We start from the raw sequence: 576,716 nt of genomic DNA on the forward strand, positions 1-576,716 counted from the left end.
GGGATGGGGAGAACGTTTTTCCTTCGAGTGCGGCTTCCTTCGGGGCGGTCGAAAGTATCTAGATAAGCCCCAGAAGATGCTCCTCTTGCGCCTCACTGGCACTGGGAGGGAAAACTTTGTTTTTAGCATTTTAGTTAAAGGCCGGAGGAAAAGTGAGAATGCGAATGAGTACAACACCCGGAATGCTTGCGCTCGGGGTCGTAAAAATAAATGAAGGAAACCAAGAGGAAAAGGCATAACATTTTCCCAGCGCTGCGCTGCTGATGCCAAGGATCTACTTGCCGTTTTTTCGGCAATGGGGCCCCAAGATCGAATCGGGCTCGAAAGGATGCAAGTGGAATATTTGATGAGGTTTTCCAAGGCCTACGCTGAGTGATAGCTCTCCAACGGCATCGTCATCGTAGGAGCCCGGCCGGGCTGGGCATGAAAAATCGTGCAACGGTTTTTCTCATGGCTTGCCCCGGTCGGTCGCAGCTGGGTGTGTCTTCGGATGAATTTTCCGCTTCTCGAAGACAGCGAATGCGTTCCGGTTAATGGGACGGAAAATTGGATTTGGTCTTCGATTTTCGGGCCAAGTTTAAGAGGCATGGGAATGTTTGAGGTGCGTCGATTCGATGAGCTTCGGCGAGGCCGCGGCAAATCCTTTTTGGGCATAGTGAGACGGACAGGGCGGACTACTTGGAAAAGTTCTTTTCCCATCCATCGCCATCGTGGTGCGCTGTAAAATCCTGTAATGAATCGTAAAAACTTTAACTTTGTTTAATTATTTTTGTTCCAAATGCCTCTCACTGCTGGTGCGGTACTTTGGGGGTACAATTGGGTCTAAAATTTGTGGATGTAAAGTGCGGTGCTTGAAATTGCGTAACAGAACAGGGATGCCAGATGTTTGAAGCGTGTTTTTCTTAATTTTTCTTCATTTATCAATTTCTATGTTTATTTTTATTTTTTTTTCATTTTTTACATATATTTGTTAAGTAGGAAAACCATCCACTTGTCAATTAAATTTAATCCGTTTATAATCACTAACAGATTTTGATTGCCGACGATCAACTCTAACATCGAGGCTATTTTTGTATTGTTATTTTGTGAAACACTTTATAATATTTTGGCACGGTTCAAAGGCTATGGAACATTTGAAATATTTTCTTTCGACGTATAGGTAATAGGTATAGACACTTCCGGATGAAACTTTTTAATGACAAATCAGTGAGATATAATAAATTGATTTGAGAGAATGTGTGGAAAAATACATGTGAAAATCAGGTTGATTTCTTGAGGATATATTTGAGGAAATGGAAAAAATGGGAAAATTTCTGTTGTAATTTTCTACAATAGGTTATTACAAAGATTTTGATAAACATTTCCAGACTTTTCTTTCTAGAATAATATAAAAATATTGATAAAATTCAAACCATACCGGGAAGATTGCGTGAAGATTTTTTTTTTTGTAATTATTGCGGGAAGGGCATTCTGGCAGGTATTCCTTCAGTGAGTTCAGCAATAATTCTTATGAAGATTATCCAAAAAATATTTTAGAATTTATTGCTTCTTCTGTACTACTCAAGCAATTTTGCCAGAAATCCCTTCGGGGATTCTTTTAAAATTTATCGACATTTTTCTGGTATTTTTATAGAAAGGAGATTCCTGTAGGATTTCTCATAATGATTCAAGCAAGGTTTATTAAAGAAAACTTCCTGCGATTGCTTTAGCGATTATTTAGGAAATTCCTTCAAGGATTGCTACGAAAGTTCGTGCAGGTATCCTTTCATGTGTTTCTCAAACATTCCTGTAAGTATTTCCCATCAGAACTCTTCTGGAAATTTCTCGAGAATTCTAGAAATTTCATAAGATGCAATTCCATGAAAAACTTTTGACATAGGTTTGGATATTATATCAGAGATTCATTTGATAATTCCTCTAGGGGTTTTCTTTAGAAACGCAGATTTTTAGATAGTACTTGCTCAAGATTTGTCCAGGATTGATTTCTCCAGAGTTTCCTTGAGTCTGATTCCATATATCAGAGATTCCCTCAGACATTTGTTTAAAATTTCTTAAGATATTCTGGAAGTTTCTCCAGAGGTTTCTCCAGAAGTTCCTCCAGGTATTTCTCCAGGGATTGCTTAGGGTTTATTGAGACCATACTTCAGGTATTCTTTAATATTTTGTCCAGTGATGCTTTAGATATTACTCTAGAATCTATTCCTTGGGATTTTTCGAATAATTTATCAAGAAATGTTTCTATGAATACCTGCAGAAGATTCTCCTATTCTTCCAGAATGTTCTTCATGAATGTTTCTATAGAGATTTTCTGTAATTATCTCCAAAAAAATTGTATAAGAAATTCTTCTGTGAATTCCTCCGCAGATAGGGTGACGATGGGTATTATCGGCAGGTTTGTTCTCTTCGTCATGGGAGGTTTGTGTCGGCCAAATTTCCTGAAACTTGGTCATATAATTCAACTTGGTTGGGAAGGATTTGAGGCCAACTCTGAATTCAATAGCTTTCAAAAAAAAACCCCTTGACGAAGAGAACAAAACTGCCGAAAATACACAATTTCCCGTATTTCCATGAGTTCTTCTAAGGATCCCACAGAAATTAATTGATGGGTTTATACAAGAATGCCGCCAGTACCTTGGTCTGCAATTTCTGCAGGAATTTTGGCAAATATGTTTAACCTTCCAGGACGCGCGCCATCAAGCAGTTGAAACTGCACCGCGCTCGCGCTATATACAACGAGCGAGGTTTTTTTGTAGTGTTGTACTTTTTACAACGGCGCGCGCGCTGAAGGGTTAAGAGCTTCCTTCAGAAATTTCTATACGGATATATATATATATATATATATATATATATATATCCTCCCAGAAATATCTCAAGTAATTTTTCCTTGAAATTACTTTAAGTGTTCCTCAAGAAGATTCTCAAGATTTTTTCTAGGAATTAAGGAGATATCTTACCCCTAGTAGGATGGTGGGGTCAATATGACGCAGACAGGCATGCTGAACATGCACTACGCCATCGTGGTGCGAAAATCCTAGCATCTTAGGAGGGTTAAAGAGTTTCTTCAGGCACTTTCTTTGGAAATTTTTTCAAAGAATCGAAAAATTTCAAGAATTTCTTCTAGGAATCTCCTAAGTTTTAACAAGGAGTTTTTTTTAAGGAGGGATTCCGAGTATTTCTTTTTCAATTCCCTTTAGAGATTCTTTCGAGAATTCTTCCAGGATTTTTTGTGCAATTTACAGAAAAATTTCTGAGAAAAATCCCTGGAGGAACATCTGAAATATGTTCAACATGAATCTTTAAAAGAACCCAAGGGGATATTTCTGACGCAGCCACAGGAGCAATTTCCAATATAAAATCGTGTAGAAATTTCTGCAAGAATCACAGGAGTTTTTCATGGAATTCTTGGAGGAACCCTTAGAAGAATTTCCAAAATAATCCCTGTAGAAAATTTCAAAAAGAAATTTTGATGAATTTCTGTAAAACTCTATTAAAAAACTGTTGAAGAAACCCCGCAATGGAGTTCCTGAAGAAGTCTTTTAGGTGATAAAGATGACTCTGAAGCTAATTTTGATTAAATTCCTGACGGAATATCAAAAGAAATCCTAGCGGGGATTTCTGAAAGAATCTCCGATTTTTTGAAGAAATCTCAGGAAGTACTTTCGAATGGACAAATTCCCCGGAAAAGCCATAAGTAGATTTTCTAGAAAAAATATTAGGTAATCTTTAAGAAAATTCCTGAAGAAATTCTTTAATTATATTCTATAACGAGTACGTACGATCAACGATCAACGATCAATTCTGACTATACATGTCAATGGTTGCTCCTCCGTGATTGATATGAACTGGTACCAGTTGCACTGAGATCCAACTGAATAAGGGGCTGGGACATTCCACTTATTCTCAAAGTGCAATTTTAGCAGCTCATGCATATTTGATCAATAACGACGCCGGCCACGTCCTTATAGTCAGTTGGGAAGGGAAAGGAATGTTAGAGTGTGCTGGTTGTTGCTACTAAAGACCGAGATCACCTCTGCATCCCCACATCCAGCACGGACTGGGGTATTTGTTAGACGGAAAGGATGGGAGATCTGGGAGTCACCGTTGGGTCGGTGATGCGATCCATGGATAGGGTTATTTATAGTGTTCGTGATAGATTGTGTGGTGAATAAGGTCAAGCGGCACAGCACGCTTTGGTTGCATAACTTATAGGCGTTATATATACACTGTGCTGTGAGTGGAAGTTGGAAGGGAGGGAAACGACTTTTTTCAATTCGTTTCTGGTTCTAGCGATGGCTATGAACATATGAATATACATGAGTTGTATATGTAGAGAAGAGAGAGCGAGAGAAAGTGGATAGAAAGATACAAAGTAGGATGAAAAGGACGGGCCAGGGATTGAACCCATGACCTTCTGCATACGAATCAGAAGCGGTAGCCACTAGACCACCAAGCCCGTCATTTAATTATATTCTATAACGAGTATGTAGAAGATTTTCTAAAGAAATACATGGCGAAATTTCCGGAGGAGTTTTAAACTTGAACAGATTAGAGAAATCCGTGGAGAAATTTCTAGAGGAATTCTGAACTTTTGATTTTCTGAAGGAATCGCTGAAAACGCTTCTGAAGAAATTCAAGGATGATTTCCTGAAGGAATTCTCGTGCGGAACTTTGAGGGAATTAAAGGAGGACGGTTTTCTAGAGGAGTTCTTTGAGAAATTTTGGAGGATCTTCTAAAGGTAGTTCATAAGTGCAATTCTAGAGCAATTTCTTAAGAAATCCATTGCAAATATTCCAATAAAACTTTCAAAATGGGTCCTTAAAATACATTCTGAAAAATAAATTAAAGATTTTCTGAAGGAATATATGGAGAAAATTTGGTATGAAACCAAAGAGAAATTTCCAAGGGCATTCCTTGCAGATTTTTATTAAATTCTCTGGAAAAATTTCTGATAGAATCACTTTGGGACTTTTAGCAAGATTTTTTACAGATTTCGATGGAGTAATGTCTGAAGATATCCATGAATTGTTTTCCGAATCCATCCTTTGAAAATTTTATGGAGGAATCTCTCAAAGAATTTCCGAAGGAATCACTAGGAGATTTCTGAAAAAAATCATAGCAATATTTCTGAAGCAATCTTAGCAAGGTTTTCTATAATAACCTTTTGAGAGATTTTGGAGAAATAGCTAATGAAATACCTAAATAAATTTCTGTAAGATACTCTAGTAATTCCTTGACAAAATTCAGGTATGAATGTTTTAAAGATTATTTTAAGTTATTTTCAGGGAATTTTTCCTGCACATCAAAATTTCTGCCCATGCCAAACAAAAACCTTTAGAATACTACTGAAGAAATTTGTAAGGAAATGCCCGTTTTAAGCATATCAATGATATATTTTTCGAATGTTTTAGGTTCTGAAAAGTAGGGTCTGGGACCATTTGGGCAGGAACACCTATTTTGGACATTTGACACGATCAGATACGCACAGTACCCAAGTAACATTTGGAAGGCCAATTTGTCTTGTAGAGGTTTTGAGAACCATTATAAAACCTGATAACTTATATTTTGGTTTATGATGGTTCTTAAAAACTTGTCTAGTCTATTTGACAAAAAAATGTTACTTGGGTATCTAGCCATGTTCAAAAATTCAAGTTAATCGGTTTGAAATTGACTGAGTTATAGCAGCTAGTGCCCAAAATAGGTGCTCCTGCCCAAATGGTCCTAGATCCTATTTCACAGATATTTGGATAGAATTTCTTTTGAGATAAACATCATAAATTTCAGGGATTCCTTTAGAATTACTTTTAGGAAGTTGTTTCTTTTTCAAGTAAATTTTTTAACACATGCCACAAAAAATGCAGCAGGCATCCCTGTTTACAAAAATTGAGCATAAACCGGGAAGGTACAGGACTAGAAAGTAAATTACTCTCCGGCTCTTCGTTTTTTCCTTTTTTCGGTTACATAAAGCTGTGTGTGGGTCTCGTTCTGAAATTTTACACCAGGGAAATTTATTACGAGATCTGAGGCACCAGTAGCAACACCTGCACAACGGGAAAAAGGGAAGTTTCGGTGGCTAAAATTTCACATTTCCAACGTTGCTGTAAGAAAACTAATCATGAATGATTCTCCCCTTCAAAGTGCATTGTCCCGTCCAGTTGGTGCATATTGCTTTCCGAGCACACTTCTGTAAAATCAGAGAAATTTCATTTGCAAATGCCGCCTGGTCGTGAATTTATTTATGGGACACACACGGTGTCGCATTGCTGGCTGCAAAAAGCTTCAGAACTGTTCCCTCCCCGCCCACCGAACATTCATTCTCACTCGGATGAATGATGGTCCAGAAGGGATCCAAAACTGGTGGCATCATCTGCATGCACAACGTAGCTCAACTACAAACATTCGCTAGCTGGGTGTTTCATCATGCTTTTACAACTTTTACAAAGTAGAATCGTGAGGCAAACTTTTTACGATTTTCCATTTTTGCGCAAAATTTTCATCCCTCTGGCGAGTGGGCGAGAGGGTGGCAACCCAGCAAATGTACCTTGATCCATTAACCACCCACTCTGGGTAACAATGGTTCCTGCTGCCGGTGTCGTTCGTCGCTATCTAATCAACCCTTTTCGACGACAGCAGTTGCTTTTGTGTTTGATTAAATTAGTTTTTCTCGTTGATTTCCGTTTGCTGACACAAACAATGGCGGTAGCTCTTCTACTTTTTATTATTTCTACAATAGTCACCATCCGAATTATTGCCATGCACAGCACGCTCCGAAAAACTCGGGAAAACGGGAAAACTTTCAGCAGTCCGTTCCAGAAACTAATTTCCAGAATCATGAACAAACAAGGGCATGGCGTTGGAGAAGTTTTCGAATTTCCTTCCTTGTGCGCCAGCCAAGGATACACGTTCAACTGCTAATAATAGTCGACTGGCCGTAAAAACCCGACGTCGAATAATTGATAAAATTGTCTCCAATGTAGGTGGGTACCATCATCGTCATCATCATTCAGATCCAAGTGCACTCTGACAAAGAGCAGCGTACGGCGTTTGGCTTGCTTAGATGGTGGCGTAGCGACAATCACACTGTGTCTTGAAGCAATTAAGGTTAATGTCAACTGTTTGCCTTTATTCATCTTGTCTTGGGGCGGCCGGCGATCCGAGGAAGAAACTTTTACGGAATCGATAAAAACTTCCACCATTCCAATTTCGGCGGGTTTGCATCGAAGATGACAGAATTTTCCTTCGGTTTGGCAGAAGAAGAGGGACCTCTAATGTTTGCACTCATAAAAAAGATAAACATATGCTTTCGGGTAAATATTTGTGCGCTTTTGTAAGGTGGGGGGATGGCAAATTGCTACAGGAAATTTTCGTCGAGGTTTTGTGGGGTTGAGTATCGATGGATGAACGCAAAACTGGAGGGGTGATTTTATAGGTTTTTGTGGAAATTCTGGAATTCTGAGAGAATTCCTTAGTGATAATTACCTACAAATGATGAGGGTTGTCTCTATTTGAGAATAAGGTGGGTTTATGTTATTTTCTGAAAACAAGAACTTCGTCATTCCTAAGTTTTTTTTTAGAATTTGACTGAATACTATAACTCAATCGCTTATTTAATTTGCGTCATTCATGCAAATCATACGGTGCCCATTCACGAACCGCTACTGTGACGAGACATATTTTACGCTAAGCTGCTTACTTGTATTAATAATGGAAATACTAATTGTTTAGAAACAAGTTTGCCATTTACACGCAATCTTCCGCTCATCGTTTGCTAGCTTCGCTTCTAATGAACTTCACCGGTAAATTGCTTGGCTCCCTTTCAGCTCCAGCCATACCTCCCAGTAGCTATTTTTTTTTTTCAATCCAATAGACTTGATCCGCCCCTTAGTTGTCTATGCATGTGGACGAACAGGGTACATAAAAGCGTAACGATTGCATCGCGTGCCGAGCCGACACTTACTCATTTTTTCAAGTCGGCAGACGGAAGCACTAGAAGTACCTACACCTCTTTCCATTACTTAATGTTTGAGAACAAGGCTGATTGTTGCAGTCGCATTATCAATTTGTGACATCCGACTGGGCCCGCCCCACCCGAGGGATTTCAAGTTTGCGGCGGTTAATCGTTATGGTCAGTACCTATCATAATTACCGTTAGTTTGGGGGAAATTGAATCTATAAGCGTAATATTCTTTGAGCACTTCCACAGTTAATTATTATTAAATTGCAGGGCTTTCTTTGTTTGATGGAAAAACTTGTCGTTAGAATGCACGAAATGTTTCTAATTGACAAATTGAGAAATAAAATTTGAGAAAAAAAAATCGCGTTCTGGTAGGATTTGAACCCACGACTCCGTATTAGCTAGACCGGCGCTTTAACCAACTAAGCCACGAAACAGGTAATTATTCTGCAGTATAGAAAGCTCAACTGACTCCGAAGCCACACCGTGAGCACTCCTTTTTCACAAACTCATCTCTCTTTCGGCTTAGATGCCAATCCACAACACACAAAGCGCTGGTCTAGCGAATACGGAGTCGTGGGTTCGAATCCCATCGGAACGCAATTTTTTTTCACAAATTTCATCTCTCAATTTGTCGATTAGCAACATTTCGTGCCTTCTAATTGCAAGTTTTTCCAGTATGTTTCAGACATACCAGCAAATCTGGTAAAATGCCAGTTAAGGGCAATTTGTGGGTAAACCAAAATGGCTAAATAATTTAACGGAAAAACCCTTAGGGTCTTATGGAGGCATTTCTCTATCCACTTAAGAGAAAATTTTCGAATACATTTTTGTGGAATTTTTGAAAGATCTCCCTGAAATCTCTTGACAACTCAAAGAAGCATTTCTCAAGAAACTGGAGAAATTTCTGTACTTGTTGCAATTGCTGGAGTTTTTTTTTCTAAAAAATCCAAGAGAACTATCTCAACTTTCTCTCCTAGTGATATTTATCGATTTACTTTTCGATAAGTTTCCATAGAAACTCCTAGGTTATGCTGGATTAGGTTCCCTGGGAACTGCTGACAAAAATATCATGAGCTATTTTATGAAATTTTTGGAAGAACTCTTTAAGAAATTTGCCAAAGATCTATTGAGTGATGTGAGTCTTGGAAGATTTTTTTCAAGAAACATCTGTAGAAATTTACGGAGGAAGATCAAAGGATATCTCCGAGCAGCTCCCGAAGAAAGTTTCTGATTTTTTCTGGAATTTTTGAAAAATGCATGGCGGAGTTTCCCTAGAAATTTTTCGAGCAATTCACGCCGGCTTTTCCGAACAGTTTCTTGAGGTTCATATGGAGTAATAATGTTTAGTGAAATTTCATTAGTAGAAATACTTATAGAGGAACTTTTGGAAAAAAATGCCGTATAACTTTCTAGGGGAACTTCTTCAGGAATATCTCAAGAATCTTTTTGCAATATTTTCTTAGGGTCAGCTAGTAAGATTTCTTAGAACCTTCTTGTGAAATTGTCGGAATAATTCTTATATTTTTTTCAATAAATTTTTCTGGCAGAATTCTATGAAATATTTCTGGGCGGTCTTTCTAATACAGTGCTGGAGGAATTTCTCCAGAAACAAATGATAAAATCTCGTGATCTGTTTCTGTAAACTATATTTGAAAATCCCCAAAAATCGTTTGTACGGTCTCTCCAATATAGTACAGAAACAAAAGGTGAAATTTTCTGACCAGTTTCAGAGAGTTTCCTGAGTGACTTGTAAAATTTTTGCGAAGAATTTAAAAATATCCAAGATATTCTTTGAGATAGCTTCTGTAGGAACTTCCTGGTATTCTCCTGGAGAAAAACTATGAGAAACTCGTGCATATATTTTACGAGGATCTATTGATGAAATTTCGTAAGGAACTCCTCTTTCACAGAAGATGTCTCTGGAACAATTTTCCGAAAATTTTGTTAAATGTCTGACGCTTTTCGGCTACGCGATCTACAACATGAACCATCAGCTAGTGAAGCTTCTTCTAATGAATTCCTGAAGAAATATCCGGAGCAACTTCTGGTTAGCTTCTCGGATGGAACAGTTACAGCCATAAACCTCCTCTAGACTTTCTCGAAAACTTCTAAAGGCAGTCAGTGCTTGTTGAATTTCCTCAAGAAACTCATTGTAAAACTTCTATACCACTGTTGAGGAGTTTTCTGAGCGATTTTTCCGAATTACTTGATAGATTTCCCAAGATCCTCATTGTGAAACTTAAAAAAACTGAAAAATCAAACAGCTTCTCTTGAGGAAACTATGGAACAATGCTAAAGATGTTTCCGATTAACTTTGGGAGAAACTCATCAACAAACTCTTGAACGCTCTTTCCAATACAGTGCTAGAGGAAATTTTCAAGATCCATCTGGGAAAATTTCCTGACCTGTTTTGAAGAGTTTACCGAATAGCTCCTGTAAGATTTTTCCAAAAAACTTAAATAAAAATAAATAAATAAATGGAAAAGAGGGTCTTCGAATCAAGGACGATTTTTATCTACATTCCCGACGTTTCGGCCTAAGGATTTGGCCTTTTTCAAAAGTCGTAGTGTCTACCATCTATCGTTTGTGGAGTATTTGCATAAGGAATGCTCTTCTGGGTTGTTTTTCATGTATACGTGTTGTTATTGTAGATTTTTATTTTTTTGTATAATTCACTGTGCAGTGGTAACGACGGTTTTAAAACGATAGACGGTAGACACTTCGACCCTTGAAAAAGGCCAAATCCCTAGGTCGAAACGTCGGGAATGTAGATAAAAATCGTTCTTGATTCGAAGACTGAGAAACAGAAAGCCATCCCCCTTTCCATCAAATTTCCAGTCGTAAACTCTATACTAAATAAATAAAATGCTCAAGATTACTTCTTGAAGAATTTTCTTAAATACTTCTGGAGGATTACTTTGAGAAATCCGTTGAGACATTTCCTGAGGACCGTATGAAGAAATTTCATAAGGAATTTCCTTTTTACAGTAGTATATCGGAAATAATTTTCCGAAAAATCTGTAAAATAGCTTATGCTTTTCGGCTACGCGATTTTAAGTATTTGATCGATGTTTCCACAATTTGTGAAGCAACTTCTCAGGAAAACCCTGAATTCCTGAGAAATTCCTAGATGATTTGACAGTTTAAGCCATGCTTAGTACAGACTGTTGATCACTTTCCCAAGATATTTTTGTTGAATATTACTGAAAGCTTAGCCTTTTCAAGGCAGAGATCCTGAAACATGTTGAGAAACTCCTGATAAAATTTGTGATTTCGATTTAGGAATTTCCCGAAAAAACGCCCGGCGAGGTTTTCCAAGAATATTTTTAGATAACTTCATAGAGAAGTTATCCCAGTAGTTCCCAACAATATTTTCCAGGAAAATTTGTCGGTCAATTTCACACGGCTATCTCACGGATAAGTTTCTTGAGAAACTCTTTGACAAATTTCTAAGGAATAAATCGACCATTTCGGTGAAATTACTCAAGAAACGTTAGTGGTAATTTTTCAAAAAAAAAAAAAAAAAATAAACGAATTTTCATAAAAACTCCTTGAAATATTCTGATGAATAACTTGAGAAAGCTCTTGCAGGGTTTTTTTGACAACCGTTCGAAGAAGCTTCTCGAAGAACTGGACACCTGGAGGAATTACCCGGTCCCTCAGATCTTGAAACATGCTGAGAAACTCCTGATAAAATTTTCGAATTCGATTTAGGAATTTCTGGAAAAACTCCTGGCGAGGTTTTCCGAGAAACTCCTTGAATGTTACGAGGCATTCCTTGTGCCAAATACTGAAAAAAAAAATCCCCGCGAAATTTCCGAATATTGTTAGATAACCTCATAGAGAAGATTTCCGAGTATGTCCTAAAGATGTTTTTCAAAAAAACTTGTCGGTCAAATTTACACGGGTATCTCACGAAGAAATTCTTCGAGAAACTCTTGAAGGCATTTCGACGGCATGATTTGACCAGCCCGGTGAAATTTCTCAATAAACGTTAGTGTTAATTTTTCAAAAAAAAACTCCTTAAAAACATTTTGATGAATTACTTGAGAAAGCAGGTTTTTTTTGACAACCGCCAGAAGAAGTTTCTCGAAGAACTCTGACACCTCCCAACAAACAATTTTGCTGTACAAGAGTGGAACAAACCCCTCTTAAGCAAACTATAGCTTAAGAAACTGTTATTCGGCTAGTTCTGTTACTTGGGCTGGAGACCTTTCCCGAACAAACTCTAGAGAGTATTGCAGGGTGGCTACTCAAATCGATAAATCCAATTCCCGAGATTTCTTCGGTAAGTAATTTCAGTAGAAACCTATAGAGAAGTTTTCTTTTTGTAATCTCCGAAGTAATCCTTAGCGGCAGCTCCAGAAGAATTCATGGATAAAACCCTGGATTGATTTCTCGAAGAATCATTGGAGGAATCTTCATTGAAGTCTCTGAATTAATCACTGGTGGGGTTCCAGTTAAAATTCCCTGCAAAATCCATGGAGGAATTCATGTAGAAAGTTTTGCAGAATTATTTGGAGCAATTCCTGGAGGAATCCCAGTAGAAATAGCTTTTGAAATTCTAGCATGAATGCTAGGAGAATTTTCAGCAAGAGTTTCTGCAGGACTTACGAATAAAAAACTTTAAAAAAAATCTTGAATCAATGTCAAGAGATTATTCTTCAGCAATTCCAAAGAAGAAGTCTAAAGAAAAAATCCTGACTACATTGTTTAAGTTGTTCTTTGAGAAAGAACTGAAGGCATTCATTGAGATTTTTAAATCCCAGTCAGCATTTCTGGAAAAAAATTAAGAGGAATTCCTGAAAAAAAAAAAACCCTAGGAAAATACATATAGAAATGCCCGGATGATTCAATGGAGCAATTCTAGGAGGAGTTATTGGAGAAAATCCTTCATAAAATTAGGATACATCTTAAGAGAATTTCCTGGGAAAAGTCCTGCTGGAATGCCAACAAATATTTCTGGAGGAATTCTAGCTGGAGTCCATAAACAGTACCCAGAAAGACTAAAGAATTCCTGGAGGAAGTCCCAAAGAAATTCCTGGAAGAACACCAGCAGAAATTTCCGGAAAATTCAAAACAGAAAATTTTGGAAGAGTAGAACCTCAAATTCTTGAAAAAAAATTCAACAGAAATTCTCGGAGGAATTCTAAAAGGAGATTGTGTTGGAGCTTCAGAAGAAGAAACTTCTAGTGAAATCCCTGAAGAGAACTGAGAGCAAGAGATCTGCTGCATAAATCTGAGTATAAATTCCAAATATTTTCCAGGGTAGCTCCAGAATTCGATCAGTTACTCATTCCCGGGTTTTCAAGGAACTCATTGAGGTATTTTGGTAGGCAGTTCCAGATCACGAAGAAGTTCAACCGAGGTTTTAACTAAAAATTATTTATTAACTTCGTTGGGCGTATTTCTAAGAATTTCAAATTTCTTATGGATTTAATGTAAGTTTTTTTTAATAACGAATTCTTCCAGAGACTACTCAAGCAGTCCCTTAATAGATTCCACAACGAAGTTTCTATGAATTATTTTTGTTATTTCACCAAGAATGCTTTGGATATTTTACCAGTGATTTAAAAAAGAATTCCCCATGTTTTCATTGTTTCCACTATAAATTCCTAAACAATTTCAATTTCATCAGTATCCTCAGATCAGATTTTCTCAACGACTTTAGCACAAATTCTTATAAATATTTTACAAATTCACCAATTGGTTTGTGACTTAACCACTAGGTAGCGCTAGTTGTTAAGTATAGTTTTAAACTTCTTTATCTCCTCGAGATCCAAAGCAGATAGAAGAGTGTCGTCTTCGACAAAGTTCTTCTGAAAGTCACGAGCAATCTGGTGCTTCAACAATTTGTTGGTGATTTCACCGCTAGGTGGCGCTAGTTAGCAAGTAAAGTTTTAATCTTCTCTAGCTCGGTAACCAGAGCAGATAGAAGAGTGTCGTTTACGGCAAAGTTCTTCAGCAAGTAAAGAGCAATCTGGTGATTCACCAATTAGTTGATGATTTCGCCGCTAGGTGGTGCTTGTTGACATTTACAACATTGATCTTTTCCAACCATAGCCAATAGAAGATTGCCATCTTCGGCAAAGTTCTTCAAAAAGTCCAGAGCTATCTAGGTGGCTACGTCGCTAGGTGCTTATTAGCAAGTAAGGATTTAATCTTCTCTAGCTCGAGATCCAAGGCAGATAGAAGAGTGGCAAGAACAATTTGAGGGTTGAAGTTTTGTCCCTAGGGGGCGTTAGTTTGCAAGTGAAGGTCCAAGCTTTTCTAGCTCGGGATCCAAAGCAGATAGAAGAGTGCCTTCTTCAGCAAAGTTCTACAGAAAATCAAGAGCTATCTGATGATTTAGCAATCTATTTATGATGTCGCGGCTAGGTGGCGCTAGTAGGTAATCAAAACATTGATCTTCTCTATTTTGAGAATTAGAGCCGATAGAAGAGTGTCGTCTTCAGCAAAGTTCTTCAAAAAGTCTAGAGCTATCTCGTGATTTATGAGTAAGTTTATGGTTTCGTCGCTAGATGGCGCAAGTTGGTACTTGTTAGCAAGTAAGGGCTTAATCTTCTCTAGCTCGAGATCTGGAGCGGATAGAAGAGTGTCGTCTTCGTCAAAGTTCTTCAGATAAATCAAGAGCAATTAGTTGATGATTTCAGCGCTAGGTGGCGCTAGTTTGCAAGTACAACATTGAACTTCTCTACCTCGGGATTCAAAGCACATAGCAGAGTGTCGTCTCCGGCAAAATTCTTCAGAAAGGCAAGAGTAATCTAGAGATTCCACAATTAGTTGGGTATTTTGATGCTAGGTGGCGCTATTTAGCAAGTAAAGTTATAAACTTCTCTTTCTTGAGATTCAAAGCAGAAGCACTAGCCTGGAGAGCTTCGCCAAAAACGACAATCTTACATCTGCATCCCGAGATTGAGAATTTTGAAGCTGTACTCGCCAATTAGATGCATCTAGTGGCGAAAGCATCAACTAATTGGTGCATTACATGATTGCTCTTTTGACTTTCCGAAGAAGTTTGCCGAAGACGACAATCTTCTAACTGGTTTGGATCCCGAAGTATAGAAGTTTAAAATTTCACTTGTCAACTAGTGCCACGTAGCGGCAAAATCTTAAACTAAATTATATGAAAATTTTCTCTATTACTACAACATTACCAAAGAAAGTATGGCGCCATCTTGAACAACGCCTGAGCTATTCGCTCTCACTCCCAATGTGGTGGAATTCCATAAGCTCTAGGATTCCTATAACCCGGACTACCGTGTAATAGGAATCTGTGTAGAAGGAATCTAGACTGTAGTTGAACATAATCGCGCTCTTTGACTACACACATTTTTTGCTTTGGTTGTAATTATCCATAAAGAATTGTAAACTGTAGCAGTCGACGGAAAGTTATACGATGGAAATTCCCGGTGAATATCAGCAATTCCCGAAGTGTTTTTCTAGATAGTTTCAAACTTCCGAGCTTCTCCCGGTTTTTCCCGAAACGGCTGACTATATGTAGGATATAGCTTTCATCAACCCAGATTCATTGATCTTGATGCATGTAACAAATTTATTTCATAAGTCTGAATTGGCAGTGCCCATTAGAGTGCATTGTATACTGCTCTGTTGATCTTAGAATCTTCACATTCTATGAGTTCATAGATGATTCGTGACAACCCTAAACTTCGTTGCTGGATATAAATGCTTGAAAAAATCGTATACCAAAATCGATACAAAACTCCACGAACAACTGGCCAATTCCACCCAACGTCACGGTAACACTTTCAATAAAAGTGCGATCACACGCTGCGAATCCGCCGGCAAGCATGCACCGCACCGTGTGCTGTGCACATCGCGCCGGACGACTCTCAATGTCAATCGCATTTGCTTAACCAACCATGCTTTTCATTGATATGTGATTGATGTGTCTTTCACTTGGTTGCGATGCAAATTTTCAGTAGTTTCGCGCTTACGTGTCGATCGAGTGCAGCACGATCGATGACGGTTGTCCCGTCGGTTGTCGGTTGTCGCTGGTACTAGTCTACAGATTGTTATGTTGATCGCGACCAATTCGACCGGGATTAAGTGTGAGTGTTCTTCGGTGATCCGCAAGCCGACGCGACGGTAGCTAGCGATTAAGTACGGCCCCCAAAACATGACAGGCGTTGATCGACATTAAAATGTGGTAAGAGCAAACTGCACTACAATCAACTAACATGGTAGTTAAGGTTTTACGATCTATTTACGTATTGCCATGGCTTGCGCTCCGGTCGCATTCAAATTAGATCAGCCATCGCGCCGTGTGTCGACGATAACTCTCCGACCGACGGCTGAAAGTAAAAGGGGGAAACTCTTGGATCTCACTTTGTCGTCAAGAAGGAATTATTCATAGCTGGTGTAGAAGTTTTTTTTTCGGTTTCTGAGCAAACCCCGAATTCTTCGGGAAAGGCGCGAATGAATGTTTCAATAGATTTTCTTCGCACTTTTCTCGTAAAAGCCGGAAATTGCAGTATTTACGACGCGAGCTAAATCCACCCTGTCAGATATGAGATCCAAATTCTGATTGATTTCACCCCTCCCGCATCGCCAGTTTCTTCCAACAGCTGCCAAATCGAGGCATAGGAATTTCCGTGGATTACCGGTTTCGTGATTAGCTCTTCAAATTCCAGGCTTACCACGACGATGCTAAAACACTAGGAAGACGCCCCAAGATAAGCGCTAGAGCCCCGGAAAATATCGATCCGAACTTTTATCTAATTTTAGCAACCGTCCAAAACCCGAGAGCCCGAAATTCTGAACGAAACTCGTTCCCGGTGGCGGGAGTGAGACTGTACCATAATGTTGTCCTTGTCCCGTTCCCACTGAGACAAGCGACAAGAGCCATGTTATGTAAAGAACGGTGTTTTTTTTTCTCGGTCGTGCAGAAGCGATACGACGACGATGGAATAGGCATGCGCAAAGTGTCCGAACACCACTGCTAGCAGAGAAACGGAGGTGGCAAAGGCAATGGAAAGGAGAACGATAATGGCATTGCGACAAAAACCAGCCACTGCGGTCAGCCATGTTGGTTTTCGATCGATAGGAAGCTTTCTGGGGTGGTGTGCGTGAGCTGAGCAGTGTCTCGTGTCCCTGCTGCGAAGCTACTAATGTGGCAATCATGGCAACCGGTTTTCTGGGATTGTGTGTGTGATACAGTTTTATGAGAGCGATGATAATTTCAGCAGATGGAAACTGAAACGCTGAAGTATTGCAGCACGTAGAATGCTTGAAACCGCTAACAACCTTGAGCGAGGTATGTTACAGCTTGAACAGTCCCAGAGCATGGCGTCATGCAGTTAGTGACACGAGTACACAATTTGTGCCCTGCAGAAATTCCTTGACATGGTTCTGGTTAGACTTTGTGCTATAGCAGGTTCGATCTACACAGTGTGTTTCGTCTCTGTTAACATTTGGCGAATTGGAAGATAAATTTGCTTAATTAATTGCCACCAGTAGTTGTGCTAGCGGCGTTGTTGTGTGCATCTTTTACATTGCGGTGAACGAGTTTCTGCTTCGTGAAATTGAATACATTGTGTTACATTGCATTATGTATAATTTGTGTGAATGATAACAATAAAGGAAACTACTTGAAGTGAAGATGTTTTTCTACAAAAGTGATCTACTTAGTTTTGAGCTAACTTGTTTGGCTGTTTGTCTATTATGTTACTTTCAATGACTTCAAGTAATCTCAAGTTCTCTATTTAAGTTTGTTTGAAGGAATTATCATCTTTTAGCAGTGGCGCGACTATGATTTTAAGAATTGATGATTTAGTATTACGTTGAAATTTAATTCCTGATTATTGTTTTCAATATTTGTGTGTGAAACGTTAATTGATATTACAACTTGATGTCATGCTGTTTCAATAATAGTTTTTTTTTGCGTATAACACAAACGCAACAGGCAAAAGGCAGAAGTAGTGTACCATTAATCGAAAAGTTGGGTGGAGCTATTAACTGGCGTAGACATTTTTTTCAAAATAATTTGTTTGTTGTGTAGAGTTTTGCTTGAAACATCGTAAATACCCTTTGTTTTTATCATAAATTTCAAAGAATATGCCTACTAAAAACGCCGCATCAACAATGGTCTTACCTAGAGGCTAATTGAAATTATTTCAGTTTTTTATATACCATCGTATACATATAGCGTTGAGCGCCAGGTTACAAAAATAAAAGAAAAATAGTTAACAATAACATATCACGACACGACATACAAACTTTACAAATTGTACGTTTCAGAATCATCAAGTCTATTCTGGAGTTGTGTTTTATCTGGTAATTCACCTTCTTATTCACAGCTATTGTGGCTGTGTTTATAATTTTTTTTTATATAATCTTTATTAGTATCTCAATTAATTTTTATATTCTTCAACTTAATCTAGGTGCTCTGTGTATTATAACACACTATTATCCTAATTTGGTAAAATAAATTTAAAACTAGTTCATAACTAGTTTTTGTCTAGGAAGTCTAATCTTATAGCCGACATTTTTTGCCATTTTTTTCATCAATCATCAAAAATAGGCAATTGGTCATGAAGCCACTGTGCTACAAGTTTTCAAATAAAAAAGCGGCACTTGAGAGCTCTCGGAGCAATTTATATAAGGTCCAATGTCTGCTTGAAAACCTTTATACAATTTCTGAATAGAAATGAAACAAAAAAAAAAAATTAGGTTCGGTCGGATCACTCTTCCGCTCCTGGTAGTACTTTTCGTCTTTGCCAATACGGCAAACAGCTATAATTTTCTTTAATTTAGGACAGAACTAATCTCAGTTTCTTCTTTTGTCACCGTACTCGTTGACTCGTTGAGAGAAGGAACTATAAATAATAAGTGATTCTGGTGAAAAAAAAAAAACATTCAAACAATCGGGCAAAATATCAAAACTCAACGAATTTGTTAACAAATGACTCAGATTTAGCTTGACCATGGTCAAGTATGCATACTCAAATTTTGTCAATTGTCCTTCCCTCAAGAAGGGCATCCATCCTATCTCCCTATCCCATAAGCTAAAGTCAACATCCGAGATCCGACAAAATACCGGCCAATGTCACTCACTAGCTGTGTGGGAAAGCTGGTAGAACGGATGGTCATTCAATGGATCCAAGAGAGACTAGAAGCTGATAACCGTTTCGGCCATCACCAGCATGCCTTCCGTCCTGGCTATGGTACCGACAATTTTCCCCAGCTCGACCACGTTCTCCAAAAGGCTCGACACGCCGTCATCATTTCCTTGGAGATTTCCAGAGCATTTAACCGGACCTGGATATCGCTAGTCCTTCGGCAACTGGTCGAATGGGGCTTTACCGGTAACATCCTGGCGTTCATCCGAAACATTCTGGACCAGCGGACCTTTCACAAGCTCCAGCCTCACCAGCCCAGGAGCCTGGCCATTACAATCGACAGCCAGAAAATCCCGAACCGGGAGACTAACGGAACTTGAAGTTTCGGGAACACTTCAACGAAGCCAAATCTAGCTGCCGCACCCGGGTCAACCCCGTCAGGACTGTATCCAAACCCCATCGTTTCACAACCGGGATCTACGACTCCGAGTAGCGAGAGCCATCGTTGATAAGCTGTTTTCCGTTTCAACTTGGTGGCATTTGCAGCCAAAACCTCCGGCACAGGCAGGTTCTTCCTCCTCGACGAGGCGAATCGAATCCTGCGCACGGTTACCGGCGCCAGCCTCTCACCAGTTGCCAAGAATCACTGGCATATCAACGAATAAAGAACAGCTTCCGCAAGGACGACAACTCTGTTCACGTCTGCGTATGTTCACAGTACCAATATCCACCACAGACCTACGGCATTTACGGTAGCATACAGGAAGCCCCTTTCATCGCATAAGAAGAGCATGGAGTGTGCAACAATTGGCGAATTTTTAAGGTGTGAAATAATTGGCGATTTACCTTAGTACCTCTCTAGCGTGGATCCCCGGACACTGTAGCATCCCCGGAAATGATGCTGCCAATCGTCAGGCTAGTGTTGGCCACCAAGATCCACGCTTTGTCGATTCGGTTCCTTTTGATGACGTGAAACGCTGGATAACGACATCCGTGTGAAATCATTGGGTCAGTCCTGCTCCGAAAGATAAAGGCTGTGGTAACCTGGATGGTCTGAACTCGGTACTGTCGGGAGGGAACTGTCCCGCTTAAGAGTTAGCCACGTCCAATTTGCCTGCAACTTCGGGCCTAGCTTCTGCCAGACCACTTGCGAGATATGCGGGATCCAGAACTCCGTCAACACGTCGTCTGCGCATGTCCACAATATCAATCCACGAGTGACCTGCGGCATTTTCGGAAACATATGGGAAGCCCTTGGCGTCTTTCATCGCTACGCTGTTCTGCTTTCTGAAGGTCGCCAGAATCTACCATCAAGTGTAATTGGTTGAACCACTACTCTCTGGAACTAAGGAAACCTGCTGACACTCTCTGCGAGGCGTTTGGGCAACCCGGGTGAAGTAGGAGAAAAATAAATGAAAACAGGGTATCGGTGGGCATCATCCCTGAAGGAGACATCCAGGTAGAAAGCCCCATCCTAAGAAACCTCAACTATGGGACTCTTCTACTCTTCTCGTAACACCAATCGTTTACCTGATCCTGTATATGTGTAATAATATTAATTTTATTCGACAGCACTGCCGTGAATCGCAATTCAGTCCCATCTGCATTTTGGGCAAAAATGAGTTAACAGCCGTTTTCGAGCTTTCTTCGGATGATCTTTCAGCTGCGTGCAAAAATATATATAGTTTGTTCAGTAAAATTAAAAAACAACACTAAGTCAGATTGTCCCATAATGAAATGTAATCGCAAGTCAGTCCCATTACGAACTTGTGTACCCTTCAGTACAAAACCTAACACTATTTTAGCCAGTTTTATATTTTTCACTGTTACGTTTTCACGTTTGAAACAATATGTGAAAGTTTCATGATTATCGCAGAAGTTTTCAATTCATGGCGATTTTTTAGAGTTTCACATAGAAAACGAATTTGAAAACTTCAGAGGCCATTTTCTCAATGCCTGCTTGTTACATATGGGACTGACTTGCGATTCACGGCAGAGCAGGCGTACGTAAACATCGTTCAATGAAGTCCCGGATCCGTAGTGTAGAAGTGCGTGGAATCAGGTTTATGATGCTTTCAGTTTTTGTCGCTGAGAAAGCTTCATTATGTATGGTAATTTTTTAATCATTCACTCAATATAAAGCGAAAAATATACCTCGGTTTAGTGGACCCTTGATTATGTTGATCGATTTTATGAATATTTTACCTCGATTTGATGTACTATCTTGGCGTGTACTCAGTTAATATAATTTTAAAACGTGTAGCAAATTCCATAAAAAGGTCATTGTAGTGTTTCTATAGATTACTGACAATGTGTGCGGTAAATTATTTCCAGTGCTGTCATGGTAAAATCAGAGCTACCCAAGTAACCATAAGGCACTATTATTCGCCTTACGTGCCAATATAGTGCTAGAGCCTGCTCTATATTGGCCGTATTTAAGCCCTACAAGGCCATAATGGTGGAATAAAGTGCTAATAGTAATTTGGGGATATAGTAAAGGTTCCCCATCACTGGTACATTCCCATAGATGTATTCCTGGAGGAAACTCTGAAGGAACCGCTTGAACAATTCCTGAAGGAACTGCTGGAGCAACTTCTGAAAGAATCCATGGAACAACTTTTGAGGAAATCCCTGCTGAAATTTCAGAAGTAATTCTAGTGATATTGAAGACGTCTCCAAAAGTATCGCTGAAGAAATTTCAGAAAAAAAATTGAAGAAATATTCAAAAATCTCCTGAAACAATTTCAGCAAAAATAGGAATATTTTGAGAATCTATGGATGAATTTTCTGAACAAATTCCAGGAGGAATACCTTATGAGACACATGAAAACCCCTGGTGGAATACTTAACAAAACCTCTTGAGATATTTTGAAAAAAAAAAACTCTTGTGAAATCCACAATCAAAATTTTGAACAATTTTTAGTGAATTCCTGGAATTCCAAGAGGTACGCTTGGAAGAAATCCTGAGGGAATTTCCAAGAAAATGCATAGAATTTCTGATGAAACATTCGTATGAGTTTCAGCAGGAATATCTGTAAGGATGTCTTCCAGCCTTTCTGTGAAAATCCTTATGTTAATATGAAGAATGTGTATGAATCTAGGGAATTCCTTACCCGAGCAGAAGAAAATAACAGTCGCATAACAAAATGCGTTATTTTGGCAAAATAACTGAGAAATGAAATCAGTTATTTTAATGTTATTAACATAACATATTCTGTTATAAACTTGCCTGTCATAAGCAGCAAAATAACAAATATCATAACAAAAAAATGTTCCTGGAAGACCAATTTAAAAACATGTTTTGTTTGTGTCAATAACAACATAATAACATAATTGATCTTCAAAAGTTATTGATAACAAACCAAAAGCAAAATTTTTTGGATAGAGTTATCCTAATTGCGAATTATAACATATGAGTCTAAGTATTTCCGAGGAACTACTAATCCACCAAGTATTACAACATTCTGAGATTTTCTTTGGCATGGATACGACTATATGTAACTGGATACAAAAAATGATAAAAAAAAACAGGACATAATTTCGAAGTGTTCATAAAATAATAAGCTGACTAGAATAATAATTAGAATTATTCGATAATATGTACGGAATGCTGTAAAGAACGTAAATCTTCAATGTTGTAGTTACAATTTAAAAATTTGTTATTTTTGTGATATTGTTTATCAAATATTTGTACACTCTCAATATCACAATAATAACTTAGTTTGCTCCATAACAAAACATGTTATTTAAATGTTGTTTAATGGGTGCATATCAATAGCTGGATAATAACAAAATAAAATAAATAAAAATAGGTTATGTTATTTTGTAGTTATTATTTTGCTATTCTCTTCTGCTCGGGTAACAATCTCTTAAAGAATTTCATAAGAAATTCATAGAGATTTTTTTTTAGAAAGGTTCTGAGAAAATTTTGAGGTACTTCTGAATTTCTGATTCTTACTCTATCCGAGAATCATTTTCCAAAAAAAAACATGGAGTTTTTTTTTTAAATTTCTGGGAAGTTCTCTAAAAAAACAAAAATCTGAAGAACTTCATAGATGAATTTCTGGAACAATCTACATATGTAAGATTTTTTTAAAAGTAATTCTAGAAGTATATCCAAAAGGAGTTCATGTAACATTTTTGGTAACTATCAGTGCAAGACTTTCTCAAGAAGTTCTTGGAGAAATTCCTGGATGACATTCTAATGTCTAAGTCTAAAGGATTTCCTGGAAGATTTTGGGAAATTATATCTACGGGGAGTTTCCAAAGGAGTCCCTGAAATAATTTCCTTAAGAATCCCTGGCAATTTTTTTTCAGAAATCCTAGGATGGATTTCAGCAAGACTCCATGAAAGAATTATCGAAAAAATTGTGGAAGTTTTTTAGAAGTAATCCTTGGAGGAATTTGTAAAGAAATCTCTGGAGCAAAATCTGGAGGTATTTCTGAAGAAATTAGTAGTCGAATTTTCAATAAAAGCCATGGTAGATCTTCTGAAGGAATTCCTCGAAAAAAATATGGAGGAACTACTAGGATAAAATTCCCGAATTTTTGAAAGAGTCCCTGGAGGAATTTTTAAAGAAATGCCAGGATGATTTTCTGATAGAAATTCAGATTTTCAAAAAAAAAAAAACCGGAACAATTTTTAAAACAAACCCTGCAGACAGTTTTGGAATTAATTTTGGAAGATCGTTTGAGAGAATGCTTAAAGGAATTTTCGAAGGATTTTTCAGAAATAAAATCTAGGAAAGTCCCGAAGCAAATAGGGTAAATCTCTGAAGGATTTCTAAAGAATTCCATAGAGGAGTTTCTACAGAAACTTTTAGATAACTCTTCGTGAAACTTCTGAAGGAATCCTTAGTAGAATTTGTGAAGAAATTGGAAGTTGCTTTGGGAATTTCTGGTGAAATCCCTGGAAGAATTTCAAAAGTAATCCCAATGTACAAACTTTTGAATCATTTTCTGAAAGTTTTATTAAAAGAGTTTATAGAGAAATTTCTCATGTAATCTTTTAGCAAATTTTTGAAAGAATATCTGGAGGATTTTCTGCTCAAATTCATAGAATTTTTTTTGAAAAAATAAATAGGAATTTCAAAAGTAAATCATGTATGATGCTCTGAAAGATAACTTCCTAATTCCGAATGAATCCATGGAAGATAAAAAAAAAAACCGGTTAATAATTTTATCGAATACTCGGACAAATTTTTGATAGATTTTTTTTTCGAAGATCTTTTAGTAAGATTCCTGAAGACATTTTTGGAAGATTTTCTAAAGGAATCTCCAAAAGATTCACCAAACAAATGCCTAGAGAAATTTTTGGATAGACATCCAGAGAAATTTCTGAAGTAATCCCTGGCTGAATTTCTCAAACAAACTCATGCAAAATCATGGAGGAATTGATGAAGCAAATAATGCCAGATTTCGTAAAAGAATTCTGTGTGGCACTTGTGGAGGAACACATGGAAGATTTTCTGAAATAATCTGTTATATGATGATTTGATTTGGAAAGTTTTTTTTCAGAGACCATCGTTATAAAGTTGAAAATTCTGGGTTCACTTACTTTTATTTAGCATTGCAAAACTGCAACAAAAGGCAACCGAGTAGATAGCTACTCCTACCAAAAGATCGTTTGGCAAATGCTACGAAAAACAAAATTTCCGAAGGGATCCCTTGAGAAATTTCAGAAAGTATCTCTACAGGAATTTCTGAAGCAATTCGTAAAGGAACATTTATGCAAATAGTGTTATTGTATATGTCCATTGCTCAAAATAATGGCGTATTCTTGAAGACAAAAGATTTCGATCGTAATAAGTTAGTGATATAGTGATTAATTCGTTATTTCGCGAGAGTTGCTAATATTATGTTTCCAGTTCAAAACCGAATTAGCGACATTTTTTCTTTTACTTCCGCTGCTTTTGCCTTGCGTTAAACACAATGTCGGAAGTCGGGCGCTGTATTGTACACCTGGTACTCTATACAGCGCCCCACTTCCGACATGGTGTTTAACGCAAGGCAAAAGCAGCGGAAGAAAAAGAAAAAATGTCGCTAATTCGGTTTTGAACTGGAAACATAATATGTTCCAAAAACTCCGAGCCTTTTATCGAAAACTCAGTTTCTATGCAGTTTTTATATGTTTACAAATTAATAAAAAAAAATTACTCGACTGAATCCAGGTATACCTCATAATCATCATAATTTAATTAGAGAAAGATTCAGTATATTCCACTTAGATGTTTCAATCAGACAGATCTAAGTCTAGTTTGCAGAAGGTTTCGATTTCCCGTTGGGTAAATCTTATAGGAACTGTTTTAATCAATTCCAATTGAGTTATCTTTTCCTTCGTTTGATAGATAGAATATGGTAATCATTGTACATATTGAAATTGTTTGTATACTAATTAGCAAAGAATCTGCATAACTATACGGTGTAGTATATTGTCTCACATTGGCATCCTATAATTTAAACTAAGGTTTTTTTATTTTTCAAACATAAAAAAGGTTTTGCAAATGCACTGAATTCATGGACATTTCCATCGCAAAGCCCCTCGAAGTGCAATTGGAAAACAAAAGTTCAATCGTACACTAGCTTTCCTCATCACGGAAGCTTCGAAAAGCACCCTTTTTCAATGTATTTACTCTCGCACACATGCTCAAAATGGAAGCCATGTTGGTTTACCATCACACCCTCAACAACTCTCCCAACCGGCTCCGATGGCCGCGAGAGAGAAAACTCGGAACGGCCCAACACATCGACGCAGCTCGGGCATCATCATGGGAGCTGCTGCTGCTGCAATCGCCACGAACGAAGAAGCCATTTAGATGAGCGAGAGAAAACGGTTAGTAAATGACATCGACCGACGACTACGATGCGATGGGAGATTGCTCCGTTCTGCCGAGTTTCTGCCATGCTGCCAGCCATCAGCCGGGATCAATACTTAGTGTGGAGGAATTTCGAGGCGCTTTTTTCCTACTTAAGCTGATTGAATTTTTTTTTCTAGTACTGGCGAGGAAGATTTTTTCGGCGGCGGCTTGATTGGGGGGCTCTATTGGTGTGCCCCGATCGGAAAATTGGATCGCGTTTGTGTGTTGTTTGCTGTGGGAACGGAAGTGAAGGCCCCCGTCCGTGTGAGCCCCCCGGTTTGGTTGATTGCGTGCGAAAATATGAGAATGAGATTGGAGATAGGCCTCTGCGCGGTGTGTAGTGGAAAACGTGACTGATCTGGACTATCGATTTTTATCGTTTCAGATCTGCGTTGATGTAATGGCCCCCGGGTTCGATGATTGGAGTTGCTGTTGCAAAAGGTACGTACCAATTTACATCTTATTTGATGCATGCATGCGTGTAGGAACTCGAAAGTGCCGACGGGATGAAGATCCGATTTTGCCGACGGTAAGTGAAATTGGTCCCACCATGTGGAGCTGTTCAGGGTTCCAGGCATATACTAACTCATGACTTGCTACTCTACCGATTGTGTTAACACTTATCATCTGGTTATCAGTGGAACCAATAGGCAAAACCAACTCGATTACCCAACTCAGAGCTTACTAGAGAATCAATTTACTTGCTCCAATTCTCCCTCGAGCGACGACGACGGCCTGCGGCGGAGCTTATTCTGGAAAATTAGTCACATCACATTGAATTTCCCGCGCAGCTAATTAATTTTGTTCCAATTACCGTTCTCGCGCGTTCGTTCGCTGCAAATCGCGCAAATGTTCAGTGCGACATTGCGCTGCTCTAGAACTCGGTTAGATCTTGAGCCGTTGGGTAGTTTTCGCATCTAGCGATCAGTTTCCCCTGTGAGGTCCAAGTGCTTGCATCCTAGTCGTGCGCAGAAGGGTCATCTTCCCCAAGCAGGTGCCATTCGCCAGATTCAAGTGTCAATTTGTTAGCTGATTTTATTGAAGCCATTTACACAACCGGCGGCAGCGTTTAAGCGAAGGTAAGTACCCGTCAAATGCAATAATTTAGCTTGCGACTGTACCAATTAGGATAAAAAGGGCTATCAGTGTTGCGAATGTCAGGTGCCGTTTCATGTATCTTGAAATATGTTGCCCATTATCATGATTTCTCCCACCCACGTAGCTTCCTTTGAAGTTCATCCCCGAATGGTGTGTGTGACAATATTTCGCCGACCATTTTTACAACCCTCCCCAAAGACGGTCCTCCAAACCGTCCCCAAGTCTGCCTCCAGAGAGCTCCACTGGGTCAATGGTGGAGCACTTCCAAAGATTTGTATGCGCGCTGTTTTTATTTTTATTCCTTTAGTCAGACATACCTCGTCGTCGTCGCGCGGCGGAGAGCTACATGGTTGGCGTTTAGTCTTTACTGCTTTTGCAACCCGTCAAAATACATATAAAATATAGCTGTTTATATGGGTTGGTGAGGATTGATAAATGGCCCGAATGGTTTTGGACCACGGCTGTCAAGTGGCTTTTACGTGCTGCACGTTTGCTTCATCACATGCAAATCAAGTCACGTGAATCGCACCTTCAGATTTGCATAATTTCGGTTACAAATTCCTATCTATTACAAAATCGTGGGGGTTGTCCCATTGCGCTCTATGTGCCATGCATTTTCGTGGAATCCCTTCGTCGGACAGTGGGCAAACGATGCTAAATATCGCCCAAAACTTCTTTAAAACTGAGTTGTGTCAGATTTCGTACAATTTTAAAACATTACACAAGTTTGCAAAGTATACAAAGTGTCGAAATGCCTGGAAGATATCTTTTATAGCTTTTCCTGTAACTCGTACAGATGTCACTTCAACTTGATTGTAATTTGTTTATTATCTTATGAAAACCACTCATAGTCCAATGACATGCTTTTTTCCTTACGCCCTCTTGAAAGAAGAAGAAAAAGAGGAGAATCTCGTTCCGTTTCAATAATGGCACCGCCGCATGGTATCTATATGCTGATGAGTGTATCACATCACACCTCCGACCGACCGAGGAACGTTCACTATCAAATGACATCGCTTTTTGACATGTCGCGTGCTCCCCCTCCCACACAAAACAAAACATCACAACGTCCCAAAAATCACAAAAATGCCCCGTAGAAGCATGGCGGACGACAACGGTAGTTTGATATAGGTACCACATGCTGTGACGCACGTCTCCCGGTTGCGCATCATGAAAGCCCCTAAATAACACCACGGGGAAAGTTCCGATTCCAATGAACGGGAAAGTGCGTATTCCTTCCTACCAACAACGAAAAAAAAAATGTAGGGAAATCACGTCAGCTTCAAAATGTTGTCTTCCGCATATTGCAGAAAACAGATGAAAACCTTCGCCTCGTAGGCAGGCAGGCGGTTATGCAAAAGAAAGAAAAAGTCAGATTTGGTACGCCACCCGTGTGGGTGCTCGATGGGATACTATCAGAAATAGAGCACCGATCTTATCATAATTTAGTTTTGTGCCGTTCGTTCCCGGGGCTCGTGTTTGTGTCGCACATGGTGGTGACGTTTTTTCGGGACAGGGTTGTAGCTAGTGTAGCTTGTTATTACATATTCTTAAATTCATACTAGTTTTTGAAATTGTCAATATCATTCAAATAATAATTATTTCTATTACTGTTTCTATTTCTTACTTGAAGATTAAGGATTTTCTTTACTCGTGCATTATTTTTTCTAGAGCTCATTTTTTTGGTAAAATCTTCAAAACTTCCATAAGAAATTATAGCTAATTAAACTCTTTTGGAAATTACGAACTCAGAATTTTCTTCGTGATTCCCTTTCACATTTTCTCCAGTAGAACATAATGGAAATTATTCTATGGAGAAATTCGAGAAGGAACTTCTGGAGGAATTTCTGGTGCATTCCGAGAGGAAACCCAGGGAGAATTCCAAAAGAGTTTTCTTTGGATGACCTGCACTGCCGTGACTTTTTTGATATGTGTGTTGTTTTGAAGAATCTTTGAAGTGGTAAAAATTCCTAAGGGAATCCCTGAAGAAACCGCAGGTGAGATTGCTGAAGGACTCTTGGAGAAATTCCAAGAGATTTTTTTGGAGAAATCCCTACACAAAACTCGGAAGGAGATTCCCGGTGAAATTTCTGAAGGAATCCTAGGAAAAGTTCTAACACAATCGTTGTAGGGGACCCTTGAGGCGTTTCCGAAGGAATTTCTGAAGGAATCCTCTGACACATGTTTGGATGAACTTGTGCAGGACTTTCTAAAGGAAAAACCTTAAAACATCTCTGAAAAAAAAACTTCTCCAGAAAGCTCTGAAGGAGTACTTGACAGAATAAATGGATAACTTTCTTGAAAAATTTCTTGGCACCAAAAAAGAATCTCAAAATTCCTGAAAGAATCTCAGGAAGAATTTCTGAAGTCTTCCTTCATCATTTGCAGGAGCTGCAAGGGCCATTCTTGAAGCAATTCGCGGATGTATTCCTGACCTAAGCCGTGGATTAACTCCTTAAAAAAATCTGGAGATAATTGTGAAAGAATTCCTGGATGACTTATTGGAGAAATTCCTAGCTCCTGTATACATTTCTCTAAAATGCACTTTCAAATGAATTTCAATACAAATGGCTGGAGAAATTCCTCTAGAAACCCATGAAGTAATTAAAAAAATTCAGGTAACCCTGGGAAAATTCTTAGGTGCATCACTGGAAAATATAATAGAAGGATTTCTGAATTTTCTGGAGAAGCTCCTGAATAAATTTTTGAAAAGATTCCGAGAGGAATTTCTGAAGCAATCTTTAGAGGAATTCCTGTAACTATTTCTAGGAGAATTCTCTGAGCAATCCCTGGAGGAATTCCTGCAGGAAAGTCTGAATGAAACACTCGAAGAATCGCTGGAGAAATTCTTGGAGGATTTCCAGGAGGAATTCTTGGAGGAATTTTGGGAAGAATCCTTGAAGGAATTTCTGAAATTATACCTGGAGGAATTTCGAGTAGAATCCCTAGAATAATCCTGGATAAATTCCTGGAACAATCCTCGGAAAAATTTCTAAAGGAATGTCTAGAGAAATTCCAAGAATAACCCTTAGAGAAATTTTTGAAGAAATTTCTTGAGGAATTCCTAGAACAATTTCTGGAGGAAATCCAGGGGGATGCCTGGATAAACTGCCCAAGTAGGGGTAATGGCCTTGATGTTGGTTTGATTGATATAAGAGATTGACAATCTGGAAATAGTATCTGAAAAATGTTCCTGGAACGTCTAAACAATTTGATATATGAAGACCAAACGTATAGCTCGCTACTATTGGTTAGATCTAACAAGAGCTAAATATGATATGATGATGATGTTCCAGAAGTAATTGCTTGATATTGTTTTTTTTTTGTAGTTTTACATTTTATATCAAGTAATGTCACTTTTCGATCTCCATATCAAAATATGCTCTTATTGAGTATTAATCCCTACAGGAATTTATAAAAGAATACCTTAAGGAATTCCTGGAGAAATCCCAGAAGAAGCTTCTGGGTGAATCCCTGAACCAATTCCTGGAAATATCCCCGAGGGGCTTCATGAATGAATTCCTGTAGGAATTCCTGGAGAAATCGCTAGGGGAATCCCTGGAAAAGTTTCTAAAGAAAGCCCTGAAGAAATTTGTGAAGAAATTACTGAAGGAATTTCGGGAGGAATTCCTGGAGGAATCCATGGAGGAATATCTGGAAGAATCCCTGGAGAAATTCGTGGAGTTCCCTGAAGCAATTCTTGGGGGAATCTCTGAAAGAATCCCTGGAGAAGTTCCCGGAGACATTCCTGGAGGAATCCCTGGAGGAATATCTGGAGGAATTCTCAAAAGAATGCCTGGATGAATTCCTGGAGGAATTCTTGGAGGAATTCCTGGAGAAATTCCTGGAGAAATTTATGGAGGGATGTCTGAAGGAATGTCTAGAGTGACTCCTGAAGAAATTCCTGCAGGAATAACTAGACAAATTCCTGGAGGAATCCCTGGAAGAATTCCAATAGAAATCCTTTGAGGAATTCCTGGAGGAATTCCTGGATAAATTTCTGGATATATTTCTGGAGGAATTCCCAGAGGAATCTCTGGAGAAATCCTTGAAAGAATGCCTGAAGGAACTCCTGGAGGAAGTTTTGTAGGAACTCCTGATGTAATTCTTGGAGGAATTCTTGGAGAAATCCCTGTAATAATTCCAAGTGAAATCTTTTAAGGAATTCCTGGACCAATTCCTGGAAAAACCCCTGGAGCAATTCCTGGATAAATTCCTGGAAAAATCTCTGGAGGAATTCTTAAAAGAATGGCTGGAGGAATTCCTGGAGGAGCTCCTGGAGTAATTCCTGGAGGAACTCCTGGAGTGATTCCTGGAGGAACTCCTGGAGGAATTCCTGGAGACATTCCTGGAATCACAGGAGGAATTGCTGGAGCAACTCCTGGAGGAAATCCTGGAGACATTCCTGGAGGAATTCTTGAAGAAATGCCTGGAGGAATTCCTAGAGTAACTCCTGGAGTAATTCCTGGAGACATTCCTGGAGGAATGTCTAGAGTAACTCCTGAAGAAATGCCCGGAGGAGTGCCTAGAGAAATTCCTGGAGGAACCTCTGGAAGAATCCTTGAAGGAATTCCTGGAAGAATCTCTGGTGGAATTCTTAAAAGAATACCTGGAGGTACTCTTGGAGGAATGTCTTTATCCCTACTGGTAACAGATAATGACATGATATCGAAATTTTTTGTTGCAGACAAAACAGAAGCTGAATTTATTGCGTACTTTTCAACTCGTGAATAATCAATTATTGCTAACCCAAAGTAGAAACTGTTTGATGATAGAGCTTCACCAGAGTTGCAGTGTTTACCGGCTCGAAGTTACCGTTCGAAAATCGCAATGCAAGGCTTAAAAATCTCTAAACTCGTGGGGTACGATGTTGGGACAAACTTATGTCGCATGGGTTTGTTTGTCGCAACAAATACAGGTTGCGACATTGTCATTATTGTTGCGCGATAGTTGAATTTTGATTCACTGCTCCTGGAGGAATCCCTGGAAAAATTTCTAGAGAAATATTTTGTGGCATTCCTGGAGGAATCTCTGGAAGAATCTCTTGAGGAATTCCTGGATAAATCCCTTGAGGAATTCCTAGAAGAATCCCTGGAGGAACTCCTTGAAGAACTCCAAGAAGAATGCTTGGAGGAATACCTGGAGAAATACCTGGAGTAAGTCTTATAGGTGTTCCTGGATAGTTCCTGTAGAAATCCCTGAAGGAATTTCGTGAGGAATCTCTAAAGGAATTCCTGGAGTTATTCTTGGAGGAATGTTGGGATAAATTTCGGGAGAAGTTCTTGGGAGAATTTCTGAGGAGGAATTTTCGGAGCTATTTCTGGAGGAATTCCTAGATGACATCTTGGAGGAATGTCTGGAGGAATGTCTGGAGGAATGCCTGCAGGAATACCTGGATTAATGTCTGGAGTTGTTCCTAGGGGAATCCCTAGTGTAATCCCTTGAAGATTCCCTAGAGGAATACCTGGAAGAATTCCTGGAGATATGCCTGCAGGTATTCCTGAAGAAATCTCTAGAGGTATTTCTGGAGGAATCCCTGTATAACTTCTGGGAGTAATCTCTGGAGTAATCTCTTGAGGAATCCTTGGAGGAACTCATGGAAGGTTGTTTGAATGAATTCCTAGAGCTTTGGAGGAATTCCTGGAGTAATTCCGAGAGGAATTTCTTAAACAATCACTGGAGCAACTCCAGGAGGAATCACTGAAGGAATTTCTGGAGGAATCCCAGGAAGGGTTCCTGAAATAATCCCTGGAGAAATTCCTGGAAGAATCTCCAGAAGAATTACTAGAGGAATTCCTGAGAGAATCCCTGCGGGAATTCTTAAAGGAGTCTCTGCAAGATTTCCCAGAGGAATTCATGAAGGAACTACTGGAGCAACCTCTGGAGGAATTTCTGAGGAAATCCCAGGAGAAGTTTCTGAAGAAATCCCAGCAGAGAATACTGAAGGCTTCGCAGAAATATTCTAGGAGAAATTCTGAAGGAATCCTAAGAAGAATTCGCGGAAGAGCTGCCGGAGGAATCCCTTTAGCAGTCCCTGAGGGAATCCGTGGAGTAATTCCTGAAGGACCCCAGCAGGAATCCCAAGAAGAATTCCTCCAGGACTCCATGGATAGTTTTATTTTAAATAACCAGCAGCGTTTTTTTTTGAGAGAATCGCAGAAAGAATTCCCGAGTGAATCCCTGGAGGATTTCTTGGAGGAATTCCTGGAGGAATTCCTGAAGAAATCCCATTGAGAATCGCGGAAGCAGTTCCATGAGGAATTTCTTAGGAAATTCTTAATGAATTCCTGGATGAATCCCTGGGAAACAATCTGAAGGAATCCATGTCTGCAGTGAAATCTGGACGAATTATTGAAAGAACTTAGGATAAACAGGATTTTTTGTATGTACCAAATCTTTAAAGAATTCCAGGATTATTTTTGAATAGTCTTTGCTAAAATTTACTGAAAGAATTTCTGGGAGAAATAGATGTAGGAATACTTCCAATAATTCTACATGGAATTATTGGAACAATCTCTAGCAAAACTCTTGAAGGAATATATGGAGAAATCCTTGAAAAATCTCAGTAGAACCTGCAGAAATGCCTAAACGGATCTCTGGTGGAATTTCTATGGAAATCTTTAAAAAAAATTCTGATGGAATCTTCAAAAAAAAAAAAAACACTGGAACAATCACTGGAGGAAACTCCAAAGATATCCCAGGAGAACTTTACAAAAGAATGTCTGGTGAAATCCCTATTGGAATCCATGCTGGAATCACTGAAGCTATGGGAAAATTCCTAGAAGAATTCGTTGATGCAGAAGTACTTGTAAAAAAGCGGGAGATATTAGAATAGTAATAATTTTATTTCTGTTCTAATTCAGTTCTAGTCCAGTTCTAGTTCAGTTCTAGTTCAGTTCTAGTTCAGTTCTAGTTCAGTTCTAGTTCAGTTCTAGTTCAGTTCTAGTTCAGTTCTAGTTCAGTTCTAGTTCAGTTCTAGTTCAGTTCTAGTTCAGTTCTAGTTCAGTTCTAGTTCAGTTCTAGTTCAGTTCTAGTTCAGTTCTAGTTCAGTTCTAGTTCAGTTCTAGTTCAGTTCTAGTTCAGTTCTAGTTCAGTTCTAGTTCAGTTCTAGTTCAGTTCTAGTTCAGTTCTAGTTCAGTTCTAGTTCAGTTCTAGTTCAGTTCTAGTTCAGTTCTAGTTCAGTTCTAGTTCAGTTCTAGTTCAGTTCTAGTTCAGTTCTAGTTCAGTTCTAGTTCAGTTCTAGTTCAGTTCTAGTTCAGTTCTAGTTCAGTTCTAGTTCAGTTCTAGTTCAGTTTTAGTTCAGTTCTAGTTCAGTTCTAGTTCAGTTCTAGTTCAGTTCTAGTTCAGTTCTAGTTCAGTTCTAGTTCAGTTCTAGTTCAGTTCTAGTTCAGTTCTAGTTCAGTTCTAGATGAGTTCTAGTTGAGTTCTAGTTGAGTTCTAGTTCAGTTCTAGTTCAGTTCTAGTTCAGTTCTAGTTCAGTTCTAGTTCAGTTCTAGTTCAGTTCTATTTCAGTTATAGTTCAGTTCTAGTTCAGTTCTAGTTCAGTTCTAGTTCAGTTCTAGTTCAGTTCTAGTTCAGTTCTAGTTCAGTTCTAGTTCAGTTCTAGTTCAGTTCTAGTTCAGTTCTAGTTCAGTTCTAGTTCAGTTCTAGTTCAGTTCTAGTTCAGTTCTAGTTCAGTTCTAGTTCAGTTCTAGTTCAGTTCTAGTTCAGTTCTAGTTCAGTTCTAGTTCAGTTCTAGTTCAGTTCTAGTTCAGTTCTAGTTCAGTTCTAGTTCAGTTCTAGTTCAGTTCTAGTTCAGTTCTAGTTCAGTTCTAGTTCAGTTCTAGTTCAGTTCTAGTTCAGTTCTAGTTCAGTTCTAGTTCAGTTCTAGTTCAGTTCTAGTTCAGTTCTAGTTCAGTTCTAGTTCAGTTCTAGTTCAGTTCTAGTTCAGTTCTAGTTCAGTTCTAGTTCAGTTCTAGTTCAGTTTCAGTTCAGTTCTAGTTCAGTTCTAGTTCAGTTCTAGTTCAGTTCTAGTTCAGTTCTAGTTCAGTTCTAGTTCAGTTCTACTTCAGTTCTAGTTCAGTTCTACTTCAATTCTTGATCAGTTCTAGTTCAGTCCTAGTTCAGTTCTAGTTCAGTTCTAGTTCAGTTCTAGGTCAGTTCTAGTTCAGTTCTAGTTCAGTTCTAGTTCAGTTCTAGTTCAGTTCCAGTACAGTTCCAGTTCAGTTCCAGTTCCAGTTCAGTTCCAGTTTAGTTCTAATTCAGTTCTAGACTAATTATGGTTCAATTCTAGTTTAGTTCTGTTTCAATTCTAGTTTAGTTCTGTTTCAGTTCTTTCAGTTGTAGATCAGTTCTTGTTCTGTTTTAGTTCTGTTTTAGTTCAGTTCTAGGTCCAATCGACCGCAGTTTTGCTTGAAAGTAGCTTCCACCCTGATATTACTCTCAAGAAGTCGAATCGATTTTCCTAAAAGACGACGAAACCCCGCCTCCAGTTTGTCAACATACGGAATTAGGTACACCGCACACATTATGCACACGGTTGACAACGTCGTCAGTGAAGCGCATGGAGGAATACGGAATGTTGGTGAATCTGCACGTGATGGTACTATTGGGCGCTGCTGGCTGGTTGCTGCATAGCCTCACACAAAAGCTCATGCTCGTCGTTGTCGTCGTCGTCGTCGTCATTGACGTCGACCTCTTCCTCCTCATCAGTTTGCTTTTCATCCGTACAAAGAAACTACATTTTGCCTTCTCCCAAATGGAGCCTTGCGACGACGACCATGATGGTGAAGATGAAATTTTTTGGTTGATAAGTTTTTTCCTTGGGCTCTTATCTTTGTATTCTGCTATGGTGCTGCTGCTAGTTGGTACAGCTCCTCGAAGGATGCGCCTCATGATTCTCATTTTGCCGACAAAACAACAGAAGTAGGTAAAGGCGAAATAACTTTTGGAGCCCGGGCTTTCGCCGCCCGTAGTTGTTCCATGATGTAACAACCGAAAAGTTATCATCATTCTTGTGCCGAAACGACGACGCTGCCTGCCAGAGGATGCTGTTCTTCTATCGTGTCGTCGTGACTATAGAGGACGACGACGACGATGGGATGATGGGCGCATACATCATCAGGCACCCGGTGCGGCGCCTTCTGCTCGTGTGGGAGGCTTTTGGAGCCGGGTTGGAGCAGAGACGGCTCTGCTGATGAAATGTCCTAGTTTGTGCAAGGGTTCTGCTGTTGTCGTTGCCGTTGCCGTGTTTGTACAAATAATGAAAGTGAAGAGATGCTTTTGGGCTGTGCTCTATCTCGTCACGCGTTAGTTGGTTGGATGGTTGCCCATGCAAAGAGCACATTTGTGGAGAACTGCAAGACGAGATACAGCGCATCCGTCTACTTGGCTAGGGGAGAAGATTACAAAATGCATCGCTTGGGTTGTTGTGGTGAGTTCTACCTTCTACGTCAAATACGAAGATACGTAACTTAATAAACAATTCCATTTGTATCGTAAAAATTGATATTTTAACAGTCATAGGGTTTCGATATTAGAACATAATAAACAACCATGCGTTTCCATGAGTTTGTTCTAGATAGATAAAGCAGACCCTTAAAGCGTTGCCTTGACTGAACGTAAAAATCCCGAATTAGTCTAAAAATCGAAGTGGGAATTATCATTGATCGTCAGGATAGTCAACTGAAGTTCTAAATTAAGATTTTCTTCAAAAAGTTACTGACCAGCTTTGTGTTATTCTCCTCTGCCTTATGCGGTGGAGGTACTTTTCCATCAAGGCCAGTTCGCACGGCTGGGTACAGAATGGGATCCGTGTGCGCGGAAATGGAAAACTAGATAGCATAGTGGGTTGGTTGCTCAATGGATTAACCGCAAGCAATCTAGCGTAAAGCTGAAAATATGTCCCTTTTTAAAACGAAAGAAGGGAAATACTTTCGACCTGACTAACGCTGGTGAATGGATGGATCCATTTTCAGCCGGGATGGAACAATTTTTAATTAAACGCGGAATAGGATTCTTGGCACCCTTGTTCGCTGAAAATTGAGGCGAAAATTCAAGGATCCGTGCACTTGCGAGTAATTAACCCTTATTTTCGACCCTATTTGCGGGACGCTCCCCAGATCTGGTGAAAAATGGATGCCTTTTGGCGGCTTAATTTACATACTTTTGGTGGAAAGCGCTTCCCTACTAGACGAACCAACGAAAAGGGTCGAATTGATTAAAACAATTTTGCTCCCAAATGATACCGATGTATTAAATAATACATCGCCTTTTCCCGTTCGGCTCTCCATCGTCCACAAAGAGGGTTTCCGTCGTTAATATGCAAGGCACGACTTCCCAAAAGTGCGTAACAGCCATCAGCTGGTGCGAGGGATCACCGGATCGGTTATCGTCAGCCATTGCCAGCGTTAGAATCACAAGGGGATTACGAAACGTACCGCCCGCTACGACGACCAACGGCACCTTCGCGCACTTGACTTTGATATGGGCCATTGTTGCGCTAGTTGGTTGGAATAAGGAAGCAGCATAATTTTCTAATTTAGGATCGAGTTTGGTTTTTTCGCCCTCTTTCACTTTCTCACTCTTCGAAGGTATACTATTACAAACAGGTGCCGTGTTGTTGGACATGCGAACGTGGCCCGGGCTTGGAATTCCTTCGAAATAGGTTTCCATCTGGTCGGTAGAGCTCGAAACTGGTTTCTCGTGTTCAATCAATGGAAAGAGAAATGGAATGCAGCAGTATATTTCTTATAATCATTACTGTCTCTGGTGGGAATAACTCCACCGGACCGGACTACAGCAACAACAACGCTTGGCATTTTCTGGATGGGTCAAACCCACTCCGGTGAGAGGCAAAGAAAGTGATCGGTAATTGATTTCCTTTGTTCGGTCGTTATGGCGAACGTGGCGAATTGCGATTAAGTGCAGTAAAATCGAATCAATACGCAATCATTGGCCGTAAAAATATCATTTCAAGAAAGACATCGGTCGAATGGATCTAATGGAACCTGAGTCTCGAACAGCCCGAAGGCTAGGGGGAGCATAATTAACGAAAATGCCCTAAGTGTGTTTGCATTTCTGGCTTACTTAGAAGGCGACCCAAATTGGGCGAATCGCAATGTTTGTCGTCATCTTCGGTATCATCGCACGACGCAAATACGACGATACGACGCAGATACGACGAAACACACCCACCGCCAGCAATTGGTCACAGTCAGGCATCGTTTCGGTCCGGAAAAGGAAGGCCATAATTACACTTAACCGCAGACCGTATCTCCCACATGATGGTGATGCGCCTTGTCCATACGGTTGCCGTAAATATTGGGGTTCCTGATATTCAAATTGAGTAGCGTTGGACACGGAATGAGAGAGGAGAATGTTTCCAGTGATAATCCTTCCTTTCGCTGGGATATTCGGTTCCATACAACCGTATCACGTGTCGTGGTCCACAGAAAACGATGTTTGTCTGATTTATCTGCCATCGTAGGATGGAAAATCAGCAGGATGAAATTGAGTTCTGCTTTTTTTTGGGTGTGAGGTCACCAGAAAGTGCGATGATTGGAGGAGTCGTTTGCTTTATTGCCATAGAGATAATGGAATAACGTGGGTCTTAAATTTTGGCACCGTATGCACGATTCTAGTGAATCAGACTCGAATAACGAAAACATTCGATGAACACTTCAACTTGGATCATCGCTTCCGTTCGTACCCGTTGCTCCAGAAGAGGTGGCATAAATTTCAATAACGAAGCCATTCATAATCTATAATTGATGGCGAGAAAACTTGCTACCGTTCTCTCCATCTTTGTTCTGTCCATCAAAGGTCAAAAACAGAACCAACAATCATCATTATTTAGTCGTTCTTGCCTATACAACAGTCTCGAGTTGGTTGCTGCGTCGTCGTCGTCTTCGTTCGTTAGTGGCACAGCTATCGGTGATTCTTACCCGTTCCACCGTGCAATCAAGCAGGAGACCTGAAACCCAAGCCTTTGCAAGTGTTTCTTTTCCAAATTCATAACTAAATGGGCTTATTATTTTTTTTATAATTCATCTACATAATTGTGTACATGGGTGAAGCGGAGCTGATTCTCACATGCCACTGTTTGAATTATTTATGACGTTACTGGCAATTTTTTGAGAATTGAAGAATTCTTCGATACCACCGGTTCAATGCTTTTATAATGAACAATCCAACGTCAATATGGAATGCGTTCACTAATACAATAGTGGTAAAGCCATCCAACCGATCAATTAATCATTTTTCTTCACTCCACACTAACAAAAGCTCACCAAGTACTCCGTCAATCCCAAGAATCCAGAACGCCACCCACCGCGCAAAATTCTTGCATAATAAACCACGTTCCCAATTTGCATTTCCACTTTGGCTTATTAGAACGGAATGCCACGACACGGTGCGGGCGGATAGCAATTGCGATAGCAAGTCCGGTAGCACCCGGGGGTGGCTGGCATCAAGATTAGCCAAAGTTTCTGCTCGCCTAAGCTTGCCGAAAATGGAAGCCCGGACCCAGATCCCTCCTGGGGACATGGAGCCAGTACAAACTATAGCAGCTCTCATGAAAACGTTCGTTCATCTTTCCATCCAATTTTCGGTGGTTCTCTCTCTCGGTTTCTTGCTTGGCGTACCACTGTGTATGGTAATTGAAGTTCCTCCGTACCTTCTCCGTACTATATCTCTAGTTGGTTGCGAGTAGCAGTTGGGTTCAAACTCCAATCGTTGTTGACGGTGCGTCAAACTGATGAAAAACTTTCAGACGAGAAAAGCATTTGAGCTGCTGGCTGCTGCTACTGATTGTGCGAGTTACTTCTTCCATCTATCGCATCACCGCATCGGAGGTGTGTAGGATGATGCGGTGTGCGGTGGTACCGGAATGCGGGTCTATCTTTTCCATTTTCTGCAAAACCTTTTTTCAGTTGAAATTTGTTCTTTGTTACATTTTCTGCTAGGGTTACCAGAAGTCGTTTGGGTCAGAAATTGCTGTCTTTATGTCATTTTTCATATATCCTTGTTTTTCTTTCTGGTTCAATGTTACTAGATGAACTTGATCTATTGATCGTATATGAAGATCTCAGAGGTGTTTCTGGCGGTCCCAACAGGTTCAGGAGGTCCCAAGGGCATTTCATGAGGTTTTCAGAGGCCTTCAAGGGGGATCGATGGGGTTTCAGGGGCGTTAGAGGTAGCCTCAGGGGTGATGATGATGAACCTGGCCTTGTTAGTGGAATACCTGTAAGTAAAAAGAAAAGCGCGTTAAGTACTGTTCCCTTCAATTCTACTAAGAATTTGCATCCTTTGACAAATATTTCGACCTCAACTGTAAGGTCGTTTTCAGTGTCTTGTACTTGACTGTAGTAGACCAATTGGTCGGCGTTAAGACAGACTGGACCATCTGTTTTTCAATGATTTTGGGAAAATGTCCTGCAAAGGCTTAGGATATCAAATCAAGAGCATTATTTTTTGAAAAACTATTATTCTATTTTGAAATGAAGCATCTGCACCAAAATAACATCGAAAAGTTCAGAGTTATTGAATTCCTTCGCTTATTTTTACCTGCCCAAAAAATCGCGTGGTCCACTCTGATTTAATGCCGACCAATTGAGGTCCAAATACGTATCTTTCAAAGGATGCAAATTCTTAGTGGAAGTACTTAACACGATTTTCTCTTTACTTTCCGCCTCAGGGGTGTCAGAGGGTTACAGGGGAGTTTCAGAGGATGTACCGGAGATCTCTTGAACGTTTCAAGAAAATGCTAGAGGGTTTCGGAGGGTTACTAGGAAACTACAGAGCGTTTCAGGTGGTCCGAGCTGGTTTCCGAGGATTCTTAGAGGTCTCAGGGGAGTTTCAAGGGGTTCTCAGAGGATTTCAAGGGAGTCCGATGGGGCTTCCGATGGAAATCCCAATGGGTTTCAGAGGGCAGCGGGAGATATCAGAGGTGTTCCAGCCGGTTCCAGCGGGTTCCAGATTCGTACCTGGGGGTCTTAGGAGAATTTTACATGTTTATCTGAGACCTCTTTGAATTCCATTTCAGGATTTCAGGTTTTCAGGAGGTACAATGAGACGTTCAAAGGGGTTTCAGGGGCGTTCAAAGGGAACCTCCTGAAATCCCTTGGGTCCCCCATGAAACGCTCATGAGATTTCGATCTCCTGTTATTATCCTAAAATCCCCTGAAATGCCCCTGAGAACCTCTAGAACTTCCGCCTGAATTGGGACTCTCTTGACATGGCCCTGAGATCTCTGAAAAGCTTTGGAACCCCCGAAACGTCTCTTTCTTTATTCTCCCCCCGAAAAAAGGTCCCCTGGTCACCCATATCATAGTTATGGGTCATAACCCCGTTATCCAACTGAATCGCCAACGAAACCTTTCGAAACGCCCTTAACCTTCCAGGACGCGGGCTTATTTGATCCTTGAAAAACTGCGAAGTTTTTAGGTAGTGTTGTACTTTTGATGACGGTGTCGGCTACTCCGGAACCGGTACCAGTAAGGTCTCAAAGAGAACACTCTCAGAATTTCTCAGACTGTACTGTAACACGACGATATAACTAAACGCAACGATCTTTACAACAAAAACTTTATTAACGAGAAAACATTAACCGTACCATAAAAAAGCTCGCTTGTGGTACACAGCGTGTGCGTGGTGTCACTGAGGATGGCAGAAAATGCGACTGCTCGAGGGTTAACACTAAACTAGCTCGCTTAACATCTATCGGTGGCTCTTTCGAACGGTCCAGCCGAGTTGTAGGATGGTCAGCTTCAAATCTGTATGTCACATACCAACCAACGTACGATGATCGATACTCGTCACAGTACCGGGTACCCCGGAACTGGGCAGATCCATTATTGCAAGTTGCAAGACATTCTGAAAGTGTTTTTCCAGAATTTCTTAATCATTCCGGAATTTATTCCGTAGTACCCGGGAATGGTCAGATCTATTGTTAATCATCGGCGCAGTGACTATTAACTTCTGTAAATTCATGAATGTACAGCTCGTGCGATGGAGTTAAAAACCGGTTCCGGAGTATCCGGAAGTGGTCGGATCAATTACGGGTCACCGGCACAGTGTCTTTTGACTTGACTATTCGGGGACCTACTGAAATCGATTGTGGAAGTGGTCAGAACTATTGGCATTGGCACAGTGCCTTTTATCTTCTGAATAAAAAATCATTTATTTTGAGCCGTCGAACGGTGGAGTAATTAAACATTCTGAAATTTTCACTACTGGAACCAGAGTATCCGGAAGAAGTGAGACCCATTTATTTGTCACCGGAGAGACGAGCCAGTCAAGGGCTCTTTAATAAAGACAAATCAATCAATTGTCACCGGCACAGGGACTATTAACTTCTGGATGAGAACCGACGAACGAAGAAATTGATAGACATCTTGAAAGTGTCCATTGAAAGTGCCTACCGGAACTGATTCTAGCCTGCTACGTTGCCGGAAAAGGTCCTTCAAAACGATCCGTGCCAACTGGAATGAAGATTTGAAGTAAATTGATTTATTGTAAAGTTTTGGGTTTCCCTAAGAACCCCATGTTTTACTACGTAAAACTTACATGGTTCAATTTAATATATCAAAACTACGACTCATTTGAGGTTTTCTGTAATTTCATCTAAATCGGATGAGCTATGACAAAGCTACAGATTTCTGAATGTGGATGTTGGCACCTGATACTGTAAGGACAGAATTAATCTGCTAAAATGCGTTTCCATGTTCCACATAGTTCAGATGAAGTTTCGAATGGAGCTTTCTGGCCACTTAAGAGGCAGATGTACGTAAGAGAATTTATAGGCTACTCAACGGCCCGTGGAGTATCTTAAGATTCACGCTATTTAAGACGCTCACACTGAACATAACTTCACACAGTTCCAGCAAAGGGCCATTGTTAGCCTCTTAACCAGGTTGAAAGCGGTACATGAAGCCTAAAATTTTTGTGACAATGAACAAATAGAGATATAAAAAAATGCGAAAAAAAAATCCACATAATACTAGACAGGGTACGTTAACCAACATGGCCACAGAACAGTAATCGTTTCTACAGGCTATCCTGAATCCGATTCCCACCTCACTTCACGCTATTCTTCGTATTTTTTCATCTTCTTTGATTCTAAGATGTCCACATTCAATACTCTCTGGGACTGCTTGGAAACAACAGTTAGGAGAGCATGTCAGCATGTTGGCTTAAAGTTACTTGAAATGCTTCTCGAAACTTGGTCGAGACTTTCAAGTTCCGTTCTAGTAGCTTGTTATTCTAAATAAGCCTAAATTGTCATTTTACAAGAAAAAATTTTATAAGCAACTAGCTGTCCCGGCAAACTTTGTCTTGCCGTCTTGTGGTGGTTTGACAACTGTAGAGCTCATAACGTCACCGCACTCTAGATTGGTTTCATTTCGATCATGTTGATTTCCTTCCCAGGTCATAAAAAATCAGCATTTTGTCTATTTTCTTACATTTTAGTTCATTTTCCTAACTTTTTTTTTACATATAAACACAGCCACCATGAATACGAATCTAACCATGAAAGAGTCATCCTGATCGGTTCAGCCGTTCGTGACTTTTGTTGCCTCAAAGGGACTTCAAATTCATTTTTATATATATATAGATGTATCATGACGCTAAGTCATGGAGCCACAGCGCTGAATCATGAAATCATGGCTCTGATTCTTGTAAACATGACTCTGAGTAATAAAATCATGACTCCTAGTCATAAAATCATGAATCAAAGCAACGGATTTTGGTACCGCTAAAAATCATAGTTTCATCTGGAGATCGAAGTAAACGATGACCGCGAGTGCAGGTGTTTTTGCGTTTGACAGCAAATTTTCGAGTGTAATTTTTTCGCGATTTGGCTGATGATCCGGCTAGCCCTACGCCACCCGGATTATAGATTTGATGGAAGTTGAATGTTTCGGAGGGCGTTAGCCGTTGTAAACCGAGTGTTTTGTCTAAATGTTTTTAAGAGTATGCTGACTGCAAACGGGCTGACGAGATTACTTGGTCCACAATGATTACATCGCGTGTGTATACGTATCGGGTTGTGATAACTGCTTCTTGTCTTAATTATCGGATCGCGGTCGATCTCAGTTTTGCGCCGGTCAAAATGAATCACCATGATATTAAGTGAACGAATTATCAGTGAGGAATTCAGTACTGGTCGCATGGCGCTTTTTCTTTGGTTGGACATCGGACCGAACGGATGTGGCTGACGATCATACGACTTGCTGTGGGGCTTTCACTCGGAAGCTGTGGACTGATTTCCCACAATAAGGACTGTTCATTAAAGAAAGTGGACACCTGTTTTTCAATAGAAAATATTTATTTTCGAACAAATTCATAGGTTTATTTTTTATTTAATACAATCAACATACATGTGGCCGAATTCACGTGAGTTTGAGCATTTACTTCGCATTTCTGAAGAACGCTTGGACTTTCCTCTTGATACCTTCCATTAGATTCTGCACAACTTTCTCCGTAACATTTCGTTATGCCGCAGACCAAATTTTCTTGAAGCAATCAACAGAGCTTGCTTCTCTTCCATCTTTCTTGAGATGCCGCCTTATTATTGTCCAGTATCTTTTCACAGGACGCAGTTCAGGGAAGTTTTGTGGATTTTGCCATTTTTCGACAAAATCGACTTTTTCCGTCTTGAGCATCTCTAGTGTAGAAGAAACGTAATGAGCGGATGCCAGATCCGACCAAAACAATGGTGGATCCGTATGTTTTCGATATATGGGTAGAAGTCGTTTTTAATGCATTCCTTTATGTTATTTTCACCGCTGATTCCTGTTGTGAAATACGAAGTACTGTTTAAGCCGCATGAACAATTGGCTTGCCACACCTAAAACTTTTTCCAAATTTTTCTGTTCTGATGTACCCTACATCATCCAGCACATCTGTCCCCTGCTCAGCGTTGAAAAATTGCGATACCGGAAGTGATACTAGTACACAATTCTCAAAACGACAACTTTTTGGAACACCATTTGTGCAGAATTTATCTGCTAGTCGCTAAGCTAATACGACCTATCGCTCGAAATTTCTTACTTTTTCCGTTTTCTTTGAATGTGTTGCCGAAGTGAACAATGTTTTTACACACTGAGCAAAAATTCACAATTTTTTGTTTAGTTTTGACTCTAAACTATTGGTAAACAGATGTCCACTTTCTTTAATGAACAGTCCTTAACAAGTGTTTTCCAAACGTTTTCAGTTGAATTCAATCATCCAATCGTATTGTAATCAACCTTTAGTTAAATCATTATACTTACTACTAATATTTACTCTTTCAGCGGTAACCAGGTAAATTATTAAACTAAATTTATAATAATTTGTCATGTGCTTTTTCGCCAAGGAAAGCATTCCATAAACTCCATCCACATCCAACTCCAGATATCTATGAACTGGCCCAAGTTCTTGGACATATTCTGAGTAGATATCTAATCAACATTTCCTCCCCATCCCCGCTGATCGTAAGGACCTGGCCAGGTGTCGAACAAAGAGGTCGTTCAATGAAAGGCTTGTCTAGTCCCAGGCAACTTTTCTGGCGCATTTAACTTCTCTATTGACAGCCACCCCAGGATGTGTACGGTCGGCTATGCTATGCTATGCTATGCAAAAAATCATAGTTTCATCTCAACCATTATTATTATTATTATATTTTATTAAAGACACTTTACCAAAAAAATTGGCATTCGTGTCCAATGTCAGCCATTGTGTCCCACGCGTTCGGCGGTGATTTCGTTTAGAGATAAAAATGTTATTTTCTTTTCAACCATAAGAACATTAGCATAACTCCTGGTCCTAGTATGTATATATCATTTATGATTCATATTTTGTCATAAAACAGAGTCATAAAAACATAAAGCATTCGCTTTGTAACGATGAACATAATTCAAGAAAACATAGGCATGTTTCATACTTCGAGAGAATATCATTTATGATTCATATTTCATCAAAGTGGATTAATTTACATTGTTTTGAATCGCGTGTTTCGGCTTTCAGCACCTTTCGAAACTATTGTTTCGTATGCGCTTCAGACATTTAGAACAAGCAATTGAGTTTTTCAAATTTAAATTTGTAAATATGTGAGAAATTTTGAAAAAACTCAATTGCTTGTTCTAAATGTCTAAAGTGCATACGAAACAATAGTTTCGAAAGGTGCTGAAAGCCGAAACACGCGATTCAAAACAATGTAAATGAATCCTCTTTGATGAAATATGAATCATAAATGATAATCTCTCGAAGTGTGAAACATGCCTATGTTTTCTTGAATTATGTTCATCGTTACAAAGCGAATGTTTCATGTTTTTATGACTCTGTTTTATGACAAAATATGAATCATAAATGATATATACATACTAGAACCAGGAGTTATGCTAATGTTCTTATGAACTAAGTTCATTGTTCCAGAGTGCATGATTTATGGTACTATGATCTAACTTGCCATCATCCATCAACAGTTTTTAAAACGTAACACGAAGGCTGCGTTACGGCAATATGAGTCATGATATCATGACCTTTTTTCATAGTGTATTTTCGTAACATAAAACACACACATTTTTTTCCCAAAATTATAACTCGTTTTAATAGGATTATATTCCCGTGTACGATGTTCAAATTAAGTAAATATAGTGCACATCGGATTCGTACCGGTAGCTACTGTGAAAGATCCCTACGCTCTACCACCACATCACAGTTATGATTAAGTCGTCAGCGGGTGAAATTGAATAAGTATCAATTTTTTGGCGGCTTGGTGTAGCGGTCTGTTAGCAAGCTAATACGCAGGAGGATCCGGTGCAAATGTATTTAGGATCTGATCTTCTGTAGCAAGTATTCAGATGTTATTCACAGTACCAGCAAACAACAAGATTGTATTCGTTTCGAGAAACTTTCGTGAGAATCTGTTAAGAAGCATATGTGAATGCCTTATGTGGCTTTCACGTTAAGAAATCATCTAAAAATAAAAAGGCTAAAAGCAACAAAACAACGTCCAACAAGCTGCATAGCTCATAAACTACCCTCATATCTGAGCTTTTAGTTACTTTGGTATTGCCCAGCTAATGAAATACGACAAGCTGCGATAGGCTGACCACGTCGCATGGATGCCAGAAGAACGACAGGTGAAGATAATATTCAGTAGAGGACCCGAGAGAGGCCGTAACAGGCGTCGTACTCGATGAAACTGTGGGGCACTGGAAGTGGTTGCCCCTTGGTTGGCCCTGAATTGGAACCAGTGGAGGAAGGTTTTTCAAAAGATTCAATTTAATGCATCAAATTGTAGTCCACCAAATACCAACTAACATCCCTGAAAATTAAAATGATATTTCCAGTGAAATGTGTTGCCACGACGTCAGGTATGACTGATACCGAGGCCACGATGCCATTAACTCGGCACCAACATTTCAAAAGGGCGTAACTGCTTTTGCAACCAATGCCTTCTCACAGAGCTGTGGGTCGTATTTCATTCATCTCCCGAAATTCACATCCACTAATCGAAAGAGGAGGATTTTATCTTTCTATTTGTGCTAGGGGATTGCTCGAGAGGGATGGGATACGCTCCACAGCTTTGTGAGAAAGCATTGGTTGTAAATGCAGTTACGCCCTTTTGAAATGTTGGTGCCGAACTATGTACGGTAGGTACCAATGACGGCTTCGGTGCGAGCAACTGTTCGAACACTGGAGAATCTCGAGAAACGGTTGCGACGAGATCGAACTCCATGGGATCACCTCACCCACGCAATCAACAACGACGACGCTGTCTATGCAATAATTGATTCGACAAGAAATATGAACAAATCTGGAAAGGACTTAACTTGGGCAGTTATGCTACAGCATGTGATGCGGCAGAATATGGATCGTTACAAGCGTAAGCGCAATGACAGTCCTGCCTATTCCGGGAGAAAAATGAAGCGTAACCTGGAAAAATCGTGAGTTTCAAAAAATGGAAACTTTTGTATCGTGTTCTCATGAAACACTGAAGTTCTACCGAGGCTCAAGGCATCCAACACAGGCTTTATTCCGCGATGCAGGAGCACAAACTAAACCGTGAGATGATTTGAAAGATGAAAGCAACGCTTCTACGAATTCCCGAATGCATATGACGGCTGAAAGCTGGTAACCCCTGTGAGATGCCCGTAATGATGGAATCTTTCAAGGTAACTAAACTAAACCAAATCCTCTCAATCTTGTGCGAAAAAAAAAACTAATTTTCCACCGCATTCACACCGATAGGAAATTTTCCCTGGGAGACGGTTCCAGCGTAAACCTTGGCGATGCGGTCTTTGTCGGGAGCTACGGGTTTTCACAAGTCAATTTTTGCTCGACTTCATTTCACTCCGGGCTAAAACGGTCCAAATTCCGGCAACTTTCCTCTGCACGGACCATCATCCTCCTGCTTCCTGTGTAGATAAACGCCGCAGCATTCGTCTTTGCCTGTCGCTGTCACCGCTGCTGGCTAGGTTTGGGTAGGTGGGCGCCCAATGTTGCTCTTGTCGACTTAGGATAGACAGAAAAAACTACTTTGCTTCTTGCTGATGGAAGTTGGTAGGCACGGCAAGTTGCTGTAGTGGCGTTTTTTCGGCAGGGGAGAACACGCGGAGCGCATAAAAAATTGATGAAACTGCGAATCTTCACTTTTCAGCAGCGGATGTGCTGCTGGGTCCCAAGGCGGGATTGCAACTTCAACCGAAAAGGCAAAATAGTCACCTGATGTTATCATCCTTTTTCCATCATTGTGAGCAGACAGACGCGATGCACGGCGTACCTTCCGTCCCGGGTGAAAGTCTTTCTGGTGGATTTTTTGAAGATTGGCAAGGGCAAGGGTAGCATCAGCACCATGCAACCGCTAGATAGAGAAACCGTGTAACGAACTAGAAATGGGCTAGGAAGGGTGGTCAGAGGGGGCATTAGGAGATAGATGGAAGGATTTATCCTCGGGAGATTACGCGCCCGGTCGGTTGTTTACTTAGGAGCAGGATGCAGAAGGGGATGCAGAAGGGTCAGAAAATTGCTGATCAACGTGCCAAAGCAAGAACAAAACGAATCGCAAACCTTTGGGGTGGCTAACGAACCGGGTGTTGTTTTTCTCGTTACCCGAAAGATGGAGAAAACGAGTCAGAGCTGGAGACTATTTACTATTCATATGGTAGTTCTGTTGTTTTTTTTGCTTTGGCTTGTTTCGCAGATCCGGGGGTATGTTTTCCATTTGGGGATCAAGTCGGAATTGCTTTGAGGGATTGAAAGGGTAGATGCCTTTTGTTGCGGCGGAAAATCTCCCGATGAATTATTAATATTTTCATCTGAGTGTAAATCCTAGTCTGGTAATTTGGAATGTTTGATTTTTGTCTGTCTGTTTGTGATTCAGAGGGGGTCACTGTATAAAGAAAGGAATGGAACGAGAAGCTGGGTATCAGACTGACAATTGAGATAAAAGGGTTCCATTTGGATGAATTTTTTTAAATTAAACTCTACTTTATATCTAGATTGATCGCAGTATTGGAAGAGCAAATTCATATGCTTGAATAGTTTTTTTGCTAAGAATTCTGGATATTCAACCTAAGTGTATTGCAATCTTTTGATGATTCGCATCATTACTTTCGTAATTCAAAGCCATGTGAAGTGACAGTTCGTAACAAACTTACAGCATATCATAAAAACCTACCACAAAAGTCCTACAAACAAATAACCGCCAGCGGGTAAGATCAGCTCTCCTTATCTTCCGGCTAGTAGATGCTACCAGCGTCATTTATACGACATTGGATGCTTGGAGCGGAGGATAATTTAAAGCGACTTTTTATGACATCGTGTCTCGCCATCTTCGGCTATACTGATGTTGCTGCTACAGTAGCACTTATGTCGCCCATGCATGTGGGTGTGCGTGTGTATGTGTGCATCTGATTCCTGACCCGGTCAAAGATATGACTCGTCATAAAACGCCATTCACAAATTATGGAATCGGTCAGATTATATCCCCAGTTGGCGGGTTTCTAACAACTCTGTGATCTTTTTATGGAGTGTTAATTGGTGTTTTGGAATCACTTTTATTATGCTGTTTTCTTGAGGTATGACCATAAGGATGTTAGCGGAAGATTTTTTCGAGATGTTGTGACAATTCGTCAACATATGCGGCTCAAACATTGCATATTTGGTAATAGTGCATGATTGGGTTCCAAATATACATATTTTGAGAATTTCATTGTTTTCATGGCCATAAAATTACGTAAAACGAAAAACCAAAGCATTGGGCAATCGAACCTAATGCAATCCTTCCCGGCACGACCAGTAATTTATGGCACCGAAAGTGAAACCCTTTCACACTCACTTTCGGCGAGAATTGACCTGAGCAAAACTTTCAACAAATATTAGTTCTGCTCGCTTTTTTATTGCACCAATTCATATTTCCAACCCGAAACAGACGCAACGACGACCACGTCAGGGCCTCCGTCTGCCGAAGAAACACAACAACCAAAATCGATCCTCCTGGGCGCACCAAAGGAGTGTAAATATTGCTCCTGCTGGATGCCCTCGCTCTCGTAGCAGGATGGACTTCCAACAAAGGGAATTTATGAAATTGATTTATGCCACCACCACCATTTGTGAAAGAAGGCAAACGAAAAAAAAAAAGAACTACAATATTAGACGGTGAGACGGGAGTGTAATATTTTTGTTTGTCGCCGGGCGACACAAAAAGCCAGCGTGTGGGAGAGTTCCCCCGAAAGGGTACGACAAGGGAAAGAGTCCCGTTAAAGTTTCGGCTTCTATGGAAAATCAGTGTTTTCGTGCAATGACTGGAAACATTAACCCAGAAAGGCGACAAGAAGAATTCCTTCCTCTCCCTTCTTCCAAGGCAGAGCTCGTGGAGCGGTGTGGTGTGGCCATCGATGGTACAGGACTTTCACTTTTCTGATCCTTATCGGAACCAATATTTTTTTTGCTGTAGGGAGACGACAAACATGCAATCGGCATCGATTAACTAAGGTGGGTGGTTTGTACGAGTTTAATCCATCTCTGGAAGCGCTAGCTGAGTTCAGACAAAGAAACCAATTGACAACTTTGTATTTTGAACGACCAGTAACAGTATCAAACGTACATAGGTAGTGACCATATCGATTCAGCTATATGCAGAGTCAAGTGTAGGACGATACCGTCTAATGACGACCTCTGCACATGCGATCATTTCTATGAAGAGGAAAATGGATCAAAATAGCACATTTATTTTTTTCTCTGCTTACTCAAATTAATATTGAAGCTATATATTTTTTTAAAGTTTAGACTTCCTGTCTATAAACCCTATATCTACAGGTTATGGTAAAGTTTGCATATTTTTTTTCAGATCAAATTAAGATGAATTCATGTATGCAACTTACATCATCACGTTCACCAGCGCACCCTCACCCTTATGTAATAAAAGTGGATGACTTATGTCTCCCAATTGATTTATTTGCATTCAACTAGGGTAATTGATCCGATCATGGAGGAGTTAAGCACTGGGTTCATGCTTAAACCACAATTGTATCGCCCCAAGCAAACTTTTTACATGGATTGAATTGAAAATAATAAAATATATCCTTTATCTACGGGAAAATAACGAAATATTGCCACTTTGAGGTTGTTATGAGCATATTATTCGTTTTTATCTGAAAGAACATTGTGTTCCTAATGTTGCGGTATTTGTTCCTAATGTTGCGGTATTTGTTCCTAATGTTGCGGTATCCCATTGAAATCATATGGGATACCGCAACATTAGGAACACTACCGCAACAATAGGAACACAGCAGCGAACACATTAAGGAAAATATTTTTTTTTAATAAGTTTTTGAGCAAATCTCAAGCAAACAAATGGTGCAATATCACAATTTAGGCACCATACATCCATTAAAAATACCTTTTGATAACATTTCAGTCGAAATAGTGCTCAATTGCCATTACCGCAACATTAGGTACTACCGCAACGATGGGAACAATTACCCTATTGCATTCCTGGTTGACAGAATACCTAGAAAGCCTTTTCACTGTAGCGACAGGAGATAATGATAATTAAATTTTAAAATTGCCCACACCTCATTCATGCATTAAACCATTTCTTCTGTTGCACTGGAGAACAGTGTATAAAAGTCTTTGCTGTTTATAGTTTTTCGGATCGAGCTGAAACTTTTCACATTTGATGTGGGGCCAGAATGGAGCTCATAAAGTGTGCAGGAGTGAAATGTCTTTTTCTGTCCCATGCTAGTGTTACATCTCCCATGCAACAATTACATTTTTTGCTAACAGAATACCAATTTTTTACCCAAAGAGTCTGCATTGAATGTAACGACGGAAGATGTCGTTAATTTTTTTTTCAATTGGCCACAACCTATTCATAAATCATATTTTCTCTCCTATTGCATCTGACGCTTCGGAGTTTCCGCAGTAATAACTGAAACAGTAGAACACTTGATATCACAATGATAATACTAGAATTCGGGATGGCCAGTCTATTCTAGTAAAGTCTACAAATACTCATAAAATCATAAAATCTGTGCAGCGTCATTTAATATTGTTTTCATACGGTGACTTCTCGCCAACCATTTCGTATATTATGTGTTATGGATGTCAAGCAAAAACGTTGGGAGTGACGATACCAAGAATGTAAATGCCACTCTATTGAAGCTCTTCGCCTTTTGTCCTGGCTCAGAAGCCTAGGTACCATTGCCCGCTTTCTGGAATGAGAGGAAAAACATATGGCAATCCCTTTCCCTAATATACAAATTATGGAACAAACCCGCTGCTTTGAGTGAAATAATAAAACAAAGTTTTCAGGACATCCAGGGAACCCAAGCAACTTAAGATACTTGCGGTGTCCTCTCTTGGCATAGCGCATATATTTTTGTACAAACATATAGCTTTCCCTAGGTAGTGCCATAATTGGTGTTGTGACCCTCACGGAATAGTGATCAGATCTAGTGATTAAACGCACAAGACACTCCGTTCATCCAAACTCCGTTTATTTGCAGAAAATACAGTTTTATTATTACATCAGACTTTATTACACACTACAATCATTACTTAAATTCTCAGTGACCGACTGCGCTCAGAAAAGTCCTAATAACGACTAACCCAATTGCCTTTTCAAAACTTAGCATGATGGCTACTTTCTTCTTGGGTTGCTTTATTATCGTCTCGGCTACATTCCGGCAGAAATCGTGTGTCTCGGAAAAGCTTTCTAATCTAGCAGTGTCGGGCATTGTATCCTGCGCTATGGATGCTTATGCTACATATTTCGATTACGACTATTCGCCTACCTAACTTATCAACAATTGGTAAAGGCACCCTATCTCTATTAGGAAATTTTTAGCACTAGGCTAGTATATTCCGGTATCCACGCTTCCCTTCTTTTCCGAAGAAAGAACTCATTTATTGCCTTTCTCGTACACGAAGTGTACTGTAAAGACTATACAGTTAACTCAAAAAACGATTTTTCGAAAAAGGCTCAGAGGATCAAGTCGCATATACCAATCGACTCAGTTCGATGATTTGAGATGATGTATGTATGTGTGTATGTATGAAATATGTATGTATGTCTGTGCGCAAAACATGTTCACTCACTTTTAAGGCACTTCCCATTGGTCGATTATCGGATTATAGCTCGAATCGAACCGGAATTTTATCGCATTGTTTGCTATTGAATATGGTCCGGATCGGTCATGCCGTTCCGGAGTTGTGGCCGTTTCCGTAATCCGGACCAGCTCCGGTAGAACAGGTCGCTTATAAAACTGAACAAAGTCCCATCAAACTGCGGCGATTTTTGTAACATTTAGCATGATTGACGAATTTTGTGCGGAGATCAACACTGAAGACCAAAAATTTCACAATGTCGGCCGAAAGTTCAAGATGGCTGCCAAATATTCAAGATGGTGGCTCCAAATTCAAAATGGCGCGTGTTTTATTGAGTTTTGGGCTCTAAAATGAGGCAATATGTGTATATTTGGTAGGGGAAGAAGACTGGACTAAAAAAATGGCGACCAGAATTTCCAAGATGGCGGCTTAAAATCCAATATGGCGGCTCCAAATTCAAGATGGTAGCTGTTTAATGGTATTGGGATGGAGAAGAAGTCTGGCTGGACTCCAAAAATGGCGACCAGAATATACTAGATGGGGGCCTAAGATCCCAGATGGCGGCTCCAAATTCAAGATGGCGACTGTTTAATTGAGTTTTGGGCTCTAAAAGCTGTAATATCTTTAGAGATTACTGGCATATCTTCCAGGTTTTCGCACCAGGTTTTTCCGTATTCACGGCAGTTTTCCAAGTATTTCTTTTTGAATGCCTCCTGGATTTTTTTTCCAGATTCTTGCCGACATTTTTCACAATATAACAATATGACAATCTTTAAGTATCTTAGAGGAATTCTGAATTTCGCCCGAAGGTTTATTTTTCACGAGATCCTGCAGAGTATCTTCTTAAGATCTTTTAACGGTATTTTTCTCAAAGTTTCTTTTCGGATTTTTTCCCGGAGTTTCACCTGCGTTTCATCCAACACAAATTTTAGCGGAATCTCCTTAAGAGTTTCTTTCGGTATATTTTTCATATAGTCACGGAGTTTCTCTAATTTTCGCGAATTTCCCCAGGAGCTCTTCCTTGGATTTCTCCCAGAATTTCGAAAGGGAGTTATTCCTGGTATTCTACCAGAGTTTTTCATGACTTTTCACGAATTTTCTGCAGGAGCTTCTCCTGGATTATTTGTAGTCTGTTATATCAGAGTCTCGCAAAGTGTGAAACCCTATTCGCCTATCGAAGTTGGTAATGGGCAACCTATCGAGCACGCCAGCAAAAGCACAACACTCGAAAGAAGCCGTCTTTGCAATACTCTTATATAAACAGACTCTACCTCATGGGGTTTTTGTCGAAGTTCTCCCGGGAACTTTTTTGAAGCATTTCCGTAAGAATTTTGCTAAAGTTTCCTCCGGAATTTCTACAGGAGTTTCTCCCAGGATAATCTTCGATTGATCTTGCGGAGTTACTCGTGAAGTTTTATCCAAGATTTCTCTCGGAGCTTTTCCCTGAGCTTATTTAGAAGATTCTTTCTAAAGTTGCTCCCGGGATGTCTAAATCAAAGTTATTCTGGATTTATCCTGGACTTTCTTCCAAAAACTTTTCCGGAATTTCTCCTGGAGTTCCTTTTTGTGAGTTTTGCAGGATTCTTGCCGTGATCTTCCTGACATTTTTCTAGGATTACTTTCAGAGCTCTTCCCGATATCCCTACCGACATTTTTTCGCGATTTTGGGTGTTGCTTTTGGGATTTCTCCCGGAGTTCTTATAAGGAGTTTTCTAAGAGTTTTTCTCGGAATGCCTCACTGGATACGCTACGATTTCATGAGGTCGTTTCAGGCTACATATTATTTTCTTTCTTTTTTTTCGGGACGACGTACATGAACCATTAAGGAATTTGTTTTTGTTACGTCATAGTCCTCAACTCCTAGAAATTAAAAGGGGTTCTCACTAAACAGATTAAATTGCTGCGTATGCCATGATTTTCTGCTTAATTGACATGTTTCATGATTTTGCGAATGAAATAATCAAAGATTGCCTTGGTGATCGCGACGTTTAATCAGTTTACGCTGTTAAATGAATTCCCCTAGTGTCTTGTTTCATTTCAGAGAGCGAGCAAAGGCGCTTAAACCTAGGCACAAGGACCAGGACATGGACCAAATACCTGTATTACATCCCAGGATTCTAAGGACAAAGAGGTGACATTAGCCTTCTTAGCTACGTCACCCCCACCGATTTTCACGTAGTTAGCTTTCTCTATAAAACTGAGCGGTTGGTTCGAGATGTCCCCGCCTTAATGGTATTATTGTAGAATCAATAACGCTGCACAGTAGGCCTGGCCGCTTTAATGCTTGTAATGCATTTTAGGTGTACTGCAAGCATTAATAATGTCAAGAAAAATGGTAGAAGTAGTTGATTCAATCATTTTCCAGGACTCTTTCAATGATTGGCTGTGTATGTGTAGACTAGACTAGAATGCCTCAGTAGATAACCTACGATATTCTTTGTAAAAAAATCCCGGGAAAACATCGGATGGAATTCAGTTCAAGTTTTGCGAGAAACTTTGGGAAGGCCATTAAATTTCGAGAAGACTTTATCTTGGAGTAACCACGAGACGAAATATTAGGGAAACTCCAGGAAGACATCTTAAAGAGAAATCTCAAGAGAAACTTAAACAAAAAATCTGGAAAAATCTGTGGAAGAAAGCCCTGGAAGAACTTCTGCAAAAGTCTCACAAAAAAACTGGAAAAATACTGAACCATCCCGGAATATTTAGATAAATTTTGGCAGGATCTCCGAAGAGGAATTCAGCGTGATCTCTGGAATCACGCTGAATTCCTCTCAAAGAAATCCTTGAAGAACCCTATAAAAATCCTGCAGAAACACAGGAAAAATCTTGGAGAGAAGTCAGCAAGGAAATCCGGAAGAGCCTGTTGATGGAATTCTGGGAAAAACGCTTGAAGAAGTCCAAAAAACCAAAAACCTTCATAAAAAAAATCTTTGGGTAAAATATGGCCTTAATGCACAAGGAGGGTTAAAGAAGAGTTTATATAGAAATCACAGAAAGGGTTTTGTGACATTTTGGGGAAAAATCAATGAAGAAATTACGGTAGAAATTCAAGGATTGCTCCCGGAGAGAATTCAAGCAATAATATTTGTATTTTATAGAATGAATGTAGGTTCGTTTTTATTCGAAATTGTTAATAGTCCAGGATTTCAGTGGCATTTTTATTCTACATAGTTTTAGTGGTGGCGTTTCAAGGGGACTACGGAGGTTTCAGGGGCCTTTTGGCGTTTTTCATGTTGGGGTCGTATCATGAGTGGTTTCAAGAACACACTAATCAAATGGGTTTTCTGGGGCATTCCATATACAAGGATTTCAAGGGCATTTAAATGGGGTTATGGATGTTCCAGAGGTGATTCAAAGCACTTCAGGGGCGTTTCAAAGGGTCAAAACATCCTGAAGTGCTTCCAAAAATCCCCCTAATTTATTCTCAAACTTCATAGAACGGACCTGGGACTCTCCGAAATCTTCGAAAACGTCTAACGTTATCTGAGACCCTCTGAAACCGCTGAAAATGCCTTTGTAACGCCTCCGTAACGCTTATGAAACCCGCTGGAATTGCTACAAACTTCCTGAAATGCTATAACCACATGTGAGGCACCTGAGACGCTCCGAAACCACCGAAAACGTCTTCGTAACGGCTCCAAAAACGCAAACTTGCAATGTCTTCGAAACTTCTTTCAGACAACCGAAAACGCCCCTGAAACTTGCCCCGAAAATCGATGTCCCGAAAATGTCATGCAATTTCCACCCATGAGACCCCCAGAATTGCCACTTAGGCTCTCTGGAACCCCTAGAAGCCCTTTGATAGGACCCTTCAAACCCCTTTGAGTTGCTTCTGAGATCTCCTTGTACCCCACTGAAACCCCTTGGGACCCCTGAAACGTCCCTGCCACTCCAATTTGCTTTCCCCTATAAACGTCCCCTGGCCGTCGTTGCCATAGTGACAGTCATTATTACATATTCCTATGCAAAATGTTGGTGCTGAGTAGATCTCCCTCTTTTAATGCAGGGCATATAAAAGGTACATAATAACAATCTGCATAAAATGAGGTTTTTATGTATATACACCCTTGTTTGGGGTTTTATACTTACTGCAAACAATATGAAACTTCGGTTGATGATCAAGGCAACGTTTGGAAATTCATCATATTTAGCACAATTGAAGTGTCAAGCGTTTTTAACTTCATAAAAATTTCTCATTAAAATGACCTCAAACAGAACCTTCTGAAATGCATATGCCGAGAAGTTCAAACAATGCGTTTTAAGTTGTGGAATACGTTCGGCAGATTGTTTTTGTAAAATATGATGAATTTATGACAATCGTCAACTACACACAAACAAATTTTTCATTTGTTGTAACGAAAATATGAAACTAAACAAGGTTCTAAGTTAAAATTTCAAGTATAAGTCTCCTCACTAAATAAAATTCATCAACTATTATTTGTGACAAAGAGTTTTAAAAAGGACAGTCATGGGCTCGATTCTCAACTCCGGCACTTACAATATTTCGTCAGTTACTCCTCCGTAGCAGACACCAACGTATTTACTATTTGAAAACAGTGACTTCAATGTTTACGAAAAAACATAATTCAAAATCAACCAAGAAGATTTCCTAACCAATGGGGCACGTTCGGTGTAGTATACTAGATTTGTAGTAATGAGCTGAATTTTAGTATGGTGAGAAGGTCAATTCTCCGTTTCTGCAGCGAAATGGTGCGAAAAGCGTGGGTATTATGATTCCTTGCCTAATTTGATGCTGTTTGAGCAAAACTTTGGATAACTATGTTGTTTATGTGGCAAGAAATGGAGGAAACAACAACACTGTTGCCCAAAGTTTTGCTCAAACAGCATCAAATATGGCAAGGAATCATAATACCCACGCCTTTTGCACCATTTCGCTGCAGAAACGGAAAATTGACCTTCTCACCATACTTTTTTTAAATATTTGAATACATTCCACTTACATCGAAACACACTCACTCATTAAAACAAGAGCCCATTTCAACGGTTCTACGTCACGTCCAAAACCGACTTTTGTTTTGAATTTACAATACCCAGCAATTGTTCCGTTCACCCATGTTTTTCAAGTCATAAACAAAGCCAAAAAGGGTGGCATGTGGCGGGAGTTCTCTTGCGACAATTGGTTTCAGTTCTACGATAAGCAAACCCATGCCACCAAAAACCTTCAGCTGATTTTGTCGCGGGTGGTGGATACTTGCGGTGGCGAAGAGCTTAAATTTATTGTATGACGTGCGATTCCGTGTCTCGCTGGATCGCGTGTGCGTAGTATGTCAATACACATCGACTATTCTGGAATCGATTCGATTCAACTCGCACAAGGCCCCTGTTATGTTTCACCTCAGTGTAGGCAAGCCCATTCAGTTTCTGAAAACTGTAAACATATTTCGATCCAGCACATCAGTTGGTTGTGTTCTTCTTTGATTCTCGTCGTTGTCGTCGTCGTCATCGCCTCAAAGTAAAGAAAACAAATAGATGCATGTTGCTTTTCACGCGAACAACTAACGGTGTAGAGAGTAACGGGGCATGGAATGGGTGATGGAAACATATGTGGCCACGTCACTGCCTAAAGTTGTCGTCAGCAGCATCGAGGGAACACGAGAAGTTTGTCGTTTTTGAGCCGTTGAGTGACGCAGAAAACCATCAGGACGTGATCGTTACATCATCGTTATTGCGATTAACACTAGTAGCAACCGAGGATGGCTGGATGCTTTAGATGAATAGGTTTTGCTGTTTCAGCAAGTTCTGAGTTTTCGGTTATATGTTGATTGTATTTTTTTTTCAAAACAAACACAAATCATCACACAGTTCCACCATTCATGACGACCTCGCATCCCTGGAAGATGGTGCACTTCAAGATGATTTGTGAGTCACACGAGTCTGCGATAAGAACTTCAATATCACAAAAACTCTCAGTATATTAGACATGGTATAATTATTTGTTTATAGACTCCGTTCATGCGGAGTACAGCTAGATGAGATCGTTGAAAATTTGAGCGATAGAACATCGAAACTTAAAGAAATTGATAACAATGAAAGCTTAGTTAGCCTGAAGCTAATTCTTGCAAGATCAACACTGTTTAGGAATTGTTAAATTAAACTTTGTCAACTTGATTTTTGTCTTATGCAATAAAAAAGTTCATAAAAAACTTGTTGCATCGCCAAACAATGGCTCAAAACTATTTTCATTGCAGTTTACCGCTATCTCAACCACTACAATCCGCTCCATTCCACCCAATCAATGAATAGTACAGTGGAAAGCGCTAACAAGATAGCCCTTTCCTAATCGGGCCGTCAGTCACTCTCTAATGAATCTTCGTTAGCACAAACTGTGTGGTCCCTAATTTCCATGCAGCGGAAAGAGACTGTCACCAAAAAGGTAATATTATGCTGCTCGGGTAAAACTATATCTAATCACATACACGAGTTTGCCCTCCCGTATTTCGAGCCCAAACGAAGAGCGAGACACAATCGGAACCCCACGCAGCAGCAGTGTGTCTTACATGGTGTATATTTGAAAATCACTGGTGCCGACATGAACGTGGGGCGGCTTAATTAAAGCACCGACCGAGGAAAACTTCCCAAAACTGCGAGAATAGGCGCGCGGAATGTTTTAATCAAAATTTGCCTGCTTGGGTTGGCTTGCGCTGGAAGTTTCAGCTATGAAGCTGTTTTTGGGAACAGCTTAAAAGTGTTAAAAGCACTGAGCCAGGACGGCACGGCGGAGGTGTGAGAGGCGGAAAACTTTGTACTATTTGTACGGCGTGAGCTCTTACAAGAACGTTCGGCGGAATAATTGGGAGCCCTCGTTTATCTTGCATGCCGTGTGCCTTCCGGTTTTCTTCGGATTTTAGCTGGTACCGAAATTTTCCGTTGCACCACCGTTTTGTCTTTCGCTTACGCTTTTATGTAAATTTGCCTCCAACAGTCTACATTGTTGTAGCTCATTTAAGCCGGCTCTCGTGTAGTTGGCTCAGCGCTTTTTGCGTAGGAATTGGAATTTTTTGTTCAACAATATTTTAGAATGAGAAAAACATGGATGTATACTTAATGAAAAGAATAATTCGTCCATTTAGGCGAAGAATTGCTCCCCGTTTCTTCTCTGTCAGAGTCTCTGTCGGCAGCAACATTGAAGCGGAACACACTCGAAGAACTGCGTGTTCAGCTGGTGAAATGGGAAGAAGCCATTCATTCTCCTCTACCCAGTCAGTGTCCCTAATGGACTCGGAATGGTGTGTGGAGCTTAAAGTCGATTAGTGAGAACGAACTCAGTAGCCTTTTTGTTCTGTTGAAGATGGTGGTTTTCCTGAAAGGCTATGTTTTCAGTCGAATAAAAAATATAGTGTAGGAATTAAGCGGCTACGCAGTCTTCAAAACGGAAAACGAAGTTTATTGTTTGCCCGACGTTTCGACACTGGGGTTTTGTGTCACAAAACCCCAGTGTCGAAACGTCGGGCAAACAATAAACTTCGTTTTCCGTTTTGAAGACTGCGTAGCCGCTTAATTCCTACAGTAAACTTCTCAGTCGATCCGCCAAGAGATAAAAAATATAGTTGAAAACTATCAAACATGCTAAAAATCAACAAATTAAATGATGCTTCATTATTGAAGACACACAATCAGTGCTGAAAAATTCATTTCGTCATATCCAAATTCAATCACCTACAGCTCATTTTAGAAGCTGAACCTGAGAATATGGTATATGGAAAACTTGTGCGGCTAGACCAGTTCTGCAACAAAGTCACGGAAAAACCGCTATTTTTCGAATATTTAATGTAAATGTCACGGACTACATTTGAAAAATGCCAAATGATATTCACCGTGAATATCATTCGCATTTTTCGAAGGAAGTCCGTGACATTTACATTATATGTTCGAAAAATAGCGGTTTTTCCGTGACTTTGTTGCAGAACTGGTCTAGCCGCACAAGTTTTCCATATACCATATTCTCAGGTTCAGCTTCTAAAATGAGCTGTAGGTGATTGAATTCGGATATCACGAAATGAATTTTTCAGCACTGCACACAATGACTATCAGTTCATTTAATGTCCAATGACTGTCAATCTGCATATGACATTTGAGAGTCACATTACCGTATAGTTTACAAGCCATTTACCGAGTAATTCAGAAAAAAAAACGTCGAATGCTCAAATCTAAAAAATGCTTAAAAGGACAATATCAGATTGAACTGCAGTTACAGTGCGAGAAAGGTTTTGCAATTGCGCTAGGGGATTGATTCGATCGTTTTTTATAAACGTTCATACAAACTGTTTATGTTGTTGATGATTGTTGCAAGTAATGACAAGCAAGTAACATGAGGAAACAGCAATTCAACATGACACTGATGCTTTCCTTGTTCGCTGAAAGAAATAACTTATTTTCCTAATGACAATAATTTTGAATGAGTAAAGAGATGAAGTTGTTTTTTTCCAAATAATATATGTATTAAAACAGATTTCTGACAGAATATTGAATGATGAAAACATTTCTCATAAACCTTGAACTTAAAATAAAATTCTGCTACACGAAATAGATTGGAAAATTGATCGTTTGTAGGCTCACTTGCAATTATGAACAGTCGAATAATGTTTTTAGTTTGGTTCGTCCACTGTATCTCCAAAGTCTTAGGCGCATAATGATGTTAGAGATTCAAGTTGTATCCGTCATCACTATATGTACTTATACATAATTTAATTTTTAATTTAATTTTTCTCTATTCTATAAGCAATCGATTTTGTAAGACGAAAAACAGTATAGGTACACAGAACAAAACAATATATGGATATACAAGTAGAGATACCGGTATCGTTAGAGATCAGTGATATGTTTAATATAATTAATAATGAAGATTATAATGTTTACAACACTTATATTACTTCACTTTTCGAACGGTTGTGATTTCAGCGAGAGAAATCGGTAAATTTTAAATTATACTAAATTGCTGCATTGAAGCAACCGTTTTTGCATAGTAAATACGCTTTCTTGAACCACCCTAGAGTAGCTTTCGAGGTTCTTTTACCAGGTATAGTACTCCCATTTTCATTCTACTTAAAATAATGGATTGATTGGATTGTTTGTTTTGTTTCTTACTTTATTTTACCTGTCTCACGATATACAAATGTATCATTAATTGACAAAAAAAGGTCTCTTTTAGTAACTCTACTACTCCCAGAGAAGCACTTTCCACCCTAGTTGAGGCACAACGTCCGAAGGAGAAATAAACCCATATTAATCCACCTAGTGTTGATAGTGCCTTCCTCGTACAATATGTACTCATGATCTTTACATCGACGTAAGCCAAAGTGTTCCTGCATCCAGAGAATACTCTGAGCAGTATTTTTTTTTTATTGAAGGCGCATATTCTTAACAAATTTCGAGTCATGTTCAACGCATAGACAGAGCTGAAATATATCAGACCTTTCATCTCACTACATGATCACCTTCACTATCACTGGAGATCAATCAAGCTAGGATATAACTATTTTTGTAATCACAGATAACTTTGCGGTATTCGACAAAGTTTTTTTTCTGTACATCAAGTGAAATTTCCCATACTAAATCCATTTATATTTGAACCACATTACAGAGCGCGAGGGTGTAATCAGTCGCATCAAAATAAAGCGCAGCAATTTTAGACGCAAAAGGGGATTGACAAATTTTTGTTTGGAAATATTGCGATTGAATTTTAATTTTCTTATACAACGGTGAATCATTTATCTGTATAGTTATACCTCAGAATGCTAAAAAAACGTGGTTTGATGTGTCGCATGGGCAATTCGAAATGGTTCCGAAATATTACCGGTTGTTCCAAATAAAGTCTAACCCTATTTTCTTACTAATTATTTATTAGATTTTCCTAAAAGCTGCTATTTGATGTGCCAAACTCATACGGCTCATTTTTACATTCTACCACTTCCGGCGGGACACCCAGAACCGGCTCCGGGACAGTATTGATTGTCCCAAAATGGTCTGCGACTAGTTTCTTGCAAACTGTTCATGAGGTTTCCTAAAAAGCCGCGGATTGATGTATCGCATGCATGGGTTTAGTTCATTTTTACAATTGATCAATCCCGGTGGGACACCCGGAACCGGTTCCTGAACGCTGCCGGATCATATATGGTCTGAGACTATTTTCCTGCTTACCGTTCTTGGGAGCAGACCTGGTGTGATGGTGAAAGCACGTGACTATCACGCCGAGGACCTGGGACCTCCTGCAGTGGGACACCTGGAGCCGGTTCCCGAAAACTACTGGTTCAGATATGGTCTGAGACTATTTCGCTTTTTACCATCCATCAGGGCCCATATAGCCGAGGCGGTAAACGCACGGGTATTCAGCATGACCATGCTGAGGGTGACGGGTTCGATTTCCGGTCGGTCTTTCCGGAAATTTCCTTGACTTCCTTGGGCATAGAGTATCTTCGTGCCTGCCACACGATATACACATGCAAAATGGTCATTGGCAGAGGAAGCTCTCAGTTAATAACTGAGGAAGTGCTCATAGAACACTAAGCTGAGAAGCAGGCTTTGTCCCAGGAGGACGTTACGCCAAGAAGAGAGAGAGAGGTTAACGAAAAAGCCGCGATTTCAGATGTCGCAAGCATGGGTTTGTTTTTTTATATTTAACCACTTCCGATGGGACACCCGGAACCGGTTCCAGAACACTACCGGTTCAGATATGATCGGAGACTATTGCCCCGATTTTCATTCATCAGGATATCGAAAAGGCCGCTGTTTGATGTGTCGCATACATGAGTTTTCAGAATTTTCGTATCTTCCTGGTGTACCGGTCTGAAACACCAAAATGCCCGTAACTCCGGAGTGGCTGGATCGATCTGAACCATTTCCAAAAAGAAACAATGGGACAAGATTTCGAGTCGAATGAACCGTCTTAATGATCGGTTGAGGATTACTGCCAAAAAATGATTAGAGTTTTTTTGGTACACACATAGCCTGAATTTGTCGAGTTGAGTTCATTGGTATATGTGTCTATCAAAAACTTATTTTTGGAACTTAAAGGGTGGTACGGTCAAAATTTGGTCACACCATTTTTTTATAACTCTAGATTTCGTACAGCTTATTTTTGGACCAGTAATGGTACATTATATGTAGCTTATACCATAAAATTTTCATCAAACTCCATTAAGTATTGGTTGATATATGGATAAAACCAACGACCTGCCTTTTTAAAATTTTGTACAAAGCACTCCATAGTAAATTTTCGGCAATTTAAGGACAGTAAGCACAATTTTGATTATAGAAATACCAATACTGCTCCGGTTCTTATGAAAATTTTACAGTATAATCTATATATATAAAAATGAGTTTGAAGTCCCTTTGAGGCAATAAAACTCAAGAACGGATGAACCGATCAGCTTGACTCTTGCACGGTTCGGTTCGTATTCGTGTTGGCTGTGTTTATATGTCCAAAAATGTACGAAAAACAACTAGAAAAGTAAGAAAATTGATAAAGTATTGATTTTCGTGAGCTGGGAAGGAAATCAACACGATTGAAATGAAACCAATCTAGAGTGCGGTGCTATTTTGAGCTTAACAGTTGTCAAACCTTCATAAGACGGCAAGACAAGGTTTGCCGGGCCAGCTAGTACTATTATAAAAATATATTCTAAGTTAAATTTTGAGCTATTCATACAAAATACTCTCAAAGTTGTAGCAGTTTCAATAAAAAAAAACTGACCAGGTGCCACTTAAAAAAATATAACTTTGTAACGGCTTGATAAAATTGAATGAAATTTTTACACAACATTTTGACATGCATACTTTACAAACAGACAATTTTTTGTTATTTGTTATTTTAAAATTCTCTTTGTACAAAACTTTAAAATTGCAGATCTCAGGATTCAAAAATATCTCCGCAAATACTAAACCGATTTTGGTGAAAATTTAATTGTATAAACTACATACAATGTACCATTACTGGTCCAAAAATCAGCTATTTTGCTGTACGCACGCATAAAAAATTATATGACCAAAATTTGACCATACCACCCTTTATAACCTTTACAGCTAACTCAGTGTACGAGAAAAGCCAGAAGAAAATGAATGCGTAGAAAAAATAGAAAAGAAGAAAAGGAAGTAACATAAGAAAGAAGAAGAAACGTAAGAACAATAGAAGAATACACAAAAGAGAAGATTACGAAGAATAGTAGATATCCGGTTAGAGTACTCAAAGTTATGGACAACGTTGGTTTACTGGAAAGTAGTTTCAAAAACTTTAATGAGCATCGGATCGAGTCATCGATTATTCACGAATAGCTTGTAGCCTCTAAGCTGTATTTTGCATAAGTTTTTATACGCACATGGACTCATATAGGGTCTTGTACCATTTGGGCAGGTGTACCTATTTTGGGCACTTATCGCTATAACTAAGTTAATTTCAAACGGATTGATATGAAATTTTGTATAGAGTTAGGCACGTACAGTATCTAACTATATACAAAAACTCAAACCAATCGGTTTGAAAATGACTTAGTTATAGCGGCAAGTGCCCAAAATAGGTACACCTGCCCAAATGGTACAAGACCCTATCTTCGTTTTATTGCAGTGTGCATTCAAGATGCAAATGGTGCCCAAATGCGTAAATATTAAACGCGCTAACACAGTTTTAACAAAGCAACTGAGCAACCATAGTCAATATCACCGCCAACCTAGGATTCATAAGCTCCCACTGACATCGGGTTACTTGTTAGAAAATCTTACCGCATTTGGTGTTCCCGCATTTGATATTTGTGTTTTGAATACACACTGCAATATCTACCTATTGCCATTGAACAGTCATTGAACTGCTAAAAATATTCGAGAACTCCCAGGGGCATAGGTCAACGGATCTACAAGCGCAATCAGTCTGGAACGTTTTGAAGTTCTTCTGAAACCACCTGAAATGCCATTGAAGCTCACTTGAACACCTGTAAAGCTTCTTAAAACTCCTGGGAACTACTCTAAACCCACCTGAAACGCATTGACACACCTTGAAAGTACTCCGAAACTTCCCTGAAACCTCCCTTAAGCTCATTTGAAAGACTGCCTTCTTAAAACCGACGGACTGAAACGCGTTGAATCGCCTCTGAAAATCCCCGAAGTTCGCCCGAGAGCCTATGATACCACTTTTTATTCTACTGAAACGCCTTGAAACGGTTTGAAGCGCATCTAAAACTACTCTGGATTTCTCCTAAGGCTCGACTGAGTGCTCGTGAAGACTCCAAAACCCCTCTGCAACTTCCTGAATCGTCATTTAACGTCTCTGAAACTCACTGAATTCCTCTTGCAGCTCACCTGAAAGCAGGTGAAGCCTCCTAAAATTACTTTTAAACCTGCCAAAATGCCTTGAAATGCTGTGAAACGCCTCTGCACCCCCTGGATTTCCCCTGAAGCATTAGGCTGTTCATAAACCACATAGATCAAATTTTGGTCATTCTGGAGCCCCCTCCCTCTCCACCCTCGGAAACTTTAGACCAAACAAAAATTAATAAAAGTGTATGGAGCGTAGACTTTGATCAAAACCCCTTCCCTCCCTCCAAAAAACCAGTGAAGCTCACCTGAAAGCTTATGAAACCCCTTGAAGTTCTCCGGAAATCTTCTGAAACGCTCTGAAACGCCTTTATATGCCTTAAAACACTTCGGGAAATCACTTGAACCCCTAAGTTCACCCATGAGCCTGTGTAGCCCCCTATAATACTAAAACAACCTAAAATGCTAATACAGGTCAGACTCGATTATCCGAAGTCAGGTTCTGGCGCTTTCCAAAACAATATATCGGAAACGGAATGCTGTAAGAAGCTGAAATTTTGACTGATCACTAATCAAAGTTGGCATGACAAAATGTCAAAATTTCAGCTTTCTAGAGCATTCCGTTCCCCAGATATATGTTTGAGAAGCATCAGAACCCGACTCCGGATAATCGAGTCCGACCTGTATATACTTCACTCACTTCTTCTAGAGCTTTTAATATTTTTTACTTGAATTCTGAATGTTACTTGAAGTAACATTTGAAGTTACCTCAGGGATTCCTTTGAGTGTATGTATCTTCAGAGATTCTGGTATAAAGTGTATTACAAACTGCATTTTATCCTACCTTGTGGAACATTGCGCAAATTGCATGCCTCACCGAAACGCTATTGCACCCTTCATTACCTATCGCATACATGACATTTCCCAATTTTGTGTAAAATCTATTCCCCACCCCGTTGTACACCCAACCTTTAGCGGCCCAGACGCAAGACGCGGCAAGACGGAATGAAGGTATGCACTCTTGGAATGATTTTTTCATCTTCGCCAAGGCAAGCAAGTCAATATGTACCAAGGTACCTATAGCTGGCGTGTGTTATGTAAACATGTTGAGAATTCTATGCGCAACGATGATGCCATGGCATAAACAAAACACTCACTCGCTCGCTCGCACCCTGGAATCTGCTCGCTGGCTGGTGGCTATGACGGAACGGATGCTACATTCGTCGAGGTGAACCGGTGCCCGTGCGGTGTGGAGGGCCATTTCGCACCAATACACACTCGCCGCCGGCTGCGACACCGACAACGACTACCGTAGGTATACCTACTGACGACGACACATGCCGCCTAGGAAGGCACCGGAGATCTACTTTTCGGCTTGGCTTGGATGGAAAGAAGGGCAAGTCCATTGCCATGCCGTTAGGAGAGCGAGCGAGACCTGTGAAGGAGGAAGAGATGGACGGGCGAAACGAAAAGCGTAATATGGAACGTGAATATTTTCTAAAATGGTCTACTCGCATTAGTTGGGCTGGGATAGTGGAGGGAGGAGCAGAGGGAACGATGGCCTGATGGGTGATCGGGCAGAGCCAGAGGACGTTCGATATAGTTAGGGGAACGTGGGACGATGTGCTTTCTTGGGAAAAATAAAATTGTGTTGAGGTGAATGTTAACTTACTTTTTGTAAAAATAAAGTTAAACATTTCATTTGCTATCAATTAAACTACGAATTGTAACTACCATGCTATATGCAGTGATCATTTGACCTCCCAAAGTCCCAAAACTTTGAACTGGATCAATTGTGCTTGGCTTTCCATACTGCACTACTCGCCTCTGGAGACGATATTGAAGCTGCTGATACTTTTGTTGTTGTTGTTCCCTTTGATGCTGATGTGATGTCAATGGAAAACATCAGGTCGGGGTGCCGGGCTGCTGCTGCTGATGGAAGGTATCAAATCAACAGAGGAAAGTTCTGGCTCGGAATAAATTTTCACTAGCCGGCTTCGACAGGGACGACATTGAAGGATGTACAGGGTGGGTCAAGTAAATTGTCAACGTTGGGTATTGTTGAGGTTGCCTTATACCAATGGTTAAGTGAAATTGTTGCTAATGGACACATTGTTGCTCCAAATCCGAGATTTCCCTAGAAAATTCCATTAATGAACTCCTTTAGAGATTACTTAGGAATTTGCCCAGGAGAAATTTGAGAAGAAAAACTTTCGGTAAGCAATTTTTGAGGAATTTTGGTTTCAATAGTCTTGCGATTTCTCTAGCAATCAATTATCTTCCAATCAAAACATCCAGGGATTCTATCGATCTTTATGCAGAGAACTCTTTAGGAATTCACTTTTCATTGGGAGATTTCTAGTGGAAATTATCTATGGATTTTCTGGAATTTCTCTAGGAAATCGTATAGAGATTTCTATTTGGATATTTCAGCAGTTAAAAGACACGGACACGTTTATTGCTTCCAGTGAGCTACTCGCTCTTTGAAGGAAGCACTACACTAGACAACGGACTAGCATGCAACGCCCAGTGGCACAGCTGAAAACTTTTCCTGACAGCTGCGATGGGAATCGAACCCACGCCCCTCAGCACGATGCGACTAAATGTTTGGTGACACTAGCTGCACGGCCATGAAGCCACACAACACGCAGTTTTCTCAAGTTATTTAACCAGAAATTCCTAAAAACTTCCTTCCAGGAAAATTGAAGAATGACATTTGCTTCGTACATTTTTCCAAAAAAAATCTAAAACTTCCTCTTATTAAATGGAGAATTTTCTGTACACATATCTCTTTAATTTGTTCAGAAACGTCAACCAGGATTACCTTATTCTTGTAGGAGTTCCCTTACAACTTATTCTACGAAATTAAACATATTTTTTCCAATGTTTCCTGATATTTTTTCGAGCAATTCTTCGAGATTTTTTTTTAATAAAACACATTAAGGAGAAACATTAGAGAATACAAATATGGTTTCCACAATGGCCGACTTGGAACCCTACTCACGTTTTCAAAAGCACCAATCTTAAAATTTCGTAAACAAATGTGCTCGATTTAGAAAAGCTGCTTCTTTTTGCAAGTGAGCAAAGCCATGATAAACAAGTGCGGCTTGGTTCGATGTTTCGTTCGTCAGATTTGTGCCTCTAAAGTTTGTATGCAAAGTTCCAATGGGATTTCTTGACCTAAAAGTATTTTCAAGAAATATGTGCTGATTGGCTGTCCGGATTTTGTTGCCAGCAAGCAAAGCCACTCTGTACCTAGCTCGAAGGACACAAAGTGGCTGGCAGAATCAAGCGGGAGACGGGTCTTTTCCATTCTTCTCCTCGGAACGGCGGTTTTCTTATCATGCACCGCACCGTAGCACCCAGATTGAATGCGAAACCGGATCAGGAACGGAAGAGCTCCGTTTCGGCAAAATTGCTACGGAATTTTGTGAAAATAGTTTCGGAATGAAAATGTTTGCCTTCGGTCTTATCTGGTGCTGGTGTGCTTATTTGTGCATCCGGAAAGTAGCAGAAGGTGGATACGGGCGTGGTGCTGGGAAATGAGAATTGAAAGTAATTTCGACGTACCTTTCGGCATCAGCAACTTTGTAGGGGATGCTGTTTGCGCATTCTTGATTAAGGATCTCAGAATGGGTTGATTGTTTGAACTGATTTCCATTCTTCTTGAGATTCGTTATACAATTTATGCAGAACGTCAACAGTGACGTATCATTTCCACAGAATTCTAATTATCCAACAAGTGCAGTTCCGCCTTTCATATCTACAGCAAAATTCGCCTCAGTGTCACGTTCTGAGTGGAAAAGTTCCATCACCAATAGCACAAGTGCGCAAAACTTCATTCAAGTTAAATCATCTGATAAATTGAAAACGAAAGCAAAAAGGCGAAAAATGAAAATCTATTTGTTGTTGATTCTCGCCTCGTCCGAAACTGGGAGAGGGAGCACTTAATTGACATCACCCCGAAAAGTTTCTCATTTTCCATAATTTGGGAATTTATAATCCCAATATGTTCCTGCTCGCATCCCTGCATAACTGCACACGAAGCTTGATTGATACTTCCATTTCATCGGAAAGCTCGGAACATTCTCCACGCAAGCTGTTCCCCAATCTAGTTTCGTTTTTCATTCTTCGCCATTTATCTCGCACTCGCACTTCCAATATTCATGACTATTTCGCTTGCTAACTTGTCGAACGAGAAGGAAAAATTCAATTTCAGTTCCGATTCCTATCACGTCCACGCCGCCCGCGTCGCCAGGTCGTCATGGACTCTCCAGCACTTTCCTTCGGTTGGTCGATTTTCATTTTCACTTTTCAAGTTGGATTTCAGTTGGGCCCTGGGTGGAGCGGGTGCAGACTCTAGCTCAATCCTAGTTGCTTTCGGAATATCGATCCAATCGAAACGAACCGATCGGATCCATCCGTCATCATCATGCACTCCGGTCTAGATGGATGGATGGATGGAGGTGGATTAGTTTTTCCGTTATATTCTGCTTTTTTCGCTCAGCTTGCGTTACTTGTCCACAACGACGAGTACGTTCGGACGCATTCGAATGAGATGGTAAAAAAAGTATCCAAGCAAGACGACGACGACAACGATGATGGTGATGGCAAAGACTGTTTCGTCCAGGTCCCGTACACAGAGTCGGTTATTATTTCCTTCCAATTTATTTTCAATCACCGGACTTTGGGTTTAGTTGTGTGCCGTTCGTTTTCTTGAGCTGATTGCGTTCGTTATCCTGAGTCAGTACCCGTGACAGTCGACGGTTGAATTGATTGGCGTAGATTATTTTTGTTGTTATGATGAGGTAGAAGAAACAAACTTTGCAAAATCTTTTCCAGAAATTGTTTTATTAAATTCAGAACATGTGTTAAAAATTTGTTCTATGATTTTTTCCAGAATTTTCTTTTTTCTAAATGGCTGAATGAATTCCATCATATTCCTGCAATGATTCTCCTGTATAGTGATGAAACTTGATAAAGCAACCAGAGAGGGGCTGTCCATAAACCACGTGGTCATTTTTTGGGACTTTCCAAACCCCCCCCCCCCCCCCCCCCCTGGGTCATTAGTCCATACAAAATTTTTAATTTGTCCATACAAAATGGTCATTGGCCGAAACCCCCCCCCCCCCTATGACCACGTGGTTTATGGACAGCCCCAGATTGGCAGATTTTATTACAAACTAGCTGTCCCGGCAAACTTTGTCTTGCCCGGTTGTGGTGGTTTGACAACTGTTGGTCATTGCAGCACCGCACTCTAGATTGATTTCATTTCGATCACGCTGAATTTCTTCCCGGCTCATACTAAATCAGTATTTTCACAATTTTTATACTTTTTTAAATGATTTTCATAACTTTTTCTGCATATAAACACAGCCACCATGAATACGAATCGGGCCGTGCAAAAGTCATGCTGATCGGTTCATCCGTTTGTGAGTTTTGTTGCCTCAAAGGAACTTCAAACTCATTTTTATATATATAGATAGATAGATAGATAGATAGATAGATAGATAGATAGATAGATAGATGTATACAAGTCTTGTACAGGAAATGGTAGAAAAAGTTGCATAAATAAACATTGGTAGCCTCGTACACATTCTGGAATAACTGCCAATAGACATTAATTGCACCAGAAAAGTAGCTTGGGAGTTGACAAACTTTTCATTGAACGACCTTTTTGTTTGACATCTAGCCAGGTCATTACGATCAGTGAGGATGGGGTTTCAGGAAATGTTGATTGGATATCTAATTAGGAGGATGTCCAAGAGTTAGATCCACCTTCATGGATATCTGGGGCTGGATTTAGAAAAGCGAATTATGAGAGGCTTACCTTGGTAAAAAAGCAGTTATTTGGCATACCTTGAATTTTTTTAGGATTTTTAATTTTCGTTTACCTGAACTAACCTGAAATAGTAGTTTACGCAACAAGGTGCAGAATGAAGATTTTTACAGCACGAGTCGTACATTCATCCAGCGAGGCTTGCCGAGTTTGATAATTACGACGATTGCTGTAAAAATAGAGTTCTGCACCGAGTTGCTTACAACGTTTTATACTATTTCAAAAATTACCGCTTGAGGATAATTTTTAACAAATTTTTTTCATCAGACTATGATGTTCATAGCCATGTTTAAAAAGTCTGATTATAGCAGGTTATACTGTGCAGTTGTCACATTTTTTCAAAACTGCGTCCAGAAAGCATAAAAAAGTTGATCAAAACTGAAAAGAGTGCTGTAATGGTTCATTACGCAACGCAAATCAGTGCTGAAATGAACCATTACAGCACTGCTAATTTGATGTGGAAAAGTAGGTTTTCTCCTAACAGATTTGCGTGAGGTGAAACAGCTTATTTCGATGCGAAATTACATAAAAGAAATATACATTTGCATACAAAATAGTTGGATCTTATCAAGCTGGATTATTTTTACTTTGCTGTGAATATACAAAAATTGATAACTTCCAATATACCAGAAAATGTGTTACTTTTTATGCGAATTGTCACTCTGGCCTTTCATTTTTACCACTATTTCCAAAGACTGGGTGAGTAACATTAGTAGCTGTGACTGCATTATAAATCCTAACATGCTTAAAAAAATACGGGTGAAGGCAGAAATCGTACCGAAAACCTACCTGGCCATCATGTGCATATGCACTTTCCAGTATGGCTACTACAGCGCATGGCTGAACAAGTTGCTGAAAGTCATCATCAACAACACAAAAGCGACTTTTTAATTTGCAAGCGATGCAGCCACTAGACTGCGCAATGGGTTCAAATCTGTTTGAACGATGACAAAAATGTTCATATGTAACATTGATGACCAGCGCATATCATTGAATTGAACTCTTGTCAGCTAGCATACTTTAAGATGTCACAGGGTAAAAGCTTTATTCTTTTTTGATGACGTCTAAGCTGACGTAAACCTATAATTGACCTGTTCTAACTTTGTCCACAAAGTCAAACTTTGTGTGTAGTGGTATAAAACAGTGTAGCGCTTTCTTTTACAGCGAGCTGTCAGAACATTTAACACAGCTTTAGTATTGTTTTTAAACAGAAACTGGTAAAACATCATATCTCAATCCTTGGTAGGATTTCTTGTTTTGGATTCAAACAGAAATTTCTTGCAGAATAGCTGGACATTTTCATAACATTCATCAATGAAACAATTTTTTTCAGAACGGAAAAAACAGCTTTTTTTGTAATTTAAATACACTAAAACCATTTTTTATGCCGATTATTTTTATGCACCTTAAATTCATGCTTCTTTTTTGTGCCCTGCTTAAAAAGGAGAGAAGTAACTATGCCAACGACGGCCAGGGTACGTTTATAGGGGAGAGCAAAGGACAATCCAGGGAGTCCCAACGGGTTTCAGGGGGCTACCAGGAGATCTTAGGAGCGTTTCAATGAAGTCTCAGGGTCGTCTCTGGGGTTCCATGGGGCTACAGGAAAATCAAGGGTCCGCTTCAGGAGGCCTCAGGGGCGTTTTAAGGGATCTCATGAGTGTTCCTAGGGTTAACAGGGACGCTTCAAGCGGTCTTAGGGGTCTCTAGGAAAGTTTCAGTGGGTCTCAGGGGTATTTCAGCGGGTTTTAGGGCCGTTTCAGGGACTTAAGGCGAAACTGGAAGCATTTTCTCATATTTTCGGTTTGTGATTTTTTATTAAATAACGAAGCATTATTTTCAAAATCGGTTTTCGCGCACGTGTAGAGTATGGATCAAGGTATCTTCCGAATTTTTTTGAGGTGGAAAATGTTTTCCATTTTTGCAGAAACCATTTTTTGTGAAATTTTGTTCAAAAATGGTTTCTGCAAAAACGAAAAACTTTTTCCACTACAAAAAAAATCAGAAGTTACCTTGATCTATACTCTACATGTGCACGAAACCCGATTTTGAAAATATTGCTTCGTTATTTAATAAAAAATCAAAAACCAAAAAGTGAGGAAATGCTTCCAGTTTCGCCTTAAGGGGGTTTCACGGAGTATCAGGAGATCTCAGGGGCGTTCCAAGGTAGCCTCGGGGGTTCCCGAGAATAACGAAAGGTCTCATAGGTGTTTTAGGGAGTCTCAGGGAGCTCAGGGGTTTTCAGGGGGTTCCAGGGGAGTTTTATGTGGCCTATGGGGCGCTTCAGGGTGTTTCAGGAGGTTCCGCGGGTCTCATGGACGCTTCAGGGCGTTTCAAGGGCGTTCCAGGGGATCTTTAGGTACATCATACTATTGAAAGGATATCCTTGAACACCCTTATAAAGCTCCTTAACAGACACCAGAACAGAGAGGTCCAGGTTGTGTGGAGTTAAACCGTGTTCTTAAACAAAATTAAAAGCCAGGACTACTCTTTCCTTGACCCACTTAACAGCATTACATGGCAGCTAAACCCTTCGTCGCTTCGGAACCAAACTTTTGGACCACTTCTTGTAAAGCGTCTGAATAGCCATTCTCCAAATCTACGCGCCATCTCCTCTGCAGCTTCAAGACGATCCCTGACTTATCTCTGGACATCCTCTTGTGCAGCGCATTTCGAAGCACTCTATGTCTTCCCAGATAAGGATGCCGATAGACACCATACCATGACGCAGAGCGCACCGTGTGACACGGTACGATACGCGCTCGCAACACTCAGGTACAATAGCCTATAAGTACTTTTCAGTTTACCTCCTAGCGCCGTCCCCCACGCCAGGCCGTCATACCTTAGTATGGACGTAGCGACACTAACCAGAAGCTTACGCTTAATTACACCGAAGAACTATTGGACATCATCCAAGACAGTGCCAATATAGAACGCTATGAACGCTCTTTTCCAGGCATAATCAACGTGACTACCTAAGGTGAACTTATCATCGATCATCTCTCCCAAGTAAGTGATAGTGCAATTGTCTACACTGATCACCGCTTACTGCCCTGACTGTTGGTTCTTCTCAGTTAATTCCTGAGCTAATCGAACATGGCATTCCATTACACCGGACCCAGGATGAAACCTGAGGTTTTATGAAAGCACTTCTGACCCACCTCTGTGTCGTAAACTAGTACTCGATTCTGGAAGTAACTTTCGAGAATCTTGTACAGGTACATTCTGTTGAGAATGATCTTTTCGAGCACCTTCCCCGACTCGTAGATTAAGGATATTGGTCTATATGCCGACAGGTCTCCAGATGGTTTCCTCGCCTTTGGCAACAAAACCAGGCTCTGCCACTTCCAAACCTCTGGAAAAACTTCCTCTTCTTGGCATTTCTGCACAGCAGACCTGATTATCCCGGGAGCCTCTGCTATTGCTATATACTTTTAAAGCCAAGTTCGGATCTCCGCCCGGACCTGTGGCCTTATCTACGCTACGAGACTTTGCAATCCCCGCAAGTTCCTCATCGGTTATCTTCTCTTCATCGCCATCCCAGTCCCAAGCTGCCCTACGAAAGGAGATTACGGACTCGGAACGTGACGCGGAAAAAACCCCTCGATGTTTCCTTCTAATACTGATACTGCTCCGTGGAGCCATTAAACCTCTTGTCTTGGCCATTACGATCCTGTAAGTCATTATACCCCACGGAATCACATTGGCACTCTGACAGAGACCCTGAAAGCAGGCTTTTTTTCTTGCCCTTATCTCAGTGTTCAGCGCGACTTTGGCAGCGGCAAACGCCATCCACCGTTAGTTTTGCTCTTCCTGATACCTTCTGAATCCCTCGATGGACTCGAATCGACTTGACACACCCTTGAAACCACTTGAAACGATCTTAAAAGGCTTCTGAGGTCCCTCTAAATCCCTTATTATCTCATGAATCGCCATTGAAATACCTTGAAACGGCCCGAAACCTCCATTTTCCCATTGAAACGCTTTTGAAATCCACATGATCAATTTGATTTGCCCCTGAAACTCCTTGGAACGCTATCGAACGCCCTTCAAATCTCTCGGAATGCCCTTAACCATAGTCGTGCGTTGGGGCCTTTATGACCCAGACAGGTATACTGAGCGTGCACTAAGTCAGCGCGATGAGCGTCAGCTAATGTAGTTGCAACCCATTGAAACTTATTCAAAAGTTCCTGGAACCTTGGTCGTCCATTTCTCATGTTGGGTATTGAATCAGAGGTGCACAAATGCACCAGGGGGCTTCGGTAGCTTCAGGGCGGTTTCAAAGGAATTTCCATTGCGTTTTAATCTGCCTTATTGGGTTTCAAGACGTTTCTAGGGCTTCTTAGGGTTTCTGAAGGCTTCAGGGAGTTTCGGAAGAGCTTTTGGTGGGAGAAGGGGGTGTCGTAGAAGTTCCAAGTCGTTTCAAGGCGTTTGAGGGGGTCTTCAGGAGAATTCAATGGGCTCCAGGGGGATTTAGACGGCTTCCCAAGGGTTTTACGGAACTTTCAGGGAGTTTTAGAAGGTTTAAGATGAGCTTTAAAATGTTTCCGAGAAATTCCAGGAAGAGGTTGTATATGTATAAGCCGTGAGTATAAACCATACTGTCCATATTCGCATACTTAGTCGTCGCAACCACCACTGTAGTTTTCAACGCAAATTTTAACAAAAAAAATATGATTTTTTCAAATAACTCAACGTACATATGTACAGATAGGTAAATTATTGGTCAAATTGGATAGAAATACTACAAAATCTAAGATTTTTCCACGTATCCTTCTAAGTGAAGTTTATATCATATGCTATATTGAAAAATACTGGTCACAAACTTGCAAATGTGTTGGATGTTAGTTTGTATTTGCTGACATTGTCAGTGGTGGTTACATCGACTATTCCAACATGGGCAACAATGGAGATTCAGGTGATTTTTAAAAGTTCTTTGAAATTACAACTTGACCGAACGTAGCTGCATGAGGTTGGGTGAGCATGAATTTTATTCTTAGTGTTCCAAATGAACACTAGTTATGACTGTCAGTGTTGTTGAGTCCCTAGAAAAGCACTAGAAGAACTATCCGTGTTTAAACCATTGATATTAATATGTACATACAGCATACATGAAGTCCAAATCAGGAAGAGGCCAACGACGTTTGACGTTTTGACGTTTAGTGGATTATCTTATTTAACCCCGTCAACTGAATGAACAGCCGGGTAGCAAGGCATTCACACGTTCATTGACCGAAGTTGATTGTAAGCACTGCGGTGCTCAATCACATGATGATAATTTCCGAAGAGTCAGCTGGTTGCATTGATTTTGATTGAATTGATCAATTGTGAATCTTTTCTGAAATCCGCATACTGGCCAACAACTCGTGCACCGACAGCCCATGCGTCGGGTTGTGCGCCATACAAAATGTAAATAAACAAGTATCAAAATGGTTCGCGCCAAAAGCTCTATCTCTCTTAGGGAACGGATCCAATTTTGTGCAATACATTGATCGTTCTTATGCCTGGAAATAGTGAGCAACAAAGATATTATTGACGATAACGACGCTTTTACTTTTTTTATCTGTATTAACGAGATTTTTAGCCCTGGGCTAGTTCATCTCGGGACCTACGCTTTACTTCCCTTCCGAAGGAAGAACTCACATTTTGCAAGTTTGTCGGGAGTGGGATTCGATCCCAGGTCCTCGACGTGATACTCAAGTGTTCTAACCATCACACCAGGTCCGCTCCACACGCTTTTACTTCATTAAACTATTGATTAATAGTGATTTGAATAGTGAAAAACTTAGCGTGTCACATTCGGTCCGTTGGTGTATGGATTCGAGTTGATCATCGCAAAGTGCCCAACACACATCATACCCTGGCGCGCAACCTAGTGGTCGACGAGAAACTCGTTGAATGCTAAACATTTTCGAGAAGCTCAATATGCTGTCAGTTTTCCGTTGATGCGGAAAATCAGGCTACAAAAAACTTTTTTTTTAATCTGTATTGCGCATGTATTATGATTGCAAACCTGTACAAAAGTGCCCGATTACAGCAAATCTGATTGGTGTTTTCAGCGCACTATTTCTACGCTGAATAAGTGCTCTGAAGACATCGGGTGGTTAATTTGATGAAATTGCACCCTTTTTTTCTGCATTTTCGCACTCTAAAATACTACTGTGATAGTCCAATGCTGAACTACGTAATATTGAAATTTTAGCACTGGGCTAGTTCATCTCGGGACCCATGCCCTACTTCACATCCGAAGGAAGAACTCACATTTTGCGAATTTGTCGGGAGTGGGATTCGATCTAGGTCTTCAGCGTGATAGTCACGTGCTTTAACCATCAAGCCTGCTCAACAAAAATATTATTTTATGTTCGTTCCCATTTTTTATTTATTCTGTTCATTGAAATTCATGTAACCCCATGATCAACCAGAAAGTCTTCGAATCTCCCTGAAAAGCAATAGAACGTTCCTAAAGAGTCTTTTGAAACCCTTTGATATATCGCTGAAACTCCAATAAATGCCTTTGAGACATCCCTGGCACCTCCTAAGGTAACCCTGAAACTCCTGAAAACACATGGGAATTTATCCCAAAAACACCGTTGAACTCCTGTTGTACCTCCTTCAAACTCATTGAAACGCTCCTAAAACATTTCCAAATGTGGAGCCTCGTAGCCGTGCGGTTAAGGCCACCAAGCTACTTATCGCACCATGCTGAGGTTGAGTGTTCGATTTCCGCTCCAGGAGATGAAACATTTTGTAAGAAAACTTTGTTCTCCGTATCCATATCCATGCCCCGTATGTTATTTGTCTAGTGTTAAGTTTCGTTCAGTCTATACAGCCTCTTGCTGAAGACGGTATATGTGTCTTAAAAGGTCGCTGATGTCAAGGAAATCGTTTCTGAACCTCCCTAATTGTACTGTAAATCCCCGAAAACCCACCAATACGCCCCTGGAACCCATTTGAAACCTCATGAAATCCTGAGAAACAGGCATTTCAGCCCAAAAAACCTCCCTAATCTACCTGAAAAATATTAGAACACACACGTTTCTAATATGTTTATACTATTAAATTTAAAAATTCTCAAAAAAAGAGTCAACTCTCCTCATAATTGTACTGAATTCCATCGAAATTTTCAATGGACTTCAATTTCTCTATCTTCCTACTCACATTCCATCAAACAAAAAAATCACTAACCCAACAGTTCGGTATGATTTTTTTCTTGCATTCACTCCCACGCGTTCCTTCTGGTTTAACTCGTTCGACCGCTTCCATGGTCAATGCTTGCGCTTGCAGAGTCAATTTGTTCAAGCTACGACACTGCAGAACATTGTAGCCATCCATATTACAATGTACATATCTTAAAACTTCTCTCCAGTGCATATAATCTGCATAATTCTCTTCAATGTGGTTCCAGTGCAGAATCTGCTGTGCGGTGCGGTGCGGAGGAAGCAGCAATCGCCAATGGAGGTCTCCACTCGTCCACTCGTTTTGCAAGTACCCCCCGGGACAAACTTTTCCTTTTAGTCAATCATCCGACAAGGGAACGATCAGAGTCAGGCAAAATCAGAAGAATAAAATCAGCTTTGATCGTAATTAATTCAATAAGAATATATGGGCGTAAGTTTTTTTTTTCTGTGGTTTCTCTCTGGTTCAATTCTTGTGGGATTCCACTGTTCGTTCAGCTGTCCATCAGGGAATTTATTTTCATTTATCTTGAGCATGCAAAATTTTTCCACTTCGATGATGCTCCAAAGGATATCGTAAATTAAATCCTTGTGCTTGCTGTTGATTAGCTTCAGCTCAGTAACAGTGCTCGAAAGCCGGAGCCGGACCGGAGAAGAAAAAATGCTCCAAGGCGACCCCTTTCTGATGAGTACCCGACCCGGGTCCTTGGCATGGCAGTGTCGGAATCTGCTCATCGACAGACGAGTGGAGTGGATGGATGGAACGCATCTAAGTAAGAAGCGAAAAAACAAGCTCACAAATAAGAAAACTCAGAACGGAAAGGCGGTAAATACTGATGAGATGATAATGATGATTGTCTTTTTTTATCAAAATGCTGGCTGCTGGCGAAACGATGATGTTGCCTGAAAATATATTAGATTTGCTCTCGTCTTCAGCGTTTTGCAGCTCTCTTCTGGGCTTCTATATATTGACCAAGCAAGTAAAAGCAAGAGTTGATGTCCCCGTGCGGGCGCGAAGGAAAAGTTATTCCATTTCGATGCTTTCGTTTCCATTTTTCTGTTATTACTTCTGCATGGCTGCAGCGCTGAAATTCAAGTTCTTCGGATTCGTTAGTACGGTGAGTTAATGAGGTAAACAGAGTTATGAAACTAGATTAGATAATTTTCTCAGGGTTCTCGAGGTTGGTGCCGGGTCGTTGGTCCTTGTCGTATTTTTTCCCACTCATAAATATTTATTCGTCTATATACCTTGTTTATAGGACTAGTGTTTAAGATTATTTTCGTCCAAGGTGTAGGTTGTTGACAAACATGGCGGTTGATGGCTTGATAAAGAATGATTATGACGTAATTGTTTATTTATTTTGGAACAAAATCACAAACTAATTAGGTGTTATAGAGGTGTGTCAACAAACTGTCGCTTGAGTATCTGGCTGAACAGTCAGCCCGTTTTTCCCACGTATGCAAGTTATCATAACGGAACTCTGTGACTTATAAATTGAATCGGGAGATAACCCAACGGATACCATTTCTCTTCTATCAATTGACAGCTTCCCACCAATCAGTACAAAGTTGTCATCGACACCCAACCATGCAGGACGTCCCAAATTTACATTGAAATGACGCACCGCTCAACAAACATCTGTTGCCTGTCCATAGCGAGCAAACATCTAATCCAGGTCAATCGATCGGATCCAGTTAAATCAACCAAAACCACCGCGTTCACCTGCGTGCGGATCTTGACCAAACCGACGACCGATTAAACATCCATTTTCCGCCGATGATGTTTTCGTTTTTCCCGCGCCAAGTTCTTTCTCGTGCGCCATTCACACCGTACAGAAGTTAAATTTCCTTGTTTATATTAAAGCAATAAAAGTTTTTTACGATCGAACGTCTGCTCATACATTTTCCCCTGATTCCCAGCCAGTCAGTCAGTCAGTGCAGCAGCTTTGTACATCGTTTTGTGACAGACTCGTGTTCCTGTGTGTTCAGTAGGTTGATGGGCCGCCACTGACGTCGCCTCGGCGGATACTACTACTGGACATCCTCGCTCCTCATCCATTGGAGGCGTTCGTCAATCAGTCTTCCGCGGCTGCACCAGTTCGGGCGCTTCCGAAACCAGCCGCAACAAACAACTGCTGACTGCTTTATGAATGAACCGAACCATCTTCCACGAGTTTTACGATGTATAGAAAATCATTCAAATCGCGCAATCATTGCAAAAACATACTGGTTGCGTTTTAATTGATGTCTTCGGTGCGATGAGTTATGTTTCCCAGGTGAATGCACGGTGTGCATAGAGTTCCAATTGAGCAGGATCTTTCTCTCCGAGGGTCCCAAGGATTCCAATACGATTTAATCACGTTGTTCCTCGATGTGACATGCAGAGGGCGCCTTTTGCTGGGTGATAGTGAACCATTTGTCGAACCGGAATTTTTCCCTGCGCAACGGGACGTGCGTAACCAAGGCAAAAGAATTAGCATTACTATCTGGCAACTATTTATATCGCGTATATCTTGCAACCGAATGGCAGGGGAATGACAATTTAGGACTGCCTAACCATAAATATTTGTATTTATGTTTCTATTTATTCGCATGCAGCGTTGTCTCGAGCGGGCGTCGTCATCGTTGTCTGGTGTGAGGTGTTTCATGAGAGGTGGTTCAGGTGCGTCCATTTAAGAAGGCACATAATGGGGTGGAACAGCTTGGCGGTGGTTCGATACAAACCATTTGACAGCGGACATTGAGAACGATCAGTGCGATATTGTATGATAATTTAGGATCCGGAATTCGTCTTTGTGATAATGGTGCAGTAAGCTGACTGGTTCGTGTAGAACACAGACAGAATCCATTGGAATGTTTGGGACTTTGTTCCTACCTGATTGTTGGTTAAAAATATCGCTAGTTAACATGTAAACTAACAGCATTTTGTCATGCCTTATCTCATAATCTTGGCGTTCTATAAAGTGCGACTGCGAAGTTGTTGATTAGTAATATGTCTTTCAAGTGGTGGAAAGATTGGTTTGTAATTAAAAATATAAGCTATATAAGCTAGGGTGACGAAGCGTATTATCGGCAGGTTTGTTCTCTTCGTCATGGGGGGTTTTTGTGGGTCGAATTGTCTGAAATTTGGGCATATAACTCAGCTTGGTTCGGAAGGATTTGAGGCCAACTCTGAGACCAACAGGTTTAAAAAAAAAACCCATGACGAAGAGCACAAAACTGCCGAGAATACGTAAGTTCCCCTATATAGCCTCTTCTTATGCAAGCTACCCTTATGCAATTTTAATCCATGCACCTTTTTTATGCCCTGCATAAGATGTCAGGGGCGTTTGAGGGGGTCTCAGGATCCTCTCATTATGCCCTAGGGGCAGGGATGCCAGATGATTTTTTTTGAAAAATCTGTATCCCATACAAAAATTGGAAGAAAAATCTGTATCCCATACAAAAATATAACGGCCCCTCTAGCTCAAAAAACTGTTTTTCATATAAAACGAAATCTGTATGGAAGCTCAAAAATCTGTATAATACAGATAAATCTGTATATATGGCATCCCTGCTTAGGGGTTCCAAGGGATGCTTCAGTGGATTCTCAGCGGTATTTCAGGGAATTTCAAGAGGACTGAGGCGCGCTTTATGGAGTCTCAGGGGGTTATAGAAGAGTTACAGTGGGTCTCAAGGGCCTTGCAGGGGGTTCCAGGGGTATTTTAGGGGTTTCAAAGTGTACCACAAGGTCTCAAGGAGAATCCTGGGAAAACCAGGAGCTCTCAGGTATGTTTAAAGGGGTCTCAATGGCGTCTCAGTGGGACTCCAAGGGTTCTGGGAGCTTTCAGGGGGTCTCCAGGGCGTTTTCGTGGGTTTCTCAAGCGCGTTACATGGGTCCGAGATGGTTTTAGGGGGAATTCAGGGACATTTCTGGAAGTTTTTGAGTATCCTTGCAGGTTTCAGAGGTGCTACGTAGGCGTTTTTGGGGGTTTCGGAGAGTTTAAGTTGCGTTACATGGGATCCGAGTGGTTTCAGGGGGTTTCCATAGCATTAGTTTCAGACAGTGTTGCAAATTTTCATCTCACGAGTGCCAATCACAACTTATTAATTGCATTTTATTCGCTGGCGCTTGAACTGTGCACTGCTAATCTATGACCAGATGCAAAGACGTGGCAAAAAGGGAAACTCGCAAATGATTTAATAAACATCTGAATAGTAAGCTTGATTTCAGGAAGTTTTAGAGAATTTTTTGAAGGTTTCAGAAGCGTTACGTAAGCGTTTTCGGATATTTCTCCCAAGCAACACACATGTTATAATAAAGTTACGACAGCGCAAGTTTTGGTTATATAGAAGTTTATTTTACGTAATTCTAACATTCTGTTGAAATAACGTAAAATAAACTTCTTTACAACCAAAACTTGCGCTGTCGTAACTTTTGTATAACATGTGTGTTGCTTGGGCTGATGCTCACACGTGCGTTACATGGAGTTCGAGGGGCTTAGGGGTTTTCATAAGAATTTCAGGAAGTTTAAAAATATTTCGGCAGGTTTCATCCATTTGAAATGCCCCTGAAACCCATGGATTTAAGGGGTTTTCCTGAAACCACTTGGAACGACCCTGACCATCAAAAATCTTGAATCCATCTAAAACCACCTAGACCTGAAATGCCTAGAAATGCCCTGAAATCTCCATAATCCCATTGAAACGCCCTTTAGATCATCATAATTAATATAAAATGCCCTGCAACACCTTGTAACGCCTTTAAAAAGCTCCAGAAATCCCATGTAACGCACTGGAAAACTCCTTGAAATGCCCCTGAAATAAAAGTGTTTACGTTTCTAAAACCTCTCGGAACGCTCTTAAACGTTCTTGAAACCCCTGAAAATCTCTCAAATACCTTGAACTGTCTTTGAAACCCCTTTAATACTATTGAAACACCACTGAAATCCTCGTAAGCCCAATAAAACACCAGCGAAACCTGACGGAACTCTCTTGAAAGGCTCCTGAAATCCCCAAGAAACGCCTCTGAAGCCCAAAAAATTCCCTCTTTTTATTTACTTTTTAATTTATGCACCTCCAGCCTATGGCATAAAAGAGGTTCCAGTGTACAGAGTTTCTGCATGCCTTACGAGCTGTCCAATAGTTATGTAAGCCCGTGAGCACTTCTGGGAATCGTCTCTAAGTATTTCCTTTATATTATTTTTAGGGATTTCCCTTTGGGCTCTTCCAGGGATCCTTACTATTGATCTTTCAGGCAAACATTCAGGTATTACTCCAATAGTTTTTATAGATATTCTCTAGAGATTGTTTAGCAAGTTCTCCAAGGATTTCTTCAGTTTTTCGACAAGGACATGTTCAAGAAGTCCTTCAATGATTCCTACGGAATTGAAGGCTTTCTATAGGAATCCTTGAAAGACTACTTGAACGTGTTTCTTGTAGAAAAATTGCTTGTCCAGGAAGGCCTCAGAGGACTCTGTATTCTTCTTACCAATGCTCCAAGGTATCCTTTAGGAATCCCTCCAAAGAATGCTTCACGGGGTCTTTTCAGAATTCTTTGAGAAATTCCTCAGCGAAATTTTTCAACGATTTTTAAAAGTTTTTTTTTTCAAAGATTTTTTCTAATGATTATTTCAGGAATTCCCCATGGATTTGTTCAAAAGTTATTCCAAGAATCTTGTAAAGAATCCTCCCAGGATTTCTTAAGGAATCCTTCAGAAATTTTTACAAAAAATCCGCCAGGGATCCCTTTATAAATTCCGGCCAAGTCTCTTTAATAAATACAAATCAATCAATTCATTAATCCCTCAAGGATTCTCCAGGAATTTCTCTGTGATTCTTTTAAAGTGTCTCCTCAATTATCACTTTAGTAATTTCTCCTACGATTATTTTAAAAATTCCTTCAAGGAGTTCTCATGAAATTGTTCTCCAAGAAAATCGACAGAAATTTTCCCCAGAATTCTTTTTTAATTCCTCTAGATAAATGCTTAAATCATGAAAAAATCTCCAACGATTTCATCTACAACTACTTCAAGGATTTCCTTAATTAATCTTCCAAGGAATTTTTCCCAAGAATGTGCTTCTATTCATCCTCCAAAAGTTTATTTAGCGATCTATTTGAAAATATCATGGAAATATTTTTCATGAATTCAATCAAGAGTTTACCCAAAAAATTCTTTTAAAAATTCTCTAAGGGTGACGCCTAGGAATTTCTGCAAGGTTTCTCTCAGAATTTTCTCAAATTTCTGCAAGGATTTGTTCAAATACTAGAATGTTAGGGTCAATATGACCCAGACAGGCACGTTGAACGTGCACTACGCCGTCGTGGTGAGAAAAACCTAACATCTTAGGAGGGTTAAACACTCCACCATGGATATCTTCAGTAATTTCTCCAAGTATGCAAAAAACCCTCCAAAGATTTATTCCACAATTCCTTCCATAGTTCTAATAGAACTTTCGGCATGAATTCTATCCTAAATATATACCAGGATCCCGTAGGGAATTCCTACAAGAACTCTTTATGGGCATCCTCCAAAATTTTATTCACGAGTTTCTCTAAGGATTCCTTCTGACACGCCCCTCAATAAATCTTCTGAAACTGCTCCGAAAACTGCTTCTGAAAATTTCTCACGTATACTTCCTGAAATTACTCCAAATATTATTATATAAATTCCACTTATAAATGGTTAAGCAATTTATCCAAGGATTTTTCATTTTAATTGCCAAGGACTTCCTCAGGAATTCCTCTTCAATATCTTTCGGAAATTCCTCCAAGGGTTCCTTTGAAAATCCTACCATGAATTGCTTCAGAATTTCATCCAAAAATGTCTTTAGGCATTACTTCATGTTTTGCTTCAGGAATAACTCCAAAGATTTTTAAAGGAATTCTTTTCGAAAATTCACCAAAGATTCCTTCACAAGTTCCTGTTTGGATTTTTTGGAAAAAAAAATAGTTGAAGAATTTAGGTAAGCATTCCTTTTGAAAATCCTTCAAGGAGTGCAGCAATAATTATTTCATGCTTTTTAGGAAATCCTCCAAGGTTTCATTAAGGTATATCTCCCAGAAATACTCCAGGAATTTCACCAAAGATTGCATCATGAATTTCTCCATGTATTTTTTTTTGGTAATTTCTCCAAGGATTCCTTCAGAAATCGTTTGAGTAATTATATTTTTTTATATCTTTATTATCGAGACTTTCAGACCGAAGCTGGTTCGTCTCCGAACAATTATTAAGGATTTTAAAGATGAAGATATGACGAAGCCACACCTCGAATTTTCAAGAGCACAAATCTGATGAACCAATTGACGGTTTACTCTGAAAACCTCCTGCCTCTATGGTCTTCTTCAGGATAATATTCTAAGATTCTTTCAGGAATTCTCCGAGATGTTTTTCTTAAGACTCGATGACCCAGAATTCCTTCAAAAATTTTCCAAAAAATACTCAGAAATTTATTCAAGGACTCCTCCAAGAATTCCTGGGAAAAATCAACAAAAGATGCATTCTGGAGGTCATCCAATGGTTGTTTTAAGAATTTCTCCAAATTTTACTTCTTGAATTCATTCAAGAGTGCCTTTACGAATTCTCTCAGCTCCTGCAGAGGTATCCAACGATTTGTTCAGAAAATTCAGGATTTCTTCTGCTTTTATCCAAGGATTCTTTCCAGATTTTCTTGAACAATTTTTCAAGATTTTTTTTATAAATTTTTTAAGGAATCTTTTAGGAATTCCCCATATGTTTGGTTCAGTAATTTCTTTCTTTCAGGAACTTCTTTATGGATTCCATCAGAAATTTTCCAAAGATTTTCCCTAAGAAATTTGCCTAGGATACTTATTATTATTCTTTCAAAAATTTGAAAAAAAAAGTTACTCATAAATCTTATAAGGAGCTTCTTTAAGGTTTCTTCTAAGAATTCCTCCTATATTTAGTTCAGTAATTTCTCCACGTATTCCTTCAGGAGCTCCCTCAAGGGTTCTCTATGATTTGCTTTAGAAATTTATCCAGAGTTTCTTTCAAGAATATCTCAAACGTTTTGTTGTGACCTTACTGCATGAATTTAAAAACTTTATAAATTCCTACAGATTTTTTTCTAAGAAGACATTAAAAAATTCTCTTAAATTTTCATTCTGGAATCAAAGACTTTTTCAGGAACTACTAAACGGATCAGATTAGGATTCACCACGACATTTTTTTTTCAGAAATTCATTTAAGGCTAAACTGGATCCATTTCCTCACGTTTTGATTTTTTATAAAATAGCGAAGCAAAATTTTCAAAATCGGTTTTCGTACACATGTAGAGTATAGATCAAGGTATCTCCTGATTTTTTTTTTCGTGGTGGAAAATTGGGCGGTTTTAAAGCGTTTTTGGAAAACCTTCCAAATTGTGCCGTTTCAAAACAACCGGGGGAATACGCCCCATCAAAAATAAAAAAAGCGTCCAGCCCCGTTAAAAAGTTGGGTAGGGCGCATTATACCCAATTACCCTATTTTTGAAAATTTGTCAAAGTCATTCTAAGAAAATCTTGGAGAAGGATTCAATTTAAAAGTTCATGAAAAAGTCATTGACTCTTGAATGACTCTTAGGAAGAATTTTCGGAGGAGTTCTTGGAGAAAGTTTAGCAGGAGTCCTTAAGGATTTTTTTCTGAAAATTCAGGAATTCCTGAATAGGAATCAGGGTGAGTTTTTAGTGGATTGCTGGATGAATCCCATCAATTATAATTGAATGAATCTCAGTAAGAATTTTTGGACAGGTGAACCCAGAGAAATACCAAGTAGAATTCTTATAGGAATCCATGGAGAAATCTTTGAAAGAATCCTCTTGAAATTTCCCAGAAATGCCAAATTGGGAGTTCTTGATGTGGTGGTTTCTCAAAGTTTTTTTTTATACAAATCCATCTTGTGATTCCTCCAGGATTTTTTCATGAATTCTTGCTGGGATCTCCCATACCATGTCAACTGGAATTTCTTCAGTAATCGCTTTTCGGAGTCCTCCAAATACTCCTGAAGGATTTCCAATCGGAATTTTCTGAGGAATCCTAACAAGTCTTTGTGGTGCATTCCACCAGATTTTCCTTAATGAATAATGTCAGCATTCCTGGAACAATTTCGAAGAATGCCTGAAGAATTATCAAGTGATCTACCAGCTTATATGAAAGAACAAATTCTAAAAAAATCGAAAACCAATATTCCAAAAACCTCTAGAACATGTTGAAACGAATACACTTTTTTGAAGGGTCGTTCGCAAAAAAAATAACACATAACTTATGAAATTGAGCAAATAAAGCAATGGTTTGTTCTGCAATTTTCCAATACTTTCTCTTTATTAAAAAAAGAAAAATGAATTTCTATCGCACTTTCAGATGGAAGAGTCACAAAGTTGAAATTTCCAAAACAACCAAGCTCTTAGTTAATAACTTTGGAAGTGCTCATAAAACACTAAAATGAAAAGCAGGCTTCGTCTCAACTAGGTCGTTGCGTCAGCGAGATGAGAAAAAAGAAGAAGGACTTAGGATTTGAATTAAAATGAAACGGTTATTGTCCGTTTGAGGTCGTTTTTTTATATATCAGTTTCTCATATATTGCTACTTGGAATGTATGCCATGTGATGCACCATTCGATTTTTCGCATAATTTTTCTCAGGAATGGTCCTATTTTACCACTATTTTCCATTCCGAGCGGCAATATGTAGGTATGTATGTGAAACACTCAAAGAAATGAAAGAAACTTGGATAGGCAACCATGCGCCTCCATGAACTAGGTCCGAAACAAGAATGCACTTCATTTAGTGATCATCTCAATTATTTTTTAAATTCATCTCCGATTTATTCGATTACCTATAGGAATTCCATATTTTTCAATAATTATTTATCAAATTGCACAGTTCCCATTTTTGCAAGATCCGACTCAAACCGAAACTTTTTCAAGCGAATCTATACGAAAGCCGATAACATCTCCCCATCCACCATCGAAACAAATCTCCAGACCCATTTACTCAATAAAGCTCTCAATTTATGATACTGTGGAAACCGGCAAAAATTTCGATAATCGAAAACTGGTTTCAGATCGCCAACTGGTTCCTGCTCCTCAACGAGCAAATCCAAGGCAAGAAGGCGCAAGAAACCGACAAGATTCTTACATGAATTTTCAATCAGAATTTACCAAGCAGAGGAAAAATAAATGCGGATCCTATTCGAGTTGGTAGCAGATTTTCGTGTACGTTGTTGTCGCGTCTAGAAAGTGTAGAACTTGCAATAAAAACGGCGAACATGAGTTGAATGCAATTAATGGCCAATTGATTCACCCGTCCCATCCCATCCCATCCCAAGAAACCTTCTCTCACGCGTAAACCAATAAAATGTGTCACTTTCAATTTGTGAATAGGAATCTATTGCCGCTCTGGCTAACCATGTCTTCGGCCGTTCCTTTCGGGGACGAAAATAGCAGAGAAGTTATTTTATTTTTAACACACATTTGGTTGATATTCTGCCGCCTGGCAGAGCTACGACGATTTTCAATTAAATCAAGCTTCTGGAACCCGCCACCGTGGGGCAGCACCGTCCGGCGAGAATGCGCCTTGATAGTGTTGGAGACACACACCAACTTCCGTTGCGCTAGTTTGTGTGATGGGCGTGGCCTAGGCACCACTACACTGCCCAACGATTTCCAGCAGTAGTGTTGGTGAGAGCGACTTTTCCTATGTGTGCAGACTCGGCGTGGTTCGGTTGATGGCCGCCAGGTTTTGGTCGCTCCCGTCCGTCGCCTGCCAACTCGAACTCGCGGAGGTCGCCTCAACGAAGTTTCGAAACAACGCTGTCTGCATTCTCTCTAGAGACTTGTCACGGTAACTTGAACCCGAAAGATCTAAATTGTGTTTATTTATAGCGCCAATAAAGGCGCGCGCGGTGGCAGACGTCTTTCGCGTTTTGGCGCGGTTGTTTTCTTCGCAAAAGGGAAGACACCTATCTGTAGGAGCTGGAGCAGAGTGGGTGGTGGGATGGAAAGTTTCCTTATATGAGACGGCGACGACCGGCTTAGCTCAGCTTTGATATGACGGCATTGGATGGCGCTTTGGTTTGAGACGAGTTTATTTTTTTGTTTCGATCGAGATAATCCTGCGACATGGACACGATTGAGTGTGTTGATCGCTTTTCTCTCAATCTTTGCGGGATTGAGTCACACGCACAGGCAGGTTGCGAATCCCTCTCGTCTGGCTGGCTGGCTTGATTTGGCTCAGTGAGCGGAGCACTTCACCACGTTGGTTGCGTTGGTCGACAGGTCGATATTGCTTCCATCACATAATTTGTGAAACTTTATCGAGCTCATATTTTTGTCGTATTTATTGTAAATTGATTCCAATCGGTTTGTCGCTCTCTTCGAGTAGGTTTTATCGGAGCAGCTGGCAAATGCCTCTCCTAGTGATTCTTGCATAACTTTCGAAAAGGTCCTTACTTAAAGCTTAAGTTTCTGTTTGTTTCTTATGATTGATTGCATCATTTTCCTGTGTTGTTTGCAGTAGACCAAAGTCAACAGTTCGTTGTACATATTGTAGTAAACAATAAGATAAATAAACCCTTTTAAAAACTTATGCATGATTTCATGCCTATATGGGGTTAAGTAGTTTTCGTTGCTCTTCGGACTTCCATTCTTCTGTGATCCGGTGATCGCGAATGATCATCATTGTGCCTCAGCAGCTACCAATGACTGTAATGGGTCGCCTCACCACGGGGGCATGGTAGCAAGCACTTTTCAACCAACAACCAGGCAACAACTCGTGATCATCCGCCGTGCCGTCCTGTAGTACGTCCGAGGGGGATCTAATTGAGCGCTAGTTGGTAATGAAGTTATGGCTAGATACGTCCAATGATTGCGCATTTTGTTGTGATTGAGGTTCGGGTTCGATCGATGCCACAATTAGCGTTAATTGAAATTGGAGGAACTGAGCGTGCGCATGCGATAGAGCGTGTTTGAAGGGAGATTGACTTTTGGAAGGTTTTGAAATGGATTGGATGTTCAACTCAAATGAATCGTATTATTTATTTGGCAAAAGCTGTGCAGTTATATCAGTCGAAGCAAATATGGGTCATGATAAAGTACTGATATTCATACATGTTAAATCAATTTTGTGCCCCAAATCAATTAAATATTCGCTCAAAAATAGTCATAAAAACTAATGAAAAAGACAGTCTTTTAAGCTTTTCTTAAAACACGACGATTAAAGTCAAGATTCTAGTACACAGGGTCAAATATTTGTAAAAAAAAACAGACATCTTATTTGACTCGATCGAATTTCCATTAATCTCCATTAATCTTAAGTTCATTCCTTGTCAAATATTTGACCCTGTGTACTTGAAACCTTAGTGCATCAAGTTTTACAGAAATAAACGACGAAATGACTTAACCACTTTGAACATTCTGTATTGTATTGGAGTTCCCAAAGAAATTTGAAAATTTTGGAAAATTCTGTGCAACTATTGAAGTTCAACTGTAATTCTCAGTGCGTTTGGTAGAATAATTAGGAATCATCTGCTTGCTTAAGATGTACATTTGCATCTGAAGCTTTTGGCATTTTTATATAGTTTCTACAATAAAATCAATATGACTTTTGAATTTTGCAAACATTACTAACACTTTACACAAATATTCTTAAGAAAAGTCATTTGGGAAACCTAATTTTCTTTGGATTCTAAGAAACATAGTAGGGTTTTTGATTCCACTCCCAACACTACAAGTATACAAAATTGTGCATTACCAAATTTCACAACGAAACGACGTTTTTTGCCCACTTCTTCCATCTGAATCAGATACCTTATTGCGTGAACTTGTTGTTAACAGTGTTTGTTGTGAAGATTTTCTGCCCGAAAGTTGATTTTTAACGAGTTAACTGCACCTAGTCCAGTGCCAATTCCCGGCATCAGTGCTCAACTTCCAGCAAAATCAAATGGGAAATCGCTTCGGCATCCATGCTGGCGTCGTGCTGGAACTCGTCTGCGCATAATAGATGTTCTGAGTACTTGTTCAGAGAGAACGTGTAGCTGCCGTGCTGTTGCGGAAATATTTCGAGAGATGAATACCCACGGAAGTGCGTTTCGAAAATATGCGGCAAGTTATATTTGATTTGTCAAAATAAAAAAAAAACATGTTTAAGAAGATGTAGGTGTGCCACGACATTTTTGAAAATTTCGAAGATGCTGCAATAACATATTGCTTGGGAACCTCTGCACCATTATGTAGTATAGTTGGGTGCTCTTCAAGGTGAAACAGTTAGTTAAAAAAAATATGGAAGATTGTTACATAAGGCATTGAAAGAGCGTCAAAAAAAAAAAAAAAAAACGATGGACGCGGCCAACTTTTTTTTGTTTGTTTTATTATCGTGAATTTTAACAATTTTCTGTCTGTCACTTATATTTTAAAATTATTTATCAGACCTGCTTTCCCCGAAGGGTTTATTAATTAAAGTAAGTAAAATTAAAAAAAAAATCAAGCAAATGCTCAAAAATAAAAAAAGGGAAATCTCTAATGTCGAAAAGATTAATAAAATTATCCGAAAATTTCATATTTTCATCATAATGGTACGAAACATTTTTGAACAAAATGATCAAAAATCTCAGCATTTTGCAGCTTAATTAATCTTATTATTTTGACGCTCCCTGCAAAAAAATATAATAATTTCATATTAATAATCGAAAAGTGAGGTTTGGGTGAAAATTCCACAAAATGAAGCTGTACTCAAAATACGGTTTCTGAAATATTATTGTAGGCATTATGAATATTAGATACCTAGTTATTGTTTGTGATAAATGAAAAAAAAAGATCGGTGAAATTTAAAAATAAAACTAGTTGGATGGCCTTTTTGAATGTCACAATATCGGGAAATAAATTCACGATATTGGAATCGTTCATTAATTGACAAACCAGCCAAATAATATAGGTTGTTCATAGCTTCAAATTGGTTAGGCATTCGAGCAGTGGTGTCATCAAAGTGGCTCCAAATTACTCACTGAGTAACCAGCTCTTGAGACAAAGCAAAACAAAATTCATTTCCTACCAGTATGAGTGCCCACGGATTACTTCACAAAATTCCCCGGCAATAACTCTACGAGCTCTTTAAAACATCTTTCAAAGATTTATATCTAGGTTTTATCCAGAGATTCCTGTAGATTTCTAACAGGGATTTATTAAAATATTTCATTGACTATTTCTCCGAAATTTCTCAAAAGGTTTTTATAAAAAATCTTGCGAGGATTGCTACAGATTTTATTTTAAATGTTCCTCCAGAACTTTATTAAAGGATGCATTTGGAAAACAATTCATAGATATTTTCAGATATTACTCCATGGATGCCTGTAAAAATTCTTCAGAAATTCTAAAGCCATCCCTGCAGAAAATTTTCCGGAGAATTAAATAAATATTCTGCCAGGGAAATTTTGCATTGGATTCCTTCCGTAATTGCTCCATGCATGCCTTTAGTTGATCTTTTAAAACATTCCTTTCAGCAAGACTTTTACGGATTCCTTACGAAAGCTTTTTTATAACATCCGATATGGATTTCTTCAGAAATTACTCTTAAATTTCATTTAGAGTTACTTTCTGAGGATTTTCCGAAAATTTCTCCAAAAATTTTCCCCCATTTCTTTCAAAATTCCGTACTAGAATTCTTTAAGGAAATCATCCTCGGATTGCTTCAGAATAGCTTTCAGCGATTGCTTCGGGAAATATAAATCCTCCAGAAATTTATCAATAGATTTATCTACAAAATGTTTCACAGACTCCTTCAGTAACTTTTTAAAGTTTTTTTTAAAGAAATTCTTTCTGCCTTTTTTTAAGAAATTTTCCTGGAGGTTTCTTCAGATTTTTTTTAAGAGATACCCTCATATATTAGTCCAAGGATTCCATCACGAAATCATCTATGGATTGCTTTCATAGTTGCTCCATGGATGTTTTCAGAAGGTTTCCTTAAGAAATTTACTTGTGAATTTATCCAAAAAAATGTCTTAAAATACTTTGATGCCGATTTCGATAAATTCCTCGTTAAATTTTGCTAGGGATTAATTAAGAAATTTTTCTATGGATTCGTTTAGGAAACCCTTGCAGGGATTCCTTTACAAATTTCTACAGCGATTACTTTGAAAAATTCTTTCAAAGATTCTTTCGTAAATTCTTCCAGTGATTTCGTAAAATCTTTCAAAGATTCATTCAGAAATTCGATCAAGAAGTCCACCAGAGATTTGTTTAGAAATTGCTTTAAGAACACTATTCGGAACTCCCGCCAGAAAATCCATACAGAAATTCCTTCAGGTTTTGCTCAAATTTTCCTCCACGTATTTCCCTATAATTTCCTCCGAGCTGTCTTTAAAAAGTTCTATAAATTTCTCTGCGGATAAGGATTGATTCGAAAACATTTCCTAAGAATTTCTACTGGAATTCTTCTTGAGTTTTTAAGGATCTTTACAGAAGCTTATCTAAAATTATTTCAGCGATCCCTTCATGAAATCAAAAGTTCAAAATTCATTTGGAACTTCATGGATTTCTTGAGTAAATCTACAGGAGACTCGTTAAGGAATTTCATCAAAGATTTATTCGTGAATTTTCTTAGAGATTATTTTATAAACTTTTTTAGGAATTGCACCCATGGTTTTTCCTAAGAATTTCTCCATTTATTTCTCAAAAAAAGATTTTCAAACTTCCCGGCTGGAATTTCTTCACAAATTTCGCAGTGTTTTTTTTCAGATCCTCTGGAGATTAATTCAAAAGTTCTTCCTGAGATTTTAAAAGACATTTTACTGAAGATTTCTTAAAAAATCATGTGGAGATTTTTCTGACATTTCTGGATTCTGGAGTTCTGACATTCCATCAGGGACAAATTCTAAATTATCTTCGGAGTTTTTTTCTGAGATTAAGAGACTTCTTCAGTAATTTCAGTGCAGGATTTCTTCAACAGTAATTTCATAGAGTTTAACAAAAATTAATAAAAAAAAAATCTTAAAAAGTTATAAAGATTTTTTCGGAAATTATTTCAAGGGTTCCTCCAAGAATTCCATGAGAAATTCCTTCTGGGATTCCTGCAGAAATTCCTACATGATTTTATTTTGGAAATAGCTGCTGAGGCTGGAATTGCACAAAAATGCCTGGAAGAATTCTTGAAATAATCTCTGAAGGGAATTCTAAAGAAATTTCTGGATGACTGTCTTAAAGAATCCCTTCTTAAAAAAACTTTTTGTTATAAATTTGGCGATTCCTAGACGAAATTCTTAAAAGCGATTCTTGATCAAACATTCCTGGGAAAGTACTTGAAGAAACTGCTTAACCCATTAACGCCCGAATTATGCCACAATCACAGTAGATGTCTGATTTTTTCTGGAGTACCTCAACCCCATAAAAGAAAGTTATTGCAGTCATTTAAAAGAAAATCTACGGTAAAAGTTTCGTTTGATACACAGTGGGGCATATGCACGTAAAACGTGTAAAATTTTTTTTTATTTTTTTTTTTGCGCAGCTATCTCATTTCTATGAGCTATGTAAATCTATTTTAGATGACCCAATGCAACTATTATCAGTCATAGTTGATATTCTCCTAATAAAAAAAAAATTACAGTTTGAAATGTTCCAGAAATGGATTATTACTAATCTAAAACAATCTGCTAGTAGCTTATCACTGGATAGTTTTCAACAGTTTTTAGGCATTTCAATGTGCATCATTCTAATAAGTTCTATATATAATGGGTTGATATTTGGCATTCTAGTAGTATACCCTGCCCACCGAATCCTTCTGGCAGTTGATCAAATTACGTTCAATTTGTCTATCTACAGCTATTTTGCATGAAGCCGACCAATCAGTAGGTCGGCTCCAGAGGCACGTTCGACCCAAACGAATGTCTTTGAGATGAGAGTCACAATGAACCTGAGTAAAGATAGCAAATTGATATGTGCACATTATCGAAAATTTCGTTGATCATAAGTTCAAGTTGATAACTAATTATATTATACTATACTTTTTTTTCAGTGTTATATTTAGTGAAATGAGACGGCTGTTTGATACCTAGCTGGTTTTGTTATCAATCAGTAGCCATGCAGTTCTATTTCATCGTAAAAACTACTTTATCAATACTTGTTCAGAATTTTTAGAGCCCACTTGCGCCGCCTAACGGACAAACCTACAACCAACTAGTTCACTACAGGATAGCTCTTGATGTCCTGATCTACCTTGTCGAAGTCAAAATTCTTCTATGTAGTCTGATTCTCGAGATACAGAAGTTCAGAATGTTTAGAGCTCACTAGCGCCACCTAACGGATAAACCCAGAATCAACTAGTTCACTATCCGTTAGCCCTTGATGTACTGATCAACTTTGCCGACGACGAAATTCTTCTATGTAGCCTGATTTTCGAGATACAGAAGTTAAGAATTTCTAGGGCTCACTAGCGCCACCTAGCGGATAAACCTAAAATGAACTAGTTAACTATCCATTAGCCTTTGATGTCCTGATAAACTTTAATGAAGACTAAATTTTTCTATGTAGTCTGATTTTCGAGATCCAGAAGTTCAGAATTTTTAGGGCTCACTAGCACCCACAGGGCCCACTTGCGCCACCTAACGGATAAACCTAGAACCAACTAGTTCACTATCGGATAGCTCTTGATGTCCTGATCAACTTTGCCGAAAACAAAAATTGTCTATGTAGTCTGGTTGTTGAGAAACAGAAGTTAAGAATTTCTATGACTCGCTAGCGCCACCTAGTGGATAAGCCTAGAACTAACCAGTTCAGTATCGGATAGCTCATGATGTCCTGATCGACCTTGTCGAAGACGAAATTTTGAAATTCTTCTATGTAGTCTGATTCTCGAGATACAGAAGTTTATAATATTTAGAGCCCACTTGCGCCACCTGGCGGACAAATCTACAATCAACTAGTTCTCTATCGGATAGCTGTTGATGGATCGACATTGCCGAAGACGATATTTTTCAATATAGTCTGATTCTCCAGATACAGATGTTTGGAACTTTTAAGGCTCACTAACGCCACCTAGCAGATAAACCTTGAACCAACTAGTGCGCTATCGAGTAGCTCTTGATGTCATGATCAACTTTGCCGAAGGCGAAATTTTTCTATGTAGTCTGATTCTCGAGATACAGAAGTTCAGAATTTTTAGAGCCTACTTGCGCCATCTAGCGGACAAACCTACAATCAACTAGTTCACTATAGGATAGCTGTTGATGTCCTGATTGAGATTGCCGAAGACAGAATACTTCTATGTAGTCGGATTCTCGAGATACAGAGGTTTATTTTTTTTGGACTCACTAGCGCCACCTAACGGTTAAGCCCAGAACCAACTAGTTCACTATCGGAAAGCTATTGATGTCCTGATCAACCTTGCCGAAGACAAAATTCTTCTATGTAGTCTGATTCTCCAGACATAGAGGTTTAAATTTTTAAAGAATCACTAGCGCCATCTAACGGATAAACCTAGAACGAACTAGTTCACTATCGGATAGCTATTGATGTCCTGATCATCCTTGCCGAAGACGAAATTTTTCTATGTAATCGGATTCTTGAGATACAGAGGTTTAATTTTCTTAGCCCTCACTAGCGCCACCTAGCGGATAAATCTAGAACCAACTAGTTCACTATCGGAAAGCTATTGATGTCCTGATCAACCTTGCCGAAGACAAAATTCTTCTATGTAGTCGGTTTCTCGAGATATAGAGGTTTAAATTTTTAAAGATTCACTAGCGCCACCTCACGAATAAACCAAGAACCAACTAGTTCACTATCGGTTAGCTGTTGATGTCCTGATCAACTTTGCCGGAGACAAAATATTTCTATGTACTCTGGTTGTTGAGAAACAGAAGTTAAGAATTTCTATGACTCGCTAGCGCTACCTAGTGGATAAACCTGGAACCAACTAGTTTAGTATCGGTTAGCTCTTGATGTCCTGATCGACCTTGTCGAAGACGAGATATTGAAATTCTTCTATGTAGTCTGATTCTCAAGAAACAAAAATTCAGAATTTTTTGAGCCCACTTGCGCCACCTAGCGGACAAACCTATAATCAACTAGTTCACTATCGAATAGCTGTTGATGTCCTGATCAACTTTGCTGTAGACGAATTTTTTTATGTAGTCGGATTCTCGAGATACAGAGGTTTAATTTTTTAGGACACACTAGCGCCACCTGACGGATAAATCTAGAACCAACTAGTTCACTATCGGATAGCTATTGAATTCTTGATCAACCTTGCCGAAGACAAAATTCTTCTATGTAGTCGGATTCTCGAGATATAGAGGTTTAAATTTTTAAGGACTCACTAGCGCCACCTAACGGATAAACCTAGACCGAACTAGTTCACTGTCGCATAGCTATTGATGTCCGGATCAACCTTGCCAAAACAAAATTCTTCTATGTAATCGGATTCTCGAGATACAGAGGTTTAATTTTTTTAGGACTCACTAGTGCCACCTAACGGATAAATCTAGAACCAACTAGCTAACTATCGAATAGCTATTGATTTCTGATCAACCTTGCCGAGGACGAAATTCTTCTACGTAATCGGATTCTCAAGATACAAAGGTTTAAATTTTTTAGGACTCACTAGCGCCACCTAGCGGATAAACCTAGAACCAACTAGTTCACTATCGGATAACTCTTGATGTCCTGATCAACTTTGCCGAAGACAGAATTCTTCTATATAGTCTGATTCTCGAGATAAAGTGGTTTATTTTTTAGAACCCACTAGCGCCATCTAACGGATAAACCTAGAACCAACTAGTTCACTATCGGATAGCTCTTGGTGTCCTGATCAACTTTGCTGAATATATTTTTTTTCTATGTAGTCTGATTCTCAAGATACGAAGGCGACAGTATTGGCAATGGCTGTTGACGAAACACCTGTCAAAGCACAATGTTTCGAGATCACTAGTGCCACCTACTGGAGCGAATACGTACTAAATTACGTACTATCGAAGAGTCCTTGATCTTCTCAACAACTTTGCTGAAGACACCAGTCTTCCAAAAAGCTTCATTTCTCCGCAGTTATCGCAAAAGTTACTGATCTATAAATAGATCACTGGGCGTTCGAGGCATCTGATCTATAAATAGATCACTGGGCGGAAATGGGTTAAGATACCTCCTAAAATCCTAGAATAACTTCTCAAGGAACTCTGAAAGTTATTTCAAGGAAAAATTGCATTAAATGTTTTTGAGAGAAATCCGTAGAGAATTTTCTGAATGAATTTCTTTAAAATGTCTGCCAAAATTCCAGCAGAAAGTTTCAGACAAAGGTACCAGTGAAATTCCTGTATAAATCCATCAATAAATTTCTGAGGGATATTGGAAATATCTCTGGAGGAATTCATAGAAGATTTGTTATGCATTTTTTCAGGGATAGTTGCATTTAAATCGCTGAAAAAAAATTCCTGAACAAACTTTTTTAATTTGTTGCGAATTCTACACTGCCTTAAGAAACAATACACATCCAAAGAACTAATTTTGAGGAATTTCTGTTTTTTTTTCTTTTTTTTAAATAAATATGTTTTTTTAAAGAATACCTGAAAGAACAGGAGATTCCTCTGCAGATATACATAGCAAAATTTTTTGAGAAATTCTTTGAAAAAATCCAAGGAATAGATTCTGGAGTATTTTCTGTGAGAATTGCTGAGAGAATCTTCCGAAAAATTTCTCAAGCATAACCTGAAAAAAAAAACTATGAAAGTAAGGTCTAAATAAGCCCCAAGCAATCCCTGGAGGGATACATTGAGAAACTTCTTGAAAATTTTCAAGTGAAAAATCCTAATAAATGCCTGAGGGAATATCTGAATATATGGAATATTACCTAAGGAAATTCTGGAGAAATTTCAACAATAATTCCTGAAAGAGTTTAAGGAAAAAATCTGCATTTTCAAAGGACACCCCTGGAGGAATTTTTGAATGAATCTCTGAAATAATTTCTAAATCTCTGTATATTGATTCCTAAAACTGCATCTTTTGATGAAATTTTAGGAAGAACTCCTTGATAATCCTTGGATAAATTACTTGAGTTCTTGAGAGAGTTCCAGAAAAATTCTGATGGGAAATTCGTAGAGATATGTTTGAAGAAACACATAAAAGAATATATACACGAACTTTTGATGCAATCCTTGAAGGAATTTCCCAAATAATCGCTAAAGGAATCCCAGGAAGAATTTCTGAACGAATCTTGATTGAATCATTCTAGAAAATCCTGAAACATTTTTTTTTTAAATTTTGATAATTTCTGAAAGAAATCCTAAAGGAATTTTCGGTGATATCCTTGAAGGTAATCATGGAGCAGTACAATGGAAGAAATAAATTTTCAATTGTAAAAGAATTTTTGGAGGAATTTTTATAAGAGTTTTAGCTGAACTCAAATTTCAGTCAGTATAGAGGGCGCCGAGATTTTGAAATCTTGAGTAATCAGCACTGGATTCGAGTCTACAAAACAATGAGCCATTTTTAATGCGTTCCAAATTATTGAAAATAAGTATTTTTCAACAAAGTGCCAAAGCCGGGACTTGCATTTTTTCCATTGCTATGTAGAATTTTGAAACCCAATTTATATAAGAAAATCCGATTTGGAATTACAATCAACATAAATTAAGATAAGTACACATGTGACCACCGGGAAATCCACTTTGTAAACACAAACAGGACTTTGGAAGGGATTAAAATTGAATTTGAGAAACATTTCTCCCAAATTACCACAACCAGATGCTATCTTTTCCTGGGCCTTCCATGCCAGTACGGCTCTGTGCAACCCCTTTGCCTCACGCGTCCCATTTTAAAACGCCATTCCGTACAAGTCCGCTTTTTTCCATTCAACAGCGAAAAGGGTTATTTCACAATGGATCGCTCTTACGTAGACACGTGACCGGTTTTCGGTCGGTTGACTTGTTTGTTTCTGTTATCATCCAAATGAGGAGTTGGAAGTTTCTCCTAGCTACTGTAACTGGTGGCGATAGGATTTAAAAAAGCGACCCTACAGCTACGCCAAAAACAGGCATCCTCCTTCACCTTTAGTCGTACGATGATGACGACTGCGACGACGTCGACTGCGACTACGACATGCGAGGAGACACAGAATTGGTTCGATGGCCGATAAACAGTCAATACGTAACGTGGTTTGAATTTCAATGGGATAGTTCGGTTGCTCTGAAAGCCTTATACTCAATAGCTCAATAGCTGAAGAGAGCATTGACAGTCAGGACCGGTAATCATACATATTCACTTTCCCCATTCTTTAGACTTATGTAAGAGTTGGTGATACAAACTTTAAAGAGGCGGAAACTTAAACTTTATCTCTATTCTTGCTTTGTCAATAGAGAATGGAGTGATAAAACACTTAGTTAATGGTTTCGACAGAAATGAACTTTGGGTAATATATACGAAACAACAATACTAAACCTCGCGCAAAAAATGTCGCGATGTGATTCATCTTCTGGAAGAAACGCTGTCTAGTCAAAACAGCAGGTATTTTGATACACATAACCCCTTCTCGAGAAACACCAACCCGTCTGATGACATACTCCCAAGCTCGGATTTCCAACAACGGTATGTGCGTTTGATTTTGATAAGATTTCGATTCGATGCTGCCACAGAAGCCAAACTCATCATCGCCATCAGGTTTCCGTTTCAATTTGTATGCAAAAACAAGAGCTACACATTCTTTTCGGTTCGGGGATATGTTCCCCGGCTGATGCAGATATCGCGCCAACCGAAGAAGACAATCCAGCCACAGCGGTAGGAGCAAGAGACAGCAATCATCATTTTGGTTTTTCGTATGCTGCTGATTATTCCATCGGGGAGCGCTTGGTTGCATCCATCGCATTCGGTTCCCTCGAGTCCGAGAGTTGAGTTCAATCAGAAATCGGAAAAACTTATCGCTTTCCAGAGAATCGAAACAACAAGAGAATTGGATGGGTTGTGTCGATGGGGAATGCACTTTATTGTACGGTTTTTTTGAATATTCGTTATCATCTCTTCTTGTCCGTTACTGTTCTTCCGGGTGGTTTCCGAAAGTCTTGGGAACACCATCTCAAGAATCAAAGTAGAGCGAGTCATGTAAAGCTCACCCCACGATTTGCTCACCGTTACTTTTTTGTCTGCTTCTGTCAGAGACAGCCACGCCACGACGACCACGACGACCTCAACTCGACGATTTTGGCTCAATCTCCTATCATTCCCCCTGGGCTAACCCGTCGCCGCACACTATCATTGTTTTGTGTTGTCTGCTCAGTTGCCCAGAACCTCCAACCACCGCGCCGCGTCACCATGCTGCCGTACCCGTACCGAAACAAACGAGTGAGTTTCCCTGTGTTGCCGGTGTTGGCGGTGGTTGACGCGGTGGCCATGGCATTCGCAGATTCAGCGCGGTGGATGATTGAGAAGATTTTTGAACGATTTAAATGTTAAGAGTTTTCTTGAATTTCATAAAGTTTATTTTTGTCATTCTCGTAAGGCAGCCTCCAATCATTACGTAACAATAAAATCGCAGGCTGTTCGAGCACGTATGAAGTTGATCATCAATATAAACTTCTTTCCTCGATCAGCCTAGATAGCTGTGTAGTGTCGGAAGCGATTGTCTAAATTGGCTAAGAATAACACTACGGACCGCCTGTTCCGGTGGTAAGAATCCACCAACAGGTGACCCCTAATTCATGGTGTGATGCGGCTTAATGCTTACCGTGCCTAGGAATGAATGGCTAGGGGGGTCTAATAAAAACCTAACCGCAAACGGAGCCTGTGGAGTACCAGGGCGCCCTCTACAGTATGTTGCCCTTACTTCGCTAACCGGAGCAATGGTGCAGTGGACCTTGTGTTTCTCCGAGACAATCAGCTGCCCTCCTTTAGTCTCACTTGAGGCTAAATAAGGACGGGATTATGAAGATGTTGTTAATTAGTTTAAAATTCCAGATGGTTCCGCATTATGCGATTTATACAGTGTATTCTGTGTATCCTCGCCTTTGGCGTTTTCCAATCGATACCGATCTGTTTTTTTTTGCTGCTATTCTTTGTTGTGCTGTTATTGCGAAGAGTTTTATCTTACCTAGTTTGGGTAGTGGATACGGTTAGGATAGCTCAGATCAATCTGCAGCATAAAAGAACAGCACAATCAATCTTTGCATACTTATGCAAAATGGTACAGCCAAAGTGGCCTTGGTTCAGAAACCTTACTTTCGTAAGGGGAATTTTTATCTAGGAAACCTTGTTAACCCAGTGTTTGCTACTTTCAGTAAACATGAAATGGCAAACTCGCGTATCATGGCTCGTGCCATGTGCTTGTCAACAACGCAATAGTTGCTACACTCATCTCTGAACTAACCACCAGAGATGTATGTGCTATCACAATTGATGTATCTGTTGGAAACCTCAATAGGAAATATGTCTATTGTTCGGTTCATTTACCGCATGATGAACCATCCCCTACGGATGCTTTCAAACAAGTCATCTATACTGTGTTTCAAAAGGCCTCCCGCTGATTGTTGGCAGGGATGCTAATGCTCACCATATCATCTGGGGAAGCTCAGACATTAACTTGAGAGGTTCCAGTTTGAAGGAGTACTTAACTAGTTCAGATCTTGTATTACTTAACATAGGCAACCGCCCAACCTTCATGGTGTCTGCTAGAGAGGAAGTATTAGACATAACGCTTTGCTCTAGCAGAATCAATCACGAGCTGACCAATTGGCATGTGTCAGATGAAGAATTTTTATCTGACCATCCTACATCTTTTTTGAACATTTAAATGTTACTTCGCAAACATTGCGTTTCAGGAATCCCCGGTCAACAAACTGGGATCTTTTTACTGATTTGGTTGCGGCCAAATTTCATGGATACTCACCATCAATTGGCACTCCAAGTGATTTAGATGATGCCGTTGCTACTACAACGGCCTTCATCATGGAAGCTTTTGAAGAAGCTTGCCCTCTGTGGTCTGTGAAGACCACAAGAGGAACCCCTTGGTGGAACTCTGATCTGGCGAAGCTCAGGAAACAATGTAGAAAGAGTTGGAACAGACCACGTTCGGCTGGATCAGAGGCTTTCAGGTCGACTCGCAAGGCCTACCAGAAAGCTCTTCGGTCTGCTCAACGATCCGGCTGGAAAAACCTGTACAAATGTTTCCAGTATAAGTAAATCCAGTCGATTGAACAAAATCCTTGCAAAATCTAACGATTTTCAAGTCAACGATCTTCGTTTGCCAAATGGTGATTTCACTTCCTCTGATGAGAAAGTTTTGGAATGTTTATTCAGTACACACTTCCCCGGATGTGTGGATATTACATCTTCAGATGAACCTGATTTTTTTTTCTTGTAGTTATGATTCTTTAGCTTCGGCTCGGAGTATCATAACTTCAGAATCGATTGAATGGGCACTTAATAGCTTTGCTCGTTTGAAATCTCCTGGGGCAGATGAGATTTATCCTATTTTGCTTCAGAAGGGATTTGATCATTTCAAACATGTTTTGAAACAATTACTTGTTTGCAGTTTTACTACAGGGTATATTCCTTAATCCTGGCGGGATATTACTGTAAAGTTTATTCCGAAAGTGGGTCGTGCATCGTATGAAGAAGCAAAGAGCTTCAGGCCTATCAGTTTGACCTCTTTTCATCTGAAATGCTTAGAACGCATTGTGGATCATCACATCCGTGATGTTCATCTGGCCAGCGTGCCTCTTCATGTGAACCAAGATGCCTACCTATCTGGTAAGTCCACTGTGACTCTTTTACACAAGGTTGTTTACGATATCGAGAAAGCATTCGCTCAAAAGCAATCTTGTTTGGGTGTTTTCTTAGATATCGAGGGTACCCTTGACAACGTGCCTTTCGATGCCATATTGGAAGCCGCACGGGGTCATGCTATATCTCCAATGATTTCCAATTGGATTCATCAAATGCTCAAAAACCGATATCTTTTCTCGACATTGCATCTAGCAGGGTTTAGGAAATTGAGTGTTTGTAGATGCCCCCAAGGGGGAGTCTTGTCACCGCTTTTGTGGAATCTCGTAGCAGATATGCATTGAGGCAATTCAATAATAGCGGTTTTCCTACTTATGGTTTTGCCGACGACTATCTAACATTGTTAGTTGGTATGTGTATCACCACCCTTTTTGACCTGATGCAAAACGCCCTTCAGTTAGTTGAGGGTTGGTGTCGCCAATATGGCCTTTCGGTTAATCCGAGTAAAACATCTATTGTTCTTTTCACGGAAAAGCGAAACCGTAATGGTGTTCGATCTTTACGTCTCTTTGATTCTGAGATCGATGTGACTGAACAGGTAAAGTACGTTGGAGTTATTCTTGATTCCATGCTTTCCTGTACACCTCACATTAAGTTCAGAATCAAGAAAGCTTGTATGGCCTTCGGGCAATGCTGGTGAACCTTTGGTACATCTTGGTTTAGACCCAAGTATATCAAATGGATTTACACAACTGTGGTTCTTCAAATGTTGTCCTATGGATGTCTTGTGTGGTGGCAAAAGGGCGAAATGAGAACGGTCCAGTCAAAGTTAGGCCATCTCCAAAGGATGTGCTTAATGGCGATGTCTGGAGCGTTCTCTTCAACTCCCACGGCAGCGCTCGAAGCTCTATTTCACGTTGCTCCACTACACATTCATCTCAAACAAGGAGCTCTCTCTTGCACTTACCGTCTACGGCTACTCGGTTTACTAGAGGAAACTCCTGTGAACCGCACATCAACACACACCTCGGTGTTTCCACTTTTGATAAATTGGGACAAAATTTTCCTTGCTCCAAGTGATCTTACAATTGCTTGTAATTTCCTATATAGGACATTTTCCCCGAAATTTCCTTCCCGGGAAGAGTGGACATCTAAATATCTTAAAAGAAGTATTTCAGACGGCATCGTATGTTACACTGATGGCTCCCTTCTCGAAGGTCGAGCAGGTGCCGCTGTATATTCTCGTGAGCTAAGGCTGTATCAGTCTTACTCACTTGGTAGACACTGCACCGTTTTTTCATGCCGAAATCTTTGCTATTATGTGCGGAGTGCAATCGACACTTCAGCAGCACGTAATGGGCAAAGTAATATACTTCTGTTCAGATAGCCAGGCTGCTATTAAAGCACTCGCTTCGGCCAATTCTAGGTCGAAGATAATTATCGCTAGTCGTTCTGTTATAAAAAGTACAACACTACCAAAAAATCTCGCTTTTCGTATACAGTGCGAGCACGGTGCAGTTTCGGTGGCTTGGTGGTGCGCGTCCTGGAAGTTTAAGTAATACTGACTTCAGAGACCTGATATTCAGGATATTCTGTTGTTCTTAACCCGCTGTGGTAAAGAGCTATAGGCTCTCTTTCGCTTTATGCGTTATTACAGTGCCCTTTTCAGGGCGCTGTTTGAACCCATTGTGGTACGCTTATGCGTTAGTACCCTCTTTTATTCCATTTTTTTTTTCTATTTTCCTACCTGTCCTTATCCCCATCCTTATACTTATTTCCTTTTTTTCCCTCAGGTAGATGATGAAATAGGCTATTATTATGGCAATGGCACAAACGTCCCAAATGGAGGATAACGTGCCTCTGGAGCCGGCCTTCTGATACCTGATAGGGAAAACGCCACCTTCTCTCCAGTGTTGCAAGGGTCTATCTTTTTGGTCACACCTTTTCACATTGCGATGTACTCAGTCTTTGAACGCATACCCCCGGGAGTACTTCTCATAGTGTGCGCCAATGATTTTACCCTAGTATTCTTTGGCAACTACTAGGCCTCCTAATTGATAATAAGCTAACCTCTATCAATTACGTCAAGCAAATGATGGAGAACTTCTAAACTAAGTTGAACATCCTTCGGGCCCTGAATGGGCACTTCTATAAAGCCTCCCGTGACACTATGACCAAAGTAGCTTGGGCAATGTTTGTCCCTGTTTACTTTACGGATCCGAATTGTGGAATAGAGGTAGCACTGCAGTGCTAAATAAACACTCTAGAACCTCAATACAATGAGAAGTTTAGAGTCTACTCAGGTGCTTTCAAGACTTCACTAGTAGTAGTTTCTCTACTGGTGGCGTGTGGTGGTAGCCTACCACTGGAACATTTAGCAGCGGAAGACCTGGCTACTAAGGCTGCGTAGGCCCGAAAAAGGGAATGCCTACCTGGTGGGATGCCGGTAGTCCAGCGTGCCACGAGCCAGTGACATGGTCTTACGTGGACAAACCTCCCCTCGCCTATGGCAACGGGCCTGAGATGCGGACGTCCCAAAGATCGACTGGTGAGTGAGGGAAGCACACGGGGCTGATGTCAACCCTGAAGTAGCTCTGGCTATCCTCAGAGAGGTTGCATCTGGATGCCAGCCGACATTCTAGCAAAGTAGGGGCATCATACACCGCAGGAGGCAACTTCGCTTCCTTTCTGTGCCACAGCCCGCTGGATCAGAATAAGACCTCAAAGTATACGTGGTATGCAACCTGGCACTACAACCGGCAAACTTTCCTACGTAGAATAAAGAACGACACACAAAAGTGAAGATATTCTTTCTTTTTTTTTTATTTCTTTTTTTTTTATTGCGGGATTTTCTGCCGTAGGCAGGTTCATCCCGGAGTAAAAGTGAAGATATGTGAAAAAGATTCGGTGGCAATATGCCGTATTGTCAGGGATGCGGACTACTGCTAGACTTAACACACATACTAGTAAATTGTTCAGCACGTGCGGAATTGAGACAGGAACTCGGCGTAGACGGTACAATACGGGAGGTATCATCAAACAACCATAACGCCAAGCATGCGGTATTTAAGTTGACTATGGCATTAGGGCTCTTTAACGTTATCTAGCGAATTGTGGTTCTGGAGGTAGAGGTAATACGCTACGAGAGATATCGTACAACGACAAAGTACAAAGGTATTAGGCTATTATAGTATTATAAGGCTGTACCGAGTCTTAGAGGTTAGTTTTCTAAGCATTGAAGTTGATCCTGAAAGAAATAACGACGATGTCCGTAATGAAGAGCGGTAAGGTCCACGAAAGGGAAACACTCTCAATAAACTCTAGTTCTCGGGAGGGAAGAACACCAGGCTGAGGTATCCAAGAAGTCTAAGAAGTGTCAAGTTTACACCTTATGCCGACACGAATGAATTTGTGGAGCGGACCTGGTGTGATGGTTAGAGCACTTGACTTTCACGCCGAGGACCTGGGATTGAATCCCACTCCCGACAAACTCGCAAAATGTGAGTTCTTCCTTCGGAAGGGAAGTAAAGCGTCGGTCCCGAGATGAACTAGCCTAGGGCTAAGAATCTCGTTAATACAGATACAAAAAAAAAAACACGAATGAATTTTCTCGTTTAAAGTGACGTTAATAAAATTAGCCACAGCCCTTTTTAAAGGAACCATCACTAAGAAGTCCTGCATCCGGTTGACTGGAACATTCGAGGTAACCCAGATATTACAGAATAGTTGTTGAAACATTTACGCGAAAATCATTGGGTGAGCTTTCTGCATCTCTGTTGATATGCGGTCGACCCCAGGAGCCTAGGACTCCAGGTTCCTATAAATACATTCTTGATTCGTCAACAAACGATCTCTTCAGCTGGATCTCCTGGTCGACGTGTATTGAATAGGCGTCTGAATCTTTGCTACCGCTGTTGCCTCTGAGCAGTGCGTGTATCTCGCCGATTAAGTAGACTAGAATATTAAAAGGTGATGGCCAGATGCGATGTCCGCGCTGCGTGTGTTCCGGTCATATACTTATGCTAATACTTATAAGTTAAGACACCCAAGAACAATCTGTAATATTGACCTTCAGATCTTCAAGCTGAGGTAATGATAATCCAGATCTAGTTAAGTCTATCTTATACATACACAATTATTCACGGAAGAAATCGTAGAACTTCTTTAATCATCTTTCTTGCTCTTATTAATTGTAATTAATGCTTGCAGTACATTGAAGATGCATTCAAATAATTAACTACTTGCACACTCTGCAGTTGACATTTACTAGGAGGAAATAATCAAGTTTTTCATTTTTTTTATTACACACACACACACACACTACACATACAGACAGCCATTTGCTCTATTTGTTGAGCTGTGTCAACGAGTGTAAGAGAATTTTCTTCTTGTGACTTTTTCTTCAAAAATATCACCGGATAGAAGCACCGTGTGGGATCCACCCTCCTGCTTACTTTACAGTGTGTGTAGCAGCTTGTTTTCGTGATGCGCCATAGTATCGCGTCTGAGATGCGATACAATCAATGGAATCCATCACACAGCTTAGCGTGTGCTTGAAGCATCAATACCCGCGTCACAATGTCATCAGTCTTTGGTCGCCATCGTCACACTTGATCGGGCCAAGATTCGATCATCCATCGCATCGGGAACGGTGCGAGCTGAGAGTAATACATACCGTTGGACACGTTGTTCGCAGCAACGCCGGCAAAAGCTAAAAGGCAGAACAAAACAGTTGTTTTTTTTTCTCCTCTGTGGGACAGGAGAACGTACAACGTACGATGCGAATAAGATGAGTGGAATTTGAATAAAAATTTATCTAGCGATGAACCGAACCGAACTCCTCCGATCCGTTTCTGCGCCAAGGGGTTTTCAGGAGGATTTCTGCCGTGCCCGTAGGTGGAGAAACCCTTTCACGTATGCATTGCACACGCTACGTACGAGCGTACGATGATGAGTACAATACCCACAGCTGTGTGGAGTAAGAGATAGATTGGAAATAACGAAATAGATTTTATAAATGGAAAATAGATTGGATTCGGTTCTTGATTTTGCTGCTCCAACCGGGCGGGGAAATGCTGTTGCATCCTTTGTACCGACCGACGAAACAATTCCCAGTGGGATGGCAAATTACTTTGATTTCTCCCGAAAGCGAAAACACAAAGATCATGTCCCTTTGTCTCCTTAATGGCATGCCAAAAGGAAAAACATCCTCGTTTTTTTGCGCGTTGTTTTCCATTTTGCACCAACTTTCAGATTATTTCTCTATCTTCGATAAGATGCAAAATATGTCGAGAGCGTTGTTTCCATTCCTGGGTTAACCCCGGCCCATGGGGGTGGAAAGTTTTTCAATCTTATTTGCTGGTCTCCCATTACGCTACTCCTTGATTCGCGCTTTGGCTTAAAAAACCGTCTCCCACAGATGAACACCGACCGACGACACCGTGAACTAGCTGGCAGTCACAGTACTGATGCAAAACACAGTGAAACACACCGACGAAGCGGAAATGGAAATTGAACAAAAGGCATTCCTGGCAACTGATTACGAAAGTTGTTTGGCGAAATAAATGTCAGGGGCGAAGATAAGACGATGTCACCACGCTGAATTAGCCGAGGGAAATTTGCGGGACATTTTGGCTCCGAGCGACAACTACCACTCAGCCACCATTATTGCCATGAATAGAGATTTGCTGTAATGGCTTGGTAGAAGCAGAAACTGCTTCGTAGATAGCAGACCCGCCGCAAATCCAGACAACTGACTGTTCCAGGAAACTGGATGGCAGAGAACGTTGAACTGTGGCTTGTGTTCAAGGATTCAACTCTTTGAAATTAAAAAAAATCCATAACTCTTTTCCAATGCCATATCGTCGAACGTGGAGGCCTTGAACGAAAGTGTTTTATTGCTCTCACTCTTTACTCGTTGCGCTGCTGTGTGGATGGCCTAGCTCAATCCTTTCGCAATTTGTCACATCACTCTGTTTGCGAAGAGGAAAGTATGCTCGGTCACAAACGATGCAATAAAATTATGTAACCCTTTTGGGAACGAGCAAATGGTTTATGCTTTATTGGTTTATGATTTGTAGGGAGAAGTGATTTGGCCGAACGGAATGTTGAAAATGTGTGCAAAAGATAGGCGACAGGGATAAACAACATAGAATAATTCACATCTTACGTTCAAGGTTAGTTTCTTGGGCATTGTTTGGTGAATTTTGTAAAACATGTGTCAATAACCGTCCCCCATAATTTCGTCGATTTTGAAAACGATTTTTGTTTAGGAAAGTTTTTCAACTTATGTTTAACAGGGGTAGGATTTCACTCAGAACTTTTTCTGAAAAATTCTAACGAAGCACTTCAGAAGACTGAGGCTATACTTAAATGGGAAGGAGAAAAAGAAAATAAAAAAAAATGATAAAGTACATGAATAAGAAGAAGAAGAACATGATGAAAATAAAAAGAAAAAAAAGGAAAAGGAAGAAGAAAAGTACAAAAATAGTAAATTATTACAATAGCGATAAAACATTCGAAGTTTATCTGTTTCCGAGATTATTACTTGTTTTTCAATATAAAGGTTACCCTCAACGACTCTGGTAACCCGAAACAAATGTGGCGGCTAAATGTCTGGCACGATCTTCAATCCACATTGGTTTGTCAGTCAGTAAGCGCCAGCCATAAAAGAAAGGATCACTCGGCATTAACCCTCGCACTAATCATTCCAACACCCCCCTACATCAACAACTCGGCCATCCCGAGTTCTGCGTCGCAATACCCCCTATCGTAAAGCACCAATTTTACTTCTTTTTAATCGCCCATTAATGAATCGCTTTTTAATGAAACGATGGTTTTATACGAGTGTGATCTACTACCATCACTCAAGCACACAGACGACAGGGGAGCAGAGGGAGTCAAAGAACGACGACAGCTTTCCTGCGAGATTGCTCTTCTTGGACGGCCGTCGTCGGTAGTAAAAGGCATAACTCCACGGACTGGCCGCGCGCTGACAATGTTCCACACTCCCTCCCAGGACCCCAGTGACGGATGAGGGAAAAAGATTGCCGAAACCGATACTAAAAAATATCAGCAGACGAGACATATAAGTGACGCTATTGCGCCACCACCACTATGCCTCTGGGGTGGGTGGCAAGGTCGAAATGGGAGCCGCGTTCACCAAAACTGTAGCGTAATCTGCCTCCTTTATGGTGATATGGTGCGAACTCTGGCGGCGAACGGCCTTTTTTCCGCCATTCTCGGATTTGCCTTAGGGTTGACATTTTTTTTTGCTGCTGTCACCTTCCTGTAGGGTTACCATTTTTTTTCAAGATAGAAAAGTGCATTCTTTGCGATATTTTCCAAAATACCTATCAAGCAATTTACTCATTTTTAGAAGTGCTAGCATAAAGGTCGGCTTTTACGTATTTTATTACTATTATTTATCTTTATTATCGAGGTTTTCAGCCTTAAGCTGACTCATCTTGTAATTCTGCTTATTTGTTGGAAAAAAGAATTCAGTCTACCTTAACCCTAAAAGGGATACCTGGGGTCCATTGGACCCCAGGTGCCTTTCAGAGCTCGTCTTTGATGGAACACACTCAGCGAGGTGACGAAACTGAGGCCATGAAGGTATCCCTTTTAGGGTTAAGCAACCTAAATTTATTCAATATAGCACTTCGTTTTCAAAAATTCATAAATTATAAAAAGTAACGTATGGCAACCCTAATGAACCAGCAGCGTGAGAAGCTCACGCCGTCACATTCACGAACCGGCGGAGATGGAGGAGGCAGTCTTATTGTTGTTGTCATAAAAATTTAATGATCACTCACTCTCTAAAATTTTATTGAAGTGATAAAGTCATAAAATTCACTGTAAGAATGACGGAATGGACTTGTTGTCACTTGCCTACTATGGAATGTCAGCAGGCCGAGCCTGCCCTGGGCAAAGATTGGGTGCGATAATCCGTCTCCGAATCGGTGGCGTCCGGCGGCGAGGACGAATGATGGCATTATAATTTATTAGGCCACTTAGGCCCGGCCGAAAGCTCCTTCCGCCGAGGAGCTTTTTCTCGTGTCATGAAAAAAAAAAGATTGTATGGTGACTGGCAGACAGACGAGCCCCCAGAAGAGTAATTTAACAATGTAAACAAATGCGATTTCATAGCCGTGTTTTATTGCCGTCGTCGTCACCCGGCTTCGGCTCTCCAGTTTCTTTGAGCGAGGTTTGGCGCGAGCGCACGCCTCTACCTCCTCCTCGTCGTCACATTTTTATGGATCAAACATGTGGTCGATTTAATCGACATCGTAAAAAATCCGGCTGAGTCTCGCACATGGGAAACTCGGTCACCACTCTAATTCCGTCGATCAGCTGTTGCTTGCTTGCGATGTAGTCAACTGATCAGCTGATTTTGATTGATTTTAGTTACTGCAGCTGAATGTTACATTGGAGAAGATATAGTGAAGTAATATTTATTTTTTTTTCTTTTTTCTTGCAGGTTAGTGACAACTCATTTCTCCACGATCCGACTGGATTCGATGGCCACAATTACAGGTATAGAACCGGCAGCAGTGGAAGACACTCCCATTTACATAAACACTAGCATTCAGATGTTCATCTGGGATTTGTATTCAAATCGGGTTCCATCACCATCGAACTTCCAAATATGGGGCGAACCATCCCAGATACGAAACTTCAGCGCTACTACTACCGTTGGTTGGCACTGGCTGGGTTTGTTTGTCCGATTATCCTATGCGGAAGGTTGGAGTGAAGAAGACTGTGAATCTGATTTACGGAACCGCAAATTTGTGTCGGGAGAATGGACTGTATATTAATGCTGGTTGGAAGGTGTAGCATATTACATTTCCATAATCGGAGTTGGCCGACACGGAAGTTCTACTGTTCGTTTCCATCATCATTTGAAATTAGAACATTTATAGGGATTTCATTTTCACCAACAGTAGGAATTTTTGTTTTGCTAGTTTTTTTAGTAGGATGCAAAACTTTATTTATAAGCCTTCATGCTCATTTATGACTTCAAAACGTCCACACGCATGTCCAATCAAGCTTTTTCTAATCATCAGAGAAATGGGAATTTTGTGCCTTACTGAAATGTTTAGATCTTTCTCGTATAACGACAATTTTCTTAATACCAACGAGACAAATATGCAATTAGATGTTTTAGAGTTATGCTCCATGGTGTTGAGTCACGCTTGTTGTGTAGGAATTACAAAATAAGATGGATAGAGAATTATAGATATGGTCCTTGGCACGTTCTTAAAAAGATACTTTAAAAAATTTGGAAAGATAGTACCTAATCTTTACCAATTGATGATCGATTAGGAATCCATTTTAAGGTTTTATTTTGGAATTTCTCAAAGGATTGATCCAGGACTTTTATCAGGAATACCTCTAGATATTCCACAAGAGATTTATTTGGGAGTACTTTTAGGTATTCCTCGAGGGGTTTCCTAGGGGGTTCCTCCAGGAATGCCACACCGCCGAATATCTATCCTGAAATTCCTGTGAGGTCAACTCCAGGTTTTCATCTGGAGATTCTTCCAGAATTGCACCCAGGAATGCCTGTAAAACGTTTTCCTCAATAATTCCACCAGCAATTTTCCTGAAGATTTGAGCAGGGGTTTTCAAAAGGATTTATTTATGACTTATTCAAATATTCCACAAGGAATTCCGTCAAGTGTTTCTCCAAGAATTCCTTTAGGAATTTCTCAATGATTGCCAGGGCTTTACAGATCGCTCCATGGATTTTTGGAAGAATGCCATCAATAATTCCTCTAAACATTTTCTCATGTATCCTGTATCATGGGGTTTCTCCAAGGGTTTAGGGGCTGTCCATAAACCACGTGGTCATGAGGGGGGGGGGGGGGGGTTCGGCCAATGACCATTTTGTATGGATAAATAAAAAAATTTGTATGGAATAATGACCACGCGGTTTATGGACAGCCCCTTATAAAGGAATTTCTCTTAAAGCTTTTTGAAGTTCTTCGGCGAAGAATTTTTCCAGAGATTCCTCCTGAGATTTCATCAGGGATTTACCCAAAACTTTCACTAGGCATTTCCCCATGAATTTTCCTGGGGATTTCTCTGGGAATTCCTCCAAGAGTTTTTCCTGGAATTCTGCCAGGGTTTATCTAGGGATTCTTCCGAAAAGGCCTTCAGAAGTTCCAGAAGTTCCTCTAAGCATCCCTTCAGAAAGTCCTCCGACAAGATCTCCAAAGAATACATCGGGAATTGCTTTAGATATTTCTGAAGCAGTCTCTTGAGAACCTTCGGCTAGGATTCCTGTAGAGATTTTCCCTGAAATATCTCAAGGGTTTTATCCAGGAACTTCTCTAGGGACTTCTACTGAGATGTTTTCGGGATTTCCTCCAGGGTTTCCGGAGCTTTTCAGTTACTGGCGTCACTGATCCCAGTATCATGTGTGTGGCACATGACATTGAATGCCAGACGCAGCACTTTGCGTAGATATACTTGTGGATAAGATGTTCGTATATTTTCATTCATTATTTCGTTACAAATATTTATTTCACTTTTTGCCCTACCACTCTTTGGTTGGTCGAGGGGGGGGGGGGCGATAAAAATAATAAAGTATTTAATTTTAAAAATATTAAGAACTCCTCAGATTTGTTAAAGAACTTTTGCCAAGACCCGATATTTTGATAAATATTTTTTATCTGCCCCCTCAAAATGCGAAATCTAGTCAAAAATTTGTGAAGGGGGGGGGGGTAGACAAAAAGTGAAAATAAAATTTGTATCAGCCTTATCTGTTAATGATAAGTACGCAGATCTTATAAAATTTCTTGGCTTATCTCTATGCGTGGAAAATTCAGGCAAGGAATCACCGAAAAATGTGCAATCGTTGCCTTTTTCTTGACCGCAGCTGAGGAGTAATGGCACCGCCTAGCGTAGAATATCGAATCAAGATAATCGTTGCCAAATAGGCCTAAATACTGAATAAATTAGCCGAAAAAACTATTAGTCTACAAGTAAAAAGAAAATCATGTTAAGTACTGTTCCTTTGAATTCCACTAAGAATTTGCATCCTTTGACAGATACGTATTTCGACCTCAACTGTAAGGTCGTCTTCAGTGTCTTGTACTTGACTAGACTCAATCAAGTCAAGTACAAGACACGGAGGACGACCTTACAGTTGAGGTCGAAGTACGTATCTGTCAAAGGATACAAATTTTTAGTGGAATTAAAAGGAACAGTACTTAGCACGATTTTCTTTCTACTTACAAATATTCCCCTAACATGCCCAGGTCAATCATCATATTCTTCTATGTCATCGGGATCTTCAGGTATACGTTGTGCAAAGTTTATCGTAGAGCTCTTCCAGAGTTTATCTTGGGATTCTTCCGAAAACGCCTTCAGAAGTTCCAGAAGTTTTTCTAAGGATCCCATCAGAAAGTCCTCTGACAATATCTCCAAAGAATACATCGGCTCTACAGATTTCTGAAGAAGAAAGAAAGAAGAACTTCAAAGGAAATCGAGAAGGAATTCCGGTAAGATTTCTAGGAGGAATCATAAATATAGCCAGGAGGAATCCTCGAAGGAATTCCAGGAGAAATCCACGAAGGAATTCCATGAGCAACCCCTGGATGAAATTCAAGAGAAATCCTCGAAGGAATCTTAGGAGGAATCCCTGGAGTATTTTGGGAGGAAATAAATTCCAAGAGGAATCCCTAAATAAATTCCAGTGGAAATTTTCAAAGTATTCGAGAAAGATTCTTCGATATTTCAGGAGGAATCCTCGAAGAAGCTCCAGAAGGTATTCCCGATAGAATTCTACGAAGAATCCACGAAGAATCTCTATCAGGAACCCCCAAAGGAATTCTAAAAGGAATCTCTGAAACAATTCAAGAAGAAATTCTAGGAGGTATCTTTGAATCAAATTTTGGAGAAATCCCTAATGTAATTGTAGGAGAAATCCCTGAAGGAATCTCAGAGGGGACCCCTGAAGGAAATCTGGGATGAATCTACGAAGGGTTTTCAAGCGGTATACAAGAAGGATTTTCAAGGGGAAACCCGAAGGAATTCCAAGAGGAATCCCCATAGGAAGTTCAGGAAAAAATCTCCGGAGGTATCCCCGAAGGAATTCTAGGAGAAATCGCTGGAGGAATTCCAGAAGGAAACCTCCAAGTAGACTCCTGGAGGAAATCCAGAAGGAACCTCCGAAGGAGTTCTAAGAGGAATCACCAAAGGAATTTCCAGGAGAAAACTGCGAAAGAACTTCTAGAGAAATCTGCGATGGAATATCAGGAGGAATCCCCGAACGAACGACCTTTAGAAGGGATCCTCGAAGGTAGTCCATGAGAAGGACATCCAAGAGGAATCTCCGAAGAAAAAACTGGAGTAATTCCTGTAAGAATCCCCGAAGAAATTCCAGTAGGAACTTCCGAAATTCTCAAAAAGTTTTCAGCCCAAACTTCCAAGTTGAGGGAATGAATTGCAGGAGGTATCCCCTAAAGAATTCCTGGAGGAATTCCAGAAGGAAATCTCGGAGTAATACTTGTAGAAACTCCATGAAAGATCCTTTTAAGAATATCTTGGAGATATGCCTGATTAAAATTCTATGAAAATTATTAAAGGAATTCTTACGAGATTTCCTGAAGGCACTTCTGTCGGAAGTCCTGAATGAGCTTCTGGAGAAATCTTCTATGTAACTCCTGGAAGCATCCGTGAGTCCTTCAGGAAAAATCTTAATCTGCAATCTGAAAGAACCTCAGGAGCGATTCCTGGAAGAACTTCTGGAAGAATCCCTAAAGAAACTTCTCGAGGAATCCCCTAAGGATATCCTGAAGGAATCTTAGAAGAAACTCTTATATATGAATCCCTTAATAAACTTAAGGAGGAATCTCTGAACTCTCCTGGAGGTATCCTTGGACACTCCTATAAGATTCTCTAATGGAATTTCTGGAGAGATTTCTTAAGGAACTTCTGTAGGAATCCCTGAAGAAATTTATGAAGAATCTCTGAAGAAACATCTGCAAGGATTTTTCAAACTCCTGGATGAATCTCTGAAGCAACTACTGGACTAATTTCTATAAGGACTCTTGTAAGAATTTCTAAAAAAAAACTTCAGAAGGAATCTCTGCAGGAACGCTAGGACTAATTTCTTACGGAGTTCTTAATAGATCTTCAGGAGGCATTTATGAATCCTCCTGAAAGAATCTCTGAAGGGACTTCTAGAAAGATATTTGAGCTTACTTTTATTGAAATAATTAGCTATTTAGTTTAGGGAACTTTAACCTCTGAAAAATTTACATGATGAATCCCGAAGTAATTCCAAGAGGAATCTCTGAAAATCCAGAACAGATGCTAGAAGGAATGACTGTAGGTACCCTTGATGAAACTCCCGGAGTAATGCCTGAAGGATATTATTTTTTTTTTTTTTTTATTATCTTTATTAAAGAGACTTTCAGCCCGTGGCGCCTGAAGGATATCCTTAAGCGATCCCTGCATAACTTCAGGATAAATCCCTTGTTGAAATTACAGAGGGATTTCTGAAGGATTTCCTAGAGGAATCTCAGAGGAAACTAGTCCCCAAAGAAACTACAGAAGGAATTCCAGAAGGAACTTCATAAGAAATTCCTGAAGGAACTCTCAGACTAATCTCTGAAGGACCTCCTATGGGAATCTCTGAAAAGAAGGATCTTGTGGATGAATCTCTGATGTTTCTCTAGCCATCCCTGAATCCTACTAAAAGAATTTTTGAATAAACTCCTGGAGTTTTCCCTGAAAGTACTTCTGTCGATATTTTGCTGAAAGATTTTCTGACAAAAAAAAATCAATGATGAAACTCATAGAGGCATCACTGAATCCTTCTAAAAGAATCTCTGAAGAAACTTCTGGAGAGATGTGAATGATGAATACAATTTTAGTGAAATGAAAAATGAAAAAAAAGTTCTAAGACTTTCGTGTTTGAATGAACATCCTGAAATTCTATTTGCGTTTCTGCAGTCTTCTGCAAAGTTTGTTTAAATCTATTAAAAAAAACAAAAAAATAGACAAATCAAAGTTCCAATGACCAGACTTCAAATTGTTAGAACATACTGTTTTCAATTTAATATCATAAGGGCATAACTTAAGTTATGGATTTTTTATTGATATTCACTCAATAGTAGGTATTATTAAAAAAAAACGATCCGATTATTTAGATAATCTCATGGTAATATGCCAGAGAATGTTTTTTACTAGCGTCTATGACTTGTCGTCTATAATCGAATATTAATCATCGATTTTCTCTTTCGCTAATGATCGTATTATATTTACAGATGAGAAAATCGATGATGAGGCATTAACTATTGTTGGCAAACTCATGTGATAGTGATCGTGAAAATTTTTAATCTCAACTTTAAGTAAATTTAATTTTGTTCGTGCACTGATCACTGGCGCGAAAAATGAAAATCGGCGGCGTGACAGGTCTATTACCGAGCCCTGAGGAACTCCAGTTTCCTCTCGGGCTGGCTTGGATAAATGGTTGCCAATGGCAACTTGGAAAATGCGGTTGGTAAGGTAGTGCTTAATGAAGTGCAAACAGTGACCTGTTACGCCCCAATCGGCGAGCTGCTGCATGACTCCCGGCATCCAGGCTCTGTTATAGGCTTTAGCCAAATCTAGTGATGCTACCTCAATGTGGTCTCCTCTCCTCTTCGTCTAAAATTTTTCAAAGGGTGGCCAGGTATGACCCCATGGTGCCGTGGCCAGCTCTGAAGGCGTGCTGCCTGTGATCCAGACGGCCTAGGAGTAGCAAAGCATTAAATTCGATATTATGCCGTGGAATTTTCGACTACTGCACCTTTTTTACTAATGAAGAAATAACCATTCCAATCAGAGATTACATAAAAATGATAAAATCAATAAAAGATGATTAAGGTAAGTCAAAATTGATTTGAAGAAACTTATATAATAATAGACAAAATTTATCTTGTGTGGAGAAATGACGCATACAAATCGTACTATCAGATAAATGTGCGTGTATTTTTTTTTTATCAAATTTTGAAGAAAAATTCCCAAAAAAGTTGTCTTTTTATTAGCACAACAACGGTTCTGTCGTCACAATATTTCAAAAATAATAACCCTTCAAGAATGCCTAGAGATCCAAAGAAAAATACAAAAATATTGAAAAAATCAGAAGTTAAAAAAAATATTATTAAAAAATGTTTTTTTTTTGAGAATTTTCATAAAGTCATAAAGTCATAAAGAGCGTGGGATATCACAGAAGTTTACATGACATATCATGTAAAGTTCTTGAAATATCATGTAAACTTCCATTATATGTCATGTAATTCAGCATGACTCTAAGAGTTTACATGACATGTAACACAAATTTACATGATATAAATGTATGTATGTGTATGGTGTATGGTGTATGTAAACCACCATAACACTAAGTTTACATGACTAAAACGAAGTTTACATGACATGTAAATCTCATTATTTCTATCTGTGTAGAGATTCCCAGAGAAACTCTCATAGAAATCCCAGGAGAAATCCCCTACGAATTTTTGGAGGAACTTCCGGAATAATTTTCCTCGGAATTCTAGTAAAAATTTCCAGAATAATTCTCGTAGAAATTCCCGGTGGTCATCTCGTATTCATGAAGAAATCCTCGTAAAAATTTTCGGTAGAATTCTCACAGGAGTTCCAGGAGAAATCTTCGTAGGTTTTTTGGAGGAATTTCCGATGAAGTTCCTCTGTAATTCTCGAAGGAATTTCTCCTGCAATTCTCGTATGTGTTCGCTTAGGAATTCATGTAGAGATTCCTGGAGGAACTTTCGAAGACATTTCCGGAGAACTTCTTGTAGCAATTCCCGGAAGAATCCTAGTAAGAATTTCTGTAGGAATTCCAGGAGAAATCCCCGTAGGAAATTTTGAAGGAATAATCGCTGGAGGCATTTCCGTTGGATTTCCTGTGGAAATTTCCCTTGAATACCTAGAGGAATTCTTTTTGGATTTCCCCTTGGATTTCCTTTTGATTCCTCTTGAAGTTCCTGGAAGAGTTTCCCATGGAATCCCCGGGAGATTTTTCCGTAGAATTCGCGAAAGAATTTCTCTTGGAATTCTCTTGGCATTGCTTAAGGAATTCTCTTGGAATTCCCTGAGGAATTTCCCCTAGATTTTTTGTAGGCATGTCTCTTGGAATTCCCGAGGAATTTCCCTTGAAATCCCTGAAAGTATTCCCTCAAAATTCTCGGAGAAATTCTCTTTAAACGACTTATGATCTCCCTATCCTCTTCCTCCTCTTCTTGGCGTAACATCCTCACTGAGACAAAGCCTGCTTCTCAGATCAGTGTTCTATGAGCACTTCCACAGTTATTAACTGAGAGCTTCCTCTGCCAATGACCATTTTGCATGTGTATATCGTGTGGCAGGCACGAAGATACTCTATGCCCAAGGAAGTCAAGGAAATTTCCCTTACGAAAAGATCCTGGACCGACCGGGAATCGAACCCGTCATGGTCATGCTGAATACCCGTGCGTTTACCGCCTCGGCTATATGGGCCCTGTATTGATCTGTACTCTCTTAAAAAAAGTACTGATCTGTACTCTCTTAAAAAAATCAAATTATAGTTAGACTTATGATCTTTTCTGGATATCAAACAGCTGTGTCGCAATTGCCATTTGAAAATCAACATAATTTTTTTCTAAGAATCGTACATTACTCGAGGATTTATGGCGAATAATCTTCCGAAAGTCATCATTTCAGTAGCCCTTAACATTTTCTAGTTTTGTTTCAACAGATATCGACGTGCTACAGACTATAACATGACAAGGTCGTCTGGTGACGGAACAGTTTAAAAAAACACTTCCCTCTGCTAAGCAACCCCGAAGCAGTTACCAGCTACCATCGAATGAATGGGGGTTTTTCACTCTTTCCACCATGAAGCTGGGAGTGATTCCTTCCTGCCACCGCGCATTGCAAACCAAAACAATAACTTTCACATTCAATTTATGGTCTCCCATAAAACATGCGATTACGACCATCAACAGCAACGTGAGAGACTTCTGCTAACCCAGTTCGGTCATCTTCAGCCGCCCCCCTTGAAGGAGATACCTCCGCCTCCCACCCCTACACATTATCATGGGAACATCAACAACTACAGTTGTTGTTGGTCGTTGATCTCTGCGATGTTTTGACGGTGATAATACTGGTTTAACGCTTATAAAACAATTAATAAAAGAGCGTTTTTATTGCCCCCCGTGCGTCTGCCAAACGTGGTTGTGGCTGTGGGTGCTCGCTTTGCATCGCCGCCGTCGGAAGAACGGGTGCTGCTTGCTTTAAATACCGTTTAACTTTATTGCTTCACACCTTGAAGAATGGGGAAAAAACGCTATGGTAAGATGTGCGTACGCACGCATGGTATTCTAAGTTTGTCAATGTTGTCATTATTGAAAATGTTGTTGAGTGATTTCTCTCTCTCTTCTTGGCGTAACGTCCTCACTGGGACAAAGCCTGCTTCTCAGCTTAGTGTTCTATGAGCACTTCCACAGTTATTAACTGAGAGCTTCCTCTGCCAATGACCATTTTGCATGTGTATATCGTGTGGCAGGCACGAAGATACTCTATGCCCAAGGAAGTCAAGGAAATTTCCTTTACGAAAAGATCCTGGACCGACCGGGAATCGAACCCGTCACTCTCAGCATGGTCATGCTGAATACCCGTGCGTTTACCGCCTCGGCTATATGGGCCCTGAGTGATTTACGGAAACTAAAAAAAGAGACAAGAGGCGATGACCTTTTACGTATTGAAGAGTTTGGGGTTAAATGTGCTGTTAAAACTAAATAACCGATGAATGTGGAGCGAAACTTTTGTGGTGGTTAGAACACTTTACTATCACGCCGAGGACCTGGGATTGAATCCCACTCCCAACAAACTCACAAAATGTGAGTTCTGCCTTCGGAAGAGAAGTAAAGCGTGGGTCCCGAGATAAACTAGCCTAAGGCTAAAAATCTCGTTGATACAGAAAAAAATACCGATGAAAACTTATTTCTGTGATTTTTTTTTTTGATGTTTTCCAGCAATAGGTTTTTAGTGCATGAGGAATAAAGCAAAATAGAGATTTCCAAAATCTGTCACCTGTCATTGATGAATGTTTGATATGATTTTACCAGTATGAGACACGTTTGAAAATGTCTGGCGTTTACATTGGCTGTGTGGTGTATTCATGGACAGTTTACATCCACCAATATCTCCCTCTGCCCATACTTGTACAGCACGTGTTTCCCGAAGTTGTTTCCTTCTTCTGCATGAGCGGGAGCTTCGATTCCGTATTCTCAGCAAGTAGAAAGTTACATCGCAACAAAGAATCATTTCCAGTACTTCCTCCTGGAAGCACATTGATTTTTTTTCTGTCCAGAGGGGGGACAGCCCCAGTAGCTACGGTTGGTTGAAGAACAAAACAATAACGATGATTAAATTATAAATTCTAATAGAATTTAATTCAATTAACACCAACACCATCGGCAACGCGGTGAACCACGTCGGCCAGAGAGGTGAGCAGAAAGTATTCGGGATCGTGTAGGACAATTGCATTTGTCGATAGAAGGTGGTGATGGGAAGGAGGGGGAACAAGCAATCGAATAAATGACTGGCTGGTTAGTGCTTGATGTTCATGTAAGTAAGATGAACGGAAAAGTTAGAGCAAGTCATGTAACTTGTTGCCAATACATATGCATGGAAGATTCTAGGAAATATTAGTACTAAAAAGTATAGAATACCTGAGAATTTCACTGTATTGCTAGACTCTTTAACGCAACAAAAAATAACAAACTAGCAATGAGAAGTCAATTAGCATCAATTATCACCTTTTTGGGGCGGAATTTCAACTTGATGATTATACTAAGAGCTCCAAATAACAACCACCAATGTAGCTCGAGCTTGCGGCACGATCGCAGATTAACCCGCTTCAAAAAGTTTTTCTTTATCATACAAATGATTGCTAGCAGCCAGACTTTTGGTTGCTTCGTGTGGTTGTTGTTGTTTTCGGACGTAAAGCTTTTATCCATCTTTGGAAATTAATGATGCATAGCCGCATGGCGTGAATGGCTTACTTTTTCACTTAGTTCGCCAAACACAAAGAAACACAGGTGATGTCAATAGCAAGCTTCAATGACTGAGAAGTCGGCGCAGACATTATTGTTCTCCAACAGCATGGAGAACGATCTCCTGTTGACGCTTGCGTGACTCGTCTGATACTTCCCATGCTTCAGGAAATAACTGAACCTTCCTGCTCGAAACGCTACAAAGTTTCTCGAAGCTAATGGCAACCAAAAATCCACCACAAATCATCTGATTAATATTCATACGCCCAACCTTCACAAAAAACAAACAAAATGCTTCAACCAAGCAAAAAGTAAACAAGATAAATTATCTAAGGGTTCATCTCCCAGAGCCTCTTCCAGCAACGATACGGTTAGATCTAATTCGGCAACTTGTCAGCTTCATTTTCCTACAGCACGTTCTCAACCCGGTTCTTTTCCATTCCAAGCTATGGCCAGAGGATCACGACGGCGGCGGACAGGCAAACCCATTTTGGATATTAATAATGTGCATTATGCGCTGTGGCTTTCAATTTTCTTTCCTGTCTCCTGCCTGAAGTTACCTGATGCTAACCTTCTCGTCTCCGGCGTCCTCGACGACGACGGACGTCTAACGAAACAAACACTCGATTTCCATCTGTTGTGATTTTGTCCCCCTTTTTCCGCATGTGAAAAATGGATAAACATGGAACGGACCACTAGTCTGGATCAAGGGCGACAACGATGACGATGACGACGAGGACGACAACCAAGTCAGAAGAGGGAATCAGAAGTTTTTTCATTAAAAGTTTTGTCACTCGAAAGACTACTTCAAAGAGGAGTGTCAGGCCTTGCAGTGCCAAAAGAAAGGAAGAAGGTGAGATTGTAACCCCGCACGTTACATGATACCGAATTTCTATTTGTTTATGGAGATAAACTTCTCGCTTCGGTTCATTATCAAAAAATGAAAGGAGCAAATTCTGTGAGTCGGGTGTGTCTACGGTTTCTGTGTTTTGGAAGTGTTGGGCTCGATGGTGCTGAGCAGTGGCGTAGCTAGGAATTTGGGGGCCCGGTGCGGAAGCAAATTTGTAGGCCCCCCAGAAAATTTCATAATATGTACAATATTTTACAATGATAAATCTATACATTTAACTGTCGAATGATCGCACTGTTGCATTTTGTACAAAACATTGAAAAAATCTCGCATTTTGTACTAAGCATTCTAGTGATGCTGGTAGTGCACTGCAGTGATGGCCAACGGAAGGTTAAACATTATCTATCTTATATTATTTACTGTATTCCTTCATGATTTTTTCGGTAGCGAAAGATTTTTTTTATAAGAATTATGCCGAAAAAGTTTTTAACAAATTATTTAGAAATTGCACAAAATAGTCCTTATAAAAGGCTTTCAAAGATTGCTCTCCCGGGTAGACGAGAATATCTCAATCATATCTCAAATCAAACACTTTTTGCTGTTAGAGCTCGATGTGATTTTGATGTGTTATTCAAAAATCTAATGAATATCGCACGAATAGCTCAAAGTGATATGATATCAGTATTTGTTCTTGCCGAAATAGCTGAAAATTTCTAAGAACAAGTTCAGCTCTTCTACACGAAATGGAACACATACACCCAAAGAGATGGCTCAATGTTAGTGAAATGCCATGTGTCCCTTTCTGAGCTGTTGAAACGAAGAACCGCATGCTCTTATTCCCATGTTATTTACAACAGCGAGCCACAGTTGAGTGGTAAGCATCGCCGCCTGTGAAACCTAAGGTCGTAAGTTCGATGCTGGATGCTGATATTTTTTTCTAGAAAAAATTGACAAATCTTGTCTGCTATTTTTTTGATCTTGTAATATCTTAACGAGCTATTATTGAGTAGTTCACCATATAAGATTCTGCTATTATTTGAGGGGCCCAAATGCAAAGGGGTATAAGTGACCATTGTGTCGATTTTGAGCTGAGCATATCAAAAAATTCTTCAGATTTCAAGCTTTCAGGAACTTTTTTAAGTTTGTTTTTACGATGTTTGAAAAAATAACAATAAATCGGAAAAAATGTGTCGATTTTGCAACTCCATACATTTTATATGGGATGAAAAATTGGTGAAAAACTTTAAACCTCATTTACTCGAAAGTGGGTTTTTGTCACTTACACCCCTTTGCTTCTAACCCCCTCATTTCTGTTCTTTACCTCTTTATCAATCAAACCAATATCAGTTTTTGCTCTTCAGTAATTCAATTCAATCATTACTGAATATGTTATTCATCAGATTTTTCCACCTACTCGGGTTACCTTTTTCTTTGGGAAATCTTTCTTGAAGAATAATTTGTCTTCAAGAATCTTTTAAGTTGTGAATGCAAGGATGTCATTCAGTATTGAGCATGAGCATGAGCATGATTGACCGCCCGCGGTTGCTCCTCTGTTATTGCAAGGACATCTGCATTTACACAAAGAACCAACAGATGAAGCTTGGGACTAGCCTTCTCTCATTGTGTGCAAGGATGTCATTCAGTATTCCTCTAAAAACGCTCCTTCAGGAATAATATTATTATTAGCTTTATTAATGAGGCTTTCAGCCCCTTGGCTGGTTCACCTGAGACATTCAGGAATGTTTTCAAAAGTACTACAGAGTAATTCAAAAGATTCTTGCAAAGGCTTCATCGAGTAAGTCTCGAAATATTAGTTCAGGAATCTATCAATTATGTCTCTGAGGATTTATCTAGAAGATCATCTAAAGAATTCTTGAAAAATTCCAGGAAAAATACTACAAAAAACCACCGATGATTCATTCAGAACCAGATATTCTTCCAAGAAATTACATCTGGATCCCCTCAGAGGAAGAGAAGCCCTTCTAGAATTTCTTTAAACCTTCCGTTTCTTCCAGGGAATCCACTAAATATTCCTTTGGTGATTTTCGACGAAAGTCAAATATTTCTCCATATACAGGGGATAGACGAAATGATCGGGACAGGCAAAATTTTCACTTCTCAATTTTTTTTCAAATAGCTGTAACTTTTCGAAAGGTGAATCAAACATTCTCAAATTTTTAATGTGAGATGATCAACTAATCGTGTATTAGTGGTCAAATTTTGGAAAAGATCGGGCTATTCTGCACGAAGTTATGAAGACTCTAGAAAAAGGTGTAATTATCTGATAGCCAACTTTGAGCTGTTATATCTCCGAATTCAAATAACCGAATGCAAAGAAATTTCGACCAATTATGACTTATATAATGAGCTTTGGAAAACCTTTGACACAACATAGAATTCTCAACGCGGAAGAGAATTATAACGATTAGATTATTTTTCTAATAAAACACCAAATTATAAAAAATTTCAACATCGTTTCAAAATTCAGGATACTAATTATAGTTCATTTAAACTCCCGCAAATTGAGTTGAATATAAATATGTAATGAAGAAAAGTAACAACATAGCCGGCAATAAATTAAAAAAGTAATGGGGTGCATATTAAAAATAGACCAATTTCCTAAAAAATCATAATATAAATTAAATCGCTATAACTGTTTTGCTTGTTGAAAATTTCAAATTGAGTCAAACGTTTTTCAGAGCTCATTATATAAGTCATAAATGGTTAAAGTTTCTTTGTATTTTGTTCATTGAATCCAGAGATATAACAGCTCAAAGTTGGATATCGGATAATTATACCTTTTTCAAGAATCTTTATAACTTCGTGCAGAATAGCCTGATCTTTTCCAAAAATACACAACTATCATCATCTTACAGTGAAAATTGAGAATATTTGATGCACTTTTCGAAAAGTTACAATTTTGCAATTTTTTTTTTGAAAAGTGATAATTTTGCCTGTTCCGATCATTTTGTCTATCCCCTGTACTCTTCAAGCATTTCTCAGTTATTCCCTCAAATAACTTTATCAGATAATTCTACAATAATTAAACTTGGAATTTCCTCAAGCATTCATAACTTATCTTGGCGTCCTTTTTAAGATTTCTTAAGAATTTTTGCTAGGATTACTTCAGAGATCCCACCAAAGATTCCTTTTCCAAAAGTATTCTTCAAGAAGTTTCTCTAAGGTTTTACTAAGAGATTCATCCTAGAATTCCTCCTAGAAATTTCCAAAGAATCAATTGGATAATAATACAACAAAATCTCCAAGGATTCCTACAGAAGAAATTGAATTAAATAAATTTTATTAATTCAATTAAACTTTTAGAAGGACTTCTGTAGGAATTCTTTCGAAAAATACTTCTGGACTTTCAATATCCATCAACTCAAAGAGTTTTCTCAAGAGTTCCTTCAGCAATTTTTGCTAGTATTCCTAGCACTTTTCAAAAAACTTCTATTCCGCTTTTTGATAAGACTCCTTAAAAATTCTTCCAAGAAACCTTTTCAAAAATAATTCTAAGTTTCCATCACGCATCTCAGTCAGGATTTTCTCCAGAATTTATGATTGATTCCTCCAGAATTATTACGTTATTTTTTATATGCTCACTTCTTACAAATATACAAAAATAAGAAGCAGAACAAAAAGCGCTTCACTCCTTTGTTTTGAGTGGTATGAAAATGGGAGCGTATATAAATAGTAAAAGAACAGATGCCCTATCTTATCAAAACAAATAACTTCTCCAGTAGTCTCTCCAAGGATTTCTCCTAAGACTATTTTGCCACTTTCTGCAGGAGTTCTTTAAGAATACCTAGAAGCATCCTTTAAGTAATTAATGCAAGGCTAAGATTTCAAAGAGGATATCCATCGGGATTTTTTCAGGAATCACTTCAAGAATTCATACGGTTATTTTTCCAAGGATTTCTAAAATATTTCTTCAAAAAAAGTCTCCTGGAAATTATCACAAGATTCTGTCAGAATTTCTACAAGGATCTTGTTAGAAACTCCTGCGAAGGTTTCATCAATATTTTAAAGCATTCTGCTTAATTTTTTAATAACATCTCCAAAGCTTCTACCATTACTTTTGGGATTTTTTTTTCAGGAATCGATTTTCTAAGGTTATTCAACATTCTAAAGGAATTCCTTCAAAGAAGCGTGTAGAAATTGCTCCCAAATTTCCTTCAGGAATTTTTCCAGAGATTTCTTCCAATAAGTTTTCTTGCAATTTCTCCGAAGATTACTTCAGATTTTATTCAAGTTAGTATTCTCTTAAAATTTCTTTAATTGATTTCATTCATTCATTCTTATACTGATTTTCCCAGGTATTTAACAAATAATTTTGTACAAGAAATCTTTTGGGATCCTTTCATGCAAGGATTTCTTCTTGTATTAATTCAATTACTCCTGCAAGAGTTTTCCGGAGATTCTTTCACAAATTCCTCCAAGAAATTCTGTAGGAAATCCTCCAGAGGAGGCATTGAGTGTTTTGCTAGTTTATTTTTAGAAATTCCTCTAATAAGCCTATTCAAGGATTTATGAATTCCTCCAATGAATACTTAAGAAACTCAAATAAAAAAATATAAGAATTCTTTCAATTCTCACAGAAATTCCCCCAAGAAATTCTAATGGAATTTCTTCATACATTTTTAGGAAATTGTTTGTGATCTCTTCTGGTAATCATCTTAATTTTTTGGAAATTTTATTAGTAATTCTTTTGAGATTTTTCTCGGTCGTTCCGTTGTAAATTCTTTGATTTTTTTTTAATTTGCAAAAGTGTATCTCGTAGAAAAGTAATAACAAACAAGCTTTTAAAAGTTGTCACTTAAATTTACAAACGAATCGACTAATTAAATTTCAAAGTGCCTATCGAATGAATTTCAACATTGAACAATTGAAAGTATTACAAATGTAATTGTGAGGTATATTTGCAAAGGGACTGCCGGAGGAACTTTCAAAGAAATTGATAAAATCCCGTGATAAATTTATAAAGCAGCTGGCCAAAGAGTTTAAAAAAGTGATGTTAAAGATATTTTCACAAATAATAATCTAATTCAACTTCGAATATTATCGCCGAGAAATTTCCAAAAGAGTTATCGAAGATTTCGATGGAAGTGCCGAAATAGTTTTCAAAAACATTTGCAAAGAATAATTTTATAGGAATTACATTCACCGCGTGGAGAGTTGCCTTCAAAGCTCGCTCACGACTTTGGTATACGTTTGCGATCCCAATGTTATTCGGCAAACTTTCAGATAAAATTACAAGGTTAAATTCATCCATACATTGTTTTTCGATAGCATGCGTCTGAACTGAGATAATAGCAAATAAATGTAAATCTTTGCAAATGAATGGTCGCAACCTTGCTTAGAGGGTTTCTTTAGCGATAACACCAGTTTCGGATTTCCTTCACGAAACTTCTAAGGAAACTTTCTAACGATTTCATCAAGCATTTTTTTTTTCAAGTGCGGAGCTCCAAGAACTCTTTCTGGGACATCTTTTACGATTCTTCTGGGAAATACTTCAAGGACTTCTTTACAAATTCCTCCAAGATTTCCTGCGAAAGTTGCTACAGCGATTACTTAGGAAATTCCTCCTTCATTTCTGAAGAAATTTCTTCAGTATTATGTAATTCCAAGAACTCCATAAAGAGTTTCTTAAATATATCCACTAACGATTCTTTTGAAGCTACCCTACATGTTTTCTTCAGCATTTTTTCAGAGGAATACTTTAGGAATTCCTTCAAGAATTTTTTTATAAACTTCTTCAAGGGTTCATTTTGCAGTGCCTCATATGATTTTGAAGTCCTTTCAAGGATTTCTTAAGAATTTTTTCAAGCATTTCTTTAGTCATACCTGCAGAGATTTCCTCAGAAATTTCTCTAATAATTGCTGTAGGAAATCATCCAAAGATTCCTTAGGCAATGTTTTCAAGTCCTCTTTCAAAATTCGTTCAATAATCTTTCAAGAAATTCCAGTAAAGATTAAATCTTTTCTCCAAGGATTTTTTTCAAGTTACGAATAAAGATTCGTTCATGGATTTTTCAGTTTTTCTTCAGATAACCCTACAAAGATGAACACATCCATCCCCAAAGTATTGCTGCACAAATTTACTCCTTTCCTCCCCCTGCAGAAATTCCTTCAAGGAAATATGTAGGAATTATTTTGAAGACTGTTTTTTTTTTATTTGCACCAAAGAATTTGGAATTCTTTAGGTACTAATTCTGTAAAAATACTTCCAGAACATCATCAAATATACCTCCAAAATCAACCCAATGATTCTTTCCTAACACATCTTAGAATTCATCCAAGCGATTTTTCAAGGATTTTTTTAGAAATTTCTACAAAAAATGCTACAGACATTTCTACAAGGATTCCTTCGGGAATTCATTCAAATTTCTTTAGAAAATCTCTAAAGGATCCATTCAGGTATGGTATGGTATGGTATGGTATGGCTCCAATCATGATCTCAAAAAATCATAAATGATATTTTCAGTGAGGAACTCCTGCAAGATTCCTTCTTGAAGAAATCTCTAAAATCATACTTGGACAGATTTCTTATGGTCCATCTAAAGGATTTCTTGAAGGGCATTATGACATAATCCTTCAATGACTTTATGATCGTTTCCGAAGAGGTATTTCTGAACGACTGCTTGAAGAAATTCGTACAAAAAAAATCTCAAAGGGATTCCTGAAGGAATCATTGTAAGTATTCGTAAACCAATGCTTAGAATTTTTTTAAGTAATCCCTAAAAAATGTTCTGAAGTAAATCTTAGAGGAATTTTTGTAGAAGTCTTTGAAGTAACTGCCTGATAAATCGTAAAAAGATATTCTTGCCCGAAGGAATTCCCACAGAAAGCCTTCAAGGACGTTGAATGCGTTTAGTTCTTAATTTTGATGAATGGGGCCCCTGAATTTCAGCTGCTATCTTAAGCTAAATCAAGAGCTTTGTTTGGTTCTGTGGTTAGGATATCAAGGATGTTTTCATAATGCTCATGAATTTTACTTCCATATCGGTACTAATATCGTAAAATTCAATTTTGATTTTGAACACATTTTTTATTGTATTTTGGGGCTCCTGCAGGTGCAAAGAGTAGTCATCAAACTAATATAAACAAAACTACACAAATAAAGTGTATACATTTTTAATTGTTAATAATAGAACTTCAAAATAGCCATCTATGTTCCCCATTCCAAAATCTCTTGATCATCACGAAGAGGCCCCTGCATAACTATCAGCAGATCGGCAAGTGTTGAACTTATACTTATAGGAATCTTTCTCTAATCACAGAACTTTATTCAAACTGGGCCCCCGAATTCAGAGGGCCCCCAAATCAGGGATGGTTTATAACACTAGACCTGCCCTGATTTGGAGGCCCCCTGAATTCGGGGGCCCGGTGCGGACCGCACCCCCGCCCCCCCCCCCCCTTGCTACGCCACTGGTGCTGAGGCTGGTTTTCGATTATCCAAACGTTTTTGCATGACTGGCTCTGAATGGGAAATCAATGGAGCGAGGTATGGATGAAATCAGAATGCTGTGTACAACGTCTTGCTCGGGTTAGAATGAATATCTAATAATAACTTGTTCAACATGGTGGCATGCATCGAATAGATAAACCGTTAGTCATCGTGGTTTCGTCTATACACATCGTGGTAACCTTGTAACGAATTCGGTCGTCGATTGATCTGCGTAGTGAACTGTTTTGAATTTATAGTTACAGTCGAATGGAGTATTGTAATTGAGTGTTCACATCACACTGAGAGTTTATTAGAATTTTTTTTTTTAGAACAAGTATTTGATTTTTGATTCATTCCCCCACAACAAGACGCCGGACAACACCTGGAAGAGTACCTACTGGAATTCCTACAATCTTACATCTCTTGGACTACATAAATGAATTCCTGTATGAGTTCCTTGAGGAATTCTCGAAGGAATTACTGTTTACATAGATAAGGGCTCATAGGAATTGCTGGTTGACTATTTAGACGATAACCTCAAAAAATCTTGAAGAGTTCTTTTGGAAAACGCAGAAGACACTCTGAAGGCATATTTGAATGAATCCGTGGAGGTATCTGTAGAAAACTATGAAGGAATATTTAAAACACTATAGAAGAATATCTTTAACCTTTTTCGTGCATTAGCTGAGCTAATTCCGCTGACGTAATTCACGCTGAACCCGCCTGTCTAGGATCATAATAATCCCCATGGGGCTTAGGATTAGGACTAGGGATAAGATTTTCTGGGGAAATTCCTGCAGTATTTACTTGGAATACTTGTACTTAGAAGACACAGAATGTTAATTAGTTGATAAACTGAGAGATGAATTTGATAAAAAAAAAAAACATTATCTCGTGGGATTTGAACCATCAACTCCGTATTTGCTACACCGGCATTTTATCCAACTAAACAAGACACAGAAGAGGTTGAAATTCTGCGAAATAGAATGCTGAACTGATTCCAAGCCAGCACCATGAGAACCTTTTATACAATTCCATTTTTCTTTCGGCTTAGATTACAACCTCTGAACACGCTAGCGATTGTTTCTTCTAACTACAAGCAAGAGCAGCTTGTATTTAGCGAGATTTATACTCGACCTTCGTGGAATTGAATAAAAAAATCCATGCAGCATAGCTTGATGCATGCCTGAATAAATAGCTGATAAAACTTCTAAAAAAATCCCTCGAAAACTTCTATATGAATATCTACATGAGTTCCTGGATAAATTTTCTCAAGAATTTATCCAGCAATTTTGTCAAAGATTCCTCCAAGTATTCTTTCAAAAATTTCTCCTGAAAATCTTCCAGGAATACTTCCAAGGATTACTGCAGAAATTCTTACAAGTATTCCTCCAGAAATTCGTCCAACGACTCGTCCGAAAATTTTTCTGTGGATTCTCCTGAAGCAATTATTTTATGGATGCCTCCACGATTTTTCCAAAGATTCCTTCAGTATTTTTTCTTATGGATCTATAAAGAATTCTCTCAAAGATTTGTCCAGCAAATATTATTATCTTCCAAGAAATTGAAATTGAAATTCTTTGAAATTCTTTCAAATATTCCTCCAACAATTCTTCCGAAGACTCCTCAATGAATTATTCAAAAGATTCCTTCATGAAGTTTCCAAGAATTTCTCCTGTCATTCTTCCAAAGGGGCCTGAAAGAGTTCTTTCGAGGGTTTCTCCAGAAATTCTTTCAAGAGTTACTTCAGGAACATTTCCACGCATTGCGACAGAAGTTCTTCCAAGCATTCCATCGAGATTTTTCCCAAAGATTTCTTTAAGAATTCTTCCAAACTTTACTCCAAGAATGCTTTCAAGTATTCCTCCTGAATTTTTTTTCAAGAATTCGTTCGGGTATTCTTCCAGAGACTCCTCAAGAAGTTATTCCAAGGATTCCTCCATGAACTCCTCCAGAATTATTTTCACGAATTTCCCCAGTAAATTTCTTTAGAATTTTTCCACAGACTCCTCAAAGAATTCTTCTAGTTCCTATAGAGCATTCTCTGGATTAATACCTACATGAATCCATGGCGGATCTCATTAGGGAATGCACAGAGGAATATCTTGAAGAATCGTTGCTTTCAGATATATGAGAACTTTCGAAACATTTTGCAATGGAATTCCTGCAAAAATCTGTGGAGGAATGCTTAGATATTTTTTATATTATAATCCTGGAGAAGTTTCTTAACGAGTTATTAAAATTCATAGCATTTCCTGGAGGATTCTCCTCAGGAATACCCGTACAACCCCCTCCCCCTCCTGGAAAATCCCACAGAAAGTTATACATCATGAGGATTTCTTATGAAAAACCCTTGAGAAATTCCTGGAGGAAGCCTGAAGGTTTACCTAGAGAAAATTATTAAAGGAGTTTCTGCAGCGATTGATATCTAAAGGAAGTAATATCAGAAGAGAAATTATAATGAAGAGAAGGAGCACTCTTTTGAGTAAATCTCTTTAAGAAACTATGCAATTGAAGGAGCCTGAAGGAGTTCCTCTAATGATTCCCTAAGCAAGTAGGAATACCAGAAGACAAGCCCGGGCACAAGGGAGGGGTTTTGGGGGTTTAAACCCTCCCATTAAGGATGCTCCATATACTAAGCGCCCCTCCGCCTTTTGTCTAAATTAAGAGAAACCCTCCTTTTCCGCTTTCTCTGTGCACGGGCCTGCCAGAAGAGATTTATTGAGAAACTCCTGCAAGAATCTCTGGAGGAATACATGAAGAGTATAAAAAAGTTTTCAATATAATTTGTAAGTTCATTCCTGCAGATATTTCTGAAAGAGTATCTGGCGTTCTTTTTTGCACACATAAAAATCTCTTAATGAACACTTGAAAGAAACACTGGAAGATTGCTTTGAAATATATCCAACCAAAGCTTTGGGGACTCTAGAGAAATCCTTGAAAGACTCTCTAAAATAATGTTCATAGTATTTTCTGGATCTGGAAGATTTCTTTGAGCTATCCTGATCGAAATTTCTTTGGAGACTTTTTGAGGAACGTTTGGTGGCATATATAAAGGAATACCTGAAGTAATCTTTATGAGAACACCTAAAGAAATCTGTGGAGAAGTAGTTGAACGGGCACTTGAAGAAATGTTTAAAGCAATTCAAGGCAATTCCATGAGAAATCTTAATGGAATTCTTTAAGCTTTTTTTAATACTCTTGGAGGATTACCTAGAGGAGTATCCGAAGGAACTGTATGAAGAATCTCTCGAGTAATTACCTGAAGAATTATCTGGTAAATAATTGGAATTTTTAGGGAATACACTTTTAGGAATGATACTAGCAGGAATCTTTTTACGAATTCTTGGAGGTACTGAGCAGTACCTGAAGAAATTATTGGATGATCTCCTCTTTGATCATTTGAAGTATTCCTGGAGGAATCTTTGTAGGATTATTTGAGGAAACCCTTGGAAGAGCACTAGGAGAAATTTCAGCTGGATTCGATTAGCATCTCCAAAGTTTATTCAACTTTTTTTTCTTCTTTTTCATTTTCTTCTTCTTTTTTATTCTTTATTTTCTTTATTTTCTTTCTGGCTCTACGCTCGCATTGGAACTTAGCCTGTTTCTCTTTAACTTAGTGTTTTCTTAGCGCTTCCATAGTTACAGAGCTTTGTTTGCCTGCCATTGCATGAATGCCCACTATGCCCAGGGAGTCTAGAAAATTTTCCCGACCGGAATGAGAATCGAAACCCCGTCTCCTGATTAGCCATCCATAGCCTTAACCACTAGGCTAACTGGAGACCCTGATGGAGATTTTCAATGCTGATCCCTCATCAATCATGAAACATAATTTCAACTTCCAAAGCGAGATGAACTAGCCTAGGGCTAAAAATATCGTTAATACAGACAAAAGAAAAACTTCCAAGACATATACCCAGAAAAAAATGATGAAAAGGGCTTCAGGAGCTTTGTAGAAGGCTACAAATGAATTCTAAAGGGACTCAGGAAGGACAACGGTGGTCTTTAAGACGAGGCAAATTTTCTGGGGGTCTCGAGATTGGGATATATGGAGTTAAAGAACAGAAGAAGAGAATATAAGAAGAGGCCAAAGATGATCTCAGGACAGTTTAGGATAAAGGTGGTTTCAATAGAGACCAGAACGGGTAAAAACTCGAGGTTTGATGTTAAAGTGCGAGCAAGAGATGCTTTTACAAAGTTCCATGGAAGAGCAAAAGGCAGTCCTACGAAGTTTAAGAGAATTGTTTGAGTGCGAATTAAAAAGAGGCACTTGTAGATTTCTGGGGAATTTAGGGAAAATGATAATTTCGTTTCAGTAGGACTCGAGGGAATCAACAGTTAGTCTCAGGGAGGACCGGATCATGAGAAACCAGACACTCTAAATGGAAACAAGGTAAAAGTGGAATATCACAACGTTTTATATGGATCTCAAGGCGTGTAATGGAGAGGCAAAAGATGTCTTCATGAAAGGCTAAGAAAGGATAAAATGGATTCTCAGGGAGTCAAAGGGTTTAAGGAAAGCAATGGTTGATCTCATGTGACTTTTTTATGCTTCTTCATTGGTGAATTTTTACTTTACAGATAATTTTTCACAACTTTTGGTATATATTCAGATTTTTCAGATAACTAGGAATCGCATAGGGAAGGTAATGTCGTGTAAGAATATAAATCATGATTGCATCGCAATAAACGGTATTGTAATGTTCTCGTGAAGTGTCTTATAAATTCGCATAATAACGTACTGTGATGATTACACATACTTCACTTGGTACTTTGCTTTACTATGTCAGTTTAACTCGCATTGATTTATGAATAAAATCGCATAAATGTGAGAAGAAACCTGTCTAAGTATATATACATACTCGCATAAGCAAACTTCGTTTTTATTGCCATAATGGGATTGAATATGTGATACCAATGAAGGAGCTGCTGTTGGACTGAGGCTGCATTGCTAAAAAGCTACCTTCATTAAATTTTCCACAATGTGTGAAGAATTAGCATTAAGTTAAAATTCATAAATATAAAAAATTAAAAAAAAAAAATCCACAATGGGTTGCATTTGCCAGGAACTGGTTGTATGAATTACTCTTCATCGTTTTAAACTCCAGATAGTCTGCCAAACCCACACAACGCAAGTGCATTTCAACAAACACTGATGATATCTTGATACATTTTCAGCATGCTTCATGATAGATAATATGATAGTAGTACTTGGTGAAAGAGGGGAGGCAGCGTTGCTCGAGCTACTGTGAGTCCAAAGTTGCTCCCATTTGCTCAAACATTTTCCGCTGATCCAAGTAGTCAGACGTATACCAAATACTCGACCCGTCAATCTTTGATGGATTGAAAGTCTGTGAATTCTAGTCCATCTAGACATCTTTTGTTCAAAAATTTACCACCTGTCTCAATGAGTACCTTTTTTTAATTTTTCTCAATGTTTATTTTCACTTATGGGGATTTTTTAAATTATCTTACCAATTGGTACCAAGGTTCTCAGAATTCAATGATTTTTTTTCACAGGTAGGTTTCATACTTATATGAACAAAACCAAAATTGAAAAAAATCAGGTCTAATTTTCCGGAAAACTCCAGTGGAAAACCAGCATTTTCCACAGACACCACCTACTTTGAAAAATCACAACTCAAGAACGAAGCATCGTAGACATAATGTTTTTTATTGTGAAATCATAAGCAAATTTCCTCAGTAATTGAAAAAAAAAATACAAAATGAAAATTGTTTTCCACAAAATTATCCACTGTTGAGGAAAATCGGTTGGAAATGTCAGAAAAACTATTTTTGCAATTTCTCATCGTAAAAGGCTGTTTTACCTCATGCAAATGTGACAGGAAAAGGCCTACTTTCCTACACCAAATTAACAGTGCTGTAATGGTTCATTACAGCACTGATTTGCGTTGCGTAATGAACCATTACAGCACTGTTTTCAGTTTTGCTCAACTTCATGATGCTTTCTGGATGCAGTTTTGAAAAAATGTGACAACTGCACAGTATAACCTGCTATAATCAGATTTTCTTAAACATGGCTGTGAGCATCAGTATGCAGTTTGACGAAAAATTTTGTTCGAGCGGTCATTTATGAACTTGCAAAAAACGTTGTACGCAACTCGGTGCAGAACTCGATTTTTACAGCACTCGTCGTAATTATCCAACTCGGCAAGCCTTGTTGGATAAATGTACGACTCGTGCTGTAAAAATCGTCATTCTGCACCTTGTTGCGTAAACTACTATTCCGAAGTCCGGAAGAATTCTGAAAAAATATTTTTAAAAGGGAATTACATAGGCTATTTTCTGTAAAATTTTAAAAAGTGGTTTTTCTCCGTTGAGTTATGACCAAATTTGTGGAAATGGTCCAGATGTTGGTTGATTTTCGATCGTCTCTAATTTGCACAAAATATTGCTGCTAACACTACTGTGCTGCGCAAACTGAGTTGCTCAGAGTTACTCAAAATCAACTCAAGATCAGCTCCGAGAGCAAAAGCTGTGTTTTAAATTGCGGTTCGTCAATCCATAGGTCATCAATTTGACACTAAGATGACAAGAATTGTTATTTTTCAACACAATCAAGTCGCATAAGATGCTGCATTTCATCATAACTGTGTTCACCGCATATTGAATAAAGCTAAATATATTTGACGTCAATATTGTCCTAACAATGTACGTATTTTCGTATGCATAATTAACGTTAACGGCATCTTCTACTATACAACTTTCCCATATTCAAGTACGTATAACACGGTCATATACTTTATTATACGTGTAGATTGGTTTTCTGAGTTCCTATTATGAATCAAAAACTGTCAAGGGCAGAATTATTGTCTAGAATTCAGACAGAACTTCTGCAAGGAAATTTCGAATTTTCTTACGGGAGCTTTCCCAAGAAATCGATCAAAACATTATTTAGGTGCAAGATAAAAAAATTACCCAAAACTGATATTTAGCATTCTATTATTGAGTCTGATCACGGCTTAATTCGGTATTCCGAAGAACTATCAGGATCATTGGAATTCTCAATTGCAATTCTTTCTAAAATCACTTGGGGAATTTTCTTGTGAAGACTGAATGGTCCCAAAATTTGTTAATACCTAAATGTTCTCTCTTTTTGGTCTATTATTGATATTTTAAACTAATATTTCTCTAATCGCATACGTACATTCTCTATGCTCGTTCTTATACGCTTACCTAAGATATTATCTTTTTGGTTTTTAAAGTAATGATAGAAAACTCATTTTATTAAAAAAAAATCAATCATTCTTGATTGGTCATAACCGGATAAATTTCTCTTAATAAAATTTTCTCGAATCGGTTCCGTAAAAGTCACTCGAAAGCTTATACACATCAACCATCATTGCTCACCGTCTGTTCGAGTTGTTCCTCGTTCAGCTATTCCCCTCCTCCTTGTCTAACCCCAGTCATACCGAACCATGCGGCTGGCCAGGCCCGGATTAAGGATTGTGGGGGCCCGGGGCCCGAGCGGATGTGGAGGCCCCTCGGAGAGATGACCAAAAATGTTTTTCCTTATTTTCGAACAGTACTTGAGCAATATGAAAAATAAAGCTAATGTTAGCAACCAAAAATGGTTTTTGTGGGGGCCCCTAAAATGTGGGGGCCCGGGGCCCGGGCCCCCCCGGCCCCCCCTTAGATCCGGCCCTGCGGCTGGCGAATCCCGCCAACAACAGCGAGCGACGATGACAACGCATCATCTCGTCGTCGTCGTCGGACGCATTTATTAAAATGCTATTTGCGAGCAATCCCTCGCACTGTTTTTTCGTTCACTCGTTCTTTTTCTCATCTGGTTTCTGATGGCTGAAGCTGTCGTCCATTAGACTGTGGTGCTGATGCCGACCTTACCGCATGTTTCGTTCACTGATCCCTTGTGCATGATTTTTGGCATCCTAGTGCTTTCCTTTTGCAGCAACTTTTCCCATTTCTGGACGGTTTTCGGAGGAGCTGTGGGCATCATTCGGTGCCGAGCCGAAGAGTGCAGCTCTCTGAACCAGATATTTATTAAATAGGATTAATTCATAATTGATGAATCCGGACAGAAGAGGGGATTGCAATTAGCTGATGGGGTTGTTTTTAAGTCGAATGAGCTGAGCGTTCTGGCCCCTTCCACAACGCTGAAGGTTTACTGAAAATTGCGATGTATTTCAAAAGAAGAGTTCAGAATTAGCAGAACTACCATTGAAGATCAGTCGGTGCGCTATTATCCGTGTTCGCCGCATCTAATCGAATTATTCAATTACTTATGCGATTCGTGTAGTGGCATAACCTGTCAACGATTCCTTAATTTACTGCAACAAGCGCAATAATAATAAATTGATATGAACTTTCAGGCGGCAAACGCCTTTGCTACTGTGCACCGCAAACGATGAGAATTTGCATATTACTTTGTAGTCATGTGAACCGGTTGAGAAAAGTTCTCATACTGAAGGGAGTAACTTCTCTTACAGTATTTGAGCCGAAAAGATGCTACGTGCGTTTTGAATTTTTATGATGGGAAGCAAAAGGTTACAAAAAAGCGAAATCGCTTTTTTGACAAAAAAAAAAAAAAAATTTGATTGTATAGCTTATGACTTGTTCTGTTATAATCCTTTCGTTATCCTCGATTTAGAGCAGCAATTATCCCTTCCCCATCCTTGAGCAGACCTGTTTGTCCTTGGTGTCCCTAATTACGGCTTTGTAAAAAAACCTTCTAACCCTTTTTTTCTTCTCTACCCATGCGACTTATACATCCATTTTCTTTCCACCAATTTTGAAATGTAAATTGAATTGCATCAGAGAAACCAGCACCGGCAACCAGTATAGCTTGGACGTCTGTACAAATCACCCATCCGTCCCCGGACAAGGCAGTTCAAACTGGGCCACAATTACCTTCATTAGCAACGCAAAGAAGAAACAAATCTGGTTCCCGCTCAGTTCAAATACGTTGCGCGAAAATCATTTGCGTTCATTTGAATTTCTGAATTCGGGAATGCTCTGGAACCGAGACACACTGCAATTACCCCGCCTCGGAATGTTTGCATCAACTTATCATAATCTGTGAATGAAAATTTATCAGCCTGAACCAGCAGCAAGCATAGTTGGCTACACCTCCACCGCTCGGTGTTCGTCGTCTTGCAAGGCACACGTGTTCACTCCACGGTCACAAATTAGGGCAGAAGGTAATGAATGTGAGATCACGCTCTGGTTTTCCGATTTTCCTAGATGGGTTTCCGCGGTGTACTGCTCTGACAATGATAGTTGCTGGTTAATGATGTTAATTATGGACGAGTCAAACAACACGGCATTCACCGATTTGTTGACGGGTTGAGGGCGATCCATCTGTTGATTGTGTGACGTGGGTTCGATTTGACAGCGGCTCTGTCAAAACACGAGCCGATAACGGCTCCATCTGGTAGGTATTCGAGGAAAATGTGCGGGAATTGACGAGAAGTGGTGCGAAATTCACGGTGAAATGCAGAATAGGTGACAAGTTCATCGCGAATAGTGATATGATCGGGAAGGGGTTTGATATAAAAACAAAGATGGCTTACAAAAATGGCCGAAATGGCGGACTGGAAGACAGTGGGGAGTATTGTGATTGTGGAAATATTGAACAAGGCGTGAATGTTTGTGCGAAATTTTACCTAATGATTATTACACCAACGCAGATGGGTACACTATTGTTTCTTATGCAAAAATATGCAAAAATATACAAGTAGTTTTTGGGTTCAAAGAGTTATTCAGTAAATTATGTTGACTATTGGATGGAACAGCTGTTCTTTGTATTGTCTTAACTATAGAATTGATTAGAAAAATCGTTAGTCATCATACTTGGATTTATGTGATTAATCTTCTGGAATATCATTCGTATTCTTCGGTACGTTTTTCTTCATCTATCGAACCCAGATTTTGTACATTCTGTTTTGAAGGAATTAGAACTGAATTGCTCTTAAATAATTTGTAATAGTGACTCTATTTTTTAATTGATTGATTGATTTAGCTCTATTATAAAAACTTTCAGCCCTTGGCTGGTTTGTCTCTCGTATTTTTTTTTTTTTTTGAAGTTTGTTCCAACAGATTTATTTGAGAATGTCTACATTACTTTTCTTATTGATTAATTTTCTCTTTTGTTGTAGATGTTGCTTGCAAACCTTTTAAACGGCTTTAGGTTTTGTTACTAGAAGTTTTTGAACTTTGTATGTAACAGAAACCCTATTTGCTGAATTCTGCTAAATAGTTGGCCCTATTGATTGTACTAAATCGTTCGAAGAGACAAGTGTGTTTGAAGATATAATTTCAAGATTTGTTATCTATATGATTAGATATGCTAGGTTTAGCATCGGGGAGCAATATTGAGGAATTGTAAACAAATAATAATAGTGATAAAGTCATTGAATATCTCTTACTATCTTGAAAAATATTCCCATATTTTTTTATTTCGTGGTAATCTTATTCAAGCTTGGTTTTTTGAAATGCTTCGCTTACCCTGAAGTAACCTCCAAATTTTCGAACAGATCGTCGAAAGTTGCACATAAACTACCGTGCTTTCCCACAGCAGACACTCGAACCAACATCAACTTTGCTTAGAATAAGTCGCGGTAGCTCGAACTTATTTAAACAATTTCGAAACGATTCCATATCTTGTGGTGGGATGGCGCTTGATTCGCTGCAAATTCCTTACCGAAAGAAAGAGACATACTTTCCCCATCTCCTTTTTACCATTGTGCGTGGAAGAATTGTAGATCGATGCAAAGCAAAAAAAATACTCCGCCTCAAAGAGCACACAGAACTACCAACCCAGTACTTCCTCCGTATCCCCACATGATAAACAAAGACAGAAAACCCACCAAAACCCATCCCACTCCTACCCACAGTCAATCTCAAACCACTGCTACTGCTCGGGGAAAGAAGAAATTGTCAGCTTGGTTCGCAACCAACGCTCTACATTTGCTCGATATCAGCGTCACGGTTTCCCGTTCCTACCGCACCGACACCGGCTAAACTCAGTCCGTTCCGAGGCAGATTGTTGTTTACTCGCATTATCATCTAAATTGTAACTTCCCTACCTTTCCTTGGGCGTGCGTCCCATCGTCGTCGTCGTCGTCGTCGTCTTCGGAGGACCTTGGAAGATACGGAAAAGTTTTCCTCATTTTCCCATTTTCCGGGGGTGCGTTCTTTTTCTTCCGGCTTTCATGACTCTCGAGAAAATGGAATTGTTCTGTTTGTCAAGAGTGCGGCGACGGCGACTATTTCCCTAGTGGCCCAATATGGAAACCGCGGTGGATCGATGTTCAAGAGTTAGCATGACTTTGCAGAAAGAAAGTGGTTTCAAGTGCTTAGATTGGCAAGTGAACTTGCTGTTTTTCAAAGTAAAGTTTTTCTTCAGTAAAGTAACATTCAAATTACGAAAATATGTGATCAGGTACCAATTGGTGGTAATGAACCTTAAGGTGAAGATATGACGAAGCCACTCCTCGAAATTTCAAAAGCACAAATCTTAAGAACCGAATGTCGGTTTGCGCTGAAAAGTTGATCGATTGGTCACCACCAGCGGCTGACCAAACAATCAACTTTTCAGCGCATACCGACATTCGGTTCTTCAGATTTGTGCTCTTGAAATTTCGAGGTGTGGCTTCGTCATATCTTCACCTTAAGGAAGGAAATAATATTGCTTCTGTGGCTAAAATTGCGCATGTTCTTTTGCTACTCTCTAAAGGAAAAACACTGTCGCCATCTTTTGAAAAAAGTTTCCAAAGTTTCAAGATTCAAGATTGTATCTCAAATTGAAAATTGAACATGATTTTTTTTTTATTTTGCTATAAACTGTGGTACCAAACAACATTTTCAAACAAACTTATTTTATTATTAATTAGTTCCATTGATGAGATATTTTTTCCAAACCGATTCAATAGAAGAATGTACTTTCATTAAAAACCACAACGAAAGGCTAAAAAGCCATCAATACCCAGATATGTTTGAAACAGTGGTTCATGGAGATGGACAGATTCTTATTTATGTTAGAATGTTGGTAAAACATATCACACAATGGACATATTCGGCCCATTAGAGTATTGTCAATGATTACATTTAAACTTTGGTATTTTTTGTTATAATATCTTGTTTTTTTGTAATTGATTTATCTTTCAAGACTTTTGTATACTTTAATTTTTTTATATTTTTTTATATAGAATAAATTCTGATTTTTTTCTAGTTAACCTTTGATGGCTTTCTTCAGAAGGATTTCAACACGAACTCTTTGTCATTCCTTGGATGGATTATCTGAAAAACTTTGTACAGGTTGAATAAGAAATCATTCAACGAACGCTTAGAAGACCAATTGGAGAAGTTCAGTTCATTATTCTTCATTGAGTTTTAAGAACTTATTCATGGATTCCTGTGCGAAAACAAGGTTAATATTGTGGGGACAGGAACTAAAAATCTATGAAAAATCATTGTAGAAATTTTTAAATTCAAAGCCCGATGTACACAGCCCACGAGTTACTTTTCCGCAGTGAACGGCACTCGTATTTGTGCACCACTTCACTCGGTGTACTGTGAAATAAAACGAAATTTTCGCAAATATTTTAGATGAAACCGCTTAAAGCAAATTTATAGGGTAAAAACACTAGACTCCCCCCTCCCCCTTAAAATTCTGCACTAATCTTCCCCTCTTCATACATAAAAAATGAAATTTGTATGGACGGGCGAAGTCTAGTGCTTTTACCCTACTATTTTCTCACATTGATTCCTGCAATAGTTTGATTAATTCCAGAACTATTAGAAGAATACGTGCCTTAGAAAATTCGCATAGAAATGCTTTAAAATTTTGTGGAAATTATTCTGGAACTCCTTAGGAATTAAACAAAAAATTCCAAGTTTAATTACGTACATGCATTTCTATGAGTAAGTCATCAAGAATTATTGTGGTAATTTTCTCCAATATTTTATTCGTAAACCACAAAAAAACTATTGCAAACTTGGAATTTTTATTTTTTTTTCAATAAAAATGTGGCCATGAATTTAAAAATTCAGGCAAAAGTTTTACTTCAAAAAAACCTAACCCTTAAAGACGTGCGCGGTTGCAAAAAAATACAACACTACCAAAAAACCTCGCTCGTCGTATACAGCGCGAGCGTGGTGCAGTTTTTTTCCTGGAATAAACCAGTATTTTCTTCCTAATAGCTAGTTCAAATTCACAAAAAAATAGAGAAAAAAATCACCCGGAGTTCTTCCTGTAATTACTTCTAGAATTCCACTTCGAAGCCTTCCTGAGATTTTGCTGATTTTCCCAAAAGTTACTCGCTTACATTTTATTCCGGATTTTACCCGATTTTCGTTTCGACAACTCAAACAGAGTTTCTACCAGCATTTCTCTTGAAATTACTTCGGGAATGCTTTGGAGAAAATCAAAGGATTTCTCCTGTGATTTCTAAGTACCGTCATTTCTCTTGGGGTTTTTCCTGAGGAATGCTGAGAGGTATTAGAATAAGGTACTTTAGAGAAAGTCTGGACGAAGTTTCTGAATGAGTCCAAGTGAAATTCTGATTGAAATTTCGGAATTTCCGAACGTATTTCGACTAAAATTTTAAGAAAAAGATCGTTAAAATACCTGAGCTTTTTTTGGAAATGTCGCCAGAAGGAAGTGGAAATCCAAGAATAAAATTCTCGGGTTAAATTTTAGGAAAACTCTAGAAGAAATCTAAAAAATGCAGAGATGATCTCAAGGATGAATAACGGGAGAAATTGTGATTGGAATTCCAGAGGGAATGTCCTGGGGTAATTCGAGAAGAATCCCTCAGAAATTTTTGTTACGGTTGAAGAATTTGTCGTTGATATCGTCGTTATTATCAAAATTTCGAAAATAGTTTTCTCTTTCAAAACAAAAATGTTTATAATGAAAATGTATTCAATGCATTCCATCCTCCATCCGGTATACAGTAATACATTTTCATAAGGAACATTGTATTTTGTACGAGAAAACTTCTTCCGACTTCTTCTTGACGAATTCTTCAATCTTATAGCAGTAACCTAAAATTGAAAACTTCATACGATAATTCCGATACAATTTATAAATTCTGCCCGATATTAATTGATTATTTGTTTTACATTTTGGAGTTTTGCATTGGTTAGAACAATCAACAGACTTATATTCTGTAAATAAGCATCACAATGATGACAATTTTATTGTAGCTTTGGGAATCATTTGGTAATTCCTTTCGCTATTTCAACGATAAATTCTTCGGCGATCCTCTTTGTGAATTTCTTCGCTGATCAGCATTTACATTGAAAGTTTCCTCGGCAATTTCCATGAAAAATGCTTCAGTGATTTCTTTCACATCTTCTTCAAAAATTTCATGGAAAGCTTTCTCGGAAATCCCACTGGCACTTTAGGCCATTAATTTGGAAATTTCTAAGACAAGTATTCTAGAAATTCATTCGCAACTATCTCGGCATATTGTTTGAGAATTTTTTCGGTTATTTCGTTGTGAACTTCTTTGAACATTCCTTTGGAAATTCCCAGACAATTCCTTGGGAAATTTTCAATTGGGCTTGATCACAGAATTAACAAGGGAATTGCGATTTTCAAAAGAATAGAATAATTGTGTAAATGAAATTGATGCATCCATTTGCAGAACGAATCCTCAAAGGAATTCTCAAAGGAAAATTTGAAGTTTGAAATTCTAATAAAATTACCTTAGAAGTTTCCAAAGGAATTCCTAAAGAATCGTGTCAGTTTTTCATCCAATCCCAAAATAAACTGCCAAAATATATTCCTAAGGAGTTTCCGAGTTTCGGATAAAATCCCCAAGAGAATTGCTTAAGGAGTTGCTTAAGGAATTATCAAAGACCTTGCCAAATAAATTCTTACAAAAATTGTTGGAGAAATAATCAAAACGAATTTCTGAAGAAATTTTATAAAATATTTCAAATTTTGAAGAATTTTCCAAAAAAATCTAAATGAATTACCGAGGATTATTTTTCTATGAAACTTCCAATAGAAACCTCTGAGAAATTTGGCCAAGAAAATTTCCAAAGGAATTACAGCGGAAGTTGCCAAAGTAATAATCGTAAAGGTCTCCAAAATGTTTTTCTGAGAAATTTCCAAACAAGTTGCTGATGAAATTTCTAAAGATTTTTCGAAACAAGATACTTTGGAAATGCCAAAGATATCCTGAAAGAATTTGCTGTAGGAGTTCCATGAATAATTACTGAAGAAATCTCGAAGAAATTGTCTTTAAAATTCTCATGAAATGAACTATATACCAAAAAAATCCAAAGGATTTCCCGATAGTGTTATTTGATGAGTAAAATGGAATTGAAAAAAAAACAAATAAAATTCTAAAGGAATTGCCGTTAAATTTTTAAAAGTAATGCTATGTAATTTTCAAAGGATGTGCCGCAAGGACTTTTGTAATAAATTTCAAACATATTATCGAGGAAATTTGCCAATTATTGAGAGATTTCCAAAATGAATCTCGACAAAGAAATTGGAAGACAACTTCAATATATTTTTCCGGTAATATTACTAGTAAGTTTTGCAATAAAGTATGTATTTTACCAAAAATACGATTCTCTTGTATTATACGTACAGGCCGCACTCAATTATCCAGAGTAGAGTTTCGGCACTTCCTAAAACGTGAATGTGGCCTCAAACAATTGTGTCGTTTAGGTGTCTCGTAAGCCTCGGAGTGTGGGTTCGATTCCTGCTCCAGTTGGGGAAAACTTTTCATCAACCGGAAAATTCTCCACTGGGCCACTGGGTGTTATATGTGTTATCTGTTGTCTAATGTTAGTTATGTTCAGTCTGTGCGGCCGCTGGCCGAAGACGGTGTGATTGCCTTTTCTTTTAATGCTGTACGAAGCTGACAATTTGACTAATGAAAATTGGTTCTACAAAAGCCAAAATTTCAGCTTCATGCAGCATTCTATTCGAAATTTATTATGTAATTTTTGGTAAATTCAGAAGAACATGTGTTCTCGAAAGCTGTTTTTAAATACACATTATTGTTTTCATAAAATAAAAAGGAGTTGTTGCGGTGCATGTAAAGTTCAAACTGAAAACATAAATTGTGTTTATTATACGTAATTTGGTAAAGAATTAACTAAAAGTAATAATTTTTTAAAGTTTTCACATGGTGGTGGAAATGGTGAAAATTTTTTTACCACTTCCACCACCATGTGAAAACTTTAAAAATTTTTTACTTACAACGTTTCAAATTTTCCAAAAAAAACTGTTTTTTAAGCGCATTTCACCACGTAGATTTAATCACAATAGGAAATATACATGCGTTTTGGTGTCTTCTACAAATAGCTCAAAAATTACCCCAAGAATAAAACGTGGATGATACCAAAACTATTTGACGTAGTCGAGCACACCTGTTTAAGATTGCGTTTAAATTTGCGGGTTAGTCCTTCCCGCAACGCAGTATATCATTATAATGAGCGATTGAGGGTGGATCGGTGTTTCCTTCAAAAAAAAAAAAAAAAAAAGAAAAAAACAAACAAACAAACAAACTGGAAGCCATGGAAACTGGCACCCCCTAGTCACTTCCTCGAAAAAAAAGGGGCCGTCCATATACCACGTGGACAGCTTGGAGGGGGGAGGGGGTTAGCGAAAAGTCCACGCTTGTCCACGGAGAGGGGGGTGGGGGTTCGTCAAATGTCCACGTGGACAACATTAACATATAAATTAGGAAACAAGAATCAACAAACGAAATAAATTATGTCGCATTATTGATGAGATTCTCTTCAACAGTTCTTTTATACATTTTATTTTATTATACATTGTCTTTTAGTTGTAAGTTATTTTTCCAAGGGAAAAAATCATGGTACTGATTCACAGACTAATTTGTTTTAAACTATCAGAATTTCTAATTACTTAGTTTTCTTCATCGAGGAATATACTGGAGATTCAAAATGGAGTGTAGACCATGCAAATGTTGGTGTTTCAGTCAGAAAATTTTCATTGAAGTTCTGTATGAATTTTTGTAAGTTACATATCATTTTTAAACTACTTCAACGTTTCAAAATACATGTAGGGATTTGCAGGCTTATCTCAAAAACTTTTTTTTGTAGGGGCCTTTAAAATTTAAGATGTTTCTAATGGATATTAATGTCTAAGCCTCACCAATACAATTTAGTTGCTGTAAATCTTGGTTTTTGTAAAAATCTAAGAAATATAATCTTATCTCAACAAAAATCTAAGATTTAAAATTACCTTATCTCAACAATACAATCAGACAATCATAGATTGAATAAACATTCTAAGAACACCGTCTTCAACCAGAGGCTGTACAGACTAAACATTGAACAATCACTAACATTAGGCGAAAAACACCCAATGAAGAATTTCCGTTTGACGGAAATTTTTCACCAACCGGAGCAAGAATCGAACCCACACTCTCACAAACATTAAGCTGAATTAAAAACAGTGTTGAAAACTTGTAGGTACCTATTTTGTGCTACTTGTTTGTATTCTATGTAAAGCTATAGAATATTTGTACTTTATAAAGTTTTCAATTATATTTAAGACATGGTTTACGAAAAAAAAACAATATTTAAAACAAAAACTTTTGAAACTCACTTTTTCTATTTTTTTTTTTAAATATAAAAAAAAAAACTTTTTTCTTATGTCCACGTGGACAATTGGGGAGGGGGGTAGGGGTCAATGAAAAGTCCACGCTTGTCCACGGGGAGGGGGGAGGGGGCAAAAACCATGAATTTTCTGTCCACGTGGTATATGAACGGCCCCAAACCTAGATTTGACAATAACGCATGAATCAGTTAAGGCGAAATTGGAAGCATTTCCTCATTTTTTGGTTTTTGATTTTTTATTAAACAACTAAGCAATATTTTCAAAATCGGTTTTCGTGCACATGTAGAGTATGGATCAAGGCTCGGATCAAGGTATCTTCTGAATTTTTTAGGGGTGAAAAAAATTTCCATTTTTGCATGAGCCATTTTTTTTTTGAAATTTTGTTTAAAAATGGTTTCTGCAAAAACGAAAAACATTTTCCACCACGAAAAAAAAAATCAGGAGATACCTTGATCCACTCTATAAGTGTACGAAAACCGATTTTGAAAATATTGCTTCGTTATTTTATAAAAAAAAATCAAAAACCAAAAAGTGAGGAAATGGATCCAGTTTCGCCTTAAAACGAAAAAATGCAAATGCAATGTTTGTGTCCCAATGTTGAACAATGTATCGCATTTGAGTGCACTATAACATTGTTAAATTTTAAAATTGTCTATTTCACACCGGATCTGAGATACTGAGCTTTGTTTGAATCTGCGTGATCAGTGTTGCCAGCAATAAATGTCGTATCACAATGTTAAACAATGCTTTGCGCTTGAGGTGCACTATAACATTGTCGAACATTCGAATTGCTTGTCTCACACCAGATCTGAGATATTCAACTTTATTTGAATCTGCAGTGTTGTCAGCTAATAATAGAACTATGTGTTGTAAAATAATGCCAAAGGTTTTTGATTTTATAAATGGCACCAACATTGTACCTGTACTTCCACATAGTCTTGAAATGTTCAGAATTCGACATCTTAGCTCAATACCGTGTTGAGCGATGCTTGATATTATGCAGTGTTGCCAGTTGCCGAGCTAATTTTAAGGAATTGATTTTTACAGATTCAAATAATCAAGATAAATGAAGATGGCTTGCTGATAATGTGTGACGTTCATTCTGACTTTATTGAACATGTTATCTATAATTATAAACTGTTCCACCGTATCCGAACGTTTTGGAATCATGATGGAAATTCACTTTATAACAGGATTATTTGTCAAGCAAAACTTCCGAGATAAATCCATAATCCATCCATTCTAATAGTTATGCACGAATGTTTTGCTTTCTAACGTCATTTATTTTTGAAATGAATTCACAATCGTCAAACTAGTTTCTCTAATTGGGCTGAAACAGTTTTGGTAATATAAAATGTCCCCCACCGATTAGTTGCTCTTTCATCCTATGAATACCCCAAAAACCAACTCAAGATTTACGCAAAATTTTCTTCCTCTACGACTTCTCCCGTTTCGGATCACATTCCAACCCGGAAATTTGCAATGGAGATGATCTCAAGCCATGTCTTAGCTGATGAGAATACGGTCGAAAACCGGTGCGCCCAAATGATAATAATTCACCATGGACGCCACAGTGGGATATCTTAATTTTGGATTCAGATTTTCTAGGCAGCAGCACGCTGTGCTCTGCCCAAATTGCTCCATTCTGGTTCCACTCCCTACATACGAACTACCACGCAATTCGCCATAAATATTGATAAGCTATTGGTGGGGTGCCACGGCGATGACGAAGACGGAAGGTGAGCAATTTTGACTAAACACGGCATTTAAATGCATCAAATTGGGAGGGTTTTCAATTCGATTTGATTCCGGCATATCGTGGAAATCAAAGCAATTTCGCCGTGGCCTTATCAAATTATTTCTGGGGAAAAAGGTGAAAAGCGTTATCGATTTTTCCGGATGTGTTTCGGAGTGTTGGTGCGCACGTGCCCGTCGTCGCGATACAGTGCGTATAGTGTAGCGACATGGACCATTACAATACAGACTATAGCTCTGAATTGCTTGGGTTGGGATCCATAACGGTGATGGTCAGAGCATGCGCTGCGTGAGTTTTCCCACCGGTAACCATAGCTTTATGATAATGATGCCTCGAATGGCGGGCAATGGTACAAATACTCTCTCCGATGGTTAGGCCATATTGTGTATATAGCACGTATTGTATCGTACGCTGTCGCGAGGGGTGTCAATGTGGTGTTATCATATTTTCTTTAGGGATGTGTTGGTTGCGCGAGTCGCTTCACAAGCTGCTCGTTTTGATTCCATTTTCGTGGTAGTGCTGATTATGCGATGGTGGTTTGTTCTGTACGATGTTGTTAATAAATATATCGCTTTGAGTTGCGTGTGAATGTATTTGTAAGCTTCGAGTACCAGCAGCAGTGGAGGAAACAACCATGGCAATCTGTAAATAAGATCTTGCGTTCATCTCAAAGCTAAAAGTTACTTATTTTGGATGCCTCAGAAGGGAAAAAAGCGGCCGCCTATCTTGCTTCCTACATGGAAAATAAATTACACCCGAAAGTGTAATTTATTTTTTCGCATTTCTGCCTTCTTTCGGTACGGCTAGCGTAATGATCCGGAAAATACCTCGGCATTTCGTGGCACGTCCCGTGCATATTACGTAAGTTTTTCCATCATCTCTCGCAAGGTGGTGCCATTTTCGTGCCATTATTGAAGGCGAACAAAAGAACCGGGTCGGGCGTATGAGGAAGTTTTTCCCCAATTTGGTTTCAAATTTGGCTTCATAGTGGCCGCCCTTCGGATTCGATGAAGCGAAGAACAATACCTTTGCTTCCTTTTTTATTGAAATTTACGACGGGTGCTAGATTACACAATTTTCCTTTTATCTGGCAGTCATTATGCGGTGACCGGATCGATATTTTCTCATTTCGAGACAGGCCACTCGGAAACCGGAATAATTTATTTCTGATGCTGTGCGGGGGATTTGGGGTAAAGCCTCTCGAGAGTGGTTTGGCCGTAATCTCCTAATTTTGATCACGAGATCCCAACCGAATGAATGGGGCAAGACTGGGGAAGTAGATAGCAGAAAAGAATTAAGGAAATTAATCGTTTGAAATGAAGAAAATTGAGCTGGTTGTGTGGAGCTGTTTTTGTCATCGTAAATAAATGTTTTTATGTACTGTGGGAATTGAGAATTAATTTGATTATATGACATTTCCTCTTTCGGTGAGAAGACAATTTGGAAATGTCGTAAATTAATTAGCTTTTGAACGACGGGGAACCAGCCAAATGAGTCTGAGTTTTCTATAAGCATCAGCAACAGTTAGCAGTATATATTAATTCGCAACTTTCGGTATTTATTTCGCCGAAATGATTATCTCAAATTATACATTAAAGACTGTGCAAAAAGCGAAAGTAAACATGGCATCAACGTAGTTTACTTCGTGTTATTTTCGGTGTAGCAACAGAGAACTGAATGCCTCGTTGCGGCTTATTTATGGTTTGTTTACGAAGCTACTGATTGCCAAAACCGAGATCGTCAAGCTCCCGTTATTTTCGCAAAAAAAAAGTCCATCATCACTACCGACCGACACATTTTGCAACAAAATGTGCAAACAATATTGGCCAATTTACGACGCTTCAGGGAAAAACAAACAATGCTTGCCGAGTAGTATAAGGCATAATAAATACATTATAAAACTATTAAACTTTTTACAACTTTCTAAGACAAGCCCGCCGAAGGTCATAAAGCCGGCCGGTGAGTGTAACCTTTCCGGTAAAAGAGGTAGACATCAAGGCCACCAGACGGCAAGCAGTTGCATGTGCCAACGTCATTGCAGCCGACTCGGAAGAACACTCCATTGCCTCTTACCCCATAAACCTAGTAGGCCGGAGTACGTCTAAAATTGCCCATAAAAATTACCCATCAGCAGTCGACTTTGTTCTGGGTGGGTCTGTCTGAGCGAGCAATCCAGCAACCCCAGTCGTAGTCGGCGACGGCGGAATTCCAGTGCATACGTGATACCGTCTGGGATGCAGTCTGCGCCTGACAGTCTGCTGCCGTTCCGTTGTCGTTGCTGGGCTTATCCGTCCATCAATCAGCTGTCTGGGCTGAGAAGCGGAACCAACCATGATTCAATCGCTTCCCTCGCACATTCGCTGTAAGGCCTACTGTGTCGAACTTGTGGTTTTTATGGTGGCAATAATAACTGATTTTTGTGGCAGGCTGTTAAAAATTTTACGGCTTTTTTGTAAATAAATACTTTACGTCGGGTGTGAGCTCTTGGAGGAGAGTTGAATAAACTTCACCAAATTTGTACTGTCAAACGAGGTTAAGCAGATAAGTTGTCATAAATATTGATGGGGTGCCCACGTTTCTTATGCTAGAAAACTCCACACAAACATACCTTCATTTGTTCCATGGAGCGAAGGATTTTAATTAAAAGTCATAATTAGATGTCTGTTCCATTTGAGAAACCTTAATTAAGAAGAGTATTTCATCACCGGCGGAACAGTAACACGATTCCCTTTGCTTATCAATCAGAATTCGTTCGCCAGAGATAGGTAGCATTGGATTCCGTAAGAAACCCACTGTTCGCGCTGTCGACTGTGGTGGCACATGGTGGAAATCTAATCAGCCCAAAATGCCGTCTAGCTTGAGAAATTAAATTAAATTAAATTATAAAACCGCTCCCAACAGAAATCACCCTTCACCGAAGGCAACGTTACAAGGCAGCGTGAAGCGCTAACCAGGGGAAATTGTTGGAAAATTAATTCAACCACTTTACAGCCATTTCGAAGCGTTGTAGTTTGACGGTAATTACCGGGTGCTCTTCCATCTAGTTGGCTTTGAAATATTGATCCGTCGAAAATTTTAACTCATCGTTCGTTCTGAGAATATCAATTTATCAAAGCCTACTGCGTACTTGCGTTCATGCGTACACGCACAACGTTTGCTACTTCGGAATTTCAATCACGTTCTACACTTGTTAATTGGATTGATGAGACTTTTGCTTGATTCTAAACGTGACCGGAATTTACTCGACTGGACACGCTCTTTCAGTCTTTCAGTCCTCCTGAAGCAATGAAAATCGATTTTCCTCGTCGGAGAAGTTTTCGCCCGCTCAGACAAGCGGACGCTTGTTTACGCGTTTACATTTTGCCGATGTCATCGATGAATTAGGATAGTAAAAATAATTTTACGATCGTTCCAAGCCTTTCCAGTTCCAGTGCCTTCAGTGTTGAGCTGAAACGAAGTCCGAGGGGTCGGAAAATCCGATTACAACTGGGGATTTTCTCGTTTGGTTTGTGTGTGTGTGTCATGGTTTTCCCAGCCAAGCGTTGATACTAATTAAGTAGATCGTAAAAATGTACTGTTTTTATGACTTCATGATAGGCTGACAAGAAAACAAGAAACTCTGTGATCTTTTCGGCACAAAGTTAAAGCCACGTTATGCGAACTTGCCAGAAACCGGAAGCAGAAATGTCTCTGCTCCGACTTTTTGCGCACCCTCACTAAAAAAAAGAAAATTGATGAATTATGAAACATTGTATCACAAAGTTTTCCGAGCAGAAACGACACACCCAGTCAACTTTCATTAGGGCGGCCGATCGTGTTCTCAGCTGTCGTCGGTGGAGTGCGGCATAATGTGCTTGAATTTTTAATTTACGCCATTAGCCGCTGCTTTGTGGCTCTCTCTCTATCTAACAACAAGAACAACGACGACGTCGAAAACAACAGTCAGAACAACGCGCGCTGGCTGTCAGCAGCAATGGGAAAAGTTGTGCTTCTCGCGATGAGGCTCGAGAAAGGCCCTTGTTGATGTCGCAGCCAGCAGTAGAAGCGCGGCAGTGTACCTCCGAAACGTGCCGCCCGTTATGTAGAAAATATTCAAATTTTAATCAATATTATATTTTGAAAACATCGAAACAAGTGAATGTCAGCGAAACGAAGGGACACAGGACGGGACTTTCCCTTAATGCTGAATGGGAACAGGATGAGGAGGGGGTGGGTTGTGTCGGAAATTGGCTCCTTTCGCCGTGTTTGTGCTTCGTTGGCAGTAATGTTTCGAAAGGGAAATGACTTCGAGGTACAAGGGATGTATCCAGCTAGTAGGGAGTATTCTGAAACAAAAAGTTCAATCATGTTCACGTGTTGTTGAATAATTTTTATTCCAGGATTACAATTGAAATCCCCTGAAACTTCCCAGAAAGTCCATGAAACGTCCCTGAAACTTCCATTAACCTTTTGAAACCTGATTGTTTTGCCGCTTCTATTGCAACCTCACTGGTCTGCAACACGTTAACTCTGCGCGGTTTCATTGCCGGAGTCATATAGGACCCCTCCGGCCCCAAAGGTTAAACATCTTGAAACATCCACTGAAAACCTTTTGAAACGCGTTGAAAACCCCTCGGATTCCCCAGAGAGCCCCTGAAACACCCCTGAAAAACCTTGAAGCACCTCTGAATCTCCTAGAAACGGCCCAAAACATCTCTTATAACCATTTTGAAATCCCTTGAAATACCCCTGAAACACACCTGAAACTCTTTGGAACTCCCTAAGATCCACGAGACGCTTCTGAAAATGAAATACATGAAAACTTCTGCAACCTTTTTTGAAACCCCCTGAGTCGTCTCTGAAACTCCTTGAGGATCCCTGGAATGCCTTTGATCAGTCTTGTAAACATTCGACACTTTTCACTACCTTCATTTCGTTGCCGCAGTCGGGTGTCAGCTTGCTTTGTTACATTCGTGTGTTACCGTTACCTCTTACACACAACACGAGCGGTGGAACGAAGTTCAATAAACATAAGAAAGCGTCAAATCAATATCGTCTGATTCGATGACATTTGTCTAATTCAAACTTTTCGCATAGATTTACAGCCGATTTCGATTATGAATGTTAGTATTAGTTTATTCTTGCATGTTGCATTGAATACGTTACATATTTGGCCAACACAACTCTCATTATGGAAGAAGACAGGAATAACAAAAACCGAACCGTCTCCCGAAGACGCTATCATGGTGATGTGCATTCGTTTGACATTTTTGTTTCGTACAGTAGTTTGATTGCTTGTGTGGCGAATGTTGGAGACAAAGGAGGCCGAATATCGACGAAAAAGTTCAAATGACTGTGATCTCTATAAGACTGCCTTTGATAACACCTTGTATCACCCTGAGACACAGATAAAAAATCGGAATTTTACTGGTCATGTATTCAATAAATCACCGTAAATATTGGTAATGTAAATCAAATTCAAAATGTAACTTTCTATCATATTTAACACAGATGAATGTCTCACGGAAAAGCTTCTAATTATTAGTTGTATTTATGTCAACGTTACGACATAGCAGAAGTTTTTTGTGCATTAAAAGGTAAAATTGTTGGTTCATTTTATCATTACATGAACATGGCACGAACTTTACATGCATATAGTGCAAAGATGACAGGAGCGGAACAGTCGGATCAAACTAAAACAAAGATGGCTGTCCTCCGTGCGCAACGAAAATATTGCCAAGAAAAGTGATCGATGGCGCAGTTTTTTGCTGAAGAATTCATTTGAAAGTTGAAGGTAGGTGATATAAAGTTAGTTTGAAGACGATATATCTGCAGCACAAGTGTTTTCGTTTACAGATTCATCAGAAATTAAGAAAATGTGAATAAGCAGCCAACCGCTGCCGCGGCGGGATTCAGCGGTCAAGCGTAAAGCTGCGCTGCGTTTTACAGCGTTTTACCATGGTGCACCGACGAAGTTTTACTGCATTGAAAAGCTCCAGATGCTGTGCCTCTTTAAACATACAGATGCTATTATCATCAAATATATCATTAAGAATATAGAATAAAAATGATTTCGTTCGATGCGCTAGTGATTCGTTATTAATTTGCGATAAATGAAAATGAGGCTTTCCCCACCTTCCCTACCGAAACAAAATGAATGGAGAGGGACGCAAGGAGTGCACATTCTGCTATGAAATTTACACGTCAAATATTTACAATAGATGTAATGTTAGGATTTCACGTAAACATACAGCATATCGCACGCTCCAATTATGTGCATTATATTCGCTGTAAATGTACACTAATTTTTCGAACTGTGGACCTCCTAGAAAACCTACCTGAAGCTCTTTGAAATCCCCCAGAATTCTAAAATACTAAAATACTAGCATCGCTACATGCTGCCAAACGAACGCCACATACTCCGGAATCTTCTCGGTGTCAGGTCAGATTGGGAAAAGTGAGGACACTGCATGTTCGAATTGATGCAAGCTACTTCTAAAGCATCCATGGCTTGACAGAAGTTGCGTCAGGTAAAAGTTTACTTCGCCGTATTGTCTGGACGGCAAAACCAACACATTTACCACATGCCTCTATAAGTATTTCGAAACACCGTTGAAACTCTCTGAAACCCTCTGGAAATTCAGGGGGTGTCGTAAGTATATGTTGAGAAGAGTAAGAAACTAGAAAGACTGTTTCTACTGATCAGTGGGGTGATCCTATTTCCATTTCATTCTTAACAAAAAAAAAAATCACTGTTTGTTTTGTTTCTTTCGCAGCATAGCAGCATTGTTATCGAGATTACTCTATGTTAGTCATCGAGTAACTAGCTCTTAGGATAAAAAATAACTCCCTGTTAGTATGAGCGCCCAAGGATAACCCCTCCAATTTCTCGGAAACAACTGTAAGGGTCTTAGAAAAATCTTCATACGAAAATTTTCTCCAGGAATTCTAAGAATTTCTTACAGGGATTAATTCAGATATTTCACCTGCTATTTTTCCGAAATTTCTCCAAAGGTTATTTTAGAAAATCTTGCTAGGATTTATTTTAAAAACCTCTCTTGGATTCCTTCCGCCATTGCTCCATGGATTTCCATGGAAATCTTTAAATAAAAACCTTCCACAATAGATCCTTTCGGACGATTGTTCAGAAAATCTGCCATGTATTTCGTCAGAAATTGCTCTAGAGAAATAACCTCTAGCGAATCCTCCGAAAGTTTCTCCCAGAACTCCTTTAGAAAAGCTTCCATGGGTTTCATCAGAAATTCTTCCATAAATTCTTTTCAAATTTGTACGAGAATCGAACGAAGAATTCATGCTCGGATTCTTCAGAAATGCTTTCAGCGAATCCTGTAGAAAATCAAAAGCTTAGAATTCCTTCTCAAATTTCTCAAGAAAATCTTCCGCCGACTCCTTGAGGAATTCCTGAAGGAAATTCTGCCAGGAATTACTTCTCCTCCTGAAACTCTGCCAGGGATTATTTCAGAAATTCTCTTAGGGATTCGTTTGAGAAACCCTTCGAAGGATTCTTCAAGGATTACATCACAAATTTCTAAAAGAATTCAGAATTTATTTCAAAGATTGTTTCATAAACTCATCTAGTGGTTTCTTCGAAAAATCTTCCAGAAATTCGTTCAAATTAAACATCCATACCGATATTTCTTTTCCATCAGTCCACCAGACATTTGTTCTGAAATTTTAGAAAGAATTCCATTGAAACTTCCTACCACAAGGTGTCCAAGAACTTCTACATAGATTCATCCGGAAAATCCTGCAAGCATTTCTCCAGAGATTCTTCTAAGAGTTCATACAGAGGCTACTTTAGGATTTCCTCTAGATATTTATATTTTTCCATGTGGTTCCCCAGAAGTTTCTCCGGCATTTTATTTTTAGGTTAACTCTTAGAATTTTTCTGTGGATTCTTTGAGGAAATAATTCAGAAAAGTTTCCTAGGTATATCTACAAGTTTTTTTTAGAAATATCTTAAGATATTTTCAAGGGATGGTTACCGAAGCTTATCCAAGCGTTTTTCAGGTATTCTAAACCAACACACGATTGCATATGATGTAGATGCTAAAGTGGAGGCGATATGTGTATACTTTACACGCGGTTAAATGGAAACATGTGCGTATATGGCTTGCACTTTAGCATCCTATTCTACATCATATGCGACTTCGTGTTGGATGGATTCTTACAGGAAGTTCTTCAGAAATATATCCACAAATGCTCTTCCAGAAAATTAAAAGTTCGGAAATCCTTCAGAAATTACTTCACGATTTTTTTTTGAAAATCTTTCACATACCTACTCCGTTAGGAATTTTATTGAAGAATTTCTTAAGGATTTTTTTAGGAATCCAACCTAAGGCTGTTCCGAGAATTTCTCCAAGTTTTCCTCTTTTTCAAAACTTCCTGCTGGGGTTTCTCCAAAAATTTCCCAGGATTTTTTTCAGATATTCCTCTAGAGATTCATTCCTCAGTACTTCCTGAGATTTTACAAAATTTTTACTGAAGATTTCTTCAAAAAAATCCTTCAGAGATTCTTTCGGAAATTCCCGTTTGAATTTTTTGTGATATCTCGTCAAGGATTCTTTCAAAAATATCTTCAGAAACTTCTTCAGAGTTTGAGGGGTTTCTTCAGGAATTTCTGTGTGGGAGTTCTTCAACAGTTCTTTCATAGAGTTTTACAGAAATTCAGATGTTTCTTTATAAAAGTCCTAAAAAATTTACACGGAAAAACCTCTAAGGGTTCTTCTAAGAATTCCATGAGAATTACTTTCTGGGACACATACAGAAAATACCACTCGCTTTTTTTTAGAAATTGCTCCTGTTGGCTGTTGCTCTGTCAGAAATATTTCCTGGGGTTTCTTCGAAGATTTATGTTGGAATTGTTTCAAATACTCCTCCAGAGTTTGTTTTTCAGAAGTTTTTCCAGATATTGCACAAAAATTCCTAGAAAAGTTTTTGAAAAAGTTTCTGAAGGAATTCTAAAAAAATCCCTGGATGGTTGTCTGAAGGAATCCCTTCTTAAAAAACTCCATGTTATAACTTTGGAGGTTCCTAGAAAGTATTCTTGAAATTGTTCTGGATCGATTCCTGGACAAAAGTACCTGAAGAAACTCCTAAAGATATCTCTTCCCAAGAAACAGAAGTAGTTGAATAACAGTTTCTAGAGTGAAAATATGCACGAGAGCTGTTTGTTCATCTCTTGTTAAGCAAAAATGTTTGAGACATGAGAACATGGAAAGCTTCTTGAGGAACACTAAACGCAGTTTCGAGGAGAAATTTCTGGAGAATTTCTGGAAGGATTTCTGCAGATATCCGTGAGGAAATTTTCGAAGAATTTTCCTAAAATTGACAGCCAAAATGTCTACAGAGACATCCAACCAAGGTACTGGTGCAATTCTTGTATAAATGCGTCAAATTTCTAAAGGAATCTGTTACGTACAGTATATATTAGATGTAGATAGGCTGATATTAGACTCATCGATCGAACCAGTTTGAACATGAGTACCACCAGATCAGTTTCGCTTGCTTGCACCTAACCGCATACCTAACCGCAGACCGATGGGTTGTGCAGGTAGTCCCCGATCCTCGGCTTTTGAATGCCACCGATCGCGCTGTTGAACAGCAGCACAGAAAGATTAATTTAGTTATCTCCCGTACGTCGGGCGCGTCGCCAGTAATAAAATAATACAGTCCGCTATCCCGTTGTCGATTATCGTTGTTTAGTTTAATTAATATACCGCAGTTAAGTGCAAAGTTGACGTGTTTTAAACCTAAGTCCGAAAGACGCAACTATTCCGCGAGTGAACCGTGGGTTATACTATCCGGCAAGTGAAGTTAGTTTTAGTCATAACAGAATCCTTAGAAAAACTCCAGAAGATTTCTCTGAAGAAATTCATACAATGATTTCTTTCAAAAAAAATTCAGAGATAGCAACATAAAAATCTCCCAGAAAAAAATCCTGAAGGAGAAATTTCTGAAGAAAATGCTGCAGAAACAAAAAAAACGTAGAATATTTGGTTTCAGAGAATTTTTGGATAAATTTTTAAAGAAAAATTATATTTGAAAGGATACCTGGAATAATAGGAGTACCCTCTGCTGATATTCATAGAAGGATTTCTTGAAGAAATTTTTGAAAAATGCCAAGCAGATTCTGGAGTAATTTATGCATGAATGGTTGAAAAAATCTTGGAAGAAAATCCTGAAGCACCACCGGGAAAAATATGAAAGTATCCCTGAAGTAAGGACTGAATATACTCTACGCATTCCCTGGCTGAATACCTGGAGGAACTTCTGGAGAAACCCCTGGTGGAAATTTCGGAATCTTTTGAAAATTTTCTAAAGAAAATTCAAAATCAATGCCTGAGGGAATGAGACCTCTGGAGAAATTACAATAATAATTCTCCAAAGAATTCCTAGAAAAATGTTCTGCATTTCGGAAAGAATCCCCTAGAGAATGTTTGAATGAATCTCTGAAATAATCTCTGAATCTCTGTCAACTTTTTTTTTCCTGGAATTGGGTTTTTAAATCTAGAATAATGTATTGATTTTTTTATTTTATACAAAAGAGCCCCTTTTTCTAAGCCACTATGATTTTTTTTCCAGATTTTTATTTTATTTTTTTTTTTTAATTTAATTTTATTTTATTTTTTTTTATTTTATTTTATTTTATTTTGATACCTAAATTCAATAGGACAGATTGGTGAAGTACTAGATTTGTAGTAATGAGCTCAATTTTAGTATGGTGAGAAGGCCAATTCTCCGTTTCTGCAATGAAATGGTTCAAAAAGCGTGGGTATTATGATTCCTTGCCTAATTTAATACTGTTTGAGCAAAACTTTGAGTAACCGTGTTGTTGTTTTCTCCATTTCTTGCAACATAAACAACATAGTTATCCAAAGTTTTGCTCAAACAGCATTAAATTAGACAAAGAATCACAATACCCACGCTTTTTGAACCATTTCTTTGCAGAAACAGAGAATTGACCTTCTCACCATACAAAAATTCAGCTCATTACTTCAATTCTAGTACTACACCGAACGTGCCCCATTACAAAAAGATTTTTTTGAAATCACCTTTTGAGAGCTGGGCAACTGCCTGACAGCTCCACCCAGCACAAAAAGCGACGAGGGCTGATTCGACAAATTGCTCCCATACAAACTTTAAATCGATTTTCAAATAGGTTCCTGGGCACCAAAATTAACGAAAATTTGGATTTCGTCTAAGTTTGGAATGCAGATTCAGAATATGGAATTATCTCAACACCGCTAAAGAAGCCAATTGCATATTTTGAAGAATGCTTTGGAGGAACGCCTTGGCAATCATCTCGAGAAATTTCTAGATGAATTTCTTGGGGGAAATTTCTATATAAATGTGTGAAGAAAGACATGAAAGAATACATGCATGAATTTACGTAGCAATCCTTCAAGGTATTTTCTAAATAATCGCTAAAGGAATCCCAGGAGGATGAATTTCTGAATAAACTCGTGGACTAGTTTCTTGATGATTATTTTGAGAATTTTTTGAGAAACTCTTAAACCATGGAAAATTCCTGGAAAGTTTCAGCAATAATCCCAGAAGAAAACCCTAGAGAAATTTTTAAATAAAGACATGGACAGGAATGCATTATTAGGGATACTGGATCATCTTAGGGAAATTCTTGCTTTAATCTTTCTAGAAAATCTTATAGTAGTATGCCAGAGGTTAATACTGATCAGCTTAGAATCGTAACAAGAAAAGATAACTAAAATGTGTTGTTTCGTGCCTCACTCCTCACTCCTCAACTCCCCCTACCCCATGATTTCCTTATTCGATAAATAAGCAAACAAATTCAAATTATACCTTTTGCTCTGTAATGCCATCTCCCGCATCAGAAATAGGCACAAACTGAGGCCTAGGGGTTGGTTGTAATTTCCATTTTCAACCCTTATCGCTTTCGCAGAACAACCCCCACCCCATTCCCAGCCAGCAATGCAATGGTCGATGTCGGTAGGATATCTTCTCCACCCGGCCGGCATGGCATGGCACAGTTGCGTCAGGATGATGATTCCTCCTTTTGCCTCTTGCTACCTTCCTATAATTAGAGGCACAAATGGCTGTTTGTGTTCGCATTTTCATTTCGGCTCAGGTTGGGGCGTAATATTTTTTCTACGTCTTCGTGCTGCGGGTGTGGATTCTGACGTGAAAGGCACTTTGGGCTGAAGTGCTTCTTCGTCGAGAGGCAAAATTGCTATCGAAATCGGAACAAGCTGGGAGGGGACCAACGGGCGTCGTCGGTCGGTGCCCGGGGAGGCTAAATGTGAGAAAAAGTTTTTCTGATGACAGCCGGGGAAAAGTTTCTCGGTGAAGGAAAAAAATGGGTATAAATATTTGAGCATGCGTCTTTTCAAATATTTACCATAGTCGGAGGAGAGTCGGAAAGTTTTTCCCCGGAATGCTTTTGCTGCTGGTGCTGGTGCTGCTGCTGATGATGGAGTTTTTCCCCCGGTGGAGCAATGTGGGCGAGATGCGAGAAATGAAAATGGCAACATCAAAGTGCTATCAGCCGGGAACTAGCTCTGCTGCGAGGGGGGATGGTGGAATTAGATTGCTGGGTGGAGGAAGGGGGAATGGAAATCCCCAGGGCTCACTGCTGCTGACGTTGCTGGAGGTTCTATTTGCTGGCTTGATTTATATGTTGGCATGCTTGAACGAACGCACGTGTTGGGGGCTACAAAGTTAGCAGACTAATAACCAGCGTTTCGAGAAAGTTGTCCGGTGGAAACATCCAGAAATGTTCGATCGAACGTAAAAATCTAGCGTTGTTATTAATGCTAAGAGGATGTGTGGTCGAAAAAATGGATGACAAATTTGTAAGCAAACTTTGCACCGCAATTTTCAATAATGAAGTATGATAACACGTCTGGATGTACTGATATATGCTCCGGCACGAAGCCCATCCACCCAAAATAGTCCCTTTTAGACGATCTAAAAAATTCACAACGAAGGGATGATGGAAGTTTTTTCTCATTTTCACCAACAAAAAAAAAACGGACGAAGTGATGTTATGAAATGTTGACGTGAGTTGAATTTTTGATACATTTTGAGATGGATTTTTCCTTTCTACTCATATCATATTTACCTCATTTTGCTCCATTAAATAGATGAAAGTTTTTTTGGGTTTGGATTTTTGTTCGCAGTTTCCACTTTGCTCGGAGAAGTATGAGGCAAAATTGTGCGCAGCAAATTGGGTTTGGTGCCATATTCTATGGCAGGTGTGGGTGATGAGTACCTTGGAGATGTGATGAGATACGCTAAGTTGGGTTTGTATTGCTGAAACGTGTGGGTAGTATCGAATGAGTATGTTAGCCAGAAAGTTCACTACTAGATGAAATTTAAGTGAAATGTTGATTACATTAGATGCACGATAGAAGCTTGTTTGTTTGCTCCTTGTGTATAAGAAAATCGAAGTAATAGGACTTTCATGCCTTTTAAATCAATGTGCATATGAAGTGTAATTCAATGTCAAGTAAATTGTTCCTTGTTTTTCATTTTTTTGAAACTTGAGGAACATTGAACACTTCATTTTGATTTTCAGTAAACCGGTACAGCGTAAGGAAGTTTATATGAACCGGACTAAAGTTCGTGGAGTAGCCAAATTTCCTTCATGAGATAGCAACGGTTTGGTGACTATCGAAGGAATTAAGCGATTTTAATTCACTTTGCAACAACAAACCATCAGGTAGGTCGTTCCCTTCCGGAATGATTCTGCAGTCATAGGTAATCCTCGTACCGATGGTGGGTACACTTTTATAATCATCATCAAAAAAGTCAAGGAATTTTCCATTCAGAAAATCTCCTGTACCGACCGGGAATCGAACCCGTCACCCCCAGAATGGACTTGCTGAATACCAGTGCCCTTACCACATCGGATATATGGGTCCTATGTGCCATCAAGCCCGTGCACAAACCCCCCTTCCTTACCGGCGTTTCGTACACTAGGCGTCCCTCCGCCATTTGCCGAAAGTGAAAAAAAAACCTCCCTTTGCGCCACTTCTGTGCACGGGCCTGTGTGTCATTATAAGATACTTTCGGGGGTTTATTAGATATTCCTTCAGAAGATCACTCTGGAATTCTTCCAGGAAATTCATCAAAAATTTCTGTTTATTCCATTTGGGATTCCTCCCGAGATTCATCCAAAGATTCCTTCCGGGATTTCTTAAAACATTTCTTCTGGAATACCTCCAGAAAATTCTTTTACAATTCCTCCAGGTGTTTTCTTTGACAGATTCCTTCCGTAGTTCCTTGTGGAGGTTTCTTCTGGGATCTTCGAGAAAATTCACCCGGTATTCCTCCAGCAGTTTTCCTTCGGGATTGCTTCAGAACTTCCTTCCAGGATTCCCTAAGAAACTTCTTTCAAAATTCCTTCAGGCATTCCTTCTGAGATTGCACCAGGACTTCTCTAGGAATTCCATGTGAGGTTCCTCCAGGAGCTCCTTTTGAGTTTTTTCGTTTCAGGAGTTCTTTCGGAGATTCAATAAAGAAATCCTTACAGGAATTCTTCAAGACCTTCTTACTGTTTTTCTCCAAGAAATTTCTACGGTATTCCTCCAGGCATTCTTTCCTGAATTATTTCCGGCATTTCTTTCAAGAACCTTTTCCAAGATTACTTCAGCAGCTGCTTCGAGGGTTCCTTCGGGAAATGCTTCCAGGATCTTTTTCCGGGATTCGTATGCACGTAACAATAGTGAATTTAGGCCCCCATCTCCAGTGCCTCGCGCGTGGGGATTCTGTCAGGATCTCCTTCCAGGATTTCTGAAGGAACTCCTTCCTGGATTCCTCTAGGAATTTTTTTCGAGATTCCTCTGAAACCTCCCTTTGGGATTTCTCTAGAAACCGGGATATCTTTCATAACACCTTTTTTGCAAATGTTTTTGGGAAACCCCATAAGTTGATTCCTAATTCTTCCAGATATCCCTAATGGGAATCTCCCAGAAGTTTCTTAGGGAATTTTTCCAGGAGTATTTTAAGGAATTCCTCGTGTTTCGTTATGGAATGTATTTTCAAATTATTCTAGGAGTTTCTCATGAAGTTCCTACGGTAGTTCCTTGAGGAATACCACAAACAATTTCTTCTCCTTCAGCAGTTTTGCAATGACTTCCTACAGACAGGAGCCTTCTGGTTTTCCTCCTAAAGTTCTTTTCGGGATTCCTTTTTTTTGAGAAATTTCTTCTGAAAATACTAGAATAAAACTCTGAAGACATTGCGAAAGAAACTATTAGGAGAATCTCGAATGGAATTCCTGGAAGGTTTCCGGAACTTGTGATTGTGTTATTCAATTATGGCCCTCTGTTAATTTTCAACTTCTATTCAATTTCTCTCGTTGGACACTTGCGATTCTATCCACCGTTTCTTTCATTACTTTCGTTACTCCCTCCTTCTTTGAGTAGTATTAATTTCACCGAGAAAAGCCAATAAAATTTTCATCGGCTTTCCGGAACTCCCGGAGAAATTTCGAAGGTCTCAGAAAGGTCTCAGAAAGAATATCAAAGGATTACTGAAGGAACACCAAGAAAATCTTAGATAGAGCTCCCTAAGGAATCAGCGATGAAACTCCTAGATGAATGCTGCAATACATTTCTGGAGAAACCACGGAAGGAATTCCTGAATAAATCCCAGATAAATAGCTGAGGTAAATCCTGGAGCACTCTAGGAATGAATTCCTAGATATATTTAAAAGAAGTTTCTAGAGGAATACAGGAACCCCTGGAGGAACACCAGAAGGTAATCCCAGAGCCGTAGCGTGCTAACTGTGTTGGTCCCCGGCCAAGAGCGCCAGCCTCAGAGTTTTCTTGAACGCTATCAAGATTTCACTGTTTATAGTATCTAAGATTGATCATATGTTGTTTAACGTTCTTCCGATTTCTCAAACAAAAAAAAAAACAGATTTTTCTAGAATATGTTGAATATTTATAATAATAGCACCTGAAAATGTATCTCCTATTTTATTTAGAGAAACTATTTTAGATTTTTTTTTATTGAGCAAAACCAAATCCGTATGCTTTCGAAATTTTAGTGACAGTTTACTTTTGATAATTCCTGTACATCCTCACTGAGGAATGTCTTGAGTTTACTTCCGAGAACGAATAGGACATTCAAATATTTTATAATGTTAACAAAACATAAAAGTGGAGTTGATAAAACAAATTAAATTTTCTAGGAATCCTTCATAAATTTCACCAGGTATTTCTTCGGAATTTCTTACTAGGGTTTTCTCAAAATCTTTCAAAAATTCTTTCAAATTGTCAACGAATTTGTCCAGAAATTTTTTCCTGAAGTTTTTTCAGGTATTCTTAGACTATAAAATCAAAAATTCTTCTGGGGATTTATTTTGGAATTTTTTTAAGGGTTCTTTTAGAAATTTCTCCAAGGAGGCTTCCAGGAAATTATTCAAATTCCTTAACAAACTTCCTAAGATATATTTCAAAAAATCTTTTAGAGACAATTTTCTTCAAAAGTTCTTCTAGGGGTTGATACTTCTATTTTGCAATACTTATTCGACTTTTTTCCTGGGTTTATCCTAGAAATTTTTTGATGAATTTCTTAAGAAATTTTCCTAAGCTTTCTGTAGAAATTCTTTTAGAGATTCCTTCCTGCAAAAAATATTTTCAAGGGTTGTAGATGTAGATTAAGGATCTTCCATGGATTCCTATAGAAATTCTTGAAGAGATTGTTTTTAGAAATCCCTTCAGAAGTTCCTTCATAAATGCCTTTGAGAATTGCTTCAGATTTTTTTCCAGATTTTTTTTTTGAAAATCATCTATAAAATATTTTACAAATTTGATCAAAGTTTACTTCAGAAAGTCTTCTATAGAAATCTCTCATGTCGCTTGAAAAATCTTTCATTCATTCCTTCCGAAATTGTTCCATGTTTATTAGAGCTTGCACCATAAATTTCTGCTAGAATTCCTATAGACATTTTTTCATTAGTTTCCTTATTCATTTCTCAAAAGATCATAAATTTGATGTTGCCGCTGACAGCACTGACTGTACTGCGTGTTGCAGAGTAAATTGAGCAATGATTGGAGCTGTCATCTGCATACGATTGTCAGTGGTTAGTTGAAGAAAAGAACTAATGAGAATATGAAGAAGTTATAAAAACCTTATGATCTAATGTGTCTTAATGCTATTGAATTTGTTGCTCTACCTAAATCTATTGAATTTGATATTCTACCTACAGTATGGAGATAGTGATTCATGCAATTATAAAATACTATTGAACTCTTAATCTAACTGAATGTGAACTATTTACAGTGTAAGGAGCACGCAATCTGATATGTATCGTTCTTAGAACAAACATATCTTGTTGTGCGAGAGGAGAAGATTGTGATATTATGTAGAAACACTGAATGTGTAAGAATGATGAATTATTCACAGGTTATAAGTGTATTAATAAATAGTTATTTGCAGTTAAAAGCTGCACTAAAACGCAAACCTGACTGCGTCTTGGATGTGCTGCTTACAACCTCGTGACCGCTACAATTCCTGGTTCCTCTCACCGCCAAGTGTTGTTTTAGAAAGTCGTCCCTTTTATTCATTTAATTTTTTTTCAAAATGTTTCTTTTGAAATATGTTTTCATGGATTCCTTCTGGAATTTCTTCATAAAACCTTCTAGGGATTTTGTGTTAGAAAATCCTCCAGAGAGTAAGAAACTTTTATAGGGATTTCTTCAAAATTCTTCTTTTAGAATTCCTCCGAAAAACTTCCAATTGTTCTCCACAATGTTTTACAGGCATTCTCTCAGGCATTCCTTCAGGAACTGCTAATAGAATTCCTGCCTGAATTACTCGAATAAAAAATGCAGTAGAAAAACCAAACATTGTATTGTAACAGTACTATTTAGAATCATATTTTTACAATAGACACCACTGTAAAAATTAAAATACAAAAACAATAAGATGTAATGTAGACACCATACAGTGAATTGTCAATAAGAGTTTTACAATATATTATACAGGTTGTTAAGTATTGTAACAATACAAAAAATATTTTTCTTCATACATATATTTTTGCAAAACCATACATTTTATTGTAAATGAATTGTTCTAAATATTGATACCTGGGTTACAATATACCGTACATTGTATGGTACATGTATGCTTTCAAACAAAAAAATATTCCGTAAATATATTGTTTTAAATTGTAATTTCACTACTGGCTATACATCTAATCAAATGGTTGTGGAATGGTTATCACGTCTAAGTCTTTGATTGCATTAACAGTTGAAGCTTAGGCTCCCATGCCCCACCAGCCAGATAACCGGGTTTTGCAAACTAAGCATTATTTGTGGCAACACTTTGAGCGGCATGATGGAACTATGCCGAGCGCGCTAAGTGTTATTAGACCACTAATGTAGTTGCATGAAGATGGTGACGAGGTACATAAGTATCATTACAGCGTGCTTAACCATTATTGCAATATTGAGGCTCCAGCTTGACTAAAGTTTGAAATACATAACAACTCATGAGAGAACTGTCAAGTTCGATTCAAATATAATGTAATATAATGTAATAATATAATGTAAGCGAATCCGCAGACGAACCTCTATTAGAAGTCGTTTTAGTGTCCAGTCCAGTCCATATGTCCATATGCTCTATGTCAAAGATAAATTTCGTCAATCGCATTTGATGCGGTTGTGGCCGAAGGCAAGTTCACATGAGAGAAGGGGAGAAAACTCCCCTAAATGCAAATACAGAAAGAATAGTGTTGAACTCATCCACTTTTTTACGGTAATCTGACCTGCATCTTTCCGAGTTGACCTACATTCGTTTTCCGCTCATTGTACTCTTCATACCTAGCCCGCCATATCTCTTGGATCTGCAGTCCTTAGGACACCTAGTCTACCACTTATTTAAACATTTTATTGTCTTTAAATTGATGTTTCAACTTATTCACTTTTTTCTCTTTCCCTTCCTTTGCATCACAAAAGTCACAAACATCAACAAAACAAAGCACGGAAAAATCTAAAACTGAATAAATAATTGAAAACGCACGGGAAAATAATGTTTCGGAAAAGTGAATGGTTCAAACGTAAGAAAAACAAAAATATATTGTTACATAAAGATCGAATATAAATGTATAGTAGCTACAATGTGCAAAGCTTTTAGCAAACCATTTCATTACAATACACTTTATTGTAGCTGGTACACTGTATGGTGCAGGAATGGTCTTCGCACAAACACCCTATGGTTAGTTTTTATCCTGGTACTCCATGAATTCCATTGGAAATTCATACTGAAATGTTTTCATGATGGTTTTTCTCCAGATATTCCTGCAGGAATTCCTCCAGAGATTGTTGCATTATTTCATTCAGGGTTTTTTATTCAGAGATTTCTAAAAAAACTAATGTAGAGACTCTTTAGGATTTCCTCCCGGTATTTTCCATGCCCATGATTCGTCTATTGTTTTCTGGAATTTTCTTACAGATCTTCTGAGAAATATTTTGATTAGGGACGCGAAATGAATCTGCATGCAAGCATTAGACTGGAAACCAGCAGACATCGCAGCAGAGGCAGGCCCAGAGATTCATGGCAGCGCAGCCATAAAAATATCGTATATGGCAGTCACTCCGGATAATGATCTTTTACTTCGGTTTTCTTCCGTAGAGCGATAGAGCTCTGGATGGATGCTCATAATCTGGTGAGCTGGTGGGCTTCGTGACCATGCGGATAGGGCGTCAGTCGTTAGCCGCGGAGTGTACGTTCGATTCCCTCTTTAGTCGAGGAAAACTTTTGGTCAAACGGAAAATTTTTCACTGGCCCACTGGGTGTTTATGTTTATTGTCTGTTGTCTGATGTAAGCCTTGTTCACTGATCTATGTTCAGTTTGTACAACCTCTTTAAAATGCTCCTGAAATCGCCTAAAACAACCTAATGAAACACCCCTGAAGACACTTAGAACTTCCTGGAAATCCCCTTGGCCTGGCCCCATCTCAAATTTCCAGGAGCAAGATCTGTTCTGGCGAACTACATTCGCTTATTAAAGCCCTGACTTAAGCTATGCACAAATAACCTATTTTTTATGTCCGTTTTAATTTATGCAGCCCCTGCCAATACAGAGATAAATTTCTAAGGCTAATTTTCAATTTGTAACTACTGAACAAAAAGATAGAACAAGTAATGGTCAAGTATGTAATGATTCCACTACAAAATTACTTGAGCAGTTCGCAGGCGACAAGCAAAGTGTAACATCGGTAATATCTCCCATGCGATTCAAATGAAGCTGTCACTTTTCTTTGCGGAAAATTGTCCATTGTTCTGTCTATTATTCCGTAAGGAAAAGTAATACTTCAGTTGTCAAAAATACTTGCGGAAAAAGGAGGAATTCTACTTGAGCGCTTTACTTGGGAACAGAAAACTATATATTTGAAATTTCAAATTTATTTTTAATAAACCAGATTTAATTGTTCATTAATCATTTACAGTTTTCTTGTTCCAAATGACTGAAAGTATTTTTTTCGTGTGTTATTTTGTTTGAGAGGCTTCCGCGAAACCTGTTCCAAGTGTTCCGGAGTGGCCACATCAGTGAGGACGATTGAGGACGACTTCAAAAAAATTGGATGGAAATTGACGGAATGCTAGCATTTTGAAAATGAGATGTCGGGAGTCTGGTACGTGACGGTTAAAATACTTTTAGGAATTTTGACAATAATTCCTGTTTCAATTTAAATTCCAAGAATTTAGCATATTTCTGTAAATACCTCTGTTTGGTCTCGGTTCTTCCTGAACTTTGTAAATAAATCATCCTTAATTTGATTAAAACATTTTTTAAAATTTTTGAAAGAATATTGCCGTGCCACTTTCGGCATTCTCACAGAGATAACAACTGACTTAATTTTCCTGAAGTGATCATTTTTTCTGGAAATGTACATAAGAACTCGTTCTTAATATACCATAACAAAGTTGGTCAAAAATTCGGTAAAATAATCAGCCAGGAGTTGCAATTTGAATTTGGTCAGTATATCACAGAATTTATTGAAAATCTAATACTATATACGATCGGCGATTTCATTGCAGAATCATTGCAGAGTCTTCTGAAAAATCTAAAAGAATTTCATTATGATTGTAACATTTTTTCTAGGAATTTATCCAATGATTATAAAAAAGCCCTCATGAATTTCTGTCTCAAAAAATCTGAGCAAGTGTTCAATATCGTTATGAAACGTCCACTTTATTTTATTTATTTCTCAAAGATGTTTTTTTTTGGTGTAAATTTTGGCCATGTTAAAAGCTCCGGACCTAGATAGACAACATTTCAAAAAAGCATATATTCATAACATGGGATTGAATCGGTTAATGCAATATCTTTCGCAAGGCCATGCGTTTCAATGTAACGAGCATTTTAATATACTTTTTTTTAAATTAAAACCCTCATTTCAATTGCACATCAAAACCATTAGTCGGCATCATGAAAGCCACATTTATATTATAATTTGCCGATAACGCAAAACAATTTAAAACTGTAGCAATAACTAAATGGAAAGTCTTGATTGGAGCCGGTTTTCTTTTCCTTCGTACGTAATTCTTTCGACGTCGTGACTCACATTGTACCAACTTTACCTACTTGAAACTGATAGCCGGTTGGTACTCAGAACCAATCCACCTCAGCCTGATATGGCTTTGAAAAAAGTCGTAAAATGATAATCGTAAATTATGACTTCTTTACCATATATTCATTATACTGCCCCCCTACGCACTCGAAGACCCACACCAACACACGCACACACATTTGAAACCGGGCTTCATGTGAGAGATAAGCTCGCGTTGGATCCGGATAAGCGCCCCTTTGCCTTGAAAGTTGAACTTTTATACTCATATATTTTTTTTTCGCTGGTCAGTTCAATCGATTGAAAACATTAAAAACATTCCTGGTTTTACGACATGCTCCCCCGCACTGCCCCATGGACATCGTGGTGACCCCCCCCCCCATCGTACGTTCGTTTCAAGCGTTGATTTCGACTGGCTCCCTTTGGTAACTGGCTGACCCCCTCCGCCATCCCTACAGTATATTGGTCGTTTTGTCGAGTCAAATGATGTTAATTCAAGTTGAGCAGTTATAATCGACACTTTATGTGACAGCTGTCGGATTGCATTAGAGTCGCAATAAGGCGAACGAAGGGGCGTTCGGACAATTGGGGCTCATGGGTGTTTACCTGGGTATGGAAGAATTGCGCGAGGAGTTTTACAATTTGTGCCAGTGAACGACAAAATTAGTCACTGGTTTGTTAGGAATCAGTCTTAAAATCATAATTACGCTACTCTGTTAAACTTACAAGATAATGACAAGACTTACCATAATTACTAACATTGTATTTAGAAACAAAAACAAGTATTTGATTAGAATTTTGAAATTTGAGTCAGTTAACCGTTGTGTGTCCGACAAAAAAAACACCCTAAACAGGCCGACAAGGGTACCCGGGTACCCACAAATTGGAACGCGCATAATTTCGTTAACTTCCAACCGATTTTGAGTTTCTTGGCACCAATCGAATCAGTAACACATGTATTTACGGATAGTGAACGAAATAGACCATTTGGACCCGTATGGTTCCCGGGAAATCCGGATTTCTAGGGATATGTCCTGAAACAAGATAGTACCAGGGGATTTCAGCACACTTCCTACAATATGTACACGTATTTATTCGGAAATCACTCAGAATATTATTTCTAGCCACCTCACGGTTATCCGTTGGGTTTCCTATAAAGTGGCCCATTTGAGACAGACTCCCCGTGGGATTCCATGGGATCCCGTGGTTCAGCATGGAACCGTAAATGGCCATTTCTTGATTTCGGCAGAACCCCAGCAATATGGGTATCAAACTTCATGAAATTGCCTACGGATTGCATTTTTGACTACTTGAGGACTATCCGGTAATTTTACCTTGGAGTGGCCATTCCGGAACAGATTCCCCGGGGGAAGCAGATGTGGTCATTTAGTGATTTCGGTAGAGCCCCAGCAATATGGGTATCAAACTTCATGAAATTTCATACGGATTTCATTTTTGAATACTTGAAGATTATCCGGTAATTTTACATTGGAGTGACCATTCCGGAACAGATTCTCCAGGGGAAGCGGATGTGGCCATTTAGTGATTTCGGTAGAACCTCAGCAATATGGGTATCAAACTTCATGAAATTTCTTACGGATTGCATTTTTGACTACTTGAGGATTATCCGGTAATTTTACCTTGGAGTGACCATTCCGGAACAGATTCCCCTGGGGAAGCGGATGTGGTCATTTAGTGATTTCGGTAGAATCCCAGCAATATGGGTATCAAACTTCATGAAATTTCATACGGATTGCATTTTTGAATACTTGAAGATTATCCGGTAATTTTACATTGGAGTGACCATTCCGGAACAGATTCTCCAGGGGAAGCGGATGTGGCCATTTAGTGATTTCGGTAGAACCTCAGCAATATGGGTATCAAACTTCATGAAATTTCTTACGGATTGCATTTTTGACTACTTGAGGATTATCCGGTAATTTTACCTTGGAGTGACCATTCCGGAACAGATTCCCCTGGGGAAGCGGATGTGGTCATTTAGTGATTTCGGTAGAATCCCAGCAATATGGGTATCAAACTTCATGAAATTGCCTACGGATTGCATTTTTGACTACTTGAGGACTATCCGGTAATTTTACCTTGGGGTGGCCATTCCGGAGCAGATTCCCCTGTGGAAGCGGATGTGGCCATTTAGTGATTTTGGTAGAACCCCAGCAATATGGGTATCAAACTTCATGAAATTTCCTACGGATTGCATTTTGGACTACTTGAGGATTATCCGGTAATTTTACCTTGAAGTGGCCATTCCGGAACAGATTCCCCTGGGGAAGCGGATGTGGTCATTTAGTGATTTCGGTAGAATCCCAGCAATATGGGTATCAAACTTCATGAAATTTCTAACGGATTGCATTTTTGACTACTTGAGGATTATCCGGTAATTTTACCTTGGAGTGACCATTCCGGAACAGATTCCCCTGGGGAAGCGGATGTGGTCATTTAGTGATTTCGGTAGAATCCCAGCAATATGGGTATCAAACTTCATGAAATTTCATACGGATTGCATTTTTGAATACTTGAAGATTATCCGGTAATTTTACATTGGAGTGACCATTCCGGAACAGATTCCCCTGGGGAAGCGGATGTGGCCATTTAGTGATTTCGGTAGAACCTCAGCAATATGGGTATCAAACTTCATGAAATTTCTTACGGATTGCATTTTTGACTACTTGAGGACTATCCGGTAATTTTACCTTGGAGTGGCCATTCCGGAACAGATTCCCCGGGGGAAGCAGATGTGGTCATTTAGTGATTTCGGTAGAGCCCCAGCAATATGGGTATCAAACTTCATGAAATTGCCTACGGATTGCATTTTTGACTACTTGAGGACTATCCGGTAATTTTACCTTGGGGTGGCCATTCCGGAGCAGATTCCCCTGTGGAAGCGGATGTGGCCATTTAGTGATTTCGGTAGAACCCCAGCAATATGGGTATAAAACTTCATGATATCACCTACGGATTGCATTTTTGACTACTTGAGGACTATCCGGTGATTTTACATTGGAGTGGCCATTCCGGAACAGGTTCCCCAGGGGAAGCGGATGTGATCATTTAGTGATTTCGGTAGAACCTCAGCAATATGGGTATCAAACTTCATTAAATTTCTTACGGATTGCATTTTTGACTACTTGAGGATTATCCGGTAATTTTACCTTGGAGTGACCATTCCGGAACAGATTCCCCTGGGGAAGCGGATGTGGCCATTTCTTGATTTCGGTAAAACCCCAGCAATATGGGTATCAAACTTCATGAAATTTCCTACGGATTTCATTTTTGACTACTTGAGGATTATCCGGTAATTTTACCTTGGAGTGGCCATTCCGGAACAGATTCCCCTGGGGAAGCGGATGTGGCCATTTCTTGATTTCGGTAGAACCCCAGCAATATGGGTATCAAACTTCATGAAATTTCCTACGGATTTCATTTTTGAATACTTGAGGATTATCCGGTAATTTTACCTTGGAGTGACCATTCCGGAACAGATTCCCCTGGGGAAGCGGATGTGGCCATTTAGTGATTTCGGTAGAACCCCAGCAATATGGGTATCAAACTTCATGAAATTTCCTACGGATTGCATTTTTGAATACTTGAGGATTATCCGGTAATTTTACCTTGGAGTGACCATTCCGGAACAGATTCCCCTGGGGAAGCGGATGTGGCCATTTAGTGATTTCGGTAGAACCCCAGCAATATGGGTATCAAACTTCATGAAATTGCCTACGGATTGCATTTTTGACTACTTGAGGACTATCCGGTGATTCTACATTGGAGTGGCCATTCCGGAACAGGTTCCCTAGGGGAAGCGGATGTGACCATTTAGTGATTTCGGTAGAACCCTAGCAATATGGGTATCAAACTTCATGATATTGCCTACGGATTGCATTTTGGACTACTTGAGGACTATCCGGTAATTTTACTTTGGAGTGACCATTCCGGAACAGATTTCCCAGGGGAAGCGGATGTGACCTTTAGTGATTTCGGTTGAACCCCAGCAATATGGGGTCAAGCTTCATGAAATTACCTACGGAAAGCATTTGTGACTATTCGATGATTCTCCTGTGATTCTACCTTGGAGTGGCCATTCCAGGACAGGTTCACCGGAGGAACGAATGTGACCATTTAGTGATTTCGGTAGAACCCCAGCAATATGGGTATCAAACTTCATGAGGACTATCCGGTGATTTTACCTTGGAGTGGCCGTTCCGAGACAGGTTCCTCGTTGAAGCAAATGAGGCTATTTAGTGGTTTCGGTAGAACCCCAGCAATATGGGTATAAAACTTCATGAAATTACCTACGAAAAGCATTTTCGACTTTTTGAAGACCTTCCGGTGATGTAGAGATTGGTATTGTCATTCTAAAATATGTTCGCCAAGGGAGCAGATGTGGTAAAATTCAGATATTGGCAGCAGATGTGGTAAAATTCAGATATTGGCGGAACCCCATCAATTTCGGCATCAAACATCCATCGGAGAACATTCCTCACTTTTTGAGGAAATCCGGTGATCTTACCGTAGGGTGGCCATTCAGAGGAAGTTTCCGTGGGGAGCAGGTGTGACCATGTTTTGAATTTGGTAGAACGCCAGCAATATTGGTGTCAAACTTCATGAAATTACAAATGGAATCCATGTCTGACTATTTGAGGACTATCCGATAAGGTTACTCTGAGATGGCCATTTTGGAACAGGTTCCTCAAAGAAGAAGATGTGGTCACATACAGATTGGCAGAACCCTTTCAGTATTAGTATGTATCATACTACTTGAAATAACCTTCGGAGAGCTCTTTTGACTGTTTTGATACTATCTAGCGATAGGGTATCTAAGGTGGTTATTCTGAAACAGGTATTTATGATGATTGCTTTCCGTAGGTAGTATGTATCATGAAGATTGATACCAATACTTCATGAAACGTAGGTTCTGGTTCATTGTTGCTCTTCCGGGAAACCTGTTATGAAATGGTCATTCTAAGGTAAAATCCCAAGAGAGTCATCAAATAGTCAAACATGCTTTCCGTTAGCAATTTGATGAAGTCTGGCGCCCATATTTCAGGGCTTCTGCTGAAATCAGTAAATGGCTACATCCGTTCACTGAGGGAACCTGTTCCAGAGAGGCCACCCTAATCCCAACAACACCAGATGGTACTAAAAAAGTCAAAAATGCATTCACTAGGTAATTTCATGTAGTTTGATACCGATATTGCCGAGGTTCTACCTAAATCACTAAATGACCACTTTCGCTAACTCGGGGAACCTGTTATGAAATGGCCATTCTAAGGTAAAATCAAAAGAAAGTCATCCAATAGTCAAAAATGCTTTCAATAGCTAATTTCATGAAGTTTCATATCCATATTGCTGGCGTTCCGCAAAAATAATTAAATGGCCACATCCGTTCCCCTGAGGAACCTGTTCCGGAATGGCCAGTCCAACCTCAACCAATCCCAAGTAACATTTTAAGTTTTGTTCGGTTCTACAAGAGATCTCCATGACCAATTTTATAAAACTCGCAATAAAACTGATTTATATATCAAAACCTCTTGATAACCTCTTTAAGAGCATCTTCCGGCTAAGTGGACCACTCTCGGAGAGGTTTTGCAAACCGCATTAAGAGTAGCAATAAAACCATTTTAAAACCTAGTAGAAACATTTCCCATTCTCGATTGTTGTTGTTTTTTTTCAACAAAAACTATGACAGCTCACGATGCAGAGAAGCTTCTTCGATGGCGCGTAAAGTTCAGGACGATACATCATTCGTAAGTAGAAGCGGTCATTTCAAAGTAATATTTTAGTTGTTATTGTGTTGGTAGGCTTATGCGCATTCAATTTTACCGTGAATATTGGGGTGGCAGAATCATAAAATTAATGCGCTTCAAAAATAGTGAATATTATCATCTTGGAATGAAATAAATCAACTTGTTTATTAAGTAAAACTATCTCGAATCACAAGAAAACTCAGCAGAAAGAGTTTATTTATGTAAGCATGTTATGGACATGGTGACAAACTATCAATTCATTGCTAATTTGAGCAAAATTAACTATTTTCCATTCACGTTAGCTAATTCTTCAATATGGCGACAACCATAATCAGCAAAAAAAAAAACGAAAGCAAGTTTACTTTTATGATGACCGCAATAAACCTAGAAATGTCGTAGTTCTGCTTTTCCACCAACAGATGTCATCACTAATCGAAATGATCGCCATCTGTTGAGAGTTTTAACAGTTTTATTGTGGTAATAATGATTGCCAGAAGGTTTCCAAATCGGAAAGTTTTGTTTACTCTTAAAATCTGTCTTTATGGATACCTTCAAGTATACTATAAAACATTTTATCAATGGTTTTCATAAAAGCAGTCATAAAACTGCGAGTTTTAATTATTGCTGTAATAAAACCCTAATAAAAATCAAACAAAACCAATCAGCAATGAAATTGTTACTTGGGATCTCAAAAAGTAAAAATAAACTTTCCGTAGGTAATTTGATAATGTCTGGTGCCTATATTGCTAAGGTTCTGCTGAAATGCCCCCGGGGGAACCTGTTCCAGAATGGCCACCCCAATCCTAACATCACCGGCCAGTCCTCAAATTGACAAAAGTGCTTTCCGTATTACCAAATAGTCCTCAAGTAGTCAAAAATGCAATCCGTAGGCAATTTCATGAAGATTGATACCCATATTGCTGGGGTTCTACCGAAATCACTAAATGACCACATCCGCTTCCCCAGGGGAATCTGTTCCGGAATGGCCACTCCAAGGTAAAATTACCAGATAGTCCTCAAGTATTCAAAAATGCAATCCGTAGGCAATTTCATGAAGTTTGATACCCATATTGCTGGGGTTCTGCCGAAATCAAGAAATGGCCATTTACGGTTCCATGGTGAACCACGGGAACCCATGGAATCCCACGGGGAGTCTGTCTCAAATGGGCCACTTTATAGGAAACCCAACGGATAACCGTGAGGTGGCTAGAAATAATATTCTGAGTGATTCCCGAATAAATACATGTTCATATTGTAGGAAGTGTGCTGAAATCCCCTGGTACTATCTTGTTTCAGGACATATCCCTAGAAATCCGGATTTCCCGGGAACCGTGCGGGTCCAAATGGTCAATTTCGTTCACAATCCGTAAATACATGAGTTACTGAATCGATTGGTGCCAAGAAATTTAAAATCGGTTGAAAATTAACAGAATTATGCGCATTTCAATTTGCGGGTACCCGGGTACCCTTGTCGGCCTGTTTAAGGGTAAAAAAATTCAAAGGCCCCTCCCCGCGCTCCCCCTCGCCAACTCAGACTTTTTTTCCACTTGGTAACTACATGTCCCCATTTTATGAGATGTCACCGAGTTTCAGATCTCTACTATGAAGAAAACATATATTTTTCGACAAATAAACTTCAAAAAGGTACCCGGGTACCCTGTTGGCCACATAAGGGTTCATGTTCAGAACTGTCGCGAAAAGAGTCTGATCTAGAGTCTTATTCTTTGTGCAAGAGTTCAAACAGCATAATTTTCGTCAACAATAATTGATCAGCATTTTTCTCGAAAGCTCTTCGTCTAATTAAGAACATTACGCTTCTGCTCTGACAAAAATTGGCTCCATCTTTTTATGTTCTGAAAGCCAATTTTTATGCAAATTACAACTTGGAAAAAGTGCTTAAATAAGAGAATTTTAAGCGAACGCCAGCGGCCAAATATTTGCCGAGACCTCCCGGCAAATCGATATCAGCACCGCACAGTGCGCATGGCCCCAGCAAGGCTCCCAAATCTGGCCCCCGTACGAAAATAGAAAACGCACGTACACCACTCCAACCGAAGTCCGGATAATTGATGCGGACTTTTTCCGACGGCTCCAGCAATGTACCTACAGTGTGTATACACAGTGTAGAACGCGGAACCGGTTCCGGCTACCTACGGACGAATGGACCGGGCCCGTCTGCACTGGTAGTCGTGCCCATCTCGTTTGTGTACGCCTTTTCCATGATGGGATCGAACGAAGTGTAGAAAAGACATGAGCAAAGCATTACCCGGGCGCACTGACTGCGGTGATGGCAGCAGAAGAGGACCGACCAATCGCTCGCTCTCCACGCCGGCTGGATGGTAGGCTCTGCGGTGAAATGGCTGATTTTCGGCTCGGTACGCGGCTTTCCGTTTTGGGATGGCTGCACGAATACAGTCACGGGTGGATATGTTCTATGCTTATTTCTGGATGTTTGGTGAAGGGTGAAGAGTGTAGAATGGAGAAACGTGCCAATATAACACTTGGTGCGGGCGAGAAAGGCGTTGATTCGAGTCTTCGATGTTAGAGGGTTTGAGTGCAAACTAGTGATAGTTTCGTTCGATTCACACCAGATGGAGAAATTTGGGAAGATGTTTGTTCCGGTTGCTTGATATGTTGATTTATTGTATTGACTCAAATTAGAAGAAAGGTTTTCTTACATATTACTAGTATTTTGTTTGGCTGAACATTTACACAACATAAGGCGAAACATGAAAATTTCAGTTCAATGTTAGCCTGTTATGACAAATAGTTGTCCAGATCTAACGGTGTGTTAATTTTATCTGAGCTGCATACATTTACATCAAAACCTTATTTTTATATCCCTTTCGTGACGAACCAGCACAATCGTGCTGTTTTTCGGCATTGGTTTTTCGCATTTTTTTCAATTGTTTTTTCCTTAAAATATGTGATGTAAATATTTTTTATGATCGGGTTATTACTCTGACTTGTATTTCTGAGCCTCAGCTTTGGTTGGAATTGTTTATGAAAAACGCCACAATAAGTTAAACAAAAAGTAAACAATCACCCTAGAAGTTGAAAAAGTTTTATCTGTCGTATTTTTATAAATATTTGTTTAATCCAGCTATGTAGAGATAAAAATAGTTAGAAAAAGAGTAGTTCTGCAAAACGGCGAAGAAAAAGTGGTGCTTTGTTGAAAAGCTCAAGATTTCTGGGTGGTCAAAGTGGGACCAGCACAATTGTGCTGTTCCGTCCCCAAGGCGGTCCAAGTTCCATCGGAAATTGCCTATTCTTAGGCGTTTTATGGTATAGAAGATTGATTCTAATTATTAAATCACTACAAAGTGATAGTTTGTGAAAACTTGGACGTATAATTTCATTTCAAGGAACACGATATCAGCTTGTACGAGTTTCTTAAAGAACTTTGAATACTTGGGTGAATAATATTACTCCATAATATCGAAATCATGAATTAGATTGGAACAGGGATTTGCTGTTCTTATTATCTTCTTCTTGTTTACTTCTATGATTTGAATACCCTGTCAAGCTGATCTCGTGTTCCTAGATTCGAAATTTTACGTCTAAATTTCTACAAACTAACATTTTGCAGTGATTTAATAATTACAATAAATCTTTTGTGCCATAAAACGCCTAAAAGTAGGCCATTTTTAGCAATTACTAAGAGAACATCGACCGGCTTGAGGACGGACCAGCACAATTGTGCTGGTCCTAATTTGACCCCAAAAAATGCATAGGTGGATAAAGTAGCCGAAGTAAAGAAAGTTTTATTCTAGAGGACGTTAAGTTTATAAGAGAATATTTGAGATAATCATTCTTTTATGGTCCGTCACGAAAGGGATATATACTGGATCTGCCTTTATTGGAACGTAATTCGTAGAGAAGAGAGAGATATCAACTCCTCCTAAAAAATCATCGAACTGATCACAATTGTACCTTGTCAAACCTCAAAATACATACACTTATAATTTTATTATGAAAAGAGAGCATCCATAAATATCGTTTCATTTTAGAGTAGAGGGGTGTCTGATATTGTGACAAATCCTGTATTATGCATGAGAAGATAGTCTACAGAGTATTAAAGTTGTCTAAAAAATGCAGCGTAATTTATGGATGCTCCCACATATATTTTTCTTCCCGTCGAGGTAAGATAGTGTTAATGATAATCTAATGTTCATCATCATAAGACCTCCCCTTCATGTTAGTGTTTGCGATAAGATCAATAAACATTCAGACAACTACAACACCGTTAAGTGAGCCGGCGAAGCGGAATTGTTTTTGATACTAATCACAACAACATAGTTTTGTACACAACATTACAATGAACACACTTCCAGTGTATCGGGCGAAAATAAATTGACTGCGTTAAGTATCACGATCCAGTGCGATACATCCATTATACATTCCCTCCTATCCTTCCTTTTCTTTGATAGGGTGTACGATACAGCCTTTTGAATTTCGAATGTTAATTTCTCAGTACATATAGCTAAAACTTTTATTTAACATATAAAGGGTTCAATATTTTACTTTTGTATTGATGCAGTTCTAGCCTAGCAATGCAAAAAATCCTATGTAGCAAAACTGATTCTCGGAGAAAATGACTGAGAAGTTCGTTGCTTCCTCAGCAATTTATTGGCTGTGTATTTAAAAAAAAAAGTAGATTTTTGGCAAGTTTCTAATGCAGATTCCAGGGCTGTACTTTGAATTCTGTGTGTGAATTTCCATTTGTTGGATATATTGTCGCGAGCTTTGGGAATGGATTCAGGTGCCACACCAATAAGTACTAGGGCCCATATAGCCGAGGCGGTAAACGCACGGGTATTCAGCATGACCATGCTGAGGGTGACGGGTTCGATTCCCGGTCGGTCCAGGATCTTTTCGTAAAGGAAATTTCCTTGACTTCCTTTGGCATAGAGTATCTTCGTGCCTGCCACACGTTTTTCGCATGCAAAATGGTCATTGGCAGAGAAAGCTCTCAGTTAATAACTGTGGAAGTGCTCATAGAACACTAAGCTGAGGAGCAGGCTTTGTCCCAATGAGGACGATACGCCAAGAAGAGGAGAGGAGAGAGAGGACCAATAAGTACTCTATATTGCCTTTCTCGAACACCAAAGGTTATATGTTTACTCGATTTTTCGTAAAAAGGCTTGGAGGATCAAAACGCATATACTAATCAACTCAGTTCGACGAATTGAGAAAATGTTTGTATGTGTGTATGTATGTATGTATGTATGTATGTCTGTGCGAAAAAAAAACACTCACTTTTATGTTAATTACAAGAGAGTTCGTGGGGCAATATCAGGCTGGATTTATGGGTGAACGCGCTACAACGGACCAGATGTTCGCCATCCGCCAGGTGTTGCAGAAATGCCGCGAATACAACGTGCCCACACATCACTTGTTCATCGATTTCAAATCGGCGTATGATGCAATCGATCGAGAACAGCTATGGCAAATTATGCACGAATACGGATTCCCGGATAAACTGATACGGTTGATCAAGGCGACGATGGATCGAGTGATGTGCGTAGTTCGAGTATCAGGGACACTCTCGAGTCCCTTCGAATCTCGCAGAGGGTTACGGCAAGGTGATGGTCTTTCGTGCTTGCTGTTCAACATTGCTTTGGAGCGTGTAATAAGAAGAGCGGGGATAAACACGAGTGGGACGATTTTCACGAGGTCCGTTCAGCTGCTTGGTTTCGCCGATGATATTGATATTATTGCTCGTAAATTTGAGACGATGGCGGAAACGTACATCCGACTAAAGAGTGAAGCCAGGCGAATCGGATTAGTCATTAATGTGTCGAAGACAAAGTACATGATGGCAAAGGGCTCCAGGGAGGAATCACCGCGCCTGCCACCCCGAATTCATATCGACGGTGATGAAATCGAGGCGGTTGAAGAATTCGTGTACTTGGGCTCACTGGTGACCGACGACAACGACACCAGCAGAGAAATTCAGAGGCGCATTGTGGCAGGAAATCGTGCCTACTTTGGACTCCGCAGAACTCTACGATCGAATAAAGTTCGCCGTAACACGAAGTTAACCATCTACAAAACGTTGATTAGACCGGTCGTCCTCTATGGGCACGAAACATGGACCCTACGTGCAGAGGACCAACGCGCCCTTGGAGTTTTCGAACGGAAGGTGTTGCGTACCATCTACGGCGGAGTGCAGATGGAAGACGGGACTTGGAGAAGGCGAATGAACCACGAACTGCATCAGCTGCTGGGAGAACCAACCATCGTCCATACCGCGAAAATCGGGAGGCTACGGTGGGCGGGTCACGTCATCAGGATGTCGGATAGCAACCCGACTAAAATGGTTCTCGAGAGTCATCCGACCGGTACAAGAATACGTGGAGCGCAGCGAGCTAGGTGGGTCGACCAAGTGGAGGACGATCTGCGGACCCTACGCAGAGTGCGGAACTGGAGGCAAACATCCATGGACCGAGTGGAATGGAGGCGGCTACTATGTACAGCAGAAGCCACCCCGGCCTTAGCCTGACCGATAAGGTAAGTAACTTTTATGTTAATTCCCATTAGCCGATTTTTCAGATTTTAGCTCTAATTGAACCGGAATTTTACTGCATTGTTTTGTATTGAAAATGGTCCGGATCGATCAAAGCATTCCGGAATAATGACAATTTAAAGGATCCGGACAAGCACTAACAGGAACTCGTCATATATACAAATGAACCAAACCCCATCATCAAATTGTGCGCATTTTTGTAACGTTTAGCATGTTTGACGATTTTTTTACGTTTCTTTATTTTTTTACTGTGTATTTTATCTTATGCTAATTTTACACTTAATTTTGTACGGGAATCATCAATGGAGACCAGAAAATCCACGATGTCAGCTGAAAATTCAAGATGGCAACCTAAAATCTAAGATGGCTGCCCACTATTAAAATAGAGACTGTTGTAAGGAGTTTTAAGCTTAAAATCCATGCAGTATGGGTAAATTTGGTATGAAGAAGATGTCTGGAGTCCATATCAACATGGCGGTTGTTGTAAGCAGTTTTTAAATGGAGAATATGTTCGGAGTCCACAAATGGCGACCAGATTATTCAAGATGGTGGCCCACAATTCAATATGGTGGCTGTTTTAAGGAGTTTTGGGCTCTATTATGCCTATATTTTGAATGTTATGGAAAATGTTCGGAGTTCAAAAAGGACTACCAGAATATCAAAGATGGCGACTTAAAATTCAATATGGCAGATGTGTTATGGAGTTTTGACTTTGCTTGGGCAATTTGTTTATAAATCTTGTAGACATTTCTTTTTGAAATACATTCGGATTTTTTCTTGCGAATTCTTTTGGCTTTATGAATTACTTGGGTGTTCAGCACTTCCTATGGAAAGTCTTTCGGCAATTTGATAGGAAAACACTTTTGGGATCTTCATTAAAAAACTTTCGGCCATTTATCTGGAAATAATTTAGACCATGAATGTAAAAATGCCTCATTGACAGTTTCTCTCGGGACTCTATCCACAATTGCTTGGACATATTCTTTGGAAGTTCTTCCTGCACTTTATTTGTGAATTTCTTTGGGCATTCCATTGGATATTTTTTTTTAGATAATTCCTTTGGTATTTTTTTCAGAGAATCTATTTGTAAATGCAGAAATTCCCATTTGAACTGAAAGAATTGGCAAAGAAGTTGCGATTTCCAAAAAAAGTCCGACGAAATGTAAAAACGAAATTGTTTAATCGAATTCTCGAAGAAATTCTCGAAAAACTGTCAGACAAATTTCCGAAAAAAAAATCATATTATTTTCTATAACAATTGAGGGGCCCAGAACCAAAGGGGTGCAAGTGACCATTTTGTCGATTTTGAGCTGAGCGTATAAAAAAATTCTTCAGATTTTTAGCAATCAGGAACTTTTTTATGATTATTTTTAAGATGGTTTGAAAAATTTCAATGATTTGTAGAAAATTGAATCGATTTCGAAACTCCATACATTTTGTATGGGATTAAAAATTGGCTTCTTTTAAATTAGTGGTGTTGAGATAATTCCATATTCTGAATCTGCATGCCAAACTGAGCCGAAATCCAAATTTTCATCAATTTTGGTGCCCGGGAACCTATTTAAAAATCAATTTGAAATTTGTATGGGAGCGATTTGTCGAATCACCCCTCGTCGCATTTCGTACTGAGCGGAGCTGTCAAGCAGTTGCCCAGCTGTCAAAAGGTGATTTCAAAAAATCTCTTTGAAATTGATTTTAGATACCAAAATAAAGTTCTAAAAATCTGAAAAAAATCATAGCGGCTCAGAAAAAGGTGCTCTTTTGTTTAAAAATAGAAAATCATCAAGTTATAGTGGAAAACAGACGAATATAGAAGCCACCGCCCAAGTGGCGCAATACCCTAATTTAAAAACCCAATTGGTGAAAAACTTTAAACCTGATTTACTCGAAATTAGGTTATTGTCACTTACACCCCTTTGCTGTCCACTAAGCTTCCAATGGAGTTTCCAAACGGTTGCCAAAGGAATTTCTGAAGACCTATATAAGATTTTCAAAGCAATTAGCAAAATCCTATCCCAAAAAATGCCGAAAAATATTTCGTAGGAGTTGCCGAAAAAAAAAAATTTTTAAAATGTTCGCAGATATTTACAAAGAAATTTTCAAATACTTTTTTAACGAAGTAGAAGGAGTTTCTGAAGCAATTCCCAAATAGTTACGTGAGGAGTTTCCTAAGGAACTGTTTCCTAAACACCATGCCAATGAAATACTTGAATGAATTGTTGGAAAAGTCATCAAAGGAATTTCAGAAAGAATGAAAAAAAAAACTTTCGCGCGAATTTTACAGAAAAGCTCAGAAGAATTGCCGACATTTTTTTTTCCAAAGGAAATCTATAAGAAATTTTTCCGGAGAATTTCCAAAAGTATTACAGAAAAACTTACCAAACTAATGGCCAAAGCAGTCTTAAAAAAATATTTCCTGGTGAAATTTTTGAAGCAATTTTCGGAGTATGTTTCATCGGAATTTCGGAATCATTCCGAAACAAAACTGTTGCAGGAATTCCTTTATTGATTACTGAAGAAATCTCGAATAATTTGACTTATAACTTTCATAGGAATTGTCGAAGGAGTTTTCAAAGGGATTGCCGAGAGATTCCTTAAATAAATTGTCGAATTGAATTGAATGACAAAGATTGACCCTCTTATACCCAACTCCGCCTTTAGACGGGGTATAGTTTGAGCATTTTTAGGACTATTGTGTTTATCTCAAAATGTTTTTTCGTGTCTTTTGAAGCTTATTTACATGTTTAAATCGATTTCAGATGACAAAAAAAGATATTTAGATCAAAATAAAAAAATTGGGTATCAAAGGGTTAAAAATACGAAAAAGTGCCGAAGAAAATCTCGAAATAAATATAGAAGTAGTTTCCGAAGACATTGCCAAAGAAATTTGCGGGAATTTCCCTGGAGAATGAATTACAAAACACGTTACCGTCCCAAAGAAATTAACAGAGGAATTGAATAAGATACCAAAGGTTTTGCTGACAGAATTAAAAGTAAAACGCTTGAGAAATATGCTACTTAAGCTCCTTAAAGGATTGCTGAAGAAGTTTCTACAGGGGATAGGCTAAATTATCGGGACAGGCAAAATTTTCACTTTTCAAAAAATGTTCAACTAGCTGTAAATTTTCGAAAAAAGCTTCAAATATTCTCAAATTTTTACTGTAAGTTCATCAACTAGTTGTGTATCAGTGATCTAAATTTGGGAAAAATCGGGTCATTTTCCACGAAGTTATATAGATTCTTGGAAAAAGGTAAAATTATACGATAGCCAACTTTGCACTTCTATATCTCCGGATTCAATGAACCGAATGCAATGAAATTTTAACGATTTATGCCTTCTATAATGAGCTATGAAAAACCGTTGACTTTACCTAAAATTCTTCACACGGAAGAAAATTATGACGATTAGATTATTTTTCTAATAAAACGTAAAATTATCCAAAAATCAACATCGTTTCAAAATTCAAGATGCAAATTTTAGTTCATTTAATTTTCCTCTGACTGACTTATATATAAATGTGTTCTGAAGGAAAGTAACAACATAGCCGCCAACAAATTGAAAAAGTAATGGACTACATATTAAAATCGCTATAAATTTTTCTCTTGCTAAAAATTTCAAGTTAAGTCAAATGTTTTGCTGAGTTCATTATATAAGTCATGAATGGTCAAAATTTCATTGCAATCGGTTCATTAAATCCGGAGATATAATAGCTAAAAGTTGTCATTCTAATAATTTTACCTTTTTCAAGAATTTTTATAACTTTGTGGACAATGGTCCGATCTTTCTCAAATTTAGACCACTGATACACAACTAGTTGATAAACTTACAGTAAAAAACAATGTTTGATGCACTTTTCGAAAAGTTACAGCTAGTTGAACATTTTTTGAAAAGTGATAATTTTGCCTGTATGTAATTACAGATGAAATTTTTCTGCGATTCTTGTAAAAAGTTCCAAAAGTGTTACCGAAGAAATTAAAAAAAAATCTGAAGAGGATCTAAAGGAGTTGCCGAAGTTATTGAAATGAGTTTCCAAGGGATTGTAAACAAATTTTCAGATAAATTGTCGGAAAAATTCTCTGAGGAATTTCCTAAAGAATGTTTTTCCCGGAAAATCAAATTTATTGTATTTTAGGTACTTTTTGAACATTTGGCAGTTTTTAAAAAGCATATTCACAATTACTCTGTAAAAACATTTTTTGTTCACGCAGTAGTGTTCAATTATCAAAACAAAGAGACTGCCACTATTAATGTTGTGTTCAAAGATTAATTTCTAAAACTCACTGAGTTATTAGTTCTCAAAAATATAGCATTGGGTCAATTACATTATTCACCTAAAAAGCTGTGTTCCAAAATTTTGCAAATCAGTATTATCGGTTATAGTAGCTGGAAAGCCACTGAAGTTGGCAATCCGTTGGAAAAAAAAAATCCTAGATACGCAAAAAATATTTTTTAACTATTTTTTCCGTTTATTTATACAATAATGGTGTCCCAGATCCCTCGAGAGCAACTCCTGACAAAGTCATAGAAAATTTGTTAGTTCCTGGAGTCCAATTTCCCATTTTTTTTTGAAAAGTTCCTTTTCAAAATGTATGTAAAATTGATTTTCAAAAATAATCAATTTCTCTAAATTTTGCCTCAGAAACCTTCCTTTGATGAAAACAAACAGAACAAATCAGTTGCCAAGAGCTGAAAGTCTCTTAATTAAAGACAAATCAATCAACCAGAACAAATCAAAGACATTCCGAGTTGGATTTTCCGTTCGCGAGTTATGGGTGGTCTCACGTATGCCACTGCATTTTTAATATGAACAATCGAATTGGTTCAAGGGAAACTGTTCCATCTGTTCTGCAGGCTACTGCCAATTTCATCCTGCTCAAAACAAAGATTGACGTGCTGTTGGTTATTTTTGTGTTTTTGTTTTTTTGCTAGAAATGAGCACGCATTTTGGAAAAACTTTAAGAATGTTGATTGATAGGCAGATTTAGAACTGAAATTGTGGGAAAAATCGCGTTCTGGTGGGATTTGAACCCACGACTCCGTACTAATAGTACTATTAGCACTTTCAGCAATTGAACTATAAGGGGCTGTCCATAAACCACGTGGTCATTTTTTTGGGATTTTTCAACCCCCCTCTCCCCCCGGCGTGGTCATTAGTCCATACAAAAAAATTTATTTGTCCATACAAAATGATGATGATTAACCTGGGCTTGTTAGGGGAATATCTGTAAATAAAAGAAAATCGGGTTAAGTACGGTTCCTTTGAATTCCACTAAGAATTTGCATCCTTTGACAGATACGTATTTTTTCATACAAAATGGTCATTGGCCAAACCCCCCCCCCCCCCCCCTCATGACCACGTGGTTTATGGACAGCCCCTAATAGATGACGAAGATATCACCAAATCACTTTTCCATGTTTTACTAAAGTGACCCCAAACTTTTGGCTGATGACATGAAGAGTTAATTTACTTAATAGCTTTTTTTCTAGATTTTTTAGCTAAGTTCTGTTAAAAGCAATTGAAAGCTAATAGAAAATGGGTTATATTACCGCTCTCGTCTTAAAATTTGGTCGACCCAATTTCCAGCGACCCTGCCGTAAGTTTTTATTCATTTTTTTTTAGAAAATTTGGCAACTTTGGGTCAAGTTTACATGCAAAATTTTGTGAAAAAGTTTCTTTTAAACCATGTTCAAAGTTTCTTTGACTTATTATCTTTTGAATGAGATCTAGGGTTTTGAAATCCGACGCAATTTGGCGGAGATATGGGCCTAAAAAATGACATGTTTTTGAGGGGGTGACCCCAAACTTTTGATCGGGAGTGTGTAGTCATATTGAGCTTCTCGTACACCCTATGCTTGCTACGCGTCGAGCATTGCTCGTGATATAACGTCCGATGCACAGTAGAATAAGCCAGTTTGCTGGTATGAATTTCTAATGCTTCTTCAGACAGGGACCACCCGTTACAGTCAATCGTTTGCAAATCCTAAAGGACCCATTTCATATGACAAATATTTGACCAAACATGTTTGCTTAACACAATGCGAATTACGTCAACCTTGTATCGATGTTAGCTTGTTATGACAAACAATTGTCCATGTGTAATGTGACCTTAACAACTTGCGTTCGTTTTATCCTAAGCTAATCGAATCCCCATTGTTTAAGAATGTGTCGTTCAACGCATTATTATGGATGTCATCGGCAATAAATCAAAACACCTTTCCCCCGTAGTAATCAATTCAATCGTTTTTGCATTCCATTCCTGTCATGTTGCTGCAGGTGTCGCCACGGTGGCCGCCATCTATGTGCCATCAGTTACCCAAACAAGTCACGTCCCACCTGCTGCATTTTGCACCGAAGCAGCCACCGCCACGGATTCAACCATCATCGTCATTCAACATTATCTCCTAGATGCGATTATCTGAGTCGTGTTCAGTTGTATAATCGCTGATCGACCGTGTTCAGTTTACCCCAGGGTGGGGTGATGCCGAAAACTGAACATGAATTGTTTAATCGGGTCGTCTGTTTGCGCTGAAATGGAATGGAATGTTTGCCAGACATGCCATTCGAGTGGTACTGTACTTCTCGTCACCTCTCTAGCAATTGTACAGAATTGATGGAATGTATTCGTGAGTAGGTCTTTCTCGGTACCGATATAGACGTCTCCGGTAAAGATTCTCCACTGGGTGAGATCCGGCGTCAAAGATTAGCAATATAATAATACCCTGCTAATATTGGTGGCAATAACGATGATATTTTCTCTCATCCGCCTTCCGAAACCATCCCTTTTTGTGTTTGTGTATCTTGCCACACTCTGACTTCTAGTTCAAAATTCCTGCACTGAGTATTGGCAAACTCAGTACGCCAACATTCGCAACTCACTCGTAGGCAAGTCAGTCCCTTTCGTACAACCCGCCCGTGTCTCACATTTTGAAATCCATCGGGAAAGGACGAGATCCTAGCGCAAAATTAATAATGTTAAAACATGTTTGAATGGCCATTCTCGGTCGAAAGAATAAACATCGGCGGCACAAAGAAGCTTCGTCTACCAGGAGAACGTTTTTCTCTCCCACTCCACCGCGTTTCGTTCTACGGAACGGAGGCTCTGCGACCCTCTTGGGATCAATCCGAGGAGTGCGTGTAGCGAAAATTTAATCTATCCATATATTCTTCAGGGGACGAAGGACACACGGACGGACGGACCGATGGTTGTCCCAAATTTAAGCCATCCACCCACCCACTCGATGAGAATAAAAATCACGAGGTCGACAGGATCGGCTCAACGTGATTTTGTTCGGGAACTATTGTTACATTCGAAAAACCTAAACATGATAAAAAAAAATAGAAAAAAAATCTAAGTAATTCACCTGCTGATAATTTTAGCGAGGCTTCAAGAGAATATGACCTCTGGAAAAAAATATACATAATTCATACATATTTTTTTTAAACTCATAGATTCGCGTGTATTTTATGTGTAATGTAATGACATTTTAAATCATCTAAAGTAATTTCCAAATAGTTGAGTTTCTGGAAGTTTTCGTAGAAAAATGTATAATTACACCGTACCTCCAGGGACTCGGCACAAATTGCTTTGGGGACTCTTCCTTTATTTATTAAAATATTCTGGAAAGTCCACAGAATGAAGGTTCTCGCAGGATTTCTTAGACTGATTTTAGTAATAATGCCTTTAAAGATTCCTCTAAGTATCCTTTCAGAATGCATCTTTGTCCCTGTCTGTTTTTTTTCCTGAAAATTTTTCTCAAGATTCTTCTAAAGACTCTTTCAGGAATTCTTCCAGGACTTTTCATTGACATTTCTGAAATTCCTCACAAGATTTTTCTTGATACTGGCCACGGGTTTCCTTAGAAATTGCCTTCACATTTTCTCCTGCGATTCCTCAAGGGATTCTATAGGAAATTTGTCCCAGGATTGCTACATCACTTCATGCTAGTACTTTTTCATGTATTTCTTCAAACCTTTCAAAAAAAATTTTTCCAAAACTTTTTTTTTTTTATTTTTCAGCAAATAAGGAAATTCTTCCAGGAATTCCTTTTCCTCCAAACGTTTCTTCAAAAGATGCAATTCTAGGAGATTTTTCCCAAAGATTCGGAGATACTTTCAGAAATTTCTTCAGGGGTTTCCTTAACAATTTCATACTTTTTTCTTAAAACTTCCCCAGACATTTTTGCCTTATTTTCTCCTGTGGTTCCTTCAGGTGTTATTTTATTCTTTCAAGGATTTTCTTGGGATCTTGGAATCTTTGGATTTCTTGCTTTGGAAATGCCTCTAGAAAATTCTTAATCTTTCAGGACGCGCGCCGTCAAGCAACCACAACTGCATCGCGCTCAAGCTGTACACGAAAAGCGAGATTTTTTGGTAGTGTTGTACTTTTTACAACAGCGCGCGTGCTGAAGGGTTAGGCAATTCTTCTGGAAGTTCTTTCATGGGTTTCTCTAAAAGTTCTTCCTGGCGTTGCTTTAGATTTGCTCCGAGCTTCCTTCACGCATTCTCTCAGATGATGTTTTTTTCCGAAGTGTCTCTCGACAACTCCTGCAGAAATTACTCCAGAATCCATTACTTTGCTTTGGATATTTTCAATAAATTATTCAATGAATACCTGCAGAGCGTTCTCCAGCTCTTCCATGGATTTTTTCAAAGATTAATTCATTTTTTTTTAAATTTTTTTTTTCAGTTTTCTTCAGATGAGCATTACGTATTCAATTTTTTTTGAGAATTCCTTCAGAGTTCTTCCAAGGATTAATTCAGAATATTCTCCAGGGATCTCTCAGAAGTTTATTAACGGTTTTCTTCAAGAATCCCACCAATACCTTCCCAGACAACCGGTATTCGTATAAGGTTTTGCATAAGATGATAAAGTGGAGGCCATATGCGTGCATGCCTCCATTTACGATTTATACGATTTCGTATAAGTTACTTCTTCGGACACCCCCCTTGGCGTTCGCTTGTTGATTCGCTATGATTTTTTCCAGGAATCCCTCCAGAAATTTTTTAAGTGTTTTCTCTTTGAAATTACTCGCAGGGTGCTTCCAGATATCTCTATTTTTTTCTGAACATCTTTTGTTTTTTTTTCTTCAGGTTTTGTACAAGGTACAATCCTAGGCATTTATCCAAGAATCGCTCCAGTGATAGCTCCAGGAAGTTTTCAATAATTTCTTTCAGGAGATTTCAAAGGTATCTTCAGGAGTTTCGTAGGGATTTCTCGAAAAATTTCTCCCTTCAAGTATTTCTTAAAAATTTCTTCAGAATTTTTGTGTAATTTCCGAAAGAACTTCTAAAAAATCCCTGGAGGAATATTTGAAAACAAACAATTTGCTGGAATCACTGAACACTTCCCAGGAGATATTTCTGATGGAACCGCATGAACAATTTCCTAAAAAATGCTTGTAGAAATTTCTGTTGGAATAACTGAAGAATTTTTAAAAAGACTTTTTGGAGAAACCTTGGGATGAATTTCTCAAGTAATGAATTTTATAAGAATTTCTGATAACTCCACGGAAGAACTTTCGAAGAAATCCCTTGTTGAAATTACTAATGAAACCCCTAAAATTCGGAAGAAGTCTCTAGAGATAAAAATATCTATTCAAAGGAATTTTGGAAGAAATCCAAGCAGGAATTTCTGAAAGAACCTCTGAAGAAATCTTTGGAAGTACTTTTGAATAAAATTTTATAGGAATATCTTACGATACCCCAGGAAAATACTTCAAGGAATTTCGTAAAAACTTCCTGGAGAAACTTCTCGGGAATCGTTTGGTGGAATTTCGAGAAAAAAATATTGAGAAACTCATAGAAAAGTTGTTGGAGAAATCATTCAATAAAAATCATGGCATTTCTTGAGAAATCTCTGGACGAATTCGGAAAAACAAACCCTTTAGAAATACCTGGAGAAAGGCGGTGATAAGCGCCTGAATATGTCCCTCTTGAGGTATTTCTAAAGGAACTCCCGTAGGAATTCCTAGGGAATATTTTTGAATAAATTTCCTAATGAATCAGTGAAGAAATTATACAGCGCAACATTTTTTTTTGTCTCAAGAGCAAACTTATGTGTCTCCGAAGGATTTTGGGCCGCTGAATCCGAATCCGGGCTCAGATTTGCTCCAACACGCCACAATTTTGAGCTATACCTCAATTTATAGGGCAAAATATGCGATTTTGGGCTTTTTTGACTGCAAGTTATTAAGCATGGAAATATTTTTTTAATCAATGAAAAGGTTAATTGGTCAATTAATATCTAAATTAACGACTCATGTAAAATATTTCGTTTTACCTAATCAAATATGATAGCGGCCCAAAGTCTGTCAGAGACACATAAGTTTGCTCATGAGACAGACCAAAAGTTAATTTTTGTTACGCTGTGTTATTAGAGTTATCTCAAGAGAAAATGTCGGATAAATTAATGGGAAAATACATGGTGAAATATCTAAGAGAAATCCTGAAGGAATCCGTGCAAGAACTTCTGCAGAAATCTCTGGAGGAATTCTTACCTGAATTACTGAAAGCAATAACGCAAGAATCTTTGGAGGAATTCCTGCACCATTTCTTGGATTAATCCCTGAAGAAATTCACATTCATGTGCGAATTTTCAATGTGTTCCCTAGAAAAATTCCTGAACAAATCCCTGGTGCACATTCTTGAAAAAATATCAGACCGAATTTCTGAAGGAATATTTGGGATTTTTTAAGAAACCTCTGGAAGACTTAATAAAAGAATCTTTGAAAAAAAATTAAGGGGACCTCGTAGAATATGCTGAAGAAATTTTCAAATAATTCTTTAAATGAATTCCTAGACGGATTTTTAAAGAATTTCCGGAGGGAATTTCAGAAGAAACCCATCAAAATATATCACAAAGAATTCTAGGAGAAAATCTGATGATTTCTTACAAAAAAAACCGCTGGGTGAGTTTCTAAAAAAACCTTGATAGATTTTAAGACTGAATTTCTGAAGTGATTTCAAAAATAATCCATCGATTTATTTTAGCGGCAAACCTTAAAATATCCACGGAGGAATTTTTAAGGAAACTCATAGCAGCTTTTCTAAGGTTTTTTTTTTGAGGAATTTTTGTTGGATTCGGAATGGAAATTCTATAGGTAATTCTGAAACAATACTTGGCAGATGTTTTAAAGCAAAGCAAAGCAAAGATAACCGTACACATCGTAGTTGCTACTCCGTGATTGACCAGAACAATCGAAGTTGCACAGAGAGCCAATGAATGTGAAAGCTTGGGACTAGCTAACCATTCTCAATGTGCACAATTCGAGAGTTCAGCTATTTAAAGTCAATAACGGCGCTGGCCACGTCCTTACGGTCATCAGGAAAGGGAAGGAATGTTAGTTCGACAACCGTTGCTACTAGAAACCGTGGAATCCACAGCATCCCCACAGTTGTCACGGGAAGGAATGGTGGTCAGTAGGGTAGGGTAAGGTGTGGATCTAGGAGCCACCTCTGTTAGGTGATATGATCCACTAGTTATATGGAAATACACGTCGCGGTCTTCATCACGATTATGATTTATTTGATCACGATGAACACTGATCCCGGATTTCGTGCTCGCGTTTCCATCGCCCTACCGTGGAAACCGACTGATCTATGATTATTGTAGCGCGATTCTGATCCCGGATTTTTCACTCGCACTTCCATCGCCCTATCGAGAAAACCGACTGACCAACGAATATTGTAGCGCGATTCTGATCCCGGATTTTTCACTCGCACCCCCATCACTCTTACCTGAAAATTGTCTGCCATTCGAAAATTCTCAAGCTAATCTGATTCCGCATTCCACACTCGCGCTTGCATGGCTCTACCGAGAAAACCGACTGACCAACGAGTATTGTAGCGCGATTCTGAACCCGGATTTTTCACTAGCACTTCCATCGCCCTATCGAGAAAACCGACTGCAATACTTGGCAGATGTTTTAAAGAACTTGAAAAAAAAAAAAATCCATAGAAGAACTTGAAAAAAAAAATCCATGGAAAAGGATTTCCTGGAATTTTTTTGAAAAGAATCTATGGGGCAATTCTCGAAAGGAATCAAGAGAAGGTTTCTAAAAATTTCTTCAATTAATTTCTCGGGTAATCTCAAGAAAACGTTCGAGAAAATTCTATAGGAAACTAAGTGTTTTCTCATATTTTTTTTCTAATCAATCGCTGTAAAATTTCTGACGAAATACTTTAAGGTTTTTTGGATGAATGTCTTATGATATAAGATGTAGGGTTTTTAACGTTTCAGGATGCATGTGTCTCTGATGTTAAACGACGAGAGAGGTTTTTTGGTAGAGTTGTACAGTAGTATTGTACTATTTGCAACGGCGCGGCGCACGTCTTGAAGGGTCAAATGAATTTTTCGATAATTTTCTGGAGGAATATTCCAAAGAACTTTCGAAGCAATCTATGCAAGATTTTCTAAAATAATATTTTGAATATTGAGGGGAATATTGAGTGAAATATCTAAATTAATCCCCGTAGGAAACTAAAGAGATCCCTGACAAATTTTTTTGATGATATTTTTGATAGATTTTTTAAATATCCCGTGGAGAAACTTTTAGAGGAAATTTGTGAGGTAATTCTTGAGTAAATTCCTGAGAAGGAATTCCTGAAGGGTGAGGGCACAAAAAATAGGACAACTCGTAAAGGTTACAAAGTCGGTTCAACAGGTTTGTTTCTTGAACGGATATTTGGTGGAACTCTTGTTTGGGGGATTTAATGAGTGTTTTCGGATATTTCTGAAGAATTTGCCAAGCGAATCCGATGAACTGTTAAAAAATCAAAATTTCTTCAGTATTGTCAGAGACCGCATTTGAGTAAATTTTTAAATTATTCTGATAGTGAAATTTATTCTCAAGGAAATTCCATTCCGGTCATTGCACATGGTGAGCAATGATACAATCTTGCAAGGCGCAATGTTGCCAGCTTCATAAATCCTTCGCATATCATTCTGATCCGTGCTTGTTTGCAGGAATTGCAGTCTCCTTATACTGTATTTTCTTACTAACCAATATAAAAAAAACCCGGATTGATCCACCTAGTGGTGATAGTGCCTTTCTCGTCGAATATGTACTCATGACGTTTCCGTTGACGTGAGCTGAAATGTTCCTGAATCATGAGAATACTTTACTTAGAATTTTATCAGAGCCATCATTGCATCATTGAATTGACTTTAAACTTATTGATGACACATATTCCGACGTTATGTTCAACGTATAGGCAGAGCTGGAAAATATCAGACCTCTCAGTTGACAGCTTGACCTCCTTCACTATCGCTGGAGGCCGATCAACACCAAGACGATACAACTTTTTCACAAACACAGATACCTTAACGATTTTCGACAAAGGATTTTCTACACACTTCTACACACGCTATATTTTATTATCATGCATGTAAAATTTGACAAAAACATGCAAGTAACTGAAATTTTTCATACTGAATCCCATTCAACTTTCAACCACATTACAGTGCGTGAGGGAGCAACCAGTCGCACAAAAATTTTATGCAGTCATTTTAGACGCGAAAGAGAATTGAAAAAGTTTGTTCGGAGTTATTACGATTAAATTTTAATTTTCCCATACAACGTTGACCCATCCTTCTGCATTATTACATCTCAGGAATCTGAAATGGTGTGATTGGATGAGATCGTCTTAGTTTTGTCAAGATATCTATCGCTTGCAGGCTTGTCCGCACTGAGCGCATGAAAATTCTGCTCTTTTGATTTGCACCACCAAAACCATTGTATTTATGTAATCTTTCTATCTTACTTGATAGAAGGATGTTTGAATATCCAAAATGTCATTTCAAACTGTCAAAAAATCGCACCGCAGTGCCGCACTGAGCGTGCAAAGAGAAAATCACTGGGGTGAATTCACCCGGGTGAAATTTTCTTTGCGCGCACAGTGTGGCACTGCGGTGCAATTTTTTGACAGTTCCAAATGACATTTAGGATATTTCAACATCCTTCTATCAGATAAAGTAGGAAGATTGCATTGATACGATGGTTTTGGTGGTGTAAATCAAAAGAGCAGAATTTTCATGCGCTGAGTGCGGACAAGCCTGATCGCTTGTTTTAATTTTTCTCACTTTTGAATTCCGACGAAGCACCCAACGCTAGTTTTGGAATACTACTGGTAGTTTCTTATGTGGTCTGAGACTATTTTCTTGCTAACCGTTCATCAGGTTACCTAAGGAGCCGCGATTTGATGTGTCGCATGCATGTGTTTGGTTCACTTAAATATTTGGCGGTGGAGCGGGCCTGGTTTGATGGTTAGAACACAAGACTATCATGCCAAGGGCCTGGGATCGAATCCCACTCCCGACATATTCACAAAATGTAGGTTCTTCCTTCGGAAAGGAAGGGTCCCGAGATGAACTAGCTTCGAGTTAAAAATCTCGTTAATAAAGACAAAAAAAATAATATTTGGTCTCTTCCGGAGGGAACCCGGAACCGGTTCCGGAACACCACCGGTTGTCTCAAATATGGTCCAAAACTATTTTTTACTAACCATTCATCAAGTCGCCTAAGGAGCCGCGATTTAAAGTATCGCATGCATGGGTTCGGTTCACTTTCATATTTGGTCACATCTGGCGGGACATACGGAACCGATTCCTGAACACTACCGGTAATCTTAGGTTGTCTGAGACTATTTTCTTGCTTATCATTCATCAAGTTATTGAAAAAGCCGCGACTTGATGTGTCGCATGCCTGGGTTTGCTTCACTGTTATATTTGGCCACTTCCGGCGGGACCTCCGGAACCGGTTTTGGAACACCGGTAGTTTCTTATGTGACCTGAGACCATTTTCTTGCTAACCGTTCATCAGGTTATCGCAAAAGGCGCGATTTGACGTGTCGCTTGCATGGGTTTGTTTCATTTTTATATTTGTCCACTTCCGGCGGGACGCCCGGAACCGGTTCAGGAACACTACCGGTTCAGATATGATCTGAGACTATTTTCATGTTAACCGTTCATCAGGTTATTGAAAAATCTGCGATTTGATGAGTCGCATGTATGGGTTTGATCCACTTTTATATTTGGCCACTTCTGGTGGGACCTTCGGAACCGGTTCCGGAACATTACCGGTTCAGATATGGTCTGAGACTATTTTCTTGCTTACCGTTCACCATATTATCGAAAATGCCGTGGTTTGATGTGTCGCATGCGTGGGTTTGTTGCATTTTCATATCTAGCCCCTTCCTGGGATACCGATCCGGAACGCCTAAATGGCCATAATTCCGGAACGGCTGGACCGATCCGAACCATTTTCAATACCAAACAATGGGATCAGATTCCGCGTCGAATGAACCGTTGGTCATTAAAATCGGTTGAGATTTACTGCCGAAAAGTGACGTGAGTTCGTTTGTACACATACACACACACATACACACACACATACACACACACATACACACACACAGACATCACCTCAATTCGTCGAGCTGAGTTGATTGGTATATGTGACTCGAATCTCCGGGCCTCCTATCAAAAAGTCATTTTTGGAGTGAACATATAGCCTTTCCAGTACACTTAGTGTACGAGAAAGGCAAAAAATAAAAGATCTGTTCAAAGCTGTACTATATTATCTCGGAATTTTGTCTGACATTTGCTCTGATGACGATCCACAGAATTTCTCCACGGATTCTTTAACCCTTCAGGACGCGCACCGTTGAGAAAAGTACAACACTACCAAAAATCCTTGCTCGTCGTATACAGCATGAGCGCGGTGCAGTTTCAGATGCCTGATGGCTCGCGTCCTGAAAGGTTAAGGAATTTCTTCAGAAATAAGGTATTTTTTTCTGGGAATCTGTACTGAAGCTTATCTACGCGTTATTCCAAGTAATTCTTCAGGAATCCAAAATTGCGTCTTAAGGTTGCTCCAGAAAACCGTCCCTAGAACTTTATTTAAAGATTTTTCCAGATTTTTTTCTAAAGTTTTTCAATAAACTTTTTTTTGGGAATTCCACCAAGGGTTGCTTCGAGATTTTCTCTAGATATTTCTTCAAAAATATGTTCAGAAATTTTTCGTGCGATTCCTTTACGAATTTTCTTGGGATTTCTTCAAATATTATATAGAGATTTATTAATAAAAATATTTCCCAAGATTACTGCAGAGACTCTACTGGAGATTTCTTCTGATTTTTTTCCGTTTTTTTTTCCAAACAATCCTCCTTGTATTCTTTTTGGATTTTTCTTGGGAATACCTTCAAATATATCTCATGACCATCAATGTTGACTTCTTTTCCCGATCAGCCTAAATAGCTGTGTAGTGTCGGTAGCGGTTGTCTCAATTGGCTAAGAATAACACTACGGACCGCCTGATGCAGTGGTAAGAGTCCACTAAACAGGTGACCCCTAATTCATGGTGTTATGCGGCTTTATGCTTACCGTGCCAAAGAAAGAATGGTAAGGGGGGTCTAATAAAAACCTAACCACAAACGGAGCCTGTGGAGAATTAGGGCGTCCTCCACAGTATTACGCCCTTACTGCGCTAACCGGAGCAATGGTGCAGTGGACCTTGCGTTTCTCTGAGATAATCAGTTGCCCTTCTTAAGTCTCAAATTTGAGGCTAAATAAGGGCGGGGTTATTCAAATATTGTTAATTAGCTTACATTACTGCCTATATGGGTTCGCTTAATGCGTTTTCGCCATTGGCGTTTTTCAATTGACCACAATTTGGTTCGTCGTTGATGTTTCCTTTTTGTGCTGTGATTGTGAAGTGCGTTATCCTGTCTAGTTTGGGTAGTGGATACGGCAAGGAAACCTCAGATCAATTTTCAGCGTAAAAAGCGTATGAAGCCCAAGTGGATCTACTTCAAAAAGTTCATTTTCGTAGGGTAACTGCTGTTTAGGTTACCTTGTGAACCCAGCTTTGCTTTTTTCATTATAGATGAACTGTCGTGCCTCGAGCATGCTCTATTTTAGAATAACGTTAACAGTATGTTTCAACCTTTCCTTATGGATGCCTTCAAGCAGGCTCTTGTTTTCAGCATCTTTTCGCTCATATTTGGCATCTGAAGTAGCTCAAACATTGATTTGAGATGCTTCAGTTTGATGGAATACTTAGGTAGTACAGTTCATGGGTTTTCGCTGCTTGTCATGATTTTTCGCGTTCCGACACTACCTTTTGAAAATTTCAATTCCAGTGAATATTTTATTGTGATAAGTGCAAATTGAAGATTTTACTGTGAAAATAATGGTGTGCGCTTCTGAAAAATAAATTTGATGCACAATTTTTCGCTTCAGGAGGAGCAAAATTTGATGCTTTTTTTGCGATTCCGCTCACGGCGTAGTGCCGGTACTACGCCATCCACAATGTGCACTAGTTTCGCGTGCGGAGCCAGGTGGGGGCGTGTTTTTTGAAAAGTATTGAAGTGATTAGAATAGATTACTGGAAGTCGAAAGTGCCGGATCTCGTCGTTCGTAGTTCTTGTGTTTCACCAAGTATATTATCGTGTGCTGTTATTGTCCTGTTGTCGCAGTCATTCGGAAAACCAGTTGATTTGCAAAGGAAGAAAGAATGCTGAACGGCCATACTTTGCTTGTCCTGTCTCGCGGTCTTGCGAGAAGTATGGATGATCAACTTCGGACCAAACAAACGATATGGGTGAGAGCTTTCCAATATTCATTATTATCATATGCGTATAATATTTTAACCATATTCAATACATATGTGGAGCGTTTGGTACGGTATGTCCACGCATCCCTCCTCCCCTGTAGATTCTAGAATTGCTTCGAAGGAAAACAATCGTTTAAACTCGAGACAATTCTAAGAATCATCTTCGCGTCAAATACAACGCAGTAGGCCTGGCCGCTTTGACGCTTGCATCATCATCTTCGATATGCCGCAAGCCTCAATATTGACAAGAAAAGTAATTGGGCCTAATCTAACCTGATTACTTTCCAGGATGCTTTCTCGTACTGGCTGCGTTTGTATTAGATTAGATAGATTAGATTAGGAATACCTTCAAGTATATCTCAAACGAATTTCAGCATGTATCTTAAAATTTCTTCTATGGAGTTTTTCAGCAATTCCTTTAATATTTTTTTAGAAATCCTACAGAGGTTCTTTTGTAAATTCTGCCAAGGTTTCCTGCAAGCATTACTTGAGAGAATTCTTTAGGACTCAGATATTTCTCAAGATTTTTTTTGAGAAGTTCTTTCAGAAGTTGCACAAAAAATAACTAACAGAATTCTTCAAAGTATTTTTAAGAAATTTCTAAAACAAACTGGAGGATTGCCGAACAGAGTATCTAAAAAACTCCAGGTGAAAACTTTGGACATTTCTCGAAGAAATTTTTAAAAATTTGCTGTAGGGATTCCCAAAAAACCCTAAAGCATTTTCAGAAGTTATCTCTGGAGGAATTCCCAAATTAATTCCTGGGAAAATACTTGAAGAAATTCATTAAGAGTTCTAAAAAAAAAGTATTAGAAACTTCTATAGGAACTATGAAAGAAAATCCAAGAAAAATTTTGGGAGGGGTTCCTGTAAAAATCAGTATGCATATGATGAAACTCGGAAATAATAGTATAATTTACTCAAGAATATCACAGCCCACAATTGGAACCGAGCTGGTCCTGGTCGCTATTTGCTCTAGAGAGGATAAAAGATCCACACGGATACACGGACAACCAACAGCAACAGCAGTAGCGGCGAGGCGACCGACTGAGGCCCGGACTCCTGCGGATTGGACGGATATCAACGCGATGAGTGGCGGCAGAGGACTTTTATATAAAAGTTTATACGCATCAGCTATCTTGGGTCGCCCTCTATCTCTGCCGCCCCCCGTCTTCTGTGGGTAAAAGTTTTTCTTCTTTTCCAATTATATTTTCCATGTAGAGCTGGTAGAACTGGGCTCCCTCCCGTTGGGGAGCTTAAGTTTCGAAATGAAATTTCATAACCTAATATCAGCGCCGCCGCTCTATTCTCCGACGCCGCCCCCTCGTCGCAGTCCTCGCTCGCTAGGCATCCGAGCGATTTGGCCAGGGTTCGCTCTGTGGTGGAATCTATCCGAAAAGTATCTGAAAAACTAATATTTAGAAGCTTTGCGCTTCGCTTTTTCGTTTTGCGGTGAACGTGACCGATTGACAATGTAAGGCTGGCTGGGGCAGAAGAGCGAAATGCCGTCGGTCCTGGGGCGGTGGAAGTTATCTTTTCCTCGGTTTTCAGCTATATGTCGCTATGTATGGCGTGACGATACGGCCCAACTGGGGGGAGACGAAGCAACATCGAATAACGGAAAACAGAAGGAGATGAGCCGATGGAATTTCTTTTCTATATTAAATTTAATATTAGATTAAAGTCGATGCTGCCTTTGGTGTTTTCTGCTGTTGGCAGTGATGGACATTTGGCTGAAGTGTCTATTCTCTTGGTGATGGCTTTTTGGTGACGGTTGAACGATTTTCTCAATGTGTTTTCTTCCATCCCGGGTGGAATCCAAATAAGTTATTCCGTTGATTAAATTGCTTCTGAAAAATTGCTTCCGATAGAGCTGGCGGAATGCCGTGGGAATTGAGCGCTGCAGAAAATGTTTCGATTGGACAATTTCTGACGGGAACTGGTGGTAATGGTGATTGATTTAGGTGTGAAACCGAGTTTTAAGGCAGAAAGTATTTCAACTTGTTTAGAGCTATAATGTAAAAAAACATGATTGCCTCTACTTATTTACCTAAGGGTGTTAAAATTAAAAACAGTCAACCTGTGATACAACCTTAGCTCGAATTTACTATAGCTTATTTCAAAAATAGATCCCTTGAGATTGCAAAAATGATAAATAAAGCGGGATTTTTTACATCACATTTTTCATTCTACAACCGTCCATCCTCGATCTCATCTTTCTTATTGGAACGTTACCCTCTTCAAAACCATCAAGCAGCAAATACCCCAACCAAATGGATATTTCCCGAGATTTCACCGGTCTTTGTTCTCCCTGAGGCAACAAAAAAAAAATGGGCATCGTTTATTGGATAGACTCGTGACAAAAGAAGCAAGGAGAAAGTTTTTTTCTGCTTCGCCGTTATTTATGTTCATCTATCTGCCATTCTATCCACTCCCCGTACACCCCTGACGGCTTGTTTCTTCGATTTGTTTGGAAACGTTTCCCTTCTTCCGTTTACTTCAAGATTTCTCAACGCATAGGAACTTTCCGCATATGCTACCAATGAATTACACCGCGTAATCGAAAGGATCCCTTCCCAGCAGATACCTACCTTCTTTTTATAAATATTTATCGAAACGACACGGTTACATTTGCATCCGGAACGAAATTCGAGCCCATCTCAGCGCCACGGAACGTGCATGGAATCCTTGAAACATCCATAGGTTAAAGACGCGGTAGCACATGTGTCACTCGATAATACCACCGAAATTTATGGCGTAACCGCGCTGAAATCAAGATGGTAGGCAGTTACATCCCATTTCCAAACAGCCCTTCCCACGAAACCGTGTCATACATTCCTTTACTTGATGGGAAGCCAGCCGGTCCGGGCTGAAAGATAATACCGCCAATATTTCTCGATTTCATGGCATAACCATTAAAAGTACGTTATTTTAATTTCTTTAGTGTGCTTTTTTTTCTCGTTGCTCTTCTGCGTGTACGGCTGGAAACCCTTCCTTCATAAATAAAATCGAGATAATTGCTGCACAATTGCACACCTCTCTGGGTACCACCGCACCGGGGTACGGGGGTGATAAAATCGGTGAAATTATGAAGTGCTTCTGCATGTCTCAGCTCCCCGCCAGGGTGAGTTTGCTACATTGTTGTACCTAGTGCTAGTGTAGTGTATATCAAAGTCGGTACGCGCGTAGACCGACCGACCCCGCTCAACGAGATATGAGTTATGCTCCAGACGCGTTTGGATTCCTGCCGGGTGCTACCCCCCACTCAAACTCAATCTGGATTTGTTATTCCGTTGGCATTGCTGGTTTTTGAACGTTGTTGCAGTTAGTTATTCCGGTGCATTCCGTCCGTGCCAATAATGGGCGCAGTGGGGCGTTAAACGTTTTGCGGGTGCTTGAATTTCTCGGCTGGTTGAGATCGTTCTGAAATGGCAAAAATAATTATTATAATAGTTTAGTGCTAATCTGACAAAGAATGAAATTTAATTTAAAATCAGCATTTTTATACAGATTATGCATCACATTTTATCTGTAGATCAGTATAATGCAGTGCTTCCTTGAACATTTCGCAGGTGTGCCATGGGTTCTTGAACCAAAACACAAAAATGAAACCAATATGGGAACGTCTTTTTTTGTTTTATGGAACTTAGAAGTGTTGCTTCATGGCAATTTTCCAATATTTATCCTAAACTTCGAATATTCTGTGATTTGAACCAATTTTTTTGTTTTTTCGCTGTTTTAAAAAGATTTCGTTAAGATTTTTGTTTTTTTAATACTGAGGATTTTTTTATCATCGTACAAATTGGGCCAAAAAGTCTCAGATTTTCATGAAACTTTTCCACAGGCAGGGCTGTGGATACATGAACAAAAAAAAAATTGAGAAAAATTCAGGGTCGCCTATTTTTCCGGAAAACTGAGGTGTATTTTTTTTTTGTTTTCGCTGACACTACTTACTTTGAAAATCATAACTCATAGAAACAGAGACAAAGTTTTTTTTAGTAAATGAAAGCAAAGTTTCTCAGAAATCCAAAAAAATAAATGAACTGGAAAGTTTTCCACAAAATTTTCCACTGTTGAGAAAGTTCGTAAAGAAAAGCCGGGAAAACTATGCCTGAATTTTCGAAAAAAATATTTTTGAGAAAGTAATTTCATAAGCTTTTTTAAATTTTTGGAATGCACTTTTTATTCTTTCCTGCGTTATGGCCAATTTTGTGAAAAATGACAATGTACGCATATATTACGCCCTCTAGGTGTGAATATCCTAACACCCTAGGAGAGTTAAAGGGACATATATTAAATACTGAATTATGTTCCGTCTGTATGTAATCTATCAAAATCTTTTAACAAAATCTTTCTAGGTAAGTTCACATACAATGGAATCTTTTACCGTTTTAGAGATGTTGCCGAAATTAATTGTCATAGGAAGCCATCTACAGCTGCCGTTTGCTTGTTGCAACATCTCTATCTTGCGGCGAAAAAATGGCATTCTCTAATTGCAACGATTTCACTTACAAAGGTTCACTCTACGATGCATAGTTTTTGAGAAAGTTCGGGATGTCTTCGGAAATTGTGAAAATTTCATCTAGTGTTTTCACAAAAAAGCCAGCTACGATTTTTTTAGAATTCCATATATGATCAGGTTCATATATCGATGACCTCTAGCTCTGGTGAATTTTCATTAAAATCGGAGACCATTCGGCCTAAACTGTTCGATAATTTCAAAAAAATCCCCACTTCTCTAGTACAAGCCTTCTTATTATTCTAAAATGAGTTATGGTTGTTATTCACTATATTCATTCTAGGTTTTTAGAAATTTTCCGCAGAAACTTTTGAAACGCGGAATCAATTCTGGAGTTTGGAACTTCAAGCAGGGGCTTCTCGGGGTTTCAGGACGTTTTCGGAGGTATTGCAGGATGTTTCAGAGAATTTTCACCAGTCTTCAAAGGCATTACTGGTGGTTTCAGGGGCGTTTAGGGAGTTTCGAAAGGTCTTAGGGGCGTTAGAGAAGTTTAAGGGGGTTTCCGGTGGTTTTCGGAGGCATAACAGGATGTTTAAGCGGGTTTTAAGGACGTAATAGGGATTTCAAGAGGGTTTCTTAGACATTCTAAAACGCCCTGAAACGCTCTGCACCCCTTTAAAACGTCTCTGAAACGCCCTTTAATTTCCCTAAAATCTTCTTGGAAACGTCCGTAAAACTCTTTAACCCCCAGTAGTGCTCCTGTAGCACCTCCGGAAACCACAAGAAATACCCATTTCAAGAAATACCTATAACACAAGAGCAATTAATTAGCCTCACACCCCGGAAGTCATCGTTAGCATAGCTACGATAAACTTCGTAGATTGGATACTAACGACATTCATGTTCCTTTTGATAATCATATGCAGACTGCTTTTCGGAAGTAAGCTGGGGAATGAATCGTGCTCCAATCTGAAACTAAAATGCTTAAAGCATGAATGTCGTCATTCCCGGCCACGCCCATCTTCACCGTAAGTTGGGATATGGGATGAAATGTTAAGGTACTCTTAAATGACCTCCAACTTAGCAACACTCTCATAAGTACAGTCAGGTCTCCTATAAGACGCTGCCACCCACTTTGCGTCCACTGCATTTCTCAGCTTTCTTGCATCCGATCCAGTTGATTTTTTGCTTGCAGTAAGGCTGTATTACAGGCTAGTCACTAGGCCTGTCCACCTTTTCAAAAATGTTTTCTGATTCTCAAGTCCACCCTCATATTTTGATTGGCATCCTAATAGTTATTTATGTAACGAGTTGCAAAAAGTTGATTTTTTCAGCACGAGTCGTACATTTATCCAACGAGGCTTGCCGAGTTGGATAAATACGAAGAGTGCTGAAAAAATTGAGTTTTGCAACGAGTTCCATACAAAATTTTATGCAATGATTTTTTCATAATGCAACCCATTTGAGTTGCATAATGTTCATAATGCAACTCAAATGAGTTGCATTATGAACATTATACAACTATTTTTCATTATGCAACTCATTTCAGTTGCATAATGAGCCAGTTCGGAAAAATTGGCCATTATGATATCAAAATGAGTTATATAAAATGTAAATTATGATACTGAATTGCATAAAAGAAGTAACTGGTCAAAATTTCAGCCAAATCCATTAAAATTAAGAGGTGCATCAAATCAATTTTGTGTTTTCCGATTATTTTTGAACTTCATAAAATCATAACTACACTAAAACTTATCAAAACTTAATTCTTTCGGCTTGAAAGCTATACTTGTTTGCTACAACTTCTCCGAACAACGTGTGCCAATAAAATTGAAGAAAACATGTGTAATTATCACATTTGTAATCAGGAAAACCTTAAAAAGTTGATTTTTTGATAGATTTCGTTCTGGAACACTCTAATATACGTAATAAGTTGGATTTTTCAAAACGGCATCATATTCTCCAATGTTTTTTGGTTATTTGCTTCTGTGACACCAATGCACAATGGTCCACGAACCAGATTTACGAGGAAAGATGCATTCAGCGCCTTCATTTGATTTTCTAGAATTATATGGTCTTCTACAAAGTTGTTCCTAAAAATAAGGCCTAAAAATTAGGGTGGTCCATATTTTCAAAGAAATTGATATCCAAACTTTTTTATTTGCAAGAATAACTTTATACATTCTTCATGATGGTTGTAGATCCATCAATTTTGAGCAAGTTTGCTGAAGACATGTTTTATGTAGCTTTAAAATTGACCGATCTAGAGGTATTTTTCTGAATAAGCTTAGGGTGGTTCAAGAAAAACCGGTTTTCTGGCGTTAATTTTTTTATATTCGATTTTTCATCAAAGTCGCCCAAGAAACACTTGTAAAGCATTTGAAGACGCGTCGTGCGCTTAGATGGTCGTTATCTCTTTTGGTTCAAAAGTTACAGATTATAGATTAATTATCCCGAAGAATGTATACAGTTATTCTTGCAAATAAAAAAGTTTGGTTATCAATTTCTTTGAAAATGTGGACCACCCTAACTTTCATGCACATTTTAAAGAGGGCCTTATTATTAGGGACAACTTTGTAGAAGACCATATTTGCCTTAAAACTCATTTGAAGGCGTTGAATGCATCTTTCCTCGTAAATCTGGTTCGTGGACCACTGTGCAATGCTGTAGGAGTTGAGCAAAAAATATTAAAATTCGGGAAAGCCAAATGTGGCCTAAAAACTAGCTTTTTGGAGGCAATCACGCTGTGGCGCGAAAGTGTACTGAACGTAGTAGCTTTGCTTCCTTGTAGTTTGCCTTGGCTACCCCCTACCACGGGTGATAGCAAACAAGCGTGATGACAGGTGTTGGCTATCATATCAGTGCTGACGCGATGCCACTTTTTGCGCGCCAAAGCGTGATTGCACCCGAAAAGCTAGTTTTGGGCCTTATTTGGCTTTCACGAACGGGAAGTAAAGCGTGGGTTCCGAGATGAACTAGCCTAGCGCTAAAAATCTCGCTAATACAGATAAAAAACTAAAAATGAATAAAATAAATAATAAAAAACCTTAAAAAAAAAAACGATTTTGGGTTTCGACATTTACTCACTGAGCCAGATCCGAAAATATTTATATCGCGTGAGTATTCCTTAATTTATGTCCCGTACGCAGCTTTCGGAACCACTAAGAATTCATTAGTTCACTAAATTTGCCTATCCACTAAATGTTTTGCCGTATTCAAAAAAGTATCACTCTTGAATGTTTCTTCTGGTCATGCGTGAATGTTTTAGTAGCATGATAATCAAAATCAAACACACATGATTGTCACAGTTTTTGACAGTGGATCGATCACTGATCAAAAGTGTTTTACAAAGGATCATGAGGAAAAAAATTGGCAAAAGGTTTTTGCAACCGTCACAAATTGCAAGCGCTCTATAGTGAGTCAAAAAGCGCTATATGGAACGAACATATAATTCATGAAAATGAGCAAAGTTACCCATAAGTAATTGGAACAGTTTCCATATTTAATTGCAAATGTATCGGTAAAACATAAAATTTTCACATTAAAATTGAAATTTTACTGAAATGCTCAACAATAAAAAAAAATAATAACAATTAATAAATACAGTGAAGACCCAATTTTGTCAGACCCTGGTAGCATTTTGGGCTGACTAAATCGGGTACCTGACAAAATCGGGACTTATTTTAAAATCATTTTTTATTCATATAAAGTTGTTCTGAGCGCGTTGGAGACAAGCAGCGAGTGAAGGATTACGGGGATAGGTGAGGAGGTTCTACTTTGGGTTCGTTCAAATATTACGAATTAGAATAAGGAAGGTCCAGCGCTGTAAATACACTCTATATACAAAATTTTCCTTACAAAAATAATTGCTTGGAGGAGGAAAAGGGTCTAAAATTGCCTCATTTTAGGTTACATAATAAATGAACGAACCTTTTGTGGTAAAAAATCGATAAATCGAATTTATATATGTGGGTTCAAAGTTAACATTCAGTGCTTTGGCATAATGATTTTGTTGCATTTAACAGCAGAACTATTTAATCTTTTTCTTCTTCTTCTTCTCTTTTTCGTCTTCTTCTTCTTCTTCTTCTTCTTCTTCTTCTTCTTCTTCTTGTCCCTGCTTAGCTGTTGCGGTCTACAGAAGAAAGTTGACCTAGCAGAAGCGGAACTGGTTAGCGCATCCTCAATCATAACTTAAGCTGTCAACGAATAAAAAAATGAATCAACATCTGATTGACAAGTATACACACTTAATTTGGAATACCGTGTTCGGTAATTTGGGACGAAAATTGAACAGCTGTATACAGCTATACTGCATTGTTTACCTTTTGCACCAGTTTTTGACAGTTGGTGTACTGGGCTTCAGTACAATCGATTACCGAAGCTACCGAAATAGTTCTGCTGTTCTATTTTCGTCAAAAAAGTGCTGAACAGGCAATTCAGGATTGAGTGTGTAGACTTCTTCTACTGTCAGAATTAGCTACGTTTCCGCTGCATTTCCACTTTATTTTCCAGAGCCTAATCTCTAGAAAATCTTTGGAGAAATATTTGAAGAATTTTTTGGGGGAATTCCCGAAGAAATTAGTCGAGGAATTACGGGATGTAACTTTCAAGGCATTCCTGAAGGAATCCCGTAAGTAGTTTCTGCAAAAACCTTTACAAGAGCGCTGGATAAATTCCTTGAGTAATTTATGAAAGAATCCTTACTGCAATCTCCGTAGAAATTCCTAGAGGCATCCCTGGAGGTATTCCTGAATAATCATTGAAAGAATCCCAATTGCAATCTTTGCAGAAATCTTCTTGAGAAAACCATGAAGGAAAGTACTGGGGAAATATATGGAGCAGTTCAAGGAGGAATCATGGCAGAAATGGGTTGATAAATTCTAGCATGAATTTCAGGTAAATTTTAAACAAGGTATTTAATGGAATTCCAGAAGCAAAACCGAGAGATTTTCGTATAGGAATACCAAGAGGTAACCCTGGAAAAATCTCTGGAGAAACCCCCGGGAATTTCATAGAGGATGCTTAATTGGGAAATCTTATAGAGGAGTCTTAGTGAAATCTCTATTTTTCTATTTATTTATTTTACCGTCTTCAGCTGGGCTGCACAAAGAGAAACCTTAAGAGGAATTACAGTGACCCCACACCGATGAATCACCTTAATTTTGTACACTATTTATGAATCACCATGTTGATCAAATGAGTGATCCATAAACTGTGGTCATTTTTGCCGATTCATAAATTGTGGGGTCACTAATAACTGAAGGCAACATTTTAGAGTAACATTTTAAGAAATTCCGAGAAAAATCCCTAAAAGAATCCTTAGAGGAATTCTTGAAAAAATCCTAGGAAAATCATAGATTTATTCATCAGTAGGTTGGTTCCACGGGTACGTTCTCCTCCAATTGGGAAATTTGTGCCATCCATAGGTTTATTCATGGACTAATGCACTGAGTAATTCATGTAGGAATTATTGCAGAAATATCTGAATACATCACTAGAGGAGCTCGTGTGGAAATTACTGGATAAAGCCCTACAGAAATACCAGTAAAAATTTCTGAAGAAATCTCAGCAGGAGTTCCTGAAGGCATCCCTGGAAGTATCATAGGAAGAATGCATGAACCATTTTTAGGGAAATATCTAAAAGAGTTCATATAGAAATTGCCAGAAAAATTCTTAGAGGAATTTCAGCAGAAGTTCCTGGATTATCAAAGCAGATATATATGGAGAAATCCCAGCAGAATTTCTTGAAGGAATCACTAAGAAGAATTATTGGAGAAATCCTTAGAGAAATCCCTGTATACTTCACTGTAGGAGTTCAAGTAGAATTTTTTGGAAAAAGTCCACCTGTAATAATTTTGGAGAAGTTCCTGAACTAGTCTCAAGAAAATTTTCGGAAGGAATCATAGGAGGAATGCCTAGAAAAATGATAAAGAGAAACATCTGAATGAATCGAATTCCTCGAAGAACTTTCGGTGGAATGCTTGAAGAAACACCAACAAAAATACTCACAAGAAACGAAGCAAAAAGTCTTGAAGGAATTAAGAATTTCTGGGGGAATCCCACCTCGAATATGTTGAAGGTTTTCAATAGATTATTTCCTGGATGAATTCCGACATAAGTTTTTGAAGCAATCCAAGCACGAAATCTACAACATAAAAATTCTAATAAATTTCTAGAGGAATCCCAAAAGGTAAACCTGGAGGAATCCTAGAGATGCCAGAAAGAAGATGTAAATTAGAAGACTTGTAATCACAACAACAGGCAGCGTTTATTGTTTTTTTTTTCTGTTGGAGAATAAATTAAGAAGAAATGTCTTTGAGTCCATATAGCCGATATTATAGTAAGCGCACGTGTGATCAGCAAAATCATGCTGAGGGTGGCGAATTGGATTTCCAGTTGATCCAGAAACGTTTCATAATCGACATTTCCTACCTCGTGTATAAAATATCTTCATGAGTACCACTATATACAAATGCAAAATAGACATTAAATGTAAATCACGCAAGCGGGCTCTTCTCTCTTTCTAAATTCTTAATTAAAAATAAATGAATAATAATAATTATAAAATAGACATTGTATTATCAAGCTGCACCATAGAAAATATGATTTGCCCCATAGAAAATTGAATATTGGAAAGTTCAAAGGGTTCTTTAAAACTTCATAGTGCATGCTGCAAACGTAAATCTTAGAAAAAGTTCCTAATTTTCCACAGGCGTTACTGAACTTGAAGCATACTAACATTGGATTTGATTTAATATACATGAAGCAATTTAACCAGGAGTTGACCCAAGATTAAAATTCAAGATTTCCAGAAAACTGTGAAGAAGCTTTAAGTTAAAATTCACAAAAATAAAAATTTCCAAAATTTTGTTTTTAAACATTCTTTTAACCCAAATTTTGTATTTTGATCTAAATATCATTTTCCATCATCTTAAATCGATTTCAATAAGTATTGGAAGATTATTTTTATTTCTCAATTTTGTGAATGGGGCACGTTCGGTGTAGTACTAGATTTGTAGTAATGAGCTGAATTTTTGTATGGTGAGAAGGTCAATTCTCCGTTTCTGCAAAGAAATGGTGCAAAAAGCGTGGGTATTATGATTCCTTGCCTAATTTGATGCTGTTTGAGCAAAACTTCGGATAACTATGTTGTTTATGTTGCAAGAAATGGAGAAAACAACAACACTGTTGCCCAAAGTTTTGCTCAAACAGCATCAAATTAGGTAAGGAATCATAATACCCACGCTTTTTGCACCATTTCATTGCAGAAACGGAGAATTGACCTTCTCACCATACTAAAATTCAGCTCATTACTACAAATCTAGTACTTCACCAATCTGTCCTATTTAAGTTGTTTTGCTATTTCTTATTTTTTTTTTTTGATTATTTGATTTTTGATTTTTTAAGACGAAAACGGACGTTGCATACTAGTCTGTTGTCTAGTGTCGTGCTTCCTTAAAAGAGCAAATCAACTCACTAGAAGCGTTGAAAGCGCTTTAAACACTCAAAACACCATTTTGAGATACACAGAACATTCCTTTATATCAGCCAAAAAAATTAAAAAAAATTAACGCCTAGATAAGAAAAAAACAAACCTTTTTAAGTTAAAACTAGCTGTACCCGGCAAACTTTGTCTTGCCTACTGCGTTTTTTGACGTTTCAAGTTTCTATCCAAGCCAAGTTCCCGTTCACAAAATGTATGGAAGATCGATTTTCAAAAACTCTCAATTTTCAAATGTTTTTTGCCTCATAAACCTTCCTTGGAGACGATCAAAGTCGGACCTTCCGTTTGCAAGTTATGCGCGGTCCCACGTATGCCACTGCATTTTTATATATATATAGATGTTCATAAATATTAAAGTTTTTATTTAGATTTTCTTTACAAAAAACAAACTGAATTTATTTAGGCGTTACTTATGAAATTGGAAACAATTTTCCAAAAAAATGGAAATTTAACAACCATCTCTCCCAGAATTTTCTGTAAAATTTTTAGATTATTTCAAAGGGTCATATCCCTTTCGGGACGGAGAGCAAAAAAGTGAAATTTGCATACAAATTGCCTAAATTTGGCTCTCCAGAACTCTCCGATTTTTTAATATATCAACACTTTTTCTTTGACATTTGCAAGAACTACTCTTTAACTTTCGATTCCTAGCTTTGTCCACCTAGATAAATCAAAAAATTATAAATTTACGGCGGATAAAACTTTTTCATGTTTTACAATTTTTGCACACTTTTTGTTTAACTTGTTGTGGCAAATCTCACACACAACATAAACAAAAGTTTGTATGCACACGTGCAAGTATATGTAATGGCTCAATTTACAAACAATTTACATCAGGTAAACCAAAGACTAAACAGTTGAAACAAATACGCATAACTGATATTGCTCAACAGCACAATTGTGCTGGTTCGAAAGGGATATCCTTATGAGTCTTCCCGGCGAGCAGATCATCTAGTGCCGCAATTTACCAGGACTGATTGCCTCGATAAAGATCATTGTCATTTTTATCTAATTACGTTACCAGTCACAAACATGAACATTATCGTTTGTTATTTATCGAAAGACTGACTGTCACCCATCCTGATAAGGGAACGAAATAATTTGGAAACAGCCATTCATCGCTAATGCACACGTGATAAACTAGAAGCTAAAATCGATGATATTCGTTGGTCGAAACGCTAGCAGAGCGTTTATCAAAATCCTCCAATTATCGTTTCTTTATCAAGAAAATAGAGAATGTGGAAAACAAACATCGCAGAAAACAAATTAGGGAGCCAACCCATCATCACACGGATTCCTTCGAAAGTGAACCTTTTCACCTTCTGTGGCGGCGATGAAAAGTGAAAAACAGCCCCATCTGATTCAGCTAGTTGATACATTTTAAAATTTCCAAATTAGCATATTAAAATTTAAGGACCAACGAGCAAACGACGACGTCACGCTATTTTGGGTTGCTGGGCCGGTCCTCAAAAGCCCCTACGACGAAAAATGTCCTTCGTAAGCCGCTTCCCTTCATTCGCTACACGAATTCCATTAATTTTTCACCGTTCCTATGGTGCGTTTTTCCTTCGGATGTTTTCAACGGCGGTGGTCGTCGGTGGTGGAAAATCCGCAATGGTGACCGTTTTCCGCTTGGGTTATGGCTCGACGACGTCACCTTTTCTTTGCTGGTTTTAGTTCACACTCATTTGCAGCACAAGACAATGGTGTCACTAATCTAGAAACGGTGTGGCTTCTGGAATGAAAAACAAAAACCTTTTCCTTTTATTGTTTTTTTTTTATTTAATTACACATTTGGTCTATAATAGGTTTGACTGAGCGCGTCGAATGTTTAAACTTTAAGATACTTCTTCAAGTCTTCTTGGTTAATTTAATGATTGAAGTTTCCAAAAAGTATGATTAAAACATATGAAACTGTTGAATTTCTGTTAAAATCTCCAAGTTGTTTCATTATTTTTGCAAGTAAGTTAACCTGCGTCCTGCACATTAAATCCAACATCGAGGTCACTGATCGCAATCGAATCTAACTCAGTATAATCCTTTTATTTATGTATGGCTCCTTAACACACCTTCCTGATCATCGAGTGGTACTTCTTAGCCTTTTGTTCACGATTCGCAGATTGTAATGCAATTTCTCGCTGCAATTCTGTTGCGTAGCCGGATATATAGATAGGCGTATGCAGACAGGCAGACAGACAGGGATAGAAACGACAAGTGGGCCTCATTGCATTTATTTCTGATCGTAAAATAAAATATTAAAAAGCTATAAAATAAAAATTTATCCACGCGGCGGCAGACACGACAGGATCTGTCCTTGCTTCCATCGACGCTGGCAGCACAGTTGGCTAGGATGATGCTATCGATGGACATAATTCCTCGTGATCTGGCTGCTTGCCCCATCTTTCAACTATTTTTTGTGGAGGATAATTTTACTATAAAGGTAATTGATCTAGTTTGATTTCAGGTTATCTAGATCAGACCTAGAGTAGAGGACTTTTCGTGGGCATCAGAGGTAAATCCCATTGTAGACACTGTTCACAGTCCAGCTCAATGCACTTGACCTATCCCCCGCCTCTGTTGGTGGTGGTGCCGGTCGATCGAAGATGGTCACACAATCCCCAACCCCAACAACGTTGAGACTGCCCCCATTCGCAATGGTCGGTCCATGATCCAGGGGGCTGCTGCTGTGCGCAAACGAGAGGAAATCAAGCCAACCCGGTCGCCATTCAACTGTTTATAAAAATCACATAAAATATAAATTATTATTAGTCGCCGAATCAATTTATGCCGCGCCGTTTGCAGCAGCCTCCTCGGGTGGATTGAGACTGTTTTTTTTTTTCGGGGGGAGATTTTAGATTAAATTTAAATTTATGTACGAAATGTGTCGTAAAATTCGATACCGGTGGATCCGGTGCGATCCGCGCAAGGGACCCATTCACCGGGAGGGTGTGAATCTCGGCCCACAGACCGCGCGGCTGAGCGAGTGGTGGCTTTGCGTGATCTTATTCCTACACGCTTATTGGGGGGAATGATCCCAAACGAGAAGGGTCCGAAACACACAAAAAAATGTGAGGCTCGTAAAAATGTATTATTTACGGTGTACTGCTCGTTTTGGTTCCCCTCACCAATCTTCCGGTTAATGGAGAAGTTTGATTTTCAATTTTGGTGCTTCGGATTCAACACGGAATGTAATGCATAAATTTTAGACTTTGGCAATTACGTTTAATTAGTGGCTGAAAGGGCTACCACGTACGCAAGTTAATGGTACGAAAAAGGATGCCATTAGTGAGGCGAATGCTTCGGTTCGTTTGTACCAAGTGGTTTTTGGATTCTCTGATTCAAAACGGTTTAGACCAACATTGTTTTAATTTAACGCCAATAACTAAATGAAAATGTTTTCTGGTTGAATATGAAGCGTTCTGTCAAAATCTAAGACACGCAGTTCACTTAAAAAAAAACATTCCAGAACTTCCTCATCATATAGGTAGTAAAATCGCCATTAACCTTCACGTACCCGACCTACGACAACTCATTTCCAAAATGCTAGCATTTCGTCAATTTTCATCTGATTATTTTGATTCGGAACCATTCCGGAGATATTCCGGATTGTACTGGGGTGAGGGGGTGAGGGAGGAGTCTGTTTTGCCAGTTCGTTAAAAGTGATTATTTCGTTTGTTAATGTGTTTGAGAGACCCTCGCGGATCCTGTTCCAGGTGTTCCGAAGCGGCCATATCAGTTGATACATACTTCAGTCTATCTTTTCTGCCCCATTCTCTCGAAATCATGAAGATTGATACGTCGCACGACTTGTTTCGGCTGCAACCCAGAAATGTCCCCGATGACGCCCCGTGGAACCTGTACTAGGTGTTCCGGATGTCCATATTAGTTGATACAGACTTCAGTCTATCGTTTCTGACTGAGTCATTCTAAATTATGAAGATTGATATGTCGCACGGCATGTTAAGGTTGAACACCAGAAGTGTCCCCAAGAGGCCCCACGGAACCTGTCACGGTGATCCGGATGGGTCAACTTTTTCAAATCTGGTTATCACAGTTGTGTTTCATTGTTCGCAACAAAATTTTAGCTGAAAATCAAAGGTTCAAGCACAAAAACACACGTAATAGTCCCTTTCAGCCATTTTGGCAACCCCCTGACCCCAGCATAATCCGGAATATCTCCGGAATGGTTCCGAGTGTTGCATGTTCACTTGAATGTATCAAAACTACACTCATTTATGATCGATTGAGGGCAACTTCAAAAGAATCTGATGAAAATTGCCAGCATTTTGAAAATTAGTAGTCGGGGGTCGGGTACGTGAAGGTTAAGTAAACGAAGATTTTGCAAGGATTTTGTTTAACTGACTGACTTCACTCAAACTGGAACCATTTATACAAAGGTTTTTCCTGCCGAACAAGCTGACTTTAAAGTCTGCGATTCTTTCAACATTATTCCCTAAGCTTGGCAAGATAAGAGTTCTTCTTGTGCAGAGGGCAAGTTTTTTGAAAAGTTTTCATGATGAAGGACGTTTTTATTGATGTATTTTTCTTAAGATCTTTTATTAATCTATGTTTATGCTCTCAGGACGCGAGTTGATCAGTTCAACACTACCAGAAAAAAAAAATCCTCGGTCGTCGTAATTTTGTAAACCTTAACGGATTATCAACCAAATTCTTGGCGGTATTCTCATGAGGCCTTAATTACATTTTCATGGCATATCTCTTTTGAAGATTTTTATGGAAATTTGCCTATGACATTTTCTGAAAATTTCCGTCGATATTCTTGGTGATTTCATTACAATTTCTCGTCAGCTTCATGCCAAGCCTTATGCTTGGGGCCTTGAATCGCATATCCAATGGCGGATAATTCGATTTCCAATCTAACTGATTTTTTTTCGAGGAATTCTTCTAGAGATTCCTCCAAAGGTTCCTTCCAGAAATTTATCCACAGATTCTTTCTAAAATTGATCAGGAACTCCTTCAGAAATTCTTGCAAAATTTCCATGAGATTCAGATTACAAACAGAGTTCAGAATTCTTTTAGAAATTTCTTCAAAAAATCTTCCATATCTTGCTTCAGAAATATTTGTTTTTATGCCTTATTTAGTTAACATCAAATTCATGATAATACTGAATCAACAATTTGCCACCATAATACTCGATTTGCAGCTGCAGCTCTCCATCCTCTGTCACACCCAACACTCGCCAGATCACGCTCCACCTGGTCCGCCCATCGTGCTCTCTGCACTCCACGTTTTCTTGTGCCAACCGGATCAGTTGCAAACACCAGCTTTGCAGGGTTGTTGTCCGGCATTCTTGCAACATGTCCTGCCCATCGTATCCTTCCGGCTTTGGCCACCTTCTGGATGCTGGGTTCGCCGTAGAGTGCAGTGAGCAGAGAGGTGGTTCATCCTTCTCCACCACACACCGTTCTCCTGCACGCCGCCGAGGATCGGCCTTAGCACGCGTCGCTCGAAAACTCCGATTGCTTGCAGGTCCTACTCGAGCATCGTCCATGTCTCGTGTCCGTAGAGAACCACCGGTCTTATTAACGTCTTGTACATGGTACATTTGGTGCGGGGGTAAATCTTTTTTGACCGCAGTTTCTTCTGGAGCCCATAGTAGGCACGACTTCCACTGATGATGCGCCTTCGTATTTCACGGCTCACGTTATTGTCAGCTGTTAGCAAGGAACCGAAGTAGACGAATTCTTCTACCACCTCGAAAGTATCCCCGTTTATCGTATTATTGCTGCCAAGGCTTGTCCTGTCTCGCTCAGTCCCACCTACCAGCATGTACTTTGTCTTAGCCGCATTCACCACCAGTCCGACTTTTGCTGCTTCACGTTTCAGGCGAGTGTACAGTTCTGCCACTGTTCCAAATATTCTAGCAATAATATCCATGTCATCCGCAAAACAGACAAATTGGCCGGATTTCGTGAAGATCGTACCCCGGCTGTTGAGCCCGGCTCGTCGCATAACACCTTCCAGCGCGATGTTGAATAGTAGGCAGGAAAGTCCATCACCTTGTCGTAGTCCCCGTCGAGATTCGAATGAACTGGATAGAATTTATTCCAAAAATTCCTGCAGCGATTTTTTTAAATCTCCCAGTGATTCTTTAGTAAAGCGTTCATATATTTTTTTTTTCATGAACTCTTCCAGAAATTCCTTCAGGATTCTATTGAAAATTACCGCGAAAATATTTCATGGAATTCCTCCAGAAGTTCGTCACTGATTTTTTTTTTGATAATTTCTGCAGGTATTCCTCCAAAAAATCATATAGAGATTCCTACAGGAGTTCCTCCAGGTATTTCCCCAGAAATTCCTCTAGGATTTCTTCCAAGGAAACGTTCTGTGATTTTCAGTCGGTTTCGTTAAGAAACTCTAAAAATATTTCAGAAGTTATTCCAAGAAACTCTACAGAAATTCTATATTGGAAATTTCATATAATATTTTACTAGAAATTTTTACAGAGGTTTCTCCAGATAATATTCCAGAAATTCCTTTAAAATTACGTTCAGTTTCAGAATTACCTCCATGAATTTTGATAAGGGATTTGATTGGGATTTTTTATAATATATTCTAATAGGAATTTAAACAAAAGTTTTTCTAGGTATTCTTCAGGAAATTCCTCAGCAACTCCCCAGCCAACACAAGTCTTATATGGTGTTGAATAGGATCAGGGTTCCTGATTTCCACTTTTTATCTTCTTCCGCATTCGAAGACAGTCAGTAGCGAACGGTTGTCGCTTTAGTTCGTGTGTATGCTTGTCAGCGACGACAGCAAACTCCGGCGAACGGTGGGAAGCCACACTTGGAAATTACTCATTCGTCAACATTCGCATCGCAAGCGAATGTGATTCGTGAGTGATGCGATTGATATTGTGCATACGAATTTTTGATGTTTTCGAATTATTTTCTTTGCTAATCTAGCATTTCAACAACAATACAGTAAAAATGCAGAAATTCTCTACTACTTATGATAGTAGCCGCTTCGATCGCTCACCAGCATTCTTCACCATTCGCCATTCATTCATTCGCTTTCGATCCAAACTGCGACGAATGGCAACGAATATTCATGTCGAGCAGCTGGCTTATCGCTTCCCACTGGTGATGGGGCTGCGTATTTGATCACGACGATCCGTTTGCTGCATCTTTCTCGATTCGCTTCAGCAAAGAGGAGTGAATATGAATGGAGTGAGGCGAATATACCGATCCTTGAATAGGATGCTAAAGTGGAGGCCATATGCGTATCTGCTTCCATTTGACTGCGTGTAAATTGTGCGTATATCGCCTCCACTTTTGCATCCTATGCAACATCATATGCGATCGTGTGTTGACTGGGTCCCCCAAGAACTACTTCAGGAATTTTCCTGGGATTATTTCCGATATTTCTAAAGGGATTTTTTGTCTAGATATCTCCAGGGATTCCTTCAGAAATTTCTTCGTCGCATACCTTCTAAAGCTTTTTCAATAATATCTTTGGAAATATCTCCTGAGACTCCTTCAGTAATTTAAGGATATCATCATCAATGTAAGCAAGGGAGTTTTTCACAAAATTTATCCGTTTTTTGTGCAGGCTTCTCCTGGAATCCCTAAAAAATCCCTAGAATGTTTCTTTTTGGGATTTCTATTGCGATGTGGAAGTATCTTCTGAGGTCCTTTCGGAAATTTCTCCAGGAATTCTTTCAGATATTCCTCCATGGGATTTAACAGAAGTATTTTATGAAATTACATAGAACATACCGATGAAAGTTTTCAAGGATTCCCTGGAGGAATTTCTTAAGGAATTCCTGTATATCTGCAGATTCCATTAAGAAATTTTCTAATTTTCTGAGGGAATCCGTGAAAAATTTACTTCAGCAATTCGAACAGCAATAGCCGTCAATAGTACTGGACGAATTCTTGAATAAATTTCGCATTAAGTATCTAATGAAGTTACAGAAGCAGCCCCTGGAAAACTCCTGGAAAGACTTTCGCGGGAAATCTTTAAAAAACAAAAAAAAAGGCTAAAATTTGTAGATGGACAGAAATCCCTGAAGCAATTTCTGAAGTAATCCCTCAAGGCTAGAGGAAATTTCGAAGGAAAATTTTGCAACAGAAATTCAAAGCAAATTTGGAAAAGTTCTTGAAGCAATTACTAAAAGAAATTTCTAAAGAAATTGTTTTTATTTTTTTTTTTGAAGAAATGACTAAAAAACTGGAAGATGTCCTGCAGCAATTTAAAAAAGATTTTTTTTAAATTTTCCTTGAATCCACTTCTTCATCTTCTTCTTTATGGCTCTGCGTCCCCACTGGGACTTGGCCTGCCTCGCTTCAACTTAGTGTTCCTTGAGCACTTCCACAGTTATTAATTGAAGGGCTTTCTTTGCCAGCCATTGCATGAATTTGTATATTGTGAGGCAAGTACAATGATACACTATGCCCAGGAAATCGAGAAAATTTCACCGATTGGAACGGGAATCGAACCCGCCGTCTTCGGATTGGCGATCCATAGCCTTTACTACTAGGCTTACTGGAGACCCTTGAGTCTACTAAGAAATAAATCCATTATAGAGATTTTTGAATGAAATCCTCAAAGAATCTCTGAAAGCGTTCCTGAAGGGACCCGGAAAAATTTCTGAAAGAGTTTCTGAAGAAAGCTTTAAATAAATCCCAAGAGAAGTTTATGATGCAACCCCAGGAGGAATATCTCAGGATTTTCTGGGAAACTCTCGGGAGGGAACTACTAGATGAATCTCCTGAGAATTTTTCTGGTGGTATTTCTGAATTTCTGATGGGATTTTTTTTTTATTATCGTAGAAATTTGGCCGCAGGGTCTCAAATTTTCATGAAACTTTTTCCACGGGTTGGCCTCATGGATATATGAACAAAAAAAACTGACAAAAATTAAGTGTCGCCCATTTTTTCGGAAAACTCAGGTGGAATTTTTTTGTTTTCCCTTGACACTACTTACATTGAAAAATCATAACTCAAGAACGAAGCATCGTAGAAACAAAGTTTTTTTTTAGAAAATGAAAGCAAATTTTCTCAGAAATCCAAAAAAAATATGAACTGAAAAAAGTTTTCCACAATTGAGATAATTCGCAAAAAAAAGCCGGAAAAACTTTGCCCGAACTCATGAATAATTTGAAAAAAAAAGTTTTTTTGAGAAGGTTATTTCATAAGCTTTAATCATTGAAATTTTTGGAATGCATTTTTTTTTTGTTTTTGAGTTGTAGTTATATGGTCATTTTTTCGCAAAATTGGCCATGACTCAGGTACGAAAAAAAAGTGCATTCTAAAAATTTCAGCGATCAAAGCTTATGAAATTACCTTCTCAAACATATATTATGGAAAATTTTTCACGAGTTCGGGCATAGTTATTCTGGCTTTTCTTCATAAATTTACTCAACAGTGGAATTTGTGTAAAACTTGTTCCACTATTTTTTTTTTGATTCTTGAGAAAATTTGCTTTTACATTCTACTTAAAAACCTTTGTTCCTACGATGATTCATTCTTGAGGAATGGTTTTTCAAAGAAAAGGTATATATGGCACATTTGGAGATATTTCAACAAATTTGGCCATAACGCAAAATCGAAAAAAGTGCATTCTTAAAATTTCAGCGATAGAAACTTATTAATATTTTTTTTGAAAATTTTCCTCTAGTTCGATTATAGTCTTTCTGACTTTTCTTTACAAATTTTCTCAACTGTGGAAATTTTGTGCGAAGCTTTTTCCAGTTCATATTGTTTTGGATTTCTGAGAAAATTTTCTATTATTTTCTAAAAATAAGCTTTGTTTCTACGATGCTTCGTTTTTGAGTTATGGTTTTTCTAAGTAAGTTGTGTCAGGGGAAAACAAAAAAATTCCACCTGAATTCTCCGAAAAAATTGGCGACATGAATTTTTATCTTTTTTTTTTGTTTGTTACCATTAGCCCTGCCTGTGGAAGAAGTTTCATGAAAATCTGAGACCCTTCGGCCCAAACCTGTACGGTAATAAAAAAAAAATCCCCAGATGACACTAGACTTGGCTGAGGATGGCATTATATATGTCTTACAGATGACACCAGACACGTCTGAAAGATGACATATTTGACAGATAACATGAGAAAGATCTCAAGGGACGTGTCTGACAGGTGACACCAGATATATCTGAAGGATGACATTAGATGTGTCTGAAAGATAACATTAACGTATCTAAAATATAACACTAAATTTGTCTGAATGACGACATTAGATATGTTTGTATGCTGGTATCAGATAAGTCTAAATGATGACGAATGATATGTCTCAAAGATGTGGTTAGATGTGCCTAGAAAATGATACTACATATGTCTGCATGAGGATGTTAGGTATGCCTAAATAATGACATTAGATATGTCTGAAAGAGGTTATTAGATGAGTCTGAAGCATGACACTAGATATGTCTGAATGATGACATTGGATGTATCTGAAAGATGACACTGGATATGTCTGAAAAATGACATTAGATATGTCTGAAAGATGAGATTAGATGTGTCTGAAAGATATTATTAGATGTGTTTAGAAGATGACACTAGACATGTCTAAAAGATTACATGAGATGTGTCTGAAAGATGACGTGAGATATGTCTGAAAGATGACACAAGATATGTCTGAAAGATGACATTAAAGTCTTTAAAACATAACACTAAATGCCACTAGATATGTCTGAAAGATGACATGAGATGTTTCTGAAAGATAGCGGGAGATATGTCTTAAAGATGTTATTTGATGTGTCTGGAAGATGACAAGAGATGTGTCTGAAATGTAACACTAGATGTGTCTGAAAGACACTGAATGTGTCTGAAAGATAACATGAAATGTATCTGAAAGAAGACACTAGATGTGCTGAAGATTGATCTGAGCTGTCCTAGTTGTAGTCACTGCCCAAACTAAACAAGATCAGACTCTTTACAATTACAAACAAAGAACAGCAATGACAAAATCAATTAAGTATCGTTTGAAGAACGCCAGAGGCATAAAACATAGCTACCACCACCAGCACCACGCTAATGCTGAGTACAAAAAGCGAGATTTTTTCAGCGTGTTGAACAAAATACAACAGCGCGATCACTGGAGGGTTCTTATTGATGATCAGCTTCATACGGGCCTGAACAGCTCGAAAAAGACTAGAGCCCCGACGTTGTGCTCACTGGACAGATCGAGATTTCTTCTCAACAACACCATTATATCAATAAAACTCACTCCATCAATATCGTAGCTCCTCAATCCTAGGAGATAATTGCTCAATCTCATTATGTTGTACATGCACACCTTAATTTAGTTCAACAATCCATGAGTTTAACAATTCTAGATCTTCATCAACACTTAGCAATCGGCTTGTATCACCCGCAATGAATGAACGATTAAACCCCGTCTCGTCGACGCCCATCCCCAATCTGATAACTAACCTTACCGAACACAATAACTCTCGTGCACTGACAGACAGACTGCTTTTTCCTCCTAAAAAATGCCAGACCAGACGAAAGACGTTGTCGGCCCTCCACCGCCACCCCGACAACGATGCAATTGAGTGCAATAAACAAGTGAGGCGCAAAGTACATTCGTCTTGTTGTTGCATCGACGACGACGTCTTCCTGCTTCCTCCTCTGCTTGCGTTGCACACGGGTAGGTACTTTTTTATGCGGGTGCTATAAATTTTATGTCACTCGTAAAGCATCCCCAGAAAGAGGTTTGTTTGCATCATTTCATGCTGTCGCATCCGTTGCAGTTTTTTTTCCTGTTCTTGAAGAAGGATTCCTCCAAGCATAACTCTTTACCTTTTCAATGCACGTGGAGATTTTGTACACTGCTTCTACCTTCTCGGATTGATCACGGCTTGTGGGTTGTAAATCAAACGTTGTTTAGGTTATCGCGAGTACCTGTCCGTCAACCTGAACGAAACCCATGGGATAATTTGCCGGGAAGTCCGAAAGAAACCCTTTTTCTACACCCCGCGGGCTGGTTGACAAAAACCAAAAAAGAGAAAGTGTCCGCTTTACGCTTGCCTTAACTCTTTTTCCGCAGTTCAAAAGCGATAGGGTTAAAGGTCCTTGAAAGGAGAAAGTATGCCTTCGAAAGAATACGTGCCTAGAATCTTCAAAAAATCGAAACAGGCTTCGATGGCATTTTGCTCGTGGTGTTCCACTGCCAGCCAACTTTTAGAACTAATATTATACTTTTGAAAATTTTAGCAACTTTCAACGATGGTAGCTTTCTTCCGTTGCTGCCGTTCCAGCCCAAGCATTTCATCCATTTTAATTTAATTTAAGAAATGATGTTTATTTTATACTCTCTGATAAGGCAAAGCAAGAGCAGGAAAAAAGCGAAACGAGCCGTATCAAGATTATACCGAGGACTACCGCTAGAAACCCCAAAAAGAAAAAAACTCAAAACCACTAAAAAGTTCACCAGATGGGGCTTCTGGTTGGTGCGCCGGCAGGGATGCTGAGATCTGTGCGAGGATACAGTGGAGTGAGGGAAAGGGACAAAACTCCATTTTGCTCCCGCCTGAGCGCACCCACCCACCAGGACTAAGGTGAAAACATCCTTTCCCGGGGCTGAAATGATTTTTGCTGCGAAAGTCGAATGAAAAAAAAAAATCGGAATCGATTCCTTTTATCTGGTAGCATTTATCTGGAATCAAATTTCGGCCCAGGATCAGCGACAGGGACGAAAAGGACAAAAGCCTTTAAATAAATAAAAACAGTTGAATGTCAAAACTTCGTAGGCTGAATGGTGGAGCCATGGAGCTAGGGGGTTACCTGCGAGGGGAAAATGTAAATATGATGGCGTTTTTCTCGACAGAAAGATATTGATTTTTTCGCGTGGCTTTTCGAGACGCAAACCGCAGAAACTACTCTATCTGAAAGCCTTTCACTGTTTCGCCGAAACTGATGATGTTTAATGATGATTTCGTGTTTGATGTTTGATTGCTTCACGTTTCTTTCCGTTTCCTGTTCCATTCCAGGTCCATCACCATTTCGACTGCCGGTGCTATTGAATGTCCGTGTGTGTGATTTTGTGCCAATAATGGAATATAATCGACGACGACGGTGCTGCTGACCGAAACGTCGTCGTCGTCGTCTACAACGTAAATCGTACAACCGTTTTGTGGATTACTAGGTAAGTGATTCCCCGGTTTTGTGTTGTATATCGTATAGGGTTAATAATGTCATACAAACAGACGGATAGTTGACACAGGGGCGGATGGAAATTGAACTGGATTTAGATTGTGTTTGTGTCGGCCGCAGCAATAGGGTGGGTCTTATAGCTCTCGTTGAAATTCTTTTTTTTTTGGGTGGTGAAAAGAAATGGGTCATGAAAGAAGCTTTACCTAGATCCACAACTTGCCAATAGATTCGAATACTTTAATCAAATCTACCTTTGACCTGCAACTAAATCCTCCGTCTTACAAACAGTCCTCTACTGCGTTGCAACGAAATCCTATGACCGAGTGACAACAATGCAATCCCTTTAAAGCCAAATCCTATAACTAGGGTTAAATAAATCTCAAATTCTCAAGTAGATACGTAACTTAGAGCTTCATGACTACAATTCATACTCACACGGCCACATCTTGCTACAATATATAAAGTAGTGAGTTCAATGATTCTATAAAAGCCTACAAAAACTTCCTTGGTCATCAAGTTTGCAATCGTACTAGTCTGAAACGTTGAACACTACTGAAATTCCCTGAAACCCCTTGAAACGAACCTGAAACTCCCACGAAACCCCTTGAAGTTTACTTGAAAGCCTTAAGGTCGCCTAAAACCCCTGTGAACCACTCAGAAACCACCTTCTGAAGCCTTGTGAATTCGTCCAAAATGCCTAGATCGCCGAACTCATTGATACTTATGGGGATGCCCTGAAACATTTTGAAGCCTCTGAAACCACCTAAAACCCTCTTGAAGCTCACCTGGAAGCCTGAATCGCCTGAAAACTTCTATGGAACCTCATGAAGTCTCCTGTAATTCCCATTAAACGCCTCTAAACTGCTCTGAAACTCTGGATCACTCTTGTCGGTCTTCATTCGCCTGAAACTAACGGAAACTCCCTTCTAAAGTACCCTGTAACGTATAAAAATGCATTTGAAACTCCCTTGGAGCTCAATTGAAAACCTGTGATGTCCTCAAACACTAAGAATCCCCCATGAACCTTTAATGGAGACAAATAAGTAACTTTCGTATCTATTAACCAATTTTTAAATAATTTTCCCGCAAACATGCCTGTTGTTCATCATCAACCTTCAAACCAAGGTTTTGATATGTAAAATCAGGTGTATATTGTGGTCCTCTGATGGAGTTTAACCAATTTGAAGTAGCATAATGCATTATACAAAATAGGTGTATACTCTTCTGAGCTAATTGACTAGATGGTTGTGCATCTCGCATCGTTCACATAATGATTGTTAGACCATAGTGTCCTAAATCTCAGGTAAGTGATGCAAGAGGCTTCAAATGGCGCTGGCACAAATCTCCAAATTGGAGAAGAACGTGCCACTGGAGCCGACTTTCTGATACCTGATACCCCATGAACCCTTAGAAGTTTCCTGAAATCCCTTTGAAGCGCCTTTAAAATCTCCTTAAACGCTTCCGTTTCTTCTGGAGCCCGTGGTAGGCATAATTTCCACTATACAGCGATATCCCTCTGGATTTCGTCGGGCGGAGATCCTTCTGGAGATCAAATCAACTAGGGTCTCCTTTCCAGATAAATGCTGCCATTGCATAGTGGGAACTCTTCAATAGCTACAAACTTTCACGGTCGGATTAACAATGAAATGGGTCCACATATCGATCCACATATCTACAAACGTGTCTTTTAGATCTTTATGACTTAGGTTCATAACTTATACAAGTGATGAGTTCAATGACTCTTTAAGAGTCTGCCACAAAAGTTCAGCTTATTGGACGTAGTGGTTTAACTTCCCCAACATCGAGCAGAAAAAAAAAGTTTTCAAGATCTTTCTTGCGTAATGGAAACCCAACCTAGAAACGTTATCAATAAAAAAAAAAGTCCTTAAACCCTCTTGAAATTCCCTGAAACGCCTTTAGACACTCCCGAAACCTTCATGAAACTCCCTGAAGTAAACACGAAAGCCTTCAGCCTCTGAAGAACCTCGGGAACTTCTCTGAAATCAATTGAATCTTCCTGAAATACGCCAAAACGCTTTGAAAATATCTTTCTTGGATTTTTTTTTCATTAATAAAAACAAAAAAAAAATCTTTCTTGGAAGCCTGTGATCCTCTTGAAATCTAGGGTGTTCCCCTGAAACATCTTGAAGTTCTCCTGAAATCTCCTTGAAATGTTTTTAAAAGCTCATCTAAAATGATGATGATGAACCTGGGCTTGTTAGTGGAATACCTGTTAGTAGAAAAGAAATCGTGTTAAGTACTGTTGCTTCGAATTCCACTAAAAATTTGCATCCTTTGACAGATACGTAGTTCGACCTCATCTGTAAGGTCGTCTTCAGTGTCTTGTACTTGTCTCGACTGTCGAGTCGAACAGTACTTTAGGGCGAATGGGACGGTCGGGGAAATAACCACCATTGCTCTGTTGCTACTAAGATGGTAATCTCAGATTCTACTTCATATTTAGCAACAAAAACCTATCACTGTGTATGCTCACTTGCAGTGCATATGCTGATTGTTTTTCAGCATCTTCAGTGGGATAGAACTCGAGATTACCATCTTCAAAATTGCGAGGGAAATTGTTAGAAAGAGAGGCAAGACACGAAAAATAACACGACGTCCCGTTTCACCTTAACCCGATTTCCTCATCTAAAAGCCTGTAATCTCGCGGAAACTCCTTTTAAACCACACAAAATGTTATTAAAGCCTCGATACACATCTTAAACCTTCATGAAACTCCCTTGAAGTTGATTTGAAAGGCTGTGAAGTGTCTTAAAATTTGCTTGAACAATTCTGAAACGCCCTTAAACGACTATATAAACCCCGTGAAATGCCTCTGAAACTCACATAAATGCCGCGAGTCTCTCTAAACCCTCTGAAACGTCGTTATACGCCTTGTACACCATTTGAATCCCCTTAGCACTCATTTAAAGCTCACCTGTGAATCTCTAAAAACTTCCAAGAGCTTATCATAAACGGTCTGAAATACCCTGAAACATTATAAAACTACTTGATATACATCTCAAAACCTCATGAAACTCCTTGAAGGTCACCTGAAATCCTGTGATACCTCCAAAACCCCTGGTAACCCGTCTGAAACGCCCTGACATGTCCTATAAGGTCTTCGGAAGTCCCTAGCCTTGGGGGGGTTAGGCATGGAAGCCTGTGAAACCCCTTATACCCCGAAAATCGAAAATCCTCTGACACCCACCAAGCAGTTCTTAAATCCCCTTGAAACGCCTTGTAACCACACGTCAACTCCTCTGGAGCTCTCGTGGAAGCTTCTGAACCGCTTGAAACCTACGGAAACGTTCGAAGCGTCTTGAAGCCCTCTTTAAACGCCTCTGAAACCACTATGGAAATCACCTGAAAGCCTATGACGTCCGCTTCAACTCCCGGGAACCCTTCTGAAACCTACTGAAGCCTCCTGAAATCCCTAAGAAAAGGCTTCTGAAATCCCTTTATACCCCTCTGAAACCCCCCAAAACTTCTTGACACTCCCTGAATCCCCCTTCCCTGAGATCACCCACTGAAACGGTTTGGAACGCCTCTAAAAGTCTTCCGTAAAACCTCCCTGAACCTCACCTGAGAGCCTGTGAAGCCACTTCAACTAGCGCGAACCTCTACTCAATCAGGGGGTTGAGTTGAACGCCTTGAAACGCATCCGCAACTCCTTTCAAGTTCTACTGAATTCATATGGAATTCACACGAACAGTTCTATTACTGAAACGCCCTAAAACGCATTGAAATTCCTTGAAAAATCCCTCTGAAACGTCCTTAAATGCCCCTGAAGCCCATATGGAAACCAGAGAGGCCCCTTATACTTCTTGAATCTCCTCTGAAACTATCTGAAACCTTGTTGAAACATATTGAAACCGCTTAAAACTCCTCTGGACCTTTCCTGAAGCTTCCCTGAAAGCCCATGAACCACTTGAAACCTGCGGAAACGCCCTGAAGCGTCTTAAAAGCTCCCTTCAACCTCGTGAAGTGCTCCTGAAATGCATTGGAACGCCTCTGAGTTCTCCATTAAGCCGCTATAGAGTTCACCTGAGAGCCTGTGACGTCCTCTAAAACTCCCAGGAACTCTCCGGGAACCCCCTGAAGCCTCCTGAAATCTTTTGGAAACGCCTCTAAAGCCCTCTTAAACGACTCTGAAATCCCGTGACGTTTTCTGAAACTCCCTGAATCCTCCCTGAGACCACCACCCCGCCAAGCCCCCCCCCCCCCCCCAACGATGCGGCTTTGAACGCCTCTAAAACTCTCTTGAAAATCCCTCTGCCCCTCCTAAACGCCTCTGAAATCATCCGGAATCTCCTTTGAAAGTCCTCGAATCCCCCTTAACCTTCTTCGTGCATTAGCATGTGCTCACCATGCTGACGAAGTGCAAGCTTAGCGTCTCAGTCTGGGTCATAATGACCCCAATACATGACTAGGGTTGATTTCGTCTGAGCCATGCATTCCACCATAAAATCAAGTATAACAGTATCATTAAATATTCTCCGAATTTGTCTTTTTCTCAGTTGATGAGATGATTCCCAATCCGGAATGGTGGATTTGAACCTTTATTAATCAGTAATTGTCTTTAATACCAATTTCATAGTTTTTTTATTCAATCAGATCAGGGTCCAAGTCAATCCCTTCCGAATCTAATCGTATAGCATGACTACAACCATCAAAAACCGCCAGAAGATTCGAAACCCATACAGGAGTTATTTCCTTGTGTTGCTTGCATAATTCTAGTAAGGCTTCTACCATATTCTACTTCTTCTTTTTGGCATAACATCCCTACTGGGATAAAGCCAGCTTCTCAGCTTCTACTACCATATCAGTTTCGGTAAAATCATCGCTCATTACTATTCTTTCGCTAGTCTTTATCGTTCTCTCCAGGTTGGTTGAACATGGGTGTACGACTAGCTCTCGAATACGGTGACCATAATCACCGTAATCCTTGGTAACTCAAGGTTGGTCATGCTTTGATGGTCTCAAAACAGACCACGATTCAACCTTCTGCGAAACAACTGGTCCATCCAATAGAGCGGGACTGTGAAGTGACTTTCTTTAGTTTCCACGTTAACGGTCGCATAGGCCAATAGAATCTTGGAGGAGAACTAGTAAGTAATCCCAGAAACTCCTATTTTGTTGGCTGCTTTGTAACCCGAGAGGATGTTTATGAAGATTCTTCATCTGACTCGGTTTGAGAATAGGATTATTATTTGCAACAGCAGTAATGACCCTCGCTGCCTCAATCTTGATGCTTACTAATGTGCGGTGCATCCGTGCATCGATGCATAGTTTCTCGCTAGATGGACAGATATTAAACAGTTACTACACAAGACGTTTAACCTAATTTCTTACTTTGGTATCGATAATTGATGCTTAACCTATCGTATCGTCGTCCTCCACTAGACAGAATCGTAGCATGCTTTCACAGTTAACGACTTCTGCCTTGAAACTCGTTGTTAATAAGTCCAGTAATCCGTAGCCTACATTGATAATGTCATCAAGACGCTTTAGTTTGGACTGTATACTAAAAAAATAATGGAAGGACCGGAGACGGTCTTGCATTTCTTAAAATAAAAATCTTGTAAAATTTATGGAATCGATTTTGGCAGATATTCAAGAGAAGATGGCAATGGAAGCTTTGGTGAAATTTCTAAAACATTGAGAATGTTTTAAATTACTGGTGCTCTCATAGGCATTTTTGAGAGAATCTCTGAGTGATTTATTGGATGAATTTCCAGATTTCTGTTATTAATGTCGTATTTTCTAAAAGTTTCTAAATTTTCATTTTATTTTATTGTTTTTAATTTTTTTTTTTTTTTTATTTTTTTTTCTTTTTTTTTCAATTAAAGCCAATCAAAGTATAAAACCATAATGGAAGTTTTGTAAGTATATTTCAAAGAAAATCTCTTGTGGTATATCCGACAGTATTTCTTACGGAATTAATGAATAGCTGGAGATATTTTGTTCAACCAATTGATTGAAGTCACCTTCAATAATAAATAATAGCAATACTCCAATACTTGGATCAACGGAGAGATTTTTTAACTTAATCGTATATATCCACGCTCATGCGACTTTAAAAAAAGTGAAAAATGACGCGTGTTTGGGGCAGTTGCGATGGGGATCTCGGTCGCGTTGGAAGTTCGAAGGAAAAAATGGAAAATGAAGCTTGTTTGGGGCAGGTGTAGATTGTCCTTCCTCGTGAAGTTATAAAATAGGGGATCGCGATCGGGTGGCATTGTTCGAAGTAAATAGTGAAAATGACGCGTGTTTGGGGCAGTTGCGATGGGGATCGCGACCAGCAACCAGCACTGCGAACGAAACGGCAACCTACCAGAAAAAATGCGATTACTGGATTGACTGATTGACCAATAACATTAAGGAAACCTCGTCATCCTGGGATTGGACTATGTTATCTATTTATATTTAGATAACTGGACACAATTTATGTTTAATGTTGCATATTGTTAGTCTGTGTTGTACTTTTGAGCAAAGTGGGACGTTATGTATTTATAGAATTCCAAAGCATGTTCGTTACAAACAGTTTTCTGGTGAAACTGCTTGAAGCAAGTTGTTGATAAATCATTTACAGCTATAGTTTCATTTAGTATCACGCCGTCTTCGGTCAGAGGCCGCATAGATTGAATATAACTAACACTAGATAACAAGCAAGTGGCCCAATGACCACTTGCACTTCGTTTGACGGAAAGTTTTCCCAAACTGGAACAGGAATTGAACTCACACTGCGAGGCTGATCGACTGACGCCGCCAACTGATCGGCCATGAAGCTCGGAACATTTAAATATTCAGCAGATTTTCAAAGCACGTGAAATTTTTAAGGTTCTGCGTAGGTTTTAAATTAGGATATAAAAGTGCCCTATGTAAATTGCATTAACTTCACTTTACATCAGCTCAGATGAGTGTGCAAATTTCAGATTTAAAATTCTGGATGATTTTACCAAAATGCATTCAAAATATTCTAAATGAAGTGGCTACGCAGTCTTTATTCTTAAAACGGGTTTATTGTTTACCCAACGTTTCGGCACTTAGGGATGGTGCCAGTTAAAGTTACAGTCGTTCCCTCAAAAGCAATGTTCTAAATGTTGCCTGATACTCATTTAAAAGTTTAACACTTAATCCTTACGCCTTTTATCAACTTTATAATAAGATGTGAGTGGTTTGCCAAATTATAAGCCCTTCGAATGTCGGTCTTCAGGTGGACAGGTTTGAGATCCCCTACTTCAGAAGAATTCTCAGCATAATAAAGCATGTCTGACAGAACTTAAAACAAACTTAAGAGCGAGGAATTCTAGAGAAATTATGATCAGAAACAATAAATTCTGGGTATCTATCTGACGCAATAACACAATACAATTTGAAAGTTTTTTCTGTAAAAAAATCCTGAAATATTAAGTGATGAAATTGAGAGTTGTTAGATAATGGAATACGTAAATGATATTTTAGAAAAAAAAAAATACTTTTGAAATAATAGAAAAAGCTTTAAAAAACTGGATAAATTAGGGATTTTTCCCTATTTAGTAGTATCCACCACCCTAGCCGCCGTTGTTACACTTTTTGTGTCAAGTTCCATCATCACAACTGAGAAGCCAAATAAATTCCTATTTCGACCATGCTTCTCCCCACGCAGCATTTTATCCGTACCAGATGCTGCTAGAGGGTAGTCACTCTTATAGTGGATGTGGGCGTTGATAGTCGTCGTCATCGTCATCTGGATCTAGATGTGACCAGCAACGGTGGCAAATCGTGCCTCCATTTGGTCTTGGGATTCCGAAACCACAATTCAGCTCACACAATGGGGTTGTCCGTCTGTCCACGCCACCGCCGCCGCCCGCCGTTGATGTTGACGTGTGCAATAAAACTGCGAAAGCCTCTTCCTCGTTTAGCTCGGAAAATTGTTGCCACACTTTCCGCACCAACAACAAATCCTGCATTCATACTTGCTCCTGATGTTATTGTTTGATAGACCTTTGGTCATTTTGTCCATTTACCGGAATCTGGCTATTTGGTGAGCATGTGTTTGGACAACACCGACCGGGGAATGGTCACCGTTTGGTAGAGATTTATATTGAATCATTTTGACTGGATTGGTTCCATGGCGGCAGAGTATTTCCATCATTCTGCTGAGGTCGTCTAACCAAAAGCGGGTGAAATCCAATGAAAGTTGCCATCATTGGACAAGGGGGTTAAAGTTTTTATTAAATTTTCGTTTCTCGCCATAACCGAGAGCGTCTGATCCAATTAACTTCCATTCGGTCTCATTTCTAATTCATTCAGTTTCACACGTCAGAGCGAAGGCAACGAACGCACGGCGACCAAACCCCTGAACCTCCGTAGCAGCTTCTGGCCACCGATCGATCGGGGGCTTTCTTTTGAGAGTGTGTATGCGAGCGAGATTGCGTCCCCGGCCGGGCCGTGTGTTGTTGGTGTGGAATTAATTTTATCGTGCTGGAACTTTTTTGCCATCGCCAACCCAACCTCATCCAAATGCCGGGGGGAGTCTCCCCAACAGTCAGTCGGTGGCACAGATGCGACACTCATTAGAATTTGCCATCAACGAAAGAGTTTTCTGGTGCTGCCTGTGTGCTGCCGATGTGTGAATCCTCGATAATCCCCAGAACGGTGTTGGATTTTTCTGCATCGTTTCGGAAGGCTTTAGCCGAAATTGATCTGTCCCGTGTTCTAACAACAACAAGAGCAACTACAACGTCAACAACAGCGGCGGAGACGTGGAACGAACGAGTTTCATAAAAATCGAAAGCTCGTTCAGGGGATCACATTCTATTTTAGGGGTGCGGGGGGGTTTCCGAAATTGGTTGCGGGAATTCTTTGGCTTTGGAGTTCTAGCCTTTTTCTCTCATGGACGACCCGAGTAGATAGAGATAGCTGGATTTCAAAAAAATTGAAAAATGCTTGGCTTGGATGTGGATAAGTCGAATAACATCCAAAATTCGACAGATAACTATTGTAAAAACATGAAATTTTTATAGCATAATGGAAACATTTTGCAATGCTCGGGGAGGAATCCTTTTGTATTGGGAATACGGCATTTTTTGTTTTACATCACCCCCGTTCCCCAGTCTCACTCGTTCCCTTCCATACATATCGTTACCCATTGAGAGCGTTTGCGAGAAGGACGAACTTTTTCCCCTGCTTCATAAGGATTTTACAGAAAGTTGAATAATCTATTAATATGCAAACAAGATTTTTGTCATTCGGTGAATATTTGATGAGCTCTTTTTCTGCCTTCGGAGCGAGAGAGAGGCTCTGGTTCTCCGAATCTCTTATGAAACCGATGAGCCACCGTGTATACCTCTTGGATCGGATCGGGGAGGTTGGTGAGTGGGTTTTTGCGATTTCGATTATTCGCCGAGGCTGTGACTTCTGTGTTGGAATCACATTAGACCGAAGCGCCACACTCAGGCCGCCATTTGGCTGGAACTTCGAAAAGCTTTTCGTGTGTTCATTGTTTTCTTTTTTTTCTGACTGGGGAGTCCTTCCAACATTTTCGGGTTTTTCCACCAAGAATGCCGAATTCCCTCACCGGTGACGATAAACAGCACCGCCAGCAGTAATCATAATGATTGGGGGATGATAACGTCGTCTATTCCAACCCTTTGCCTCAGTCCTGGGCTTTCGGCTGAACTCCAGAGGCATACCACAACAGATGGGACCGAAGAAAATCGAACAAAGGAATGGAAAGCATCAAATTTGTAATTCAGATTCAGTTCTTGAGGCGTAGGATGGGACGATTTTTTGAAGCAATGGAAATGAACATCGATTTTTTCTAGATGGAGAAAAATGATTTCGGGGAAAAACAATTTGGATAATCGGTCCCAAAGGCTGACGAACTGGCGGAAGCAACAATAACCATTCTGTTTGAAATTGGATGTTTGGTTTTAAACATTATTACTATTCTTGGGGAAATTTCAAGACTGTTCAAGAAAATTTGCATGGATAACCCAAAAATCTTTGGTAAATTTACCAAAATCATAACCTGATATAACTCTGATAGAATTCATGAAATTTTTGAGACATCTTAGGATGATTTTTGATAATTCTCATTGATCCTTATTTTAATAGAATCACAGTAAACTTTTCTGACAGAGTCCCTCGACATATGTATTTTTGTAAAAAATCCTTAGATTGTTTCTTTTTATACTTTCTCATTGTTTCCAACCCAATAAGCAGAATTCAACAAAAGTTTGATTTGATAAGCTTCACAATATTCACTTGAAATTCCAACAAATGTTCTGATCGATGTTATAAGAAGTTCCTGAAAAAATGAAGGTCTAGTATAAACTTCTCTGAGGCTTATATATTCCCATTTTTTTTTTAATTTTTTTGATATATTTACTTATTAAATAGCTATCTCTTTAGACGTTGTATTGACATTTTTAATGTTATTGTGGCGGTAACTTTATTACTTTAGCAAAGAGATTTTCAGCCCTAGGCGCGTTGCTCTCTTTTAATAACAATAAGAATATCCCCATTTTTTTTAATACTCTGCTTCTAGAGATCAATCCAGAAACTAGACCAAAGTTCTGGATTCTGCTGGACATTTGTGCAATACTCAAATCTGCATAAGGCCGATGCAAATATTATTTTTCTTTTAAGTCCGAGACCTCCCATTAGGTATGTGGAGGGGAGCAAAAAATAATAAGAAAAAAAATAAAAACGAAAAAAAAACTATGAAAAATTAAAAATTTTACCCTCTTTTGAAAAAAAATATTTTTCGACTATTGAAAAATTGTCTCTTGAAAACATTTTTTCTATTGAAAATGGACCGTGGGCTATCATGTTTTTTTTTCGCTCCTTCAACATTTTGGGACTTTTAAAAGGGGGACCTTATTAAAAAAAATTAAAATTCTTAAAAAATGTTTTGTTTTCAGATATTTATAGGAAGTTTTCCAATAAGTTGCTCTAGCAAATGGTACAATGAAGTATCTTAAAGTGCTTCTATGCTTTTAGGGGTCATTTAAATATCCAGAGTGTCTTTTTACTACTTGGTAAAACCTGGAAATCCGGGAATTCTCAGGAAATTTTATTTAACGGGGAAAACCCGGAATACTCATGGAATATTTTGAATCCTCAGGGACTACACTGACAAATAATAAAACATTGGTTGGTATGAGAGTAATGAATAGCACACATTACTACTTGTAGATCTACTCAGAAGTAGAGTCTACAGAGTTTACTTCATTGATGGAATGCTGAGGCTTAACACTGGAAGCTGATGATTCCGTTAAGATAGTAAAAAATAAAAAATAAATAATTAAATGCTTTTTGAATTAAGGATTTGAAAGCAAGTTAAATCAATAATAAATCTGGATGACCTGCTGATACCTTTCCCTTCTGGAATTTCTTTGGAAATTCCACCTAGGTATTCTCACAGGATTCTTTTCGTATTTTTCCACGTTATTTTTTTTTTGTATTTCTTTTTTCAATTCCTCCCGGAGCTTCTTCCGGATTCTTACCGGACATTTTTTGAAGATTTGAATAATTCCTCCTGGAATCATTCCTTACGAGTCTTTCCTGAACTTCAAACGATTTTCATGGGGACATTACAGAATTTCTTCCAGAAATATCCGGTATTGCTCCTAGAGTCTTTCATGTGTGTTTCTCGTGTTTCCCAAAGAAGTTTTCAAAGATTTCTTCCAGGATTTATCTCACGAACTTCACATAAGTATCTCTCAGGATGAATCGCAGATGTTGCCCCAGAATTACTCTTGGAGTTCCTCTCGGGATTCCTTTTGAAGATTTTCCACGAATTTGCCCGGTGTTTCTCATGGAACTTCCCTAGGAGATCTTCTCGGGATTACTCCCAGGGTTACAACAGTAGACTCCCGGGACTTTTCTCAGAAGATTTCTTTAAGTGTTGGCCCTTGGTTGTCTTTCAGTTTGTTTTTAAATTTTAATTTCTGTGTATTTTAACTTATGCTAATTCTACGCTTATGTCTTTCAGAGTTTTTCTTAATTTATCCTGAACTTTATTCCAAGTTGGTGCTCTTTGGGACCTATTGCTGATGTATCTCGTTGAGTGCATCTCGTGATTTCTTTCAAGACCTTTTCCAGTCTTTTCGTTTCAGCCTATTGGATGCACCCAGATAGCACAAAATCTTATATGATGTTGAATAGGATGCTAAAGTGGAGACCATATGCGTACCTGCTTCCATTTAACCACGTGTAAAGTGTGCGTATATCGCCTCCACGTTTGCATCCTATGCAACATCATATGTGATCATGTGTTGACTGGGCAGTGGCTTAATTTCCCCAACAGGGGAGGAAAAAAGTCTTTTCGTCAGAGTTTTACCACATTTCTTGCAGTGATCATCCTATTTTTTTTACAGATTTTCTCGGGATAGTTTCCAGAGTTCTTCTCGAACTATCTATTGAGAATCGTCCCAAAATTCTGGGATTTTCTGAATATTTGCTCCCGAAGTTTTTGCTGACTCTCAGTGAAATATCAGGTGAAATATTGCTCCAAACTCTGCAAAGACCTACTGGAGTGAGAGGAACTTTGCATAAAATCCCGAGAAGAACTGGAGAATCTTGGAAAAAAGTTTAAGGTGTAATCGCGGGAGGAAATATTAAGAAAATTCAAAGAGGGATCTATAAGAGAAATTTCGGGAGAAATATCGGAATACTCTCTAGAAGAAATCTCTGAAAGAACTTCTACAAAACCTCGTCAAAACCCCGGGAGAAACTGTGAGAATAGAATTCCGAAAAATCACTAAGGAAGGTAAATTAAGACAAATTTTGGAAGAATCTCCGGAAGGAATCCAGCAAAAAGCTCTGGAAGCACTTCGGGAAAACCTCTGGAGAAAATTCCGGGAGGTACCTTGCGAATTTCTGCAGGATAATTCGGTGAGAAGCTCTGGTAGAAAGCCCAGGAGTAACTCTTAGAAATCCCGGCAGAATACCGAAAAAATCTCAGAAAAAAAAACGTCTGGGAACAAATTTGCGAAGAAAAACTTTTAATGGAAACTTGGAAGAATTGGAGAAAGCCGGAAGAAAAATCCGGTCTAAATCCAGGAAATAAACCTTTGATTAATACAGAGAAGACCTCATGGAAAGAGTTCTGGGGGGGGGGGTGGTTTCACTACAAAAGAATTTCAAGGAGGAATTGTAATAGAAATCCATGGAGGAATTTTGGAAGAAATTCAAAAAAGAATTATGGATAAAATTTCGAGAAAAATCCTCAAAGGAATTTCGGAACAAACTCTGGATAGATTTCCAAACTAAACAAATCTCTAAAGGAATTTTTGAAAAAGTTCTTCAGATGTACTCTTTAAAATAGCCAAGATAATCGGTAGGTACCAACAGTTCTTATCCACAATTTTCGACTTTCGATATTTCCAGTTTTTTATTGGATTTTCATCAAAACCTCTTACTACACCATCCACACAGACATCCAATTTCCAAACTGTGTTAGCAATTCAATTATCATATGGTCTGTGGAATTACGGATTGGACTCTTGGATGTTTTTATTTTCTTTATTTTTATTTTTTTTAGTGTTCGGATGTCATTTCTTCTCAAAAGAAATTTTCGGAGGATATGTCAAAGCAATTTCTTGCAACTAACCCAAAAGAACTCTGGGAAAAATCAGGAACTATACCCTTATCAATTTTTGTTTTTTTTTAAGAGTTTAGCAAAAATAGAAGAACTGAGATGAATTAAGCCATTTGATGGAATTTCTTGGGCATTTTCTCTTAAATTTTTATCTTAATTTCTAAAAGTATACGTTTTTCTTGGCAAGTATATGAATTTTACAAATGTTTGGGCTAATATTTGAATTACAAATCTTTAAAAATCCACCTCCCTTGGAGAAACCTGAAAACTCACTCTGATACCGTACGATATGTTGACAAAGCGAGGAAGCCGAATATTTCCTGAGCTAAAATAATCCACGACTTGACTAGGAATGTAACCAAGCTACTTACAGCATGGTATTTCTATAAAGGTTTTCGTTTTCCATTTTGGTTGTACGGTTTTTATAATTCTTAGCGATCTTCATATTTTCATGTGTGACCAACTGCGCCACGGATTCCGGAATTTCTCTAGGGTTTCTCTCAGGATCTTTCTTTCTTCAACGGTTTTCTTCAAGGTTTTCAATTCCATTTCCTCTGGAATTGGCTTCCATATTCTTTTCTCAAATTCCTTCAAAAGTGCCTTCAATAATTTCTCCTGCTGTTTATTGACTGTTTTCAAATTAATGAGGAAATTCTTGAAAGTTGATCTTAATACCTGATGATTTCCTTGAGTGAGTATCTTAACTGTAAAATCCATGCTTATTTCGAATTTCTGGAGTGAACATTATATATAACCTCATTCAAAAGGGCGTTAGAGGCGTTTTTTTAAGTAAAACGCACGAAGATGGCCTCGCTAGTTATTGATGAATAAGTTTTTATTATTTTTTTTTCTGTAAAATTTCTAAGCAAATAAAGGTTGATAAATTTCAGAGTCTCTTGTTGGATACATTGTAAGATATTTCTGGGAGTATGGTTGCAAATTTATGGATGAACATTAAAAAGGCTTCAAAAAATCTCGGATTAAACAAGGAATTTCTTAAAAATGTAAAAAAAAAGTTATGAAATTTATTAATACATTCTACCAAAAGTTTCACGAGAAATGTAGGCGAAGAGCTATAATTTCCCTATGGATTTTGCTAGATATTTCTTGTTTGAGAACAGATTTTTATCTTTATTTATTGAATTACGATTTGAGCGGAATGCAACAGTTTCGAGGATTGTAGCAATTGTTGTTGGTTTCAAAAACCATATTACTTTTGAATCAGGAAATAATAGAAATTCGACTTGAATTACTAGTTAAAAACTAAAAAAACACTTCACTATTCACTCTTGCAAAAAGAAAGTGTCCTTTTGCAGTTTTCTAGTCGTCCTTTTCTAATTTTTCTTTTAAAGTCATTTTCAGTTTTTTCTAGTAATTCAAGTATACCTGTTCTACTAAAAGTTCCAAAAGTGTTAGTGAAGAGAAATTCGACGACAAATTTATCGACAAAGCTTTAATTTCACAGTGTTCAAAATGCACTGAGTAGTGACCAGTAGTGAACAGTTATTTAACAGATTAGATGTGTCAGAATCAGTTTGAATTTCAAAACCATATAATAAGTAGTAAATTCCAACAAGAATGAGATGATAATCAAATATTCGCTAAGTGAAAAAAAAAGCTTCATGGTAATTATTTACTATATTCAATAAGTTCTAACGTTTCTCAGAACTGTTGTTAATTAGTTGTAGCTATCACGTGTTTATGAGTGTCTCAACGCAAGTAGGACTAAGTAAGACTAGTAGGCTAAAATTTTTGAACAGGCTCGGAGAAAATTGCCTTCTTCTAATTGACCTTGGGATCTCTTCCGATTTGGTCTTTAAACTTTCGGAAAAGAAAAACACTTTTAGCAGTTTATGGTCAAACTTTGTGTAAGTTTGTTTACACCGAGACAAGTCCGACAATCTAACAAATGCTTTTGAATGGACGCCCTTCCGTAATGTCTTCTGAGGTTCTTCTCCCGATTCCTTCAGAAGCTTCTCCAGAGATTCACCCTGTCTAAAATACTTAAGAATTTGTCTTCATCGATTCCACTAGAATTGCTCTAGAAACTAGAACAGAACAAACATTATGCTTCTTATTGCTCCATCTGAAGTATTTCTTAAGGTTCTCTTGACATTTCTTCGTAGTGGACCTGGTCATTTTGGTATTTGTATCATATGTAAATATTAATATTGCAATGAAAATATGTATACAATAAGATATTTCCAGGATGCTTTTCAATACTGGCTGTGCAATGGAATAGGTTCTCCTTGACGTTTCTTTGAAGATTCTCACTGCAGTTATTCCACGGCTTACTTCAGAAGCTTATTTTCTGAACCCATCCTCGGGTTTCTTTTAGGTTTCCTATTGAATTGCTTCTAGGGATTTCTTATGGAGCTTCTACATAAATTTCACTTGCGGCTCCTACACGAACTCCTCCTAGTTTTTTTTTCTCAGATTCCTTGAGATGTGCCTCCGAGTATTTCTCCTGCACCCCAGTCTTCGCTACGAATTCCCCATGGATTTTCTCCTGGGGTTCCTCCAAGGATATTTTCTACAATTCATCCAAATATTGCTTCCGGAGTTCTTTCAGAGGTTTCTTCTGTAGTTCTTGAGATTCTAGGAGAGGATCATCCAGTACTTTTGGGTAATATTTCTGGCGTCATTTCAGCTTGAAGTTTCATCAGAGTATCCTTGCAAACTATTCTGGAGTTATTCCAGAAATTCGACTGAAGTTCCCAAGGATTCCTATAGAAACCTATCTGAACATTTTTTCCGGGAGTTTCTTCATAGATTTCTACACGGACTACCTCATAGAGTTCCTAGAGTTCCTTTTTTGTTCCCTTTTTGATTTCTTCAGTATTTCTCCTGGCATTTCTTCAGGGTTTCTTGGCGAATTTCTTCTGTGGTTTCTGCAGATGCTCCTCTGGGGAGTTTTCCCTGGTCTTCTTAAAAAAAATTGAGCCAGAAATTTGGAAAATTTGGAAATTGTAAACATCCGATGAACTGAATAACATTTTGTGAAGTTTTGGCAATCCCTCGAAAGAAATTACAGGGGGTGGCCAAAATGATTGGGATAGGCAACTTTTTTTTTCTCACAAAAAAGTTCAACATGCTATAACTTTTTATAGAGTGCATTAAAAAATCTCATATTTTGACTGTTTGTGGACCTATTATATGTGCATCATTGGTACAAATTTGGGCTCGATTGATTTATCTTTCGCATGTTTTAATAGTTTGTGAAGCATTTGTATGTTGCTAGTGTACGTTCAAAATTTCATTCAATTCGGTTCACTGGTTTCCGCGATATGACAGCTCAAAAATGAGTTGTCTAAAAACTAGTGTTTTACACGAACGGTTCTAACTTCGTGAAAAACTATTCAGGTTTACAGGTTGATAAACAGTCAAAATTTGAGATTTTTTATGCACTCTATGAAAAGTTACAGCATGCTGAATTTTTTTGTGGGAGTAAAAAAGTTGCCTATCCCAAAAATTTTGGCCTGTATACCGTTTTGATTGAATACGCTTTCAAGTTAATTTGCTGGAACTATCTTTTGGAACCAGAGGGAAGGATGAGATTTTTTGGCAATCATTAGAAGAAGCTGTTGTAACATTATTGATGATTTGCGAAATTTCCTTATTCAGATTTCTCAAAATCTTAAATCGGAAATCTCAAATAGGTTTTCAATACCAATTTTACGGGTTTTTTTGTTTTGTAAAATTTTAATGAATATTTTTTGAGAAATAGGTACGAAGAACAGATAAAATAAAACACCTGAACACTGCAAGTCATTTGAAAGTTATTCATATGGAAATATTTGCTTTGGAGCTGTTAGAAATTCCATCAACAATTATGTCTATTTCATTTCAACTGTCCAGACAGAAAGTTTTCAATGTTATCTTGGCGATGTCTGCCACTTAGAATGTGCATACCATTCTCGGCGTCCGAACTAATTGAGACCTATTTCTCGGCATTAAATGGACCATAGAGGTCCTCACCTAACTTTGAAACTTCGAATGGCCTGCTGGCCATGCTCAGCCTGCTGTGTCGCTGATTATGATGATGGATGAGTCTAATGAGCCAACATTTAACCAAGCGCAGACGGAGCAGGGGCGTCAACTTTTTTCGGCTGCTCATTCCCGCGAAGACGCGCTGCTGTCCTGATTGCCTGCCAACATGAAATATGTTAATATTGTATTATTCAAATACGCGGCTGTGCGCGGCAAATTTAAAAGTCGACACCCGCGCGTCATGAGGCTGGTTCCTTGGTTTCGAATGTATTAATACATTTATTTTGCTGCTTATATTCCCTTTTTTTCATTCAAAATGAAGCGAATTCATAAATAATTTCGAGCGCTGTCTCTGCTTGCGCAGGTTCTGATTATGAAAGTTCGTCTCCAGGAATTAATTTCACGGCCTGCTGAAATTTGGAGGGCTTAACCTGGTGTCGAAACAAGTGAAGATAATTGGTCTGAGCGCAGCAGGCGTTGGGGTTGGCTTGATTGCATGACCCCTCGAAGCGATGGGCTGCTTTGCAACTTTGTATTAAAGAGATTATTTTCATAATTGGTGGCGCAGTTCTTTTTCGTTTCATGATTTGGGGCTTCATTCACAGTATCGTTACTGCGAAACCTCACGCAGTGCACGATTCGATTAAAATAAATTGGTTTAAGAAGGAAAATTCCCGTCCTTTCATAGAGCGAGTACCGTTTCGATCAACCGAACTCAATGGCTTCGAACGGTGGTGTACATTATTGAAATTACGTGACTTTTTCTCCATTTTCCATGTAGTGTTCGAGCGACGAAAGGACATCACGTCCATGTGGTGCCACCGCCCGCTTTTCGTAAACACACATTTTCCCGGCCATACTTTGGAAAAGTGGGAGAAGGTGCCACGCCATGATGATGGCAATGTGACGTGGTAAAAGCGAAGGAAAATAATACGATCGAGATTGCTCTCACGGGTGTAATCTGATACATCTGACATTATTGAATTGTAATTTAACGTTACGTTCAATAACGGCAAGCATACACGAGTACCAACCGGAGCTCACATCTTGAACGGAAAATATATCGACTGTGAGTGAAAAGGATTCCCGCCATATTTTGTCAGTTGGTACTAGAGCTCGCTCAAACAGATTTCTCATCGCCTAAATCACCGAAATATGTTGACAAACATTAACCATAATCGTTGTAAAATTACTACAATGGCCTGCACCAAGTCAATGGGCCGTTTCGGGTTAACCACTCCTTCCCAGCGTACACTATGAATGCAACATGGAACAACAGATCGGCTCCTAAAGAATTATAAAGAATGCGCCATTAATGTCACCCGTAATTTGAATCACATAACATAAACAGAGTTTGGCTGCGCGGTTCGGCGTTCCGTTCTGTTTTTGTGATTAGCGTTCGCTCGAAGCACTACTAATATGACAAATAACAGTGATTTCATAAACATTTCCCGTATTCCCACTCCGCCAAGCCAAGTCGACCGGTGACGACCCCGGACCAGAACACGGCGGCAGGAGCCCTCCCGAAGCGAGAGAGAGCGAGTGCAAAATAAAACAACATGTTTACGACCGCTGAAAGTTCGCTGTGACAGTTCCTAAATTGTGGAAAAGTTGTCCGCTCGCTCACTTGCCATTCACCGCATCGTCGTCGTCATCATTGTCGTTTGTCGCCGTGGAAAAACTGTGAGGGGCCTGCCGAAAGTTGTTGTCTTCCATCTTGCACTTCAAACATTGAACCAACAAGATACATTATTTCGGAATCAAGTTACCGGTTTTTTCGTCGGTCGGTACCCGTCTAAGGAGGCTGCACAATGTTTGTTGGCATCGCACAAGAAATCGGTTGTCATGTCAAATCGCTAGACATCTTCAGGGGTGGTACTGAGTTCCCATGAACGGTATTGACTCAATCCGAGGTCTGTGGTTTGTCGTTATTCTGGAGACAAATTAGAAGAATAGGAATTTACAAGCGTCTTAATGTCACTTCCAAAGAAAACAATGTTTTAAAGTTTTTTACTTCATTCTTCCACTAGTACCACAGTCTAAAAATTCTCAACCCTCGCTGATTCACCTAAGGAGGCTCTGTACGATTGCCACGTAATTCCCAGCAGAAACCAACGAGCGGGAGGCGAGTTTCTGTTATTAAATTTATAAAATAATAATAACTGATATGGAAACGAGAAGCAGAAATTTTCTCCGGAAAATGGCAACTGTCGTAGGTAGTAGCTGTGCTGTGGGTTGATTTTGGATGGGGACCAAGAGGAATAAAATGCCATGTTTAGTAGCTGCTTTCGCCCCGACTTTCATATCGTCTGAACAAAATGTTGCTATAGCAGTAGATATGGTGTGCTGATGTTGCCACCACCGCCGCTTTGTTTTGGCACGTGGGAAGATTATGGGAAGTGCGCAGTAGAGGAAGGACTCGGCGTGAGAGCTGTGTTTTATCCGGGGATGAAGCTTGAGGAGAATTTGTTATCAGTTGGAAAATTTGTCAGGAAAATACACCACTGCGTTTTTCCATTTTCGAAGGAAACCGTTCAACTTTCAGGAAAGTTTTAGTAGAAATGGAAGAAATAGCCGATTTACTTGCAAGCTTGTAAGCTTCTGAAGTATAGTAGTGGGAAATCTGATTGTCAATATTCAACATTATTTTTGACCAGAATTATTTCAACTTTATGTTTCTATTAACCATAAAAGGAAAATAAAGTAACCATAGTTACAGAAATGGTACAGAAGGGAGATTTTGAACCAATAACATCTTGAGTGAATGTCTCAAAATGTCTCAGTCCAAAGAATGTACATAATAATGCGTAATACAGGCATTTTTTTTCATGCTGTTCTCCAGGGTTTCAATTCAAATCTTTCTGCAGTGATCTTCAAGAATCTTTTCTACGAATTTCTCCCAGGATTGCTTCTAAAGTTTCTTACGCAATTCATTCAAGGCTCTTTCTGGAAACCCTCCAAGGTTTTGTCCTGGATATCGTTCAAGAACTCTTCCAGGGATTTCTCTTGGAACTCCTCTAGGTATTTTAGCAATCATTCTGCTTAGAATTGTTCTTGTCTGTCTCTTAGAATTTCGCTAGCAATTTCTATAGGAGTTCTTTCAGGAGTTTCTACTGGAAATATTCCTGCAACTTCTTCTAGAATTCTTCCAGAGTTTACTCTTTCATTTGCTACGGAGATGTCTGCCGGAATTTTCCCAGGGTCCTCCTACTTCTTCAAAGATTGCTTCAAGAACTCCTACAGCAAATCCTGGAGAGCTATCCCTAAAAATTAATTCAGCAATTTCGTCATGAAATCCTTAGATGTTTTTTTAGACGTTCCTGTTGGGGCAGCTTCAGGGGCTCCCATTAGAATTTCCGCAGCATTTTTCACAGGTTCTCCTTTGAGAGTTTCTACAGAAATACCCCTAGGACATCCTGTGGAGATTTTTTTCAGAGACTTCACCATTTGTCTCTGACCTGTGGAGATTGCCTCAGGAATTCTTTCACATATTACGGTAGGAGTTCTTCCTATTATTTCTTTCAGCGTTTCGGCAGAACTCTTACAGGAAATTCGGGAAGAAATTTTGGGATTCCCTTGTGAATTTCTCCAGTGATTCCCACAGAAATTACTTCAGGATCTTCCGCAGAAATTCTTTTAGGATTCCGGCAAGAATTCCAGAGATTTGTACAATAATTGTAACTACGATTCCCCGAGAAAGACAGATTTTTTTTTAAATATTTTTTTTTAAATTAATCTATGCTATCTATAATAACTGATATGGAAACGAGAAGCAGAAATTTTCTCCGGAAAATGGCAACTGTCGTAGCTAGTAGCTGTGCTGTGGGTCGATTTTGGATGGGATGGGATCGAGAGGAATAAAATGCCATGTTTAGTAGCTGCTTTCGCCCCGACTTTCATATCGTCTGAACAAAATGTTGCTATAGCAGTAGATATGGTGTGCTGATGTTGCCACCACCGCCGCTTTGTTTTGGCACGTGGGAAGATTATGGGAAGTGCGCAGTAGAGGAAGGACTCCGATATTAGAGCAGAGTGTTATCCGGGGATGAAGTGTGGGGAGAATTTTCTATCAGATGGAAAATTTGCCAGGAGAATACACCACTGCGTTTTTCCATTTTCCAAGGAAACCGTTCAACTTTCTGGAAAGTTTTAGTAGAAATGGAAGAAATAGCCGATTTACTTGCAAGCTTGTAAGCTTCTGAAGTATAGTAGTGGGAAATCCGATTCTCAACATTCAACATTATGTTTGCCAGAATTATTTCAACTTTATGTTTCTATTAACCATAAAAGGAAAATGAAGTAACCATAGTTACAGAAATGGTTCAGAAGGGAGATTTTGAACCAATAACATCTTGAGTGAATGTCTCAAAATGTCTCAGTCCAAAGAATGTACATAATAATGCGTAATACAGGCATTTTTTCATGCTGTTCTCCAGGGTTTCAATTCAAATGTTTCTGCAGTGATCTTCAAGAATCTTTTCTACGAATTTCTCCCAGGATTGCTTCTAAAGTTTCTTACGCAATTTATTCAAGGGCTCTTTCTGGAAACCCTCCAAGGTTTTGTCCTGGATATCGTTCAAGAACTCTTCCAGGGATTTCTCCTGGAACTCCTCTAGGTATTTTAGCAATCATTCTGCTTAGAATTGTTCTTGTCTGTCTCTTAGAATTTCTCTAGAAATTTCTATAGGAGTTCTTTCAGGAGTTTCTACTGGAAATATTCCTGCAACTTCTTCTAGAATTCTTCCAGAGTTTTCTCTTTGACTTGCTACGGAGATGTCTGCCGGAATTTTCCCAGGGACCTCCTACTTCTTCAAAGATTGCTTCAAGAACACCTACAGCAAATCCTGGAGAGCTATCCCTAAAAATTAATTCAGCAATTTCGTCATGAAATCCTTAAATGTTTTTTTAGACGTTCCTGTTGGGACAGCTTCAGGGGTTCCCATTAGAATTTCCGCAGGATTTTTCACAGGTTCTCCTTTGAGAGTTTCTACAGAAATACCCCTAGGACATCCTGTGGAGATTTTTTTCAGAGACTTCACCATTTGTCTCTGACCTGTGGAGATTGCCTTAGGAATTCTTTCACATATTACGGTAGGAGTTCTTCCTAGTATTTCTTTCAGCGTTTCGGCAGAACTCTTACAGGAAATTCGGGAAAAAAATTGGGATTCCCTTGTGAATTTCTCCAGTGATTTTCACAGAAATTACTTCAGAATCTTCCGCAGAAATTCTTTTAGGATTCCGGCAAGAATTCCAGAGATTTGTACAATAATTGTTCCTACGATTCCCCGAGAAAGACAGAAATTTAAAAAAAAAAATCCTTTAAAAATTCATTGATGTACCTATCTAGAATGAGTACCTCCAGGAATCTTTACAGAATATCTGAGAAATACGTAGGAACATGGAGAAATTCGTTCACGAGTTAACTAGTGAATACCATCAATGACACCTGTAGTTTTTTTTTCACAATTTACCACATACATTCTTATACAGATTATTTCCGAAAATACTATACGGATCCTTACCTGAATTCTTCTCCTCCCATACCCTGAAACTACTCCAAGTACTTCGTTAAGAATTCTTTTTAACACTCCTACAGACATCCATCCAGGACATTTCCTTAGAAATTCTTCCCTGGATTGCCGTAGGAGTATCTCCAACAGTGTTCACAGGATTTTTCATAGAATATCTAACTCAGGTATGAAAAGCCCTACATGAGAGGTAAAATACCTAAAATAATAACTGATTTTTATTCGTGCATAACGCGTGAATAATGGCATAAGGTAGGGCAATACCTAAATAAAAATCGGCGATTTTTTCATACAAATAGTGATTTTTTCATAATACATACATACCCCAAATATTCCTCAACACCCAACCAATAACTCGTTGAGGTATTTTAATAACACCAACAAAATACCAAAATAAGTTATTTTAAATACCAAGATAACCGGCCAATACCTTGTCTTTGGTATGATAACTGACTTTGGTATGCTCCAGTTATGTGTCAGTTATTTATTCCTGCTCTGGAAGAATTCATTCAAGGATTCTTTTCAAGATTTGCTTGTGATTATCTCAAGAAAAGCTCGCAATTTTTGTTAGATTGTTTGCTTGAAATCTTTTTGAAATTCGGTGGAAATTCTTATTTGTTCGTTTTGGGCTTTTTCTTAGATTTTTCAGATAATTAGCGGGTATTTTAATTCTAGCTAAAATTCTTTCAACATTTCTCACAGGATTCCTCTAGCAATTCCACCAGAAATTCGCCAAATAATTCCTCCATGGGATCATCGAGAAACTCCTCCAGGGGTTCAACACGAATTTGTCATGGGATTACTCCAGAAATTCTTTTCGGGATTTTTTTCACAGCTCCTGCAGGAATCCCTACCGAAATTCTCCCAAAGAGCCGAACTTTTATAAATATTGGATCGTATAAATAAAAACTAGCGAACTTTACTACGTTTAGATACACTCAGAAGTAGAGCCCACCGAGTTTAATACATTGTTGGTAGGTACATTAAAAAGTTTTCGAGTATCCAACTAGAAACTCGGATAAATAGATTTTTCCAGAAGTTTCTGTTTCCAGAGATTCTGTCTAGCATTTTTATGTGGAATACCTCGTATAATGCTAAGACTCCTTCCGTATTTTTTTATGTTTTTGTTTTCACATTCCTTCTAGAATTCCTCCCGGAGTTTCTTTCGAATTCCTGCCAGTTGATGATTCGCACATTTAAGTTCCGCAATTTTTCCATGAGAATCTTTCAGGATTACTGTATTCCGATCGATTTCTTCTGGAGTTTTTCACCAGAATCAGACAGAATTTCTTCCAGAGGTTTGCTTCCAGTTCCCGTGGGGTTTTGCCAGGATGTATTCCGAGATCTTCACAAGAGTTTCTCTCAGGATTTATCGCAGTTTTTGTTGCGGAATTACTGTTAGAACTTCTCTCGGGATTCATCTTGAAGCCGCAATTCCTTCGGGTGTTCGGGAGTTCTCCAGGAGGCCTCCCCGGGGTTTCTCCCAGCGTTGCTGGAGGATTTATTCCTGGTATTTCTATCAGAACTCCAAGGGTTTTAAGGAGCTTCCATTGTCAATTCGTTACGAATTTTCCTATGGCTTTATTCTAGAGTCTACAAAAGTTTCAGCTGAGATATTTTCTAAAGATTGTCGCGGGATTTGTTTCGAAGTTTCATCTGAGATTTCTCTTGGAGTTTATTTCGGGACTTGTCTCTTCTGGTGGTGATTTCTTCTGGTGTCAGACCTGGGATGTCTCTCAGAGTTTTTTTTTCTGTGTCGTCTGGGATTTATCCAAGAGCTTTTACTGGTATTTCTTATGAAGTTCTTCCCACGATTTCTTTAGTTTTCTTTTTCAGGCTTTTTCCTCGTAGTTATTTACCTGTTTTTTAGTCATCTACCTGAGACTATTTTTGCTGATTTTCTCGAAGTCTTTTTAGATCCTGGAATCGCTGCTAAAAATTGTCCCGAGATTCTGAATGATCCTTTTGGGATTTTTGTTATAGTTGCTCCTGGAGGACTTGCAGGATTTTTTCAAGAAGATTTTTCTCGGAATGTCTCCTTGGATAACTTGTTGGATTTCCCGGGAAATATCTAAAGGAATCCCGGTAAAATATTTCAAATAACTCCGCAAGGACTTATTGAAGAACTCTCAAAAGGTAATTCGAAAGAAATCCTGAGAGAAACTGAAATATCCCGGATAAAGTCCTAGGAGTAGGCCCAGAAAATTTAGGGACCTTTCAAGAACCTCTAAGAGAAATTCCGCGAAGAACCCAAGAGATGTATCGGAAAACTCTTTGGAAGAACTTCTGAAAATATACGGAGAAAAACTATTGAAAAACTATGCTAAATTTCTGGAAGAACTTTGGAAAAACGCGGGAGGAATCCAGCGAGCAACTCTGGAAGAAATCCATGTACTCTTGCAAAGTTCCCGTAAAAACCATTGGATGTACTTGGGAAAACAGGAGAAATTCTGAAAAAATGCTTTAACAATTTCAAGGGAGAACACGTGGGGTGGATTCTGCGAGAAACTGGGAAATAATTTAAGGAGGAATTGCGGTAGATTTTCGAAATCTCAATAGTACTACACTACTAGCTCAAATACTAGCACAGAAAACAGCCATCCAAGTTCAGTTTTAAAACTGTGTAAGGACTGTAATGGTCATATGGTCTGTGCAATTACTGATTGGAATCCTGAATGTCTTATTCCTGATTTTTTATGATGTTTGGATAGCATTGTAGGTAAAAATGTCAAAGCATCTTCTTGCAATTAACCAAAAAGAACTGCAGGAAAAATCTAGAACATTTTACATAATTGTTGAGAATATTTCTTCATAGTTTTTGAGAAGCATAGAAATTTTATAAAATTTGACCAATTTTATTTTTAATTCGTAAAATTCATTCTTGGAAAAAACCTGGAAATCTCCTGGAAAGTTTTCTGTGGAAACTTATTTCTTTTATTTTTTTTATTTTTTTTAAGAAACTTTTTTTTTCTTTTTTTTGTGAATATTTTTCTTGGATTAACCAGATCCGATCAAGCGTACGGCGTGGTGTGCACGTTTGATCAGTATCATCAGCGTACGATGTTTTCTCCCAAATAGTAGTAAGAGTGACGTCTACACATTGAAGGTTTTGTATTGCTCGCTAGTGAGGAGTATCATGGAATACGCTGTTTGCGTGTGGTGTCCATACCACACAACTCAAATCGTTAGGCTTGAGAAGGTGCAACGACGCTTCATCCGCTACGCTCTGAGACGTCTGCCCTGGAATGACCCAATAAATCTTCCCGACTATGAGAGTCGCTGCAGGCTGATTGACATCGAAACGCTAGAGGAAAGGCGAATCAAGATTCGGCGGCTGTTTGAATTTGACTTGTTATCTCATGACATTGACTGCTCGGAATTGCTGAACGAAGTCAGGTTTTACGCTCCGATCAGGCAGCTTCGTGAACGTCAACTGCTCGCAATTAGGCCGTTTACAACGACGTATGGTGGAAAATGTCCTTTGTCCAGTTGTTTCCGAGCATTCAACGATGTTAGCAGTCATTTTGATTTTAATGTGTCTAAGTGTATTTTTAAACGTAGAATTAAGTATTTAAGGTAACAGTCTGTGGGATGAATGGGCCATCCAAGACGAAGAAGAATAAATAAATAAATAAATAGTGTCTTGAAGAATCGGTGCAAAATATTCTTAATACAGGTGATTGAAAATAAAACATAAAAATTCCATCATGGTTCCGTGTTATTACCATTTCAAATTTCTAATGAAATTTCTGTAAGAATAGCTAAATAAGCTCTTTGGGAAATTCCTAGAGCACGACTTTTAAGAATAATCTGCTGAGAAAATAAATTTAGAAAATTAAAAAATCAAATTTTTTAAGAGATTTATTTTAGATATTTTTTATTCTTTATTCTTTAGGCTGATACAAATTTAATTTTGACTTTTTGTCTCCCCCTCCTTCGAAAATTTTTGGCTAAATTTTGCATTTTGAGGGGGCAGACAAAAAATATTAATCAAAATATCGGGTTTTGCTAAAAATTCTTTAACAAATCCGATGAGTTTTTAATATTTTTCAGATTAAATGCTTTATTATTTTTATCCCCCCCCCCATCAACCAGCCAAAGAGTGGAGGGATAAAAAGTGAAATAAATATTTGTAACGGCCTTATTTTTTTTTAGAAAAACTTTTAGAATGCATGAAAGAATTCTTGCTGAAATCTTTGAAAGAAAACATGCAAGAATCTGCAAAAAAATTTAGAGAAAACCCAGCAGAAATTCTTGGACACATTTTTGCGGGATATTGCAATGCAAATCCCTGGAAAATTCCTAAATGGATCTTTGAAGGGGTTCATGAGGCAATTAATGCATTAGCTTCTGAAAGAATCCTTGGAATAACTAATGAATGCATTCCTAGAGAAATAACTGAACAATTTTTTCGTGATTTTTCTAAAAAAAACTAAAAGAAGTTCTGAAGGAATCCGCAGAGGAACTCTTGAAGAAATCCATGAAAGTTTTTTTTTTAAATCCGTGGATAAATTTCTTAAGACATTTTAGGAGTTACTTCTGAAATACTTCCTGGTATGGTTTCTGAAGAAACCGTTGGTGATATTTCTGAAAAATCCTTGTTAGATTTAATGAAGTATGAGTAATTGCTTATGGAATTCTTTAAAGATTTATAAAATAATTCTTGCATGAATTTCTAAAGGGACCTATGGAGCTAGGAATCTGTAGAAGACTTTCTAAAGGAATCCTTGTTGAAACTTCTTGATGATAATCGAGGCACAGTCGTAACCCAACCAGCGAAGCCTTTTTCCGTAGAAGATTTTCTGGAAGGAAGTCCTGGAGGACTTTGTTAAGCATCAAATTCGCATCGTATATTGGACGGAATTTTGGAAGATTTTCTGAAGCAGTTTGTAGAAAAAAGTGTTGTAATCTGTAGAGGAATTTCAGAAGATTTTTCTGGAGAAATATTTGCTGAAATTCATGGATGATATTCTAATAGAATCGGTCGAGGAATTTATGTAGGAACCTTTAGAGAGTTTCTGAAGAATATTTCCGAATGGGTTATTGGAGTCATCAGGTAATCTTTTGCAAAGTAAGAACTTCTGACGGGATTCTCAAAGGAATTTCTGAATGATGGACTTCTTAATGAATTCATGGATTTTTTTCTGAAGGAATCCATACAATTTTTTGAAGCTTTTTCACAATAATCCCTGCAGAAATTTAATAAAAGTTGCCCGGAGAATTTATTCATGAAATTTTTAGGAGATTTTTGGGAATTTCTTTAAGCATTCCTGAGGAAAGAATCCATGATGAAATCTATGGAAGGATTTCTTAGAGAATCTTTCAAAAAATTGCAGAGATTTTTTGAAAAAATCCAAGTACAAAGAGTACCGTAAAACGGGGTAACTTTGATAGTTTTTCAGCAAATTTTCTCAATATTTTTCCATATAACAGTATTTCCCCTAGTTTTATATTTTTAAAACAAGTACTGGGGTATCAGTTATCAATTGCAATTGAAAGATCCAGTCATTTTAAATATATTGGGTGACTTTTAATTTTTCATATACGCGAGAATTACATTTTCATTTTGGGGTAACTTTGATAGTGCCCTGAAAAACACATCAAGAGCTAAAGAAATCATCACAACTTGAAATCTAAGGAGTATGAACATGATGCTTATGCCTTATGAACTATATTAAATTGAATTTTTATAGCAAAATATGGATTTTTTTTTACAAAATTCTACATATAAAAATGGCTTTGTTGAGTACTGACTGAAGAAACACAGTAATTTTAGCTATCAAAAATCATTACCTTTGTAAAAATATATTTCAAACTTTACATCGAAATATGATTACATGCTATTAATGGAGAATTCCTTTTTTTGAGTTGTTTCTGAATGTTTTATAAACAAATTTTGAACACAACAGATTCAATCACATGAAATTACAAGGGCATTGCATACTTTTAGGCGTTTATTGATGTATGGAGATTTATGTCCCAATTTACAAAATTGATTCCAGTTTATAAAAACACACCTCGTTAAGAGATTCAAGGCCAGATTTGGAATCTACTATGATGGATCTACCGAGAATAAGAGGCCATTCATTGAAAAATTGGTTGAAACAAAGTGGTACAGCAGATTGTTTGAAGGGGTTGACAAATGACTAAAATATCAACATTTTTTATTTTAAGCCCAAATATTTAAAACTCGGTTTCAATGAAAATATGTTTAAGATGGACTTTCATATGTATAGTTTTGATCTACGATAGCCTTTTTCTTAACTAATTGAAGGAATCATAGTTATAAGATACACTATGCCATGCCTGTCGCACTACCAAAGTTACCCGCATTATCAAAGATACCCCATTTTACGGTACTTATTTATCTTATGTTTTGTTCTTCGCATGAGTGTAATCAGTTTCGTACCTTTTAATTCCGCCCTACTTTGCTTATCCTTTGACAGATACGCGTATTCCGACTTCCACTTGTAATCTTCCTCAGTGTCACTTATCCACTTATAGGCGGAATTAAAAGGTACGAAACTGATTACACTCATTCGAAGAGGGTATTCTGATTGAAGGGTTCGAAAAGTCGGTACAAGATTATGTTTGTATTTTATTCCAAACTTTGTGTGAAGCTTTGTTCAAAACTGTTATTTGTGCAAAAGTTTGGACAGTTCTGGAAACATGGAACATGAGTTAATGACAGTTTTGCTGAGATGATTGCATTTTCTCAAAAATAACGAATTCTTACTGAATTTTTTAAGATTTCATCCATTAACTTTGTATAAATTTCATGAATAATGTCGAGCCCTAGGCTGATTCATCTCTTGGCGCATGCTTTGAAACAAATTCTAATACAATTTTTAAGCCTCCACTTAAGCTAAAAGTTGCCGAAAGTTGCCTTCAAAATTGCATTAAAAATGTCAGTAATTAGACAAGGAAGACATTACCGAGGGAATTCCCAAGAACAAAGTTCTTATAAAAACCTGTGAGAATAGTTTTGAAAAAAATCTGTGAATTTCGTTATGAGTCTCTACGAGTTCACTCTGAAACTCAGCCTGCAATTGTTTCGAGAAGTTTGTTTGAATTTTCTCTGTACTTCTCTCCCTTCAATTTTTCCTAAAGGTATCTGCAGAAGCATTTTTTTTTTTGAATTCCACCAGCAATTTCTGTATTAACCAGAGTTTAAAACATAGTTGATTTTTACATGTTTTAGTTAAAAGCATAATATCGCCAACTAAGTGCAGGTCTACTTTGTTCGTAAATATCAGTTACTTGAAAATGACATCTACGATTGTGATTGATTTTAGGATGCGTTTGAATACTTTGTGGCACGATTTCTAGTTGACTGTTGTGTTTGTCAAGATGATCATTCTTTGAATACACAATTGAAACTTCTAGTCAATTAGATTTGACACACATTGTAACGAAAAAAAAAGAAAATTTTCTATTCACAGTTTCACCGCCAGTGACCAAATCTCCATAGCGACGGCATTCTCGACCCATGAAAAATCCCTAGTTAACACCACACGTTTCACCTTATGTGTAGCAGCTCTATTCCCACTTCGCCTCCGTCCATGCGCTCGATATATCCATCCCACGGCTGGCTGCTGCCATGGCGACTGCTCCGAACTCTGCGCTGGCTGGCTGCTGTTCTATATCCATATTTAGCTTTTCTTTTAGTCGTTTTGCGGCTCGCTCGAATGAGTCGCTCCCTCCCTAGTTCTAGCGTTTGCTCTGCTGCTCTGCAGCTGCTGCTGCTGCTGCCTTGAGTACCTACCACGCTCCTACGTAATATCTCTCCACTCTATACCTTCTGTGGCCACCTTAAACGCCCTACTTGGCAGAATGTGATCCCATTTGGCTTTTGCTTGGCTTGCTTGGATGGTGTAGCAGCAGAAAAAAAAAACAAGAAAAACCGGCGACGGCGCAGTCTCTCTCGCTCTTGCTTTTGCTCGTACACCCTCCCGGGCATCCAAGCAGCCAGAGCCGGGCACAAGAGTGTGGTCGGCCATATTTACGGCAGAGCTATAGCGTTTTTCAGCATCATGGTGTTTTCTGCTGTAGGCAATCTTGAACTCTTGATGCGGTTTGCGGGTTGACGTCGTCGTCGTCGGTTCGATACGACTTACTTTCGTTCCGCTGCCGAAATGCTCTGTGGAAGATTCTTATACTCTTTTTGGGTGTTGAAATTGTCATAAAAATTGATTTTTATAAAACTGCTTATCTTGTCGAACTCCGTGGATGTTTTTACATGGGCGTCAACATATTTGACTAACTCCAAATTAGCAACATCAATATTGGTTGGGCCTTTGTACGTTACGCTATAAAAATCTACTTGTCTTTCTGAGCATGACCCCCAGTCGTTTGTTTTGTGTACTTCGAACAGAGCCATTCAATCTTCGGAATGGTGTGTAGTATAATTGCTTGCTTATCTATAACTTGTCTGGAATCTACCACGTTAATCGGAGTCGTCTTCCTGTTGAAAAACAGCCAATTTACCAGTTTCCTTCCAGTCTGCTGATGGAATTTCTATTAGTTTTATCTTTCTTCGTAATAAATTGTGTTGTTTATAGCTTCCAAAATGATTCAGCCGTATGTTCGGTGGCTTCTGTTAGAGTGGTGTGGCTTCTTATTAGAACGCTTCGAAAAATTGCAATTTGAAGGAACATAAATTTAAAGGTTGCATAAATTTAGGGGAATTCGCAAAGTATCGGGATAGATCCTATATAAACTAACGTTAACAACCTTCAAATTGTTTTATAATTTAAAAAAAAAACTGAGAATTTTTAAGATTAATGAAGTATTACAAATTTGAGACAAATTTATTTGTATCAATGACTGATTCAAAACACCAAAAATCAGACAATTCCTCGTTCAAAGTAGAAATTCATCAGGTCAACATCCCAACCAACCTACTTTCAATTCATGATCCGGTTCAAGCTTAAGTGTTGCAAGTCTCTTTAGCATTCACTAATGATCAGCGATGTCTGTCTGCCAGTAGTCAGACGAATTCCATAAACTTGATGAACGATAAACTGGCCTCACCGAAGAAACCATCAGCGGAGCACAAGATAAGAGTCACAATCTATAGAGAAAAAAAAACAACTCCAAGCTACAAGCTTCACATTTGTTGCATTTCGTATTTCGAGGCTTGTTAGGGGGCATGGGAGCAGCACGGAACCGACCCGAAACCTCAGACGGTTGATGAACTGCGTTCGAAATGAGCGAGTGAGTGAATGAGTTTGTCGGAGGCAGGAGATGACTGCTAATTGTCTGTTGGCATAGCATAGGAGCAGGCGGAGGCAACGAGGGGAGCGCGAACGAGAATAAATTTTGAACAGAAGTGCCGATGATACGATGATCGCTCAGCTGTTGAAATGTTTTATTTTTCTTCCTGCTGGCGTCTCCCGTTTGCTGATGGCGGGGCAAGTACCTATTAAATATGAACGACTTGTTTACATTCAGTGCGATTAGGCAGAGATGTATATTGTGGGTCATGTTACCAAGAGTTTGGGGAAAATGATGCTGTACTGCTTTTCTTTGTTTTTTTTTTTTTTGCAATTTAGAGCGGCCTGACTGATGATTTTCAGATCAACATTGTTATCAGGGTGATCATGAAGGTCACTAATAAGTTCTAGGTATAACATATGCGTATGACTAGTAGTGGTCCACTACTAGTGGATCCACAAACTCTGTATAAGACTTCCTCCCGAGAAAACTGTGGAGATGCTGTGGATCCCTCGGTCTATAGTATCAGTGGTTGTCGAACTAAAAATTTACTACATTACCGATGATCATAATGGCGTGGCTGACGCCGTTATTGACTTTCAAACCAAACTTCCAGATCCTAAGTAGAGAGTACATTCCTTTTGAAGTGTTTTTGAGGAAGTAATCTTTACTTCACTTGATTTATCCTTTTACGCGGTACTTTCGAAGTAGAAACTAACCACATAATGTTGAGTATTTGAACTGTATACATTGAGAATGGTAAGCTAGTTTGCTTCGTCTGTTGATTCTCAGTGCAATTTCCATTGATTTGGTCAATTATGGAGTAGCAACTACGGTGTTTACGATTCTCTTTGGTGTGCTTTTTTATATCTTCTTCTTAATCTTCCGAATTCAAGGAAAGCGATGCGAGAAGTTAAATGTCAATGCATTCCAGTTAAGGAACCAACAACATACCTTTTTACGCGAGTTTCTTATACTTATTTCGAGGACAAATGATTTACATGAAAGTACATATGGAAAACTATCTTGCTGTTCTTAAAATAAACTGAACACTTTGAAACATTATCTTAGAGAGTCCAGTGATGTAACATCTTGCAGTTAGCCAGAGAAGAGAAGGGCATCTCAGAACAAACCGATCACACAAAAAGTTATAAATTTTAGGCGTGAAAAATCGACTCGATATATTTAGTTTCTGCCCATTTCGTTTCCATCTTGTATAAACGTCAAAACAGCTGTATGGATCAAAGTGTGTTGATTACTTTCAATGAATAGTTGACGTCATATCTTATTTTTTGAAATTTTGTTTCATTGGGAACATATCAATTGTTGTTTCGACCGCTATTGCAATAATATGGTAGACGTACCAAAAATGTTTTTTTGTAATTGCGGGCTGCGGTGTTTTACCAATTTGTCTTTATTATCATAATGATATTATTTATTCCCAGATATAAGCAACTTAGACTGTGTCCAGTTTAACACAATTTTTTTGCGAATCAGTTGTTCAGTTGGTGTACCTACCTTCGAAATACTTTGCTCTTTCGTGTCAACACGGTTGAAATTTTCCCTGTAAAAAGTATGATTTCAACCGCTAGGTGTCGCGACCAACAGCATGAAATATTTATCAATTTATGACTCCGGAGGCGACCTTCTCTTCTCTGAGTTAGCTTTATATTACCCTATTTCTAAGATTTTACATCTGCAGTTCCCATGCATTGCAACTGACATACATTCATGAGCCACCATGCGCTTCCATTGCAGACTTTGTCTCTTGAGAATACATATGGCTTAAATGTACTCATGTAGGGTATGTGTGCCATCAGTAATCTCACGCTCCCATATTCATCCTATTCGAAAACAAGCGATTACGGCACCGATTGATTCCGTTCTTTTTGTTTTCATGGGTGCTCACTCCTAACAAAAAATACAAAAATAAGAAATAAAACAAACAGCGCTTCAATCCATTGTTTTTCGTAGGATGGAAATGGGAACTACATGCTTAATAAGGGAACCAATACCCTAGTACGCGGTCCGTTTGCTTCGCACACTTATTCCAGATGCAAGCAGCAAGGGCACACAGAGGGGTAGGGGCATCTGGGGTAATACGCACTGTCGAGGCAAAACGCACCCCCTTTGTTTTTCAGGGATTATCGGTTTTAGAGCTTTGAAACCTTATCAGTCTAAAAGAACGTCCTAATAAATGAGCATCTGGAAAATTTTACATATCTGCGTTACGTAATTAGTGAGAAAAATGAATAAAATTGAAAAGCACGATTCTGATGTAATTTTTCCGATCGTTTGTCGAATGATTTGATGGTGAAAATCGACCAAACATATAATGCTGTTGTGTTTATTCAGTTCATTGAGGGCAATGCTAAGCATAGGCAAAATAACTTAAACAGTAATCTACGTAAATTATATGTTTTAAACTATTTTATTTTTTGCTATTGATTGGGGCAATATGCACTCCATTCGTTGGGGCAAAACGCACCTATAGAAAACAAGCTGTAATCATATCTATGAGTGCTCTGTAAGTATTCGCAAACAAAATTGAGCTATTGTTTGTCTTAAAACCTTATAAAACATGCATTTTGTCTAAGAAGTAAAAAGATTTCTAAACTCGACGGTGCATCTTGCCTCAATGTTGTGGTGCGTCTTGCCCCTTTGTTTGAGTGCATCCTGCCCCATTGTTGTAGTGCATTTTACCCCGAGCAAGGGTGCATACTGCCCCGCATAAACATACAAAGCCGTAATGTTAGTCTTTACAAAAAACGTTATTTTCAAGAGCTGAACTGTATTAAAAGGCTGATATTTTGTTTGGTTTCTCTTAGAATGAAAGTATATGCAATGAATGCATGCATTAAACCAATAAATTATTGTCTTTTTATATGCATTTGGGCGCATCTTCCTTAAATGGTGCGTATTACCCCAGAATCCCCTACTATTCGGGCAACAATGCTACGACCTTTGAAACCATTCAAGCAGACGAAATCCAAAAAGACCGTGAAGACTAGAAGTATTCACACCGATCGAGTAAAACGGTACGACGGTTCAGTTTCAGCACTAATCGACATGTTATCGATGCATCCATCATCTTCATTTTCATCGAAGATACTCGGATTTGTATCTAAAAGCCACTCACTCATCCGTCGAAGGAATCTTCAGTAACACTGTCTCCAGTAGAACGTGCCTCTGGAGCCGACCTACTGATACCTGATGCCCTTCCTATTGTCAATACCACCCCGTAGCGTACGCTTCGTTCCCTAAGGTTGATACAGCTCCACTACAACAGTATCATTTCTTTGATTTCGATTCTCGGGCCGGGTAGCTCCAATAGCACAGTATATTGGTCCGTATGTGTGGTGATTTGTTTGACGGGCCTGACTCATTGATCACTTCTTGGTGGAATTGGTCGGAGAACACTACTTCACGCATTTTGACTTGTCTGACACTCACCTGCAGGTCAATGTCGGGGAGGAATCGCGAAAGCTACTCACGGTTAACACCCACCGTGGCCAAATTCCAGTGTATAGAAACTTCCAATGTTCCACATAAGTGGCAATTACATTATATTTACCATGCGGTGCCAACTCAGCACCCAGGTTTTTCAGTGTATAATAGACGGCATGGTGACCGATATTCCTGGAGTCAAGTCGTAACTGGACATCTGAACATCCTTATCGTGGGTCGCACTGAGGTGGAACGCGACTGCAACTTCAATGTCGTTTTGAAGTGTGTGGTTGAGCATGATTTTTACTTACGTCTCAACAGTCGACAAGTGTAGTTTCGCACTCTCACAAATCAAGTTCCTCGGACCTTTCGATGACAAAGACGGTATTCAATCGGGCACTTCCAATTTCAATGCCATTTTTTAGATCCGAAAGATGTTCTGTAGCTCTGTTCCTACTTCAGTGCTGTCAACTACTATGGCCTTTTCGTGAAGTAGATGGAGAAGCTTAGGGTTTTCCTGCAGAACCTGCTCAAAAAAGATATCCGCTGGGATTGCACCGACAAATGCCAACAATCCTTCGAGCAGTTCACCCATTTACTCTCTGATTTGCACTAATCCACCATGACCCATCCAAAAGGACAGTCGTCCCAGTTGATGCACCGAAATACGGTATTGGCGTAGTCATCATGCATCTGCTCCCGACCAGTGAAGTCAAAGAAAGCGCTCATGACCCTTGCACAAAATTCTGTGCGGACCGATTATCAACCGCTCTTTAAGGTTTTTGATTCCGAAAAGGGCGTTCCTGTTTACACAGCAAACCGATTGCAACTTTGGGCCTTGATACTCCTGCTGTATGATTTAGACATCAGGGACATTTCAACGACAAACTTCGGCTAGGCAGGTGCCCTTTCGCCGCTGATGTCATTGCAGCGTAGGCCAGATGAAGATTATCTACGTGATAGCCGTCGTATACGTAAGCAAAATTCTCGAACATTCCATCAGAAACTTCCCATCACACCACAGATAATTATGGTAGAAACTCAATCCAGCCGGGGCCAGGCGTAGTGGCTACACGTTTGCTTCATAAGCAGATGGTCGTGGGTTCAATCCCAGCCCCGGCACTTTCGTCAGTTGCTCTTTCCTCCTGAGAGCAGCTGACACTGACCCTCTTCTGAGCCCTTGGCTCAAATGAACCCGGATACTTGGATATCGGCGAACGGCAACCCATAATGGACCCCCAATCGAACTGGAAACAGGAACAACCAACAGCCACACATCAACATCCTTGTGCCTTCATTCTACAATGATAGTGTAGAAATTGAAAGCAGTGCAACAGCAACCAGTTCGATGTAGTACAATTAGGATAGAATACATTTAGGCGCTGTACAAAGTGTATGTACAGCTTCCAATTGGAATCGCTCACGCAGTGCCCTAGCGAACAATAGAGCTGTACATTAGGTTAAGTGATTGAAGAATAAAAAAAAAAACAATCCAGAAGTGGTGAATTTCACAGACTAAGAATACTTTTCAAAAAGACATGGCTTTCAAATGATCGACGACCACATCAAGTTCGGCGATCGAAACATCGTTCAAAGTTTCACAAGTGAATTGTTCGACAATTTCATTGTGAACATCCTGGATAAGATCGGATGAAGTCTGTCGTCCGCATCTAAATCTACTGGCCGAATGTGGATGATTAAGTACGTTCGACAAGTGTACAGTACAGCGTGCGCTTAAGAAGAGAAGTTTCCGACAAGAGTAAGCTTGGAATTGTGACTACTGTCCACATTGATTTCGCTGATCCAATCGAAGGATGCTACTATTTCGTAATCGTGGAAATAGTGGCCCGAAATATTTGCACTCGTTCAATCACCATAACCACGATCCTGAATCTGCTGGATGAGACGTTTTCACTGTTTTGGCAACTCAGACAATCCAGTCTCTGACAGCGGTATGCAATTAACTAGCGTGCAATACCATGAAAATGTTATCACACATCTTCGCTCTGCTTCCTTCCACCCGCAGTCGAACAGTTGGGCAGACCGATTCGTTGAATCCTTCAAGCGTGGATTCAAGCTGAGCAAAGGAGAAGGTTCACCCACACTGGAGCATCTGCAGTCATTCCCTTCGCTAGATAACTCAACTCCAAATCAAATCACATCATAATCAACATCATAAGCCTTCCTGGGAAGTCCAGTACGGCGCACCACTTTGTACCCTCTTGAAGAAACCTGTTCCTGAAGTCCCGGCTGCCAAAAATCTCAAGCAGAATGAGATGGTCAATCGTTAGGAAGGGAGTAATCAGCACGACTTCGTAGATGATGACCTGGTGCACATAAGTAGATCAGCATTTCTGGAATACCAAGTCATGGATGCTAGGCCGAGTCATCGAGCGGAAAGGTTGTATCGTTATACCACTGGAAAGCAACATGGGAATTGATGAAGTATAAATTCCAATAGCACTAACTGATCCAGAAGAACAGCCTGGTATAGCTGAAACATCAGTTCCTGATGCCACAACGCCACCAGCATTATAAGAGGCTGGTTAGAACTCCACCGATTGAAGATAATAAAGCTTCGTCATTACAAGCAGCTTAAGACACCACCGGAGACTTTGAAGGTGTTTTCTCTGCTATTGTAATTAAATAAATGATATTATACCCCATAGGGCACTGTACGCCGCGGCTGTCAAGACAAATTTCAGTGTGTTTGATGTTTCATTGCACAGCAACAACCCGAGCGAATAAAAGCCCAATAACAAAATGATAACTAGTGCACACTCCAGAACTCATTTAACAACTTTGTGTTATCACCATGATAATTCATGTTACCACACTTGTCAAACTTAACGCATCATCATCGACAACAACATCGGAAGTTAGTTATCAATGACCGAGCAAATATCTCTCTGATTCCAAAATGAGTTTTCAATCAAAATAAACAAATTGATTTACAGAAGTTTTTATCAGGATACCCCTAATGATAACAAAATGAGATATTTCTATATCATTGGCATAATTGATTGTTATCATGTTTGTTATATTGCCTGATTATTCAACCACAGTGAGAACAAATTTAGTTAATAATTTTTGTCATCAGATAACATAGTGTGTTATCCGTTTATTATGCTCGGGAAGTGTTTACGATTTCAAAGAAATTCAAAGAACTTTGTCAGCTTCCAGTAATTGGAAATGTGGGGTTAGCGTTATTGGGAAAGCGTGCTGATGTAGAACTTCTACAGGAGCACCTTTAGAAATTTCACAGTCATTGTTTCCCCAGTAATTGCTTCTGTGGAATTGAAATTCCTCCAAGAGTTCCTGGTTTTCTCCAGAAAATTCTTCCCAAAAGTCCTAAGAAATTCGTTTCATCGATTCTTTGGATCGATGCTGGGGAATACCCCAGCAATTCAGAGATCTTCTTGGGGTTCCTTCAAGATTTTTCTCTCGATATTTTCCAGGATTCCTTCGGAGTTTCCGTCTGGAAATTCATGGAATTTCTTCCGGGTTTCTCCAGGACATTCGGGAATTCTGCACGATTTGCTTTCGAGACTCCTCCAGATTTTTTTTCATATTTTCTCAAAATAGTTTCTTTTTCAATGTCTTTCGAAGTTTTTTGTTAGATTTATTGAAGAACTTCTTATAGAGGAATCCCAGCAGGAGCAAAAAATGGAAATACTTACAAAGCTGATGGAAGCTCCTGGAGGAATTCAGAAAGGAGATCTTGGAGTAGTCCTGGTTGAAGTTCCTGAAAATAAACTCAGAAGCAGTTTCTGAAAGAATCCTGGACGCAGTTCCCGGAGAAATCCCAGAAGGAGTTCCCGAAATAGTCCCGTAGAAGTTACTGGAGGAATCTTGGAGGAGGTTCTCAGCAACAGGGAAGGGAACACTCACTTTCAAATAGTTACACTCACTTTCTATTTTCTCAGCTCTAAAAGGTTTAATCAAGGAACAATGTATGAACGACTTTTGCCTTGTGATTTTGTCTAAAAGTTTGCCGAATAGAGTAGGGGTCGCACACGCATGCCAAAGTCGTGACAGAGCTGTGAAAGCGACTCTCCACGAGGTGAGTGTAACTTACATCCACCTCGTAGAGAGTTGCCTTTGCAGCTTACCAAGCTTCGATCCAAGTGAGCTGATACACAGCATTGATAACAAAATGTAAAATTGAAAAAAAATCGTAGATATGCTAAGGGTTCAACCATAGATCAATAGAAAGATAAAAATCTTTTCTTTCCAAATGTTGGGGATGGATTGCGAGAGAAGTATGGCACATAGCTATGTAGGAAGCCATTAGTGTTGAAAAAACAGTTAAATTTGTTTGTTGATGCCGAATTATGAATTTTGCATGGCTCAAACAAGGTATCATGCGCCTCCATCATGAACTTCGCAAAACTGAATGTTGGAAAGTAAGTTTCTCAGTCACTGCTCCCATATGAATAGGAAATCCAGCATGTATGGGACTGATATGCGATCATAGGCAGTGCACATGCGCCTTGGATTATTTGGGCAGGGGGGCCTATTTTGGGCACTTCCCAGTCAACACACGATCGCATATGATGTTGAATAGGATGCTAAAGTGGAGGCGATATGCGTACACTTTACACGCGGTTAAATGGAAGCAAGTGCGTATATGGCCTCCACTTTAGCATCATATTCAACATCATTTACGACTTTGTGTTAGCTGGGTTGCTACAGTAACTCAGTCAATTTTGAACAAAGTGACTTGAATTTTGAGATACGCACAGTATCTAGCCATGTACAAAAAGCCATGTTAACTGATATGAAATTGATTGAGCTCAGCAAGTTCCCCCAGCCCAAATAATCTCAGATACTATTCAACAGTAAATACTATGTGGGAGGTTAATAATTCATACATACCACTGATAATATATTTCTTTCAATGTCACTAGGTTACGTAATGGCAAGGAAGTGATATCCACTAACATTAAAACTCTTCAAAGACGGGGAATAAATGCTTAAAATTTCATGTTTCTTTCATATTATATTATTTTATATTATTTTTATATTTACCTACAACCCTTATTACAATGAGACAATAATTTGATTGTTGCCATATCCCTTTCGTGACGAACCAGCACAATTGTGCTGTTGAGCAATGACAGTTTTGTGTAATATTTTCAACTGTTTAGTCTTTGGTTTACTTGATGTAAATTGTTTTGATAATTGAGCCATTACTTATACTTGCATGTGTGCAAACAAACTTTTGCTTATGTTGTATGTGAAATTGGCCACAACAAGTTAAATAAAAAGTGAGCAAAAATTGTAAAACATGAAACAGTTTTATCTGTCGCAAATTTTCAATTTTCGATTTATCTAGGTGGACAAAGCTACGAATCGAAAGACAAGGAGTAGTTCTAGCGAATGCCAAAGAAAAAATGTTGATGTGTTAAAGAGTCTGAGAGTTCTGGAGAGCCAAATTTGAGCAATTTGTATGGAAATTTCACTTTTTTGAGCTCCGTCACGAAAGGGATATAGATTGGTAATTGGAATAATTATCAACTACTGTTAGGTTTATCTACTGTGTAACGTCAAACCAGAACAGATGTACAAAACAGCCCAAAATGATTCTTCAACAAAAATTTCATCAGACAACTCCTTGGAGAATCTACGACACTCGAAAACCGGACACAAAGGACTCTTCAAGAATCCTACCATTTCAAACAGTAGCCCTCCCAAGAATGTGGCTCCAAATATACACCTACATGCTCCGAAGTAATGCGTGTCTGGAGCAAGTTTATTCGCAAATTTACGACACCACTTACCCACTTCGCTGCTACAAGCTACAATATGCGGGTCCAACAAGAACCAACCAACAAAGTAGGCTGACCGGCTGCTTAGATGGCGAGGACACGGGATGGGATGGCTTGCTTGGTAGTGCGTTGATGGCGATGCAGAGAAGAAATCAAGTGAGTTGCGTCAGCATCGGTTTAGATGGGCGAATTGGGGGTAGGACTGGTTAATGTTCTACACTCTCGCTAGCAGTGCGCGCTCGGGCATGTATTGCCGGTTAAATTTACGACCGATATTTCACGCCGTTAGCAGGAATAATTGATGTCGGCGTAAAAGCAGTAGCAAAGCAGACATGGTTTCGTGCTAATAAGAAGGACGAAGTGTTGGTTCGATTTTTTTTCTCGTTAGAAACGTTCTGCGGTCATTGATTGATTCCTATTGGATTTGTGGCCGCAGTTGCAAGTGGAATCCACAGTTAGTTTTGGGCGGTGCGATCGCTGAGAAGAAATCAGGGACAGATATGTTCTTTTAAAGCAAAACGTTTCAATCTGAAATGGGTTTAACATTTTATTAAAATTTAATATTAATACAAAATTACAAATTCATTTCGTGTCTTTCCGCACTTCTATCGCCTGCTTCGGTAACATAAGGGATCGTGTTCTTTATTAATTTTTCACACATCTGCGAGAATATCGAGAACAGCCACTCGAAGTGGAAAACGGAAGCTTCCACAGGGGACCAATATTGAAAGTGTTAATACGACGACATGGCATCTTCTCCCACACTGCTGTTGACGATAATATGTACTGTGGAATAAGGTTCAGGCATGCGCTTCTCCTCCGATCATCTTACTGCTTGACGTGGCGTAGCAATAGTAGGCTTGTAACCTTGTGTTCCTTTCTGAAAGATTTCCCGCTGATAGGCCTACTGTGCGGCAGCTCCCCAACTATGCCGCTGAATGTTTTGATGTTTTGATTGATGCACTTCTCTCGACTCCCAAAGCCCTCGGTTCCTTGCTCTGGATCGTTCGCTCTTGTTCTCTCGTGTAACTAACACTAACCACACCGGGCTGCTCCTACGATCTCCGTTTGATATGCAGCCCCACGCGTCTCGTTGACACATCACAAAGATTGACGAGAGATTGACGGATTTACACAGTGCGCCCAAGGGGGCGGGGAAGGGCACGCGAGCGTGTATGAGTGACCGGCCGGAACATGCAGACGGAAATCTTTACGTTGTGGCGTAGGTCTAGGTTTTCGATGAAATGATGAACCGTGAACCTGATGATGATGGATGATGTTATGCTGACCTGCATGAATGAAAAGGGAATAGAGGGGGTTAACAAATGATGAATGTTACCTTTGAAATCGTGTGAACTGAATTGCTGTAGGGGTCCAATTGTGTCGTCGAATGTTTTTTTCAGCTTCTTCAGGAACGTGTTGCCCGACTAAAGATGACTGTGCCGCCTCCTGTTACGTATACTGAAGGTATACCGGATAGATAGCACTCAGGATACATTCAGTATACGTTCATGAAGCAGCACGCAAGCAACAAAGTATCAGCACTATTCAACACACCGAATCACGACTCTTCACAACCGGATCTGTAAGTATAATGCAATCAGAGGACAAAACTCAATTAGGTTTCCTTTCAATCCAGCATTACCGACACTTTAGGAAATGAAGATTTCAATGCACAGTCTCTGACACTCCCAGTTCCCCCATCTAAACGGCCCCAATCCAATCTCAGAAGAAGCTGTTGGTTTTACCGTCTAATCTCATTACTTTCTAATTACGAGTTTTTCATTCTCCCTCACGAATTGGCGCAATCACTGAAAGGAACATCTTCCCGCTTACACAGACACATTGCTTCTCCACGATGGTCACTAGGTACCTATAGGAACAGTCAAAGCTCCAACAAATTTCACACTATACGACTAAAAAGGGAAAATCCGCACGTCCCCATTCTAGTATATTCAAAAACCTTTTCTTCGCCACTTGGAAAACGAATCCACCAGAACAGAACACACGTTCCAACCGCACACCATCTTTTCGGTGGTCGGTCTCGGCTTGTCCGTGGCTGAACTGTGAGTGTGCTAGTGCGCCGAAACCATCGAAGGAACCCCGAAAAACAACTTTTTATCAGCGTGTGGTGCACAAGCGTACCATCCAGACCCAGACGGCCACGGAAACGCACACGGGAGAGTGAGGCTGAGCGAGCGAGAGCGAACCCTCGAATTTTGGCAAGCGTTCGAACGGACGTGAAGTTTTCACCTCAGCGAAAAACCCTCCAAGCGAAAGGGGGAGTGAGTGAGCGAACGTGGTTGCGCCGCGCGAGAGCTGTGAATCGGGTCGGGAGGGTGATCGCCGCACGCTCTTTTACTACACATGCTCAGCATGGTTGCTATAGCGCCTATGTAGAAGACTCTAGCCTAGGGTGTCTACTCGTGGTGTCTGGATTCTACTCATACCGCGGCCGCCGATACAATGATTGCCGGCCACGGCCACCGCAAGACAGTTGGATGGAGAGCGCCAAGCGAGGGAGCGAGTTTTCCCTTCGACGACGCGGAAAAGACTATGCGCTGGCTCTCGAGTCAGATGCGGTTTGCGAGTTGCAAGGGGAACATCGACGGTTGGAGGTATTGGGATTAGTAATTCATATCTTGAACAGCATTTCGCTGAATTCACGTGTTCTTGCCATAACGTTCACTCTGGCATAGGGCCTTTTACTATGTAAATTCAACTTCGTGATGTAGGAACGAAATATGTACTCTTTGCCCTATGAAATCAAAGGAAGTACGAAATATGTTTGTACCGACCTGGGAATCGAACCCAAAACATCTTCTTGCTTTATATCTACGCGTTTACCACTTCGTCTACATCTTTTACTTTTTGTCATACAGTCGGGTCTCCTATTACACGCTGCTACCCACTTTACGCCCACCGCAATTTCTCAGCTGTCTTGCATCTAATCCAGCTGTTTTTGGAGTGCAGTTAGTGCTTACTATAAACTCATCACTTCTGGGTGGCAGCGTCTAATAGGAGACCTGACTGTATATCCTATTTGGCAGGGCAGGATTTACAAATGTGGAGGCAGGGGCCATAGTGTTGTGAGCCCTTTATATAGAACATATGATCTTTTATACATAACATGGAAAAATCTAAAAAATATTCATCATTGTGTGAAGCAGAGCCAGAGAAAATGTTGATATCCACTTAATTTATTCATAATAAATTTGAAATTTTAGCGTGAATACAATGATAAAAGAAACTTATCTAAAGTTAAAAATACTTTCGAGTGTATTCGCGGCATTAGATCCCAGATTTAGCAGAAAATCATGACATAGTTCATAGAGAAACTGCAAGCAGAATTTATAGCACAAATATTTGAGAAATATCCAGCAAAATTTGAAGCAAAATCGGTGGTGTCATTAATGCGAAATCCAGACAGAATTTTTAGGGGATCCCCGCAGCAATCTCTAGAGGCTAGTCGATTATCATAAAAAATGGACACTTAACAAAAACTTGTTTAAACGCAGCTATTAGAGAAGATTCTGGCGACATCTCGAAAGAATTTTCCACAAAACTCTGAAATCAAAAAGGAAATTCCAATAGAAAATGTTGAAAAAATTCGAGCGGGAAGTTTCTGATGGAACTTATGGTCTAATTTCCAATAGAATTTCCTACTCAATTTCTTGAAAATATCCGGTAAACTCGGAAAATTGTTTAGTCAATTTTCCCTTGAATTTCTTCTGAAAATTTTCAGTTTATATAAATTTAACTTTATTTCAGTAAACAAATCTCTCAACTCAAGAAATTCGTACCGAAACTCTTAAAAACAATCTGCTTTAAATTTATGCCAGATTTCCTCTAAAACTGTTTCAACAGATTTGGTGTTCTCCTATTTGAGTAAGTCGTAAGCTGTGTAAGTAAATCTAAACTCGATAATTCCAAAAATACATCTAAATAAAAAAAAAGTATCCTTAACACTTTCAATTCTTTAAAATGCTGTCAAAAACTTTAGGCAAAAATAAAACAAACCAATTTGATTTAATTAATTTTTTTGACTCTTCAATTTTTAGAGTTTCGAAGTTCCTCTAGAATTCAGTTAGTTTTCTTCGGAATTACCGTATCTGTATCCTATACAAAATAAAATATGCCCTCTTACTCAAAAATCTGTATTTCACATAAAACGGAATCAGTACGGATGCTCTAAAGTTTGTATAATAAGATAAATTTGAATATATATCATCTCTGTTTAGGACTCAAATGAAATTACATTTTTGTAAGTTGAGTTGCTGAAGTTTTTGCCGTCAACGAATAAGAATCATCCAACAGCTGATCGACAAGCATACTACCTTGAAACTGTTGTTGTATATATGATTTATTGTATCTAGAGCATTTGAAACAATCCAGTTTAAAACAAATCGAGTAACGCATTGTCTGCCACTATGAGTTATATTTAAAAAGCATCGTTACTTTTAAAATGCCAATACATGATGCTCATCATAAAACATGACGCCGTAACAAACGACTCTTAAAAAAAGAGAAGAAGTATAACTAACTTGAAAATTAAAAGATAAAGTAAAAGAATTCCTGGAAGAATCTCCTTTCCATAATTTTTGAAGTAATCTTTAAAGGAGGCGAGGAGTCACAATCTCTAGAGGAATCTCTATAGACAGGAGCATTTTGGGAAGAATTCTTAGATACATTTCTGGAAAAAATACTCAGCTGAATCCCTAGAGGAAAGGATCACTGAGAAATTCCATGAATCTATCTGTAAGTGGATGATTTCAAGAAGAATCCTCCGCGAGAATTGCTTGAGGAAGCTCAGCCGATTTTTTTTTGGGAAAATCATAAGAGAAATGTTTCTGAAAAAAAACAGCATTCCCTGGTAGATTTCCGACAGAAATTCATGATATACTTCCTAGATCCCTCGAGGATTCCTTAGAGCAGGGGTTTTCAGATCGTGCACCGCGAAAACTTGGCGCACCGTGAAGACTTGCCAAGTTCACCGTGACAGCTCTCTTTGGTTGTGAACATGCTGTAAGTATGATGCAAATTACTTAATCAATAAGCCCACCAACATTGCAAGTAACTGATATCAATGTTTTATGATACAATACCAGGTAAATGAGTGAAAAGCATCTCTGCAGCAAGCAGATTTACGGCACAAGACAAATGTATAGTGAATTCCATATAAAATTCCAAAGACTCTGAGATGAATGTCAGAATGATGAATGTTCAAAGATTTGAAAAAAGAATCCCATAAATTCATTCACAAAATTCATCCCCAATACTAAACATATAGCAAGGTATCGATGCTGCAATTTTTCTTCGAGAAATACCGTAGGAGTCTCGAAAGGAATCTGACTAGAACTTCTGATCTGAGAAGGATTTTTCAATTATCTTTCAATTAACTTACAAAGCATCATATTGGAAGTTTGCATATAACATTTCTAGGAATTTCCTCCAGACACAAATAAGATCTAAAAACAGCCAACAACAAATTGACTTTTCTAAGAATTTATCCAGATATATTGAAACAATATTTATTTAAAAAAAACTTCAAGTTACCAACCAGTAATTAACGAGAGACTTCGCCAAAACTCTCGGCAGAAATGATAAGTTCGATAGCATATGAAAAATTTTTGAATAAGAGCATCGCGAAACAATTAATTTCCGAAAAGTGCACCGCGAGACAAAAGATCTGAAAACCCCTGCCTTAGAGCAATTTCTAAAGAAATCACACAAGGAGTTTCTCAATATATCCTTGGAAAGATTCCTGGAAGAATCCCTGCAGTCATTCCCTGAGGAATCTCAGGAGCAGGGATACCTGATGATTTTTTGAAAAATCTGTATCACTTATTTGAAAAATCTTTATCCCATATAAAATCCAAGTAGAAAATCTGTTTCCTATACTTACATAAAATAAAAACCCTTGTTACAATAACTGTATTCCATATAAAACGCTAACTGCACGGATCCCTAAAAAAGGTATTCCTGTAAAAGATATCTGGCCTTTTGGCCGAATGCTGTTTAGCCAAACGCCATTTGGCCGAATGTCATCTGGTGGAGAGGGTCGTTTGCCGTTGGCCGAATCATAGTCAAAAGAATGTAGACAAACAAACTCTGGATAACATGTATTCCAGCTAACAATATGGTCATCACAAATATTTCCTTTTTTCAATCATAGCATATTCTCGCTAGTTTAACCATTATGGGATTAGGTAGGCGTTGAAACTGTGAATATTTTGGTCCAAAATTTTTTTGTTCTTTGAGTTATAGGCTGTGTTACCAAAATAAAAGAAATTAATTATTACGATGCATCAACACAACACAGTACACATGGAACCTTATAAATGCACAAATGCGAGACATTATTAATTAATTCAGCACAACACATAACATAAATGTGCCCTGTTATCCAGATGGATAACATCTTCCGATCACAGGATGACGAGGTTTCATGTATTAGTCATCCTAGAGTTGTATTTTAGTTGGCAGTTTTCCTTTTAGTACACAGCATTTGATGCTGTGTTCATAGCTTGGTTTTGTCTAGGAAAACTAATCCTAATCGGGCATCCCGTTTCGGGTTTCGACACTTCAGCTCAATAACATGAAGTCCGTGGCAGGGAAAGATTTTTATCTCTAGTACTTGACCTCTGCCCGAAATGGCCTGAATGTTGGCAATCAATATTGGATTGCATTTCATGTACCTCTATTCTGTCAGAACCCTATAAATGTGTATTTAAACTCGGGGAATACTTACAAGTTAAAATAGATCATATAACACAAAGAACGTACGAATATAAAATTTATAACACATTTAACAATTATTCTGTCTTATAATAGTAACAAATATTTATACCCGTAACAGCTGTTCTTTCGAGTTATACTGATTCATGAAGCAGTGGCATAATCACCTAAATACATTACTTCTTTTTCGGACAAACGGCATTCGGCCAAATGACCCTGAATCCCTGGAAAAATATTTTAAAGAATCTCAGAAGGAACCCCTGGAGGAATCTCAAGAGAAATCTCCGTAGAAATCTCTACAGGCGGGTTCCCTCGAAGAATTCCAGCAAAACTCACAGCTGTGTGTATCAATTTTCCAGTTCTGCTTAGGCATATTGCTTCGCTTCCCAGTTATGGTTCATAGTAGCGAACCGTGGAACGAGCCGCAGTCATTTGATTCGGACTTCCAAGCGCATGAGATACACCGAATCCATTAATGGCGTATAGGGTGAGGGATTTAACGGCCTTCTATAGCTGGATAGTTCAGGGCCCATATAGCCGAGGCGGTAAACGCACGGGTATTCAGCATGACCATGCTGAGGGTGACGGGTTCGATTCCCGATCGGTCCAGGATCTTTTCGTAAAGGAAATTTCCTTGACTTCCTTGGGCATAGAGTATCTTCGTGCCTGCCACACGATATACACATGCAAAATGGTCATTGGCAGAGGAAGCTCTCAGTTAATAAATGTGGAAGTGCTCATTGAACACTAAGCTGAGAAGCAGGCTTTGTCCCAGTGAGGACATTACGCCAAGAAGAAGAAGAAGAAGCTGGATAGTTCAGGGACAGCGTTTTAGAACGAATGAGGGCTTTGGTGACGGTTTGGATAGGTCTTTGCCGGAGGTATCCATCAGGCTACCGCTGAGAGGATCTGTTGAAAAACGGCACTTTCCAAGCAACACACATGTCACGGAAGATTCACGGCAGCGCAGGTTTTGGTTGCGCAGAAGTCACCGTGACTTAGTTTTAGCAAGTAAGTATTTTGCTTTTCAAAAGGAGGATTCTTAGAAGAAACTCCTAGATAAATTCCAGAAGACTCTTGAAAAACCCTCAAATTGCAATTCATTGAAGAAAGAATCTTTGAAGTAACTCCTGGTCAATCTTGGAAAATCTTGAAGTAATCCCAGAAGGAGCTCCAGGAGTTCCCTCGAAGTTACCTCTGATGAATCTTATAGAGAATTCTTAGACCAATCTCTGGAGGCACGCCTGCAAAATTTCAGTAAGAGCTTCTGAATAAATCTCTGAAAGTACTCTAGGAGGAATCTAAGAGTTTACTTCTGACAGGGTTTTCAAAATTTTGGCCAAATAAGCTGTTATTCACCTGATTGATTTATCTTTATTATAGAGACTTTCAGCCCTTGGCTGCTGTTATTCACCTTTAATTGTTACTTGGGGAACTTCTGAAGGAATTCACTCTACAGCAGGCAAATTCGCGGGTATGTTTTTTACTTACTGGAGTTCAACCAGTAGCTCATGGCTGTATATACAGTACTGGACAGAATAAAGTACGCATTGGTCGATTTTCATACAAAATGCTCAAATCTCCGCTTTTAACAAAATCTCAAATCTATTCATACAAATGCTCAAATCTCCGCTTCTAGGGCACAGATTGGCTCCAAATTTTAATTATACACTCTCAATAGCTTGGAGTTTGACTTGTTAAGAAATTGGGCTATTACATGCAAAACTTTAAAAGTTGTCGCAAATTTCTCATTTCGAGAAAAATCGAAAAATGTTGATTTTGTAATAATTCTGAAATTTGAATATTTAGGCAAATTCGATTTTTTTTTGCAAAGTTGATTAGTCTAAAGAGACACACAACTTTTCTGAACCAACCATTTACTTTAAGCATTTCGTTTACAAAATAATTGAAAAATCGCAATTTTGCCACTTTGCCTAAAGTGGATTTTTGCGATGTTTAAGAAAATTTTGCTTAGATTTTTTTTCTTTTTTTCACAGATCAAATTTAAGTTACTGTGAATGCCCAGACAAAATTCAACCCCCAAACATGAGTATTTTGTAGAAGAAACATCCAATACGCACTTCATACTGTCTGAAAATACTGTACATGAAAATAAATTAAAAAAAATAAAAAAAAATAAACGACTGTTTTAAAGTGACGGAAATGCATCCCAGACAACACGATGTGTATCGTATATAATGTATGATAGGATGCCTTAATGGAGGACATATGCGTACATGCTTCCATTTGATCGCATGTAGGGGAACTGCGGGCATAACGCCCCCAGGGGCAAAACGCCTTCACGCGATTTCATCATATTGTGGAGGTCTTCGTTAGATGCAAACAAACTAGAACTCAAACTGAGCAGGTTAAGCCCTAGAACGACTGCTATTGTCTAAAGAAAAGCGAGGATTTTCCACATTTGGAAAGATTTCCTAATTTGCAGCGCACAGAAATTGAGACATTGCGCGCTGATTATATGGAATCAACCCATAAAACTACCACGCACCTCCTACTCCTTCATTTGCTACTGGGAAGAGTTCGATGGAGCCCCTTGGTATTTCACAACAAGCCAAAGCGGGAAATGCCAGCGGGCGTTTTGCCTCACCCAAAAAGGCATTTTGCCTCCTGCAGTTTTCCGGCACCTAAGAAGTAACACTTTTTTGAATTGTTTATTTGAATGGGAAATTTTGTGGGCACGCTGTCCAAAAGTTGAAGTCTCTTAGGTAAGGGAGTAAACTGCTCTCCAAAGTAGAACACGACTTTAAAATAAGCATCATTTGCGGTTTATGACCACATATGCTTAGCCGGGGCGTTATGTCCCTCTTTCCCCTAATGTATACGCAATTGCCTCCACTTAGGCATCCTATTCAATAGCATATGCGTTCGAGTATTGGCTGGGATGGTCATTCCATACGTATATGACCGCAAAGCTTGGAATTAAAAAAAAACGCCAAAAACGGCTTGGAAAATATTTCAAATTTTGAATATGTTATGTAAAAATATTTATGCTTTCGTTATAAATAAAACAACTAAAATAGGCGTTGTGGTCCAACTTTGTAAAAATCATAAAAAACTGATTTTTTGATCATTTTTGCACATTAGATTTTTTTCATTTTTTTCTCGATATTTTTTTTTTCTGAAATCTAGAACTGATAAGTTTTTAATTCATGAAAAAAAGATTGCAGATCGGTCTTTTGGTTCAAAAGTTATGACGGTTTGTATTTAAAAAATAAATGAAAAAATATTTTTGGGCCACCCTATTTTCAAAATGGTCAAGGATGGTATAAAAAAATGATGGGTCTTTCTTATTATTTTTGGTATAGATCATTCCTACCGAATTTGGACAATATCGAAGCACTTTTATTTTTGAGTCTATTCTTTTTAACATGGAATGGCTGTATACAAATAGTTCTTTTAATTTATGCAATTAATTGTTAAAAGGTACGATCTAAATGAATAAGACAAGAACTGTTGAAATGACGTTTTAGAACGACGTACAACTACATAAAGATTTTTCGTTATACACATATTTTGAACTCCATAATGTTAAAAAAGCAACTTAACTGAGTTGCACTATGGAACCTGTGCGGAAAAATCGGTCATCATGATAATGAAATGTGTTTCAAATGGTCCTAATCATTTTCAGCACACATTTTTCCAGTAATATTCCAAAACATTTGTCCGGCACTGCCTCCCTTTTCATCCGATCGGATTACGTTTCTCGGCCTCGGCCAGTCCTCTCTCACTTGTACTAGTCTGTTGTTCGTCCGTCCGTCCATCCGTGTCTGTGGGCCGGCTGCTGCTGCTGCTGTTTGAGCATTTTTATGTACACAATTTAATACGGCTGCCGTTGCTGCTGCCACTTTTTACGACTTCATGTGCGCGCCTTCCCACCGCCATCATCCGTGCATCTTCTGCCGACTCGCTTTTTTGGGCAATGATATGGCTTGCGTGTGCCATGGTGAAGTCCTTTCCTCACGCCGTCGCCGCCACCGCCACCACCCTATATGTGTGGGCTATTGATTTTCGATTCATGCTTTGGGTTTGCAAACTTTCGATGCCCCTTTTCGGGGGGCCTCCGCATTGTTGTTGCTGCTGTTGTAAAATTTCAAACGTGTGCAAACTACGAAAATTCCAACTGCGATGGCTTTGTGGAAAAACCTTATATTGGATTGCTTATCTTAACGGTTGTCCAGATGTGTATTGCCACCTTGCTTACGTGGTGGGAAACCGGGTTGGTCCTTATCGAGCGCACATGCTACTCCTACTATCCTTGAATGAGGTGGTGAGAGGATTGGGGGAGAGCGGGGTGAGTGGGAGAGATTTTTGCAATTCGCTCTCCCCAATCCCTTAGCCGTGGTATGCTTTGACCAAGCAAGCCAAGGATACGACCTGGGAACGGGAAAGGTGGGAGTCGAAGTAGTAGGCGGCGAACCGAATGGAAAGCAGAAGAGATTTCTTTTTATTAGATCGTCTACTTTTATCGCTTTGGCTCTTCTCCCTTTGGCACCCTTCTCATGTGTGTAATAATATTAGATTTTATATATGGGAAAATCAAAGAAAATGCTACCGTGCGGCTCTTCTTTCAGTCTCGTTGGTGTTCGTTGGCGTTCGTCGACTTTCTATCCCCCACGATCATAGATATTTGCGCAATTTGAATATATGTAGAGAAAGGAATTTCCATTTTCATGATGTTGCTTCGAGAAAAGTTTCGCAAGACACTTGGATGGGCAGGAATCAGACAAAATCCACATTCCGATCGTAGGCACCGCCTCATCCGGAGTGAATCTTTAATGTAATTTCATTGAAAGTCGGATGTTGGCTTCCAGCAGCTTTTGCGTCCTTTTGCTGCTTTGATGCGCTTAGCTGGTAGCTGGTAATTATGGTAATGTTGCTTTACAACGTTTCGCAGCTGGATATCGGTCCATTATCAACAGATTTTCGCTGCTGGTGTTCCATTACTGACAGCACAGAATCCGTTCCGAGAAGAGCGACAAATGCGAGCTCGTTTGAAGCTAAATGACTAAATTATCAATTTTTACCAATCAACACTCTCTGTGCACACAAGTACACGATGGAGAGCAGTGTTCTATAATGGAATTCTAAGAGAGTGGTAGGGTTGGCCCTTCCTATCCAGCAGAGCAAACTCCAACCATTAGGAAACTTTCCCGGCAAGAACCACCCTATCGCTGTTCTATGTTAATAAGGTAAATCGATAATCTTGCGCTTTGGAAAATTTTCCAATTTTGCCTCCCACTCACGACGGTTTGGACGACCCCATTAGAGACCGCTCTGCTGAATCTGATTCAATCCCAAGGCATCCGAAGCAAGCAAACTAGTAATCTTCACTCACACTCGATTGCGTCATTGTTCGTGTAATAAAAGTCCCAGTACGAAAGGCATCGCGATATGAGACCAGTAATATGAATGTCATCCGAAAAATAAGAAGAGCCAACGCAACAACATCCAAAAAAGCGGTTCTTATGCAAATTGTGACATACCTGGCTCCTGGTGGAAACCGGAGAAAAGAAAGCAATTTTGTTTGGAAAGCATCTACACACCTACCTCAAAACTTAAACAGAAGATGCCAATCCTGTGCTGGTGAAATCCCCCAGAGTGTGACTTTAACAAAAGAAGTTTAAAAAAGCTTCTTCAATTGCTCCAAGAAAATTGGATTCCCCGTCTGCTGCACCGTGCGCCTTTTTGTGTTTGTTTGGGGGAAGACTTAATTTAAAGTTTGATTTTTTATTGCGTCAAGTAATCAAATCTCACTTGAGTATTTCGTTCGTGCGCTGTTAAAGCCATTGGTGGTGGGATTCAAGATGAAGAAATATTCCAAAACTGATAACGAAAACCTTCTTGGTCTCGGTTGAGTGCTCTGGATGGAACACACACACTTCAGCGGCCGGATTTGAGAGCGCAGACCGAACTATAAATTATCAAAAAGTCGTAAAAATCCGTTCTTATTAAAGGCCTCCAAAAGCCAGACGTGAATTGATTTTTATTGCCTCACTCTTCTCTCTCGCTCTTGCCCATTCAGGAACGAACCAAGCAGTCAATGACTGAGCAGGAAAATATAAAAGAACAGAAATGCCATAATTTTTCCTTCTAATTTAAGACAAAATTTATGAAGACGTTTTCGCCTCCTTCCAGGCATTAAGTTCAGCATGGAAAGCTACTCGAGAGACTTGAGCAGGGTGTTCAAGATGTGCAGTCGTTCACCTATCGGACAAAGGAAAACAAGGCGCAGACACGAAACCTTGAGCCACAATCAGCAAACCCAACTGATTGCATGAATGAAGAAGAAACGCACACACTTTCGGAGCGTTGTTGGAATAAATCACGAAAACGAAAGTGAATCCGGTGCCCATTTTTCAAGGTTAATAATTCACCGCTTTTTTCGCATTCGTTTCACCCACCCATTCACAACTCATCATCAGCCGATTGCCGGCCCGCTACCACTCACTCACTCACTCGCTGCCGGATTTGATCTATGAATGCCGGGACAAAACAGAAACAATCACAACACATCACAGTAGGCATGGCATGGATGACGACAACGTTGACGATGTAGACAGAGTAGTGAGCGAGTAAGAAGTGAGTAATGAGTCACGGCCTACCCCGTTTCGGTGTGTGTCGGGCCTGCCCTGTCTGTACGACCCAGGCGAGACACGACGCCAGACTTACAGATGATTGACGAACATGTAAACATCAGTCACTCAACTTTCGGTCTGTGAATTTTTGTGCAATACGGCAGGGATTTACTGGGGTCGCTGCGGCAATCCAGACCGTGGTGATTATGATTTATAACTGATGCAGTGAAATATGATACACTAAATTTAACGGATTAAGGGGTTAGTTTTATACTTACGGTTAAGGATGCTCCAGATATGGCGAACAGGCAATTGTTAGTATTTTAACGTTTTCCAAACTATCACTCATCATTAGTTCATTCATGAATTGTTAGTTTTTCAATAAGTTGAAATAATACAATAAATACAATAAAAAACTTATAACTAATAAAATAGAATACTTTGTTAAACAAGAATAACTTATAAAACGGAAAATCAAGAGAAGAGAAGCAAAACATTTAAATCAGGTTGAACTATTCTAAATAATTATTTGTTTTTAGTATTCAGCTTCTTCACACTTCCTTCGTTGGTACAAACTACAATGAAATATTTGACTTTTTAACGATCACCGGTTCTCTTCTTCTTCTCTGCTGTTAATCAACAAGAACAGGAACGATGCTGAAAATGGGTCCAGATGTTCTCGATGCCACAGTGGAACTGACACCGATTTCTAAATTCTCCAAATATATGGCGGCCCCAAGGTGTTTCAACTGCCCACCAACGTGGTGGGTAGCGGTGTGGGCCGGGATAAAAACCAGCAGAGTCCTTCTTCTTTTCCTTTCCAAGGATCTGTGCTGGTTTAGCTTCTACTCAAGTCCTGGGGAAAACTCAGAAAACGATGCTTTCCTTACAACGTTTGGCAACGCTTTGATGGAAAATCAGCAAGCGCTGGGATGCTTTCATTTGGAAATGCAAAATCTCTTATTTTCCTCCACCCACCGAAACACACACACTTGACCCCCGCGAGGGCTCAGCCACGCACACTTCTGGCTCGGAAAATTCACCACCACCATCATGGCGGATCCCCGTTGTCGTGGGTTGCCATTTTTCCACACTCTCGCGCGACCAACAACAAGCTTCGAAGTGACCGAACCGAGCACTGACTGAACTAGATTGGCAATCAAAGCAACCCAAAGCTGATGCCGGAAAGTTCTTGGTGGTAGTTGTGCCGTTGAAACTGTGTAAGTGTACATTTCCCATCGAAGTTGGCGTGTGGTGGTGCTTCTCACACCATCAAATGGCAAGATGTGGAATGGCGTGAGGAACCTCAGATCCGCTAGATGTGTCGTGGTGACCCCCCTTTTCTGAAACTGTTGTGTTGGTAGCGGCTACCACAAAAAAAGAAAAACGTGGGCCGTGTTTGGAATGGTGGATGAACCTGGCAGTGGCGTTATATTTACTTTGAAATTATTTCAATATCAAGAGAAGTGTGGTGTGGAGGTTTCCTCGTTCTTCTTTTGTTGTTATTTTCATTTTTTTTTCTTTTAAGTCTTTCGCACGTTTCGTTTTGAATGTTGGTCGGGCCCTGGAGGAAGCTGCTGGGACGAAATCAAATTATTTTCTTGCGCTTCTATTCCGTCGTGTTCGGTCCCCATCGTCCTTCGCCATCAGCCGGAATCGCCGGAACAGCATTTTCATCCATTCCGTAACATGTGTCCTCCGCTTATCCGGATATTTTAGGCTAGGGTGGCCATCAACATTTTTGCTCATTATTTGGGAATCTACTTGATGAAATGTTTTAGGCAAATTATACTCTTTTCCTCGCAACTATCAATTCCATCGATAGTTTTCGAATTCCGAGAGCCACCCTAACCGCGCCACATACCAACAAGGCCGAAGAAAAAGACTTCTGAAGCGTCCATCTGGGACAATCACCGGAACGGATATTGGACAAGTGTGGCAGTTAGAAGGCGAATAGTTTCAAGGGAAATAAACTCTTGTGATGTGCTCTTGTCTACTCTCACCTCCCATCCTTTTAATTCCACCCCCATTCGCCCAAGGATCTCCAACTTCTCAGAGATAATCCAAGGAGGGGCTCCTCCCGTTGCGGACCTTGGCTTCTGACCAGAGCTTTAAAAGCAGTTCGATTCGTTTGCAAGAAAAATTATCATTTGAATAAGAAATTCATTTCTATTCGCTTCCATAGAAGCACGTCGCACCGCAAGCACGATCCTATGAGAAAGTCATGCAAAGCGGAGCACAATTCATGCGAAATAACTTTTCGCGCCTCGTGCGACGATGTTCTGTGCGTGTGCCACCACCGCTTGCTTCGTCCTCTTTAGTTTTTGTATTGAAAATGAAAAAAAGGAAACTCGGGTTGCTGAGGGGACAATACAATACCACATTTTATGAGTTTATTTTAGACAAAAACTGGAACGAGGGATAAAGGAAGCAAAATAGAATGCACAGTTTATGGGACCAGAGCAGACTTGGCACCAGAACAGTACCCCGAAAAAAAAACTAAGCATTATAATCTGTTGTGAATTTTTATGCATCAACCAGCGAAATCAATATTCTGAACTTGGACCACAACCTGATGCGAAGCATCACCCCTCACCACTTGCAAGGGTAGAACAGCCTTGCTCCGATGCTATCAAATATTTAGAATAAGGGTAATTTGATTTTACCTCACCTTGGTCCCTCGGGGGTGTGAACCGCATCGAACCAGCCGGCAGTTTTGTTTAATCATATTTTCTAATTATTTTTTTCCTAGCTCGATTAGCACAAACTTTTTCCCAGAACAAGTCGTTCTCCGGTGAAAGTTTACACTTTGACCCAGACACATACCAGAAGTTTTCAACAAAGGCGAACTATTGCCCTGACCGATTCAAGCTTTAAAGGGACATTGTGACCATGAGTCGCATGAACGTCTATGAAACCGGAGAGATAAAACTAAACATCCTTTCAAACTACAAGCGTGTCTCCGGTGTTCGCAAACGAACCGTGGATGTTGTATGGTATTGTGGTAGCATAGCATCACGCTTTCAGGATGACCGGGAAACGGAACGCCCGTCCAACTTGCGATGCCTGAAAGTGGTTGGGATGGAGTGACTGATAAAAAGCAATGGATGTGTTTCGCTTTATTGGTATCGTTCGCAGACGATTACGGATACCTGCGGCCAGCGGAGGGGAAGTATTGATATCGTTAAAGTAATATGAATGAAATTTATTGAAAGAAAAAAAAAACAATCTTGTGATAATAATAAGTCATCTCCCTGTGAAACTTTCTCATATTATCAAAAACAACGATAACACCTATTTCGAAACAAAACATGAGAATTTTAGTGCCCAAATATTGCCAGTATAAAAAGGGACAACCTTTCTCATCAAACTAATGTCCTTAACTCCAACACAATTTACATTACTCTCATAACAAATTACTCTTCAAATGATTATAATAATTCATGACAGGTTTGCGGTTTTGTGTTTGACTTTATGTGGATGTATCATTCTTAGTTGCGAGTTATTCTGCAATTTGCTAAACTTCAACAATAGTTTTGCTGAAACTGAATGCCATGCACGTAGCCAACAACGTCTGTTGATGACATGCACTATTTTTGAGAAAATGGTGCTGAAGGATAGACTGAATTTGGTCAATGCCAAGAAATTTTGGAGCAACTGTTTCCGCAGATATTACTTCGCACGCAAATGCTCCTCTTAGTTATCGTGTCACATTTTCCAAAAACGACAACACAGTTTGTTGCATCCCGAGTTCGTCTCGCCAACAAACAGCAATGAAAATTTGAACCTCATAATTTGCCCTCATGCGTGCAAAATAAAGCTTCATCTTATAAGGACGTCTTCCATGAAGTCCTTCAGAAGTTCGTGTAAACAAAAGAAATATTTTTGGAATTCTTTCTAAAATTCGTCCTTTGATTTTATTTAAGAAATTTATTCATGGATTCCCCCACAAATACCACCCGAAATTACTCAACGAGCTCGATTAAAAAATCGACCAAAGATTCATTCGGAAATTTTCTTCAAGGATTTCTTTTGCTTCTTACAGCGATTCCTTGTGATATTTCACTAGCTTTTTAGACGTAAATTATAAGATTGACTTAAACAAATTTTGCAAGAGTTCTTCAGAATGTCCTCCTTGAATTTTATTAGAAATCCTTTAGAGAGCCTTTCCGAGATTCTTAGAGAGATTCCCCCAAAAATTTATCGACGGATTTATTTAGAAACAACTAAGATTTTTTTTCAGAACTACCTACAGCGATTCTTTCATACAATTCTCTAGCAGGAAATTAAAAAAAATCTGCCAGGAATTCCTTCACAAGACGAACTTGGAGGTATAGTGGCTACCGCTTCAGATTCATATGCAGAGGGTGTTGGGTTTAAACCCTGGCGTGACCCTTTCCTCCAACTTTGTATTTTTCTATCTATTTTCTATCTCTTCCTTCTACCTTCTACAGCACAGTGTTAATCGCCTACAGTTTATTCAACCAAGCCAACTGCTCCGCGTCATTTTCACAGTAAACTTCACATAATTTATCACTTTTTGCCTGGCTTCCACGCAACAATGCGTGAACTCTCTGCCAAAAATAACCATCTCATAACAGCACTCCGACATCCGCATGACTTTGTGTAGGCGGGGAGGACTTAAATACCTGCAGCAACCTGAAGTAGCAGGCGCCATTGTTGCTTTAAAAATGAAAAAAAAAAAATACCAACACAATACTTACACACTTAAGATGCCTGTAAGTCTCAAGTAGCTGTCTCATTGGTTCTTTGTGTGAGTGCGGCTGATCTGGAGATACTGGAGTTACATCTACGGGCGGATTAAACCTGGAATTTATTTGAGAACTCCTTTGAAATCTTGGATTATTTTTTCAGGATTTTTTTTATGAAATTTTTCCATTTTATCAGATATTTCTTCATGATTTTTTAGGCAGTTTTCTATGGATTATTTCTGAAACTTTATTAGGGATTATATTTGGAATTTTTCAAGTGATTCGTTTTAGCATATCTAATTGTTTCTCTTTCTACAAAAGTCCAGATTATTGAACGCAGTGGCTTAATTTCAAAAAAAAAAGTGTTTCTCTTATTTTAAAAAGATTACTCTGAAAGTTTTTCAATAAAAAATCTTTATAAACTTTTCTAGGAATCTCATCAAGGGTTTCCCAATGAGTTGCTCCAGGTATTCCTCCAGGACGTTCTTTAGAAATTCCTCCTCAGAATCCTCCAAGAATTTTCCTGGGATTTCTTTAGATATTCATTTAAGAGACCTTAAGTTTACCTCCAGAGGTTCCTACAGGGAATCTTCTGGAGATAACTTGAGGAATTCCTTCACAGACTCCTTCTGAAAATTCTTCAGGGATTCTTTCAAATATATCTCCAGAAATTTGTTCAGTATTTTGGGCAATTTTGGCAAGGAATTTCTTCAGAACATCGTCCATGGAGTTTTATCAGAAGTTGCTATAAAATTCCCACAGAGATTTCTTTGGAAATTATTTCAAGGATTCCTCCCAGAAATCCGTAAAAAAATCCTTAAGGGGTTTTTTCAGGCAGAATTTCCCGCAAGATTTTTTTTTTGGAAATTGTTCCTGCGGTTCGATTGGAAATGTCTCTTGGGATTCCTTCAGATGATTCTGAAGGAATTGTTTCAGATATTCAGACAAATTTTGGAGGAATTTGTGGAAAAATCCCTGAAGGAGCTTCTAAAGAAGCCCCGGGATTTCTGAAGGAATCGCTCAAACACTGGGGAAGTGGATCCATCTCGGCAGGGCTCCTATTTTGGGTATTTTTCTGCTATAACTCAGCCAATAGATCGGCAGTCCAAACTGAAAATACAACACACGCAAATAATCCGTTCTAATAAACGTGAACAAACAAACGCAAAATGTTGACAACCGAGACGACGGGTTGAATACAAACGATAGTGTCACTGCTGGGCAGAATATTGAAACATCAACTTAATAATTTTCCCTGAAGATTGCTACAGAAATTCTTAATTAGACTTTTCCATAAGTTTGTCAAAGGATTCTCTTAAAATATCTTCCTTTGAAAATTGCTTCATTGATTCCTTTAAAAAATACTTCAAGAGTTCGGTAATAAAATCTTCCAAGGTTTCTTCAGAAATCCTTCCTGGGTTTTTGAAGAAATTTCTCGAGTGCTTCCATTACATATTTCCCCAAGATTTTCGTCGACCAACACTTTTTTGAAAAGATTTTCATCAATTTTTCTGTAAATATTGCCAGGGACCACTTCTAGGGATTCGTATATATTACTACAGAAATTATTTCAAAGATTCTTTTGTAAATAATTTGTAAATAATTCCAGTGGTTACTCCAGAAAATGTTTAAAGGAATTCTTTAGGAATGTTATAGGCATTTCTTCAAGAAGTCCACCATGCACTTTTTCATCAATTTTATCTTGCAATTCTTGCAATTCTTGCATTATTTAATTCAGTGATGCCAGCAGGAATTCCTCTAGAGATTGCTGCAGCAGTTCATACAGAGATTCCTTTCGGATTTCCTTTACGTATGCCTATATGTACTACACCAGAAAAAGCTCCAGCATTTCCTCGAAACTCGAAAATTTTCCACGGATTGTTTAAGGAATTGAATCAGGTGTATTTCTTAGAAATTCTTTAAGAAAATTATCTTTTTTTTATTTCAATCTTTACAGAAGCTTTTCTCATTGTTTCTCCCGGTTTTTCTACAGGAATTCCTTCAAAAACACGTCCACGGCTAACTCCAGTGAAACTTACAGAAAATCCTCTTGGAATCCTTATAAAAATTCCTTCAAGGATTCCTTCATTGTTTTATGGATTTCTTTCTTTGGGAATTTCTGAAAGGGATTTTTTCGAAAATTTTTAAGGAGTTTTTCTGTAAAATCTTCAAAAATCCCACATTTCTTTGGAAATTATTTCATGGTTTCCTTTAAAGATTCTTTGTAAAATTCCACCAGGGATTCCTGCAAGATTTGCAGAAAGGATTTTTTTTTAAGAAATTGCAAAAGCGGTTGCGATATAATTTCCACCTGGAATTGTGTCAGAAATTCCTCCAGGTATTTTATCAGAAGATTTTCCAGAAAATGTACAAATTCTTACAAGCAGATCTCTTGATAGTATCCCTGATAAAGTTCTGAAGAAATCCCTGAAGTATTATCTGAAGGTATCTCTTGAAAAGAACTGGCGATACCACTGAAAGAAATTCTAAAAATATTCCGCTTGGATGCCTTGCAAAAACCCTTGAAGTAATTTCTGGAAAAAATCCTCAAGTTATGCCTAGGAGAATGTCTTAAGAATCTCTGAAGGTATTCCTAGAAAAAAATCAAGAGAAACTTCGAGAGGAATTTCAAGGCAACAATGTTGAAAATTTTTCTGAAGGATTCCCGAAGAAAGTCTTGGAAGAATTGTAAAGAAACCTCGGAAGAATTCCTGAGGAAATCTCTCAAAAAATGTCCACAAATGATAAACAACGATCTGGTACAATTCTTGAAGATATTGCTAAATTTGTTAGGGATTTTTGAATGATTTTCTGAAGTCCTTAAGAGAACTCCTGGATATACCATTGAAGGAATTTTCAGAAGAATTTTCTGCATAATTTATAAAGGGATTAGTACACAAAAATCCCTAAAGCAATTTGTGAAGGAAATTCTTTGGAAACATAAAAAACCCTAGGGAAAAATTCTCGGAAAGAAATTATTTTTTTTTTGAAAACATGCTTCAATGAACTGGAGAACTGGAAAACCAGACAATTTCAAAAGTGAAACCCTAAAAATAAAAATAATAAGGAAATTCTTACAGAAAAACTTCTTGAAATATTCCTAAAAAATGCCTAGGAATAGATTCTAGAGTAATGTTTGTTTACAGGAGTTAATGAGTCAATCTTTGTAGAAATACCTGGTGCATCATCATAAAAGTTTCTTAAGGAATGAATCCAAAGCAATCCTTAGAGAAACTTTGAGGAACTTCTAGAGAAACCCCTGGAGAAACTTCCAGAAGAGTCTTTGAAGATTTTAGAGGATTTTTTGAGAAAATGCCTGGGAGAATTCCTGAATATGGGGTGTACTACCTGATGGAACTTCTTAAGGAATTCCGACAATAACTTCTGAAGAGTTCCTGGCAGAATGTCTAAATTTCTTTAAAAATCTTTAATAAAATTACTGAAAATCACAAAAGTTCCGGATTAAAGAAAATCTGCTAGAATTGCATCTTTTGATGAAATAATTGAAAAAAATCATGAAGAAATTCCTAGAATTTTTTTATTAATTTTTTTGGAAGAGTTCCGAGGGAAATCCAAAAGAATAATTCTTGGAGGAAATTCTGATGATATTGCTGGAGTTTCTTCAGAAATATTTAAAGAAATATATGAATCTTGCATGCATTTATTTCTTTAGCACTCTTTGAAAAAGTTGTCTTATGAATCCCTGAAGGGAGGACTTCCTGAAGAAACCCGTGGTATAGTTTCAAGATAAATTGTTTGAGAAACTCGTGAAGAAAACCCTAGGAAAATTCTTGAAGGAACTCCTGAAAGAATCTCTGGAGAAATTTTTAAAGAAGTAAATGTTCAGAAAAACAGACTAAAGAGATATCTGGAGGTATCTTTGGAGAAACTCTTGCTGAAATCATTCAAGAAAGACCTTTCAGAATCTTCTTTCTACAAAAACTACAGAAATTATTTGATATAATCAAAAGAATTTCATGAGGTATATCTGACTGTTTCACAGGATGTAAACGTGTAGAAAAAGCACATGGAAAGTAATACACTCTGTAAGAACTTCTGGAGGAATCTTCCGAATTATTATGAAGATAAAAACTAAGACCGATAGCATGCCGACAAAATTGGTAGCGTTTGTAAATAGAACAATGGTTTCCAATCGTTTGCAAATGTGGTTTCGTATTCGAGCATTTTGTGTCTTGTGAGGGATTTTCATGACGTCCGTGATCGTCTCCTTTCAATTTCAATTTGTTCTTAATCGACTTTTTGTCTCATTCATATCATTCATATCATTTTGGAGGAAAAATCTAGCGGGCTAGTGATGATAACTCCCCTTTGAGTAGTTGATTCTAGGCTCTGAGCCATTTTATATTTTGCACTTGGAATTTCCAGGGTATTGGTGGTTTTTCGTATCTTCCGAGAAGTACAGCGGTTAGTTTATCGCAGCCGGTGAGCTTCTTTTCCTCTGTTCCATAAATTAATCAATTCTCCGGAAGGGCCTTAGGCCGGGAAAACCAGCATACCGTTGGATGGTCCCCAGACAACCAGGAATCGCATAAGAATGCACGCTGTACATCGTATTATGTTTTATTTTAAATCACTGTCGCATATATGTATGCCTGTGGGACAATTTACATCACATCTGTTATTATTTTTTGAACTTATTGCGATGTATCTGATATTATAAGAGAGCAAATTAACTTTTGTCATGTATGACTACATCGTAGTAGACGATATTCTGATGTTTAATTGCGACGAACTTTGCTCATTCGCAAAAGCGTTCGAGCGAACTCGAATAATTGCGTACTGCGATGATTATACGACTTCGATTGGTACTTTTCTTATTATGTCAGTTTATCTCGCATTGGTGTATAAACTAAATCGCATAAAAGTAAAAATAAGCTCGTTGAAATGTGCACACAAACTCGCATAAGCTAGAATAGTTAACGTTGGCATATTGCGATGTGATACGTGATAACAATGAAAGAGGTGCTCTTGGAGTGCCAAAAAAGCTACAAGAACGTGAGCAGTCATCATTTTGGTGACAAAACAAGTTACAAATTCATTATTTTGTTTTGTTGACCTGATTATTAACTATGGGTTGTGCTAGCAAGAGAGGGGTAGTGATAACTGTGCGGGAAATCACGCTTCGTCATTTTGACCTCCACGTACAACGCAAAACGAACACGAACACGTACAACGCAAAAAAAAAAAAACAAGTGCATTCCAAAAAAACACTGAGGTGAGTTAAAATGTCATGACAATTAGCCAGTGTGTTTCATAAGAAGTGTTTGGTGTTAAGTGTGAAGTGTGGCTCAATAATCCAAAGGTTATAAGTTCGATACTGAGATGACAAGAATTGTTTTGTGTTAATATTATAAAGTCGCATAAGATGCTATACTACATCGCACCGTGCTTCGCATAAGATTTCGCTTCAAGTCATATAGCGTTGTTATTTCCCGTCAATGCACGTATAGCGCCTCCACTTTTGTATTCATAAGGCACTTTTACTGCATCTTATGCGATGCAACTTTACCGCATAAAAGTACGTATAACATGAACATAAACTTCTGGGGTCTGGATCTCCTATTAGTAGTGGTACTGAAGCCACCTACTAACGAACAGGAAGGCGGATTTCACCCAGAGCCTTAACACAAGGTCACATATCCCTTTCGAGACGGAGCTCAAAAAACTGAAATTTCCATACAAATTGCTCAACTTTAGCTCTCCAGCGCTTTAAGATTTCCCAACAAAACAACAATTGTTATCCCTCATTTGGAAGAACCACTATTACTCTTTCGATTTCTAGCTTTGACTACCTAGATAAATCAAAAATTAAAAATATGCGACAGATAAAACATTTTCATGTTTTTTCGGTTTTTGTCCACTTTTTGTTCAACTAGTTGTGGTAAATCCCACATGTAACGTAAACAAAAATTTTTTTGCACACATACAAGTATAAGTAATATTTCAATTACTGAAACAGTTTACATGCCATAAAACAAAGAAAAAACAGATGAAAAAAATATGCAACCCTGTTATTGCTCAACCGCACAATTGTGCTGGTTCGTCACGAAAGGGATATCCTGAACAAGATTTGTAAGACTGCAGGTTCAATCACCACAGGGATGAACGGACACTCGGAGGGAAGGATTTACAGTTGTCCAGGCTGCCTCGAATCTCTTCTGTACATTCGAAAACCAGGCTTCTTATGTTCCATAAATGCTGTAGTATAACTTTGTAGCTACTTATCCGACTTGAATCATTCCGCTTATCCTTTAATATTGTACATAGGGTCTTGTACTATTTGGGCAGGTGTACCTATTTTGGGCACTTGCCGCTATAACTAAGTCAAGTTCAAACTGATTGATTTGAATTTTTGTACAAAGTTAGATATTGTACGTGCATAACTCTATACAAAAATTCAAATCAATCGGTTTGAACTTGACTTAGTTATAGCAGCAACTGCTCAAAATAGGTACACCTGCCCAAATAGTACAAGACCCTACGTTTTCTATGTCAAGAAGTTTTCCTTTTTTTGCATCTCTTAAACTTCCCGTAGAAGAAAAGTCACGAACAATCTCGAGCATTGCCTCACGTTTCTCTCTAACTCGCTGCCACCGCGTTCGTATAGTGTGTATCCTCAACGAACACCACGCAGTTCTCATCAGTCTGCTTTTTCAACAGTTCCCCCTTGTCTCGCGTCGCAATCGACACTATTGTAGCTTCTGTTCTCTAGCTAGCTAGCTAGTGAAGCTGCATCTTTTGGCTGATGATATGGCATATCGTGGTATCGACGGCGCGGCGCAAGGATGGTGTAGCGCGCTAGTTGGTTGGCAGTTGTTGTTATTGTTGGCAGTTTTGTAAAGTTCACCGCTAGAGCTAGAGCTCGCTAAACACACACATTCCCTTGCCTGTTGTGAGTCGCTTTTGGTCCGGACTCCGGAGGAGTGAACGGGCGGACGGAGGCGAAACCGATTGTAACATTTACGACTATGATGAGAAAGTTGCCTGATGCTGCCCGACCGAACGGAATCCATTCTAGAGAGCATTGCTGGCGCTGGCTGGATAAGACTCCCGTGTGGTGGGATGAACAGAAGACGAAAAAAAGTAATGCTGCCCGGCGATACAAAACCTTTCCGGAAAATCAATAGTGAGAGAGAATATGGGGTGGGCAGCAGCGCAGAGCAGCGGAATGAAAATGTTGATATTAAATTTTCCCGAGGGTATCTTCGGGCGGGAATGGTTATGTGGCGTCGAACTGGACACTTGACCGGTGGTGGATGAGATCTGGCCACTGTGTGAACATCAAGAGTCTATGGAGAAAATGTGAAGTTTTTATGAAACCTTCTCTTTTCCATACTAAAAGCTTAATGTACTGAATTTTCTGCATTTCCTGAAATACACTTTTCCGGAATGCCAAGCAAGATACTCTAATTTTAATATTAACTAAAAGGAAGGAATAACCCAAGAAACATAACCAGCTGAATAACTGTTTCTTAAGCTTAAGTTTGCTTAAGAGTGGTTTGTTCCACTCTTGTACAGCAAAAATGTTTGTTGGGAAGACTCTGTTTATTCTGTTAAGTTCCTGAAATTGAGCACGAGTGCTAAACAGAACGTATTTAATCGGTTATTTCAAGTAGGAGAGCGTCATAGATCAATTAATGACGAACATTTTATATCACACACGTGTTATGTAGAACTGAGTAACCCAAGTAACAATGAAAGCTTTATAACAGCTTATTCAACTAAATATTTCAAAATCGAGCTTAAGAGCGGTTTATTTATCCTTTGTACACCAATAATATACATAAATGATAGAAAATGGAAATTTTCTATCATTTATGTATAAATTATGTTACGTACTTACTCGATTTCAATCGTAACTTCTTGTCATTGTAGGATTTGTCGATGATGACAAAACATTTTTAAGCTGTTTATGTGATACGTTCCCTCCGCGTATTGATTAAGAGTGAATAATTAAACACGTCAATTATGATATACTTTTCAATTCTGTACATTTAATTAATTGAATTCAATCAACGGGGAACCCTTCTAAACAGCGTTTCAACAAAATTGGGTCAGAAAACACCCATTCCAATTCCTTAGCCAATCACTCCAATTAGTGTCGGTGGTAAAAGGGCAGCAATAAAAAAAAATATATCATCAATTACGGCGGCCTTTACTTCCGTCTAGCGAGCGTACTTGAGCAGCACGTGCCGCCATAGTTTCGAACAAGTGCTCGCGTTTACAGCTGCAAGAACCACGTGGCGACGGCGACCAGCACACAGCAAGCGCAGAAGCTGACGTCACCAACGTTTAAAGTCAAAATAAACCATCGGTGACGTCGCCTACTGTGTTTTCGTCATCGACGAGTGCGTTCGTCTTGTTCGTCGTCAATCAATCTGCGAGTTGAGGAGCAACAGATTTCCCGTTGCCAATCCAGCCACGGTGTGAGAGTGAAAGAGCAAATGCTGGAAAAATTTCCCGACGAGGAATTTTCCCCAGTTTTTCTCGATAGCCAGGATGCGAACCAACTCAATCAAAGGAAATTTAAATCATGAAATCACCGCTAGAACGCCACCATCTAGAAGGAACGCTTTTCACCGGCATGATGGATGGAAATAGTACTTGTACTAAAATAGCTTCCTAGTAACAGTCTCTTGCGGGAACCAAAGAAGCCCGTTTTCTTCTTACCATAGCCCTCTTCAATGAGGTGAACAGGATGGCTAATAAAATCAAGGGCGGGTTTTTACGACCGGCTGCACTTTTAACTTTCTCCTCTTGAGCACAGCGTTCCCATAGCTTTTAGTACAAACCTGATCACTCTTTCCCTTTCTTCGCAGCTCCTGCTGCGCAAGTCGTCAACCATCTTTGTATTGTCAGCCTCGCGCGTGCAACAGAGCGAGAAGGTGCACCCGGGTGCTGCACATGCGAGCAAGTGAAAGTGGGACCAATGCAGTCGCGCGGCCATTACCATCATGGTTGCCAGTTTTGCATCCCGCTCCGCCGTGTTGGCAGCATTGTGCGTGCCTCTTCTTTCCGTGGCGCGGACAGGGAGAGGTGAGAAATGTTGTTTCATACACTCGCACGCATGCAGATCAGGGCACGGAATCTGGCTGTGCTTGAGCGAAAATTTAAATATGAATGATGATGGATGTATTTATGATGTTTTAACGTATGTAAACGAGGTAAACAAATAATTATACATAAATTCAATGCACATTCGGCACATTCAAGTAAGCTGAGTAAAAAAAGCGCTGAACGATGTTTACTTCACGTTGATATTTGATGCGTGACAGCGTTTAATTTGTTTGAGATTTGATTCTTTTTCCCTATTGTCAAAGAGGAAACCTGTTGGAGCTCAAGCTGGGCGATTGAGACTATCTTGAAAACTGTAAAATTTATGCTAAATTTTCTTTACATTCCTCGAGGATCAACGGTTCTGAGAACAAGTTTGCAATTTTGTATGCATGAGGTAACCTGAATGAAAGATTGCGAAATGCGCTGGAAATAATCGTTTCTATAGAAAAATCCGTTGACCTTTTTCTCACAATCGAATCAGCAACATTTAAGTTTCCGAGCGAGTTTTCCCTGTTAAACTGTTCACCGATGAAAAGAAGTCATTTTCCTTATCAAAAGCCCAGAAAATGCCTTCGCTTTTCTAAGCATGTCATTATAAACCAAGAAGCCAACGCCATTCTCCTCATATGCGCTATTTCCAGAAGCATTCTACCGGTCGTTGAAAATGAGATTTCTTTTCGCCCAAGAAAATGACCTTTTACCACGCGCTTTCTCACACCGGTAGGTAGATGGAGCAGCTGACTCCGGTCGAGATAAGAATTCAATTAAATTTTCTGGGCGAATTTTAAAGTGGATTCAAATGCGCACCGCACCGACTTTCAGAAACACCTCGAAACGACAACCAGAGCGACTGGGACGGGACCGGGGGTCGTCAAAATGTGATCGAATTCGGGCGATAAGAAAGCACCATTTTCCTTAAATTCAACTTCCTGCTCTTTCTCGATTGCGCGCGGCTCCGGGCGGCGATTGTTGTGATGATGATTCTTTTCCCTGCGTTTGGCGAAAATTATCGCCCGTCGGGATCCCTCCAAGCCAAGGCGCAAGTGGGGGGCCCCATCAAGACAAGGAGATGCTGCGCGCGGAATGGAGAAAAGTGATCTGCTGTGAGCTCTCGAGAGCTCTTTAAAGGTTCGGATCCACTTGGAAGAACGGAATCACGGAATGGAACGGAAAATTAAATAAACAAATATATGACTATCTGATAAGGCAATTTATGGGTCACAATTGCCATAAAAAGTTTTATTTTACGATAAGCGCTACGTTTTTATCCTGATTTTCCAGCCGACGCGACGCTGCGCTGCGCCGGCCAAGGCGATTGGCCATATTTTGTTTCGCCCCGGCAGTCAGTTCCGGCGAGTCATGATACGCAATTAATTATTTTCTGATTGTCTTTTGGGGAGGTTCAATTGGCGCTGTTTGCTGCCGGCAATGGCTCGATTTTCGTGTGAAATTGGGCAATGGTGGATAAAAAGCATCATGGGAATGGGTTTGGAGGTTTCTGGTAGTTAACGGAAAGGAAAGGCAATGATCTCAAGTGCGTTGATTGTGAACAAAATATGGTCAAAAGTGCAATATTAATTGGATTGTTGGCATGGCATTGGTAAGATTTTATTATTATCGAGGGTAGATTTGACTAAATGATGTGTATACTAGACACGTTCACAACGACGAAGTACACGCAGTTTAGAAGAGACGAATCGAAGAATAGCGACGGTAAATGTGGAGTAGACAACCTGGTTCATGATACCGACGGAAAAATGAATTCGGGGTAATTTTATGAGTTTTTTCTTTGAAAACTCAAAAATAATGCGAGATGAACACTATGTTATGTAACTATAAATAAAGTTTCCAATAATGTTTGTTTCTTGAATACCACTTAATAGGAATGGTTTCGACTGGTTCTGAATTAATGCGATAAGAGTGTGATGAGGCATTCACAATTGACAAACTTGCGCTTTCTCCAATTTCCAATGATTTGAAAGTAATCTTTGAGACTTTGTTGGCTATCGAAGTCGATTCACAGTCTTAAATGTTGTAATAGTAGTAAACATTGATCTGCTTTGGTAAAATTATTCAATGTGTGATTGATCTTTACCAATTTCACAAATTTCATACGATTTCATACGGTCGTGATATTAAATTTGCATATATAGTCGAGTGTGGGTCTGGTGTGATGGTTGAAATCCGCGACTATCACGCCGAGGACCTGGGATCGAATCCAACTCCCGATCTACACACAAAATGTGAATTCTTCATTCGCAAGGGAAATAAAGCCTGAGTCATGAGATGAAAGATAATAAAACAAGCTTATTTTGATACAAATTGTGTTAGTTCGCTTTCATCATCTCCACAGACTTATGTTAACTGTTCTACCAACAGAATACAGAATAAAAATAGAGGATGTCTAGTGGAGTTGCGGTAATGATCTGGAGTTTTATATGGTGCGTTGAAAAACTTCCCGTTTGGACAACGAAATGGTCCTATAGCGTGGGTATTATGCATTCCTGCCCAATTAGCATCTTTTTGTGTGGAGCGGACCTGGTGTGATGGTTAGAACACTTGACCATCACGCCGAGGACTTGGGATCGAATCCCACTCCCGACAAACTCGCAAAAATGTGAGTTCTTCCTTCGGAGGGTAAGTAAAGCGTGGGTCCCGAGATAAACTAGCCTAGAGCTAAATCTCGTTAATACAGATATAAAAAAGAAAATTAAAAGCTTTTTGTGCAAACTTTTTGGTCACTCTGTTGTATTCTCCATTTGTTTCTTCTTCAACAACACAGTGACCAAAAAGTTTGCACATAAAGCTGAAAATTTGGCAAGAAATCACAGTAAATTCGTTGTTTACACAGAGGTGTGCGCCGATTTGAAATCGGTCAGCGGCGGCGTTTTGCAATTTTTTGGCCGGCGGCGGCGGCGTGATCGGCGTGACGCCGAATGCATTTTCGGCGGCGGCGGCGTGAAACGGCGTGGCCATAATTTTTATGTTTTTGTTCATTCCGTTAATCAATATCAGTGTTTTATTTTTTAGTAACTCATCGTGTTGAAGATGCCATGACATGTTTATTGTTTCGGTTTAGTTATATATTTTTTATTTTCACATGTTTTTTTTTTAATTTATTGAAATAATTGCTATGGGAAATCATCTATCAGCTGCACAAAAATTAAACCAGAATGGCCTCCTAAAGAAATTCCCGGTAGAAATTCTAGAGAATTTCCCGGTGGAGTTTCTAGAGGATTTTCTGAATAAACTCTTAATCGAATTTCCAGAGCAACTCGTAGAGGCATTCCCGTAGGTACACCTAGAGGAATTCCCGGATGAACTCCTGAACGAATTTCCAAAAAACATCTTAAAGGAACGTTTGGAGAAACTCCTGGAAGAATTCCGGAAACAAATCTATGAAGAACTCTTAGAGAAATTGCCGGGGGAGCTCTCAGTGCAATTCACGGAAGAACTCCTAGAGAAATTTCCTGAGGAATTCTTAGAGGAATTTCCGGAGGAACTCATAGAGGAATTCTCGGAGGAAACTCTGGACGTTCCTTGTGCAACTTCCAGAAATACTTATAGAGCATCTAGTAAATAAATTGCTGGAGGAGCTTCCGGAGGAATTTTCGGAGGTACTCCTAGAGAAATTGCCGAAGATATTCGGACAGGAATTCAAGGAAGAACTCGTAGAGAAACTACCAGAGGTATTCCAAGATGAGTTCCCGGACGAACTATTAATGTAATTCCCGGAAGAATTTCTTGAGGAATTCCCGAAGAAAATGGTAAAGAAATTCCCTGAGGAACTCATAGAGGAGGTCGTAGAGGAACTCGTAGAGGAGTTCCCGGAGGTACTCCTAAAACAATCCCGGGTGAACTGCCACATAAATTCCTGAGAGAAGTTGTAAAGAAATTCTCGATGGAATTCCTAGAAAATTCCCAGGAAATTAAAAAAGAAATTCCCAGAAGAACTCGTAGAGGAATTCACGGATGAACTCTTAAAGGGATTCCCGGAAGAACTTCTAGAGAAATTCCCCGAGATACTTTTAGAGAAATTGCTGGGAGAACTCCTAGAGGAGCGTTTATGGAAACTCCTGGATGTATTCCCGGAAGATATCTTGAAGGAACTCCTTAGAGGAATTTCCGGAGGAACTCCTAAAGGAATTATTGAAGAAACTTTACATGAATTTCCGGAAAAACTTCTAGAGGAACTTCCGGAGAATTCTTAAAGGAATTCTCGGAGGAAACTCCGGCATACCCAGTGCAACTTCTAGATAAAACTTATAGAGCAACTCGTAGTGAACTTGTCTGGGGAACTTCCGGTGAAACTCGTAAAGGTATTCCCGAAGATATTCGAATTCCCGGAAGAACTTCTAGAGACAATCACGGTGAAATTCTTGGAATAATTCTCGAAAAAAAATCGGTAAGGAATCCCCGAAGGAACTCGTAGAGGAATTCCCGGAAGAAATCCTGGATTAAATCCTAGAGAAATTCCCACAGGAACTTCTAGAACGTTCCGGAGAAACCTCTGGAAGAATTTCAGGAAGAACTCTTAAAGAAACTTCTGGAATTATTCCAGGAGGAACTGCTACAGAAATTACCGGAGGAACTCCCACAGGAATTACCGGAGTAAACTTCTGGTATTTCCAGTGCAATTTCTATGAACTCTTAAAGAATTCCCGTAGCAATTCCTAAAGGAATTCCTGGATGAACTCGTTCAAGAACTCGAGGATGAATTCCCGGAGGTGCTCCTTGAGGAAGTGCCGGACAAACTCCTAAAGGAATTACCAGGAAGAACTTCTAGAGGAATTGTTGGAGGATCTCCTAATAGAATACCCGGAGAGGAATTTCTAGAGGAAGTACTACAAAAAGTCCCAGTGAAACTTCTGTAGCAATGCCCGGAGAAACTTCTAGAGGATGGCTCGGAGGAAACTCTCGGAATTCCAGAAGAACTTTCTAGAGTTCCGGAGGAACTCCTAGCGGAATTCTTGACACTTTCCACATTCAAAACATCGTTGACGCGACATGCGAAGTTTAGACTTCAAAACAACTACCGGTGGAATTGAGCGTAATTTGATCTATTTTTAGCATTCCAAATTTTTAGACCTGTTATAAATTTGGACCATAAAAAAGGATCACCTCTGAAAACGACCTTTGTAATGCTATGTAAGGTACACCGGGGCAAGTTGAAACGGGTGGGGCAAGATGAAACAGCAGATTGACATGATGTCTTCTAATGATGATAAACAATTTGATTGCTATAACACATTGTTTTTGATTCAAGCAATCTTTTAGCGAAGGATAAATTTGTAAATTGTATTGAAATCTTTTTCAAAATTTCGCGTTTCATCTTGCCCCACCCGTTTCAACTTGCCCCGGTGTACCTTATGCAGATGACTCCAATGAATTGCTTGAAATATTGTAATGAAATAAATCAAGAAACAATATAATTTTTCAACGCGTTTTTGAGATCGGCGTAGACAATTGGAGTTCGGCGGCGTAAGCGGCGGCGCGCCGAAAAATAATCGGCGGCGGCGGCGCCGACGTGACGCGGCGGCGCACACCTCTAATTTGCACGATTCTATTGTAGGAAAGGAGAATTTATCAACTCACTATACAAAAATCCTAATCTAAATATGCGATACTGTAACGATTCACAGAAATGGATTACGACAGGGACAAAGTGAACAAAAAACCAAAACAGCTTAATGGAAGGCAGACAAACCTAACGAGGTCTTTGTCAAGTTTATCAAAAACCTTTCAAAAGTCATTTTATTTTGGTTTCCCTTGGGCCCTGAGGGATGCACATATGGCAATTCCGATTTCTGGTCAGTCACAAACTATGTGGTTTATGGGAGGAAGTTGGTACTTTCAGTTTCGAAAATTAAAGGATTTCATTCTATTCTGCCCGACGTTTCGGTTATGGGATGTGGCCTTTTTCAAGGGAAAATTTGGTCTATCGATAAACCATAATAAATATGTGGTTTGTGTCCTGACAGCCTATACCACAGCTAAGGTACACCGGGGCAAGTTGAAACGGGTGGGGCAAGATGAAACAGTGGGTTAACATGATGTTTTCTAATGATGATAAACAGTTTAATCGCCATAACACACAGTTTTTGATTTGAACAATCTTTTAGCGAAGGACAAATTTTCAAATTGTATTGAAATCTATTTCAAAACTTCGTGTTTCATCTTGCCCCACCCGTTTCAACTTGCCCCGGTGTACCTTACAACGATCGCTGTCTACGAGTCCTACTCGATTAAAATGAGAGTCTAGAGAGTAATGGTTGGACGTCAGTCGATATATTACTTAGATGAAATCCCAAGTCAAATCCAACCCCTTAAACTATGGTTTGTGTTATATCTGCGGAAGAATTGAGTGCAAACCTTGCTGAAGAGCAATAGATGAAATTCATTAAATGTGACTTGCCGGTCATAACTATCGTCTTCAATAGCACGCACACCCCTTGGCAAGCGTGTCCGCCTTCTTATTGCTCGGAATCGAGCAATTCTATGTGACCCAAATTTATGCGAATGTGTATTATTGATTGGATAGAGGCATCATGGTAGGTTGCATTCCACTAAGACAATACGAAGAGTGCGTTACCGGCCTCATTGAGCGAGTAGCTTCTACTGCACTGAGTCTATCCATGAAACAAGCACATGTGAAAACAAATCAATAAGAGTGAAGAGGGGCAAACCGCTACTGTACTGCGCGATGTATAGCTGCTAATTCTGCAACATATACGGAGCATGAATTCTGAAGTTTATGATGCTTTGAAACTGATTATAATCACCAATTCCAGCATTATTTTTTGTTTTTGCCCCGTCGGTGTAGAACCTTCTGTCGCAGCTGACGTGACCGAACTTGCTTGCAACATTTTTTGGAGTTTGCTTCAAACGGAGCGAATCTGGAGTATCGCGGATCTCTTGCACTTTTAAAAAATTAGGAATTTACTCGTGACGCAAACCATCAACGTACATAAACATTTCATGACTGAATGGCAAGTTTGACTCAATTTTACATCCATCATGTAAGTTCGAGTTGGTTGCATAAGATGTCAACAAACCTGTCTAAACAGATAGGTAGAAACAGTTTTACATTAATCGTTTGTCTATAGTGCCTCTCAATCAGCGGACCAGAGTTCGAATCCAGTACATTATTTTACTTACGTATGTTTTATCTCTCGCTTCGGCTCTAGCGATTGCTAGCTCGACTTTATTTGTGATAGAAGATGTAAATTCGTGTCAAACGGGCCGCTCCTTTTATGTGCATCCAAGTGAACTTAAATTTACATGATTTTTCCTAAGAGTGTGCTTTATAGTTAGATCAAAAGCTATAGTGGAACTAGAGAAGTCTGGGAAGCCACTACCATTGGGAACATTCGAAAAAAAGAGTTTATCTTCACACTTCCAGATTTACGTGTCATGTAAACTTCATTTTAGTAATGTAAACTTAGTGTTATGACGGTTTATATGATATATCATGTAAATTTGTGTTATATGTCATGTAAACACTCAGAGTCAGAGGAATAGATAAATTCCAGTAAAATTTCCTGGAAAATCCTAAATTTGTGGTTTCGTGTCTTTTTAACCTTCATCCAGCCAACGTACATTTTCCACCTTCGGAAAAGCACATAACTTATTTGTTTTTCGATGGTTTTTGATAAAATTTTCACAACTTCTCGAAAAACTCTTCTTGTTTATGATGTCGGGGACATGGTTACCTGGTCCACATGGTTCCGGAGTTATTCCGGATTGTCTTGGGGTACCAACATTGGCCTCATACTTTGCGCAACGTATATCTCTAGATTCCGATGAGGTAGAAGTATAGTGTCTTCGACGAATTTGTTCAGCAGGTTAAAAACTAACTGGCAACGGCAACTTTGGTTCGCGATTCGGCCGCAAGGCGGCGCCAGTGTCAAAAATGTTCAAACCCTCATATCTCGGAAACCTGATAAGATAGAATGATGCTGTATTCGGCAACATTCTTCAGCAAGCTCAGAACTATCTGATAGTAAGGTTTGGGATTCATCCGCTAGGTGGCGCATTGTGTCTGAAAAATTCTAACACGTATATCTCGATACCCTAATGAGGTACAGTACAAGCATGCCGTCTTCAGCAAAGTTATTCAGCAGGGTAAGGACTATTTGGCAATGGCGTCTTTGGTTCGAGAATCGTCCGCTAGGTGGCGCCAGGGTAAAAAATCTTCAAACTTCTATATCTCAGAATTCTGATAAGATAGAATAATGCCGTCTTCAACAAAGTTCTTCAGCAAGCTAAAAACTGTCTGATAGTTGAGTCTTTGATACACCGCCTAGCGGTCGAAACGCGAATAAAAGTCGCCGTTGCCAGTTAGTTTTTAACTTGCTGAACAAATTCGCCGAAGACACTATACTTCTACTTCATCGGGATCTTGAGATATACGTTGCGCAAAGTACGTGGCCAATTTTGGTACCCCAAGACAATCCGGAATAACTCCGGAACCATGTGGATCAGATACCCATGTCCCCGGCATCAAAAACTAAAAGAGTTTTTCGGAAAGTTGTGAAAATTTCATCAAAATCCATCGAAAAACGAAAAAGTTATGACCATTTTTGTGCTTTTCCGAAGGTAGAAAATGTACGTTGGCTGGATGAAGGTTAAGTTCGGAGGAAGTTTCAAGTGATAGCATAGGCAAATTTGAGAAACCCTCTGAATACCTCTGTCAAATGCCTCTAAAACTCCCAAAACCCCCTGAAACCTGCTGGAACGTCCCTGGGATCCCCTGCAATATTCTTGAAAACCAATGAACGGCCACTCTATTGCCGCCTAGAACGCCCCATAAGTTCATAGAAACCCTCTGGAATGCCCCTGGAACGCCCTTGAAACCCCATGGAACCCCAGGAATGACCCCAAAAACTCCAGGAAAGCTCCTGAAACACCTCGAAAACTCCTGGTATGCTTATTAATCTCCATAAAACTCGATGGAATACCTCTGTAACGCCACTGAAACCCCTTGAAACACTTTGAAACACATCTATAATAAACCTGGAACGCCAAAGAAACACTGGAACACCCTTGAAACGCTCCTGATTGGGTTTGAATGTATTTATCTTCTTTGGAATATACAATTTCATTAATTAAAATAAAAACTGGTAGACATGCTTACAGTTCAGATTATGTGGAGCGGACCTGGTGTGATGGTTAGAACACTTGGCTATCACGCCGAGGACCTGGGATCGAATCCCACTCCCGACAAACTCGCAAAATGTGAAGGGAAGTAAAGTGAGATAAACTAGCCTCAATCTAGCCTGAATCTCATTAATACAGTTAGCATTAGCATTAGCATTAGCATTAAGCGAGTCGCACAAATTCGTAGGTGGTACAGTCCTAGACCGCTGTTATGAGGGTTGCCTCCTTCCCGTCCGAACCAAAGCACAAAGATTTGGGACTAATCTCTGACTCTTAGACAAGACTGACGCAATCCTCCAATGGTCGAGCACTGTCCTGGCCACGTCCTTGCGACTGCTGAGGAATGGGAAAGGATGGTTAGTTTTGAACACCTATGAAAAATGTAGACAACTCTACGATCTCTCAGGCCTAGGTGTCACGGGAATTTGGGTGTTGTTAGTGGAAGGGTAAACTCCAAAGGATACGCTTGGTTAACGTTCAGGCACACCATTGTTAGACTGCTTCGAATCAGTTGTCTGGCCAATTCATCCTCGTCATTTTGTTGGCATTTGGTTGAATTACTAGATTCTTCGGTTGATAATCTGAAATATAAAATAATATTAACATCGTACGTCAAATAAGCTACATATTAGTGATACGCTCGCCACAGTTACATATTTTTAAAATATTATTTATATAGTATGATACATTTACCTGAATCCTGCTGAAATAAAATGTTGATTAGCAGTACATTGAAACACAAATACTACAAAACACAAGGAAAAGAGCAACAAACTTTGATCTTGGAATATTTAAAAATACGGTAAATATCAAGATCAAAATTTGATTTGGTAGATCTTACACCGCAACGCACCATTCTAAGGTGATCTACCCACGTTACGGGGTACCTGAATCTCATTAATACAGTTAAAAAAAAATTCAGATTATGCTAGTGTTCAATAACTGCATCATGAATGCAACAATGAAAAGGTAAATTCAAACATCGCAAAACTGTAATTGACAATCGCCTAGTTGTTGTAACTGTTGTGTGACTTTGACGCTTGAGGTCGGTTTGTCAGCAAAGCTTATTTCGTAACAACAATTTCTCAAAACTAATTTTAAGAATTTTGCAGTTTTCGTGACAGCGGTACAATATTTAAAATAATTGTTCATGGCAAAAAATATAATTTCGTGACTTAATCGGTGCAATATCGTATGCGTATCTACATCAGCCGTTTTAATTGAGCTTGATTTACTAAGGATCTTTTTATAACGAGATTTCCAGAAACTGTTTAACATTTGGGTAACAATTAACGAATCACTCTAGTCAGACTTAATTCAAAAGAGTAAATACTAACTGACATTTTTCTGAAACACTACTACCGTCAGTGTACCAGTAGCCACTCATGACCCAATAGCCGCTCCCTGTTGTAAAAATCAAGTTTACACTCATGAATACACTATTTTCGGCACTGATATTCTTAGACTATATAAATTATAAATTTCCGGAAAAGTCTACTTAAAAGATGACATAGATTTGTTCGTGAGCGGAATAAGGACCACTTTTGTCTCACACCAACTGTAATAAAATCATACTTTTATGAGAAGTTCTACATTATTCTTGATTTGCATCTGATTGTACTTAGATGGAACTAACAAAAAATGCTAAAAGGTTACAAATTGGCTTAACAGCCCTTCAATAGATGATGTTTTTTTTTGCGAAACTGGCCTTAGATGAGCGGAATCTGGTACACAGATGCTACTTTATTCAAGTACTGAATTACTTGCAAAAAGTGACCAAATTAGGCCATAAAGTGTATAAAAATAATATTTTTAGAATAATCTAATAAATTATACGATCTCCAAAAAAACCTATTGTGGTAACAAATTCTGAAAACTCTATTTAGGAGCAACGCGTTCGCTATCAATTTGTGTATTTGATGCTAACGTAAGAACAAACACGACTGCATGTCTTGTATCTGCGTCACGTTAATTCTTGTCAAAACTACGATGAAACATGTGGCGAGGCGATGGCACAAATGTCCCAAATGGAGGATAACATGCCTCTGGAGTTGGCCTTCTGATACGATGGATCATAAAACGTATCTTGAGAGCTTGTTTTAAAACTGGAAGAAACAATAACATAAAACACTCCTATCGTCATTGTAAGATTTTATGTTGCTACCAACTTTTATAACAGCAAGTAGGTTTTTTTAATTTAAAAGAAAACAGCTTTGTTGACTTTCGAGCCAAAATTGAAACTTGAAAGTTCTTTACATCCCACTTTATTTTAAAAATTTAAAATATTTGTTCTGCTTGTCTCTGGAGTTTTTTTTTAAATATTCAAATGTTGATATGATTTATTAGGGATTATTTTGAACTCCTTATATTCATATAAACAATAGATCGTTTTTCAGAAAGCATATTAATAATCAATATTGAAGTTAAGGTTTATTTGCTGCTTAATTTTGCCAAACTATACTTGGCAACTCTGTAAATCACCATCCTAAATCCTCAAAACTTTCACAAAACTTTATCAACTCTATTCGTAGACCATGAATTCGTCAAACATTTCCCAAGAAATCTAAAGTTATCTCGACATGACTTTGTGAGTTGAAAGGTGCTCACGAGATCTTCCAGGATACTGATTATTCAGAACACGTCTGTATTTGATGATATACAGATGATTAAAGTTCTCGGATCCTGTCCTGGTATTTTTTTTTTTACTTATTCGTTTATTTGGAAGGCTCGGGCGCCTCATGGGCATAACTGAGCCGAAATCATTTGTTGTTTTTTTTTTACAATATATTTTACATTTACAATATTTACTGCCTTAATGCTATATGTCCTGGTATTGTGGTAGACTACACCAATTACCTTAATGGGGGCTCGCATGAGCATCTATTGTTACCCATCGTTACTACCCAGTTATCAACTTGATTGCCTTTCTTGCTGCTATAATTTTCATCGAGTAATAAACTATATACTTTCTTGTCACCATTCAAAAGCTTTGGTTGACCTGAAAATCAGTTTCACCCAGAAACAATAACCTACACTACGCCACGGTAAACCTTCTTCCCGGTCCGATCGTCTCTACTTAGCCACCCACTAGCCCACGAAAATGTCCCCACTCATACTCCATTTGCTCCTTATTTTACGACGCTCCATACGAACACACGGATAACTTGTACCGACTGTAAAAATGCCATATTTATTGTTGATTTGATATTGTTCTTTCCTCGTGCGCGCTCTTCAACCGCGTCCAACCCACCCCCTTCTTCAACTAAATCGAATGTCAACGGCCCACGGTGCACAACCCACGGAACCACAACACGCCCGACAGGATCACCACAAAAAGGTCTGCGAAATGCGAATTTCATTGTCAATTAAGCGTAGTTTTTACGACGCATTCCGGTTTCGTCCGTTTTCAGGTTTTTTTTAAACAACAGCTAGCTCAGCTCACGGGGACGCCTCCTTTTGGACTTGAAGAAAAGCAGATCGACTGAAAGCAGACACCGGCAGGAACCGGGAGGAACAATTTTCGATAAAGAAATAATCATTTCCATATAATTTTCTCTCCAATGGTTCATCTTTGTAACGATATCGGTTATCTGGAAAGTTTCATCTCCCAGAGCCGTTTGTTTTGCGTACACGCTTCGTTTACACCGTCGTCGCCGTCGTTGTCCTCATCGTCATCGTCGTGATGGGAAGACATTGAGCCTGCCGAAATTCCAGCCAGGCCCATCTCGAGCGTGTGTCTCTGTTCCCGCTGTCTGATGTGATCACATTTCTGCTGGTCGTTGTCGTTTTGATGATAGCTACAACGACCGTTCTTTTTTTTTTTGGATTTCGGCAAGCTGTCTGACGCACGCTTTGGAGGCCATCACGCAAATGGACTAACATCGATAAACTAGTAAACTAATTGCTAGTTATGATCGTAAATAGCGGCCTTTGATTAAAGCCGTTTATCACGGTTCGGTCTGCTCTGGAGAATGCCCAGCCCAGTCTACCTACACCCACCGCCGGCCGCCACAGTACGGGGTCCCGAAAAAGGTGATCCCTCGGTTCAGGTATTGGACGAACCTTGCAGCGAACCGTATTTTTGAACATAAATAACCGGAATCCATTTTGAAGCGCACAACCTGCTGGGACTATCGACGGCGCGGCGGTGGGAGAAAATTGTGTGTGCGTGGGGAAAGGAAACATAATGCGATAGGCTTCCAGCCAGGATATAAATTATTATTGTTTAATACCTTAATCTACGTTTTATTTTTGCATCTTGCTCGCTCGCTCCCACTGTGAATCCAACAGAACACCACGTGAGGGTGCACCTGCCGTTGGAATCTTAAGAATTAGAGGCGGTTTTGAAATCGATTTTCGCACCACCCTAACAGCCCTAAACGCTGGTGCCCATATTTGGCCGAAACACACAACTAGAACGCTGCCCTTCGCTTTAATAAATTGCGGGGTTTCCCTATGCCCGTATGTTGATCTCGAAAATTATTAAGTAGCAGCAGGATGTTTGATGTTTTCGATGGTAGAATCCAGACGGAATGAATGGAACATTCCGGCTGACAGGTGATTTGAGTTTACCACCATGCCGAAAATCCCTCTTTCGTTGAAGGCGTCTGGTATCAGATGGCGAATGGAATTGCTGGACCACTTAACAAAATTGAAAACAGTTGAAAATATAGCAGTTTTACTGCTAGATTTTTGCACAGCAAGTTGGAAAATGATGTCAAGAGATAATCTCAATAATTAGAGAGCAAATAACGTTATTATAGAAGTTCATTTCAAACCAACAGAAATGCCCACACTCCCTCTGAACGAATAGTAAAAGCTGTAAATTTCGAGTGGGAGAGACTAATCTAGGGCCGCAGCATCATTGCCAGTTGCACCCTCGTCGATCGATCGATGCATGGTGACGACATCGAATAGTGTGTGTGACTGTGGTGAAGAGAATTAGAACAACCAGGGGAGGCGTTGAAGTATATCTCATTATTTAACACCTACTTATTGGCGTAAAGTCTGATGATTTATATCTTGAGGGGCTTTATTTTACTTACTTTTTCTTGATGTACAATATTAATAGTAGGTCGCGACCCATAGTTTGAGAAACTCTGCTTTAGAGAATTCTTTCTGGTATTTCTCCAGAGAATCCTTCTGGGACTTATTTTATATTATCTTTTCTACGAGTTCTATGTAAGATTCCTGCAGGAGTTCTTTTTGGTAATTGTGTGCAGCATGCGTTCCTTCTGGAACGTTGATTTTCAGTACCGTAAACCGGGGTCAAATTGATCTCCGGGTCGAAACTGATCAGACGTTTTTCCGTTAGATTAAGCATACTTAAAATAGTTTCCTTACATATATCGTATAGTATCTGACCAACTGCTCGATACTTGCGAGGAAACCATTTAAAGTTTTCTCAATCTAACTGAAAAACATCTGATGAATTTCGACCCGGAGATCAATTTGACCCCGGTTTACGGTACTTTCAAGAGATTTTGCTGCTCTTCTGAGCATTTTATCTGTATTCGTCTTTGGACATTTTCCAGGGTTTCTTACCGTGTTTCCCCCAAGAGTTGCTTCTGGGCATTCCCCGGGAGTTTATTCTAAGATTCCTCAGAGGTTGCTTCTGGGAGTCCTCTAGCAGATTCCTCTGCAAGTCATCCACTAGTTCCTTCTAGGAGCCCCCATGGTGTGCCTTGCAAAAATCTAGGAATCCTCTAGAAGTTCCTCGTGGAAATCTTACAGAAGTTTTATCTAGAAATCCTGTAGTAGTTCTTCGAAGAAATCTTCAAAGCACTCCTTGCAGAAAGTTTTCAAGATCGATGAGATTCCCTTGGGCATTTTTTTTCTGAGAATTCTTCAAGATATCCTGAAGAAATAGCTATATCGAGTTCCTGGATCCCAAACAAAACTCCAGTTCCCTAAAGGAACAAATTCCTAAAGTGTGAACCTCGGAACCTCTGGAGTATTTTCTGCAGGAACTCTCAGAGGAGATCCATTTAAGGAATTCGGAGGAATCCGCAGAAGACATGCAAAGGGGCTGTTCATAAACCACGTAGACCAAAATTTGTCCATTTAAGACCCCCCCCCCTCCAGATGTTTGTCCATACCAAAAAAATATTTGTATGGAGCGTAGACTTTGGCCCTCCCTTCCAAAAGTATAAGTCGTTTATGAACGGTCCCTAGGTGAAATCCCTATAGCAGTAGTTACTGACAGAACCCAAGATTGCATTTGTAGATTGATTGAAAGATGAAATCCCGGATAAAAACTCTGTATGATCTCCAGAAGATCCAAATTTTCCAGGAATAGAACCAAATTCTTGCCTAAAAATGCTGCTTACGTTTCGCCAGACATTTTGTCAGATATTGTAACAGGGTACGAATCTTTTCAGAAAAATGACCACAGATTCTCTAGGGATCCACGAGAAAATGAGAAAGACGTTGTGTTAGCAACCCTCCAGGATCCAGGATTCGATCAAAAATTACACCTGGAATATCCCATACGATACGGATTGTTGTTTATTTTCAATGAAAACAAAAAGCCACTGTCACTGTAGTTATTTATATAATTGATCAAGGTTCCGGCTTTCAGGATGTCGAATAAGATTTAAAAGATCAGTGTCTGGAAGAGCCAAAACATACTGATATAATATTTTTAATAAAGTGATCTCACACTTTCTGTATGTTCCCATGTAAAATAAAATGTCTTAAACTCAATTCTTAACTTGCAGCTGAAGAATATTGTGGTTAAGTATAGGCCAAGAAATGATCAAGTTTCAGTTCAGATATTGAAATGAGTAGAAGAATGTAGAAGAATGAAAATTAAGTACTTTCTGCAATGAATTAAGGAAAAATCTTACAAACCATCAATAAACATATTAGTCGAGTCAACCACGAGACTCTGAAGACGACTTTACAGTTGAGTTCGGCAAATGTATAAGTGGAACTAAAAGGAACCCGATTTTCTTTTTCAATATGATGGTTTTATAAACTTCTCTGAAACTCACAGGAACTCGAATTATTGTTCGAGTTACTTAAAGTACTCGTAAAATACCAGAATCCTGTTTCGGATTTACGACAGGATCATGTAGGGTACCAAGCCAGTTGGACAGTGGCTAAGATTTTGGGCAATTTCTCGCTTAAACTTAGTCAATTCCGAACCAAATGATTTTGTTCACGGCTAGAAACCATAGCATCTAGTCGCGTTGTAAAAATATATGTCAATTGGTTCAAATCTTGGTTGTATCTTGCATGATCACTGGAAGATTTATTGCTGGATTTCCTGGCGAAAACATTGGTGAACTTCTGTTTTTCAATCTCTACAGTTATTTAGAGCATATTTTCGACATCCTTGGCAGATGATTGTCGAAGTTAATCTTACGTTTTTCCGTTACCCTGCGAAAAGCTGTACAGGAATACTACATAATAAGGGCGTCTCTTAAACAGTCCAGGTCGAGGTACTACCATTTTGTGTACTTACATGTTCAAACTTTAACTTCTACGAGGTTTCAATTAGAAAACTGATAAGTTTGTTATATCAACATTTACCGTAAGTTCTGACTCAGCTCAAATTTGCATACGGTTTTTTTTTTTAATTATTTCATTGTAGTACAAGAGAAACCCTGGAACAGTTTCCATTCCTCAATTAAAATGTATGAAACAAAATCCCAATGACTTAAAAATGAAGACCAATATCCTAGATCATTTAATCACCCCAAGAAAACATTGTATCGATTCCGCGCTTTCCAGAAACGAAAACAACCTGACTAACGTGCCACAAACGGCCAATTACCGGACCCATCATACTATGAGAAAAATATATCCACATGCACTTAGTTCACCACTCTTCGCCCATCGAAACGGGTTCAATGGTCCTTAAAACGCGCATTGCTCGCCGTCATCACCGCCGTTGTCATCTACATTTTTCCAATCTTAATGGCCCATCGTACTTACTTCACGCAATCTTCTTACTCGAGCGCCCGCGCGGAAAACAGCTCTCGAAACCCATCCGCTCTGCTCTGCTCTGATGGGATTTCTTCGGTTTCTTGGCTCCAAGCTCTTCGACTCGTTTGTTATCGAAACCAAATAAGTTAGACAATCTTACTACCGCCACCATCGTTAAGGCTTTCCGCGCGCTTTATCGAGACCTTAATTTGCATAGCACTTTGTGAGGCCCCTTCCGTTGGCGTTGCGTTGGATCGTAATCTCACTAGGGCTAATTGAAAGTATTATGCACTGTTTGGAGTAAGCTAATGGCCCCCAGGATGGAACGGACGAATATTTCAAGCATTTTCTTATCACTTCCTCACAAAACAGATGCCCTCTGGGACCGCATTTTCGTTCTTCATCTGGAAACGGCTCCTCCCGTAATGAGATCTATCCGGCACAAACTTGTCGTTACGAAATTTTGAGATTAACTGAGGAATCTACTACCGAGGAAAATCCTTCAAAATCCTTTCGAAGTGTTCATGGTCAACCGGGTCGTCAACGAAATCACCTTTTTACTTTGCCTCACATAAAAGAAAAAAAAAAAACAAGGATTGCGTACAATTACACCTTTCCACCTCGGTATTGAACGGGGTGAACCGTACTAACAATTCCCTCATCCCTTCGTGCCTTTTTTTTTCTTTCTTTGAGGATGGTTTGGTTGGAGAAATAATCAATCTGTCGAGGTCATTCGAGGTAATTGTTTGTTATTGCATGCTAAGCTTCATTCGTAACGACGACGATGGGGGTGGAACAAGTCGTCGTCGTCGTCGTAGGACGAAAAAAAAAATCGAAATGTGCAGACGCTATGAAACCTGTTAGCTGCTGCATGCAGCCACAGAGAAAGGAGAGGGCGAAACCATGCTTGTCCTTTTGGCCGTCTGCGGGCCTCCACGAAGCGTATGACTGTTGCACAGTGGGCAAATTCGAGACTTCTTCTGAAGTGTCGTCGTCAACAGTTACCAAGGCTGGATTTGACCCACTGTGCACCGCCAGCGGCCATTCGGCAAAAGCGCAGAGAAAGAACGAAATCGACTATATAACAACAAAATTGCATATTTTACGACGCAATAAATTGTATTTCTTTATGTATTTATGTTTGGTTACGAATATTTGTTCCATTCTTCTCCTACCAATGGAGGACCAAATGTTGAACGGAAAGCATCTTGTTCCGAACCTGATTCCTTGGAACACCCGGCCAAAATGCAAAAGAGTTCAAAGGGTTGTCGCCTGGTTTGCCTTCTTGGACTCCCCGTAGGAGAATTGTTGTCAACCCCTTTTCTTCGTGGTGGAGGGAGTTCAGAAGGGTGTCATATATCAATCAACGCTTCGGACGATGTCAGCTTGTCTGCTGGAGATCTCGGCGTTGCACAACTAAAAGGGTTGACCCACCCAAAGAGAGCCGGATGGCCTTGAAAGTCTGACGATGGCTGGTTGACAGTGTGACGGAACATTGGGCAATTCGAGAAGGGTTGCAAACGATTGTTTTAATGCATCTGTTATTGCTTGGATGTCCTTGAGGTGATTTGGCTACGTGAGTCGAACGCAGGTAAAACGACCGAGCAGGCCTTGGGACCGAATCGATCTCAGTTGGCGAACAGCATATCAAGTGTAAAGACTTCGAAGCTGGCTCTCAGGGCACGGTTTACTTGAATCGTTTGAATTCTTTTAGTCGCCTACTGCTCAAGGAATTCGGTAGCTATTTAAATTAGAAAATGTTTTGAATTTGAATAAGTTTTTCGGTCGAGAAAACCGAACCGAACAGAACGCAGCGTCAAGTGCACGAATAAATAATTCATCTAACACCGCGGAGTTTGCACAGAGCCGCTCGAAAAAGATGACCACCCGGTCGTTTGCCCGAGGTGTGTATTTGTCCAAATATGGAAATTCCTTTTGGATATTTCCACCTACCTACAGTGGAATCGGAGCTGTTGGTTGGTGCTGCTTTGTTTTGTAAATTAGAATACAACGCGAAAACCTCCACATACACCTTCGGAGAACATGAGAACGGAGAAAAAATTAAAATAATTTCATTATCCTCCTTTTTTGGTTGTTTTTGAATAATGTATGAATCGGATCAGTGAAAACCTTAAACCGCTTTTCTTCCCACAGCATGGCGGCTCGGATTCTTGTTTTTCTCCATCCAAAAGCATCCAACGTCTGTCTTCCGTGGAGTGAAATGTGATGTAATAATTATCATTTGAGTTTCGAATTTGGCCTCCGTGCATGAGCCGTCGCCTCGTCGTCACCATCACTCGCTCGTGTGCGTGGAGGGGTGGCATTAATATCGCCGCACGAAGACCCCCTCCCTCATCGGAAATCGTCCGGAGCTGAAACGGACCGGATTATTTATGAACGCTGTTATTGTTACCATTAGTGGAGCCTAACACGCTCTTGTTCTAATAGGCTCTCGAGCGCGAATGGTGGTGGTTTAAGTTCTTGATCCGGCATGCTGTGCGTACTCGTACCTGCCCGAACGCCAACAGCCAACTGTTTAATAATGTTGTTTGGCTATGGCTGTTAATTGCTTAAAATAAACGCTTTAACAACGCGATATTGCATTTCACTGAATATGTACATATTGATCTGGTGGAACAGCGATGCCCCGTGGTGGGGTAAGCTAGCACTTGGTGTGCTTCGGAACCGAGGGATACATATTCTTCTGTGCATTTGAATTGGTTAAATAAATGAAGAATTCGTGGCGATGAAAGCGAACTTGTGTTTGGTGAGGATTATCAGGGATTTGAATCGCAATTTCTTGTGATCTGATGATAAATGATGCACTGTGATATATTACAAGAGCTTGATTTACTTTGAGTTTAAAAGTTCTTTTTTTTTTTAATTTGCCTAGCAACCCCGAAATTAGGTTTTTTTCTTGGGTACAGTTACTTATTTCTTTTACTTATTTCTCTTAGACCAGCGTTCTGCTTAGACATTTCATTTATCACTTGGAACACTTAATTAAATTAAAAAAATACGCCAATCCGGAGACGGCAGGTTCACTTCCTGTTCCGGTTGGGAAAATTTCCTCGACTCCCTGGGCATAGTGTATTATTGTCCTTTCTTCACAATATACAAGTTCATGCAATGGCACAGTGGTTGAAATCGCGAAAAACACGATCGTGGGCATTTTGAGTGTGATAATGTGAAAATAATATAATGTGATGTTCTGCAAAGTTGTTACATATTTTAAGGAGCAACTTTTGATAACTTTTGATTTTTGATAAATTTACCCAAAAGTTAGATGAAAAATCTATTTTCTACAAAAGCAAAGAAAACTAAATGGTGTCTTCGGCAAAGTTATAGATAATATCAAGCAGAAAAATATTGCCGAAGAGACTTTTGCTCTATCTTTTGAAATGAGCGATATATAATAAATTTAGTATAAAAACCCCTTAAAACCTTGAAAAGCCCCTAAATGCTTTATATCTCTTTTGGATTACGTTTTCGAGGCTTCCGATGTTCTGAAGACTTTTTCATTATGTTATTGTGCATCTTTTTTCTTAAGACAGTGTTGCCATATTTTTATTGTTTCTATGTGATTTTTTAATTTTCCTATAAAAAATGACTGTTTTTAATAATGAGATATCTCGAAAAGTTGCAAAAAGTTGCAAAAAATTCAAAGCATGATGAAAAGTTGAATAAAATTGCTATCTTATACAGGTCAACTGATGAGTTGCTCTCTGTCTCTTCGATGCTTAAAATCTGTTTGAAAATTGTCACTTTCACACTTTTAAATGTTGAAATAAATACTTTTTCCATGTGATAATCTAAAAATTGTGCTATACAATGTTCAGCAAAGTTGTTGCATATTTTTAGAGCAAACTTTTGACAAAATTACTTTTCAAAAAAAAATGCCTTAAAGATAGATAAAAAATATTTTTCTTGGGAATCCGCAAATCAAAATGGCGTCTTCAGGAAAGTTGTTCTAAATGGTAAATGGAAAAACTTTGTCGAAGACACCATGACTCTATCTTCAAAAATGACCATTTTAGAGCTGATTTTATGAAAAAAAAACCCTTAAAAGTTTAGAAAAACATGAAAATTTCACTTAACTTTTTTATATTTGAATTTCTTGACATGGAATGTTTTAGGAACTATTTTGTATTCAATAAATGCACAATTTTGTCGAAGACACCAAGAAGTTATCTTGAATATTTCTCTTGATAACATGCGTTTTCAAAGAAAAAAAAGCACATTTTTGAACCAAAATATTTTTTTTATCTAACTTTAAGGCAATTTTTTTGAAAAGTAATTTTGTCAAAAGTTTTCTCTAAAAATATGCAACAACTTTGCTGAACATTGTATAGCACAATTTTTAGATTATCACATGGAAAAAGTATTTATTTCAACATTTAAAAGTGTGAAAGTGACAATTTTCAAACAGATTTTAAGCATCGAAGAGACAGAGAGCAACTCATCAGTTGACCTGTATAAGATAGCAATTTTATTCAACTTTTCATCATGCTTTGAATTTTTTGCAACTTTTTGCAACTTTTCGAGATATCTCATTATTAAAAACAGTCATTTTTTATAGGAAAATTAAAAAATCACATAGAAACAATGAAAATATGGCAACACTGTCTTAAGAAAAAAGATGCACAATAACATAATGAAAAAGTCTTCAGAACATCGGAAGCCTCGAAAACCTAATCCAAAAGAGATATAAAGCATTTAGTGGCTTTTCAAGGTTTTAAGGGGTTTTTATACTAAATTTATTATATATCGCTCATTTCAAAAGATAGAGCAAAAGTCTCTTCGGCAATATTTTTCTGCATGATATTATCTATAACTTTGCCGAAGACACCATTTAGTTTTCTTTGCTTTTGTAGAAAATAGATTTTTTTTCATCTAACTTTTGGGTAAATTTATCAAAAAACAAAAGTTATCAAAAGTTGCTCCTTAAAATATGTAACAACTTTGCAGAACATCACATTATATTATTTTCACATTATCACACTCAAAATGCCCACGATCGTGTTTTTCGCGATTTCAACCACTGTGAATGGCAGGCAAAGAAAGCCCTTCAATTAATAACTGTGGAAATGCTCAAAGGGCATTAAGTTGAAGAGAGGCAGGCCAAGTTCCAGTGGGAACGTAGAACCATAAAGAAGAAGAAAAAGAAGAAGAAGAAGAAGAAGAAGAAGAAGAAGAAGAAGAAGAAGAAGAAGAAGAAGAAGAAGAAGAAGAAGAAGAAGAAGAAGAAGAAGGAAACTATTGAGGTCATGTACATTTATGTTATTCCCACTACCTGTGCAGATATGGCACAGATAGGCATATTTAGTCTGCGAGCTGCATACTTCTTTAGTGTTGAGGGTCCCATTGTGGGCACTTTTTGCTATACACTTTAACCTCCAGTTAGATAGAATCTATTTAGGTAAAAACTATGTAGGTCCCTCTTTTTAGATAACGTTACCTAAATGGAATTTGATTGTCTTCAGAATAGTTGGAGTACTTATATTAGGTATAAGGTTAGCTTACGGGAATGAATTACCTAAGTAACCAAAACTTCTGCTTCCCTTGGCAAATTGCACCTTCAAGTTCCACGAAGTTCAGAAAAAGTTCCGAATGGAACATTCTGGCTGCTTAAAAGGCTAACGATTAACCTTGCTTGAACTTCGCACACAAGTTCCGGCAAGGCTCATTGTTAGTCTCTTAAGAAGCTTGAAAGCTGGTTAAGATGCTACTCGGAACTTTGTCTGAACTTTCAAGTTCATGGAAGTTCAGTTCAGCAGAATTTCTAATACAAGGAAGAAATAATGTCATTGTTGGTAGAAAACAACTGATTAAGCATACTCAAATAAAAGACAAATATAAATTCATCAAATCATTGAATAAGCTGCTGAGCTTATCTCTATCTGAACTTGTGGTTACTTGGGTAGTGAGTAGAGTAATCGGAATATGGGAACAAAAACTTATCATTGTCCGATTTTTGTTTTAGCCACCAAACCCAACATACATAGACCCAACTGTTGTGCAATGATTCGCTCCAAATTTGAAATGTGCTCTGATTTAATGAAATCGTTTTAAACATGACTAGAAGAAAACGCATATCACACCATGCGGAAATTCGCTGAAAACCTCTAAAACTTCGTAAATTCCATCGAAAACCCCATGAGACCTATTTGGATCCCATGTAAAGTACCTGAGACTTTCTGAAGTTCCCTAAAACGCTCCTGTAACGCCTTAGGAAACCCTCTGAAAATCCACTGAAACTTCTTGAAATGCCCCCAAAAATCCCCTGCATTCCTCTCGGACCCCATGAAACACACCTGGGACCCTTAGAAACCACCAAAAACGCCCTTGTAACGCCTCCAAAACTACCTGAAAATCTTCTGAAACTTCCTAAAATACCGCTGAAAGCCCCCTCGGACCCCATGTAACGTACCTGATATTCTCCAGAACCCCCGAAAACGCACCTGAAACCCCTACCATCCTGAAACTCCCTTGAAAGCCCTCTGAAATTCCGCATGACCCCGTTTACACCTCCTAGTCACTCTACTTTCTTAAACTTCTTAGCAACCTTGTACTCCATTCAGGCAATAAACTGGATCCATTTAGGTAATGAATCCATTTAGATAAATATTCTATTTAGGCAGTTCCGACCGACTCATAACCTAAATGGAGGTTTGAGTGTAATTCCTTTAATTTTGTACCAACTGAGTAAAATGATTACTAGCAGTTCACGGTGAGATACGTACTGTACTGTATTGTATGAACCCCTGACCCCATCAACGCATTTACAGTTGTATACAAGTTACTAAAACTTGCGGCCCTGTAACTCTTATATGACGTATGTGTTACCTGGCCCTGCTTTCTACTTTCTATAATAACAGTTTTTAAGAGTTCTCTAAGAGCTTTTCAAAGATCTTTTTTTCTATTTTCCGTGGAAAGTTCATTAAACTTTTCTCGATTTTTTCTAAGTGTTCTTACCAAAAGCTCATTAATAAATGTGTAAGAAGTGTTGAAGAAATTTTCTTTTAAAGATCTATAATCTATATGTTTGAACATGCAGTGCTATACGTGGGACCACGCATAACTCGCGTGCGAAACGTTCAATTGACGTTGTGTTTGACCTGTCAATGTTCATCCAAGGAAAGCTACTGATTTTTCTTACAGTTTAAACGTGGTCTGTTCTTCGATCTTCTCCAACGCTACAGAAAAACAGTACTTGGATACATCGTCTGTGGAAAGCTAGAGCAGCCACCGCAAGAAGCAACATAAGCCCCGCCTGTCACTTCTGCGTCGACGATAGGTACGATACCCAGCTCCAGCATTTTTGGAAGTACTGCGAAGACCACTTCCAGAGCACTGTCACAACACGGGCCGTTACGTCATTTGTCTTCCGTCCAAGGAAGAAAACCGTGTCGATGATTGGAGATTCGTACACCGCTGCGCTGCGAAGATTCCTACACATGTTGAAAAGAGTCGCTGTCGATGAAAAGCTCCGTCGCGGCTACTCAGAGCTAATGGAAGAGTATGAGAGGTTGGGGCTTGGGTCATATAGAGTTGGTTGGGTTGCGTAGTCCGTAGTTTTTCCTCCCGCACCATGCCATCCAGCGACCATAATGTACGACCACTATAGTGTGTATTATTCGGCAGTTCCTGACGTGGAGCGGTCTCGAAATCGCTGAACGAAGCACTGTACGTTGTAACAACGGTTCAGCCGGCGCTCTACTTTGACGGCGTGTACTCTCATCTACTACGTCTACTCCCGTTTCGCCATAACTGTCGACGCTGAGAAAAGGTTCCGGCAGATTTGTATCCATCTCCATCCGGATGATCGGAAATACCAGCAAATTCTTTGGCATGGCAGCTCGTCAGAACCGAGTACCAACTAAAAACCGTCATCTGAATACGCTATTGCAGGCTCGCCTTTCCATGCTGCTCGCATTTTGAATCAGCTAGCCGACGACGAAAGATAACGATTCCCAGGACGTGATTACTGGAGACGATGACCATGATCGCTGAGACTTGCAAGCATTTGAGCGAAATGATGAAGTCCGGTAGGTTTCTGCTTCGAAAGTGGGCGTCGAACTACAAAACAGTTCTTTGCGTCATTCCAAACGAATTGTGGGAGATATCGGCGGAGCTAGAGTTCGATCGTTCGCAAGCCGTCAAAACCTTGGGGTTCTTGTGGTTCACCCAGCTGGACGTGTTCAAGTTCAAGGTTCCTGCTCTATTAGACCTGTCTGCCGCGACAAAGCGGATTGTCGTCTACGAAATGTTCCAGCTGTACGACACAGCTGTGTGACGCAAGGATATTCATCCAAACTCTCCGGGCAGAAGACCTGTCGTGGGATTCTGAGCTTGCAGAAGAGTACCGTGCTGACATCGAACGACTTGACTAGCTGGAAGTTCCGAGCAAAGTTCTCTGGAGCACTCAATGCCTATACGTTCGATCCACTGCTTCTGCAACGCCTCGCAGAACATCGTTCCATCGGACGAGCTAAGGCATCTCCTAACATCTAAGTCTCATGTAGCACCAGTCGATTCTACGGAGCTCTGTGCAGCACTCCTCGGAAGTCAGTTGGTGCAATATCTACTGACAAAAACAATGCACCACCCTACGACTCAGGTTTCAGTAGACTCCAGAGGCACCCTACGACTCTCAGTAATGGCGATGGAAATTACAACCTTCTCCCGGGTTTCAGCACCAATTCATGTCTCGTTTCTTTCAGGTCTCAGGTATTGACAATAAGCGCTCTGGTCCTCACAAGTTCCTACCTTACGTAGGTACGTCCCGAGCATCTGTTCCTCAAGGCAAGGAGGTGCAGCTCAAACAGCGTCTTTTCTACCATCCAGTAGCTGAGTATGAAATGCTCCTCCACTGCACTGGATAGGTATAGGTAGTCCCACCACGCGTGAATAGGGGACCTTAGGCCAACAACCTACTGTTACTGAAACCTCCCCCAAAAAAAAGGTTAATGAAACCAATAAACGATAGATTACGAACTGATTCTATGGCAACGGCTTTTAGCACAAAACAACTGACAAGAATTGGGACTTAGGATGTGCTGTCCCAAGCCCATTAGGTTTAACTGGCCAATGAGGCATGCCGTATAAAACTTGAGATCCTAGGAATAAGCGAAGTCCGTGGGCCGAATTTTGGAGACAGATAGGTATCGAGCAAAATTCAGCTATACTCTGGTCCACGAAGCGAACGTTCAGCTCCCCGTCACCGTGGAGTTTGTTTCCTGCTCAGCCCTCACGCTGCACTCATGAAGTGTGAATCTATAAATGAAAGGATTATTGTGGCCAGTTTCAGAACACGGGTTTGAAACCTTACCCTGATCCAATATTACACGCCAACCGATTTTTCCGAACTGCAAGACGAAGAAGGTTCCGGGGGGTCATGGGGTTATTTCAGGGCATCTCAGGAGAAGTAAGTGGCATTTTAGGTGCACTTCAGGAGGCCTCAGGAGACTTCAGGGGGTTCTAAGAGACCATAATGGCGTTTCAGAGGTCCCCATAGGGTTATCCGCGGGTACCAGAAGTTCTCAGGGACATATCAGGGGAGTTTCAGGGGATCCCAGATGTCCCAGGGGATCTCAGGGAAGTACTAGTCAGGGGTGTTTCAGAGGATTCCATGAAGTTCCAGTTGGTCTTAGACGCGTTTCTGGCTACAATTTTCATTACTTGATGTTGATTAAAAATAGTGATTAATCCATGATTTTATTTATTTACAGTAAACTTTTTGGAAAGTTTGTTTGACTCACATAAAGTAAGCATCATGTTTTAGAATTTAATTTATGCGTTGCCTATTTTAAGGCGTTACTTGCATACTTTTTGCTTGTTTAATTATTCGAAAACCGTTTAATCACTAATTAATCCTTCATCACTGAAATTCTTGTGAAGTATATATGTTCTTACATGTAAAACCTGTACGTATGCCATGAACGTTTTAAACATAATTACAATCTCCGTGTTCTGTTTTCACAGCAGAACTCATTGCTTTGTATTTTACTTGTAACATGATCAAAGATTGTCCGCCCAATTTTTATATAATATGCTCTGACAGTTTCAGTTGTTTGAGTGCTTTGAATACTATCAAATTCAATTTCAAATCACATCATATCTTGTTGATGTTGAAAAAAATATTGTTTGATTTGCATTATGAAGGATATGTTATTAAATTTGTTTGGGTTCCTGCTCATTGTAATATTTATGGCAATGAACAGGCGGATTTATTGGCAAAATTTGGGGTTATGCGTGGACAAATTTATCATCGTGATATATTTCCTTCTGAATATTTTCCCAATTTGAGAAATTATTCTCTAAATGCTTGGCAAATCAATTGGAATTCTAGTGATAAAGGGCGATGGTGTCATTCAATATGTCCCAAGGTGAATCATTTTCCTTGGTTTAAAAATGTATCTGGGAGTAGAAATTTCATTTGTGCTTTTTCGAGATTGATATCCAATCATTATATTTGTAATAGTCATTTGTATCGTATCAACATTGTAGATTCAAACTTATGCGAATGTGGCTTATCGTATGAAGACATTGATCACATTATAATTAATTGTTCTCGGTTTATTGCACCGAGGAAGATATTATTTGATAGCCTAATTGCAGCAGGTTTTTCAATTCCTGTATCTATACGGGATGTTTTGGGCTTAAAAAATGAACATATTTTGAAACTTTTGTTCAAATTTCTAAATGAGATTGCCTATTTTGTTTGATACTGTTCCCCTTTTTTGGTATTCTTTATTTTCAGCCTTGAAGATGCGTTTCTGATGACCCCCTGACCCCTCCCCCTCCCCCATTAGGATTTCTGGATTTCCGGAGACTCATTTTACGATTTGGCATGCTGTCCTCTTTCAAGATAGCGGCTCCGTTATGGTTCATTGCCGTGTGAGCCTTTAGTTTTAAGTTATTTTTGTAATGTTATTTGAAAAGAAAAAGAGGTTTTGTGCCTCTTTGAGAAAGATTTCGTTTTTGAAATATCGAAATCACTCAAAGGGGTTTTTCCCTCTTTCTAAATTTCAAGTTAAAATAAACAATAACAATAACAATAACGTTTTAAACATGTTTGCATGTGTTGTGATTTAACCGCTTTGTTTACTGTGTATTAAAAGGAGGTTTCAGAGGTTTTTCGAAGAGTTATCAGTCTCTGCGAAGCTCGAGTCATTATTTACTTGCTCCACGAATTCGTTCGTTTGCATGCTATCTTCGTTTATCGCAGATTTTCGACAAATTGGTGAGATAGTTTCATACTATTTATTCTTTTCCAGAATGGTTTTATGGCAATATCCATGAAAATTCATAAAAATGGAGAGCACTAAATCACTAAAAAGAGAACCCCCGACATAACTAGCGGACGTCCTAGAATAACTTCTGCAGATATTCTCTGGAATATTTAAAATAATCTTGGCTGAAGAAAGCTTCCAGGAAACTCTTGCCATTTTTTTATAGATTACTCATAGATTTACTGGAGAAAACTTTGATAAGCTCATGTAAAATGTTTGAAAATATTTCTCGCCTGGAGAATTTATTGTAAAATTTAGAATTACTGATAACTATCTGTCTCGGCAAGCATTGTATTGTAATTTCAATGTGAGAGGGTATGGCAAAGTGAATTAACCGCAGTACCACACTCTAAGCTCTTCAATTTGTCTGTTTTACCTAATTTTCGTTACTTTTTCTGCATATACAGTAAAACATATTTTTTGGCTAGTTATTTCTATGTTCTCTAAATTTATGCGATTTTTTTATGCCCAGTATAAAAATAGAGAGAACTACTCAATACCAATTATTGTGCAGAAGAAAATGTAAGAATGACGGTAGCTATGACAACGGCGACGAGGAGGCGTTTATATGGGAGGGCAAAGGGAGATTGCAGGGGCATTTCAGGGGAAACCCAGGGGCGTGTCAGGGAGTCTCAGGACTGCTCCAAGGGGTCTCTAAGGGTTCCAGGGGAGTTTCAGCAGGTCTCGGAGGAACTTCAGGGGATCCCAGGGGGCTCGAGGACTTAGAAACGTCACGCAGACGTTTTCTGGGGTTTCCTCAGGTGCGTTATATGGAATCCGAGGGGTTTCCAGGGGGATTTTAAAGGCATTTCAAGAAGTTTCAGACATTTTCGGCGGATTTTAGAAGCGTTACGCAGGCGTTTTCGGAGATTTTGAATGGTCCCAAGTGCAGTACATGGGGTCCGAGGAGGTTCTAAGAGATTTTCGAAGGCATTTCAGGAAGTTTCAGAGAATTTCGGGTGGGTTTCAGAGGTGTTTTCGGGTGTTTCGAAGGGTCTCATGCGCGTTTCATGGGATCCGAGGGAGGATTCTTCAGATGATATTTGGCGGCTTTCAGAGGCGTTACGCTGGCATATCCGGAGGATTAGATTGGTCTCAGATGCGTTACATGGCTTCCGTTGGGGTCAGGGGGATTTCGAACGAAATGCCTCTAAAAGACTCCTGAAATTCTCTGAATCAATCCCCTGAAGTGTCCCTTGGAATCTCCTTTTTTGAGCTCTATGAGAACTGTGCATCTATATCTGGTAAAAATCTAAGAATAAATTTTATCCATGATTAGGATAACTCAAATTCTTAAATTTGTAAAGACAACATCAGATTTCAAACTAACTGATTTTATAAACATTCGAAACTGCTCATGCCAAAAGTAAAAATCGAAGCCTCAAAGTTGAATCAACTGCGAAGAAAAGCTAAAAAGGAAGCACAAAATCCGTAGTCGCCACGACATTCCGTTTCGATGTGCCGTACCAAAACAAGAACCATCCCGTCAAATCTGTCTGGGGACTACACAGATTTTATGGCTTTTTGAAAACAAGATCACCTATTCAGAGCGATCTGCTCGAAAGTTTATGCGCCGATCTTTTGCAACTTGACAAAAATGTCCCACTCCGAATAGCTCGACACTAATAACAACGATAATTACGGCACGTATACGCCTCATTATATGACCCCATCAAACGCGCATCAAATGTGGACATCAAACTCGCACCCCGAACGGTGATAACACCACCGCTCGCTCGCTGACTGTCGTCGGATCGCGCGCGTGTGTGGTTGATTTTTTCGTAGTCCCGATTGGATGACGGACAGGTATGAATGAAATTGTCTCAATCCGGGAATTTTTCCCAACTGGTAATTATACGTCCGTGTTAGAGAGAACTTAACGAGTGCTGAAACTGTGAAATGACGACCCGTAGATATTTGTATCGCCTGTCAGCTCCTCATGTGTGTATGTGTCTCTCTCGCTCCCGGGAAAAGCGCCAATCTGATGCGGAAAATGTGCCATTAAAATGGCACATAAAATCCATACGGAGCGAGTGGGTTCATAAAAATCTTTATATGTGATACTTACGGCGCGCGGACTGCGGCTGTATGGGGACCTCTTCATCGGCTGTCGCCGCGCTTTAAGTAGGTGTTTGCAAAAGTGCCTTTACGGTCATCTCCGTGATGAATATGAGATACTTGCTTATGTTTTCCAAACATGTATGCGGCCATTATAAGCATTAGGATGGGAATCATTGCGTCGCTAAATCAGTCACAATGGCTGTCATGGCGATGGGAAATAGTCGAAGCATCAGAACAGAATGACGTGACAAACTGGTCGATTGTGTCACAAAACGATCTAGTTGGGACCGTCATCATCCCGTATCAGTGGAGCCCTTTAATAGAAGCCAATTCTTTTTTTTTATTTCTTTATTATAGAGATTTTCAGCCACTGGCTGGTTCGTCACAAAGCCAATTCTTTTAGAAAGTTTTGCCAACTTGTAACAATCAGATGGAGTAACGACCTACTTTCAAAATTACCGTTCAGAGTTGCATTTCACGCGTTAAGTATTGTAAGGGTGTGTTTGGGATGATTGATATCGATTGAACTGGTCACTTCTTCCGAAGCTTTCAACACAATCCTTTAGCAGCTAATTCAATTTGATAGGCCGAGTATCCCTCAGAGACCAAAAACAGTTTATCATCACCGCTACAATTACGCCTTTTTTAGAAGAGGTAACAAGATTTTATAGACGGAATGAAAGGGAAGGACGGCGTGACACAATCGATGACACAAGAATCTATGGTTGTATGAGGGTGTGCGATAACGAAATATAATGTTAGCATTTTGTTCAGCTTTTATTTTTTTTCGTTGTGAAAAATTATACATGTCTATGTTACTCTTTACAGACTTGAACCAATCAGCTGGTACTATATAATATACTTAGTATATACTAAATATACTTAACCAACCAGGCCACAGAACAAAGAATGATTCTGTGGATAGAAAGTCAAACTGATTCCGAGCCCACATCATAAACCAGGGATGCCAGATGATTTCTTTTTTTATAAAATCTGTAAAACACTTTTGAAAAATATGAATCCCATACAAAACTTGGGAGAAAAATCTGTGTCCTATACAAACATAAAATAGCCCCTTTTGCACAAAAATCGGTATTTCATATAAAACGAAATCTGTACGCATGCTCAAAAACTGTATAATACAGATAAAAATAAAAAGAAATATAAATAAAAAAATAACAAAATAAAAAATAAAAATAAAAAAACACAGATAAATCTGTATATATGGCATCCCTGCCATGAGCACTCCTATTTTCACAATTTCATCACTCTTTAGGCTTAGATGCCAACCTCTCAACACGCTCGCAGTTGTGCCTTCTAATTATACAAGCGAGAGCGAATTATTTTTATAGTACCGAACAGTTCTTCAAATCAAAACATATTTTGTTAACTACGGTGAGAAACTACGTTTCTTTGAAAACTTGCTTCTTTTTACTCAAGCTCAAAAGAATCTCTATGCTCTCTATATTCTTTATTTCAAAATTGGGAATTGTTCACCCTATTTAAAAACAAGTAGACTTTTTTCCACCCTCTCAAATTTTCCACCTAGAGACGTGTTGGGGTCTCCAATTAGCCTAGTAGTTAAGGCTATGGATCGCCAATCCGGAGACGACGGGTTCGATTCTCGTTCCGGTCGGGAAAATTTTCTCGACTCCATGGGCATGAAGTATCATTGTACTTGCCTAACAATATGACAATGATTTTATTGCCCTTTTCCGGCTATACCAGTCGGCTAGTATGTCTGAAATAGACGTAAAAACTTGAAGTAGTTTTAGGCAAAGTACGTTTAATTGGCAAATTGAGAGATAAATTTGTGAAAAAATTACCACTTGTTTTGGTGGGATTCGAACCCACGACTCCGTTATCGCTAGTCCGGCGCTTTAACCAACTAAGCTACAGAATAAGTTACAACTCTGCAGAATAGATAGTCAAACTGGATTCGAAGCACCACCCTAAACCGGGTCCGTCTTTCACAACTTTTATCTCTCTTTCGGCTCTTAGATGCCAATCTCCCGCACTCTCGTGGCCTACGAACAACAAGTGTGCGCGTATTGCTTTTAGAATGTTGATATTGCCTAACAATACTATATAAATTCATGCAATGGCAGGCAAAGAAAGCCCTTCAATTAATAACTGTGGAAATGCTTAAAGAACACTAAGTTGAAGCGAGAAGACCCAGTGCAGACGTAGAGCCATTAAGAAGAAGAAGAAGAAGAAGAAGAAGAAGAAGAAGAAGAAGAAGAAGAAGAAGAAGAAGAAGAAGAAGAAGACGTGTTAGAAAAGCCTCAATTATAATACTGGAAACTTCTCTTTTGCCCTCCTAAAATTACGTAAGTTGCCTATGTGATTATGTCTAATCTGGCATTGATTACTTCAGAAATTTTGCTTAGAATTTTTATCATGGTATCCTATGGATTTTTTTTTTCATAAAATCCGGAGTTTTTTTCAGAAACTTTTTTAAAATTCGAACAGAAATTATTTCAGATATTACTTTGTTTCGAACTGTTAAAACAACGGAGGTTTATCGGAAATTTATTCTAGGCTAAAATTTCTTCTGAGGTTCGAACAATAAAAATCTTCAAAAATTTCTTCACAGATTCTTTCTAAATTCTTCTTATATTTTAAAGTTCATTAAATGTTCGAGGGATTCTTTTTAAAAATCCTCTGTTGGCTACTGCATGAAATTCAATATGGGGTTTCTCCTGAAGTTTCACAAAGATATTTTTAGGAAATCTTGCATGGATTGCTACAGTAATTTCTCCACGATTTTTTTCGTAACTTCTTTCAGTTATTTTTTGAGAATTACATGTAGAGACTATTTAAGAAAATCCTCTTCTCTAGATGTTTATTCTAATATTTCTACATGGCTTAAATAAATTATGAAAACTTCATAAATAAATTGTCACGATTTATTCGGAAAGTTTTCATTTTTTTTTTTCAAAAAAAAAAATCTTACGGAATTCTTTTGAAAGTATCGACAACGATTTTTTAATTTTTTCCCTGGAAATACCTCCACGACTTCTTACAAAATACGTTACAGAGATGCTGGGGTTTCTTTTCCCATGTATACTTAAAAATCCCTTAAGTGTTTGTTCAAGTAATTATACAAGGAATTTCTTCAGAAACTTTTACAGAAAAAAACCAATGGAAAATAAAAAAAACAGAAGTTCTATAGAACTTCTTCCATGGTTTGCTTCAGATTTCATTTAGAGAGTTTTCCAGAAATTTCTCCTAGTATTTCATCAGAAAATCTTACAAGAATTTTTCTGAAATTCTTCCAGATATTGTTTCTGAAAATTCTTTTTTGCACCCTTACACCACTTTGCAGTAACAAGGAGTTCAAATACTTCATCATTTAAAAAAAAGTGAAGTATGAAATATAGGTGATTAACAGGAATGGTTCAATGGAAGAATCATATATGATTATAATCCTGAGGAATTTCTCAAGATATTGCTTCAGGAATTTCTTAACAAATGCCATCATGAATTTGAATTTATCCAGCAGTTTCTCCAGAAATTTCTTGAATATTTTTCCAGGTTATTTTAATGTAGATATTCCAGCAGAAATTACCTTCGGAAAACTTGCAGTAATTCCGTTGGGAATACCGTCAGAAATTTCTTCAATAACACAGCGTAACATTTTTTTTGTCTCAAGAGCAAACTTATGTGTCTCCGAAGGATTTTGGGCCGCTGAATCCGATTCCGGGCTCAGATTTGCTCCAACACGTCACAATTTTGAGCTACACCTCAATTTATAGGGCAAATTATGCGATTTTGGACTTTTTTGACTGCAAGCCATTAAGCATGGAAATATTTTTTTAAGCAATCAAAAGGTTAATTGGTCAATTAACATCTAAACTAACGACTCATGCAAAATATTTCGTTTTACCTAATCAAATTTGATAGATTTAAGCATTTTATGTTAGTATGAAAACTTGCATGCAACTTTTGGAGGGTGACTTGTATGGGAAATATCGTACCTAACATAAATAGCTTAAAACTATCAAATTCGATTTGGTAAAACGAAATATTTTGCATGAGTCGTTAATTTAGATGTTAATTGACCAATTAACCTTTTGATTGCTTAAAAAAAATATTTTCATGCTTAATGGCTTGCAGTCAAGAAAGCCCAAAATCGCATATTTTGACCTATAAATTGAGGTATAGCTCAAAATTGTGACGTGTTGGAGCAAATCTGAGCCCGGATTCGGATTCAGCGGCCCAAAATCTGTCAGAGACACATAAGTTTGCTCTTGAGACAGACCAAAAGTTAATTTTTGTTACGCTGTGTAATTCATCCAGAATTTTTATTACGAATTTCACCATGCATTCTTTTGAGAATTTTCCCAGTAATTCTTTACAAATATCATTCTTAATTTCACCAGAAATCCGTTTGAGAAGCTCCAGAAAATACTTTAAGAATTTCTCCGGAAATTTTTTCAAAAATTCCAATCAAACTAAGACTCCTTTCTTTGAGGAATACCCTAAGAAGTTTTTGGAGAAATTTCTTCGAAAAATCCTTTAATGAATTCCTTCGGAATTACCGGAAAAAAATCTTTGAAATCTTTCTAAAGGAATTCCTTCGGAAATTCCTGGAGGAATATCTTTGGAAGTTGCTAGAGGAATGCATTCGGAAATTTTTAAAGGAATCAACTAAAAAATAATTTCAGGAATTTATTTCGAAAATCCTTGAGGAATTCCACTAGAAATTCCTTAAGAAATTCCATAAGACATTCCTTCGAGAGTTCTTCTACGATTTCCTTTAAAGATTCTTCGGGAATTCCTTGAAGAATTTCTTTGAAATAGATTTAGAATATTCCTTAAGGAACTCCTTCGGAGTTTTCGTGAGGAATTCTTCCGAAAATTCCTTGAGGAATACCTTCAAAAATTCTTGGAGGAATTCATCCAGAAATTTCTGTGAGAATTTCTTCCCAAATTCCTGAAGCAATTATTTCGAAAATATTGAAAAAAAAACCCACTAAAAGTCTCATGAGATATCTCTTCTGAAATTCCATAAGGAATTTCTTTAAAATTTTTCAAAACTTCCTTGAAAAAATATTTCTGAAATTCCTGAAGAAATGCTTTTTGTTGTTTTTTATTTCCTAGAGGAACTCATTCGGAAATTCTTTGAAGAATTCCTTTAAAAATGACTCGATAAGGAAAATTTGGAAATTGTTAAAGGAGTTCGTTTGGAAATTTTTTTGACATATGTCTTCGGAAATTTCGTGAGAAATTGTTTGATAAGTTCGTTGAGGATTTTTTTCAGTTTATAAATCTTTACGAAATTCCTCAAGGAATTCCAGCGAAAGATCCTTGAGAAGTTTTTTTTTGGAAATTCCTTAAGAAATTCCTTCAAAAAAGTATTGCGCAACTCCTACGAAAACTTGAGAAATTTCTTCAAACATTCCTTCAGAAGCACGTTTGAGGATTATGTGAGAAAATCCTAAGGAAATTTTTTGAGGACAACCGTCAAAAATTTTTGGAGGACTTTATTCGGAAATTTTTGGAGATATTTCAAGGCAAATCCATAAGAAATTTCTTTGGAAATTCCGGGAGGGATTTCTTTGGAAATTTCTAGAGGAATTCCTTCGGAAATTCAGGAGAAAATCCTTTGTAAGTTCCAGGAGAAATTCCTTTGAAAATTCCTGGAGGAATTCCTACGGAAATTTCTGGACAAACTCCTTCGGAAACTCATGGAGGAATTCTTCGGGAAAATCCTGGAGGAATTCCCTCGGAAATTCTTGGAGGAATTCCTTCGAGAATTCGTGGAGGATTTCCTTCGGGAATTCCTGAAGGAATTTCTTCGGAAATTCCTGGAGTAATTTCTTCGGAAATACCTAGAGAAATTCCTTCCTGAAATTTCTGGAGGATTTTTTTCGGAAATTCATGGAGAAATTCCTTCAGAAAATCCTTGAGCGATTCCTTCGCAAAAGTCCTGGAGGAATTCCTTCTGAAATTTATGGAGGAATTCCTTCGGAAATTCGTGAAGGAATGCCTGGAGAAATTCTTTCGGAAATTCCTGGTGGAATTCCTTCGGACATTCATGAAAGAATTCCTTCGGAAATTCCGGCAGGAAATCCTTTGGAAATTCCAGGTGAAATTCCTTTGAAAATCCCTGGAGGAATTCCACCGGAAATTATTGCAGGAATTTCCTCGGAAATTCCAGGAGGAAATCCTTCGGAAATTGCTGGAAGCTTTCCTTCGGAAATTCCTGAAGGTATTTCTTCGGAAATTGCAGAAGGAATTTCTTTGAAAATTCCTAGAGGATCTCCTTCGGAAATTCCTGGAGGATTTCCTCCGGAAATTTCTGAAGAAATTCATCCGGAAATTCATAGAGGAATTTCTCAGGAAATTCCTGGAGGAATTCCTTTGAAAATTCGTGGAGGAATTTCTTCAGAAATTCGTGAATAAATTCTTTCGGAAAATTTCTGGAGCAATTCCTTCGGAAATTCATGGAGGAACTCCTTCGGAAAATGCTCGAAGAATTTCTTCGGAAATTCGTGGAGGGATTCTGTCGGAAATTTCCTTTGGAAAATTTCTGGAGGAATTCCTTTGGAAATTCATGTAGAAATTCCTTCGGAAAATTCTTTAGAAATTCCTTCGTGAAATTCCTGAAGGATTTCATTCGAAAATTCATGGAGGAATTCCTTCGTACATTCTCTGTTAGTTTCTGCATGTGTTACTTCAGGAATTTCTTCAAAATATTTTCCTTGTATTCTTTCAAAGACTCCTCCAAGTTTTTAAAAAAATAAATCAAGAATTTATATAGAAAAAAAACCTTCTAAAATTTACAAACAATTTGTTTCTTTAGAGAAATTGTACGAGTCTGATTCCTGATAATATTTCTCAAAGGATTTCTTCGGAAATAGCTTCAAAGACTTCTTCAGTATTCCAAGAATTACTTCAAACATCAATTGATCAATGCTTCAAATTTCTTCATCGCTGACAGTGTCTTATAAATAAGAGGATCTTACAAAATTTCCACGATGAGGTAGTTGTTTATCTTGACAATTGAAAGTATAGAATATATTATTTGTTTGGTATCTCGAGAGTTAACGGGTAAAATTTGAGTCCAGAATCTATCAAAATTCTCGTTCCGCACACCCTATCCATGTGAGAGCTAGTTTCCCCATTGTAGAGCCCGGGAAATTGCCATTTCGTTGACGTCGCCTCGTCGAGGTCGTGTCGCTATCGTTATTTGTGTCATCCCTGCCATTGCGCCACCCTTTTGTTGGCGAAAATCGATCGAGCGTGAGAAAAAGTGGCAAAATTTCCTCGGATGTGCGATGAGCATGAGCATTCTTCGGCTTCCAACCAACAAACACTTTTTTACGAGTTTGAAAAATGGCCAACCCAGAACTACAATAGGATATCAATAAAGAATGGAACGGGAGCCGCGGTTATGCTTCATCATTTTTTATGCAATTTAGTTGCGCTTATCAGTTCGGTTGACGCAAATCGAAAGTTGATTATCCATCCTTTGCTGCTTTAGAAGCAGTTTGGTAACTCGCTCATAAAGTTCACTAATGTATTGCATGACTACGGCAGGAAGCAAGGAACTGTGCCACACGGAGCCATTTCTCTACACCACCGGCCAACCATCGCATCGCATCGCTCGCAAGTAAAAGTTCAAGAAAAAGGGCGGTTGAAAACTTCCTCCGTATCCTGTTCCAGGCAGTTGGAAGAAGATAATGAGATTTTCGTGTAATGTCAGAGCCTTCCTTCGACCGGGGAACTGGGGAGACATTTTGGGTGGCAAATTCGATGTCTCAAGAAAGAGTTTTCCATATTCAAGAAAACCGAGTATATACGCAGTTTCTAAGCACATAAATATTGAACTTTATGATAATTTAATTCTTTTGTTACAACTACTTTGGCAGCCCCAAATTCTTTGAGACTCCGTCGTGGTTGGCAGTGGTGTAGCCTTTTCACGTTCATACCTCATGAATAAAATGTCGGGTTTTAATTCCTCAGTAGCTTTGACAAAATCACCGACTGGAACGTTCTGAAGCAAAGTCCCCATAAATCATGGAGCAAAAAAATTGAATATTTTGGACCACCTTTAATCCATAAGAAAATCTGTGCGGGCGATCTTTGTCAAAACCTGCGGTATCCTTTGGATGGTAATCTTTGCTATCAAGAATCCATTCGTTAGCACCAAGAATCACCTAAACTCCACGTCCAATGGCACATTAAACCAACAAACTTATGACCGCTTGATTCACCCCAGTTCTGATGATTCCTGAGACACTGCCTAAGCGTATTATACGCTCTTATGGACGTTAAACAGCACCTATCGAACATTACCGAGCGAGGAGGGTAGAATTAATGCAAAGTGAAACGAACGCCTTCCCCACGTCTTGCAAGGTTGAACTGAGCCCCAGCCAAACTGTATTCCGTATATTAATATCATAAATATTGAAAATTTATATTCTCCCGCAATGGCAGCAACGAGGCAGCAGGAAAGGCACCACAACAATGGGTCCGATGTTCCAAAATTGCTGCCTGTGACAGCAGCAGCAGTGTAACCTGTCGCCCTCGTCGCCAACGATGGCCGGTGGAACCGGGGAGGGCAAAAATCGTTTCATGGCCATTTTGAAAATATGATCTGCCCGGCCGTCCCAAACACGAACACATTTCCCTTATTCTGCCGAAGAGAACTTTGCTTTAATATCTGCTACGAGGAAAATGGGGTGATTATCCAACTTCCCTTAGAACAAAACTTTCACCTTATCGTCGCTGGCTGCTGCTGCTGCTACCATTCAAAGCGGATAAGAAAAGGTTCCGTATCTGGCCCTCCACTCTACCGATGGATATTAGATTATTTTTAATCGTGCCAGTAATGAAAGAAATGTGTTACACTTAGTTCACCGTTCCTCGGTGTGGTTCGAAAACGAGACATTGCAATTAGAAATCCCCTTTTGGAAGCTAAAACTATGAGTATTAGCATAATGACCATTCTGTTCCTTTGAGGGACGTGAGTGTTTCTAGAAGTAGAGCACCCTTCAGTTGGCGACCGGCCACAGAAGCACAACGGCATCATATGAATGCACTAATGAACGAGATTAGGATCAGAAATGCTTCGTATAATGAGCTATCAGGTCAATTCGATGGGGAAATAAATATCTCACCTTATGTGGTTGATCTGATCAGGGGCGTGTTTTGGGAAGAAACTGATCAGATGACATTCATTAAAAAGTCGGCATGAAGATTACTTTTATAGGCATTTGGAAGCATAATAAGGGTGATTTTAAAAAGGTAATCCATCATCATTTACACATATGATGAATTTATGGCATTACCTTTATATTTTCCTTTTCCTAATTCATTTTTGGAGGAAAAAGCTGCAGTGAGAAATAGTATTAGAAATTCTGGTGAAATCTATTGAAAAACTGTGGGAGGATTTTCTGAAGAAATGTAGATGTAAAGAGGAATTTTCCAAGGAATTTCTAAAGGAATCTCGGAATTAATTATTGAATAACTCTAAAACGAACACAAAAACCAGTGATGGAATTTTTGGAGGAATCCCTTCAGGATTTTTTCAACGAATCACTGGTGAATTTTTCATAGGAATCTTCGACCCCAGGGGTCGATCGCATATCAGCTGAGATGCTCAAAGATGACCCCGTAGTATCCGCACAACTACTGCACCAATTATTCTGCAATGGGAATCCGCGACATTTCCGGCCGACTGGATGCAAGGCGTCTTAGTAAGGGTATCCAAAAAAGGTGAAATGACTGTATGCAATAATTGGCGGAGCATCATATTACTGTGTATCGTTCTCAAAGTCCTCTGCAAAGTGATCCTAAACCGGATACAGGAGAAGGTTGACACAATTCTCCGATGGCAGCAAGCAGGATTCCGTGCTGGACGATCATGTGTGGACCATATTGTCACGCTCCGTATCATCCTGGAGCAAATCAATGAACTCCAAGAGTCTCTCTACCTAGTGTTCATTGATTACGAAAAAGCTTTCGACCGTCTCAATCACGGAAACTTGTGGGAAGCCCTCAGGCGCAAGGGTTTCCCTGATAAAATCATCGGCCTCATTAAAGCACAGTACAGGGCATTTTCGTGCAGAGTACTGCACAACGGTGTTTTGTCCGATCCCATCCGGGTCGTTGCTAGAGTGAGGCAAGGATGTATACTATCACCGCTACTGTTCCTCATCACAATCGACGAGATCCTGGTAGATGCGATTGACCGTGAACCAAATCGTGGATTGCTGTGGCAGCCCATTACCATGGAGCACCTAAACGACTTCGAACTGGCTGATGACGTTGCTCCCTTAGCTCAACGGCGCTCTGATATGCAGAGCAAGCTCGATGATCTTGCCAATCGATCCTCAGCGGCAGGTCTTACCATCAACGTCAACAAGACCAAATCGTTGGATGTAAACACGATCAACCTTTCCAGCTTTACGGTAGCTGGGAAATCAGTGGAGAATGTTGAAAGCTTCCAACATCTTGGTAGCCAAATGGCGGCCGATGTCGGCACCAAGATTGAAATAGGTGCACGAATCAAGACGGCGAGGGCTGCTTTTGCGAGTTTAAGAAATGTATGGAAAAACAACCAGATTAGTCGACGCACCAAAATCCGAATTTTCAACTCGAACGTGAAATCTGTGCTGCTATACGCCAGTGAAACCTGGTGTGTATCAGTGGAGAACACTCAACGGCTGCAGGTCTTCATCAATAGATGCCTGCGGTATATAATTCGTGCATGGTGGCCTCACAATTGGATCTCCAACGTGGAGCTCCATCGTCGATGTCATCAAAAGCCGATAGCGACAGAAATTCGGGAGCGAAAGTGCAGGTGGGTCGGCCACACTCTACGCAGGGGTAGCCAAGAATGGAAATCTTTCAATTCGGCCCTCCTCGGCACCACCGTGGGTGCCCAGGACTAAAAGTAAGTAAGTAGTAACTTTAGGGGAATTTGTAAAGAAAGTAAAGCTTTTGTAATGAAGTTTTTGAAAAGATTTTCTCTTCCAGCAATTCTTAGATAAAATTCTGATGTAATTGTAGCAGTCATTTTTGAGGGAACCTGTGAAAGTTTTCTCAAACAAGATCATGAACGGGTTCCTTAAAGAGTCCATGAAGGGGTTTCTCAAAGTAAATTTATGAACGTTTTTCTAGTGGAAACATAAGGAACGAATTACTAGAGAAGAAAGGTTGAAGGATTTTCTGAAAGAATCCCTGAAGGAAATTCCTAAGGAATCTATGGAGGATTTTCTAATAAAATCCATCGAGCAATTTCTTGAGGAATCCTTGTACTGATTTCTGCCGAGATTCTTGAAAAAAAAAATCTTAAAGCAGCTTTGGAAAAATTTCCGGTGAACTCCTGAACGATTTTCCGAAAATTTCTGTAGAAAATAGAAACCAATAGAAGAACTTCTGAAGAATCCACTGGAGGAAATTCTGAAGCAATGTCAGAATAAATTTTTGAAGGAATTCACAAAATATTTTCTTTTATAAAACTTAAAAAGGAATACTGGAGTAGTTCCTGAATAACTTTCTGAAAAAAAACTTGACGGAATTTCTAAATTAATCTATAGAGCAAATTTCGAAGGAATCTAAGAAAGTTTTTCATAATTTCCATTTTTTTGGAGACACTAGTTTACAGCATTTTTGAACTCGGTAAGTTGATGATCGTTTTTAGTGTAGAATCATGCCCTGAGCTCGAAAACGCGAAGGAAAAAAATTACAGTAGAGCGGAAATTTTTTCGAATTTCCATACAAGGTTGATGATTTCAAATCGATTTTTGTTCTATTTTTAAGCAATGTCGCTCACTTCACACATCTCATTCTCAGTAATCAATAATCCGATTGAGCTGAATTTTTTACTGCAACTCGCTTACATATGATATGTCAAATAAACGTTGAAAAAGAATTTTTAAATTGTTTTTTTCTTATTGAAAAAAATACATTTCTTCATATATTTTTGATAATTTTGCTAAAATTTAAGGAGATCGTCCCCAAAACTCACCAATATCTTGAATTTCATCAATCTGACGCGAAACCTGCATTCAGATGATCGAAAGGTATTATATTCAGCTTTTAATTTATGGAAAAATATTTAAAATTGGTTGAACAAAACGCAAGATATTTGAATTTTATTAAATTCCATATTTTCAAAAGTTGTAAAACTCTATATTGAGCTAAAACTCAAAAACTGTTCTACTTCAATTTTTTTGAAGCACGGTTTCGAAATCAGCGCTAAATTATGCTTCAAAAATTTTGGTCGTTGACAGAAGTTCACGACTTTCGTTTTATTTTGTAAACTAGTGAGATATATCTATAGGAATCTTTAAAGGATTTCCTGGAGAAATTTTGAAGAAATCCATGAAAGGTTTTTTAAATTAATTGTTGGAGGCTTCGATGAAAAAAATCTTTGATTGGATTTTTTTAGGGAACCCATAGAAGAACTTATGAAGAAAGCTTTATAGGATTTTTTAAAAGAGTCTTGGAAATACTTAAAAAGATTCTCGAAGATATTTCTTAAGTAATCCTTGTACTGATTTTTGCAGATATCCTTGAAAATCTTCCTCATAGCGGCTTTGGAAAAATAATACTGGAGGAATCCCTTGACGATTTCTGGAATTTCTTTTAGCAATCTCTGGAAGAATTCGTGAAGAAACCACTGGAGGAATTTCTGAAGAAATTCACTAAACATTTTCTAAGAACTTAAAGGAATTTGTGATAAACATTCTGAAAATATACTTGACGGAATTTTTAAATGAATCCATGCAGCAATGTTGTACGAAATTTGAGAAACTTTTTTTTTATTTTTTTTATTAATGGAGAAATTTTTAGAGAGATTTCTAGAGGAATTCTTGGAGGCATTTTGAATAAATATCTGAAACATTTTCTGAAATAATTTTTGGAGGCATTTCTTTATCAATCTTTGGAGGAAATTTCTTTGGGGAACCCCTAAAAGAGCTTCTAAAGAAAACTTTATCGGAATTTCTATAGGAGCCTTAGGATGATTTTTGAAGAGATCTTCAAAGAAATTTCTGTAGGAATTCTGAATTCTGTTTTCTGAAGGACTTCCCTATAGAATTCATAGAGGAATTTCTAAGGAAATCTGTGGAAGGCTTAATAGGGGAATCCCTGGTAAAACTTCTGAATTTATTTTGCATGAAACTATTAAAAACTATCTAAATAAATCTGGAAGTATTCCCGAATTGATCCCTGGACCATTTTATTAGAGCCACTAAAAAAAATTAAGGAATCACTGGAAGATTTTCTCATGCAATCATAGAATACATTTCTGGAGTAATTGTGAAGTGGATCTAGTGTGATGGTTAAGGCACGTGACTATCACGCCGAAGACCTGGGATCGAATCCCACTTCCGACAAACTCGCAAAAAATGTGAGTTCTTCCTTGGGAAATGGAATTCAAGCGTGGGTCCCGAGATGAACTAGCTTAAGCCTAAAAATCTCGTTAAAAGAAATAAAAAAAAATCTGGAGTAATCCTTAGACTAATCTCTGAAAAAATCCTTGGAAATCTTTTTACAAACTACCCTGCGGAAATTTCCGAAGAAATTCTTGGCAGATTATCAAAAGTAATCCCGAGAAGATTTTTTAGAGGAATCTCTGCAGGAATCCATGAAATACTTTTGAAAGAACCGTCGAAAAATTTCGGAAGAATTTCTTTTTTTTTTATCATTAGAGAAATTCTATAATATTTAAAAGTGTTTTTTTTTTTAAATTTTAAATGGAGGATATTTTAGGAATTCCTGTATGAAAAACTCGATGTACACTGTGCAAGGAGTAACTTTCACGCAGCGATCGAAAGACGAAAGGTTTTCATGCAAATTTGTGAAAAACTTCACTTTAATTTGTAAAACACCGGATCAGCACATTTGTTTGTGCTGAGTCAGTCGTACACAAATAGGAGTAAAAAATCCTTTGTCTTTGCGTGAGTTACTCATGCGCTGTGTACTTTCGTTCAAGAGTGTGGGAGAAATTTCGGAAAAAAAAGTCATTGAAATTTTTTATGAAGGAATTCCTGGAGCAATTTCTGATGGAATCCCCGGAAAATTAAATGAAGTCTTGGAGAAATTTTGGAAGGAGCTTCTACAATTTTTGAAGAAGTTCCTATAGGAATCTGTAATAAATTTTCGAAAGCAATATGATTTTCTGATGAAAGGAAAGATAAAATTTCCGATTGCATCCGTAAAAAATTATCGAAGCGAAACCCTAAAGGAAATTCTTAAGGAATCCATGACACATTTTGTACTGAACCTTTTGAGAAATTTGTAGAGAAGTCCAGGGGAGTTCTTCTACAGGAATCCTTCAAGACATTTTTGAGAAAGTTCTGGAAGATTTATCGGAGAAATTCCTGTAGGAATTTCTGAAGCATTTCAATCAAGATTTTTTTAAAGTTTCGTTTGAGATATTTCTGGTGGAATCCCTAGTGAAATTTTCGAGGGAACCTCTGGACAAATTTCTGAAGCAAGTGATAAAATGATTCCTTTGCAGATCATTTTCAAGAATCCGTTTAAGAATTCCTGCGGGAATTTTTGGAGTAGCTCTTGGGGAAATTTCTGAAGGATTTTTTTTTAAATTTATTCAAAGTTTTTTTTTTATAAGCTGGTTACTTGGAGTAACCTCGATCTGGTTAATATTAACAGGAAAATTGGAAAATTTCCGAAGAAGGAATGCCCTGAAGATTTTCTTGAGGATTCCCTGGAGAAAATTTCCGATTGCATTCAAGATTATTTTTTTTTCGATAAATTTTGGGAGGAGCTTCTACAATTTTTGAAGAAATGCGTGAAGGAATCTGTAATAGAATTTCTAAAGCAATCTGATTGTCTCAAGAAAACAGATATAAAATTTCTGATTGCATCAATGAAAAATTTTCGGAGGGAAACCCTAAAGGAAATTGTAAAGGTATCCATGGAAAATTTTTAAATGAATCTATTGAGGATTTTTAGAGAAGTCCAGGGAGGTTCTTCTAAAGGAATCCTTCAAGACATTTTTGAGAAAGTTCTGGAAGAACCTGTAGGTATTTCTGAAGTATGTCATTTAAGTTTTTTTAAGTACCCATTTGAGAAACTGTGGAATTTTCAGAGGAACCTCTGGAGAAATTTCTGAATCAAATTATCAAATGATTTCATGACCGATTATTTTAAAGAATTCCTGCGGCCATTTTTGGAGGACTTCTTGGAGAAATTTCTGAAGTTCTTGGGGAATTCATTAGGGTTTTTTATTTTTATTTTTTAAAGGTTTTTAAAAGTTGGTAACTCAGTGAGTAACTTGGGCAAACCTCGATCTGATAAATTTGAACCGAAATTCTGAAAAAAAAAAATTTACTGTTAATTCTTGTTTGATCCTATGAAAACATTATCAGGAAGAACTCCTTTGGAATTTCAGTAAAAGTATCTGCATGGACATTATTTAGGATAATCCTTGGATAAATATAGCAACCTTCTTCCACACCCATAAAAACTCAGAGAACATTCTCAAAAAATCTTTGAAAGTATTTAAGAAAAATATTTTGCTGGAATAGGTACCTGAAGGTATTGTAAAAACTTTAAATTAATGTATGTTAAAATAATTGTGAGCGTCAACCGACTTTTTCAATTGAAATGTAATTTTGCTCATGTATAAGATTCAATCCGAAATTGTGTTATTTGTTTTGCAATATTGATAAAACCTAATTTCATTTTCCAAAAAATACAAATCAAAAACGGTGTGTTTGATTGAAATGATGTCTTCAAAGTCGTTTCAAGATATTTTTTTAGAAAATAAAAATACACTTAGAGTAACAATCATTGCCGATCTATGCATGTTAGATGTCATAGAATTTTAATTATCCAAATTCCTTACTCTTCGATTTTTTATTATATTTCTATAAAAAGCTGTTATCCAGCCTCTAAGTTTTCCAACTAGGCTAGAGTGGATGACTATTTTATCTGAATTTTTTTTTTATATCTATTTTAAAAACAAGCTGAATTTGTGATATTTTTGATACCGAAAATGAAATCGCATGGAGATTTCCAACAAAAGAAAATACATATTTTATTCGTATCAAACCGTTCAGCATTTAATAAAAGAATTAAAAATACATCAAAGTTGTGCTGTAAAGGTAAATCTGTGATATTAAAGTAAACATTTTCAATGCTGCATATTTTATTCCTTGAGATCTACCTTTAACACTGCTGCGTGAATGCATACTTCTCCTCTAAAATCGTATCTGATTATCATCGTTGGCATTCAGAACCATCCGTAGGAAGCGATCGTCGCTGTTGATGAATATATGTGACTGGTATCGTTGCCTACACACATCGTTGTCACAACTTTTCGAGATCCCGATCAATGACCTTTTTATCTTTTACTCAGTCAGTCAGTCAGCGCTCACTCTTTTCTCCATTGACGCTTAGTTTTATTCAAATCCCTGTTTGGCTCTTGAACTTTCATGCGTTTTCAATGGGTTTTTATGCGCGCGTCCCAGTTTCCAGTCTCGCCGCATAGTTGCTTCAATTGATGAGAGGGCGATTGCAACTCGTAGTCTTTCCTCATTACACGCAGATCAACGCAATCGACGAAGCCCCGACCTCCGACAACAATTGCGATGCGATTCAGCCAGAAATATGTGACACACCGAAAAGCAACGCCACGATAATGGCCACTTCACATTTATCTGAACAATGAATATAACAAAATATCGTTGCCGGGTCTGGTCTGGGATGGCTGCCTGAGCTGGCTGGCTGGCGTTTACTACAATTTAAGTACGCGGAACGATGGATTGTTGTCGTTCCTGTTCGGGGCCCCTCTCTGGTCAATTGTCGATGGTGTGGTGGATCGTTTGACTGTTTGGTACTCTCTCCTACTATACTATAGGTATGTAGAGTGTGTCTTATCGACATAAAGCGCACTTGATTGCCCAAAGCCACGAGCCCGAGCTGCTCTGGACCTGGGTGCGTTGAGTCGTGGTCGGCGAGGGACCAATTTGCAACGATGAAGTGAGAGAAACGAGAAACAAACAAATAATTAATCAAATTCTAGTTCAGGATTTTTACTTTCAGTTTTTTTACGATGCAATTTGTAGTAAAAATATCGTAAAATGCGTGTTTACGACTGAAGCTACCTACTCTTGGCTGGTACCCGTATGAACAGTTCTGCAATCAGTCTGCTGGCGGCATGCAAGAACGGATAAGGGAAATGTCGGTAATGTTTTCTTGGACCACTTTGCTTTGGAAGATTTTGCTTGTCTGAAGTTGTAATCTTTTGGGATCCATCACTGAATGATTCAATTTTGACGGAGAGCAAGTAGTTGTTTGTAGAAATGTCAAATTCAATTGAAGTGACCATTGCATTCCTCATAATTACTTCATCAAATTATACATCAAATATCTCGATTGTCAAGGTCTGGGCTAAACCAGTCAATAATGTTAACCATGAATGTAATATTTCCACCTAGCTGGCTTTGTATGAAGCTAGACAACGTCGTTCGTTCGATATGTTTAATCCAGCGACGGCCATTGTCGATGCAATTTATGCTCCTGCCATGCCCTGTACCAGTGTTCGTTTCATCCATGTTTCGATCAAACACTCACACAGAAAGGCTCACAGCCGTGCTGCTTGGGAGACCGCATTCTCATCCAAGCAAACCGGTCTTCCCCGTCTGTGCTCAGCTCTGTTCTGCTCTCTGATACGGCGTGGCTCGCCACCTTCGATCAATGATGCGTTGCTTATGGCAACATGGTCGTTTACGACTTTGCTGCCATATTAGCTACTCAAAAACATTACAAATGTTTGGTTTTATTAGCCAATTTTTTCACTTTAGTTCGTACTTTTATTACCCGCTTAAACCATATCAGCGTGACCCCGACAGTAGGGCATGATGGGCCAAATCTAAATGGAAATAAATTACAAGCCAATTATCACATCTATCTAATCTAATAGCAATAACCTGAGGAGGTGGAATGCTTTCTCGGTTGTTATTCAAAAGATACCCCGAGCATCGAGCACCCCTTTCCGAACTAAATAATTTGGAACAATACGTTGGACGAAGCGTGATAATATGGGTAATAACAATAAAAAATCGTAAAACTGAACGTTATATGACTTTTTAATTACCTTCACCACAGAACTCGCAGCGGCGGCGGTAAGTCGGAGTGAGTGGACGGCGGCGGCGACTGCCCAGATAGATGAATGAACGAGATGCCTACCAAGTAGCAAACTCCGGACATAAAAATACGTTCATCCGTACAACGTTTCATTCACACCAACAACCTAGAGCAGGGGTACAACCCAATAAAAAAACAGGTCTAATTTTTTATCTATATGGTGGTCGTGGTTCTTTCAAAAGTCGTAAAAGTAAAAATTACAACATAGTTTAGAAAACCATAAACATAGTGCAGCGCGGTTGAACACAGAGTATTCAACACTATTTTCACCTAGTTTCCGCTTCTTTTTTTTTGTTCAACCCATTCAATAGCCATAAAATAGGAAAATTGAACAAAATAAACGACGGAATTGTGTCAGTTTGACCGGTCACCAATGTATGCGAGACGTGTCAATGCTGACAGCAAATGATTGTAGCAGGCAAAGCGTTGCATAAAAGCTAGAGCAGCAATGTTAATTAAAATAATTCAGTCAATATTTGTTCCTATTACGAGGGCTTTTGCTCGACGAAGCTGTTATTGTTTCGACAATTAGTTTGATAAGCGCATGCGATTATTTCTTTTCAAATGGCTTCGCTTATGAGCTACTGGTCACATAACATCTGAGCGATTCGCGTATACAAAGTTGTTAAACAAGGTTTCTTTACGATTGTTGTAGTATTGCCTTGATAAATTTACACATCAACAGGATTCAACCAATTGTTAGCTATTGTAGTAGAAGTCAAGCTAATAACAGTTTGATAAAGTGTTATCGTTATGTTCATATACGTAATAAAAAGTTATTTATGTAACGAGTGGCAAAAAGTAGATTTTTTCAGCACAAGAGTGCTGAAAAAATCGAGTTTTGCAACGAGTTCCATACAAAATTTTATGCAATGATTTTTTTCATAATGCAACCCATTTGAGTTGCATAATGTTCATAATGCAACTCAAATGACCCAAGTAACACACTTGTCACCGAAGAGTCACGGCGGTGCAGGTTTTTGTTACGCAGAAGTGACTGTGACTTACTTCCAGCAAGTAAGTGTTTATTTGTTAGAAGTAAGTCACAGTGACTTCTGCGTAACAAAAACCTGCGCCGCCGTGACTCTTCGGTGACAAGTGTGTTACTTGGGGAGTTGCATTATGAACATTATACCACTATTTTTCATTTTGCAACTCATTTCAGTTGCATAATGAACCAGTTCGGAAAAATTGGCCATTATGATACCAAAATGAGTTATATAAAATGTAAATTATGATACTGAATTATAAAGTATTTTTTTAGAATATTTTCTGTTTAACGGTTTAAAGATATTATAAGAAAAATCCTAAATAAGTTTATATTTATGATGCAAACAGGCATGCTTAGCGTGCACTTAGTCAGTGTGATCATCGTTAGCTAATGTATGAAGATGGTTAAGAATAATAAGAAGAATTTGGTGCTCGTATAGCCAAAGCGGTTAATCCACGGGATTCAGTGAGACCATGCTGAGGTTTCGAATCCTGGTCGGTTCTGGAATTTTTCGTAATGGAAGTTATCTGGGCTTCCTTGATCGTAGAGTATGTTCTTGCCTGCCACACGATATACATCCAAATTTCCATTGGCAGAGAAAGCTCTCAGGTAATACTCATGGAACATTAAGCCGAGAAGCAGGCTTAGTACCAGCTGTTAAGTTACGTCATGATGAAGAAGAATATGTATTAGTTCGATTATATTAACTATCCACTTCACCAAACAATACAGGTTTATTAAATACATGACTGCGAGTGGGTGGAAAGTTTGTTCCAAAGTATTATGGTTCTGCATAAAATGCCATAAAGGGTTTTTGAGGGCATTATGTCTGATAAGTGAAGAAACAGACGATTCATAGCGATGTTGCTAAACAAAAAAGGCATTTTTCAAGAAGTTGAGAACCATTGGAACAGTATGATTGTTCTAAAATTTATTTTAGATATATCTTCCATATTTTTTCTAGTGCTTCTTCAATGAATACTCCAAATATTCCTCCTGGAATCTTTTCTGAGATTCCTCTAGGATTCTTCAGATTCCAAGAATCCCTCCAGAAATTCATTTAGAAACTTATTGAGAGCATCTTCCAAGAACTTCATCGTATTTCCTTTACGAACTCCTTCATAAATTCCCATTCTACAGTTTACTCTAAGTCATGTTTCAGATATTCTTCGAGGAATTAGTACTGAAATTTTGCCTAAAGTTCTTCCAAGTGTGGGCTTCGTAGCCGAGCGGTTAGCGGCGTCAGTCGTTTAGGTATCTCGTAAGCCTCGAAGTGTGGGTTCGATTCCCGCTCCAGTCGGGGAAAACTTTTCGTCAAACGGAAAATTCTCCACTGGGCCTCTGGGTGTAATATGTGTTGTCCGTTGTCAAATGTTTGTAATGTTCAGTCTGTAGAGGCCGCAAGGTCGAAGACGGTGTAATTGTCTTTTATTTTATTAAGTACTTCTACTGTGAATATTGCGTAACTCACTGGAACAAACTACAGTAGAATCGCTTGGCATTTTGCGGGATCTTACGATCAAGGAGAATTACTCGTCCACTCCTCAATGAAGTACCATCACACTGACAACCTCGTCATGATGCTTGCTGTCACTGATGTTTGCTAGGGAATGACAGGCAAGGGGATGGCACTACATTTGTTCACACTCCACATCCTCAAAAAAAATCCACCTGAATTTACTCCAGAGTTTCTTTTACGAGTTTGGTCAGATATTCTCGGAGGCACAATTCCAAGAACTCGTCAAATGTTGCTGCTGGAACTCTTTCAGGAATTCATTCAAAAATTCTTCCCGAGACTCTCTAGTTTTTCCATAGGTTCTTCTTAAAGACTCATTCAGGATTTCTTTCAGAGATTAGTCTAAAGATTTCCCCAGATAATCTCTAATTATTTACTCCACAGGTTCATTCAAGGAATTTTAAAGAGATTGCTCCATTAAATTCCGCAGACGTTTCTCGGACACTTTTTTCAGAAGTTACTCGAAAGCATCCAACAGAAGATTCGTGAAAGTTTTCCTTCAATTCCTCCAGTAATTACTACTACTGAATTTCCTTTTAGAATGTATGCAAAGATACCCTTTGGATTATTTTAGATTTTTTACAAAAACTCCTCCAGAGGTTACTGCCTCCAACCTACAGATTTTTATTAGAAATTACTTCAGAGATTCCTACAGAAGTTCTTCGGAGATTCCTTCAGAGAACCTTCGGAAATTTCAATGAAAAATCATTTTCAGAGATTTCACTAGTCATACGCTTGAGGTTCTTCTAATATCTCATTTACAAATGGCTCTAAATGCTTCAAAATTGACAGAAATTGATGCAGATTAACCTGCTATTTTTTCTAGATATTGTCCCTAGAATTCATCAAACAATTCCTTCAGAATTCCATAGATTCCTTCAGGAATTGCTCCAAGACTTCGTGCAGTGGTTTTCCAGCAATTCATCCATTTATTACTATATTTTTTTGTGTCCCATCCGGGAAAAGTATAACATTTGATTCCTAATAGCTTCTACAATGGTTCAACTATCTGAGGCATGTGTGGGGTAACATGCCCATTATATAGCTAATAACACCAAAATAGGCGTTTGGTTCAAATTCTGGCATATTAAATGCAAAATACAATTTGTAACTATGAAATATCACATTTTAATTACAAGCGAGTACACTAATCACTATGTTATTTAAATGGAAATTCATAATTTGCAGTGACTGTTTACCATAATGAATGATACTTACTAGTTACTACTGCAGAGACATTGAACCGAAAATATTTGTGAAAACGTATATACTGAAACCTAACGTAAAATTTCCTCATTTTTTTTAAAGTAGGGAAATGTGTTAACTTTACATAATTTTTTTTATATCTAAAAACCATTGAATTTATTGAATTTAAGGCATAATATCTATATAATTAAAAAATAAATAAAAGATGAGAAAGATATAATCAATTCACTTTTCCATGAACTACTGAAGTGACCCTCATTTTTTTATTGATGACATCACATTAAGGATTAACCCTAAACTTTTGGTTGATGACATCAATAGTAAATTTACCTAATAACTTTAATCCTAGATATTTTAGCTAAGTTCGGCAAAAGCAACTGAAAACAAATAGAAAATAGGTTAAATTCCACTTTCATATCAAGATTTGGTCGACCCAATTTCCATCGACATTGCCGTAAGTTTCAGTTTATTTTATAGAAAATTTAGCAACTTGAGGTTAAAATCAAATACAAATATTTTTGAAAAAGTTTCATTTAAATCATGTTAAGTAAGTCTTTGACGTTTCATGACCTTGTTGTTGGATTTCTTAGGGAAATATTTCTGGGATTCTGGCAGGAGTTTCTTCTCAGGGCTCTCAAGTATATTGCCTAAATTTTCATAGTCCCTCAAAACTTCCTTCAGGGATATTTCAATAGTTTCCTTTCGAAACTTCTCAAAGAATTCCTCCTGAGGTTCTTCCGTGAGTTCCAGGTTTCACCAAGCAATTCCTTCCAGTGTTGATTAAGACATTCGTCCCGAGATTCCTCCAGGATTTTTCTGAAATTCCTCCAGAAATTTTTCTTGTGGTTTATTCAAGAATTCGTTTTTGTGAAGGAACTCTTAGAAGAGTACTAAAAAGAACTTCTGGTGAAACCCCAGAAAGAGCTTTTCAAGGAATCTCAGAAAAAGGAAGAACTTCTAAGGGATTCCCAGAAAAAAAACATTCAGGAATCCCAGATGGAACTTCTGGACAATTTCGAAAAAAAAGGAATCTGGAAGGAACTTCGAGAGGAATCTTAAGAAGAACATCTGGAGGAATCCCAGATAGAGCTCCTGGAGAAATCTCAGAATCCTCAAATTCTTGAAAGGAACTATGAGAAAGGTTTTAGAGGAATAGAAGGAACTCCTGGAGAAATCATGGAAGGAATTTTTGCAGGTACCTTCGAAATAATTCCTGGAGGATTTGCGGAATTTTTGGAAGTATCTCGGAAGAAATTCCAAGAAAAAATGAAGAAGGAATCCCGTAAGGAGTTCCTGGAGGAATTTCAGGAAGAACAATTTGGGGAATTTTTAAAGCAATCCCTTTAGACATCTTTCTTCAAATCAAATTCTAAAAGAATCCTGAACAAACCCCAAGAAGAATATCAAAAGAAGCTCCTTGAAGAGACTAAGCATGGAACTCCTTGAATGAATTTCTTGAGAAAACATGGAAGGAAGTCCTGCAGGAATTTCGAAATGAGCTCCTGGAGGAATTCCAGATACGCTGGGAACTTCTGAAAGAATCTCAGAAGGAGCTTTCTGAATGATCCTTGAAGGAATTCCTGCAACAATCCAAGCAAGAATTCCTCGGAGAACATCACAAGATCTCTTAAGAAGCCAGTTCTGAGATTCTTTTTTGAGTTTGTTCAGGATTTCTTCTAAAGCTCTCTCCATGATTCTTCCAGGAGTTAAACAAACCCTCTAAAATTCTTAAAGCAGGATGTCTACTACCTGGAAAAACATGGAAAACCGGGAATCCTCAGAGAATTTAATTTACTAGGGAAAAACCTGGAATACTTAGGGAATATATTGAATACCCAGAGACAAGGTTGCGACCATTCATTTGCAAAGATTTACATTCATTTGCTATTATCTCAGTTCAGAAGCATGCTATCGAGAAACAATGTATGGATGAATTTAACCTTGTAGTTTTATCTGAAAGTTTGCCGAATAACATTGGGGTCGCACACGCATACCAAAGTCGTGAGCGAGCTGTGAAGGCAACTTTCCACGCGGTGAATGTAAATTTCATTCACGCTGTGGAAAGTTGCCTTCACAGCTCGCTCACGACTTTGGTATGCGTGTGCGACCCCAATGTTATTCGGCAAACTTTCAGATAAAACTACAAGGTTAAATTCATCCATACATTGTTTTTCGATAGCATGCTTCTGAACTGAGATAATAGCAAATGAATGTAAATCTTTGCAAATGAATGGTTGTAACCTTGCCCAGAGAAATTTTTCACCAAAAAAAAGCATTGGGTCGTATGAATAAAAAGTTGCGAGCTTTATTACTTGTAGATTCACTCAGATGTAGGGTCTACTACATTGCTGGTATGAGTAAAAGTTATTTGAATCAGTAGTGTTAGTGAGTCCATCTAAAAATTATCCTGCACTATTTTTTTTTCAGAACATCCGTCAGGGTTTCTCACTGGAACTTCTTTGGAAATACCTCTTGAAATGCCTCCCAAGATTTCTCACAAGATTCCTTTTGTATTTATTCTCGCCAATATTTTTGGCATTCTTTTCGAATTGCTCCCGGAGTCATCCAGATTCCCTGCAGCATTTTTCCAAGATTCGAACATTTCTTTACGGATTTTTTCTTGAGAAGCATCCAGAATTCCTGAATTACATGCGATTCCTCTTGGAGTTTTTTACGGGGATCCAACAGAAGTTCTTCTTGAGGTTGTCCCGGTATTGCTCTCAGAATTCCTTGTGAGATTTTCCCGGAGATTCTCCTTCGTTTTGCCTATACATATTCTCGTGAGATTTCTATCAGGATTTATCATCCCAAGTAACATTTTGATGAGCAATTAGTCTTGTACAGGCTTTGAGAACCGTCATAATACCATATTCCTTTTATTTTGGCTTTGTAATGGTTCTAAGAATCTCTTCTAGTCTACTTGACTAAAATATGTCACTATGAATGGGATCTTTACATGAGTTTCTCTCCTCTTGAAGAGTTTCCGCAATTTCTTCCAAAGTTTCTCTTGGGACTTTCCCAGGAGGTCTTCCCGGGAGTTCTCCTAGCGTTGCTACATAAGTTATTCCGGAGATTTGTACTAGAGCTCCTTTTAGGATTTTAACCCGTCAGGATGCGCGCTGTTGTCAAAAGTACAACACTACCAAAAAACCTCGCTCGTCGTTTACAGCGCGAGCGCGGTGCAGATTCAGCCGCTTGACGGCGCACGTCCTGATAGGTTAAAGAGTTTTTCACATATTTTCTGCAGGAATTCCCCCAGGGATTTCTTTCGAAATTTATCTTGAAATTTCTTAAAGAAATTGCCATGAGTTTTTTTTACATAGGTTCTTCCGAAATTTTTACCCGAGTTTCAGCTTACATGTTTTCTTAAGGTTCTCGCGGGATTTCATAAATTTCACCTGGGATTTCTATTGGAGTTTCTCCCGGGACTACTCTCAAAAGATTTCTTCCGGTGCTGGTTTCGGGTTGTCTCTCAGAGTTTTTCTGAATTATTCCTGGAATTTCTCCTTTTTTTTTGGAGTGTCTTTTTGGATTTCTGCAGGAGCTATTGCTGATATCTTCATGAAGATCTTCCCGTGATTTTTTAGACCTTTCATCAGGCTTTCCCTCGTATTTGTTTTCCGGATTTTTTGCGTTGGGATAATTGTGACTATTTTTTTTTACAGATTATAGATCCAAAAAGAAATCCTTGATGGAAATTATGGAGGAATCATGAATAAAATTTCGAAATCTCAACCAGCACAGGAATCAGACGTCCAAGCTCAGTTCAAGACTGTGTAAGAAATTTGACGATCATACGGTCTATGGAATTAGTAATTGAACTTCTGAATGTTTACCCCTCATTTTTAAAGTGTTTGGATGTCATTTTGGGTCGGTAATTTCAAAGCAATAGGACAGATCGGTGAAGTACTAGATTTGTAGTAATGAGCTGAATTTTAGTATGGTGAGAAGGTAAATTCTCCGTTTCTGCAATGAAATGGTGCAAAAAGCGTGGGTATTGTGATTCCTTGCCTAATTTGATGCTGTTTGGGTAACAGTGTTGTTGTTTTCTCCATTTCTTGCAACATAAACAACATAGTTGTCCAAAGTTTTGCTCAAACAGCATCAATTTAGGCGAGGTATCATAACACCCACGCTTTTTGCACCATTTCATTGCAGAAACGGAGAATTGACCTTCTCACCATACAAAAATTCAGCTCATTACTACAAATCTAGTACTTCTCCGAACGTGCCCCATTTCTTGCAATTTTCCCAAATAGAACTCTGAGAAACAGGGATAAAATCACTCACTTGTACTCAGATACACTCACTTGCTATTGTCTCAGCTCAGAAGCCGGCAAACAAAAACCAGTGTATGGAAAACTTTTACCTCGCAGTTTTATCTAAGAAATCTCCGAATAGAGTAAGGGTTGCAAACGCATATTGAGGCCGAGAGAGAGCAATGAAGGTGACACGATGAATGTAAATTATGCTCACTCCTGGGAAAGTCGCATCCATAGCTCTGCCACGATTTTGGTATACGTATGCGACCCTTACTTTGTTCAACATAAAAGTTTGTTAATTGTAGTCTTTTGAGCTGAGAGAATATCAAAAGAGTGTATCTGAGTACAAGTGAGTGTTTCCAATCCCGCTGAGAAAAAACTAGAAACATTTCTAAACCGACTTTTGTTGTTTAACAAGATAGTTATTGGAAGAATTCAACAGTTTGGTGGAATTTTTGTATAATAAATCTAACATATTTTTCCTCAATATAGGGAAGTGGAACCATCTCGGCAGGGGTCCTATTTTGGGAACTTTTCTGCTATAACTCAGCCAATTCTGAACCAATTGACACAATTTTTGGAACGCGATGAGATACGTATAGTATCTAGCTGTGTACAAAATTTCAAGTCCATTAGTTTGGAAGTGACTGAGTTATAGCGAAGAGTGCCCAAAATACCGGCCACTGCCAAAGTGGTTCGCTACCCTATGTACTGAAGCATTAGGAAAATTTTTGATAAATATATCAATTTTATAAAATTTCGGTTAATTTTTTTTAATTATAAGATTTCAAAATTTCTCCTGGAAAAACCTGGAAAACTCAGGAAATTTTATTTTGTCTAATGAGTAGACACCCTGTAAAAGCATTCATTTTTAGATTCCCGCAAGAATTCTTTCTTTAACGATTTCTTTAGGTATTTCTTCCGATACTCCTTCCAGAATTCCGAAAATCTTTCAGGATTTGTTTATGAGGTTCTTTTAGATTTTTTTCCCAGACTCCTCATTCTGCGATTTCCCGAAAAGTTTCTTCAGGGTCTCCTTTAGGAGTTCCTCGTGGAATTTCTCAAGGAGTTCCTTCTATGATTCTTCAAGAAATCTCTCTAAGATTCTCCAGATGTTTTCTTAGGATTCCTCCTGCAGTTCGTCCTAGGATAACTCAATAATTTTTTCCTGAAATCGACCAGGGGTGGAATCGTTCCATCTGGGAAATGAGACTCTTCTGTCATTCCTCTAGAAGTTCCTTATTGGGTCCCTCAAGGAGTTTCTCTTCCTTTTTCGATATTTATTGATCTCTTCCGTGGATTTCCCCAGATTTTCTTTCTACTCTTCCAAAAGTTCCTTTACAGGAAGGCATTGCTGGGACTCCTGGAGGCATCTGAAGAGGAATTCCTGGAGGAATCTCAGAGGAGCTTTCTGTAAGAATCTCGAATCGAGTTTTGGGGGAATCTTGAGAGAAATTGCTTAAGGAATCCAAGAACTGTCGGAGAATCTCTGAAGGAATATCTGGAGAGGTTTTGGAAGAAACCTCTTGAGAATTCTGAAGGAGTTACTTGGGAAATCCTGGATGGAATATCTTAACGAATCTCAGACAAAACTCCTGGAAAAATCCCAGAAATTTTTCTCTGGTGAATCCCTGAAAGCACTCCTAGAAGAATCCAAGAAAGAACTCCTGGAGGAGTCTTGACACAAGTTTTTGGAAAAGTATAAGAAGAAACTCCTGAAGGAATCTCGGTTCTCTCGAAGAAATCATCGAAGAAGAACATCTTTGGATGTTTTAGAAGAAACTCTTGGAGAATCTCTCATTTAGGTTCTAAAAACTGAAATTACTGACAAAACATACCTCAATGAGTTGAGTTGATATTGAGAACTGCTTAAGGTATTACATATTGAATTCTTGAAAAACCACCATTTGTATGGAATAAACGTTGATAATGATTGAGTTATGCGTAGAAAACACATAAATTTATTTGAGTGTGGTATTCTAGAGCCATTTTCTCCTGCTCAGGTATAGGGGCCTCATTTAAGCCTTAGCAACAATGAAAGTAGATGGAGGCGCGTGGTTGTTAATAGTTTGATCGTATAGAAACAGTGCGCACTCCCTAAATTTTCGTGCGCTTCAATTGCAATGAAATGATCTACCAAATGTGAAAAAATTCTGTGTTTTTTACGCCACTGAACCTCCCAACTTTATCATATCGCTATGCAACACTGGCGTTGCAAATTTGAGCCCTTTCTAACAGAACCCTTGTCAATTTTTGACCTGGGTTGCAAATTATATTGCGGTAGGGTTGTAAAACCGGGCTGAACAGGAAAATAGCTAGAAACCGTCGTGTTCAATATTTCTTTTTTGGATTGGCAACTGAAACACGTTGTGACAAATTTAAGGGTTTGTTTTGGTCGTAACGTTTGAAACGTAACAATGTGAAGCAGTAAAAAAAATGTTGTGAATTGCTGCAGAGTGCAGATGTTGGTGGGCCGCGCCGAGCAAATGACAACGCAGTTGGCAGACAATCAAATGCACCAGCGTTAATTGATTTATGATTCAATCGAAGAAATTGCATATAATTGGCGTTCATTTTAATAAATGAATAATGCATTCGCCATGTTGTCACGTTTTGCCTTCACGCCTGCCTTGCGCACCCAGTCCGACGTACATATACATAGTGGTGTCTAGTGTAATAAAGGCAAATGTGGACGCATCATGATGGGCTCGGCTCCGGTCGGTGGTGGCAACTCCGACTACCGGCTACTGCACTGTCTCCGGTTACACGTACTTACGGCTAGGCCAGTCATATGCGTACGAATGTGAATGTGAAATTGACTCTATCCGTTCATCTGATGGTTATCTTTCTGGCGTGGACACGAGCGCTCGTCCGCTGGGGATAGTCACTTTGATGGACGACATTATCGATTAAAAGTATTGTTATTAGCTAATGCAGTTTATGGTAATGGTCCATCCAACGCGACGGCCGAGCTACACGGGACCGTCGTCGTAGTTCGACCATGTGGGTGGAGATATTTGTGATTTTCCTGATGAGGAAAGCATTGGGATCTACCGAAGAATTGCAGAGTAAGCAGCATCAGAATTAGGAATTCCAAGTCTTCGCAAAATGCTAGTTGGGGAATTAGTCATTCACAAAGTGGCAAACATGTCTGCAACAATGTTGCATCGGTACGGCTAATGCGTACCGTCTGTTTCCTTTTGCTGACCTTGCTACATCCTTTCTTTGGCTTGGCGTAGCATAACTGGAAGCAGTTGCGGCTGTAGGCACACACAAATCAATCATATTTGCATGTCTAATGGCATCGATCCGTGAGATTTCGCTTTTCTTGTATTTTTCTATGCAGACGAGTTACTCGTTTCCCTGTGCATTTCTTAGATGCTCGTCGTCAGCGTAAACATTACTGAAACATTCTTGTGTCTATATAGACACTTAATAGATTACGGATTTCCGTGTTAAAATTCATTTCATGTTACGTTTCCTGGATTCTCGAGAACTGAAATGTTTACAAAATCTTAGAGGACAAGTTTTAACTAAATGTCTTAGCAAGGTGAATCATATTCAACGTAAATTCCCGCCACTTAGTTCTTTATACTCCTTGAAATTTGGATGAATACATAACAGCAAAATTAATAGAGAAATATGTTTAATTTCGGGCCGATATAGTCGAAGCGATAAACGTGCGGCTGTTCAGCATGGCCATGCTGAGAGTGACGGGTTAGAATCCCGGTCGGTCCAGGAACTTTCGTAGAGGAGATTGAATTTCTTGGGCATAGAATATCTTCGTGCCAGCCACATGCAAAATGATAATTGGCAAAGAAAGCTCTCAGTTAATAACTATGGAAGTGCTTATAGAATACTAACCTGAGAAGCTGGCTTCGTTTCAGTTGGGCAGTTACGCCAAAAAAGAAAATAAAGTAAGATTTCATCAAATCCCCCCGCAGTAAAAAATCCGATTAAAATGGTAGTCCTAGCCTTCCAGGGTAGCATTCGGAAACCATCAATTCTTGCGTGGAAGATTACTCAACAGAAAGCAAAAAAGCTCCGCAGATTCAATCCTGACATCAGAAGAAAAAGCATATAACAAAATTGCTCCGGGTTCAATCCCATGAGGGTTCTAATGTCTTGCTTCAACCTACAAATTTTACAACTTGCGAGAGTTCATCCCTGTATCGACTCTCAGGAGCGTGCTATTTCCTATTGGAAAGCTATACGCATGCCCATTTAAAATGGAAGCATCAAAGCAACATAACCTCATCGTTCGGTTCACGTATCCTAGTCCTAGAAAGAGAATTGGAAAGTGGAAAGCTTCTCATAGTTCACACAAAGCGCCGCCAGATGTCAGTGATGCTCATCGTCACATTTCCCCCTTCTCCTATTCGGATCATCCCGAATACATTGACGTCGCCGTCAAGGGACGAAAAAGCATGCCGTCAATGAGTCAATCTCTATAATTCCCGTCTCAGCCCTGACCGATAAAATAATAATTTTAACGACCCATAAACAATTGCTCCGTAATGATGTTAATCTAAATTCGATGTTAACAGCCTCCACAGGATCGATTTCACTCCTCTTTGGGATGAACAGCCCCGAAGTAGTGTGTGGTGGGTGCCATTGTTTAACGGTTTCGAAAGGGACGAAATTGAATCATCCGATCCGTACATCAAATGTCAATATTTATCGTTCCGTTTGTCGACTCACAAGTCCATTCGTAAACAGATTCCTGATTTTCTCTTGTTTTTTTTTTCTCCATTTTTATTACAGGTACCCATCGCCGCGAGGGAGAGGACGTCATCCATTCGTTCGAATTCTGTTTCTGTTTATTTTCCTTCACAAGAAAATTATGTGCATCAACCTTTGACTCTTGTTCTCTTTTCAATCTGTGCTTAATTTTGAATGGATTTCATTAAATTAATATACGTTTAATCGCATTTTGCGTTTTCATTCTGTTGTTAGTTTTTTTGTTTTGTCACGTCCAATCTCTCTCACCGGACCCAACCGCAAACGATAGGAAAAGAGCAGAAAATATTGATTGAAAAACAAGAAGATTGTGAGAAAACGCGCCCAACCGGGGCATAGTGATACTATAAATTTAATTTGGTGGTAGTTTTATGGGAAATTTTACGGTTATTATCGAGATTTATAGCCACTCGATGCGGCGGCGGTTGGCGGTCTGCGGTTTGAAAATGAATCGTCCCTGGTGTGTGATTTCATGTGCATATAATTGGTTTTTCAATTTTGAGCCACCCGAAAAGCCAAAAAAAAAAGAGTCAAATGTGATGTGCATTGAAAGCCGATCCAGATGAGAAGAGGCTTTTTCGATGCAGGAATGCTCCGTGCCATCAAAAGAAGAAGCGCGTAACAACAAGTTTTATTGTGGTGAAACAGTAAAAGATATTTTTATGGTAGTGCATGGAATTGAAATTAGACGGAATTTTGTCACTTGGGCTTTTTACGAGATCAGCTGTTATCGACCACAACATGATGCGTCTGCCGGCAGTTAACCTTGGACATCGAGGACTGATTGAGGATAAACAAATCGATACAAAGGTAAGCATACATTATCTACTGTTGAGAGCTTGAAAAAACTCGCAAATAATTTGTACCATTTCACGGCCAGTAAATGAACAGCGACTCGTAGCGCCGTCGTCGTGAGTAGCATTTTAATTGCCCCTTTCATATGGATTCGTTATGATTGTTATTTTACGATAATCATTCCCTCGTTTGCCCACTACTGTAATATTTTATGGCAATTAAAGTGTACTGCTATCTATATGAATGAGTCTTTTCACCCAATTTCGTTTCTTTTTAACCAATCATATTTGCTCGGTGCTGTTGTAAGTCGTCGTCCCCTCGGCCACCTTCCATTGTTTGCGCGCCCCTCGGCCACCGCTGCTGCTCCTTTTGCGCCTTTTTTATGGCTGATATAAACTTTTTTACAGTTTTTAAATTGCTTTACGAGCCTATTAATAGTTTCTCGTCAGCGCTCGCCGAGACGCCCGCCCTGACTGGCCGGTTGTAGCTCAGTGGAAAAGTGACGTTTGACGTTCTCCTTATGGTTTATTGGTGAGTTCTGATCGTCAAACAGCTGTACAAATCTCCAGCGCGTTGAGGTGCACGATGGGGGTAAACGATCGTTATTATCACCTATTGGTTGCTGGAGAGGTGATATATCATATCAATTTGGACTGACTGTCGGGGCACGGAAACGCATTCTAATACAAATTGGTTCAGAATGGTTGAGTGATACGCAATAGATGCTACTAAAATTATTATTTGTTCTAATGTAATGGCCATATTTCATATGATTGATAAACTGGAAACCTCTATTTATCTTGTATGATACTGGAAGTACTAACTGCTGTGGTTCTCGTTTGTATTTATTTTTTAAGAGCACACAAAACAATAACAATAATTTTTCGCTTTCGGGGATACGAGTGAGGTTATGTACTGTTGATTGTGGAAGATCACAATGATAGAACCCGAATTCCAGATTGCTGGAGAAGAAACAGTTTGTCCGCATCACGACGGTTCATACTCGTTAGGACTAAAACTAAACCAAGACGAACGTATTACTTTTTAAATTTCGCCTAACTGTTTTTGTTCAGAAATTCCAAAAGATTGAACTCTTGAAAAAGGTCCCAAGCGAACCGAAACGTCGGGAATAATCAAAACAGTCCCCTTAAGACTGTGAGGTCAAACCGTTACAATAAAAATAACAATGAAAGTGAGAAGAAAATATGAATTGTGAAGGAGACGTGAAACAATTTAAAGGCTGCTAAAATATACCAAAGGTAAGTACATTTTTGATTATTCATAAAATGCTAGAATTGTATTGTAAAACTGTTTGTAAAACAGCAGTAGGAGTAGAAAGGGGTGTGACGTCCTCACTGGGACAAAGCCTATATACATGCATTTATTTGTTCAACATCACATTTAAGACAAGACATAATCAACAATAGTACGCCACAATCCTCGGTCGCACACAATGCTCGCCAGGTCACGCTCCACCTGGTCCGCCCATCCTCTCTGCGCTCTATGCCTTCTTGTGCCAACCGGATCAGTAGTCAACACCAGCTTTGCAGGGTTGTTGTCGCTCGAAAACTCCGAGTGCTTGCAGGTCCTCCTCGAGCATCGTCCATGTTTCGTGTCCGTAGAGAACCACCGGTCTTATTAACGTCTTGTATTGTCAGCCCTTAGCAAGGAACCGAGGTAGACGAATTCTTCTACCACCTCGAAAGTATCCCCGTTTATCATAACATTGCTGCCAAGGCCTGTTCCTGTCTCGCTCAGTCTTACCTACCAGCATGTACTTTGTCTTAGCCGCATTCACCACCAGTCCGATCTTTGCTGCTTCACGTTTCAGGCGGGTGTACAGTTCGATCACCCTTCCAAATGTTCTAGCAATAATATCCATGTCATCCGCAAAACAGACAAATTGGCTGGGTTTCGAGAAGATGGTACCCCGGCTGTTGAGCCCGGCTCGTCTTGAATAGCAGGCAGAAAAGTCCATCACCTTGTCGTAGTCCCCGGCGAGATTTGAATGAACTGGATAGTTCACCGTCCATCGTTGCTCTTATAAGTCTGGTAAGCTTCCTGGGAAAGTTGTTCTTCTTCTTTATGGCTCGACGTTCTCACTGGAACTTGAACGGCCTCTCTTCAATTTAGTGTTCTTTTGAGCACTTACGTAGTTATTAATTGAAGGGCTTTCTTTGCCTGCCATTGCATGAATTTGTACCCTGTGAGGCCAGGGAGTCGAGAAAAGTTTCCCGACCGGAACGAGAATCGAACCCGCCATCTCCGATTCTGTGATCCATAGCCTTAACCACTAGGCTAACTGGAGACCCCAGCTGGAAGACCACGGGAAAGCTGTTCTCATCCATGATTTTCCATAGCTCTGTGGGGTCGATACTGGCGTATGACGCCTTGAAGTCGATAGTGAAGTCGAGGTGATGCGTTGGGACCTGGTATTCATGGCATTTCTGCAGGATTTGCCGTACGGTGAAGATCTGGTCCGTTGTCGACCGGCCGTCGATGAAACCGGCTTGGTAACTTCCCACAAACTCATTTCATTAGGATGATAGACGTCGGAAGATGATCTGGGATAACTTGTCCGATTTGAATGTGGTCTTCGGCAAAGTTGTAGCTGATAGAGTTGCCTAGGACTACCAAGGGTCAACTAACACTCTAGGGCACTTGGGGAAATGCTACGATCAATTCAATGAAAAACATCCTCTTCATGGTTAATATAGTTTTTTTCCTTCTAAATTCGGGATTTGGCTCAGTGTGCATTCATTTTAAGGATTGTGCTCAAGAATCAAAGTGTAGGTGTGCATTAAATAATTTTCCTTTGTTTTTTTAATACGACACAGGAACTTATATGGTTTATAAATCGTGCGAGGATTAGATACCGTAATCCGGGGCAACATTGATCAACATATAGGGCCCATATAGCCGAGGCGGTAAACGCACGGGTATTCAGCATGACCATGCTGAGGGTGACGGGTTCAATTCCCGGTCGGTCCAGGATCTTTTCGTAAAGGAAATTTCCTTGACTTCCTTGGGCATAGAGTATCTTCGTGCCTGCCACACGATATACGCATGCAAAATGGTCATTGGCAGAGGAAGCTCTCAGTTAATAACTGTGGAAGTGCTCATAGAACACTAAGCTGAGAAGCAGGCTTTGTCCCAGTGAGGACGTTACGCCAAGAAGAAAGAGAGAGATTGATCAACAATCTCGAACTTTCTTGAATAATTCTCTTGTTAACCTTTCAGTACTCGCGCCAATTTTTATAACGCGAGCAGTCGCGCGTTGTACTTTGTACAACACCCATACATTCTGAAATATCTAAGGATCCTGATTGTTTAGAGGAGGACTGTCTTTGGCAAAGTTGTTGTTAATTTCATAGGCTACTTGATGCTGACAAAGTTGATTCGTAATACGTCCACTAGGCGGCGCTAGTGAGCAATATCATGTTATATCTTATATCTCAGGATCCTGATGTCTTAGAAAGATGGTGTCTTCGGCAAAGTTGTTTGGTAAGTCAACGGCTTACAGATTATTGGCAGTTTAATTGGAAAATCCACCACTAGGCGGCGCTAATGAGCAAATAAACTTTATATTCTATGTATCTCGGGATCCTGATTACTTAGAAAGATGGTGTCTTTGACAAAGTTGTTTGGTAGGTCAAGGACTTACGGATGATTCGCAGTTTAATTTGAAATTTCACCACTAGGCGGCGCTAGTGAGCAATTTCATGTTATATCTTATATCTCAGGATCCTGATGTCTTAGAAAGGTGGTGTTTTCGGCAAAGTTGTTTGGTAGAGAAACGGCTTACAGATTATTGGCCGTTTAATTGGAAAATCCACCACTAGGCGGCGCTAGTGAGCAAATAAACTTTATATCCTATGTATCTCGGGAACCTGATAACTTTCTATGGTGTCTTCGACAAAGTTGTTTGGTAGGTCAAGTACTTACGGATGATTCGCTGTTTAATTTGAAATTTCATCACTTGGCGGCGCTAGTGAGCACGAAAATATTATATATTATGTATCTCTGGACCCTTATTACTTAGAAAGATAGTGGCATCGGCAAAGTTTGGTTTATCAAGGGCTTATAGATGAGTGACAGTTGCGCATGTAAATTTTTAATCTCATGTAGCCCAGGATCCCGATTAAAAAGGCAAGGGACACCGTCTTCAGCCAGAGGCTGTACAGACTGAACAGAACTTAACACTAGACCATGGACACGACATACATTACATGCACCAGTGGATAGCATGGTGCGGTTACACGCTTGGTAACGCTAATCGAACGGCCACGATGCTCCACTTTACTCAGAAAGATGGTGTCTTCGGCAAAGTTGTTTGGTAGATCAAAGACCAAATGGAGGAAAAGTTACCTCTCGTGCCGACCTTCTAAAAGATCGAAAACTTACAGATAGTTGTTCGTTTGAATCGTAATTTCACCACTAGATGACGCTAGTGAACATAAAAAATGTATATGCAATAGTTCTCAGGTTACTAGAAGAGAGATGGTGGTTTCGGCAAAGTTGTCAAATAGGTTAAGTGCATTTGGTTGATGGGTCGTTGAAATCAATATTTCGCCAGTAAGTGGTGCTAATGAGTATGCAAATTTTATATCTTATGTATCTCCGAGTCTGATTACCTGGGAAGTTGATATCTTAGGCAAGGTTGATTGATAGATCAAGGGCTTTCAGTTGATTGACCATTTGATTCGTGCTTCTGCCACCAGAAGACGCTAGTTGTAAATTTGCAAAAGCATGAACGTGTTATTATTCATCTAGAAAAAAAATCAACAAGCTGTAAATTTTTATACGTCCGAAAATTTTCAAAATTTGAAAATTACACAACTAGTTGATTATAATTTGTTTAAAATTGCACTTGATTGATTAATTTTACATGAAGTTAAAGCGCTTAGTAAAATATTCATTATCTTACCGTCGTATTTCAATATACTCTATCTTAAGGTTGTCAATGTCACGGGATAAGTACATCCATCCTTTATCCATCAAACAACAATGTCGAAGATATCATCTTTCTAAGTAATCAGGATCTTGAGATATATGAGGTATAAAATGGGAATGCTCGCTAGTGCCACCTGGATGTGAAATTGCACGTAATATTTGTCTTCATCAGTTAGTGTTTGATCTACTAAACAACTTTTCAGAAGACACCATCTTTCTAAGTAATCAGGGTCCTGAGACACATGAGTTATAAAATTTTAATACCAACTAGCGCCACCTAGATGTGGAGTTTCAAATCATACGGCTCTCCATCAGTTAGTGTTCGATCTACTAAGCAACTTTGCTGAAGACATCATCTTTCTAAGTAATGAGTACTTGAGTACTCACTTGCGCCACCTGGATGTGGAATTCCACATCATACTTGTTTTCATCAGTTAGTGTTTGATCTACTGAAAAACTTTGCAGAAGACACCATCTTTCTAAGTAATCAGGGTCCTGAGATGTATGAGTTATAAAATTTCAATGCCCACTAGCGCCACCTAGATGTGGAGTTTCAAACCAAACGGCTCTCCATCAGTTAGTGTTTAACCAACCAAACAACTTTGCCGAAGACACCATCTTTCTAAGTACTCAGGATCCTGAGTTATATGGGATATAAAAATTACATGCTCACTAGCGCCGCCTATCGGTTCAAATCTGAATTTCTCAGATCACCTCGCGAAGGCCCTTGATATCCCAAGTAACTTTGCCGAAGACACCATATTTCTAGATCATTTAGATTTTGAAATACACTAATTCACATTCAACTGTCTATCTTATCTTAAATATAGTACGTTCTTCATATTGCGATTTTCAATTTTCCGCATTATAAGGAGTTATACTGTTTTCAAAAAAGGTCTTATAATATTCCAAATAAGATTCTTGTAGAATACATTTGGGGTTGACATCGATAGAAAAGATGGTTTCAAAGTAATAGTCGATAATTCTCATGTGTTGTACAAAGTACAACAGCGCGATTAACGGAAGGTTAAAGCAAATGTTACAGGTTTTGTATTTTTTAAACAAGTACTGGCCATCTAAGTATATGTTAAGCAACTCGAAAAAGTGTTGTAAAACTTTGAAACACGTTAAAATAGGCTTTTTAATCTAATTTTTGATTTTGTTGATTTGGGATAAAATTGATCATACCATAGTAACATTGATCATGTCATGGTGATCGTATTCGTGTTGAAAATCCCCCTACATACTAAATTTGGGGTATCTGATTTCTAATATGTTGTCCAAATCCTTACACTTTTTGAGTTATTTTAGGATTAAAATTCTTTTAACCGCGAATAACGCCTTCAGGTAGGCAATGGCTTAAGGAATTGTTTGCCTACTTTGAATAAATCTTATATTTTATTGAAGCAAAGCACTCTCATAAAAGGTTTATTTATGGAATCCAACTCTAAGATACTATTTTAAAGCTACACAGTGATTTCTAACCTTATTGTGCCTAGTATTTATTCCAAGCATGAATGTTTTAAAATGCTTCTCATTACGTTACGTAACACAGGTAAGGTAAAATTGTTTTATATCCATCTTTATGAAATTCATTTTTCATGAATTCCATGTCATTTAATCCTTATGTGGCCGACAGGGTACCCGGGTGCCCAGCCCCCATTTAAAAAGCACGGTGTAGAAGAAAGCAAAAAAAACTGTCGGACACATAACGGTTAATAGCCGAATAACAGTAGATTACGCAATACTATTCGCGAACAGAATCTGATTCAAATCAAAATGTTTGTTTAAATATTTCATGAGGTTGGCCAAGCCGATCAATGATACCCCGTTTTACGGTACCACAAACATCAGCAAAACAAAACGTATCGAATTAATATAAACTTGCAGTTTAAAACCGATTTCGGGTAACATGAGCCTGTTCATATCCAATACATTATCAAACACAAAATCTTCAAAAAACGCATGTGCTTATGAAAAGAAAACTGAATTCAAAAATGCACTAATCTTCAAGCACAACATATTAAACAACGTAACGATCGATACGAGGCCCTACAGTCTAAACACAGTCTGATTTCCAGTCTAAACCTCGAACGGTGCTCTCCATGCCATTCGTGCTCCACTCGCCGCCACTACCGCACCGGGGCAGCGTACCACCAGAGCAACCTTCTTTCGCACGGTTTTCGTCGACGTAGTCGATTTTTTGTATGTGCTTTGCAAAATCTATTAATATTTAGCCAATTCTGGTGAACGCGAAAAGATTACATTGTAGCTGGCCGCAGTCAGCAGCCGAAGAGCGTCTTGAAATTCCAATGAATTACCTCCTCTACCCTATCCTTGGCAACCGTGTGCTCCGCGTGGTGGTGAATTCTAAAAACTACTCCCCTGGAACAGGAAGGAAGTTGCCAACAGTTTCAGATTTCTTTTTCTTTGTTTCTGGTGGGCTATACTACTTTTTCTCCACGTTAGATGCCGAATGTTGGCTGATTCTTGATTTGTCTCTGCGGTTGCCTCCCGCGTTTCCTCAAGCTGCGGAGGACCTGAATTGCACATAGTGCAGTCCCCTCGTTGTCGTCGTCGTCGTCGTCGTCGTCGTCTATGAGGCATCATGATGTGGCAAGAAGAAAACAAACCATTCTGCGCTCGATTTTATCTGTGTTTTTGAGGCGATGAAATTGGTAACGACAGTTGAACCATAAGTATTCACAACAAATTGTCAGGGGTAACCTATGCAACCCCTTAAATAAATGAAAATTGAAAAGGCCTTCGTATATTACTTTGCTTTCAAATTAGTTGAGAAAGTTTTGTTAGTATGCTTTGTTCTCTTCTTCTTGGCATGACATCCATACCTAGACGAAGCTTGTTTTTCAAATTAGTGTTGGGCTTATAGCTTATTTACTTCCACAGTTATTAACTGAGAGCTTTCACCGCCAATCGATAATTTCTGTCGTTAGTATGTTATGTGGCAGAAATGAAGATAATCATCCAAAGAATTCATGCTCTGTATGTTAAGGTCGCATCAGACAGGCTGTCTAACACTTTTTGGGTGAAATCCAGGCCAAACAGACGCCAGTTCAACTTGAATGGAAGAAATAAAGATGCGGGGGAGACATCGGTTGAAGGGGATTCTGGCCACCGGAGAGCATCATCATTCAGGTTCAGAGCGCAAATATACGGTGCTCTCTTTCGGATGCCATTGCGCTTCCCTAAAATCTTCACTTCATGCTCTCGGATCCATGTTCGGATGGAGCACATAGGTTTTGAAAACCTGTTCCGTGCTGTCCGCGCCAACTGGCGTTGTTGGCAGTTTGGCCCTGGTGACTCGTGTGCTGGAGAGTGCACTTCGTTTTATAGCGAAGATATAATCGTTTCATTCACACTTATTGCAGCTCGTAACGATGCCGCTTTATGTACTCTCCGGTGATGGTTCGCGGAAAATGAGCGGGAGATGCACTTTTTAAATACCATCTCCGATTGTGCGCTATGTACGTATCTGTTAAAGTGACTGGTGGTGTGGAGATGGTTTTGCATGAAACTGGAAGTAGCTTTAGCTGCCTGACATGAAGAAATCAGGAAATTCTTACCCACTCTTAATAATCACTTTGTCAGGATCTGGAGGTTGAGGTGGACTAGGAAAGACAAAGGAAACGTTTGCTTTAAAAGGGTGGTTAGATGTAAATTGTCCAGCACATTGGTGATCATTTAATTACATTCCATTTGGAAATGCTTGCACGAAATCGAATTTGGATGTTATTTTATTCCTGCAACGAAGAGCTGATGGTAACTGCAAATAATGTTCAAATGTCAGTAATACTTGCACAAGCTTCCCAAATTATATTGTAAACTACACAGAGTAGCGCTTCATGAAGCATGTTCTCTGAACCTCTTCGAAGGTGAAAAGATTAATTTCTTCTTTTTCTTCCTGACGTAACGTCCTAGCAGGGACAAAGTCTGCTTCTCAGCTTAATGTTCGATGAGCACTTCCACAGTTATTATATATCGAAGAGCTATCTGTTCCAATGATTATTTTGCATTGCACGAAGGTAGTCTTCCAAGGAAGTTGAGGAAATTCCCCTTACGAAAGGTTCCTGGATCGACTGGGAATCGAACCCGTCACCCTCAGCATACTTGCTTTTACTTACCGGTCAGACTAAAGCTAGGCTGACCAGATAGTAACAAGATAAAAACGGGACATATGAGCATAAAATACGGGACATACAAAATGTTTCAAATGATCTGAGATATGCAAATTTGTGTACTCTTATGAAAGCAAAATACATAAGAATAAAACCTAAACAAAGTTTTGAGGCGACTAAAGCTATCTTTGAAATTATGTTAAAATATAACGTAACAAACATTATTGCTATATAACTATACGAATAAGCCGCTCTTAAACTTGATTTAAAAAAATGGCTGAATAAGCTGTTATTCAGCTGTTATTGTTACTTGATAAGGAATCAATCAAAATTTTCAAAAGCTAAAGCGTGCAAAAGTTAAATAATTATAAAACAAAAAAAAGACAAAGATAGTAGATGTTTTCCGCAATTCATCGCCTCTTAATTCTATTATTTATGGCTAAGTTTTTTTTTGCATTTGAAGAATGACTGAAAAGGCTAAACATTCTGTATGTTTATTTTTGAATGTAATTATTTTATAATAGTCGTAGTTTGTTCTATTTTTATTTTTTCTTTATATTTATGGGCAACTATTTTAGTAGACATGAATGAGATTATTTCAACAGATATTTTCATTTTTCGTATTTTAAGTCTGAAATCTCTAATCATGTAAAAAGTGTTGATGTCATAAACACTCCCGAAAAAATCACATTTTTTGAATGATTATGTTGTTTATCTCCAACTCCTTTATGCATGACTTAATAATTTCCATTAAAAATTGTTGACTTAGAAAAAATTGAGAAATTAACATTTTATTCTAGTAAATTCTTGTAGAATTGCTGTAGAATCTTAAGGGTACATTCTAAAGTAATATAAAATTATAGTTTAATCCTTCACAAACATCTTTTTAAACTTGTTGAGAATTTAAATAAAAACACGAAAAACCTATTGAACTGTGAATTTCAGTAAGCACTTAGGAAATATTTCTGATACTTCAAATCATTAATATTTAACTAGAAATTTTAACAGGATGAACCTTTATTTCTTAATCAAAAAATATCTGTTTCATCGATAAGAGTAAAGATAGGAAAATATGTCGATATATTATTTTAATAAATTAAACTTAGCTTTTTTCTTGTTAACACTAAGATGCTCGTTTTCCGAAAAATACGGGACATTTTGGCCTTTTTCCACAATACGACGGGACAACTATAAAAGGCCATAAAAAAGGTACTGTCCCGTTGAATACGGGACGTATGGTCAGCCTAACTAAAGCATGAGTGTCCTCTGCTGAACGTAGGAGTCGTTTCCATTCAACTCGGTCCATGTCTGTGTGTCTCCAGTTCCGCACTCGGCGAAGGGTCCGCAGATCGTCCTCCACCTGGTCGACACATCCAGCTCGCTGCGCTCCACGTCTTCTTGTATCGGTCGGATGACTCTCGAGAACCATTTTAGTCGGGTTGCTCTCTGACATCCTGATGACGTGACCCGCCCACCGGAGCCTCCTGATTTTCGCGGAATGGACGATGGTTGGTTCTCTCAGCAGCTGATGCAGCTCGTGGTTCATTCGCCGTCTCCAAGTCCCGTCTTCCATCTGCACTCCGCCGTAGATGGTACGCAACACTTTCCGTTCGAAAACTCCAAGGGCGCATTGGTCCTCTGCACGTAAGGTCTGCATGTTTCGTGCCCATAGAGGACAACCGGTCTAATCAGCGTTTTGTAGATGGTTAACTTCGTGTTACGGCGAACTTTGTTCGATCGTAGAGTTCTGCGGAGTCCAAAGTAAGCACGATTTCCTGCCACAATGCGCCTCTGAATTTCTCTGCTGGTGTCGTTGTCGGCGATCACCAGTGAGCCCAAGTACACGAATTCATCAACCGCCTCGATTTCATCACCGTCGACAACAATTCGGGGTAGCGAAGGCGTCATAAGTCATCAAACCTGTAAGCATAACTTGTGTGAAAGAATGAAATTCATGCTTGCATAGTCTCATGCAAGTATGTGCTGCCAATGTTTGTTTGAAAATTTCCAAGAACTTTGTCTTCGACACATTAATGGCTAATCCGATTCGCCTGGCTTCATTCTCTAGTCGGATGTACGTTTCCGCCATCATCTCAAATTTGCGAGATATAATATCAATATCAGCAGCGAAACCAAGCAGCTGAACGGACCTTCCACTCGTGTTTATCCCCGCTCTTCTTATTACACCCTCTAAAGCAATGTTGAACAGCAAGCACGAAAGACCATCACCTTGCCGTAACCCTCTGCGAGATTCGAAGGGACTCGAGAGTGTCCCTGACTCGAACTACGCACATCACTCGATCCATCGTCGCCTTGATCAATCTTATCAGATTATCCGGGAATCCGTATTCGTGTATAATCGGCCATAACTGGCCTCAATCGATTGTATCATACGCGGATTAAAAATCGATGAACAAGTGATGTGTGGACACGTTGTATTCGCGGCATTTGTGCAACACCTGGTGGATGGCGAACATCTGGTCCGTTGTAGCGCGTTCACCCATGAATCCAGCCTAGTATTGCCCCACGATCTCTCTCGCAATCGGTGATAGACGGTGGCATAAAAGTTGAGAGAGTATCTTGTAGGTAGTGCCTAGTAGTGTAATCGATTACACGATAGTTGCCACAATCCAACTCTCCGCCTTTTTTGTAGATGGGGCACACAATACCTTCCATCCATTCCTTCGGTAATACTTCCTCCTCCCATATCTTGGTAATGACTAGTGATTCTCCACCGTATTTTAGAAGCTCGCTTGATAGTTGATCTGATCCAGCGGTTTTGTTGTTCTTCAACCGACCAATCTCCTCCCAATCTCTTGGAGGTTAGATTCCGGAAGTCTTTCGTCCTGCGCACGTACTCCTAAATCTGTTACCCCGCTCCCATTCGATACTTGCAACGTCGTCATCAAGGTGCTCATCGTAATGCTGCCGCCATCTGTCGACCACCTCACACTTGCTCGTGAGAAGATTCCTGTGGTTGTCTCGGCACATGCCGGCTTGTGGCACAAAGCCTCTGCGCGAGCGCCGTTCAACTTTTCGTAGATCTTCCGTGTGTCTTTAGCGCAGTACAGCTCTTCCATCGCTTCGCTATCTTCCTGTTGGTGCTTCTTCCCCCGGAAGATTGAAATCTGCCTATTCCGCACAGCTGTCTATAACGTGCTTCATTCGCCCTTACACGATGGTGTTGCAACATTCTCGACCATGCCGTATTCTTCTAATTTTTTAACTTTCATATTCGCCATCGTACCAGTCGTTCCTGTGATTCGGAAGTCATAAGTCATCAAACCTGTAAGCATAACTTGTGTGAAAGAATGAAATTCATGCTTGCATAGTCTCATGCAAGTATGTGCTGCCAATGTTTGTTTGAAAATTTCCAAGAACTTCCTTGAGTATACATATACCATACGATCTACAAGCGTAAACAGTTGAACCCCCTTGAAGTTTTTAAACATTTTTGAATAATCGCTCTCAGTTATTGAAAATGTATTCAAAAACTGTAAGCTCCTTGAAACCTCATCAAAACCCACTGGAACGCCTCTAAGACTCTACAAAACTCCCGAAAACGTCCCTGTAACGCCTCTGAAACCCCCCGAAAATTATCTGAAACATCCTGAAATGCCACCGGCAACCTCTGCAAACGCCCTCGGACCCCGTAAAACGCACCTGAGACCCTCTGAACTTCCGAAAACTCCCCTGTAATGACCTCTGTTACGTTATCCAGGTGGTATACCTATATTACACTAAAACCTCTTTTTATGCATGTTTTTTTTATGCACTTTTAATTTATGCACCTTTTTTTATGCCCTGCATAAAAAGAGGGAGAACTACTCAGAACCAATATTGTGCATAAGAATATTTAATAATGACAGGAACTATTGCAACGTCGACCGGGGAGTGTTTACAGATGAAAGCAAAGGAAGGTAACAGGTTCGTTTTTGGGTGTTTCCGAAGGTCTCATGTGCGTTACATGGGCTCCGAGTGGGTCTTAAGGAGATTTCGGAGTCATTTCAGGAGTCTCAGAGCATTTTTGGCTGGTTTCAAAGCCGTTATGGAGGCGTTTTTAGGGGTTTTGGTTTAGGAAGACATTTCAAGATGTTCCAGATCATTTTCGGCGTGATTCAGAGGCGTTACGGAAGCGTTACGGATGAGTTTTCAGGGTGTTCGGAGCTTCTCAGGTGCGTTACATGGGGTCCGAGGGGGTTTAAGGGGGATTTCGGAGGCATTTCATAATGTTTCAGAGCATTTTCGGCGTGATTCAGAGGCGTTACGGAAGCGTTACGGAGGAGTTTTCGGGGTGTTCGGAGCCTCTCAGGTGCGTTACATGGGGTCCGAGGGGGTTTAAGGGGGATTTCGGAGGCATTTCAAAATGTTTCAGAGCATTTTCGGCGTGATTCAGAAGTGTTACGGAAGCGTTACGGAGGAGTTTTCAGGGTGTTCGGAGCCTCTCAGGTGCGTTACATGGGGTCCGAGGGGGTTTAAGGGGGATTTTGGAGGCATTTCAAAATGTTTCTCACCATTTTCGGCGTGATTCAGAGGCGTTACGGAAGCGTTACGGAGGAGTTTTCAGGGTGTTTGGAGCCTCTCAGGTGCGTTACATGGGGTCCGAGGGGGTTTAAGGGGGATTTTGGTGGCATTTCAAGACGTTTCAGAGCATTTTCGGCGGGATGCAGAGGCGTTACTTATGCGTTACGAAAGTGTTTTCGGGGTGTTCGAAGCTTCTCAGGTGCGTTACATGGGGTCTGAGGGGGTTTAAGGGGGATTTTGGAGGTATTTCAAAATGTTTCTCACCATTTTCGGCGTGATTAAGAGGCGTTACGGAAGCGTTACGGAGGAGTTTTCAGGGTGTTCGGAGCCTCTCAGGTGCGTTACATGGGGTCCGAGGGGATTTAAGGGGGATTTTGGAGGCATTTCAAAATGTTTCTCACCATTTTCGGCGTGATTCAGAGGCGTTACGGAAGCGTTACGGAGGAGTTTTCAGGGTGTTTGGAGCCTCTCAGGTGCGTTACATGGGGTCCGAGGGGGTTTAAGGGGGATTTTGGTGGCATTTCAAGACGTTTCAGAGCATTTTCGGCGGGATGCAGAGGCGTTACTTAAGCGTTACGAGGAGTTTTCGTGGGGTTCGGAGCCTCTCAGGTGCGTTACATGGGGTCCGAGAAGGTTTAAGGGGAATTTTGGTGGCATTTCAAGACGTTTCAGAGCATTTTCGGCGGGATGCAGAGGCGTTACTTATGCGTTACGGAAGAGTTTTCGGGGTGTTCGGAGCTTCTCAGGTGCGTTACATGGGGTCCGAGGAGGTTTAAGGGGGATTTTGGAGGCATTTCAAAATGTTTTTCACCATTTTCGGCGTGATTCAGAGGCGTTACGGAAGCGTTACGGAGGAGTTTTCAGGGTGTTTGGAGCCTCTCAGGTGTGTTACATGGGGTCCGAGGGGGCTTAAGGGGGATTTTGGTGGCATTTCAAGAAGTTTCAGAGCATTTTCGGCGGGATGCAGAGGCATTACTTAAGCGTTACGAGGAGTTTTCGTGGGGTTCGGAGCCTCTCAGGTGCGTTACATGGGGTCCGAGGGGGTTTAAGGGGGATTTTGGAGGCATTTCAAAATGTTTCTCACCATTTTCGGCGTGATTCAGAGGCGTTACGGAAGCGTTACGGAGGAGTTTTCAGGGTGTTTGGAGCCTCTCAGGTGCGTTACATGGGGTCCGAGGGGGTTTAAGGGGGATTTTGGTGGCATTTCAAGACGTTTCTGAGCATTTTCGGGGGATTCAGAGGCGTTACGGTAGCGTTACGGAGAAGTTCTATGGGGTTTCGAAGCCTCTCAGGTGCGTTACATGGGGTCGCCGAGGGGTTCAAGGGGGATTTTTGAGGCATTTCAGGAAGTTTTAGAACAAACTCTGAAATACCTTAAATCACCCCTCAAACCTCATGCAACGCCCTTTAAAGTCTCCTGAGATCCCTTGAATTTCCCCTAAAGCCCCTTGGAACGCCCCTGAAACCCACTTAACACTATTGAAATACCCCAGAATTCTCCGTAATCCCATGAAAACACCAAAAAATCTTGACAGAATACCCTTGTAAGGCTTCTCAAACCCCCCGAAACAACCCCTTAAAACGCCCCTGAAGCCCCTTGGAACCCCCTTTTTGGGCTCTCTGGAAACATTCTGAAAACCCCCTTAGCCCCACCTCATCTGCCCAGGAGCAAGATCTGTTCTCGCAAACTAGATTTTCTAATTCAAGCCCAAACTTAATTTATGCATAAATTTCCCTCTTTTTATGCACATTTTTAATTTATGCACATTTTTAATTTATGCAGTCCCAGTCATGTGCATAAAAAGAGGTTCCAGTGTATCCATTGCTTTCTCTGAGTTCGTAGGGCCCATATAGCCGAGGCGGTAAACGCACGGGTATTCAGCATGACCATGCTGAGGGTGACGGTTCGATTCCCGGTCGGTCCAGGATCTTTTCGTAAAGGAAATTTCCTTGACTTCCTTGGGTATAGAGTATCTTCGTGCCTGCCACACGATATACGCATGCAAAATGGTCATTGGCAGAGGAAGCTCTCAGTTAATAACTGTGGAAGTGCTTATAGAACACTAAGCTGAGAAGCAGGCTTTGTCCCAATGAGGACGTTACGCCAAGAAGAGAGAGAGAGAGTTCGTAGCTCACCCAAGTGTTCATTCGCATATTACTTAACAACTTTTGTAAGGAAGTTTTGAATTGGCTTCTTTAGCGGTGTTGAGATAATTCCATATTCAGAATCTGCATGCAAAACTGAGCCGAAATCCAAATTTTCATGAATTTGGGTGCCCTGGAACCTATTTAAAAATCAGTTTGAAGTTTGTATGGGAGCGATTTGTCGAATCACCCCTCGTCGCATTTTGTACTGGGCGGAGCTGTCAAGCAGTTGGCCAGCTGTCAAAAGGTGATTTCGAAAAATCTCTTCGAAAGCGATTTTAGGTACCAGAATGAAGTTCTAAAAATCTGAAAAAAATCATGGTGGTTCAGAAAAAGGTGCTCTTTCACATAAAATAAAAAAATCGACACATTTTTCTTAATTTAAAAACCTAATTGTCATAGCGTTTCGTAATATGCGAACTTACCTCAATTATTTTCATCGGTGGCGATGAAGCCGTTCTTGAAGGTAATCTGTTGATCGTTTACGCTGTCACCTTCCAGAATATCCGTAGCTCCTCAACGAAGTACCGTTTTATCAAAGCGTCAGGAGTGGAGAAGAGAAGGAGGACAGTCGCAATATTGGAGCTGAGCGTGTTCAACGTGATGATCACAGCTCAATTTGATAAGTACATCGTGCTGCAGTTGTTCATGAGGATTTTGATCTTGTATTTTAGGATCATATCCATGACAGCATTCAGTTAGCTGTAAAATTGACTTTGTCTTGCTTTCCGGAAGCATCGTTTGGCACATAACATTGGAAAGGTTTCGAACCCGTGTTCTGAATCTGATCACATTCATCACCACCTCCGCGATTGCAATAAGGAACTTGTTTGCTTCGTAGGCCAGAGTGGGAGTATAGCAAAGTTTGACTGTATCAAACCTATGTTCTCCAATGTTCGGAAGATGCTTGTTAGTCTCAAGCAATTTTCTCATGAACAGATACCAGTGGAGGTGAATTTCATATTTAGCCGCTGGATGCCAAAACAGTAGCTGTTTGAGCCGCACCTCGTACCTTCTTGATGAATTGAACCTCGGGACCTACCGTCCTAAATCCTGAAGTTAGAAGGACAACAATGTCCACACCACACTACCATGTAGGCGTATAACTCATATGCCAATAGACTGTTGATAAGATTTTCCACTTTCAGAGAAGGTGCCTTCTGAATTCCTTTCGATATCTCCAGCAACTTGGAAAGTACATTTTTTCTTAGTGCGTTTTTGTAGTTTTGAAGAACCCAACAAACAATATGGCTATATAATAATAAAACAAACCACTCGTAAGCAAAATTTAGCTTAAGAACAGCTTCTATTCAACTAGTTCTGTTACTTGGGAAGAACTTTTTGAAATCTAGGTCGATTCTCAATATTTTTAGTGAAAATAAAATCGGTTATAGAATGATATGTGTAAGAACCCTCTTCAAATAATATTATTTTCTGTACATTTTGGACGACTTTTAAGATTCCTTCCAAGTTTCTTCAATTGTTGCCGCAGAAATTAGTTTAAAATTACAATTAAAATTAAGGACACCTATCTTAGAACTCCAGTCCAACATTGCATCAGAACTTAAATGTACCAATCTCAAGAAGAAAACTTCTAATAAGTGTGTAACTTCTATTTTGTTCTTGTTCACTTGTAACTAGGCAAATGTTCTTGTTCACTTGTAACTAGGCAAACTAGTATAACCTCATTGGCCGGTGGTCATCTTGGATTCTAGGATTATGAGTTACCTTGCGTCTCCTTCATACAAACAATTGATACTACTGAGTCGCCTTGTTATCCATCTATTCAACACAAATAGGGTAAACGTACCAATGGTGGTGCTATTAGTAGCTTCTTGTAGTAAAATAATTGAATAAAGTTAATAATACCAAAAAATAAAAAAGTCTAAACACGTTAATCGATAGTTTTTTATTTAAATTTTCTAGGAAAAATGTGAAAACCATAGTTTTTTTTTTGGATTTTTTCTAACAAATCACTTGTTCCAATTATAGGTACACGGTTCCTATTATGGTGGTAAAATTATTTTAATTTAATTTTGAACACAAAACTGAATTAATGTTTTTAATTAAGTATAATGCATCTATTAAAAATACCGTTTGCAAGCTTTTTGGTCAAAATAGTGCTAAATTGTCACTACCACCACAATTGGTATGGTACTACCTCCACAAGGGAACTTTTATCCTTGTCTTGCAACCGATTTGCATGTTTATTGAGTAACATTTAGCGTATTGTGAGCCCTAGATACATCCATAAAGATAGCTAATGTGATGCAAGACGAGTTGTGTGTATTTTTGGTAAGCGACTAAACTGCAGGTAGTGGAGGCCGTGGAGACGCATGATACCTGAACATGACTGTCGATTGATGTGGCGAACTTCGCAGCAGATCAGGCGCTTTCCATAAACTACGTAGTCTCATTTTTGAGCATCTCACACCCATCCTCTCCCTTCGTAGACTTTTGTCCATACAAACATTTGAAATATTTGTATGTACAATGGATGGTTCTGGGCACTCCTTTTCTATAAATGCAAGAGTTCGTTTGGTTTATTGGAAAAGTAGCTGTCAAATGCTTGCTTATGAAGGCTCAATTTTATTATGTAAACGAAAACGAAAAGGTAATAAAATTTGTTTAAAGTATATCACCAATTTTTCACTCCATGCAAATTGGATGGAGTTTCAAAATTGACAGAAGGGAAATTTTATTATAAGAAACGTTTTCAATCAGGCTAAAAAGACGGTTATTAAGCAGAAACATATCAGGCCGAATTTCATTAGGCCGAAAGTGTCTTTAGGTTGGATGGGTCATCTGCCCGATTGAGTTAAAAGCCATGAACGGGCAATCTAGTTGAATGATTTGAATGTATTATATGCATGAACGTCATAAGAACTACCATAATAAACATAAACATAAACGTCATAAGAACTACCTATTTTTAAAAGAAGGTAAAATCCGTGATGAAAAAGCGATGTGGAAGCGAAGATTTTTAACCCAGACCGACAAAAATCCCAATACTTAAAAGAATAGCCGACAGAAGGTAATTCTGTCATGGGGCAGTCAGAAGTTTAATTATCGTCAGTAAACTATGCAGCAGTACAACCCCAAAAACTGCATGTAAAAGTAAAATAAAAATAAATAAAAAGAAGGGAAAATCTCAGATAAAATGTTGGCAGATTGATCATCAATATTTTCGTAACAGTATAATTTGGCCGAATTAAAATCAAAGGGATTTAGAAGAACTTTTTCATATGCTGGCTACCAATATGATCACAGACATATTTCCTTCTTTTATTCGTAGGCTATTCTTTCTAGTTTTGCATTCAAAGATTAGTTGGCGCTGAAACTGCCATTATTTGATCAGAGATTCATCCATCTTTGAAACATAGGATTTTCCTTCGAGTTATAGTGATGTGGGAACTATTGCACTGCAGTGGCATTATCACTTGAGCTCATAATTCATTTTCGGCCAAACGGCGTTCGGCCAAATGACATTCGGCTAAATGACCCTTAACCCTTAGTATCCTAAGAATGCACTAGACTCGAGAAATGTTAAAAAACAAGGGATTCAAAACTACCTACTTCTAGAACTTCGAAAACAAATTTGATCATCTTTTATAAAGAAAATTAAGAAGACAGCTAAACAACTCATTCGGCTCAACGTACTTCGGCCTGACGTACTTTGGTTAAGCGTGCCCAATGACTGGATCCCACTAGTTGTGCATTGGAGTCATTATGGTCCACGCCCACGTGTACTACGTCAGCGTGATGAGCGTCAGCTGAGGCACGAAGAATGTTGAATGGCAGATGCAATACTCTTTTCGGGGAAACGGTACATTTGGGGAAACATTTTTCGGGAAAATGGTATATTTGGGGAAATAGCTTTCGGGGAAAACTGCATTCGGGGAATTGGTTTTCGGGGAAATGTCGTACAAGCATTAGGCGCTGCCTGAATTAGCCTTAGCATTAGCCTGAAAACGTTAAACGATAGTTTTTCATTTCAATTTGCTAGGAAAAATGTAAAGACCATCGTTTATTCCAGATTTTTTCAAACAAATCACTTGAACCAACTATAGGTACACGGTTCCTATTATGGTGGTAAAATTTAACATTGATTCCTATAGCGGCGGGGTCTCCAGTTAGCCTAGTGGTTAAGGCTTTAGATCGCCAATCCGGAGACGGTGGGTTCGATTCCCGTTCCAGTCGGTAAAATTTTCTCGACTCCTTGGGCATAGTGTATCATTGTGCTTGCCTCACAATATACAGGGGATACTCAAAATAACTGGGACAGGTAAAATTTTCACTTTTCAAAAAATGTTCAACTCGCTGTAACTTTTCTAAAATGGTATCAAATATTCTCAAATTTTTACTGTAAGTTCATCAACTAGTTGTGTATCAGTGGTCAAAATTTGGAAAAGATCGGGCCATTTTACATGAAGTTATAAAGGTTCTAGAAAAAGGTATAATTATCCGATAGCCAACATTGAACTGTTATATCTCCGGACTCAATGAACCGAATGCAATGAAATTTTGATCATTTATGACTAATATAATGAACTTTGAAAAACAGTTTACTTGATTTGAAATTATTAATAAGAAAAAAAGTTATGGCGATTTCATTTATTCTATGTTTTTTTAGTAAATTTATCTATTTTTCATAAGCATTCCATTACTTTTTCAATTTAATGCCAGCTATACGGTTGCTTTCCTTTGAAACGTAAATATATTCAAGTCTATTAGAGGGAATTTAAATGAACTATAATTATTATCTCGAATTTTGAAACGATGATGAAGTTTTGGATAAATTGGTGTTATATTAGAAAAATAATTCAATCGTAATAATTTTCTTTCGTGTAAAGAATTTTAAGTTTAGTCAAAAGTTTTTGAAAGCTCATTATATTAGTCATAAATGATCAAAATTTCATTGCATCCGGTTCATTGAATCCGGAGATATAACAGCTCAAAGTTGGCTATCGGATAATTATACCTTTTTCTAGAACCTTTACAACTTCGTGTAGAATGGCCCGATATTTTTCAAATTTTGACCATTGATACACAACTAGTTGATGAACTTACAGTAAAAATTTGAGAATATTTGATACCCTTTTCGAAAAGTTACATCAAGTTGAACATTTTTTGAAAAGTGAAAATTTTACCTGTCAAAGTTATTTGAAGTATCCCTTGTACAAATTTATGCAATGGCAGACATAAAATGCCCTTCAATTAATAACTGTGGAAGTGCTCAAAGACCACTAAGTTAAAGCGAGGCATGCCAAGTCTCAGTGGGGACGTAGAGCCATAAGGAAGAAGAAGAAGAAGTTCTATAGCGGCGCATCCCATTGAATTCTTATGGGATCCACCTTTATAGGTGCAAAGGAGCAACAAATTTAAGGGAAATAATTGTTTAACATAGGGTTTCGAGAATTCCTGAACACAAAACTGAATTAATGTTATTAATAAAGTATAATGCATCTATTAAAAATACCATTTGCAAGCTTTTTGGTCAAAACAGTAATAAGGGAACTTTTACCCTTGTCTTGCAACCAATTCGCATGTTTTTTTGAAAAACATTTAATGTATTATAAGCCCTAGATACATCCATAAAGATAGCTAATGGGATGCAAGGCGAGTTGTGTGTATTTTGTGTAAGCAACTACCTAAACTGCAGGTAGTGGAGACCGTGGAGACGCATGGTAGCTGAACATGACTGTCGATTGATGTGGCGAACTCCGCAGCAGATCAGGCGCTGTCCATAAACTACGTTGTCTCACTTTTTAGCATCTCATACCCATCCTCTCCCTTCGTAGACTTTTGTCCATACAAACATTTGAAACTTTGTAGGAACAGTGGATGGTTCTGGACACTCTTTTTCTATAAATGCAAGAGTTCGATTGGTTTATTGGAAAAGTAGCTGGCAAATATTAAATGAAAGCCCTAGTAAGGTATCATGGGAGGAACATTTTCATAATGGAATGAAACACCATTCTACCTTAACACCATCATCCAAATTCCTGCTCAGAAAATGTCCTGCAAATTTCCAACTTGATTGCAAGAATTGTGCAACGAAGTGCATTATCATAAAAGCAAAAGTTTCTCATAGGATTTCGCCCGGCATTCCGTTTTTTTCCACTGCGGCAAGTAAACAAAGCATAAAAATCCCAAAAAATATCTTCTTATCTGCCGAAGGAGCCTTCAAAGGAAACTGCATCGGTGTCGTCGGACTGCTGCTGCTGCAGCATACCCAATCGGGTTTTTGTCCACCTCATCTCCTGCTGAGGTTCCACGTTTAAATCGATGTACACAGATGTGGAACCTTTTTTATCTAATCTCACGGAAGCTATTTCTTTATTTGATGGCACAATAAGGTATTCGATAAAGACTTCATCTCGCCATCGATTTGAGCCATCGCGACCATCTCAGATCCATCAATAAGTGCATATTTTTAAGCGTGTTTACCTCTACTGTCGCTACGCGCGTCATCCCTTCACTTGGTTCCAATGAGAATACGGAAAACCGCAGCTCGATGCGTTGTGCAACTCAGCACACTCTTCTGGTGCTGCTGGAGATCAAGAAGCGGGAAGAGAGAAGGAAAAATCAAAACTCCCGACCTCAGCTCTGTGAGGTGAGCCATCACCGCGTGCCGCGGACACCCCACATGGCTAGAGAGCGCAACCGATTCGATGGAGAGAGAGGTAGTGTGAAATGAAAGCTGGTGTTGAGCTAGAGGTCCTGCTCTAGAAGAGAGTTGGATTCCATCACAGAGGTCTATAGGGCGCACAGTAGTGCAAGAAGACCGACTGGAGGTTCCTATTTCCACTCGATACGTCGAAGCGGGATGACTAGTTTTTCCTCCGCCCGATTGAGCACATTTTGCTCATTGCGGGATCGGTCGGTGGGTGAGCTAGGGTTTTTCATCGCTCACCGGTCTACTGGCGGTATTCCGCGTTGATGGTTCGCAGTGTGTGCGAAGAAGAGGTGCAGACACTATCACGGTCGTAAACGCGCTCGCGATGTTCATGGATTAAGCGAACAAAATTTCGAAAATCGTACGTAAATTTCACCTGACGCGGTCGGTAATAAAACTGATCGATTGCTAATTGGATTTATTCTCGATTGGTTTGTGCGTGCTCGTGATGCGGTAGATCGTGATCGTGGTCATTTCGATTTTAATTGCGGTTATTTGTGGCAACATTGCAATTGGTTCCAGTAAGAGTTACAGATCCAGCCGAGTCGAAGGTTCATGTGGATGCCTGAACGCCGCGCTGCACACGCGTTTCGCGTTGATTTCCTCCAGAGTCGCGGAAGAGAGCGAGAGTTTCGCGTATGAGTGAGAGGCCAAAGGCCAAGACGGCGGAGCGAAGAGATCAAGCACCAATAGAGCGGGACGGCGACAGTGGGCAATACAGAGAGCTTCGGGGCTTTAATGTATATAAAATATAAAATAAACACACAAGGAATATCATTTTTCCTCTTGTATTGCTTGTTATATGCGAAACTTTTGTATTGTGTCATAAACGAACTACTTGTCATAACGTAAACAACTTCGGACTTCTACGATCGAATTTTTATTATTATAATATTAATAACAGTAAAAATAAAAAACAACCAAGAGGAGAAAATTCAAAATAACATCTATAAAAATAAAGCAGTAATAAAAATCAACATTAGTTCAAAGATAAAAGATGAATAAAACAATTTGATAGAGAATCAAAGGAGGCTTTGCGGAAAACACAACAAACAATAAAAATCTACGGTTGCTTTGTTTTCATTTTTGTGCGGCGGGGACACTTTGTACTTCGTGCAGTGGATCCGTGCCACGAGGCGTACTGCAGTGGGAAGAAAGAAAATTGCCGACAGTTTGAACTTTGCTGAATCCTCGACGTACGTGACAAGTGCTGCTCCCGTCGAAGATAAGTGTTCATCAATCTGATGACCTGTTATGCCGCGTGCAAGTGAGCTAAGGACGTCGCTGTTTTTAGTGCTACTGGGCAATTAAAGTCCACCTAAAGTGACGAGTGAGAATCAACAACTGTGGTAAACGGCGGTTAAACTGAATGCATAAGTCTACTTGTTTGTGATTTGAAATTGTGATAAGGAAGTCAAGTGATAAGAAAACGGAATAATTGAAAAGCATTTGCCATTGGTGATAATCGAATGAATTGATCAAAATGGGTCTATTAGGGTGGTAAAGTGGCAATCCGTTTGAGCAGCTTGATTGCTCAAAGTATTGAACAGAGTGCACTACTTATCGACACAGTGGCATTAGGCATTGAAGTGAGTACCTTGTAGTTATTAGCTGTTGTTCAACAAGACTTCAACTAACTCCAACCTTAGACTACTAACCAGAAAGCGAAAATCCAGTCCGTTCCAACAAGAGCTAGGAAACTGTGCGTGGTACAGCAGATCAATCCTACTACTAACCAATCAACCAACCAACCGGGTTCCCATTCTGACCACTAACAACGACCCCGACAGAACCCCTGTAATGCGGCCATGTCCAAATTCATAATCGATAGTATGCTACCAAAATACGCACAGTTTCAGCCATTCATCAGCTCACAGATTTCATCACAGTCCATTTCCAATTCGAATTCAACAGTGTCACAGACCCCAAACTCTGAAGGTAGTCCATTAACCACAGGTAGTGAAGGTAGTCCGAATTCTCCACCGACCAGCAAAATGTATCCGTTCGTTTCCAACCACCCGTCGTCGCACACCAGCTACTCAACGATGCCAGGCTTCTCGGGCCTGGACGACAAATCGTGCAGGTAATTCATCCCCAGCTTCCGCCGATCCCTAGAAATCCAGCACACGGTTTACTACAGTTCTTCTTTATCCGTTCTCGTCCATCCATCAGCAGTAGATACACCGACAGCGTAATGAATAGCTATCCACCGATGGGAGTTCCCGGTAGTGCCAGTATTGCACAGTTCTACCAGCAAGCAGCTGCCGTATCGGCAGCGTCCGCCGGCGTCGGTGTAGATTCCCTCGGATCGGCATGTTCACAGCTCTCGTCGTCCGTCGGCGGAGGCCAATCTGGCCTTCCAGACATTACCCGCCATCCCTGGCTCGTGACCGGTAAGTTTTGCTTCCCCAACCGAAAAGAGAATAAGTAGAGCAGTTTCGATCCGCGTGTTATCGTAAGCATGTTTCGACTTATCTTCTTCTTCAGTTCCAAGCTTTGATATATACTGCATGCGAGTCTCGTTTTCTTTTCTTTTTTGCTTTTAAAAGATTAAGATTACCCCTATCAATGGTGGGTTCATGAATACGCGTTGTTGGTGACGACCGAAGCGGAAACTCGTTGAGCGTTTGGGCGAAAATAGCCCCCACCCGGACCACGGCCGGGTTTACGATGGGAAAACACGCATAAGTATTGAGCCATTCAAAATGGCCACGCTTAACGCGTGGTGCTAGTTGAGGGAGCCGATATTTTGGCTCGGGATCAGCTGGCGTCGGATGGTGGGTGATTTGTGATAATTATTAAAGCAAAATTAATATGCACACATGGTCAAATTGGGATCAACTGAAGGGGACTAACGGGCAGAAAACCACGTACAAAAGTGGAAGAATATCTGGTCATCGGGTGTATGCAAATGAAGATGGAGATCTTTGCTTTAATTACCGAGCGCTTATGTTTCGCGGTAAATTATGAACACCTTTGAGAATGATTTGTAGTTTTATGTTATCGCATGGTGGGTATATTTTGGATAAACTTTACTCATTCAATGCTGCAATATTTTAAACATATTCATTTAAATTTTATTCAAATGTTCAAAAAATGCAATCGTCCACGATGTTTTCATAAGACTGCATAATGTTATATTTCATTTATAACGACAGAACGAAATTTTGGGAAAACTTTAACTCAAAAGATAAGAACAGAACACAAACCATTCTGTATGTGTCAAGAAATGAAGTTTCCGTCGGGAACACTATTCATAACTGTAGAAAACGATTGAAAAGATAAAATGTTGTGCCTCCACGTTCAAGAACCTAGAGTTTCCTAATAGATCACATCTAAAAATTATGTTGGTTTACGTTTTTCATTTTTGTGGTGCATAGGTCACTGAAATAACAAAACAAAAATCACATTTGAACAATTCTGCATTGGAATGATTAACTCCTCCAACTATAAGTTTGCATCCTCAACTGTGAAGTCTTCTTTAGTGTCGTGGCTTGACTTCGCAATGAAGAGTCACTGAAAACGACCTAACAGTTTAGAAGGTCGTCGACCATACCTAGCGACACCTTACGCTGCATACGACGAGCGTGTTTTATTTATATGGTCAGGAGTGAGCACGCATGATTACAAAAAGGTCGGAAACAATCGATCTCGTTATCAGCATTCGACTTTATCAATCGTGTTTTGATTCTGACCTGCTGCAATCAAGAATTCACAATTGTAGTCTTTGTTACAGGATCTGTTAAAGGTGTAACCAATAACACTTGTTCACAAAATAAAACGAAAGTCGTGAACTTCTGAAAGCTGAATATAATACCATTCAATCATCTCAATGCAGGTTTTGCGTCAGAATGATGAAATTAAAGATTTTGTCAAGTTTTAGAGACAATCTCCTTAAATTTTAGGAAAATTTTAAAAATTAAGATCAATAAGAAATAAATTTTAAAAATTCTTTCTCAACGTTTATTTGACATATCATATGTAGGAGAGTTACATTAAAAAATTCAGCTCGAACGGAGCTCAATTTGCGTTAAGTGAGCAAATTTTCTTAAAAATGGAACAAAAATCGGTTTCAAATCATCAACCTTGTATGGAAAGTCGAAAAACATTCCGCTCTACTGTGATTTTTTTCCTTCGCGTTTTCGAACTCAGGGCATGATTCTACACCAAAAATGATCATCAGCTTACCGAGTTCAAAAATACTCTGAACTAGTGTAACCTGCGTTTTTTTGGCGCAACTGTATGAACACACTAAATTAATTTTCGATGTACTCTGTGTTTTGTTAAACTTTCCTGGCTCAGTGTGATGATTGTTTGAAACAACAATATACGTGTTTATGCTGTACACGCTTAAAAAATATAGCCCCAATGTTTAACCATAAAATGTAAATAACACGCTCAGTTTCGATAAAATTTATATAACAATGAGAAAATAATTTCAGTTTTTGAAGTTTATCGATGCCAAAGAAATATATTTAAAATTTATTAGAGTTCTGCCTCTTGTATTAAAGGAATAGCTCGACTATCATGGAAAAAAATACCGTTTCTTGTGAAGATAATATTTTCAGGCAAAATTGGAACAAACTCACCATGGGGCTGCAGTACAAATAGACATATTACTTTGCCGAGTGTACAAGTGTTCGCACATAAGGGAGAGGGGATTTTTAGTGTCTAACGCGGAATCTAATTGAACTTTGACTAACAATTAACATCTTTTGAAAGAATACCTAATAGTACCTGATTGCATGTTTGCGAATGCACTGTTCTTTATTTAGGTGAAGATATGACGAAGCCACACTTCAATTTTGCAAGAGCATCAATCTTAAGAACCGAATGTTGTTTTGCGCTGAAAAATTGATCGATTAGTCAGCACTAGCGGGTAACTTGTCAGAGTTCAGTTGTCTGAGCCTGATCGATTGCTCATGTTTCGGCTGTTTCTACTCCTTATAGGCTCCTCATCGTCCTCGCTCTGCAGTATGATGAACATTGGACTTTGTTAACTTTTTAGTCACATCTCGCTCTGTTTAAGTGAGTTTCTTGTGCTTTTATGCCTGCATTATACGTTTATTCAAAACGAGTGTTAGTGGGATCTTGTTTTTTGACTTGTCCTTGTATGAGGCTAACAGCTCACCGAAGATCTTTATCGCTATACGCACGACTTCATGAATTACTCAGTTCAGGTTGTTTTGCTGAAAGTTCACGTATATTGAAACAAACTGTTGGAAACGTTCAACCGTAACACAAGTGCTGTGGGTGTTACAAAAATAAAAGAAAATTAGTTTATTGAATATAACGATAGGTAGATCATTACAAATGTTAAAATAAAAAAGCAGCAGTATCATAAATAACACAAAACATAAGCCTCCTCCCAATAAAACACAATCATTAATAACAATCTCATCACATGATGACAAGGTTTCATTCAATGTTTCGGGTCCATCAGTTTATCCTGGAATTATGTTTTATTTGGCAGTTTGTCTATTAGTTAACAGTCTGTCTTGCTGTGTTCATAGCTTGTTTTTGAAATGGTAAACAGACAGCAGCAAAAACGGTCTGAATCCCGATAACTGAACTCAAAATTGGGGTTTACGGGGAGCAAATAACAGATTTTTACAAAAATCAAAAGACGGTTAAGAGATTGAAAAACCCAAATGACGAGAAAGCAACTCGTATCCTTGAAAAAGATCCGATAACAGATCGAAACGTCGGAGTAAGAGAACATAAGGTTGTTTTTAATCTCACAATCGGAGTGAAAAGCCAGAAAAATCCTTAAAAAGTTTTTTGAATTACTAATCATGATTGGGCTCCTCGATTCTGGTTTTACTTGATGTCCGTGTTGTTTATATCTCTGATGCCTAATAATTGCACAAGATGGCTTGAAAGTTGGCAATCAAAATAAGATTGCTTCTTTACCACCAGATGGATGAAGAAGTGTAGATTAGAATTGCGGAAACATTTACAATTTATGTAAAATAGAACATGTAACACAGAGAATGCACAAACACAAAACTTGTAACACATTAAACAATAATTCTGCCTTATTTGCTTAACTTTTTTACCTGTAATAACGGAAAAGATTTTACCAAATGACACAGCTAGTCTAGTCTAGTCCAGTCTATACATCCACAGCCATTCATTGAAAGAATCCTGAAAAATGATGGGATCGACTACTCCCATACTTTTTCTTGACATTATTAATGCTTGCCGTGCATCGGAGATACATTGCAAGCATTAATGCGGCCAGGCATACTGTACAGCGTTATTATGCATTACTGTGAGAATCAGTTCCGAACTAGATTCTACATCAAAACCGTGAAACGAGGACATCTAGTACCAACCGTTCTGTGACAAGTGGGATTATATACAATTACGTTGGGAGTGACTTTGCTGAGAATGTTAATGTCACTCCATGTCCTTTGGCATCATGTCCTGGCTCTCAAGCCTAGGCTTAAGCGCCTTCACTCGCTCTCTGAAACGACATCAAAAGTTAACCCCCCCTTACTTACATTTTATAATGTTATAATTCGAAATACAATTGGAAAAAATCAGAAAGATCTAACCAAATTTACTGTCATTTTGGTTGAAATTGCGGCCTTGACATCCAACATTTTCTCTTCGGTAAAGCCGAATCCAGCAAGCTTAAAGCTTATTCTGGTAGAAGTTTTGCTGTTGAGTTCACAGCTTCACATTTTTTCAATTAATTTTAAATTCAGTTTTTTGACATTTTCCGTGATTTTCATTGATCTTTTACTCCCAATGAACACAAGTACCAAGATACAGAATCTGGAAATGCACTTGATATGGCACAGGTTACAGATTCTCTTCATCAACGGAACAACCGAAAAAAAGCTATCTAGATGGTTTTGATTATATGTGTGGCTCTTGTTCCTTCTCCAGTCCGATTGGGGGGTTCATTATGAGTTGCCGTTAGCCGATATCCAAGTTTCCGAGTCCGTTAGAGCATATGCTCAGAAGAGGGTCAGATTGTCAGCTGCTCTCGGGGGGAATATCAACTGACGAAAAATTGCAAGTGCCGGGGCTGGGATCGAACCCATGACCATTCACTTATGAAGTGAACGTATAGCCACTACGCTACGGGCCCTGGCTTAACTATGTTGTAACTGTGTTTCCCTATAACCGATTGAGCTGAAAAAATGATATCGAAATACAAATATACTGAAAATTTTAACAGCACGCGGAAAAAAGTTAGATGCTGTGTGAAATTGTGCGAAATAATAGCAGTGTAAGTACATTGAACTGTAGCTTAACCTTTTAGTACAGGTCGGACTCGATTATCCGGAGTCAGGTTCTGACACTTCTCAAATATATATCTGGGGAACGGAATGCTCTTTGAAGCTGAAATTTTTACAATTTGTCAATCTACCTTTGACTAGTGATCAGTCAAAAAATCAGCTTCTTACCGCATTCCGTTTCCGAGCTATTATTCTGGGAATCGAAAAAACCTGACTCCGGATAATCGAGTCCGACCTGTAGTGAGAAATTGTTTCGCACGCTTTTCGAATACTTTCTGCCTAGCCTGCTCGTCGATATATAGGGTTCAAAATTATGAAAATATTAGCTTATAATTTAAAAAAAATAAAATAAATGCACTTTTTTATGTTGAATTATTTCACATTTTTCAACTTTTTTCCATACTTCCTAATTTATCAAATTTCTCTGTAACAAAAATCACCATATTTGTAGTTCACTGTTCAATTTCAAGCATAATCGGTGATAGGGTAAAAAAAGCTACAACATGTCACAGTTGGTAACCTTGTATGGACTTTCACTTCAATTTTTCCGAACATAACTGTAGAGTGTAATGTTACAATAACTTCCTGCAACTTCTCATGGTATGAAATAGGTGAAGGATAATGCCGAAATAACTTAAATTGTAATTAAAAATGCACTGGTGGGGAAGTGGAGTAAAGTGCAGCCATTTTCATCCTACCTAAACCATAGATAGTAATCGCTGTCTGTTTTTTTTTTTAATTTTAGTATTTAGGCCGATGCAAATATTTGATTTATTAGAAATCCCAAAATATAGAAGATGTGAAAAGAAAAACATAGCGACCTATGACTCCATTTTCAATAGAAAATATGTTTACAAGCAACAATTTTTCAATAGTATTTATAATTTTTAGTTTTTTAATAGTTTTTTTTTTCTTTTTTTTTGACCCTTTTTATTTTTGCCCCCCCCCCCCCCTCGTACCCGATAAAAGGTCTCGGACAAAAAGGAAAATAATATTTGCATCGGCCTTATTGTTTTAAGTAAAGCATGCATTGTAACAAAAAGAACATAAACAATCGGTGTCTTTTCAAAATAGGATGAACATAGGGGACATAAGATAAAGTAGGGTACTTGTACTCCATTATCAAAAAATAACCAATCTTGTTTTAATCCGATCAAAATTATAACAAAATGTGATGTAAATTATTCTTTAAAATATCTAGTTTCTATAATTATGTAAGTCCTTGTAGAATGTCTATACTTCACTACATAGTACATTGAACAAAGCAAATTAATTGATAAAATCTTGAAGCAATCTTTGGATTATTTCTCAAATTAATCTCTGGAGAAATTTCACTGGAAATATGTAGATAACAACAGGGTCTCCAGTTAGCCTAGTGGTTAAGGCTTTGGATCGCCAATCCGGAGACGGCGGGTTCGATTCCCGTTCTGGTCGGGAAAATTTTTTCGACTCCCTGGGCATGAAGTATCATTGACCTTGCCTCACAATATACAAATTCATGCAATGGCAGGCAAAGAAAGCCCTTCAATTAATAACTGTGGAAATGCTCAAAAGAACACTAAGTTGAAGCGAGGCAGGCCAAGTCCCAGTGGGGACGTCGAGCCATAGAGAAGAAGAAGAAGAAGAAGAAGAATGTAGATAAATTTCTGAAGATATTTAAAAAAAATTCTACAGTAATACCAAAAAGTATCTTTGAAAATTTGCGAGTTCCTAAAATAATCTCTAGAGGTATAATTCGAGAAATTTGTGGAAAAATTTTCGTAGGAATTTGTGGACAAATTATCGAAATAATCTCTGGCAATTCTTAAAGTAATCTCTTGTGGATTTTCGGAAAAAAAATCGCTGGGGCATGAACGAAGACATCTCTATATTTATCTAAAGATCTAAAGATATTTTTTTGGCAAGTCCAAAAAAATCTCTGAAGGAAGTCAATTATCGGAATTATTTCCGAGACTATTTCTGGAAGAAAGGACGAAGCAATATGTGCAAAAATTCTGAAATGAATCTGTGAACGAATTTTTAAATAAAATTTCGCTGGATTCTCTAGAGTTATTCCTCAAGAAATCTCAGAACAGATAAACTAACGAACTTGTGGGTAAAATCTTGAAGGAATCTGAAGAGAATTTTTGGAGGAAAACTTACAGAAATTTTACAGAATTCTTGATGAACAAATATTTGAAATAATTTTCGTAGTAATTCACGTATGATTTTCTGTAGTAATTCTGTAAAGAATCTCTGGAGAAAGTTCTGAAAATATCTCGAGAAATTTTTTGAAGGGATCCCAAATTTTTTTAGGATGAAAAACTAAAAAAAAACTGTGAAATTATTTTTTTTTAATCCTGAAGAACTCACTAGATAAAAATCAAAGTGATTTGTGAGAAAATTCCAGATAGAATCTGTGGACGAATTTTTGAAATAATCTCCAAAAATTCACAAAAAATCTATAGGAATTCAAGGAGCAAGTTCTGGAGAAATTTCCAAAAAAAAAACTCTGGAAAAATGACTGAAAGAGTCTCTGATGTAATTATGTTAGAAACTTTTGAAACAGCCTTCGGAGCATTTCTCAATAAATCTCTGAAGGAATTTTCCTATGATTCCATGGAGAATTTTCATAGGAATCTTTGTAAGGCTGATACAAATTTTATTTTGACTTTTTGTCCCCCCCCCCCCTTCAAAAATTTTTGGCTGGATTTTGCATTTTGAGGGGGCAGATAAAAAAATATTTATCAAAATTTCGGGTCTTGCTTAAAATTCTTTAACAAATCCGATGAGTTTTTAATATTTTTCAAATTAAATGCTTTATTATTTTTATCCCCCCCCCCTCGACCGGTCAAAGAGTGGTGGGACAAAAAGTGAAATAAATATTTGTAACGGCCTAATTATTTTGTCAAAAATCTTTGAATATATTTCAGAAGGAAATTATGGAGGTTTGATCAAGGAATGTTTAAGAAAAACTCTTGATATTATCCGTCAAGGGTTAACAAAAAAAATGGGAAAAGAACCTATGAATAATTTTTTTGATGGAATGTTTATAGGAATTCCCAATAAAATCTGTGGAGGTATAAACGAAGAATTCGTGGATGAATTTCCAATAGCCATTTTCGAATTCAATTTCCATAAAAAAGAAACTCTGGAGTTAAGGTCGAGGTAATTTGTCTTAAAATTCTTGAATGAATCTGTGGACGATTTTTTTTTTTTTAATAATTTCTGGATCAATTCCCGTATGATTCTTTGGAATAAATTCGTAAGAAATCTCGTCAGAAACTTCTGGAAGTATTCTCAAAGGAATCTTAAAACTTTCTGGAGCAATTTTGTAAAGATTCTCTGGTAGAATTTTAGAAAATTTCTCTCGCCAAATTTTTGAAGGGATCACCGAAATCACTGAATCACTGAAAGAAACACAGAACATTATTTTGAAGGAATTTATTTATTTATTTATTTTAACTAAAATGTTTAAAGAGGGAAAAGCCCCCTTGAGGCAAATTCAATTTGAAATCTTCCTCAAAAAGGCACAAAACCTCTTATTTTATACTCGGTAAGTAGGCCTTGACCAGGTTAAACGGTTTTTTCTGCTCGTGTCATTTTTTTTCTTCTTTTCAGACCCAAATAATTTTCGAGATTCGAATATTTCTTGAGGCGTTTGTGATATTGCGGATTCGAACAGAGGATTCTTTCCATTGCTGGATTTGTTCAAGTGTTGCGGTTGAAGAGTTAATTTGGTGTTCCATTGCTGGATCGTTTCCGTTTTCTGAGATTCCATTGCTGTTGCGTTCGGTGGAGGATTCCTGTTTTGGATTCATTCAAGTGTTGCGGTTGAAGTTGCAAGTTTTTGGTTCCTAGAATTCAAGTTTTCCGTTTTGGTTCGACGTTGGATTTGTTGAAGTTTGTTCGTTTATATTGAAGAGCCGCAAGTATAATTTATTTATTACCTTTTACATTATTGTATCCTGATCCCACAGTTCACAAAACAGACCTTCATTTTTGAGTTTCCTACATGGAGACTGATGAGGGGGAGGGGGGGTCAAAAGATAATGTTCATTTGCTTGAAACATCTTCATTGGTTAAACCTTTTCGTGTGAAGGTTTATCCACCTAGTTTCCCTGGACCGTTTGCAATATTTTTTCGTAAGAAAGAGAGGCCAATTAATGTTTTATTGATTTCCTCTGAGGTTTACAAAAAATACAAATCTGTGAAGGAAATTAAAAAAGTTTCACTTGACAAATTGCGTGTCATTTTTGGATCTCGAGATGAAGCTAATGCTCTTCTGGAATCCAAATTATTTGCAAATTCCTATCGCGTGTATGCTCCTAGCGATTCATGCGAAATTAATGGAATAATTTATGATGAGTTTTTGGATTGTGAAGATGTTGTCAATCATGGCTCAGGTTTTTTCAAGAACAAATCCATTTCACCTGTTACGGTTTTGGATTGTGTTCGTTTATCAAAATTATTGTTTACTGGGAATGATTCCAAATATGAACATTCTGATTGTATAAAAATTACTTTTTCTGGATCCGTTCTTCCGGATTATGTAAAAGTTGGACAAGTTATTTTCAGCGTGAGACTTTACTATCCAAAGCTCATGCATTGTGATCGATGTCTTCTTTTCGGTCATACTTCGAGTTTTTGTTCGAACAAACAAAAATGTTCAAAATGTGGGGAGTTACATTCATCATCCGATTGTGCTAAAAAATCGGATGCATGTATTTATTGTAAACAAACTCACAGTTCTTTGAAAGAATGTGCTGTTTATATTGAAAATCAAAAAAAGCACAACCAAAAAATAAGACACAAAAATAAGGTTTCATATGCTGAAATTATGAAATCTTTTGATGATATTTCTTCTCCCAATGCATTTGAAATTTTACCAGATGAAGAAGGTATTGAATCACTTCATGACGGTAATGATTTTGTTTACAAACCTCCAAGTAAAAGAAAAAGATCTAACATAAAATCCGCTGTCAAAGACAATATTTCTGAACCCCAACCATCTACCTCTTTTGATAAAAACTTTCCACCTCTTCGTTCTTCTTCCAAGAATATTCCTGGGTTTCAAAAAATTGATTCCGATAATGTGTCTAACACAAATGATAAAAATTCTGATGAAAATCCAAAGAGCTCAATTCTGGGAATTTTGGAGGAGCTTGTTAATTTTTTGGGATTAAGTGATTTTTGGAAAAATATCATTAAATTAGTTTTACCATTTTTGGCTTCCCTTTTGGATAAATTGAACACATTTGGACCCCTCATTTCTTCATTATTTTCTTCTTAATGGCGTCCAATAATATTAGTGATGAGCTTCACATTTTACAATGGAATTGTCGTAGTGTGATTCCGAAAATAGATAGATTAAAAGCATTATTAACTAATTATAATATCGACATATTTTGTTTAAATGAAACATGGTTAGTTTCTACTAAATATTTTCGTATTCCTAATTTCAATATATTGCGTAAAGATAGGGAATTATCATTTGGTGGGGTTTTGATTGGAATTCACAATAATATTGAATTTAAATACTTAGATTTACCATTGCAACCTCAGTCCCAGATAGAATTTATAGCTATATCAATAAAAAAAGAAAAATTCAATTTTTCTATTGTTTGTTTTTATATTCCTCCAAATGCTAGTTTTTGTTTAACACAAATTACAAGTATATTGCAACAAGTCCCTTCTCCATTTTTTATATTAGGAGACTTTAATGCTCATAATTTCGCATGGGGTAGTGATAAAATCGATGGTAGGGGTTCCTTAATAATGGATTTGATTGATGACCTTAATTTAAATATTCTCAATGATGGTTCATTTACTAGAGTGGCTGTGCCTCCTAGTAATCATTCATGTATTGATCTTTCACTTTGTTCGAATAGTTTGGCATTGCAATCTTCTTGGTCTACTATCAATGATCCAAATGGCAGTGATCATTTACCTATTTTGATTCGAATGCACATTCCTGTTCGAAATCAATTAATTAATGAGTCTTGTACTTATGATTTGTGCAAAAATGTGAATTGGACAAAATTTTCTGATTTAATATCTATTTCGTTAATAAATAGTGTAGATTCAGCTTCACCAATTGACAATTATAAGAGTTTTTCAAAATTACTAATTGATAGTTTACGTAAATCTCAAACTAAAAAATGTGTTTCGGGTACTGCTAAAAAGGCACGTCCTTCTTTTTGGTGGGATAGTGAGTGTTCCAATTCACTGAAAAATAAATCTGATGCTTTTAAAAACTTTCGCAGATCAGGCTCCAGAGATAGCTATTTATTGTATTGTAAAGCTGAAGCCCAGTTTACTAGACTTACTAAATTCAAAAAGAGAAATTATTGGAGAAATTTTGTAGAAAACCTGGACAGTGAAACTTCATTGTCTACTTTGTGGTCAGTAGCACGAAATTTAAGAAATTATAGTTCTAATGTTCCTACTGTTTTGGAATATTCAGAAGAATGGATTGAAAAGTTTGCTTCAAAAATATGTCCAGACTTTGTTGCTCCATTAGTAAATTATAAATCAAAATCTTTAAAATATTTTCCTGAGCTTTGTGATCCATTCTCCTTGGCTGAGTTCAATTTGGCTTTATCTATTACCAAAAATACAGCTCCAGGTATTGATAACATGAAATTCATTGCTTTGAAAATGTTGCCTGATGAAGGTAAACTTCATTTACTTTCGATATACAACAGCTTTTTGTTTCAAAATATCATTCCTGTTGAATGGCGCTCAATCAAAGTGATAAGTATTCTTAAACCTGGTAGAGATCCTTCATTAGCTGATAGCAGAAGACCTATCAGTTTGTTATCATGTTTACGCAAACTTATGGAGCGAATGATTTTAAATCGTCTTGAATTTTGGGCTGAAGAAAACAATATTTTTTCTCCGTCTCAGTTTGGATTTAGAAGGGGTCGTGGTACGCGTGACTGTATTTCACTATTAGCAACGCAAGTTCAACTTGCATTTAATCAAAAACAAGATGTAGTGTCTACTTTTCTAGATGTCTCTGGAGCCTATGATTCTGTCCTGATTGATTTGTTGTTCAATAAAATGAACAATTTGAAAATTCCAAATATGATTTCAAATTTTATATATAATTTATTCTCATTTAAAATTATGCATTTTTTTCATAATAACTCTTCCAAAATAATACGATATAGTTACTTTGGCCTTCCACAGGGATCATGCTTGAGTCCGTTTTTATACAATTTATTCACTAGTGATATGGCATCTATTATTCCTAATGGTTGCTGTTTGCTTCAATTCGCTGATGATAATGTTCTTTCCATACGTGGAAAAAATAGAGATGTTATTGAACATTTTATGCAATGTGCTTTGGATAATTTGGATATGTGGGCTCATGACAATGGATTCTCATTTTCAGTTCAAAAAACCAAATTTATTGTGTTTTCCAGAAAACGTTCTACCACAAATATTAATTTATTTCTGAATGGACTTCAAATAGATCAAATTGATGAATATAAATATCTTGGTATTTGGTTTGATTCTAAATTGAATTGGAACACTCATATTATATACATTCAAAAAGTTTGTTCAAGAAGAATTAATTTTCTTCGTACAATTACAGGCACTTGGTGGGGTGCAAATCCTTCTGATTTAATAACATTATATAAAACCACTATTCGTTCAGTAATGGAATACGGTTGTTTTACTTTTGGTAGTGCTGTGCAAACTCATTTTTCCAAACTTGAAAAAATACAATACCGTTGTTTGAGAATTTGTTTAAAACTAATGAATTCCACCCATACTCAATCTATAGAAGTTCTTGCCGGTATTGTTCCACTGAAAATTCGTTTTCAGGAGATGAACTGTAAATTTTTGACAAATTGTTTTGCGAATAATCATCAAATCATAAGTACTTTGGAGTCGTTATACCAAATTAATCCTACAAATAGAATGTTGGATTCTTTTACTCACTGTTTAAATCAAAATCTTTTACATGTGCATTCGAATGATTTTTATGATTTTAAATTAAACATTCATACTTATGAACCATTAATTGACTTGTCCCTATTCTATGAATTGCGGCAAATACCAAAATTTTTACATTCGCATTTTGCAAATTTACTGTTTGAACGTAAATTTGATGGAATCAGCCCTTCACAAATGTATTTCACAGATGGTTCTTTGATTAATGACATCGCAGGTTTTGGAGTATATAATTTATTTTTAGCTCATTTTTATAAATTACAATCTCCGTGTTCTATTTTTGTAGCAGAACTCATTGCCTTGTATTTTGCATGTAGCATGATCAAGGATTGCCCGCCAAATTTTTATATTATTTTCTCTGATAGTTTCAGTTGTCTGAGTGCTTTGAATACTATCAAGTTCAATTACAAATCACATCACATCATGTTGATGTTGAAAAAAATATTATTTGATTTGCATTCTGGAGGATATGTTATTAAGTTTGTTTGGATTCCTGCACATTGTAATATTTATGGCAATGAACAGGCGGATTTATTGGCAAAATTTGGGGTTACTTGTGGTACACTTTATAATCGTGATATTTCTGCTTCTGAATATTTTCCAAATCTGAGAAATTATTCTTTAAATACCTGGCAAATCAATTGGGATTCTAGTGATAAAGGGCGGTGGTGTCATTCAATATGTCCCAAAGTGAATAATTTTCCTTGGTTCCATAATGTATCTGGGAGTAGAAATTTCATTTGCACATTTTCAAGATTGATTTCCAATCACTATATTTGTAATAGTCATTTGTATCGTATCAATTTAAATGATACAAATTTATGTGAATGTGGCATATCCTATGAAGACATTGATCATATTATAATTAATTGTTCTCGGTTTGTTGTACCGAGGAAAATATTGTTTGAGAGCATTATCACAGCAGGTTTTCCAATTCCTGTATCAATACGGGATATTTTGGGCACAAAAAATGAAACCATATTAAAACTTTTATTCAAATTTTTAAATGATATTGCATATTTCGTTTGATACTGTTTCCCTTTTTTTTGGTATACTTTATTTTCAGCCTTGAAGATTCGTTTTTGGTGAATCCCTGACCTCTACCCTCTCCCCCACAAGGATTTCTGGATTTCTGAAGATTCTTTTCACGATGTGGCATGCTGTCCTCCTTCAAGATTGCGGCTCTGCTATGGCTACTGCCGTGTGAGCCTTTAATTTTAAGTTATTATTGTAATGTTATTTGAAAAGATAAAAGAGGTTTTGTGCCTCTTTGAGAAAGATTTCGTTTTTGTAATGTTGAAATCACTCAAAGGGGTTTTTCCCTCTTTCAAAATTTGAAGTTAAAATAAACAATAACAATAATAATAACAATAAAACCTCTTATTCATTTCTAAAAAACGTTATGATATAAGGCATAAAAATTAGGCTCATCCGGAATAAATTTTGAAGGAATATTCGAAAGACTGCCTCAAATACTCTCTGAAGGCATACATTAAGTTATTTGTGGAAATATTCCAGATGGAATCTGTGGATTAAGATTTGAAATAAGTTCTTGAGATATTCCCGAAAGAACCTGTTGAAGAAATTACGGCACAAATGCAGGCGAAATTCCCAAAAGAATACCAGGAAGAAAGAACGAAGGAATTCCTGAAACAATTCTCTCAAGAATCTTTGGATATTTGAGTTAATCTCTTTTACGTGAGAATCTTAACTTATTTGATAGTTCTCCATGCAAATTTTTGGAAGAATGTTCGAAAAGATCTCTGTAGAAATAAATAAAATAATGTTTTAGAAAATTCTTGAAGGAATCTGTGGAACAGTTCTCAAATTACTCTCTGGAGGAATTTCTTTTAGATTCTCTGAAGGGATGTCATGTAATTTGGTAACAACATTAAGTAGAAAATTCGTACATTCTCTTGCGAGTTCCGGTTTTCTGAGATATGCTGTAAAATTGCAAATTTGGGGATTCGTATGAGGAAGGCATGCTTTATATAAACTGATTTGTATTCTTAATCATATATGCGATAGTGACTTAACCCTCAAGCAATCGCGCTGTTGACGCAGCATTAGCACGGTGCTGACAGTTGTGGCCAACCGCGCGATTCGGATGGTTTAAAATGGTACTTTATAAGATCTAATGCGTGTATTTTTGTTCGACTCCTGATTGTCTGCATGTTTTTAGGCAGTGACGCCAACCTTTTATCGGTAGTATAAGTAATATTTTTAACGGAACGCTTAATTTTAATCATGCATTACACAGAAATGAATTGTTGTTCTTAAGGAAGAGCAGAGCTTTTACTATTACGAAAAGTTGTTGCGCCACAACTCGGACCCATAATATTCTCATTAAAAAAACATATATCATTACAAGTCTCTTTAATGTTTACTTTTTAAATGTTTCAAAATTACAATAAGTTATCGTAAATGCTTTGACGCCTAAACAGAATCGCCTGGTCTTCTCTACGACTTGTTTCATAGTAGCTTAAAATATTCTTGACGAACTACTGTTCTATCAACAGGTCTATACATAGAAAAGTACTTAAAATGGGTATAGTCCAGTACTGTCTTGTTTTTCCATTAAGAAACCCATTTGATCACGTTTAATCGTATAATTTGAACATTCTATGTGCTCGGAAATTATTATTATGAGTAAAGCTGCGCACTGAAGTTATAAACAATGCATTGTCGTTCAGCTGAACAATTTTTCATTTTCCTGCTCTAGCATTGATTCTAGCCATACTTAATGTAAATCCGCTTCATGTTACTCGTAGTTGACGTTGTTTTCTGCATGCCTCTTTCTACCAGTTAGTGCAGTGAATTCTCACGCATCACCTGGTTCTCGCAGTCCGAACAACTTCTAAAACCATTTCCAGTGTGTTCACCTTTTCCTTTTCCGTTGGGTGGTCGCTCGCTACCATAGCGAAACAATTGCTTGTTACGGGGTAGTCAAGACGGGCTCTATGATAGCATGTTATGAATTTTAAATCGTTGTACAATTTTTATGAGTTCAATAATGGAATGTTGTTGACTTTTATTTTGCGATCAAGATTTATAAGGTAGCAGATGTGGTGATGATTTATTTCTATTCGGATGTGTAAGTGTAATGCCTAATAATCAATTTTGCTCTCTTCTCTTCACATGCACCTACATTTCTCCTGCCGTCGAATTCAACGCACTCACAGCATCTCAATCCGCGCTACAGAAATTCGCCAGCACAGGTTAGTGTTATCACTTCTAGAAGCCAATTTTTTTTCAACAATCGTTTTTTCTGTTTCTAACTCTGACTGTTTTGCATTCGGTGTAAGGTGTTTTATTTCCAGATTACTAACACACTTGCTTTTCTCAATTTTAAATTTTAAACTTAATTGACACTGATCTTCACACAAAATGGAGGATTTTTACTCTCCAGCTATAGGAACGCAGGGCCAGAGGGCAATGTTTGGAGCAATAAATTATGCGCATTTCTAATTTTTCCATATCGCCTCCGTCAAACCAAGAAGGGCCGAAGGGTGAGTGAGGGCGAACCACCCCCACCCGTGTCGAAGCCGTCGTTTCCATTCCTCTCTGGATGGGGTGATAACGACTGCAAAGTGAGAGCTTCGCATTCACTGTCCTAAGCACAGGGGTGGCTACATTATCATATTGTGAATTCGCTTCGAGAGGGATGTGTTGAATATTACATGCGCTCTCGGTACCTTTGGAACATGTTTTATTCCATCCACGTATCCACGGCAAACGACGGCAATTCACCCCGTGGGTATGCTGTGTAGTCCCCCTTCCAAGGTGATTCCGAAATTGGTTGGCCAAACCAGGAAGATGGCACCGCGCCGCTGGAAGATTGAAAGTTAAGCTTAATTTATTCAAATTTATTTCCTAAATTTCGCCTCACTGCGAGCGATGCGATGGAATAGAATTTTAATTCCCATATTTATGGAGATTTTGATTTTAATATTGGTTACTGCTCTCCTAAAGGATTCTCGATACGCGAAACCGTTCTGCCCAAGTGTGAAAGACAATGAAGGGGTACTAAATTTACGGAAATTAAACAATCTTCTACTCAATTTAGAGGGCAAGCGATAGCCATTTCTATAAATTTCGTTAATTTCGATACCCATACAATCGCTGTCTAGTCTTATTTCTCGGTGTGCCCCCATTAAGAACAAAGAAACCATTTCCAGAATGAGAGCAAAGGCGGCGCAGAGAGAGAAAACGACTCCGTCGGGGATGGTTACCATGGAAACGGGGAAATGAGAAAATCGCCCCTATAAAAATCTTTCTTAGGAAATAAAACAAACGCCATCTGGGAGATCGGAATGGGGAGGGTTGGGGACGTCTTTTTTTGTCGGGCGAGATAAGCATTTTGGTTGGCCCCGCTCTTGATTCTTGATTGCTGGTGGATCCTTTTCGTTGGCCGTTCCACTGAGAAAAGGACCAGCTCATATTCAAATGACAGACTCGCAAATGGCCTTGACTGTATCGAGTAGCTAACCGCGTTACGAGCGTTTTTTCTCATCTTGTCGGCCATTATTGTCGACGTATGCTTGTGTGGGGGTCGTTTTGAATGACTGTCTGTCTATATAGACACTCAATAAAAATGATCGTAACATACCATCTGGAATCAGGATACAACTCCCTAGAGGATTCCTTCATCTGCAAACCTGAATTCCCCTCCGATCAGTGAATGAACCCAGCGCACGTCAAAAAGACGCCAAGATTTTTGCCATAGCTCCGAGTCTTATATATAATTATCATAATTTTCAGTTATTTTGCTGACATTGAATTGCTCTCTTGAGATACGTCGTCGATGAGTGAAAGTGATAGAAACGATGCGAGACTCAACGCACATACTCACACTGTCTGTCATCCATCAATTCAATGATGATCACTCGGGTGTCAGCATATGTGGCTGACTGACTGACTGAACAGAGCCGCTCAGAAGAATCCGGGGCACAAACGAAACGGCAATATTTATCATTTTAATTAGTCGTAGAAATGTTTTTTACAAGCACATAAAAGTAGACCATTTTATTGAACAATAAAAATTCAATGGGAGCAGAATGTGTGCGGAGAGGTGCCAACATCGGCGCGAATGTGTGTCAATATATTAATTTTGATCTGAGGTTTTCCAGATTTTGCACTAATTTTCAGAACTCCTGTTTTTTATATCTTTGAATTGTTATGTCAACATGGCAGAACTTTTTAATATTTTTTTTTCGTGAATAAACATGATAGAATGTTCTTTTTTCTTGTTTCATGTACATCAACACAAACCTTTCTGTGGAGCGGACCTGGTATGATGGTTAGAACACTTGACTATCACGCCGAGGACCTGGGATCGAATCCCACTCCCGATAAACTCCCCCCCCCCCCGATATCTCGCCCGACAAAAAAAAGACGTCCCCAACCCTCCCCATTCCGATCTCCCAGATGGCGTTTGTTTTATTTCCTAAGAAAGATTTTTATAGGGGCGATTTTCTCATTTCCCCGTTTCCATGGTAACCATCCCCGACGGAGTCGTTTTCTCTCTCTGCGCCGCCTTTGCTCTCATTCTGGAAATGGTTTCTTTGTTCTTAATGGAGGCACACCGAGAAATGTGAGTTTTTCCTTCGGAAGGGAAGAAAAGTGTGGGTCCCGAGATGAACTAGCCTAGAGCTAAAAATTTCGTTAATACAGATAAAAAAATAAAAATAAAATGAAAAATTAAAAAAAAAAATAAAAATAAAAAAAATAAAAATAAACAAACCTTTCTAAAACGAATAGAAATTTTATCATTTTCAATTCAAGCTAGTGCATAGTTGAAAAAGGCACTAGGTAAAAGATAGGGTTCTGTATAATGTCAAACTTTTTAGGTTATGGTAATTTTAAAATATGGGCCACATATTCATCGAATTGCGATTTATGTAAAGCAAACTGTAACAACTATTCATCAAGAAGAAAAACAAATACTTTTACCTTAAAAAGGCAAAATAAATGTAAATACATCACATACTCAAAGGAAAATGAAATAGCATGTCTGTGGAAAGTATCTATTCAAGTGCGCATAATGATCCCAATTCTGATTTATTTGGCTAGGTGCAAATATAGAAATAAACACGCATGCCACCACATTTAAAATTCCTTTGTCTGCCGATGCCGATGGTGATAGTCAGTCGGTCGGTTGTAATAGAATACCTACTCTGTGTCCGCTCAATGACCAACTGATGGGCAATAACAATTATCGCGATGATGATGGTGCAGTGCGCGCTATTGCATGGTTTAAGAAGTCTGCCACTGTACGAGGCTATAACACAATCTTGTTCAAGTCTGTCATTCGAGTGGTTGTTGATTGTTGCTATAACTTATAGGAAAGCCTCTCTCGCATTTCGAAAATATTTTATATTTAGTACAAATTCCTCACTCAATGCGGCGACAGCCCCCGCTTGCAGATTGTATCGAATCCCAAGCGCCTGAATTATGTAACAAAATTGCTAAATTACCTCGTTCGGGGGCCGTTTGCATCATTTGCATGATTGTTCTTAGCGCACCGAAGCGCAACGAACCACTACTGACAGGCAAACGAGCGATAGAACGAGGTCCACCACCGTTCATGAAGCTTATAAATGGATTGTTTTTCATATCATAATTTTCTCCAACGGGATGGCATGATAGCTTCAAGTAGTGCAGTAAGTGCGGCTTCCGTGTTTGCAAATATGGTATGAAATTTCTGCTATTGTTTGAGCAGTGGCATTATTGCTGATTGTTTTGATTTCGTTAATGGGTGAAATTGTATCATTATTTATTAAATAAATAGATCCGTTTAGAATTTGTGGTGATCAATTTCGAATACTCTTATTTCATTCTTTGGGCTCGTAAGCATGGAAATGAAGAATAAAAATTGAATCAAGGTAACAGTCAAACTCCATGGAAAAATATTTTTATGAAAACTCTTTTTTAAACTCCGGAAGAAATCCTTGGAATACTGAAGAAGACTCTGGATATAATAAAATTCTAAATAAATTTCTGAAGAAGTCTCTTAATAAATCCCTGACGGTATTTATGAACAAATGTCTTATCAAGTTGATTCAAATTCCCAGTGAATTTTCCCAAACTAAAAAGTTTGATAGGAATTTCTGCAGAAACTCCTAAGAAACATTTCTGCAGAATTTGATTTGTTGAATCCTTGAAATAATCCTAGGAGATTTTTTAAAGATATTCTTGGACGAGCACTTATGTAAAAATACATAAATTAGCATCCGGAGAAATTCATGAGATAATGTCTACAGGTATTCCTGGAACAATTTCTGCAAAAATCTCTGCGGGAATTCCTAAGGAAATTCTTGGAGACATTTCGGAAAATTTCAATGATATCCAAGATAAATCCTTGGAGAAATTTCTGAAAAAGTTTCTGGAGAAATTATTATTATTATTATTTATTTTTTCAAATAAAAAATTTTGAAAGAGGGAAAAAACCCCTTTGAGTGATTTCCACAAATTCTGGAGAAATTCGTGATGGAAAAGCTGTATGAAGGCCTAAAAGAATTTCTGAAAAAAAAATCTTGGAAACCGTTGGAGAAATGTATAGAAGAATTTTAATAAAAATCTCTGTTAAATAAAAAAAAATCTGATGTAATCCGTTGAAGAATTTCTTAAAGAACCCTTGGGGAAATTTATGAAGAACGAAGAAATTCTTTATATAACACCGCGAAGAGTTGCTGAAGAACTATTGGAATAATTTCTAAAGAAATCTGTATGAGATTTTCTTAAAGAATCCCTGTATAAATCTCAAAATAAATGCATTAAGCAGTTTTTCAAGAAATTCATGGAAGAATCCATGAATCCATTTCAAGAAATTCATGAATGAATCCTAGGAGAAGTTTTTTGAAAAATTTCAGAAGCAAACTCAGAGATTTTATATAGCAAACATCGAGGAAATATCTGAAGGAATTACTAGTTTCTGACGATATCAAGCTTCTGAAGGAATTCGTGGAAGATTTTCCGAGAGAGTTCGAAAAAGGATTTTTTGAAGAACCCACACACTTATTTTAGAGTCACTTGTACGGCTGTTCTATTTTCGGTAAAAGTTTGAATCACCGAAGTTCAGCACAGTTTTACCGAAGTTCAGTTATTTTTTACCGAACGTTCGATAGATATTAGCGACGATTAAGTACAGTTTACCGAACGTTGGGTAATTTTTCGCCGAACTTCGGTAATGTTTTGCTGAACAATCGGTAATTTGAACTTTTACCGAAAATAGAACAGCTGAATACGGTACTTTATTTTAAGTGTGCGTGGAGAAATTTATGAGGAGGCCTATTCAACGCTTTCTAGTAGTAAATAAGAAGGCAACGCAGGAAAATGTCTGAAGTAGTCCTTGCAAGATTTCATAAAAAAAAAATCCTTTAAAAATCTAAAGGTATCCCTGGGAACAAATTCTAAAGGAATCCTAATACAGAAATTCAGAATGAATTCCTGAATTGGTTCTAATAATCTTGGGATAATTTTCAGTGAGAATCCCTGGCAGAAGTTTTTAATGAGTCAATCGAAGATATTGTGGTGAAATATTTAAAGAAATCTGGAGGAATCTTAGACGTTTTTTTAAAAAACCCCTGGAAAACTTTATAAAAGCCTCTGTGGAAGAATTTGTGAAAAATAAATCTCTTGAAGATTCTGAAGAAATTCATGGTGAGATGTCTGAAGAAATCCATAGAGGGTTTTTTAAACCAATCCTTCAAGAAAATTCTGAAGATATTTTTAGAAATAGGGGAAATTACCTATTCTCGGCCGTTTTGTTCTCTTCGTCTTGGGGAGGTTTTTGAAAACTATTGAACTCAAAGTTAGCCTCAAATCCTTCCACACTAATGTGAATTATATGGCCATGTTTCAGGCAATTTGGCTGACAAAAACCCCCCATGATGAAGAGAACAAACCGATAATACCCAATGTCACCCTATATCTGAAGGAAGCCCTGGAAAATTTTCTGAAGAAATTCGGGGAGGAATTTCTCTTCTCTTTCCGTGCAAGATTTTTTTTTGAGAAATTTCTGGAGAAATAAAATCTTGAATAAATTTGGTGTGATTCTTTTTTGTTACATTTTTTTTCTTAAAACCTTTCTAAAAGAGTACCTGGAAGAGTTTCTGAAACGAACTCTGGGAAAAAACCGGACTATTTCAAAAATTGTTATAAGGAATCCATTGAGGGATTCCTGTGATAATATTTTATAAACTTATTTGGAGAAATTAACGAAGAAATCGATTGTGGGATTTCTAAACAAAACATTTGAGAAATTGTTGAATGAATTGTGAATTTCTGATTTTCTGAAGGTATCGCTGGAATAATTTCTAGTGGAATCCGTGGCAGATTTTCCGAGAGAAACTCCGAAGGCGTTTTAGAAAGAACCTGTGGAAAAAAAATCTGAAGAAGTCTATTTAATGTTTTCTAGTGGAATACTAGAAATTTATAGTGGAAACTCTAGAGGTAGGGGGATTAGGGGCATAATGGACACCCGGGGCGAAATGGACACCCCTGTTTTTGTCGAAACCGTTGACTTTTATGTAAAACTTTTAATGCATAAGTGTAAAGGAACAAGTCATTGTTCTATTTATCAAAAATATCATTAATATTCCTTCAAAATAATGAAAATATCATTGAAATTGAAATATGTTTTTCATATGGTGGATTTCTTATAATTTCGAAGCAGCAGCAAATAAGTTACTACACGTGTTTGAGTGTGTCCACCATAAAACAAATAAAATGTTAGCATATCTACATGTATACGCAGATTTAGCAATGGTTGAAATATTATATTTTTTATCAGAACTTACTCAAAATAGCAATTTCAATGTTGTAGTCGATTCGGGGCGAAATGAACACTGGCAATTATGAATGGATGTATGCGCGTTGCATACTGTTAGGCGTTTTAGAGAGTGTGGAAAAAATCAATCCGATTATTTTAGCCTAAAGTTTATTTATTTAACTTTGATGTTATGTAAACTCGTCTAAGATGGAGTATTATATCTGTGGTATTGATCTCCGTAGGCAAATTACTTAACTGGTCGATATTATCAAAGATACAGCATAAAATATGGAGGGGTGTCCATTATGCCCCGATGGGTGTCCATTTCGCCCCGTACCTTTCCTGCCAGCCCCAAAAAATACACGGTTTACAATTCATTATTTCTTCGCAATGATGACATTCTACCTGCTGTAAATGATTGAAATACGTAGGAAACAAGTTGAAGTTGTGAGCCAACTGATAATATGTTAAGTTTTTGTCTGCTATACAGGCCTAACATATTCATTTGCTTAGGGTGTCCATTAAGAAGTGAATACAAAAGACATTTCTGTAGCAGTCCAAGCAAGACTTCATAACAAATTCTTCAAGCATTTCTGAAGGAATCCCTGGCATAATTTCATAAAAAATCCACTAACAAAATTTCCAGATGAATCTTTTATTTATTATTGATAAACAATTCATGGAAGTTTTCAAGTAGGAACCCCTGGAAGAAATTCAGAAATGATCCCCTAGATTAACAAGGCTGGAGACACAAGGAGAAGAAACGTCAAAATTGGAACAGTTGATTAGCTGTCATCCCCATAGTTCCAATCGAGCAGTAGACCTGTCAAAACGACAAGGATTCGTCTATAATCAAGACAATTGACAATTTTCTGAAAGGAATCCTTCAGGATTTTGAGTATTTTTTTCGAGGAATCAATTAAGGAATTACTGGAAAAATCTTTTGTGGTTTTGTTAATAGGATGCTTTGAAAAAAAATCTGAAGGAATCTCCAGAGAAATTTCGGAAAATAAATTTTTGAAGGAACTTTCGAAGCAACTCATGGGAGATTTTATAAAACAATCCCACGATAAATTTCCGAAGGAATCTCTAGAGGAATTTCTGGGATATTGCTTATGAATTCCTGGAAGATTTTCTGATGGAATACTTGGAGAGGTTTCGGTTTGCATCCTTAAAAATATCTGAAGAAACTGTTGGAAAACTTCCTGAAAACAGCATCTCTGGATCAGGGGCGTTTAATTTCGTTTCAATGATACACTTTCATGCAAAATTTGAATGAGTCACTTTATCTGTTTGACACACTATTCGAGTCTTTCTTTTCGATTCGAAAAACGTTCTCATTCATCGTAGTACTCGGTAGTCTCTCTTCGGGGTGGCGTTGCTTGTGCTTCACTCGGCAGAGCAGTAGTGCCTCACTCTTGCGCGTTAGTCTCTCAATGGTTACGGGCGCCGGTTAATTGGATTTAAGCGGTCGAACTTGTGTTCCTTTTTCATAAAACATAATGATCATTCTATTGGCGAGCACCACTATTTGAAAAATTGTTTTAAATAGTGTTTTTAGCACATTGAAATTTTTCAATGACCCACAATTGAAACGAAAATCCAAAGTGTTTCACTTCAATTTTCAAACACACTTGTTTCAGTAGCAATAATGAACGAGCGTGTTGCAGTGTGAGTTATGAAGCATCGCAGCAGTCCCGTCGCATGGGAAACGATTTGCTACAGCTTACGCGCGTCATGTTTTCCTTTCGAAATTGCACGTCCCTGCTCTGGATACATTTCTGAAGATATCCCTGTAAGATTTTTAAAAGGAACCCATTGTAGAAATTTCTGACGGAATGAGGAATTTTTGGATCAATTCATGCAAGATTTTTCAAAATAATTATTTGAAATTTTTTAGAAGATCCTTTGTGGAAAAATCTAAGCAATCCCTGAAGTCCCTAAATCCAAATGAATACTTGGAGAACTTTTTAAAAGAATCCGGGAAGAATTTCCTCATGGAATTTTCGGAGAAATCCTTGAAGGAATTTCTGAAGATTTTTTCGACAGTTTGTCTGAAACCCCTAAGCAAGAATTTCTGAAACGTGTTCTATAGGAACCCCGGGAGAAATACTGATAAAATGGCTGATAATTCCTGATGGAACCCATTGTCGAGTTATGACAGAAACTTTGGTCCAATATTCCAAGAGATTTTTTTCTTAAAATTGCGAGTTGAGAGTTTGTCTTGTAATGAAATACTTCAAGGAATTCTGAAACTATTTTCTGAAGAAAAGTGCCCCAGACAACCAGTAATCGTATAATATGTTGCATAAGATGATAAAGTGGAGGCCATATGCGTGCATGCCTCCATCCAGACGCATGTAAAATGTACGCATATCGCCTCCGCTTTATCATCTTATGCAACATTTTATACGATCACTGGTTGACTGGGGCCAATCCAGGAAAGTTTCTGAAAAAAAACAAAACCAACGAACCTGCTCCAGTAGGGTTTTGTTAAAGAATCCATAGAGGAATGTCAGAAAAATCCATGGATGGTTTTCTAAATGAATTCTTCGAGAAAATTCTGGAGAACTTTCAAAAAGAATTTCTGATAGAAGCCCTTGGGACATTTCTGAAAAAAATCGGGTAAGATTTTCTCAAGCAATCCAGGCAAGATTTTTTCAAAAAATCTTGAAGTGATCCCTCGAGTTAGTTCGAAAATAAATCTCTGGAGTCATTTCTGAAGAAATTTTTGGGCGAATTCCTGAAGCAGTCCATGAAAGATTTTTGAAGATGATTTTTTGTGAAATTTCTCAGAGAACTCTCCCTTGTGAAATACCTGGAGGAATACCTGGAAAAATTTCTAAAGGAAACTAGAAAATTCATTAAGGAACTTTTGTGGGAATTACTGGAGAAATCCTTGGAAAACTTTCCGAAAAAAAAAATTGTGTAAGTTTTTTTTTAATCACCCGGAAATTGAATCTCTGAAAATATTTTCTAAGGCAACCAGTGGGAGAATTTCAGAAATATGTAGAAGAATTTTTAAGAGTACCCTGGAGTAGTTTAGAAAAGAATTTATGAAGAACATCCAAAGCAATCTGTACAAGTTTTTTTTCTTTTTTTAATGCGAGTATTTTCCTGATGTTCTGTTATTCGGAGTAGTATGGTATGGTTGGTTGGTGGAATATCTCATAAGAATTTTAGAATGATCCGTACAATTACAAGGCGGTCTTTGATAATAGTTGATTATGAGTTGTTATACAGTATTGTTCCGATTTTATCACGCCCCTTTTCAAAAATGCTTTCAAATATTGTACAAAATCTAAACGCATTATTAATATTTTTAACGTTGCAAAACACGCTTTCAACATTCATATTGAAGAAGAGAGGAAACACTTGCTCTAAAATGTAACAGAAAATTAATGAAAAATAAAGGACTGACGCGCGGAGGGCGTGATAAAATCGGAACATTGCTGTAGTTGATAGCGAAATTCAAGAAGATGTCAAGGACTAAACTCAAGGACATTTTGTACGGCGTTGAATATTCCAAAAATATACAACAACTTATTTCAGCCTTCAAGTAAGTCCAGTAGTTTTAATTGCAAATGCAACGTTACTCTGTATAGCGGCTATGACTATTATTACGTGTGTAGAGCTCAAGTTCTACTCTTTGGAATAGTTTGGTAGATCTGAAACATCCCAAATCAATTCATAGGAGTTATTTCTGATAGCATATCTTCTTCTTTTTCTTCTTCTTCTTTATGGTTCTACGTTCCCACAGGGACTTGGCCTGCCGTACTTCGCCTTAGTGTTCTTTGAGCACTTCCACAGTTATTAATTCAAGGGCTTCCTTTGCCTGCCATTGCATGAATTTGTATATTGTGAGGCAAGTACAATGATTCCGTAGGAATGCTTGAAAAAGTTTTCGGAGGAATCCTCAGAGTTTCTTGTGGAATCCTTGGGAAAAATAATTAAAAAATCGATGAAATTTCTGATGGAATTTTAAATATAGCTGGAATAATTTCCGTGGGAAGTTTTTCCCAAAATAATTCCGAGTTTTCTTAAAAAACAAGAAATAATTTCTAAAAAAAAAAGAATGCTTAGAGAAATTGCTGGAGGAAACTTTAGAGGTAGGTATTTAAGAAGGGAACTCAGGAGAAATCCCTGAAGCAATTCATATAAGATTTTCATAAAAAATCCATGTTAAAATTCTGAAGGAATCCCTAAAAGCATGCTAAATAATTCCCTGATTTTTTGTTAAAAAAATCCCTGGGCAATTTTAAGTAAGTATATGAAGTATATGAAAGATTTTGTAATGGAATACTTGAAGAAATCCCTGGAAAACTTTGTAAAAGCCGGTAGAATTTCTAAAACAAAAACCTGTGGAAGTTCCTAAATAAACTAATGGAGGAATTTCTGAAGAAATCCATGGAAAAATTTTTAAATGAATTCTTCGAGGACATTCTAATGAAATTCAGAGATGCAATTTTTGCACGATTTTCTTTAGGAATTCGAACTATTTCGAGTGCATGTCCTAGAGGACTAAAAAAAAATCATTGGAGGACTTCTGAAAAAAAAATCTATAGAGTTATTTCTGAAGAAATTCTTTGATGATTTTTTAAAACAGTCCATGCCAGATTTTTTTAGATACTTCTTGGTGAAATTTCTTGGAGAGTCGGCCTTAAGGAATTCATAAAAAAGTACTTGGAGGAATTTCTAAATTAAATCCTGAAGGAAATTTCCAAATGATTCCTTGTAAAATTGTTAAAATGAAGCTGTGGATGAATTTCTGTGGTGATTTTTGTCTGATGATATGCTTAGAAGGAATTTTCGCAGGAAACTGTTGCAGAATTTCTTCAGAATTTTTCAGAAACTTTTCTGAAAAACTCTTGGAAAAATATCTGGTAGAACTCAACGATTTTTAAAGCAATTGCTGGGACATTTTCTGAATGCATATCTAGAAGAATATCTGAAGTAATATATGTTTATCTGGAGGATTCCTCCCAAATGACATTTCCTGTAAAAAAAAGTTGAAGTTGCATGTACGGAAGCTTAAAAATTTTAATATTCATTTGGATTATTGATCGAATAATTGTGAGGGCCTAAAATGAATAATTGAAACTTTGCGTTTGTAGATTTTATGAAAATATGTACTTATGCATTCCAGTCATATTCTAAGTCAGTTGAAAAGACTTCAGTTTGAAATTATTTCTCAAACGTACTTTGAATCGTCTCATCATACTTTTACGCTCCAGAAACCTTATCCCACCATCACACCTTCACAGTTTGCTCTTCCACCAGTCTCGGTAAGGTGATTTATTTGCATACGGCACTGACTGGCCATTGGTCAGCGGAGGAACACAAAACAAACTGTGTAAAAACCCGACTAGCAGCGATCGAGAAGCCATTTTGAATGGGCCGTTGCCATCTCTTTCTCTGCTCTACATTTATCCATTCATTCTTCCTACGAACAACCTACCTACGACCAGAATTGACTGCCAATGATTTATGTTTCTCTCATCCTGCCCATTACCAGCTATGAAGAAACCCATCAAACCGATCGACCGAAGAAGGGAATCTCGATGATACCGGGGTCGAACCGGTTGAATTAAAATTCCAGCTTAAGATCCATACAAACACACACGCACTCACGTTGGAACGTACACGGAGAAACGAAAGTACCCAAAAGTGAGTTCAATCCACCCAACTTCGAGGTTGCGTGCGGGAAGCCAATTTTGAGTTGATGAAGTCGATGTTGAGGTAGGTAGTTTGCATTTAGGCGTATTCGGCCAAAGTACCTAAAGTCGAAGTTCTTTTTACTCAACCATCAGTTAAAATTACTCAACTTTCGGTTCTATGTCACTTACTCAATTTTGGCTTCCCGCATCGAACTCTCAAAGTTGGGTTGTTTTGCTATTCACTCTTTGACAACAGCAAAGAGAGCGAATGAAATAGGATGCAAAAAAGAACTCAAAAGTGAGTTTAAAAATACTCAAATTTGAGTTTTCTTGTTTTTCAGTGTAGGAAACCACTTCTCTTACGCACTTAAGTGGATTAAAGCTGGCTGCGGGATTTGGCTTGCGCTGGCTGTTTGCCATGCCTTTTCCGGCACCCATTATCGTCATTGGCAATCGGTTTAATCATTGCAATAACGATCAACGAAATAAATAAGTTCGATTTCAATTTGAATTTTCCTTCCACTGCATTGGTTCGGGGATGTGTGCTGTGGTCAAATATGGGCCTTTCATTCCAGTAGTATAGGGGAGGCGAGGGCTCCATAAGCATGACTTGTGAGGTGATTAAGTAATCTATCAATCTTTGATTGCCGTCTTAACTATCTCAACAGAACTGATGTTTGTGATAAACTCTCATAAAACTAATGGAACTATCAGTAAACGTTCCACGCTCGTTTTGCCCTCATCTACCCTACCAAAAGAATTGCGAAGGGGAATTTACGAAAGCAGAGGAATCACCCATAAAATTCCAGTCGTTTCAATCAGTCGAGGAGAGGTAAAGTCAGACTGTCAGCACAGTCACTTTTTTAGCCTGCATCTCACCTATTTAACAACTGTACTTCGTATCAGCTAAATACATAATTCGAAGAGAACGCTTTCGAATGTGGGTACCCCAAAAAAAACAACATTCGAGATCTTCTTTTATCGCACATCAATTGCCGGGTCGTCTGTCAAAATTTGCCCAAAACAAATGACAACACGACATCGATTTCACCTAGCCCTGTCTGTACCCGCTGAGCCAAGTGAAAATGCAGTGACGAAAAAAAAAGTTCTGTTTTGCACCTTATTTTGCGCTTACCGTTCACCGGTCGGTGGTCGGCGTCGTCAGCCGGTTAGTTACGCAACCCGGTTGTTACTCGGTTTGAGACTCGAAACAGCTGGCACCCCGTCGAAGGGTTACCCGCACACCTTCGCTTCGTTTTTGGATGATTTGTGCGTCTTCAATAAGCCTTTGACTGTGAGACCGGTGACTCCTGGTGGGCGCTTTCTATTTTGCCTTTTTTAGCAGTTTGTCATTTGTTTTTTGTGCGCCGGATCTCTGAACATGAAGCCGACCTTGAGTAAGAGAAAGCTGGAAAGCGTTTTACGGAAAGGGTTTTTCGTCAACGGGTTTCTAAGGAATTTGCTGGGGCAATATTTTCAAGGTTCGATAATACGGTTGAGAGTATTGACCATTTTGCTTGTCAAAAGAGTGGTGTTTTGAAGGTTGATTGTGTAATTATCGTCATGGCGCTGAAACGGGATGCAGTAATGCCTAAACGGCGATGCTTAACGACTACCCTACGGGATGCTTATGACGTGTAGCGTAACATGCTTTCAATTGCTGCAGATCTTGCCAGTGTTTCATTCAGGACAGAAACTGAGGATCAGCTCAGTTCTCGAATTTTTAGATAAATAACTTCTATTTGATTTGTTAGCTATTTTTCAAATAAAAAAAAATCTATGAGCTGATCAATGCAGATTGATTGATTGATTGATTGATTTGTCTTTATTAAAGAGACTTTCAGCCCTTGGCTAGTTCGTCTCTTAACACCAATGCAGATGCCCACACTCTATTCGAAATTTTTTTTCAGCATGGTACTTAATGGTATCCCGCAGTACTCCTATTATATTTTATGGAATTCTATGGTATTTTACGATGCTTCAAAGAGTTCAGTGGTCCGTGGAGATCCTATGAATCAATAATCTTTGACATTAGTGCTCATGAAAACCGCTTGCGTCTCGGACTTCCAATTGGTCACAACCACCAACTCAGTTTTGTGGTGAGCCAATTCCAGTTTCCTGGAGCTCATCCACTCTTCTACAACTGTAATCGAGTGGGCAGCGGTCAATTTCACATCTTCGGACCTCCTGCGTAATGTCGGAACATGTGTCGGAACTTCAATCTCAACATCTCGTCGTACAAGACATGCCATAACACCGGACCCAGGATGGAAACTTGCGGGACTCTTGAGGTTATGTGAAAGCACTTTTTACCCACCGCTGTATCGTACTTTGGTACTCAATTCTAGGAATAACTTCCAAGAATCTTGTATTTGTATCACTCAAAGGGGCTTTTCCCTCTTCCTAAATTTTTGTTAAAAAATAAAACTAACTAACTAACTAATCTTGTATTTGTACCCGGGTATCTCCAGACGCAGGAGTGCATCGTCAATAGCCGCCCAACTAGCACTGTTTAACGTGACGCTTATTTCCAGAATCACTACTGCACAGTAGCGAATTCCCCTCCTCTTACGCTGGGGCGCTATCTCAGTGATCTTTGTAACCGACAAGATAGCGTCTACGGTCGACTTCCCCTTCGGAAAACCGAACTGATTGCTCAAAAGATCACTCAAACCTTCAGTGTGCCTGAACATTCTGTTAAGGATGACCTTCTCGAGCACCTGCCTCACCGTGCCGATTTAGCATATAGGTCTATATGCCAACGGTCCACCTGGTCTCCAGGTGGTTTCCCTACCTTTGGCAATACAACCAGGGTCTACCACTTCCAAACCTCTGGGAAAACTCCCTCGTCCAGGCATTTCTGGAACAACCTGAACAACCCGGGATCATCTGCAATAGCTACATTCAATGCCAAGTTGGGAACTCCTACGCCAAGGGACTTTGCTATCTCCGCAAGTTCCACATCGGTGACCCTCTCCTCATCGCTAGCCCCAGTCCCCAACTGTCCTACAAAAGGAGGCCAGGGACTAGGATCATGGTGCGGAAAAAGCCCCTCGATGATCTGCTCTAACGTCTCTGAAGAGACTGCTATGTAAGAGCCATTACACCTCTTGTCTTGGCCATCACAATCCTGTAGGCATAACCCCGCGGATTCGTATGGCACTTTGATCTGTCTCTGGAGCTTCGAAGCAGCCCTTTTTTATTGCTTTTACCTCAGTCTTCAGCGCGACTTCGGCAGTGGTGACCACCACCCGCCGTTCGTTTCGCTCTTCCTCAGTTTGTGCTCGCTGCATCTGCCGCCTTGCCCGTAGGCAGACGCAGCGCAGGTCCACAATCGCTTGAGTCCACCAGTAAGTCAGGGGTCTTCCATTTCCAGGGTGGACTTGCCAAGGCACGCATGCAATAGCACCGCTATTAGCTCGTCACCATTTGAATCAAGTAGGGGTCACTCACGGCGGAGCGCCTCTCTAAACACCTTGTCGTTGAAGTATGATATATATCTTCGACTTGCAAGGGCTTGGTATTGGTATACCTCTTCTTTTACCCACTGCCTGCTGTTATTGTAGTAGATACTGTAGCGAACCACCAGTGTGAGTGTAACCATCGTCTACTCTCTAGTTCGAACTTCTTGTTCAGGACTACAAATGGCAAAGATAACCCCAAGAGTACCTTTAGTTGGAATCGACGTTAGCCAGATCGACATCTATCATAGCCTGTGCAGTATCTCTAGCAGGATCTGGCCCCGCTAGTGCGTAAAATGTCTTCCCAATTGCACGGTTCAGACATTGAAGTCGCCTGCTATTACCACCGGCCTTCGCCCTGTCAGCACGCTCGTCATTCAGTTTAGCATCTGCGTGAACTGCTTAATCTACCATTGCGGAGGTGGTATTTGCCCGTCATCCATATCGCCACCATTTTTCCGGACCCATCCGCGACGTAATTGCCGTTGCCGGCGGGTGTTCGGTAAAGGTCCGCTATGATGGTGATATCCGTCCCCTACTCAGAAACTGTCTGACAACGTAGTAGCTAGGCTGGGTAACAGTGGTTCAGGTTCAGCTGCGTTACTTGCACTGTGATTTGTCAGCGGCGGCTCTTCTGAAGGCCGGGCACCTTGGGCCTCCCGTTGGGTGCTTGCCGCTCACGGATTTCCCGGAATTAATCAAACACGTGAGTGGACTCGTAAAGCCTTGTAACCTTCACTGCCACATAGCCTACACAGTTTGCTCCTTTCATGGCCTTTGCAGTCCCATGACTTGTGTGTTGGTTCCACACACCTGAAAGAAACCTTCGGTCAGTCGTGTAAGGTCAGTTGGCATGCTGATCAGCCCAGCTTGTATCAAGGCCACCTGTGTCCCTGCCGGACCCTTCCGTAGCCTAACGACTGCGGTTGCCACCTGCTCCTCGCATTGTTGCTGCATTGCCATGACGAGTTCTTTCGCGTTAGTAATCTCCTCTAGGTTAACGCTCTCGTCAAGGACCTTTTCCGTAAGACATTTGTAGACCGCGCTCGAGGATCATTTCACCTGTACGAGTACGTCTAATATTGAGCACGCCGGCTCCCAGATTCACGAACTTGGTGTCGCTCCTCATCGCCTTCAAGATGTCCGAGTACTTGGACTGTTCAGTCTTAATGACGAGCACGTCGTCATTCTCGCGCTTGGCACTCGCCCTCTTACGTGTTCTGGCGCTAGTGTCCCTACGCTGCTGCGCCGCTTGCGGTTTCTTCTCCTTCTTCTTCCGCTCCACTTTGGTACAAGGGGCCTCCTCCCCCTGATCAGCCCGATCTTGTGATTACTGAGAACCAAACAGTGGTGCAAACCCCACGTTCCCTTTGAACCGGGACGAGCCGGCATAGAACTGAATAGTCAGTTCCACTCTTCCCGTCTTCCCGGGATGCCTGACTGGGGTAGTTGTGGAGTTAACAGTCGCCTTGCGGGCGCCGCCTGGTAGCCCCTCACCGAACGGCTGCTCACACGCTTCTGCGATTGCTCGTCGTAAGCAAAAGCATCCGCCACATTTCTGGGGCTGCCCGCGAAAGCGAAGGCCTTCATCTGGGCAAACCTTTGATTTCACGGGCTCTGCTGCTGTCGCAGTTGCCACGAGTCCTGGATGGCGACCATCGTTGACTTCCGAAGTCTAATAAGGGCCTGCTTGAGGTCCTTGCTAATATTAGACTTCGCCGATGCAAAGTTAATGATAGAGTCAAGCCACTTCCATCGCATCTCGTCATGGTGATGACCCTCATTAACCACGCTCACCCTCTCGATTACTTATTCCTCGATACGGGACACCTTGAATTGGGGGTAGTAGTCCTATTCTTAGCCGGAAACCACACGGCTGACTCGCAGAAAAAGAAGGGGAGGGGCTTCGTCAAGCCCCAGAACTACTGTCCCTGCTATCCTACAAATCCAGCTTTAAAAACAACGATCTGCGAAAATCCTGATATGTTCAGGACCAGAACACCATTGTATTCAAGAGGGCAGTTTCCTCGACATTTGGAAAATACTGAACTAAGTGACACTACAGAAGCCAGATGAACCTCCCGCTGATCCATCAGCGTGTGGATATCATCAGGACGGTTGTCGATGCTATGGAGTCAGCGGGGTGGTCACCTTGGATGTCAAAAACACCTTCAATAGTGCCAGCTGGGTAGCAATCGCCGATTCGTTACACAGGTGGAGGGTGCCCGAGACGAGTTTTCTGTGCCATGTTCTGAAAAGTTATTTTAAGAATCGTAGACTGATTTGTGAAACATATACGACGAGGTATTCAGGCTGAACTTTCCTAGAGAGTAACCTGCGTAGCTTTGTGGACGATGTAACTCTTCTAAGGATCGAGAAATCACGAGAAGAAGTCAAAGTACTGGTTACGGAGGCGATGGACGCTATGAAAGGCTGGATGCGGGTTATGGGTTCTTTAAGCAGTACTTGCACGGGTTCGGTATGTCCTGTACAAGGTCGCCGATGTATTCTGAATGTCGGGACATAGAGTAGAAGAAACACCGAAGGATACTAATGCTCAGTTATCCAAGGTTTGCGGCGAAATGGTACCCATTATTATTGGAGCTGACGTCAACGTGGACGGTATCGTCGAATGAGTGGGCAGCGATGAAGCAATGTGAAACGTAGTGAACAGATCTGTAGTTCAGATCATGACATCACTGCAGCGGAGTTGGCGGAAGGAACAGCGACATGCGATATAAGAGGCGAGGAGAAAGCACGATCGGTTTCGGGAGAAATTCCTTCACCGGGGAACTCTCTGACGGAGTAGGCTAGGTTCACCGTCGGGGACTCGTCGAGTAGAACATTTCGTAGCACCGGTTGGGTCATCGGAGCGCCAGGCTCAACCGAAATCGGTGGATTGACGCTAGTGGTAGTTCCATAATAAGAGCAGAAAATGTCCGCCGCTTTCAGGCAGAATAGCGCACCGGATGGTATGGGCACAAAGCGTATTTTAGGCTAAGCTGATTGAATGAACGTGACGTACCAACAGGAAAGGCTCAAAGTGGTGCAAGTTTGTTACTGAACGGCAAAAGGGGGTTTTCGGGGGTTTGAAGGGTCTCAGTTGCATTACAAGGAATACCATGGGGTTTTAGGGGGATTTCGAAGGCATTTAGAGGATTTGAAGCGCGTTTTAGAGGCATTACGCAGGCGTTATGTAGGCGTTTTAGGCGTTTTCGGGGGTTTCTGAGGGTCTCAGGTGCGTTACATGGGGTCCTAGAGGGTTTAAGGAGGATTTCGAAGGCATCTAAGGAAGCTGCAGATGATTTTTGGCAGATTTCAGAGTCGTTACTCAGGCGTTACGTGCGCGTTTTCGGGGATCCCTGAGGGTATCAGGTGCGTTACATGTGGCCCGAGGGATTTAGAGAGATTTCGAAGGCATTTTAGGTAGCTTCAGATGATTTTTGGTGAGTTTCAGAGGCGTTACTCAGACGTTACGCACGTGTTTTCGGGGGTTTTGGAGGGTCTCAGGGGCATTACAGGAGATTTTGGTAGGGGGGGTCTACAGTTTCTGAAAAGACAATTTGGATCACTGTTCTTATTATAAATTCAGGAAGATTCCAACGGCGCATCAAAGCGTTTCATAAACGTTTCAGGCGATTTTAGAAGAGGTTGTGAACAGATGTTCAAAGCTGTTTACGATTGTAGATCCGATTACTTAGAGTCAAGAAAGCTCTTGGAGATTCGCGTAATGAGCAAATATACTTCTGTTCATATAGCCACTCTAGGTCGAAATCAGTTATCGCTTGTCAACTCAAATCGAGGAGCTAAATTCAGCAAACGCTATCCACCTAGTATGGGTGCATGGTCATTCTTTCATTGCTGTAGCTGATGAGGTAGCTCGTACTGGATTATCACATGATATCTGTTCACGCAGGTTTGTAGTTAAAAACGACAAGTCCGGATTAGATCAAACAGACTGTAATGCATTCGTAACGCAATTGCACTCAAATGACTTGCACTCACGATCTCGCCATACTTGTAGCATCTCCCCGCCAAATTGAAGAACAATGTAGAATTATCTTCCAGAAAAAGGTGATCGACCTTACCATAATAGTCTTCAGAAACCAGTAGTAGACAATTAGTCAATATTCAATGTAATCCTATATAAGACATAATCCAGCTTCAACCAAGATAATAACAGTGTATAAGTTCAACAGTATACAGAAAACCCAGAAATACAGAACATTAGTGAAATCGAAAAGGCTAAGTGTTCAATAAATTCCAGTCATTATACAGAAGAAAAAGTGTATCAATAGTTCGTCCAATAAATGTTGTAGTTGTTTAGAAACTTTATACCAACGTTTAACTCTGTGTTCAGTATCATCGCGATTATGATCGATTAGTGTCCGACTGATTCCGACTACCACAGACGCTCTTTTGTGCGACAACAATATCATTGAACCTGATCCATCTGTTCCAGTATCGATGTGTTGGATTAAGCTTTAGGTTGATACCTGGGCTGCCACTTAATACGCACAATACTGTTGTCAAACAATATTGTACTGAGCCATCTCTAAGGGTATCTTACAAATACAGTTTCTTACCGATTTTGGCAACAAGAGGTGAATTTTATGTTGCCAAATTGGGGTGTTGCCAAAATCGGTAATTTTTTTTTGTGGATTTACTTAAACTTTTATACGTCAATTTGGCTTATATTTTAAATATGGACTATTCACAAGTTATAGAACGATCCCTGTAGGCAGGGCCGGATTTAAGGGGGGGGCCAGGGGGGCCATGGCCCCGGGCCCCCACATTTCAGGGGCCCCCACAAAATATTACTTCAAATGGGAATCGAAAATAAGTAGTGCTAGAATCATTTTGATTTAATTTTTATCACAAGTACTTCTACTCTTAAGATGTGTGTGAAATATTGCGCTTCAAATTAGAAAGAAGTAGTTATCTGCCTTTTAATAAAATTTCAAACTTTTCCAGAAAGTTGTTAAGATTTTTAAGGTTTGAATTGATCACTCTTGTGAATTGCACAAGTTATTTTACCAAAAATATATGAGAAAATCTTCACCTGAATTCTGGATGAAATCTTAAACGCTATAGAATAGAGAGTCGAATAGTTTCTGCTGAAAATTTGTGTTTATTTCTGTCGAAAATTATTGGTGTTTTTTTTTAAATCCTACATAGTTCTTTGAAGATTTGCAAGTGTTTCTATCAGAATAAAGAAAAGTTTTTAGAATTGTAGAGTTTGATTTCGCTTACCAAACTTATGAATTATTCAAATTGAACCCCAGAATTGTTGAATGTGTAATGTAAGGCGTATTCTTATCAAATCCATAGGTTCCTTATGAAAATTGCAGTAGATATTTGTGGAAAAATTGTTGAAAGATCCTGAAATATTTAAAGTTTTGCAAACATTTTTTTTTGTTTAAATTGGCTAAAAATTCGTCCACCAAAGGTTATTATGAAATATTAATTATAATTCTATTTCAAATAAAACAGAAATTCCATCAGGTACTCATTATGGATTTCCGATGAAATTTCTACAGCAGCTTTTAGTAGAATTTCCGCTAAAAATTCCACTATGGATTTTTTGCCTCTTGAAGTTTCACAAGGAGTTCTTAACAATTATTCTGCGCGTTCACCAGAAACTCCTCTCGAAGTCGCAATAGGAATGTTTATGCTTAAGTTCCACTAAAAAAGAAACCTGGTTATCGGTCAGCAACTCTATAGATTTCATAAATGATTCCGCAAGAAATTCTATTTGGAGGTTTTGCAATAACAACCCTAATTTTTGGAAGAATTTTCCATAATTTCTGGATTTTTGCATAATGAAAAACAAAAAAAAAAATATCTTCTAAACAGAGGGCCCCCACAACACTGTGGCCCCGGGCCCCCACATTTGTAAATCCGGCCCTGCCTGTAGGTGACGTTCATAAATTACGTCATGATTTGTAAAATTGTTGATTTTGGAAAATTTAATGAATTTTGATTTTTTGAAGAAGAGTAACGCTAAAATATAAATACATTTACAAATACAAACGATTTTTCGGTAAAAAAATTTGATCAAAATTTGTTGTTGCCAAAATCGGTAAAAAATTGTTGCCAAAATCGGTAAGAAATTGTTGCCAAAAACGGGTGTTGCCAAAATCGGGAGTAGACAAAAACGGGTGTTGCCAAAATCGGTAAGAAACTGTATGTCAAAGTAGAATTGCAGCATACTGGTCAAAGCATTGACATTCATTTGTATGTGATAACTGTGAATACAATTATGGAAGTTCGTATCATTTGATATGCAACTGTCCAGTTTTTCCGCAACTGCGTTTCCAAGTACTCTAATTATGTGAACACTTATTATGTGAAACTGACTTCAGAAACCTAAGTCTTCAGGATGTCATGTTGTAACCCGATATGGTAAAGTGCTTATAGACACTCTTGACGCTTTATGCGATATTACAGTACCGTCTTCAGTACACTGTTTGAATCCATTATGGTATGCGTGCGTGCGTGCGCATACCATCGTTAGTGCCCTCTTCCTGGGCATTTTTATTATTTCCCTATCTGTCTCTATCCCTAACCTATCCTAATCCTACTTTCCTCTCATTTCCCTCAGGCAGATGATCTATCTATAAATTGATTTGTATTATGGCGTTGACTCAAATGTCCCAAATGGAACGTGCCGGTCTTTTGATACCTGAAATGACATGTTTTATAAGAATTCGTTTATACTATAAAATACCAAACAGTTAGTCTCAGATTGCTCTGTGCTTGTTTGCATGAGTTGAAGTCTTTTCAAGTCATCATATGTATTGTAACATGTTGCGACTAGCGTTTTCAATGCATATTATTCTACAACCTACAATCAATAGACAGACTGCTTAGAATAAGGGCATCATGAATGACTTGTGAGTGACCTATACTGATGAGCTCGTTCCATGATGTGTTCTCTTGCGTTCTTGCTTCATAATTTGCTGATGTATGAATAACTGTCCCATTTTCAGTTTATAAAACATGAGTAAATCATATGTAGAACAGTGATACATATTGCGATTGTATATCTTTTATTTTAGGAAGATTTGTCATAAGTATACCAGAAAACTAACGATTGTTGAAATTTTATTTATATTTATGTTTTAACAACGATATTAATCCATTTCATTTATCATTTATTCCCAGATTGGATGAGTAATCCCTTCGACCGAGTAGTGTGTGGAGATTTCGCAGGTAAGTCGATCATGTTTTTATCCTACATCTATGCTTTATATGCACTTTAGTCGAATCCTTCCCGAGAAACCCCATCGAGAATGTTTTATAATTTCCGTGAACAGAGAGATCTAAACTGAACCGCGTTGTTCAACTTGGAACATGTGATGGCGGTCAACCCGACAAGAGATACCGCCAGTGAACAAAAGCAGGAAAAAAGCGGATCAGCCATCACAGCCAGTCAGTGCTATAAATTCACGTCAAGAGGGATACATGATTAAACAAAAGTCAATTTACCGCTCTCGCTTGGCGTGCGGTTTTGCAGCATCGCTGGGCGTTCATGGTCGCCAACTCGATCTCTGGACGGACGGACGGGGCCTATTCAGGTAGCGACCGACCGTCCGACCAGTGCGAGCAGAGGAGGGAAAACTCGTTTCGCACACCAACATTGTAACGTTTTCCCCCTTGCTTTGACATATGCACTGATTTATGCTGCCGAGTACACGAAGAACCATGGCTGCCGTTCGAAGCGCAGAAAACCAAAAAAAAAGAAGACAAAGAGGGAAAAGGCCATGCTCTTAATTCGATAATGGAACGAATGGAAAAAAGTGCTCTCTTTATTCAGACAAAAGGCCAACATATGGTGCCTCCTTGGATTCGGGCATAGCCTACTTCGGACTGGATTCTTGGCCGCGTCGACTGAGGGGGAAATTTATGCTGATTGTGATGGGGAGAATCTGACGCAGCAGCAGTCAGCATCCAACCAAGCAGGCAGCAAACCCGTTGTCTCTCTGTGTTGGTGTTAGAAATATTTGAATTCCAAATGAAATGGAAGAACTGGATCCGAGTCGGTTTTTTTTCGCTTCTCGGAAACCGCAGCTTGCGGATCTTGAGTCAGAGCCGTGAGACACCTTTGCGGAGAGCGATTGTGTCGCATCTTCTATTTTACGACCTCACCGCGCGCGCGCTCTGCAAGGAAGATGCAATCTCACCGGTCGGTCGGGACTCCGGCTCCGGCACCGACGACTTCGAGAAACACCACCGTGTGTCCGTCCAGGTTGCCGCTGCATTTGAATGCAGGAGAGGATATTTTTCAACTTTCCGGGCTCATGACATGAGTTATGATCCCGCGCGGTTTTCGTTCGCTTCCCTTTTCTGGCATGGCGTTGCGTGCGCTGGCTGCGCGCACCCGAGTCGACTCGAGTCGAGAGTCCAGTCAGTCAGTGACTGTCGTTATTTACTTTTAAGTCACGTCCTCTCTAAACTACGTACACGCCTAGACTGCGCGCGCGGGAAGAAAAACCAGAATGGCTTGAGAAAAATTTCAATTTCATTAAATTTTATTCCAACGCATCGCGCGTCGAAGTGGTGAGTGGTTCCTTTGGCTGCACGAAGACACACCGCACCGCGTGTGGAATAAATTAAGGTCGCTCCCAGGGTTAGTTACCCGGGCCCGGAGCACTCGATACATACCTACCTTCTACTTTGTGGCGGCACGGCAGCGGTATGCTCCGCTCATGCAGGATTCCTATTTCCATGGGAATTAATTTCTTTATCAGCGGCCTCTAGACGATGGAGTCGATGACTACGATCGTTTAATTGCGGCAGATTAAGCTTGTTTTATGGCCATGATGCAGCTTTGGGGGTTTGACGAAAGTCGGAGCATATCAAAGGGATCGGACTGGTTTGGGTCTGTCTTCAGTAGATAGTTGATTTCGATTTCTGGTTTTTATCACACATCATTGATATCTGTTGTAAATTTCAGCATTGTTGAGGGGATTGGGAGTAAATTCATCACAATTATGAATTCAAGAGTGTAATTTCAGTATTGCTCCTTTCAGTTTCTCCAGGTTCGCGGATTCGCTTAGGAGTTTTTTTCTGATATACTTTCATGAAATCTCGTGGGATTTTTTCTATAAAGTCTATTAAAATTCCTACTACTTTTCAGCTTCCAGGAATTTCTCCAGAAGTTTCTTGTGTTATTTCTGCAAGAGTGCTTTCGTAAATTCCAGCTGAAGTACTTTTGAGGATTCCTGCAAAAGTTCCTACTGTAGTTCATCCATAGATTCGTTCTTGGATTCAACCAAGAGCTTCTCCTAAATTCGCACTTAATTTGGCTTTAGAAATTCTCCAGGAATTTCTTCTGAGAATCCCTTAAGAGTTCCTTCAGAATCCTCGAGCAGCTTATTCTGGGAATCTTCCAGTAATTCCATCCCCCAGAAGTTCTTCCTGGAATTCTTAAAACAGTCTCTTCTGGAAATCTTTCAGGAGTTCTTTCTGCAGTTTCATCTGGGAATCCTCCAGCACTTCTTTCTCGCAATCTCATTCCAGAATTTATCCTGGAAGCCCTCATGTAATTTATTCTAGAAATCTTTCGGCGTTTTTCTTGGAAATCTCTAGAGGTTTATTCTGAAAATCATCCAGGAAACCGGGAGCCATTTTTTTTATTTCTCCAGAATCTTCCTGAAGTATGCTTTGGATATCCAACATGAGTTCTTTCTGGGAATCTTTTAGAAGGTCCTGGAGAAATCCATGGATTGATTTTCATGGTTTTCCCCAGAAGGAATTAGTGGAGGAATTCCAGGTTAATCTTTTGTATTAATCCCTTCAGGAGCTTTCTAAAGAATTCCTTGAGAAATTCCCAGCAGGAATCCATTAAAGTATATGGTGGAATCCACAGAAGGCACTCGTGAAGGAATCACCAGAATGAATTCCGGAAGAAGTCCTTAAAATAAATTCCGGAATAGAATCCCCAGACGGCATTTCTGAAATCACAAACAGATGATGTTTCTGGGGGAATCAACAGATGGCATCACTGGAGAAGTTATTACATTTTCGATTAAAAAAAATTATGTGGAGCGGACCTGGTGTGATGGTTAGAACACTTGACTATCACGCCGAGGATCTGGGATCGAATCCCACTCCCGACAAACTCGCAAAAAATGTGAGTTCTTCCTTCGGAAGGGAAGTAAAGCGTGGGTCCCGAGATGAACTAGCCTAGGGCTAAAAATCTCGTTAATACAGATACAAAAAAAAATATTGAATATTATAAACAACAAATAAACATTTTCAGAGCCCTTAAGAAGATACCAAACAAACCGAAACGTGGGACAAAATGCGTTTTGATTTTTTGAAGTAACCACGGTGCTGAAGCCTTAAGACATGCAGATATACGGTGTATTCAGAGCAATCATTACTTTACATGCAAACTTAAGGTTGATTTAAAGTGGAAGTATCAATTATGCGACTGAACTAAGATTATACCAGTATAATCTCAATTTGATTCTGTAATTGCCCATTTCCACTTTAAATCAACCTTAAGTTTGCATGGAAGTAATGATGGCTTTAAATACACCTTATATCTGCATGCAATAAGGCCAACCACGGTGCTGAACGTGGTTACTTGGGTTATCAGTACTGAGAAGCCACTACAAGCAACATACATGAGATATTCTGGAACTAAGGTTTACTTATTTTCGAAATAAGGCTCAAAATAATTCTTTCACGCTTGTTCTCGCATATTATAGTTCTCCTCCTTTTCATTCTGTGGCTTATTGATGGCCTACATGTTAGGTTGAAGTGGTATTTCAGAAAATCTTCCCAAAAATCCGAAGAAAAAGAAAAGTCGAATAGTCTTTTTTATAAATTTGGACTACAATTGTTTATCACAAATATAATTAACCGATAAATCTTCACTTATTCTGAACCCTTCAGAAAATTATCGAGGAGTTTTTCTATAATGATTTGAAATTCTTGCAATATACTAGGGATAACCTTTAAGAGTTTTGGTTAAAGTAATTTTATTAAATAGTTATTTAGTTTAAAAAATCAATCCGTGTTAAATTTCGAGCTGTGGTATCATCGAGATTACTCCAAGTTACTCACTGAGTTAACAGCCTTTCAGATAAAAAAACAACCCCCAGTACGAGAATACGCCTCTTTGAAAAAACATGCTTTTCCTCAAACTCTACAGTCCTCCAATGATTCATTTGGATTTTTTTTAGAGAATGCTTTAGAAATTCCTCTACGGCTTCCTCCAGATGTCTATCAAAGAATTCTTTCATAAAAGCTTGCATGGATTGGTTCAGAAATTCCTCCATTAATTTTTACAGAAAATACTGCAGATTTTCATTCAAAAATTCTTCAAGAAAGTCCCCAGAACTTCGTTACTATTTCTGTCATGTGTTGTTCCGACATTCCAATAGCAGTTTATTCAAGAGCTCCTTTAGAAAACCTTCCACAGATTTCCTCAGTAATTCCTCAGTTGCTTCCTTGAGAAAATACTTCAGAATTTTCTTTGAAAATCCTTTCAGGGATTCTTTTGTAAAATATTGCCCAGTTTTCTGTAGAAATTCCTTAAGCGATTTCTTGAAAAAAGTTCCAATGATTCTTTAAAAATACATTCAAGGATTCGTGTAGAAGACCATTAAGATGTTTTCAGCAATTCTTCCAGGTTCCACAATTTCTTCTAGAGTGCAAAGTTTTCTTGAGAACTCTTCCACAGATTCTATAAGAAATCCTTCCAGTGATCCTTTCGCAAAGTCTTCCAGGGATTCCATTAGAATTGCCTAGCGGGATTTCTTTAGAAATTACTCTAGAGATCTCACAAGAAAATTTTCAAAGAGCTATTTTAGAAAATCTTTCATGGATTACTTCCAAAGTTGCTGCATGGCTGCATTTAGAAAACATTCCAGGGATTATTAAAAAAAAAACAATGTTCCACGGGATACTTCAAAAATATCTCCAGGTATTCTTGAAGAAACTCTCGCATTCCTCTAGAGATTCCATTAGATTTTTTTTCCAAGGATTCTTCTAGAAAACCATCCATTGAACTCATCGGCAGTATATTCATACATTTTTTCAGAAAATTATAAGAAATTTCTCCAAAGTTTCCTGTACAATTTTTTCCAGAAGAATTACTTTTTTTCCTCTACTGTAGGGAAATCGGAAAATCTTTCTTGATTTCTTCAGAAATTACTCCACGAATTACTTTATACAACCTTCTAAAGATTCCTTCCGAAATTGATTCAGCCGATTTTTCTATATTTTAAAGATTCTCTTAAGATTTTTTTTCAGAAATTTCTACAAGGATATCTTAAGAAATCACGTGGGCTTCGTGGCCGAGTGGTTAGCGGCGTCAGTCGTTTAGGTGTCTCGAAAGCCTCGGAGTGTGGGTTCGATTCCCACTCCAGTCGGGGAAAACTTTTCGTCGGATGAAAAATTCTCCACTGGGCCACTGGGTGTTATGTATGTGTTGTCCGTTGTCAAATATTAGTGTAATGTTCAGTCTGTAGAGGCCGCAAGGTCGAAGATGGTTTCATTGTTTTTTCAAGAAATCATTCTATGGATTCGTTCAGAAATTATTTCAGAGATTCATTCTGAAAATCTTTTTGAAATCCTCCTGAGATTTTTTCAAAAATTTCTTTGGGGTGTCCTTCAGAGATTCTTCCAATAATTGTTTTGGATATTTTTCCAGCAGTTTCTTCAGAAAATCTACCAGGGATTGCAATGGAAATTCCCAAAGAAACGACTCCAGGAATTTCTTCATAGATTTTCAGTGATTGCTGCAGAAATCCATGCAAAGATTCATTAATGGAATTCTCCAAGTATTCTTTTTGATATTCGGTCACAAATACCTTCAAGGCTCTAGGAATTTCTCCCGAAATTTATGAAGGAATTCATTTGGAAATTTCTCTAGAAATATTTGCTGGTAATTGCTATAGGAACTTCTTTAGACATTTTTCAAGAGATTTTTTCTTGGAATGTTTTCAGATGATTATCCATTTGATTCTCCAGTTATTCTTCAAGTTATTTCATCCACAGATTCATTTGAGAATTACTTCGAATGATCATTCTGAAATTTTAGGGAAGGATTTTCCAGGATATTTGAAGATAATCTTTTGGGAATTTCACTAGTGATTTACTAAGAGTAACTTCAGGCACTCCTCCTGGATTGAATTAATCCTCCATTGATTTCTTCGGAAATTTCCCCTGAATATCTTCGGATACTCCTCCAAAGATTTTTTCAGACATTCTAGGACAAATTAACTTAAAAAATCTGTCAGGAATTCAATTCTAAATTCCTTCTTCAAAATATCAGCAGATTGGTTCAGAATTCGCCATGAATGTTATTAGAAATTCGTACAGGGATTTATATTAAAATAGTCTGGAAATTCCTTCAGAAACTCCTTTAGGACTTCCGTCAAAAATTCCCCTAAGGGTTTTTTTTAAATTGCTCCATTGGTATTTTCGGGAATTTCTTCCAGGATTTTTATAAGGTTTTTTTTTGTGCAGCTTCTTTATAAAATTAAATTGAAAGACTGTCCCTTGTTTTCTTGGAAACAGAACAAATTATAATCAACGCAAATTCGTTTGTTTTGATGAGAAATTGTAACAAAACGTTTTCTAATGTTGAGCATAATATTTTAAGAGATGATTATTCTTTGGTTCTGAGGTGTGAAGCTTTTTTTTGTTTATTTTTTATTTTTATGTATTCAATCTTGTTGCTAATTCTACACTTTGAAGTAAAGCAGTTGTACATTGTTGTGAACAGGGAACTACTAAATTCATGGCAAATTAGGCTCAGTGTTGAAAAAACAGTCTGTAAGACTTTGTTTGGTGCTGATTCGTGCAGACACTATTGTTTAAAAATAAATAAAATACTGAAGAGCCAGCTCTGGTTTTATCATGTTTATCACTGTTTCCGAGGGCTAATAAAGCCCTTGATTGAAAGCCTCGTGATCAAATCTTATAATTATAATCCAAAAAGCTCAATAATAGCATATTTTGATATGGAGATCAGAAAATGATATTTGTTTATTTGAGATAAGAGGAAAAAATACTAAACATAATATCTCAAATTTACTCCTGGAACATGTCCTCATAGCACATTTAGCTCTTGGAAAGATCTAATCAATAGCAGTGGAGTATTTGATTGATATTCAGATATCAAATTTTGCTATTGCTCATATGGTTCAAGAGCAAATCTTTGTTATTATTTCCAGTATTCAAGAGGTAAATTATCTCAATCAAACCAATATCACGTTTTGATCGTCAGTACTTGACCTCTACCCGGGAAATCACTCGATAGGTGATTTACCTACGGTAAGATGAGGGTAAAGTGAAAAATTTTAACCAAAGCGACAAGTATCGCATTTCCAAACCGCATTCATTACAGTGATATATGTGCGTAGAAAAAACCTCGTATCGCGCTAGATCATATCATGATGACCTACCGATGGCACCCATTAGAATACATAGAATTTTCCACCACGCTCCACCCGTGGGAGAGGAAAAGTGTCAAATGGGATAATAAAAGTCGTAAATTTCGATCATTCGGACACCGACACTGAACACTGGACCCAGTTCTCCGCGCAAGACAGCAGAGGGCTGAAAACAAACCATTAAGTGTAAAGATGATCGCTTTTTGTGGAGTCTAGGTGATCGACCTATGTAGGAGAAGATCACGAAGAGCAGAAATGGGTGTAACACAACGAACGCCGACCCAATTGGTGTCCTGGTTTCGGTCCACCAGAGTGAAATTCTATCCCCTTTGTTGTTGGAAGTCCATCCAAGGCGATGTCCAGCAGGAGAGAAGAAAGTAGATCTTGGTCGAAGGTACCTATTTTGATTGGCCGTGATTTGTGCCCGATAAGGACCTAGGAGGGAAGAAAGTTTTCGATGCGCGTTGGGAAATTTATTGATTTTTTTTTTCTGGTTTCGTTTTGTGATGTTTTGTTCTCCGCCATATGCTGTTTTCATTTTAGATTTTTTTTTCTTCTTCGGCCCACTCAAAACCGTGGTAGGGAAATGTAACAGTTCTTTTTGTCTTTCTTGTTTTCTGGGTGAGAAAGCTATAAATTTATTGAGGATACTAGATTACAACAGGTTTTTTTCTAGATTTTTTTTCACATAGAATTAATGGGATATGTTGTTACAATGTATGCCGCGAACTTTTCAAAAGATTTATGACACCAAATTCAAAGTAAAATGGTTCTTTTTTGTTCTCCAAAATGTATATAGCTAACTAAATCACAATAATCGAGGCTAACAGCACATAACAGAGACAGAAGTGAGCTGTGTCGGTGAGTGGAAGTGGGGGAGGACAACACCTGACACTCCATTTTTCTTTCGCCCACCTACTCATGACAAAAGCCCGACGTCGTTGAAGCGTGTCATTTCACAATGTGCTGGAGGCGGCAAAGCAGAGTTTTAATCAAAAAATCCTCTGCAATTTATAACACCGAGGGTCCCCAAGCCCCGAGAGACGGCTTCAACAAAGCAACCAACAACGGAGCAGACGATGACTTCGGAAGGAGGGAAAAATGTGCTCGTGATGGCTCTCCCTTTATGACCGTCGTCAGCGAGAATTTCCTCTCGATAAATGCATACGGAAAGCAATTTTCCCCAGGCCAGTGTGCCTCATTCCAACCCGTCGCCGGTGGCTTGATGCTGAAACTGGTATTCAATATTGGCAAACAGTTATTCCGAATTCTGAAAAGATATTTCCCTAGGGGGATTCGTCAAATGGCTTCGGGAAGTGATGGGAATATAGGATGACTTTCGACTGGAGCCCTAATGTTCAAAGTTTTGTCCGATGAGAGTTTCTACTTGAAAAAGTTCTGCACGAATTAGGAAAGTATTTTGCATACGTGAAAGAATGGGAATTATCCTATTAAGTACTTCGCCGTGATCCGATTTACCATTAACTTTTGCCACGGCCCCTTCGTCGGTCGCCGTCGATGCAATTGATTTATAGTGTTTTACCATCGTGTCGAGGAGTGCCTTAGCTCTACTCTACCACGCATAAATCTCATTTTACGACCAATTTAAGCCGGCGAATCCATGACTTTTCATAGTTTCTGTATGGTCGACCTGCTCTCAGTCTCCCCCTCTGTTGTTGGGTTAATCGCAAGAGGCCATAAAAATTGCACTACACAGAACTTTCATACAATGAAGTACACTGTTGTTGCTCTTGTTGTTGTTGTCGACGCCGGTAGACGGCCTTTGGCGATGAGTCAAACCAAAAAAAAAAAAATCCGTTTTCAACGCGTTCCTCCACAGTCAGTCCTCCTGGAAGGAAAAAGTTCTTTCTCTGCTCGTAAAAGTGAACATAATTTTATAGCTTTTAAATAATATCCGAGACAGTGCGCATTTTTACGAGTTTTCCGCAAAAAGGAGTGAACAAGAAAAGCGGCGAAAACAATAAATTTTCCCAACCAAGATCGTGACAGACCGGGGAATTAGAATTTAAGTCGGCTCGTGTGAGAACTGTGTGGTGGGGAAATGATTTACGAGGCGCATGTCTCGCGGTTCAAGTTCCAACGCCACCCGTCTGGAAGAGCCATCGAATCGACTTCCAATCACCGACCGCTTTAAACGGAGGCAAATGTCCGAAAACACACAGTCGATCCCTACGCCGTAAAAAATGGAATAATGATTTGTTTGGTAATAAAATTTATCGACGATTTGACATTTAAATGGAGGAATAATACGGTCAATAAAAGCTCGTTGCTCTATTCAATGAAACGAGGTTCAATTAATCGATTTAGTTTTCTGTTATTTTTTCGTGGATCGCCCATTTCCCAAACGAGACGATCGCTACGAAATAAATTTCAATTATGGGGGTTAATGGAATGAATATCGTTTTTATTGCACGCTTCTTCTTTGATTGCCGTTGACAGCAAATAATTCGCCAAATTCTGGCTGCCATACTGCCTATGTTTTTCGGGCGAAACTACCTCTATGAATGTGCCTAAATGATAGCAAATGGTCCATTAACCACGCCTCGTTTAGATTCGCGGCGTCGCTGTCGCTGCCGAAGGTCATCGTCACATTTCGTTGAAATCACGCGAGCCACCATGCGACTTGACAGGAATCAAGTCTGGCCTCGGAATAGCGGAAGAGTGGGGTTCACTTGGGACCGACCGGTTGTGGCAGTAGTGGCACCCATCGCGTGGTCAAGGAGGAAATTGAGCCATTCGAACCTGGGCGAAAATCTCCGGCACCCGCGTAGGTTTTACGCTTTAATTGGCCAATAAAGTGTGTAACTGTAAGCGAAAGAAAAGAGTACGCTGCGCAGGAGGATGCGGGCCATGAATCTTCTCCAGTAGAGAGATCTGCCACGCAAGCACCGATTCAAGATAATCAGAGCTGCGTCGTTGACTGCCGCCAACTTGCGTACACTTATGCAGTCATAAACTAGGAGACATAATTGATTTGATTAGCCCTGGTGTGGCCAGACAGATCGTGGCGAAACGGGGTGGGAAGTGGTCGGGTTGCCGTACGCGACAAGTCGTGGACGATGAACCTTGGCGAAACTATGTCTTCAATCGACTTAATGAACTTGGATTGGGTGTCGCAGTTCAAACGGTGGGATGTACGAAATTGCTCTGAACAACAAACAACAAACAACGGAAGCACTGTTTCAATTTGAGGAATTTGTACGTCTGCAAATCTATGCTGTTGTTTAAACCAGTCTACTTTTGAGTTTTAATTTCACAAGAGTTTGAAGCAGATGTGTTCACAAAAGCTCTGGCACTGTACTGACGCAGCATTTTCTGATTCTACCTTTGTTTTTTATTCCGTTGATCTCCATGCCGTTCGAATGTTCATCGAAATACTGCTTCCATCTTTCAATCATTGCTCGTATGTCCGTTAAGAGGCCTCTATCCTTAGGGGCTGTTCATTATCCACGTAGACCAACATTTGGCCATCTCAGACCCCTCCCCCTCGTAGACTTCCGTCCACACATAAATTTTGAAATTTGTATGGAGCGTAGACTTTGGCCAGACCCCTCTTTTCCCCAAAATGCCACGTGGTTCATGAACGGCCCCTTACCCCTGAACATTTCCGCATTTCTGGAGAAATAATTAATGAAAATCTTGGTAAATTCTCTGAAGGAACTCCTAAAAGTATTCATATGTAGATGTATTTCTGGACAAATCAGTGGAGGAATATCTGAAATCTGCAAATCAGTGGAGGAATATCTGGAAATGGAGTATTTTGGAGAGAATTACCTTGAGTATTTTCCGATGGAATCTCTGAAAGAATTTCTGAAGGAATCCATGGAATTCTTTTAAAAGATATCATTGAAGAAATTTCGGAAAAAATCTCAATGAAATATCTTTAAGAATCCATGGAAAAAATCTGAGGAATTCGCCTTTAGAAATTTAAGGAGTATTTTTTTCGTAAAACCTTTACGAATAAATTCCTGGAGTATTTTCTAATGGAAAACAAGGAAGATTTCCTGAATGAATCCCTAGAGGAATTTCTAGTGGAATCCATGAAACATCAAGAATTCGTGGAGCCTTTTTCTAAAATAAATCTTGGAGAAATTTCTAGAGGAATCTATAAAGGACTTTCTGAAGCAGTCCTTGGAGAAATTTCTAAAAAAACCCTGGAAGAACTTAAAAAAAAAACTTAGGAGAAAATGTCTTAAGGAGGATTCAGAGATCTTCAATTAATGATTTTCCAAACGAATGCGTTAAAAGATTGCTGAGGGTTTCTCCGGAAGGTTTTCTAGAAGAATCATTGGATACATTCCTGGAAAAATCTGTAGAGGAATTTCTGAAGGAAACTCTTCAAATGTTTTCGAAAAAAAAAATCAAAAAAGAATTTCTTAAACAATATTTTCTTCATTTTCTTCTCTGGGGATCTTTTTTAAGAAATCGGTGATATGTTTTCTGAAAGGAATCCATAGTAGCTTTTCTACAGGAATCGATGCAGTACTTTCGGAACCAATCTGTGAAAGATTTTCCGAAGTATTTTTTAGAAAATTTTCTTGATGAATCTCTTATATTATTTCTATAGGAATTCCGCGTGGTATTCCTTATGGAATCTCTTTAAGATTTAACGAACGGTTTTTCGATATTGCTAAGAAATTCTCAGAGGATTTTTTTTGCATAAATAGCTGGAAGAATATTTCAAAAAACTCCTGGAACATGTTTTCAAGATCTTGCTGGAGGAATTTACTGCGGCGAAGATTTTACTGAATAAAATTCTCAAAAATGTTTGCAAATAAATTTCAGGGAAGATTTAGTCAAGGAAGCAATCAAGGAATTACTGAGGGAATCTATGGAAGGTTTTCTCAAGAAATTTTTGATGAAATTGTTGGAATTTCAGAACAAAACACACCGGGTATCAGTAGGTCGGCTCTAGAAGCACGTTCTCCTTCATTTGGGAAATTTGTGCAACACCCGGATGCAGTTTCGATAAGGTATTTCTGTGAGAATTTCTGAAATTACCCTTGGATAAAATTTTTGAACCAAAGGTTGCAAAGGTTTAAAAAGAATTTTCGGAAAATTTTATTTAAAAAGCCGAAGCAAAAATCATTTAAAAAACTGAAGCAAACTTTGAAGCATGTTGTTAAGCAATCTCTGGAAAAAACTGAACAAATTTCTAGAAGAATTTACGAAAAAAAATCCTGCTGTAAATTCCGATGAAAGAATTTATAAAACTTGGTGAATTTTTGAAAGCTTCTCAAATTTCTAAAGCAAATCCTTAAAGAAATCTTCGGATTGAATCCTTTGAAAATTTATTGATAGAATCTGTGAAGACATTCCTGGAGAATTCCTGGAAGATTCTATGGATAAATTTACAAAGGCATCTCAGAAGGATTTTCTTAAGATATTTATTTTTCGACGGACGAGTTTTAGAGAAGATTTTCACACGTAGGGAGGTACAAAAACTTAATATATTGCTTCTTCTTCTTCTTCGTGGCGTCACGGTCCTACTGGAATAAAGCCTGCTTCTCAGCTCAAGTGTTCTATTAACAATTCCACAGCTATTAACTGAGAGCTTCATCAACCAATGACCATTTTGCATGAGTATATCTTGTGGCAGACACAAAGATAGTCTGTGCTCAAGTAAGTTGAGAAAATTTCCCTTGCGACACGTTCCTGGATCGACCGGGAATCGGACCTGTCATTCTCAGCATGGCCATGCTGGATACTCATGCTGTGGTCCCACCCACAGCTGTGGCTATGGCCCAGGAATTTCTTAAATAATCTTAAAACAAAAATCTGATGAATCGGCTGAAGAAAATTCTGGAGCAATCCTGGATCATATAATCAAATTCCTGGAGTATTGTCTGAAGGAAGCCAAGGTAGATTTTCGGAAAGAATTCCTAAACCAGAGAAATTTGTTATGAAATCCATGGAGAATTTTCCTAAAAAAATCAAATCTTGAGAAAATCTCTAGAATAATTTATGAATAAAGCTTTGGAGCAATTTCTTAATTAATCAGTAAAGGATTCTTTGAAAGAAAGCATGAGGCTGAGAAATCAAATGATGGTTTTGTAATAGAATCCATGGAGATATTTCTGAAAGAATCTCTAGAGGACTTGCTGAAAGCAAATCTGGGAAAATTACAAAAAAAATCTAAATATTGTGAAGAAAGCTATGAAGTTTTTCTGAAAAAAAAATCTCTGGAACGTTTTTTTAAGGAAACCATGTAGTCATTTCGGAAGTAATTTTTCAAAAAACTGCTTTCAATTTTCTACTCTGCCCATTGTAGAGTGATGAGCACGAGGAAGTGGCTGCTGTTCCTTTTTCAGTCCAATTGAGGATTCATTATGAGTTACCATTTCGCCGATATCTTATTATCCGGGTCCGTTAGAGCTATATGAGTGCTCAGAAGAGAGTCAAGTGCCAGTGTTCAGTGCTGAAAATGTCATTTTGACATAACTCAATTCAACCACATCCAGCTCATTTTTGAAGCTCAACCTGAGAATATGGTAAATGAAAAACTTGTGCGGCTACACCAGTTCTACAAGAAAGTCACGGAAAAACCGCTTTTATTAATATTTAAGGTAAATGTCACGGACTACCTTTAAAACATGCCAATTGATATTCACCGTGAATATCATTGGCATTTTTCGAAGGTAGTCCGTGACATTTATCTTAAATATTCGAAAAAGTTCAATTTTTTTATAATTTTCTTGTAGAACTGGTCTAGCTAAACAAGTTTTTCACATACCATATTCTCAGGTTGAGCTTCTAAAATGAGCTGGATGTGGTTGAATCTAGATATGTCGAAATGACATTTTCAGCACTGCCCATGATCATTCGCTTAAGAAGCTTACGTGTGACCACTGCTGATTTCGGAAGTAATCCATGGAAGATTTTTCGTTTTTTCCGGAATTTTGCGGAAGAATTGCTGGAATGATTTCTAAAAAAAATCTTTGGGAGTGGTTCTTGAGGAAACTTTGTACTCTAAATGAATTTAGAGTATGGAGGAACACCTGCAATAATTGCAAACTCTGAATTGATTTTTACAGGAATCCTTGGATGAATTTCTTAAAAAAAAAACCCTGATTTTTTTTTTCAAGAAATTGCTGGAAGATTTTTTTAGAAATTCGTGGAGGGTTTTTTCAAATAAAACCTTCGGGAAGTTGCTGATAAACGTTCTAGAAAAAAATCTGGAGTAATTTCTGAAGAAATTCATGGGGGAATTTCTAAAGCATTCCATAATTTTCCAAAATAACTCTTCAAGAAATTTCTGCAGGAATCCGAAGTGAAATTTAAAAAAAAAGTTCTAGTGAATCATAGGACGATTATAGAATTTGAGGAAAACAATGTTTTTTTTTAAAGAAAGCTTATTCTCAAACTGTTTTTTTTACTGAAGAACTCTTTTTTTTCCTGTTGGGTACATTATCCAATGCGACCAGTATTTTGATCTATTGTAAATAAGACGCAGAGCTGATTATTCAGTAAGTAACTTGGAGTAACCTCGACGACACCACAACACAGTAGTAAACTTCCACTTACTCCGCTTTTTCCAGGTAGAGTTTCTCTCACCGAAGTAGCGCTTTTGTTGCATCGTCAAACGTTCTTTCCTGAACCATGCTGCAGCATTGCCGCCTGTGCTGTATTTTTCTACTCTTTCTGCTCTGGTTACCATCATCTGGCAACGCTGACTTAAAACTATACACGTGCAAAATGGCGATTTTTGTTTGCTTCAGTTGTTCTAGGTCGTACCGATAAGGCCGTGGGTATTAGAGTGGATCAACGTTGTATGGCGAAACTTTAAATTTGATCGTATCAACCCGGAACAAAGCTTTTTTAATCTATATTAGCGTCCAAAACAACTGTGCAAAATTTGGAAGCGATTGCTTGCGTCCCCGTATTCCGCATTTCGATTGAAATTTGTATGTAAGTTAGTATGGGAAAACGTACTTTTTTGCATTTTACTCATAAGTTGAATTCTTTTGTCTAATACCATGTAACTAATGACGTTAAAGTATAGCCTAGGATATGCCGAAAAACTTAGCCGAAGATCGCAAAGTGATCCGACGCTTGTGAAAAAAGTCATTCGCCTGGTAACTTAGGTCAGATTTTATTATTGATGTTATTCCTTTACATGTTAAATGTTAAGCACCACCGGGCAATCTGTACGTTATAACTTTTTTCACAAGTGTCGGATCACTTTGCAGTCTTCAGCAAAGTTTTTCGGCATACCCTAGGTTATGCTTTTACGTCATTAGTTAGATCGTTTTAGACAAAAAAATCAATTTATAAGAACAATGCAAAAAAAAACACGTTTTCCCACACTAAATTCCATACAAATTTCAATCGCAATGCGGACTATGGGGAATCAACCAATCGCTCCCAAATTTTGCACAGTTGCTTTGGTCGCTAAAATAAATCGAAAAAGCTTTGGTCCGAAAAATCGACTTTGTTGACCCAGTCTAGTGGGTATTGTACATTTTTTTGTTTTTTTTTTTTAATCTGTATTTACGAGATTTTTTGCCCCATGCTAGTTCATCTCTGAGCCCACGCTCCCGAAGGAAGAACTCACCATTTTGTGAGTTTGTCGGGAGTGGCATTCAATATCAGGTCCTTGGAGTGATAGTCAATTGTTCTAACCATCACACCAGGTCCGCTCCACTATAGTACATTACCTAATTGTCGATACATGTAATCCCTTATATCACATAGAATTCAAATATTTCTGAAAGTTTTCGATTCTTATGCATTATGTGGAACCTCAATTTATCATGAACATTCCCTAAAACCAACAGGCTCCCTTTATTGCTCTCAAAAACTTCCTCGAAGGTATTGCCGTGGACCCAAATGTCCCATCATGTGTGCATTATCCACCATAAAGACAGCAGAACCTTCATGGTTACTAGTACCGGAATGGCTTCAGCTGAACCCAAGAGAAGTGGGGCATCCCACACTCACACCTGCCAACAAACCCCACAACATCTCCCCATCCTAAGTAGTTCAGCACTCGAGCGCTCAGGCCCGGATTAAGGATTGTGGGGGCCCGGGGCCCGAGCGGACGTGGAGGCCCCTGGGAGAGATGACCAAAAATGTTTTTCCTTATTTTCGAACAGTACTTGAGCAATATGAAAAATGAAGCTAATGTTAGCACCAAAAAAAGATTTTTGTGGGGGCCCCTAAATGTGCCCCCGGCCCCCCCTTAGATCCGGCCCTGCGAGCGCTGCTGCTGACTGTTGTCGTCATTCCCAAAACGTAGTCGCCGTAGTCGTTGTCGCCGTCATCGTTGCCGTTTTCCCCCGGACGGAATGGCCGGAATGAAGTGAGTGGAATTTTATTTAATCGCATGCGCATAAAATGCAATCAATAAAACTCCTATCCACATTCGCTCCCCCAGATTCCGCACAACCGACGACGACAACCAGCCAGCTCCGAGACTCGAGACATCTCATCGCTCCTCCGGTCGTCCGCCGATGCGATGCTGTGCTGTGTGCCGTGATTCCGAACTGAATCGGGTTTCGGTGTGTTGGTGGCATCACCCATACTGGCAAATGCCGGGACCAGTACCTATGTACCGACGATTTCTGGTCCCGCAAAGACCTGGGGTACTGACGGATGCTCTCCATCCCGAACGTTGCTGCTACAATAATAGCACATAAAACGAACGCAGCCGTCGTAAATGGCACCATAAGGGGCCCATTCGTCTTTTTCCGTGCGGAGAAAATTTCATCCCGGCACAAGCAGGAATGCTTGAGGAATTTTCCATTTTCTCACTAATTATTTCCTCGCAATCCAATTGATCAATTTCTGGGGGCGCAGCGAAACTCATCTAGGATGGCCATGAAGAGGAGTCCAGTAGCAGCGATAGAAAGTAGGCTGCTAGCTTCAACTGGTGAGATATGCTGCGGCGTCGTCGTTCTCCACATCTCTGATGCTGCTCCTGTCGTAAAATTTCGCTATTGCGCATAAACGGAGTGTGGAAATGAATTCTACTCTTGGCTGGCGTTCTTTTCCGCGTGGTCGTAAAATCGATTTCTGGTATGATGGTGGGAGCAGTCAGTCAGTGTCAGAGGCGGGTGGTCGGGAGTGCAACCGCTTCAACCACGCCCTGAACAACAGCCAAGCCAGCAGCGCCATCCATCCGAGTAAGCCGGTGGCAATCGATGATGCTTCTTCTGGGTTGCTACGATGTCTTTAAAGAGTGTCAGCTGAAAATAAACCACTCGTATATTGCCCGGGATTGTGCCCCCCGAGAAAGTGCTGATATTAGCTGGATTTTCCTCATGTCACTCGAATTTGTCTTTTATCCAGCGGGCGAGCGAGCGTCCGTCGCCGCTTACTTGGATCAAAACCCGTAAATTACAATAAAAAATGAAGTCTTTGACTCAGCGAAGGGCTTCCGTCGCCACTTGGCGAGATGAAAATCCATAGGAAAACTGTTTTTCGTGTCGTTCCGTTAATTCCGCACGATGAGGCGCACGCTAGATGAGCTTCCATCGACCGAGATGGCACGCATTCAACGCGATAAAATTAATTTATTTAGCGCTCTCTGAACTTTCGATGCAGTAGCTTCGGATTAGATGGCACACAGTGTAAGCTTTCTTTATTTATAGTAGGAATTGGATCGTATTTTTGTGTGCAAATCTGCAGGAGATTTGAAGTAAAATTGGTTTGAAAAAAAAAAAGTGCTTGTTACTAATGCAGAAGCATGATAAAGGCGAAACAATAAAGCAAGTTTTTATTCTCTTAATTGCATTGTTTTATCGCTGTCCGCCTCACTTCGCAGTGCCCCTTTCACCGTTCTCCGTCTCTATATCGTGTTTTTCGTCTCCGACCGTCGTTGAAGCGCTTCCGGCTCTACCACTGATGCCAGGTGACTTTTTCAAACGTTCATAGGAGACAGAAATGGTGGTTATTGTTCATATCGTTGCGAAATCCATATAATTTGGTGAGTTCATTCCAGTTTACGCTAATAAAAATCTTAATCAAATAGAAGGGAGCCTCCAACATAGCTTTGCCAACTAATTTGAAAGGACTGATTTTTTATTCATTTTATGGTAAACATTATAAGTGCACAATTCACATTTTATAGTGCTGTATAGTTTCTTAGTTGTATATTATACAGTTTCATTACTCCGGGATGCATCTGGGAACCTATAGAAACTGAAATTCATATGGGGAGACTGTTCCAACTGTTCAGTTCCAACTTCACTTTGAGGTTTCCCTATGGAATTCCTTCTGAGAGTCTTCCAAGAATGTTTCTAAAATTTGTCTATTTTATTTGCACCATTCTATTGGTTATATTTCAGGATTCTTCAGAGTTGTTTCTGAGATTATATCAGAAGGTTCTTCAAGAATAACCCCGAGGCCCCTTTTTGTTTCATTCGGATGTATCTAAAGGGATTTCTTTAGGAATTCTACCAGGAATTTCATTATGGAACTCAATCTGAGATTTAATCAAATAATTCTTGCCTTCGAGTTTCATTAATACGTTCTTTTTGAAGTCCAGGAGTCCCTTCTCGGGCTTTTCCTCAGAATCTTCCAGGAGCTCCTTCTAAGAGTCCTTCAGGTTCTTTATCTGGGAATCCCCCAGATATTCCTTCTAGAAATTTCCGGGATTTTATTCTAGGAATTCTCCAAGAGTGTGTGCTTCCTTGCTTCCATACGGAATTCTTTTATGAGTATCCTCTGAGATTGCTTCAGGTGTTCCTCCGTAAATGTCTAAAAAAAGTTTCTTCTTAGATGCTTTATATATGTAATATTAAGAAACTGTGTTATTGAATCTTTTGGAACTTCTTTACTTTTAGGTTTCCCTCAGGATTTATTTCTGGGATTCCTCCAAGAATGTTTCTAAAATTCATCTACCTCGTACCATTCCGTTAGTTATATGTATTTCAGAATTCTCCAGGAGTGGTTTCTGAGATTTTTCCATAAGGTCCTTCAAGTGACGCTGAGCATCTTTGAATGTATCTTTGAGAATTCCTTCAGGAACTCTACCGGGTATTTCAGTATGGAACTCATTCTTAAATTCAATCGTGAAATTTCTCCAAAAGTTGCTTTTGAGATTCAACAAGACGTTACTTTTAAAATTTCTCCTGGAGTTCCTTCTCGGGTTCTTCTAGAGAATCCTCCTGGAGCTTCCCTTGAAAGATATTTAGGAACTTCATCTGGGAATCCCCCAGAAGTTCCCTCTATAAATTTCCAAAATTTCATGCTAGGAATTCTTCAAGAGTTTCTCCCGGGAATACTCCACAAGTACCTTCTTTTAGCAGTTTCTTCAAAATTTTTGGATTCAATTGCGATAGAACTTAGCTTGAAAATGGCTTTTCCAGTCTTGACATCATTTAAATACAGCTATTTAATCTTGTCCGACGAATCGGTAAGGTTCTAAATGTGGCCGAAACGTCGGACAAGATTAAATAGCTGTAATAAAATTTTGTCAAGACTTTAAAAGTCATTTTCAAGTTTCTTCTAAAAACATTCCCGAAAGCCCTCGTTAAGTTTCTCGTTGAAATATTCCTGAAGTTTCTTCTGGAAATCCTCAAGAGGTTCCTCCTTGAAACTTTCCTGGAGTTTCCTATGCATATCCTCTAGGACGTTTGGATAGGAATTTTTCAAAAGTTTCTTCTGAGAATCCTCCAGGAGATCCTTCTTAAAACTTTACAGGAGTTCCTTGTATTTCCAGGAGTTTCTGGAGGAACCCTTAGATTTCTGGATCCCAGATAACATACAATTATTTAAACAATAAATCGAAAAAAATCTCTTTTGATTACCGGCTTTCAAAAGAATCAATTTTAACCAAGTAAACAATCAATGCCGTGGGTTCATCGCCAGCTTTTCAGGCGAATCCTTGACCTGCATAATACATCTCCCAACCACCCACTCCGTAGTACTTATGGGAGTGTCACTGATTAATTTATGGGAGTGTCACACATTTCCTTCCCCTATCCCAAGTTACGGTAAAGATGGGTGTGGCCGGGAATAATGACATTTGCGCTTTTGGTATTCTTGCATAATATTGGAGCAAAGTTAACTCCCCGGCCTTGTTCCGAAAAGCAATCCGAGCAAGATTAGCAAAAGGTACATGAATGTGGTTAGTATCCAATCTACGAAGTATACCGTAACTACGCCAACGCTAACGAATCCCTAGATTTCTGGATCCCAGATAATACTCCAGCAGAATCTGAGCTTCTGAAGGATTTCCAGAAGATATCTCCAGAAAAAAAAATAAATCTGGAAGAATTCACAGAAATGAATTTCTTCAAGGAAACGCTAGCAAAAATTTCTGAGAGAATCCAGGTTGATCGAACACAAAAAAGCTAACCCTCTAATACCCAAATTTTTGATTTTGATCTAAATATCATTTTTCGTCATCAAAAATCGATTTAAACATGTTTTCGAAGGTGATTCTTTTTATTTCTCGATTTCATGAATTTCAGTTTTTGATTTTTTCAATTTTTGTTTTTGAACATCCCCACAGTTTTATATTTTTCCTGGAAGCCTATTTGGGGTCCGGTTTTTTTTGATGAAAACATTTTGGGATTTTATGATCATTGTTGAAATATTTTTGTTTTTATTTTTAATCATAGAAAATTTTATTTTCCGTGTAATTTTAAGGAAAATAATTTTAATGTGTATTCGATTCCCTTAAACTATACAACTACGATAGAATGATTCGGGAAATTTTTTTCAATATGTTGATTGTAGCGATTCAATACAAAATAAACAATGACTTCTAGAAGCTGGCTAAAACATCCATTTTTCAATGATTTAAAAAAAATGTAAATACGCTTTAAAATACACCAAAAACCATTTTGAGATATACAAAACAGTCCTAAATATCAGCCAAAAATATAAAAAACTTTGATTTTCCACGAAACAAAAACTACAAAAATGCTCAAACTATACCCCGTTTAAAGGCGGGGTTGGGTATTAAAGGGTTAACAAAATAAAAAAAAGAAAAAAAAATCAACAACTCTGAAGTTGAGTTTTATAACGATGACTGAAATCCCACAAATTTTTTCTAGAAGTTCACCAGAGTTTCGAGGAATTGCTCTTGGTTTTCCAATGAGTGTGCCCAGGAATTTCTTCTGGAAATCATTTACTTTAAAGTCCAGAGTTCAAATTCTTTTAAAATTTCTTCCAGAAGTTTCTCCCACTTTTCCTCTAAGAAAATCACCGAAAATTTTTTCAAGGTTTTTTTTAAGGAATTTTAACTGTAGTATTCCCTCGGAACTCCTACAGAAATTTCTTAAGAAACATATCAAGGTTTTTTTAGGGAACTTCATATCTAGAAGTTAAACTAGGCGGTTTTTAAGTATTCAGAAATACTTCCGAAGATTGCTCCACGAATACTTTCGGAAAACCCGCCAAGAACTTTATTTGAGGAATTATTCAGGATTTTTTTTTCTATAAATTCTTTAATAAACTTTTCTAGGAATTGCACAAAAGCTTTCCAGGAAGTTAAGGATTTTTTTCTGGGATTTCTTCAGATATTTCTCAGAACGTTTCAGATTTCTTTCGGAAATCCCTGCTAAGATTCCTTCGGCGAATCCTTAAGAAATATCTCTAGCCAGGGATTAGCTTAAAAGTTCTTCCATGGAGCATTTCAGAAATTTCTTTGAAAGTTTCTTAAAGAATTTCACAGAGATTCCTCCGAAAATACTTCCGAGGAATCCTACTGAAATTCCATGAACAATGTCTTTAGGGAGTCCTGTAGAAATCCTTACAAGGCTTTTTTTCTTAGGAATTGCTGCTGCGATTCCGTCAGCTATATCTCCTGGAACTCCTTCAGAGATTTGTGCAGAAACTGTTCCAGATGTTTCTCCAGGGATTTTTTCAGAAGCAGTAAAAAAATATATAGAAAAAATATTGAAAAAAAAAATTAAAAAAAAACTTCTGGAGGAACTCTAAAAGTAATTACAAACATTGGTTGATAGATTAAGGGAGATATTCCTGGTAAAATCCATATAGGAAGTACAGAAGGAACCTCTTTAAACTGTCAGCAGAAATTGCAGATAAAAATTCTTGTGAAACTCTTGCCGAACTCCCTTAAAAAAATGTTCCGTAGTATTTTGTGAAGGATTCCTTGAAAGAACTCCTGGAAATCTGGGAAATACCACTGGAGGAATTATTAGAAGAATTTCTGAAGGGATTAGTACACAACAATCCCTGAAGAATGGAATACTATCTAGAGTAATTTTTGAAAGAATATCCTGTAGTAACAGAAAAAACCTTCAGATTCCTTTCTTTTTAAAGGAATCTTTGAAAGAATGCCTGGACGAACAAGAGAACCATTTGCAGGTATTTATATAATTGTTTTTGGAAAATTCTTAAATATGCCAACGAAAAGATTCTGGAGAAATTTCTCCAGGAATTAGTAAGAGTACCTTTGGAAAAAAATCCTGAAGTATCACCAGAAACATTTCTAAAGGAATCTCTGAAGTTTTCTTCAAGAGTCTGTATAAATCCTAAGTATAAATCCTAAGCAATCTTTTGAGGAATACCTGGAGGATCTTCTGGCGAAACCTACGGATGAGCTTCCAGAAAAATCTCCTGAGAATTTCCTAGAAAAATATCTAATAAATTCTTGAGAGAACCTCAAGATGAAATCTTTAGAGAAATTTCTTAATATCTGTTTAGATGCAAGGCTGGAGGAATTAAAAAAAACATCCTTGACGAAATTCTGATGATATTCTCAAATGTATTCCTTCTGTAATTTTTAAGCAAATACATGAAGCAAATACATTTAAGCAAATACATATCTTTTGAGAAAATTCTGAAGATGACCCAGAACTCCTAAAAAAATCAGAAAAAAATACTTGAAATTTTGGACGTATTCTTGCCCAAAATCATTCTCGCATATCCGGCAAGAATTTTTTTGATATGAAAATTCCAAAAAATTGTTGCTAAATCCCGAAAGAATCCCCAAAGAAATTTTAGTAGGTATCTCAAAAGATAATTATGGGGAAAACTCCTAAGAAGTACATGAGAAGGAATACATTTTAAAAGATTTTTTTGGGGAATTTGTATAAGAATTGTTGCTGAACTCATAAAGTAATTTCTGCAAGAATAACCCTTCCGTGAAAATTATAGAAAAAAAATGATGAAACAATAATTCATTGAGGGGATTCCCCGGAATAATACTGAATTAGATGCAATTTTGAAATCATTTCCATTGGAGTGTACCAGTACATGGGGCGCTAAAATTTGTAAACCTTTAGTAGTCCACTCTGTTTTTACCATAACAGCACTGCTCTTTCCTGCTCTCTCCATGGTAAAATGATAAGCGCGACGAAAGTGTAGAATTAGCTTGTAAGTTGAAATACACGTTAACTTTTCAGGACGCGCTCCATCAGGCAACCGGAACTGCACCGCGCTCGCGCTATATACGACGAGCGGGGTTTTTTGGTAGTGTTGTACTTTTTACAACAGCGCGCGTTCTGAAGAATTAATAAAAAAAAAACATGGCAAAGTTCATGTGCTGCTGTTATTTTTTTTCGAAAAATGATGACCCGGCTTGGGCTTGTTTTGTATGTGGACTTGCTTGTTTTGTATTTTCTATATCATTTTTCAAAATTGGCTTGCAATTGTTTGTTGAGCAGTTTTTTTAGCTATATATTTTTTAATTTTTAACAACAAACCTAATTTACAGCTTTTTTGTCCACTAGGGCACTACGTGAGCGATTCCAACTGGTAACTGCACTTCAACATATGTACAGCGACTAAAAGTATTCTACTGATTATTCTACTATATCGAACTAGTTGCTATTTTTTTTTGTTTTTTATTTTATTTTTTTTTCTTATTTTTTTATTTTTTTTTTATCTCAGTCCGTTTGAGCCATGGGCTCAGAAGAGAGTCAGTGTCATCTGATCTCAGGGGGAAGAGCAACTGACGAAAGTGTCGGGGTTAGGATTGAACCATGACCGTGTTTCCACTTGCGCCACGGGCCCTCGCAGTTTATCTTGAACATCTGAAAGGAATTGAGGCACAGTCATATCTCGTTGAATGAATGCATTGAATCAAATAACATCACCACAACATATTCTTCGAATTGAAAGTAAACCCAAAAATCTGGCACCCCTGCTCCCGCCTCAACTCGGCTCTGGAACGTCTCTTGCGTACCGGAATCCCCGCGTGTTCCACCCCGCTCGAACCTCCAATATTCGAAAACGCCTCAAGTCCATACCTGCCAACCGGGAGAGGAAAGCTCCCAACTAGATATGATTATTTATACAATTATATTGTTTTTTATTTCGCTTTATTACCACTAGGTCTAGGGAAAAGTATGTGTTAAAAATAAAATTTATGGCCGCCGTTTTCCCGAGCCGCGAGAGCGGGATTTTTGCTTCGAACCGAACGAAGCCCACGGGAAGTGATTGTTCAAGAACAGATACTACTTGGAACAACTGAGTGAGGAGAAATTTCCTCCCACCCTTCTTGGTTCCACCTAAGGTACTCCGTACTGTGGTAACGCGACGAGAGTAAATAAATAAATAGTTGAAGGTGAGCTCATGGAAAAAATCGTCGGCACTATGTCTGTCTGTGCTGGGCTCGCTGGACGCAAGTGTAACCAACCAGCCATCACCGGAGACTTTATAAATATTTAGATTTTCACCCGGTTTCCCTTCGGTGGGACGGAGAACACACGAGACAGGCTGGCATTTCTCCTTCTCCACCTTCGGTTTTCGGTTGTTTCGGATCGGTTCTAGATTTCCTAGCCGGAAGACAATGGCAGCTGCCGCGGCCGCCCGAGAAATTCTTGTATTTATCATAATTAATCAGGAATTAATTTTTCATCCAAGTGACCCATTAAAGACACTTTCGTAACGAGGCGCGGGCCCTGCCTGGGTCGTCGGTCAGTCAGTCGGTTGAGCGAAGTTTGCCGAAATTTTACGACAGGCCTAATTAATTTAATTTCTAGTTGGACAGCCCTCGTTCAAGCGCTTTTGTTTTCGTTTCGGATAACTTACAGTAATGGGGCAAGGAAGGTAATTTGGCCAAACGAGGTATGCCGGAAGGTGTGGCACACTCTGGTCACCACCGCACCGACCGTAGGTATAAACGTCCAGTTAATGTGCTAATTTATGGCGTTCGGTTGGTGGCGTTAGTGAAATTTAAAGCTGACATACGCGATGTCTGATTGTGATTTATGGATGCTGGTTGGGTGACGAATTTATGATGGGATATAATATTTTGGAACAGATAACGTTTTCTTCAATTAAAATATTGATTTTCTTAGTAGACGAGGTCACCTAAACGTGTACATAATAGCCTCAGTCTTTATTTGCAACCATACGTGTACATATTAGGCTGTCAAAAAAAACGATGTTCGGAAAGTGAAGGTGCTCAACCCTTAAAAGAAAGATATGCTTATTTGAAGCATTTTTGTAGAACATTCCGATTTTCTAGAATATCATTTAGAGGTTCTGTCACGACAATTTAAAAAAAAATGTTTATTTTTCAGAAATTTCTCAAAATTTCCAATATACGATGTTTTGCAAATATTTGAAATATTGTCCACTCACTATAAGCGTAATATATCAACTTCTAGATAAAATATTTGAAATCGTTTTGCAGTGAAATAACGCATATAAATATTACTGTCAGATAAAAGTTTCATGGTTGAAAATAAAAGTTGTACATGTATTTTTTGGGCAATATTTTTATTAGAAATTCTCAAAAATAATTCTTTTATCAGCACAAAAATAGTTCTGCCGTCAATATAATCACAACATTAAAAAAAACTAATGCCCTTCCAGAATGGCTAGGGGTACATGGAAAATTAAAAATATTAAAAAACTCCGAAAATGAAACAATAATACGAAAAAATGATTTTGTTTTGAGAATTTTCATGAAAAAGGGTCATTTTTTGAGAATTGCCCTGTCAGAACCTGTTAATAATTTTTTAGAAAATCGAAATGTTCTACAAAAATGCTTCAAATATGCATATCTTCCACGTAAGGGCTGAGCACCTTGACAAGCATTTTCGAAAGATCATATTAGTTATAAACGATCAAAATTTCATTACATTTGGTTCATTGAACTCGGAGATTTAACAGTTCAAAATTAGCTATCGAATAGTTATGCCTTTTACCAGAATCTTTCTTACTTCATGTAGAATAGTCCGATATTTCCCAGATTTGGACCATAGATAGAAAACTAGTTTATAAACCTGCAGTAAAAATTTGAGATTTTTTAATGCACTTTTCGTCAAGTAACAGCTAGTTGATCGTATTTTTTTAATTAAAAATTTTGCCTGTCCCGATCATTTTGTCTATCCCCTGTAGTTTATTGTTGATTTATCCGCTGGAAGGATGCTAGTGAGTCTTAGGGATTCTAAACTACTTTATATCAAGAATCAGATCACATAGAAACATTTCGTCGTTAGAAAATTTGATGAGGTCCTTTGATAACCTAGTTGAATCTGAATTCATCCGTTAGGTGACGCCAATACATCTTAGAATTTCTAAACTGCTGTATTTCGAGAATCGAAAATTAGAACTTAGAAGAATTTCGTCTCTGGTAAAGTTGATCAGGACATTCAGAGCTATTAAATAATGAACTAGCTGATTCTAGGTTTATCCGCCACCTAGGCTAGTAAAGTTTGGAAAATTTTGGATTGCTGTTTCTAGAGCATCGGACCACATAGAAGAATTTCGTCTTTGGAGCAGTTGATCACGATACCAAAGGCTAACCAATGGTAAACTATCTTGAATTGATCTTCTCCACATGTGGACCATCGATACACAACTAGTTGATCAACTTACAATAAAAATCTGAGATTTTTCGATGAACTTTTCACGAAATTACAGCAATTTACCATTTTTTGAAAAGTGTCAATTTTGCCCTACCTCGATCATTTTGTCTATCCCCTGTAAGATATTTATGATTTTCTCCAAGATTTTCTCTAAAATAATAAGCACTTCTCAATCAACTTTTTTTTTAGTTCCAAAAACAACACGTATTTATTGCTTTGTTATGTTCTGCAATGATATTTATTCTTTTAAATGCTGCCGAGAGATGTTTTTTTAAATTTTTGCCCTAAACTGTAGTATTTGCATAAACCGTGGTTTTCAGAGAAAACACCTGTAACTCTTGAACCAAAAGGGTTAATGATAATCTCTGCCCATGAAGCAATGTGTTTTCAAATATTCTGTAGGTGTTTTTCGGGCAACTTTGATGAGAATAAAAAAAAATAAAAAATAAACATTTTGAATCGGGACTTTCCTCAACCAATAATAAGTCTTATTCAGAAAATTTGTTCAAAATTGATCAATTTTGAAAACTTCTTCAACAAACTAGCAACATTATCTGTCAGTACTAGCCAGTACTAACAGAACAGAAGCTATGATCTTCTACGTGCTCCTTCAGAAATTAATCCAAAAATTCCTTCAGAAATTCATCCAGGGGTTCTATTAGAACTTTTTTGGAAATTATTTCAAAAAATCTGTATTAGATTCCTTTATAATTTTGTCCAAGGATTCCTTTCATAAATGCTTCATGGATTCCTCCTGCAGCTCGGTCCTAAAATCTACCAAAGGTTGTTTCAGAAACCCCTTTAGCGCTTTCTCCAGAAGATCTTTCAGATATTTTTTAAAGAAACTTCGCCAGGGCTCCTTTCAGATATTCCCTCAAGAATTTCTTCAGAAATTTATCCAAGAATTCTTTTAGGTAGATTTCCAATGGTTCCTTCTGAAACTCCGATAGAGATTGCTATAATTTTTTTTTTCTATAGATGCGTTTTTAGAATCTTTCGGTAATGTATCCTGGGATTCATTCAGATTTTTTTACAAGAATTTCACCAGGATTTTCTCAATGATTTTTAGGGAATTTTTAGAATGATTTCTTCCAGAGATTTCAAATTTGTACAGGCATGTCTTCAAGAAGTCCACCCAAGATATGTTCAGGAATTGCTCTATGGATTTCATTAAAAAAATCCACAGGAATGTGTTCATGCTTGTTCAGGGATTCATCCAGAAAACCCAGCATAATTTTTTTCAAAGATTCTTGCATTGTTACTATTAGTGATTCATGCAGAAACTCTTCAAGAGATTTCTGCAGGAGTTCATACAGAGATTTCTTCAAGATGTTCTCCAGATATTCCTCCATGCATCTATATATATAAAAATGCAGTGGCATACGTGGGACCGCGCATAACTTGCGAACAGAAGGTCCGATTTCGGTCGTCTTTATTTTGTTCTGTTAGTTTTCAACCAAGGAAGGTATATGAGGCAAAAAACATGGAAAAACTGCGAGTTTTTTGAAAATCGTTTTTTCATGCATTTTGTGACTTGGTCTTGGATAGAAACTTGAAACGTCAAAAAACGCAGTAGGCAAGACAAAGATTGCTGGGGACAGCCAGTTTTTCCATAATTTTTTACAGCTTTTTCTCTAAGGATAGCTCTATGAATTTCTCCACGAATTCTTTAAAGAATTTATTTAGATATATGTTCAAGAAATTTCTTTAGAGATTCTTTTAGAAGTATCTCAAGTTTTTTCTATGGATGTTTACAAAAGGTTATCTACGAGTATTCATGCAAGAATTCCTTCAGAAATACGTTCACTGAGCCACATGGAGTACTTTTAGAAAATCATGAAATATATTCTAGGATTTCTTTAGGAATTCCCTTAAAAAATATTAAATATACTTTTCTAGAAATCTCACCCAAGAGTTTCCCGTGGATTTTTTCCAGGTGTTTCCCCAAGAAGTTCTATGGAATTTCCTGCTGGGATTCCTCCAACAATATTATTGGGATTTATTCAGATATTCCTGTAGAATTCCTTTTGGGGATTCTTCCATAAATATCTGGTAGGATTACTTCAGAAAATTCTTCAAGGTCTTATTTTTAAATATTTCTAGAGACTTCTTCAGAATAATTATAGTTTCTTCAGGAATGTGAGCAAAGCATTTCTTCAAAGCTCTTCCATAGAGTTTTTTATTTGAAATTCATTGGATATCTTGTCAAAAAATCCTATAGTGATTTCTTCGGAAAATCTGTATTATTCTCCTAGAATTTCTAGAAAATTCCTTCAAAGATTGTAATTTGAAATTGGTCTAGCAGTTCAGAATTCTTGAAAGAACCCCCGAAGGTATTTCCAAATAAATCCCAGGAGAATTGTCCGAAAGAAAAACTCTTTGGAGATTTCTAGTAGATAGCCTTGAAAATTTTCTGGGCAAAAAATCCTGAAGCAATTCTTGAAGTTACATACATCTGAAGGATTTTCTGGATGAATGTCTGGGATAAACCTGAAAAAGAACTCCTTGAGATACCTCCTTAGACGAAAAAATCATTGAAAACTTATTGGGGAGCTCTGGGAGTAATTTCAAGAAAAAAAACTGCTTGAGAATTTTTTAGAGAGATTCTACGTTGATGAATTTGTAAAGGAAAAGGGACTGAGACAATTCTTTGAGAAATTCCTCAATAAATAAATTCTTGGAAGAACTCCTAGTAATACCTCTGAAAAAGATTTTTTTAAATATATTTTCTGAACAGAGTGATACTCCAAAACACCCGATGGGAGCAATTTCTTAAGAGAATTCTTGCACAAACAAAACAAATTCTTGGAGAAATTCTTTAGAAAATCACTAAAGAAAAATTTCTGAAAAAAAAAACGATTTTGCCTTTCTCGTACACTAAGTGTACTATATGTTCACTCAAAAACGCTTCTTCGAAAAAAAGGTTCCGAGGACCAAGTCGCAACTCAGTTCGACGAATTGATATGATGTCTGTATGTGTGTATGTATGTATGTCTGTGCGCAAAATAAGTTGATTCACTTTTAAGATACTTCCCATTAGCCGATTTTTCGGATTATAGCTCGAATCGAACCGGAATTTTAACGCATTGTTAGCTATTAAAAATGGTACGGATCGGCCACGGCGTTCCGGAGTTATGGCCATTTCAGTGATCCGGACCAGCACCGGTAGAACTGACCGTATATAAAACTGAATCTGGCCCTATCATGCGACACATCAAACTGCGGTGATTTTTGTAACCTTTAGCGTGGAGCGGACCTGGTGTGATGTTGAGAACAACGCCGAGGGCCTGGGATCGAATCCCACTCCCGAAAAACTCACAAAATGTAATTCTTCTTTCGAAAGGGAAGTAATTCGTGGGTCCTGAGATGGACTAGCCTTGGTCTGATAATCTCGTTAATACAGATAAAAAAATAAAAAAAAAAATTAACCTGGAGACCAGATATTCTACGATCTCGGCCAAAAATCCAAGATGGCAGCTCCAAATTCAAGATGGCGTATGCTTAATGATGTTTTATGCTATAAAGCAAAACAATATGGGTATATTTGGTGTGAAGAAAAAGTCTGGAGTCCAAAAATGATTACCAGAACATTCACGACGGCGGTCTAAAATCAAATATGGTGGCTTAAAATTCAAGATGGCGGCTGTTCAATGGAGTTTTAGGACCTGAATTCACGCAATATGGGTATATTTGGAATGGGGAAGAAGTTTGGACTCTAAAAATGGCGACCTGAATATCCAAGATGGCGGTCTTAAATTCAAGATGGCGGCTCCAAATTCAAGATGTTCGGTTGTTCAATTGGCTCTAAAACCATTCAAAAATGGCGACCAGAATATACAAGATGGCGTCTTACAATTCAAGATAACGGCTGTTCAATGATGTTTTGGGCTAATAAATCATTCAATAGGGGTATATTTAGTAGGGCAAGAGTTTCCGTAGAATCCCAGAAGAAAGGTATGACTAAATCCTTAGCCATCACTGGAGAAATTTCCTCAAGATTTTTAAAATAAATACCTTTTAAATATATGGAGTATACATTAAGGAATCAACCAGGTAAAATTCCCCCAATATTATCTGAAAGAGTTCCTGGAAAAGAATATGAATTTCTAGAGAAAACCCCTGGAGAAATTTCTGAATCCATGTGAAAAAAAAAATACAATTCGAAGAAATCTTTGAAGAATTTGCTAAAAAATCGTAAACAAATTCTTGAAAAGTTTTGTTTTTGTCTGTATTAACGTGATTTTTAACTAGTTCATCTCGGGACCCACGTTTACTTCCCTTCCGAAGGAAGAACCCACATTTTGTGAGTATGTCGGGAGTGGGATTCGAATGCATTCAGAAAATTCTTAAGAAGAACATGAGAAGAAATACATTCTAATAATTCTCCAAGGAATCTTCAAAAGAAACTTTGCTGAACTCTTGTCGAAATGAAATTCCTGCAAGAGGACTTCCTAAGAAATCATGGAGGTGTTTTCTCAGAATATCTCTTCATAAGTCGCAATATTGACAGCATTTGCAAGGGAGGCTAGCAGTAAAGGGGTCGCTTAAATTTGGAAACCTTGAGTAACCTGAGTAGCGCTAATTTTACCATGACAGCAAGCAAACCACTCCGTTGCTACACCTTGACAATTTCAGCAACCAAAACCGTGGCGAAATCGACCATTTTCGAAATGGAAACGGTAACGCATTTAGCTCTGTAAACGATACGTGCCCGTTTGAGTGATTTCATCGTTAAAATAATTAAACAAATTAGCGATTTGAGCTCGCGCATCAACAATCCCGTGGGTGTTTATTTCTTTCTGCCAGTGTATTCTCATTTCTCGTCGTCATCATCGCCGCGCCGTTACTTGGGCGCAGCTCGCAGCTAGCGTCCACTCACTCCGTACTCCGTACGGACGTGGATAAACTGGCAATGGTGTATTTATTATTTGTTGTTATTGCGTTGTATGTGTACTTGTAATTACAGTTACACTTCCCCTCGGCCCTTGCGGCGCCCTCAGACAATCCGACGCCGTGCGGAATCCGAGAACTGGGTAAGCCGAATGCGAATACAAAGTTGTTATAATAAGCTCGGAACGCACATTAAACGCAATAACAATACCAATATTGTGTATGTTTAGTACAATAATGTGCCATGCTTATGGATGGCCAGGCCGGAAAAGGCACACCAGTCAATCTTGACAAAGTGCTGCACTGAACTGCGGTCGCGGAGAATGTATTGAACAAGATATTAAATTTACACCAAAGTGTGACGAAACGAGCCAAACGATGGCCACTTTCGACAGACGTTTGATTGATCGTCGCAGTCTATTCACGGGGCTAAGAACTGATCACGTTGAGTTTTGGACACTGGATAGGTTTTGTCTGCAAACGACGAAACCTACTGAAAAAAAAACTTTTAATTCGAAGACACGAAATGTTGCTAATTGACGAATCGAGAGTTAAAATTTGTGTTAAAAAATGCGTTCTGGTGGGATTCGAACTCACGACTCCGTATTCGCTTGACCGGTGCTTCAACCAACTAAGTCACATAACAGGTAATGATTCTGCGGAATGGAAAGACAAACTGATTTCGATGCCACAGGTTTCTGAAAAAGGAGTGTTCTATCCGCAGAATCATTACCAGTTATGTATGTGGCTTAGTTGGTTAAAGCGCTGGTCTAGCGAATACGGAATCGTGGGTTCGAATCCCACCAGAACGCGATTTTTTCACAAATTTCATCTCTCTATTTGTCAATTAGCAACATTTCGTGCCTTCTAATTACAAGTTTTTCCAGTTTGTTTCAGACACATCAGCAAATCTGGTAAAAGTCCAGTAAAGGGCAATATGTGTCATTGTACACTTTATACATGTGTAAGGATTGTTACATTATTTTCAGCAAGTGAAATTATATAACTAATTGATTATCCTTTCGATTTTGTTCTCTTCATTAGTTACTACAAGCATCTACTTGTTCTATAGAAACAGTTGTTACTTCTGATTCTGTACAGTCATCATAAGAGTTTGTTATGAAAGGGATTCAACTCATTTTCGTGGCGTAAGAGACATAGGCACATGCTCCGTCCTTTCTAATTATCTCAACGCAACTGTTGAATAGCTTTTCGTCCAATTGTTTCACATCGTTTTCGAGATTATCTTGTCCGAAATTGTTCGTGGACCGCCTCTAGGATCCCCCAAGCTCGATCGAGGACCCGTTGGTTGTTGGTTTATTTTTCCAACTACCAATTTTACGATTTGTTTAGTGGCAAACAAACTTCATTCACACTTCTAACAGGTGAGAAAGAAATACGTCGAGTGGTGCTCCCGCGGTCCCAAGGGGGGATTCATTCCCTATGGCAGCAGGAACGAGAAGGAGAGAGAGAGGGGCAAGACACTTTTGATGGTTTCCATATGGGCCCCGTCCGTCCAGTCAAGTTTGGTAATTTATCACTTCTCATTTCCATCCACCATCGCCGCATCACATTGGGATGGCACTGGCAGTGGGCACCATGCTGAGAGGTTTGTTTAAAAGCCAAATGGGTGGGTGGGCGGTACAGGGAGTAAATACTCGCGCACACACACACACACACACATGCTCCAGATATTTCATCCGATCAGACCGGGGCCCCCACAGCGAGCCAGCGCAGCAATGGCTGCAAATTGAAACAATTTCTAATCGAGAGTGCACCCACTTATGAAAACGGCCTGATATAAAAATTGATTACGGTGGACCGGAGCAAGTGACACATTGCACTGGTGCTGGCTGGCTGTGTCTCTGTGTGGTACAAATGCACTGCTTGCATGATGCGTGCCAATGCAATTTCCAGCCCTGCTTGAGGCAAATAAATTGATTGCCTAAACGAAACACTTCGCTCCGTGTGCTGGTATGGCTTCGCATAACTCCCCTTCTTGTCCCCCACCAAACCCCAAACCCGCCTGGTCGTGGGGCGTCCTGGAGCGTATTCATATGGTAACGATATGGCAGGCGAGTGAGCAGAATAACAGGGGAAATAATCGCTTTTATTAGTAGTTTTACTAGGCAAGTTGATAATAAAAATACATTGTGAACACACAGTTTTATAGTCGTTTTACCACTTTCTATTTATGGAGATAACTTTTTGCGGTCACAGTTTTTCTGTGCCCAAGTAGGTAGCTCGCTACGTGTGTCGTGAACCAGCGAGTGAATGAACGGCACCACGCCACGGGGCGGGTAATAGGGGTAGGCAAAGATCGCGTACTGACCGACCATGAATTGGACCGCCAACGGTATTAACCGTCGATGTCGATGTAGTCGTGGCTGCTGCTGCCGCTGGATGGAGCTGCAGTAAGTGCATTATAAATAAAGCTCATAACGACATATTTCAAGCAAGTGACACACTCACTCACACACTGGCACTGGCACAGGCACGGACGGGAGTCGAGGACCAAAGTTATCATTTTATTACGGCTCCTCAATTTAATCGCAATGCTCATCATGGGCAGGAACGGAAGATGACACCGTCGTCAGCCAGAAGCTATCGACGGCTAAGATACGGCTTGTTGTGTGGTTGGGGTTTCCGAGCGGGTGAAAGAGAAACTTCAGTTTTTTTGCTGCCTGCCGCTGCTCAATTCGAGGGTAGGTCAGTGTCGTCTAACGGCCGGAATATGCGAAATAAAAGTCAACTTTATGGGTGGCGGAGATGGCTTGCACTGTTTTTGTACGATTCAGATGGTTGGGATTATTGGTCTGGCGTAGATCGAAGAGCACTGAAATTTCAGCTATTCAACAAGACCACGCAGAGGGTGTCTGGGTTCAATTCCCGGTACAGCATTCGTATATAACGAAAATTTTTGCCAGCATGGCTTGTAAATTAAAAAGATTGGAATTATGCATGTCCTTCGTGGAAGGTAACATACAAAAGCGCATGGATCACATGGATGTGCGGAATTTTTAAGAAACTTTCAATGCTGGAAAAAGGCTAACTTGAACGACAGACAGTGTGTGTTTAGGGAAGATTCAAATATTACGTCCATCGTGTTTCGGGATTTTTAGACCCCCCTCCCCCCTCTGTCACGCAATTTTCCTATACTCAATACACGTACTGTCACACTTTTCTAGACCCCCCTCCCTCCCCCAAATGTTGGACGTAATTTTTGAACGTTTCCTTACAGACAAAACAATTGTGGCAGCCAGATGAAAAATGCACCTCAAAGATTTGATTAACGATATAAATTAAAGTGTATCATCATCAACTCTTGATATGGGGCTGTTCATAAACTACGTAGACCAAAATTTGGTTATTTCAGACCCAACCCCCTCCCCCCTCGTAGACTTTTGTCCATACAAAAATTTGGAAATTTGTATGGAGCGTAGACTTTGGCCAGAGCCCCCCTCCCCCCAAAAAGTCTACGTGGTTTATGAACGGCCCCTAAGGTTATTCATAGTGTTATTACATGAGCTTCAAATTTAAATTTCGCACTTCACGAGTAGAGCTAAAGTACTGGCGATAAAAACGTGATATTGGTTTAATTGATATGAGAGATAAAAGTTCTAAAAAAGATATTTGAAAAATGTTCCTTGAACATCTGAACAATATCAAAATTTGATATTTCAAGATCAAACGAATAGCTTGCTGCTATTGATTAGATCTTACAAGATCTAAATATGATCTTATGATGATGTTCCAGGAATAAACTTTTGATGTTATTTTTAGATCTTTTATCTCTTAAGGACAGACTTGTTAGAATCCCAACATGGCCGCCACAATGGCCGACTTTGGCACCTACTCACGATTTCGAGGGCACAAATCTCTTCGTAAACAAAACCAGCGCACCTGATCTTCTTATTTTAGACTTATTACAAGTGAGCAAGAACAGAATAATAGAATACTTTGTTGTGTGAAGCTTGCTTCTTGAGATTTGTGCGTTTGAAGTTTTGATGCACTGTTAAAGCGGGATGTTAAGAAGTTTGTCCTTAAATCAATCAAACTCATATCTCATTTTGATTTCAATATCGAATTATGCTATTATTGAGCTTTTTTTTCCTCTCTCCGTCATAGAACTTGAAATGCCTACTTAATAACAGTAGTATTAATAAACAATCTTTCCTATCGAACACACATATAGGGCACTGCACTGTTTTGATTTTGTATGGGATTTTGACGTTTCGTGGCCTTGTAGTTTACAAAATTTCTGTAACAGTGAAAGAGAAGGAGATAATTTCATGCACTGCCCTATTCATCCAAAGATTATTTTTCTTCTTTTTTATGACTCTAAGTTTTCATTGGAATTTGGCCTGCCTCTCTTCAACTTAGTGCTCCTTAAGCACTTCCACAATTATTGATAGAAGGGCTTTCATGCCTGCCATTGCATGAATTTGTATACTGTGAGGCACACTGTTATACTATGCCCAGGAAGCCAAAACAGTTGCCAGGACCGGAACGGGAATCGAACTCGCTGACTCCGGATTGGCGATCCACACTGCTAACTGGAGACCCCCTAAAGCAAAAAATCTCTGTCCACTAAGGACAGTGGCCCGCGGTATTTTAGCTCTGTAAAAATAAAACTGAACAAATACATATTTCACCCATTCCATAAAAATGAATTGACTCGAAAATAAAAGTGCTTCGATTTTATTCAAATTTGGTAGGAATGATTTTTTATCAAAAATAATTAGACTCGTAATTTTTGGTTCTGCCATTAGGCCGACAAATTTTATGATAGGGTGGTCCAAAAAATCAAGATTTTTTTAAATCAATTTTTTTTCCACAAATCATAACTTTTGAGCTAATCGACTGATTTTCAATCTTTTTTCACAAAAATCTTATTAGTTCTAGATTCAAGAAAAAATATCGTGAAAAATTTTCAAAAATGGTCAAAATATCAGTTTTTTAATGATTTTCACAATGTTGGACCACATTTTTTTTAACGAAAGTTTAACCATTTTTCCATAACATATTGAACAATTAAAAATGTTCTTCAAGCCATTTTTTTTTTTTTGAAAATTTCAAGTTTTGTGCTCACATTTGTATGGAATGACCATACGTCTCCATCACTTTAAAATAATAGTCAATTTTATTTATTATTTATTTATTTTTGAATATACAGCCATGGGCTACTTGGTGAACATCAGTTAGTGAAAAAATACCTGCGAATTCGGTTGCTGCAGAGTGATAATCCTCCATGAATTTCTTCAGGTATTTCTTCAGAAGTACCTTGTCAATTACTCCATAAATTACTTCTCATTTTCCTACAGATTTTTTTTTTTCAGATTCCTCCTAGAGATCTTTTTGGGATTCATTAAGGAGCTCCTTCTGGAATTTTTCCAGGAGTACCTTCAGAAACTGATCTAAAAGTTCTTTCTAAGATTTCTACGAGGGTTGCTTCGAGGGACCCCAGGAGTTCATACTGAAATTACTCCATCACTTTCTTTAGGTGTTTCTCCAGGAATTAATTCTTGGAATCCTCAAGATGTTTCTTCTTGGATTCGTCAAGAAGTTTCTTCAAGGATTTCCTTTTTCGGGAATTCATTCAGCAGTTCCTTCTGGGAATTCTTCAAAAGTTTCTTCTGTGATTTTTCAAGGAGTTCTTTCTGAGATTCCTCAAAGAATTTCTTGGATTCCAGCATAAGCTCCTTCGACAATTCTCTCAGGAGTTCCTTCAGGGATAACTCCCGGAGTTCCTTTTGGGATTCCTTCAAAATTTTTCAAGATTGACCAGTAGTTGCTTCTGAGATTTATCCAAGAGTTCCTTCAAAGATTCCCCCTTTCAGAAATTTCAACCGTGATTCGTACCGGTATTCCTTCAGAAGTTTCTTTCGGAATTCACTCCTTCCTTTGAGGATTTCATTGAGAGTCTTCTGTGATTTTTCCAGGAGTTTCTTCTGAGATTCCTCCTCTTGAAAATTCCTAGATTCCTCCAGGAGTTCTTTCCGGGATGCTTAACCCACGAGCGATCGCGCTGTTGTATTTTGTACAACACGTCGAAAAAATCTCGCTTTTTGTACTCAGCATTAGCGTGGTGCTGACGCAGGTAGTCAACCGCACGAGTTACGGAAGTTAAAGGAATTCCTTTTTGGATTCCTCTAGGATGTATAAGATATCTCCAAGTGTACTTTCTGAGATTGATCCTGGAGATCTTTCCTGGATTCAGCCAAGAATTAGTTGCGGGTGTTTTTCATTAACTCGTATCGGAATTCCTTCAGGATCTTCTTTTTGAATTTATCCCATACCTTCTTCAAAAACTCCTTCAGTATTTTCTTGGGAGATTACACTAAAAGTTCCTCGTGGGATTCCCTTAGGAATTTCACTCTGGATTTTTTTTCCAAGTTTACTCCAGAAGTTGTTTTCGGGATCGCATAAGAAATTCATTCCAGGCATTCCTTCAGAATTCCCAGGAATTCATTCTTGCTTTCATTCAGGAAAAACTTCTTGGGAGATTCATCCTAGAACTTATTCCGGAATTATTAGGAACTTCTTTCGGGATTACTTAGGAAAAGCCTTCCAGCATTCCTCCTCCATTCGCTAACCTAAGAAGCGGACCTGGTGTTATGGTTAGAACACTTGACTATCACGCCGAGGACCTGAGATCGAATCCCACTCCCGACAAACTCACAAAATGTAGGTTGTTTCTTCTGATGGGAAGTGAAGCATGGATCTCGAGATGAACTAGCCTAGGACTTAAAACTTCGTTAATACAGATTCAAAAAAAAAAATCCCCGGCCAATTTTTCTGGAATTCTTCCAGCATTTCTGTATGAATTTCTCCAGATGTTCGTTCTAGGTTTCCTTCAAAAGCTCCTTCTGGGATTACATTTCTCCATGAATAGGAGGCAATCAGGGAAGCTCTAGATTTGAAGTAATGAGCTGAATTTTTGTATGGTGAGACAGTAAATTCTCCGTTACTGCAACGAAATGGTGCAAATGGTGTATTCTCCAGAAATTTCCCCAAGATTCCTTAATATTTTGTCTAGGAATTCCACCAAGTGTTTCCTCAGACATTTCTCCAGGAATTTCTTCAGAAATTCTTCCTGGGAGTCATTCAAAAATTTCTCGGGAATTTCTGCAGATATTTCTCCATAGATTTATTAAAAAAAACTCCCTCAATTATTACAGAGATTCTACTTCCCTCCGAGGTTCTTTCCGACATTCATACTGGGGTTCCATCGAAAATTTCTTTAACAATTTGGAGACGGTATTGTTTTCTTTCTGTATGCAACCTTGCTAGGCTAGAACACGTCTATAATGGTCAGTTTCTCGGCTGGCTGGGCTGATGTGACCCACCCGTCTCCAAAGGATTAATGAAATATTTTTATCTCCAAGGACATCTTCAGAATTTTGAGAATTTCTCTAGGAAATCCTCTAAAAGTTTTTCTATGAAGTGTTTCAGAAATTCTTCTACAAAATTTATTCAGAAGTCTTACAAGATTTTTTTTCGGAAATGTTTCGACAAGAATTCTTACAGTGATTCCTGCAGAAATTTCAACAAGGAGTTTTTCCTTAAATTAATCATGTGGAAAATTTTTAGAAAAACTCCTAAGAAATCCCTACAGAACTTGTTTCGATATTCCTCCAGCGATTTACATAACCAAAGACTTATGTAAATTGTGTGACTAAGAAATTGTGCAGAAGCTACTGAGGAATTCCATAATGATACTCTGAAGGAATTTCTTAACAAATCCCTGAAGGATTGTCTGATGCAATTCCTTCGAAACTGCTCAAAAATTCCCTTTAAAAACTGGAGATACCATGGGAAATTCCAAGAAGAAATTCTGGAAGATTTGGAGTATCCTCTGCAGTATAAATTCTTGAAAAAGTCCTTGAAACATGCATAAGGTTAAATTCTGGAGTAACTTCTGCAGAAATTGTTGGGACAACCTTTGGAAAGAAATTGATAGAATTCCTGATGGAAGGTCTAAACAATTCAAAGCAATACCTGGGAGAACTATTGGAGAAATCTTTTCCAGAAAACTCTCTTGGGAGTTTTCCAGTTAAATTCCTAAATAAGTGCCTGAGAAAATATCTGAATAAATGGAGTGCTCGGACCTGGAAGAAATAATTTCTAAAAAAAAATCTGAAATTCCAAAGGAACACCGCAGAAGAATTTTTGAAAGAATGTCCGAATCTTTGAGAAAAAAATTGGAATGGCATCTTTTGAAGAAACGTTTGGGAGAATTCCTAGAAGAATATTTTCAGAAATTTCTAGACGAATGTTAGGAGAACTCCTAAAGAAAAACCCCTGGAATTCTGAAAATATTTCCGAAGGAATATCTTTAGAAATGTTTGAAGGAATACAAGCATGAACTTATGTAGCAATCTTTGGAAAAAAAATCTTAAAGAATCTCTGGAATTCCAGGAGGAAATTTCTGATGGATATTTGAGGAAACCCGTGCACCAAACTCAATATGAGCTCAAGCAATTTGAGTATTCTAGCTGAACTCATTACTTGTGGTGGCGGCCGATTCACGAACGATAAATGTTATTGGGAAGCGGCATTGAGAAGGATGAGAAGTAACGATTGATAAATGAATTTCACCACTTGTGGACATCAATTTGAAAGCTGTGTGCACTTATCCAAAGAAGTTTTTGTCTGGTAAACCCGGTCACGTTTTGGAATAGGTAACTGTTACACTAGTTTACAAAATAAAACGAAAGTCGTGAACTTCTGTCAAAGACTAAAATTTTTGAAGCATAATTTAGCGCTGATTTCGAAACCGTGCTTCAAAAAATTTAAAGTAGAACAGTTTTTGAGTTTTAGCTCAATATCGAGTTTTACAACTTTTTAAAATATGGAATTTAATAAAATTCAAATATCTTGCGTTTTGTTCAACCAATTTTAAATCTTTTTCCATAAATTAAAAGCTGAATATAATACCATTCGATCATCTGAATGCAGGTTTTGCATCAGATTGATGAAAATCAAGATATTGGCGAGTTTTGGGGACGATCTCCTTAAATTTTAGCAAAATTTCCAAAAATTTATGAAGAAATGTATTTTTTTTCAATAAGAAAAAAACAATTTAAAAATTCTTTTTCAACGTTTATTTGACGTATCATATGTGGGTGAGTTACAGTAAAAAATTCAGCTCAATCGGAGCATTGATTACGGAGAATGAGATGGGTGAAGTGAGCGACTTTGCTTGAAAATAGAACAAAAATCGATTTCAAATCATCAACCTTGTATGGAAAGTCGAAAAAAATTCCGCTCTACTGTAATTTTTTTCCTTCGCGTTTTCGAACTCAGGGCATGATTCTACACCAAAAACGATCATCAGCTTACCGAGTTCAAAAATGCTGTAAACTAGTGTTAGCTAGTAGTAGGCTTTCTAAAACAAAATACCAGCAACGAGCGATGCCAATATGTATGATACCTGATCCAGGCATACGGGTGTACTTTTAAATCAGATCTTCTCAATTAATTTTTCAAATGGTGATTCTGTGGTGGATTGAATGGAATCATTCGATAAACTTCAGGCAAATGAATCGTGGTGAACCCGGGATTTCCTATATGTGGAGTAGAATCATACAATAAACACCTTTTGAAATACTTGGGAGAAATTTGTTCGAATTTCGTTTAAGAATCCCATAGAAATGCCCTCAACTCTCCTTAGATGTTTAACTAGACGCACCACGATGGTGTAGTGTACGTTCAGCGAGCCCCCTGGGTCATATTGACCCCAACATCCTACTAAGGTTAATGAAATTCTGTTGAATGCTCTAGGTAGGTTTTTTAGTGAAATTCCTGGAGCGATTAATCTTGAAATTTCTTTATGGACTATGACAGCAAAACCCACTGTCTATTTAGTGACTTCTTGAGAGTACCCAGACCACCAGGAGTCGTATAAGAATACAAGCTGTACATCGAATAAAGTGATATTTTAAGTCACTATCGCATATATGATGTTATTTTATTGCGATGTATCTGGTAAAGTCAAATAAGAATACAAATCAACTTTTTTAAGGCATGTTACATCGTAATAGATGATATTCTGATGTTTTATTGCGATGAACTTAACTAATTTGCAAAAGCGTGCGAGCAAACTCGAAAAGAGTCCAACGAATTCACATCATTGTGTACTGCAATGATTATACGGCTTTGCTTGGTACTTTTTTTAATGTCAGTTTAACTCGTATTGGTGTACGAATTAAATCGCATAACAGTAGAGATAAACTCGTTAAAGTGTGCATACTAACGCACATAAACTACTTATTTCATAAGTAGTGTTTGGTGTTAAGTGCTCGATAATCCAATGGTCATCAGTTCGATACTGAGGTGACAACAATGTTAGTTTAATAATGTTATGAAGTCGTATAAGATGCTATATCACATATCAATAGTACACAGCGTGAACCGCATAAGATATCGATTCAAGTCGTATAGCGTTATTGTTGTTCCGTCAATGCATGTATAGCGCCTCCACTTTTGTACGTAAAAGGTACTTTTACTGCATCTCATGCGATGTAACTTAACCGCATAAAAGTACGTGTAACATGGACATAAACTTCATGATACGTGCAAATTGGTTGTATGTGATATTTCTAAATTCACGGAGTAGCTCCAGGAGAAATGACTAGAGATATCCCGGCAGCAATTATAGCAATCCTGGAGACATTTGTGTCACCATCAATATACGATCGAACATGCTTTTGGGCTTTTAGGATGATATCGAAGTCATTGACATCGGTCATTGATAGTCAATTAAGGAAGAGCTTCTTGTGTTTCTCAGAAAAGGGATATAATGGCTATGGCTGGTGGGTAGTGTGGTGATAGTGGCTAAGATAGTGATTAGTGGGAATGTATTTGAAGTTGTTGCAGAATGTGTACCCACAAAGATTTTTCACTCAGTCACTGAGTGGGTCCTACTCAGAAAATGATAAGTCTGTTGCAATTGAGTAGAAAATCAAAAGACAATTTATTTCCGAGTTAGTCCTAGGAAACGACATGACACCCACAACTTCTTTTTGTAATGTCAAAGCTAGCTGTCCTGTTTTTCCGCGTTGCTGAGAAGTATTGGTCCCCATTTTTTCCTTTTTTGGCCCTGTATAGGTTGATTACAACCAGGGATGCCAGATGATTTTTTTGAAAAATCTGTATCACTGTTTCCAAAAATCTAACCCATACAAAATTTTGGTGAAAAATCTGTATCTCAACAAAAATAAAACGGCCTCTTTTGCTCAAAACTCTGTATAATACAGATAAATCTGTATATATGGCTTCCCTGAATACGACCCTTCAATCTCTTTTCAATCAACATACCGGATAATATTCTCAATTTTTTTTTATGATTTTTTTCAATTCGTGTAACAACCATTTCAAGTTTTCAATTCGCCATATGGTTTTCATGTTAACAACCTTACAAGTTTGCCACGGCAATCTAAATCAGCCTGGCATAAATGTCATTTTATTCGAACTGTATTCTGCATCCCCTTAACTTTCATCAACATTTGCCAATACCCGCGCAAGTAATTTGATCAAATTTATAACCTTAACCCACTCGTTCCAACAGTAGCCAAACAGCAAACCGGTACGGAGCCAAATGTTTCTCTAATTAAAATTAAAAAGTCCTGTCTCAAGCCTCTTTGTCAAGCAGCGCAACCCATCCTGACAATTTGCAATCTCCACACCAATTGCGACTATCAAAACACAGTTGTTCAATCGAACTCCCAGAACCAATAAATTCCTCCCGATGAGTGATTTAATGACCTTCACCCAAAGCGAATACACAGCGTTTTTAAAAGTCCTTCGATGAAGAAATTAAATTTAAAATACATTGTTCAACCCCTTCCACGGGATGAAACTAAAAGAATCGGGCAAAATGGCAAACAAGTCGTAAATCTCACCCAGATCCACCAACTGCAGATGGTTGCAAAACCAGATTCGGGGAAACTTTCGGTCCCTCCATTCTGATGCGCGAGCGGCATTTGTTGGCGTGTGTGTGTGTATCTTTTCCATTTTGCTGTAGCTCCGAAAGCATGTTCGGTTGAAATCTCCAGAGAGCAAAACCGGGGAGATAAATTTTCATATTTCATTCGTGGCATAAATTTTGTTACATCTTTGCCATCGAAAGAAGACCGATGGAATAGTTCTACTTATTTATGAATCATTCTGGCGAACATCGTAAACGTATCGGAATGGATCAGTTAGCCGAGGCAAGGTCGATCTCGTCAGGACAAGGAAATGTCTTTAAAATGACACTAGAAGTCAACTGGAATGGTTCCCTCTAATGAGACCATTCGAGGAACGGCAAATTTGTTCAGAAAACATCGCAATAAATAAATGTCACTAGCACGTGGTGTCGAACGTTATGGAACTACTTTCTACCGCTTCTACCAGGTCTCCAATACTATCCCGTGCAGTACTTGGAACGTTGAGGAAAACCTTTCATTTTATTGAACATAAAGCATCTCTCGTTTCCCCCTCGTCAACAGCGAGGAGCATAACGTGTGGCAAGTGAACGAGTAGAAAAACGTGTCAAGAATACGGAAACAGACATTTCGTCTTGAACTGCGCTTTCCTTTCCTCCAACAAATCGAGAACTTTTCCGCACCCCATAGATTTTCTCTTCCGGTAACCAACCACCTTCCGCATCCTGTCGCACGTTCCAGTCAGTCAGTCCCGCAACAGAATCAGGTTTCATATTTTCAATTTGTTTTATGCCGCATTGCCATCGCATTCCTGTGTTCTGAGACTACGTTTGCCAGCACTTCCTGTGAGATAACGAATTGTCACACCTTTCCGCATAGTTCATTGAGCTCTTGCGTACAGCATTTCTACCCATTTTGCACAACAATTCGCTAGTCGAAGCCAGCAGACCAAGGAGGGGGCCATCAACCTCGGTCACAACTTTCGTGACAGTCAGCGTTCGTTTGAGCCGATACTTTAATTGGAAATTCTCGATTCTGGTAGTTACTGCTCTTGCATGCACATGTCGCGCCATTGCCGTCGTAATTACGTTGCACTGCAGTGCGCACGATCAGTGGGTGCCGATGTTAAGCCCCTTGTAAGTACTTTTAATTTGCATTTAGATGCTACCCATCACCCCGGCCGGGACCGGACACAATTTATTCTCCTCCCGCGTCGTTGCTGTTGTTGTTGTTGGTGGGTTGCCCCTTACAGTAGAGTGGTCACGTCATCCCTAGCAAGACAGGAATTACATTTAGTTTTAATTACAATGCTGAAGCTGCAATGTGTTCATCGGGAGTTCGATTTTTAACGCTTATGTGATGGTTATGATCGTTTTTGTATTCAAATGAGATGTAATCTGCTTGGACGATGTTGAACGAATCTTGTTAAATTGTTATTGCTAGAACTACTGAATATGTTTTACAGTGTTTGATTCATGCCTAAAATTTAATGAATTGCTACATTGAGGGGGTATATTACCACCATCCCATCAGCTTAAACCTTCGATAAAAATCAAATGAATGTAGGATGAAATATTATTTCCTATATTTATCCTTTCTGTGACAACACGATAATAATTTACGTGCTCAGTTGAATCTTCCATTCGTCTATTAATGAGTGTACGCTTATCCCCCCAGCAGGCATCCAACAATGCCCCTCTCAGCCATTATTGTATCGCCCATGCTTGATGAAAAGACAATAGCTTCATTACGTATCCTTGCCACGACCGGCAACTACAAGGCGGCAGCGCGGTATCTTGCAGAGCCAAGGATCAACATGGCTCTAGAATTTAATATCGTAGCCCATAAATAATCATCCCTCACCCCTTTGCCCCTCGCACAACCTAATCCGGCATCTCCCTCAAAGACGAGTGAAAGCGCTTTCCCTGATATCAGCGTCGAGGGAACTATCCAACACGACTGATTCCCTTCTTTTCTTCTCGCGCAGTGGAATCGAATATTTACGACTATCATATTTTATCATCAATACTTCTTGTAACGTACGACCCCTCTGCCCAGTTAGTGCGTTCTGATCGCCTTCGTTGCCTTGCCTAGACAAAAAAGGGTGTGAAAGCGGCCATCTTAAGTCAATTAACTGGTCGTTAGAAGAATTTCTCCCTGTCGAGGCTCACCAAAAGCGCGAGGATTACTCGATGTTACATTACTTCAAACGAAAAGCGCACCGCAGCCATCATTGCGCTGCACAAAGTTGCTCAGCTGGAAACAAGTTCCTTGCATCAGTCGAGAAAAGAAACGAAGCAACACAAAAGAACTCAACTCTCTCAGTTTTATTACCCCTTTTTCATTCTGAAAACTTTCTTTCCCTTTGTTTCGGACACTTTCTCCACAGCGGTAGATCCTTTTGCCTTTTTACAGCGTTTTTTTTCTCGGACTCATACCCAGTGATGTACCACTGCTCTTTGTTACACACCTTTCATACGCAAAAAAAAACGCATCAACTAGGTACATACACCTCAGTTTCTAACCATTTCCCCGTTCTTCCTTCCCCATCCACCAGGCCCGAACGGATGTCCCCGTCGACGGGGCCGACAGACGTACACCCGCTTCCAGACGCTCGAACTGGAGAAAGAGTTCCACTTCAACCACTACCTGACCCGCCGACGAAGGATCGAAATTGCGCACGCCCTGTGTCTGACCGAGCGGCAGATCAAAATCTGGTTCCAGAATCGCCGGATGAAGCTGAAGAAGGAGCTGCGGGCGGTGAAGGAAATCAACGAACAGGTAAGACTGTTTGCGGAAGTTTGGCGGTTGTGGGGAACAGTGTAGTAATACAAGTTGGGAATGTGCACTCAGCTAAATAAACCTAAGATTATCATAAGGTCTAACTTATGAAATGTCATTCAAATAATTCATAACAATTAGAATGAATTTCATAAGGTCGCTTTATGACGCAGAATCAACTCACATCTTGGCTTTTATAGACATTCAGCAACACGATTTTCTCAAGCGTAGATTGTCGTGTGGGTTGGGTACGAGGTCAGTGATCTCAACGTTCATGGATCGATTCCAGTCTGCATCATTTTATGATTTTTGTGCTCTTTTCTTAAGTTTATCTAATGTAATTATAGCATAACAAGCATGATCAATTTACATAAGGTATTCTTATGACATCCATATTTTACAGTTATGGCTTATTTGCATAAGGTATTTTGATGAATTTCGGTAGTCTACTTCGCTGAGTGTGCTATCGACAAATAAAAAAAACATTAACCAATAGATGTAATATCGCTCATATAAGAAGATATAACACTATAACTGCTAGTAGCTGAAAATCTTGATAAATGGCTATAACTAATAACTCATTCATTGGCGCCCAACGTGGGGCCCAAACCCTCGACCCTGAAATTAGGAGTTTCATGCTCTACCGACTGAAATGTAACAGGAAAAAGTTTTGCTGAACACTACAAATGCATCATGCCCACTTTGGATGATACATTATGGACAACTATTATCAGAACCCTATAAATGTGCAATTTATTGTTTGTATCGGGCCCCACGTTTGGGTATTTAGATACGAAAAACAAAATGGAACGGTACAAATGCACAAAACACAAACATGCAACAGATAACATTAACTGTGCCAGTTATCTAAATAGATAACGTAGTCCGATCCCAGGATGACGAGGTTTCATTATTTTCCTTGGTCCATCAGTCAATCCTGCAATCATATTTCTTCTGGCGGATTGCCTTTTTGTTCGCAGCGTTGGTTGCTTACATAGCTTGAATTTGATCAAGGAATTTCTAATCCTAAGGGGGCCTCTCATTCGGGTAATACCACAAGACCGTCTACAATTTGATGTCCATGTTAGGGGACGGTTTGCGTATTTTATACTGGATCGCTGCCCGAATGGCTGGAGCGCTACAAATGCGAATTGAAGTCGGGGACAGATTTCAAACCACAATATAACATACAAAATAAACTGACGAAATGTTCAAAACAATTTACAAACGTAACACACTCCGTGCAACAATTGAAGAATTTTCCATGAATTGGAGAATGCAATTCATGGAAAATTCCTAAAATTATTTTACAAACGTAGCAACTACTTTATAAAATGTAACAATACACGTAATTAAAAAAAATCAGTTTTTTTTTAAATAAGTATTTTTTTAAAGGAATTCACAGCAATTCCAAGAACTGCTTGAGATTTTTTCACAACAGATCTTGCAACATTTTCTTCAAGTTTTTTCCAAGCTCGTTTTTTAAACGACCCTTGGAACACCCTCAAACTCCCTTAACCCTCCCTTGGCATTAGGGTCATTTTTGACCCAAACCGTACACTACGATAACAAGCTGCTGCCAACGTGATGCAAAAGGAAGGTAAAAAACCAATTAATTCAACCAGAATGGATTGAGTGTATTTTTATTTTCTTCTTTAAGCTGCACGATTGTTTTTTATCTGTATTAACGAGATTTTTAGCCCTAGGCTAGTTCATCTCGGGACCCACGCTTTACTTCCCTTCCAAAGGAAGAACTCACAATTTGCGAGTTTGTCGGGAGTGGGATTCGATCCCAGGTCCTCGGCGTGATAGTCAAGCTGCACGATTAGGTACTACAGCAATTTCTTATAATTAAGGGATTCATTAAGCAGCGTTGACCACTGAGTTGCATATTTTCCTATGTAAACATCGCTTATCCCCTTAGGGTCAATTTCTTTTAGTCCTTACCCATATAGTTAAACCTGGTTTAACGCTTAACCTTCCGTTAATCGCGCTGTTGTACTTTGTACAACACATGAGAATTATCGACTATTACTTTGAAACCATCTTTTCTATCGCTGTCAACCCCAAATGTATTCTACAGGAATCTTATTTGGAATATTATAAGACCTTATTTGAAAACAGTATAACTCCTTATAATGCGGAAAATTGAAAATCGCAATATGAAGAACGTACTATATTTAAGATAGGCAGTTGCATGTGAATTAGTGTAATGCAAAATCTAAATGATCTAGAAATATGGTGTGTTCGGCAAAGTTACTTGGGATATCAAGGGCCTTCGCGAGGTGATCTGAAAAATACAGATTTCAACCGATAGGCGGCGCTAGTGAGCATGTAATTTTTATATCCCATATAACTCAGGATCCTGAGTACTTAAAAAGATGGTGTCTTCGGCAAAGTTGTTTGGTTGGTTAAACACTAACTGATGGAGAGCCGTTTGGTTTGAAACTCCATATCTAGGTGGCGCTAGTGGGCATTGAAATTTATAAATCATACATCTCAGGACCCTGGTTACTTAGAAAGATGATGTCTTCAGCAAAGTTGTTTAGTAGATCTAACAGTCTAACACTAACTGATGGAGAGCCGTATGATTTGAAACTCCACATCTAGGTGCCGCTAGTGGGTATTCAAATTCTATAACTCATATGCCCCAGGACCCTGTTTACTTAGAAAGATGGTGTCTTCTGAAAAGTTGTTTAGTAGATCAAACACTAACTGATGAAAACACATATGACGTGCAATTTCACATCCAGGTGGCACTAGTGAGCATTCCCATTTTATACCTCATATATCTCAAGATCCTGATTACCGTAATCCGGGGTAACATTGATCAGAATTTTCGTTCTTTCTTTAATAATTCTCTTGTTAAAGCAAACGTTACATGTTTTATATTTTTAAAACAAGTACTGACCCTCTAAGTATATGTTAAGCTACTCGAAAATGTATTGTAAAACTTCAAAACATGTTTAAATAGACTTTTTAATCTAATTTTCGAGTTTGTTGATTTGGGGTAACATTGATCATGTCAGTGATCAATGTTCGTTTGTGTTAAAAATACCCTTACTTACTAAATTCGGGGACGCTGATTTCGAATATGTTGTCCAAATTCATACAAGTCTTGTACTTTTTAAGTTATTTAAAGATTAAAACCCTCTAAACTGCGAATAACGCCTAAAGGTAGGCAATGGCTTTAGAAATGTAATGCCTTCTTTTAAAAATCGTACATTTTATTGAAAAAGAACACTTTCATTGAAGTTTCATTTATTTAATTTAACTCCAGGATATCATATTAAAGTAATACAGTGATTTCGAACCTCATATTGTATCTAGTATTCATGCCAAGCATGAATGTTTGACAATGTATCTCATGGCGTTATGAAAAACAGTTTTGGAAAAATAGATTTATTTCAATATTTATGTAATTCAATTTTTATGAATTACATGTCATTTAATAGCTAAATAATAGCAGATTACGATATACCATTCGATAGCAGAAACTGATACAATGTAAAATGCTTGTTTGAGCATTTCGTGAGGTCGGTCAAGCCGATCAATGTTACCCCGCTGATCAATGATACCCCGTATTACGGTACTTAGAAAGATGATGTCTTCGACATTGTTGTTTGATGGATAAAGGATGAATGTACTTATCCCGTGACATTGACAACCTTAAGATAGAGTATATTGAAATACGACGGTCAGATATTGAATATTTTACTAAGCGCTTTAATTTCACGTAAAATCAATCAATCAAGTGCAAATTTAAACAAATTATAATCAACTAGTTGTGTAATTTTCAAATTTTGAAAACTTTAGGAAGTATAAAAAATTACAGCTCGTTGATTTTTTTCTAGATGAATAATAACACGTTCATGCTTTTGCAAATTTAAAACTAGCGTCTTCTGGTGGCAGAAGCACGAATCAAATGGTCAATCAACTGAAAGCCCTTGATCTACCAACCAACCTTGCCAAAGATATCAACTTCCCAGGTAATCAGACTCGGAGATATATAAGATATAAATTTTGCATACTCATTAGCACCACTTACTGGCGAAATATTGATTTCAACGACCCATCAACCAAATGCACTCAACCTATTTGACAACTTTGCCGAAACCACAATCTCTCTTCTAGTAACCAGGATCCTGAGAACTATTGCATATACATTTTTATGTTCACTAGCGTCATCTAGTGGTGAAATTATGATTCAAACGGACAACTATCTGTAAGTTTTCTATCTTTTAGAAGGTTGGCACGAGAGGTAACTTTTTCTCCATTTGGTCTTTGATCTACCGTCATTGGGGGTGAGAATGGGTCAAAAAAGGATACTCAAAGATTGTTTGTTAAATAACAAATGCAGTTGAAGTCGGAATAACTTTTTATTTGGTATGCACACTCTTCTATATGGTAATGATAGTTTGGCAAGAAAGTATCACATTATATGAATTGGCTATTAAACTAAAAATGATTGAAAATTGACCCAATCTCACCCCTTAGAGGGGGTGAGAATGGGTCAAAGTATTCGAAGTCCCCTATCAAAGAATACAAGTTAATTTTATTCATCATATCTAGTAAATCTACTTAAAATACAATGTAACCATGTCGAATAAAACTTAGGTAATTTTAAAAGATGGTTAATCCACCTAAATGGGCTAATACAATCGAAAAAATGGTTGAAACTTGATAAAATAAAGTTTGTATGCTGTATCGCCATTTTTAGCCACCATAATCATCCTCATTTAAAGTTTCAACCTCCATGAGAGGAGGGGGGAAAACAACGAGGGAGAGGCGCATTAAAAGATTTATTGAAAAAAAAACATTTTATTTTTCTACGTTCGTTCGTTTTCCGAAATTTTGCCATGTTACCGGTTTTATGGCCCCGGTATTTCCTGGATTCCACTACCGTCTGTAGTTTCACGATATTTCCTTAAAGTTTCAAAAATGAGGGGAGAAGAAGAACGCTATTAAGTCTATTTTGTGCGCTTATGGTATTGCAATACACCAAAGATTAGCTAATGATTAGACGAACTGTCCAACCAAACGCATGGGTGTATTGTTATAAATGATTTTAGACACTAAACGTATTAACACACTCGCTTGACACGTCTCGACATGTTTTCGAAAGAAAGCGTGCTTTTATGAAGATACGGTAAACATGGCACCACTCTAACGTCAAATGGGGACTGGAAAACAAGTTCAATTTTTGGTTGAGGTTATATGCACTCGATAACTTGCTTGACCCAATCTCACCCCCATTCTTAATATTTAGACATAGGGTCGAAAATATTGAATTTCTACATAAAAAGAACAATGCCAGCCTGCTTTTTTAATTGCACCAACCAGGTATTACCTACAGCTAACCACTTATAAGAAAATGTATGGTTAGGTACTTGTGTTAAACATTACGAGGGAGAAATTTTTACAGAGTGATTTACTAGTAGTTTTATCATATAAGTTTAGCCACAAATTTAACAAAAAACAATTGTTGCTAAACATCTTATCCTGCATCATGATGTGTAAAAACATCTCTTCTTTGAAATAAAATAAAGTTTTCAATATAAATTAGCGATACGTGATGAGCTATTTCAAATTTTATGTTTCTTCGTTTTGACCCAATCTCACCCCTCAGACCCATTGTCACCCCCATCGACGGGACCAAACAACTTTGCCGAAGACACCATCTTTCTGAGTAAAGTGGAGCTTCGTGGCCGTTCGGTTAGCGTTACCAAGCGTGTAACCGCATCATGCTATCCACTGGTGCATGTAATGTATGTCGTGTCCATGGTCTAGTGTTAAGTTCTGTTCAGTCTGTACAGCCTCTGGCTGAAGACGGTGTCCCGTGCCTTTTTAATCGGGATCCTGAGCTATATGAGATTAAAAATTTACATGCTCACTAGCGCCTCCTAGTGGTGGCATTTGAAATCAAACTGTCACTCATCTATAAGCCCTTGATATACCAAACATCTTTGCCGAAGACACTATCTTTCTAAGTAATAAGGGTCCAGAGATACATAATATATAATATTTACGTGCTCACTAGCGCCGCCAAGTGATGAAATTTCAAATTAAACTGCGAATCATCCGTAAGTTCTTGACCTACCAAACAACTTTGTCGAAGACACCATTTTTCTAAGTTATCAGGTTCCCGAGATACATAGGATATAAAGTTTATTTGCTCACTAGCGCTGTCTAGTGGTGGAATTTCCAATTATACGGCCAATAATCTGTAAGCCGTTTACCTACCAAACAACTTTGCCGAAGACACCATCTTTCTAAGACATCAGGATCCTGAGATATAAGAAATAACATTTAATTGCTCACTAGCGCCGCCTAGTGGTGAAATTTCAAACTAAACTGCGAATCATCCGTAAGTCCTTGACCTACCAAACAACTTTGTCAAAGACACCATCTTTCTAAGTAATCAGGTTCCCGAGATACATAGGATATAAAGTTTATTTGCTCACTAGCGCCGCCTAGTGGTGGAATTTCCAATTAAACGGCCAATAATCTGTAAGCCGTTGACTTACCAAACAACTTTGCCGAAGACACCATCTTTCTAAGACATCAGGATCCTGATATATAAGATATAACATGATACTGCTCACTAGCACCGCCTAGTGGACGTATTACGAATCAACTTTGTCAGCATCAAGTAGCCCATGAAATTTACAACAACTTTGCCAAAGACAGTCCTCCTCTAAACAATCAGGGTTCTTAGATATTTCAGAATGTATGGGTGTTGTACAAAGTACAACGCGCGACTGCTCGCGTTACAAAAATTAGCGCGAGTACTGAAAGGTTAAGCCAGGGTGAAGAAATCGCCCTTCAATGCAATTTTCGGAATACGCCAAGAGAAATTTTTGGATAAATTCTTAATCGTAAAATCGTAGGGTCATTTTTAATCAAACCGTGCCTTATGTCAGCGAGCTGTTGCCAACGTAATGCATTAGGAAGGTTAAGGAAGGTTTCGGGAGCGTTCCAGGGGTTTTCTAAGGAGTTTTGAGGGTATTCCAGGTAATTTCAGCGGGATGGGCTTGGTGTCTAGTGCCTACCGCTCCTGATTCGTCCTGGGTTCAATCCCTGGCCCGTCCCTTTCCTCCTATTTTGTGTCTTTCTATACTTTCTCCCTCCTCTTTACTTATACAACTCGTGTATATTCAAATGTTCAAGGCCATTGCTAGAACAAAAGCGGGTTGAAAAAGCCGTTTTCCTCCCTTTCAACTTTCACAACTCAGTATCTGTCATATAACACCTACGAGTTATGCAATCAAGCGAACTGTGCCGTATTATCTTTAGAGAAATAAATGTACTACTAATCTATCACTTTACGGTCGGCATCCACGTACCAATGAGTGAAACCATTGCCAACCATATCCCACCAACACTCTGACACCCGCATGAATTTATGCAGACACACAATATACCCAGTCTACTGTGGATACAAACAATTGAAATCATCACTTCCTTTCCCTTCCCTACATTGATCTGCAACTTGACGTGGCGGGCGGCATTGTCGCCTAACAATAGAAGATCACCAACTTTCACACATTGAAGATGCCTGCTTCCCAGCAGATATTGCATTGGTTCCTTATGTGAGTGTAGCTGGTCTGGCGATACTGGAGTAGCATCTACGGGCGGTCAATCAAGCTCAAGCTCAAACTATTGCAGGCAATTTCAGGGGCATTCCAGGGGTAATCCAAGAGTCTCAGAGGGTTTCAGGGGACTGAAGCGGGTTTAGGGTGTTCCTGGGAGTTTCTACTGGTTTCCGAGCCGTTCGCGAGAGTTACAGGGGATTCCAGGGGCGGCATTCTAGGAGGTTTTAGGAAGTTTTAGAGCCGTTCATGGCCCACTGATTTCAATAAGGATCTACGTGGTTTCATGAAGTTTCAAGGGCGTTTCAAGCGATTTTTGGATGTCTCAGGTACATTCCATTGTATTTCAAGGAGTTTAAAAGAGCGTTTCAGAGGGTTTTAGAAGGTTTTAAGTGCCTTACAGGGGTGCTCTAGCGGTCTCAGGGGATATCAGTAGAGTAACATGTGGTTTCACAGGGTTTCTAGAGCGTTCCTAGGGATTTCCGAAGGGGTTTTGGGAGCGTTTCAGAGGGTTTCAAGGGTGTTCCAAGAGATTTAAATAGGGATTTCAAGGGAGTTCCAACGGTCTTAAACTTTCTTGGCAGCTTACTGATACCCCAGAAAATCCTTAGAAGCCGCATAACTCCCAAAAACGCCTTGAAATACCTGGAAACCCCTTTGAAACATCCTTGGAATCCACAAATTTCCAAAAACAACTTCAAAACGCCCCCTGAAATACCCTGAAACCCCCTGAAGCGTCTTGAAGTGCCTTTAAACAAGCGTTGGGCAATTTTGAATCGATGTTCGCAACATCGATGTTTTTGTTCCGATTAATCGATTTTAGGATTCTAGGCCAGTCCATCTCTGGATTCCAAACATTTTTTTAGGCTTCCTCTCAGGATTCTAGATGAATTTCTCTTAATAATGTGGAGGATCCCTCTGGAACAATTTCTTTCAGGATTCTAATGAGATGTCTTTCAATAATGCAGGAGAATTTCTCTCAGGATTTGAGGAGCATCCCTCCTAAGTCACTGGAAGAATCCACCAGGGAGTTCCGGGGATATCCAACTAAGCTTTCTGGGAGAAACCCGAGGAAAATCTTCTCTCAGGATTCTGAGGCAATCCGTCACAGGATTCAGGGAGAGTACATCTCGGGTGTCTGAGGAAATCCCTCAGGATTCTGGAAGAATTCTTATAAAAGAGAATCCATCTCAGAAAACTAGTTTTTTTTTTCAGCAGTATTATAGGAGAATACCTATCAGAATTCTAGGGAATCTCTTGATTCTAAGGGAATTCATTTCTGGGTTTTAGGGTATTTCCTACCAGGGTTCCCTACCAGGGGTGAAATTCTCCTCAGGATTCTAAGAAATATCTGGATTATCTGGGTTGATTCCTCTAAGCGTTCTAAATCTAGAATGCCACTCAAATTCTGAGGAATTCTTTCTCAGCATTCTCAGGAACTCCTCCCAGGGTTTTGGATAATCCCTCGCATATATTTTGTGATTTCTCTTAGTTTTCGGAAGAAATCCTTCTCAGCATTCTACGAGAATCCCAGTAGAAATTTGTTTTCTTTATTCTGGAGCATTTGCTCCCAGAAATCCCTTTCAGGATTCTGGGAGAATCCCTCTTAGCAATCAGGGAAAATACCCAAGAAAATACCTTACAACATTAAGGAAAATTCTTTTGAGATTTCGGTGAAATAGTTTTAAGTATTCTAGAGGAATCACCCCAGAACTCTTTAGAGATTTTAAGGGTATCTAAAGGATCTTTAGATCCCTTTCAGGAATTTAGGGGAGTGCTTTCAAAGATTCTGGGGAAATGTATTTCAGGAATCTGTGGTAATTTTTCTGTTTTATGTGGGAATATCTCTTAGAATTCCAGAGAATCCTTTTCAAGATGCTGGGGAAGTCCATACTAGAAGTTTTCTTTAATTCCTTCCAAGATCAGATTTTCGGAAAAATCCTTCTTAGGTTTCTAGAAATATTTCTCTTGAGAATCTCGAAGAATCCCTAATATGATCCCTCTCGAGATTCTGGGGTAATCACACGTAGAATTCTGGGGAATATCTTTTGGGATTCTGGCAGAATGATTCTCAGCACTCTGAAGGATTCTACTCAGGATTTAAGGGGAATTCTTGGAGACTACTTAAAAGGATTCTGGAGGAATTCTTCTCAGGATTTTGAAGTAATCCTTCCTAGGGCTCTAAGCTAACCTTTTTAGGATTCTGGATCATTTCTTTTGAGATTCTTGGGGAATTAATCTTAGAATTCTTAATTTTTTTTTGCGTGTATCTCTTCCAGTAATCTAGATGAATGTGTAAGAACCGCTCTAGGAATTCTGTTCAGGATTCTGGGAGAATTCATCTTAGAATTCTGGGATAATCCATCTTAGGATTCTGGAAGATTTTGGAAGAATTCCAAGGGGAAGCTTCTCTTAGGATTCTGAGACAATCTTTCCCATGATTCTGGGAGAATTCCTCTCGGGGCTATGGTACAATCCATCTTATAGCTGTAGAGTAATCTCACTTAGGATTCTAGGAAAATCCTTAATAGGATTCGGAGAGAATTCCTACCAAGATACCGGAAGAGTCTTGCTTTCTTTTCTACATAATGTCGCTCAGGATACTGGTGTAATCATTTTCAGCATTCTGAAGAAATCTCTCTCATAATTCTAGAGGAACTCCTTTCAGTATTCTGGAGGAGTCTGCGGGAATTAACCACTGCACTATATGGGAATGCTTCTCAGAGTTCTGGGAATATCAGGATCTCAGGATTTTTCTTTCAAATCAAAAAAATTAAATTTCATTTTTTTTTCCAGAATTCACTGTTTCAAAGTTTTCGAATCAGAGTTCCAAAATGTTCGATGTGCAAGCTAAAATTTTGATATTGAATTTATTTAGACAAATAAAACATACCATGAACTTGAGCTACAAGCAGCAAACGAATCATTTTAAAGTTTTGTAATATTTTATAATATCGAATCGATGTGAAAACATCGATTCAAAGCATTCGATTAAATCGTTGAATCGATTCTGCTGATCCAATTCGAATCGATTCACAAAAATCGATGTCTCAGCCAGATTTGCCCAATACTACTTTAATCTCTTCTAAAATATCCCAGAATCCTCCTTGATAGCATCTTCAAGCAATTCAAGCTACCTCAGCATCCACTCCAAAACCCCCGAGATTCCCTGACATCACAGTACCCCTGAAACGCTGTGAAACCCATCTGAAACCCCCTAAAACTTCCTTGAGAGCCGCCAAAACCCTCCAACCGAAACTGCTCCAGAGCCCTCCTAAAACCCGCTGAAGAGCCTTGATACGCTTTGTAACTTCTCTGAATCAACTGTGAGAAGAACAGATAATTTTGCATTTCGATTACCACAATGAACCTTTCAATAGTTAGCGGGAATCGATCAACTGCAAATGTTTTATTTTATTGTACTTTTTGATTTCTTTGTATTCGTGAATTTTAACTAATGTGTCACAACACTGACATTAGGTTAAGTTATATGCAAATGTTCTTCAATAACGTTTTGTCACCAATCCCTGAAACTAGAGGAAACTCAGAAATAAAACAAATACATGGAAGAACGTCAGGAAGAATTAGCAGAGAAAAGTATCTCCAACTTTTTTTTTACTGAAGCAAAAATTTTAGAAATCTATGAATGAGGGAGAAAGATAACCTCTTTTGAGATTCCAGATGTTTTTTTTAAATCTGTATCACATTTTTTTAAAAATCTGTATCCCATACAAAATTGGAGACAAACATCTGTATTTCAAACAGAAAAGAAATAGCCGCTCTAGCTCAAAAATCTGTACGGCTGTTCAAAAATCTGTGCATATAGCATCCCTGCCCAGCGTACTAAGGCCGTTCGCAATGCTGTTTTATTTTATATGGCGAGTTTTAAAAATTTTAAAACTCGCCATACAAAATAAAACAGCATTGCGAACGGTCTAAGAATTGGAAAAAACATCTTGTACCGACTTTTCGAACCCTCTCTCGATTACACTCATTCAAAAAGGAAAAAAAAACAGTTTTTATGGGGATGGATTAAAATTCCCAATTGATGCCGGATATACATAATGGGTACTCTCTAAAGAGGACAAAAGAGTGACTTCTCAAGTATCATTTTGATGACCAACTAGTCTTGTAGAGGTTTTGAGATCTGTTACAAAACCTTATTCCTGTTATTTTAGTTCAATGATATTTCTTCTTTGACTATAAAATTACCATAGGCGCCAACTTGTGACGTAGTTGGGGGGGCGAAGCTCTCCAAAATTGGACAAAATTCAACCTTTTTCAGCTCAATGTTCTAATTTTTACGTGAATATGACTAAATAAGATGAACTGCGTCAATATTTTTTGAATTTCATTGATTTCGAGAGGCCTCGCCCCCCCAACTACGTCACAAGTTGGCGCGTATGAAAATTACACTAGGATTTAATGGGGGATTCTGATGATTTGAGCTCAAGGGGGTTTTGAACGACTCAAGGGTTGAGAGTGCTGAAGGGCGTTTAAAACGAGTTTGAGTTGAGGCGGGAGAGAGACTAAGGGTATCCTAGAACTCCCTTGCGTTATAGGTCATAAGATCTACAAGCTTAACTAATGATTATTTGAAATATTATGTACAAAGCTCTTGCTCACGCAACCCGGTACCCCAAGTAACACACTTGTGACAGAAGAGTCACGGCGGCGCAAGTTTTTGTTGCACATAAGTCACTGTGACTTACATCTATCAAATAAACGCATACTGTGCGGTCAAACAATGAACTCAGTCTTCAAAACTCCCTTGAGTATAGTTTAGTGTATCTATATTTATGACTAGTAGACACTCGAATAAGGTGTACGCTCACCCCCTGAAATCCATTGAAACTCCTTGAAACCCCACTGAGACCCTCGTAGACCCTCTATAAACTGTACTAAAGCCCCATGAAATCGTCTCAAACACTCCAAAACCTTTCGAAACAGCTTCAAATGCATTGGAACCCCTCAGAATACCCGCTCACATCCTCATAGATGTCATTTAAACTTCATTGTCATGCCATTGAAGCCTTCTGGACACCCATGAAAGCTCTTAAAACGCCTTGGAGCCCCTAAGGTGCTGTTCATAAACTACGTAGACTCATTCTTGGTCATATCACGGATGGGCCCTGATAGATCCCGTACACATCCCTTAAACTCTGAGGGAGCCCTTGAAACCTCTTAAGTTGCCTTGAAACTCCTCGGAAACCCCTTCAGACCTTCGGTGACGTCCTTCAAATTCTACTCAATCCTCTGAAACTTACATGAATCCATTGAATAGCCCAACGAAACCTATCAAAAAACCTTTAGACTCTGAGACCCCCGGAAACTTCCATTTAACTTTCTTTGAAGCTCCTAAAACCCCTGATTTACCAATGAACTACTCAGATACTTGCGGAAGAGCATTCAGATATCTCTAAAACGTCGACAAAGGAGCCGTTTTTGCAGGAACCTTCGGAGGTGTTTCATGGGGACAGCAGGAGATACACTGCAATCTTGTAGTCCATTCAAATTAATCCCAGGTTAATAAACCTAGCATGACTCCATCTTCCTATTCTCTCTTGGAACGCCCTTGGATGGAATCCCTGAAACACTCTTTGTCCCACTGTATACTCCTTTCAAGGTTATTTCAAACTTTCCATTATGTTCCCCAAATGTTCTTGTGTATACCCTTTTAAGCCCACCTTAAACTCCCCTAGCCCACAATCAATTTGCTCTTTCAGTGTGTACAGAACTGCATTACGATGTTTCCCTTAACTTTTCAAAACGGTTGGGTCAGTGGCACCTCGCTGACGCGTTTTACGATGGCGAGATTGGCGAAAAAAGTCGTCCCGAAAGGGTTAAAGTGTAAAAAAAATAAACGCGATTTTTAAAAATAGCTCATGTTTCGTCTTCTTCTCCATCTTCTTGGCAGGATATTCAAACTGAGTTGAGCCTGATTCTGAGCTTCGTTTTTTTACAAGGACTTCTAACTGAGAGCCTCCTTTGCCAATGACCATTTTGCATGTGTGACAGGCGCCTAAATACTCTATGCTTCAAGAAGTCAATAAAATTTCCATTCTGGACCGACCGGGAATCAAATCCGCTACCTTCACTATGGTCATGCTGAACAGTCAGTTTTTTTTTATATTTTCTGCACAACTATTGAAGAAAAATATTTTCTTAATATTTTCCAATCAATTTATCGCTTTACATATTATATAAACTCAGCAACATTTTGTAGTATTTTGTGTTTTATTCGTTATTAATTCCAAACGTTGTTCATTCCAAACAAAAAAAAATGCCAACATCTCTCGTAGTGTTTTTTGAGGTGCAGAGTCATCCAAGTCAGTTCAAGTAACATTTTTAAGAGCAATTAATCTTGTAGAGGTTTTGAGAACCGTCACAAAGCCATATACCTTTTATTTTGGTTTTGTAATGGTTCTAAGAATCTCTTCTAGTCTACTTGACTGAAATATGTCACTAGGGAGACTAACTCCAATTTTCCTCTATATGTAACTTTTTGAAAACCTTCAAATTGCTTCACTGTGAATCTACAACCAGATATACATCAATAGCTGAATACCGCCATCAACTAACATTGGTAACAATTGTAATTCCAGGCGCGGCGCGAACGCGAAGAGCAGGACAAAATGAAGAACGACTCGTTGAAATCCGCCCAGCAACACCACAACAGCCAGAAGCAGCAAGAACAGACGATCGTCGGATCGCAACAGTCCAGCGGAGGCGGTGGTGGCGGCGGCGGCGGTGGCGGGGGTGGAAGTTCTAGTCTTGGCAGCCACCTGCACCATCCGTCGATAGTGGCCCAAAACGACTTGAAGCTCGGACTGGGCAGCATGGGCGTCGGCGTCGGCGTCGGAGGGAATCTCAGCATGATGGGAGGTCTGGATAATAAAACCAATCAGGATATACTGAAAGCCGTTAGTAGAGTTCATTCTTAAAGCATAGTTTTCGGATTTTTCGGATTCCCTCACTTTCGCACGTCGTTCTCTTGTCTTGTCGAGTTTCTTCTTGTTTCTTGTTTTGATAGGATAGAAACTTTACAGCTCAGTTCAGTGGTACCGTACTCTGATGGATGACAAGAGAATACGTTATCGTTGCTTTGTTCTATACTATCGCTGAACGTCCTTGCTTTCGAAATTTCGTGATTAATGAATTTCTCTGCATGAAATACAGTTTCATATTTTTTGGTATAATTTTTACATACAATTAAGCAAGATTTCGCAGTTTATAAAGAATTTTATATTCATTTGGATAGTAGTTTCTCGTTATCGCTTCAGAGTGTAACCATTTTAGTTCGAAGAAGTCAAAATTCTAAACAAACCAATGTCTCTTTTTATCTCCCTTTCGCTGATTCAATTTTCTAGGTGATGCAACATAACAAAAGGTGGGAATAAGTTGAGATTAATAGTAAAACTACGCTTTTAGACTGAACTGGATTGAGATAGCAGGTCAATCCCCCACCACAACTCAATCTCTCGTACGTCTCATATCAATTTGAGTTCCTTACAAATCCCCATGCCCCTCTTTGATTTCCTCGTTGAAACCCAACGCTACTTACCCGATTGATTCTTATGTTTTGTTCTTTTCTCTTTCTTGCCTTTTCTTTTATTTTACGCCAACTTCAACCAAATACCAAAAAACAGCGCAAACCTGAGTACTAGAGACATCGTTGGTTCAATTTAACAACCAAGAACGTAAATAAGCCACAGCAACTCACTCAAACAGTACACAAAACACCGACATACGTAATTTTCACAAACAACACACTGACGAATGGAGTTAAAAGAACCGCAGAAAAGATGCAGATGATCGCACCAATCGCCAGCATAGAGGATTCATCACCCGAAAAGGAGCAACACCGATGGAGGAAACAATGATCCGTGATGGTTCGTGACTGCGTGGGTGGAATCATTTTGCCAGAATAGGTTGTGGCTTATTTTTTGATTGATCTTAGTGGGACAGTCTAATTTCTGTAACTGTTAATGGTTGAATCAAAACATAATTCACAACCTCCTAGTTGTTAACTATGAAAACGTGGAAAATCTGAAAAACAAGTAAAAGTAAAAACAAATATACGTACTAGTGCTAAGGAAATATTTTTTCTATAGAACTTAAACATGATTTGTAATCATATTTGTCGATTATACATTTAGAAGAAGAGATGAAAAATGAGATAAGTGTGACAAGTTCGAATATCACCAACTCAAACTCCTCGGTTGGAATCGGACCTGTCCGGTCTCCGACGATCGAGTCCAGTGTGGCAGAGCAAATCATGAAACAAAAACTGTGTTAGGTAAACATTAGTTATATATTTAAAATGTGGTCGTACTCATTAACTATAGCGTTTCGTTTTGGTAAGGTTTTAAAAGCTCTGCGGTCAAATCGTGTGCAGCTGCACACTTCAGTACCGTGTCAAAATACGTAATTACAATTATTGAATATAACCAAGGTTTAACTGAAACTAAACAAAACAAACAGAAATAATCGCAAATCTGTCCAGTGGTTAGAGTTAGTTATTTTAGAAATAGCGAAAAATTATAAATTCAGAAAGCTGAATTGCAGAACTGTGTCTAATTGACCACCCGAGATGCCAGGTGGAATCCCTCTGATCCCAGAATAAGTTTTAGTTTCTTTTGTTGACTTTCACTTGTGTAAATTTGTTACTATTTTGTATTAACAAGACTTAGGCCGTAGATTTAGTTAGCAAGATGATACATATTGAATAAATTTCTAATTTGTAATACAAATCTTTTGTTTTTATTTTTTGATTGATTGGTTACTTGTAGTAACGATCTGAGGAGCTGACCCTAAATATGATCTTTTGTCTTCCAGTCGATGGTATGTTCCGTTCGATTTATCTTCATTTAGTGGAGCCAATAACCGAGCCTCTGTCGCGTCGGTGCAACCCTCGTACTATACGAACCAGTTTATTTCACATATCAATTGACCTATTTTACGTTCGCCCTTGTTGTGTTGTTTCGCGTTCGCAAGTTCCTCAGATCAAGTTCGTTCATATTTACACTCTTTTAACTTTTTATTTGTTAATATACTTCCCACTGTTTCGACGAGAAACACTGAGTTCGAAGAATCACAAGCTATACCATTACCTCCAAGCAGCAGCGAAGCATAAGCGAAACGGTTTTCTGTACAACTAAAAGCAAAACTCAGTTTCACCAAACACTTTCCCAAGGAATCAATGTAAATATCGCTTTAAATCCCAACATTGTCACTAAACAAAAGAAGAAAATGAAATACGTAATCATAGTCAGGGTAGAATAGAGAACAAACCGAACAAGCTATTTATATGAAGCAAAAAAAAAGAAGAGTTCATTCCATCGTCTAATCAATGTTTGTTTGACGCTACTCACAATTAACACAGTAAAAGTCTTGCCATAGAAATCAAGCGAATTCAATGTTTTGATCTCAACTTGACGCAAACAAACCAGAACAAAACACTTTTCTCGATAAACTTGTCGAGGGAAATTTCGATTAACGTAAAACTCAACACTTAAATACGTAAACATTGGTGAATATAAAAATGCATTTTAAATACCGCTAGTAATTGATACAGAAATTGTAAATTATAACATTTAATACTGATATTAAAGTAATATAAATCTAAAACAAAACTAGTGATTATGCCGTACATGTTAATGTGAATAATGAAGAAAACCCAGAATGCTAATTCCGCCACTGGTAAGCTTTGGAGGATCGGCCATAGTGAAAACGAATTGAGCAATTAACATCTCTCTTTCACTTGCTACTGTACTTTTTTTGGACAACTCTCCACTGAAGGTGGTGCAAACAATCGGATTGCAGTTTATTTTTCAAAATCTAACGAAACAAACAGATGACCACAAGTCAGTGGTGACGAAAGTGTGTGCAAGACATTCGAGACAGACGAGGAAAAAAATCAAAGGCAATATATTAAAATATGCAAAACAAAGAAAATTTTGGCAACTTCTAACTGACTAAAGCATGGAGTTGCAGTGATGAAGAGACGTAAGAGATCCACACAAAAAAAAGCTCGATATTTATTTATTAAACCTGCAAGCTGAACACAATAGATGGTCACAGAAAAAAAAAACAAACTCAAATGCAAATACCCCCACGTACGTACACCGTACTGTGGCAGCGAATTGTCCGTAATGAGGATAGGAATGTGCAGAATGACATATTGATATGAATTATGGAAATAAAACAAGTGAATGAAACGTAACCGCAGTTTTATTTCGTTCAGTTTGATTATATTTTCAAGTAGATCAATCTAATCAATCAAATGAGAAGATGACAGAAGATCAAAATATCTATTCATATGTAAACGTTTTGAATTTGAGAGATGACCTGAATCACAATATATTGAGTATTTGAATCAGGTTTTACACTCCAAACTGGGATAAGGTCTGCTTGGTCAGTGTTCAATGAACACATGCATATTTTTAGTTGGGAACATTCTTTATCATTTGTCAATCTTTTAATTCGTATTTAATTGTACCAAAATTAGGATGCAACAAGGTTTTGTGGAATAACATAGTAATTATACAAGTGTGAACAATATTTAACCTGTATTTTGCTGCAGTTGTATGCAGTACACTTATGTTCATATATAGAAACTCAGTGTACGACACACAGTTAAACGTTATCAGACTTATGTGAGTCTCATCAGTTCATTCGCATCGTGCTGTCTCAATTCACGTCATTCGACTCCCAAACTAAGGCCGCTAGTAATGCATTATTCAAAACTGCAGAAATGTTGACTTTTATCAGTCGGCAGCTTCTCTCTTTCATGTGATCAAAGTGGGAATTCATTGAATAGCAAAACAGTAAATCAAACGGAGTGCGTTTTGTCTGGGAAAGCGGGCCAAAGTTGCTGAAAAGACCATCAGCGAAAACGGTAAGAAGTCTACTGTTATTGAAAGCAAAGTCCATGAAAACATATTTAAGATAGATAGGGGATACATCAGATCCAAAGGAGGTCACCATTTGTTGCAATCCTAATATTTACGAATATGTATTAATTGTAAGGCTTCAGTACAAACATTATTCTTCCAGCTGTTGCGTGATTCATCACTGTGATAGCAGCACCACGCCGGTGCTGATATGATGTTATGATGATGATATTGTTCTACCATCTATTGTAGCAAGGCAGCTGCCTATAGCACTGGAATAATCTGAAAAGCGATTTGATCAAGATTGTGCTATTGTTAGTGGTCAGCCATTCTCCTGTATGACGGGCCAAACAGGGTTGTGCGGACCCGCAAGCAGAGACACTTGCGCGAAACCCGCGTCAGGGTAAAAGAATCTCCTTCCAGTAGAAATTTCTCAAGAACAACTGCAAAATCAAGCCCTCGATTGACAGAATACTCCCAATAGATGGGGTCGAAGAGCCCGCTCTCAATCCACAAAATGTTAACAACAAGGAGGAGGCAGTTCCAAGCTCCTGTCCAAATCGTTTCAATCGGGTGCCCTGATGGTCCCTCCCTTTCCCAATATAGGATGAGATATGTATATGTAATGTATGTCAGTGTGGCATACACATAACGTTCTGATACATTTGTTTGAAAAACAATCATAATCATGATTAATAAGCATTTATAAACAAAACATTTACCTGATTACTCCAGAAATAAAATGTGGATTAGCAACAAAACATTAAAAAAAGCACATCAAATCTCGATCCTGGAATGTCTGCTCACCACTGATCGGCCACTTAAGGCATGAAAACATTAACATGATCGAAATTTGATTTGGTGGTAGATCTTACGCCGCAACGCACCATTCTAAGGTGATCTACCCACGTTACGGGGCAGCAGCACCACGCCGGTGCTGTATAGCAAACTGTTTCACTAAATAATACAAATTTGAAATTGAATTTTTAGAACCAGAGCTCATACAGACGATATGGTTATCTTAACCCTCCATTGTTAGGTCTTTCACACCGCGATGGCGTAGTGCACGTTCAGCGTGCCTGTCTGGGTTATATTGACCCCAACATCCTACTAGCATTTGAAATCATTTCTAAGTGAGGATGAGGGCCCTAATCTCTCGTATTGTGAAAATGTGCACGATTTGCAAACCGCTTCTAGACAATCATTCCTGATTTAGCCACTTTCAGGATATTGGATTCACCATACAGTGCAGCAAGCTCGTGATTCATCCTTTGCCGCCAGACACCATTCTCCTCCACGCTCTCGAAGATTGTCCTTAGCACACATAACTCGAAAACTCCGAGTGCTTGCAGGTCCTCTTCAAGCGAGCATAGTCCATGTCGCGTGTCCGTTCAAGAACACCTCTTATTAGCGTCTTGTACATGGTACATTTGACCGCAGTTTCTTCTGGAGCCCGTAATAGGCACGATTTCCACTGATAATGCTTCTTCGTATTTCACGGCTCACGTTTTTGTCAGTCGTTAGCAGGGAACCTAGGTAGACGAATTCTTCTACCACTTCGAAAGTATCCCCGTCTATCGTAACATTAATGCCAGTCGCATTCACCACCAGTCCGATCTTTGCTGCTTCACGTTTCAGGCGGGTGAACAGTTCTGTCACCGTTCCAAAGATCGTACCCCGGCTGTTGAGCCCGGCTCGTCGCATCACACCTTCCAGGTCGTGTTGAATAGTAGGCAGGAAAGTCCATCACCTTGTCGTAGTCCCCGTCGAGATTCGAATGAACCGTATAGTTCACCCGAAATCCTAACGCTGTTCTGCTCACCGTCCATCGTTGCTCTTATCAGTCTGGTAAGCTTCCCGGGAAAGCTGTTCTCGTCTATGATTCTCCATAGCTCTGTGCGGTCAATACTACTCGTATGCCGCCTTGAAGTCGATGAACGGGTGGTGCGTACGGTGAAGATCTGGTCCATTGTCGACCGACCGTCGATGAAACCGGCCTGGTAACTTGCCACGAACTCATTTACTTTCGGTGAAAGACGTACTTCCTATGTGGTTTTTAAAAGTTAAATTTTTTATCTAGTAAAAGTCCTAGATACTTAACTTTGTCCGACCAATTCATTGGAGTTCACCTCTTGATGACAACATGTCTACTTGAGGGCTTGTCTCTTTTCTTTGCAGCAACCTCGTTTCCTCCTCCATTCTCTTTTTCCTCACAGTCGGCCGGCTGTGTCCGTTATTACGAGGTACGCAGTACTGCGAGTTTTTCAGGCCACGTCTGGCCGCGTCTCTAGGCATAGAGTGGCTTTGGGGTACAGCTGCAGTTGTATATGAACCCGCCTGCACGTCCTAGGATGCCGATATTGGACGGATCGACCTTCGGAAATCAACGCTGCCGGAATGTACCCGGTGGCAGCACTAGGACGTGATAGGGCTATTGAAAAACGGTTGAATAGCTTCACTCCGAAACTACGGGGTCTTGACAAAATCGGTGACTGAAAATGGTTGAGAGTATCAGGACCCGGAGTTGTGGTTGGACTGCATTACCTAAAGTCCTTTTACTCCACGCTCACACAACTGCAGCCCTCTTGTAATTTTTGAACTAAGTTCACCTCATACTTTCTGGCTTCAAACTTTCCGTCTGGCTTGGTTAACGTTCTCCGGATTAGTGAACGACTATATAGTTTATTCGCAAGCCTTCAAGGTTCTTGACCTCGGTTTTCGGTCATTGCCTTTTTGAAGTGCATCCTTCGTGATGGTCCCATTTCGCCACCCTTCATGGCCGCCCATAATTGCATTTTTCCTGACCTCTGGTGGTCAGACTCGAATCAGGTCGATGGGAGGTATGCTGCGTTTAAGGTGGTTCTGCCGGTTTTGTCTACTACTGTCCTAGCTGTATGCGAATGGGGGACTACTGGGGGAATACCTTATTCTAACATGCAATCTACCTATTTTATATATTCGAATAATAATTTTGTATCACAACCAATTAACAAACCAAACACTTACAGCTATGGTTTTCCATTGAGGTCACTGATAGCTGAAAACAACTGAGTTCTTCCTTCGGAAGGGAAGTAAAGCGTGGGTCCCGAGATGAACTAGCCTAGGGCTGAAAATCTCGTTAATACGGATAAAATAATAATACTATTTGTCAACTTAAAGATATGTTTGCCTATGAGCCTATTTAAAAGCAGACGACACACTCGAGTCATTCTCCGTAGATTTCCTTTTTAAGGCGTGATTTGTGCGTCCACTGTCCATTCTTCGGCTGAAGAACGGAAGGTTAGGTTCCGCGTGATCGGGGAGCTACTTACACTGACGTCCTGTCCGTTCGATGGTCCGAGAAGTAAAGAGGCAGAGTCTACTTCGTGTGTACCCTCTGTAGCCCAAACCGGAGAGCGAGAGAATGTAAGAGTGAGAGCTGATGATGGTTGTCTCTCAAGAGTATCGTTAAACGCAGGAGTGGATAATGGTAAAGCCTTCAGTACACGCTTTGCCAAGTGTGCAAATTTTTCCGCACGTATAATCCAGCAGGCCAACAACGGTTGCAACATTTACAAAATATCGGAAATGTCAAGCGTGTGCTTCGATGTTGGTTGATGCGTGCGGAGAAGTTTGCACACTTGGCAAAGCGTGTACTGAAGGCTTAACATATGATATCCACGAGTGACTCTCACATGAACTCTCAATCATCAGGGGTGTTCATAATAATAGGGTAGTCCATATCCCACAGTGGCACGATAAAGGCTGGGTATGCTGCGCAATTCAGATCCCATTGTGATCCACTAGCCTCTGCCCAGCAACTCCTATCCCTACCTCCACGCGGTACCGACCGGAAACTATGAGCAACCTTAGGGAAGATCGGGTAAACAACCCCGGTGAGAACTTTGGTCGTAGGCTGACAAAGAAGGGGGGGGGTTTGCTTTGGCAAACCTGAGCGTCTGTTCTCCAGGAGGAGCGGCTCACAACAGCGTCTGATCCCCATGTTAGGGGCGGCTGATCTACGTCCGAGTGCCAGAGATGCTTCTCTAAGCTCAACTGTGCACTATGGTCCTCCGCAAAGTAGGGGTTGGTGTCAGGCCCTACGTGCCAGCCGTAAAAACCCATTGTAATGGAAAATCAGCAACAGAATAAGGGGCTGTCCATAAACCACGTGGTCATTGGGGGGGTGGTTGTTTCGGCCAATGACCATTTTGTATGGACAAATAAAAAATTGTGTATGGACAAGTGACGACGCGGGGGGGGGAGGGGGTAGTTGAAAAGTCCCAAAAAATGACCACGTGGTTTATGGACAGCCCCTAATACGAACCGAGACCAACGGCAACGACCCCAGCGAACAAAAATGACTTGCGATTGGAAACTCGGTACGTGGAACTGCCAATGTCTCAACTGCATTGGGAGCACCCGCATACTCGCCGATCTACTGAAGGACTGCGGGTTCGGCATCGTAGCGCTGCAGGAGGTGTGTTGGACAGGATCCATCGTGCGAACGTTTAGAGGTAATCATACCATCTACCAGAGCTGCGGCAACACACGCGAGCTGGGAACAGCTTTCATCGTGATGGGTGATATGCAGAGGCGCGTGATCGGTTGGTGGCCGATCGACGAAAGAATGTGCAGGTTGAGGATCAAGGGCCGATTCTTCAACTTCAGCATAATAAACGTGCACAGCCCACACTCCGGAAGCACTGATGATGACAAGGACGCGTTTTACGCGCAGCTCGAACGCGAGTACGATCGCTACCCAAGCCACGACGTCAAGATCATCATAGGAGTTAAACGCTCAGGTAGGCCAGGAGGAGAAATTCAGACAGACGATTGGTAAGTTTAGCGCCCACCAGCAGACGAACGAAAACGGCCTACGACTCATTGATTTCGCCGCCTCCAAACATATGGCCATACGTAGCACCTTTTTCCAACACAGCCTCCCTAATCATTACACCTGGAGATCACCACAGCAGACGGAATCTGGTGATGGTCAAACTGCGCCCAAAACTCTCCGCCATCAACAATGTACGGTACCGACGACCGCCACGGTACAACCTTGAGCGACTGAATCAACCGGATGTCGCCTCAGCATACGCGCAGAATCTCGAGGCCGCGTTGCCAGACGAGGGCGAGCTCAATGAGAACCCTCTAGAGGACTGCTGGAGTACAGTGAAAGCCAGCCATCAACGACGCAGCAGAGAGCACCATCGGGTACGTGGAACGGAATCGACGGAACGAATGGTTCGACGAAGAGTGCAGAACGGTTTTGGAGGAGAAGAACGCAGCGAGGGCGGTAATGCTGCAGCAAGGGACTCGACAGAACGTGGAACGTTATAAACAGAAGCGGAAACAGCAGACCCGCCTCTTTCGGGAGAAAAAGCGCCGCCTGGAAGAAGCGGAGTGTGAAGAAATGGAACTGCTGTGCCGTTCCCAAGAAACACGGAAGCTCTATCAGAAGCTCAACGCATCCCGCAACGGCTCCGTGCCGCGAGCCGAAATATGCAGAGATAAAGACGGAGGCCTCTTGACGGACGGTCGTGAGGCGATCGAAAGGTGGAAGTAGCACTTCGATCAGCACCTGAACGGCGTGGAGAACGTAGGCACGGGAGCCCACGGCAACGGAGGAAACGAAGACGCCAGTGCAGCGGAGGACAGAAATGAATCAACTCCCACGCTGAGGGAAGTTAAGGATGCCATTCACCAGCTCAAAACCATCAAAGCAGCTGGTAAGGATGGTATCGCAGCTGAACTCATCAAGATGGGCCCAGAAAAGTTGGCCACCATTTGGAATGTAAGAACTTCACGGCCATCACTATTTTGAATGCTGCCTACAAAGTGCTATCCCAGATCATCTTCCGTCGTCTGTCACCTAAAACGAATGAGTTCGTGGTAAGTTATCAAGCCGGCTTCGTCGACGGCCGGTCGTCAACGGACCAGATATTTACCGTACGGCAAATCCTCCAGAAATGCCGTGAATACCAGGTCCCAACGAATCACCTGTTCATCGACATCAAAGCGGCATACGACAGTATCGACCGCGCAGAGCTATGGAGAATCATGGACGAAAACGGCTTTCCTGGGAAGCTGACTAGACTGATTTAAGCAACGATAGACGGTGTGCAAAACTGCGTAAGGGTTTCGGGTGAACTATCCAGTTCATTCGAATCTCGCCGGGGACTGCGACAAGGTGATGGACTCTCATGCCTACTCTTCAACATCGCTCTGGAAGGTGTGATGCGACGAGCCGGGCTCAACAGCCGGGGAACGATTTTCACAAAATCTGGACAATTTGTGTGCTTTGCGGACGACATGGACATTATTTCCAGAACATTTGGAACGGTGGCAGAGCTGTACACCCGCCTGAAACGCGAAGCAGCAAAGGTCGGACTGGTGGTGAATGCCTCAAAAACAAAGTACATGCTGGTAGGGGGAACCGAAAACGACCGGATCCGTCTGGGTAGTAATGTAACGATTGACGGGGATTCTTTCGAGGTGGTGGAGGAATTCGTCTACCTCGGATCCTTACTGACGGCTGACAACAATGTGAGCCGTGAAATTCGGAGGCGCATCATCAGCGGAAGTCGGGCCTACTACGGGCTCCAGAAGAAACTGCGGTCGAAAAAGATTCACCCACGCACCAAATGCACCATGTACAAAACGCTAATAAGACCGGTGATCCTCTACTGGCACGAGACATGGACCATGCTCGAGGAGGACCTATAAGCACTCGGAGTTTTCGAGCGACGCGTGCTAAGGACGATCTTCGGCGGTGTGCAGGAGAACGGTGTGTGGCGGAGAAGGATGAATCACGAGCTCGCTGCACTTTACGGCGAACCCAGCATCCAGAAGGTGGCCAAAGCCGGAAGGATACGGTGGGCAGGGCATGTTGCAAGAATGCCGGACAACAACCCTGCAAAGCTGGTGTTTGCAACTGATCCGGTTGGCACAAGAAGGCGTGGAGCGCAGAGAGCACGATGGGCGGACCAGGTGGAGCGTGAATATTGTTGATTCAGTTTTATCTTGAACTAGCTGTCCCGGCAAACTTTGTCTTGCCAAGTTGTGGTGGTTTGACAACTGTTGAGCTCGAAATAGCACCGCACTCTAGATTGATTTTATTTCGGTCGTGTTGATTTCCTTCCTAGCTCATGGAAAATCAGTTCTCTATCAATTTTGTTACTTTTCTAGTTGATTTTCGTAACTTTTTATACATATAAACACAGCCACCATGAATACGAATCGAAACGTGCAAGAGTCATGCTGATCGGTTCGGCCGTTCATGAGTTTTGTTGCCTCAAAGAAGCTACAAACTCATTTTTATATATATAGATTTGATGTAATACTAAATAAATGAAATGTGTGTCTTTTTTTTATTCTTAATCACTTAACCTAATTTACAGCTCTATTTGTCCACTGGGGCACTACGTGAGCAAATTCATTGACAGCTGCACTTACATTTTGTACAGAGCCTAGATTCTATTCTACTTTATCGAACTGGTTGCCTTTCTGCTGCTTTCACTTTTCTACTCTATACATGGTAGAAGGATGAGCACAAGGATGATGGATGGCCGTTGTTCCTTTCCAGTCAGATTGGGGGTCCATTATGAGTAGCAGTTCGCCGATTTCCAGGTATCCGGGTTCGTTTGAGCCATGGGGTTCAGAAGAGGGTCAGTGTCAGTTACTCGGGGGAAAAGCAAGTGACGAAAAATTGCGAGTGCCGGGGCTGGGAATCAAACCCATGACCATCCGCATATGAAGCGAACGTGTGACCAACTACGCCACGGGCCCCGGCAGTGTGTGCATCTTTTTTTAAGCAACTTAATCGCAAAGACACCTAAATCAAATGATAAAATTAGAATTATGCCATCTCTTGTCTTTTTCTATTTAAACATCAAGCGACATGAGAAGTGGCGCTCTCTAAGCGTATCAAGGTGGAAGCTCTTTGTATCAGTGTTCGTTTTTAGTCATAAGAGAAGGTGGTGTGCGTATGTTTTGGTATCCGCATACAATCAACAACACACACTACCGCATGAAAGTTGAACTTTCATCCGTAGATCGCGCTGCGGTTGTGTCGTCCACCGAGCGTCAGCGTAGTGGGCATTCTTGATATAATTATTCTTTGCCTAAATGGTAAGTCAGGTAGTGCAAATGGACACAGGAGAGGCGCCAATGATCTCCAGGGTGGCCTAAAGTTCGACACGAGGGGAACTGAAAGGTTAAGCTATGCCTAAATAGCCATTACAGTGTACCATGGGGCGGCTCCATACAAACAGGTGGCCAAAAATACTTTCGCGTAAATTTTATAATGTCTTGCTCCTATTCGTAGGGTTTATGCCTGAAAAGTATGAAAAACATGTTGAACAGGTTGTTTCAACACGACAGTTTTGAACAGCATGATATTACAAGGGCATTGCATACTTTTAGGCGTTTAAGGATTTCTGTTCCTATTTACAAAATGGATTCCAATTCGTTAAAACACGCTTCGATAAGAGATCCAAGACCAGATTCAGACTGCACCACGATTGATCTACCGAGAAAAGTGGCCATGACGACCAAATGTTTCCTCAGAGGTATTTAATGGCCAATAGGGTGATTATATATTGCAATACATATCTCAATCATCGGCGACAACATGATTGGAATTGCAGAATAGCAGCTAGTAGCAGCCAAATTTGACTTCAATGTCTCCCAGGGATGCTAAAGAAATACATAGAAGTAGTCATGAAGCGAAACTCAGCGAAACTTTTTTTGTATGGAACGGTTTGTATGGGATAAGTTTGAATTTTTAAATATTGCATCATTTAATAGTTTTACAATCAACATTTCTACGTCTCTCGAAAGGTTTATGAGCAAGCTTTTAGAAACTACTTTAAAAGTTTAACATTTTTCATTTAAGCCGAAGATATGCGAAGTTGAACATTTCATTAATTTTACCAAAAATTGACAATGATCTCATTCTGCTGCCAGTATCTCGATAAATATAGGGATTAGCAAACTTTTTTTTTTGTTTTTATTAATGTGTATTTTAACTTATAGCTAATTCTACACTTATAGATTAGCAAACTGATATTCTAGGGTTTACTGGTCCAAATGGTCTACTTCCAACTACCGAATCTGAATCGCAAATTGAATAAAGTCAATTTTTGATTTTTGGCCACCTGAATCCTCTTAGTGCAGTGGCATAATTCACTTACATATTTGAAGAAGTTTATTCATATTGTATGAGCGTTTGGCGCATTTGGAACAAGGATACCATATAAGGTCAGCTTCTATTTTAAGCAGCTTCAATAACTACAAATTTATTGAAGGGTAATTGACGAAGAATTGCAATTCAAATCCATATAACATGTGGCATTCGTTCTCGGGCAAATCTACAATACCAAAGTCCACAATTCATCGCAGTTCCACTTATCGTGAACATAAAAACATGGTTCTATCGACCTGAATCATCAATAGACAGCTCCTGTATTGCTCGTAGCTCTTAGTTTAGGGATGTCACCTCCACAAAGAACCCAACGTATAGCAATTATACACATCGTATATTTGTACCTAAGTAAACATGTAAACGTACAGCTTTGTCAAATCTACATCTTATGGAACTACGAATCCAAGTAACCACTTTTGACTTATATCTCGAAAATCGTTTAAGTCTGATCCACTTAATTCATCAATCCAAAATAGGTTAACTATACTAACTAGGGTATTTGTTCCCTCTATTAAACATGTGGCTCCTATTTTCATCCTACTCAAAACAAAGTATTGATGCGTTTTTTGTTTTGTTTCTTATTTTTGTATTTTTGTTAGAAGTGAGAACGCATGAAAGCAAAAAAAAAAAAACGGAAATAACCGGTTCCGTAATCGCTTGTTTTCGAATAGGATTAATTTAGGAACGTGAGATCACTGATGGTACTCGTATTCTAAACGTTTTCAAAGCATTTGTGTAACAATTGAATAAATGAGCAAAATTTATACAGATTTCTAAATTTGATTTAATTTATCATAAGATTCATTCCTTACCCATTCAAGAGATTAAATCACAGTTTTACCATTCCATGGCATTTATCAAGAATTTACAAACTTGGAATCAATGTTGTATACAATTTTCATGGACAACTGCTCAATTCCTGGTGAATGAGTGACCCATATAACCCCATCGAAGCCTGTAATTCGTTCGTGCAATCTCCCTTACGGACCATTCGTTGTGAATAATATCCCGTGATAACCTTCGCAATCTGCGCCGTTCAACCCCGCTCCAATGCAAGCCACCTTCCGGATGGAGAAGGTGTTTAAACTCAAATTTATACCCATCCAGATAAGATGCGCACGACCATTTAAACCAGGAACAAAGACTTCCCCCCTCGGGGGTGTCGCATAGCTATGGCGAGTACTATTTTCCACTTCGATAGAGAAATTACACCCGCGTTCCATTGTCGCCCGTTCACGGAATGCCACTTTTGAATTTTTCGCTCTCCGAAACCCACGCCACCCTCCCCGGTTGCAATATATCTTGTTCCGGCATCTTCCCTTATGAATCTACCAGGCGCCCCATCAGATTCTGGGCGAAATCCCCTGAAATTTGTTTGCACTATAAATTGATCTAGAAAATTGCTATTTACATCGGCCGTCAGGTCTGGGAGGGAGCCAACAATGTAAAAGGTGTTCCATCTACCTACCTAGAGGAGATACATAGCATCCCTTCGTTTGCAATCCCCTTTTGCAAATCGGTCGCAGTAAGCGAGTTTCCGGTCGAGGGTTGCTGTGTTTAGGCTCGCTTTTTTGCCAAAGGTAATCCCACTCGCTCTTGCACTGGGGCATAACCAAAACTCAGTGCTATCTCCATCTCTGGCTGCCTTGCGCTAGAGCATCGAGCACTGAACCGCATTGTGATCAGGTGCCGTGCCGGTGGGTGGGTGGGTGGGTGGTATGAGGTAACGTCAAGTGTAATTTATATCAATGATTATGAGTTTTTATCAAAAAAGGCTGTTCGGGCGAACGAACACCATAACCGTTCGAGAGGGAAGAAAGGTCGAAGTCAGCTCAGAGTAAAGTAGAGAGGAGGAAAAGCAGAACTCTAATGCTTTTCGGTGTTTCTCTCCTTGTTCCTCACCCCCTTCGCCTGCTACGATGCTGGTCCCGTCGGTGCGCTGGCAGTTGGCCATGGTAGATTCTAAAGTAAAGTGTACTCTGCGGCGGGCACTGTCGCTCTCTTTCCACACATCGATCGATCGACGTCGCTGCCGGCCACAGAGTCAGGGACACGGAGCCCACCGTCAAGAGTCAGTGCCTGGAAAAACGACCTACGGCAGGGTAGGGTGGTCGGTCGGGTGGAAGAAGAAGAGGTTGACTGTGGTGCGGTTCACATTTGGTTTTGCAGCCACAGACGCCACGGCAAAGCAAGCAAAGGCATATACAATACACTAACCAACGAACCGACGACGCTAAGCTCTTTGATATAAACGTGTGCTGTTTCTCTATGCTTAGCCCTGTTTTGCCTTTGCTTTGGCAACCATTTTTTGACATTTTCAAGAGTGCCTCAGTTGACGTGCGGTGGTTGTTTGGTTCTTGCTGTTTTCTGGCTCAGTTGCTTGCTGATTTCGCGTGTGTACATTCTTAAAGTCCGTCAAAGGTCATCGTCGTGTCACGTCGCGCGGATTCGCCCTGCAAATGTCTCGAACGGTTCTCGGTGGTTGCGTGTTTTGTTCTGTGAAAATTCATCACCTTCCGGCAATGACCGATTTTGTTGCAGCAGCGACTGTGTTGTCAGTGTTAGCGATTTGTTGTTTCTTCCGTGAGGGCCAGGAAACGATGGGAAATATCGCGTTTTTTCCACGGGGTGTCACGTGACGCGTTGTTTTCAATCATATGAAGTTAACGGTTGTTCTCAATGTCCACGGAGGTTGACTTGCTGGAAACTCTGACAATAACCCATCACCTCTGGAGGTAAATTGATTTCTTGATTCACAAACAAAACTTTTCAGCCTTCGTCCTTCATTCTCCTTCAATCATCTCTCTCATGGTAGGAAAAAAGGATGCCCATAAAAAACTTAAGGCCATAAAAAAGTTAACGAAAATTTCTTCAAAACCAGGCACGCAAAAATCACAATGAGCAAAGGGTGATGAAACTTTCTACTCTTTTATGATTTTATGACTTGTTTTCCTGCCAGATTCTGCATCAGGATAACCTTCTCGTAATCGCACATACCAACACACATATATCACCCGGTTGCCTGCTTGTCTGCTTTTTTGCTCAATGTTGGTTGAAGCTTGTCGTGGAGGAATGAGTCATTTGTGGAATGAATCTCAGTACACACTTAATTCAGATTGCCGGGATATCAGCATTTTTTCAAACTTTTGCCGAGATTCGCACAGCCGAGCAATCAGCAAACAATCATTTTGCCGGGATCTCGGCAATTTTGACAGTTCATTACTGATAGTCGGCAATCGTTTTGCTGAGAATCAGCTAACAATCGTCACTTTTTGCTGAGATACCAGATAAAGATTTTGCTGAGCAGACGGCTGTGCGCGATTTTGCCGAGCCCGCGAATCTGTTTTGAGTGTGTACTTTCACAACATAATTAATATGTTATTATACAAATCTAATAACAACATCAGCCTAATTAGATAGTATCCCAATAACTTAGTTGCTAAGAGAAAAAAGAAAATGCAGATGATACACATCACCTAAAATTAGATAGTAACAAAAATAAGTAATACATTTTTTTATTTCAATTACATCAGCTTTATAAATCCCACTAACTTTTGTTATTTTATATTTTCAGGTAAGATACGTCATTTGGCATCGACAGTAATTTTCAAATCCACAGGTTAAGTATTGTATTCGTAACCAAACGATAACTTACGTCTCACTCATATATTAGCCAACACTTGACTACTTGCTTATCACGTCTCTGGTTGTCACTTTTCTCTGGTGTGGTATCAATTGAAGGATTTCAAGACTCTGGCTTTGTTCTAGATTTTGACGTTTGGACTTTGATTTGATTATAGCAATATTTTTGAAAATATATTTAGAGATTCTGCGTTTCACTCAAAAGATTTTTTTCAAATAATTACGGTCAGTGTACCAGTAACCGCTTATGACCCAATAGCCGCTCACCTACGAAAAAATTTAGAATAATGCCGGTTTTAGTACACAGCATATTTGATCACTGTTGTACACTTACAGTAAGCAGTAAAAAAAAGTTTCAAAAACACAAAGTTGCAAAAATCCCAAGCAACATACATGACATATGAGATTTACGGCAGCGCAAGTTTTAGTCGTATAGGGTAAGAAATCAAACTTTGAACTAGTCAAATTGTAATCTTAATTTGAACCATTTTGAAAATCATTCAAATGACGTACGTTTTAGGCAAATATTGTCCCGAAAAAGATGTTAAACAGCTTTCCGTAATATAACCTGATAACATGGACTTTAAAAGCATTGAAAAAAGCGTTTTTGTCATGGAAAACAGGCAATTGAAAAATCACTGTGATTTCACCTCTTTCCCCCCAGAGAAAGCCCATTTTCGGTGCACCCGTACAGCTCATGCATTGCATCACACGCAATAAGTGAATACGTTAAATGAAAGCTTATTTATCGTAGAATCGACCAACCGAATAATATTCCGCATTATTTGTCATAAAATTATCAAATTTAAGTGATTCTTACTTGGAGAATGTTATCTTAAGTTGAACCATTTGTAATCTAAATTTGAACTAGTAAACGGGGGTGAGCTTCTATTGTTGGCCTGTAGATTGCGCTAGTGGTTGCTTTGTTTACTCTTGGGGGATGAAAAATTCCAAATGTAGTTTCCAAATTCCTAAAGAATTTCGAACATTCTGAGGTGAGATTCCACTGCCTAATGAAAAATAGGTATGCAAATTAGCAGATTCATGTGATTTTTAATTGTTTAGCATGAAATTGGCTGTTTTGTGAGTTGCTCGAGCTGCTGCCGCCAGTAGTTCAAATTAAGATTAAAATTGGTTCAAATTATGATTACGATGGTTCAAATTAAGATTAAAATCATTGTTGATGAAAAATCGATTATTTCAATGAAATTAGGTGCAATTACAAACTTTTTACCATTTAACAGAAAGCTTATACCCGTGGCTTTCATGTACATACGATTTTGCGGTAGTAAATTATTTCCATGTGGGAGAAAAAATCACTTAAAATTTGCACTGCTTCAGAAAGCCGCAATTTGGTTCAAAGTTTGATTACCTACCCTACAAGTAATTTTGACGTTATCCCAACACAGTGCTAGAATAACGTCAAATTACCAATACAACCAATATTTGCGCTGTCGTAACACTTATATGACATGTGTGTCGCTTGGGATAATGCACTTTTCTGAACAAGTCTACTTATAGAATGTTATAAATTAGGAACACTTTGGTCCAACAACAACTGTAACACAATCTTACTTTCATGAGAAGTTTTGAATCTCACAGAAAGAAATCATGAAAATTAAACAGCACGTAAGTTAAGCATCGACTAATAATTATAGCAGAAGCCACAAAATTACAGCCATTTACCGAGAGATGATACTGTCCGCTCAGTAATCAGCCAATCATGCGTACTGTTTACATTTTTTGAAACATATCCGCTTGAAATTTACATGCAGTAACGTAAACGAGGACAGCTACGCTCAGTCGTCTGTCTCGCTGCGGTGATTGCTCTCTCGCTCTCTGTAGCCGAAGCGGTACAACAGTTTGTTCCTTTATGGTGGAACATGTTCATTAGAGTGGGTCATCGTTTATATGGAAAAATGAAAAAATCAATGGTATGCCATCAGATCAAAGCTTTTTTGATCCCATTTCAGGGCCCAAATAAGTGTGCAAAATTTGGGCAGGATCGGTTATGTCTACGTTTTGCGCATTGCGTTTTAAGTTTGTATGGGGTTTTACATGGGAAAACACACTTTTTTGCATTTCTCTCATAACAAGCTCGAATTTTTCTAAAACCATGTAACCGATAAAGTGAAAACACAGCCTTGGGTGTCCTGAAAAACTTTGTCGAAGATCGCGAAGTGATCTGATGCTTATGAAAAAAGTTATTGCGTTGGCATTGCTTGGCGAAACAGCATGATTTTGTTGCTATTGTTATTCCTTTACATGTTAAAACATAAACACATGCATGCGGTTCGTTGGTTATAACTATTTTCACAAGCATCGGATCGCTTTGCGGTCTTCAACAAAGTTTTTCAGAACATCCTAGGCTATCATTTTACAGTATCGGTTGAAACGTTTCAGACAAACTTTTTCAACTTATGACAAAAATGCAAAAAAGTATGTTTTCCCATACAAACCCCATACAAATTTCAATTGCAATGCGCAAAGTGTAGACGCAACCGATGGTGCTCAAATTTTGCACAGATACTCAGGACAAGAAACGGAACCAAAAAAGCTTTGATCTGAGAAAACGGTTCCGATGACCCACGCTAATGTTCATTTTTGATTTCCTTCTCTTCAGCTTGGTGAGACAGCCTAGAGGGGTTAGGCGTGAACTCTCACTCGGAAGATCTGAGTTCGATTCTCGTATAAAGTTTTTTTTTAAGTTTCTCTGAAAAGTCGGTGCTTATTAACACTTTTCTCTCAGCAATCAGCAATGTAATTTTAAGATCACACATAAATTTCTATCGAACACGATGGAGGTCAATTTGTTACATTCAGTTCGTCATAAATTTACAGATTTTGATCGTACTGTGTACCTTGAATTGAATCTATTTACCATTACACAGGTGCCATTACACTGGTGCAATTACACTGTTTGCCATAATGACAAATATTTGTCATTGTAGTCCAACATTCTTCCAAGGTCGCCATGATTCACCTTGTGTTGGTCGTTTGTTAGGCTTGTTTGGTCAAATATTTGTCATGAGTTCCTTCAAACATTTCTCTAGAAGTTCTGTTAGAGGTTTCTCCTGGCGTTAATTCAAGAATTCTTCTAGAAGTTCTTTCAAAGATTATTCAAGGTTTTTTTTTTGAATTTTTGAAGAATTTCGAAATTTCTTCATAGTTAGTTTCAAGGACTTTGTTCAGAGATTCCTCTAAGATTTTTTTTTCAGGGATTCCTACAGAAATTTCTTCAGAGTTTTCTTTAGGCATTTCTCCAGGATTATCTATAATGATTTATCTAGGAATATCATCTGGGATTCTTCCAGGTATTCCTTAACCCTCCTTTGGCATTAGGGCCATTTTTGACCCAAACCGTGCACTACGTCAGCGAGCTGCTGCCAACGTGATGCAAAAGGAAGGTTAAGGGATTCATGTGAGATTTATTCCAGAATTTTATTAAGGGATTTCTCCTGGAAGTTTTGGAAGAATTTCTCTTGAGGATCGTTCTCGGATTCCACCTTCAATTCCATGAGGGGGTTCTCCAGGGATTCCTACTGAACTCCTACTGGAACTGCTCAAGGAATTCCTTCAAAGTTTTCTCCTTGAATGACTTTATGGGCTTGTTCTGGAATTCCTTGAAGAATTTCTCTAGGAACATCTTCATGAATGCCTCCAGGAGCTCTTTCAGAGATTTCTCCAGGGACTCTTCAAAGATTCCTGCAGGAATACCTTTACGAATCGCTCCAAGAACTCATCTTGGGATTTTTCTCATATTTCCTTGAAGAATTTCTTTATGGATTTTTCCAAAAACTTCTTCAGTGATTTCTGCAGATTTTTTTTTGAGGATTCCTCCAAACATTTCTTCTTGAAATCCTCCTTAAATTGCTTCAGGAGTTCTTCTGGAAATCATTGAGAAATCGTAGATCTTTCCAGAAACTCTTTAGGGATTCCTCCAGGAACTTCTTCGGATATTTCTTCTGGAACTCTTTAGAGATTTTTACTGGAATTCTTTGTAAGATTTTTCGATTCCTTGAGGAAATTTTTCATGAACTTCTTCTTGGGGTTCCTCCAGGAATATTTTCAATAATTTGTTCAAAAATTATTTCTGGGATTCTTCAAGGAAGGTATTTTTGAATTCCTGTGGGAATTTTCCTTTAATTCCATCAGGGAATTGTTTCAAAAACCAAGAGAGTTCGACAGGAACGCCGATTTGTTCAACAAATTCTTTAGAAATTCTTCAAGGGTTCCTTATTTCTTTTGCACAAGTTTTTAGTTGTACAGGAACTACATTTATGTAATTCTAAGCCATAGGCAGAATAACTTGAAAATGACACGTGTCCAACCAAAAACCTACGCTGTCGACACTCCTTTGGGATGCTCTAGATGCGCGGTATGCACAGACCTTCAAAATATCTTCTAAGAGTTGAGAAACAAAATTACAATCATTTATGAAGGAATTTTGAATTTTGGTCGAAAACGGGTGGTTCTTCTTCTTCTTTCTTCTTCTTCTTTATGGCTCGACGTTCTCACTGGAACTTGGCCCACCTCTCTTCAACTTAATGTTCTTTGAGCACTCCCACAGTAATTAATTGAAGGGCTTTCTTTGCCTGCCATTGCATGAATTTGTATATTATGAGGCAAGTATAATAATTCACTATGCCCATGGAGTCGAGGAAATTTTCCCGACCGGAACGGGAATCGAACCCATCGTCTCCGGATTGGCGATCCATAGCCTTAACCACTAGGCTAACTGGAGACCCCGTGGTTATCAGAAATAAACCGGTTTACACATCTCTACTACTCACCGACTTGCTACGCATTGGTGGGATTAGTCTAAGAAAACGTAATAATGACGGCCGATAACTATAACAACGGTAGCGATAATACTTGGGAAAGAAAGTAAAGGGAGATTGAGAAGGTGTTTCAGAGGGGTTTCCGGGGCGTTTTAGAGGGGTACGTGGAGGTCTCGAGAGTGTTTCAGGAGGTCTCTTGAGATACCTGGAGGTGCAAAGAGCGTTTGTTAAGGAAGGGGTTTTATGGAGTTTTAGAGAGTGCTAAGGGGGCTTTGGCGTAATCCAGGGAGTCCTAGGGACGTTCCAAGAGATCCGAAGGGGTCTCAGCGGGGTACATGGAGGTCTCAGGGCGTTTCTGAGGGGTTTCAGGTGGGTTCCTAGGGGTTTTTGGGGCATTGCAATGCAATGCCCTTGAAATCACTGCAGTCAATTTGAAGTGCTCCTGAAACCTTTTGAAACTCTCTGAAATGCCTCTGGAATGCCATGAAACCCCTTTAACACCCTCTTAAGGCTCCTGAGACCTCACTCTCCCCTTAATAACCTTTGAATCCCCTTAATACGTCCCTTGAACCCCGTATATGTAATACTATTGGTACGCCCCTGAAATCCCCGTAACGTCTTTGAATCGTCAACAAAACCTGTCGAAACGCTCCTGAAACATCTCTGAAGTCCTTTGGGACCCCGTTTTTGCCACACAGGGAACATGCTGGAAGCCCCCTTGATCCCATCTCATGCACAATAGCAAATACTGTAATTTCGAGCTGTTTCCTTTTTAATCCGTAGGCTACGGGGCTTACAACAAAATTTTAAACCGCTGTCAAAGACGCACACATCAATAATTATCAATGAAATGTTGATGTGCACTTCATTACTAGTTGTAGTTTCAATTATGCTGGGAGCCTTAAAAATTGTAGCCACGAGGACAGTTTTATTCCGGTGGACGTCTGGGTCAGGAGGGGTAGAAATTGCATAACCTTCCGTTTAACAAGTTCCCATTAGTTCGAATTCAAATGACTTCATCTGAAAAGTGTTTAGTTCCATGCATTATTTTAAATTACGTTATGTCAGGGGGTTAAGAAGTATATAAGTGGTGTATATAAGTGTTGTAGGCCTCTAAAACATTTTCATGTTTGAGCCTAATTTCTATGCGCTTGTAAAAGATTTTAAGGCACGCAAGGAGTAGATTTTTTTATCCTAAGCTAGGTCTTAAGCGAATTGAATTTACCTTTAAGTAAAACTTGAAGGTAACAGACTGTTTTTGTATGATAAATCATGTTTTTCACGAAAGTGAGACAATTTTGAAAGAAATTGCCTACCTTTAGGCGTTTAATGTGGGTCCTTTTTGTAATACATTAAACGCCTAAATGTAGGCAATATCTTTCAAAATCGTCTCACTTCCGTGAAAAATATGATTTACATATAAAAATAGTTTGTTACCATCATGTTTTACTTATAGTTAAATTCAATATGCTTTATGACCTAGCTTAGGACAAACAAATCTACTCCTTGTGTGCCTTAAAAATTTTAACATGTGCACAGAAATCAGACTTAAACTTGAAAATATTTTGGAGGTCTTGAAAAAGTTCTACTCTAATTATATACTTTTTAACCCCATGATGGCCTGACGTAATATACAATAATCCATGGAACTAACCACTTTTCACATAAAATCATTTGAATTCCATCTAATGGAGCCTTGCTAAAAAGAAAGTTATGCAATTTTTACCCCTCCTGACCCAGACGTCCACCGGAATAAACTGACTTCAATTTTTAAGGCCCCCAGCATACTTGAAACTACAACTAGTAATGAAGTAAACATCAAAATTTCATTGAAAAATATTGATGTGTGCGTCTTTGGCAGCGGTTTGAAATTTTGTTGTAAGCCCCGTAGTCTACGGGTTAAAGGCCTGACTTAATCTATTAAAAAAAACCCTTTTCATGCCTTTTTAATTTATGCATATTTTTTATTCATGCACCATGGCATAAGAAAAGGTTTGAGTGTAACATTTTTTCACACAAAATTTCCTAAATGGAGGAGAACGTGTTCTGGAGCCTGCTCTTCTTAAAAATAATGAAAAAAAGGCGGCACAATAAACTATCAAATAAAAAGTGGAAACGGCAGACCTTGTTGGTACGACTCGTGCTGAACAAATGTGCTGGAGCCTCGTGGCCATGCGGTTAGCATCACCAAGGGTATAAACGTACCATGCCATGGGTTGAGAGTCCGATTCCCGCTCCGAGTGATGCAACTTTTCGCAAAAAATGTTTCTTCCTCGTAAAGCCTGTATCCGCAATAATCGGGACACAGAAATGCAGCTGTAAATCTGCAATAGATACATTAAAATTGCTCAAATTAGACCTAATAACATCATACGATGTGTTCATTATACTCCCAAAATTTCATGTGAATTGGTGCAGTACTTTTTGTTGTAGCAATGAAAGAGTAGAATGTGCGCACTTGAATTTTGTACAGCCCTTTGTTTTGCTTGTCAGCACAGCAACTTTTGAATTTGGCAAAGAAAATGGCTGAAATTTTGTACAAAAACCTGTCAACCTACCTTCGTTGCATAGGCAAAATTTCAAAAAAATCGATGCACTCTCAACAATTTTATAGTCGAAACAAATATTGGGACTGAACGTGATTTAAGCCCATCAGACAGCAATTAGTCAGCACCCTTTATTGTTTCGATTGTACTATTGAAAGTACTATACCAATAAACATCAAATTTTGCAGACATAAAACACACATATTCAACTACCTTCTGTGAAAATTTCATGAAAATTGGTAAATAAATTCAAAAGTTATGAATAGGCAAACATCGCACATGAAAAATACGGTAAATTTTCACTAACACTCACCCCTATCAACACCAGTAGCTTTCAAACCAATTAATAAAAGTTGATGAAATTTTGCATGAAGGTGTCTCTATAAGTATCATAACTGCTAACGAATTTTCATAATAATCGTCACAGAACTTTGAACTGTAGCGTAAAAGAACCATCTCCTATGCGAATGAAAATTGGTCATGATTGTACAAAATGCTTAAAACCAAGTCTGTTTGTTTTTCATCCACAGTTAAAAGTAATGCATCGATTTGTTTGAAATTTGGCACAAATAATAAACATACACCAAAGAGTTCTCAGTCAATTATTTGGCCAATTTTATCGATTTATTACAGAACTACAGCCGTACTTCTGTGTCCCGATTATTGCGGATACAGGCTTTATCCACTGGTGCTCGTAATGTATGTCGTGTCCGTTGTCTAGTGTTATGTTTCGTTCAATCTGTACAGCCTCTTGTCGAAGACGATGTGCCCGTGTCTTTTTTTTGCAACTCGTTACATAAATAACTATTCTGCAACTAATAGAAAAAAAATGTCATAATATAACGATAACTGCTCTAAAAGCTAATAGCTTTAAATCAATCTAAAAAGCTTGATTCCGAATACATAAAATTCTAGTCGCTGTGTTTGTAATCTCTTCTAGGGAAGAATATTTTAAATGTAATGAAAAGTTTGGTACCTGTACTGGCAATTCGATATCCAGTACAGGTATCGAACTTTTTTATCATAATTGATATCTAATCGGAAAACTGTAACAATAATTGCAATATCTGTCAATCCACATTCGTTTAACCTTGGAATGATTGTATCGAACATTTGTGAGGAAACCAAAGTATGTGTGTATGTATGCGATTATGATTGAACGATGTGTGATGTTTGTGAGGAATGATTACACTGCTCAACAAAATTTTACAAAATTTGGTGTTATGGGATGAGAAAATAAATAACAGGGGTTCGGGACCCTACAAGTGTCATAGTGAAAGAATTTTTGAAAAATATTGGACCGAGCCTTCACAGTACAAATCCGAAGTTTGTATGGAGAACTTGGGGTGTTCAATTGATATGTGCATTAGAACGTGCCGTGCATATTTTTAGGCGTTTTCGGTATTTGGGTTAGTTTCGTTATTGTCTAACGCCTAAATATATGCACCACGCGTTCTAATGCACACATCAATTGAACACCCCGAGTTCTCCATACAAACTTCGGTTTTGAACTGTGAAGGCCCGGTCCAATATTTTTCAAAAATTCTTTCACTATGACACTTCTAGGGTCCCAAGCCCCTGTTATTTTTTTTTCTCATCCCATAACAAAATTTAGTGTTGAACGGTGTTATCAACGCTTGGTAGACAGCTAGCGTAGTGTATATTATGATACATATAACAAACGATTTGATTCACCAACCGCTTGTGAAGAGCCATGTTGATAATGAAATCGATATTCACTTGTTAGTACACCACCGCTTGTTATATTTTTATTCATAATAACATTATCGGCTCGTAAAATGGCCCATTCCAAATTCTATATCATGCACTACTCTGTTGATGAAATAATTCTTCGAACGGCTAGTCCTGATTCGTTAATTCTCTGAACAATCAAGCCGTACTCATTAATTCTTTAAGTAGTTATTGTCGTTGATCACAGAGTAGCAACTACGATCTGTTCAATTATATATGCTATGTTTATGAAACGTTCAATATTTGGTGATTTGCGATTCCCTTCCTCTACATCCACAAACTCATGTCTTAATGTACGCTACCTTAAGGACAAACTTCTTGAAATATTTCTTCAACATTGCATCAGAACTTCAGACGCACAAATCTCAAGAAGCAAGCTTCAAACTACGATGCATTTTATTATTCTTTTCTTGCTCACTTGTAATATGCTTAAAATAAGAAGATCAGGTGCGCTGGTTTTGTTTACGAAAAGAATTGTGCGCTTGAAATCGTGAGTAGGTACCAAAGTCGGCCATTGTGGCGGCCATTTTGGGGTTCTATTGAGTCTGTCCTTAACCTTTTATTTAGTTAGAAATGGTCATTCATATTCTAAATTATCTATGTTGGCGCATTATTGGACATCGCAGAACCCAAAGCAGCCTCGTTCCTTCCCACACGTAGATTTTTGTACTCACAAAATAAAGGAAATTTATGTGGAGCGTATGCTTTGGCCAAACTCCGCCCCCACCTCCTTTTAGAGTCTATGTAATTTATGGATGAACTTTTACAATGTTAACTGTAGTTATTTCCTTCAGTCAAAGTCTGGCTTCACAGCAAAAAAAAAAACAGTACAGGTCGGACTTGATTATCCATCCGGAATCACGTTCTGAAGCTTCCCAACATATATTTATCAAACGAATAAAGTGTTGTATAAAGCTTAATTTTGCCATTTTTTTCAATCCAACTGCGATTAGCAAACAGTCTAATCCACCTTCACAAAAAGTGTATTATTCTACTCGTGAATAACGTCACGTTAATAGGGAAGAAAAAGATGTAAGCAAAGAGTTCTTATTATTCACGTGGGGTATTTTACTAATAAACCATGTAATTCATTTACTATCAACCACCTTTACACGCCAAACCGTTCAGCACTAAAAGGCGTAAAATTTAGCATTCACAAAATCAAGTAAGTGTAGAATTGGCTGAGGATTAAATACACAAAAATAAATAAAAATAAAAACAAAATCCAGTAAAGCGTTAAAAAAATCGTCAAATTTGCAAAAAGTCATGCATGTCAAAGTAGTTTGCTCCACAGTATAAAAGCTGATTTTGTGACCATTAGTTGATTTTGGTGTGATCACTTAATTATGCACTTTAAATGCAAATTACACATTTTTGTGGTAGTGGATTTCGCAAAAGTAGTTTAAGTGTCATCAAACAAAGTTTAGCTTGATTGAAACTAACAATCTTAAATAAACCCAAGCAACACACATGTTATAATAAAGTTACTCGACAGCGCAAGTTTTGGTTGTATAAAAGTTTATTTTACGTAATTTTAACATTGTGTTGAAATAACGTAAAATAAACTTCTATACAACCAAAACTTGCGCTGTCGTAACTTTTATATAACAAGTGTGTTGCTTGGGAAACACAACCTTAAGTAGGTCCAGCTACAACATTCAAACTCAAAACACATCCGGCGGCATCTGTCCAAACTTCTGCGGCAAACCAAAAACCATCACAATTCTTCTTCAGCTTCCATTCCACCAAACGACGAATATAAAAGTGAAGCAAATGGTACAAAACTCCGCTCTTGAACGCAATCCAAGAGCGCAATTCAAACGAACAGGACAGCTACTGCGGAAACCCCCTAGTGTCGTCTCGCTCGCTATTATACCGATGCTTTATTCCACCATACTCGTAAAAACATGGCCGTCGTAAAACCGTATTATTATCACACCCATAAAGGGCGGTTTTTACGACCGCTCTTTCTCTCTCAAAACCGATTGCTTTCTCTCTCGTGGATGGTTTTCCCACGCGACTGCAGCGCGCACGTGCAATTCCTTTCTCACTCGCCGCTGTACGCTGGCTTGCTGGAATCCATGGTGAAGAAAAGTGCATCGCTTGCCGCCGCTTTCCTTCGCTCGTCGTCGCCGTGGTGATGCGAGAGAAGCGCGCCTTTCGGAGCGAGAAAGCACCAAAACAAAACATTTCGAGCGCCGTAAAAAGAGAGATAAATATACGATAAACCGTCCGGGAGATAAATTTTTGTGGAGCGAAAATGTTTATGTGAAACCATAGTCTATATTGCGTCTAGAGGATATAAATATTCGACACCTCTCGTTTTGTTGGCGAGCAGTTCGAATTTCCTTCCTTATGTTGGCAGAATTGCCAATTCTCTCTCGCTCTTTTTCGTCGCTGGCGTTGGGTATCCTTGCTGCTTGGTGTGAAGGAAAAAAGCGCATAAGCTTGCACTCTGGCACATGGAGCTTTTCCCTTTCCTTTTCGGGCCGGTTCGGAAGGTACATAAGCTTTGGTTGGCGGGTGAATGCAGCACACGGTCTTATTGGATCCAGCTGCGGAAACACGATTGCTCTCGGGACCACATACATAAGGATGCGAAAAGAGCTCCCCCGTTTATTGCCACTAAAGGCGAATGAAAATGGAACTGTACGTGCCATTTTTACATCGTCTCAGCAGAACCAGAAGCAGTTTTCCCCGGCCATTACCACGGGGGCTTCGTTCCGGACCGGTGTGCAAAAAGTTTTACGATAATCTTATTGGAATTTCATTAATCCTTCTCGAAGCTCCGTAGGAAGCTTACCTTTATTGGGTATGGTGCTTGCTTCTGCAGCCAATTGCCCATTCCGTTTTGGCCCGGAACAATTGAGCCGAATTTTCACATAACACCTCAGTTTTAACCTCAAGCCTTGTGTTGCTTAGCTCGCAGCCACTTCCGGATGAAATCTTGAATTGGGTGGCACATTTGGCATTGGGAAACGCCGATTGGTATTTAATTTGGGCTTCTATTTGATTGCTTTTAAGAGAGTGGCAAGTGGGTATTGAACCTTAGAAAAATATTTCGAAGCTTTAAGGGCCCTGGTCGACTGTGGAATAGCTAGCAAGAAGTTTAAAATTTCAAGGCAGAGCAAATGGGTCATATTCCAATATTTGATTAGTACTGAAACCGTAGCATCACTGGTACTACTAACGCCGTTGAGGTGGCGACGGCTCGTTGGTGATGGTCTAAGATTAAGACCTTAGAAAAAAAAATCAAGTTGTCCCAAAATCAATGAAGGTTCCATCAAAATTACAAAATGATGTCAACGACCAAGCGTCTCCATGTGTTCCACATTGATTACACTGAATGTTATTAACCCTAAAAGGGTAATGTCACAATAGATCTAAAAACTGGTCGCAGTGACAAACCCGAACAGGAATAAAAAAAAAACCCTAAAAGGGATACCTGGGGTCCATTGGACCCCAGGCGCCTTTCAGAGCTCGTCTTTGATGGAACACACTCAGCGAGGTGACGAAACTGAGGCCATGAAGGTATCCCTTTTAGGGTTAAGGATGCATCATTGTGGGACGAACCAATTGATTGAAATTTGGTACATATTCTGTTTTTGCGCGGAAACAATTGGTTCACCAATTAGACAATTAAATGGAGGCACTGATTGTTTCAACTAGAACTCTCTTCAAATCAGAAGTGATTCCTTGTCATTGAATGAATTGGCACTCAAGTGACTAGCTGGGCACAAAACACCAAAAATGCGGAATAATATCCACCAGATTGAAAAATTATCGGATGTCGGGTAACATTTTATCGAATGTTGAAACCCTGTTGGACCCACATCGGATAACTGTTGGGTTTGGTGGCCAAAATAAAGAAAAACAGGTTTATGTCTGGTTAAACGCCATCAATCACGAACAACGCTTGAATCGTTCAACATTAAGCGAGGATCGTCCAACACTAGAATGAACTAGATTAAGGAAGCTTTTAACATTCGGGTTCTAGACTTCCGATACAAATGATATTAGAAAATTAAATTTAAGGGAATTCAAACTCAATGAAAAGTTAAGAAATGAGTGGATCTCGACGTTCTTTGAACTGTTTTTTTTTTACCTTCAAATGAAAATAAACATTTAAGTACTAACTGTTCAACAATTGGCGAATTACCTTAAAACCATATAAAAGAAATCAGAAATTTAAAGGAAATGTTTTCAATCGAATTGCCATAACTATTCAATGAGAGAATTATTAGATAATAAACAAAGATCATATTGAGTACTTTCATCAGTTTGTTTCCTTCATCCTCTCAAGTTTGTCCATAAAATTACCTGAAAGCTAGCCTTATAATGTAGTTTGACAGGAAAAGTTGTGGGACTAACTTTGGGTTCAACTGGTTCTTTAGAACCAGAGTTTTATCATATGGCAGAAACAATAGTTTTTTTTTTTTTTTATATTATGATTTAGGGAATTTTTGATGCAGCTCTAAATGATTTTACGAAACAAAAATAAAAAAAAACTTCCAAAAAGAATTCCACTGTAATTTCCTTAAGGATTTTTTAAAGATTTTTTCCAAAAAAAAATCTCTAGAAATTTTTCTAGTATTCCACACGATATTCCTCCTAGCGATCCTCCAGTTTTCACACAGGCATTCTTTCAATAACTTCATCTCATGTAGAAATTTTGTAACAGATTGTAGCGAATTCATCAGAAATTTCATCGGAGATTACTCCAGTTATTTTTCAGCGAATTACCAAGAGATTCATGCAGAATATTCTCCAGAGGTTCCTCCGAATATTCACCTCGAAATTTCTCCAGTAATTCCATCAGAACTTCAGACGTTTCAGCAGGAATGCTTTCTGAAGGTTTTCTTGGTTTTCTTGGTTCTCAAGAAGTTCGTAGGCGTTCCACCAGCGGGTTTCTCGAAAGTTCCATTAACTTCTCTTGGGATTCATTGAGACTTTTTTTTTAGTATTCTTTATTTATTTGACAACATCTTCGGCTTCTTTCAGAATTACACAGAATTACCAGAGACCCTTTAGGAATCCCGTCAGAGAATTTTCCAGGGTTTCTTCCGGATTTATTACTTGGCATTCCCCCAGCAGGAATATCTGGAGACATTTTTCATGGAATCACTGCAGTGTATTCTCCAGATTTTCGGGCATTCCTTTAGAGATTCTTTCGAAAAATTCATTTTCTTCAGAAATATATTTTGGTGATTTCTTCAGGAACTTCGTTCCAGATTTGTTTGCTGCTGGATTTCCTCCAAAAATTCCTGCAACGTAAATAATCGAAAAAATGTTTCAGGGATTTTTGTTCTCTTATGCCTGATACATTTTGAAAGAAATTCTTTTAAGAACTCCACCATATGCATCTCCAGCAGTTCTTCCAAGGATTGCTTAGGAGCATTCTCCAATCATTCCTTAAAAAAATATCTTGGGGTCCTTTTTAGAACTCCTCCAATACCTTCGTCAGCAGTTTATGCTCGGATGTTTCTTTGAATGTCTTCAAAAGTTTCTCACAAAACACTTCTAGGAATTCCTTCAGAACTATCTCAAGGGGTTCCTCCAGTTATTCACTAGAGGTTCCTCCAGAAACTCCTACAATGATTACTTCAGGTTTTTTTTTCTCATGGCATTTTTCTAGGAATTCCTTCAGAGCCTCATCTCTTAAAGTTCCTCCAGGTATTCTTCAGAGATTCCTGCAAAACCTCTTCCACAGGTTACTTCAAAAATTGCTTCAGAGAATTTTGTTCAGCAATTTCTTTAGTAAATTCTCAAAAAATTTCTTGGAATCTCCAAAAGTATCTTCAGTAATTCCTTTAGAAATTTCGTCAGGGAATCCTAGAAAGTTGTCTTCATGATTTTTTATGTATAATTGCCTGAAATACTTCTGTAAAATCCGTGAAGAACTCCTGGAGGAATCTCTTTAGGAGATATATCTGAAGGAACCGCAGGAGCATATTTATACAGTTTCTTTTACAGTGTGAGTTTTTTATTTATTTATCTATTTATTTCAATTCATAGTACATATTTACCAGTTGTTAATTAAGTATGATCCCTATTGAACATTTGTGCTTCGAAAGGGTCATCAGATCTTATTGAACTAGCTTAGTTAATGATCCATAACAATAAAAAAAGAAAGATAATGAAATAATAATGATTATAACTAGAAAATAAGTTCTTCACAGGAACTCAACGAACAATGAAGATTTCAATATTACTTTTTATATGAGCTATAAAACGACGTTTAAGCTGAGCAATTGATTGAGCGTTCTTGATGTCCTCTGACAGTCGATAAAGTGTGTCTGGTCCTACATTCTGGAACCGTTTTCTTCCTACCTCAGATCTGAAATCAGGTCTCTGCAGAAGATGAGCGTACCGCTTGCGATAGTGATGGGATGCGGAGTTGAACGAGCAATTGTGGTGCATGTTGAGGCTACTCGTTATTTTGTACATGATCATACGGACTCTGAGAGTGTAAAGTCCTTGTATTGGCAGAGTAAGGTGGGGCAAAAGTTTGACCTTAGTTGAAAGTTCAATGTTTTCCAAAAAAACCGAAGCAGATAAAAATAAATGAATACCGTGTGGTGATTCTACCATCCATAAGCTAAAACTTTGCTGAACAAAGTAACGCCAAATATCTTTTCAATTTTGAGTTACAACACTTTTGGTATGTTTGTGTCTTATTCGAGCTCTTGCCCCACCACTGGGGCAAAAGTTCGAATCTAGTGTTTGTTCTATTTCGCTAACCTTTGTACACTATTTTGACACTTTGGTAATAGGAATAACTGAAACTAATTAATATTTGATGTTGGAATTGGAATACACTATATAGTACGATCTGGGTTTTACCCAAATCAGGGTTAAATTTACTACATCAAAAATTAGTAGTTTTCTACCAAATTAAGATTAAAAACCTTTTTTGTTCAACTTTGATTGAATTTTCTCACTAATTCCATCATTTATAGAGATAATATGTACATTTCGTAGAATTTTAGGTGTTTACATAAATTGCCACATGACTCGAACTCTTGCTCCACAATTCGAACTTTTGCCCCACTATGTGTAAAATATAATTTCCAAATCCTTTTTGAAAAAAGTTATACATGCTAAAGCATCTTCAAAACATACCTACACGGTCAGAAAATTCACTTATTTTAGAGCTAAAGTGAGACAACTCAAAAATAAGTAATTTTTTTTCCAGCGATAGCGCTGACCCAAGTGCGAAAATTTCATCAGTTTAGATCGTATGATATTCTTGCTGATGTGAAGAGTATTATACGGCCTAAATTGGTTGGATTTTGGCACTTGGGCCAGCGCAATCGCTGGAAATGCAATTTACTCATTTTTTGAGCTGTTCCAGTTTAGCTCAGTTTTGTGTGAATCTTACTCGTTTTAGAGTAACTTTTTCTTAGCGTGTAGTTGCGCCCCAAAATAAAATATCGAATTCGATTTCATTACAATTCCATTCCATGCATTGGAAGGAGCATCGCATATTACAATTTTTTGATCAAAAACCAACATTTTGTCGTAACTTTTCGAAACATTGTTCAATTTTCATAATTTTTGGAGTGAAAGACTCTTTTTCAAAATGGCTTCGAACAACCTTGACACCCGAAAGAAATAATTTAAAACGAGCTCAAAAACTTCAAAGGAAACTTTTGCCCCACTCTACTCTATATGAACGTCCCATCTTAGTTGATCATCAATGTGAACACCTAAGTATTTGTAGTACGACACCTTTTCGAGAATCTCTCCTTTGATAGTCAGAGTAGGATATAATGAAGTTTCATCCTCCTTGGCACCAAAAACCATCAATTTTGTTTTGCTCAGGTTCAGCGCAAGAAGGTTATTCTCTAGGTAAGCTGTTGCAAGATGTAGAACGTTGCACATATGTTGATACAGTTCAGCCACAGAGTTGGTTTCGTACGTAAGCGCTGAATCGTCTGCAAATAATCTAGGTTGTCCTTCCAACGGGAGCTTTGCAATATTGTTTTTATAAAGCAAAAACAGCAAGGGGCCGAGTTTGCTTCCTTGAGGAACGCCACCGGTGATATCCACCGGTGAGATAGCTATTGATGAGGTCATTCGCAATACCGCGGATTCCATAGGCGTCGAGTTTCTTCAGAAGTATCGAATGATTAATGGTGTCAAAGGCCTTAGACAGATGTCGTCCACCAACTCTAAAATAGCTACATCCGTCGTAGATCCTTGTCTGAACCCGAATTGTCTTTCATAAATTAGGCCTGTAGTCTCTAGGAAACAGTGCAAACGTGTCGACAAAAGTTTTTCAAATACTTTGTTGATAGTTGGTGGGACGGAAATGGGTCTATAGTTGGTTGGATTTGTTGGATCGCCGCTTTTGAAGACTGGATACACGAGGGCCTTTTCAAACAGTCGGGATACGCTCCAGATGACAAACTATCATTGAAGCAGTTGCAGATAATACCGGATAATACTGCGCTGTACTGCTTGAGTGCTGATACAGAGAAGCTGTCTCCTCCTGTTGCTTTAAAGCTTTCTAATGTTCCTATGATGTTGATCACTTCTGATTCTGATTCTGATCTGATGAACCTGTTGATATATAGCCATCCGATCGCAAACAACTAGCAACGTTTTCTCCCACGGATGTAAAGAAGCTGTTGAATACCTCACCTACTTCACCAGGCTCAGTAATAGGGAGACCATCTACGATGAGTTTGTGTTCCCCGGTTTTGTTTCCAAGTGTCGTTGACTCGGGTCCTGAATACTTAGGGATTACTCGTAGAGTTTCGACTTAAGCTAATTCTTCACATAAAGTCGCAGGAGCTGTTAATACTGAAACCTTCTAGAAATTTCTTCAGTAACCCCTGACGAAAGCCCTTGAAAGAATTTCCTAAATAATTGCTGAAATCCCCTGCTGACATTCATGAAAAAAACCTTTAGAAAGAATCCATGGAAAAACTTCTGGAAGAGTTCTTCAAGGATTCTTTGAACATATTTGCTATTTGATTTCTGTAGAAATGCTTATCCTTTGACAGCTTGGTTGGAATACGCGTATCTGTCAAAGGATAAGCAAAAGAGGGCGGAATTAAATGGTACAATAACTGATTACACTCATTCGAAGAGAGTACTATACTTAGAGGGTTCGAAAAGTTGGTACAAGATCTGGAAAAACTGCTTGAGAAACCATAGGTGGAGTTTTCCTCTAGAGATTCTTCCAAGAATTTCTCCAAGGATTCTTCTGGCAAACCATTTTCTTGAGCTCTTCGGTAATTCCTTCATACATTCTTTCAGTAAATAATAAAAAAAAAGTGCTGCGAAATTTCCTCTATAAATTTTCTAAGTAATTTTTCAAACCCTCCACGTATTTCAAAAGTGCCTCATTGTTTTCAATAGCAATATCTCTGGTTAAAGAAATTACTCAAGGAATTCCTTTATACAATCTTCCAAGGATTCCTTCCAAAATTTCTCCAGCCGTTTTAAAGTTTTTTTTAGATTATTTAAGAAATTTCTCCTGAGATTTCTTTAATTATTCCTTTAAGTTTTTTTTGCTCAGAAATTTCTTAAACGATATCTATCAAAATTATTCTATGAAATGTTTCAGAGGTTCGTTCAGAAAATCTGTTGGGTATTCCTCTAGAGATATTTCCAGAATTTTTTTAGGGTTTCCTTCAGAGATTCTTCCAAGATTTTTTCGGATATTTTTCATAAAGTTTCTACAGGAATTCTACCAGGGATTATGTCAGGAATTTCTCAAGGGATTACAATGGAAATTCCAAAAAAGATAGTATCCAAGATTTTTTTAGAGACTTTCAGAGATTGCTGCAGAAATCCATGCAAAGATTTTCTTAAGGATTTCTCCAAGTAATCCTTTAAGTTTTTGTACGAAAATCCTCGAATATATGCAGGAATTCATTACAAAATTCCTCTAGAAATATTTGCTGATAATTGCAAAAGGAATTGCTTTACGAATTTCGCAAGAGATTTTTCTACGATTATTTACAGAGGTTTTTGATTCTTTAGATATTCTTCTAGTAATTTCCTAAGAAATACGTTCGCAGATTCCTCTTGGAATTACTTCATATAATCGTCCTGAAATTTTATTGACGTATTTTCCGGGGATTCTTTTAAAAATTTCAGGCATTTCTCCAGGATTTTATCAATCCTCCATTGATTTCTTCTGGAATTTGGCTTAAATATCTTCAGATTCCTCCAAGGATTCTTTCAATAATTTCTAAAGAGATTTCCACAGGAATTTGACTACGGATTTCTTCAGGAATTCTTGGACGAATAAATTAAAGAAAATCCTTAGGTATCTATGTAGACATTCCTCTTTCAGAATATCAGCAAACTGGTTCAGAACTTTCCATGAATGTTTTCAGAAATTCCTATAGAGAATTCAATTAAAATCTTCTTGGAATTTCTTCAGAAAGTTTTTAAGGGCTTCCTTTAGAAATTTCCACAAGGGTTATTTTTTCAGAAACTGCTCCATCGGTATCTTCATGAATTTCTCCAGATTTTCTTCCAGGATGTTTTTAGATTTTTTCCAGCGCAGTTTCTTTATAAAATTAAATTAAAAGACTGTCCCTTGCTTCTATGGAAACAGTGCAAATTGTAACACAAAGTTTGAATTAAAATGAACGCAAGATTCCAATCATAGGTCGCTACTCTTTCGTTTGATGAAAAATTGTTACAATTTTTTTAAGATGAAAAGATTTTTTTGAAATTCATTTTTCTTTTGTTATCTGGAGCTAAACAGTTGTCACATTAACTTGATTTTTACTCAAGAAAATTAACTATAACATGGTTGTGAACAAGGAACTAATAAATTTCATGATAAATTAGCGAAACCGTACTACTATATTTATGGCAAAACAGGCTCAGTATTGAAAAAAAACCCAGTCCCAAGATGTTAAGATCAGAAATATTTCAACTAATATTTAAATTTAAATTGGACTATAGAATCCAGCTTCTTCTAAAAAGTGCGTATGCAACGCACCCTCGCATTCTATTGTTCTCAAACGCATTTCAGTTTCTATATGGCAATTAGGCGATTTGGTGCTTCCTCTTTTCGCTGTCGCCCAACCAGACCGGTCACCAGCACAGTAGTGTAGATAGATATAGTTAATAAACCACAGTGAACTCAGCCACATGCAAATAAAGTGTAGTCTCTCCTGCAAAATAAATTCGGTTTTCGATCAGTAATCGCGTCGTTTTATATGCAAAAAGTGATCCCCGAAATTTACGCCCGTGATTTCGACCCCGTTCAGAACATTTTGGTGCCGTGACCAGGATCACGGGTGTGTGAAAATCACTTTCTGGATCGTGTACTTCGACGCTAACACCTAACCCCATCACCCGTCGGGAGGATTTCCCAAAGGATTGCAGTACCGTACAACCATACAAGGCCTGTTTTTGGACAGGTACATGTGAGTATCTGTCCATTATTTCCCATCCCCATTGTACGGTGCTTCCTTGGTGGTTTTTTGGATCGATTTCAGTCCATTTCTGGTGCGATTGCTGCTGGGAGACACGAGGTTGTTGCTGCTGTTGCTGTGGATGGTTGCCCATTCCCCCCACTGGATTGAAACTGGTTCTAGCTGTTGCTGCAGTGATAGTACCACCGCCGATGCTAAAGTGAATTAAATTATCCAATCATCGGTTGGCCGATTGCGCTCATTCTGCCGAGCCGCTTTGTATGCACGCGAGCTGATAGTCCACGTCCGTGGATCAACATCGTGTTCGAGGTTCCTGCTATTAATATAACACAAGGCCTGTCTTTGGACAGGCACAGCTCCCATTTGGAAGTCGTCCGGCGCACACTATGTCGGAGAAGAAGATGAAGCAGAAGGAGCTCAATCGTCGGAACATCATGGACTCGATCGCCCGCATCGATGAGTTCCTGATCAACTTCAATCCCGAACGAGACACCAAGGAGGTAGCGATACGATTGGCTAGATTGGACAAGCTGATGGAGAACTTCGAGGACATTCAAGGTGAATATGAAACTTTCGATGATTCCAATGAATTCGTGAAGAGCAATATGAGCATTAGGGCAAAGGTAGAAGAGCAGTATTTTCGGGTTAAAGGTGGTCTTACGTCGCTGCAACCTCCTCCCGCAGCAGTCCCAACACCGACGGCGGTTCCGTCGGCACCGGCAGTTTCCCACTCGATCGGCGTGAAGCTTCCGACGATTACGCTGCCGCAATTTGATGGTGACCTGAACGACTGGTTGACGTTTCACGATTCCTTCAGTTCCTTGATACATTCTTCCGGGGATATTCCTTGCATCCAAAAGTTCCAGTATCTCCGTTCCGCACTGAAGGGCGATGCGCTGAAGCTAATTGAATCTCTAACAATCACCGCCGCGAACTATAGTGTTGCTTGGCAATCTCTGCTAAACCGTTATTCCAACAAGTATTTGTTGAAAAAGAAACACCTGCAAGCGATTACGTTTCCCTCAAAATCGCTTTCCAAATCCGCTTCCAAACTTTGTGTCGTTGTAGAGGAATTTCAACGGCATGTTAAAATTTTGGAACAGTTGGGTGAACCAACAGCTCAATGGAGTAGTTTGCTGGTTCAATTACTTTGCTCCAGGGTTGATGAGCAAACCCTCAAAGATTGGGAAGAGTACGTTTCCGCTGGTAACGATCCCACGTACACCAATCTGGTTGAATTCCTCACCAAAAAGATACGCACTCTGGAATCTCTATCGATCAACGCAGATCATTTCGCACTATCCAGCCCAAACAAGCACAGTCCCCCCTCAAAGCCGTTGAAGTCGTCCCAAGGTCCCCCCTCGTCTAGGATCAATAGTTATGCTGCAACGGAAAACTACCTACCTGGATATCATGCATGTAGCCAACAACATCTGTTGGTGAAATGTCCCGCTTTCGAGAAAATGCCGCTGAAGGATCGGTTGAATTTGGTCAATGCCAAGAAGATTTGCAGTAACTGTTTTCGCGGAGACCACTTCGTCCGCAAATGCTCCTCCAAGTTTTCGTGTCGTATTTGCCAGAAACGACACCACAGTTTGCTGCATCCTGGGTTCGACTCGTCAACAAACGGTAATGGAAACTTGAACTCCGGTCAAGGTCAACCACCTCAGTCAACTAACGTAGCACGATGTGAAATCGAGACGACCTCGGCGCCAACTGAGCAATCCATTTCTTCCAACTCGGTGTCTGATCCACACAGTGTGAATGTGTTCTTGTCTACCGTCGTACTTATCATTGTTGATGGGTACGGGAGAGAGCACTTTGCTCGGGCGTTATTGGACTCGGGTTCGCAATGCTGTTTGATGAGCGAACGACTCTGCCAACAATTGCGATTGGTTCGCCGCCGAATCAATCAGCCCATCTTCGGTGTCGGTGAAGCGCATATTCGGGCTGTTGGCTCGGTTAGTACCGAAGCTCGATCATGATTGGAGAAGTTCGCTGTACCATTAGATTGCCTGGTTCTTCGTAACATCACAACAAATCTGCCTGCAGTTACGATCCCAAAGAACAATTGGTCCATTCCTGAGGGCATTAACCTCGCTGACCCAGACTACAACGTGTCTCGCAAGATTGACCTGATCATCGGTGCTGAACACTTCTACACCTTCCTGAAGGGTGGCCGGATAAATTTGGGAGAGTCATCACCGACACTTGTGGAAAGCGTGTTTGGATGGCTTGTATCTGGAAAATCGTCGTATGCTCCAATTACCCACCCCCCTCTGTGTCATATATCCACCCTAGAATCGCTAGATAGAAACATCGAGAAGTTTTGGCAAGTAGAGGAAGTTGACACGAAGGTTCTGTCCCCAACGGAGCAGTACTGTGAGGAATTCTACAAGCGGACGGTATCTAGAGATCCCTCTGGTCGGTATGTGGTCCAATATCCCAAAAAGGAGGAATTTTCTCGAATGATAGGCGACTCCTACCCCACTGCATTAAGGCGGTTGGAAGGCCTTGAACGTAAGCTGGACAAAAATGAGCCCCTGAAGGAAAGGTATCAAGCGTTTATGGCAGAATTCATCAACCTTGGGCACATGCGTGCAATCCCCCCCGAAGAAAAACTGCCCCCTGCGACGTGCTTCCTCCCCCACCACCCGGTTGTGAAGGAGTCGAGTTCGACCACGAAGGTTCGTGGTGTATTTGATGCATCCGCAAAAACCAGCTCAGGCTATTCCCTCAACGATGCACTAATGGTCGGCCCGGTTCTGCAAGACGAGCTGTATTTGATTGTTCTTCGGTTCAGGAGGTACAGAATAGTTCTACTGGCAGACATCGAGAAGATGTACCGTATGGTCCGCATGCACCCTGACGATCAGCCCCTCCAATGCGTACTGTTTCGGTTTTGCAAAGATGATCCCATCACCAAGTACGCTCTCACCACCGTAACGTATGGATTATCGCCGTCGTCGTTTTTAGCTACACGAACGCTGTACCAGTTAGCCGACGACGAAGGCAGTTCATTCCCACTCGCAGCCGAAGCCCTAAAGCAGGATTTTTATATGGACGATTTCATCCGAGGAGAGAATACCATCGACAGAGCTGTGCATTTACGACAAGAGATGACGGAGCTACTCAACCGTGGAGGCTTTCGGCTGAGAAAATGGTGTTCCAATTTCCAGGAGGTCCTTGAAGGAGTACCAGAGGACGACTTAGCCACTCAATCCAACCGAACATTTGACCCTGACGAGACGATCAAAACTTTGGGACTCAGCTGGGAGCCATCAACCGATCAGTTTCGCTTCGACATCAACGTTGGAATGACGGATGGACCGATTACAAAGCGCAAGATTTTGTCGGAGATTTCGCGATTGTATGATCCACTTGGATTGATTGCACCGATCGTAGTGAGGGCCAAGATAATGATGCAGCAATTGTGGATGCTTTCGTTGGAATGGGATGAGGAGGTACCTGTCGAAATACAATCCAAATGGACGGCGTTTGTCACCGAACTACCGGCCTTATACAATTTCCGGCTGGATCGCTATGCTTTTGAGGAAGGGGATGTGCAACTGCACTGCTTTGCAGATGCATCTGATGCTGCTTACGGGGCTTGTGTTTATGTGCGTACTATTGGGGTCAACGGAAATGTGAAGGTCGAGCTGCTCACTTCGAAGTCCCGAGTGGCGCCGCTCAAAAAACGTAGCATTCCCCGTTTGGAATTGTGCGCTGCGCAAATTGCTGCTCATCTTACGTCGAAGGTTCGCATTGCTCTTGGAATTGAAGCGATTTCCGTTTGGTACTGGTCCGATTCGATGGTGGTTCTGCATTGGCTCCGTTCCCCACCACAAGCATGGAAGATTTTTGTATCGAACCGTGTATCAGACATCCAAATCCTAACCCACGGATCCAAATGGCGACACGTATCCGGAATGGAAAATCCCGCGGACCTGGTATCACGGGGCATGGCAGTTGAGCAGTTTACGTTGAGTCAACTTTGGAGACACGGACCTGACTGGTTGCGGGAGGGAGAGGACCTTTGGCCAAAACAAAAAGTTGGTTTGAAGGAGTCGGACAACGATGAGCTGCTAGAGCGGAAGATAACCAGCTTCGCAATTCAGACCCCACCCCCACCTAACCCAATAATTACCCGATTCTCTTCATACCACCGGCTAGTTCGAACAGTTGCCTATTGCTTTCGTTTCATCAACAATGCCCGAATGAAACAAAAGGAGAACTCAGAGTTCTTGTCCACCGAAGAGCTCAACCACTCAGTACTTGCCCTGGTCAAAATGGTTCAAAGTGAGTGCTACCAAGCTGAACTCCGAGCTCTAAAAAAGGGACAAACGGTTGCAACTCAATCCAATTTGAAGCTGTTGAACCCATTTGTTGATCCATCCGGCATAATACGAGTCGGTGGCCGGCTAAGACTCTCTACTCAACCCTATGCAACAAAGCACCCGATATTGCTACCTGGTTTTCACCATTTTACCAAACTGCTCCTAACGTCCCATCACCGCAAGCTGCTGCACGGCGGCATTTCGCATACACTAGCTGTTGTGCGGAACGAATTTTGGCCAACCAACGGGAGAAGGGCAGTTCGTAGTGCGATATGGAATTGCCACCGCTGTACACGTGTCAATCCTCATCCAATTAGGCAACCGGTAGGTCAAATCCCATCTGCCCGAATCACACCTAGCCGCCCGTTCTCTTCAACCGGCATTGATTACTGCGGCCCGGTGTTCGTTAAATCCAAAATACGCAGATCTGCCCCAACCAAGGCCTATATAGCACTGTTCGTATGCTTCAGCACCAAGGCTGTTCATATTGAACTAGTCGGAGATTTGTCGACGCAATCGTTCCTCTCTGCTCTACGGAGATTCATTGCTCGTCGTGGGTTACCCGAACACATATATTCGGATAATGCCACAAACTTTGCTGGGGCAAAACACGAACTTCATGCTCTCTACCAAATGCTCAATAACCGAACCGAAAGTGCTCGTATCGCTACCTGTCTCGCAACGAATGGGATCAATTGGCATATGATCCCCCCTCGTGCTCCAAACTTCGGCGGCCTCTGGGAGGCCGCAGTTAAAGTGGCTAAAAAGCACCTCGTTCGTCAAATTGGGATTAGTTCGTTGCTGCAAGAGGACCTGGAAACAGTGTTGGTGCAAATCGAGGCAGCCATGAACTCCCGTCCTTTGGTCGCTTTATCGGATGACCCCAACGACCTTGAAGCGCTCACACCGGGTCACTTTTTGGTGGGCTCGAATCTTCAAGCGCTTCCTGAACCAGATTTGCGAGATGTCCCGGCCAACCGGTTGGACAGGTACCAATCAGCCCAGCAGAAGGTGCAACGGTTTTGGTACCGATGGACTTCCGAGTACCTCAAGGAGCTACAACATCAAGCTACAATCAACCCACGAAAGGTCGGCCTCAAGGTTGGTCAAGTAGTGATTGTCCAGGATCAACAGCTTCCACCGATTCGCTGGCCATTGGCCCGCATCATGCAGCTTCACCCTGGTCAAGACGGCGTGGTACGCGTTGTGACCATACGTACCGCTTCTGGAGTCTTCAAGAGACCAACGTCCAAGCTCTGTCTTCTACCGTCGGCGATGGAGGAAGACACCGTAGCAGCGGCAGAAGATACTTCAGATAAGTGAAATACTGTTACTAAATATTCGACATCAATGATTTGAATTATTATTGTAATTTTGAAATATTCATTTCGGTGGCCGGTCTATGTTAAGATCAGAAATATTTCAACTAATATTTAAATTTAAATTGGACTATAGAATCCAGCTTCTTCTAAAAAGTGCGTATGCAACGCACCCTCGCATTCTATTGTTCTCAAACGCATTTCAGTTTATATATGGCAATTAGGCGATTTGGTGCTTCCTCTTTTCGCTGTCGCCCAACCAGACCGGTCACCAGCACAGTAGTGTAGATAGATATAGTTAATAAACCACAGTGAACTCAGCCACATGCAAATAAAGTGTAGTCTCTCCTGCAAAATAAATTCGGTTTTCGATCAGTAATCGCGTCGTTTTATATGCAAAAAGTGATCCCCGAAATTTACGCCCGTGATTTCGACCCCGTTCAGAACACAAGATTTAAAGACAATGGGTTCAAAATGGCAATAACCCAAATGTATGCTTTATTTTTAATCATCTATGTTATACTTCCTGGTGACTGAAAGACTAAGTATGATGCAAACTCTTGCAGACACTATTACTTAAAAAATCGTACTCGCCCAAAAAATATTTTTTATGGATTTCAACAAGAATATGCACTTGAGAGAAACAAGTTCTACTGAACGATTTTCTTAAATTTCTTTACTGAAAGTTATTGTCCAGAGTATGAAAATATCATGAAAATAATATTCTTATGACGCAATACTGAAGTCATTTTCATGAGGGCGTACCCGTATAAGGACACCGACATTTCTTAACCTGGAGTAATCAGGTCTGATTTTATCCTGACAGCACTGCAAAGAATACTAACGGAAATCCTCCAAGAAAGTAATACGAAAATTGCCATAAAAGTCCTCCAAAAAGAGGATCTTTGATTCAAAGCATTAAAGATAAGAAATGATGACGGTGATGATGATGATGATAAAGCCATTATAAACAAATTTACATAAGATTCATAAAATATCTCAAGAAAAAAAAACGACAAAATATTGCATTAAAAAAAAATGCAGACTACTAAAAAATACCACTATAATTGCTATCAGGTCTAAACAGGTGGATTATAAAATGCTGGAAAGAAAAAAAATCTTTGTCGTTTTTTCATCTCATCTAAATACTTTCTATCTAATTCCCACCTCTTATCTACATATAGGTATTGATTCCCTTATTAATCATGTGGCTCCCATTTTCATCCTACGAAAAACAATGGATGGATGCGCTGTTTGTTTTGTTTCTTACTTTTGTATTTTTTTTTGTTAAAAGTGAGCACCCATGGAAATAAAAAAGAACGGAATCAAAACTTGTTTTCGAATAGGATGAATATGGGAGCATGAGATTACTGATGGCACACATACCCTAAAACAATTCCATAGAAAATCGATATAGTGGATCTCTAACTTTCGTGATGCTTGGTGGGTTTTTAGAACATTGAAGATAATTAGAACCGTATTTTTAATTTTGTCATTAGGGTGACCATTTAAAAAAAGGACGGTCCAAAAAGCAATATTTTTCAAAACATTAAATTTTCAAATTACCATAACTTTAAAACCAATTGTCTTATTTTCAATTTCTTTCCATGGATTGAAAGGTACTAAATTATAGTCCACATCGATCGAAGTCTAAAGTCAATAAAATATCTATTCAAACCGAAGAAGTTTCTCACAATAAAGATCAATTTTTCGATTCGCATATCGACTTTACGTGTACAACAAATACCACGTCATAATGGCAAACAGATAAATCAAGAGCGAAAAAGCTCATGCAGAGATAAATCTTCACGCTGTTTAACGAGCCACCTGCTTGCCACTAGCGGAAGCTATAAACTTTTCGCTCTTCTTTCGCTCATCTCTGCATCAATTTGTGCACCTCCATTCCACCCCTCTGGTTGGAACACAACATCGGTGGAAATTGCCCTGGAGTGTTGGTACCAACCAACCAAAAGAATGAATGATGCCTACCTCGAGAGATATACGTGAGCATAAAACGTGGAAAATCCGCCCGGTTTGAGAAAGAGATACCAAAACGAGAGCGAAATCCATCGGTGAGAGAGAAATTGCGGTGCGGTGCGGCACTTTTGTGAGGGATTGACGAAAGCCAACCAAACATCATAAAAGGGGCCATTAAAGCATTTTTTATTGACCCACTTAAAATTTGATTGCAACACTTTCGATCCTCGGAGGCTTCAACAAGGTGGCTTAGCTTTACGAGCTGTTTATGATGACGACTCGTGTCCGGGCGCGCGATTGACGACGGTAGTTCATTATCTCTCGTTTGGATTGGAGTAGGTACAGGTCGGTCGCGTGTACTGATTTTTCCGATGCAAGATGAGAGAATTGTTATGCTGTGAGGTGTGCTTTTTCGCCCTTAGCATGCGTACTTTTATGTTTTATGCTGGAAGCTCCCGAGCAAAGCATTCCTAGTTGCATACACTGAAAGCCAGAGGGTGCTAAAGTCTCAAAATTTATGGATTCCAGTTGCCGTTCTTTTTCTGCTGCCTGCAAAGGAATAAAGGATGCACAGTGCCTTCTGGTAAGTTAATTAAATCCTGCATCGATGGCGGATGGTGCAGTCGTGCAGAAGATGTGGAATTCATTTGCATCAAACAAGGCGGAGCGATTCTTCCTCCGCTCATGAAGTCATGCGATAAACTACCATCTCGTTTGAAATCCCGTGTCTGCGGAATGGTAATAAACTCAGCGAATATATGTCCAACAACAGTCGTTAAAATTAATTTGATTGTCGTTCAAAGCGTTTCTTCTTTTGCTACTTGAATGGATTGCGAGATGCTGAGGCTGCCACTGTCCTGATGTGCGCGGCGCGGAGATCAAGTGTTGTAAATAAACAGAGAAATATAATTTCTGTCCATGGCTACAAGGAGTCGAATCCTGTGCGCTGAACTCGACCTAGCTCACGAGTGTCACGTTCCCGAGTGCTGCTACTGAACGACGACACGGCATGGACGAGAGAGGAAGATGTACGGGGGTCATAAAATTTGATTTAATAGCCTTGTTTTATGACTTCTAAAGGTCACATAAACACACTTACTGGCGATTGGACTGCGTTTGCCGGCAGCCAACAGGTCGCGTCTATGCATCGTTATCTAGTAATAAACAAGTGGAAGCATGTTGGAACACTGCTACTTTTTCGGTTGAAGATTGAGCTATTATCGTTTGATTGAGTCCATTATTCGCACATTAACAGGTTGTTTTTTTAGTTGGTTAGATTTACTTGGATATGTTCTTCAACTCGACCATTTTCAGTGGTACTACTAAAAGCGAAGGGCTTGTTTATAAATTACTTAAACCAAATTTAATCCATCTCAGATCAACTTCCCTCCTTTTTATGTGCTTTTATTCATACTATGTTTGCAAATTTGTATGCGGCACAGACTTTGGCCAGAACACTCCTTTCCTCCTTCTCCCAAAAAGTCAATATTGTTGTAAAAATTATTTATCTATAAAAAAACATACCGAATATTTGATGATTTAGTTTATTTTTTATTTATTTTTTCATCAACATTCTAAATCAGGCAAGTTGGATGTATCGAGTGACTTTTAGCCCGAGCAGAAGGGAATAACAACAGCATAAGGAGCTGTGTTATTTGGGCAAAATAACCGAATAATAAAATCGATTATTTTCAAGTTATTACCATAACATATTGTCTTATAAACTTGTCTGTCATAAGCGGGAAAAAACAAATTCCAAAACAAAAAAATGTTCATGGAAAACCATTTCAATAGCTTGTTTTGTTAGTTTCAATAACAACTTGAAAACAGTGAATTTGGAAAATATTTCCATAACCAATTTTGATATTAATATGTTATTGATAGTAATCGGAGAGCAGAATTTGCTATGATATCAAACTCGTTACTAAATAAGTTATAATACTTAGGCCGATGCAAATATTATTCATTAATGTTTGAGACCTCTCATCACGTACGAGGGGAGGACAAAAATAAATAAGGAACAAACAAAAAAAAACTATTAAAAATTTAAAAATTATAAACACTATCGAAATAGTTATTTATGTAACGAGTTGCGAAAAGTTGATTTTTTCAGCACGAGTCGTACATTTATCCAACTAGGCCTGCTGACTCTGACGAAAGAAATATTTTCAAATGATAGAAGAATACTATATTCAGCTTTTAATTCATTCTAAGAGATTTGAAGTCGCAAGATAATCAAACTTTAGTAATTTCTATATTATCAAATACGACGAGCTTCGATTTCCACCTGTTATTCATATACTGTTCTACTTTAATTGTTTTAGGAGCATGGTTTTGAAATCAACACGTGTATTTGAAAAAGTTTTATCGTCGATAGCAATTTGTGACTTTTTTTGTTTTTTAGCGTAGAAACTGAAGAATTTTTAGAATGCTCAACAGTTTTGAAGAAAATTTTTGGGATATTGGAAATATTGTACAGATTATTACAACTTTTCTGGAAATTTTGTTTCAATTCCTCCGATTTTCTCTGGATTCTAGAATCATGTCGAATATTCCTCCTGGATTCTACAAGGATTCCGCCAAAAATTTTGCTATTATTTCTCCTGAACTTCCTCTGATGATTCCTACAGGACTTTCACTAGAAATGTTTGCAATATTTTTTTTCTAAAATTCCTCTATTTATTTCTCTAAAAATTCCGTCAAAAACTCCTTCTGTGTTTGTCAAGTGACTTTGTCATAAAATTCTTCCAGAAATTCGACGACAGATTTGATCTTAACTTTTCCATAAATTACTTCAACAATATTCCAGAAATTTCTCCGAGAGTTCTTCGACGGAATCTTTCATCGATTTTCAAAGACTCCTCTAGAAAATCCTTCAGAATCCCGATAGAATCCCTTCAAGGATTTCTTCAGAATTTCCTATGATCATTAGTCCTGAAGTTCATCTTAAAATTTCTCTGAAAATTTCTTTGAGGATTTCATCAGGAGATTTTCTGAATGTTTCTCCAGGTGTTTTTCATAAGATTTTGCCAAGAATTCTAAACATTGCTCAGAAGAATTACCTTCGGAATTTCTAAGAAAATTGCGCCAGGAGTTCTCTTGAAGACATCTCCAGAGATTAATCGAAAGGTTCCTCCAGAACTTCCAAGTGCTTATCCGAAAATTATTTAAGGAATTCTTAAAAGGAGTCGTTCAGAAATTTCCTTCTAACCTGAATACAAAAATGGAACAACACAAAGGGACAGGTCATAATCGTCGAATTGTTGCTGTGATTTCAAAATTTGTTACAACAGTTGCTGATAAGTTGATCAATAGTACAACAAAACATGTTATTTAAATGTAATTTAGTTAATGTATATCAATAGCTTGATTATAACAAAATGAGATTGTCCAACAAAATTTGTTATGGAAAAGCTATGCCTTGATAATTCAATAATAACAAAACAAGATATAAAAACAGGTTATGTGATTTCGTAGTTATTAACTTGGTATTCTCCTCTGCTCGGAAGGGCAAAGTGGCAAATCGAAAAAAATATGAAGGACAACAACGAATCATCATCTGAATATCGCTGTTTATTTCAATGCCCTACTGGAAGATAACTGTTGATCAATTTTTATAACATTAGCGTTTCATTACACTCAAATATTTTTTTATTTCCAATATAAGGGGTAACATGTGGGAAACCTACGGCGTAAGAGTATTCCTGAGAAAACTATGAGCCTCATTGGAGCATAGTACGAGGCATTTTCGAGTGCTGCATAACTGTACCACCGTACTGTACCACTGTACAACCTATCCTTGTCATCGCTGGAATGAGGAAAGTCAAGAATGTACTATCACCGCCACTATTACTCGTCGTAATCAACAGGTCCTAGTAGATGCGAATAATCGTTAACAAAATTCTTTGTGGCAACCCATTACCATGGAGCCTTTGAACTGGCTTTCAACAGCGTTCTGATTTGCAGAGTAAGCTCGATGATATTGCTGATTGCGTTTTGGCGACAAACCTTGCCGTCAACGTCAACAAGCGTAAGTCGTTGGATGTTAACATGATCTATTCATCCAGCTTTACAGTAGCTGAGTAAACAATAGCGAATGGTGAATTCTTCCAAGCGAAGGTCAAGATAGTTCGTCCACATTTTACGCCGAGGTGGCAACAACAACTGCAAACAAGCATTGGACTCGGTACTTGGACCTCTCCATTATCTGTCCCTATTTGTAAAGAAGACTCTAACTACACACCACTAAAGCCTTGCTCTACCTTTCTTTGTGGAGCCTCGTAGCCGTGCGGTTAGGGTCACCAAGCTTCTAATCGTACCATGCTATGGGGTGAGGGTTCGATTCCAGCCTAGGGCTAAAAATCTCGTTAATACAGATAACAAGTAAAAAAAAAGCTTTTCAATTCTTCTTTGGTGTCGTAGGAAAGTACAGTCGGGTCTCATATTTGACGCTGCCACCCACTTTACGTCCATCGCGTTTTCCATATTAACTTCTAAACAATTCAGCTCATTATTTGTATGTCATGAATCTATAGTAAGCACTGACTATGGTAAAAATATCCAGCTGGATCGGATGCAAGACAGCTAAGAAATTGTGGTGAGCGTAAAGTGGGTGGCAGTGTCTAATAGAAAACTCGACTGTAACCTGCTCTGGAAGTAGCTCGCTAGTATCCGTCATGGGCTTTCCAGAATCATCTGACCTCTCGGTATAGATCCTCATCCTCGACAGAATTATCTGCTCCAATAGCATCACGGTGATGTCTGGGGGTGCATAAATCATAAAGGTATGAGGGAATCTAGTTCGCGAGAAAAGATCTTGCTCCTGGGCATTTGCAGTGGTGCCAAGGCGGTTCCAGAAAGATCCCAAAGAACTCTAAAAAGGGGGTTCCGAGGGTCTTTAGGAGGCATTCCGTCAGGTTTTGTTGGTGTTTTTTTTATAGGATGGTGAAGAATTTACGGATTTTCAATAGTATTAAGGGGGGTTTCATGGACGTTTCAAGGGGCTTTATGCGCAAATCAGAGGGTCTCAGAAAGTTCTAAGGGCTTTCCTAGATGTTTTAGGAGCTTTTGATAGTATTTCAGAGGCGTTCTGAAGAGTGCGTTTCAGAAGGTTCTGGAGTCTGTTAAAGGCGTCCCAAGGATTTTCAGAGGCATTTCAAAATGATTTAATTTGATTATTTCAGGGCACGGCGTTTCACAAGTTTTTGTAATTTTATCTCTGAAAATCCTCCAAAACTTCCTGAAATGCATCTAAAATCCTCTAAAACCAGCACCGACTCATGAAACGCTCCTGATATCCTCCGAGACTCTAGGAAAAACCTATGTAACACCTCTGAAATCCGCTGAAAACACTCTGAAACTTCCTGTAATGACTTTGAAATCTCCCTAAAACCCCCTCGTACTCAATGTAACACTCTTAGACCCTCTTAAACCCCTGAAACCGCATGCGTAATGCCTTCGTAACGCCTCTGGAACCCACCGAATCCCCTGGAACTTCCTGAAATGCCTCTGAAATCTCCTTAAAACCCCTTCGGACTCCATGTAACTCACCTGAGACCTACCGACTACCGGTTTCAAACCGGTTTAGGGACGAAACGTCGACAGGACAAAACGTTTTGGCATTTGACGTTTCGTCACCCATTCCCCAAAAATGTATCTGTAAAAACTCCGAAACCCGTCGAAAAACCCTCTGAATTCTTAGAAAATCCCTTCAGATTCCCGGAAACCCCCCTGAGATCTTCTGTCACCCCTGTTGGCGTACATACCAGCGTTCATGGCATGATCACTGTCGGGTCCGAAGGAATGGAGGAATAATCGAGAGCTAGCACTGTGACCAAGACAACTGATTTACATACACGATATTGTAGTTCAAATGGACTGTTTTTTGAGGTAGTTATATTCACAACACGAAACGATTACTTAACTGAACTAGCGATAGTTTATTCTAACTACGGAACGGTACAAACTCGGTTTGTTCTAACTGCGCGCGTGCGTATATTTCATCCTGTGTATCGCTTAAACTAGGACTATTATGGACGACTAATGACTACTATATACTACTAATCGGACTATTAACTGGATCATGATTCTATGGCGGTTTTATTGGTATCTTAGTCACATACATCTTTGGAAGGACAAATATTGCAGTAATTTGAGACAATACTGGGCTGAATACAAAGGTTGTCTACATCTACAAACATAAATGTATAGTATCAGCTACACTGCATCAGAACTGCATCGATTATGCCAACAATCGTTACAGAGATCGCTACCAACTATCACAGTGCAACTTTTCTATTGCGAACTTCGATTTACGCATAAACAACCCCACTGAAATTCCTTGATACCTCCTGAAATTCTACTGCAACCTCCCTTGCTTTCCCCTATAATCATCCCCCGGCTGCCGTTGCAATAGTCACCTTCATTATTACATTTTCGTATGCACAACATTGGTTCTGAGTATGTCTCTCTCTTTTATGCAGGGCATAAAAAGGTGCATAAATTAACCTTCACGTACCTGACTCCCGACAAATCATTTTCAAAATGCCGGCATTTCGTCAATTTGTGTCCGATTCGCCCTCATTCGATCATAAATTGGTGCAAGTTCATCACACTCAAGTGGCTATGTAATATTCGGAACCATTCCGGAGATATTCAGGATTGCACTGAGGAACCTGTGCTAAATGATCCGGGGTGGCCATATTAGTTTGATTCAGACTTCAGTCATTCGAAAGCATGAAGATTGATATGTCGCACGGATTTTTTAGGTTGAAAACCAGAAGTGTCCCCAACGAAGCCCCGCGGAAGCTGTCACGGTGATCCGGATGGGTCAACTCATTCAAATCTCTTTATCACTGTTCACAACAAAAATATCGCTGAAAATCGATGGTTCAAACACAATAACACACGAAATAATCACATAGTCATTTTTTCAACCAACTGACCCCAGTCCTCCTCTCTCTCTCTCCTCTTCTTGGCGTAACGTCCTCACTGGGACAAAGCCTGCTTCTCAGCTTAGTGAGTGTTCTATGAGCACTTCCACAGTTTTTAACTGAGAGCTTCCTCTGCCAATGACCATTTTGCATGTGTATATCGTGTGGCAGGCACGAAGATACTCTATGCCCAAGGAAGTCAAGGAAATTTCCTTTACGAAAAGGTCCTGGACCGACCGGGAATCGAACCTGTCACCCTTAGCATGGTCATGCTGAATACCCGTGCGTTTACCGCCTCGGCTATATGGGCCCCCAGTATAATCCGGAATATCCCCGGGATGGTTCCGGATAGTGCATGGCCTCTTAAGTATAATAACCTTGCATCAATTGATGATCCCTTGAGGGCGACTAAAAAAAATGAAAACGACGAAATGCCTGCATTTTGAAAATGAGTTGTCGGGGGTCGGGTACGTGAAGGTTGAAAGTGCATAAAAATGACCTGCATAAAACGAAGTTTTAGTGAATTGGTCTGTACAGCGGCACATTTTGAACATGTCAAAGCGAGGTCCGGTGGTATGGAATGTCATGTACGACGAGGTGTTGAGGTTAGAGTACCCAGTGGGAGTGGAGATTGTCGGATTTGCCGACGACATTACGCTCGAAGTCTACGGTGAAACGATCGAGGAGGTGAAGTTGACTACCGACCACTCGATCAAGGTTGTGGAGGCGTAGATGCGGTCCAGGAAACTAGAGATGACTCACCACAAGACTGAGGTGACGGTTATTAACAACCGGAAGTCGAAGATCAGTGTAGGCGAGTGCACTATCCTGTGAAAGCGCTCCGTCACCCTGATAAAAAAGATCATAGAGATACAACAGAATGTATTGTTACAACACGCTGAAATGAATGGTAGTTACCATGCCCAAGTAACCACAAGCATTATATCATTGCACGAATTAGACTGAATATCAACCTATGCAATGCGAAATGCAGTAATTCCACACTTGTCATGCAATAATCCTTTAGATTGGCATTATCAATGTAATGATGGATTACATTTTTCTTTACATTAGGGTGCATTAAAAGGTGATATACGATAATTCAATAATTCGACACTGCAAAAACTGAATAAATGCAATGTATAAACTAGCAAAGGTTGCTCTAACAATACAATTATAAAAGCTTGACTACAATGATAAACAAATGAAATCAAGAAGAGTGAACAACTTTACGGTCAACTCTAGCGGTCTTCAACACTTCTGGTTCGACTACCAACCAACTTGATCCCCGTATGAACCACCGATCGACAACTTTCTTCAGCAAAACCTTTTAAAAATGACCTTTTCCCTTTTCTGTTGACTGCTATCACATGCCAATAATTATGGATCCAAAATGAGCATATGAGCAGTGTGCGAATGGTTAATTCAATATAATATTATTATATTGATTAAATATCTTTTAAAATGCATCAGTGATTTATCAAAATGTGATTACAGGGATTTTATTACATATGGCATAGTCGTTTTGCCATCTACTGCAATGATTGAGGCAGAAGTTTCCTTTTAGTTAATGAAATATCTGTTGTTATCACTGCAGCAGAAACAGTCCAAGGCGCCAGCGCGTATGGAACTCATCTAGCGGTCTTCAACACTTCTGGTTCGACTCCTGACACGGCAACAAAAAAATAATAATGATTAAAACATTCATTTGTGGGGGCATTAGTACCGTCGATAACGAAACGATGCTAAAAATAGATTTTTGTTTTGGTTTTTCGTATTACACGTATTAAGCATGAGCAAATGCAAATGTACAGCACATGCATTTATGTTACTTTAGCAATGACTGTCAACGTGCTGCAATATGTGGCATTAATTTGATTGTAGTGGGGCCCTTTTCGACTTTAATATTGCTTCAATGAGGTGTTTAAAGTAATGTAGCATTATAATCACAATTTTAAATATCAATATATGGCAAAGTTAAAGCACTTATATACGGCTTCGTGGTTACTTGGGTGATTTCAATTGTTTAAAACGATAGAGTAACAACAGACCCTATGGTTTGTTACCGTACGGTAACATTTTGATTTTTCACAATATGATGTGGGACTGTAGGTGCATAAAATGTAAGCTAGCCAACGTTTAATTCAAACGGTGCGGGCGGCTGCAGTGCTAACGCTCCGAACGCAAACCAAAAGATGGGTGACAAACTGATCGCGGCGGCGATAAAAGGGCGGATGCAGCAGAACGGCCACCCGCATCGGGAGGTGGAGTGTCTGTTAGAGGCTGAGAGGAGTCGATAGCCTGAGGGACGGGCAGTCGAGTGGCATCTATCAACCGGTGTACATTACACCAAGAAGTTTTTTCCGAGTTTGTTCCTGGAGATAATTCCACGTGCCTATTAAGAAGTTGGCAATTAAGCCCGGGACGAGAATCGTTTTACGGAAGACTCCGAAGTAGAAGCTACGTTACCAAGCTTCGCCAAGTGCCAACAACAGCCACGACTTGTTCTGGATCTGGTCGGATCACCAGCTCAAACCGGCCACGTTTCGGTTGGTCTAGAGGCCATCTCAATCGTTCGTGCTATTTCCAGCTCGGTGACAAGTTGTGCGCCGTAGTCGCTGAAAGCCACCTCTAGGTCACGATTTCCGACCACCGGTATACTCCGTTAAAACTCCTTTCACCGGGCACCGTCGTCCCGCCGGCCCGATTCGCTATCGATCCAAAGAAGGTCATAGTTAGATTGCTGCAGACCTTGACCGTCCCCGTCATCCACTACCAAGCGCTCCTGAACCCAAGGCTCCGAATCCCGACAGTTCCGCCTCTCCAACAACGTGCGTACATCGCGGCGGATGGAGACCATTGAGTAGCCCCTCGCATCCCGCCGGGTGTCCCTGCGAGTGGGTGTATCAACCCTCACGCCGTTAGAAGTCCGTGGTGGTTGGGAACCGCTGTCCCACCGCCTCGCCCGTCACCGCTTCGCCCGTCACCGCCTCGACCGTCACCGCCTGCCGCCGTACACTTCAATAAACTAAAGTAAGTGAAAAATCCAGTTTTTATAATAGGACTCCCACATCCGAAACTCTCCCCTACTCAATCGCCCTGGGACCCGGGAGATAGAAGACGGCCTTGGGTGCCCACCCCGGAAGCGGCCGAGGCTCAGACCAGCTGCTTGGGGCTTAGGCCAGTCCCCGTCTGGGACCGCGCAACTACTCCCGGGGTCAAATCGTTTCAGGTTTTCCACCATAGCATGTATTGTAAATATCATTTTTACAATAGAAAATGGGGGTTGTTAATAATAACTTATTATGTATCTTTAAAAATAACTTATTATGTATCTTTACCATTAAAAAATCCAAATTTTCTGGAGCAAATTCAAGTCAACTACCATTCAATTTATGGTGTTTTTATTATTGAAATCTCTAGTGCCATTCATTTTATTGTGCACATATTGTAGTTCCAATACATAATTTTCAGCAGGAAAATACGTACACAATATGATTTGTTGTTGAACAATCAACTTTATCATTATTCAATGGAAGTTTATGGCGATTTTATTGTATATTTTTTTAGGGCAAACACTTGGGCGTGATGATCGACGATAAGCTTTCCTTTGGTAGCCACGTCGACTATGCCTGTAAAAAAGCCTCCAAAGCTATTGCGGCACTGTCCTGGATGATGTCCAATAGCTCTGCGGTATACTACGTCCATATTTAGGTATGGCGGCCCGGCGTGGGGCACTGCGCTAAGTACTGAATGCTACCGACGGGAGCTGGAAAGTACTTACAGGCTTATGTGCCTGAGGGTTGGGAGCGCGTACCGTACCGTGTCACACAACGCTCTCTGCGTCATTACTGGTATGGTGTCTATCAGCATCCTTATCAGTGAGGACATGGAGTGCTTCGAAATGCGCGGCACAAGTGGCATACGCAGGACTGCCAGGATGGCCTCTATGGTCAAATGGCAGCGCGCGTGGGACAGTTCCACCAAAGGAGGTGGACTCATTGGTTGATACCGAGGGTAGATAGTTGGATTGATAGGCGCCATGGGGAAGTTACATTCCACCTGACACAGGTCCTTACAGGTCATGGTTGCTTCCGACAGTATCTACACCGTTTCGGGCATGCGGATTCTCCCGAATGCCCAGTGTGCAATGGTTTAGAGGAAACGGCGGAACACGTTTTGTTCGTGTGCCCGCGTTTTCGCACAATGCGTAATCGCATGCTTGCCACATGCGGGGAGGACACAACTCCGGACAATTTGGTCCAGAGGATGTGTAGGGATGAGTTTGGCTTAAACGCCGTTTCAACGGCTTTCATCCATATCGTCTGGGAGCTACAGAGGAGATGGCGCGTGGACTCGGAGAATGGCTAGTTCAGATGCGTTACAAGTGGTGGTCCAGGGGTTCGGAGTCGACCCTTACAGCGATTAAGTGGCCGCGGAGAGGAAGTCCCGGTAGCGGTGCTGTCGTGGCGTCGGTCTACTGGGTTGGATCCGAGTCCTCGGTTGGAAAGGAGTCCCCGGCAAGGGTCGGGGTAGGTGAGACCCTGCTGTCTGCAACCTTCGGGTGCATCTGATAGGGCCTGAAGGGTAGTGATACCCTTCCTTACAAGCGGGTCAGATCGGCACGTGGGCATCAGTTCTTGATGTCTGCTAAGCAGTTGGACGCGGGAGGGGTTGACCCTGCCCGCCTTCCGAGGACAAAGGTAGTGGTGAGGACCACTCGGGAAACTGGCTAAGCGCCAGCATGTTACCGTAATGGACTCTCCAGAGCGAGTCATCGATGTTTGTTGCTGCAGACTACGCAGCTAACCTTGAGGGTGCGATGTACACTGCGAGCTTTTGTATCCATCATCAACCTTCCAGCCTGAGTAAGAGCTCAGGACTCGAAAACGTCACGAAACGTCCCGATAACAATTATCATGTTATGATTTGGATACTCCTAATAGGTTTTGTCGTATCAAGACATTCGTTAAGCAAACCATTCGTGTAATCGAGTTAATCGTTTGTCGGTACGTAACACAGCGTAACAAAAATTGACTTTTGGTCTGTCTCAAGAGCAAACTTATGTGTCTCTGACAGATTTTGGGCCGCTGAATCCGAATCCGGGCTCAGATTTGCTCCAGCACGTCACAATTTTGAGCTATACCCCAATTTATAGGGCAAAATATGCGATTTTGAGCTTTTTTGACTGCCAGCCATTAAGCATGGGAATATTTTTTTAAGTAACCTCTAAATTAGCGACTCATGCAAAATATTTTGTTTTGCCAAATCAAATTTGGTAGATTTTAGCATTTTATGTTAGTAAGTAAACTTGCATGCAACTTTTGGAGGGTGACTTATATGGGAAATATCGTACCTAACTTAAATCGCTTAAAACTATCGAATTCGATTTGGTAAAACGAAATATTTTGCATGAGAAGTTAATTTAGATGTTAATTGTCCAATTTACTTTTTGATTGCTTAAAAAAATATTTCCATGCTTAATGGCTGGCAGTCAAAAAAGCCCAAAATCGTATATTTTGCCCTATAAATTGAGGTATAGCTCAAAATTCTGACGTGCTGGAGCAAATCTGAGCCCGTATTCGGATTCAGCGGCCCAAAATCTGTCAGAGACACATAACCCAGCCAACACAAAGTCTTAAATGATGTTGAATAGGATGCTAAAGTGGAGGCCATATGCGTACCTGCTTCCATTTGACTGCGTGTAAAGGGTGCGTATATCGCCTCCACTTTTGCATACTATGCAACATCATATGCGATCGTGTGTTGACTGGGAAGTTTACTTTTGAGACAAAAAAATGTTGCGCTGTGTAAGCAGTGGATGAAGAATATGATAGATCCATTCATTAACAGAATTGCACCTCATAACACTGTAGGAACTAGAATTCTGCACGATTGAAATCATAAACATCAAAATCATTTTCATATTAGTTTTATAAAAAAATTAACTATTGTATTTGTTTACATCGGCTTCAACGAACTATTTCAAATATTTTTCGTGCAAACTGGTCCTATCCGACAGCTCTCCCTATCTGCACTGCAAACAAAAAAAAAAAGAACGCCATCAACTTCCTTTGTGTGCAACTGTCTACGGTGCAGAAACGTGCATTGAATGGACTGGAAATGGCCATTTCCCTTTTGCTTTTTTCCTTCCTGTTCACCCTGCCACACCACTGCTGTTTGCCCCGACCCACGGTCAATGGTATCCGGAGGAAAACGAAAGAAGCACACACATCACGGTGGCAAATGTAGCGAAAACTAAGATCACTTGGTACCTACAGCTAGAAGATGAACTTTTCCCGGGGACTTTTTCCCGCATACCACATATCTACCCAAAATAACAATAGAAAAAAAACTACCCTTTCCTTTTTGTGCGCACTGTGAATTTTCTTTGTGTGCTTGATCTCTTTCCGAGGTTGATCCTGCTCCATCCCAGCCAGAGGGGTGAGTGAATATTTATGCTCATAAACCCCCTTAGAGCACAGGGGGAGTGTTTGTTTAACGCTGGGCCACCACCCACTATGTAGTGGGATCCAAGAAGATTCCTTTCCTTGAAAACAAGAAGAATTCCTTGCGCCAAGATGCGAACACGAACGAACCATGGCGAATGTGTTTGTGTATTATAATGAAGGAAATTCTTCCGACACAGCACGGGATCCATTGTTGGCCCGGAGCAGCTGCCACCACGCACACGTCCTGGAATCTTTTCCGCTTCCCGTCGCCGTCGTCTTCATCGTTGGTCGCCGCACCGCACTCTTCGCCCCAGCGAATAATAAAGTTTATTTTGGTTCCAAGGAAATTGCTATTATAAATCTTTGAAATGGCAAAGTCTTTTAATGAGGATAAATATTTTAGCTTCCTTCGCCTTCGGAGCGGAATTCCTGGTTGCGTGGTACGTGGGTACACCACCGCACCGCCGCCATTGATGATGACGAAGACAACGTTTCGATATGGCGCGTTAATGGGCTTGGGGCTCTTGGGGACTGTTGTTGGGGACTGCTTGGAGAGGAACATGGAGTACGTGAGGTTACGCTGATTGCCGGAGAAACTTCTCCATGATACGAATGTATGTTTGCATGCCGGGGAGCAGCTTTGGGACACATATTGTAAGATCTGCTATCGAAAAGATGGATATTGGAAAATGTGCGTAATATTGGTTTTATTCATGAGGTTGTGATAAGGCACAACTGAGGAATGGGTGGGAATACCACCGATGGTTCTTTGGTTTATCATCAACTTTCGAACAAGCAAAAGGCAGTGTTGAATTAATTCTAAAAATGGTTTTTACGTGTACTTCAATAATATACCGCACGACACCAAAGCATTTTATCAGTATGAAGTTTTTTTGTGGATAAATATTGATTATTGGATTATCATCCATTCCAAACATGTTCAATTAATGTCAAAATATCGTTAGGTTCATATTTTTAACGATACTCTTCCACTTGTTTTTGTTGGCATTTATATGCCAACACATATGTCGCGAACACAAACTCTGGTTATCCTTCCGGCTTTGGCCACCTTCTGGATGCCGGGTTCGCCGTAGAGTGCAGCGAGTTCGTGGTTCATCCTTCTCCGCCACACACCGTTCTCCTGCACACAGCCGAAGATCGTCCTTAGCACGCGCCGCTCGAAAACTCCGAGTGCTTGCAGGTTCTCCTCGAGCATGGTCCATGTCTCGTGCCCGTAGAGGATTACCGGTCTTATTAACGTTTTGTACATGGCGCATTTGGTGCGTGGGTGAATCTTTTTAGACCGCAGCTTCTTTCGGAGCCCGTTGTAGGCCCGATATCCGCTGATGATGCGCCTTCGAATTTCACGGCTCACGTTATTGTCAGCCGTCAGTAAGGATCCGAGGTAGACAAATTCCTGCATCATCTCGAAAGTATCCCCGTCTATCGTAACATTACTACCCAGAGGGATCCGGTCGTGTTCGGTTCCGCCTATCAGCATGTACGTTGTTTTTGAGACATTCTTCCGTCCTTTGCTGCTTGGCGTTTCAGGCGAGTGTACAGTTCTGCCACCGTTCCAAATGTTCTGGCGATAATGTCCATGTTGTTCGCAAAGCAGAAAAAATACCGGATTTTGTGAAAATCGTTCCCCGGCTGTTGAACCCGGCTCGTCGCATCACACCTTCCAGAGCGATGTTGAAGAGTAGGCATGAGATTCCATCACCTTGTCGCAGTGCCCGGCGAGATTAAAATAAACTGTATAGTTCACGAGAACGCAGTTTTGCACACAGTCCATCTTTGCTTTAATCAGTCTAGTCAGCTTCCCAGAAAAGCCGTTTTTTTCATGATTTTCCATAGCTCTGCGTGGTCGATACTGTCGTATGCCGCTTTGAAGTCGATGAACAGGTGGTGCGTTGGGACCTGGTATTCACGGCATTTCTGGAGGTTTTGCCGTAAGGTGAAGATCTGGTCGTTAACGACCGGTCGTCGATGAAGCCGGCTTGATAACTTCCTACGAACTCATTCGTTTTAGGTGACAGACGACGGAAGATGATCTGAGATAGCACTTTGCAGGCAGCATTCAAAATAGTGATCGCCCTGAAGTTCTCACATTCCAAATGGTCGCCTTTCTTGTAAATGGGGCACATTATCCCTTCCTTCCACTCCTCCGGTAGCTGTTCGGTTTCCTAGGTCCTGTTTGAAAACCGGTGCAGACAGGTGGCCAACTTTTCTGGGCCTATCTTGATGAGTTCAGCTGCGATACTATCCTTGCTTTGTTAGTTTTGAGTTGATGAATGTCATCCTTAACTTCCTTCAGCGTAAGAGTCGGCTCATTTCCGTCCTCCGCTGTACTGGTATCGTCGTTTTCTCCGTAGCCGTGGTCTCCCTTTCCTACGTTCTCTACGCCATTCACGTGCTGATCGAATTGCTGCTTCCACCTTTCACCTTTCACCTTTCACCTCACGTCCGTCCGTCAAGAGGCTCCTGTCCTTATCCCTGAATATTTCGGCTCACGGCACGAAGCCGTTGTGGGATGCGTTGAGCTTCTGGTAGAACTTCCGTGTTTCTTGGGAGCGGCCCGGCAGTTCCATTTCCTCGCGCTCCGCTTCTGCCAGGCGGCGCATTTTCTTCCGAAAGAGCCGGTCTGCTGTTTCCGCTTCTGTTTGTAACGTTCCACGTTCTGTCGGGACCCTTGCTGCAGCATTACCGCCCACGCTGCGTTCTTCTTCTCCAAAACCGTTCTGCACTCTTCGTCGAACCATTATTTTTGTCGATTCCGTTCCACGTACACGATTGTGCTCTCGGCTGCGTCGGTTATAACTGCTTTCACTGTACTCCAGCAGTCCTCTAGAGGGGCCTCATTAAGCTCGCCCTCGTCTGGCAACGTGGCCTCAAGATTCTGCGCGTATGCTGATGCGATAACCGGTTCTTTTAGTCGCTTTAGGTTGTACCGTGGCGGTCGCCGGTACCGTACATTTTTTATGACGGAGAGTTTTGGGCGCAGATAGGACGCCACGATAGGCCTTGACGTCGATAATGTCGCAGAAGTGCCGTCCGTCAATCAGAATACATTCTGGAATTTTTATCATTATTACTTCAAGGATTTCTTCAGAAAATCTCTAGAGGTTTCTCTCGAGTATCCATAATAAGTTTTTCAGGGAATCTAAAACTAAATTTTTTTTCCAGAATTCCTTCATGGACTCTTCCCATGTATCCTTTAGATTCCCGACCAGAAGCACAAAACAGGATCAGAACAAAAAATGTGACAACTGTTGTTAGTAATAACAGATGTTGATATTAATTCTGTTGTAAGGATTTTTCTACGATAATATCCATATCAAAATTATAAGAACATTTGATATGATTTTAGTAACAAAATTACAACAAAAATTGTTTCAATTATTCAAACCGTTGTATAATAACATTTCTTATATTATGCATTATGTTATTATTGCCTTTAAAATAATTTCGTTACACGTTTATTGTAATCTTTGTTATATTTTTGTGTTTCAAAAATAAAAGAGATTTTTCGTACAGTCGCGAGAAAGCTTGATAGCTTTTGTTATTTTGATCGCTTGAGCCAAGAGATTTATAACAAAACTTGTAACAAATTTGTTCTAAAATATGAAACAGAACTTGTTATTATTTTGTTATGATTTCACATGTTTAATCTAACAAAATTTGATATTATCTTGTTATGATTATATCTCAACAACATCTTGTTGTTCGCGTACAGATGGACCCATTTAATAATACGTTATGATATTAGAAGTAATGAAAACAAGATCGATTATCCAGCCGTCCTGCCATGGCAGAGAGATAATAAATAATATTTGTATTGTATGTACATGAATGTAGGGTAGTATATCATATGATCAACCGTTTGTTCGAACGCTTGATTCAATTGAAAAAAGTTCTGTTAGGATTTTTGTTATTTCAATTATTTACGGTACATGTTTTATAACAACCGTTGTCCCAAAAATCATTGTAACAAAATAACAAAACCTGTAATAATTTTGATTTTCTCATCTAGTCGGGTTCCTCTAGGGTTCTAGCACTATTTTTTCCGAGATTTCGTTAGAGATTTGTCTTGGCATTCCAGGGCTTTCTATCGAGATATCTTCTAAAATTTCTCTAGAGATTCCGTTAGGGCTCTCTTCATTGATTACTCGGGATTCCTTAAGGTATTTCTATTAGGATTTCAAAGAATTTTCCGCGATTCTATCAGGAATTTCTCCTAGGATTCTTTCAGGGATGTCTTCCGAAAATGATTCAGGAATTCCTTTCGAAGTTGGTTTCTCCCAGATTTCGTTCAGGAATTTCTATTGAGACTCCTTTGGCGATTTCACTAGGAACCTCCTGTCATTTTATAGGGATTTCTTCAAGGTGTCCGTCAGAAAATTTCTGCAGGGGTTTCACTAGGAATTCTTTCAAGGATTCCTCAAAAGATTCCTCCCTGGATTCTTTAAAGGATTTCCCTCTGTATATATCAAGGTATTGTTTCAAGGATTGTCTCCGGGATTCCTTAATTTCTCCTGGAATTTATTTGGCAATTTCACCGGGATTTTACTAGAGATATTTTATTTTATTTATACTTACTGGCATTCTTTTTCTCCTGGGTTTCGGTTAAAAATTCTTCCAGAAATCGCTTTTCAGATTCTATGAGGGTTTCCCCCAGAATTCTTCCAATGTTTCTTTTCAGATTTCTCCTAGAATTCTATCAGGGATTCCTTCATCGATTCCTTCCATGAATCTTTACGGGATTTCTTTAGGAATTCATTCGGTATTTTCTTCCGCGACTGCGTCATGGTTTGTTCATGAGATCCCTTCAAAGATTCCTCCAGGATGCTTTAAGCAATTTCTAAAAAATATGCCTTCAGTGATTCCTCCACAAAATGATTTCCAGTTTTTATAAAATCTTTTTCATTCCGTACCGGGAAAGTTTTCTGGCTTACAGACTTGGGAGTGGTCAGAACTACACTACGCTCATCGCTCAATTTCAATCTTTTTCAAGAGTTGCAGATAGATAGCTTAAAATCCCGTTAATACAGATAAACAACAACACAGCAACCACCATGGCAAAATTAAAGTTAATTATGAGGATGGAAAATAAAATTTTGATGATAAACGATTTTGGTGTTGTTACAATGAGAGAGCATTCAAATTCTTCGATAGATGTGTTCCTAGATGTCATCTGATGAAATATTATTTTGCTTGCGTATATTGTAAATCGATTATTTATTATTCGATTATTTGAAACAAAAAACTTCGACATCCCTAACGTTTTTTTTTCAAGGAATGTCGCATTGCACGGTAAACTAAAACTGATCAAAATACAATTATTGACTTTTTCTGACAACAGGTGGTGCTGAAATCATTCGCTAATGGTGTCTCCATGTCGTTGTATGTAAAAACGTGAAGTGACCTATATTGTTAATATAGTATATTTGGTTTCACTGATTGAAGACGGTGTCCATGTATTTTTAATTAGAAAATACCATGGGTGTTACCTGATTAATAGATGGTACTAATGATAATCAATACTGATACAGCTCTTGAGTAATATTTTTGTAGAAAACAATTTCTGAAAAAAAACATGGAATAAATTCCGATGAAAGGTCTTCTACATCCATGGATAGACTTACTGTAAAAGCTATTGCCGATTTTAGAGAAAATGAAATCATAGTGAAAAATCGGAATTAACTTTACAGAGGATTGAAGAATTCTGAACTAGCTCTACATAAATTTTACACGGAAGCAGATGAGGATACCTGACAAACTTGAGTTGGTATAATTATTGCAAGTATACCTTCAGGAAGCAATTTCAGATAGAGATCATCATATCAATCATATCAAAATACTTTTGCTATACCTAATAGTTTGAATTTATGTAGCGAGTTGCAAAATGTAGATATTTTCAGTACTGTTCGTACATTTATCCAACGAGACTTGCCGTTATGCCATTCGGTATCATTATTTCTATTTTATATAGCGTATGTGTACCGTTCCTTGGCCTAATATGCCAGCCGCCTTGACAATTTTGACCATAACTCGTGAATTAATAGCAGTATAAATGATGTCTTCACTCTATCACGCACTCTAGGCAATGCATGTTTCTGCAATTGGAAGTACACTAGCATAAATATTCAAGAACTTACTTAATTACGTTGAAAAGATTCGATGCGATGGTATGCAACGTTGGTCTACGGTACAAAAATTGGCCTATTAGTGGATACAACGTTGGCCTATTGCTTTCCAAACGCTAGAACCACTTAATCTATATTTTTTAAATATTTCTGCTGAAGTATTATCACTGTTTGTTCACCAATCTTGCTTTCAAATTACATTTTCGGAGCCGAATTTTCACATAACTATAAAGAAATAACTTAAACTAAAGTTCTTTCTTAATTTAGTAACGAAAACAATGCAACTCCATATTTGTGTTATATTTTAACAGTCACCGCACACAAAATCTTTCTTCCCGTTCGTTCTTTCTGGTTCATTCGCAAGCAATGTGGTTGACGTCACTTTTTCGGTGTTGTTGACGTCACTTTAGTGATGGGCCAAGATTTGGGTACATAGTGAAACAAATGTCCTCAATATTCGGCCCACATTTAATTTGTAAAATAGTTATTTTTCTTTGAAAACAAATATACAAGATCATAATAGCGTCTTTGACCGTCACATAAAATGTTCAGTTATCGAAAAGTCAATTCGAAATGTTCCAGAATCAGGCCATTTATGATCATGTATATAGACTACCCACTAAGCCCAAGAATATTGGCGTCTATAAAGGCTAAACAAAGTGACATTTTCATTCAATTTTAATGCTCCAAAATGCTAAAATTGAAACGAAATGTTACAGTTGTGTGGGGTATAGCTTTTCCGATCTCCAGTTATGCGTGTTTGTTTGAGTTTTTGGTTAACGTTAAGATAGGCCGAATGAGGGGACTATGCCAACGAAGCATCCCGATACCCTAACTCATTTCGGTACCATAATGACTAACTTTTCCGCACTGGTTCATTATGCAACTGAAATGAGTTACATAATGAACAAAGTGAATCTATTTCTCATTATGCAACTAATTTCAGTTGCATAATGAACAAGTGCGTTAAAGATGGCCATTATGATACCAAAATTAGTTATATAAAATAAAAATGATGATACCAAATTGCATAAAAAAAATATTGCCCAGGAGTTGTTGAAAATGACCTGAAAATGTTAGGAAAAAAGTGTGTATACATACTGGAGGTGAAACAAATTAATAATACTGGAGTTTGACTTGAATAGGTTGCATGCACCGCAGATTCACAGCAAACTTCTTCAAAATCGATGTCCAGATTTATTACAAGAAAGATTTCAGAACTGCCATATTCATATGATGGTTTTTTACCCTAGGGTCCCGATCTTTTGCATGGGAGTATGTTTAACAAATCATTCAAGCGCATCATTCTCAGGTCCTTTCCTACGTAACGCATGCTCCTGTCCCTTCCTCTGATGAAAACAAAATTATCTCTAGTGCAGAAGGCCATAAAAATAAATTTCACGACTCTGTCTCGGCAGAGCTCTGACTCCTACGTTCGTGTTGTCAAACAAATTAAAACGGAGCTAACGCAACAAGGCCCACCAGTGCAATGACCATTACAGCCTATCAACAAATTGTTGAATAATTATTAAGACCATTTGGTCACGACTGCATGCCAAAGCCGACCATCGCATCGATGTGCGACGTGTGTCTTATTATTGTCCTCGTATCTGGATACGTATACTACGAAGTCACCAGCCAGTCGTGGCGATTCTAAACACGGCCATTGTCTGTCTGCTTAAACGCATATAACCTAAACAACCATTTGCATAAACAACTCTGCGCACTAAAAGTGAATATGAATGAATGTCGCCGATGCTCATCCTGTGTGTATTTGCTGAATTCTCCCCAGAATTTCCGCATCCACTGGCAGTAGCAGTGCCCTGACGAAGCCGGTGGTCATCCACACTTGGTCCACTATGAATACTAAAATCATTAAAATTGTTAAAAGGTAATAATGGCATGTTGTAAATAAATTACCTCTACTCGCAAGCTAGCTCGGAAGCCATCGCATCGCATCGGGAGGGTCCACTGGTCCACCTATGGAGCTCAACGAAATCCAAACAGCACAAGACGACGACGACGACAATGGTTCACTTCCATGGATCATCATGAAAATGGTTAGGGAGTGTTTATTTTTCGGACTGCACCGACGAAGTCCGACGCTCGTTGTGCTGCAGCAACGTAAGTCCAGAGGGAAGTCCGTTTCCTGATGCGATCGCAAAAAGTGACGGTGCCAAACAACTGCAACCGAGGCAAGACTGTGTGTATATGTGTCTATAATGAACACCAGCAGTAACGGTAACTGCAACGTTTGCTCAAACCGGTGCGGTGCTGCAGCTAGCTACGAGGAGGTAACGATGCAGCAGAAAGGATCAGCAAGGATAACCATGAAGTGAGCGAGATAGAAAAAGGCAATCAGAAAAAGGTGGAGTCGAGTTAAGGTCCTTCCCGTGTGGTGTGCGATGGGATGGAATGCGAGTGATAATATAACATTTGCAAAGGATAATAAAAGTCACTTGAACGAGTGTATGAATATATGGTCCGACGCTGGACTGTATTCCGGGGGCCAAGTTATTTTCATAGTTATACCTTTTTGGCAAACACGGGAAGTTTGCTCTCCGCCAGGGAAGGTGAAAAGGATCTAATACCTACCGCCATGGGCGAGGTTGAGGAATGCTAATGGATGAACGGAAAAATTCCTACTTTGCTCGCGAGTTCCCTGCTGCTGGAGGCTCTTATTGGAATTAGATTCCAACGTCCGCTGGCTGGTTGGCTGATCGTTGTCGGTGGGTAAACTGTGGAATTTTAATGACGTCATCATGCGGATGGTGGCGTGTGTTAGGCGTTAATTAAGCATACTTGTGGTTTCCGATGGCGGTACTCGTTGCTGGCAATATGTTACGCCGTAAGAGAGATGAGTCACGTTTGGGTGGGTTATAATGGAGTGCGTTCAATTATAAAGGCGATTGCAGTAACTAAGCGGAGGGGGGATTACACAGTAAATTGCTGCACGCATGTGGTGGAGCCTTGTTTATGGTTATTGTGCATGCTTGCGAAGAGCTTCTGTGCTTTCCCGGTGTTGGAATTGGTTGGGCTATTAGAGAACAATATCAGCTATTAGGATCAGTATGTTGGGATGTAACATTGATTGTACATCAAGAATTTAATTTATTAGATAATAAATTGATAAAAAATAACAGATGTAATAACAAACAATTAACCCGTTTTTTGCGAGTGTTCATGAGTATTTATGCGGTGTCGATCCATAGCTTAATGTTTTAAGATTGTTGCGTATTCGGAAATTTTCAGTATGATTGACCGTGATGTCGTTAATATTTCGATACTCTTAGCTGTGTAATGACGAGTTACACAGGAAAATATGAGATTTCCGACGAAACAACGATTTTATATAAAAAAAACCCGAATTAATCCACCTAGCGGTGATGGCGCCTTTCTCGTGCCTTCGAAACCCCATTTCAATAAAACTCAAGCGAAATGTTGATGTACATCGCACTTTCATACAATTAACAGAAATCCATTTCATGATATCAGAAATCATATCGTTTATCTGGCTTTTAATGTTTGAGCCTCAAACTCTTAAGAAAAAGACTATCTTGAATTTGAAGCCGCCATTTAGGATTTAAGTTTGCCATCTTGGATGTTCTGGTCGCCATTTTTGGCGTCCAGGCATCTTCCCTACGAAAAATATACTTCATTAAACAGCCGCCATCTTGAATTTGAAGCCGCTTTCTTGGGTTTTGGACAGTCATCTTGGATATTCTAGTTGCCATTTTAGGATTCCAGACATATTCCCCATATCAAATATTACCATATAGCGTGCTTTAAGAACCTAAATTTCTATTAAACAGCCGACATCGTGGAGCTTCTGGTCTCCTGTGTTGATTTCCGCAAAAAAACTCGTCAACCATGCTAAAGGTTACAAAAATCGCCGCAGTTTGATGTATTGCATGATGGGGCTAGTTCAGTTTTATATACGGCCAGTTCTACCGGTGCTGGTCCGGATCACTGAAATGGCTATAACTCCGGAACGCCTTGGCCGATCTGGACCATTTTTTATAGCAAACAATTCCGGTTCGATTCAAGCTATAACACAGCGTAACAAAAATTAACTTTTGGTCTGTCTCAAGAGCAAACTTATGTGTCTCTGACAGATTTTGGGTCGCTGAATCCGAATCCGGGCTCAGATTTGCTCCAGCACGTCACTATTTTGAGCTATACCTCAATTTATAGGGCAAAATATGCGATTTTGGGCTTTTTTGACTACAAGCCAATAAGCGTGAAAATATTTTTTTTTAACCATTCAAAGGATAAATTGGCCAATTAGCATCTAAATTAACGACTAATGAAAATTTTTTTATTTTACCTAATCAAATTTGATAGTTTTAAGCGATTTAGATATTTCCCATACAAGTCACCCTCCAAAAGTTGCATGAAAGTTTACATACTGACATAAAAAGCTTAAATCTATCAAATTTGATTAAGTAAAACGAAATATTTTGCATTAGTCGTTAGTTTAGATGTTAATTGACCAATTTATCCTTTGATTGCTTAAAAAATATATTTCCATACTTAATGGCATGCAGTCAAAAAAGCCCAAAATCGCATATGTTGTCCTATAAATTGAAGTATAGCGCAAAACTGTGACATGTTGGAGCAAATCTGAGCTCGGATTCGGATTCAGCAGCCCAAAATCTGTCAGAGACACATAAGTTTGCACTTGAGACAAAAAAATGGTGCGCTGTGAATCCGAAAAATCGGCCTTAAAAGTGAGTGAACTTTTTTTGCGCACATACAGTGTCGGACAAAACAATAAGACCAGCGGTCCTATTTCATACAAAATGGCCAAGTTTGACGATATGGTACTCGGTTTTTAGTAAAGCAATTTGGCTGAAACTTTGACAGCCGACTTGGAATTACGGGAATTTTGATTTGTATTAAATTGATTGAGTTCTGTTCACTGCTTCCAAAGTTACAGATATACGGTGCGACAAAATTCTAACACCAGATTTTCATGAAGGTTATTTGTTGCCAATTCAATAAAAACATTCCCAAGTTTAAATGGCATCCTTAACTGTGATACTTGTGTATCAATCATCAAGTATCAGATACTCTCAAATAACCTTTGGTAATGGTAATCTGAAAGTGGTCCTATTATTTTGTCGTTTCGTATATCTGTAACTTTTCATGTAGTGCACGGAACTCAATCAATGAAATACAAATCAAAATTCACTTAACTCCATGGCAGCTCTCAAAATTTCAGCCAAATTGGTTCACTAGAAACCGAGCATCAGATCGTCAAACTTGACCATTTTGTATGAAAAATTGCTGGTGGTCTTATTGTTTTGTCCGACACTGTACATACATACATACATACATACATACATACATACATACATACATAATCTCAATTCGTTGAACTGAGTTGATTGGTATATGCGACTTGATTCACAGAGCATTTTTTCGAAAAATCGTTTTTTGAGTGAACATATAGTGTTTTAGTACACTAAGTGTACGAGAAAGGAAAAACACTGCTTTTGAGTTTTTTTGCTTTAGTTATCTAACCCATCTATTGGTTTAAGATTCCAAGATCTTTTTGGTAGCAAATTTAATAATCTTTCAAATGCGATAAGTTTGACCAATTACTACGCAACGGTTGAGATTTGACCATATGCGTAAAACATTTTTCACCGGTCTGAGCCTGTTTGCTTGGTTATCAAAAAATCCTAGGTTTGCTGTGTCGCATACATAGGTTCAGTTCAATTTTATATTTAGCCGCTTTCGGAGAGACACCCGAAACTGGTTACGGCACTACCGACTGTCCGTAATGTGGTCCTAACCTATTTCTTTGATAACCAGTCATCAGGTTATCAGAAAATCCGTTATTTGTTGTATCGCATGCATGGGTTTGGTACTCTTTTATATTTGGCCACATCCGTCAGGACCCCCGGAACCGGTTCCGGACAACTACTGGTTCAAATATGGTCTGATACTGTTTTCCTGCTAACCGTTCATCAGGTTATCGAAAATGCCGCTGTTGATGTGTCGCATGCATGGGTTTGGTACTCTTTTATATTTGGCCACTTCCGGTGGGACATCCGGGACTGGTTCTGGAACACTACCGGTTCAGATGTGGTCTGATACCGTTTCCCTGCTTACCGCTCATAAGATTATCGAAAATGCCGCTGTTTGATGTGTCGCATGCATGAGTTTGGTTCACTTTTATATTTGGCCACTTCCGGTGGGACATCCGGAACCGGTTCCGAAACACTACTGGTTCAGATATGGTCTGATTCTGTTTTGCTGCTTACCGTTCATCAGGTTATCGAAAATGCCGCTGTTTGATGTTTCGCTTGGGTTTAGTACTTTTTATATTTAGCCACTTCCGGTGGGACATCCGGAACCGGTTCCGGAACACTACCGGTTCAGATGTGGTCTGATACTGTTTTCCTGCTAACCGTTCATCAGATTATCAAAAAATCCGCTGTTTGATGTGTCGCATGCATCAGTTATGTTAAATTTGATATTTGGCCACTTCCGGCGGAACACCCAGAACCGGTTCCGGAACACTACCGGTTCAGATATAGTCTGAGAGTATTTTCCTGCTTACCGTTCATCAGATAATCGTAAATGCCGTGGTGTGATGAGTCGCATGCATGGGTTTGGTGCATTTTCATGTCTGGCCCCTTCCAGGGGTACCGATCCGGAACACCTAAATGGCCATAACTCCGGAACGGCTGGACCGATCCGAACCATTTTCAATAGGAAACAATGGGACCAGATTCCGCGTCGAATGAGCCCTTGGTCGTTAAAATCGGTTGATATTTACTATCTAAAAGTGAGGTGACCTTTTTTTGTACACATACACACACACATACATACACACACACACATACACACACAGACATCATCTCAACTCGTCGAGCTGAGTCGATTGGTATATAACACTTGACCACTCCGAGGGCTCTATCAAATTTCCGTTTTTGGAGTGAACATAAAGCCTTTCGGTACACCTTGGTGTACGAGAAAGGCAAAAACATTTGAGATAGTTTCGGCTGAAGAAGTTTTTAGAGAAGTTCTTAAAAAGGCTGAAATAAAACCGAGAAAAACAGCTGAAGTAACCCCAAATGAAATCGCTGAAAGAATTTTTAGATGAATTTTAGGAAAAATACAAAAAAAAAACGAGAGAAAAACTCCTGGGGATTTCTTGATATGAATATTTAACACAAGGACTCTCTCTCCAAACAGAGAATAAAATAATTCAAAGCTCCAAAATGCATTTTTGCATTCTCATTTTTTTCATTCGTGTTTCGCTACATTCAATGTCAACTGTCAGCTGAATGCTTCTCTTGTTTTATTGAATTCTCTATCAAGAATATTTTCCTTTGCATCGTAGAATGTCCTTTTTCTGTTAACAGACCTACCTTCAAATTAAATAAACAAATGGAACAAATAATTAGTTCTTTCAATTAATTATCATACATAAGTTTTGTGGTGATTGAAAGTATGTTCGAGAGTATGGTCTAGTTATGCTTCTCAGTGAAATCAACGAATAAGTGCGAAAATTCATTCACCAAAATGTTAGGAATTTTAAAACTTCACGTTTATTATACTCAGAGGAAAAAAAATAATCTCAGTCTCCAAATCACCCGACACTTCAGCTAAAATGGTCGATCAAATCAACCAAGGTATCGGTAGTTGGAATGCGACGCCAGAAAGGACACAACACTTATAGATACTACAACAAATTAAAAGGATTTAACACTTCAGGACGCGCGCCGTTGTAAAAAGAACAACACCACCAAAAAGCCTCGCTCGTCGTTCGCGCTGTAGTTTTAGGATCGAATATGCGCGCGTCCTGGAAGGTTAAATTTACCTTTTAAGTCGACCGGTTTTGGACTCGACGTTGCCCATCGACAAAACGATGTGCGACTGATAATATGGAGCACTAATACAACCGTAGTGCGCATAGTACTGGTCAAAAAGTTGTAGTTTCACTGTACTCTCAGTTCAGTCAAGTTGAAGAGGGGGGATTGTATTAGGGCGTCGCGTCGTCTTCATTCATGACAGTTATGGCGATGTACATAGATTCCCAGACGTTTGGTTGTGTGCAGCTGTGTAGCATTCTCCAATCCGCAGCATGGTCCAAATGTGCAGTGTGTACTGCCACACTGGATACACTGGTTCGTACATTTTCGACTGCGTGTTCAAGTTTGCGAATTTTGAACTTCCTCCGAGTTTGTCCAATGTACACCACAGGGCAGTTCTGGCACGGTGTTTGGTAGATCCGTAGATTTTTCCTCCCAGGATTTCTTCAGTAATCCCAATCAATTCCAAAATTCATCCAAAATTCGCACAGGAGTTGGTTTTGGGATTTCACCAAGAATTCTTTGTATGATCCATCTTTTAAATCCATCCTAGATTCCTCTCGGTGTTTCTTCTGTGGTTATTCTAAGAGTTTCTTCTTTGATTTCTCAAGTAGTAATGTTAGAGATTCCTCAAAGAGTTCTTCCTGAGATTCCCGCTTTTGAGGACTCCACAGAGATTCTGAGAGTCCTCCAGTAGTTTTTTTCACTGGGTCCTTCTGGAGTACTTTCTGGGATTTCGATTTTTTTCAAGATTCGTCCAGCATTTTCTTCTGAGATCAATCCAGGAGGGGTTCCTTCCTGGATTTTTTAGATGTTCCATCTAGATCTACCCTAGAATTTCTTTCTGATGTTTCTGCAGGGAACACACATAAAACAGAAAGCCAAGATCGGCTTTTTTTGTTTTTATTAACGTGTATTTGAACCTTTTACTAAATCTACACTTTATCCAAGATCGGCTGCGCAAATCTCAGTTAAGGTGAAACGGGACGCCGTGTTATTTTTCCTATCTTGCCTCTCTTTCTAACAATTTGCCTCGCGATTTTGAAGATGGTAATCTCGAGACCTATCCCACTGAAGATGCTGAAAACCAATGAGCATATGCACTGCAAGTGAGCATACACAATGATAGGTTTTTGTTGCAAAATATGAAGTAGAATCTGAGATTACCATCTTAGTAGCAACAGAGCAATGGCGGATATTTTCTCGACCGTCCCGTCCGCCCTTAAAGTTCATTTGCTGAAATCTCGACTAGAAGTTTGACGTTTAATGTTTAATGCCAGCGGTGCCCATGTGTGCTGCTATGAATAAACTTTACTTTTTGCTGATATCTCAGTCAAATTGAGATTGCCGAGCGCTCGACTGTGCGAATCTCGGCAAAAAATAAAAAATAGCCTAGCTCAATTGAGTGGGAACCATTTCGGAATTACTCCCGGAACTTCTTCTAGGATGCCTCCAGGATGTCTTTGTAGCATTCCTCCAGGAGGGTCTTCATCAGTTCTTCTCACAAATCGTTCTGGAGTTCGTTAGGATTTTCTTCTGAGACTACACCAGGTATTCTTTCTGAAATTCCTCCAGAAACTTAAACAGGGATTTTTCCGGGATTCCTTCTGATATTCCTTCAAAAATTTCCTCCAAGATGCCTTGGGAATTATAGTATTGGCATGCACACTCGTGTAGTGGACAACAAGTGCGCACGACATTGAAATACAGCAAACATCTTGACAAATATTAATCTGGTTATTAGGGTTTGTGTGCCATCAGTAATGTCACGCTCCCATATTCATCTTATTCGAAAACAAGCTATTACAGCACCGTTTGATTCCGTTCTTTCTGATTTCATGCGTGCTTGCTGCTCACTTATAACAAAATACAAAAATATGAAACAAAACAAACAACGCTTCAAACCTTTGTTTTTTATAGGATGAAAATGGAAGCCACATTATTAATAAGGGAACCAATACCCTATCTGATTTCTCCCAGTATAACACTATTATTTTTCTTAATTTACTACTAAAACCCTTAATGGGATTGTCCTTCAATTCCTACCGAATTTTCCTTAATGACGCAGTTCGTCCCCAGTTTATGTCATTTGTAGTTTCACAAAATTTTCAACAGTATTTTCTAGGGAATTCAAGCAGAACTCGCAATCCCCGCAGTTCTGGCCGCAATCCCTTTGGAAGGCCCACCAAAACCCCGGCAAACGCCTCCCAAAATGTTAGGCAGCATTCCCCTCAGAACGCCCCAGAGCTTCATTGGTCCAAATCCAAATCGTTAACAACAATGCCACGAAACGTCAAAGAAAATTTTTTCATAGCAACTTCACCGTGCAGTGTCGGTATGAATAGAATAGAATAACAAATAAATACCATACTTGAGGTACATGCTTAAGGAGATCTTGTCAAGAGGTAGCCTTGGTTGATTTGGTAGAAATAATCACATACATTTAGGAGAAGCTACTGTACTTATAATGCATTCTTAAAGTCACTGAAGTATTTAAGAACAAATAGACACATTTGAAGTCAAGATAGATTGAATGGTTAACATTTACGTACTTTTTGGAGGACCTAGATTATCTGAAGAACAGTGATGCAGTAGCAAAAGTTACCCAGCTAACACAAAGTCTTAAATGATATTGAATAGGATGCTAAAATGGAGGCCATATGCGTACATGTTTCCATTTAATCGTGTGTAAAGTGTACGTATATCGTCTCCACTTTTGCATCCTATTCAACATCATATGCGATCATGTGTTGACTGGGTAGTACTTAAACATGGAGGATCTATATATTAGGTATGACAGAACATATTTCAAGTGTTCGTTCATCTGATAGATCATGCAATCTTATTTTGAAACAATTTGGAGTGTCCTTAATGTCTGAAATACTTTTGAACCGGTAATTTGTGAAAATGTGTAAATAAATTATTTAATTGGTGAGTTAGTGAGTTGTAAAAATGTGTGAGTTGGCTGATGAAGGACTGGGTGAGTAAATGGGTCTGTGAGTGAATTGGTGAATAGAAGTAGGTGAATAAGCAATTTGAGAAGTGAATGAGGTAATGGTGAGTGAATGATTTGATGAGTGAGTAACCGACTGAATGAGTAGGTTGATGAGTTAGTAAATTGATGAGTGATTGTTTGAATGAGTGTATTAGTGAGTTGCTGAGTAAGTTAATGAATAAGTGAATTCAACACCAAGTTACTTGATGACTGAATGAATCAATTTTCAATCGAAAAAAGAGTGTAAAATTCTGTGACATATGATGCACATAATTGGAGCGTGGGATATCACAGAAGTTTACATGACATATCATGTAAAATTCATGAAATATCATGTAAACTTCCATTATATGTCATGTAATGCAGCATGACTCTGAGTTTTTACATGACATATAACGTAAATTTACATGATATATCATGTAAACCATCATAACACTAAGTTTACATTACCAAAATTAAGTTTACATGACGTGTAAATGTCATTATTTTTATCTGTGTGGGGTCAAAGTGTTTGAACAGATGGGATACACACTGTCAACTTATCAGCAGACATAATTGTTTTATACTGCATCATTTTATTGCTGTCTACGGAAAGAACACAACCCGTCAAATCCAACAAATGCAAAATTGCATGGCTATGGATTGAGTTCTGATGGAAGCGAGATAGGATGACTCACTAACTCGCTCATTGACTCACTCGATTACTCACTAATGAGCTCACTCATTAAATTATTAACTCACTACACCACTCACCCATTCACTTATTTGCTCACACATTCTTCCACTAACAGGCTCACTCAGTCACTAGTTCATTAACTCACTAGCTCACTGACTTAATCACTTGTTCATCTGCTGACTCCCTTATCAACTCAGCCACTAATCAATATTTCAACTCACTACATCGCTCCCTATCATATTAAATAACTCACTACAGCACTCACTCACCCAAGACATTACTTACTAGCTGTCTCACTCACTGACTAACTCACTCTCTCATCAAATTATCAACTCACTACATCACCCACTAACTCACTCATTGACTTATTTTTCACTCAAACATTCACTCACTAAAATACTCGCTCACTCACTCATTTGCTTGTCAGCTAACTACATTACTCACTAACTCACTGTAAATAAATGAATTAGTGAGTAAGTGAGAAAACTCACTAACATATTTATTTACTCACTAACAATCTCACTAACTCGCTCATTTACTCACTAATAGGCTCACTCGCTAACACGTTTCATTCATTAACAACTCACTCAAAGAAAATCGTTTTAAATACTGTTCCCTCTGAATTCCACTAAGAATTTGCATCCTTTGACAGATACGTATTTCGACCTCAACTGTAATGTCGTCTTCAGTGTCTTGTACTTGACTGAGATTTGCTGTATGGCACATCATGTTTGCAAAAAAGAATGCTTCTAGAAGTCAGTCATGCAAACCAATGGAAATTGTCATGATTTTTCAATGAAAATCGGCAACTTCTGGTTTTTGTACTTGCAATTAAGGTTGTTTGCTCTGGTAATTGAAAAACATATGGAGGCGCTTAGTTGTTCATTCCTATGATGTCCATGTTAAGGGGCTGTTCATAAACAACGTAGACCATACCAAATTATGCCCATCTCAAACCCCCCCCCCCCTCTCGTTGAATTCAGACCGTACAAAAATTTTAAAATTTGTATGGAGCGTACACTTTGGCCAGACCCCTCCCCCCAAAAAGTCAACGTGGTTTATGGACGGCCCCTAAATGGCATCTTACCCCATGGCTAATGACCTAATCAACCACTTCCGTTTCACGAATTAACTTTAAAAGTTTGCTAAAAATTGATGACAATGTATTATGTTCATGAATGTTTTAGCTGAAGATATTGATGCTTGAGCCTCTGTATCCCTATAGAAATTTGGTCTGAAAATATGTGGTTCTTTTACCATGTGAAGCGGACTTGGATGGTCCATGCCGAGGATCGGGAATCGAATCCTACTCCAAATAAATTGACAAAATGTAAATTTTTTTTTGGGGAGGCAAGTAAACCGTTGGTCCACAGATAAACTAGCCGAGAGCTAAAAACATCGTAAAAGATGAACCAGCCTAGGGCTGAAAATCTTAAGAATAAAGTAATAATAATAATAATAATATCGTAAATAAAAATTAAAATTCGAGATATCAGCACAAACAATTTGAATTACCTTTTGCAGCCATACGTTATCTTTATACCAATATTTGCATTTCCCAGTGAGCCAATTCAAAAGTAAGCTGTCGTCCAAGTAAGACGTAATGATCTTGTAAACAATTGCTATGAAGCTATTATGATTAATCATTGTTTCATTTCAAGCTGTTCTCTCAATTTAAATAGAAACCTGATTTCTGCGAGAATTGTTTCAGACTAGCTTTAGGCATACCCCCTTTTATCAAATACCCCAACGTATGCACGATGACAATTCCACACCGACTTCCATTCACAGCTGACGACATTTCATATTAAATATTAATACCGCAAGCAACGTTCTTCGGCAATCTTAGTGCCATCCTTTGCACAGTCAGGCTTCGACCAGCTGTGTAGCATCAATTTGATAAATAAACCAACGCCTTTTTGCGCTTCCCAAGCATGACGCCAGAGCATTTCTATCATTTTAATGAATAAATATTGCAATTTCGTCCCGCTGGCTGGCTGCTGTCTCAGCCTTTGGATGGCACTTTTTCTCGCAGCACGTGGTGTGTCGCCAAACCCACTTAGGCGGAAGGACAATGGAAAAAGATATCATTTGGGGAGATGGCACTGCTGCAGGAACAGGGCACCGAGAGATTTTTCCACTTTTCATTCCTTTCAGGGAAAATGCATCTGTTGCACACCTTCATCGAGGAGAGTACCTACCTTGCGAGGGATGCTTCCTGTCGCCAACACCCAAGCATAGTACGAAAAAATTTTAATATTTTTTCAATTTAATTTTCTTCAATTAAGCGTATAATTAGGAAGAACGGTGCCATTTGCCGTCTAACGCTGCTGCTGGCTATGCTGCTACAAGAAATCAGCACGAAAAATTCAAAAAATGTTCCTCCTCGGAAATCGAAGCACGTAACGTGCGCGATGTTGGATGTTGGAGTGAGAACGCGTGAAGACAAAGGCAAAATCTCATTTTCCGAAGACACTGACTGGCAACATGTGCGCACAGCAGTAAAGATGTTACTTTCCAGTCCACGGCACAGTTTTTCCCGGATTCAATCGCAGCTTTTTCCCTTAAGAAGGTCGAAAGATTCGACGCAACGAACGACGACGACGACGACGGTCGAGAGACGGAAGGAGCCGTTTCCCATTAAAATGTTTCTTTTTCTTATAAACATAAAAAAGAGATATGGCAGACCATTAAAGCGATAAATCCCGGACCCCACACTCTAGTCAAAAAAGTGCTCTGTTGGGCAGAAAAAAAAGGTGGGCGCCTCTCCAGCGCTAGTAGCGGCAGCAAAGGTGGGCGGCGGTGTGCGCCAAAGGAAAATAGAGTGATTCGGTCTGCTCTGCTCTGGAAGAAGATTCTGGACGTAGGAAAAGGAAGATGACTTGGTGGCTGGCTGCTGCGTGTGTTGCTAAAATGGCTCCGAGGCTCCGAGGCACGACGAGAAAGATGTTTGAGCTCGAAGGACGAAACCGACCGGAGAAGCAGGCTGTGGCAACTGTCAGGGGACGAGTTCAAGGGACACAAAGGGTTGAATGGAAAACGAATGTTCGCAGCGAACTGGGTGGAGCGGGGACGATCGGGTTTCGGAAACAGAAGTATCAGCACTACTGAAGACAAACTTTGTACGGATGTTTGTTGGTGCAATAATCGTTTATCAAAATACAACCCTGGGGACAGCAGGGCTGCAAGTTGGATGGTTACGATAACGAATGAAAATATGCAAAATCTAGCAGACATCATTGGACAGAATTTCAAACAGTTTATTGCAGTTCAATTCGCTTTAGAACTCCGTATACAACTCAATACACTTAATTTTGTATATACACCAATTTCTTCAAATGTGATCTGGCGTGTGGGATTTTTTCTGAAGATTACTAAAAATTGAATAAAGTAACAGCATGTTTGATCAATATCAATATTCTTCAACCACTTAACCTAATTTACAGCTCTTTTGTCCACTAGGGCACTGCGTGAGCTATTCCAATTGGCAGCTGCACTTACACTTTGTACAGCGCCTAAATGTATTGTATTCTAATTCTACTATATCGAGCTGGTTTGTCTTTGCGCTGCTGTCACTTTTCTACCCTGGTAGAATGATGAGCACGATGATGTTGATGTGTGGCTCGTTCCTTTTCCAGTCCAATTGAGGGTCTATTATACACTCCCGTGCAAATGTTTGGGGTCACCCCCTCAAAAACATGGAAATGTTTTTCGGTAATATATCAGTCATTTTTCATTTAATCCACTCGTTCTTAGACTCTATCGAAAGATAAAGAGTTAGATTTGATTCGTAGGTACTTTTCACAAATTTTATATGAAATTTTTAGTACAAAAAGTTTACCTAAAGTTACATGTTTTTCCTAAATCTGTACGAAAATTTAAAAATTAAAGTTGTATTAGAACCCTATTTCTATCCTCTTTGAGAGCCATTCATTAGATTTTAGCGGAACGAATTCATAACATAATTTAAATTATTGAGTTAGGTTTACATGTCCCCGTGCAAAAGTTTGGGGTCACCTTTCAAATGAAGTCTGAGCCGGATTTTTGTTCAAATCGTCATTTTTTTTGGGGCAACTCTAATTCTTTCTATGAAAGTTGAATGGAAAGACACAGAAATGGTTATGAAACGTTCATAAGCCAAGTTCTAGACTAAGTTAAGGTAGAAAATAGTATATAAAATCCATACCAAATCAGCTAAGTTCGTTATATAAAGTGCGAAAGAGGATAGAAGTGAGATAAAAATGATTAATTCGTGAATTCTACCCTATATAACTGTAAGTGTTAATACCACAAATACACAATTTTCCCAAAAACCATTACAATGAATGTCATTTCTCCGAATGTACTACTGCATTCGAGATTTAGTGTTTTGGTGCAAAGCAAAGGGATAACTTTTTGATGAAAATGCTATTTGAATTAAAATATGTAACATTCCTTAAACTTATGGATTTAAGGGTAATGGTACGTTTGTGGTTATAACACTTACAGTTATTAGGGTACAATTCGCGAATCAGTCATTTTTATCTCACTTCCACCCTCTTTGACACTTAATATAACGTACTTAGCTGATTTAGTATGGATTTTATATACCATTTTCTACCTTTACTTAGTCGAGAGCTTAATTTATGAACATTTCATAACCATTTCTGTGTCTTGTCATTCAACTATCAAAGGAAGAATTGAAGTTGCACCTAAAAGAAATGACGATTTGGGGGGGAGCAACTGACGAAAAATTGCAAGTGCCGGGGCTGGGATCGAACCCATGACCATCCACTTATGAAGTGAACGTGTAGCCACTACGCCACGGCCCCGGCAACATTTAATTCTTATGAGCATGTTTATTTCTTTCTAATCCAAGTAACGCACATTTCACTGAAGAGTCACGGCAGTGCATGTTTTGGATGTCACTGTGATTCACATCTAACTCAATGCTAGAAGTATACCACAGTGACTTCTGTGCAACCAAAACCTGCGTTACTTTTCTGTGATATGTGTGCTCAACGCATGCCGGGAGTCGATATCGTGATAGAAAAAAGTGGAAGCCTTCTGACGGATGCACTAAAGGTGATTGAAAGATAAAAGCTGCACTTAGATGAACACGTGAATAGCGTGGATAATGTAGGTATGGGAGATCAAGACAACGGTGAAACGCCTAACTCAGTTTTATTTTGCACGACTTTTTACGCGATTTTTTCGAAGTGACGCGATTTTTTAACGCGATTTTAGCCATTTGCGAATAGATCTGTGCGCCGACTATATTTTGATCATCGGCGGTGTGAGGGACATTTTAGGCCCGGCGTGATGCCGATGACATAACTTTCGGCGTCGGCATTCATCGGCGTAGCCTAAATTTGACCATGAAGTCAACATTGGCGAATCAAAGCAGGTGCTGGTACTCTATAGAATTTGTGGTCTGAGCTTGTTCATGACATTGATGACAAGTGGAATCCCAAAGAAATTTCAGGTAATATCCTTGAACGGATTCCACAAGGAATATCCGAAGAATTTTGAATTGGTATCTCCGAACGATTCCCTGGAGGAATCGTTAATATCCTGAAAGAAATCTTGGAGGAATTCTAGTAGGAAATCCATGAGATATTCTTCAAGAAATTCTTGTTCTTAGTCCTAAATTCTTAAAGAAACTTCTAGAAGAAACCCCGAAGGAACTTTCAGAGACCTCTTTGCTGTAACTCTTGGAATCATCTCTGAATGTTCCTGTAAAGTTCTTCGACAGGATTCCAGGAGCGATTCCTGGAAGAACTCTTCATATAATCTTAGAAGGAACTCCTCCTAGACTAATCCCTGATGAAACATCTGGCTGAATCTCTGAAGAAACTTCAGATGGAATCTCTAAACTTTCCTGAAGGTATCCTTGGATCCTTCTTTAAGAATTGCAGAAAGAACTCCTGGAGAGATGTTTGAAAGAACTTCTGGAAGAATACCTGAAGAAACTGCTGTAGGAATCATTGAAGAAACTTCTTTTTTTTAATCCCTGTAGGAAATCCTGTAGGAATTCCTGTAGAAATTCCTGCACTAATCTGTTTAATACCAAATATCTGAAAAAATCCTGATGGATCACCTGGAGGCATCCTTGAATCCTCCCAAAAGAATCTCTGAAGAAACCTCTGGACCAATACCTGTACCTCTGGACCAGATCTCCTGTTGAAATAGCTGAGAGAACTTCTGAATGATGAAACACCTTGAGTATGGTGTCCCAAAAAAGAAAAAGTGTCAAAAAGTTAACTTGCTCATCCCTAGAATGATAGATTAGGTCCTTGAGGCATCTCTGAATCCTCCAAGAATGGCTAGGGAGATCACTGAAGGGACTACTGTATTGTAGGAATACTCGGAGGAACTTGTGAATTAATCCCTGAAGAAACTTCTATAGGAATACTTAAAAGGAACTCCTAGAGAAATCCCTAAAAGAACTTCCCAAAGAATCACTGAAACATCTCTAAGAAGCATCCCAAAGGAATTGTAAGAGGAATCTCCCAAGGAACTGTAGGAGAAATATCTGAAAGAATTCCTGGAAGAATCCTTGAAGGAACTTCTGCTGAAATCACAAAAGCAATTCTGGTGTAATCCCTGAAAGAATTCCTGTAGGAATACCTGGAAGTTTATCTGAAAAAATCCATGTTGAAACTCCTCGACCCTAGAGGCATCCATGAATTTTCAGGACGAATCTTTGAAGGAACTACTTGATTCATCTCTGAACGAACTTCTGAAGATACCTTTAAAAGAGCTTTTGGAGGAATCTCTAATTTGCATTTTGGGAGGAATCTATAAAGGAATTTTTGTAGGAATCTCAGAAGAAACTCCTGGACCAATCCCTGAAAAAGCTCTTATAGGAATTGCTGAAGTATTTTCTTGAGAAAATCCTAGTGAATCTCCTGGAGGCGTCACTAAATCTTTCTGGGAGAATTTCTGAAGAAACTGCTGGAGAGATAATGAAAAATGCAAAAAAAAAAACAGTTTCAAGAGTCTCGTATTCAATTTGAGTTTCTTTGCCTTTATTTGAATTTCTTCAGAAATTTACTATGAAAGTCTTCTACGTAGTTTCCCTAAAAAAATAGAAAAGAAAAGAAAAGAATTTATTTATCAGTATTTTATAAAAAAATAATTTCGTCCGTGTACTGATAGTCGGTGTGAGACAAAAGTTATATCGGCGGCGGCGGCGCACAGGTCCATTCGCGATTTCTTTGGATTTCTTTTGCGCGATTTTTTGAAGTCATGCGGAACTTTTTTTTTACGCGATCCTTTTTTTTTTTGCGCGAGCACATCCATCGTGTATGCATGTTTGTATATTTATGTATACACATTCCTTAGTTGTGCAGGTTATTATTATTATGATTTCTTTATAAGTGAGGCTTTCAGCCACAGGCTGGTTTACCTCCTAGTTGTACAGGTGGTTATAGGGGCGTTGGAATTCATCAGGCGGCTTGTGTTGCAAGATGGCGGCCAGAGCTCCTGAAGGTTTGCTTTTCAACGGTAATGTTGCTTCGGATACTATCCAATATGGGTATCTGTCGATCGGGCTTGAAAAGTGGAATACAAAAATAAATATCCTACGCCATTTTGAATTCCAAGATGGTGGACCATAATCCAATATGGCTGCCACAGAATGATGGTGTGAGCTATGATACCATGCAATGTGGCTGAGTATCTATCGGTAGGGGTCGATATTCAGCACCATTTTGTGTGAAGAATTAGCTTAAGTTAAAATTCACAAATATAAAAAAATTAAAAAAAAAAATCAGCGCCATTTTGAAATCCAAGGTGACGAACCATAATCTAAAATGGCGATATTTGAGTTATAATACCATGCCATTTTATCGATCGGGCTTGATGAGTAAAAGAGTAGAGGATAGGGTAGAGAGTAGGGTAGACGGTAGGCAAACGGGTAAGGTAAAAAAAAGACGCGGACACCGTCTTCAGCCAAAGGCTGTACAGACTGAATGAAACTTTACATTAGACAAGGGACACACGGAGCATGCACCAGTGGATACGGAGAAGAAACTATTCTTACGAAAAGTTTCATCGCCCGGAGCGGGAATCACCACACAGCATGGTGCGATTAGAAGCTTGGTGGTCCTAACCGCACGGCTACGAGGCTCCACTCCAAAGAGTTGGGATAGAGAGCAGAGTAGATGGTAGGCAAGAGGTAGGTTGGAGAGTAGGGTAGTGGGCCAAAGTAGTGGATAGGGTAGAAAATAGCATAGAGAGTCAGGGTAGTTGGTAGGGTAGAGAGTAGAGTAGTGTAGACAGTAGACAGTAGGGCAGATGGTAGGGCAGAGGGTTTGGGTGAAGTATAGGGTAGGGAGTAGGATAGAGAGACAGGGTAGATGGTAAGATTGAGGGTAGGTTAGAGGTAGGGAAAACGATTGCGTAGAGGATAGGGCAGGGGGTTAGGGTAGAGGGTAGGGTGGAGGGTTATGTTAGAGGACATTCAAGTAACAGAAATAGCCGAATGACAGTTTCTTAAGCTAAAGTTTGCTTAAAAGTGGTTTGATTCACTCTTGTTCAGCGAAAATGTTTGTTGGGTAGGATGGAAGTTTAGGGTATAGAGATGGATAGAGGTTAGGATTAAGGCTTGAAAGAGTGTAGAATACAGGGTTAGGAAAGACGGTAACATTTCACACATTTGATGCCGTATAAACGTTTTTCAACTATTTTAAAGCAGACTTTAATCTGCTTTAATGCAAGTCAAATTTTAATGCAAGTAAAATCAGCTAAAGATTGAATTGAATCTTATTCAACCTTTAGCTGATGTGAGGTCCATTAAATAGCTGATACAAGGCTTAATATGTTATAATCAATTTTATTTAAATAAATGAAAACACTTTTGGAAGCCTGTTTTTACCATTTGCGGCTTTCTATTTCAAGAAGAGATACATAATGAAGAATTTGTAAATTAATCTATAGGAGAACAGGAAATTGAACTCGGACCACCTGATTTATAGTCACTCACCTTACCCACACTACACATAATTGTATACATGCCCTTCAAAACGAGAACATTACTTGTTGTGCCTGAATAACCAGGAATAAAAGTTGAACTAAGCCTGTATTCAAGCTGAAGAAGCGATGTGGACTAAACAAGAACTTGATTGGGTCATCTGTCCAAAGTATTTGATTAAAGGTTGAACAACAGATGATTAATTCTGCATGTTTGTGAATGTTTTGAAGCTGGTTACACAGATGTATAATATTCAATTGAATTTTATATTCAGTCATCTATGTATTGCTGATTAAAGAAGTTTTTTTTTCCATTTCTTTTTATTCGTGAATTTTAACTTAAGCTAATTCTTCACACATTAAAGAAGTTGAACAAGCCATTCATCAGGCCAATATTCAGCTGTCATTTAGTTCAGTCACGGACACCGTAAACCAGCCACTGTTCACCTAATACTCTCACTGTTCAGCATCCATTGTTACTTGGGATGGAGGGTATGGTAGAAGTTACGATAGAAGATAGGGTATAAGGTTAGGATAGAGCATATGGTAGGATTGAGGGTTAGGTTAGAGCGCTGGATAGGGGGTTAATGTAGAAATTAGGCTAAATAAATGAGATGAGAGTAGTTGAGATGAGATTAACTGAAATCTTCGTTCCGAGATATCTTCAGAAATTCCTCTCGAGTATATCTCAGGATTTCTTCCGGAAATCCTGCAGATGTTCTTTCCGGAGTTCCTGTAGGGATTGCTGCTGAGATCTTTTTGGAGATTTCTGCAGTGTTTCGTTTCGAAAATTCTGAAAGGATTCTTTTAGGTATTCAATTCAGCATTCCTTCGAAGATTTCTTCCGGTATTCCTGCTGTGATTTCCTTAAAAAGAACGCTAGACAAGGGACACATAGAGCGAGTAACAGTGCATATGTAAAAAAAATTTTCTCACGAAAAGTTTCATCGGGCGGAGTGGGAATCGAACCTTCACCCTAGCCTGGTACTATTCCTTCCAAAATGGAATATGAAAGAATATAAAGTTCTGTCTAGATTTCTTCAGGTATTCCTAGATTTTCTTAAGGTATTCGTGCCAGAGTATCTGAAGAGATTCCTTCAAATATTCTTTCCGATTTTTCAGGGATTTCTTCAACTACTCCAACCAAGATTTTTTCAACAATCCTTCAGAGATTCCTAATCAGTTTCTAGTCGGGTTTCCTGCCAAGCTTCTTCGAAGTAGTCCATTGGGTATTCTCTACGGCTTCCATCAGGAATAACTTCAAGGATTTCTACCGAGCTTGTTTCGAAAATCCTGAAAGGATTCATTCAGGAATCTAGCCGGTATTCCTTCAGGGATTCCTGCTGGGATTACTTTACGGATGCCTTTTGATATTAGTTCAAAGTTTTCTGCAAGATATATTCAGAAAATCCAATAGGTATTTATTTAGGTATAAGTGCCCCCAAGCAACACACATGTTATATAAGAGTAACGACAGTGCAAGTTTTGGCTGTATAGAGTTATTTTGATATTATTCTAACATTTTGTTGGAATAACGTCAAATAAACTTCTATACAACCAAAGCTTTTGCTGTCGTAACTTTTATATAACATGTGTAGCTTGGGACCGGAATTCCTGTAATTATTCTTGGAAAGATTCTTCCCGGGATTTTTTTTTTTCAAGGATTCTTCCGTGTATATCTTCCACAATTTCTGTAGGGAATCATCCCAGGATTTCTGCAGGGACTTCTGCCGGGATAGATTTAGAAAATCCTCTGAATGGATAATTTTGAATGCTGTAGACCCATTCCCTCCTTCAATAGCGTTACGTAGTTTATGAATAATCTCTGAATAACTTCGTCAGAGAAAAAAAAGTGTATGAAAATAGAGTGTGAGATAGAGCTAATGAAGTGAGTAAGTTAGAGAAAAATTGAGAAACAGAGAGAAATAGGGTTTTTATACACTTAGGTATCTCTACTAAGCTTTGATATAATCTGACATTCATTTGCCTATTCGCCTTGAATATTTATCCTCTTTCTAACTCATTATAAGTGTATTCTATCCATGTGAATCGGAATTCAACGAGAATATACAAGTTGTAGTAAAAAATATCTTGAAAAGAAGATATTGATTTTGAAACTATTTTCGTGAGATTATGTTTATTTTATTGAAACTGTAGATAACACTATATTTTTCTGAAGATTTAAATTATGAGAAAATAAAAAAAATCAACTGAATTATGTGTCAAGTTGAATTCGGACGCAAATTGACGAATATATACAATACACTATGATTTTGAAGGGGTGATCCAAGTTTTTCCTCGGGAGTTAAGATTGAAATTATGAATTAATAGAAAATTTCGTTTGAAACCGAAATAAACTATATCCGTATTACCAAGAAATAAAATCTGTACTGCTCAACAAAATAAGTGGAAAATATCGCGCAAAGTTGGTGCTCCTGCTGCTGCCAACTTCTTTCCGGAATAGAGCACGTAACCGTTGTACATCTTAATAATGTGCTCGTTTTTCTTGCGCTTTTGCCCTCTCCGGCATCGTTGCGTTTATTTCTTGGTCTTGGCAGCTGACTTCTCCTCCTTCTCCTGAAAGTGGCTCTCGGGTCGGTCGCATACTTTTTTTTCTTTCTCAATGCTGCTGTATCTGCTCAGGTTCTAGGACATGTGGCCGACGAGCGAAGGTGAGTGGCTGCGCTGCCAACAACGTGAAGAAGGATGGGGAAAATTTATTATTTTAATGGCACCCCAAGTCCTGGAAAGTTCGGGCCATGGCACAGAGCATGGGAATTGGGCAGAAACTAAGGCAAAGAAATAAAATAAAATTTTCATAAATTTATTTTCAAAACTTTATTTTTCGGAACGGAACAACTTCTCTGCTGTTGACTGCTGCCCCGTGTAGGTAGGATGAGAGGAGCAAAACCACCTTCGGGTAGACATCGGCAGCACGCGAGAGGCTCCTTTAACGACCGCCATATTTCGATTCCCATACCCATTTCACGCTCTATTGCCGCGAGCACGCTTGGATCGTTCCGAGTCTCCCTTTCCTTTGCATCGAATCAGCCAGCCATAGTGTAGGCTTTGTTTCGAAACGAATTTTGCGGCGATTTACGACTCCCCGAGCAATCGTTTCCATATCTCTTTCCCTTCGGCGCAAGATGGCCGTTTGCGAAAAAACGCTCACACAACGACATCGGCCAGCATAAAGAAGCGATGGAGCTTTATCTTGGTCTTCAATCTCCCCCACTGCCGCCGTTGGAGAGGAGAAAACCTCCGTGCCTTGTCGGGCGTTAATTAGCAAAGTTTTGTGCTAGCCGAAGGATGGAAGAACTTTGCGCCCGCGTGTCCAGTGGGTCCAAAATGGTGCGTTCCAATTTATGACCCCCGGTTGACACCGACGTTGTGTGGTGCGATTTCAATTTTATAAACGGCCGGATAAACGTGGGCACTTAAATGACGCTTTTTATGGCACTTGAAGGGCATTTTTGATTGGAGGTATTTCTTCGAAGTCCGCAGATTACGCTGCCTAATTATACAACTATGTTTTCAGCTGCAGACACGCGGGGGATATGAGAAAATATTTCTGCATCATGCGGTGCATCCTTTTTTTTTCTTGCTCAACTCTACGAGAGATGCATACCGATTGCAAAAGTACACATGTAGCAGATTCTCTCCGTTAGTTGCACATTCTATAAATACGCAACATGGAATCCTCACCACACGCCAGAATTGTGCGGCAGACTGTGCAGTTGCTGTCATAAATTATTCCTTTTTTGCTGGATGCACAAAAAAAGCCGAAACCCTGTGCATTTCTCTCATGCCAGACTTTTTTTTTGCACGCACGGCAACTCTTGAAACTAATTAACTCAACCAGGTACTCCGGCTTGGACGGCCTCGAACCCAGTCGGTGAGCAGCAATGAGCAATGTTTGACCTTTCATGGCTTTCCGTGGCAGTCATTAAAGTTATGATCAAGTTGCGAAATAAAATATGGATTTGAAGGACACCACACAGGTTGAACAGTTTTATTGCCTTTGGATAGCAGGTAAAAAACTCAAGTGCAATGCTTCTTCAAGGTTGTAGAAATAGCAACCTTGCAGTATGGTTTTTTTGAGGAGCGATAATGAACCTGCTTTTTACAAGTTGTTTTTATTTTTCAAGGTCTTGAGAAAAAGTGTCAGTAAAAAATACTATTGCATTTATATTTTTCACTTACACTTCTGTGGTAAACAATGCTTCATATGCCGGTCAGCTGTGGGAGCTAGATCTACTGAACTTTAATTAATTAGACCAATGAATTACATTTAGCTTAAGTCGCCTCTTTCAGAGTGATGGAAGCGGTCCTTTGATGAGTTGAAGTGACGCTAATAGCCAGCAGAAACAGCCCATGGCAGCTGGAGCAGCACAGTCGAGATAAGGCTTCACCATAACAAGCTGAAGACAAGAGATAATGAAATTGAGCCCATTATATAAATTGGCAATTATGATAATTAAAGCAGCGAGCATTAACAAAGCCGGTAGTGGATCAGTGCCTCGAAATGAATAAATGCAAGACTTTCTTCTGGCGATAAGAACTATTGTTTACAGTGGGCTTGAAGTGTCGGTGGATCAATAACATCTTCTATTTGATTAAAATATAGCGTGAAGTATTTTGAGCCATGTGGTAAAATAAAGTGTCTTACCATATGAAAGCTACTTATAGGATCATTGAAGCACGTTTTTACTTTCAACATCATCTAGAAAATCGAGCAGCTGCCGAGAAGAGCAGAGTTCCCTTATCCAATGCGCGTGAGTCAATCGCTTCCCCTCTGTTTCGTCATCAGACATCTAAATGGATTACTAGAATGATAAAGACACCATCAACGGGACAATATAAGCGATTCTAAAGTCTAAACAAGTTATTGTTGAAACGGCTTCTTATTGGTCGTTAGCAGTTTCAACACAGCGCGAAACATCTTTCCCGAACGAACGTCGTCGTCGTCGTCGCGCTGGGCGGAGGAGGCATGTTTCCATTCCTTACGAAGAAACTCGCGGACTCACTCAAAGTTTTCACCTCATCCCTGTGTACAGTACACATACCTACATCCAGCCGACCGAACGGTCGTACACAGATCGTTACGGTTTGCTGGAGTTTGCATAATCAGAATGCTGCCATTTCACTTCTTCCCGCGCGATTTTTTCCGATGTTCCTTTTCCGACACTGCTGTAGCCTGTAGCATTGGCATCTTAAGGTGGGTGTATAGCGCTTGCCTGGATTCGATGCGAGAGAAGTCTTGGTCGTAGTTCTCGTTTGTGGAGTGGAGACGACCGATTCCGATGCTGGGGCGCGATGTGTATATACATCACTTTTATGTATCAAATTCCTTGCGAGTGGAAAACATTAAAAAGGAAAAACGAGCTTTCCGAGGGATTTTCCGACCCTGCATAGGGATAACTAAGGGGGAGTTTAGTTGCCCTAAAAGGGAAATATTTTCTAACTCTACAATTGCGATAGTTTTTTTTTTGTTCAACAACCAATAAATTCAAATAATTTTATACTCTACTTGTCATGTTTGTCTAACCAACTTTTAAAATTTATAACATTTAATTTCAAGAATTTATCACAAATTTTGTTAAAATACAATTAATAAAACATCTTAATTTCATTGAATACTTCCTTTGGACTTCTTCTTATAACTCTAGCAAACAAATACGTCATAAGTTTTGGCAGATATTTTTCTAAGTCATTTACCAAAAAGACCTTAAGACATTCCTAACGAAAATTCTAGTATAACTTTTTCAAAACAACTGGGGATATCTCTAAAACTCCTCAGAACAACCAGAAACCCTCTGACCCAAGTAGCACCTGCAACTAAAATGAAAATGATCATCGTTGCAAACATGTTGTAACTGAGTTTTCATGAAACAAATAAAATTAAAACCTATTAAAACCCTGTTGTTAATGCCAAACTGAGGTGTAACCGTTTTATAACAACTAGCAAAATGAAAACAAACGTCATCATTAGTTGAAACTTGCGAAACCAATTTGTAACTGAAGTATAATCTGATTGTTTCAACGAATCTTAGTTACAACCGTTTACAAACCAAATCGACCAAAACATTGATTCTGATTGTTATAAACATGTTGCACCTGGAACTTATTTAGAACATAACGAACAATTTTGACAGGAGAGATAGAAGTTCCAAAATGTGCGGCAAAATGTGTTTGTGATCACGAAAAATATAAAATGCACTATAAAAACCAAAATTTTTCAAAAATAACGAAATCATGTACAAATAAAATGTAACCTTTTCTTCATAAATGTATCGACATATTCCAAATTTTATAAAATTAAAGTGGTAAAATAGAAAAAAAAATCAGATTGGAAGTATAATATTGACCCAATAAAAAAAAATTCTACCTCATTTTCGCAGTACTGAACGACTGGTACCAACCACTGGGAAGATTTGAATATATGGGGTTTTGAGAAATCTAACGTAACGTACAAAAATATTAGGAGTTTCCCACGAAAAATTTTACAATGGGTTTACATTTTTTTTTTACAAAAAACGTGAAATTTTCGGAACGTAATTGTTTCCCGGCGGGTCGGATGGACCTGCCCTAGCACGAGAGACTCTTAGGGTCGGCGTGAGCTCGTCAAGGGTTCAAGGAAACGCACTCTTCTTTCTTTAATTAGTTTTATTTGACTTACGAGGTGTGTGAGTGTGGGAGGTGTGGCGTGTAACTCGTCTCGATGAGGCCGGTCGGCGGAAGTGCAGCACGTGGAGGGGTTGTTGACGATCTGGCGGGGTTTCGGGCTGTCCACGGGTCCAGGACGTCCTCATAGGATTCCGGAGGTCTTCGGAGGGCTCCAAACGGTCGTCCGGGAGGCGCGTTGTCGGACGAGGCCAATGTTTGCGGTGTACCGGGGTCTTCCGGGGTTACACCAGGGTTCCGGACCGTTGCGGACTCTCGAACGGATCGACGTGCGGGGCACTGGGTAGACGGAGGCCCTAAAGCGGACCTTCTAGGCTGCTCTCAGTGGTTCACCACGAAATTTGGCGGCTCGTGGGAGACCTTTAGCAGGCCAACGCTAATGGGTCCTAATAGGGGTTAGGATTATATTTGGCATTAGGGGAGCTACTGGGTTTCGTGGGAAATACTTAAAACGGCAAACTTCTGCTTAATATACCTGATTCCAACTTCAAATTGCACTCGGGTAAAACTATAACTTTTAGTAGCACCGACTACAAACTTCCAAAGGTCACTTTAATTAGGTGGAGAGGTTTTTCTTGTCCGTTCGCTATGAGCTCGAGATTAGAATAGGCTTTAGCTTTAACGCTATTGGACCCAGTAGCCTGCTCCCCCCTTTTCATATATCAAATTTATTAGTTACCAAAAAAAGGTTGTTTTTCCTCTCTCCCCCACAGATGTTGTCGTAAATAAATAGAGATGCGTCTATCCAATGGGGGTCCTTGAGGCCAATAAGCCAAT

The 576,716-nt window shown here is 39.1% G+C and overlaps 2 protein-coding genes and 1 long non-coding RNA gene across 9 annotated transcripts; all 3 read left to right on the forward strand.

Annotated features, from left to right (window-relative positions):
• The first annotated feature begins 19,020 nt into the window (after nt 1–19,020).
• LOC134288311 (uncharacterized) lies at nt 19,021–19,416 on the forward strand. Its single transcript, XM_062852819.1, has one exon. The coding sequence runs from the start codon at nt 19,021–19,023 to the stop codon at nt 19,414–19,416; it is 396 nt and encodes a 131-aa protein (XP_062708803.1).
• Nucleotides 19,417–26,472: 7,056 nt separating this feature from the next.
• Nucleotides 26,473–358,925, forward strand: LOC109405234 (uncharacterized). Its single transcript, XR_009995702.1, has 3 exons — nt 26,473–26,972; nt 228,606–228,760; nt 358,759–358,925. It is a non-coding gene; the product is annotated as an uncharacterized LOC109405234 (long non-coding RNA).
• Nucleotides 358,926–381,750: 22,825 nt separating this feature from the next.
• LOC109412880 (homeobox protein abdominal-A homolog) lies at nt 381,751–487,648 on the forward strand. 7 transcript variants are annotated; one of them, XM_062842833.1, is made up of 9 exons: nt 381,751–383,555; nt 383,881–384,049; nt 384,139–384,359; nt 400,346–400,381; nt 423,221–423,268; nt 469,608–469,831; nt 484,029–484,346; nt 484,794–484,906; nt 485,073–487,648. In XM_062842833.1, coding segments are annotated over exons 1-8 (1,047 nt in total). In that variant the 5' UTR covers nt 381,751–383,554; the 3' UTR covers nt 484,824–484,906; nt 485,073–487,648. The 7 variants fall into 7 exon arrangements, with proteins under 7 accessions (XP_062698817.1, XP_062698798.1, XP_062698803.1 ...); XM_062842814.1 differs by lacking the exon at nt 381,751–383,555 and having other exon boundaries at nt 383,562–384,049; XM_062842819.1 differs by lacking the exon at nt 381,751–383,555 and having other exon boundaries at nt 383,562–384,049; nt 384,142–384,359.
• Nucleotides 487,649–576,716: the final 89,068 nt, after the last annotated feature.

This window comes from Aedes albopictus, chromosome 1 (genome assembly GCF_035046485.1).
Source record: "Aedes albopictus strain Foshan chromosome 1, AalbF5, whole genome shotgun sequence".
Lineage (NCBI taxonomy): Eukaryota > Metazoa > Arthropoda > Insecta > Diptera > Culicidae > Aedes > Aedes albopictus.

Excerpts from the sequence above, each read along its gene's own strand:
- LOC134288311 (XM_062852819.1), top strand. The coding sequence starts at position 19,021 with ATGTCACTCACTAGCTGTGTGGGAAAGCTGGTAGAACGGATGGTCATT.
- LOC109412880 (XM_062842814.1), top strand. The coding sequence starts at position 383,775 with ATGTCCAAATTCATAATCGATAGTATGCTACCAAAATACGCACAGTTT. Across the intron at positions 423,269-469,607 it reads AGTGTGTGGAGATTTCGCAG|GCCCGAACGGATGTCCCCGT; the intron begins GTAAGTCGATCA and ends CCCATCCACCAG. Across the intron at positions 469,832-484,028 it reads TGAAGGAAATCAACGAACAG|GCGCGGCGCGAACGCGAAGA; the intron begins GTAAGACTGTTT and ends TTGTAATTCCAG.